General features: G+C 38.0%; 6 protein-coding genes, 2 non-coding genes and 2 pseudogenes across 24 annotated transcripts; 4 read left to right on the top strand and 6 right to left on the bottom strand.

The window, feature by feature from the left end:
• Window positions 1–194,175: 194,175 nt before the first annotated feature.
• On the bottom strand, window positions 194,176–194,717 carry LOC100988014 (mitochondrial import inner membrane translocase subunit TIM14-like; annotated as a pseudogene).
• Window positions 194,718–211,346: 16,629 nt separating this feature from the next.
• Window positions 211,347–211,444, top strand: LOC112437147 (U6 spliceosomal RNA; annotated as a pseudogene).
• Window positions 211,445–228,460: 17,016 nt separating this feature from the next.
• Window positions 228,461–282,688, top strand: MIS18BP1 (MIS18 binding protein 1). Its single transcript, XM_003831752.7, has 17 exons — window positions 228,461–232,759; window positions 238,431–239,065; window positions 242,946–243,059; window positions 243,307–243,791; window positions 248,096–248,169; window positions 249,870–250,000; window positions 253,011–253,098; window positions 254,521–254,678; window positions 258,008–258,159; window positions 259,022–259,115; window positions 261,118–261,946; window positions 267,380–267,552; window positions 268,653–268,813; window positions 275,362–275,510; window positions 279,708–279,795; window positions 281,423–281,477; window positions 281,664–282,688. The coding sequence occupies exons 2-17, from the start codon at window positions 238,522–238,524 to the stop codon at window positions 281,765–281,767; spliced, it is 3,399 nt and encodes a 1,132-aa protein (XP_003831800.2). The 5' UTR covers window positions 228,461–232,759; window positions 238,431–238,521; the 3' UTR covers window positions 281,768–282,688.
• Window positions 282,689–284,988: 2,300 nt separating this feature from the next.
• Window positions 284,989–351,059, bottom strand: FANCM (FA complementation group M). 4 transcript variants are annotated; one of them, XM_055097552.1, is made up of 24 exons: window positions 350,875–351,059; window positions 349,075–349,680; window positions 348,373–348,545; window positions 344,907–344,984; window positions 336,907–337,065; window positions 334,367–334,498; window positions 331,828–331,960; window positions 331,054–331,179; window positions 330,419–330,505; window positions 326,595–326,779; window positions 321,300–321,506; window positions 318,701–318,914; window positions 315,130–315,287; window positions 312,663–312,818; window positions 308,898–310,803; window positions 304,349–304,443; window positions 304,168–304,236; window positions 301,966–302,094; window positions 300,482–300,638; window positions 297,989–298,095; window positions 296,513–297,073; window positions 289,331–289,706; window positions 286,942–287,233; window positions 284,989–286,009 (listed from the first exon to the last, which is right to left on the bottom strand). In XM_055097552.1, the coding sequence occupies exons 2-24, from the start codon at window positions 349,580–349,582 to the stop codon at window positions 285,871–285,873; spliced, it is 6,147 nt and encodes a 2,048-aa protein (XP_054953527.1). In that variant the 5' UTR covers window positions 349,583–349,680; window positions 350,875–351,059; the 3' UTR covers window positions 284,989–285,870. The 4 variants fall into 4 exon arrangements, with proteins under 4 accessions (XP_054953527.1, XP_003831801.1, XP_063452136.1 ...); XM_003831753.5 differs by lacking the exon at window positions 350,875–351,059 and having other exon boundaries at window positions 349,075–349,780; XM_063596066.1 differs by lacking the exon at window positions 350,875–351,059 and having other exon boundaries at window positions 296,702–297,073; window positions 349,075–349,679.
• Window positions 349,681–369,668, top strand: FKBP3 (FKBP prolyl isomerase 3). Its single transcript, XM_003831758.7, has 7 exons — window positions 349,681–351,266; window positions 354,790–354,891; window positions 355,689–355,796; window positions 363,979–364,114; window positions 364,645–364,712; window positions 367,440–367,537; window positions 369,313–369,668. The coding sequence occupies exons 1-7, from the start codon at window positions 351,159–351,161 to the stop codon at window positions 369,365–369,367; spliced, it is 675 nt and encodes a 224-aa protein (XP_003831806.1). The 5' UTR covers window positions 349,681–351,158; the 3' UTR covers window positions 369,368–369,668.
• A 300-nt stretch (window positions 369,669–369,968) lies between these two features.
• On the bottom strand, window positions 369,969–401,403 carry PRPF39 (pre-mRNA processing factor 39). Of its 7 annotated transcripts, none has more exons than XM_003831756.3 (14): window positions 401,204–401,403; window positions 389,956–390,298; window positions 389,293–389,418; window positions 388,520–388,638; window positions 382,842–383,009; window positions 377,929–378,094; window positions 377,024–377,131; window positions 375,763–375,927; window positions 375,323–375,449; window positions 374,726–374,994; window positions 373,060–373,244; window positions 371,301–371,375; window positions 370,944–371,064; window positions 369,969–370,705 (listed from the first exon to the last, which is right to left on the bottom strand). In XM_003831756.3, the coding sequence occupies exons 2-14, from the start codon at window positions 390,277–390,279 to the stop codon at window positions 370,649–370,651; spliced, it is 2,010 nt and encodes a 669-aa protein (XP_003831804.1). In that variant the 5' UTR covers window positions 390,280–390,298; window positions 401,204–401,403; the 3' UTR covers window positions 369,969–370,648. The 7 variants fall into 7 exon arrangements, with proteins under 7 accessions (XP_003831804.1, XP_054953528.1, XP_008955377.2 ...); XM_055097553.1 differs by having other exon boundaries at window positions 390,100–390,298; window positions 401,204–401,363; XM_008957129.3 differs by lacking the exons at window positions 389,956–390,298; window positions 401,204–401,403 and adding exons at window positions 388,767–388,929; window positions 389,033–389,101 and having other exon boundaries at window positions 389,293–389,420.
• On the bottom strand, window positions 374,578–374,660 carry LOC112437118 (small nucleolar RNA SNORD127). Its single transcript, XR_003025778.2, has one exon. It is a non-coding gene; the product is annotated as a small nucleolar RNA SNORD127 (small nucleolar RNA).
• LOC112437042 (small nucleolar RNA SNORD58) lies at window positions 397,134–397,199 on the bottom strand. The gene has a single exon (XR_003025713.1). It is a non-coding gene; the product is annotated as a small nucleolar RNA SNORD58 (small nucleolar RNA).
• Window positions 401,404–410,722: 9,319 nt separating the features above from the next.
• Window positions 410,723–523,005, bottom strand: TOGARAM1 (TOG array regulator of axonemal microtubules 1). Of its 5 annotated transcripts, XM_008957131.4 has the most exons (20): window positions 520,699–523,005; window positions 489,360–489,516; window positions 485,775–485,909; window positions 480,887–481,192; window positions 478,994–479,253; window positions 476,107–476,339; window positions 473,149–473,249; window positions 459,330–459,422; window positions 457,722–457,897; window positions 456,869–457,022; window positions 452,821–452,974; window positions 441,397–441,502; window positions 440,318–440,553; window positions 438,482–438,640; window positions 432,641–432,767; window positions 430,657–430,775; window positions 418,375–418,564; window positions 416,499–416,718; window positions 413,359–413,445; window positions 410,723–411,858 (listed from the first exon to the last, which is right to left on the bottom strand). In XM_008957131.4, the coding sequence occupies exons 1-20, from the start codon at window positions 522,742–522,744 to the stop codon at window positions 411,593–411,595; spliced, it is 5,325 nt and encodes a 1,774-aa protein (XP_008955379.3). In that variant the 5' UTR covers window positions 522,745–523,005; the 3' UTR covers window positions 410,723–411,592. The 5 variants fall into 5 exon arrangements, with proteins under 5 accessions (XP_008955379.3, XP_008955380.3, XP_008955381.3 ...); XM_008957132.4 differs by lacking the exon at window positions 459,330–459,422 and having other exon boundaries at window positions 520,699–522,764; XM_008957133.4 differs by lacking the exon at window positions 480,887–481,192 and having other exon boundaries at window positions 520,699–522,764.
• KLHL28 (kelch like family member 28) lies at window positions 522,329–560,822 on the top strand. 4 transcript variants are annotated; one of them, XM_003831757.6, is made up of 5 exons: window positions 522,329–523,320; window positions 539,214–540,112; window positions 550,583–551,026; window positions 553,597–553,805; window positions 555,946–560,822. In XM_003831757.6, the coding sequence occupies exons 2-5, from the start codon at window positions 539,214–539,216 to the stop codon at window positions 556,107–556,109; spliced, it is 1,716 nt and encodes a 571-aa protein (XP_003831805.1). In that variant the 5' UTR covers window positions 522,329–523,320; the 3' UTR covers window positions 556,110–560,822. The 4 variants fall into 4 exon arrangements, with proteins under 4 accessions (XP_003831805.1, XP_008955383.1, XP_008955384.1 ...); XM_008957135.5 differs by having other exon boundaries at window positions 523,121–524,285; XM_008957136.5 differs by having other exon boundaries at window positions 523,151–523,569.
• Window positions 560,823–576,716: the final 15,894 nt, after the last annotated feature.

Here is a 576,716-nt window from a genome sequence, read left to right as displayed (position 1 = left end):
ACAGGCTGAGGTTCCTCAGTCTTTGGAAAGGGGAGGGAAGAGTGGGAAGGACTGCATCTGGTGGTTTGACTGCCAGCTCAGCCACAGTACAGCAGAACACCAGATAGACTTCTAAGGTTTTTTACGGTACTCCTTGTCTCCCAGAGAGTACCTCTGGACTCACCCAGGGCCTGGGTGAACGTGTGACCCTGAAGGAAAGGACACAAGCCTGGCTGGCTTTGTCACCTGCTGATTGTAAAATCTCATACCCTTGAGCAAACATAGGCAGCAGCCAGGGAGTTGGTTTGAGCAATCCTTGGGCAAGACCCAATGCTGTGCTGGCTTCAAGTCTAACCTAGCACAGTCACCATGGTGGTGGTCAAAAGGTTGCTTGTGACACTACACCCCCAGCTTCAGGTAGCTCAGAGTAAAGAAAGAAACTCCATTTGTTTGGGAGAAAGTAAGGGAAGAGAACAAGAGTCTCTGCCTGTTAATTCTGAGAATTCTCCCAGATCTTGTCCAAGATCATCAAGGTGGTACCTCTATGCATCTGCAAGAACCACAGGTTTACCAGGTTTGGGGTGACCCTTAAAGTAGATACAGCTTAGATTACAACACCCAAGTCCTTCTGAATATCTGGGAAAGTCTTCCCAAGAAGGACAGGCACAAACAAGCCCAGACAGTGATGACTACAATAAATACTTAACTCTTCAATTTCCAGACACAGACAAACATCTACAAGCATTAAGACAACCCAGGAAAACATGACCTCACCAAAGAAGGCAACAGGGACTAATTTTGGCAACACAGAGATATGTGACTTTTCAGACAGAGAATTCCAAATAGCTGTTTTGAGGAAACTCAAAGAAATTCAGAATAACATGGAGAAGGAATGCCTCCAGCTTTGTTCTCTTTGCTTAGGATTGTCTTGGCTATTTGGGCTCTTTTGGTTTCATATAAATTTTAAAATAGTTTTTTTTCTAGTGGTGTGAAGAATGTCATAGGTAGTTTGCTAAAAACAGAATTGAATCTATAAATTCCTTTGGGCAGTATGGCCATTTTAACAATATTGATTCTTCCTATCCATGAGCATGTAATGTTTTTCTATTTGTTTGTGTCATCTCTGATTTCTTTGAGTAGTGTTCTATAGTTCTCATGGTAAAGATCTTTCACCTCCCTGATTACCTGTATTCCTAGGTATTTTATTCTTTTTGTGGAAACTATAAATAGGATCATATTCTTGATTTGGCTTTCGGATTCACTGTTGTTGGTGTATAGAAATGCTAGTGATTTTTCTAGGTTGACTTTGTAAGGGATTTTCACTTTTACCACTGTTATTCAACATAGTAGTGGAAGTCCTAGCAAGAGCAATCAAAGAAATAATAAAGTGCATCCAAATTGGAAAGAAAGATATCAAATTATCCTTATTTGCAGATGATATGATCTTATATTTGGAAAAACCTGAAGACTCCACCAGAAAACTGACACGAGTATCAGTTTATGAGAATTAAAAAACAAATTCAGGAAAGTTTCAGGATACAAAATGAACATATAAAAATCAGTAGCATTTCTATATGGCAACAGCAAACAATCTGAAAAAGAAATCCTAAAAGTAATCTCATTTAAAATGCCACAAATAAAATTAAATACTTAGGAATTAACCAAAGAAGTGAATGATATCTATAGGGAAAACTAAAAAACACTGATAAAAGACATGGAAGAGGATATCAAAAAATGAAAATATATTCCATGTTCATGGATTGGGAGTATCGATATTGTTAAAATCTCCATACTACCCAATGCAATCTACAGATTTAATTCAATCCCTGTCAAAATACCAAGGACGTTCTTCACAGAAATAGGGAAAAAAAAAATCCTAAAATTTATATGGAATCACAAAAGACCCAGAATAGCCAAAGCTATCCAGAGCAAAAGAATAAAACTGGGGGAATCACATTACCTAACTTCAAATTATACTACAGAGCTATATTAAATAAAAGACCTTGGTTCTGGCATAAAAACAGACACACAGACCAATGGAACAGAATAGAGAGCTCAGAAACAGATCCATATACCTATAGTAAATTCATTTTCTTTTTCTTTTAAGTTCTGGGGTACAGATGCAGGATGTGCAGGTTTGTTACATAGGTAAACGTGTGCCATGGAGGTTTGCTGCACCTATCAACCAACCACCTAGGTAATAAGCCCAACATGCATTAGCTATTTTTCCTAATGCCTTCCCTCCTCCCACCCCAGCCCCAACAGGCCCTGGTGTGTGTAGTTTCCCTCCCTGTGCCCATGTGTTCCGCTCCCACTTATAAGTGAGAACATGTGGTGTTTGGGTTTTTTTTTTTCTTGCATCAGTTTGTTGAGGATAATGGCTTCCAGCTCCATCCATGTCCCTGCAAAAGACATGATCTTGTTAATTTTTATGGCGGCATAGTATTCCACAGTGTGGTGTATATATACCACATTTTCTTTATCCAGTCTATCGCTGATAGGCATTTGGGTTGATCCCATGTCTTTGCTATTGTAAATAGTGCTGCAATGAATATCCGAGTGCATGTATCTTTGTGATGGAATGATTTATATTCCTTTGGGTATATGCCTAGAAGTGGGATTGCTGGGTCAAATGGTATTTCTGGTTCTAGATCACTGAGGAATCACCACACCGCCTTCCACAATGGTTGAACTAATTTACGTTCCCACCAACAGTGTAAAAGCATTCCTATTTCTCCACAACCTCACCAACATCTGTTGTTTAGTAAATTCATTTTCAACAAACGTGCCAAGAACGTACATTGGAGAAAGATTGTCTCTCAATAAATGGTGCTGGGAAAACTGGATATCTATATGCAGAAGAATGGAACTAGACCCTCATCTCTCACCATATACAACAATTAAATACAAATGGACTACAGATTTAAATCTAAGACCTCAAACTATAAAACTACTACAAGAAAACGTTAGTGGAAGTCTCCAGGACATTGGTCTGGGCAAAAATATCTTGGGTAATACCCCATAAGCACAGGCAACCAAAGCAAAAATAAACAAATGGGATTACATGAAGTTAAAAAGCTTCTGCACAGCACGGAAAACAATCAACAAAGTGAAGAGATAACCCACAGAATGGGGGACAATATTTGCAAACTACCAATCTAACAAGGCATTCATATTCAATACCTATAAAGAACTCAAACAACTCTATAGGAAATAACCCAATTACAAGAACTCTGATTAACAAATGGCCAAAATACCTGATTAGATATTTCTTAAAAGAAGACATACAAATGGCAAACAGGCATATGATCAACATCAACATCAACATCATTGATCATCAGAGAACTGCAAATCAAAATCACAATGAGATATTGTCTCACCCCAGTTAAAATGGCTTATATCCAATGACAGGCAATAACAAAGGCTGGTGAGGATGTGGAGAACAAAGGCTGATGGGATGTGAGGATGTGTATGCTGTTGGTGGAATGTAAATTAGTACAACCACTATAGAGAACAATTTGGAGGTTTCTCAAAAAACTAAAAATAGTGTGACCATATGATCCAGTAATCCCACTGCTGGGTATATACCCAACATAAAGGAAATCAGTAAGTATATCAAAGAGATATCTCCATTCTCATGTTTGTTCCAGCACTGTTCACAACAGCCAAGATCTGGAAGCAACCTAAGTGCCCATCAACATGTTACTGGATAAAGAAAATACGGTACATATACAAAATTGAGTACTATTCAGCCATAAAAATGAATGAGATTCTGTCATTTGCAACAACATGGATGGAACTGGAGATTGTTATATTAACCGAAATAAGCCAGGCACACAAAGACAAAAATCACATGTTCTCACTTACATGTGTGATTTAAAAATCAAAATAATTGAACTCACAGAGATAGCTGAAGCAGAAGGATGGTTACCAGAGGCTGGGAAGGGTAGTGGGCAGTTGAATCAGGCAAAGGTGGGGATGGTTAATGGGTACAAAAAAAATAGTTAGAAAGGACGAATAAGATCTACTGTTTGATAATACAACAGGGTGACTATAGTCAATAATAATTTAACTGAACATTTTTAAATAACTAAAAGAGTATAATTGGATTTTTTTAACACAAAAGATAAATACTTGAGGGATGGATACTTCATGCTCCATGATGCGATTATTGCACATTATCATGCTCCATGATGTGATTAGTACACATTTCATGCCTGTACCAAAACATGTCATTTACTCTATAAATATACACACCTACTATGTACCCACAGAAATTAAAAATAAATAACTTTTGGCCTGGTGCAGTGGCTCACTCCTGTAATCCCAGCACTTTGGGAGGCCAAGACGGTTGTATCACAAGGTCAGGAGATCAAGACCATCCTGGCTAACATGATGAGACCCTGTCTCTACTAAAAATACAAAAAATTAGCCAGGCGTGGTGGTGGGCGCCTGTAGTCCCAGCTACTCAGGAGGCTGAGGCAGGAGAATGGTGTGAACCCGGGAGGCGGAGCTTGCAGTGAGCTGAGATTGCACCATTGCACTTCAGCCAGGGTGACAGTGCGAGACTCAGTCTCAATAAATAAATAAATAAATAAATAAATAAATAAATAAATAAAATAACTTTTAAAAAAAGACCAGGAGTGGGGTCAGAGCAGGGAGCAGGTTATGATTTTAAATATGGTGGTCAGGCTGGGCCTCATTAAGAAGATGACATTTGTGCAATGACTGTAAAGGAATGACAGAGATAACACTTCTGCCATCTGGCTGCTCTACGAAAATCAACCATAGTGAGTGTATTAATCTCCTAGGGCTTTCATAATAAAGTACCACAAACTGGGTGACTTAAACAATAGAAATTCATTCTCTCATAGTTCTGGAGACTAGAAGTACAAAATCAGTGTTGGTAGGGACACTCTCTCTGCAAACTCAAGAAGATTCATCCTTGACTCTTCCAGCTTATAGTGCTACTGGCAGTCCTTGGCAGTCCTTTGCTTATAATAGATAGAGGTTCTTTTCACCTCCATTCTCCCACAGCTTTCTCACTCTCTGTGTGTCTCTGCTTACTCATCTTATAAGGACACCAGCCATTGGATTATAACCCATTTTAATCCAGTAAGACCTCATCTTAATTAATTATCTCGGCAAAGACCCTATTTCCAAATAAGGTCACATTCTGAGGTTCCAGGTGGATATGAATTTTTTTGGGGGGGAACACAATTTAACCCAGTATAGTAAGTCAAGGATATAAGCAAGAAGACCTGTTAGGAAATGATTGCAATAATTCATTAGTAAAAATTAATTGTCCTTCAAAATGGTTTGTTAGCAGTAGAGGTAGTAAGGAATGTTAGATTTTTATTACATCTTAAAGGTAAACTAACAAGATTTGTGAGTAGACTAAAAGTAAAACACGGAAGAGAGAAGTCAAAGATCAGTTCAAGCTTTTGGCCTGAACAATCTAGAAGGAATGAGTTGCCATCAACTAAGCAAAACAAACAAACAAACAAAACTGCTGACAAATCATGTTTCAGAATCTTTGCTGTAAGAATTAGGAGGGGGACATTCCAACATAGCCAAATAGGAACAGCTCCAGTCTACAGCTCCCAGAGTGAGTGATGCAGAAGACGGGTGATTTCTGCATTTCCAACTAAGGTACTGGGCTCATCTCACTGGGGCTTGTTGGACAGTGGGTGCAGGACAATGGGTGCAGTCCATGGACCGTGAGCCAAAGCAGGGTGAGATAGTGCCTCACCTGGGAAGCGCAAGGGGTCGGGGAATTCCCTTTCCTAGCCAAGGGAAGCTGTGACAGACAGCACCTGGAAAATCGGGTCACTCCCACCCTAATACTGGGCTTTTCCAATGGTCTTAGCAAACGTCACACCAGGAGATTATATCCCATGCCTGGCTCAGAGGGTCCCACACCCATGGAGCCTCACTCATTGTTAGCACAGCGGTCTGAGATAGAACTGCAAGGTGGCAGCGAGGCTGGGGAAGGGGCACCCACCATTGCTCAGGCTTGAGTAGGTAAACAAAGCAGCCAGGAAGCTCGAACTGGGTGGAACCCACCACAGCTCAAGGAGGCCTGCCTGCCTCTGTAGACTCCACCTCTGTGGGCAGGGCACAGCTGAACAAAAGGCAGCAGAAACTTCTGCAGACTTAAACGTCCCTGTCTGACAGCTTTGAAGAGAGTAGTGGTTCTTCCAGCACGGAAAGACTGCCTCCTCAAGTGGGTCCCTGACCCCTGAGTAGCCTAACTGGGAGGCACCTCCCAGTAGGGGCCAACTGACACCTCATAGGGACAGGTGCCCCTCTGAGATGAAGCTTCCAGAGGAACGATCAGGCAGCAACATTTGCTGTTCTGCAATATTTGTGGTCCTACAGTGATGCCCAGGCAAACAGGGTCAGGAGTGGACCTTCAGCAAACTCCAACAGACCTGCAGCTGAGGGTCCTGACTGTTAGAAGGAAAACTAACAAACAGAAAGGACATCCACACCAAAACCCCATCATATGTTACCATCATCAAAGACCAACGGTAGATAAAACCACAAAGATGGGGAGGAACCAGAAGAGAAAAGCTGAAAATTCTAAAAATCAGAGTGCATCTTCTCCTCCAAAGGAACGCAGCCCCTCACCAGCAACAGAACAAAGCTGGATGGAGAATGACTTTGATGAGTTGAGAGAAGGTTTCAGAAGATCGGTAATAACAAACTTCTCCAAGCTAAAGCAAGATGTTTGAACCCATTGCAAAGAAGCTAAAAACCTTGATAAAACATTAGACAAATGGCTAACTAGAATAAACAGTGTAGAGAAGATCTTAAATGACCTGATGGAGCTGAAAACCATGGCATGAGAACTACGCGACACATGCACAACTTTCAGTAGCCAATTAGATCAAATGGAAGAAAGGGTATCACTGACTGAAGATCAAATGAATGAAATGAAGCAAGAAGTTTAGAGAAAAAAAGAGTAAAAAGAAATCAACAAAGCCTCCAACAAATATGGGACTATGTGAAAAGACCAAATCTACGTCTGATTGGTGTACCTGAAAGTGACGGGGAGAATGCAACCAAGTTGGAATACACTCTGCAGGATATTATCCAGGAGAACATCCCCAACCTAGCAAGGCAGGCTAACATTCAAATTCAGCAAATACAGAGAATGCGACAAAGATAATCCTTGAGAAGAGCAACCCCAAGACACATAATTGTCAGATTCACCAAAGTTGAAATGAAGGAAAAAATGTTAAGGGCAGCCAGAGAGAAAGGTCAGGTTACCCACAAAGGGAAGCCCATCAGACTATCAGCAGATCTCTCGGCAGAAACTCTACAAGCCAGAAGAGAGTGGGGGCCAATACGCAACATTCTTAAAGAAAAGAATTTTCAACCCAGAATTTCATATCCAGCCAAACTAGCTTCATAAGTAAAAGAGAAATAAAATCCTTTACAGACAACCAAATGCTGAGAGATTTTGTCACCACCAGGCCAGCCTTACCAGAGCTCCTGAAAGAAGCACTAAACATGGAAAGGAACAACTGGTACCAGCCACTGCAACAACATGCCAAATTGTAAAGACCATCAATGCTAGGAAGAAACTACATCAACTAACGAGCAAAATAACCAGCTAACATCATAATGACAGGATCAAATTCACACATAACAATATTAACCTTAAATGTAAATGGGATAAATGCTCCAAATAAAAGACACAGACTGGCAAATTGGATAAAGACTCAGGACCCATCAGTGTGCTGTATTCAGGAGACCCATCTCACATGCAGAGTCACACATAGGCTCAAAATAAAGGGATGGAGGAAGATCTACTAAGAAAATGGAAAACAAATAAAAGCAGGGGTTGCAATCCTCATCTCTGATAAACAGACTTTAAACCAACAAAGATCAAAAGGACAAAGAGAGCCATCACATAATGGTAAAGGGATCAATTCAACAAGAAGAGCTAACTATCCTAAATATATATGCACCCAATACAGGAGCACCGAGATTCATAAAGCAAGTCCTTGGAGACCTACAAAGAGACTTAGACTCCCACACAATAATAATGGGAGACTTTAACACCCCACTGGCAACGTTAGACAGATCCATGAGACGGAAAGTTAACAAGGATATCGAGGAATGAACTCACCTCTGCACCAAGCAGACCTAATAGACAGCTCCAGAACTCTCCACCCCAAATCAACAGAATATATATTCTTCTTGGCACCACATCGCACTTATTCCAAAATTGACCACATAGTTGGAAGTAAAGCATTCCTCAGCAAATGTAAAAGAACAGAAATTATAACAAACTGTCTCTCAGACCACAGTGCAATCAAACTAGAACTCAGGATTCAGAAATCAGTCAAAACTGCTCAAATACATGGAAAATGAACAACCTGCTCCTGAATGACTACTGGGTACATAACAAAATGAACATAGAAATAAAGATGTTCTTTGAAACCAGTGAGAACAAAGACACAACATACCAGAATCTCTGGGACACATTTAAAGCAGTGTGTGGAGGGAAATTTGTAGCACTAAATGCCCACAAGAGAAAGCAGGAAAGATCTAAAATTGACACCCTAACATCACAATTAAAAGAACTAGAGAAGCAAGAGAAAACACATTCAAAAGCTAGCAGAAGGCAAGAAATAACTAAGATCAGAGCAGAACGGAAGGAAATAGAGACACAAAAAAACCCCTCAAAAAAATCATTGAATCCAGGAGCTGGTTTTTTGAAAAGATCAACAAAATTGATAAACCACTAGCAAGACTAATAAAGAAGAAAAGAGAAAAGAATAAAATAGATGCAATAAAAAATGATAAAGGGGATATCACCACTAATCCCACAGAGATACAAACTAACATCAGAGAATACCATAAATAGCTCTATGCAAATAAACTAGAAAATCTACAAGAAATGGATGGATTCCTGGACACATACACCCTACCAAGACTAAACCAGGAAGAACGGGATAGACCAATAACAGACTCTGAAATTGAGGCAATAATTAAGAGCCTAACAACCAAAAAAAGTCCAGGACCAGATGGATTCACAGCCGAATTCTACCAGAGGTGCAAAGAGGAGCTGGTACCATTCCTTCTGAAACTATTCCAATCAATATAAAAAGAGAGAATCCTCCGTAACTCATTTTATGAGGCCAGCATTATCCTGATACCAAAGCCGGGCAGAGACACAACAAAAAAAGAGAATTTTAGACCAATATCCCTGATGAACATTGATGCAAAAATTCTCAATAAAATACTGGCAAACCGAATCCAGCAGCGCATCAAAAAACTTATCCACCATGATCAAGTGGGCTTCATCCTTGGGATGCAAGGCTGGTTCAAAATATGCAAATCAATAAACGTAATCCAGCATATAAACTGAACCAAAGACGAAAACTACATGATTATCTCAATAGATGCAGAAAAGGCCTTCGACAAAATTCAGCAGCAGAAAAGGCCTTCGACAAAATTCAGCAGCCCCTCATGCTAAAAACTCTCAATAAACTAGGTATTGATGGGACGTATCTCAAAATAATAAGAGCTATCTATGACAAACCCATAGCCAATACCATACCAAATGGGCCAAAACTGGAAGCATTCCCTTTGAAAATTGGCACAAGATAGGGATGCCCTCTCTCACCACTCCTATTCAACATAGTGTTGGAAGTTCTGGCCAGGACAATCAGGCAGGAGAAAGAAATAAAGGGTATTTAATTAGGAAAACAGGAAGTCAAATTGTCCCTGTTTGCAGATGACATGATTGTATATTTAGAAAACTGCATCATCTCAGCTCAAAATCTCCTTAAGCTGATAAGCAACTTCAGCAAAGTCTCAGGATACAAAATCAATGTGCAAAAATCACAAGCATTCTTATACACCAATAACAAACAAACAGAGAGCCAAATCATGAGTGAACTCCCATTCACAATTGCTTCAAAGAGAATAAAATATCTTGGAATCCAATTTACAAGGGATGTGAAGGACCTCTTCAAGGAGAATTACAAACCACTGCTCAATGAAATAAAAGAGGACACAAACAAATGGAAGAACATTCCATGCTCATGGGTAGGAAGAATCAATATCATGAAAATGGCCACACTGCCCAAGGTAATTTATAGATTCAATGCCATCCCCATCAAGCTACCAATGACTTTCTTCACAGAATTGGAAAAAACTACTTTAAAGTTCATATGGAACCAAAACAAGAGCACGCATTGTCGCGACAATCCTAAGCCAAAAGAACAAAGCTGGAGGCATCACGCTACCTGACTTCAAACTATACTACAAGGCTACAGTAACCAAAACAGCATGGTACTGGCACCAAAACAGAGATAGACCAATGGAACAGAACAGAGCCCTCAGAAATAATACCATACATCTACAACCATCTGATCTTTGACAAATCTGACAAAAACAAGAAATGGAGAAAGGATTCCCTATTTAATAAATGGTGCTGGGAAAACTGGCTAGCTATATTTAGAAAGCTGAAACTGGATCCCTTCCTTACACCTTATGCAAAAATTAATTCAAGATGGATTAAAGACTTAAATGTCAGACCTAAAACCATAAAAATTCTAGAAGAAAACCTAGGCAATTCCATGCAGAAGATAGGCATGGGCAAGGACTTCATGTCTAAAACACCAAAAGCAATGGCAACAAAAGCCAAAATTGACAAATGGGATCTAATTAAACTAAAAAGCTTCCACACAGCAAAAGAAACTACCATCAGAGTGAACAGGCAACCTACAGAATGGGAGAAAATTTTTGCAATCTACCCATCTGACAAAGGGCTAATATCCAGAATCTACAAAGAACTTAAACAAATTTACAAGAAAAAATCAAACAACCCCATCAAAAAGTGGTCAAAGGATATGAACAGACACTTCTCAAAAGAAGACATTTATACAGCCAAAAGACACATGAAAAAATGCTCATCATCACTGGCCATCAGAGAAATGCAAATCAAAACCACAATTAGATACCATCTCACACCAGTTAGAATGGCGATCATTAAAAAGTCGGAAACAACAGGGCTGGAGAGGATGTGGAGAAATAGGAACACTTTTATACTGTTGGTGGGACTGTAAACTAGTTCAACCATTGTGGAAGACAGTGTGGCGATTACTCAAGGATCTAGAACTAGAAATACCATTTGACCCAGCCATCCCATTACTGGGTATATACCCAAAGGATTAGAAATCATGCTGCTATAAAGACACGTGCACATGTATGTTTATTGCAGCAGTATTCATAATAGCAAAGACTTGGAACCAATCCAAATGTTCATCAATGATAGACTGGATTAAGGAAATGTGGCACATATACACCATGGAATACTATGCAGCCATAAAAAAGGATGAGTTCATGACCTTTGTAGGGACATGGATAAAGCTGCAAACCATCATTCTCAGCAAACTATCGCAAGGACAGAAAACCAAACACTGCATGTTCTCACTCATAGGTGGGAATTGAACAATGAGGACACTTGGACACAGGGTGGGGAACATACACTGGGGCCTGTCATGGGGTGAGGGGAGGGGGGAGGGATAGCATTAGGAGCTATATCTAATGTAAATGACAAGTTAATGGGTGGAGCACACCAACATGGCACATGTATACATATGTAACAAACCTGCACATTGTGCACATGTACCCTAGAACTTAAAATATAATAATAATAAAAAACAGAATTAAGAATAGGGAGGTTAGAAGTTCAGTTTTACATATATGAAGTTTAAGATGCTCATTCAACATCTCAGTGAAAACATCAGTTAAGCAGCTGGATATACAAATATGAAGTGGGGAGAGAGCTGGGCAAATCTGGAGTTGGGGGAGACCTGGAAAGGAGTTGAAAATTTGGGAGTTATTGGCTAGCATTTAAATAAATGCGATATTTAAAATAGTAGCTAGAGATAACCATTCAGAATGTGAGCAGGTGAGTTACTGGGCAGTAAGAAAATGAATAAGACACAGAGAGAGAGCAGGAAGAAGCAATTCCCAAGGAATGAGTAAAGCATGCTACCAAAAACATAATGGCAAAAGCAACACTTCTTATCTAATGTGTCAACAAACATCTATGACTTTAAGAAATTTTTTTGTATTTAGAAATAACAAAAACAAGAAATTCTTGCAAATAGTAAGAAGAACCTTCAATAATAAAAGGACCAAGTGCTGAGAGGGAGTTAGGAAAGAGGATGGAACATGCAAACGAGTATTTTGGTCTTTGGACAGGGAAATTTTAGAGAGAGCTCACACTGAAAGAGCAACCATTCTCTTAGCATAATAAACAAAGGATGTTTCCTGATTCCTTAGACAGTAACAACTGGAAATGGATATTACAACAATATTTATAGTATTCATGGTTTTTATATTTAATATGTGCTTAAATTAATTACAGAGTAAATGTACTATCATTCATTTGTACGTTGGTAAGGGCAGTCTTTCTTGTTTCATCATAAAGCTTCAAATAAAAATATCTCAGTCAGATAATCATAAATATACATTAAAGTACATTTATAGCTAATAGATGCTTCCTAACAAGCACAGTCACAATCTTGACATCACTACCAGTAATTGCTTCATATGTATACCATATGCTGCTACAGTGGAAAGCACTTTGGAAATACACATTAAGAACTTTAAAACGTTCATTTAAAAAATTTTTTTGAGATGGGGTCTTGGGGGTCTTGTTATGTTTCCCAGGCTGGTCTCAAACTAAGCTCAAGCAATTGTTCCACCTCAGCCTCCTGAATAAATGGGATTACAGGCATGTGCCACTTCACCCAGCTCTGACAAATTTTCATCTAGTAATTTTATTTCAGGAAATATATCCTAAGAACGAATGCCAACACACAACAACAACAACAACAACAAAATTCAAGGATGCTCATATTACATAATGCTAGAAAATTATAGTATCTTCATACACTGGAATATATTAGGTAATGTGTTAGATGGTATTGATCAGAGATATCAATACTGGAGGATAAATTGTTATTAAGTATTGTTACAAACAAAAGAAGTCATCAGTCAGTAAATTCAGGGTAGAATAGAGTAACAAGGGTAACCCTATACAAAATCAGATGAAACAAGAAAAACTCAACAGAAAATTTACAGTGTTAAAATTATAGAAGTGAGGTCAGCCAAGACCTCTGTGGGAGTTTAACCTAGTAGGGCTAAGATGTAGGCAAAAATGGAGTTGAAAATGTACCTTTTTCTGTTGTCCTAAGATTGGTGCCTTCTCTTTATGCCATCTATATTTTGATAAAATTCCATATATAAATGTGGTAATTGTTAACTAGGAATAAAGCAAAATGTCCTAGTTAGTTTCATCTTAAGGAAAGTTCTGAGAGGGGCCCATTGAATTAGTCAAGTAAAAGGTTCTAAATGACAAAGAGAATAAATTTGGGTTTTATATTTCAGGAATTTCACTGCAGCTGGATGCTTGGGAATGTCTTAGGTATGGTAGACCCGTTGTTCCTATTGCTGAATTTGGTGATAACCTGTATAAACAAAAGGAGTTTTGTGCATTCATAAAATGTATTATACTCTTCTGCATCATTACCAGAAAGAGACTTTTAGCTGGAAAAACACAAAGCTCATTTTCCTGATGGCCTGGGTAAATTGGCTTGGGATTGGATCAATTGCAGCAGCCTGCCATTTAGAATGCTTACTCCATTGCTTGCTAATACCCAGAAGGGTCAACTCTGCTCAAAGTAGGTTGTGGGCATTAAATCAGGAACCAACAGATTATGTAAGCATTAAACATGTTCATGAAGAATTTGCAATAAACCTGGAAAATGCTTATATTAAAAGCAGGAAAACTTTATATATTCAGTAGTATCTCAATAATGTAAAAATTATGAATGAGAAAAAACATTGAGTAGTTCTATCTAGAGTGGCAATGTAAGGATTTTTGTTTTCTTTATATTTAAAAAAATTACATAGAGTACATAGCACTTGTACAAATAAGGAGTGTGGAGAGTTTCTGGGGCTCGCAGTGAAAAATAGCCATTAAGCAGTTTTCTTTAACAAGGTTCATTTCTTTCTGACTATGCTTTATCACTGTTAAACACTAAACTAATTGAGGTCCACAACAAAGAAAATAATTAACAAATTAGTGAATTGTGCTTCTGCTTATACTTCATTCCCCAAATGCCTAATCAACCTTATTAAAAGTAGCTTTTTTTATTAAAAGTAAGCAAAAAGCTAACTTGTAAATTTTATTATTGTCCTTCCTTGATACAAATGTTTCCTGGCCCATGGGAAACTATGACAAGTTTTTCTTCTTCCTTTCTTAATCTTTGCTCACTGTGAACCTCTCATTTCAAGTAGAATGCATGACATAGAACTCTCTAAAATTTCATTCAGAACATAGAAAGATGCTGCCACCTGCCTTTCCCTATGTTCATAGATACCCAGCCAACAAAGAAGCAGAGGATGACCACCACTGACACTACCAACTAGAACATATATGTGTGCTCCAGAATCCACCCTTTTTCTAGTGACTTGGAGCTGCATACTTTTGAAATGTATGTGATTCTCAAAGACACATTGTTGTATCTCCGCTGTTTCTTTCATAAACCAAGGGATATTTAATTATAAAAAAGAATCAACAGACCCAATTCACTTTACCTTTGAGCAACCAAGTCCTCAGATGTAGAAGCCACAGGGCATGTTGTGCCAACCTCTCTCTGCTCATGTCCCTACACTTTAGAATTAAGCTATGTATCCATTATCGATTGCCCTGTAGGCATTCACTGACTGATATCTTTGAAAAGTTTTCTAAATCACCTGATTAAAATTGGTTTCTGAGCCCATCAGCATATATCATTAGGTTTCTGAACTTATTCCAAGAACAGTTGTGGCACAGACATCTTGAACAGTCTTCCTGTGTGGGGTCTAAAAAGAGAACACTTTCTGGGTCAACCATTACTTCTAGTGCTCAAAGGTAAGGTTAATTAGGAGCCACAGAACTGGTAAAGTCAAAGGTCCTTTAAAAAAGTGATTAATTACTAAAAACTCTTGAACCCTTTATCACAGCCTCAAAATAGTAGAATCTGAAAATTTTTTATAGGATCAAAAATATTATGTTGACCTGGAGACCTGGAAGAAGGCAACTTCTGCGAAGAATAAAATCTTGAGAAAGAAACTGAAGGATCATGATGTATAATCAAAAATCTAGAGCAAATTAAAACTTACATTTGAGGGTTTTACTCTTTCTTAAAACTACTAAGCAAGAGAGCACTCTCAGATGATTAGTTCTGTATAATGGTGTCTTCACTGTTTGTTTATTTGAATGTTCTCTGACAACATTTATCTACAGTTTCACATATTTTTCCATATTCAAATCTTCCTTGCTACTTTATGCTACTCCCAAAAGATGAAATGGAGAACTTAGAAACTTTTACCCCAATCTTCTACTGTAGATTTCAGGATTGAGTAAGGATGAGGAAGAGGAAATAAATGGTATTATTGTCAGCCCAGAAGATACTGCAGGAGTATCACATTTTATCAGGACTACCCTGTCTTCATGTAACCTGTACCCTATCTTCATGTAACCTGAAAATCCACCTAGGCAATTAACCTTAAAACATTCTTCTGCATCTCCTTAGCATATTTCTAATTCTTTGAGAATTTCTTTTTATCCATTGCTAAGGAATCTCCCTTAAAGCTTTCCTTATTTGAACATGGTCATGGATTTAGGAAAAATAAAAGCATCAACTAATTTATGGGAAAGATTTTAGACTTTACTTTTCCCTGAAGAAACTTTATTAGACATAAAACATGATCAAAAGCTTTAAAAGAATCTAAATCCACCTAATAATAAAGATTTTTTTATTGGCACATTCTGAGAGCCTTGTTTATCCCACAAATAAAGCTATTCATTTTGTGCTTTTGTTTCCCAGTATCTCATTAACTTACCTTGCACAAGCACATCTAAAATAATCTCTTCTGCTCTTTCTTTACAATTCAAAATTATCCTTGATAATGGCTTTTAAATGCCAATATCAGATATCTACCACACTTTGTGATCAAAGTGAAATATTGAAAATATAAATATGGTCTCAGGAAGTACCAGGAAAATAATCTCTCCCCTGTGTTTACCACTATATTATGCTACACAATATAAAACACACAGCATGCCTCCTATCCTCAAGGAACTTGTATTATCACCAACCTGAGGAGAAAAGAAACATATAAAACAACAGTGAGCAATACAAATAGCATAGACTAAAGCTCTATTGATACACTATTGATATTATAGTGGATAATATCATGATTCGGAGAAGAAAGTCAGCATGTATCAGAGTCCACAATAAATTTCAAGAAAATAAATGTGCCTCAAGAGAGCTAATATGTGGAGAGAGTGACTCAAGACATAGGGATCCACCTCAGAGAGGACCAACAGTGTGTTTGTAGAACAGTGAGATTTTTCTGCTCAGAGCCAAGGGTACTACGGAAAGTCCAGGAGTACCTTGAAACAGATAAATGCAAAAATAGAAAGCTCAGTATTCCCATTACTATTACTGTATAACAAATTTCCCTAAAACTTAATGGCTTAAAAAAAACCATTTTATTATGCTCATGGATTTGGTGGGTCAGAAAATTTAGAAAGGGTCATGCAGGGATGGCTCATCTCTGCTCCACAGTGACACTGGTCTCAACTGGGAAGACTTAAAGGCTACATGTTGGGGTCATCTAAAGGCTTGTTCACTCACATACATCTACTCTGAGATGACTTGAAGACTAGGACTGCTGACCAGAACACCAGCATGTGACCTGTAATATCTGTGGCTTTGCTTCTTCATGGCATGATGGTCCCAGGGTCATTAGATTTCCTATGTGGCAGCTCAGGGCTCCAAACAGGAGTGCCCCAGAAACAAGGCAAAAGCTACATCATCTATTGACTCAGCCTTGTAAATCACACAGCATCACCTCCATCATACTCTATTGTTCAAAGAAGCCATAGGCCCACTCAGATTCAAGGGGTGGTGTCATAGAGAAAATAATACCCCACCTCTCAGTGGGTTAAGTAACAAAGAATTTTGAGGCCATGTTTTAATATCAACAAACACAGGTTTGCTGATATTTTCTCCCACATTTAAAATACTTCACAATCTCACAAATACCCATAATACCCATGAAAGGAAAAAGAGTAGAAAATAAGTGTTCAGTGTTGAGATGACCACATGTCTCAGTTCTCTCAGGAATAATCCCAGTTTATACATTATACATTTTATCCCAATGTAATTATTAATAGCTTTCCCCTTGACTCTCAAAAGTGTCCTGTTGAATGATAAGTTATATGATCATCCTATTTGATCTAATTCAAAGACCTATCTCTACATAAAAAGGGAAAGTAACACCCTCACCTCTCTCCAAATAATTCATCTTAATCTAAAATATCCAAACTAATCAACTATATCACATATTCCAAATGCATTTGCTTTTTGAGCAACATGCCAGTTACCTTATCAGTATGTGAAGACACCAACCAGTAGTCGATAGTAAGAACAAGGCAGAACTGGAACCACACGACTTCAAGATTCCCCCTTAATTTAGGTCCTACCTCTGGTAACAGGGCAGTGTATAAATCCAGTTTTGTTTGTTCATGTAAGAAATCATTACCTTCACTGTTAGTTTTTGTAGAGTTCTAAATGTAGCAGAGTAGCAGCTATCCATGCTTTGATAAACCTTTTGAGTGTCAAAACACCAAAAAGGGCTATATAAATAAACTGCATATTAAAAAAAAACAGTTTCAAAGGCATATTTTCCTACTTCAGTTTGAGAATGAATAGACAAAACAAAAGTCAAATATTCTTTTAAATAGTCTTTGAAAAGACTGAAATTTTTTTGTTGCAACTTTTTTTTTTTTTTTTTTTTTTTGAGACGGAGTCTTGCTCTTTCGCCCAGGCTGGAGTGCAGTGGCCCGATCTCAGCTCACTGAAAGCTCCGCCTCCTGGGTTCACGCCATTCTCCTGCCTCAGCCTCCCGAGTAGCTGGGACTACAGGCGCCCGCCACCACGCCCGGCTAATTTTTTCTATTTTTAGTAGAGACGGGGTTTCACCGTGTTAGCTAGGATGGTCTCGATCTCCTGACCTCGTGATCCGCCCGCCTCGGCCTCCCAAAGTACTGGGATTACAGGCGTGAGCCACCGCGCCCGGCCTGTTACAACTTTTTTAAGCAAAGGGATTTATTTCCCCAAATGGAGGCTTTGTCCCACTTGGACACATTGTACAAGCCAGACTATGTCCTAACACTAAATTGTATGCATTTACAATTCAGTTAGCACTTTCTTTTAGATGTAAGGGCATTTTTCCTTGGATTTCTAACAGAGTTTGCTGTCAAACTCTAACATTTAAAAATGTTCAGCAAAGAAGAAAGGCGAAAGGAACTTGGTTTGCATTTAACTAAGAAAAATTTACCATATTAACTATGGATGCTTAACATCAGGCCATAAAATTCTTGTCATGCTGTCAGTGGGGCTCTCTCCCTTTATTTGTGCCTGCACTGCTAGAACGAGGAGTTTTCTACCAAAAGGTCCATTTAGGGATTTTCCATTAACAGATTATTAACTACTCTTCTAGTAGATTAAATTCACAAGATTCCATTTATATTGAGAGCAGGGGAAGATTATATGGGCTCCACTTCCCTTAATCTGATTTTATTGTTCTTATGTTAGAAGGACCTCAGTCCACATGTGTTAATTTCTGGATACAGTTGTCAAGAGTTAAAATGCTAGTAAAGAGTTATTTCAAACATCCCTAGTTTAAGTTCCAGAATGTACCATATCCCACATTACAACTTTTATTTCACCTGTAAGTCTATTCCAGTTATGGTTCTGTGCCTGGAGTCCCCAAGTCCATCCCCAGATTTGGTGATGTGCTAGGCAGACTCACAGAACTCACAGTTATGATATACTACAGCCAAAGGGTACAAGCAAAATCAGTAAAGGGAAAAAATACATGGGACAGAGTCTAAGGAAAACCAAGTACACATTTCTAAGAATCTTGTCCCTGTAGAGTCATATAGGGCAACTTAAATTGCTTCAGCATTGAACTATGACACTTGTAAAATGTTGCCTCCTAGGACATCTCATTAGAGACTTAGTGCCCAAGGTTTTACTGGGAGCTGGCCATATAAGAACCTCTGCCTAGGACATACCTAAATTCCAGATTCTCAGAATGAAGGCAGGTGCTTAACGTAAGCCACATTGTTTGCACAAATAGTTTAGGCACAATAAACTACGCTTATAAGTCAGAGAATGGTGGGAAACATGCCCAAAATCTAAGTACCCAGATGCCAGCCAAAGGCCAACCCTGCAGCCAGGCCTTTCTAAAAATAGTCTCAGCCCAGCTATGTTAGCTCTTTTCCCTGCCACCTGAGATCTAGATAAGTTTGACTTGAACCCCTTTGCCAATCTTATACACTCTGGAAGATTAAGCCCTCTTAAAGTTTTTTAAACTTCCTGGGGCCATGTCTTAAGGTCTTTAGCTGGATTTTTCAGTTTTTGTGTGTTTTTTTGGTTTTGTTTTGTTTTGTTTTGCCTTAGCTGCCTGACCTCACCTACTTGGTAAACAAAGAAGGGCAGTCTTGTGCTCCTTCTTTTATCAGTATTCAAAGTACAATGATGGCAGTGAGCAAGTACACAAGAGCCTCCCCACATTTGTGACAGTACTGTTCATTTCCCCTAGCTCTTTTCTAGGGCTGCTGTCCCTCTCATCACTTTCTACTCCCACTTCTAGCAGTGCTTTTCCCATTGAAATAGAGGTGCCAATCCAGACAGGATGATTTTAAGATTCAAACCATGCCCAAGTGATTCCCATCAGTGAACCAACAGCCATACTATATATACTGGTTTGCTTATGCAATTCCCTAAAAATACATATCTAAAACAAGGAAAGTTCACCTATTTAATGTTACTTATGAGCCCTTATGTATTGTCCTTCCCTTATGAGTTCTGGTCAGCCTCCCAGAAGGTGAAAAAAGATTGGAATATTTTAATACATTCTACATAAAATTATCCTTCAAGGAATTTCCTAGATGCTCCTAAATTTGAAAGCAAGAAATGAACCTTCCATAGGGCTCTGCGCCACTGGAAAGAAACCTTTAGCATTAAGTTTTCTGCCCTGTGAAGCACTATTTGACATTGTAATTTTGCACAAATATAACATTTAGGAATATCTACATCAGTGTGTCTCAAAATTCCATCCTTGCAATGTTAGATCTTTGCAACACATCTCTGATTCCTCTCATTTTCATGAAACTCTAGTTGTGCTTTAGAAACTGTTTCCCCCATAGATCATTTTTAATTCAATTTAAATTAAGCAAATGCTCACTTGAGCAGCTAAAGCGCCTTAAGGACACTTAAATTAATGATAATTATTTAAACATTCATATTCTCATATGCAGTTCTCCTGATTTACCCTCTAATCAACATAATTCAAAATTATATCCATGGAGAGAGAGTTAATTCACATATTTTATAGGAGAAAAAAAGTATTTATTTTGAGGGTTATTATTTTAAATGAAAATGAAACAATTTTAATTGACTTGTGAATTCATTACCTCTATATCATTCAGTTGCAAGATAGTCTATGCAACCTTAGGTAAAATTTTAAAACCTAAGATCCTTGCTAAAACAAAACATATTCATGTAAAGCCTCTTGGTAAAGTCTCATAAATGCCACATTCAAAGCCTTGGGTTTTTCTTTGAACTCTGTCTCCACATGTCCAAGCTTCACTGTCTTAATCTATAAAGAAGAATCATAAATATTAAATAAGAATATCTATGTAAGCTGTGAACGCATTCTGCAAACTATAGCAGGTGACACAGTCATTAGACTAATATTACAAGACAGAAACTTAAGGTCAAGAAATCTTCATGATCCTTTCAGGTTTCCATTAGCCTTATCAGTATCTTGCGTTAGATAAGATAACCCTGTCTTATGTTTGCTGTTAGAACATGTTCCTTGAAGGCCAACTCATCTCCATGGTCATCACAACATTTGGCATGGTGACTTACATAATATAAGTGCTCAATAAATACTTATTGAATTAATATAGAAATTGAAGTGCTATTCACCCTTCTCTTCATAAAAACTCAGGCTCATAATTTAAAAGAAAAGGTGCATATTCCTCAGTCAAATACATCACAGTACTACACAGATTTTAGTTTTAAACCCTCACAGGCCAGTGAATTTAAATGGGCTTTGATGCAGTGGACACACAATAACAAAAAGGAGAATTGAGTTAAAATGTGGGTAGGTCTCAAGGTCACTATAGGCAGTACAAGAGGAAACCAGTGAGGCAACTTACATACCTACAATCAAACATAGTAAGAGGATCAGTAATTGAAAACCTGTAAAGCAAATTGAGGCCAAGCAATACATAAAGGATATATCCTTTTTTTGTTTTAATAAAACCAACCACTTGCATCAAGAAAAAAAAACCTTATAAGCTTCCTGGTTCAACAGGAGGCAATTCACAAATTTGACCTACGTGAGGTTTACAGCAGATGATAAGTGGTGACACTTGGTTAGAGTCGAGAATAAGCAGCCAAGAGAAAAACTATTTGAGATTCATCCATAAGATATAAAAGATAAACATGACATTTCTCGTGACTGTCTGTCTTTGTTTCTTTTGTAAAACTGAACTACGCTTGCTTACATAGCAACACCTCTTAAAATTCAAGACAATGTACATGGGATGAAAGCATTTGTTCTCCTGCAAAGGACTGTATCTCATCCAGTTACAGGAAATACCATGGCAGCATTATCTGAAACACCGTCAGTGAGATCAAGCATAAAATGGAAGTGTAGGTTTCCTACTATCACATACTTACATGGTGTAACCAAAAAGAAACTTAAGATCATACCTTTCCCTAAAATCCTCTAGTCTTTATCAACTTATGTTCTCAACATTAAATTCTCTACTTTTGAATTAGGACATTGACTGCTGGTAGCCATTATTAAAATGCACATATTTCTTAAGAGGCGTAAAATATCAACCCATTCAATGGTTAATCAAACTGTAGTACACCCAAAACATGGAATGGTACTCAGCAAAAAAAAGGACTGGAGTATTGACAGATGCATCTTGAATGAATCTCTACAGAATTATGATGAATGGGGAGGGGGAAGGCAATCCCAAAGATATATACTGTATGATCCCATGTATATAATATTTTTGAAATGACAAAATTATAGAAATGGAGAACAGATTAGTGATTGCCAGGTGTTAAGAATGCAAGGCATTTGGAGGCAGGGAGAAATGAGTGTAGTTGTAAAAAAGCAACATGAAGGATTTTTGTGTGATGGGACTGTTCTGTATCTTGACTGTGCTGATAGATACACAAACCTGTACATGTGATAAAATTGCACAGAACTAAACACATATACACATGTGCATGCACACACACATACACACACACAAGTACAGGTAAAACAAAGGAAATTGGAATGAGATCAATGAATTGTGTCAATGTTAAATCCTTGTATTATGTTATAGTTGTGTGCAATGGTTAGGACTTGCCTCAATTCTTCTCTTCCTAATTGTACCATAGTTTTTCAAGATGTTATCATTATGAAAAGTAGGATAAAGGATACACAAGATCTCCTCTGTATTTTTCCTTGCAATCACATGTGAATCTACAATTATCTCAAAATAAAACATTTAAATTAAAAAAATATCCATTTTGGGTATTAGATACACATGCTCTTACCTGAAAGCAAGGTTGTAGGACATAGATAAGCCAAATTAATATTCAGAAACCATGTAAAATGGAAAAAAAAATGAGCTTCATAATTATAAAGCCTCCATTCAATGCCAAGATCTGCCATTGCTACCAAATTATGTGAACTCTTGGGCACTCATTTTTCTCATTTTCAAAATGGACCTAGCAAAGCCTATTTTGCATAGTTGTTGTGAGAATTAAATTAAATAACCCGCGTCTGGGGACTTGGTTGGAACTGAGTAAATGAGAGATACTATTCTTAACAGGTGAGCAACAAAGAGGAACATCACTGGAGTTTTTCCAAGAAGACAGAAAGGTGGGATATATTGGTAAGGTCAGAAGCTCAAGGCAGCTTGCTGGCAAACAGATACTGAGGTACTATGGGGACCAAGTTTGCAGCAGCTACCTCTTCATTTCCCTCTGGAATGCTCTCACCAGATATCTACTGTGGCACGTTCCTCACTTCATTCAGTTCTGTTCAAATATAAGCCTATTTCAAGGTTTAACCTGACTATCATAGGTAGCCATTTTTCCTAGTATGTAGCAAGGTAGAAAGGGAGGTAATCTAAAAAACAGACAAAATGATTATAGCCACTGCCCTCTAAAACAAAGTAATTTTCTGCATTCACCTTCTTCTCCTAGTCTCTTCTTTCTACATACCATTTCATTCATTCATTCAGTATAGTATCTACTGTGTGGAAGGCACTCAGGATATGAAGTGCCTTTCATAAACATCTCAATGTTTAAAGCTGCCTCTTCTGATTGGCTTTGGTCCTCAGTAGAATCTAGGATGTTACTCCTTATTTTCTGGTTCTTAGTGAAAGCAAATGGACAAGTCAAACACTTATGCAAAATTATAAAGCAGGTCCTATTTTATCTTTGATATTATTCTACCTCCATTCCCACCCCATCACTACAAAATGATCATCAAACCATTCCTTGGCTGCCTAAACCAGCATAACATCTTATCCATGCCTGATCATTCATAAAGGTTACCCCATGCCCATAACTTTCCTAAATTTTACAATTACATTAATTTTAGTATCCTTCAAATTACACCAATAAGGAGGTCACATATTTCCCCTTTTTATATAATGTTAAGCCTCTTACTAAATCTTTTCTACTTAAGCTTACCTAAGTACAGCACAAGTATTCTGACAAAAAGTAACTCAGAATACTGTTTAAAAAAAAAAGGATGTAGGAAATTAGGAAATTACCATTTCAATTTCAGATTAACTTCCATTCTGATTTGCAACAACTGTATTTCTCTAGTAGAACACAGTAATTTTTAATGTCTTTCACTGTTACATTTATACCACAGTCTGTCTTACAAAAATGCAAATATCAAATGAAACTTTCAAATCTAGTGAAACACTGTACCAACATTTTTGGGAAAGCATACCTGATTCAATTTCAAAAAGTAAAATATTAGAGAAGTAACATCAAGTTGAAATTATCTATAACAAACCCATGGATGCAATTTCTGTGCAATTAATCCTGCCAATACAATTTTAGATGCTAGCTAAAGTTCTTAATAAGATAAAGCAATATCCACTAAAACAACCTCTGGAGCTAATTGAAGTGGGAAACAAATCTGGACATGTTACACAGAAAGAATGCTTTACTCTAACATTTATCTTTAAACATTTCTAAGAAAACAAAAGCCCTTTTACAAATTTACTAAGAATAGGGGTATGAGGAATTGGTAAGGTTTTTGTTGTGCATTAAAGGTTGAAACTTGGTATGCTAAGGAAAGAGAAATATTAAGATCGTAGACAGAAAAACAGTCGGGCATGCTATGTTTTTAAATTCATTCTTAGTGAACTGAATTATTGAAAGCATTAAAAATGAGTAAGTCAGAGCCCAAAATGGAAAGCTAGAATTTTTCCGATCTGATTTGTTTTACACAAATGCTATATCTCAACAGATTAGGTAACAGATTAGAATATTCAACAAGGTACTTGTTGCATAAACTATCATAAAGCATCAAAAAAGTAAGGGAAAGTAGGAAAACCACCCAACTAGCTTGTCTGCTAAACAAAGGCACTTCATTTTCCTTGGAGAGTTTTGCCAATTAACTTTTGGGAGATTTAGAAGGTTGAGTCTGAATGGGCACAGTTTTTTTTTTTACATAGCCGTAAGTGAATTAAGTGCTTGATTTAATGCTTTCAATGCTGCCTTTCTTTCAGTTTACTTAAAAATGACATAATAATGCAGCATGTACTCATGAATATTCTACCTACAGGGGACCAAGAGCAGCCCACTACGTTACTGTTTTCATCTAAAAGAGTCCTAAAGAACTTTTTGCAATTCATTCATTCCACCTTCTCAAATAAATACTATTAGTGGGTGATAGAATGGGTTCCAATCTTAGCTCTGCTACTTACTAGCTGCATATCCACGACTCAAGTTACATAACTTCTCTGTGCTTCAAGTTTCATATTTGTACAGTAGGGATAGTAACGTTACCTACTTCATAAGATTGTTTTAAGAATTAAGTAAGTTAATATACCTGATATACTTACAACAATCAGTGGCACATAGTAGTAACTAGTAAGCTTTTCTTGTTGTTTGCCAGGCTAATACTAAGTGCTAAAAATATTATGGCAACCAAAAGCAGAAAAGATTCTTGCTCACGTTGTATTTTCAACCATTAATTTAATACATATATAATTTGCAACTGAAATAGTGGTTCCTGAAGGAACCATTATTTGGTACCAATACTGGTACCAAAACAGATATATAGACCAATGGAACAGAACAGAGCCCTCAGAAATAACACCACACATCTACAACCATCTGATCTTTGACAAACCTGACCAAAACAAGCAATGGAGAAAGGATTCTTGATTTAATAAATGGTGTTCGGAAAACTGGCTAGCCATATGCAGAAAACTGAAACTGGACCCCTTCCTAACACCCTATACAAAAATTAACTCAAGATGGGTTAAAGACTTAAACGTAAGACCTAAAACCATAAAAACCCTAGCAGAAAACCTAGGCAATGCCATTCAGAACACAGGCATGGGCAAAGACTTCATGACTAAAACACCAAAAGCAATGGCAACAAATGCCAAAATTGACAAATGGGATCTAATTAAACTAAAGAGCTTCTGCACACCAAAAGAAACTATCAGCAGAGTGAACAGGCAACCTACAGAATGGGAGAAAATTTTTGCAGTCTACCCATCTGACAAAGGTCTAATATCCAGAATCTACAAAGAACTTAAACAAATTTGTAAGAAAAAAAACAAACAACTCCATCAAAAAGTGGGTGAAGGAACAGACGCTTATCAAAAGAAGACAATTATGCAGCCAACAAACAAACGAAATAAAGCTCATCATCACTGGTCATTAGAGAAATGCAAATCAAAACCACAATGAGATACCATCTCACGCCAGTTAGAATGGCGATCATTAAAAAGTCAGGAAACAACAGATGCTGGAGAGGATGTGGAGAGATAGGAACGCTTTTACACTGTTGGTGGGAGTGTAAATTAGTTCAACCATTGTGGAAGACAGTGTGGTGATTCCTCAAGGATCTAGAACTAGAAATACCACTTGACCCAGCAATCCCATTACTGGGTATATACCCAAAGGATTATAAATCATTCTACTATAAAAACACATGCACACATATGTTTATTGCAGCACTATTCACAATAGCAAAGACTTGGAACCAACCCAAATGCCCATCAATGATAGACTGGATTAAGAAAATGTGGCAAATATACACCATGGAATACTATGAAGCCATCAAAAAGAATGAGTTCATGTCCTTTGCAGGGACATGGATGAAGCTGGAAACCATCATTCTCAGCAAACTACCACAGGAACAGAAAAACCAAACACTGCATGTTCTCACTCATAAGTGGGAGTTGAACAATGAGAACACAGGGACACAGAGAGGGGAACATCACACACTGGGGCCTGTCGGGGGGTGGGGAACTACGGGAGGGATAGTTTTAGGAGAAATACCTAATGTAGATGATGGTTTGATGGCTGCAGCAAACTACTATGGCACATGTATACTGATGTAACAAACCTGCACGTTCTGCACATGTATCCCAGGACTTAAAGTATAATAAAAAATAACATTTAATTTAATTTAATTTTTTAAAAAAGAGGCCATGTGCGGTGGCTCATGCCTGTAATCCCAGCACTTTGGGAGGCTGAGGCGGGTGGATCACGAGGTCAGGAGTTCCAGACCAGCCTGACCAACACAGTGAAACCCCGTCTCTACTAAAAATACAAAAATTAGGCTGATGTGGTGGTGTGCGCCTGTAATCCCAGCTACTCAGGAGGCTGAGGCAGAAGAATCACTTGAACTTGGGAGGCAGAGGTTGCAGTGAGCCAAGATCACACCACTGCACTCCTGCCTGGGCAACAGAGCAAGACTCCATCTCAAAAAAAAAAAAAAAGAAAAAAGAAGCCTGGAAGGCTTCTTGAAGACAATCATGTACAGAGACTTTGTAGTAAAAAGCTTCAGGATGAGTAAGTAATAAAACACATCACAAAAAAGGATAATCAACTTGGCTAGTTGCGGTGGCTCACCCCTGTAATCCCAGCACTTTTGGAAGCCAAGGCAGGCAGATCACTGGAAGTCAGGAGTTCAAGACCAGCCAGGCCAACATGACAAAACTCTGTCTCTATTAAAAAATTAGCCAGGTGTGGTGGTGCACGCCTGTAGTCCCAGCAACTAGGGAGCCTGAAGCATGAGAATTGCTTGAACCCAGGAGACAGAGCTTGCAGTGAGCCAAGATTGCACCACTGCACTCCAGCCTGGGTGACAAAGACAGACTCTGTCTCAAAAAAAAAAGATAATTAATTCCAGGGAGAATTAAGTTTTTTAAGAAAAAAATGTAACCATAGTACACTACTTGGCTCAGTTGTTAATAATTTTTACAAAGCTATAATAATATAAACACTGAATAAATGACCAAAGCTTATGTATGTATGGTAAGAAAATCAAGGAGGAAAACTTGTTATAGAAGAGAGGTGGTTGGGGAATATGTAAATGAGTTAAAAATTTATCTTCCATAATAGGATAACAGAGACTAAATGTACAGTGAACAAAATCTAGAAATAGCAGCATATGTCATTTAAAAATATGTAAATCCCAGAAGAATTAGCTAAAGGACTTAAAAGTGCTTGACTATGCGGAAAAGAATTAGATAAGGGTAGGAATAGGCATAGGACAGCTTTTTTCATTGTAAGATTGTAGTACCATTTTATTTTTAAACTGTGTGCATGCAATAGCATGGCAGTCATGGAGGTGAACGACTGAGACCTCTTTCAAGAGAACCTGCTATGAAAAGTGTAGTTGACTGACAGCACTAGCTGCTGCTCCCAGGAGCCTAGTGGGGTTCTAGTGCCAGCCAATCCTGCCTAAAACACAACTCCTCTAATGGGCAGTTTTGACTCAGGGATTCCCACCAGCCTAGCTGAAACGTCATAAGAACTGCGCTTAGCTCTGAGGCTCTTCCTACCCAATCTTTTCTTCCTTCTTTCCTTTTGCAGGTGTCCAATCTATATCACAGTCTGAATGCTTTCCCTGTCTACTCCTGTTCCTTCCCCTTTATGCTTCACAGGAATCTCCCTGAAGAAATCTCTTGCTTAGTGAATCCCATCTTGGTTCCTGCTTCTGAGAGAAGTAATACTGGCAAAATAATTTTGATAAAATTGTTTAAACTTAAAAGTGTAAAAAAGACCTATGAAAAAATCTTTAATATTCAAATAGAGCTTTGCCACTTAAAAAAGAAAAAAAAGAAAAAAACTTGACAATATGTGATACCTGAGTTCAAAATCATTTCAGTAGAGGAAACAGCATGAACTTTGGAGTCAGAGAGGCCAAGCTCAGGTCAACTGTGTAAAAGCCTGGTTTTTTAACTTATGTAGTCTATGATCTTGGGCACAATCAAGACTCTCATTATTTGTAAAAAGTACCTCCTTTTTAAGTTGTTGTTGCATATTAAGTAAAATAACTCAGGTCAAATGTTGCAAAATAACAATAATAATAGCATGAACCACTTAAGGAACTGAAAATAGGCCAATATAGGTGAGAGTTAAATTGGCAGTGTAGTTTTGTTATATATATATATATATATATGGCCTCATTATGTTTAGAACTTTTGTCCCTGCAATTCCATTTATAGGTATCTAAACCAAGAATGTAAACAGAAATACAGCAAAGTTTATAAACAAGTATGTTTATCATCAAATTATCACAATCTAAAAAAATGTTAGAAACAACTAAAATATACAAAAATAAGAGGTTATATTCAAATATATGAGTGAAATATATTTCTCAACTATTAGAAAACATTTATAATTTGGGAGTGACAGGAAAGTGGCCACAACATAATACTAAATGAAAAAAGTCAGGTTTATAACTATACATTACATAGTTATACAAATATTATGTTTATTTTACATATTATATGGCATGTTAAACAATATCAAATTATTTCTTGTCGTGATATAGGTATATGTGGGGGAAGGAGAGAGAGACAGAGAAAGAGAATTTTTTAAATGGCAAATGTTAACAGTACATAACGGAGCAGTAAGATTATGGGTCATCTTTCTTTTCTTAAATGAGGAAATCTGAAAACCATCAGAATAGTATGACAATGCAATAATGCCATCATCCAAAAGCTTAGCACTGAATAGACACTGAGCATACAAAGGGTAAATCTCACTAAGTGACAGTGATGAATACCTACTCTTGAATAAATCATTCAAAATTTAAAAAACAAAAAAACAAAAAACCTAGTTCTCCACCAGTGAATCTATCATATAGAAGAAGCTTACAAGCAGTTGTCAAGAGCATCAAATGTCATAATGGAAAATTGGAATTTACTATGATTGAGAAAAAGAAAAGAGAAATTAAAGTAGAAAATGAGAGTTTTATCATCTGTCATAGGGTTACAGAAAATTTAAAAAGAGTTTTAAGACAGTAGATTAAAGTGATGTACATGCATTCCCTCATAAATTCTACTTCTGCACTTAGGTAAGTAATTTACACTCCACTCAATATAGCATCAGAGTTAATTAAATTTCTGCCTCTCTGACAGTTAAATAGACATACCTAGTTTTCATCAACGCTAACAAGTTAGAGCATTGAGTATTATTTTATTGAAATAATTAGCAACTGTCATAGATAATGTTCCCCAACCTTCTTTTTCTACCAGACATGAATTGAAAGTGGCAAGAATAAGAAGAGGTTAAAAAAAATCCTGAATGGAGTCCTTTAAAACCCAGCTCATGGAGGCTATTATTCTTACCAAACTGACACAGGAACAGAAAACCAAATACCATATGACTCATTTATAAGCAGGAGCTAAATGATAAGAACTTATGAACACAAAGAAGGAAACAATAGACACTGGAGTCTACTTGAGGGGTTGGGTGGGAGCAGAGAGACAAGCAGAAAAGAAAACTATTGGGTATTGGGCTTAATACCTGGGCGATAAAATAGTATGTACAATAAACCCCCATGACACGGGTTTACATATGTAGAAACCTTTACATGTACCCCCAAACCTGAAATAAAAGTTTTTAAAAAGCTCAAAATAGCTAATTCCTTTCAGCTATATGTACAGAGATTCTCCCGATTTGTTCTCTATCTTCCATTTTCAAATTTACAATCTATAGCTGCATTAAAGCATTCAAGCAACAACCCAGGATTCCAGTCTACAAAGAGTGCTAAAATGACACAGGTGTCCTTCCTGTAAATTGAAGAGCAAATTTTCTTTCTTCAGTACTTTCTTGTGTAAAGTTTCTTTATGTGGAGGTCTGAAAGAAGCAGATGAAAGGAAAACAGGCATATACATTAAAAATATTGAGCTATACAATATTTACTTAGTATATAAAATATGATTTTTAATTATGCATAATTTATAAAGAAAATAGGGAATCCAGTTGCTTTGGTCTAAATCCTTCTCTCCCTTCTCCCACTTGCTAATCGACCTAGGCAAGTCATTTAACCACTCCATGCCCTCAATTTCTTCATCAATAAAATGAGAATGATAATGCTACCTGTCTCATTGACTTGATATGAGAATTAAATGAGTAAATACCATAAAGAGCCTGTAACAATAATGCCCGGAATTATTGTTACTTCTGTTAGTAATAAAAAATATTTCTACTCTGCTTCAAAAAATAAATGTTAAAACAAATATTTAAAGAACGTTGGTTTAAAAGGCATTGACTATTTTCTTCTGTTTAAAATGTGCAGTCTCTCAGTTGTCCCAAAACTTTTATCTCCTCCCCCATTGCTGCCCCACCCCACTTTTCAGTTTCAGCTAATTCAGCTTTGATTGTTGAAAAGCATACTCAGACTGGTTTTCTTCAATGATGCTTTCCCTTAACCTATCACCAGTCCTTGCACGTGCCCTCCCTGTTAGGAATTCTGGATCCCATTTTTGAAAAGGCTTTCCTTGATGTAATATCAGTATGTATTTGGAAAACTTTTACTTTCCATGATCCAAGACCTCCACAGCTGCGCTTGAACCAAAGCACACAGAGGCAGTCAAATATATGACTCGAACCTACCTTTCCTCCATGTTATAGAAATTGTAAAAACTACATCTAATGCCTCAAATTTTTGCCTGCTCTTTTCCCATTGTTGCAATTTTTATCTTTAGCCCTTTGGGTTTTAGTAGTCCATCCACAGGTTGCAACAACTACATTCATTGGCACCATGGTAAACACTAAGTCAAAATGCATTACACAACAAGGAGATAATATATGCCTTAATCTAAAATAATGAGCAAATAAAAACAATCTGAATTATTTACTGGCAATTGTGTCATACGTACTGTATACTTTGTTTTTTATTGATTTAAACCTATACTATTAAAAAGGTATTTATACTGACATTTTCTATTCAATGTCCTCTTTAAAATTAACAGTAAAACTTTTGTTCATCAGCAAATGAATGGATAAACAAAATGTGACATATACATGCAAAGGAATAGTATATTTAAAAAGAAAGGAAATTCTGATACATACTACAACACGGATAAAACTTGAAGAGATTATTCTAAGTAAAACAAGCCAGTCTCAAACAAAAAACAAAAACTGTATGATTCTACTTATATGAGGCACCCAGAGTAGTCAAATTCAGAGAGACAGAACATGGAATGGTGGTTGCCAGGGCCCAAAAGGAGTGGGGAATGGAGAGTTGTTTGATGAGGACAGAGTTTCAGTTTTGCCAGATGAAAAGAGTTCTGGAGACTGACTGCACAACAATGTGAATGTAATTTGGGGTACAACTGAACTTTACACTAAAAAAAAGTTTAAGATGGAAAATTGTACGTTACGTGTATGCTACAACAATTAAATATTTTTAAATAAAACAAAATAAATTTTTAAAAATGCCTATGCTCCCAAATGGACAATCCCAACCTTGAAGTTTATCCTAAAGAAATAGTAAGAAATTCCAACTAAGATTTATGGGGAAGAATGTTCACAACAGTATTATTTATAATATGAAAAATTGGAAGGAACTTCAGTACCCAAGAGTAAGAACATAATAACATAAGTGATAATATGGCAATATGATGTAATTTAATTGACATAGAAGCTTAGTCATTAAAGAAAATTTAATGCCAGAAAATACTAATAATATAATTCTAAATGAGAAAAAAAGCAATCTAACATTACTTACACTATATTTCCATTTTTAAAAAATAAAATATATCTTTTAAAGTAAGCGTGTAATCTTGTGGTGAGAAATACTTTCTAACCATACTAGTAAAAGCATAACCCAAAAGGAGAGACCGATCCATCTGAGAACATAAATATGTAATAGTTTAGTACCTCAAAATATATCATAAGCAAAATTTAAAGGAAAATTGCAAACTGGGAAAATGTTTACAACATATATGTGATAAAGGATTAATATAATTTACATATAAAGAGCTTTTACAATAAGTAAAAATAAACATGACTACTGTTACCTCCATAAAAATGCCACAGCACCTCAACAGGCAATTTGAAGAATCATAACGAAAAATAAGCTTTAAAATATATTCTGTTTACAGGGCTTTCAAGATGGCTGAATAGAAGCATTTCATGCTGGCCTCCTCCACTTAGAAGAACCAGGTAGTGTATAGACAGTCATACTTCAAGTACATTTCCGAGAGAGAACACTGGAATTGAACAGAGAAATGAACAGAGGACACCAAAAGCAGAAAAAAGGAAGCAGGAGAGGAAGCCTCCCTGGTCAGGATTGACAGAGAGCCAGTAGTGACTTCCCAGCACAGAGAAAGGGTGAGTGAGAGACTTTCAAGAGCCCACATCTCCACCTAGAATTATGCTGTCCTGGCCATGGGAGAATCCTTCATCCCTCCCCACCCTTGAAACTAACCTAGGGAGCTGCTGGGAGACTGTGAGATGTACCTGCTCCAGAGAGGGAGCTCATGCTGGGTCCCACACCCTTTCTGAGACCTAAGCAGCTACAGAAAGGTGCTATTTTCAAACCTAGCCTTCAGCAAACTGCACACTGTCCTGGGATCCAGCAGCACCAGGACTGGGTATCTCAGAAACTCAGGCTGTCACTGCTGGGACAGGGGAGTGAGCCAGAAGCAGTCTAACAGCCAGAGCTAGGAAGTGAGTAAGGCCTAGGCAGCAACAGCTGATCTCAAAAAGTGAGCACTACCTTGCCAAGACCTCAGATGGGGACATGAGCAGAGCATGAGCTGCCAATGAGACTTGGTCATGAGCTGGGCGTCTGTTCTTGTAGCTAGGGAAGGCGGTGAGCACCACCAAGACTGGGTCATGAAGGGTACATGCATTTCCCACCCACCAGCCCAGACTGTAACCACTGAGGAAGGACCCACCCTCTCTGGTGGCAGGTCCTTAGCACAACTGCTACTTCCCCTCCAAACACTCTGTCTATGACCTGAGGATTGCCCCACACCTGCCCTTCACAGTTGATGCCCACTCTTAGCATTGCGGGGCCTAAGCACAATCCCACCTAGCCCAGCTTTGCCCCGCAACTCTGAGACAGAGCACATAGCTCAGAGTCCTGGGGATTTCCCAACCCAATCCACCACCTTGGGCACCTAATTACTCCTCTCAAAGGCCTAAGTTTGTGCCTAAACTCTCACCTGTTAACCATCGTAGCTAGCACCTACCTGCAAGCACCACCTGTGGGCCTGGAGACTGGCCTGCCCAGCCATCACAGGCACTGCCAACACCAATGCACACTGCTTGGGACCCAAGAATCATCCGACATTCCTGCTCCCTTTAGCTATAACACACCATCTGCCCATGGGCCCAAGAACCTACCTACCCTCCAGTCGACAGCTGCCACTACTGGCATCTGAGCAAGCCACCTGGAGGTCCAAGAATCAACCTGCTAATAACCACCAACACAGGTGCCAGGGTATACCACCATGAGTCACAAATATAGGCATACTCAGTCCACTGCTGCCATTACTGTGGCCTAAAGAATGGTGCACCTGGGATCCCAGTCCTGAGCACAAACTCACCAGAGCCTCCACTAAAAACTGCACCCTAATCCACTAAGGAAAGCACAGATACCACTAATGCTATATATAGCCAACAAAATCATACAGAGGCTACAATGTTGCATGCACCCAGAATCAAAGCTAAGTACCCTATCCAGCCAAAACCAAAGATAGATCTTTAGGAAAATATCCTTCCCTATGAAAGTAAATTCCAAAAGAGGAAGAAGCAACTATTACACCAGATGCAAACATATCAACATAAGGACATAGGAAACATGAAAAAGCAAGGAAATGGGACACCTCCAAAGGAACGGAATAAATCTCCAGCAATAAATCTTAAAGAGAAATTTTCAAAATCCCAGATAAAGAATTCAAAATATTGATTTTAAAGAAATTCAGTGCAATACAATAAAATTCTAACAAACGATACAAAGATATCAGAAAATTCAGAATATGAATGATAAATATACCAAAAACACAGATTTTTTTTTTAAAGAACCAAATAGAAATTGTGGAACTGAACAATTCATTGAAGAAAATACAAAAGACATTTGAAAGCTGCAACAGACTAGATTAGGCAGAAGAATAATCTCAGAACTTGAAGACAGAAATTTTGAAATAATCCAGTCAGACAAAAACAAAGAAAAGAGAATTTTTTAAAAAACAAGCAAAGCCTTTTAGACATTTGGAAAAACATAAAGTGACTGAATTAACAAATTATTGGTATCCCTGAGGGCAAAGGAATAAATAAATAAATAATTGTAAAACCTATTTAACACAATAATAGATGAAAACTTTCCAAGTCCAGCAAGAGATTTAGACATTCACATACAGGAGGCTCAAGGATTCCCAGGCAGATGTAATGCATAAAGGTCTCCTCCACAACACATTGTAATCAGATTGTCTAAAGACAAAGTTAAAGAGGAAATCCTAAAAACAGCAAGTGAAAAGCATCCAGTCACCTACAAAGAACACCTCATTAAACTAACAGCAGATTTCTCACAGAAATTGTACAGGCCAGGAAAGAATGAAATAATATATTCAAAGTGCTAAAAGAAAAAACTGTCACCCAAGAATATTATATCTAGCAAAATTATCCTTCATTAAAAAAAAAAGGGAAGTAAAGTCATTCCTAGACAGAGAAGGGCTGAGGGAATTTGTTACCACTAGGCCAGTACTACAATAAATACTCAAAGGAGTCTAAATCTGGAAGTAAAAGGGTAGGATGACATTTACCATTATGAAATGTATGAAAGTATAAAACTCACTGGTAAAGCAATCATGCAAAGAAGAAAGAAAAAGGACTTAAATAGTACCACTACAGAAATTCACCATTCACAATGACAAACTATGAGAGAAAAAGAAAGGAACAAGAAATAGATAAAACAACCAGAAAATAATTACAATATACCAGAAACAAAGCCTCATATATCAATAATAACCTTGAATGTAAATGGATTAAATTCTCTTCTTAAAAGATACAGAATGGCTGCATGAATTTAAAAACATAATCCAGGTATATACTACTTAAAAGAAACTGACCTTACCAACAAAGTCACAAATAGACTGAAAGTAAAGGTATAGAAAAAGATATTCCATGCAAATGAAAACCAAAAGCAAGGAGGAGTAGCTATAATTATATCAGATAAAACAGACTGTAAGTCATAAATAGTAAAAACACACAAAAAAAGGTCACTATATAATGATAAAGGGATCATTCCAGCAAGAGAATATAACAATTCTAAATGCATGTACACCCAACACTGAAGCACCTAGATTCATAAAGCAAACATTACTAGATCTAAAGAAAGAGATGACAATAAAACAATAGTGGAGGATTTCAACACCCCACTCAGCATTAGACAGATTATCCAGACGGAAAATCAACAAAAAAACACTAGACTTAAATTATACATTAGACCAAACGGATCTAGCAGACATTACAGAACATTCTATCCAACAACCACAGAATATACATTCTTTTCATCAGCATATGCAACATTCTCCAGGATAGACCATATGTTAGGCCACAAAATAAGTTTCAAGAAATTTTGAAAAATCAAATTATATCAATTATCTTCTCATACCATAATGGAATAAAACTAGAAATCAACACCAAGACAAACTCTGGAAAGCATACAAATACATGAAAATTAAACAATATGTTCCTGAATTGCCATTGTGTCAATAAGGAAGTTAACATGAATATCAAAAAATTCCTTGAAATAAATGAAAATGGAAACACAGCATAACAAAACCTGTGGAACACAGTAAAAGCAGTGCTAAGAGGAAAGTTTATAGCAATAAATGCCTATGTCAAAAAAGTAAAAAGATTACAAACTACAACCTAACAATGAACCTCATGAAACTAGAAAAGTAAGATGAAACCAAACCCCAAATTAGTAGAAAAACAAGAAATAATAAAGATCACAGCAGAACTAGATGAAATAGAAACTAAAACACACAAAAGATCAGAAAAATGAAAAATTGGTTCTTCAAAGACATAAAGAAAATTGACAAACTTCTAGCTAAAATAACCAAGAAGAGAGAAGACCCAAATAAAAAAATTCAGAAATGAAAAAGTAGACATTATAACTTATATCGTAGAATACAAAAGACCATTAGAGACTATTACAAACAACTATATGCTGACAAACTGGAAAACCTTAAGGAAAGGTGAATATATAATGAATGAATGAATATGCAAACCTCTTAAGATTAACCAAAAAACTAATCACACAGAAATAGAAAACCTGCAGATCAACAATGGGTAGTGAGATTTAAGCAGTAATAAAAAGTCTCCCAACAAAGAAAAATTCAGGACTGGATAGACTCACAGCCAAATTCTACCAAACATACATACAAAGAAGAACTAATATCAATCTTCCTGAAACTATTCTAAAAAAAAAAAATGGAAGAGAAAGATTTTTTCCTATTTTATTCTTTGAGGTCAGCATTACTCTGATACCAAAACCAGACAAAGACACATACACACATACCCACACACAAGAAAACTAAAGACCAACATACCTGATGAACATATATGTAAATATCCTCAACAAAATAATGGTAACCCAAATCCAACAGCACATCAAAAAGATAGCATACCACAATCAGGTGAGATTTATCCCAAGGATGCAAGAATGTTTCAACAAATGCAAATCAATAAATGTGATACATCACATCATCAGAATGAAAAGCAGAAACCATATGATCATCTCAACTGAGGCAGAAAAAACATTTTATAAAATTCAACATCCCTTCATCATAACAACTCTCAACAAACCAGACACAGAAGGAATATATCTGGAAATAATAAAGGCCACATATGACAAACCCACAGCTAACATCATTCTAGCTGGCAAAAAGTTGAAAGCTTTTTCTCTAAGAACTGGAAGAAGGCAAGGATACTCACTTTCACCACACTCATTTAACATAGTACTGGAAGTCCCACCCAGAGCAATCAGGAAAGATAAAGAAATAAAAGGAATCCAAAATGGAAAAAAGGAAGTTAAATTGTCCCTCTTTGCTAATGATATGATCTTATACCTAGAAAAGTGTGAAGACTCTACCAAAAAACTCTTAGATTTGATCAATGAATTCAATGATATTTCAGAATACAAAATAAATGTACAAATCAGTAGCATTTCTATACGCCAATAATGATACAGCCAAGACAGAAATCAAGAAGGCAATTTGACTTTCAATTGCTACCAAAAAATACCTAGAAATAAATTTAACCAAGGAGGTGAAGTATCTCTACAAGAAAAACCTCAAAATACTAATGAGAGAAATGATCGATGATACAAACAAGTGGAAAAACATCCCATACTAATACATTGGAAGAATTAATATTGTTAAAATGATCATACTGGGCCAGGTGCGGTGGTTCACGCCTATAATCCCAACACTTCGGGAGGCCGAGGTGAGTGGATCACCTGAGATCAAGAGTTCGAGACCAGCCTGGCCAATATGGTGAAACCCTGTCTCTACTAATAATACAAAAGTTAGCTGGGTGTGGTGGCACATGCCTATAATCCCAGCTACTCGGGAGGCTGATGCAGGAGAATAGCTTGATCCCAGGAGGCAGAAGTTGCAGTGAGCCAAAACCACACCATTGCACTCCAGCCTGGGCAATAAGAGCAAAACTCCATCTAGAAAAACAACAACAACAACCACAAAATAAAAAACCATACTGCTGCCCAAAGCAGTCTACAGATTCAATGTAATTTCACCAAAATAGCAACATCATTCTTCACAGAATTAGAACAAACAATCCTAAAATTCATACAGAACCAAAAAGAGCCCAAATAGCCAAAGCAATTATGAGCAAAAAGAACAAAGCTTTAGGTATCACATTATCTGACTTAAAAATATATTAAAAGTCTGTAGTAAACAAAGCAGCATGGTATTGATATGAAAATAGGCATGTGAACCAATGGAACAGAATACAGAACCCAGAAATACAGCCACATATTTACAGCCAACTGATCTTCCACAAAGTTGACATGAAGTTACATTAGGGAAAAGATGCCTTCTTTAATAAATGATGCTGAGAAAATTGGACAGCTACATGCAGAAGAATGAAACTAGACCGCTGTCTCACACCACATACAAAAATCAATCCAAAATAAATTAAAGACTTAATTATAAGGCCCTAAACCATAAAAATACTGGAAGAAAATCTAGGAAAAACTGTTGCACATTAGTCTAGGCAAAGAATTTATCACTGAGATCTCAAAAGCATACACAACAACAGCAAAAATAAACAAATGAGACAATTAGACCTAAAAGCTTGTGCAGAGCAAACAAAATAATCAACAGAGTAAAGAGACAACCTGTTGAATGGGAGAAAATATTTGCAAACTATTCATCTGATAGGTGACTAATATCCAGAATATACAAGGAACACAACACAGCAGGAACAAAACAAGTAGTCCCATTTAAAAGTGGGCAAAGTACATGAGTAGGCATTTCTTAAAATAAGACATATAAATGACCAACAGGTATATGAAAAAATGCTCAACATTACTAATCATCAGAGATGTGCAAGACAAAACCACAATGAAATATCATCTTACCCCAGTTAAAATGGCTATTATTTAAAGACAAAAAATTAACAGATGTTGGTAAGGATGCAGAGAAATTCCTAACTGTTGTTAGGAATGTAAACTAGTACAGCCACTACTGAAAAAAGGATGGAGATTTCTCAAAAAACTAAAAATAGAATTACCATTTGATTCAGCAATCCCACTACTGGCTATCTACCTAAAGGAAAAAAATATTTCAAAGAGACACCTGAACTCACATGTTTATTGTATTAGGTTGGTGCAAATGTAATTGTAAATGTAAAAAAAACAAAACACCATTACTTTCACACCAACCTAATAGCACTATTCACAATAGCAAAAATATGGAATCAACGTTAAGTGTCCTTCAACAAAAGAATGAATAAAGAAAATGTGATGTATATATATGCAATGGAATACTATTCAACCATAAAAAAGAATGAAAACATGTCATTTGCAGCAATATGGATGGAACGGGAGGTCATTATCTTAAGTGAAATAAGCCAGGCACAAAAAGATAAGTATTGCAAGTTCTCACCTATATGTAAGAGCTAAAAAATTTGAATCCATGGAGGTAGAGAGCGGATAAATAGATAACAGAGACTGGGGAAGGTGCATGGGGGAAAGGAAGAAGGATGCAGAGAAATGGGTTAGAGGGTACAAACATACACTAAAATAGAAGGAATAAATTCAATGTTTGATAGTAGAGCAGGATGACTATACTTAAATGTGTCATACTCAGGTGATGGACACCCACTGCTATCAAAGATGGAAAACAAAAGGTAAATGCATATAGCTTAGGACAATGTAGCATTACAGATCAAGAGCCCCCAAAAATATGCATTCCTTTTACCCACTAATTATACCATTAGAAATTAAAGCTAAAGAAATATTAAGGGTATACAAAATAACATAAATAAAAAGGATGCTCATCCCAAAGTTCAACAAATGTATACGGTTTAAACGACTTGAAAATATGTTTTTGTTAAATTTTGAATGACATAGTAGAATCTTCTGTGCTCTTGGAGGAGGGTAGGCTTTCACCCAGGGAGTAAAGGAAAGCTTACTCTTCTACTCACTTTCCATCTTAATTATCTCTCCCCACTCATGCCCTTAGGACTTGCTAATTAGTTTAATCAGATTCCTGGATGCTTCTTGGGTATATGAAAGGCCATCATACTTGAATTTTTTTTATATCTCCTACTTTTATTCCAAGCTGCTAGATTTATAAATGGAGCCAGGCCCACTTGGTATCTGGCCAGTATACTCCCTCTACTTTGCCCACTAAAGCACCTGAGTTATTGTTTCAGGCTTGGCAGCTAACTGGGGTTAATATGGAACTTAAGGCTGGAAAGAGAAGCTCCATTTAAATCCGAAGGATAAATCCTATGCACAACTTACCAGGCATTTGCTTAGATAAAAATATAAATTTTTTCCCACTTAACCCTGTCTTCTTTGTGTATACTTTAAGATGCTGTCCAAGGAAAGGTGATTATGCCTGTCTGGAATTCATGCCTTTTTGTATTAACTTTCATGACATAGATGTTAAGCAAGAAAAAGTTTCTATAAAACAGTGAGAACTGTGACCACCTATATTAAGATGACCTTAGGACTAAGAAGTAAGACTACATGATCAACATGACTCAGTTATTTGCCCAGGAAAATTAAGCCTGTAAACCAACAAGTGATTTTCCTGCCATGGAAATCCCTGAAAATTGATTTCTGAGGCAACACTCTCCTCACCTGAGCAGACCACTCACTTATCAAATACAGTTTACTTATCAAATCTCCATTCAAGACTTATGCCATGCTCTGTTAATCAATCCAAAGCTATTATGTTATAAAACTTGCCTAATTAATGTTTCCACTTTGCAAGGCCCATCTTAAAATCATCTAGTCTACCTTTATAAAACTGACTTTAAAAAATTAAAACTCACTTATCCCAAGAACTGAGGTAGTGTGTCTACAAACTACGATTCAATTGACACTTATTTTTCCTTTGGTTTGCTTGACATCCTTAAATATACAATTCTGTTAGCCCATTTTCAGAGTGCTATAAAGAACTACCTGAGACTGGGTAATTTATAAAGAAAAGAAGTTTAATTGACTCAAAGTTCCACATGGCTGGGGAGGCCTCAAGAAACTAACAAGCATGGCAGAAGGCAAAGGAGAAGCAGGCAACTTCTTCAAAAGGTAACAGGTGAGAGAAAGAGAACATGCAAGGAAGTGCCACACTTCTAAACCATCAGATCTCATGAGAAGTCACTCACTGTCATAAGAACAGCATGGGGGAAACTGCCCCCATGATCCAATCACCTCCCACCAGGTCCCTCCCTCAACATGTGGGGATTACAATTCAAGATGAGATCTGGGTGGGAACACAGCACCAAACCATATCATAACCCCTTTGGCCCCTCCAAAACCTCATGTCCTTCTCACATTTCAAAACACAGTCATGCTTTCCCAACAGTCCCCCAAAGTCTTAACTCATTCCAGCATTAACCCAAAAGTCCAAGTCCAAAGTCTCATCTGAGACAAGGTAAGTTCCTCCCACCTGAGAGCCTGTAAAATCCAAAACAAGTTAGTTACTTCCAAGATACAATGAAAGTACAGGCATTGAGTAAATGTTCCCATTTCAAAAGAAGAAATTCACCAAAATCAAGGGGCTACAGGCCCCGTGCAAGTCTGAAACCCAGCGGGACAGTCGTTAAATCTTAAAGCTCCAAAATGATGTCCTTTGACACCATGTCTCACATCAGGGCATGTTGATGCAAGGGGTGGGCTCCCACGGTCTTGGGCAGCTCTGCTTCTGTGGTTCTGCAGGGTACACCCCCCATAGTTTTCACAGGCTGGCGTTGAGTACCTGTGGCTTTTCCAGGTGCATGGTGCAAGATGTCAGTGGATCTACCAATTTGGGGGTCTGAATGACAGTGGTCCTTTTCTCACAGATCCACTAGGCAGTGCCCCAGTGTGGGGACTCTTTGGGTGGGTTCCAACCTTCCAACCCCATATTTTCCTTTGCATTGCCCAAGTCAAGGGTCTCCATGAAGGCTCCATCCCTGCCGCAGACTTCTGCCTGGACATCTAGGCATGTCCATACATCCTCTGAAATCTAGGTGGAGGTTCCCAATCTTCAACTCTTCTCTTCTGCATACTCACAGACCCAACACCACATGGAAACCACCAATACTTGGGACTGGCACCCTCTGGAGCAACAGCCTGAGCTGTACCTTGGCTCCTTTTAGCCATGGCTAAAGCTGGAGTGGCTGAGATGCAAGGAGCAATGTCCCAAGGCTGCACAAAGTGGTAAGGCTCTGGGACCCACCAAAAAAACCATTCTTTCCTGCTAGGCCTCCAGGCCTGTGATCGGAGGAGCTGCCATGAAGATCCCTGAAATGCTCTGGAGGCATATTCTACATTTTCTTGGCTATTAACATTCAGCTCCTTGTTACTTATGCAAATTTCTGCAGCTGGCTTGAATTTCTCTCCAGAAAATGGGTTTTTCTTTTCAACCACATGGTCAGGCAACAAGTTTTTCAAACTTTTATGTTCTTCTTCCCTTTTAAACATAAGTTTCCATTTCAAATCATCTCTTTGTGAACACATATGACTATACACTTCCAGGAAAAAACAAGTCACCTCTTGAATGCTTTGCTGCTTAGAAATTTCTTCTGCAAAATACCCTAAATCATCTCTCTCAAGTTCAAAGATCCACAGATCTCTAGGGCAGAGGCAAAATGCCACCAGTCTCTTTACTAAAGCATAGCAAGAGTGACCTTTGCTCCAGTTCCCAATAAGTTCCTTATGTCCATCTGAGACCACCTCACCTTGGACTTCATTGTCCATATCACTATTAGCATTTTGGTCAAAACCATTCAACAAGTCTCTAGGAAGTTTCAAACTTTCCCATATCTTTCTGTCTTCTTCCAAGCCCTACAAACTGTTCCATCCTCTGCCTGTTACCCAGTTCCAAAGTCATATCCACATTTTTAGGTATCTTTATAGCAATACCCTACTCTTGGTAGCAATTTTCTGTATTAGTCCATTTTCAGACTGCTATAAAGAACTTCCTGACACTGAGTACTTTATAAAGAAAAGAGGTTTAATTGACTCACAGTTCTGCATGGCTGGGGAGGCCTCAGGAAACTTACAGTCATGGCAGAAGGCACAAAAGAAGTAAGCACCTTCTTCACAAGGCAGTAGGAGAGAGAAAGAGTGTGCGCAAGGGAGTGCCACACTTAAATCAACAGATCTCATGAGAACTCATTCATTATCATGAGAATAGCATGGGGGAAACCACCTCCATGATCCAGTCACCTCTCACCAGGTCCCTCCCTCAACACATGGGGATTACAATTCAAGATGAGATTCTGGTGGGGACAGAGAGCCAACCATATCAACAATCAGTTAGAATAAGAATGCTTCAATCAAAAGTATTGAGTAAACTAGTCAAAGTTATGAGAACTATTAAAATGTTCTGTCTTTTTAATTATAAAAACAGAGAGCCCAAGTATTGCAAGTGTGCCGACATTCTGTTGACAGTGAAATAAAATAAAACAAAGCTCTTTCCTACAGACAAACATTTATAACCCTGCAATGTATTTCTACATTATTTTGCATCTCACCAGAATTGTCATTTTGAAATGAACTTGTTTCTTAAAACCTGTAAATGTTGAACATTTTTTATTGCTACTGTTTATGAGGTGTAGTTTGCTTAGTTAGTACACAGTCTTTATATACACATGAACAAAAAACATAGTATTTTAACACAACTGCAAAATATATCTGATTTCCTAGTGCACTGTAGTCAGCCTACAGGGAGAATTGTTACCACGATGTAGCAAAGGAAAGAAAAAGTGCTTAGAGGTAGGGTTTATGAACGTCATTTCTGAGGTTGCCTTTTATTCATATAAGCATAATATAGCTGATACCAGGATTAAATTTCTTTGACCTTCCCTTTTGAGAGTTAAGTGTTCACAATTCATTTACTTGTTAATCAAGCTGCCATATTGAGATTGCCCCTAAGAATGTAGTAAGAATAGTGAAGTTTATTCACAATCCAGTGACAATCAGATTGAAAAAAAATTATTTAAACATCTGGCAGACTTATCATTAGGAAAAACTGGTTTAAATAGAGGTAAATATAAAATTTTCACTAAAAATTACTTTCTAATTTGTCTGTGTAAAGTACCAAAAATAGATAAGAGCAATAATAATATGTGTCCATAAACATAAAAAACTCAATACAAAAATATCTAATTCTAATAGTTATAAATGCTAAATGACGAAATATATATCTCATCTCAGGTCTAAAAACTCTTTAAATACCCTTCTCTAATTTCTCCATTTTGAGCCACTTCAAAGTCTCTGTCAAAGTGGTGACTTTCTTACCACAATGAGTTCCAGTTAAGCTTTACTATATTAACAGGTTTTCTGGTGATACATTGAGAGTTCAACAATAGTTACATATGTTATGACTCCACATATGAATAGTATTTGAGTATCTAGAAGTATAAATAAGGATTATATCAGGTAACTGTGAGATTATTTTCTTTTTTTTTTTTCTTTTGAGACGGAGTCTCACTCTTTCGCCCAGGCTGGAGTGTAGTGGCATGATCTTGGCTCACTGCAACCTCCGCCTCCCGGGTTCAAGCAATACTCTACCTCAGCCTCCCGAGGAGCTGGGATTACAGGCACCCACCACCATGCCCGGCTAATTTTTGTATTTTTAGTAGAGATGGAGTTTCACCATCCTGGCCAGGCTGGTCTTGAACTCCTGACCTTGTGATCCACCCACCTCGGCCTCCCAAAGTGCTGGGATTACAGGCGTGAGCCACCGTGCCCGCCCTTATTTTCTTTTTTCTATGATCTGTTATTTTCAAATGTTCCATAATAACTATTCTTACTTTTAATAGAAAATATTTCTTTTAAAATTTTAAGTCTACCTACCTAGTAACTTTTAAAATTAACCTTGATTTTAATCTTTAAGCTAGCCAATATCATTGACATTGAACTGAAATTACTGAAACAACACTTCTAGTTAACATTAGTTCCATAAAATTAGCTCTCAGTTTTGGGAGTGAGTTCTCTTGTTATAATCTGAAGTTTTCTCTAGCATTCTGGAAAGTAAATGGCATGAGGATCTTTTGGTCTCCCTTTCAAAATTTAAATAAAAATTACTAATATAAACTAATGGTGGCAATATATATATTTACCCAAATTGTGTGTAGAGACAAGCAAAAAAATTGAAAATAATTTCAAAACTGAGTTACTGCTATACCAACGATTCATAGTAACATACACTTAAATAATTACCCAAAGTAATGTATCAGACAAAGAAAGCATCTGTCACACACTGACAAGTTACCCCTTAAGTTCAGAGGGAGTCTCCTTGGATTTATTAAGTTTTTCTTTTGTTTTGTTTATTTTTCTCACAGGAGTTAAGTTGTTTTTTAAAAAGTATTTTGCACACACATCATTTGTATTGAAATTCACTATGTTTTTACTACTTTTAAGCACATTAATGAAATGAAATCTTTTTCAAAAGACTCGCTTAAGCCAATCCAGCAAGAATTATTAAGCTCACTAGGACATTTTCCCAAATTGACCTAACAAGGAAATAGGTTCTTCTGAGTTTCATATTGGAGGAAGAATAAAATAAATAAGATCAAATTCTAAGCCTGATATTTTAGCAGCAACTCAATTCTATGTAAAACACATCAGTGTTACTTTAAGGTACCCAAACCCCTTCAAAGAGTTTCAAGACTGACTCCAGAAGGAAGATTCTCAAAATGTCCAAGCATGTGAGACAGCCTGGCATCAAACCTTTCAAGGAAATTTGTCAACATGTCTTTTAGAGTCTCACAATATACCAACTGACAAAAGTAAGTAAGTTGCATATTTGAGCAAAAAGATATTGAGTTTCTGGAGGTAAATTTTTAATTATTTAAATGTAATCATGATGCTAAATATGATACAAATGTCATTAAAGATTTATCAAAGAACAAAACTGATCCTTATCCAATAAAACTAAAGTTCTAAGAACAACACAAATATTTATTACGAATCCTCACTATATCCATTATTTATGGTGCAGAAAATCATATTTCTAAGGGTCTTAAATGGTAAAAAAAAAAATGATTTTAAATACTTAAAGATATATTTACAAATTATGTTTTTAAAACTTTCAACTTTTAAACTGAAAAGAAACTTCAAACTCTTGACTGATATTGGTTATCTCTTAAAAGAGGCTGTTTCTTTCTTTTTAGTTTCCTATAGTTTCCAAGATCTCCTTATTAAGTATTTATCAACTTTATAATTGGAAGACATAAGTTGAGGGTGGAAGAATTGTAAGAAAGAAAATAAAACCATACATTCAGGATCTGCAGTTAAATTCTCCCAAATCTCTGCCTTGCCTATTAATCATTAGACCACATTGGCACTTTGATATTGTTGAATTTAAATTCAAAAGCATAAACAGAATTTCCAGACTTGTGAGTCAAAGAATTATAAATCATAGAATTCTGTCTCACAGGAAAAAGATGCAAAAAAAAAAACAAATTATATGCAGGATCATATCATGCCAAAATGCAGAACACTTTCTCATTATTCACATTAAGCCATGCTGAATATGTTCAGCCTTATGCATTTCAGACTTATGTACTTTGGTTACATAGCCATCTTTTATTTTTTAAGAAAAGTACAAAAATGCAATAAAGCCAGTTTTAACAAGGCAATGCTAAAATTCAATGAAAGCTTTATTATCCCCACTTAGTACATTACTCTTGAGATCAAAGTTAATTATCTTTCCTAAGATGACACCTATCTGCCCCATAGTTCTCTTGTTCAGTAACTTCCATTTAAAATTTTCTCTGCTTCCAAATCAAAGGAAATGTTAAGGTACATGATGTGTCTCTGAAGATCTAAGACTCCAAATGCTTTTGGTCTTTAGAAGTGCAACTACAGAGAAACCACAAAGGACTACAAAGCAGGATGAAATAATAGCCATGGCCCTTGTGTAGATTACAGCCAAAGGAGTATATTTGGCTTGAGGGATTCAAAGATTTATTACTGTTCAACTAACCTCCAATGGAAGTATTGCAATGTCTCTGGAACAGACTTTAGAAACATCTTTAGGTGTCAAGCACAAGAGAGAGGGAGAGACGGACTTAGCATATAGACTGAGTCTATCACTGTCAATACTATAAAAGCATACTATAAAATATTTCCAAGTCCCCTCTGGCTAGTGAGAAAGACCAAGCTCTGAGCTCATAAGCTCATAAGGTCTTGATTTACTGCCACTGTTTTCAACACATTTGCTCACTTGCTCATAATAAAGTTGAAATCATGATACTCCTTTTATATTTAGAAATAGTCATTCTACTTTCATGCTTCCTGGTTCAGGAATCAAAAAATAGCTAAGGAAACATGGTGTTGGGTGTATGGCTGTGTGATAGGAATACAAATGTAGAGAATGTAGCAATGATTAATTGCTCATACTACAAACCCTGCAATCGATAGAACGTAACTGCTTTCATACTAGTTAGTTTCTTACTCATGAAAATTCCTACTGCTGGTAAGAATTACATCATAACTACTTCTTTAGGAACATATGTTACCATAAGACTTAACACTTGATTTCAATTTCTTTATTGGTTTTTTATGTTGCTTAATTTTTGGACATTATACTAATAATTATTGTCTTCCAAACTCACTGGGGAAAGACTAATCAAAAGGACTTAAGGGATTGACTTTGATTTCTCTATGATAATTCTACTAAAGTGCATACTATTAAGACAACCATACTTCAATATCATTAAACAGACCTTTTAAAATTCATTCAGCCACATCCATTCCTCATATATTTATAAAACAACTATTATATGCCAGTTCTGTTGTAGGCCTCAGAGATGAAAGAAACAACAGAGAAGAAAGTTCTGAATTTAGATTAGTCAGTTGTAAGACAGTATCCTGGGCTATACCTTAAAATTTTAAGATTCTTATTATAATTTTAAACTACTCAGAATTTGTAGTAATTCCATTAGCCTGATTAAGATTTTAAAATATTCTGAAGATAGAAATATTCATCTTTGGTCATTGATAAAGAAAAGGCTTTATTTCATATTGCTGCATGTTAAATTCTAATAAAGGAGAATTTATTTAAAAGAAGAAAATATTGCTCTGAGTTTAAGGAATTAAGTTTTATTTTGGTAGGTAACATAAAATAGCATAAGTAATAGATGCCCCCAAAAAGTCATGATTTTTTTTCACTTCACAGAAAATGCCTACATCTTAATGCCTTAAACTACAGACCACAGAGGTAATTTATTCCCACGTCAACACCTCCACTTCTATCCCCCAGAATAGAAAACAATTGCTAAAACTATAAGAATAAAAACAAACGTTGGTTTGCAAAAAGCCGTTTATTACATTCACAGCTGGAAAGCTAGTAAACTTTGGAAAGGTATTTTCCACTCTACTCCAACTCAAATGATAGTGTCTACATCTTCATTCAACAGAAAATAAGTCTGAAAGAAAGAGATTAATCTCTAAATCCCAGCCATTCATCATCAAAGGCAAATTAGGTAACTGCTTGCTGCTGCTTCTACCATTTCAATAATTCATAAGATTCTCCTGCAAAGGTTGCATCAGTTAAATCTCTGGGAGTAAAGTGTCTTTACAGCTGAATTCATGTGGGGTGGTTTAAATAACTGACTTTGACATTTCATGAACTAAGTTGCAGCCAATCCGAATGGGGTTGAAACGTCATTCGACTACCAAGTTCAGTCCTGACCAAAACTGAGAAAAAAAGGAGCTTGCCTTTGGAATTGTCTTATGTCCTTGTCTCTGCCCTTCACTCACTTCTATACTCCCCTTCATTTCAGCTGCCTGGTGCCTGGGCCATCCTCTGAATGTCCAGTGACTGCACTCCAGGGTCCAGATTATTAGAAAAGGAGCTGATTGGACTGATTTCCACTAAAATGTGACTGTCATTTTGTTTACTCTCCCAGGAGTATCTGTCTTTTAAGAGCAAATGGAAAAAAGAGAAACTGTTGTTAATGTTTGGTAAACAGTCTTATGCTGTGGTAATTCAGGATGTGTTAACACATCAAAATGAAGAACTTCAAGCAGTTTGTGTAGGGCAGAAAACATTGGGCTGGAAGACTTCCTAGGCCACCCCTCATTCCAACAGCATTGGTCCTGTTTCAGGTTAATAAATAAGTAGAGTTAATCATTCCCTCTATTTCTTTGACACCCTATAAATATGTTTCTTACCCACCAGTTGTAAAGTACTTCATTTATTCATTCAACACTCAAATGTCTGTCAAATGCATAGCCTGTTCTCGATATTATTTTGGGCCCTAACAGTGCAGCGGTGAAAGAAGAACACTGAGCTTCCCCTTGCAGAACCCACAGTCTGGCGGTAAAAACCCTGTGGTATAAAGTGAAGAAATAAGTAAACAAGATAATTTCATATTATAAAAATATTTATAAGGAAATAAACAAGGTGTTAAGATAGGTTTTGCCTGGGAGAGCTCTTTGAGAATAAGTGGTCAATGAAGGTCTCTCTGAAAAGCTGACTTTGACCTGAGATCTAAAAGGTGAGAATGAGCCATCCAGGCAAACTGCTGGGGAAAGAGCATTTCAGGCAGAGGGAACAGCAATGTGCATAGTCCCTACCCCAGGAAGGGGCTTGCATGTTCCAGGAACAGAAGAGAGGCCATTGTGTTGAAACATTGCAAGAGGATGAGTGGTAGGAGGTGAGGTTGGAAAGACAAGCAGGAGCCAAACCTTGCAAGTCTGAATTTTCTTCTCTGTGCCAGTGGAAAGTCAGGGAGAAATTTAATGAGCTGGGGAAGGAAGGGAAGATCTGATTTATATTTTATCACTCATTAAAGATCATTTGAGGTCACCGTCCCACAACCAAAGTATCTTTTTTTATCTTAGTGTCTAAGAGAGCAGCCTCTAAAATTGGACTGCCTAGGGTCAAATCCTGCCTCCACCATTTATAGACCTATGACTTTTGGCAAGTTTTATAACCTCTTTCAACCACAGCATCCTAATTTTTTAAATGTAGAAAATAATAGTACTTATGAAATCTGTACTTCCTAGTACAAAACAGTTGATTCCCCCTTCTTGTCTCTTGCTAAAACTGTACCTCTCTCAGTCTTCAATGAATGACACCAACATCCATCCAGTTGTTCTGACCAAATTCTACCTTATAATTTTCCCTCACATGCTACATTTAATTATGTCATTTCTACCTTCAAAAAAGTGTATTCTAAATCTGATCTCCATTGTTAAAATGGTACAGGTTCCCATTACCTCTTTTCTAGCTACTGCAACCACTCTGTCACCCAAGCTGGAGTGAGGTGATATGATCTTTGCTTAGTCTCCCAAGTAGCTGGGACTACAGGTGTGGGCCACCATAGTCACTTTTAATCATGTTTTAGGCAGTCTCCTTGGACTGGCTAGTTTTTGTATTTTTTGTAGAGATGAGGTTTTGCCATGTTGCCCAGGCATGTCTTGAGCTAGTGGACTCAAGCAATACACTTGTTTCAGCCACTCAAAGTACTAGGATTACAAGTGTGAGCCACAGCACCCAGCCTGCAACTGCTTTTTAACACTGAAACATGTCTTCTACTCTCATCACCTACAGTCTAGTTTTTATACGGTAAAAAAAGAAAACGTGATCTTTTAAACACAAAAGTCAGATCTTATTGCAACCCTACCTATAACTCTCAAATAGAATCCCATTACATATTCAGTCTTATTGTGATTTATAAGACCCTGATGACCTGATCCTGGCCCAACACTCTCACCTGATGTCCTACTGGCTTCTTTATTCCTGGAAACACTCAAAACTCTTTCTCTCCTCAGAGTTTTTTCACTGCCTGCTCCCCACCTCCACTCATTGCCTGGAATGCTCTTCTCCTAAATCTTTACCTTGCTTCTTTCTCATAATTCAATTCTCAACTCAAATGTCACCTCCACAGACAAGCCTTTCCTGATAACCCAGTTAAGTTTCATCTCTCTCCATCTCAGTTGTCCCAAACTGTATGGTTTCAGGACCCTTTTGTACTCTTAATAACTATTGAGAACTTTAAAAATCTTTTATTTATGTAGATTATATGTATTAATATGTAATTTAGAAATGAACACAAGGATGTTTTGAAATTATATGTTTATTGAGTCATTTTAAATAATAATTTACTTACAGCAAAGTAATAACATATTTTTATGAGAAATAACTTTATTTTCCAAAACAAATATATTGAGTGAAAGCAGTGGCATTTGTTTCACATTTTCAAAAATGTCTTTAACATGTGGCTTCATAAAAAACAGCTGGATTCTCATACTTGCTTCTGCATTCAATCAGTTATAAACTGTTGTTTAATGTTAAAGCATATGAATAAAATCTAGCCTATAAATCTAGCCTATATGAATAAAATCCATATAGTTGGAAAGGACAGAGTATTCTAAAAGCCTTTCCAGATAATTGTACACCAAGACTCAACAAATAGAAGTTCCTTAAATATTAATTACAATATATAATCTGAAACCATAACAATAAACTTCTCTGTTATACTAAAATCTATTGGTCTATCTTGCATTTTGAATTTGTAACATTGTTAGAGAAGGCACACAGCCAGAAATAAACAGACAGGAGAACCCCTGAGGAAGAGTCTTGGAGACACCTCCCACTGACAGTCAGTGCTGCTCAACTGACAGTCAACGAAAAAGACAATGGCTACACTAACTACTTGTGACCTTGTGTTTGGGCTCCTCTGGATCTGAAGGGAAATTATCAGGCCCTAGCCAGAGATAACCATGGTAGAGACTTTTCCTGCTCATGAGTATACTCACTCCCCCAGTAACACACCCTAGAGTAAGTAGCCTTTTACTGATAATCATAGTAAAAAACAAACCCTGGGTGGAGATTTTAAATACAAATGAGACATACAACATGTGTACTACCATGTACAATCACAAAACATGCAGGTCCAAGGAAACCACCTAAAACATGATTACAAGTGATACCCCCTCATGCCCCTTCATAAATAATCATGTAAGATTCTCATAAAGAGTCCCCCAGCACTAACTGCTCCTGGCTCACTCTCTCAAGCAGCCCAATCTGCCTCATCTTTCAGAGTGTACTGCCTCTTTAAACCCTGCTGCTGCTGCTGCCGCTACTTTTCAGTCAGGCCAGCTCACTTCTCTCTTGAAATCCACATAAAACAACACTAACCTTAAATGTAAATGAGCTAACTGCCACAGTTAAAAGACACAGAATGGCATTCTGAAGAAAGAACCAAGACTCATTGGTATTCCATATTCAAGAGACCCATCTCACATGCAAAGACACCCATAGGCTCAAAATAAAGGGATGAGGGAAAACCTACCAAGCAAATGGAAAACAAAAAAGCAGAGGTTTCAGTCCTGGTTTCTGACAAAACAGACTTTAAACCAACAAAGATCAAAAAAGACAAAGAAGGGCATTACATAATGGTAAAGGGTTCCATTCAACAAGAAGAGCTAACTATCCAAAATACATATGCACCCAGTAGAGGAGCACCCAGACTCATAAAGCAAGTTCTTAGAGACTGTCTAAGAGACTTCAACTCCCACATAATAATAGTGGGAGACTTTAACATCCCACTGACAATATTAGGCAGATCATCAAGGCAGAAAATTAACAAAGATATTCAGGACCTGAACTCAGCTCTGGATCAAGTGGACCTAATCAATATCTACAGAACTCTCCGCCCAAAAACAACAGAATATACATTCCTCGCACTGCCACATGGCACTTACTCTAAAATTGATCGCATAATAAGAAGTAAAACACTCCTCAACAATTGCGAAAGAACTGAAATCATAACACTCTCAGACCACAGCACAATCAAATTAGAACTCAAGATTAAGAAATTCACTCAAAACCATACAACTACATGGAAACTGAACAACCTGCTCCTGAGTCACTTTGGGGTTAAATAATGAAATAGAAGCAGAAATCAAGAAGTTTTTTTGAAACTAATGAGAACAAAGACACAACATACCAGAATCTCTGGGATGCAGCTAAAGCAGTATTAAGAGGGAAACTTATAGGACTAAATGCCAACATCAAGAAGTTAGAAAGATCTCAAGTTAACAACCTAACATCAAAAGGAAAAGAACTAGAGAACCAAGAGCAAACAAAGCCCAAAGCTAGCAGAAGACAAGAAATAATCAACATCAGAGCTGAACTGAAAGAGATAGAGACACAAAAAAACCCTTTAAAAAATCAACAAATCCAGGAGCTGCTTTTTAAAAAAATAATAATAAAATAGATAGACTGCTAGCTAGACTAATAAAGAAGAGAGAAGATTCAAATAAATGCAATCAAAATGATAAGGATATCAGCACTGATCCCACAGAAATATGAACAACCATCAGAGAATATTACAAACACATCTATGTATATAAACTAGAAAATACTGCATACACCCTCCCAAGATTGAACTAGGAAGAAATTAAATCCCTGAATAGACCAATAATTAATTCTGAAATTGAGGCTGTAATCAATAGCCTACAAACCAAAAAAAGCCCAAGACCAGAGACAGGTACAGCTGAATTCTACCAGAGGTACAAAGAAGAGCTAATACTATTTCTACTGAAACTGTTCCAAAAAACTGAAAAACAGGAACTCTTCCATAACTAATTCTATGAGACCAGCATCAGCCTGCTACCAAAACCTAACAGAGATACAAAAAAGAAAGGAAACTTCAGGCCAATATCCCTGACAAACACCGATGCAAAAAATGTCAATAAAATACTGGCAAATTGAATCCAGCAGCACATCCGAAAGCTTATCCACATGACCAAGTTGGTTTCATCCCCAGGATGCAAGGTTGGTTCAACATACACAAACCAATAAATGTGATTCATTACATAAGCAGAACTAAAGACAAAAACCATATGATTATCTCAATAGATACAGAAAAGGCCTTTGATAAAATTCAACATCCCTTCATTTTAAAAACTCCCAATAAACTAGATATTGAAGAAATATTCCTAAAAATAGTAAGAGCCATGTATGCCAAACCCACAGCCAATATCATACTGAATGGGCAAAAGTTGGAAGCATTCCCCTTGAAAACAAGCACAAGACAAGAATGCCCTCTCTCACCACTCCTATTTAACATAGTATTGGAAGTTCTGGCTAGGAAAATCAGGCAAGAGAAAGAAATAAAGGGTATTCAAATAGGAAGAGAGGAAGTCAAATTATCTTTGTTTGCAGATAACATGATCCTATATCTAGAAAACCCCATAGTCTCAGCCCGAAAGCTTCTTAAGCTGATAAGCAACTTCAGCAAAGTCTCAGGGTACAAAAGTCAATAGGCAAAAATCACTAGCTTTCCTATACAACAACAGGCAAGCAGAGAGCCGAATCATGAATGAACTCTCATTCACAATTGCTACAAAAAGAATAAAATACTTAGGAATATAGATAACAAGGAAAGTGAAGGACCTCTTCAAGGATAACTACAAACCACTGCTCAAAGAAATCAGAAGGACACAAACAAATGGAAAAACATTCTGTGCTTATGGATAGAAAGAATCAATATCATTAAAATGGCCATACTGCCCAAAGTAATGTATAGATTCAATGCTATTCCCACTAAACTACCACAGATATTCTTCACAGAATTAGAAAAAACGATTTTAGGATTCATATGGAAACAAAAAAGAGCACAAATAGCCAAGACAATTCTAAACAATCATGCTACCCGACTTCAAACTATACTAAAACACTACAGTGGTTACAGTGGTTTTGGTTAAAACATCATGGTACTGGTACAACAACAGACACATAGACCAATGGAACAAAATAGAGAACTCAGAAATAAGACCACACACCTACAACTATTTGATCTTCAACAAACCAGACAAAAGCAATGGGAAAAGGATTCCCTATTTCATAAATGGTGCTGGGAAAACTGGCTAGCTATATGCAGAAAACTGAAGTTGGACCTCTTCCTTACACCTTATATAAAAATTAACTCAATATGGATTAAAGACTTAAATGTAAAACCTCAAACTACAAAAACCCTAGAAGAAAACCTAGGCAATACCATTCAGGATATAGGCATGGACAAAGATTTTATGACCAAGACACCAAAGCAATTGCAACAAAAGCAAAAATTGATGAACGGGATCTAATTACACTTCTAAAGAGCTTCTGCACAGCAAAAGAAACTATCAACAGAGTAAACAGCCTACAGAGTGGGAGAAAAATTTTGCAAAGAATGCATCTGGCAAAAGTCTAACATCCAGCATCTATAAAGAAAGTAAACTCAATTATAAGAAAAAATACAAACCCAATTAAAAGTAGGCAAAGGACACAAACAGGCATGTTTTAAAAGAAGACATACATGTGGCCAACAATCATATGAAAAAAAGCTCACCATCACTGATCATTAGATAAATGCAAATCAAAACCACAATGAGATACCATTTCACACCAGTCAGAGTGGCTATTATTAGAAAATCAAAAAACAGATGCTGGCGAGGTTGTGGAGAAAAAGGAATGGTTATACACTGTTGTTGTGAGTGTAAATTAGTTCAACCATTGTGGAAGACAGTGTGACAATTCCTCAAAGATCTAGAGGCAAAAATACCATTCAACCCAGCAATCTCATTACTGGACATATACATAAAACAATATAAACCATTCTGGCAGGGATCAGTGGCTCACGCCTGTAATCCCAGCACTTTGGGAGGCCAAGGCAGGCGGATCACCTGACGTCAGGAGTTCAAGACTAGCCTGGCCAACATGGTGAAACCCTGTCTCTATTAAAAATACAAAAATCAGCTGGGCGTAGTGGTTGGCATATGTAATCCCAGCTACTTGGGAGGCTGAGACAGGAGAATCGCTTGAACTCAGAAGACAGAGGTTGCAGTGAGCTGAGATCATGCCATTGCACCCCAGCCTGGGCAATAAGAGTTTAACTCCATCTCAAAAAAAAAAAAAAGAACATAAACCATTCTATTATAATGATACATGTACATGTATATTCATTGCAGCACTATTCACAATAGCAAACTCATGGAATCAACTTAAATGGCCATCAATGATAAACTGGATTTAAAAAATGTGGCACATAAATGAGACCATGTCATTTGCAGGGACATGGATGGAGCTGGAGACCATTATCCTCAACAAACTAATGCAAGAACAGAAAACCAAATACATGTGTTCTTACTTATAAGTGGGAGCTGAATGATGAGAACACATGGACATGTGGGAGAAAACAACACACACTGGGGCCTGTAAGAGGGTGGGGGGTGGGAGGAGGGAAAGCATCAAGAAAAATAGCTAATGGACGCTGAGCTTAATACCTAGGTGATGAGATGATCTGTGAAGCAAATCACCATGGTACACATTTACCTATGTAACAAACCTGCACATGTAACCCTGAACTTAAAATAAAAGTTGGAAATTTAAAATAAAAAGAAATGTACTTTACCTTCCTTCAATAAACTCTGCTACTTAATCAAATTAGGTTTGTAGCATTCATTAGACACTGAAAGGGGCTCTGATCTTCTCCCAAAAAAAGGCTGCAAATTATGTATCCTCTACCCAGAAAAATCTGTTTTCTTGTTATTATTATTATCATTAGTATTTTTAAAATGTAATATTTTTCTGCTGTGTTCAAAATGTGTGATGTATTTCAAATTTAAAATAGAAAACAATTTTAAAGTGATGCAAACAAAAAAACAGTAAAGTGAACGATAACATGCAGAGATCACAAAGAGCAAATAGGTCCTTTAAGTTGGGATAAACTTCAATGACTGCTACATATAGTAATTCAAAAAGTGCTGTAAATGAAACAACTTTGATCTTTTAAAAAAGATTATTTGTGCAGGAGATGTATGATCAATGACTCAAAACAGACCTCTCAAAACAACAGTGAAGTAGTTTTATAAAATTAGGAAAAGAATAATTTAAAATAATAGATTTCAAGTTTGTGTGTAACTAATTCAATATTTTTTAAATAAACTGAAATATTTCATTTGGATCCTTAAAAGTTTATATATGTATATTTATATTTGAGGTTAACTTGTATTTGTGCACATATTGGGATCTACCAAGGTAATCTAGTTAGTGTGTAGCCTATGAAAAGGACATGACTTAAATAAATCAGAGTACATATATATGATGAAAAACTATGCAGTCTTTAAAAGTGATTTAGAAATTCCTATTTATTGACATAGAAAGGCATATATTGATAAGTAGAAAAAAGCAGTTACCTCATAACATGTATGACACAGCCTTATTTATGTGAAATAATTATATATGTAAATATATAAATGGAGAGAGAGAGATGGAAGGGCCCCCATAAATGTTAACAGTAATTGCCTTCTTTTGAAATGATATCAGGTGATTTTTACATTTCTTGCTATACTTCTCTATATTACAATTTTTTTCAACAATCGTGCATCATTTTATAAAATTGATCAACATATTTTTTAAAGAAAAGAAAATTATATGTCTTTCAGATATTACATAGATTCCTATGCAACCATAATTTCTCAATGATAACAGAGCATGACGTCATGGTAAATATTCCTGACCTTAATTGCAGTGGCATTTATATTAGTAGTTAGAACACCAAAGAGAAGAAAGAAAAAGAAAATCTCCCAGAACCTAAGAATCCACTGAAGAATATTTAAATGCATGAGATTTTAGCCCGATGTAGCTCCATGTGAATCTGCTGCTTCACTTCAAACTACTATTAATATGACTATACTACTGTACTTACTCCCTGACATTAGCAAGTATCAATTCACTACATATTATATTAAATGTGATGGCAATTTAAACCATGCATATACTATGATCCTTGCTGTGATGCCATGTTCTTGAATAACCACAATTCGAATTAGGATGGAGAAGTATCCTGTAAGGCAATTTACATGTTTCAAAAGTTCCAAAGAAAAGATCACTTTCAACCCCACTGAGCAAAAGCATTCAAAGGAGGTGGTGGTGTCTCAGCCATGCTGGGAAAAATTAGAATTCCAGGATACTAAACTAAACAGAGAAAAGACCTCCCAGAAGAGGAAGAATAAAACCCAGTCCACATATTCAGATGTATAAGAAAAATACATTTCTTTTCTACAACAACTTTTATCCCAAGCCCCCAGGATATGGAGTAATAGAAAATACTTGATGCTAGTCTTACCCTTTCCCAAATTTATATGAAGTGCCAAGGCACTGGAGTTTGTGGGGGAAGTGATTAATAAGGAATGGCCCAGTCCACACGGGTGGGTTGTTACTGTGACATTCATTATCTCTGATGACCTAGCCTCTTCAGTTTTTATGGCTCTCTGCCATTTCCATAAACAACTTTGGGAGAGAAATGTTATATAATGCCAGAGGATTCCCACTCCCTCTGTAGGGTTTTGCAGCCACCCTAATGGCACTGGAAGCAAGCCCTAGGTCCTTCTTGCCCCAGGTCCCTCTTTTCCCTGGTCCCATGGGCCTCTATCCCTTTTTACTTCCCATCCTGAAGAAAGTTCTTTCTAGTCTGGGACATGGTATATAACCTTGATGTCTTCCCAGCTTCTGATCAGCACTTGTTCTATTCCCATAAATCCTCTTCATATTAAGATTTAGAATTTTGAAACACAATACTCAGAGAGATTCACAACATGTATCTATTTCCTGTCTGGCTACATCCCTCCTCTGAAGCAATGAGCCCAAAATTGACTGCTTGCTTGAGTAGGCGGTGATAAAAAATATAGAAATATTGTTTCAAAGATAATGCCAGCCATAATGCCTTAAAAGGTTTTCAGTCAAGTCCTTGTACCATAAGTATAATTAAAAATCAACTAAATACCAAGAAATCTGCCCCTGAGGGATTAACCTAAGAGATTCTCTTCTTCTCCTGTGGAGATACTGCAGGAAAAAAAAAAAATCCTTCTACAATACTCATCCATCTGAAAGCACATACAAAAAAAGCAAGTTGCTCACAGACCAATCTTGACTTAAAGTTATGTTATTATTTTACAAATATAGGGGAAGTGTGCTCAATAAATTTTTAAGTCACATTCTCTAGGAAGACTCAGAATAAAAGTCATTTCCTCTAAGAACACACGGGTTATATTAGTATTAAATCATTTACTCATGGTATAGCCAGGAGGTACTAGAACTAGGATCCCCTACTGTGACCCCAGAGCAAATTCAGCAACAGGAAAGAGATCCTTCAAGTTGATAGCAGCTTTATATAGAGAATGTACCATTAGTGCCACCTAGTGGTTGTATTGAAAAAATCCTGAGGTTTGAGTTTGTGAGTGAAATCTGAGCAGTAAGGAGGTTCCTGAGTATACTTCCATGTGTTTCAATCAGGGAAATGCACCCTGGTACATTCCCACATGTTTCAATCAGAGAAACATAGCTGCTTCTGGAAAATACTACAGCTTGGCAGCCAGGCACCAAGTCTGATTTTCATCCTGTTCAAGTCTTAGAATCTATCTCCCCATAAGTTTCCTCTGTCTTCTTTTAACATTGTATCATTTATATTCCTCAATTTTATTTTATTCCTAACATTCTTTCACCTTCAGTATCCAAATTATCAGTAAGAATCTTCTCCTCCTCCTATTATGAACAACTATAAGCTCACAACTAGAAAATCTAGATGAAATAGATAAATTCCTGGAAACACACAACCTACCAAGATTGAAACAGGAAGAAATAGAACTAACTCCTGAACAGACCAATATCAAATAGCGAGATTTAATCAGGAATATAAAAACCTCTCAACCAAAAAAAACAGCCAAGGACCAGATGAATTCACAGCCAAATTCTATCAAATATACAAAGAATTAATACCAATCCTCTTGAAACTATTCCAAAAAATCAAGGAGGAATGAATTTTCTTTAACTCATTCCACAATGTCAGTACCTCCCTCATGCCAAAATCAGATAAGGATACAATAAAAAAAAGAAAACTACAGACCAATATCCCTGATGAACACAGATGTAAAATTCCTCAACAGAATACTAGCAAACCAAATTCAACAGCACATCAAAAAGATAATATACCATGAATAGGTGGGATTCATCACAGGAATGCAAGGATGGTTCAACATATGCAGATCAATAAATATGATATATCATATTAACAGAATTAAAAACAAAAACCATATGATCATCTCAATACAGAAAAAGGATTTGATTAAATTCAGCACGCCCTTCATGATAAAAATTTTCAACAAGCTAGGCATAGAAGGAATGTACCTCAACACAATACAGGTCATGTATGACAAAACCACAACCAACATCATACTTAATGGGGAAAAATTGAAAGCATTCCCTTGTTAGAAGAAAAACTTCAGCTGAATTAAATTTAAAGGAGTTTAATTGAGCAAAGAACGATCTGTGAATCAGGTAGCCCCCAGAATCACAGCAGATTTGGAGAGACTACAGAGATGCCTCATGGTAAAAACAAATTTATAGACAAAAAAAAAAAAGGAAAGTGACATACAGAAATCAGAAGTGAGATACAGAAACAACTGGATTGGTTACAGCTCGGCATTTGCCTTATTTGAACACAATTTGAACACTCAGCAGTGTATGAGTGGTTGAAGTATGGCTGCTGGGATTGGCCAAGACTCAGCTATTGTTGCATACGCCAAAGTTAGGTTTTCAATCTTGTCTACCTATCAAGTTAGTTTGCAGTTCATCCACAAGGACTCAAATATAGAAGTATATTCTCAGGCCACATTTAGTTTGCTTTAACAATTCTCCCCTTTTGGTCATTTTCTCAATTTTGAGAGATTGACCAAAACTTCAATTATTGATGTCATGTTACCATCATAAATATACTTTTTGGTTTTGAAACCCACTTGGAAACAGTAGAACAGTGAATTTTTCAAAGGTAGGAACAAGGACTGAGTAGAGGGTACCTCTTTATGCTGCAGCATCCTGTTTACAGGAGAAAAACAAAACCTGGTTCATTCTAGGATCTATGAGTTTACTTAAAGTGTCAGTTTGATTATGTCACATTTAGCAAAAGCAACTCCATTTTTGTTTGGTTTGGTTTCTTGGGGCCTAGTGCATAAGCTCAATCCAAAACAATGGACATCCATAATTTTGTTTAAAAAAAAAAATCTGGCCGGGCATGGTGGCTCACCCCTGTAATCCCAGCACTTTGGGAGGCCAAAGCAGGAGGATCACCTGAGGTCAGGGATTCAAGACCAGCCTGGTCAACATGGTGAAAGCCCACCTCTGCTAAAAATACAAAAATTAGCTGAGTGTGGTAGTACATCCCTGGAGTCCCAACTACTCAGGAGGCTGAGGCAGGAGAATCACTTGAACCCAGGAGGCAGAGGTTACACTGAGCAGAGATCATGCCACTGCACTCCAGCCTGGGCGACAGAGTGAGATTCCATCTCAAAAAACAAACAAACAAACAAAAAAAAACTTTTTCATCAGGTTCTCACTTAGGTGAGAGTGTTACCAAAATTTAGTCACTCAGTGCCACTCTCAGTTACCATCATTTTGGGTTTCTGGTCTCAGATTGTCATTCATAAGCTACAGTGTCCTCATGGTCACACATTTCTTTCAGTTCTTGTCATTCCAGTTGAAGAGAGACCATTTGGCATTCTAGACATGGCTGCATGCAAACACTTAAAACATTTGAGAGAATACAGTGCACCAGAGAATATTATGACTATTGAGAGGATAATACCAAGAGTTTGGAGTATGCTCCTTACCATGGGTTCCCATAAACCAAACCACCTAAAATCAAATAGATCAAAGAATGAGCTAGTTAAAGAGTCTAGTTGCTTAACTAACTAGTCTTTTCATTAATCCCCTACAACTGAATCTCTATAATACCCAGTGTCTTCTCCATAGGCCATAAGTGCCAGCAGCTGCACAGATACTTCTCTATTTAGCCAATTCTATTATTTAGCATCATTTTCACAAGAGAATTTAAAGTCTGTTGTGTAACTATAGCCTTTACAGTAGAATCTACTGTAGTTCTTCTCATAAGGGAGACATTTCTAATCATTGCCTCTTTTACTCCAACTATGGGAAAAAAAAAAAAAAAAAACTATGCCCTTCTAGAAGAGTAAAGGCCTCCTGGCAATGTTCTCTTTAACCATAATATGGGTTAAGAGAAGTGAACCAATGTTCTGTTTCTCACTGATTATGAGGCAATGTATGTACCATTAAAGTTTCTCACCTACATTGGGTCTTCATCTTTATCAAAGTATAAGGTTATCCATGTATTAAGGCTGGCTGCAAAATCATTCATAAATAAAAGTAAATAAGTGCACATAACAGACCCCCTTTTCACTTCTATTGTTCATAAAGGCATAAGCAAGGAAAAAAATATCCAAAGATAAGAGTCTCGTAATAGTAAAAGTCTTGACCCATGATCTTGGAAAAAGCTGTTCACATCAAGGATGCCATCTTCTTCTGGGCAGAAATTTCTGTGGTTAGCTTTACCTTAAGGGTTCCAATGAGTGTACTGTTCCAAGAGTATGCAGGGACCCCCTTTTCAGTTGTGAGATTATGAACCCATGGTTCAAGGCCCAAAGTTTTGCTGTAGTATAGACATCAAGGGCAGTCTTTCTCTGATGTTATCGGAAGAGTCAATCTTTGAGTTCTAGATTGTGAAGGGGTTGATTGTCCTCAATCAGTGAATCATAAAAAGCTTTCTTTACCTGATGAAAATACACTGTAGTATAATAATTCACTTTATAATATCAGCCCTCTTGCATGGGAAAGCTTTTAAACAAGCAGAAAAAAATGCATTGAAACTGACAATTGAATGAAATCCCTTTATAAATATTTAAAGAGTCCATTAGGTAGCCAAATGTACCTGAAGCTTTGATTGTCTTCCCAGGAATATGAGTTTGACAAACCAAACATTGGTCATAAACTATTTTAGCAATTTAGAAGTCACCACACCAATATATATTTAATTTGGACCTTTAATTTTATCTTTTCCATGATGAGTCATGGAATGCAGAACCTTTAATAACAAAAGCTTTAAGGACTCGGGAAGAACACGGTGGCCATCCTGGTTCTCCATATGTCCATGCTTAATTAACATTAGACTTACATCCTCTTGAATACTGGTTGCTTCTCCAAATTAGGTGCATAGCACTGAAAACTGATGGGTTATCGTAAATAAATTGACTTAGACCATGAGTTCATTCAAATTGTATATCTAAATAATTTTAGTATCAGCTAATTTAGCATGAAAATCTGGCAAGGCATTTTCTTGGTATTTAATTAATTTTTGTTCTACTTGGTTTAGCAGTTTTATAACCCAGTCAGTCTTTTCATTACCCAGTTCAAATAATATGATTCTAAAATTATTAGAAACCTGTATTCAAGAGTGCTTTTCAGGAGCATTTCTAGCCTTTCATGAATCTCCTAAAAGACACCATATTCAAGGATTTTGTGTGCTTGTGAAGTTTTCAGAAACTGCATCAGCATTAAGCAATTAACTGTGGAAATGACTTTAAATAGTAATAGTCAAAAACACAATTGATAAGGAAATTTGGTTATTTCTATGGTTTATGGTAACAACCTAATAACCATAATTATGACTGATAACATATACTCAGACATATTAAAATTTTAGAAATCCCATACAGTTTTGGAACATATCGATGACATACACGAAAATACAACCTGAAGAAGGTTAATCATTATCTTTTATTTTGACAATGCTTCCCATGGAACTTAACATGTCAAACAGCCCTATTTATCTCTCTTTTGGATGCTTCAGGGGCCCTCTGTAAGATCTCAAAGTTAGAGGTCAGAAAATACAATTTTGAAGCTGAAATTTTATTTTGGAAAGCCTATCAAATATGTTAAAGGTTTAAAACACTTGATTCTATGAAACAGAATTCCAAGTTACCATAAGTCATTCATTTAGCCAAAATGATGACTTGAACATTGTTAAAAAGGCAAAAACCTTTACTCATTGATAGAGGGAGGACTTAGCTTTCCAAACAATCTGTGTCTTTTCTTTCCCTTCTTTTTTCAGTAGTTTATTCAAAAGGCAAACAATAATCTTTCATTATCCTAATATTACATGAAAATCTTGTTCAAGAGAAAGCTAAATTTCACCCTTGCATCAGTGTATCACTAATGTCAACCCCAATTCTTAATAAAACCTTATAAACAAATTGATTCAATCTTAATCAGTTTGACCACAACGTAAAGTTCTCATACATCTTTTATAACCCTTTATAAATTTTTGTTAAAGAGATTAGTGTTCTAGAAAAACCCATTGTGCTTTTATTTTAATGTTTAATTTACAGAAAAACCTTTAAATTTAGTCAATATGTTCACAGTTTCTTTACAAGAATGATCTTTACAAACCTTTCACAATTTGTTTAAACCTTTAGCTTTATCTCATCTAGTTTAAAACAATCCTTTAACCCTCTGAACTAGGCAAAAATGTATATTCCCATGCCTTCTTATAATTTTTACCAAAAAAACACATTTCACTCTCCTCACACACCTTGCATATAGAACAATTTTTTTGGTGGTCTCATTTGTTACAATGGTAACTCTTAGCAATTTTTAATTTTGGTGAAAAATCTTGGTAAGTAAAGGATTTTAATTGTGTACTAGGTGTGGAGCCTAGGACACCAGACAAGGTCTGACTTTTTCCAGCGTAGCTAGGACCATGGCTTTCCACACATCTCAAAGCCTTATCTAGAATCAAATGCTCCAAACTAGGTAAATTAGGGAACAATTTTTAAAAGTCAAAGAAGCAGTTTATGATCTTAAAGCACTTAGTAAACTTAATATCTGACCTGCCTAATTTAGACCAAATGTCTTTATTTTTGCCAATTATCTTTAAAATTTTTATTTCCCAAAGATTACTAAAGTCACATAAATTAAAAGTCATTACAGTTTTTATTTTTCTTTCTTTTTTTTTTTTTTTTGTGAGACAGAGTCTTGCTCTGTGGCCTAGGCTGGAGTGCAATGGCATAATCTTGGCTCACTGCAACCTCTGCCTCCCAGGTTCAAGTGACTCTCCTGGCTCAGCCGCCCAAGTAGCTGGGATTACAGGCACACACCACCACTCTTGGCTAATTTTTTGTATTTTAGTAGAGACAGGGTTTCACTGTGTTGCCGGGGCTGGTCTCCAACTCCTGAGCTCAGGCAATCCACCCACCTTGGCCTCCCAAAGCGCTAGGATTACAGGCGTGAGCCACCACGCCCAGCCTAGTTTTTATTTTTCTTATAAAATATTTGATCTAAGCACTTATTTTTCTTTAATCCAGTTAATTAGAGCTCTTTTATATAAACATTACACACATGACACATATATAACTACTCAGATAGACAGAAGAAGATCCAGTAACTGTAAGATTTTTTCATTTGCCAGTTTCTAAGTTTCTCTTTAAAGCATGCAGTTTTTATGGCCTAATAAGCAGGCACAGGTGGAAGACAAAAACAAATCTCAAAAATTAAAGGTCCCATTTTTACATCACATCCTGGATCCCAAAAAGGAAGGAAATGCTATGCGACAAGACAGTGCAATGCTTTTACTGTGCATTTTATCACATGGCATCCCAAAGCCAATTAGCACATTCTGCAATTAGCCTATCCTTAAAAGTATATCTCCTACTTAGTTGTTACACACCAAAGCTCTCTCATAATGCAAAGTAATTTGTGATACGCCCAAAAGTCAAAAACATCAGATAATGCAATGCAAAACAGAGCAGAGTCTTAGATTTTGAGGGAGATATATCCACTTTTAATTCCTAAGTTTTCATGACAAAAACAGAGGGTTTTTTTCAAAACAGGATCTATGGTGCCTCCTTTGCTTTTCCCAAGGAGTCCCAAATTGTTGGAGCTTGAATATCCACTATTAATTAAGGTGACTTTTAAAAATAACCCTCTTTATAAAAGTATTTTTAAATCTCTTATTACCCGACTTAAGCCACACCAAGTGGACAATATTTCTGGCTTTTAAACTTTACCAAAAGTAACCTCACAAGTGAAACCAAAAAGCTTCAATTAAGGTTATGACTTAACCATGAGTGCACGAGGTATTTTCAAAGAAGTGGTAAGTAGTTTTTACAATCTAGAATCTTTAAACTTAGCTCAGAGAAAGGAAGGTATAAGAAGGGAAACTAGAAGTTGTTCGTGGAGGGGAATCAGCAAATGGTAAAGGTCACACAGATATCAACCAGAGTACTCATTCCTTAAGCCAGAATTGAACCTGGGCCACCATTGTAAAATGGCAGAGACCAAAAGAAAGTACTGCCACATGGTAACAAAGTCAAGCTCCCAAGCACGTAAAACAAAATGGAGACCTATCCAGTTTTGGGGGGTGTGTGGGTGTGGGTGTGTTTTCAGAGACGTGTAGCAAAGTTTGTAACTGATCAGTTTGCCAGGCTGGCTTGAACAGCAGGGTTATGGGGTCCTAAGCCCATGTTCTAGCTTAAGGTATTCCTCCTTATGACAGAACCATACAGAAAGACATAAAAAGCACACCAGATTGGCTACAGCTTGAGACTAGCCTCACAAATGCTTTTTTTCAATTAATCAAAATTTTACAGAGGATATAAACAGGAATCTTTATTATTCATTCAACAGGTTTGCACAGAGACAGAGAGGCCAGAAGTCTAACTGGTAAGCAATTCTTACCCTTTTGCCAACATGTCAGGTTTTGGAGTTCCTCTTCCCTGAGTGGCCCTAGCAACCACTGAGAGGCAAGCTGCATCACAAAGGAAAATCACAGAACCACAAGCAAAATCCTCTTACTTTTGCAAGATGCTACCCAGGGGGTGGCATGGGGTAACCAAATTAACATTTTCCATTCTGGCCAGAGCAAAATATGTGTGCTTTAAATAAAAATATTGAAATCTTTTTAGAAGCTTCTGCATATCAATTGGCATCCCTAGATGAGACTAATTTGGGAGCCATCTTTCCTTTTTTACTTTTTTTTTTTTAATGCACTTCAATGCACTGTTGTTCATTTGGAATGTTCCACTGTAAGTTACCTTTAGTAATGTTTTCCCATTTCTGTAAGACTTTGCTCCCTCCCAGGCCTAACATATAAGTCAGAAGGAACTCAGTTTTCCAGAAATTAAGAATTCTATTTTTCAATAAAATATTGGCTTTGCTTTCAGGTTCCCTTAGTGAACTTAGCCAATGATTTTTTTTCTACCTAAGCATGCAAGAAAAATGAAACAAAGGGGTAGAACACAAAAATCCCTGTGAATTTTCAAAAGCCAAATTTTACAGCCCCTGCAATATTACCATTTACTACCAGTTTATCTCCAACCCAGTCAGATGTAAGTGGCCTGTTACTGGATCCAAATCAGTTAATTACTGGATCAAATCCCATCCTGAACCCAGTCTAATATCTGTCGCAACTTCCAAACCCAGTTTGGAACAGAAATTTGCTCAAAGAAACTTAGAGAGCTCAAAACACAAATCCATGGAGCTCTGAAATCTGAGAGAACTTACCATGATCTCCAGATGCTGAGAGATCAAAGGACACAAGTAGCTCCAGCAGATACCTTGCTTGTTCACTCAGCACTCCTGGGGTTCTTATAGAGGCTCTACTTCAGACCCCACTTCTAACACCATCTGTTAAAAAAAAAAACTTCAGCTGAATTAAATTTAAAGGAGTTTAATTGAGCAAAGAACAATTCGTAAATCAAGCAGCCCCCAGCATCACAGCAGATTCACAGAGATTGCAGGGATGCCTCGTGGTAAGAACAAATTTATAGACAAAAAAAGGGAAGGAACATACAGAAATCAGAAGAGAGGTACAGAAACAACTGAATTCGTTACAGCTCCGAATTTGCCTTATTTGAACACAGTTTGAACACTCAGCAGTGTATGAGTGGTTGAAGTATGGCGGCTGAGATTGGCCAAGACTCAGCTATTGTTACAGATGCATATTCCTAAACTAGGTTTTCTTTTTATTATTATTATTATACTTTAACTTCTAGGGTACATGTGCACAACGTGCAGGTTTGATATATAAGTATACATGTGCCATGCTGATTTGCTGCACCCATCAACTCGTCATTTACATTAGGTATTTCTCCTAATGCTATCCTGCCTCAGCACTCCAACTCCCAGATAGGCCCCTGTGTGTGATGTTCCCCGCCCTGTGTCCAAGCATTCTCATTGTTCAATTCCTACCTATGAGTGAGAACATGCTGTGTTTGGCCTCCTGTCTTTGTGATAGTTTGCTGAGAATGATGGTTTCCAGCTTCATCCATGTCCCTGCAAAGGACACGAACTCATCCTCTTTTTTTGGCTGCATAGTACTCCATGGTGTATATGTGCCACATTTTCTTAATCCAGTCTATAATTGATGGACATTTGGGTTGGTTCCAAGTCTTTGCTATTGTGAACAGTGCCACAATAAACATACGTGTGTATGTGTCTTTATAGTAGCATGCTTTATAATCCTTTGGGTATATACCAAGTAATGGGATTGCTGGGTCAAATGGCACTTCTAGTTCTAGATCCTTGAGGAATCGCCACACTGTCTTCCACAATGGTTGAACTAGTTTACAGTCCCACCAACAGTGTAAAAGCATTCCTATTTCTCCACATCCTCTCCAGCAGCTGTTATTCCCTAACTTTTTTTGTTTTTCTTTTGAGATGGAGTCTCGCTCTGTCACCCAGGCTGGGGTGCAGTGGTGTCATCTCAGCTCACTGCAAGCTCCGCTTCCCGGGTTCACACCATTCTCCTGCCTCAGCCTCCCAAGTAGCTGGGACTATAGGTGCCCTACCACACCCAGCTAATTTTTTGTATTTTTAGTAGAGATGGGGTTTTACCATGTTAGTCAGGATGGTCTTGATCTCCTGACCTCATGATACACATGCCTCAGCCTCCCAAAGTGTGGGGATTACAGGCATGAGCCACCCTGCCCAGCTGTTTCTGACTTTTTAATGATCACCATTCTAACTGGTGTGAGATGGTACCTCATTGTGGTTTTGATTTGCTCTTCTGTGATGACCAGAGATGATAAGCATTTTTTCATGTATCAATTGGCTGCATAAATGTCTCCTTTTGAGAAGTGTCTGTTCATATCCTTCGCCCACTTTTGATGGGGTTGTTTTTTGTTTTCTTTTTCTTGTAAATCTGTTTGAGTTCTTTGTACATTCTGGATATTAGCCCTTTGTCAGATGGGTAGATTGCAAAAATTTTCTCCCATTCTGTAGGCTGCCTGTTCACTCTGATGGTAGTTTCTTTTGCCATGCAGAAGATCTTTAGTTTAATTAGATCCCATTTGTCAATTTTGGCTTTTGTTGCCATTGCTTTTCGTGTTTTAGTTATGAAGTCCTTGCCCATGGCTATGTCCTGAATGGTATTGCCTAGGTTTTCTTCTAGGGTTTTTAAGTCTTTAATCCATCTTGAATTAATTTTTGTATAAGGTGTAAGGAAGGGATCCAGTTTCAGCTTTCTACATATGGCTAGCCAGTTTTCCCAGCACCATTTATTAAATAGGGAATCCTTTCCTCAATCTGCTTGTTTTTGCCATATTTGTCAAAGATCACATGGTTGTAGATGTGTGGTATTATTTCTGAGGCCTCTGTTCTCTTCCATTGGTCTATATCTCTGTTTTGGAACCAGTACCATGCTGTTTTGGTTACAGTAGCCTTGTAGTATAGTTGAAATTCAGGTAGTGTGATGCCTCCAGCTTTGTTCTTTTTGCTTAGGATTGTCTTGGCAATGTGGGCTCTTTTTTGGTTCCATATGAACTTTAAAGTAGTTTTTTCCAATTCTGTGAAGAAAGTCATTGGTAGCTCAATGGGGATGGCATTGAATCTATAAATTACCTTGGGCAGTATGGCTATTTTCACTATATTGATTCTTTCCGTCCATGAGCATGGAATGTTCTTCCATTTCTTTGTGTCCTGTTCTATTTCGTTGAGCAGTGCGTTGTGGTTCTCCTTGAAGAGGTCCTTTACATCCCTTGTTAGTTGGATTCCTAGGTATTTTATTCTACTTGAAGCAATTGTGAATGGGAGTTCACTCATGATTTGGCTCTCTATTTGTCTGTCATTGGTGTATATGAATACTTGTGATTTTTGCACATTGATTTTGTATCCTGAGACTTTGCTGAAGTTGCTTATCAGCTTAAGGAGACTTTGAGCTGAAATGATGTGGTTTTCTAAATATACAATCATGTCATCTGCAAACAGGGACAATTTGACTTCCTCTTGTCCTAACTGAATACCCTTTATTTCTTTCTCTTGCCTGATTGCCCCGGCCAGAACGTCCAACACTATGTTGAATAGGAGTGGTGAGAGAGGGCATCCCTGTCTTGTGCCAGTTTTCAAAGGGAATGCTTCCAGTTTTTGCCCATTCAGTATGTTGTTGGCTGTGGGTTTGTCATAAACAGCTCTTATTATTTTGAGATGTGTTCCATCAATACCTAGTTTATTGAGAGTTTTTAGCATGAAGGGCTGTTGAATTTTGTCGAAGGCCTTTTCTGCATCTATTGAGATAATCATGCAATTTTTGTCATTGGTTCTGTTTATGTGATGGATTATGTTTATTGATTTGTGTATGTTGAACCAGCTTTGCATCCCAGGGATGAAGCTGAGTTGATCATGCTGGATAAGCTTTTTGATGTGTTGCTGGATTCAGTTTGCCAGCATTTTACTGAAGATTTTCACATCGACGTTCATCAGGGATATTGGTCTAAAATTCTCTTTTTTTGTTGTGTCTCTGCCAGGCTTTGGTAGCAGGATGGTGCTGGCCTCATAAAATGAGTTAGGGAGGATTCCCTCTTTTTCTATAGATTGGAATAGTTTCAGAAGGAATGGTACCAGCTACTCTTTGTACCTCTGGTAGAATTCGGCTGTGAATCCGTCTGGTCCTGGACTTTTTTTGATTGGTAGGTTCTTAATTATTGCCTCAATATCAGAGCTTGTTATTGGTCTAGTCAGAGATTCCACTTCTTCCTGGTTTTGTCTTGGGAGGGTGTATGTGTCCAGGAATTTATCCATCTCTTCTAGATTTTCTAGTTTAATTGTGCATAATTGTTTATAGTATTCTCTGATGGTAGTTTGTATTTCTGTGGGATCAGTGGTGATATCCCCTTTATCATTTTTTATTGAGTCTATTTGATTCTTCTCTCTTTTCTTCTTTATTAGTCTTGCTAGTGGTCTATCAATTTTGTTGATCTTTTCAGAAAACCAGCTCCTGGATTCACTGATTTTTTGAAGGGTTTTTTGTGTCTCTATCTCTCAGTTCTGCTCTGATCTTAGTTATTTCTTGCCTTCTGCTAGCTTTTGAATGTGTTTGCTCTTGCTTCTCTAGTTCTTTTAATTGTGATGTTAGGGTGTCCATTTTAGATCTTTCCTGCTTTCTCTTGTGGGCATTAATTTCCCTCTACACACTGCTTTAAATGTGTCCCAGAGATTCTGGTATGTTGTGTCTTTGTTCTCATTGGTTTCAAAGAACATCTTTATTTCTGCTTTCATTTCATTATTTACCCAGTAGTCATTCAGGAGCAGGTTGTTCAGTTCCCATGTAGTTGTGCAGTTTTGAGTGAGTTTCTTAATCCTGAGTTCTAGTCTGATTGCACTGTGGTCTGAGAGACAGTTTGTTATAATTTCTGTTCTTTTACATTTGCTGAGGAGTGCTTTACTTCCAAATATGTGGTCAATTTTGGAATAAGTGTGATGTGGTGCTAAGAAGAATGTACATTCTATTGATTTGGGGTGGAGAGTTCTGTAGATGTCTATTAGGTCTGCTTGGTGCAGAGCTGAGTTCAAGTCCTGGATATCCTTGTTAACCTTCTGTCTCATTGATCTGTCTAATATTGACAGTGGGGTGTTAAAGTCTCTCACTATTATTGTGTGGGAGTCTAAGTCTCTTTGTAGGTCTCTAAGCACTTTCTTTATGAATATGGGTGCTCCTGTATTGGTGGCATATATATTTAGGATAGTTAGCTCTTCTTGTCGAATTGATCCCTTTACCATTATGTAATGGCCTTCTTTGTCTCTTTTGATCTTTGTTGGTTTAAAGTCAGTTTTATCAGAGACTAGGATTGCAACCCCTGTTTTGTTTTTTTTTTTTTTTTTTTTGCTTTCCATTTGCTTGGTAGATCTTCCTCCATCCCTTTATTTTGAGCCTGTGTGTCTCTGCACGTGAGATGGGTCTCCTGAATACAGCACACTGATGGGTCTTGACTCTTTATCCAATTTGCCAGTTCAATTGGGGCATTTAGCGTATTTACATATAAGGTTAATTTTGTTATGTGTGAATTTGATCCTGTCATTATGATGTTAGCTGGTTATTTTGCTTCATACTTGATGCAGTTTCTTCATAGCATTGATGGTTTTTACAATTTGGCATGTTTTTGCAATGGCTGGTACCGGTTGTTTCTTTCTATGTTTCCTTCAGGAGCTCTTGTAAGGCAGGCCTGGTGGTGACAAAATCTCTCCGCATTTGCTTGTCTGTAAAGGATTTTATGTCTCCTTCACTTATGAAGCTTAGTTTGACAGGGTATGAAATTCTGGGTTGAAAATTCTTTTCTTTAAGAATGTTAAATACTGGCCCCCACTCTCTTCCGGCTTGTAGGGTTTCTGTCAAGAGATCAGCTGATAGTCTGATGGGCCTCCCTTTGTGCGTAACCCGTCCTTTGTCTCTGACTGCCCTTAACAGTTTTTCCCTCATTTCAACCTTGGTGAATTTGACAATTATGTGTCCTGGGGTTGCTCTTCTCGAGGAGTATCTTTGTGGTGTTCTCTATATTTCCTGAATCTGAATGTTGGCCTGCCTTGCTAGGTTGGGGAAGTTCTGGATAATATCCTGAAGAGTGTTTTCCAATTTGGTTCCATTCTCCCCATCACTTTCAGGTACACCTATCAAACATAGATTTGGTCTTTTCACATAGTCCCATGTCTTGGAGACTTTGTTCATTCATTTTTACTCTTTTTTCTCTAACCTTGTCTTCTCGCTTTATTTCATTCATTTGATCTTCAATCACTGATAACCTTTCTTCCACTTGATTGAATCGGCTATTGAAACTTGTGCATGCATCATGAAGTTCTTGTGCCATGGTTTTCAGCTCCATCAGATCATTTAAGGTCTTCTCTACACTGTTTATTCTAGTTAGCGATTAATCTAATCTTTTTTCAAGGTTTTTAGCTTCCTTGCGATGGGTTTGAACATGTTCCTTTAGCTCGGAGAAGTTTGTTATTACCTACCTTCTGAAGCCTACTTCTGTCAACTCATCAAAGTCATTCTCCATCCAGCTTTGTTCTGTTGCTGGCGAGGAGCTGAGATCCTTTGGAGGAGAAGAGGTGCTCTGGTTTTTAGAATTTTCAGCTTTTTTGCTCTGGTTTCTCCCCATCTTTGTGGTTTTATCTACCTTTGGTCTTTGATGCTGGTGACCTACAGATGGGGTTTTGGTGTGAATGTCCTTTTTGTTGATGTTGATGCTATTCCTGTTTTTTAGTTTTCCTTCTAACAGTCAGGTCCCTCAGCTGCATGTCTGTTGGAGTTTGCTGGAGGTCCACTCCAGATGCTGTTTGCCTGGGTATCACCAGCAGAGGCTGCAGAACAGCAAACATTGCAGAACAGCAAATATTGCTGCCTGATCCTTCCTCTGGAAGCTTCGTCCCAGAAGGTCACCTGCCTATATGAGGTGTCTGTCAGTCCCTACTGGGAAGTGTCTCCCAGTTAGACTACACGGGGGTCAAGGACTCACTTGAGGAAGCAGTCTGTCCATTCTCAGAGCTCAAACGCCGTGCTGGGAGAACAACTGATCTTTTCAGAGCTATCAGACGGGGACGTTTAAGTCTGCAGAAGTTGTCTGCTGCCTTTTGTTCAGCTATGCCCTGCCCACAGAGGTGGAGTCTATAGAGGCAGTAGGCCTTGCTGAGCTGCAGTGGGCTCCGCCCAGATCAAGTGTCCTGGACACTTTGTTTACCTACTCAAGCCTGAGCAATGGTGGATGCCCCTCCTGCAGCCAGGCTGCTGCCTCACAGTTCCATCTCAGACTGCTGCGCTAGCAGTGAGCAAGGCTCCACGGGTGTAGGAGCCGCCAAGCCAGGCACAGGAGAGGATCTCCTTGTCTACTGGTTGCTAAGACCTTTGGAAATGTGCAGTATTTGGGCGAGAGTGTCCCATTTTTCCAGGTACAGTCTGTCATGGCTTCCCTTGGCTAGGAATGGGAAATCCCTGACCCCTTGTGCTTCCCAGGTGAGGCAATGCCCTGCCCTGCTTCGATTCACCCTCTGTGGGCTGCACCCAATGTCCAACCAGTCCCAGTGAGATGAACCAGGCACCTGAGTTGGAAATGCAGGAATCACCCATCTTCTGCGTTGATCATGCTGGGAGCTGCAGACTGGAGCTGTTTCTATTCGGCCATCTTGGAACAGCTAAGTTAGGTTTTCAATCTTGTCTACCTATTAAGTTAGGTTGCAGTTTGTCCACAAGGACTTAAATACAGTACGGAGTCCTTCTCAGGCCATATTTAGTTTGCTTTAACACCCTCTAAGAACTGCAAAAATATAAGGATGTTCACTTTCACCACTCTTATTCAACAAATACAAGAAGTTCTTGCCAGAACAGTTAGGGAAGAGAAAAAATAAGTCATTCAAATTGGAAAAGCAGAAGTTAAATTTTCTCTGTTCCTCAATAATATAATCTTATATCTAGAAAAACCTGAAGACTATAACAAAAAACTCAGAGTTGATAGATGAATTCAATAAAGTTTTAGGATACAAAATTATATGAAGAGAAATCAATAGCATTTCTATACACCAATAACAATCTAGCCAACAACCAAATCAAGAAAGCAAACCCATTTATAATAGGTACCAAAAAAATTAAATACTTAGGAATAAATTTAACCAAAGAGGTGAAAGATCTACACAGAAAGAACTACAAAACACTGATGAAACAAATTGAAGATGATACAAACAAATGGATAAACATTCCATACTCATGGATTGGAAGAATCAATATTTTTAAAATAAACATACTGCCCAAAGCAATCTACAGACTCAATGCAATTCCTATCAAATTACCAACAACAGTTTTCATAGAATCTAAAATTCATACAGAACCAAAAAAGAGCCCAAAAAGCTAAATTAATTCTAAGCAAAAAGAACAAAGCTGGAGACATCACATTACTTGACTTCAAATAATATTACAGGGTTATAATAACCAAAACAACATCATACTGGTAAAAAAATAGATACACAGATCAATGTAACAGAATAGAGTGTCCAAAGATAAAGTCACATACCTACAACCAATAAATCTTCCACAAAGTCAATAAAAATATACACTGGGGAAATGTCACTGCACTCAGTAAATGGTGCTAGGGAAATCGGATACATGTATTAGTCTGTTTTCACACTGTTGATAAAGACATACCCAAGACTCAGAAGAAAGAGAGGTTTAATGTACTTACAGTCCCATGTGGCTGCAGAGGCCTCACAATCATGGCAGAAGCCAAGGAGGAGCAAGTCACATCTTACATGGATGGCGGCAGGCAAAGAGAGAGAGAACTTGTGCAGGAGAACTCCTCTTTTCAGAACCATCAGATCTCGTGAGAATTATTCACTATTAGAAGAAAGAACCACCCCCATGGTTTAATTACTTCCCACTGTGTCCCTCCCACAACATGTGGGAATTGTAGGAGTTACAATTCAAAATGAGATTTGGGTAGGGACACAGCCAAACTCTATCAATACCCATATACAGAAGAATGAAACTGAACCCTTACCTTTCATCATATACAAAAATTAACTCAAGATGGATTAAAGACCTAAACATGAGACCTGCAAAAATAAAAAGCCTAGAAAGAAACCTAGGACAAACTCTTCTGGACATCAGCCTAAGCAAAGAATTTATGACCAAATTCTCAAAAGCAAACACGACAAAAACAAAAATAGACAAATGGGACTTAACTAAACTAAAAAGCTTCTGCACAGCAAAAGAAACAATCAACAGAGTAAACAATCTACAGAGTAGGAGTAAATATTTGCAAACTATGCATCCTAAAAAGGACTAATATTCAGAATCTACAAAGAACTCAAACAACTCAAAAGGGAAAAAAACAAGTAATCCCATTAAAAAGTGAGCAAAGAATATGGGCATTTTTTAAAAGAAGACATACAAGGAGCCAACAAACACAAGAAAAAATGCTCAAAATTACTAATTAGAAAAATGCAAATTAAAATCACAATGAGATACCATCTTACACTAGTCAGAATGGTCATTAGTATAAAGTCTAAAAACAATAGATGTTGCCAAGAATGCAGAGGAAAGGGAATGCTTATACACCATTGGTGGGAATTTGTATTAGTACAACCTTTATGGAAAACAGTGTGGAGATTTCCCAAAGAATTAAAAATTCACCCAGCAATTCCACCACTGGTATCCACCCAAAGGTAAAGAAATCATATCAAGAAGATTCCTGCTCTCATATGTTTATCATAGCACTATTCGCAATAGCAAAGATATGGAACCAACCTAAGTTTCCATCATCATATGTATACACACTTTGGAATACTACTGAGCCATAAAAAGGAATGAAATCATGTCTTCTGCAGCAACGTAGATGGAACTGGAGACCATTATCCTAAGTGAATTAATTCCAAAACAGAAAATCAAAAAACACATGTTCTCACTTATAAGTGAGAGCTAAACGATGGGTATACATGGACATAAAGAAGGGAATAATAGACATTGAAGACTACAAAGGGTGGGAAGATGAGACAACGTGAGGGGCATGAGGGTCGAAACGTTATCCATTGGGTAAAATGTTCACTATTCAGTGATGGGTACACTAAAAGCCCAGGCTTCACCAGTACACAGTATATGCATATAAGAATCCTGCACTTATACCCACCAAATATGTTAAAATAAAATAACCTCTTTCCCCTTCCTCACCAGTACCAATAATATCACAGATAAAGAGGGTAGCTCATAGGGTAGCTCTGAGCTATGAGAAGGTAGCTCATAGTACTGGACCCTGAGGCAAAGTTTTCATGTTAGCAGGGCTCAGATGCTTCTCCTCCCCTTGCACCAAGATTCGAGAGACTACAGGCAATCATCTCAGAATTTTATTGCTGGAAGGATACGGATCACTTTACCATTTAGTAAACTGAAACACAAAGGAATGTTTATATGTCCAGCTTTACATACCTAGTTAGTAACACATTGAAAACTGGAAGACAAGCTTTTTAAATTTTCAGCCCAGTATCCTTTCCATGTAATGCTGCTGTACCTACCTTCCCTCTGGAACATTTTCAACAGAAAAAGAAGATTGGCCTAGTGGAGTGAGACCAAGTTTCAAAGAAAATTACTGTGACTCTTGGCCAGGGTCCTAAACTTAAGTTTGCAGAATGGGATAACACTTAATTTGTAATCAACAAAGCTTGACTTCTAATGAAGTTTTCATCATTAGGCAATGTTTCACACTGTTTTTGAGCCCTGCAGTTACTGGACCATGTACTGCCAAATCACATTTGCTAATGTTTTATTCATTTTACGAAGTGCTGAGCACCCAGGCATGCTCCCACATGTATTCCCATTCCCATTCTGTTCTGAACACATCCTAACTTCGTATATGCTATTATTTTGTTCTTACAAGCTTATGACTACAATCCTAGGTGTACTTTTCGTAATAAGTCACACTTCCTGCTTCAGAGAAAAAAAATTGTTCAAACACAACTATTGATTTGCATCTTGCAAATGGCATAATTATAAACTCTTTCCTAGAGAAAGCATCAAAAGAATAAAATTTTGCTAATATCTATATATTGTACACACAAAGCTTAGGCAAAATCTCAGAAATAGCTCACTGATATTTTCTGATATTTGTTGGTCATCCTCTTCTGAAATGAGAGTCTGCACACAACAGGAAAATAATATTATTATATATTTCTAAATCAGCCTCCCATAAATATGGATGGCTTTCTAATATATGAGACTGGTTGCTTCTTAGTCTTTTGGCTAAGAGCAAATATAGTATCTAATGTATGAGAATAAAGTTGATTTCTTTATGCTTTAATTAAAAATAATTAATGTCTGAAATCCAGTTGTCCTTTTGCTCTTGATCTTAGCTTTTCAGCTTCTAATCACTTTTTCTAAGCTAACTACTGCTTTACTTTACCAATTTTGCGTCAGGTAAAGCTCATTCAGCCTTCTCCTCTTCTTTATTTTTGTATCTAGTTACACAGTCAGAAGAACAGACATAGTTCAAAAGAAAAATATTGAGTCCAATATTCCAATCGCTTAAACCTTCTGGAAAATAAATGATTTCCTGTGCTCTTTGTAACCATGAGTATGTGGCCTTTTACATGAAGGTGAAGGGTGAAAATTTACAAGTCACAGTCTTGACAGCCGTGAAGCTAATGAAGGCAAACATCCATGCTGATGTAAGCTGGTCAGCATGGTATTTTACTATAGAAAAGTGCCAAGTCATTATTAAATCTCAAATGTTATAGCTGGAGACTTAATAGCCTCACCCCAAGCCATTATTATTTATTTGCTTAAACACCGTTTGCTAGAATTCCCTCTGCTGTGAAAATAAATTGCTGATTAGCCAAATGGGACTTAAGCCTCCCTTCACTGGTCTAGTAAATAGGGTTCCCAAGCTATGTGCCACTCACTGCCTCAAGTACTTTTGAGCACAATTTCTTTCACAGGAAGCATCACCTCTCTACAGCCCTATACCAAGAAATCAAGATGATGAAAGGCTGAGCCATTAATTTGTAACTCTTTCATAATTGAGGTCACATTCAAGAATGAGAAAATACTTGGCAAAGAAAAATAAACCAGCTTTCAACATACCCTGTTCTTTGCAGCACATGCTGTCTATTCCCAGATTAAGATGAATAAATACTCTTTTCATGAAGACCATACACAGCCTAAAGCAGATTTAAAAGCATTTCTTGCCCTTCTTCACCTCACTATCCCCTGCCACCACCACAACTGTGTAAAATTCTGAAAGACTGCAATTTGGGCCCTTATGAAAAAACATTTCACATGATGAAATTTACTAAATTTCTAGCTCCTGTTCAGTTTCCATATGGACAAAAATAACTGCCTGGAAGGCCCACAAATTTGGAAGTCAACATTTAGAAATTTCTTAGAAAGAGAGGTGGATGATGGAAGAAAGTGAAAATATTGCTGGCATTTCATCTCTTGTCTTCGTGGCAAAAAGAGAATAGTTTCTGAATCAGCGGTAGAGGTGGAGGAAGCCGAGCACGAAATTTCTTGTGCATCTGATTCACCTGTGGAGTCAAAAACATTGAGTACAGCTGATAACAAGAAGCACAAGAAGTGAAGGGACACATGGTTCCAAACTAAGAATGTTACCTCCGGTTTCTGGTAAGAAGAGAATTGCAAGATATTTTTTGGCACAAAATCAGAACACAGTTTGAATGCAAAGTAAAAATGTTCAAAAGAAAGATGCTTTAGGCTTTACCTAGGAAACTCTTCACAGGTAAGCATATGTTTGTAGTTAACGTTATCTGTCCAAACAAGAGAGCCATGTGTCATCAAACAAGTGTCTGTTCTGATGACCCAGGTACTAAGCTAGCAGGGAACATCTTTGCTGAAAACAGGGGGAGAAAGCCTTACACCTGCTTAGAAAATATATTCTCCTATGGATGGAAAGGAAAAGAATATGACAAGAAGAAAAGTGTAATTACTGAGCCTCTGACTATCACTACAAATACTCTCTTCCCCTCTTTGCTTCTCTTGGTTTCTCACTGCCCCTCTGTGTTTTTACACTTTGTCATCTCTTTGAACTTTTGATGAATATTCATGTCTCCATAGTGATGTGGATGTACTATCATTAAGAACAGACTGAAGTACTTAATATAGCCGCTTCTGATAAAGGAAACAGTTGGGTAGCAAGTCACCCATGTTAATGAGGGACATTTTACTATGACTAGCTAATGAGTAAAACTGTAGGGTCTAGACCTACAGAGAAAATTCGATTGCCTTATCACAACATCAACATTCCCTAAATGTATTTGGGAGATACCACCAAGTAACAATTCTTCTAACCCATTTGTCAGCTAATCAGTCACATTTACAGATCAAATATTTATTGAGCTGTGTTTTATCCTAGGCACAAGGTAAAAGAGGAAAAAGCAGACATAAAAACCTTATACCTGGGCCGGGCGTGGTGGCTCATGCCTGTAATCCGAGCACGTTGGGAGGCCGAGGCAGGCGGATCATGAAGTCAGGAGATCGAGACCATCCTGGCTAACATAGTGAAACCCCCATCTCTACTAAAAATACAAAAAAAAAATTAGCCAGGCGTGGTGGCAGGCGCCTGTAGTCCCAGCTACTTGGGAGGCTGAGGCAGCAGAATGGCGTGAACCTGGGAGGCGGAGCTTGCAGTGAGCCAAGATTGCACCACTGCACTCCAGCCTGGGCAACAGAGTGAGACTCCATTAAAAAAAAAAAAAAACACCTTATACATAAAATTTAACTAGGGCAGATGCTTTCTGCAGATCATCTGCAGCTACTATGGAAGCTTCTCTTCACAGCCTCTTAAAACATCAGCCACTCAAGCAGCATTACCAACCAGGTAAGGTTGACGGGATGAGTAAGGGGTGAAATTCAACTTGTACTCTGCTCTCCAAAATCTGCCCTACTCAGAGGAGACATCTTTTAAAAAGTCACACAAAGGCAGCACCAGAAGCCACAGCCCTGTTTTAAAGCAGAGGGTCCCCTTCCACATGAATTATTGCACCTTTCCTTCCCTGGGTGTTTCCCAGTAATGCAGAGGCCATACCCACTTGTCAGACCTCAGCCATGGACCTACAAGCTAGAGCTGAAGTAAATAATGTAACTTGGAGCAGAAAACAAAAATCTATATACTAGTGGGACCATAACAGCACAGCCAATCTCAGATTCCTTAGAGGTTTTGACTTAAACCACATAGTTAGTTGTCATTTTATTTTAAAGTTCCAGTCCAGCTTTTCTGAGTTAGTAAGCACCCTGAAGTCCAGAGTCCTTTGTCCAGAGTACATCCACTTTTATCATACAAATTTCTCACATAATAAGGAAGGCAAGAGCCTTTCTCCAACTGACTTACTACGTTCCTATACTTGTTATTAGTAAATATGCAAAAAAACAAAACATGAAAAAGGGCTTTGAAGGAAGACAGGTTTGAGTGAATTATTTGCTGGTAGAGATATACAATTTCATTCATACAGTTGATTTGCTGCTAGCAAGTTTCTCAGATTATAGGAAATGGAAATGGCATGTTTTTGTTGTGTGTCTGCTGCCTCTGTTGCAAAGATAAACCCTTAATTGGCAAGCCTTTGACATCTAATGGCATTTCATGTTATGGTCTTATAGAAATAATCTGTCTGGGCTTCGTGACAAAGTTGTTTTGTCATAATGGAGGAAAAGCTGTGATAATGCATGCGTTCTTGTTTGGTACTAAAAATTTACACTAGCTTTAGTCAAAACAAATTTGGATTCTATTACTTGAAAATGTACTTTTTATTCCTTTGATTATAAAAAATTTGGGTTAAAAGCTTATAAAAGCTAATTTTATATGAAGTTCTCTAGCAGGTTATTTATAATGTGATCCTTCCATGAATTATTTGAAATCTGTTTAGCCCGCAAAGATAGCCCATCCAAAAAAAGTCAGAGTATTTTGTATTTTAACTCAAGTCCTAGATTGCCTCTCACTGCCCATGATTCAAGAGCAACTAGAAACTATAGCCAAATCCTGTTTTTATCTATGATTAAAGACTGGTTTCAAATAGACAAGCAAGCAGCAGTCAACATATGCATTAGGTGCCTAATAATCGTTAATCTTTCTGACTGCTTCAACAAATAAATTAGCTGTGTCATTCTTTCAACACAATTTTTCCTCACTGCCATGATAGGCTTCAAGTTATGTCATATGAAATAGTTCTTTTTGAAATAAATCAAAAACCATGCAAAAAAAAAAAACCCTTTGTCTTTAATACAAGGAAGAGAATCCTGAGAAGGATATAAACTAATGGCCTAGGTCAAAGCCAAATGTATTCATATTAGATAGCCTCCAGAGAAGCTCCCTCAAAGGTAAGACCTGCTATAGTTTGAACATTTTTCCCCTCTAAAATTCATGTGAAATTTAATCACCAATGTACCAGTATTGAGAGGTGAAGCCTTTAAGAGGTGATTGGATCATGAGGGTTCTGCCTTCATCAATGGATTAATCCAATAATGAATTAATGGGCTAATGATTTAATGGTTAATCATGGGAATGGGACTGGTGGCTTTAAAAGCAGAGCAAGAGGCCTGATCTAGCATGCTCAGCCCCCTCACCATGTGATGTCCCACACTACCTCAGGACTCTGCAGAGAATCCCCACCAGCAAGAATGGTCTTACCAGTTGCATCCACTTGACCTTGGACTTTCAAGCCTCCAGAACTGTAAGGAAACAAATTTCATGTCTTACAAATTACCCAGTTTTAGGTATTCCGTTATAAGTAACATAAAACAGACTAAGACAGACCCCTTCCTCATAAACCAATAGAAATACATCTCACAACTCTTCTTCAACCCCAACCTAAGTTCCAAGGAGCAACGAAGTGGAGAAAAGCCTAGACCCAAATTCCTGAAATGCCTGATTCCTCTTCCTCAGCAGACTATATGTCTCTGGTCCTTTAAGATGTGTCTGATATATTTTCTTCTCTCAAACCCTTTATCTGACTCCAAACATCTCCTTCAGCCTGACTTAGGTATGGCTCCATCTTAGCACTTATCATAGTAACATAAATATCTGTTAATATGTCTTTCATTCCACTATAATATTAGTTTCTTGAGATCAACAACTGTGTATCTCTGTATTCCTAGTACCAGCCATGATACTTGGAACATAATAAATGCTCAGTAAAAATTTGCTGAATGTAAGAACCAGGAACATAAAGATGAAGCAGTACATTTCCTCCAGCAAATGACTGCTTGGGAATACCTGTTTTACCCATTAACTCCCTGAACAACTAGATGGATCACTACAAAAGGTGGGTTCTTTTCAAAGTTTCAATCATTTTGAACAACTCCCATAGTTTAGTCATCTCCATTTCAAGGATGATCATATGTAAATGTGGTGAGCTTTTTTATTAATAGTTCATTCAACACCTCTCACGTGTCTGGTCAGTCCAGAAGAGCCAATATGGTATAGAATGCTACCTGTAGGTTTCCTTACGGAAGAAGCTAGCAGCAGGAATAGTTACCAATTAACTACTTAACTGTGAATTTCTCCAATTTTCCAAATCAATTTCTTTTTATCTCAGCCTCTAACCTCTTTATGTCCTAAGAAGCTTGCTTATTTGACACACAGGCAGAATTGTCATTTCTACTCCTCATTTACTCATGTTAGCTGAAAGAATAACATGTTTCAAAAATATTGTTCTCCACTATTTGCTTTCATTTAACCAAATGTAGCTTTACTTTGTTAAGCTCTTGAATAAGTTTGCAATTCCATTTCTGAGCACAAATCTACATTCATGAAAATGAATAGTCTTTATGCTCCTGAAAATTACATTCTGTTACTTTTTTAATGGAAAAGGATGCATATATTGCCTTTGACTAGGCTGCCTTTGTGTAGATTTATGAAAAATTAGCAATTCTATATGATTGGATCTTGATATATCTGTCTTATAAACCCATGAAGTTCTTTGATCTCCAGTTTGAATCACTAAGGTAAGCTTTTCATGAGCTGAAACAGCAGGCTTCATTTCTCCATCTGCTGCACAGCACTCCAGAGACGCCACAGGCCTAAGGAAAGTAAAAAACAAGAATAGAAAGAAAATTTCTCTGTTTTTTTTTTAAGTGCCTGGAGCAAATCAAACCCAAGAGTCTAGCTGCTAAGGGAATAGGCAAAATCTATCAGCATTTCCAAGGGAAAAGATGGGTCAGTTACCCAAACACAGGAAAATGCCCTCATGCAAAAGAGAAGATAAAATAAAGTACAAAGAAATTCTAAATTGCTGTAATGTTAAAAACTTAAAATAATAAGTTAATCACTAGGAAGACTTCTTTTTAAGGGGTCTCTCTCCCTTACTTTGCTATAAAAATCACACTTTATGAAAGTGGAACAAGAAAATATGCCCCCAAACACTGAGAAAACATTATTTTCAATTTCATGAATGTGAACACACTACTTGATATTTGGTTCCTCGACCAGGTCATTAGCCATGCAAAGAAATGAAATCCTGGATGTCATATGCCCAAATTAAACAGAAATCAGCCTACTGACTCCTTAACCAAGGTTGACAAGCTCTCCAGAAGGAAGGCTGTGTCCATTAAAACTGCCAACTGTCTATTATTATCCCTTCTCTGTGTTATTATTCTATTCTTAGCTGGCAGAGTTACTCTATCCACATGAAAGCATCAGTCAAACTTCTGATTGACCACAAGAGCATTGATTAATATGGACATGAGAGGAGTCCTGTTAAAACTGCAGGATCTTCCTCCAAACAGCTCAGCCACACAAAGCCAAACTTGCTACTGTTGTAACCAGAATACACAGCTTGTTATTTTTAATTATATCCCATCCATAGTTAGGTCTTTCCTTTAGAACAGTGGATTATTATTCAGCAACATTTGAATGACAGGGGTGTGCTTACTATCCAGCAGGGACTCAAGAGGATGCCTCCTATGTTAGATTTGCTCATCAATTCACGGTAGCTAAAATGAAAGTCAAAGCACACAGTGGGTATTAAGATCTTAATTTTAGTCAAACAGCATTACCCCTGCAACACAATACATCACAAATTTAAATATATGGATCCTAAGACCTACATTTCAAAGCCTACGGACTCGTAAGAAATTTTACAATTCAAAGTGAATTCTAAATGCTTTTGACATGTTGGTGGACATTTGGAGAGCTTTTGTGCCTCTGGTTTTTGTTTGTTTTTAATGTTAGTATTGTGTAGATTCAAAGCAGTGGTTCCCAAACCAGGGATCAATTTTATCCCCCAGGGGATTTGACAGTGTCTAGAGAGATTTTTAGTTGTTATTAATGTAAATGGATGGAGGAGAGAGGTGCCACTGAATCAACCCCTAGTGACCAGGAATGCTGCTAAACATCCTCCAACACACAGGACGGCCCTCACAACAAAGAAATATCTGGTTCAACATGTCAATAGTGCCATGCATGGGTGAGAAAAACAGGGTAAGAGGAAAATAGCAATAAGAAATTTTTATTTTTTTAAAGTTATTATTTTATACAATTAATGCATTACCTAACATTAAAAGTTAAATAGCACTAATAGAACCTCTCATGAAAAAAATAGCCATCCTCTGCCTGCTTTTTCCTGTCTTGAGTTTTCCTTCTCAAACATTACATTATTTCCTCTGGCTACCCTTTATTTCTGAAGTATATACTTATGCCAAAAATTCTTGATTTAAGCAAGTTTAGATATTATTGTTATTGACACTTTATTTTGCAACGAGATGATTTAGCACTCTTTTAACATCTCACTTTTTCACTTTCTTCTCTAACTTTACCTTCATTTTTCCCTGTTTTCCATTTCTCTCTGGAAGATTTTTCTAACTTTATTTCCAACTCTTTTACTGAAGTTTAATTTCAGCTGCTTTTCTTTAATTTTATTCCCAAATGTTCTTCTTGATCTCTTTTCACTTATTATTCCTTTTTTTTATTATTAGCAACTTGTTTTTGTTTCAGGAATAAAATATCTCCTCACATTTCTTTAATGTTATAAGCTAGATCCTTTTGGAAATTTTCCTTTGCTCACTGCTTTGTTTCTATTTCCTTTGAGATCTGTTTTTGTTTGCTTTTGATAGTCAATCTGTATAATATGAGGACATTTACTTACAGTGATATTTTGCTGTCCATTTATGTTTAAAAGTTAGAAATTGAAAGGCTGTGCATGCATGGGTAGGGTTTGCCTACTAGGGATGTCACAGAGCTCAATCTAGTGGTAACTGGCCATACTGATGGTTATCCCAACTGCCAGATGGACTGCCAGCTGCCAGTCCCATCCTGCCTATTCATCAGGATAGGCTATGCCCAAAACAAACAAACAAACAAAAAAAAATTAGTGGTTCAACACACTGGGGCAGTGTGTTCACTACAAATCAAAGTGGCTCTTAAGGGCAGGTATACTTCTCATGGTAGCTCAGCCATCTAGGCTGCTTCCAGGTTGTAGTTCCTTCACACCAGAACACAGCTTCTATGGTCACCACAGAACAGTGACCATATCACTTTCCTTCACATCCCATTGGCCACAAACAGCTACATGACTTCATCTAACTGCAAGAGGGTGGGGGGGGGACATTTGAATATTTAGCAGGGAGCCATTCCGCCACTCCATTGGCTTGCCTCACATCTTTACAAGGGATATATCTTTTTTTGTGTTTAGTTTTTTGTGTGTGTGTATGGGTACATAGTAAGTGTATATATGGGCTACATAAGATATTTTGATACAGGCATGCAATGGTAATAATCACGCCAGGGTAAATGGGGTATCTATCACTTCAAGCATTTATCCTTTGTGTGACAAACAATCAAATTATAATCGTTATTTTTAAATGTACAATTAAATTGTCTTTGACTATACTCACCCTGTTCTGCTAGCAAATACTAGGTGTTACTCATTCTTTCTATTTTTTTTGTACCCATTAACCATCCTCACTTACCCCAATGCTTCTACTACCCTTCCCAGCCTCTGGTAACCATCTTTCTACTCTCTATCTCCACGAGTACAATTATTTTAATTTTTAGCTCCCACAAATAAGTGAGCATATGCAGTTTGTCTTTCTGTGCCTGGCTTATTTTACTTAACATAATGACCTCCAGTTCCATTCATGTTGTAACAAATGACAGAATCTCATTCTTTTTATGGCAGAATAATGTTTCATTGTGTATATGTACCACATTTTCTTTATCCATTCATCTGTTGCTGGACACTTAGGTTGATTCCAAGTCTTGACTATTGTGCATAGTACTGCAATAAACATGGGAGTGCAGATATCTCTTTGATATACAGATTTTCTTTCTTTTTGGTATATCGCTAGCAGTGAGATTGCTAGATCCTATGGTAACTCTATTTTTAGTTTTCTGAGGAACATCCAAACTATTAGTGCACTAATTTACATTCCCACCAACAGTGTGCAAAGGTTGCCTTTTCTCCACGTCCTTGCCAGCATTTCTCATTACCTAACTTTTGGATATAAGCCATTTTGACTAGGGTGAGAGAACATCTTATTGCAGTTTTGATTTGCATTTCTCTGGTGATTAATGATGTTGGGCATTTTTTCATATACCTGTTTGTCATCAGTTTGTCTTCTTTTAAAAAGTGTCTATACAAATTTTTTGCCCATTTAAAAATCAGATTATCAGATTTTTTTCCCCATAGAGTTGAGCTCTTGATACATTTTGGCTATTAATCCCTTGTCAGATGGTTAGTTTGCAAATATTTCCTCCAACTCTGCGGGCTCTCTCTTCACTTTGTTGATTGTTTCCTTTGCTATGCAGAAACTTTTTGACTTGATGTGATCCCATTTCTCCATATTTGCTTTGGTCACCTGTGCTTTTGGGGTATTACTCAAGAAATCTTTGCCCAGTCTAGTGTTCTGGAGAGATTCTCCAATGTTTTATTGTTTGTTTGTTTGTTTGTTTGTTTGTTTGTTTCTTTTGAGATGGAGTCTCACTCTGTCACCCAGGCTGGAGTGCAGTGGCGCCATCTCAGCTCACTGCAACCTCTGCCCCTCGGGTTCAAGCAATTCTTCTGCCTCAGCCTCCCGAGTAGCTGGGATAACAGGCACACACCACCACACCCGGCTAATTTTTTGTATTTTTAGTAGAGAAGGGGTTTCGCCACATTGGACAGGCTGGTCTCGAACTCCTGACCTCAGGTGATCCACCTGCCTCGCCTCCCAAAGTGCTGGGGTTACAGGTGTGAGCCAACTGTGCCCAGCCAGTATTTTCTCTTAGTAGTTTCATAGTTTAAGGTCTTAGATTTAAGTCTTTAATTCATTTTAATTTGATTTTTGTATAGGTGAGAGATAGGAGTCTAGTTTCATTCTTTTGGATATGGATATCCAGTTTTCCCAGCACCATTTATTGAAAAGACTGTCCTTTTCCCCCCATATATGCTATTGGCACCTTTGTCAAAAATAAGTTCACTATAGATGTATGGATTTATCTCTGGGTTTTCTGTTCTGTTTCACTAATCTATATGTCTGCTTTTATGCCAGTACCATGCTGCTTTGGTTATTATAGCTCTGTAGTATTTCTTTTTTTTCTTCTTCTTCTTTTTTTTTTTTGAGACAAAGTCTCCCTCTGTCGCCCAGGCTGGAGTGCAATGGCACGATCTTGGTTCACTGCAACCTCCCCCTCCCAGGTTAAAGTGATTCTCCTGCCTCAGCCTCCTGAGTAGCTGGGACTACAGGCCCACACCACCACCCCTAGCTAATTTTTGTATTTTTAGCAGAAAAGGGGTTGCACCATGTTGACCAGGCTGGTCTTAAATTCCTGACCTCAAGTGATCCACCCACCTCAGCCTCCCAAAGTGCTAGGATTACAGGGGTGAGCCACTACACTCTGCCATCTCTGCAGTATAATTTAAAGTCAGGTAATGCAATTCCTCCAGTTTTGTTCTTTTTACTTAGGATAGCTTTGGCTGTTCTAGGTATTTTGTTTGTTCCTACAATTTTTTTTTGTAAGGATTTTTTTTTTCTATTTCTGTGAAGAATGTCATTGGTATTTTGATAGTGATTGCATTAAATCTGTAGATTGCTTAGGGTAGTATGGACATTTTGACAATATTGATTCTTCCAACCTACGAACATGAAATATTTTTCCATTTTTTTGTATCTTCTTCAATCTCTTGCATAAACGTTTTATAGTTTCATTGTGGAGATCTTTTACTTCTTTAAGTTAATTCCTAGGTATTTTATTTTGTTTGTAGCTATTGTAAATGGGATTACTTTCTTGATTTCTTTTTCAGATTGTTCACTGTTGGCATATAAAAATGTTACTGATTTCTGTATGTTGATTTTGCATCATGCAACTTTACTGAATTGGTTTACCAATTACAACAGTTTTTTTGTGGAATCTTTAGGTTTTTCCAAATATAAGATTATATAACCTCTAAGCCAGGATAATTTGACTTCTTCCTTTCCAGTTTTGTTGCTCTTTATGTCTTTCTCTTATCTGATTGCTCTAGCTAGGACTTCTGGTACTGTGTTGAATAACAGTGGTGAAAGTGGGCATATTTGTTGTGTTCCCAATCTTACAGGAAAGACTTTCAGTTTTCCCTCATTCAGTATACTAGTTGTCGGTGTGTCATATATCGCTTCGATTTGTTGAAATATGTTCCTCCTACATCCAGATTTTTTTCTTTATGGTTTTTGTCATGAAACGATGTTAAATTTTATCACCATATAAGGTAATATATATTATAGATAATATAATCTTACAGTTTTCACTGTATCACATATATTTTGGTATGTTGTGTGTTCATCATTATTTGTTTCAAGAAATGTTTCAATTTCCTTTTTAATTTCTTCATTGACCCACTGGTCATTTAGGAGCATATTGTTTAATTTCCATGTGTTGGTATAGTTTTCTAAATTTCTCGTTATTGATTTCTAGTTATATTCTACGTTGTCAGAGAAAATGCTTGATAATCTATTTTTGAATGTTTTAAGACTTGTTTGTGACCTACCTTATGGTCTTTCCCTTATTATCCATGTGCTAAGGATAAGAATGTGTATTTTGTAGCCATTGGGTAAAATGTTCTGTAAATATCTATAGGTCCATTTGGTCTATGACACAGATTAAGTTTGATGTTTCCTTGTTGATTTTCTGTCTGGAAGATTTGTCAAATCCTGAAAGTGGGGTCTTGAAGTCTCCAGCCATTATTTTACTGGGGTCTTTCTCTCTCTTTAGCTTTAACAATATTTGCTTTAAATATCTGGGTGCTAGTGTTAGGTGCATATATTTTTACAATTGTTATATCCTCTTGTTGAATTGACTCCTTTATCATAATATAGTGACTTTCTTTGTCTCTTCCTATAGTTTTTGTCTTGAAACCTATTCTGTCTCATATAAATGTAGCTACTCCCACTCTTTTTCAGTTTCTATTTATACAGGGTCTTTTCAATCCCTTTAGTTTCCATCTATGTGTATTTTTATAGGTGAAGTATGTTTCTTATAGGCAACAGATCATTGGATCTTGTTATTTAACTCATTCAGCCACTCTATGTCTTTTAATTGGAGAGTTTAGTTCATTTACATTCAATGTTATTATTACTCATTAAAGTTGATGAGTAAGGACTATTCATACCATTTTATTATTTGTTTTCTGGTTGTTTTGTGATTTTCTCTTTCATCTTGTCTTCCTTCTGGTCTTGCTTTTATTGAAGGTGATTTTCTCTAGTGGTGTGAATTAATTTCTTGCTTTTTATTTATTGTATATCTGGTGTATGGTTTTTTAATATGAGGTTACTATGAGGTTTGCAATTGCTATCTTATAACCCATGCTTTTAAGCTGATAACAACAACACTGTTTGCATAAACAAACAAACAAGCAAAGAGAAACCCAATAAAAACCTAACTTTACTTAATAAAAACCTTAACTTCCTTCCCCAGCTTTTTAACATTTTTTTCTAATTATGTCTTATTGTACGATGTCTTGAAAAGTTGTTGTAGTCTTATTTTTTATTGTTTCATTGTTTAGTCTTTCTACTTAAGAGTAGTTTACACACCATAGTTACAGTCTTATAATATTCTGTTTTTCTGTGCACTGTTAGCAGCTAGTTTTCTACCTTCAGATGGTATTTTACTGCTTTTTAATGTCCTCCTTTTCTTTCTGATGGAAGTACTTCCTTTAGCATTTCTAACAGGACAGGTCTGGTGTTGAAGAAATCCCTCAGCTCTTGTCTAAGAAAGTCTTTACTTCTCCTTCATGTTTAAAGGATATTTCAATGAGATAAACTACTCTAGGGTAAAAGGTTTTTTTTTTCCTTCAGCACTTTAAATATGTCATACCACTCTCTCCTGGCTAATAAGGTTTCTATTGAAAAATCTGCTTTTGCTACTTTTAGAATCCTTTCTTTATCCTTGGCCTTTGGGAGATTGGTTATTAAATGCCTTGAGGTAGTCTTTTGGTTAAAACTGCTTAGTGTTTCATCAACTTCTTGCAGTTACATATTGATAACTTTCTCTAGGTTTGGGAAGTTCTCTGCCCCTCCACACCTGTGGGCATTTCTCGTTAGGTGGAGATGAGAGACTGAGAAAAGAAATAAGACACAAAGACAAAGTATAGAGAAAGAACAGTGGGCCCAGGGGACTGGCACACTCAGCATGCGAGGACCTGCACCGGCACTGGTCTCTGAGTTCCCTCAGTATTTGTTGACTACTATTTTCACTATCTCAGCACGGGGAGTGCAGCAGGAGAACAGAGTGATGGTGGGAAGAAGGTCAGCAGGAAACATATGGGCAAAGGAATCTGCGTCATAAATAAGTTCAAGGGAAGGTACTGTGCCCGATTATGCATGTAGGCTAGATTTACGTTTCTCTTTACCCAAACATCTCAGTGTAGCAAAGAGTAAGAGAGCACTATCACCACTAGTATATCTCGCCTCCAGCCACAGGGTGGTTTTCTCCTATCTCAGAATAGAATGAATGGTCACCTTTACACCAGACATTCCATTCCCAGGGATATGCAGGAAACAGAGGCCTTCCTCTTATCTCAACTACAAAGAGGCCTTCCTCTTTTACTAATCCTCCTCAGCACAGACCCTTTACAGGTGTCAGGCTGGGGGACGGTAAGGTCTTTCCCTTCCCACGAGGCCATATCTCTGGCTATCTCAGTGGGGAGAAACCTTGGACAATACCCAGGCTTTCTCAGGCAGAGGTCCCTGCGGCTTTCCACCGTGCATCGTGTCCCTGGTTAATGGAGAATGGAGAATGGCAATGACTTCTACCAAGCACACTGCCTGCAAACATATTGTTAACAAGGCATATCCTGCATAGCCCTAAATCCCTTAAAACTTGATTCAATACAGCACATGTTGCTGTGAGCACAGGGTTGGGGCTAAAGTTACAGGTTAACAGCATCTCAAAGCAGAACAATTTTTCTTAGTACAGATCAAAATGTAGTTTCTTATGTCTTCCTTTTTCTACATAGACACAGTAACAGTCTGATCTCTCTTCCTTTCCCCCACAAAACTTTCCACCTCTATCTCTTTCTCTATGTCCTTTTTAAGGCCAATAATTCTTAGATTTTCCCTTTTGAGACTATTTTCTAGAACTTGTAGGCATACTTCATTGTTTGTTTGGGTTTTTTTGTCTCCACTGACTGTATTTTCGAATAGCTTGTCTTCAAGCTCCCTAATTCTTTCTTCTGCTTGATCAATTTTGCTATTCAAAGACTCTGATGCACTCTTTTATATGTGAGTTGCATTTTTCAACTCCAGAATTTCTGCTTGATTCTTATTTTAATATGTTTATTAAGTTTATCTAATAGAATTTTGAACTCCTTCTCTGTATTATCTTGAACTTGAGTTTCCTCAAAACAGCTATTTTGAATTCTCTTTCTGAAAGATGATATATATCTCTGTTTCTCCAGGATTGGTCCCTGGTGCCTTATTTAGTTCATTTGTTGAGGTCATATTTTCCTGGATGGTCTTGATGCTTGTGAATGTTTGTCTGTGTCTGGGTATTGAAGAATTAGGTATTTTTTTGTAGTCTTTGCAGTCTGGGATTGTTTGTACCTGTCATTCCTGGGAAGGCTTTCCAGGCATTTGTAAGGACTTGGGCATTGTTATCTAAGCCATATCTGCATTAGGGGACACCCCAAGCCCTGTAACACTGTGGTTCTTACAGACTTATAGAGGTGCCACTTTGATGGTCTTGGATAATATCTGGAAGAATTAATTCTGTGGACTACTAGGCAGAGACTCTTTTCTTCTTCCCTTACTTTCTCCCAAAAAAACAGAGTCTCTCTGTAGTGAGCTACTTGAAGCTGGGAGTGAGGTGACAAAAGCACTCCTGTGACCATCACCACTGAGATAGTGCTGGGTCACACTTGAATCCAGCACAGCACTGGGTCTCATCCAAATCTGCTGTAACCACTATGTGGCTATTGCCTATGTCTGCTCAAGGCTCTGGTCCTCTATAATCAGCAAGTGGCAAAGCCAACAAGGCTTGTGTTCTTCCCTTCAGGATGGTGAGTTCTCCCAGGCCCCGGGGAGGTCTAGAGGTGCTGTCCAGGAGCCAGGGACTGGAATCAAATACCTTAGAAGTCTACCTGGTGTTCTATTGTAATGTGGCTGAGCTGGCATTCAAACCATGAGACATAGTTTTTCCCACTTGTCCCTCCCCTTTCCACAGGCAGAGGCTCTTCATTTTTAGCCACCACTACCACAGGCCCACAGGGAATACTGCTGGGCTACCAATGATGTTCCCTTAAGGCCCAAGGGCTTTTCAAACAGTTTTGGTAAATGCTGCCAGGCCTGGGATTCACTCTTCAGGGCAGTGGATTTCCCTCTGGCCCAGGGCAGGTCCAAAAATGTCATCCAATAGCCAAGTCCTGGAATCAGAGGTCCTAAGAACCCACTCAGTGCTCTACCCACCATGGCTGAGCTGGTATCTAATGTGCAATTAAAAGTGCCCTTTACTTTTCCCTCCAGTTTTCTCAAGCAGAAGGAGTCTTTCCCCATAACCACGACACCTGGGAATGTGCTGATTCTCACCTGAAGCCTGCTAGTCTCAGAGTCTTACCCAAGGCCCATGGCATGCTACCTGGCTATCACTGCTGGTTATTCAGGGCCCAAGAGCTCTTTATTCGACAGGTGATGAATGCTGCCAGGACTGGGTCCTTCTCTTCAAGGCAGTGGGTTCCTTTCTCACACAGGGTGTATCTATAAATATCATCTGGGAGCTAGGGCCTGTAAAGGGGGTCTCATGGCTCTAACCTGTGCCTTATCCTCCTGTTGCTGAGCTGGTACTCAAGATGCAATACAAAGTCCTCTTTAGTCTTCCCTTTTCTATTCCTCAAGTGGAAGGAAGGGGTATCTTTTGAAGCCACAAGCCATACAGCCTGGGTTTGGGGAAGGCATGGTGCGAGTCTGTTAGCCACCCAGGCTGGTCTCTCAGTAGGTCCTATATCCCCCAAATCCACTGGCTCTCAGCCCAGTTCATCACAAGAACTTGCCTAGGAGTTGCAGTCTTTGTGGCCTAGACTACCTTTGAAGTTTATTTAGGGCCCCAGAGCCCTTTAGCCCATGGTGGTGAGGCTTGCCAGAACTCAAGTTCCAGCCACTGGGATGGGCAATTTTCCCTCTGGCTAGGGCTAGTTTAAATTCTTCCACACTGTATGAGCATAAGCTGAGTTCAGCCTGGTTTTGCTTTTTGTTGTAACAGGGCAGCACTAAGTTTAATGAAAATCTTATTATCATTGTGCTCTCCTTCTCCCAAGCACACAGATTCTCTATGCCACATGTCCACTGCCAAGGAATGAGGAAGGGGTGGTGCTGGTGATTCAAGACTGTCTTTCCTACTGTCTTCTAGTGCCTCTTTAAGCTATATGAAGTTAAAACCAGGTACTGTGAGTGCTTACCTGATTTTTAGTTCTCATGAAGTTGCTTTTTCTGTGTGTAGATAGTTGTTAAATTGGTGTTCTTGCAGAGGGAACAATTAGTGGAGACTTTTATTTGGCTCTTGCTCAATCCCCAAAAGGGATGTATCTTTAAAAAGGAGAAAACTGCAAAAATGGGGTTTTGAATATTTGGAGAGTTTAGAATATTCAACAGGAACATATCTACCTTTCCTCCCATTCAAATATGTCCCATCTTGACATATTCTTCCTTTTGGCTTCTTTAGTAACGGTTAGACTTGCTCAAAGAGAGAAGAAAGGGGGGGAAAATGCATTTTTGTTTCCTTTTGTCTTTATTTGAATCTCCATGCATGGAATTCTCCTTAGAAATTTAAATCAACACAGAAATGTGCTTAATGTAACTGTAGCCATCAGATGGATTGTTAAGGAAACGGAAATACTGTTTTTAAGTTTTCACACATACTTTTTAAAACTTCAATCACTACATTTACAAAATTCACTACCTTTAAGATGAAGGCATAGATGTGTAGTCCAGTTATGTGTTTCTTCTTCACAAACCAACCCACACCAAACTTAGTGTCCTAAACAATAATCTTTATACAGTGCTTAGAGACCTAAGCAGGGCCAGGAATTTAGAAAGAATAAACCTGGTCTCTGTTCCATGATGTCTGGGACTTTGTCTGGGAAGCCTTCAACCCTGAAAAAGTGACTAAACAGTTGGGGTCTAAGATCATATGAAAGTTCATTCACTCCCATATCTGGAAGTTAATGCTGGCTATTGCTTGCAACTGGACATCCTACATGTGGCATCTCCACATATCTGTATGCACTTCCTCGCAGCCTGATTCCAAGAGCAAACATTCCAAGAGAATACAACAGAAGAGTGTTATATTTTTACAACCTACTTTCAGAGTCATCAAGCCTCACTTCCATCATATTCTATTGGTTGAGGCAGTCACAAAGGCCAATCCACCTTCAAAGGCAGGGGACATAAAATCCATCTCTTGATAGGGAAATGCCAAGGTTCTAGAAAACTATATAAGATGAGAGATATTGCCTAAGATAGAGAAACAAGAGTTTACCATTATAGTCCACAGGACCTGTGGACTATACACAGGAACTTTACTGATAAACAGACTTCATTATCATTTTGCAGCCTCATCATGTCCCGCAAAATTGAATATCTGAAGTTTTAGCTGTCTAAGAATCAAAATTTAGCAATTCAGGAAAAATGCAAAGCCAAAAATCATAAAAAGTGACTACATTATGAATTATTCAAAAGGTAGTAATGTTATCCATCATCTTCTCACTCTAGGAGTGCCTTGTGGGGAGGGTTAAAGGAGAGACAAATCTGTATGTACCTAAAGTATAGATAATGTTCAAAGGATGATCTACTTTTCCATTTTCTCCCTTATCTAAAATTCAGTATAACATGATGAAGAACAGGATTTCACAAACAGATCCCTGAGCTGAAGTTTAGTTGCTAAATTCATTCATTAAATTAACTAAAAAAAATTTGAGTTTCTATAACATAGTCAGAAATACAACAGAAACAAGATACTTCCTCTATGTACAAGAAGCTTTTACTCTAACAAGTAAGCTAGCAACACATTGTAATAAATGCTAGGTGGGTATACATGGGGACTCTTCAGGGCGGGTATTTAGACAGATGTTCATAGCCAATATCCATTCTGAATGGACTGTTCTCTGTTTTGATTGCTTAGTGCCAATGCCACTGCAAGTGATTAATATTTTCAGTAGCATCTCTGATGCTATTATATGAGTGTAACTGAGTGTCCAGCCTGCATGGGGAACTGCAAGTAATACACCAGAGGTGTACCATAGAATGAAAAGTAGGGAGTGGCAATGGAGGAGGCTGGAGAAATAAACTCTGGGTCTTCTATGTTATTCTGGGGTAAATGAAGGAACTATTGAAGGGGTTTTAATCAAGAGACGAAGCCTATTGGATTGGTCTTTTGAAAATATTATTTTAGCTGGTCAGTGAAAGACTGAAGGGAGCAAGGTGTTAAGTAGATAGTAGGAGGCAATTTCCAGAATCCAGGGAAAAGAAAATAAAAGTTAAAGGCAGTAAGAATGGAGGAAAGTAGACAAATATTAAGAAGGTAGAATTTGAAGGATTTTGTGATTATTAGATGTCAGTGACGCAGAGGGATTGAGGTGGAGTTTTCAAGGATGACCTTTAGATTTCTGGTGTGGCAACTGGGAGGATGGCTACCACCAAAGACACAACCCTGTCTAATCTTTGACCATGGGCCACTGCAAGGCAGAAAAACAGCAATGGCAGCTCAGTTCCAGCTAAGAATGGTGCTCAAGTCTAGCTTGACAGGGAAGAGAAACCAAGAGGCTTAGGCAGATGGACAGGAGATTATTTTCTCTCTCCCTTCATCTCCTCCACTAAAGATACCTGTAAAGACCTGGAGATTATAATTATCATAAGAGCAGTTGGATGAAGGACATGGAGATTTCTTTAGGGGACTAGTATAAGTGGGAGAAAAATATGGCGAAATTGAGTCCAGGTGGAAATCTGAAACTCACCAGGAAGAACAGAAGTTGGTCCTGAGCATTATATCCTCCTCCAAGAAATACTTTACTACTAGCCCTTCTATACCAAGAAAAGGTACCCAATGGAGCAAGATTTCAAGGGAACCAATAAGCTAGCATGGCCAAGAAATGATTTTTTTTATACCCCTATTCCTTTCAGCAATTGAAATCCCCCCGAAATTAAAAATCTTCAGGTGGGGTTGTGAAAATTCAACCATAATAGAATCTTCAAAGAAGGGCAAGCATAAAAGTATTGTCTCAAGTCTTGGAGAAATATCAATACTGAGGTTTCTACATGGTGGTTTCTTGCCCAGGAATTGCTTCCTCTGGGTCAACTTCCATTTCTGGAGCTCTCCAAGGTGCACTTATTTATCATGAAATAGCAACTGATGTCCTCTCTAATTCTGCAAATTTCCCTTAAAATTATATAATGTGTAGGTCCTGCATCTTAAGTAGTTATTAGTTACATTTCACTTCCAAATCTCTTTATTTAATGTCTAAATAATCTTCCTAGAGATTTTGTCATGTTTAGAAGAGGTCATTCTGAGGCATTGTTTCAGTCTCTCCAAAAGTCATTCGTTGGGTCACTTTAAATAACCTATAGAGATTTTGTTTAACTTTTTCCTTTTAGTAGTTTTTAGGCTACCACTATTAGAATTGATTAAAATACCCAACTTCAGAGATAATAGGAGTTTTGCCTACCCCAGATTTACTAAATTGTGTCTCAGCTTTGAATAGAAAGTTAACATTCCAAAAGCAAGTCACTCTATCTATGGTATTAAAATATAAAGCTTATCTAAGAATGTGTCATTGTTTCACAGAATTTTGAAATTGGCAGTACCCAGACTCACTCCTTCTCAGCCTCTACTCTGATTTCGGCTATGGGTGAATGGCTTGGACTTCACACTGACAGTATCTCACCTTGAAGATGTGCTATGCCTCCTGGCTTTCTGCCCCTAGGTAGCTCAGATCAGCAGCTAATGTGTATAGCTCAGAAACTCAGGAGAAGAAGCATCCCCAAGGACAACTCTGGGCTTATGGGGGGTGGAGCTGATTGATAAATGTTCCCATCTCCCTTCTTTTGGAAAGGAATTCTTGGAGGTGCTCTGTATGCTTCTCGGGAGGTCCCAACAGGATGGAATCCCATTGCCCCCATCAGTAGCCTCAGTAATGTTCCCTTATAATAGTTCTTCCTCCTTCCTTGTCCCGCTTTCCCCAGGACCTTCCTCCTTCTTCCAGGGATAACTGCTCAAAATAAGTCACCTGCACACAAACTCTTTCTCTGGCTCTGCTTTTAGATAATACTCAAACTAAGAAAGTTATTCTCTAGTCAAATCACTTCATTTTAAAGATAAGAAACCTCTTGTACAAGAGCACAATATTAGTTACAACAGAAACTAGATCTCAAAGCTCCTAGCTTCCAGAATAGGGAATTTTATTTTACTGTCTAGGATGCCATCAAACATTGAACAGTATGAAAGAGTAAGTGCTGAACTGTAGTGGAACAGACCTTCAGAGCTACTGACATTCAGAAGGGATAGCCAGGAGCGAACACTGGTGTAGGCAGGGAAGCTTTTATAGAAAAAGGGAACTTCAATAGGGAATCCTTTCCCCATTGCTTGTTTTTCTCAGGTTTGTCAAAGATCAGATAGTTGTAGATATGTGGCGTTATTTCTGAGGGCTCTGTTCTGTTCCATTGATTTATGTCTCTGTTTTGGTACCAGTACCATGCTGTTTTGGTTACTGTAGCCTTGTAGTATAGTTTGAAGTCAGGTAGTGTGATGCCTCCAGCTTTGTTCTTTTGGCTTAGGATTGACTTGGCGATGCGGGCTCTTTTTTGGTTCCATATGAACTTTAAAGTAGCTTTTTCCAATTCTGTGAAGAAAGTCATTGGTAGCTTGATGGGGATGGCATCGAATCTGTAAATTACCTTGTGCAGTATGGCCATTTTCACGATATTGATTCTTCCTACCCATGAGCATGGAATGTTCTTCCATTTGTTTGTATCCTCTTTGATTTCCTTGAGCAGTGGTTTGTAGTTCTCCTTGAAGAGGTCCTTCACATCCCTTGTAAGTTGGATTCCTAGGTATTTTATTCTCTTTGAAGCAATTGTGAATGGGAGTTCACTCATGATTTGGCTCTCTGTTTGTCTATTGTTGGTGTATAGGAATGGTTGTGATTTTTGCACATTGATTTTGTATCCTGAGACTTTGCTGAAGTTGCTTATCAGCTTAAGGAGATTTTGGGCTGAGACAATGGGGTTTTCTAGATATACAATCATGTCATCTGCAAACAGGGACAATTTGACTTCCTCTTTTCCTAATTGAATACCCTTTATTTCCTTCTCCTGCCTAATTGTCCTGGCCAGAACTTCCAACACTATGTTGAATAGGAGTGGTGAGAGAGGGCATCCCTGTCTTGTGCCAGTTTTCAAAGGGAATGCTTCCAGTTTTTGCCCATTCACTACCCTAAAACTTAAAGTATAATAATAAAAAATAAAGAAAGAAAGAAAGAAAGAAAGAAAGAAAAAGGGAACTTATGCTGGGCTGTAAGTAAATGTATAGACATGTGGAGGATATTCCAAGAAAAGGAAACAATGAATGAAAGTGTTACAGGTAATTAAACAGGCATGACTGGGGAAGGAAAGGGCTCTTCCCCTACCCAACAGGAATATCAGGTGATAGTTGGGCAATTACCACATTGAAAGAGGAGAGTTCTCTGACCCCCTTGCACCACTTGTGACAGGGGTGTGACTCATTTGCTGCCGCTGCTGATCAAACCCTTTATGGGAGGGGGAGCATGCAGAAAAGCAGGTGCAGGAGCCAGGGCGAGCCCTTTTGGGCTCCAGACCTATGGTGGCATCTAGGGGTGTGTTACAATTAATGTTCTTCTAGCAGTTGCCATCCACGGATGGCTAAGTATTAAACCAGCTCAGTGGAGAGTCAGGTTGACAGCCTTTTACACCCTGTCCTCTTGGTACCCAGGTGCATGTCTGGTATCCAGAAAGAATCAGGTCACACACTGACTTGAAGGATGGTGTATGCAGGGATTTTTCTGAGTGGTGGAGGTGGCTCTCAGCAGGATGGATGGGGAGCTGGAAAGGGAATGAAGTGGAAAGATTATCTTCCTCTGGAGTTTGGCCATCTCCTGCAGCCAATCTCCCTGGCTGTCCCCAGCAGAACTCCTCTTGACATTCAGATGCTCCTTCTCTTCTCCTCCTTCTCTACCACACCGCTCTGCTGTTCTTCTGCTCCTCTGCTTGACCACTCATGGAACCTGGGGTTTGGGGTTTGGGGTTTATATGGGTATAGGATAGGGGGCATTGTGGGCCGAAAGGCAAGATTTGGTTGCAAAAACAGGAATTTCTGTTCCCATTTAGAGCCGCAGTTTCCAGGCTTGAAGGTAGGGCCTTTGCCAGTGAACCACCCTCTTCTACCCAGCATTTCCCTGCTTCCTGTCCATACCAACATTGCCTCTCTAAACATGATAATTTGGCAGCTGAGCCAGGTATAGACAATCTCCTGATGGTCTACAGATGTCACATTAAAGTGTTAATTGAGAGCAGGCACCAGGGAGAGGCAACTTCCCAGATAAAAACACTTGAAATTGATAATTAAAACTCAGGTATTGGGTGAGTGAGCCGGGCATGCTCAGTAAGAGACAAAATGGCATTCCACCAGAAAAGGGAAGAAAGTCCCAGATGGGCACGCGTTCAACTTCCTAAACACACTACACATGCTCACTTGCCAAGTGTAATGAGGGCACTGCACATGCAGGCAGCCCACCCCAAGGGAAGAACCACAGGAAAAGGGCACAAGACCCCGAGAGTGGGCCAATATATAAAGTCCTAGAATCAAGTATAAATGTCACACTTGTCCTTCAGCTTGGCCACTTGGGTCTCTTCCACTTGTACTTTCTTTTCTTTCCTCCTCTAATACCTTTTTTAAATGAACTTCCACTCCTGCTCTAAAATGTGCCTTGGTCTCTTTTACTGCCTTATGCCCATCAGTAAAATTTTTTCTTCTGAGGAGGCAAGAATTGAGGTTGTTGCACATCCGTTCAGATTCACTGCTGGTAACTCAAATATCTTCTACCCCTAACAAAAGTATTAAAATATAAATGAACTGTCTGTATTCTTAAGATATCTTGTATATTAACCTGGCATGTCACATTGACGTATACAGGGAATGCTGAATAGGTAGGATGGTGTCAGGTTACAAAACTTTGCAAGCCAAGCAAAAGAATTTAAAAACTAGTAATCAATGACTTCATTTCACACATAAAATGTTAAGAAATCTGACCACCAACATTCAACTAGAAACTGGCAATAGTAGAGGCAAATCCAGAGTCCCTGTCTCCACAGTTTTAAATCCTGTGTTTTTTTGTTTTTTTGTTTGTTCGTTTGTTTGACTATCCTACTCTTCCAAAGTTACCTTGACACACTTTAAAATCTAAGGATATTTTTGTATCTTTTGTATTGTAATATTCATGGAACAAAAAAACAAGATCCTTGGCTGGCTTTATTAGATTCATTGCCATCTAATCACTGCTTTAGCCCTCCTGCCTTACACAACTCATTCAACCCATACCCCATACTCCTGAAGTAGTCTTCATGGTCACTCACACCTTCATGAAAACTTTCTTTCTCTGTTAAGGTTGTGCCATTCTGTTTTTCCACATTATTTCCTCCCTTGCCCTAATTTACTGAACTTTAGCTTATTCACCCTCATTGGGTGAGAACTATGTCCTGGGCTCCCAAGTTCCTTTTATTTCCAGTCTTCCTAAGATTCTGTATAGCCTTAATACCTAGGCAGATGATCCATATAATACCATGGCCTCACATCTTCATGACCTCCCAGATTTCAACTATGCTGTGTCCACTTCAACCATAGTCTGGACCTTGTCATCAACCAGAACTGCATCAACTTTGAAATCCTAATTCAAAAATATTAATCTGAATATAAACTCATATTCCTCCTTCTCTTTCACTATCTCGTGTTTATTTGTTCCACCACCTACATGTGCCAGGTGGGACACTGGAGAAACAGGGATGAATGAGACAGACAAGGTCCCTGTTGTCACAGAGCTGGTAGCCTAGTGACAACAACAACCCAAGAAATTAATGGAAATAACTATGATAGGGGAAGTACGGGATGCTATGGGGGCTTATTGAGGGGCACACAACCCTGACTTGAGGGTCAGGGGCTTCTCAGGAAGTAATGTTTACGGTAGCCCTCATCAAGGCTCTTCAGATGCTTGATCCCTCCATTTTATTCTCATTCATCATCACTCCCACATGGCTTTGCTTCCCTCCCTCACTTCCCTAAACTCCATAATGCAACCTTCTAACTAATCTCTTCCTCATGTGCTCATTACTGATACTAGTCCCCTTATCTTTCTCCCACAGCCATTCTGAATACTTTCGATCTTGGATAAACTTAACAATTAGCCTTCTCTGATCTTATACCTTGGCTGCTGAGAGCTTCTTGAGAAAACCACATCAATGTGCCAACTGATAGCACTGAATTCTGGATCTCTGATCTCCACTGAGCCCCATATACATAATCCTTATTCTAGCCAGATCATTTCTAGTTCCGACAACAACTATTTCAGTGTTTTCTCCCCTGTTCACAACTTTACTATTTCACTAATGTTGCCATCACACACATGCCAAATTCTAAAAACTCTTCGCAAATTTCATCTTCCATGACCTCTTTGGAGCATCTAGAAACTTAGATCTCTCCCATTATCTTTAAACTCTCTTTTAATTTTACTTTAATGATATCACTGTCTCCTGGTTCTCTGACTGTATACCTAACCATTGCATCTTAATATCTCATTAAGCTCTTATTCTTCTAGCTATTACTAAAAGATTGGTATATTTCACAATTCTATGCTTGATCTTCTTCTGTGATATGCCACCACAGAGACTTCATCTACTTTTGCAACTTCAAATCATCCTTCTATATGCTCATAACTATAAATCTAGATCTGCTCATAACTATAAACCAAGATATTGTCCTGAAGTCTAGGTCAAGAGCCTGCAGCTATCTCTGCCTAACTTAACATATATAAAACTAAACTAACTATTCTTATTATCTCTCCCCAATCCAATTTCAACTCATTTTTTTATCATATTCACCAGCCACCCAACCAACAAAGACAAGTCTATGAGTTATTGTGTATTCCTCTCTTTTTCTCACTCCCACATCCAAAGATAATCAAATACTGTTTATTCTACTTCAAAAACATTTTTTCTTATCTATTCCCTCAAAATTTGGTCATGTCACTCTGTACACCCTAATCACACAGAATTATTGAATATTGCTTCCAAATCCAGGCTATTATATTTCTATGGCTTTTCTCAGTTTGTTTTGTTATCTGGAATGCCCTCCTTTTTCCTACCCATTTTTCAGGACTCAGATTACACAATTTTCTCAATTAATATTTTCTTGACCCTCTACTGACTCCCCATATCCAACAAAACCTTACCTTTCTATTGAATTTCATATATACCCTAACAAAGCACCTATAATATTAAGACACTATAATTATTAAGACACTATTTACTCAAGGGACTGTTTGCCTGTCCTATCTATAAGCCATATCTATCCTATTAAGCCAAAAATTCCTCCAGAAAGAAACCATTTCTGAATTTACTTTGTATCCCTACGATCTAGCATAGTGCCTGGATCAGCAAATATTTCTTGAATAAATGAACAAATGAATTCAGAACAACATACAGTTCCTGTAACACATCATTTTTGTGCAGGTGCTACTTGAGAACATTGAGAGCATGAGCTTTGGAGTCATATAAACATAGGTTTAAGTTCTCATCTTAACACAGCATAAGTTGTTTGCCCTTAACAGGTTAGCATCTTAAAATTTCAGTTCCTTCATCTGTAAAATGAAAATAACACTACTACCTCATTCAGTTCTTGTTAGGATTAAATAAATGAAGGAAACGTGTAAAAAAGAAACCAGGGGACAATTGGCATCAAGCAAAGATTTAAATACGTGTTAGTCATTAACACTATTATCCTATCCTTTTGCTCAAATCTTCCCTCTATCTGGTGAGTCCCCTCCCCAGGATGGCCTTCCTTAATTTTTTGAACTAACTAATACCTTGACTTCTTTTAAAACTTAAGCAGGCTGTTTTCTCTTCTGGGACTCTGCCCTGACTTCCTCCACCCCTTGTGGTTAAGTAGTACTCTTCTTTTTCACTGTTCTCAAAGTTCCTTATGCTATTTCTCCCATAGTAAATATTATACAGAGCATGTGTCTGTTTGCATGCCTAGCTCTTGCATTAGACTATAGGTTCAATAAGAATAGGAGCTATCCATTTTATCCCCATAACCTAGCAATCTGCATAGCAGGTATGTTGCTCAATAAATGATCACTGAGAAGAGAAATACTAATAGAGTACCATGAATGTGGTAAATGTAAATATTTTTTGATGATCAGTGGGATTAAATGGTTGATCTACTGTGCCCTATAAGGTTATTTGGGTAAGATTAATCAATCCCAGTTGGATTAAGTGCTGCTGTCAATTATGTTAACTTGGTCTATATGGAGATATTGTACATAGCACATAGTAACTATATTCCCTTATTAATAAGCTCTTGGATATATTTGCAGCTCTATCTTATAGCTAAGTTCAAAAAGTTGGCAAAGAAGGCTAGCTTAACAGGAAGTGGAATAAAGCCTGAGAGTAAACTCTTTTAATCCCAAAAGCTATTTCTTCCCAGGCTTTTTTTTTTAATTATTTTAAATGTTTATTGCTGTATTCTCCATTCTGCTTAACACAAGATAATTAAGACTATGAACTCTTGTCTTAATTGCCACATATCACTATACTGAAACCTGCAAAAGATAGCACATTTTTCCTCATGTAATTTGTTTGATTTGTATTTGATGAAGAAAAATTTTTCCCTGAAAACAGCATGGAATCCTGAGATAACGGCTTAAAATATTTATTTATAATTGGAAAGGCAGACGGACTCTTAATCATGGCATGGCTTAATTATAGCAGCATAAGTATAATTAGTACTGTTGTAATAAATTGCTAATTTATAAGATGAATGATCTTGCTTCATATTCAAAGTAGAAAGAGTTCTATATATTATTGTATGTATTCTTGGTTTAAATTATTATCCTTCTGGATCCTGTCTGTTAATAACTAAATACCAAATTTTTCATTTCTCTATATACATTAATTTTAATATCTAAAAGTTGAAAGTAGAAAAGCCAATAAAACCAACCTATTAACCATTTTAATTTATGTTATTAATTAAGCATCGATGTTCATTGTCTATTCACCAGTTTTTAAATCTATTTCAACTAGTTTTCAACATGTGTTATCCTTGTCATTGATAAATGAGTAAAAATCAGCATGGATTTATGCCTAAGAAATGGTGGGGTTTAGTGACAAAGACAGAAAAACAAGTTAATGGCTGCAAAAGCACACGATAAGTAGTTAAAATTCTTCAGAAGTAAAATTTTGTATTGCTATAACAATGTCTGGCTTTTATTTTTCAGCTTAATGTTTCAAGTTCATTTTTAAGTGATAAAATTTTCTTTTAACCATCATTCTTTAGCAACGAAGACAGTGAAAGCAAAATATTACTTTTTTTTTTTTTGAGATGGGAGTCTCACTTTGTTGCCCTGGCTGGAGTGCAGCAACTATTCACAGATGCAGTCATATCTCACTGCAGCCTCGATCACCTGGCCTCAAGCAATTCTCCAGCCTCCTGAGTAGCTGGGACTACAGAAAATATTACTATTTACAACGTCACCTACTTCCAATAGCTTTTTTTCTTTTATTACTTTGCCATTCACTATGAAGTGTATTCCAGTAATATGCTCTAGGCCAGACATATATTGCTAGAGAAAGATGGTTATTTGCTTAAATTCCTCTTTCAATATGATTTGTTACCACAAATCCTAGGCATTCTTTCTTCTTTTTAAAAGAAAAAAGCACAATTTAGGAAAGAATTTGCCACGAGTACATCAGAGGCCAGAAAGTCTCTACAAAAGTAAATAAAGGATTTAAACAAATTTCAAGGTTATCTAAATTCCAGTATATGCAAGGCAAAGTGGATTTAAGGAGCTTGAATTATCCTGAAAGTTGACTCAATTCTTTAATTACGTTCAAATTGTAGGGGGGCGATATATTGGAAGTATGTACACTTAAGCCTTGAGAAATTCAACATGTCAGTCTGGGGGTTATGAGGTCATTTTCTGAAAACAGAGATGTAATCACCTCATTCTGGTGGACTCTTCATTCGCAGCCTGACTCACTTCAGAACCACTCAGCAGCCCCTGATCAGCTCTGCAGATTGGCCTGATGTTCAGGCTCTTCACAGATGTCTCTCAGATCAGCATTAATGAGACATTTGCCTCTGCCAGGCTTCAAGAATCCAGCCTTCATGATTTAGTGCTGAAATAATTTGCCACCATAGAGAGCCTGGGGAATCAAAGGGGAAAGACTGATTAAGAAATTCTATTTAAAATTAATTACAGAAATTATATAATTTGTAAAAAAATTAACCCAGTTAAACATTTTATTTGATTTTTTTTCTCAGGGCAATATACCATGGCCTAGCTCAGTTCTTCTGCATATTCTCATAATAGAGAAATACTGACCATTTTTTGTTAAAAAAAAAAAAAGTTAATTGCATCTTAAGGTACAAATATTCAATAAAATATATTTATTTTAAGTCAAATTGAAATCTGCAATATTATTGGTTTTTCTCTACCTAACTTCTTGCCAGGCAATGTGATGATTTCTTGATAGTATCACTCTCAGCATCAGTCATAACTATTGAAGTTGGCTAACATGAGTGAGGGAAAACATCTCTTAAAGATGACAGGGTCATATCACTGACCTTGAGCTTCTCCTGAAGAAAATGAATTGGCTTACTAAAGCAGTCAAGTAGAAAGAAGAAACTATCATTTTCTAAATGTTTTCAAGGTAAAAATCCTCAGGGACAATCTTTTATCAGTGTCTTAGGCTTGATTAACTGTCTTGATTCACTATGATTAATGGCTTTTAAAACTCTGGGGCATCAAGCTTCTTTATATCTTGTATTATATGAACCTTGTAAGTGGGATGTTCTTCAAATGAACATCATAACCTACACACAAACCACAACAAAAACTGTAACAGATAATTATGCATTATGTCACTCAGTCAGTATGAAAGACATTTCCAGGTAAGGCCCTCCTTTCATTTAAATAGAGATATCAATTTCTCACCCAAAAATACATATCTCTTCACACAGGCAATTTATCCTTCATCAACACATGACACTCCATTCTTCCTGTTTCCATAAGTGATTATGTCACTTAGAAAACCCACTAATTTTTCATTTTTGTCAAATGAAGATTTCAGCCATAGTATTTAAAAATTACTTTGCTTTTTAATAGCTAGTGAATAGAAAATATTAAATAGAAAAGACAAATGTGAATGCATATAGAATATCAAAGCTCTGCATATGCTTAAAGATAATAAAGTTCAAGTTCCAACATCCATTGCAAATTATATAAAATTCAGTGGACTGCTATTATCTAAAGTGAACAGTACAAAGGTTTCCATCTTCAGTAAAAAGTAGGATCAATTACAAGCTTTGGCCACAAAAATTGTGAAACTGGCACAAAAGTTATATTGAAAATGCCAGCTGGGAACAGTGGCTCAGGCCTGTGATCTCAGCACTTTGGGAGGCCGAGGTGGGCGGATCCCCTGTGGTCTCGAACTCCTGTTCGAGACTGGCCTGGCCAACTTGGTGAAACCCTATCTCCAATAAAAATATAACAACAACAAAAATTATCCAGGTATGGTGGTGCGTGCCTGTGGTCCCAGCTGCTCGAGAGACTGAGGAAGAAGAATTGCTTGAACCCGGGAGGCAGAGGTTGCAGCAAGCTGAGATTGCACCGCTGCACTCCAGCCTGGGCAACAGAGCAAGGGTCCGTCTCAAACAAAAACAAAAACAAAAACAAAACAAAACAAACAAACAAAAAAAGCCAGTCTTTCTCTGTGGGATAGAGGGAATGAGATCCTAAAGTTTTCTTTAAACTCAAGTATGGTTTTCAGAACAGATGCCAAAGATAACTGCACTGTTATGGACTACTTGGGCTTCCACATTAGTCTTGTTTACCCTAGAAGCCAATTTATTTTAAGTCCACAGGCACTCAGAAAAGCAGATATACCTCATGCTTCCAGGTTCTCCTTAGGTGTGTCAGCAAATACACTACTCAAACTCTAGGACTTCCTTATTTCTCCCAGGCTTTAGGATAAAGTCATAACATCCTGAAAAGCAATCAGAAATAGTCAGATTCTCAAATATCACCCAATTGACACTACTGCCTTAAAAGATTTGTACCAAAAGCATACACCAACTTTAAAGAGAAAGGGGCATAGCTCACCTAGGCTGAAATTGATGTGATGTATGTATCAGATGATTATATGAAGCTTTTAGAATTTAGTTAAAAACACTGAAAAACAAAGACAGGGAAATTTTACAAGGAAATAAGACCCTCATCCCACCAACCTCCTTCCTTTCTCAAACTTGTATAACTCTAGCTAGTGAAACAATAATAAATTATAATATAATTCTTATGAATCAAATAATTTAAATAGAAATTACCTCTTCTCTAAAGTTTGTATATTTCATTTTAGATGTAGAATTCATCATTTGAGTTATTTTTTCTTCTTCCAGAGGGAAATAATGAGTTCAATTTTACATGGTTGGTATGTGTTTATGATAGCTTTAAAAAGAATACCACAGGAGGCCTTTATCATGGAAAATAAAATTGTTTCAGAGAATACACTGGATGGCTATTAAATTTTTTTCTACATTGTTTCTATATTAAGCTTATTTGATGTAGCTCACTATCTCTTAGTAGCATAAAACTTCTTTAATGTTAATTTTTAAAAGACACAAATTAATTTACAGGGGAAAGAAATGAATACATAGACACATGATTTTTAGGGTATTGATAGGTGTCATTAATCACTCTAAGGTTAAAACAGTACAGCCCCCAGTAAAACTCTGCAACATTTTCTCTAGTATAAGATCTGTGACAGATAAAAAAATCCATCCTATTTCTTTTCTTGTTAATAAAATGCACAACTTATACCTCCAAAAAGTTTTATAGCTAAATCTCTAGTGACTGAATTTCTATACTGTACATAAAAGGAAAGTGTACAGAGGCAGAGCTGGGAGCAGATGACCTTAACATGTTTATTTATTGGATTATCTCACTCTTAAAGAAGTATAATTTTGAAAAAAAAAGTGAAAACCCATGATAAATAAATTTATCACTCTCTTTGTGCAAAAAGCTGTATAACGCAATAGTTTATGTTAATACAAAAATATAATTCCCATAAAATACAAGATACAAGGGACAAACAGCATCAAGATGGCTGATCTGAGGTGCCCAACATTCATCTCCACAAAGAAGGACTAAAACAACAAATAGATAACTGCACTTTGGGTAGAGTGTCTAAGGGAGAACACTGCAATTCAGCAAGGAAATGACCAATATGCTCTGAGACAAGGAAACTCAGGATAGTAGCATAGAAAGGGAAGCAAAGCACCCAGCTGGGATTGTCCCAGAGACAAAGGGGAACTTCTCATTATGGGGAAAAGCTAAGTGGGAGATCCCCAGCAATACCTATAACTACCATGAATACCTGCAATCCTGGCTACAAAAGGTCCTATGTCCAGTTTAGGGAGCTGCCTAGAATCCATGCAGCTGCATGGACTCAAACTTCTGTAGCACAGGGCCATTTTGAGAAAGGAGCCACTGCGGAAATGCAACCTGCTCTGGGGCTCAATTTTACCACTTTTATTCGACACAACACTGGAAGTCCTGGCCAGAGCAATTAGGTGAGAGAAAGAAAGGGCATCCAAATAGGAAAGAAAGAAGTCAAATTAGCCTTGCTTACAAATGACATCATCTTTTTTTCAATTTTTTATTTTAATTTTTATGAAAACATAGTAGATGTCCGTATTTATTTCACAAGTATTTGCCAAATGCTACGTGCCAGGCACTGCTCAAGAAACTAGAGATACAGTAATCAACAAGACACATTATGCAGGCTTTCCAGTTCCTACATTTCATTTCTTTCGAAGTGTCTTGCCATGCCCAGAAACCCATTCCATTCTAATTCTAAAACCTCATATTTTTTCTAACTTGCTCCCATTTTCCCTTGTATCCAACCCACACCTTATCTATCGTCTAGTCCTTAACTTTAATAATTTTTATAGTTAATGCACACATATATAATCCATTCATACATATGTATAAATATTTAATTTATATATCATATAATATAAATAATATATATAAACTCATATGGGAATTTTCCCAACTACTTTGTAATTTCCTTAAGGGGTGACATATTTCTATCTTATGTCCCTAGCACACAGTAGGAACATACAAATATTTAAGGCATAAATCAATGAGAATATCACTGGACAGGGACTATCTATTTGTACATAAATGGAACAAAAGAAAGAGATCATCTTAATTCCTCATTGCAATAATAATAACTCCTATTGAACACCTGCATCATTGCAAGTGCTTTACACATATTTAATCCCCAAAAAATTCTATGAAGAAGGTACTATTATTATCCCCATTTTTTACATGATAAAATTGAGGCAGAGAGAAGTTAAATGCCTCTTGAAGGCCAGTGAATGGTGGTGTCAGATACAGGAAAATTTTATTTAAAATCAACCATTCTTATCTACTTTGTCATAGTGTTTTTCATGATTCTAAGTCTAGAGATTTAGACTTCTGACCCTATCAAATGCCTCTCTCCTGACAACTTTCCCCATAAGTGTCTCCATACTAATGTCATAGTGAAAGCTCTGTCAATAGAAAAGAAAAATTCCTAATACATTCATGATTTAGACTTCTGTTAACATAGGGTGACTTTATAGTTTTTCATCCAAATCAAGACACTTTTAGGAGTAAATGGGGTGCTATATTTTTATATATATTGCTTTATAACAAATTACTCCCAAATTTAGCAGCTTAAAACAACACACACACATCATCTCACATGCTTTCTCAGAGACATGAACTTGGGAGGGCTTAGCTCCTGGTTCTGTTTCAGGGTCTCTCATGAACCTGCAGTCAAGATACAGGCCCATACCCTAGCCATCTGAAGGCTTAACTGGGCTGGGGGATATGCTTCCAAGCTCGCTCAAATGTCTGCTAGTAAAAGGCATCAGTTCCTTACCATAAGGCTGCTCTTGATAAGGCATCAGGCTTCCCCTAGAGTGAATGATGAAAGAAAGAGAGAGAGGAAAGAGAAAGAGAGTGCAAGAGCAAGATGGAACCAGTGTTTTTATCACCAAATCTCGGAAGTGATGTGCTCTCACTTTTGCCTTATTCTATGGTTAAATAGACCAACTGTGATACAATGTGGTAAGGGATTACATATAGTGTGAATGCTGGAAGGTGGGATCATGAGGCACTGTCTTGCAGGCTGGCTACCCACAGGTGTTATTAATAATTATGCCAGGACAGCAGGCATAAATGAAGACAGTCCCTATGCCTTGATTTATATGTAGCACATCAAGAAGTAATTTTCTACCTCCAAAACTATTTAATTCTATAACAAAGTCCCTAGAAATCCATGATATGAATAAGTGCCATGACTCTGTCTTACACGCTCCCACCAAATCACTCCCATGACATTGCTGTGGAAGACAACACTAGTCAATAAGTAGTAGCTTCTCAGCCGGCTCTCTTTTCTTCCACAGCAGATACTAGTCTGTTGCTTCTCTCTGTCCCTAACAATTATACCCAGGCCCCCAAACATCCATAGCAATCTAGGATGTTCACAAATGATAAAAGCTTTAAAGGCCCTGAAAAACACTGATGATATTAAAACTTCAGTCCTTTATGATTTAAATAAAACTTGATAAGATGATTCCTGGAATTACAATTGTGACATTTTCTATGACAGATCAATGTACTGGCAGAGAAAAGTGCTAAAACTTAAAAAGGATTTGATCATAATTATTGGTACTCTCAACCCTGGGCATTTTGCCTTCAACAGCTAACTTGACCATGTGCTGTCTTAATCACTTCCAAGTGAACTTGGTCATGGTGCTAAAGCCAACTCCAACTCATCTTCTGAGTCTGTAAGAACAAGAACTAAAGCAAAAGTAACATATCTAGATTAAATGATTTGGTTATTAAGGGTAATTAATTCTCTTGTTTTGGAAATACTAGATATTAAGCAGATCTACCTATACCTTGATATAGGACAAGAAAGAATAATAACAGTGCATGGTAATATATTATTATTTATAAGAATCAAGTTAAGTAGACCAATTAAGTCAGAAAAACAATCCTTCACTTCTAATAACCATTAAAGTAAAGGCAATGAAAATAAAGAATCGTGGACATTGGGATTATAAGTAGAAATGCTAAAATTATTATTTTTTACCCTGTGCATATTATATAAGACCATCTGCTCAGAGGAAAGTTCATTAAAATTGGAGAATGTGGTGGCTGTCTCAAATACAGCAGTAGCCATCATCATATTAAACAGTCAGGGTGGTAATTTGACAGTCAAGCTTAAAACCTGAGAGTCCATGCATGATTCAGTGCTATTGATATGTTGATATATTGGAGAGAGAGGCTGGGGGAGAGGGAAAATAAGAAAGAGAGAGAACAGAGACTATATCTCCTTTTTCCTAGTTGTTTCTTCAACCCCTTGACCAGAGAAGTCAGGAACTGACTTCGAAAGAATGAAAACGACTGTAAACTTCCCATGAAAGTCAAACAAGAAACAATGAACCCAGAGAAATAGAAATAAAGCATTTCACCAATGTCTATCATGATTCATTACTTACATTTATTCAGTTTCCAGAACCATCTTGACAAGCACTGTTAGTAAGGATAAAGGAAAGTAACTGCATGACCAGGGTACATTAAATTGTTTTCCTTCTTCATCCTTTCAGTTGTGCTGGGGAAACAAGTTAGTTGCTATTTTCTGGGGGTTTTTTTTCCCTGTTGATAATATATCTTCCCATCATTTGTAAGCCCAGATCCTTTTTCTCATTTCAGTTTTAAAACAAACCTCCTGCCAGTTGAGGCTGACTTCGCCTTGCTAAAGGCTGGGTAATTCCTCTGGGCAGTACAATACCTCATCTGTTACTTGAATGTTGTTTTCCTTAGTGGAGTCCTGTCAAATAATTTTTTTCTTGCTCATCTGTTTCCCTCCAATTCAGGGACCACTATTGATTTACCATAAGTTAAGTCAATTTACTCCTAAATTTTTCTAGCTGTGATTTGGGAATATTCACTCAAGTGCACAGAACACCCACTATGAATCACATTTACATGTGTCTTTAATCTTAAACCTTTAAGCATCTGCTAGAGTTATTCTTGCTTCTCTCTTATTTTTGCAACACGCACACAAAACATTATTTAATGGAGAAGAAAATTTCAAATCTTTTCTTCATGTAGAAGAGGTCATAGAATAGATATTTCCATGCAAGGAAAATGTGTTACATGTTTATAAACTGCATCCAAGAGTCACCAATTCTACTTGAAAGAAACTGCAAACTGACCTTATTCCTTAGATTCGGTTTTCCAGACAAACTGAAAGAGTTACTCTTCCAGTCTGTTCTAAATTGCCCATTTTCTCTCTTTAGATTTCCTGAAATTTATAGTAATATGGCTTGTCCTTAGACTAAATTTCAGATTATGTACACAAATCCAATAAAATTAGTTGTTGTCTATTAAACATAGTCCATGTTGTTCTTTACTACTGGTTATCACAAGTTACATAGAAATGACACCCAGGAATAGCAACACAAATATGGTGCCTTCTGCTTTTGCATTTCCTTCCCAGTTGTTCATTACAACCATTGCATTCATATGATAAATATGTATCAAGTACCTGATATGTGCTAGGTACTAAAAAGACAAAGAGACACAATACTATCTTTCTAGACTAATATAATTTCTAAAATTTTTGGTTTATTTTATTTTGAATCTCAAGCCAGTATTCTCAAACTTTCTTAGCTGGATTATATTTTTTTTATTTAATATTACTTTGTGTATACAAGAAATACAAACTGAAAAGCTCTGTTAAAAGCAGGCTCAGTGGGAGCAGCCATCTGGACCCCTGACAGCCTCCAAAACAGCCAATGACACACTGCTAAGACATCTGGGACATCATAGAGCACCTTTCAAACCACAGACATAGCCAACCCACTTATTTTTCAGGTAAATAAACCATGAGTTAGAGGTACTGCATAAGTTGCCCAGAGTCATCAACCAGCCAGGGGCACATTCAGAACTATCCACATTTCCTGACACTTAAGTTCTGGGTTCTTTCCAGGGAGCCCAAACTACTACTTACTTTGAGTAATCTTGTTTCTTTGTCAGAAAGATTTCTGGTTGTAAATATTTACTTTTTAGGGCTTTATGAATTCTTAAGATATAGTTCATTGTATCTCAGAAACAGAAAAAGCATCTTGGCCAGGTGCGGTGGCTCATGCCTGTAATCACAACACTTCAGGAGACAGAGGCAGGCAGATTGCTTGAGCCCAGGAGTCCGAGACCAGCCGGGGCAACATGGCAAAACTCCATCTCTACTAAAAATACAAAACTTAGCCGGGCATAGTGGCACACGTTTGGAGTCCCAGCTACTTGGGATGTTGAGGTGGGAGGATCGCTTGAGCCTGGGAGGTCGCGGCTGCAATGAGCCGTGATCGCACCACTGCACTTCAGCCTGGGCAACAAAGTAAGAAGTTGTCTGAAAAAAAAAAAAAAAAAGAAAAGAAAAAGCATCATGAATTGCTCATCTCTGATGTTAGACCATAAGTTGATTTTTAAAAGCCTTATTTCTTCCAAAAGGTAGATGGATGAGAAGCCGGTAGTTGGTCAGTCACTCAAAATTCAGAGCAGTAACCACTGTAGCTCACAGAAAAGAAAAGATTTGTTCACCTCCAAATCACTCAAAGAAATTCCTATTACTAATACCTCTCCTAGCAAATAGAAATCCTGCATAACTCCAGGATAATAAATAATAAAATGGAAAACACTGTTGCATGCCCAAGGCTGCTGTGCTTCCCAGATTATTTCTCTTCTGTTGCTTCGCCCTTTTGTACTATTGCCCCCGGATGCTTCTCACATCCTCTTTCAATACCTAGAGTGAAGCTGTTACGTCACTGCCTTTGCCCCCACTTGCCCATGTCATATGCCCTGCTGGTAATAATATGTTCCCATTGTTGAGAATACAGTGGCATCTGGAACATAGTGGCCTGCCACTACATCATTGCTCATTATTGATCACTGCTATGCATGTATTTAAACTGCTCTAAAAACTAATTTAAACTGCCTTCATCTCTAGCTCTTAATCACAATAAAACATTCTTTTTCACCTCATCAGTTAGTATATATTCATAGCCAGGAGTCTAGCATTTTTTTAAAAAGTTAATTCCAATCTTTTATTTAAAATAAAAACATTAACTGTTACCCCATGCTATGCTGGTAAAACATTAAACTCAAGCTCTTGAGTGCACTGCTTTTATACTGCGGGTATTGAAATGTGACCTTTACCATTATAGACTGATTACGAGGGAAATTTTATGGCATCCCAGCATGTCATCTGCTTTTAAAGATTTTTTTTTAAATGGGGAGTGAAGAATAATGAATTACAAAGACAGTTCAAGTTATCAAAAGGTGCTTAATTTATAAAGCATTTCCTGCAGTTGTGGTTTAAGATGTTGATGCTCATAGCTAAATTAGTTTACAACTCACCTGCATTAAATTCCTTAATTACTCAATTATTACCATGTATACTGTTTAAAGAGGCCAAATTACTCCAGGATAATTGCTTCCTTATTTGTTTTTAATACACATTCAATTCCTTGGAACTGTACATTGTTATGCCCAGACCGTTAGTTCCCCAAAGAAGACCACCAGAGTCCAGAGTCAAAGCCAAGCGGCAAGGATCTTTACTACAAGTTTGAACCTGGTCCCTCCATTCCACAGCATACAAGAGGGCCCTGAACAATGCGAGTGTTTGCTTTTTATAGCCTGAAAGTTACAGGGGAACAAAGGAATTCTTTTGGTTCCCGCTCTTTCAGTAAAACTTTGAACGGCTGTCCCCTTATCGGAGACTTTCCTGGTGGTGTTTGTACTGGGCTCAGGAAGTTTGAGAGATATATGGCGATATGTGGTGGGATGGGAGGATGGGATGTGTTTGTACTGGGCTTGTTTGTTTTGAGCCCGGGGCTGAGGAATGTGCCTGGCTCCTTTCAACATCATGTACATCAACAGATTTCTTCAATAAAGAGCTAAGCTTTATGTTAGATAGTATAGGGGTAAAAAGATGTAATATCTTTTCCTCACTCATATCAGGGTCCAAGGCTGACACCCTTATAACAAAAGACACATTAACAAGAGAAGAGGGCTTGGTGTCGTGGCTCATCCCTGTAATCCCAGAGCGTTGGGAAATCGAGGATTGCTTAAGCTCAGGAGTTCAACACCAACTTGGGCAACATAGTGAGACGCTCTCTCCACAAAAATTTTTAAAAATTAGCCAGGCACAGTATATGCCTATAATCCCAGCTACTCAGGGGGCTCAGGCAGGAAAATTGCTTGAACCTGGGAGGCTAAGGCTGCCGTGAGCTGTGACTGTGCCATTGCACTCCAGTCTGGGTGACAGAGCAAGATCTTGTCTCAAAAATAATAATAATAATAATAATAAAATTTTTAAAGAGAAAATCATAAATTTATGTAATCAAAGTTTTACTTGACACAGGAACCTTCAGAAATGAAGACCCAAAGACCCAGGGAAAACTGTATTTTTGTGCTTGTATTCAATGAAGAATGGACAGCCATGTAGAAATGTTACTGGACAAAAAAACACTATGATCTAACAGTAATAAACTAGGGGAACTTAGCAAGGCGCATTTATTCAGATTCTTCTTGGCCTCTTTGTGTAACATTACTCCCCCTAGATTATGGGGTGGGACCCCTCTGGAATGAAGGTCTTCAAGGGAGAAGGGAGAAGGTCAGAGAGTGACCATTTTAGGTTTTATGGCTTGCTTTGGAGAATAGAAGTTCTAGTGTCTATAACACACCTTGGAAAAGAGGAATTCGGGTTCCCGTGCCTCACTTCGGAGGAATAAAAAGGGCAGGAGACAAGAGGGCAAGAGAAGGTCAGAGTCTCTGCTTCTGAGGCTCTTCCAATCTCCTTCAGTTCAAAATAGTTAGTATACCAAGATGCCATGCTTTGGGGTATTATATTCTGAGACCAGACAATAGACAATGTATTTTGGAAATTTACCCAAAAATATTCAGAAGTCATGTATTTTAATACCCTACGATTTATTATCCTCATTATACAACTGTCTGATGTAAGATACAGCCTGTTAGTTTGCATATTTGTATAAAATACATACCTTTTTATTATAAATATGCCCACTATATTAATGATTAACAACAGCACATTTAATTTTCATGGTTTTATAGAAAACAAAGCAGAAATTTGCTACCCCTACTGGTTTAACCTCATACATGTATAAATTAGGTCTCTTTAGATGTTTTGAATGTGAAAAAAGAAGATATGTAATGTTTTAAGTAAAATAATATTAAAATAGATCCAATCTGGCTGGGTGTGGTGGCTCACACCTGCAATCCCAGCACTTTGGGAGGTCAAGGCAAGAGGATTGCTCGAGCCCAGGAGTTCGAGACCAGCCCTGGCAACATAGGAAGGCCCCGTTTGTTCAAAAATAAAAGTAAAAAAATTAGCCAGGCATAGTAGTACATACCTGTAGTCCCAACTACTTGGGAGGCTGAGGTGGGAGGATTGCTCAAGCATTCCTGGAAGGTTGAGGGGGCAGTGGGCCGTAATCATGCCATTGCACTCCAGGCTAGGTGACAGAGCAAGACTTCGTCTAAAGAAAAATGAAAAAGAAAAAATAAAACAGACCCAATCTTACATTATATAGAGTAGCCTTACAATAAAGAAAAGGAATATAGGGTCATTCAAATGCTTTGAAAATACCATAGAACTCTGTTATGTGCAAAGATATGTTCTAAGACCTTGATGAATCCCAAAACTGTGAATATACAAAAGCATATATTCCCTTCATAAAATTCAATGAAGTACAATTGAAAAATTGAGGTGATTACTTGAGACCCTTACTGATTCCATAAATAGGAGACTAGAGTCATTTGTAAAACTATTAAAATGACTTTGCCTTTGAAATAAACTCACTACTACATTACATCATGTCATTACTATAAAAATGTAACACAAAATTAACTGAATCTCTACATTCTTGCAGCTTAAATGAGGCCTTGGCCAAGGATGCATGGCCAGTGGTTGTGTGGGGGCTGAAATCCATTTGCCAGGCTGAGCACTGGGCATGGAACTCATCAGGCCAGCATCAGCCTGGTGGAAAGGGAGGCTTTTTTAAATTCTTACAAATGCTCTGTAGGTCCAACCGATGACCCTACTTCTCCCAATAACTCTGGATAAGCCAAAATTAAGTGATAAATTATATAGTTAAAGCCCAAATTGTCTTTCCCGGTCTACTTGTTAGCATCACTGCTTAGAAGGAAACACCAAGTACCTGGAATCCCCCACTGGGGAGAAGGGGGCTATTAACCAGCTTACTCCTGTGTAAGGATTCCAAATAACCTGGGCAGATAGATGTTTGGTTTGCCCAGCCTGTCCTTCCAACCTCCAAGGGAGGATGGGGAGATGAATCACTCTGTGGGGCCAGGTAACAGAGCTCACTGGCCTGCACTGAGGAGGGTGCAGAACTGGAACTGGGCCTGGTACATTCTCTGGGATGGATTTTCCCAAGAAGATAGATGCTAATTACAAGCTAGTTTATATCTGATCCATTTGAAAAATTGGCGGGGGGAGGGATGGAGAAGGAAGGCTTCTCAGGTCGCTGAGGAAACTTGCAGAGAGATTTTCAAATGATGAAACTGCAAGAATTTTCCCCAGGGCAAGGAAGGAAGAAAGGCTCGACTTCCACATGTCCAAAACACAAAGTTCCTTTAGCAAGGGCTTTCTGCAAGGTCCATAGTGCTGGCCAAAAATATAAAAGCTTGGAAGACAGAGAGCAAGGAGTGCTTCTGCAAGGTTTCGTAACGGTTAGAGCCAGGATAGCTAAAGAATTAGAACATGTGTAGAAAACCTGAATGTAATGAAGCTGGGACATATAATCCCTGTGCACTCTCAGCCCAAACTATTTTTGACAGCAGGCGTGAAAAAGCAGCAGCTAACCGTGTTGGAAAAGGAATTGTGCCAGACCTCAAGGAGACCAAGGGAGGTCAATATGAGATGGGGCTTCCCTCCTCTTTCTGCCCAGAGGATAAGGTGACTGTGAGCAATAGGGATACTGGCATGACAGGGGCAGATCTCTAGGTGAGGTCCCCACGGGTTTCCAATTATACCTGGCCACTGGCACAAGGTTGTTAAATCACTCTGCCCTCTGCTGGGAATGGTAATGTCCGTTATATTTTTTCACTGGCCTTTTCTGAAAGGGAGGCTAGGCATAAACGAAGTTTCCAACTTAATGTTCTTATCTATGAGTAACTCTGTATTAAAATGCAGGTGTCAAATTTTCTCCCTCAGTCTCTGTGATTGTACTGAAAATGTTTTTTAACATGAGTCCAGGGGTTTCAAAATTTGCTTCATGGGAAATACACATTTCCTCTGATAAAATTAGTATAATTTTTTTTTGAAATTTCTTCTTGAAGCAGGACTGTGTGGTATATATGGAGCCTGACTAGATGGACTGATTAGATGTTTCACCTAGGTATGAGGGAATGTGAAAACCTCAACATTTAATCCTTTCCAGGATGGTTTACATTCCCATGTACACTGAATCACAATGGTCTTGAGAACTGTTGGCATAAATATTGTTTTAAATTATTAACATATCTATTTCAGGGATAAATTATTTTTACTTGGGACTGACTTACAACCCAGAGACAGAGATAAGGAAGGGTATAATTTAACATATGCCCACAACGAGGGTTATCAAAATGTTTTTCCCAGAGGCTAGGACTTGTGAAGTATATTTTCTTATTTTCTTTGTTATGTCATTTATGAGGTCCTGGCTTTTGAGCACATCAACACCACCACTCTCGTCACTTCCACAGCCCGTATTTAATAAAGAGTGATTTGTAAAAAATAATAAAAATAAAAAATAAAGAGTGATTTGTTCAAGAGAATTACAGTTGCACATTGGAAATGTTTTGTTCTTGGAACTCTGTAACATTAAAATATTTTACTATAAACTAAAGAATAAAGGATGTAATATAAGTAAGAAGGCAAAACTTTTTACTGAGGGGATTCTTTTACCCTATGCTCTAAATTTAAGTTGAATAAAAATGTTGTTATATTAAACTATTTTATGGACTTTCATCCTATGAATATTTTCTGCTTTTCTTCCACTGGGTAAGCATGAAATTGCCACAGAATACACAATTGGGAATATGACAGTTAAAATTATATACATACATAATTTACATATTATATATTTTGTTTAAGAAATAGATTTAAATAATTGAGTACAAATGTAAAACTGGGAAAATATTTTAAATAAACCTTGAAAGCCAGTGCTCATCTTATTTTGCCTTTTATTATTATTTTTTATTAAGTTTGCAAGGACTCTGTGAAACTGGGTGGTGAGAGACAATTCTTCATGGTCTCTTAAGTTTCTTGCAGGCCAGGGCACTGACCTATCTTTTCAAGGATGCTTATATAATAAACATGTTGTTCAGTGTAGTAAAGGGAGCTCCCCCCAGGGCAAAGTTTGAGAAGATTTGCTTACAGTCCCTTATAAAAAATTGGGGTTTCTAAACTCAGATTCCTCAAAATCCTGCAAAAGCACTGTGCAGCAACCACCTGGGCCTACCTCCATGTAACTGCCGTAGGACTTGGGAAATGAAGGGGAACATGAAGCTATGCTGACACTTGTGCTCTGAATAACAGCTGATCTGTGAGTAACAGATCTTTTTTATCTGACTAGAGAATCTTGGGTCTTCTGACAACCTTCATGAAACTGTACAAGCTAACCTGTGAATTTGCAAACAGGCAAAACCTTAGACCCTTCACGGTTCTTGATACTGAGTACACTGTACTTTGAAGGTTCTCTTGTGTTCCCCTGAAGAAAAGATGGAATTTGTTTATTATTGCTTCAGATAGTTGAGGCTTGAATGGTGCTGACAAGGTGCCTTTGGAACCATTTCCAGGATGCTGGAGCCAAGATTCAAAAATGAAGAAATAAAAGGAAATTAAGACTTTAAAGCTTAAAGAGTAATATTGGGTTGGAGAGCCAAGAAGTAATATAACATATACCAAAATTAGCTGACAAAGGAAAAAGCAGTAGCTCGTGAAAGGAGGGAAATAAATAATAAGCTCTTGAACTTAGAAATATCTAAAATAAATTAGACTCATTAATCTCCAGGCATACTTGTGACCTTTTTTCTTTTAAATTTCAATCTTTTCCTAACCTCTGTAGGCCCTGGTTTCTCTCTGTGACCTGACATTCCTTCTAGGCTCACTCTCACACCTGGATGCTTTGAAACCAACTGTCAACCGCCAGCAAGAACTTAAGATGTCACAAGGTCAATACACTCCTTTTGCCAGTTTATTTTACATGGATTGCACTTGTTTTGATAAGACCTTGATTTCTGGGCTACCTCAGAAAACCATAGAATGTAAAAGCTAAAAAGAGAGACAAAGAGAGAGAGGGCTCATCAAGGCTATACCCTTTATTATATAGATATAGAGAGTGAGACCCAGAGAAACTAAAGGACAGTCATGTACCACATAATGTTTGGGTTGACAATGGTCCTTGTGTATGATGGTGGTCCTGTAAGATTATAATACTGTATTTTTACTGTACCTTTTCGATGTTTACATATATTTACATATACAAATACCATTGCTTACAACTGCCTACAGTATTCAGTATAGTAACATGCTGTACAAGTTGTAGCCTAAAAACAATAGGCTATACCATACAGCCTAGGTGTATAGTAGGCTATATCATTTAGGTTTGTGTAAGTACCCTCTATGATGTTCACACAACGATGAAATCACCTAAGAATGCATTTCTCAGGACATATCCCTGTATTAAGCAACACATGACTGTATATTATCCAAGTTGACACTGCTATATTTGGAATTCACTATAGCAATCTAAGAATTCACATCACGGGGCCATCTGAAGCAGAGGAAAGCAAGTCATTGTTTCTGATATCTTTATTTCACAGTATCATTGAACTATTTTTGACAAATACTTCTTTTTCCCATATGGTTTTCAGAATGAAGTTGCTTACATGTGAGCTCTCGAAATTCTAAGTTTAAGATTTTTGAGACTTGAAATGTGTTTTTAAAAAGTTCATTTATTCTAATAATGAACATTGTAAAATGGTACATTTCAAATAGTTTTTTAAACTGTGCTTAAAATTGTGAGAAATAAAATATCCTGCCATTGGGACAAGAAGGATCAGCTTTTAAAACAATCCTAGAGAATTATTTGAATTGGTCCCACATTTGCTGCCCCAGTCCAATCTCCCTGAACCTTGACAACTTTAACTTCTTTTCAGCTCCCTTCGGGACTGTAGTTTTCAGTTACCCTCAGCATCTACTAACGCTGTTCAATATCAGCTTATTTTCCCATTCACTATCCTGCCTTCAAAATCACAAAATGCACCTGTCATTTGTGTAGTAATTTCCAGGGCTGATACTGCGCACTCATGATTTTCATCACTGCCAGATCAAATGTCTTACCTAGTCTTTAACCCTTTTATTCATTTTTGTCTTTTGCTTGGTGCTGATGACTAAATCTACTAACCTCCCAACCTTAGCTCAAAACACAGCCCACTTGATTGTTTATACTGCAGTGGTAATTCCACTTTAACTTGTTGAGTCAGTGTTCCTGGCTGCAGGGCAACCAGTGCTACTGAATTAAGACACCAAGACACTGATAGCAGTTCAGTTCTAAGTCCTTTCAGAGGTCATTATGAAGGCTGAATTCACTTGCAGACAGTAGGTATCCTCTTAACAATCTCTTCACTTTCTTAGGCCTTAGAGGCCCTCTAAGAAAGTGAAGAGCCCAGGCTGGGCATGGTGGCCTGTAATCCCAGCACTTTGGGAGGCCGAGGTGAGTGGATCACGAGGTCAGGAGATCAAGACCATTCTGGCTAATATGGTGAAACCCAGACTCTACTAAAAATATTTAAAAAATTAGCCGGGCTTGGTGGTGGGCACCTGTAGTCCCAGCTACTCAGGAGGCTGAGGCAGGAGAATGGCGTGAACCCAGGAGGTGGAGCTTGCAGTGAGCCGAGATCACACCACTGTACTCGAGCCTGGGCGACAGAGCGAGACTCTGTCTCAAAAAAAAAAAAAAAAAGTGAAGAACCCTAAGAAAGTGAAGAGATTGTAATAGGATGCCTACTGTCCCTTTTAAAATACTTGTTTTATCCTTACTAATTATAAGATTATTTTAAGATCATTTTCCTTACAGAGGACATAAAGGCAAAATTGGATTTGTGAATTCTCTCTTCTCTTTTTCACCCATCTGTTTTTCCATCAGTCCTGAGCAGGACATGTCACTTCTTTGACTGGCCTATACCCTAAATTTTTAAAAGGCCTTTTTAGCCTCATCATATTTCTATAAGACTCAAGTCATTTGAAGATATAGGCCTTCTGATGCTATTCTTAAAAGTCTCTGGCAGTCTCTCATTCATCCTTAGTCATGTGCTCTTCTTTCTCTCTTTTTGTTCATGGATTTTAAAATCTGATCTCATTTGAGAATCTTCAGTGTCTCCATGTTGATTTCTTTGGGCGCTTCTGCCTCTTCTTCCTCATTTTAATCATATGACAAAAGCTGACTCTTTGATAATATCTAAACTTCTAGCTCATATCTCTTTCAGGGACTCATGCTATGTAATTATGCCTATATTTTGCCTCTCAACTTTGTAAAATCTGCCTTCCTAAAATCTATGCTGTTCATCATGCCCAGTCTTCTCTCACTGGTTGTCATTAAGTCTGCAGTTATGCAGTCACAGACAATAGGCTGAGTCAGGAAGACATGGATTGTAATTCTGCATTTTACTCATAACTTGGCCATGAACAAGTTACATTACTTCCCTGAGCCCAGATTTCATCATTTGAAAAGTGAAGCTAATATTCTACTAGCTGCCTCATAAAATTACTGGGAGAATTAAGAAATACAATGTATATAAAGTGGCTGCCACATTAAGTACTTGATAAATATTTTCCCTTACTCATCACCCGAAAAAAACTCTCTCTGGTCAGAATTAAGTTCCAGCTAGTGGATCTCTTATTCAGTTAGCTGAAGTTATCACTAAAGCCAGTCAAGAACATGTCAAATGTTCTTGGTTTATAAGAGGTTTAGAATGTTTCCAACAGCTGAAAATATCCATCACTACCGTAGCTCACCATTATGGAGTTTTGTGATCTGATAATACAAACTTACCATCTATTCTGTCATTTGGCAATGTGACCAATAGTAAAATTACACAATACAATTGTTTCTTTTCTTTTATCTCTTTAACAATAGATTTTCTGATAGGCATATTTGTAATTGCCCACAGCAACATTCCCCTGCACCTTCCTAATGTTGGGGCTCAGAAAACAATACCCCAAAGCATGGTGTTTAGCATGCTTACTACTTTAAACTGGAGGACATTGGAAGGGCCTTAAAAGCCCCTCTCTAACCTTCTCCTGTCCTCATGTCTCCCGTTCTCCCCTCTTCCAAGGCAGGCCATAAAAACTGAACTCCTCTTCCCCATAGTGGGTCATAGAAACTAGAAATATTGCCCTAAACTTCCCCCACCTTTCTGTGTAAAGAGCCGGCAAAAAGAAATCTCTGTCCTACCTTGCCTGATAGTAGTCCTAAGACCCGTGTTCCAGAAGAGGTCCTGCCCTACACCTGGGAGGAAGAAATGCTATACAAAGAGGTCAAGACGAATCTGAACAAATAGGCTTTGCTGGGTTTCCTGCCTTAGTCTATTACCATTAGACCATACCCGTTTAACTTTTTTAATAGAGAAGATGTCTTACAATGTTGCCCAGGTTGGTCCTGAACTCCTGGGCTCAAATGATTCTCCCCTCTCGGCCTCCCAAAGTGCTGGGATTACAGGAATGAGCCACTATGCTTGGTCCGCCTATATCCTTTGTGTCTAATCACATTTCTACACAGTTGTCTATACTTAATTGAACCTAAGCATAAAAACTGACAATTTTCCCAGAGTCTTTGGCTCTTCATTTCTGAAGGCTCTCATGTCACATGCAACTTTGATTAAATAAATCTGTTAAGCTTTTCTCTTGTTAACCTGTCTTTTGTTATAAGAGTGCTGGCTGTGGCCCTTATAACATACGTAGCGGAGTAAAGGTATTACAGCCTTTCTGCCCCTTCATTAACATGTCTATTCTTTTGGATAACATATTCTGTTACCCAATTATATTTCAGTCCTCAGTTTGAAATCACCAATGTTTCCTAAGTTTCCTTTGTTGATTATTCACTTTTAATATAATGCTAAGGAGAAATCTGAGGACACAAGTAGCAGTCTTGATCTCTTTGTAATTGTTGTATCATCGATAGAAAGCATCTTCTTCACTCTTTTCTCCAAGTCATACATGATATCATCATTAACTACTATTTTCACTGGTTTATATGAGTGTTTTTCTCTTTCTTTCATTATATTAGATTTAGCATACTCTACTCAAATTAATTTGGCTCTATTGAAGCACATCTCCTATTTTTATGAAATGCAGTAACTAAGAGTTCAATCAACTAGTATTTTAATCCATAGGACATAAATACGACTCATATTCATGAGGAACATCTGCATATGCAGCTATTGACCTCCCAAGTCATCTTCCCTGTTCTATCAGTATTAGGTAGAAATAAACCAATAAATTAACATCTGAGCTCCTAATTCCTTCTGCTTCTATATTTGCTAGATATTTTACAATGAACATATTTTACTTCTATAATCACAAAAAAACTTTAAAGGAATTTAAAATATAATTCTAAGGACTTTGGAGAAGGACTTACATTATACAAGAAAAAAGAAAGAAAGGAAAGACAAAATTCTGCCTAATTGAAAGGTCATGGTTTATCTTTGTGCAGTTACTTGAAATTCAGTAAAATATCAACGTCTTCAGAAATAGTTGCTGATTATCTTTTTATGGTAATACAAAAAGAAGAATAATAATGACCTTTGGTAAAATATTTTCTATAGGTCTCCTTAGCTCCAATGCTTACCTAACTTCACCTGACGGATATCATTTCTTCCATTTTCAGCTGAGGAAACTGAGGATCGGGCACATTAAAGCACTTTCCCACTGTCACTCAGCCAGTTACAGGCAGAGCCAAGATTTGAACAAAGTGTGTCTAACTCATGTTCTCCCCAGAATGCCAACATGCCTATTTGTGTATTGAAAGTCAATGTAAGAATTTCTCTGACTACTGCAGGCCCATCTTTTATGAGGCTCCCAAGAGAAGTTTCATACAATGGATCAAGAATCAGAATAAAGTCAGACTTCTCAAGTGCCACACTGGAAGCTGAAGGTCAGGGCACAATGACTTGAAAACCATTTCCTAGATTTTATTATTTCCAAGAATTATTTGCTACAATTCCATAATAGCCAAACTACCAGTTATATGTAAAAATAGAATAAAGGCATTTTCAACACTTTTTGTGCAGCTTCTTAAGAAGATGAAATTGATGGAATATCTGATGTGTTTGAACATATCGAGAAAAGATAAATTAATAAGTACATAGAAAACAAAACAAACAATAAAGAGTATTATTAACCTCAAGGAAAACAGAAAGCTGTGCATACATGCTTACTGCATGGTTCAGATTTCAAGAGAAAATACAAAGTCATAGCAATGTAAACATTTAATTTTTATCTAACCAAAATTATAATATAACCTGATTGAGAGGATGAGGGAGAAGAAGTGTATGACGGCATATGTATACACTACTGAATATATATGCTTGGGGTAGAGGGTAAGGAAAAACATTAAATCTTTCATTTAAACAAAAAGAAGCTATCATCCCTCATAGAAAGGAGTCAATAGGTAATACCTATAACTGAAAAATAAACAATACAAGTTTGTTGTTCAAATATTTGGTAATACATGGTCAAAAGCAAATGGTTAAATTGTTGGAATTGGTTGTCTCTGAAAATGGGAAGCAAGAGGATAGAGGGGTCTGTTGTTTTTTGAAACAAGTTGTGGTTTATTAGATGACCCTTTAAACTGTGTGATTAAAAAAAAAAGGAAAAAGAAAAAGAAAACTAATCTCTTTAAAAAGAGAGAGAGAGAGAGAAGGAAAAAGTTGTTGCTCTCAAGGTGTCCATGAATTAATGGAAGATGTCAACTGGTAATTGGTTAAGTGGTATGAAAGGCATGTACAAGATGTTCAGGGACAACATAAGAAGGTACAATTCATTCTTCCTTGGGCAGAAGGAGGTGGTGAGAAGCTGCATAGATTAGGTCTTCTTTGGATAGGCCTTAAATTTTCAATTAGGAATTTTTCAGTCTGAAAAGGGGAAAGCTATTCTAATCTAGTCAGGGAAAATAGCATTAGCAAAGGCATGGAAGCATGAAATTGCCTTTCAATTCTCAGGAACTCTGCATCATTACTATGGCTAGGCTATTCTGTACATCCAGACGAATAGTAGACGATGGTGCTAGAGAGAGTATTTGGGTGTATATTGCAAAAACAACTTATATATCAACCCATAGAAAGATATTCTTCAAGTTACAAATTCAACCACATATATTGAGTAACATCGCCATCTATCTAGTGGCTTAGTCCATAACTCAGGAGTCATCTTCACATTCCTTATCTCTTAATTCACATTTCTCATCCATCATCAACTGACACTCCCTTTGAATAGATGTAGTCTTGTGAGTAAGTAGAGTTGGGAGCTTTTGTGCAGTGCTTTAGCTATACAACTGTATGGGGCAAACCTTGTCCACCTAAGTCCAAATTCCCACTATCTCTTACCTGTAATCTCACAAGAGCTTCCTAACTAGTCTCTAGGCATGACTCTTTTCCTTCCATTCTTCACTTGCAGCCAGAATGATCTCATCAAAATGCAAATCTTACTATGTCAACTGTCCTATTTAGAATACTTCAGTGACTTTCCATTTCTCTTGATAAAGATCAATATCCTTAACATGGTCTTCAAAACTCTGCAAGGTCAGGTCTGAGCATAACTCCATCATGTCCCAACATGACATGGAGCTATGTCTGCCCTCCAGTTACAATGGCTTTATTTCATAATTTGAACCTTATGTGCCCCTCCACCATTGGTCCTTTGCATATGATGCTCCCTCAGCTCAAATACTGTCTTCCAGTACCTCCCACCACTTTCACCACCACTTTCACAATTATTTGATTAATTTCTACTCATCCTTCAAATGACTGCCCTCAAGATACCATACATAAGTCCTTTATGGTATTGATCATAATTATAAGTTCAAATTCATTTGTAAGATCATTTGATTAAAGCCTATCTCCCTTCTAGACTGTAAGTTCAATGTGAGCAAGAACTAAATCTATATCAATATGTATTTGTTTAACTCATGAATGAATAAATAGCACACTTACTAAAACCTACCAAAATTTTTTTAAAAGACTTAGAGAACAATAGAAAATTCTTATATAGCGGAAATTCCAGAAAAAGTAGCTCTCTGATGCCATGAATACTATCTAAATGGACAAGTTGTCCTGAAATAAAATAAGAAATATATAAAATATATAAATAAGCATAATATAAATTTGGAAGTGAGCTCCTAAATGGCACGCTTAAGACTTTCTGTCATCTAAAAAATGCAACAGATTTTTACCATGTTTTAGAGGACTCGCCCTTAATCCTCTCTGATTCCTATCCAATCTTTTTAAAAGTCAGCAGTGTGCTGAGAACAGACTCTGAGGAGGTTGATAAAAATAAAAGACTTTTTCAATAGGTAGTCTCCCCTTCTATTTCCTTCTGAGTAAAAAGAGATGTTATCTTCACAAAGCTTCTAGCCATCAGCAGGCCAGATAATCCATCTGGTTTTTTTAATTAAATAGACTGAACACTGCTTCATTTGAATTGGACACTCTCCAAACTTTCTAAAGTTTTTCTACCCACAGAGCAGCTTATCTATTAGAAAAAAATTCAAGGATGATACATCATTTTTCAGTCTTTTACTAAAAGTAGAGATTCCAATTTGCTAACATATTTACTTCCTTAACCCATTATAAACCAGATGATATCTCCAGAAAAACAATGATTAATGTTTTAGTTTAATTAACTATGGATGTTTAAGTGCTATTATGTCTTCTCTTTTTAGATTAGTTGCAAGAACAAAGAATAAAATTACCAATAAAGAGTTAACAGGAAAATTTCTTTATTTTATTAACAATAATTCAATAAGTCACCAAATAGCAAACCATAATGTTCTCAAAGAAATTAGTTGCCCACCTTTGTCCATTCATTTATACAACAAAGGCTTGTATTAATTACTTGTCAGCCACTCTACTTGACTAGGGAAAAAAGAGATGAAAGTTACAGTTCCTGCCTTCAAGGAGCTTGCAGTCTAATCAGGGACAAAGAAAAAAAATACAGCTTGATAGATGCCAAGACATATTTTGGTCATTCCAGTTGAAAGAATTATCTTCAAAAAGAAAAGAGACAGCAGCAACTTAGGCTGAGGAAACTGCATAAACCTTTGAAAAATAAAGGGCTGTAGAAACCGTAAAGGGTGAAAGTGATGGCTAGAAAGGTGAATAGAATCTTTGTTAAGAAAGACCTTGAATATCATGCTGGAGAGTTTGGATTTTATTCTGAAATTGAAGAGAAAGGATCACAGAAGGCTTGTAACATCAAATATCTCATTTAGAAAAATTATCTTCGCAGTGATATGGAAATGAGTTTGAAGAAAGAAAAAATTTCCATTCAATCTAAATGCAACTCCTAAAATAAAAGACAGTTTCATATTACTACAAATGTAAAAAGAATAATGTTACACTTAAGCAGACTGTCTAGAGAGGTTTGAAATACTGTGTAATACCTTTGCAATTCAAATAATTAGTTACAAAAACTCAACAACCCCAGCTCCTTAAATATTTAAAACTTAGTCTCAAAATTATCAACAGTTATTTTCTAACTTTATTTTTAACATGACCAAACAGCCTTAGCATTCCCTTCTGCTTAACTCAACTTTAGACAAGTTTCTCCTCAATATAAGCCCCCAATCTCTCTTCTTACAGTATTCACTTTCAGAAAACTTTCAATTGTCAGTTCTTTTTTCTGCTCCTTTGAGATTGTAAACACAATCTAGGAAAGTCTTTCTCAAGAACTTAAGAGCCATCCCTTTGAAATGTAATCATCAAGAAAGACAGCTTCTATCTCTCAGTGTCTGTGGGAAGGTAGAAATCTAACTTCAGTAAGCACCAATGAGCAACATACATGGCCTAATCACACTGACCAATCTACTCCCTAATGCCCTCCAATACTCTTCCAATAGCTCACTCTAATGCTTATAAAACTCTCCTACCTTTTGCTTCAACAGAGTTGAGTACAATCTATCCCATATTGCTATGCTTAGAGCATTCATCCATATCTCCTTTGTCTTGCTAATCCCTATTCATCCTTCACATCTCAGCCTGAATGTCATTTCCTCTAGAAAGTCTTCTGTGGTACTAGCCATCTAAGTCTAGGTCAAGTACATTCCTCTACTTTAAGATAGCATTTATTACACTTCATTAGTTGCCCATTTACTTGTCCTTAGACTCTATTAAGTCTCCATCAGGATAAGGAGCATATTTGTTGTGTTCACCATAGTGCATATAGTTTTAATGAATAAATATTTGTTGAATAAATTAATGAATGATGATAAAAATCGTCCAGTTTTCCACTCAAGCCAGCACACTGATTAGGCTCCTGACATTTCAGAATAGAATCCTAACTTTGTTACCTTCTTATCTGTTTTTATCCCATGCGGACCTGCCTTCGGTCATTCATAGAAAGGATTCTATGCCCTTGTCAAAAAATACAACCTCAAATTGTCTGTTTTCCTCTTTCTTTACAGACCTAGGCAAGAAAATTTGAGACAAATTGCCCTAAAAGAAAACGATCTGCCTTTTTTTCTCTACATGCTCTAAACTATTTACAAAGTCTAAGAAAAAGACACTTTCACATTACTATAAAAATAAAGATAAGAATCAAGTTGGACCACCAAAAGTCTACATAGTTGGACCATATTAGTTTAGTCCCTCAAAGACTCACCTGGGCCACTACTACATTTGAAAACTCCATGGGCATTATGCAGAGAAATTTGTGTGAAAGGCACACACACATACTTTATAGTCTGTTTGAATAGCATCCCCTGGAGTTATATAAAGCACAATGGCCTTGAAATCACCTCTATCAGGTTGCTCTATGTGCTAAGTCTCCAGCTTTAATTTTAAGAAGCCAGAAACAGACACAAAAAATTCACCCCTGGGTTATCAGTAAACATATTGTTAATGAAATTTTCCTCTTCAATAATTAGCATCCAACAAAGAAATATATTTTTGAATTTGATGTTAGCACAATTCCAATGCCAGTTTCTTGAAGAAAGGTAGTAAAACAAACCACTATGAATTCTAGAGGAAAATTCTGAAGGCTCCTCATCCCTCCCTCTCCCCATTCTCTGTGTCCAAAAGAAGGAAGAGTCTTCTTGTAAACTAGACAAATTCCAAGGTAATCTTTGGGTTATAGTGCTAGGTATCTTTTGAGAATGTCTAACTTCCATGATGCTGGAGACATAAGATAGAACTCAAGTATTTCACTTTTGGGGGAAGAGGCACTCTCTCCACCTATACCTCATTGACTTCTTTCCCCTTAAACAGCTATGTGGGAACCAGAGAAAGCTTGAGGGAAAAGGAGTGCACTTTGATCGGACTCTTCTAGGGAAAAAAAGTCCTCCAGAACTAACCTAACTCACTAGCCTTCAGGACTTCCCTGGGGTTTTGAGTCAAATCTCAGGTTAAAAAAAATTATATCCCACAAACACCTCTACGCAAATAAACTAGAAAATCTAGAAGAAATGGATAAATTCCTCGACACATACACCCTCCCAACACTAAACCAGGAAGAAGTTGAATCTCTGAATAGATCAATAACAGGCTCTGAAATTGTGGCAATAATCAATAGCTTACCAACCAAAAAAAGTCCAGGACCAGATGGATTCATAGCCGAATTCTACCAGAGGTACAAGGAGGAGCTGGTACCATTACTTCTGAAACTATTCCAGTCAATAGAAAAAGAAGGAACCCTCCCTAACTCATTTTATGAGGCCAGCATCATCCTGATACCAAAGCCGGGCAGAGACACAACAAAAAAAGAGAATTTTAGACCAATATCCTTGATGAACATTGATGCAAAAATCCTCAATAAAATACTGGCAAACCAAATCCAGCAGCACATCAAAAAGCTTGTCCACCATGATCAAGTGGGCTTCATCCCTGGGATGCAAGGCTGGTTCAATATACGCAAATCAATAAACGTAATCCAGTATATAAACAGAACCAAAGACAAAAACCACATGATTATCTCAATAGATGCAGAAAAGGCCTTTGACAAAATTCAACAACTCTTCATGCTAAAAACTCTCAGTAAATTAGGTATTGATGGGACGTATCTCAAAATAATAAGAGCTATCTATGACAAACCCACGGTCAAAATCATACTGAATGGGCAAAAACTGGAAGAATTCCCTTTGAAAACTGGCACAAGACAGGGATGCCCTCTCTCACCACTCCTATTCAACATAGTGTTGGAAGTTCTGGCCAGGGCAATTAGGCAGGAGAAGGAAATAAAGGGTATTCTATTAGGAAAAGAGGAAGTCAAATTGTCCCTGTTTGCAGATGACATGATCGTATATCTAGAAAACCCCATCGTCTCAGCCCAAAATCTCCTTAAGCTGATAAGCAACTTCAGCAAAGTCTCAGGATACAAAATCAATGTGCAAAAATCACAAGCATTCTTATACACCAATAACAGACAAACAGAGAGCCAAATCATGAGTGAACTCCCATTCACAATTGCTTCAAAGAGAATAAAATACCTAGGAATCCAATTTACAAGGCTCATGGGTAGGAAGAATCAATATCATGAAAATCGCCATACTGCACAAGGTAATTTACAGATTCAATGCCATCCCCATCAAGCTACCAGTGACTTTCTTCACAGAATTGGAAAAAACTACTTTAAAGTTCATATGGAACCAAAAAAGAGCCCGCATCACCAAGTCAATCCTAAGCCAAAAGAACAAACCTGGAGGCATCACACTACCTGACTTCAAACTATACTACAAGGCTACAGTAACCAAAACAGCATGGTACTGGTACCAAAACAGAGATATAGATCAATGGAACAGAACAGAGCCCTCAGAAATAACGCTGCATGTCTACAACTATCTGATCTTTGACAAACCTGACAAAAACAAGAAATGGGGAAAGGATTCCCTATTTAATAAATGGTGCTGGGAAAACTGGCTAGCCATATGTAGAAAGCTGAAACTGGATCCCTTCCTTACACCTTATACAAAAATTAATTCAAGATGGATTAAAGACTTAAACGTTAGACCTAAAACCATAAAAACCCTAGAAGAAAACATAGGCATTACCATTCAGGACATAGGCATGGGCAAGGACTTCATGTCTAAAACACCAAAAGCAATGGCAACAAAAGCCAAAATTGACAAATGGGATCTAATTAAACTAAAGAGCTTCTGCACAGCAAAAGAAACTACCATCAGAGTGAACAGGCTACCTACAGAATGGGAGAAAATTTTCGCAACCTACTCATCTGACAAAGGGCTAATATCCAGAATCTACAATGAACTCAAACAAATTTACAAGAAAAAAACAAACAACCCCATCAAAAAGTGGGCAAAGGATATGAACAGACACTTCTCAAAAGAAGACATTTATGCAGCCAAAAGACACATGAAAAAATGCTCATCATCACTGGCCATCAGAGACATGCAAATCAAAACCACAATGAGATACCATCTCACACCAGTTACAATGGCAATCATTAAAAAGTCAGGAAACAACAGGTGCTGGAGAGGATGTGGAGAAATAGGAACACTTTTACACTGTTGGTGGGACTGTAAACTAGTTCAACCATTGTGGAAGTCAGTGTGGCAATTCCTCAGGGATCTAGAACTAGAAATACCATTTGACCCAGCCATCCCATTACTGGGTATACACCCAAAGGATTATAAATCATGCTGCTATAAAGACACATGCACACGTATGTTTATTGCGGCACTATTCACAATAGCAAAGACTTGGAACCAACCCAAATGTCCAACAACGATAGACTGGATTAAGAAAATGTGGCACATATACACCATGGAATACTATGCAGCCATAAAAAATGAAGAGTTCATGTCCTTTATAGGGACATGGATAAAACTGGAAACCATCATTCTCAGCAAACTATTGCAAAGACAAAAAACCAAACACCACATGTTCTCACTCACAGATGGGAACTGAACAATGAGAACACATGGACACAAGAAGGGGAACATCACACTCCGGGGTCTGTTGTGGGGTGGGGGGAGGGGGGAGGGATAGCATTAGGAGACATACCTAATGCTAAATGATGAGTTAATGGGTGCAGCACACCAACATGGCACATGTATACATATGTAACAAACCTGCACATTGGGCACATGTACCCTAAAACTTAAAGTATAATAATAATAAAATAAAAAAAGAAAAAAAAAGTATATCCCTTTTTCTGGTATTGTCCTCTACAAATATATTTCCCCTGAGGGGCAGTAATGAAAGTGTGGAATGAATCTTTGGTGCACTACTTTATTTCCACAGACGTATTCATTTTGAAAGATTTAGGAATAGCCAAAATTTTCAAAAGGGAAAATTAGTGAGGCTTTAAACATTAAAATATATTTAAAAACTGTAACAATTGTTAAATGTGGCATTGCCAGACAAGAGAAATTGAATAGAAGCATTTTAAGTAGGAGAATGACATATTCAGATTTGTATTTTGTAAGAGAATGTGGAGAATGGATTACAAGAGGGCAAGAGTAGACACTAAGACAACAGTTTAGAAGTTTTATGGTAATCCAGGGAGGAAGTCGAAAGGGCTTGAACAAATGGAAATGGAAAAGGGAATGGAGATAAATGGACTGATCCAAAAAATATTTTTAAAATTACAGTCATCACAACTTGCTGGTTGATATGATGGAGGTGAGAGAAAGAACAGGTGTGAATGGTGCTGAGTTTCTTGAATTTACTACATGGTGGATGTAAAAAGAGAACAAAATTTAAGGACCTTTCAAATTTATTGTGCCAAGGGGAAAAGTTAAGCCTTAATGCTTTCCAAACAGCTGCCCTCACACTTTGCACTTGAATAAACTCTTTTAACTGGATCCTGAGCCTTTTGATTATTTTAGGTTGACATGGATAAAGATGCCTTTCACAGAGACTGGAAACATAGTAGAGGGAGAAAGTTTGAAAGGAAGATATTAAATGGGGTTTGAGATATTATTAGTGTAAGATATATGCATGATAAACAAATAAAGATAAGAAAGTTGTTGGGTTTGATTTAAAAGATAATTGTGAGACCAGGCACGGCAGCTCATGCCTGTAATCCCAGCACTTTGGAAGGCCAAGGCAGGCAGATCGCTTGAGGTCAGGAGTTCAAGGCCAGCCTGACCAAGATGGTGAAACCCCGTCTCTACCAAAAATATAAAAATTATCCTCCCGGTTCAAGCATGGTGGCAGGCACCTGTAATTCTAGCTACTCAGGAAGCTGAGGCAGGAGAATCACTTGAACCTGGGAGGCGAAGTCTGCAGTGAGCTGAGATCGCGCCACTGCACTCCACCCTGGGTGACAGAGTGAGACCCTGTCCTCCCAACCCCCGCTCCAAAAAAAAAGATAATTGTGACCTAGAGATGTAGATTTGGGAGTCAGCACCATAGAGGTAATTCTTAAAGCCATGACGGTGCTGAATAGGACCCAAGAGAGTATATAGAGAAAAAAAGTATGGCAAAACCTTGAATATTACCTAAAGAATGGTAAATAATGGACAGCAAGAAAGGATTCTGCAAAGGGGACTGAAAAGGAGCAAGACAGAGAAACTGGATGAAATATGGGAGAGTAACATGCCAGAGCAACTACTGGAAGAGGGTATTTCAGGAAAAAGAGAGTGTGACTGGGTCAGCAGCATCAAATGCTACTGATAAGTCAAGTAATAGTAAAAGGAACTGGAAAATGCCCATTGGACTCAGCTACAAGGAAGTGAGGACCTTGACAGAAGTACTTCAGTGAAGTGAAAGGATGCTATCTGCAAACAGATTGAAAAATAAATGCAAGTAATGAAACAGCAACAGAGCACATGAACAACATTTCCAAGAGGCTCGAATGTAAAGTAGAAAAAGAAAAAGGAGAAAAATAAGGCAGGATTAGAAGGAGTTGTTGCTACAGGGAGATTTTATTGATTTGATTATTGTTTTTGAGTAGTAATTTTGTGCTGTTGTTTTGTTTTACAATAGGAGAAAACTGAATATGTTTAAATGCTTATGGGAAGGTATGGGAGTCGGCCTCCAAAATCACCTCCATGATTCCTGCCTCCTGGTATTCATGGCTTTGTGTAGTTCTCTTTCCACTTCACAATGCCCGAACTCTCACATTCAATAGGACAGACCTATATAAACAATAGGATAATATGGAAATGAAGGTGTGTGATTCCTTCATGAAGCTAAGTCATAAAAGGCATTGTAATTTCTTTCTTTCTTTTTTTTTTTTTTTTTTTTGAGACGGAGTTTCACTCTTGTCACCCAGGCTGGAGTGCAATGGCACGATCTCGGCTCACTGCAGCCTCCGCCTCCTGGGTTCAACCAATTCTCCTGCCTCGGCCTCCCGAGTAGCTGGGATTACAGGCTTGTACCACCATGCCCGGCTAATTTTTGTATTATTAGTAGAGACGGGTTTCACCATGTCGGCCAGGCTGGTCTCGAACTCCTGACCTCAGGTGATCCACCCACCTCAGGCTCCCAAAGTGCTGGGATTACAGATGTGAGCCACGGTGCCTGGCCAAGACATTGTAATTTCTTCCTTGTTCTCTTGGATTGCTAAGCTCTGGAGGCAGCCAGTGTCATGTTGTGAAGACACTGAAGTAGTCCTTTGAAGAGGTCCATGTGGCAGGAAACTGAGGCTTCCTGCCAATAGCCCTCTAAGTGAGACATCCTAGAAGTGGATTTTCTAACCCTAATCAAGCTTTCAGATAATTGTCAGCCTTAGCAGACATCTTGACTGCAACCTCATGAGAGACTCTGAGCCAAAATCACCCAGCTTAGTCACTATCGGATTTCTGATGCACAGAGACTGTGAGGTAATAAATATGTGTTGTTTTAAGCTGGTAAGTTGTTATGCCGCAAAAGATAACTAATACAGGTTATGGTATTAAAGGAAAGAAGACCAGGTGAGGTGGTTCATGCCTGTAATCCCAGAACTTTGGAAGACCGAGGCGGGCGGATTACCTGAGGTCGGGAGTTCAAGACCAGCCTGCCCAACATGGTGAAACCCCATCTCTACTAAATATACAAAAATTAGCCAGGTGCAGTGGTGCACACCTATAATTCCAGCTACTCTGGAGGCTGAGGCAGGTGAATCACTTGAACCCGGGAGGCAGAGGTTGTGGTGAGCCGAGATAGCGCCACTGCACTCCAGCCTGGGCGACAGAGCGAGACTTCGTCTTAAAAAAAAAAGGAAAGAAGTTAAAAATATTTTTAAAAAGGAGGAAATCATTGATATGCAACATATCTGGGGACATAGAAGAAGGAAGTGTTCTCTAAGTGAAATGAACAGCCTCAAATGGAAGAAAGAGTGCCTCTTTCATTTCACAGGAGGAAAATAAAAGGACGGCTGTATTAGGTCAAGTTGTTTATCAGTAGCAGGGAATGAGGAAGTATGCATCCAATGTTCTGTTTTCTCTGAAAAGGAGAAAGTGGGGTTATCTGTTAACAATAATGGAGGAAGTGGAGGGGTTTAACTTGAAGAGGATAAAGAAATTTTAAGTAGCTGCTGTGAAAAATAGGAAAGACATGACTAAGGAACCATAAAAGGATTTCTCAATAGCATTGAGATCCCAGTTGATGTTAGAGATCATGAATTTTTTATATAACCAATCTGTGAATTTTCTCCAAAATAGAGGTGAACTACAGGACTGTTGGCAAATCCTCACAAAGCAGCTTTGAATCACACTTCAAATTAAGACAAAGTTGCCTGCACTGTGATCTAATCACAGCTTGACAATTAAAAATGGCATGTGTGATTGAAGAGAGGCACGGTGCTTTACATCCAAAAGAGATGGAAAACTATATGGCTAAGGAAATTCAAACTAATCCCCCAACCATTGTTGTATAGAGCTATGGCTATGTACCTAGCTTCTTTTAAAATGGCAAGAAATCCAATAGTGTAGAAAATTATTAGAAATATTTTCTAGGTATTAGTGATTCATTATTTCTTGCTCTTTCATCTAAATATCTTTCCTTTCTCTTCTAGTCTCTCCTGTTACTTTAATAGGCAACCATTAATAGATCCTAATGAAACACTCCCAAAAAATAAGCAAAAAATACCTCCCTTCATGCTGAGATTTAATAAATTGCATTCTTCAGAAATGGCCCATCAAATATGTTTACCCATTGAATGCAACGTATACATAAATTTAATCTAACAAATAACTCAAGAAATAATTGCTATGACCTAACATATAAACTTTTCTCTCTAAAATAGATATCCATGATTCAAATTCAAATGTCAGAGCAGCAGTATATAAACCACCGTCAATCAAGCTTGTTCTAGTTTGTCTCTTTAAATACTACTTTTTAAATTCCAAGATAAACCAGGCTTAGAAAGACTTATACAGTCCCACCATGCATTAGCAGAACAAGAAACAATACCTTAAATGTGAATGCTGCCCCCTTGTTAATCATATTCATTAAAGAATAAAATATTTTATACAAATAAAAATTTTTAGGCCCCGAAGTATGGAATGTAGTATTTTTCAGCCATGACTTTTTAAAGAGGTATATTTCTAAAAATACCTTGGGCTTTATTTCAGTAAACAATAACACACAATAATACAAACAGATACACTGTCAAGTCATTATTACCATCCTTATTAAGGCAAATAGCACCACAGACTAACCTGAAGCACTATAAATAATGAGAGTGTTAAACTGAATTCAATGAATAATTCATGAAACCCAATTCTTCCAGTTTCCTTGGCAGTACTCTCACAGCCAGATGAAACAATGCAGAATGATTACAAAGATGTATCATCTGTATTATTGGGGTATATGCCTTATCTGTTAAACTACCTCATTTATTTAAAAAATAATAATCATCTCACAGCTACTTAGTATTCTAAATGTTTGCTTTTGTAAGATAATGTGATGCAAATATACCTTACTGGAGTTTGAAAATGAGATAATGTCCAAACGATGTCTGCTTCACATTCAGGACCTGATTTAGGAGTGAACTGAACCTCCAAGGGTAACATGGCACACCCTGTGACTCTCAGAGACACTGTGTTGCATTCCTGATCCCGCACTTCACCAAGATGAAGGAGTTCAGTGTTATCAAAAAGGATCTTGGGAGTTAGTGAGCAGAGAGATTGGTTCTATTTCTGGATCTGCCATTGACTTAATTTGACCTCAGCCAAGTAATGAAACTTGTCTAGATTTTCATCCCTAACTCTTTCACATGAGATTATGGACTGGAATAACTATGAGGCTCCTTCTGGTCTTCATTTTCAGCAGTCTACATCATTACCAAACCAATTTTCTAGCTTCCAGCCATATTCTACTAAATTGTAAGAATCATGAATGCAGAGAGATGTTTTGTTCACCAATGTATCCTCAGCACCTAGCACAGCATTGGAGTATTTCAACATATATTTATTGAGTAAATGAACTAACCTAGTATAATTGAAAAACACAATATCAATCCCAAATGTGTTTCTTCTTTAACACAATGTTTGATACAGCAAAAGTTTGGAATTGCTAAAGCCCTAAACTGCTGACAAAAACTAAAGATAAGAGAATCATTACATTCAATAAGAAATATCTTAGTGTTTGGCTTTCTGTCACTGTCAGAGCAATATATTTTTCAAAGTTTATGGTAGAGCAAGTATTGAACTTTTGTTTTTCTATTGCTCAGAGTAGCTAGGCTTAGGTCTCGCATTCTGAATAATCAGCTGGCTATTCGTTTTGATAGTAATCCTATTGCAAAGCTATAAATCCTCTCCCTCTTCCAATATACAGATATGAGCATATATGCACACTTAAGCCTATATCTCTTCTCAAAACACAGACTTAAAAACTATACACACTAAGAAAAGGTTTAAATCATGGAAAATTCTAGAAGAGACTATTCTATAGCTTCTGCCAACTTTATACCTGCCACCAGTCTATCTTGTGATTTATTCCCATTGTCTGATTGAACCTCTGCCCTATGGAATTTTAGCATTTTCTCTAATAATTGAAGATTAACACTCTGTTACTACCCTCAGAAATTCTTCCTGATCTAGGCCAGCAGTGGCAGTGAGGGAGAAGCATTTTAAGTTTTGGTTTCCCAGATATCTGAAATTTATTCAAGCAGATTCTTATAACCACTCAAAAATAAGAAAAAAAGATATTTTATATCTAATAAATGCCTCTGTGATAGATGATTTCTACCATATTGTGCTTTGTATAATAATGATACAATATGAAAGGTTATAATGTAAACTAAAAAGTATAGCAGATAAGTCCAGAACCATTGAATAAAGTAACAGTGGTGAACCTTATAAAAGACACCCAATATTTATTCTACCATTGTCCCATTGAATAATAAAACTATGGTTTCAGAATTGTATCTAAGCTTAAGTTTGCTAATAATTTGTTCAAGAATGAGTGGAAACATACCTCGTTTAATTGTGCTTCACTTTAGTGTGCTTCTCAGACGGTGCATTTTTTAATAAATTGAAGGTTTGTGGCAACCCTTACATGGAACAAGTCTATTGGCACCATTTTTCCAACAGCATATGCTTACTTCCTGTTTCTGTGTCACATTTGGTAATTCCCACAATATTTCAAACTTTGTCATTACTATTATATCTGTTACAGTGATCTGTGATCAGTGATCCTTGATGTTACTATTATAATGTTTTAGGGGCACCAAGAACCACTCCAATATAAGATGGCAATTTTAATATATAAATATAATGTGTGTTTTGAGGGCTCTGTCTCTCTCCCTCTCCTTGGGCCTCCCTATTCCCTGAGACACAACGCCATTGAAATTGGAACAGTTAACAACCCTATAATAGCCTGTAAGTGATCAAGTGAAAGACAGAGTTGCATGTCTCTCACTTTAAATCAAAAGCTAGGAAAGATTTGGCTTAGTGGGGAAGTTGAAAGCAAAATAAACAGAAGGCCAGGCCTCTAGTACCAGTTAGCCAAGTTTTGAATGCAAAGAAAAAATTCTTTAAGGAAATTAGAAGTGTTATTCCAGTGAACACATAAATAATAGGAAAGCAAAACAGCCTCATTATTGATAATAAAGTTTGAGTGGTCTGCAGAGAAGATCAAACCAGCCACAAGATTTCCTTAAGCCAAAGGCTAATCCAGAGCAAGGCCCTAATAATTCTTTTTAATTCTATCAAGGCTGAGAGATGTGAGGAAGTTGCAGAAGAAAAGTTAGAAACTAGCAAAGGTAAGTTCATGGGGTTTAAGGAAACAAGCCATCTCCATAACATAAAAGTGAAAGGTGAAGCAGCAAGTGCTAATGTAGAAGCTAAAAGAAGTTATCTCAAAAAATCTAGCTGAGATCATCAATGAAAGTGGCCATGTTAAACAACAGATTTTCAATGTAGACAAGACAGTCTTCTATTGGAAGAAGATGCCATCTAGACTGTAATAGCTAAAGAGGAAAAGTCAATGCCTAGCTTCAAAGCACAGGTTGACTCTTGTTAGGGAATAATGCAGCTGGTGACTTTCAGTTGAAGCTAATGCTCTTTTATCAATCCAACAATGCCAGAGACCTTAAGAGTTGTGCTAAATCTACTCTGCCTATGCTCTAGAGATGGAAGAACAAAGCCTGGATGATGCACATCTATGGATAACATGGTTTACTGAATATCTTAAGCCCACTGTCGAAACCCACTACTCAGAAAAAAATTTCTTTCAAAATATTACTGCTCATTGACTCTTCACCTGGTCATCCAAGAGCTCTGATGGAGATGTACAAAGGGATTAATGTTATTTTCATGCCTGCTATTACAACATCCATTCTGCAGCACATGAATCAAGAAGTCATTTCAACATTCAAGTATTATTATTTAAGAAATATGTTTTGTAAGGCTATCACTGCCATAGATAGTGACTGCTGTCATGGATCTGGGCAAAGTGCATTGAAAATATTCTGGGAAGAAAAATCACCATTCTAAATGACATTAAGAACACTTGTGATTCATGGGAGGAGACTGAAATATCAGCATTGAAATAGTTTAGATATTTGTCCACTTCTAATCTCATGTTGAAATGTGATCCCCAATGTTGGAGGAGGGACCTGGTGGGAGGTGTTTGGGCCAGGAAGGTGGAGCCTTAATGAATGGCTTAGTGACCTCCCCATGGTAATAAGTGAAGTCTTGCTCTATTAGTTCACACGAAAGCTGGTTGTTTAAAACCAGCCTGGCATCCCCCTCTTGCTCCCTCTCTCGCTATGTAACACACCAGTTCCCCCTTCACCTTTTGCCATGATTGTAAAATTTGAGGCCTCACAGAAGCCAATCCTGGTGCCACGCTTCTTTTACAGCCTACAGAGCTGTGAGCCAAATATACCTCTTTATAAATTACCCAGCATCCAGCATTTCTTTGTAGCAATGCAAAATGGACTAATATAAACATTAACAAGAATTTGGAAGAAGTTGATTCCAATCCTCTTGGATGACTTTGAAAGCTTCAAAACTTCAGTGGAGGAAGTAAGTGCAGATGTGATAAAAATAGCAAGAGAACTAGAATTAGAAATGGAGCCTGAAGATGAGACTGAATTGCTGCAATCTCATGATAAGATTTGAACAGGTGACGAGTTGCTTCTTATGGATGAGCAATGAAAGTGGTTTCTTGAGATGAAATCTACTCCTAGTGAAGATGCTGTGAACACTGTTGAAATGACAGAATAAGATTTAGAATATTATATATAGATAGCTGACAAAGCAGCCGCAGGGTTTGAGAGGGTTGACTCCATTTTTAAAAGAACTTCTACTATGGGTAAAATGCTAGCAAATAGCTTTGCACATTGCAGAGAAATCTTTCATGAAAGGAAAAGTCAAACAATGAGGCAAACTTATTATTGTCATATTGCTGCAGCCAGCCCAACCTTCAGCAACCACCACTCTGATCAGTCAGCAGTCATCAACATCAACACAAGAGCCTCTACCAGCAAAAGGATTATGACTCACTGAAGGTTCAGATGATCATTGGCATTTTTTAGCAGTAAAACATTTTTAAATTATGGTATGTAGGTTGTTTTTTAGACATAACGCTATTGTATACTTAACAGACTGCTGTGTAGGGTAAACATAACTTTTTATGCACTGGGAAGCCAAAAAATTCACATGACTCACTTTATTTCAATATTCACTTTATTGTGGTGGTTTGCAACTAAACCCACAAATCTCTGGGATATGCTTGTAGTGGCATAATTATTATCAATTAGACATGAAAAGAGAAATGCTAGAAGCCTCTAGAAATATTATTCTTTGTTTATAAACCAGAGTGAGAAAAAACTTGGTGTCTCCTACAGCTGGACAGCTGCACATGAACAAGAAAACATGTAGCTCAGTTGCAGCCACTTAAAAATCACAAAGGGAATCAGCCTTAGTTTGAAGCCTGACATTGCAGATGGCATAATAGAAAACAGAAAGAAGCTAGGTCCATAATGCCATTAATGAGCTACTAAAGCAGTTAAACTTGTAGCCTACCTTACTTCTAGATGCTCTGTTATTTGAGAAAACAAATGTCCTTGTTTAAATTAGTTAAGTTGGGGCTTCTCTTACCTGCAGGCCAAAGAATTCTATCTGATATATACAGTTATCTATTTGTGGAATTTTAAATATGCATATAATTAATGTGATTTAAGATTTTTTTAAAACAACCCAGGCGTGGTGGCTCACGCCTGTAATCCCAGCACTTTGGGAGGCCAAGGTAGGTGGATCACCTGAGGTCAGGAGTTTGAGACCAGCCTGGCCAACATGGTGAAACCCCGTCTCTACTAAAAATACAAAAACTCACTGGGCATGCTGGCAGGTGCCTGTAATCCCAGTCACTCGGAAGGCTGAGGTGGGAGAATCATTTGAACCCAGGAGGCAGAGGTTGCAGTAAGCAGAGATCGCGCCACTGCACTCCAGCCTAGGCAACGAGTGAAACTGTCTCAAAAAAAACAGAATTTAAAAAATAATAGCAAACCTGTGAAGAGTTCTGCCATACATAATATATAATTATACACAATAGCCTTCTCTGAGCACATAGTCTACTAAGCAAATATTTCCTATTTGATTTATCTGGAGTGCAGTGGCGCGATCTCGGCTCACTGCAAGCTCCGCCTCCCGGGTTCACGCCATTCTCCTGCCTCAGCCTCCCGAGTAGCTGGGACTACAGGCGCCCGCTACCACGCCCGGCTAATTTTTTGTATTTTTAGTAGAGACGGGGTTTCACTGTGTTAGCCAGGATGGTCTCGATCTCCTGACCTCGTGATCCGCCCGCCTGGGCCTCCCAAAGTGCTGGGATTACAGGCGTGAGCCACCGCGCCCGGCCTCAAGGTTTGTTATCTATTCACAAGCAATTTTTTAAAAAAGTTAAACGTAAAAGACATACTAGGAATAAAACTGTATGTGTCAGTCTGTCACTCTGGAAAGAGCTTTATGGAAATAAAAGATGGAAAAGGCCTGTTTGATTTGTACCTTTTCCAAGACATGACAGTTCATTACCACATACTTTCTGGTTAAAATTATACAATGGGTCTCAATCCTGAGGCATTAGTGGATAAGGTGACTTCTAGCTGGGATTGAAATGAGATTTCCCCCCACCCCAAGGAATAGTATTACAAATACAATCAAGTGAACTACTGAGGGATTTCACCCTACTCTATAAGACTCCTAGTCTGTTCCAGCGTGATAATTTCTAAATACACAAGAAAAATTAAATTCAATGTAAAAAGTTACTTCATGCCCTCAGCTTCCACACAACCAGGAACAGACATAGTTCCATGTGGAAGTAAACTTTCTAAAAGATCATTCTGCTAGTTATAAATTTTAACTGACCTGCCAATTTTCTAAGGGCCACAAAAACTACCTCAATAATCTAACTTGTCCTCACACCCTAACCACACATCAGTCACATTAATGTAGTTGGGCTTTACAGTTTCTTATATTTATTCTTCGATGTTTTTATTTATGAAGGCTCCTTTGTTTCGGATGAACTCCCCCTCCCCTCATTTATCCCACATTCCTCTCCTCTTCTTCCTCTTCTCTGCTCTTCTGCCACGTTTTCTCTCTCCTTCCTCTTTCCTTTCCAATTCCTACTCATCATTTCAGGTCTAATTCATATCTGACGACGTGCCGAAAACCCTTCCTGAGCACTTCTCTCCTCTGAATTCCTATGAAGGAAAGTCCGTACTACACAATCCCAACATGTCTTGATTTAATAAGGCAAAATGGTATAACAAAGAGCTTAGTCTTTAAGATGAAACAAGTGTTCAAAGCCCAGCTCTGACACTCTTTAACTCTGTGACTTGTATCAGACCTTCAACAAAGAGTACAGATTATTATTACCAATAACAATGGGAATAAATGATTATTAAATCCTGATTCTGCTACTTAGTACCTTTATGATCTTGAGCAAGACATTTAACCTACCAGAACCTCAGTTTCCCTATGTATAAAATGAATAACATCTGTCCTACTGACCTCATAAAATTGTGAGAATTGAAATAAGATTATGAGAGTAATAGCATTTGTAATGATTATACAAATATCTACGTGATAGATTCTGTGAAATAAAAATAAATCCTAAGCACCCCCAACCAACGGAATGAACCCTTCTTGGCCAAGGAGACTCCAGAAAAACTTGAAAAACTAAATTTTTGAGCCACGACAAGATGGGAGGTTGGTCACACCTCAGTACACTCTCTTCTTTGCTAACCATTCTCAGACTTTTATTTTCTTTTACTAAGAGTTAAACAGAAACCAGCCCCATAAAACAAAGAACAAAAGACACACTCCTCCACTAACTTCAGTCAACTGCCTGACGCTGCAACCAGACTCTCCTCCATTTCTGTGGTTTCAACATGGCAGCTGACCAGTTTCACAAAGCATCCTTCCTGATAAATGACCACTAATAGTGAATGGTTCTGACTAGTTTACTAAGGCTGCACACTGAGCATCGCTGTGTGCTGTTTTAGCTTTTGAGGTACAGAGCCTAATTTTACTGCATTTTTTCTTGTTCTTTGTCTTTTTTTTTTTTTCCAGAGACAAGTTCTCACTCTGTCACCCAGGCTGAAGTACAGTGGCACAATCGTGAACTCCTAGGCTCAAGCAATCCTCTTGCCTCAGCCTCCTAGAAGCACAAGTCACCATGCTTGGCTAATTTTTTCTTCATTTTTTTGTAGAGAAACTCGGTGAGATATGAGAGAATACAGACAGATAATGTAACAAAATCAGAAAAACAATTTATGATTTCAATGAGATAATCAGCAAAGAGATAGATATAAAAAAGAGCCAAACAGAAATCTGAGAGCTGAAGAATTCAAGAAATGGAATAAAAAATATAACTGAGAGCTCCAACAATGGACTAGACCAAGCAGAAGAATTTCTGAACTTGAAGACATATGTTTTAAAATAACATAGACAGACAAAAAAGAAGAAATAATTTTTAAAAATTAAGAAAGCCCACAAGATTTATAGGACACCATTAAGCAAACAAATATTCAATCATTCATGTTTCAGAAGAAGAGAGGAGAAAGGTATAGAAAACATATTCAATAAAATAATATCTAAAGCCTTCCCAAATCTTGGAAAAGAAATTGATATCCAGGTTCAGGAAGCTCAAAAAAACCTCAAGTCAATTCAAACCAAACAGGTCCTCTCCAAAACACATTATATCAAATTGTCAAAAGTCAAAGACAAAGAAACAATTCTAAAAACAGCAAGAGAAAAGCATCAAATCAAATATACAGCAATCTCCAATAGATTAACAGGGAATTTCTCAGCAGAAACTTTTCAGACCAGGACAGAGTGGGATGATATATTAAAAGTACTGAAAGAAAAAAACGGTCAGCCCAGAATATTATAGCCAGCAAAACTATCCTTCAGAAATGAAGGAGAAAAAAATCATTCACAGGCAAGCAAAAACTAAGGTAATTCGTCACCAATAAACCAGCCTCAAAATAAACAATAAGAGAGAAAGTAAGGAACAAATGATATACAAAACAACTAGAAAACAATCAATAAAGTGACAGGAGTAAGTCCTCACCTATCAATAATAAACTTGAATGTAACCAGATTAAATTCCTCATTTAAAAAATATAGACTGGCTGGATATATTTTTTAAAAAACAAGACCCAACTGTATGCTGCACAAAGAAACTCACCTTGCCTGTAAAGACATACAGACTGAAAGTGAAGGGATGAAAAAAGATACTCCATGCAAATAAAAACCAAAAGTGAGCCAGAGTAGCTCTGCTAATATAAAACAAAACCACAAAAGATACTGAATAGCGAAGGCAATCCTGAGCAAAAGAAACAAAGCTGGAGGAATCACACTATCAGCTTCAAAATATGCTCTAAAGCTGTAGTAACCAAAAAATCATGGTACTGGCATAAAAACAGACACAGATATGAATGGAACCGAATAGAGAATTAGAAATTAATCCACATATCTACAGCCAACTGTTTTTTGACAAAGGTGCCAAGAACCCTCATTGGGGAAATGACAGTCTCTTTAATAAATGGTGCTGGGGAAAGTGGATATCCACAAGCAGAAGAAAGAAATTACACCCCACCTCTCACCCTATACAAAAATCAACTCAAAATGAATCAAAGACCTAAATATAAGACCCAAAACTGTAAACTATTAGAGTAAAGCGTATGGGAAACATTTTAGGATATTGGTCTGAGAAAGATTTTATAAATAAGACCTCAAAGCACAGGTTTAGAAAAAAGCAAAAATAAACAAATGGGATTATATTAAACTAAAAAGCTACTGCATAGCAAAAGAATCAATCAACAGGGTGGAAAGACAACCCAGAAAATGGAAGAAAATGTTTACCAACTACTCATCTGATAGGTGATATTTTAATATCCAGATATTAATATCCATTTAATATCCAATACAAGGTACTTGACGTAATTTGAATATTTGTCCCTGCCCAAATCTCATGTTGAAATGTAATCCACAATGTTGGAGGTGGGGCCTGGTGGGAGATGATTGGATCACTGGGGCAAGTGTCTCGTGAATGGTTTAACACCATCTTCTTGATGCTGTCCTCACAATAGTGAATGAATTTACATGATATCTTATTGTTTAAAAGTGTCTGTTAGCCGGGCGTGGTGGCTCACGCCTGTAATCCTAGCACTTTGGGAGGCCGAGGTGGGAACATAACTTGAGGTCAGGAGTTCAAGACCAGCCTGGCCAACATGGCAAAACCCCATTTCTACTAAAAATACAAAAATTAGCTGGGCCCGGTGGCATGCTCCTGTAGTCCCAGCTACTCAGGAGGCTGAGGCAGGAGAACTGCTTGAACCCAGGAGTCAGAGGTTCAGTGAGCCAAGATCGTGCCACTGCACTCCAGCCTAGGTGACAGAGCAAGACTCCATCTCAACAAAAAATTTTAAAAAGTGTGTGTCATGTCCCCGCCAACTCTCTCTCTCTTGCTCCTGCTTTTACCATGTGATGTGCCTGCTCCCACTTCACCTTCTGCCATGAGTAAAAGCTTCCTGAGGCCTCCCCAGAAGCCAAGCAATGTCAGTACCATGCCTGTACAGCCTGCAGAATTTTGAGCCAATTAAATCTCTTTTCTTTATAAATTACCCAGTCTCAGCTATTTATAGTAATGCAACAGCCTAATACAGATCTCAAACATCTCAATAGCAAAAAACCAACAATCCAATTTTTTAAATAGGCAAATGATCTGAATGGACATATCTCAAACAAAGACATACAAATGGCCAATAAATATATGACAAAATACCCAACATCAAGAATCACCAGGGAAATGCAAATCAAATTCACAATGAGATATCACCTTACCTCAGTTAAAATGGCTATTATTTTATTTTATTTATTTATTTATTTTGAGACAGAGTCTCGCTCTTGTTGTCCAGGCTGGAGTGCTATGGCGCAATCTCAGCTCACTGCAACCTCCGTCTCCCGAGTTCAAGTGATTCTCCTGTCTCAGCCTCCCAAGTAGCTGGGATTACAGACATGCGCCACCATGCCCAGCTAATTTTATATTTTTAGTAGAAATGGGGCTTCACCATGTTGGTCAGGCAGGTCTCGAACTCCTAACCTCATGTGATCCACCTGCCTCAGCCTCCCAAAGTGCTGGGATTACAGGCATGAGCCACTGCACCCAGCCAAAATGGCTATTGTCAAAGAGACAAAAAATAAGAAATGCTGGTGAGGATGTGGAGAAAAGGGAACTCTTATACACTGTTCATAGGAACAGAAACTAGTAGAACCACGACAGAAAACAGTATGGGGGTTCCTCATATAACTACCACAAGAATTACCATATAATCCAGTAATCCCACTACTGGGCATTTATCCAAAGGAAAGGAAATCAGCACATGTTTATCGCAGCACTACTCACAATAGCCAATATATGGAGTCAATCTAGGTGTCCAATAAGAGATGAATGGATAAAGGAAATTTGGTCCACAATGGAATACTATTCAGCCATAAAAAAAGGAATAAAATCCTGTTATTTGTGGCAACATGGATGGAACTGGAGGACACTGTGTTAAGTGAAATAAGCCAGGAACATAAAGTTAAACACCACATGTTCTCATTCATATATGGAAGCTAAAAATAAGTTGAATTCATAGAAGTAAAAAATAGAACAGAGGATACTAGAGGCTGGGAACAATAGGGGTAAGGAAGGGATAAAGAAAGATATCTTAAAGAATACAAAATTGGCCAGGCGCAGTGGCTCACGCCTGTAATCCCAACACTATGGGAGGCCGAGGCGGGCAGATAACAAGGTCAGGAGATTGAGACCATCCTGGCTAACACGGTGAAACCCCATCTCTACTAAAAATACAAAAAAAGATTAGCCAGACCTGGTGGCGGGCGCCTGCAGTCCCAGCTACTCGGGAGGCTGAGGCAGGAGAATGGCATGAACCCGGGAGGCGGAGCTTGCAGTGAGCAAAAAAGAAAACAAAATTACAGCTAGAAAGGAGGAATAGGTTCTAGTGTTCTATATCACTGTAGGATGACTATAGTTAATATGTTATATAATTTCCAATAGCTAGAAGAAGAATATTAAACATTCCTAACTTAAAGAAATGATAAATGTTTGAGATGATGCTAATTACTTGATCTGATCACTATACATTACATGTAGTACAATATCAATGTGTACCCCATAAATATACAATTATTATGTATTAATTTAAAAAAACAAAATAGGCTGGGCACAGTGGCTCATGCCTGTAATCCCAACACTTTAGGAGAGCAAGGCAGGTGGATCACTTGAGCCCAGGAGTTTAAGACCAGCCTGGGCAACATAGAAAGACTTCATCTTAACAACAACAACAAAAAAATTAGCCAGTATGGTGGTGCATGCCTATGGTCCCAGATATTCACGAGGCTGAAGTGGGAGGGTAATTTAAGCCTGAGAGGTCAAGGCTGCACTGAACTATGATCAGGCCACTGCACTCCAACTTGGATGACAGAGTGAGACCCTTGTCTCATAATAAATTTAAATAAATAAAATCTTTTTAAATATACAGTTGTTCAAAAATATGAATAAAACCACATAAAAAGTGCATTTTACAAAAGACTATGAAACATACCAAATTCTTAATAGTAGTTTTTATGGCAGGGACTAGAGGGTTATGCAAATGAGGCACTTAGGACACAAAATTTAAGGGGCCAATTGCTCATCTCCTGCAAATGCAAGGTTAGCCTCCTTAAATTTTGTGCCCAAAATAATATCCTGGATACCCAGATAAAGTTGCATTGCTGGTACGACATTGATGGTAATAGCAAACAATCAGGAATGAGCTGTCGCTTCTCTCACCTCCTGCCTTCCAATCTCCCTCTACTGCTCCTGGCAGATCCTAACAGGAAACTAGCCAAGAACAAATAGTTGGCAGAATCCCAGACCCAGTATTACCAATTATAGAAGGTCAACTTCGAGGTGGAAAACAATGGCTCAATAATTGGCACACCAATCAACAAAAACTTCCCTAGGAATAATATAATCATTTTTCTTTTAATCAAACTGCATGTAAAAATAAATTCTGACAAAGAGCAGAGTCTCAACTCCCAGCTAGAAGAAGGCATGGAGCAAAGACAGGTGTACTATTGTGGGTTTCAATGCAGTGAAAGGACTTGCCTTGAGTTGGAAATAGAGCCTGCCTGAAATTGTTTTTACTCAATATATGATTTTCAATATATGATTTCATGGACCTGGAATGATCAACCTTCTAAAGAAATAACTCAGTGGTAATATAGGTAACATAAGGTTGTATTTGACAGCATGAATAGTGAAGCCAAAATTTATTTAGCCAAACTAAATAAAAGACATTCTCAAGAAACTCACTAGAAGAGACACAATTCACATTCAAATTACCTACTTTCAAATCCTTGCTCCACCATATAAGGGCCTGGTCACTTTAGACAAACTACTTAAATTCTTTGTGCTTTAGTTTTCTCATCTATAAGACTAACATAACAATAGTGGCTACATGATTGTGCTACTGTGAAAATTAGTTAATCCACATGCAGTGATTAAAGAAGTGCATGGAACGTGATAAATGCTTAATAAATCTTGGCCACTATTTCTGGCTATTGATTAAATTTCTTCCTTTAGTTTAAAGAAATCTCGTTAGTTCAAAAAAGCATAAATGTGTCTTGAGATAACACTTTATTATTTGTTATTTATACTATGGTGTAAAGAAAACAATGAGGGTAGATTTAGAAGAGAATATAAGGAATCAATAGTGAAGATTTAGGAAAACATGACAGTACTAAGTTTGTAAAAAAAATAAATGCTAGGATATACTGCAATGGCCAAGTGTGGTGGCTCACGCCTGTAATTCTAACACTTTGGGAGGCCGAGACATACAGATCACTTGAAGACAGGAGTTTGAGACCAGCCTGGTCAACATGGTGAAACCCTGTCTCTATTAAAAATGCAAAAATTAGCTGGGGGTCGTGGCACATGCCTGTAATCCTAGCTATTTGGGAGGCTGAAACAGGAGAATCACTTGAACTTGGGAGGTGGAGGCTACAGTGAGCCAAGATCACGCCACTGAACTCCAGCCTGGGTGACAGAGCAAGAAAGAGAAGAGAAGAGAAGAGAGAGAAGGAAGGAAGGGAAGGAGGGAGGGGAGGGAGGGAGGGAGGGAAGGAAGGGAGGGAGGGAGGGGAGGGAGGGAGGGAAGGAAGGGAGGGAGGGAGGGAGGGGAGTGAGGGATGGAGGGAGGGAAGGAAGGAAGGAGAGAGAAAGAGAAAAACAGAAAGAGGGAGAGAGAAAAAGAAAAGAGGAGGAAGGAAGGAAGGAAAGAAGGAAGGAAGGAAGGGGAAGGGAAGGGAAGGAAGCAGGAAAGAAAGAAGAAGAAGGAGGAGGAGGAGAAGGAGAAGAGGAGGAAGAAGGAAGGAAGGAAGGGAGGGAGGGAAAGAGAGAAAGAGAGAAAGAAAGAAAGAAAAGAGGGAGGGAAGGAAGGGAGGGAGGGAAGGAAGGAGAGACAGAAAGAGAGAAAAAGAGAAAGAAAGAGGGAGAGAGAAAAAGAAAAGAGGAGGAAGGAAGGAAGGGGAAGGGACGGGAAGGGAGGAAAGGGAAGGAAGGAGGGAAGGAAGGAAGGAGAAAAGAAACAAAGAAAGAGAAAGAGAGAAAGAGAGAGAGAAAGAAAAAGAAAGAAAGAAAGAAAAAGAGAACAGAAAGAAAGAAAAGAAAAATAAGAAGGAGGAGGAGGAGAAGGAGGAGGAAGAAGGAAGGAAGGGAGGGAAAGAGAGAGAGAAAGAGAGAGAGAAAGAGAGAAAGAAAGAAACAAAGAAAGAGAAAGAACATACTGTAAGATCTACAATATTTTGCTCATAATTATATTCCTTGCATAGTGTGTAACACATAGGAAGTCTCACTAATTATTTGTGGAATGAATTACTTGAATAAATTTAGTAATTAAGGAGTGTTGAAAGTAAACTTAATGTAATTGACATTTCTGCCTCAGTTCAATCTAGAAGGAGGCTGTACAATGCTTGAAGTGAGTTGATTGGCCTAAATATGGAACAGAAGGATGTAATATTCTTCTTTCTCTTCCACTAAACAAAATAATTGTTGTTTGGGAGGAGTTGAATAGTTACCTAGAGGTATGCAAAGGATACAAAGAGTAAATAAAAGACGTTCTCAAGAAATTCACTAGAAGAGACACAATTCACATGCAAGAAATAATTGACATTATCATCAGAAAGCAGCGTATAGCAAAGAACTATATTGTCTGGAATAAACAGTAAATGCCATAGCAGTTTAGAGATAGAACAGACAAATCATTGACCTTATAGAGGCTACAAGAATTCATCTCTCCTGCTCCACACAACACTCCCCAGTAGCAATGGCTCCTAAGGTCCTGGAGTAACATAAATTAAGTCAGAGATAATTTGACTGGCAGATTCTAAGATTTTATTGGTAACATATCATAATTCATTTACATTATGGAGATCAAAGAGGATCTCACCCTGACATAGAGAGAAGCTTTTATGAAGATCTTCTAAGTCTTCATATTACAATAACATTATAAGTTTTCATCCATTCCTCCCCTGTCTCAATATACATCTATATCCATTTAACAAGGAAAGAGGAGGAGAGGGAGGAGGAAAAGGCGTTTTGTCAGGAAAGCTTGCTATCTTTGTCCTAAAATGTTTCTAACTCTATCAATGTTTTATCTTATTCTTTGATCTATCAAATAGGCCACAATGACACTCCTTGATCCCAGAAGACAAGCCTCAAAAATCTTAAATATATATACAGTGAAAGAAATCAAGGCGGGTGCTGTGGCTCATACCTGTAATCCTAGCACTTTGGGAGGCCAAGTTGGGCACATCACTTCAGATCAGGAGTTCGAGACCAGCCTGGGCAACACGGTGAAACCCCATCTCTACTAAAATACAAAAAATTAGCCAGGTGTGGCAGCATGCACCTGTATTCCCAGCTACTCGGGAGGCTGAGGCAGGAGAATTGCTTGAACTAGGGAGGCGGATGTTGCAGTGAGCCAAGATCGCGCCACTGCATTCCAGCCTGGACAACAAAGTCAGACTCCGTCTCCAGAAAAAAAAAAAAGAAATTAGTCTTCACCATTCCCACATTAGCCTTGTTTTCTGAAGTAGTTGTAATTGATCCTCAGAAAAAGAGTCTCCAGAACTCAGCTAACTGGTTTTCAAATAGTAAAATGTTTTCAAGCTATGCTTTACAACTGTTTAGTGGATTGTGATATCAATTATTTTAATTATGTGATATATTTGTATATAGGTATACATATGTTGAGTCATGACACAAAATGCATTCTTACTATGGATCACAAGTCAAAATGTTTGAAAAACACTAGTCTAATCTGTTAACAGGGAAGAGATCAACAAAGGAAATTCACCATATTGACACTCAGCCATACAAAGCTCTATTAACATTATTTTCAGCAAAAGAGAGAAGATAAGTGATCTGATTTGTCTGACATCCTTATAATTAATGTGTTAATTATTAATAGGATAGCACGACTTGCTTCCTCTCATGGAAGGATCTGAAGAAAACTTCACACATACGTTTTGGGTTCACTCTCCTTGACCACTTACAATGTAATGGCTGTTATTTCCCCAGGTCTGTAAATAAAGGCATATGCCTAGGAGTGCTGAAAAATTCATGTGTCTATATATATAATATAAGGGTGTAAAAGTTATATGTCTATGTATAGAATACATAAGTGCAAAATGGCATTTTTTTGTTAATATGGGCATTACTGGACCTGTCCGTAATAATTTAGTTTGTTAAGGAGACTTTATCAGATAGAACACATGTAGCCTAGCCCATTACCTTGTAGGGTATGGGAAAGAATGCCCTAAAGAAACAAGCTACAAGTTATGATAAGCTGTCTGTAAGCACCGGATAAAAGCCTACAACTGGGTGGCCATTAGGACAGCTGACAAGGAAGACAGACCAGTGTATGTGTGAAATGGCTTCCTTGCTCATTCTTATCCTGCTGTTTCTTCCTTATGCAACATAGAAAGGTCAGCCCAACTGGTGCCAAACAGCCTTGAATATTAATCCAGCAAATTGCCTTTGTCACCATAAATGCTCATTATTTTATCATTTCTTTTTCTTCCCTCCTTTAGATGATGTGCATTACATGTTATATGTTATATATGCTAAACTAACAAATTTATAATATTGGTTGTTTGCTACACTTTGTGTATAAAGCTATTCAAATAACATCTTCCTAAGAAAATCATTTTATCTCATCTGCACAAACTCTCAATCTAAAAGAAATAGAAAGGATAAGGAAAGCATACACAAATTCCCACAGAGCAAAATAAATTTGTTTCACTTTAGTCTAGCTCTTTATCCCCAAATATGGTCATTATACTACTTAGAACTGACATAAACAGGAGAAATAAATGCATAAAGGAGGGGAGGCTGGGTAGAAGTACTTATTTAGTGCCATTTTTATAGCTCTTAGCAATTTTACAAAAGCACTTAAATATACATTATAACATTTAATCCAGATTACATTGTGATGCAGTAAACAATATTACTTATCCTCATTTTTCAAGTAAAGAATTGAGGCTCAAAAAGGTAAAAATAAAGCCAAGACTCAAACAGAGTACATCCGTTTCTTCCATATACCACACTGCCCCTCTACTGACCCAAGATGATTGGGGGTTCTTCAAATGGGATGAGTTGAAACTCTGAAAACAAACAAATAAAAAAAACCTGTAGGGTGGCATATAATCCCAACCCCTTTTGACCTTACCTATAATTGTAATTCTATACAATGCTGCATAGGTATCATAAATATCTGCTCTTGTCACAGCTCTCTGCTACCAATAATTATCATGGCTCACAGCCATCAAAAGCAGTAGCACTAACTGTCCAGAACTGAGCAAATACTCCAACTGTACCCATCCTCTCATGGCAAAACTAATTTCTCTATTTGAACCTAACAATTAATTAGACATAAATTTCTAAATGCAGGGTCAAAATCAGGAAGTACTGTCATATTTATTCTATGTGTAAAATATAACTACAAGGTAACCAATGAACCCAAGTAAGAGTAGTCCTAGGACATTTGCTCATTTACATGGGTGTGTTTAGTGGGAAAATCTGTGTCAATGCAAAAAAAAAAAAAATAGCTTCCCCAGCAACTCAATCTTTTATTATTATTATTATTATACTTTAAGTTTTAGGGTACATGTGCACAACGTGCAGGTTAGTTACATATGTATACATGTGCCATGTTGGTGTGCTGCACCTATTAACTCGTTATTTAACCCCCAGCAACTCAATCTTTCCTGATCTCCTATATCTAAGAAAATGATAGAAAAGGTTTTAAACTATTAAAAAGGGAAGATAACTTTGATGAAGTTAGCATTTTATTTAAATGTGTGTGTGTATTATATATATATATCTCACTGGCTGCCTTGCACATTTGCTATATATACATATACAGCAAATATATATAAGATAAATAAAAATATATATATATATAGCAAATGTGCAAGGCAGTGTCTGCCACAACCACCACAAAAAAAGTGATAGTGGTAGAGCTTCAGAGACCCTGTGGTCCAGTCCACTGGGAAATGGGCAATAACTGCTCTTTATATCTTGTCTTGATGCTCTACTTTTTATCACTGTCATGCTTTCTTCCCCATAACATCAGCCTATAAATCTGTCTCAGAACTAAAAGTTTCTAATTGAGATCTCTCATATCCACATAGTATCACAGAAAAAACAACTCTGAATCACCCCTTGCCCTGATTTAATAATAGATAACATCCCATAAATTGAACATTGTAATAAAAGTATGACAGAGTCTTCTTAGAGCATTGTTCTGCTCTTTAATAAAAAATTTTAAGGGGTTATAAAAAGTCTATGAGAATTTTACCTTATGGTTAAGCTAATTAAGATTATATAAATTTGGAGGCAGGCAGATCACAAGGTCAGGAGATCGAGACCATCCTGGTTAACATGGTGAAACCCCGTCTCTATTTAAAAATGCAAAAAATTAGCCAGGCATCATGGCAGGTGCCTGTAGTCCCAGCTACTTGGGAGGCTGAGGCAGGAGAATGGCGTGAACCCGGGAGGCAGAGCTTGCAGTGAGCCGAGATAGCGCCACTGCACTCCAGCCTGGGCGACAGAGTGAGACTCTGTCTCAAAAAAAAAAAAAAAAAAAAAAAAAGATTATATAAATTTGAGTTCCAAGATGGCTGAATAGGAACAGCTCCAGTCTACAGCTCCCAGTGTTAGCAACACAGAAGATGGGTGATTTCTGCATTTCCAACTGAGGTACCAGGTTCATCTCACTGGGGCTTGTCAGACAGTGGGGGCAGGACAGTGGGTGCAGCCCACCAAGTGTAAGCCGAAGCAGGACAAGGCATCACCTCACCGGGGAAGCACAAGGGGTCAGGGAATTCCCTTTCCTAGCCAAGGGAAGCTGTGACAGACAGCACGTGGAAAAATCAGGTCACTCCCACCCTAATACTGTGCTTTTCGAATGGTCTTAGCAAACGGCACACCAGGAGATTATATCCCATGCATGGCTCGGAGGGTCCTATGCCCACATAGCCTTGCTCATTGCTAGCACAGCAGTCTGAGATTGAACTGCAAGGTGGCAGTGAGGCTGGAGGATGGGCGCCTGCCATTGCTGAGACTTGAGTAGGTAAACAAAGCCACTGGGAAGCTCGAACTGGGTGGAGCCCACTGCAGCTCAAGGAGGCCTCCCTGCCTCTGTAGACTCCACCTCTAGGGGCAGGGTATAGCTGAACAAAAGGCAGCAGAAACCTCTGCAGACTTAAATGTCCCTGTCTGACAGCTTTGAAGAGAGTAGTGGTTCTCCCAGCACGGAGTTTGAGATCTGAGAAAGGACAGACAGCCTCCTCAAGTGGGTCCCTGACCCGCAAGTAGCATAACTGGGAGGCACCCCCAAGTAGGGGCAGACTGACACCCCACACAGCTGGGTAGCCCTCTGAGATGAAGCTTCCAGAGGAGCGATCAGGAAGCAACGTTTGCTGTTCATCAATATTTGCTGTTCTGCAGCCTCCGCTGCTGATACCCAGGCAAACAGGGTCTGGAGCGGACCTCCAACAAACTCCAACAGACCTGCAGCTGAGCGTCCTGACTGTTAAAAGGAAAATTAACAAACAGAAAGGACATCCACGCCAATACCTCATCTGTACGTCACCATCATCAAAGACCAAAGGTAGGTAAAACCACAAAGATAGGGAAAAAAGAGAGCAGAAAAGCTGAAAATTCTAAAAATCAGAGTGCCTCTCTCCTTCCAAAGGAAGGCAGCTCCTCGCCAGCAACAGAACGAAGCTGGATGGAGAATGACTTTGATGAGTTGAGAAAAGAGGGCTTCAGATGATCAAACTTCTCCGAGCTAAAGGAGGAAGTTTGAACCCATTGCAAACAAGCTAAAAACTTGAAAAAAGATTAGACAAATGGCTATCTAGAAAAACCAGTGTAGAGAAGATGTTAAATGACATGATGGAGCTGAAAACCATGGCACGAGAACTACGCAACAGATGCACAAGCTTCAGTAGCCGATCAATCAACTGGAAGAAAGGGTATCAGCGATGGAACATCAAATGAATGAAATGAAGCGAGAAGAGAAGTTTAGAGAAAAAAGAGTAAAAAGAAACGAACAAAGCCTCCAAGAAATATGGGACTATGTGAAAAGACCAAATCTACATCTGATTGGTGTACCTGAAAGTGACGGGGAGAATGGAACCAAGTTGGAAAACACACTTCAGGATGTTATCCAGGAGAACTTACCCAACCTAGTAAGGCAGGCCAACATTCAAATTCAGGAAATACAGAGAACACCACAAAGATACCCCTCTAGAAGACCAACTCCAAGACACGTAATTGTCAGATTCACCAAAGTTGACATGAAGGAAAAAATATTAAGGGCAGTCAGAGAGAAAGGTTGGGTTACCCACAAAGGGAAGCCCATCAGACTAGCAGCAGATATCTCGCCAGAAACTCTACAAGCCAGCAGAGAGTAGGGGCCAATATTCAACATTCTTAAAGAAAAGAATTTTCAACCCAGAATTTCATATCCAGCCAAACTAAGCTTCATAAGTGAAGGAGAAATAAAATCCTTTACAGACAAGCAAATGCTGAGAGATTTTGTCATCACCAGGCCTGCCCAACAAGAGCTCCTGAAGGAAGCACTGAATATGGAAAGGAACAACCGGTACCAGCCACTACAAAAACATGCCAAATTGTAAAGACCATTGATGCTAGAAAGAAACTGCATCAATTAATGAGCAAAATAACCAGCTAACATCATAATGACAGACTCAAATTCACAAATAATAATATTAACCTTAAATGTAAATGGCCTAAATGCTCCAATTAAAAGACACAGACTGGCAAATTGGATAAAGAGTCAAGACCCATCAGTGTGCTGTATTCAGGAGACCCATCTCACATGCAGAGATACACATAGGATCAAAATAAAGGGATGGAGGAAGATCTACCAAGAAAATGGAAAACGAAAAAAGGCAGGGGTTGCAAATCTAGCCTCTGATAAAACTGACTTAAAACCAACAAAGATCAAAAGAGACAAACAAGGCCATAACATAACAGTAAAGGGATCAATTCAACAAGAAGAGCTAATGATCCTAAATATATATGCACCCAATACAGGAGCACCCAGATTCATAAAGCAAGTCCTTAGAGACCTAAAAAGAGACTGAGACTCCCACACAATAATAATGGGAGACTTTAACATCCCACTGGCAACATTAGACAGATCAACAAGACAGAAAGTTAACAAGGATATCCAGGAATTGAACTCAGCTCTGCACCAAACAGACCTAATAGACATCTATAGAACTCTCCACCCCAAATCAACAGAATATACATTCTTCTCAGCATCACATCACACTTATTCTAAAATTGACCGCATAGTTGGAAGTAAAACACTCCTCAGCAAATGTAAAAGAACAGAAGTGTTAACAAACTGTCTCTTAGACCACAGTGCAATCAAACTAGAACTCAGGATTAAGAAACTCACTCAAAACTGCTCAACTACATGGAAACTGAACAACCTGCTCCTGAATGACTACTGGGTACATAAAGAAATGAAGGCAGAAATAAAGATGTTCTTTGAAACCAATGAGAACAGACACAACATACCAGAATCTCTAGGACACATTTAAAGCAGTGTGTAGAGGGAAATTTATAGCACTAAATGCCCACAGAGAAAGCAGGAAAGATCTAAAATTGACACCCTAACATCACAATTAAAAGAACTAGAGAAGCAAGAGCAAACACATTCAAAAGCTAGCAGAAGGCAAGAAATAACTAAGATCAGAGCAGAACTGAAGGAGATAGAGACACAAAAAACCCTTCGAAAAATCAATGAATCCAGGAGTTGGTTTTTGAAAAGATCAACAAAACTGATAGGCCACTAGCAAGACTAATAAAGAAGAAAGGAGAGAAGAATCAAATAGATGCAATAAAAAATGATAAAGGGGATATCACCACCAATCCCACAGAAATACAAACTACCATCAGAGAATACTATAAACACCTCTATGCAAATAAACTAGAAAATCTAGAAGAAATGGATAAATTCCTGGACACACACACCCGCCCAAGACTAAACCAAGAAGAAGTTGAATCCCTGAATAGATCAATAACAGGCTCTGAAATTGTGGCAATAATTAAGAGCCTAACAACCAAAAAAAGTCCAGGACCAGACGGATTCACAGCCGAATTCTACCAGAGGTACAAAGAGGAGCTGGTACCATTCCTTCTGAAACTATTCCAATCAATAGAAAAAGAGGGAATCCTCCCTAACTCATTTTATGAGGCCAGCATCATCCTGATACCAAAGCCGGGCAGAGACGCAACAAAAAAAGAGAATTTTAGACCAATATCCTTGATGAACATTGATGCAAAAATCCTCAGTAAAATACTGGCAAACAGAATCCAGCAGAACATCAAAAAGCTTATCCACCATGATCAAGTGGGCTTCATCCCTGGGATGCAAGGCTGGTTCAACATCTGCAAATCAATAACTGTAATCCAGCATATAAACAGAACCAAAGACAAAAACTACATGATTATCTCAATAGATGCAGAAAAGGCCTTTGACAAAATTCAACAGCCCTTCATGCTAAAAACTCTCAATAAATTAGGTATTGATGGGATGTATCTCAAAATAATAAGAGCTATCTATGACAAACCCACAGCCAATATCATACTGAATGGGCAAAAACCGGAAGCATTCCCTTTGAAAACTGGCACAAGATAGGGATGCCCTCTCTCACCACTCCTATTCAACATAGTGTTGGACGTTCTGGCCAGGGCAATTAGGCAGGAGAAAGAAATAAAGGGTATTCAATTAGGAAAAGAGGAAATCAAATTTTCCCTGTTTGCAGATGACATGATTGTATATTTAGAAAACTGCATCATCTCAGCTCAAAATCTCCTTAAGCTGATAAGCAACTTCAGCAAAGTCTCAGGATACAAAATCAATGTGCAAAAATCACAAGCATTCTTATACACCAATAACAGATGAACAGAGAGCCAAATCATGAGTGAACTCCCATTTACAATCGTTTCAAAAAGAATAAAATACCTAGGAATCCAACTTACAAGGGATGTGAAGGACCTCTTCAAGGAGAACTACAAACCACTGCTCAACGAAATAAAAGAGGACACAAACAAATGGAAGAACATTCCATGCTCATGGATAGGAAGAATCAATATCGTGAAAATGGCCATACTGCCCAAGGTAATTTATAGATTCAATGCCATCCCCATCAAGCTACCAATGACTTTCTTCACAGAGTTGGAAAAAACTACTTTAAAGTTCATATGGAACCAAAAAAGAGCCTGCATTGCCAAGACAATCCTAAGCATAAAGAACAAAGTTAGAGGCATCACACTACCTGACTTCAAGCTATACTACAAGGCTACAGTAACCAAAACAGCATGATACTGGTACCAAAACAGAGATATAGATCAATGGAACAGAACAGAGCCCTCAGAAATAATACCACACTTCTACAACCATCTGATCTTTGACAAACCTGACAAAAACAAGAAATGGGGAAAGGATTCCTTATTTAATAAATGGTGCTGGGAAAACTGGCTAGCCATATGTAGAAAGCTGAAACTGGATCCCTTCCTTACATCTTATTACAAAAATTAATTCAAGATAGATTAAAGACTTAAATGTTAGACCTAAAACCATAAAAACCCTAGAAGAAAACCTAGGCAATACCATTCAGGACATAGGCATGGGCAAGGACTTCATGTCTAAAACACCAAAAGCAATGGCAACAAAAGCCAAAATTGACAAATCGGATCTAATTAAACTAAAGAGCTTCTGCACAGCAAAAGAAACTACCATCAGGGTGAACAGGCAACCTACAGAATGGGAGAAAATTTTTGCAATCTACTCATCTGACAAAGGGCTAATACCCAGAATCTACAATGAACTCAAACAAATTTACGAGAAAAAAACAACCTCATGAAAAAGTGGTCGAAGGATATAAACAGGACACTTCTCAAAAGAAGACATTTATGCAGCCAACGGACACATGAAAAAATGCTCATCATCACTGGCCATCAGAGAAATGCAAATCAAAACCACAATGAGATACCATCTCACACCAGTTACAATGGCGATCATTGAAAAGTCAGGAAACAGCAGGTGCTGGAGAGGATGTGGAGAAATAGGAACACTTTTACACTGTTGGTGGGACTGTAAACTAGTTCAACCATTGTGGAAGACAGTGTGCCGATTCCTCAAGGATCTAGAACTAGAAATACCATTTGACCCAGCCATCCCATTACTGGGTATATACCCAAAGGATTACAAATCATGCTGCTATAAAGACACATGCACACGTATGTTTATTGTGGCACTATTCACAATAGCAAAGACTTGGAACCAACCCAAATGTCCATCAATGATAGACTGGATTAAGAAAATGTGGCACATATACACCATGGAATACTATGCAGCCATAAAAAATGATGAGTTCATGTCCTTTGTAGGGACATGGATGAAGCTGGAAACCATCATTCTCAGCAAACTATTGCAAGGACAAAAAATCAAACACCGCATGTTCTTGCTCATAGGTGGAAATTGAACAATGAGAACACTTGGACACAGGAAGGGGAACATCACACACTGGGGCATGTCGTGGGCTGGGGGGAGGGGGAAGGGATAGCATTAGGAGATATACCTAATGCTAAATGATGAGTTAATGGGTGCAGCACACCAACATGGCACATGTATACATAGGTAACATACCTGCACGTTGTGCACATTTACCCTAGAACTTAAAGTATAATAATAAAAAAAAGATTATATAAATTTGTTTACAAGGTTTTATTAAGAATTGGGTTTAACATTAATAGTGCACCAATGCAAAGGTGAAATTTGGCTTTCTCTTTTGAACAAGATTTTCGTGTAATAATTTAAAAGATAATGAAAGGGTTTTTTTGTCCCTTTGGGTTAGTGGCAGGAAGAAAGGAAGAAGGGAGAGAAAAGATACAGATTCAGGTGACCTCATGCTGTCTTTATTGGGTCTTGTTTAGAAAGCTGATTCTCTCCTCTATTAGTGAATATGGGGTTTTGCCATTTAAAAAAAAATTTTTGAGTCACCACTTTAGCTAAATGAGTAACCTGTGGTCTTATTTTGTGATAGCCAGTGTTTTACACTTTGATATTTGACAAACTTTCCAAAATCACATTATAAATTATGTCTCTTTCTGACCTAAATTGATCTTTTAGATATTAGGTCCCCTAAAGTCCAAAAATGGCATATTTGGTATAAAAATCATACAGGAAGCATTGTCAAATATGAAATGGTGTTTGGCTTTCTTTAGGCTGTATTTGTATAAATATATGTTATCAGTATATGTTCCAAAATTATGGGAAACTCCTATAATTCTGACATGACTTAGAATATATTATTAATAATTATAATTGTTATGTAAAATTGTTGTATGCCACAGAAGTAACCAAAATTTCTAGTCAGTTGTGGCTTTAATAGTAGTTATCCTAAGACTTTTGTCCTCCACAGACAATTGTTGTCTTGCTTTGATCCTTTTCAAAAGGCAATTTATAATCAGATATAGGACTCTGACAGTACTCATAAATGCAGGTCTCTGATAACTTTAGAAATTATGCTAATGGAATAGAAGAAAAAAACAAACTTCTAGGACTCTCATAAGGAGCTAATGTATTAAACATTGCTAATCCTTTTGTTGTTAAGAGTCAAGAAACTTTTTTCCTTTTGAGCTACTACAACTTTCAGCAATTGAGTAAAATGTAACTCCTGTGAGAAAAATTTGAAGCACATTGCTTTCTCGCTACCTGATTTCTCCAGAACTGTGTGTGAGTATTCTCAACTTATGGCAGTATAGTTATTTGGATAAGTGCATTGAGAATCTGTTTTCTTTTATAATAGAACACAATTAGAGAAAGTGGTTATTTTACCAGGACTTGGACTGGAATGGCATGCTTTCAGATTTCAACAGACTGCTTTAAGGAATCAAATTTGACTTATAAAGCCAATAAAAGACCTTCAGGAAAGCTGGCCTCATCTCTTGTCTACGCAGTCCCTGTACAGGATTCCTGATCTGTGGTAAGTAAAGCATGTCACTTTCTGACAAGCCAAGAGCCCCAAGTTATCTTGGGACCTTGAAAGGAGGAAAATTCAGGCAAAGTGAAAGAGATAAATCCATGGCTGGGCTTCAAGGGGCTTTAAAAAGTACAATCTGACATTCCTTATAGAACAAAGTTTCAGCAAAGCCAATATATAAAAGAGCCTACATGGCAAATAGTTATTCCCACTGCACTTTATGCAAATAATCAGCCAGACCACAATAAGACTAAAACTTATTTTGCAAGTAAATCTGACTTACTATGATTTATTTTTAATAAAAATGGGTACTGGAGAGAGAAAAATTATGCTTCAGAAAAAACTATAGTACAACTGTTAGTTATTCCTGAGTTTTTTTCTGCAATTTGGACTAAATCTTAAATTATTTGTGGGCTACAAGTCCCCAAACTAATGCTTTAAAATCTTTACTTTTAAAACTGGAAACTACACTCCTAATTTTAGAACTCATTATTTACCTTGTAGTACGCTGTTTGCTTAAATGCTGTACTTAAACTATAAATGAGAATACTAACACCATTGCCATGCAAACCTTGGAACCCCAGCCCAGCCTGCTGGAGTATATGCAAGACAACTACAAAGCAATTCCACTCCTCTTACCTTGGGGTTAACACCTACCGCACTATGCCCCTGGTAAGCAGGAAGAAGTTAGAGTGGCCTTCGTCCTTTATCCATCTTAATTAGCCCACACCATAAGATTAAAGCGTAACAAAACCCAAAAGGAGGGATTGAAACTGCTGCTGCAAAATTATAACCAAGACAGTGAAAGAGATCTGACCTAACCAAATCCATCTTGCTCCTGACCTCCAAGCTGTCCTTGTTCATTCCTAGGCATCGACTGAACTAACTTGGGGAGGAACTTAGTTTGTAGTTTATAGTTTAAAACAAAGAGGACAACAGCCCGTTCCCCCCAAAAAAAGCCCCCTTGTTGCCTGGGGACTAGGCTGCCTTTGTAAGATTAATTAATTATATAAATGATTAGAAATTATGGTTTAGGAGTCATGAAGCTGGAGGCTACAAGATTCTGGCCCTCCCCAAATTGCTCCTGGGGATAACATCACTATTATAAAACCTAAGATCAGTGCCTGAGATATTTTGCAGGCCTGCACTTGATGGATCAGCTGGCACCAGCCAGATCAATAAACTGGCTCATCAGATCTTATGGCCCCCACCCAGTAACTGATTCACCACCAGAGGAAAGCTGAGACTCCTTATGATTTCATCTCTGACCCAACCATTCAGCACACCCAACTCACTGGCCCCCCACTCACCCTAAAAATTCTGATCCTGGAATGCTCAGGGAGACTGATTTGAGTAATAATAAAATGCCCACAAAAAAAAAATAGGTAACATTTCCAAAGGATTTTAAAATTATGTTCAGTAACCCTACGGGTGTGTTCTTTTGGAAGAATGGGTGTTTTTCTTCTTTTGCTTTGATTTGTGTTCGGTTCGTTTTGATACTATTGTTTGGGATTTTTTGTAATTATAACTCATATGATAGGATTTAGTAACAAAAACAAGTTCGCAAGAATAACATAATGAGATTACATACAACATACATACATGCATGCATTTGCACATATTATATAATCAAAATCCAAATTCAAAAGAATCAGGATTGGCCGGGGACGGTGGCTCATGCCTGTAAATCACAGCATTTGGAAAGCTGAGGTGGGCAGATCACTTGACACCAGGAGTGAGACCAGCCTGACCAACATGGTGAAACCTCGTCTCTATTACACACAAAATTAGCCAGGCGTGGTGGCAAATGCCTATAATCCCAGCTACTTGGGAGGCTGAGGCAGGAGAATCGCTTGAACCTGGGAAGCGGAGGTTTCAGTAAGCCAAGATCGTGCCATTGCACTCCAGCCTAGGCAACAAGAGTGAAACTCCCTCTCGAAGGAAAAAGAAAAAAAAAAGAATCGGGATCTAAAAGAAAAGATATCAAAGAAACAGCAGAGTTGGGTATACTTGTCACTGCAATTAATATACGCTTTATCTTTTTTTACCATTTTTTTATCATATTAGTGATCATTTATCTTATAATACCATTTAACCTTCAAGAGATAGAAGTACTTGTATTTGAAAACAGTTTTAATTATGCATTCCAAACAAATCTTCTATTTTAATCATTCAAAATGTAAAGTGAATATTTATTCTAATGCATAAAGTTGAAATTGTATATATTGGGTTTCACATTGGCTTTGCTCAAAGCTAACATGGGTCATTTTTAAATTCTATAATTATGACCAAGTGATGTTTTGCAAATAAAGTTGACTGTGTATCCATCAATATTCAATGTTAAAAGGCTGGAAACACCACATAACTGTCTTAATCTACAATCTCATATTTCTCATCTCAGGTGGCCCAGTAATACATTTCAGATGCAAGAAGGACTTCAACAACTGTAGTGTCTGGTTCATATTGATAGTATTCCTCATAAGAAAAGTTAAAAATGACAACCTAAGTTGGTGTAAAAAGGCACAACCTAATGGTCTGAGATACTGTTCTTTCTTTCTGACCTCAATCTATCATCCAACAATATGTTACCATAAGTGAACCAAGACTGGGATTTACACATATTGAAAATTGCTTAGCAGTTCTAGAACAGCACATGCCATAATAACGTGCATTAAACAGCACATGCCATAATAACGTGCATTAAAACTTTTCTTATTTTGAAAGCTCAATTTACAGTTATTCTCACGAGGCTTAGGAAAAGTAAAATCTATCTATCCATACCTTATTAACTGAAAGTCTCAAAAACAACCTCTCATTTCCCTTCCTGGAAAAATCCAGAGATTGATAACTAATTCTTTTTTGCATTTGTTGTCTCTCATTTCCCTTCCTGGAAAAATCCAGGAAAAATCCAGGAAGGGAAATGAGAGACAACAAATGCAAAAAAGAATTAGTTATCAATCTCTCCTTTGGGGAAGGTCCTCAGTGGTCTAGAAGAGTCTGGTTTTTATGCTTTAAATTATGCTTACCCAGTGGCTTACAGGAAAGTGCAAAAGGAAGCAGTAAATCAGAATGAGAGGAAGACTCTCAAGAGAAGAATGGAAAATTCCTAATTCCTCAAAGGTTTCCTACTTCTGGTCAACGTCAGATCACACAAAGTTACTTTACATTGGAAAGGGAGGAGGGCTAGTGCTGGAGAAAAAAAAAGAAAAGGAGGAGAGTAACTCCAAAAGAGAATACCCATACTCCTCCAATTGCCCAATTGTCCAACTCCACTTAAGCTTGTGGCAAATGCAAAGTCCACTAGGCTAGCAATGGAGCAACAGTCCTACTGGGGCCCTGACTTGTGCCCACCCTTGACTCAGAGGCCACAACTATGTGCCTCCCATTCACCTGGACCTGGGCTGACACGTTTTAAGTAACAGCCTCAGTTATTCAAATGAGAAAAATCTGGCATTGATGCATGAATCACAGACACCAGATAAATGACAGACGTCTTTTCTCTCTGCCCTACGGGTGTGGCATACACCGAAATAATTTCATGAAAGCCTTTCAACCTTTTTTTTTTCAGTAAGACATAATCATAAATGTAACAAACAGTTCTAATCAAATAGATTGGCGCCTAAACTTTTAATTCAAATAAGAAATTCAACAGGTGTTTTTCTTCTCTGCATGTGAGAGGTAAGGGAACTACCAATAATTCCCTTCTCACTTAATGTCTGTTAAGCTTTTCAACTTCCAAGTATTTTTATCTTTCAGAAAAAAAGAATGTTGATTTAAATAGTATTTTCAGAACAACAAATTATTATGTAAGATGAGCAAAAGATTGCAATTTTTTTAGAGGTTACAGGTTACCTTCCCAGAACATGGCAACAATGCATAAAATTCAGGCATCTTACAAGACTCCTTTGTTAAAAATAAAATTTCCAAGAGTGGTTTTATGACAAAAATAAAATCGTGCCCATGTTTCTACAGATATAGAGGAAGAGGGAATACTTTATCTTTCTTATCATGCTGCGATTTTCATCAGCAGTTAGATGGCCCTACAGTTTTATTGCTAGTACCAGAATTTCATAAATTAGCATCAAGAGAAAAATAAAGGCTAGGCTGAAAAGCTCAAAACTCACAAAACAGAAAAGGGAAAGGGCCAAATAAGATTATGAATACATGAAAATTGGGAAAATCGGGCATGAAATGTTTTTCCAACCTCATCTGACAACTCAGTAACATTACAGTTAGAAAAGTAATTATAATTGCTCATATAAAGGGTGCAGGATTACATGGGGGAATCATGATAATCTGCATGGATATTTTATGTTCCAGAAGTCTAACTTAGTCAAAAAAAAGTAAAGTTAACACATTAATTCTAGATATTTCTCTCATTTAAAAAGTTGGCAAAACTAAATATGCACTCATGTGAAACACAAATGAATTTTTAATTCCTTAAAGGAATTCAGCATTATATAAAAGGAATTTGAGAACTAGTATGCAATTCTGAGGATCAAGGCCCTTTCTAGAAGCATAAAATATTCAATTAACTAGCTTGTAGAATTTTTAATTGTGACATTGAAATGCTAAGCACAGCATTAAAGTCTATTATTCTTTATGAATTAGTATTTTCCAGGACTGTACACACTGTCAGTTCTATAACTGCACTTTAGGGTGCAATTTAAGGTTTTGGTTTCATTCTCAACTCATGTTAAAAGGTAATGTTTAATTCCAATTAAGCTACTTTTCATATAATAACCAATAAAGCATCATTTCAAACAAAGAAAATATTATATTTCCTTAATTTAAAAGGAAGATTATTTTTAATATATCAGGACAACATCTTACATGATTTCAAAATCAATAAAATGTTCCAAATTACCAATGCTATGCTATAATACATTTTTTTTCAAGATGTGCTTTTTGGCTCATTTCTTTCCTTCACACACTCAAAAAAACAGGTCCTCCACCCCACTTCCAGGGAACAAGGCAGCTCTGCACAATTGTGCCATCGACATAGAATGGAGGAAGCCTGAAAAAGAATGTTGACCACCACCAAGGACCTCAATGAAAAGAAGTAACCCAGGCTTTGAAGTCAAAAGGAGGTAATCTATATCAAATCAAATCTAAGGTAAATCTAAATCAAAAAGAGGTAATATTAGCACCATTAATTTACAAACTCTATAATTTGGGGCAAGTTTACTTAACTCTTTTAAGCCTCAGTTTCCTTGTCTATAAAATAAAAATAATGATAATACCTATTTCATAGGGATGCTATGAGAATTATGAGTTAATGCAGGTATAACATTGAACTCAGGGCCTGGTACCTAGAGAGTGATCATTAGATGTTTAATTTTTCTTACATTAAAATTCTGATCAATCATTTGGGCATTTCTATGTTCAGTGTAACTCCAGGATAATAAACAGGTTTGAACATATCTATAGCTCCAATCAATTGGCAGCAGCTGCCTAGAGCAATCAATTCAGAATAACCAATGAAGTATCATTTGAAACCAAGAAAATATTATATTTGCTCAATAAAAGTGGAGACATATTTTTAATATATCAGAACAACTTCTTACAAAATTTCTAAAATCAGTAAGATTTTCCAAATCTGAATGTGGGCTCAGGGGAAAAGAGTTATTAATTAGTATTCCTTACTGTGGGCACGAAATAGTGTAATAACATGTTTTGCATCCCTGGTAAAGGTATGTATTTGTTGCCATGTTAAGTAATATTTTCTGTGTAAAGAAATTGTTTGTTTTACAGTTAGTTTAGCCTTTGTGTGAACAGGAAAATCCACTCACAGATATGAAAGGGCAACTGTGTGAGCAAATCTACAGGAAGTTAATAAATCAGTTTTGGTCCAGGATACCCTAATTTAAACTGCCAATGCAATACCGCCAAGAAGGTTCAAGTGACTGACAGATCATCACAATAAATGTTTACATTTTAAAATAAATAAATTGTATATAAACATTAGGTCTAATATTTTTGCATATCGAAAAACGTGTAGATTCCTTTTTGCAGTGTATGAGGAATGCTGAAGATCACATGCATTAAGACAGTTTTTGAAAAGTAGTGATTTTTTTTAAGAAATGAAATAAACATTCAAAAGAGATCAGTCACAAGCTCTACATCCTACCACATTGCTGTCAACTTCCCTAGTTTAAAAACAGGTATGATTTTAGCAAGCAATGCAGAAGAGAATATAATTTTTAAAATAATTTTAAAACAGCTCATCTGCTAAATTCGTATTACATAAATTTAGTAGATTTATAAAAGATGTTTTTCAACAATTCAAACTGAGTGTTATTCAATATTTATCCTCTGCTACAGAGAATGTATCAAAGTTTGGATTTGCTACCACTAAAGTAGCATAGTTAATTACGGCATCCACTAAGACATGAAAAATTTAGTCATGTTTCCCAAAATATTAACATAGCCAACATGTTTAATTTACAAACTTAAAGTTATTGCTAATTCTGTCGCCACATGTAGTGTAATTACAGGGCTTTTATTGCAGCACAATGCTACTGCCCACAGTTTGGCTAATATGCATTTTCTACTTAATTCTCTTTATGCTGTAACACATATTCCTTGATAGATAAGCAGAATATTACACTATTACCTATAAATATATATTTCCTTCAGGAATGGCCCTATGAAGAATTTAGTGTAAAACAAGTGGTCTAATGCAATTTGTATGCAATGCTTTTCACTAGATTAGTATTTTGAAGAAAAAAGAAACCTTTGTATTTTAATATTAGAATAGGGTGTCTCTAGGCTGGGCACGGTGGCTCACACCTGTAATCCCAGCACTTTGGGAAGCCAAGGCCGGCAGATCACCTGAGGTCAGGAGTTCGAGACCAGCCTGGACAAATGGTGAAACCCCCGTCTCTACTAAAAAATATGAAAATTAGCCAGGCATGGTGGTGGGTGCCTGTATTCCCAGTTACTCGGCAGGCTGAGGCATGAGAATCGATTGAACCCAGGAGGTGGAGGTTGCAGTGAGCCAAGGTCATGCCACTGCACTCCAGCCTGAGCAAGAGTGAGACTCTGTCTCAAAAAAAGAGAACAAGGTGTCTCTAAAAATCATAGAATGTTAAAGACTGAAGACTGCTTAAAGCAGTAGCTACCAAGGTTTAACCAGTAAGGACCTCTTTTTTAATTTTTATTTAAAATCACTTATGCTTTCCTATATCGAGTGGAGAAAAAAAAAAACTAATACACTGTTGGTGGGAATGGGAATGTAAATTAGTACAGCCATTGCGAAAAACATTATGGAGATTTCTCAAAAATCTAAAAATAGAACTGCCATACAACCCAGCAATTCCACTACTGAGTATTTATCCAAAGAAAAGGAAATCAGTTTATTGAAGAGATACCTGCACCCCTATGTTTATTGCAGCTCTAATCACAATAGCCAAGATATGGAATCAACCCAAATGTCCATCAACAGATGAATGGATAAAGAAAATGTGGTATGTATACACAATGGCATACTATTCAGTCATTAACAAAAAAGAGAGAACTCTTGTCATTTGCAACAACATGGATGAGCCTAGAGAACATTATGTTACATGAAATAAGTCAGGCACAGAAAGATAAATACCACAAGTTCTCACTCATATATGGGAGCTAAAAAGAAAAAAGAGGAGCTCACAGAAGTAGAGAGTAGAATAGAGGCTTTTAGGGTTTAAGTAGGGGAGTGGGAAGAGGAGGATAGGGTGAGGCTGGTTAATGATACAAAATTACAGCTAGATAGGCCAGGTGTGGTGGCTCAGGCCTGTAATTCCAGCACTTTGGGAGGCCAAGGCAGGCGAACCACTTGAGGTCAGGAGTTCAACACCAGCCTGGCCAACATGGTAAAACCCCGACTCTACTAAAAAAAAAAAAAAAAATACAAAAATTAGCCGGGCATGGTGGTGCGCGACTGTAGTCCCAGCTACTCAGCAGGCTGAAGCAGGAAGATTGCTTGAACCCAGGGAAGCAGAGGTTGTGGTGAGCCAAGATAGCGCCACTGCACTCCAGCCTGGGCAACAGAGTGAGACTCCGTCTCAAAAAAATAAAATAAAATTACAGTTAGGTAGAATAAGTTTCAGTGTTCTGTAGCACTGAAGAGAGAATATTGTTGACAAATTAGTGTATATTTTCAAAAAGCTAAAAGAGAGGATTTTGAATGTTCACAACACAAATAAATGATAAATGTTTGAGGTAATGGATATGTTGACTGCCCTGATTTGATCCTTGCATATTGCATACATGTATCAAAATATCACTCTGTAGCCTATAAATATATAGAATTTTTATGCGTAAACTATATATATATATTCCTATATTTTAGGAACATATATAAATATATATTATTTATATATATTATAAATAAATTATTAAAAAATCTTTCCCATATACAAAAATGCATTTAGAAAGATAACGATTAATTTTTCCATTCGATATATGCAGACATAAACGCCCATTTTCCAGTGGGCTTTAGGAATACTGAATAGTCCAGGCACAGTGGCTCATGCCTGTAATGCCAGCACTTTGGGAAGCCAAGGTAGGAGGATTGCTTGAGGCCAAGAGTTTGAGTCCAGCCTGATCAATATAGTAAGAACTTGTCTACAAAAAATAAAAAATTAGCTGGGTGTGGTGGTGCCCACTTGTAGTCCTAACTACTTGAGAGGCTTAGACAGAAGGATTGCTTGAGCCCAGGAGGTCGAGGCTGCAGTGAGCTGTGATCACACCACTACACTCCAGTTTGTCCAACAGAGTGAAATCCTGTCCCCTCTCTTCTGAAAAAAAAATAAGAAAAAAGAAAAGAAATACTGAACATAGCTCATGGGCCAGTGCGAGCATGGTGCACTGATAGAGTGTGATTTCTGGAGCCAAGTGCCTAGATTTAATCCTAGATCTACCACTTACTAGTTGTGTGATCTGTGCTTGTTTCCTTAACAATAAATATCATAAGAATAATAAGAATAACTACCTCCTTGGAGTAAATACTAATATTTATGTCTAAAGCTCTTAAAACAATGCCTGGCAGATAGTAACTGCTCATTAACTGGGAATTATTATATGAATATTACCACAGCAGGCCCTGAAGCAGCAACCATCTTTGGAACTCATCTAGTCTATGTCCACCTAATTCAAGTGTCCATTTCTAAAACAGTCTTAACTAATGGCTATCCATTTCTCTCTTGAACATAACCAAACAACAGGGAATGTATCAGTTATCTACCAGCACAGTAATATTGCATAAAAACACCTCAAAACACAGTGACTTCAAACCATAAGCATTTATTTAGCTTATAATAAGTAAACGGGTCAGCAGTTTAAACTGGGCTTGCCTTGGGCAGTTCTGGGCTTAGTTGTACTCAACTCAAATGTCCAGAGGTCAGCAGGCCCTCAGATGATTTAAGAAGGCTTCAACTGGGATGATGAGGGTGACATTCTGCCCTATGTACAGTACATCTCATCGTTCAATCATATTGCCCAAGAATATTCACGTGGTGGTGGCAAAGGTGCAAGAGAAAGCAAGCACCAATGTGCAAGCTTACTTCAATCCTCTCCTTGTGTCACATCTGCTAATATCCCATTGGCCAAGCAATTCACATAGTTCAGCCCAGAGATAAGGGGCAGGACAGACCACCCTGCCCTCAGCAGGAAGCACTACAAAGTTACATGGAAAAGGACATGGATGCAGGGAGTGGTAAAAGAGTTAGGTCATCAATGCCATCATACACAGAGAGTGGACTAAATCAAAAGGCAGTCCTTTACAATTATTAGACAGATATGCTTGGGGCTAAGGCAAACCATCCCTCTCTTAAACTTCTGTGGTTCCTTCTAGTTAATTCTCTGGAGTCATGGCTGTGTAAGTCTAATCATTCTTCTTTACGACATTAAGTGCCATTAAAATATTTAATTAGGTTCCTCATAAATCCTATCTTCTGCAAGCTAAAAGAAAAATCAATCCCTTCTATTGTACTTCATATAACTTGAGAAATGATGTTGCTTTTACTGTCAATGTTTCCCTTAAATCATGGTACTTTATACATGTCAGATGAGTTCTGATGTTACCTACATTATTCTGGGTACTGTACATCTATTATAGCATTAAAAAAATAGTATAGGCTTTTTTGCTGCCCTATCACATTGTAAACTCACACTGAGCTTGCAGATAAAAGGCCCAAGTGTTTTGCATGAAGTATTATTGAAGTAAACGCCTCTGACTATAACTTCTCATAGAATGACCCAATAATACACTTTCCTGAATATATGCTTTAGTTCATAATGAATCAGTATGACTTTGCCATGTTTTTTGTTGCTATTTTATAAATGAATTGATCAGTCTATCCCAAATGCTAGTCCCTAGTCAATTGCCTTAATGATACATTCTGGTCCTATAAAACCAGCTTTATTAGGACTTCCTGCATTAAAGAATGGATTTGCACTTACTGTGCTTCATCAGAGGTGGTTTATGTAATCTTATAAACTTAAGAGTTGGAAGGGCAATTTGAGATCATCCCAGTTCCAGCCTCCTACCCAATATGGATAATGTTGAGTAGTCCTAACAGGTGAATCAGGTCAATGTCTGAAGAACTCTAGTGTAATGCTCCATTTGTGGTAATCCATTTCCTGGTTACAGGGACACTAGAACAAGTTTGCAGGTGGGTATCCTTACCTAGTTCCTTATATTTCTAAAGGCTTTTTAATTTCAAAGTGCTTTTTATCGATTATCTAATTTTATCTCCTTTAATCCACATATTCACTGATTTCCAAAATTAATAGGGCAAAAATCTTTGATTTAGCAATTAGAAGCATTTGAAAATTCTAATACCTCTATGAGAATAAAAATATTGATTTATCTTTACATTAGGATTTAAATTATTCATAGCAGATTCTTCCTCCAATGGATTTTTATAGGGTGGTGTGGACCCACTGGGATACTTGAAAAGGAACAAATTTGTTTCAAATAAACCTTACACACTTCAAAACTTTGGCTAGGTGGGAAACTAGTGATAGATTAGAAGAGTAGTAGATTAACGTCGGAGAGACTTAACTGTCCATTGAATAAAACTGCACAATAGAAATGAGATAAAAATTACCACAAGCAACTATTTTTGTTGCTGTAGGATAACATGGTGAACAACCAATTAAATGACACTGAAATTGGAACTGTCAGCTCTTAGCACTTATTTCCTTTGGCCACGATAATGGAAGAAATGAGAGTACATGCTGGGGCAAAGAATCAAATCACTGATAATGAAAATAGTAACACTTTTGAAGAAAAATAGATGCAACCACTAAGTTAATGAAAATAGGAAGAAAGTATTCAAACTGTGCTTTATCCCAAATTAAATCACGCATTTCCAGGTTTTGAGTGTTCTCTCTACAGCAAGGAACTATGATGGAAGTTCTCTCTCTTTCAGTTTGGGTTTGCTCTTCTCATTCTGTTGTGTGAAGGATGAGAATAAGAACTTTCAGAAGTATGTAACACTCTCAGCATGTGAAAAATCCCAAAGAAGGAAAAATTGTAGTTTTGGATTAAATTATTAAGCTGTATTCTCTCCTTCACATTCCAAGTGTAACACACATATACACACACACACACACACACACACACACACACACACACTTTCCAGAAAGACGTAGGGGAAAGTTTTATTTCCCCTACTAGATTTGCAATGCAGTTGAACTACTTTTAATTTTCAAATGATAATCCAACAAAACGATTGCTTAAACAAACCTAAAGTGCACGTTTCCTGTCTCAAAGAATCTTCTTATGCTGCTTTTCCAGACAAACTGTCTTTTCAGGACTCTAGTTGACACTGGGATCCATCCAATGTAGTCCTACCACCTACTGACAACACACTTACCATGTTTCATTGTGAATTATTTGTCTACATGTCTATCTCTTCTACCAGACTGTGAACTCCAGAGGGCAAGAATTACTTTTTGTTCAATTTTTATCTCCAGTGCCTAGCATAGGTTCTTATACATGGCATTTTTTTTGAATAAGCAAATAAATGGAAGCACTTTGCAGCACCCTGCATCATCCTCCTCCTTTCACTTCACCTCCAGCAGCCACTCAGGTTGACTCCTAACAACAATTGGATAGGTAAAAGTATGACTTAGAGGCTGGGTGCAGTGGCTCACGCCTGTAATCCCAGGCCTTTGGGAGGCTGAGATGGGAGGATCACTTGAGCCTACGCATTCAAGACCAACCTCGTCAACACAGCGAGACCCCATCTCTTAAAAAAAGAAAAAGAAAAAAAGTATGACTTGGGAGAAAGGGACAAGATGGCTGACTAGACACAGCTGGAAGCACCTCTTCCATGGAGAGGAACCAAAATATCGAGTAAACCTCCACACCTCAATCAGATTTTTTGAGGGAAAATATTAAGTCAACAGAGAGGTGACACAGACACTTTGGTTGAAGAGGGAGGAAACAGGGCAGCCTGCTTGCAGTCACTGAGTGCCAGGACCAGCCCAAGGACCTGGACCAGACCTAAGGAAGGAGTGAGTGAAGGAACCCTGGACCACTGCATTCCCACCATGGTCCTCTGAGATCCTAGCTACAGGAGTTCCCATGACCCTCATAGACCTCTGGACTGGCAGGGGAAGCTGCATAGAGAACAAATAGAGGCACAGCTTGAACCCATGCAGAGCCCAGAAGGCTTCACTGTGCTGTACAGTTGCACCAAATATAGTCATAGGAGCCCATCTGCCAAGGTTCTCCTTCTTGCAGTGAGAGGTTGCAGCAACTGCTGTCTGCTCAACTGAGGGGAAGCAGGGCCGGGGTACATTCACATGCTCAAGACAGGCCCTATTGCCACTGCTGCAGGATTGAGGTGCATCTGATCCATGTGCCTTCTTGCCTGCTGGCCCCTATCAAGGCCACCTACCTGGCCATTTCTGCAGGAGGGTACCCACAACACAGCCTTCACTGCCCCACCTGAGAGTTGTATTGGCAGCCTGGGGGCAGCTCAGCACCCCATCACAGCTGGTGCTTGACCCTGAGGGACTAACAGAAAAATCTGTGGACCTGATCCCAACTCTTCAGGACTCGAGCACACTGCCCTGGGGTATCGAGCAGAGATTCGTGGTCTGATCTCAAGTGGGGGAGAAGCTCCCACTGTCAGAACACAGAGAAGAGTGTGGCATAGGTTCATGTGCCAGCACAGAAGTTGGGTGAACCTCCTTTAGTAAAACTGGACCAGGAGGGCATGCATGGCCTGATAGCCACGGCTTCTTCCCCAGGGAGCCTCACAGCCTGGAATGCCTGGAACAGCTCAGCAATCTTGGCACAAATGGCTTCACACTTCAGTCAGATTTTCTGAGGAAAAATACTAAAAGTCAACAGAGAGGTAACACAGACACCGTGGTTGAAGCGGTGTCTCTGGCATTCACCCTGGCAGGAGGCCTTAGCCATTTGGGCCTCCTGCCAGGGTGAATGCCAGCAACCAGCTGGGTCAGGGGTGCATGAGCTGGGCAAGACCCACAACCACCTGATGGTCTGAAAACCCCAGGCCACAGGCACCATACCAGTTGTATATCGGCAGTGCCACTGCCCTGCCTGGGAATCCTCCACCCTTGATCTACTGCACCACCAGGACATCTGAACCCCACAACCCACTCTGACTTTGGCAAGCACAGAGGACCAGCAGGTTCCCAGATAATTGCGGTCACCTGGTGATCTTACCCTTAGCATGAACCACCCCTGAGGGAGTGGGGATTGCAGCCCACCAAAGCCCCTTTTGAGACAAAGGAAATATGGACACAGCACACACAGCTGAAGAGGGTACCACCAAGGCCCAGGAACAGACTTGGAGAGGTAGTCCTCTCTTCCTCCTGACCCACATCCTCTCCCCAGTGCACTGTTGCAGACATACTGAAATACAATAGGGATGAGTGCAAGCAGGGGACACGCTTTTCAAATTTATCTGGCACCTCTGCTCCCACTGAAGACAAACGGAGCTGAATAAGAGCTTATATGCCAACTCCATCTTTTAAGCATCATCTACTAGACCGCAGCCTGAATTATACCACCAAACAAAAATATACTGCTACAACAAGCAATGCCTGTAAAATCTACCACAGGAGTCTATCTGAAACCAAGGAACCCATACAGACCCTTGGCTTTCTGAAGCACCCAGAAACAAAGCCAATCAATTATACCCAACATAGACCACAGTCATACCCTCAAGGGAAACATAATAAGAACTCAAGAAAGCCTCATCCAAATCACAGCAAATTCAAAAAGAAAAAGAAGCATCAGTCCCTCAAATGAGGAGGAATAAGTGCAAGAACTACAACAATACAAAAAGCAAGAGTGTTTATTTACCTCCAAAGGATCACACTAGCTCCCTAGCAATAGATCTTAATCAGACTGAAATGTTTGAAATGACAGATATAGAATTCAGAATCTGGATGGCAAGGAAACTCAATGAGATCCAAGAGAAAGTTGAAATCTAATCCAATGAAGCCAGAAAAACAATCCAAGATTTAACAGATGAGATGGCTATATTAAGAAAGAATCAAACAGAACTTTTGGAATTGAAAAATTCACTACAAGAATTACAAAATACAATTGGAAGCCTTAACAACAGACTAGACAAAAGCAGAAGAAAGAGCTTCAAAGCATGAAGACTGGTCCTTTGAATCAATCCAGTCAGAAAAAAAAAAATTAAGAATTTTTTTTTAAATGAACAAAGCCTCCAAAAAATATCGGATTATGTAAAGTGACCAAACCTATGACTCATTACCATTCCTGACAGAAAAGAGGAGAAGGTAAGCAATTTGGAAAACATATTTCAGGATATAATCCAGGAAAGTTTCCCCAGTCTCACCAGAGACATTAATATGCAGATACAAGAAATCCAGGGAACGCCTGCAACATACTACAGAAAATGACCATCACCAAGGCACACAGTCATCAGACTTTCCAAGCTCAACAAAAAGGAAAACATCTCAAAGGAAGCTACAGAAAAGAGCTATATTAGCTATAAAGGGAATTCAGTCAGACTAATGGTGGGCTTCTCAGCAGAAATCTTACAAGCCAGAAGACATTGAGGGCCTATTTTTAGCATTCTTAAAGAAAATAAATTCCGACAAAAAATTTCACATCCTTCCAAGCTAAGCTTTATTAACAAAGGAAAAATAAAGTCTTTCCCAAAAAAGTAATCACTAAGGGAATTTGTCACCACCAGAATGGCCTTACAAGAGATGCTTAAGGGAGTTCTAACCATGGAAATGAAAGAACAATACTTGCTACCACTAAAGCACATGTAACTACATAGCCTGCAGGGCCTATAAGCAACTACACAGTCAAGAATACAAAACAACTAGCTAGAAACACCACGACAGGAATAAAACCTCACATGTAAATATTAACCTTGAATGTTAATAGCCTAAGTACTCCACTTAAAATACATAGAGTGGCAAATTGGATTAAAAAACAAGACCCAGCTTTCTGCTGTCCTCAAGACCCATATCACATGTAATGACACCTATGGGATCAGATAAAGGGATAGAGAAAGATCTGTCATGAAAATGAAAAACAAAAAAGGGCAGAGATTGCTATTATTGTATCAGATAAAACAGACTTTAAACCAACAACAGTAAAAAAGGACAAAGAAGGGCATTATATAATGATAAATTATTCAATTCAACAAGAAGATTTAACTATTTTAAATATATATGCACCCAACAATAGAGCACCCAGATTTATAAAACAATTACTAATAGAGCTACAAAACAGACTTAGACAACTACACAATAATAATGGGGGAACTTCAACACCCCACTGAGAACATTAGGCACATCACTGAGGCAGAAACTAACAAATTTAATACTTAAATTTAACACTTGACTGATTGGACCTAATAGGTACCTACAGAACTCCACCCAACAGCCAGAAATATGCATTCTTCTCTTCTGCACACAGAACATACTCTAAGATTGACCACCTACTCAGTCATAAAGTAAGTCTAATAAATTCAAAAATACTAAAAGCATAATAAGCATTTTCTTGGACCACAGTGGAATACAAATATAAATCAATACCAAGAGGAACTCTCAAAACCACACAAATACATAGAAACTGAACAACTTGCTCCTGAATGACTTTTGGGTAAATAATAAAATTAAGGCAGAAATCAAAAAATTCTTTGAAACAAATGAAAATAGAGACACAATATAGCAGAACCTCTGGGATGTGGCAACAGCCACGTTAAGAGGAAAGTTTATAATGCTGAACACCTATATCAAGAAGATAGACAGATCTCAAGTTAACAGCCTAATGTCTCACCTAAAGGAACCAGAAAAACAAGAATGCACTAATGAAAAATGAAAACTATGGGCCAGTATCCTTGATACATATAGATGCAAAATCAACAAAACCCTAGCAAACCAAATCCAGCAGCACATCAAAAAGACAATCCACCATGATCAAATGGGCATTATTCCTGAGACGCAAGGATGGTTCAACATATACAAATCAACAAAAGTGTCATCACATAAACAGAATTAAAAACAAAAACCACAAGATTATCTCAATAGATGCAGAAAAAGCACTCAATAAAATCCAACATCCTTAATGATAAAAAAAAAATCTAGGCATCAACAATCTAGGCATCAAAGGAATACACCTCAAAATAAAAATTGCCATCTATGACAAACTTTTAACCAATATTATACTGAATGCTCAAAAGTTGAAAGCATTGGCCAGGCACAGTGGCTCACGCCTGTAATACCAGCACTTTGGGAGGCTGAGGTGGGTGGATCACCAGAGGTCACGAGTTCAAGACCAGCCTAGCCAACATGGTGAAACCCCATCTCTACTAAAAATACATAAAATTGGCTAGGCATGGTGGTGGTGCCTGCAGTCCCAGCTACTCAGGAGGCTGAGGCAGGAGAATCACTTGAACCCAGGAGGCGGAGGTTGCAGTGAGCCAAAGTCACATCATTGCCTTCTAGCCTGGGCAACAAGAGCAAAAGTCCAACTCAAAAAAAATAAATAAATAAACACATGGACCAACGGAACAGAATAAAGAACGCAGAAATAAAGCTACATACCTACAACCAATTGTTCTTTGAGAAAGCCAACAAAAATAGACAATGGTGAAAAGATCTCCTATCCAATAAATGGTGCTGGGAAAACTGGCTAACTATATGCAGAAGAATGAAACTTGACCCCCACCACTCACCATTTATAAAAACTAACTCAAGATGGATTAAATACTTAAATGTAAAACTTCAAACTACAAAAATAAAGAAAACCTAGGAAATACTCTTCTGGGCATTGGTTTACAGAAATAATTTATGACTAAGTCCTTAAAAGCTAATGCAACAAAACAAAAATTGACAATTAAGACCTAATTAAACTAAATAACTTCTGCACAGCAAAAGAAACAATCAATAGAGTAAATGGACAACCTACAGAATGGAAGAAAATATGTGGAAACTATGCATCGGACAAAGAACTAATATCCAGAATCTATAAGAAACTTAAATCAACAAGAAAAACAAACAACCCCAACCCCATTAAAAAGTGGGTAAAGAACATGAATAGACATTTCTCAAGAGAAAACATGCAAGTGGCCAAGAAATATGAAAAAAAAAAAGCTCAACATCACTAATAATCAGAGAAATGCAAATCAAAACCACAATGAGATACCATCTCACACCAGTCAGAATGGCTACTATGAAAAAGTAAAAAAACAATAGCAGATATTGGTGAGATTGCCGAGTAAGGAAACACTCATACACTGTTGGTGGGATTGTAAATTAGCTCAGCACATGTGGGAAGCAGTTTGGAGAGTTCTCAAATAACTAAAAACAGAATTGCCATTCGACCCAGCAATTCCATTACTGAGAAAAATAAATCATTCTACCAAAACATCACCTGTATTAACATGTTTATCACAGCACAATTTACAATTGCAAAGACATGGAATCAATACAGGTGCCCATCAATACCGGATTAGATAAAGAAAATGTGGTACATATATACCATGGAATACTACACAGCCATAAAAAAGAACAAAGTTATGCACTTTGCAGCAACATGGAGGCAGCTACAGGCCATTATCTTAAGCGAATTAACACAGAAACAGAAAACCAAATATCACATGTTCTCCCTTGTGAGACCTAAACATTACATAGGCATGGACATAAAAATGAGAACAATAGGCCCTGGGGACTCTTAAAAGGGGGAGAGGGACATGGGGAATGGTTGAAAACTACCTATTGGATACTATGCTCACTGTTTGGGTGATGCAATTGAAGCTCAAACCTCAGCATCATGCAATATATCCATGTAACAAACCTCCACGTGTACCCACTAAATGTTAAAAAAAAAAAAGTCTGACTTGGTAATCTCTCTTTTTAAGATTACTTCTCCTTCTTGTACTATTTCTCCCTAACTCCCAGCACCTAATTTGTATTCCACTATTGACTGCACCTTGATGTCCTTTAAGATGCTCACTAAGAATAGCAGAAAGTATTAAACATAACATATCTACCACAAGATCCCTGACAAATAGTTGACAAGTCTCCACTCAAATACTTGAACTTCTAGTTATGGCAGAATTCCTTTAAAGAAAAACATCCATTTACAGATAACTTTTTAACCAAAATATACCTTTCTGTCTCTCTAACATGCTCATGCTTCTAAATCGGCCTCTGGGGTGTCCTGGAATATAATTCTTCTACGTGAAATCTTTTAGCTATTTAAAGATAGAATCAAGTCCATCCAAGTTCCTCTGTTCCATTTTATGCATTTTCTATTCTCAACTACAACTCATGTGATACGGCTTCAATTCACTCTTCTCTGAATATACTCCAGTAGATCAGTCATTTTCAAAATGTGACACCCAGAATTAAACACAATCCACCACATATGTTTTACAGGGAAGAGAGGATATCACTTCCTTTGTGATATGATCAATGTTTGCATTATGAGTTTAAGGGATTTTTGTCAGGGGGTGTTTTGTTTGTTTTTGCAACCACATCACACTGTCACCTATTTTAAGTTTACAGTCAACAGTACCCCTAAGATGTTACCACATGTGCTACATTATACATTATGTACGGGTTTGTTGATGGTTGTTGTTTAGTCACCTAAAAAAACAGAAAAAGAAAGAAAAGAAAAAAGCAGCATTTTAACTCTAGTGGTCAAAAAATTTCATTCTCTTAAATTTAGCTTTCTATTCCTGTTCCAGCTAATCAGGATCACTTAGATTTTAATGCTATCATCTGACATATTAGCTATGTCTCCCAGCTTCATCATTTGCCAATTTAATGAGTATGTCATTTTAACAAAATAATTTTAAAATGTTGAACCCAACTTTTCAAAGACACATTACTAGAGATATACCTTAGGCACTATTTGAACACTGCCTTCAAACTAGGTACAAATCCAGTTCCTGCATTTTTAATGTACTATGCCTTGAAAGCATGTTTATATTTTAGTGTGAAAGCTTTAAAAGATCAAAAGCCTGCAAGGCCAATAGAAATTAATTTCTAAAGATGAAATTTTTGAGTTGTGAGAGAAAGTGTTCTGCCAGGAGAGTTCTTCTATTGTAGGTGTCTGTCTGTTCTGTCTATATAGCCAGTATAAGCCTATACTGGCTAATCACATCCTTACCTAGGTTTTTAATTCCTTCTTTCCACAATGGTGATTGAATTGTGCTGAAAATTTATTAAAAGTATTGCCTTGAGTGAAATTGATTTGGAGAGATATGACCTGCTGATTTCTTTTAAAAATAAATTCTAATATATATCATTTCTCATGCAAATATCCATGGTGAACAGCTCCATGTAAACAGTCCCAAAGGGTTCCAGGTAATCATGAGCACTATAACAATACAATATTAAAATGATTTCCTCATGTAAAATCTAGAAGAAGTCAGAGCTTCCAGATATTAGGCTTGATTTTTAGCATGCACAAGTTACTATGATCATCTTCATTTCAGATTCAGCAATTTTATTTCCATTTTTACAACTCTCCTATGTCATTGAATCTTCCCTGGAATCTACAGCCCTGACTCAGTGAAAACAAAGTGAATCACAAGCTATAGTTGTTTTATTTTTAGTACACAGCACAATCCTGAGAGAGTTGAAGAAGTTCAGAGACAAAAACAACCACCACCACCTCATGTAAAGCCAAAATAACACTCCCTTTTACCTTAAAGTGAGGATCTCCTGTTGCCTGAATCTTAATAGATGTCAATAGAGACGGGGCAGCCATAACACTTTCAGGAGAAACTGTGCACTCTCTCTGTACTTTTCTGGCGCCTTTTTCAGTTTCAGAGAAAAAGCACAAATGGCAAAGGAGGAATACCACATTCATGAGCCAGGTTAAGCGTCTACCACACAACTTTATTACTATTACACACAGGCTGTGTATGGAATGCATGAGTAAAATGGAAAACAGGGGTGGTACCTTTCCAGCCAAAAGAAGCCCTTTTTATCAGAGATGAAAAAGTCTGCTAAAATCATGCTGAATTACAAGCATGTGAAAAAATGGGTTCCAAACACCACTCTAAAGCTATTTTTAAGCAAAGTGGTAACTACTCATTTGAATAATAAAATGTTTGCCAATATAATTAATTCTACTTTTCCTGCTATTTTCTTTTAAAAGTTTTATATTTAACCCAGAATGCTATAAGAATTCAATATAAACTAAATCTGAACTTAGAATATTATACCATTCAAGTGTTTCTTTTCCTCCACATGAATTTTAATTTAATGAAATCACATAACACCAGGCCTTATTATTTATTTATTTATTTATTTATTTATTTATTTAAGAGACAGGGTCTCACTCTGTCATCCAGGCTGGAGTACGTTGGCATGATCATAGCTCACTGCAACTTTGAGCTCCTGGGTTCAAACACTCCTCCCATCTCAGCCTTCAGAGTAGATAGTCCTGTAGTAGGACAACAGGCACATGCTATGCCCAACTAATTTTTTTTTTTTTATTTTTGTAGAGATAGGGCCTCACTCTGTTGTCCAAGCTGATCTTGAACTCTTGACCTCAAGTGATCCTCCTGCCTTAGCCTCCCAAAGTGCTGGGATTACAGGTATGAGCCACTGCACCTGGCCAGGCCTTATTTTTATAATACACTGAGTGTTTTTGTGTAAGTATGCCAAGGTAACTACAGTTCAGTAAAAAAAACACTGTTTTTTTCTTTACCTTTGGAAAGTAAGTGACTACATAGCCTAATCTGTGATGGGGATTGACCACAGCAAGGGCAACTGCCACCAGAGAGTGATACCACCTCAGGACATCATGGGATAAAAAATATCACTCCGTAGAAGTAACTTCATCGCAACTCATATAAAACAAACAGAGACAGAGTTTAGGTGTCACCCAGGCTGGGATGCAGTGGCACAATCATAGCTCACAGCAACCTCAAACTCCCGGGCTCAAGGGATCCTCCCGCCTCAGTCTCCCAAGTAGCTAGGATTATAGGTATGTGCCACCATGTTCAGCTAATTTTTTTGTTTGTTTGTTTGTTTTTTGTAGAAACAGGGTCTTGTTATATGGCCCAGGCTGGTTTCAAATTCCTGGCCTCAAGCCGTCCTTCAGTCTCAACCTCCCAAAATGTTGGGATTACAGGCATGAGCCTCCATGCACAGCCCACTGAATGATCTATTTTTAATTTAAATGTCACACTATAGCAGTGGCATTTGCTGAGCTTCCTGATGGATTCATGGCCCAAGTGTAAGACACAGTCAAACAGAGAATTTTTAAGTTGTATTTATTATATAATTGTAGAAATATGATATTTTGGGGTATTTTTACTTGTGTCATTGTACCTTGCTATCAAAGTGTGGTTTGTAGATCAGTCTCATTGACCTCACTTAGAAGCTTGTTGAAAATGCAGAACCCAGGCCCCATGCCAACTCTGCATTTTAAACACAACCCTGGTTGATTCATACGCATATTAAAGTTTGAAAAACATTATTATAGTACACTTTTAAAGTATCTTCTAGCTCTGATCCTCCACAGCCAGAATCCTGTACTCCCATTTAAATAACTAAAACACATTAATAATAGATGTTTTATTGAATCCTGCATTCCTTTTAAATTAACTGGAATAAAAAATTGTATGAACTTGTCAAATAATGAACAAATAACTGACTATGGTGGCAAGAATGAGGGTTACATAAAAATTGTCTTTGGCCAGGGAAAACAAGTAACATCATTCATTCTTTCAGTATGCTAACTGCTCATAAAATTGCAAATGATGCTACTAAATAAGACAAAATGACACAGCTATACAGAAATCAAAGAAGCACATCTAAGACAAAGGCAAGAAGAAAACTGTAATGCCAAATGCAAAATTTCATTTGAAATAGGAAACACAATATAGACTTGTTGTGCAGAAGAGTGTATGGACATGACAGTGTAATAGAGAATCATGAGGCAGGTCCTTCTCTTTTTTCTGTCACCCTTCCTGTATGCTGTGGGGAGAAGCCCTATGTCCTATCCCTGGGCAAAACTGCTCCCAAACAACCTCAAGCAATTAACCACTTCAACATTTTGTTGCTTTTTTTTTTTCTTCTGGCTTTAATTTTTTTTAACTTTTATTTTAAGTTCAGGGGTACATCTGCAGGTTTGTTACATAGGTAAACCTGTGTTATGGGGGTTTGTTGTACAGATTATTTCATCACCCAGTTACTAAGCCTAGTACTCATTAGTTATTTTCCCTGATCCTCTCCCTCCTCCTAACCTCCACCCTCTGATAGGCCCCAGTGTGTGTTGTTCCCCTCTATGTGTCCATGTGGTCTCATCATTTAGCTCCCACTTATAAGTGAGAACAGGAAGTATTTGATTTTTCTGTTCCTACATTAGTTTGCCAAGGATAATGGCCTCCAGCTCCATCCATGTCCCTGCAAAGGACACAATCTTGTTCCTTTTTATGGCTGCATAGTATTCCATCATGTAAATGTACCACATTATTTTAATCCAGTCTAACATTGATGGGAATTTAGATTGATTCCGTGTCTTTGCTATTGTGAATAGTGCTGCAATGAACATACACGTGCATGTGTCTTTCTAACAGGATGATTTATGTTTTGGGGGGGTATATACCTAGTAATGGCATTGCTGGATCAAACAGTATTTCTGTCTTTATGTCTTTGAGGAATTGCCACACTGTCTTCCATAATGGTTGAACTAATTTATACTCACACCAACAGTATATAAGCATTCCTTTTTCTCCACAACCTCACCAGCTGCTGTTATTTTCTGACTTTTTTTTTTTATTATACTTTAAGTTTTAGGGTACATGTGCACAATGTGCAGGTTTGTTACATATGTATACATGTGCCGTGTTGGTGTGCTGCACCCATTAACTCGTCATTTAATATTAGGTATATCTCCTAATGCTATCCCTCCCCGCCCCCTGCTCCCCACAACAGGCCCCGGTGTGTGATGTTCCCCTTCCTGTGTCCATGTGTTCTCATAGCCATTCTGACTGGTGTGAGATGGTATCCCACTGTGGTTTTGATTTGCATTTCTCCAATGATCAGTGATGTTGAGCTTTTTTTCATATGTTTTTTTGGCCACATATATGTCTTCTTTTGAAACATGCCTGTTCAAGTTGTTGACAAAAAGTCAAACTCTAAAATATTTGGAGAGATTTATTCTGAGCCAAATATGAGTGACCCTGGCCCATGACACAGCCTTCAGGAGGGCCTGAGAACATGTGCCCAAAGTGGTCAGGGTACAGCTTGGTTTTACACATTTTAGGGAGGCATGAGACATCAGTCAAATACATTTACAACTCAAAGTGGGGAGGGCTTTCAAGCTATAGGTAAATTTAAACATTTTTCTGGTTGACAATTGGTTGAGTTTATCTAAAGATCTGGGATCATAGAAAGGAAATGTTCAGGTTAAGATAAAAGACTGTGGAGACCAAGGTTCTTTTGAAGTCTTATAGTGGCTGCCTTTAGAGACAATAGATGACAAATGTTTCCTATTCAGATCTTTAAAAGGTGCTAGAGTTTTAGTTAATCTCTTTAGGATTGGGAGGGCCTGGGAGAAAAAGATCTAGCTGTGTTAATAGAGATTCTTTACAGATGCAAATTTCCCCCAACAAAGGACAGCTTTGCAGGCCCATTTAAAGATACAGCAAAGAAACATGTTTTGGGGTAAAATATTTTATTTTCTTCTTCGTCTCATAAGGTTATGCCAAAGTCAGGTTGGAAAGTAAGTCACAATATATGAGGTTAAATAAAACCCATCTGATGAGAATTTAGGATTTGTAGGGCACGACTCCCCAGATTCCTTAGATAGAAATTTGGGCAAGATTAAAAAATCAGAGTTTAGTGCTCAAAGTCCATTGCCCACTTTTAACGGGGTTTGTATCTTTTCCTGTAAATTTGTTTAAGTTTTTTTATGAATGCTGGATATTAGACCTTTGTCGGATGCATAATTTGCAAACATTTTCTCCCCTTCCATAGGCTGTTTATTCTGTTCATAGTTTCGTTTGCTGTGCAGAAGAAACGCTTTCGTTTAATTAGATCCCATTTTTCAATTTTCACTTCTGTTGCACTGGCTTTTGGAGTCTTCATCATGAAATCTTTGCCTGTGCCTATGTCCTGAATGGTGTTGCCTAGGTTTTCTTCTAGAGTTTTTGTAGTTTTGGGTTTTATATTTAAGTATTTATTCCATCTTGAGTTAATTTTTGTATATCATGTAAGGATGGGGTCCAGTTTCAATCTTCTACATATGGCTAGCCAGTTATCCTAGCACCATTTATTGAATAGGGAATCTTTTCCACATTGCTTGTTTTTGTCAGGTTTGTCGAAGATCAGATAGTTGTAGGTGTATGGCCTTATTTCTAGGTTCTGTATTATATTCCGTTGGTCTATGTGTCTATTTTTGTACCAGTGGTGTTTTGGTTACTGTAGCCTTGCAGTATAGTTTGAAGTTGGGTAGTGTGATGCCTCTAGCTTTGTTCTTTTTGCTTAGGATTGCCTTGGCTATTCGAGCTCTTTTTTGTTCCATATGAATTTTAAAATAGTTTTCTCTAGTTCTGTGAAGAATGTCAATGGTAGTTTCACAGGAATAGCATTGACTCTGTAAATTGCTTTGGGCAGTATGGTGATTTTAATGATATTGATTCTTCCTACCCATAAGCATGGAATGTTTTTTAATTTCTTTGTGTCATATCTGATTTCTTTGAGCAGTGCTTTGTAGTTCTCCTTCTGGAGACCTTTTGCCTCCCTAGTTAGCTGTATTCCTAGGTATTTTATTCTTTTTTTGGCAATTGTGAATGGGAGTTCGTTCCTGATTTGGCTCTCAGCTTGACTGTTGTTGGTATATAGGAATGCTAGTTATTATTGCACATTGATTTTGTATCCTGAGACTTTACTGAAGTAATTTATGAGCTGAAGGAGCTTTGGGGCTGAGACTATGGGGTTTTCTAGATATAGAATCATGTCATTTGCAAACAAGGATAGTTTGACTTCCTCTCTTCCTATTTGGATGCCTTTTACTTCTTCCTCTTGCCTGATTGCCCTGGCCAGGATTTCTAATACTATATTGAATAGGAGTGGTGAGAGAGGGCATTGTTGTCTTGTGCCAGTTTTCAAGGGGAATGCTTCCAGCTCTTTCCCATTCAGTGTGATGTTGGCTATGTGTTTGTCGTAGATGGCTCTTATTATTTTGAGGTATGTTCCTTCAATACCTAGTAACTAGAGTTTTTAATGTGAATGGATGTTGAATTTTATCAAAAGCCTTTTCTGCATCTATTGAGATAAACTTGTGGTTTTCATCTTTAGTTCTGTTTATGTGATGACACATTTATTGATTTGTGTATGTTGAACCAACCTTGCATCCCAGAAATAAAGCCTACTTGACTGTGTTTATAAGCTTTTTGATGTGCTGCTGGATTTGATTTGCCAGTATTTTGCAGAGGATTTTGCATTGATTTTCATCAAGGATATTGGGCCAGGTCCAGTGGCTAATGGCTATAATCCCAGCACTTTGGGAGGCCGAGGGAGGTGGATCACTTAAGCTCAGGAGTTCAAGACCAGGCTGGGCAACATGGCAAGACCTTGTCTCTATCAAAAATACAAAAAATTAGCTGAGTAAGGTGACGCATGCCTGTGGTCCCAGCTACTTGGGAGGCTGAGGTGGGAGGATCACTTGAGCTCAGGAGTCAGAGGTTGCAGTAAGCCAAGATCACACTCCAGTGTGGGTGACAGAGTGAGACCCCATGTCAAAAAAGAAAAAAAAAAGAAAAAAGGATATTGGCCTGAAGTTCTTTGTTGTTGTTGCTGTATCTTTGCCAGGTTTTGGTATCAGGATGATGCTGGCCTCATATAATGAGTTAGGGAGGAGTCCCTCCTCCTCAATTTTTTGGAATAGTTTCAGTAGGAATGGTACCAGCTTTTCTTTGTACATCTGGTAGAATTTAGCTATAAATCTGTCTGGTCCTGGGTTTTCTTCAGTTGGTAGGCTATTGCCAGAGTGATTTTTAACAGCTTTATTGAGGTATCATTGATATAACGACAACAACAAAAAAATCACATATGTATACAATTTGATGAGTTTAGACATATGCATACACCCATGATACCATCACCACAATCAAAGTAGTAAACATATCCCTCACCTCCTAAAGTTTCCTTGTGTCTGTTTGCATGGTTTATTTTGTTTCATTTTATAGTAAGAACACTTGGCAAGAGATCACCCTCTTAACCCATTTTTAAATGAACAATGCTGCATTGTTAACTAAAGAAACCATGTTGGGCCAGCCAAAGTGGCTCACGCCTGTAATCCCAACACTTTGGGAGGCCAAGACGGGAGGATGGCTTGGGCCCAGGAGTTTGAGACTAGTCTAGGCAACATATCTAGACCCTGTCTCTACAACAACAAAAATGTTCTTAATTAACTGGGAATGATGGTGCACACTTTTATTTACAGCTACTTGAGAGGCTGTTGCAAGCCTCTCAAGCAGATCACTTGTGCCCAGCAGTTAGAGACTGCAGTGAGCTATGATCACTCCACTGTACTCCAGCTTGGGAGACAGAGTGAGATCTTGTCTCTAAAAAAGTAAAATAAAATAACAAAATAAAATTTAAATGAAGGAAGAAAAAAAGAAAGCATGCTGTACAGCAGATCTCTAGAATTTATTCATCTAGCATAACTGAAACTTTAAGCCAATGGAGCAACAACTCCCCATTTCCCCTCCACCACCCCAGCCCTTAGCAACCATCTTTTAAATGGAAAAATTAGTCATTTCCCACATTAAAACACTTCAGTGTCACAGGATTAAGACCAAACCCCTTAGCAAGTACAGATGCTTTTCAACTTACAATAGAGATAGGTCTCCATAAACCCATCATAAGCTGAAAATATCATTGTTGAAAATGAAAATGCATTTAATATACCTAACCTACTGAACATCATAGCTCAGCCTAGCCTGCTGTAAGCATGCTCAGAACACTTACATTAGTCTACATTTAGGCAAAGTCATCTAACACAATCCCTATTTTAAAATAAAGTGTTGAATATCTCATGTAATGTATTGAATATTGTACCGAAAGTGAAAAACGGAATTGTTGTATGGGTACTTTCAGTCTGATTTCTATTGAACGCCTATCGCTTTTGCACCATCATAAAGCCAAAAACAATTGTTAAGTCAAACTATTGTAAAACGGGAACCATTTGTACACAGATCCCTTCATAAGCTGCTTATGACTTTCCAGGCTTACATCTCTCCACGTCCACATGACCTACCATATAGCCATTCCACACTGCCAACTCATACTGCTAAACCTTTGGACTTCCTTCCCCCTTCCTAGAATGGTCCACTTTGTCCCTTTTAGCTTCTGGATGCTCATCCTCCAAGTCTCAGGTTTCAGTTACCCTACATAGACGAGACTGGGCATGTTCAGGTTCGTACGGCTGTAGACATCAGTTACTCTATATAGAATTACTCTTTTCTCTGTTCTATCACTGTAGTAGCGCTTAATACATTGTACTCTAATTGATTAACATCTCTGAATCTTCAGCTCGATTACAGCCTTAGTCATCTTTTTAACCCCATTACTTGGTACACTGCTGCCAAGCACTTATCATCACTCTGTTTTTCTCTTGGAGACAGAGTCTTATTCTGTCACCCAGGCTGAAGTGTAGTGTCACGATCATGGCTCACTGAAGCCTCAATCTCCCAAGCCCAAGTGATCCTCCTACTTCAGCCTCCCAAGTAGCTGAGACAACAGGCATGTGCCACCCTGCCCAGCTAGGTTTTGGTTTTGCTTTTGCCTTTGCTTTCACTTTTTAGTGACTGGGTCTCTCTATGTTCAGTGTTGGGTCTCTCTAGGCTGGTCTCAAACTCCTGAACTCAAGCAATCCTCATGCCTCAGCCTCCCAAAGTTCTGGGATTACAGGCATGAGCCACTGTGCCCAGTCAATTTACTGCTATTCTCACTAGATGTGTGTTTCTATTCCTGGGTTCTCTATTTTTGTATTAGTTTCTGGATTAGCTGGACTTCATTTGACTAGAGTTTAAAAAAAAAAAAATTCTTTTTTTTTTTTAAATTGTAGCTCTGAGGCATTTTATTATAAAAACTTAGTACTCATATACATAAACTAATATGAACTTAAAATTCATCATACATTTACTTCATTTTTTAGCTTGACCTTCTAGGAAATCTTTAGCTTCATTGATTTTGGCTGCTATATAAGGAGATCCTCCTTTGTCAGGATGATTTGAAAGCATAATTCGTCAATGAGCATCTCTTATTTTCCCTTTATTGGCAGTAGGGCTTACACCTAGTATTAATGCTGCTTCCCGTTTTGTCATTTTGGGTTCAAACCCACCTCTATAATAGCCACCACTGAAGGCAGATTTTGGTAGGCTTTGAAAAACTTGTTTTACTTGAGGCTCCATATGCTTCATGGCTTGCAAAACATAACGGCCTGCAAATCCTGCAGCAGCAATGGTCAGTCCAACTGCTACCACTGTACTGGCCATGGCTTCAGCTGGGCTCCCTTGCTTCCACCAGGAGCACAGCTCATCCCAGCTCAGAGGGTGTGGCCAACACCTGCACGCCTCTACCAGAGAGCAACGCAACCCCTAAAAAAAAAAATTCTTAAATGTTTATCCCCTGAATACTTTATATTTGAATTATAACATAGATGAATATAATATTTTGTCTAAGAATGTGGTGGACACCTCTATTTCTTCCAGTGCTAAATGTTTCTGTAAAAAGTCTGACACAAGCTTGAATTTCCCCTTGTTAAGTAACTTGCTTTTTCTACTTGATGTCTGAAGAATTCTTTTTTGTTGTTAAAATCTTGATGCTCGGTAACACACAGGGCACTTCTCAATGTTGGTAATTCAGTATCAATTTTTCCTATTAGACGTGTGTGCTTTATTATGAAAGAGATTTTCCATTATTATATCTCTGAATACTTTTTCTCACCATCTGTTGTCTACTTCAGAGATGCCTATTGTTTTGTCAGTCATCCATGTCTACAGCCTCTTCCTAATTGCCTTCATCTCCATCTTGCTTCTCATTCACTGTAACTTATGCCTTTTTTCCATCACATTAATTTAAATTTTAACTATGCCTCTTCTGCTTTTTATTCTTTTAATATATTTATTAGATTTAAAATTCTGCTTTACATCTGAGTTTCCTTGACCTTGCACTTCCCTTTTAATTTCATTCTGTTGTTTTATATTCTTGTCTTTTAAACTTTCATTTCACTGAATTTCTATTTGTGAAAAATTCTTCTACAGCAAGAGACATTCACAAGGAAACAGTTTCTGTTACAGAAATTATTATTTTTCTTTTCCTTTTTTTTTTTTTTTTGTTGCCAAGGCTGGAGTACAGTGGCGCGATCTCAGCTCACTGCAACCTCTGCCTCCTGGGTTCAAGGGATTCTCCTGCCTCAGCCTCCCAAGTAGCTGGGATTACAGGCACCCACCACAATGCCCGTCTAATTTTTTGTATTTTTAGTAGAGACAGGGTTTCATCATGTTGGCCAGGCTGGTCTCAAACTCCTGACCTCAGGTGATCCACCCACCTCAGCCTCCCAAAGTGCTGGGATTCTGGGATTACAGGCATGAGCCACCACACCCAGTGTTTCTTTTTTCTTTTTTTTCTTTTTTTTTTTTTTTTTTTTGTTTAGGCAGGGTCCCACTACGTCACCCAGGCTGAAGTCTAGTAGCATGATCGCAGCTCACTATAGCCTCCAACTCCTGGGCTCAAGTGATCCTCCTACCTCAGCCTCCCGAGTAGCTGGAACTACAGGCATGCACCACCACCTCCAGCTAATTTTTGTACTTTTTGGTACAGATGGGGTTTTGCAATGTCATCCAGACTGATCTCAAACCCCTGAGCTCAAGGTATCCTCCCACCTCGACCTCCCAATGTGCTGAGATCACAGGCATAAGCCACTGCGCCCGGCCAGAAATTATGATTTCTTATAGATGATTTCATCATTTCTCTTTCACATGTATGTTTCTCTCAGTCTCTCTCTGACTCTGTCTCTTTATATTTGTCTTTTTCTGTAGTATTTTTGCAGAGTTTTATGCCATTTCCTTTCATCTTGCATATGCTTATATAGGCAACACTGTACAGACATTATTTGCTCTAATATATTGTGTTTTGCAATCATTTTTACTGGTTTATACACAGTCTTTCATAAAGGTCATGCCAGAAGATTTAACTCTGCTAATGTCTGTAAGAAGAAAATAAAAAATAATCCTTTTAAACATGACACGGTGCTACACATATTACATTGATTTACTGTAATTTATTTATGGTGGGCACTAAGATGTAGTGGTTAGGAGAGCAGGCTCTGGGACAAACTGTGTAGGTTTAAACCTGTATATCTTGGACTACTAAATCATTTAATCTATCTAAGCCTCAGTTTCCCAGTCTCTAAATTGGGACTAATAAGAACACCCAATCTCATTGTTAGGGGGAGCAAATGAAACAAAGCATGAAAAACACGTAGGAGGCACTTCATATTTGTTAAATTAATAAACGAATACATATTCTCCAAATAAAACTTTTAAACATTACAATATATTTTCAGTTTCAGTTTGAATAGCTTGATTCTAAATTTGGCTAAATTTGTGAATCAGTGCCTTTATTAGTTTTTGATACAAGTGCAGCTGTCTCATGCAAAGATGTACGTTTTAAACAGCAGCAATATTTTTGCTTGATGCCATTGAGAAATTCAAAGAGGCGGCTTGCCATCTAGTGGAAACCTGTTAAATTCCAATGCTTCTTCTGAGTCTGGCAAATTCACAGATTAAGGTAAATTGTTCAGTTTAATATGTTCTAGAGAAACTTCCTTTATATACCTTGTTTGTGCACATTTATAGGAGGGAAATGCCCTGTGGTAGAACAAAATAATAATACTACTAACAGTAATAATAATCAACTTGAAATGTCCTCTGATCGAATGGGATTGGCTTTACAAGATAACATATATTTCATAGCATTCTCAAGTCAGACTTGAAAGAAAATTCCAGAAATTAATTAGCAAGAGAAAAGGCATACTTGTTTAAGAGATGTCAGAATTTCTTTCACAGTGCTCATGTAGAAAGGCCATGAATGGCCGGGCGTGGTGGCTCATACCTGTAATCCCAGCACTTTGGGAGGCCGAGGTGGGCAGATCACGAGGTCATGAGATCAAGACCACCCTGGCCAATATGGTGAAACCCCGTCTCCACTAAAAATACAAAAATTAGCTGGGCGTGGTGGCGCATGCCTGTAGACCCAGCTACTCGGGAGGCTGAGGCAGGATAATCACTTGAACCCAAGAGGTGGAGGTTGCAGTGAGCCAAGATCGCGCCACTGCACTCCAGCCTGGCAACAGAGTGAGACCCCGTCTCAAAAAAAATAAAAGAAAGAAAAAAAAGAAAGGCCACGAATATAAATGGCCTCATGCTCCCAGGTCTGTTTCTGATTTTAAGGCCCAATTTCTTTGTTTCCATGAGTAACTTCCTTTTCTTCTCCCTACATTTATCTTTTTTTTTAATATAAAAGCCTGATCAGAAACTTCCAACCTATTTCGTCCTCCTAAAGCATTTCCTTTTACTATCAAAAGATATCCTAAACAATGTTCTTTTTTCTTAACAGATTGGCAGGTTTAATAAGTATTTCTGGGTTAAATATTGTTCCTTTAATCACCACAGAGATAAAACCCTGAAGTAGCCAAGTCTTATGAAACTACCCCATATCTCAAGAAACAAATTACACTGGCAGGGTCGTGAGCTGTGGCAATGATGTACAATTCTTGGGTCAAAAACGTAACCAATCTACATGTTGAGTAAGGTCCTCTCTCTAAAAAGGTTCAAACTTGACAAAGTTATGGATGATAATTCTTAAAAGAGGTAAGTAAGTGGATTCCATAAAATTATTTGAGAGGTTAATGGTTTTAAAATATAATGAGCCAAGAGCTATGGTTAGGAGGGGAAAAAATGTATTGGTGAGACCAGGGAGAGAAACACATTTGGGCAAAGCATGTATTAGACGATGGTTCTAAGAACCTTCTGTCTTTTCAAAGCAACTTTTGAGTAGGGCTATTTTTGACTTTCATCTACATACTGAGCTGATCCATCCATAAACCAAGCTTGAGTTTTTTTCTTTGTGCTTTGGGTAGAATCCTCCATAGAACCACAGGCATGAGATGAATGAAAGGGCACTGTTAAAACAGTGATAGGTGCCATGGGGGTCTGTAATACCTACTCGTGAAGCTTGTTTGAGCCATCTGGTTATGATTATACTTGCTCCTAAATGTACCAACTCCATCTTGCAATGTACTGTTGCTTGGGCTATCTGACCTTTCTATTTGGTAAGTCTGATAGGACCCAGCTCATGATGGGAATTTATATAATATATACATGGTTACTTGATACTCCATGGTCAGGCATCCTGTCTCCACCAGGGTTCAGGAGCACATCAAAAGGTATATCATTCTCTATCAAAAATGGCATTGCCTTGCTCCAAAAACCAAGGGACTAACATTATAATTTGCCCACTGGGACTTGCAACAAACTCCACATAGAATCTTGTCTTATCACTTACACCTTTATAATCATAAATTCTGCTAAATTGTATGACCCAAGTGACAGGGCTGCTTGCACCCCAGCCTGGATCTGTTGCTATTTCCTACTCTGGATCTGATTTAAAGTTGGCAGCATTTTATGTCATCCAGTATGTTGGCTGGAGAAGTATCCCTAGGTGTAGAAATGTGCTGCCTCCAGAACTCAGAGGCCCATCAGGGATTGTGCTTCTTTTTTAATGTAGGAGATACAAGATGCAATAATTTGTCTTTTATGTTAGAGGATATATACAGGCACAGCCCTGATCAATAAACCCCTAAAGTATTTACAGATGTAGCAAGCACTTATATCTTCATAGGGTTTGTCTCTCACACACTACAGCATATCCTCCCATTGCCTCCACTGTCTAGCCCTCTCCTGCAAATCCAACTCAATCAAAATAATGTCATCAAAGTAATTGATCAGTGTAATGCCAAATGTCAAGAGGGTCCAGATCTCTTCAAACTGTATCATGACAGAGGACAAGAGGACTAAAAACAGCCCTGGGACAAACCTATAAACAAATATTATTGTCCATTCCATATGAATATAAACTGTTTCTTATTCTCTTATCTAATTGGAAAAGAACACATTTTCTGACCTTATCCTTAGCCCAGTGAGACTGATTTTGGATTTTTATCCTCCAGCACTGCAATAAAACAGATTTGTGTGGTTTTAAACTATGATGCTTGTGGTAATTTGTTACAGGAGCCATAGGAAATTGTTACAGCTAGAAATCTAGTTGATGTATGTCCCTGCCTACCACATGATGTTAAGCCATGAAGTCTCAGTCTTGGGTCTCATAGGAGATACATAAACTCCACTACAACACCTGTATAAAGAAGCCACTTTATTGGAAGAAAGAAAAGGAAGCTGGCAGGAACTAGGATTTCGTGAGATTAAACATTTAACATACTGTGTAAGTCATAAGCGAACAGTTTTTCATTCATCAGTAGGGGGCACTAGTGAACATCTGGAAATAGAGACAATATTGGTCTTGGGCAGTGGTAGCCAGACTTAAATGTAAAGAACTCCAAATGAAACCAGCTTAAACCTTAGATTCTAAGAGACTATTGGCTGACATCCAGAAATATCACCTACTGATAAGATCATCTAAAGATCCTTTACCTTATGCTTCATGGAACACCAAATCAGGAAAAACTGCTGTCAAAGACTTCTATAATCATGGGAATTGAGTATTCTACAAGACTACAATAGTACAAGTTCATCAATGGAATTCCTCAAGGTTCATATTCTACTATGCCCTATATATTTAGGGTATGTTGGTCCAAAAGGTAAAACTCAACCAAGAATCACAGATATTGGATGTTAGTAACCAAGTTTAATGAAACCTTGGTTGGTTGAGATGAACTAGCATCATAAAGTTGGCAAATGTAGAATGAGAAGAGAACCCAAAAAATCCTGCTTCCAAGATAACAAAAGCTCATGTTCCTGCCATGTGTTCCTTTTGAATGGATGTGACATATGGAAGACCTTAGCTTTTTCCACTGTTTCCCATCTTTCCCATCTTTAAGAGCCTCAGAAAAATAGTTCTGGCTCTGAGGAAGTCATCCTAACAAAATGGATGTAAGGCTAACTATAGGAACCCCAAACTCCTAGAAGAGTTTTGAGCTTTTTGTTGCTTATCGATAAACTCATTCCTGCAGAGGGAAAAAAAATTCAAAATTGTTTCATCACAGGCAGAGTTTCTCTCTCACTGCCTCTCTCCTAAAACAGAGGCAAAAATATGAGAAATTACTATTGGTTCAACTACCAGTTTAAAAAATTACACATTCATCTCTAGATTATGTTGATAAGAATAAAATTAATCTTTATATTTATGCTTTCAACCAAAACATAACCACTATTGAATCTTGGACATTAGTATGGCCTTGGCTTCTATTTTCCAAAGGAAGAAAAACATCTGCAGGAAAAAAAATTTCCAAAGTACAGCTGGAATAAATTTTACATTTTTCTAATTCTGTTATCAACTCTCAGGTTTAGATAATCATAAACAAAACCCAAGAAAGTACTTCTATAAAAACTCCTCTTTAAGATGACTCAGGTAAAAAAATAATAATAAATGGGGGAGGCAGAGGAATGTTTTAGTTTTTATTTAAAAAATAAAACACTATATTATGACAGAATATTTTTTATTTTTTTAATAATTATTATTATTATTTTTTTGAGACAGAGTCTCGCTCTGTCACCCAGGCTGGAGTACAGTGGCACAATCTCAGCTCACTACAAGCTCCGCCTCCCGGGTTCACCCCATTCTCCTGCCTCAGCCTCCTGAGTAGCTGGGACTACACGTGCCTGCCACCATGCCCGGCTAATTTTTTGTATTTTTAGCAGAGACAGGGTTTCACCACGTTAGCCAGGATGGTCTCGATCTCCTGACCTCATGATCCGCCCTCCTCAGCCTCCCAAAGTGCTGGGATTACAGGCATGAGCCATCGTGCCCGGCTGAATATTTTTTATTTAAAAAAGAGATTTTTTTATTAAAAAAATAAACAGCAAAAGATACATTGTATTTAAATTTTAAAGAAAAACCTGCACAAAAGCACTGAAATGGCTGAGTAGAACTGTGCTCGACAACTGATTGGTCACACATAGATATGACTGTCATTAATATTCTAACCGTATCTATTAAACAGACAGAAACCATTCCCAAAAAAAAGACATTACTCTTATTTTTAAAGACTTCCAAAGGAAAAAAAAATCTATATTTTTTTCCATCTGTTAAGAGCCCTCTTTTTTAATAAGAGTATCCACTTTTTATACCACTAGGAAAGAGTATACTAACCTGCCTTAGTTCATTCCCAGAGTATGGGTCTCAGCAGGAAACAGAAGACTGAGCTGAGGTTTGGAGATAACTTAACAAATAAACTATCTACAGATGTGTGAATACGGTTAAGAGATGCTACAGGGATGCTGAGCACTTTGGAACTGTTACCACCCCTCGGCCTGAAGTGATAAGCTGGAGCTGGAGTGCATTAGTCCGTTCTCACACTCTACAAAGAAATGCCTGAGACTGGGTAATATATAAAGAAAGGAGGTTTAGGGCACAGCAGCTCACATTTGTAATCCCAGAACTTTAGGAGGCCAAGGCAGGTGGATCACTTGTGGCCAGGAGTTCGAGACCAGCCTAGCCAACATGGTGAAACACCATCTCTACTAAAAATACAAAAAAAAAAAAAAATTAGTTGGGCGTGGTGGCACACGCCTGTAATCCAGCTACTTGGGAGGCTGAGGCAGGAGAACTATTTGAACCTAGGAAGCAGAGGTTGCTGTGAGCCAAGATCCTGCCACTGCACTCCAGCCTGGGTGACAGAGGGAGATTCTGTCTCAAAAAAAAAAAAAGAAGAAGAAGAAGGAGAGCAGGAAGGGAGGGAGGGAGGGAGGAAGGGGGGAGGGAAAGAGAGAGAGAAAGAAAGAAAGAAAGAAAGAGAGAGAAAGGAAGAAAGTATCGGAGGAACCAGCCCCCAATATTTCAACATAGGTTCTTTTCTATTTTCGCTAAGTGTTGGCCGGTCTGAGAAATAAAGAGAAAGAGTACAAGAGAGAAATTTTACAGCTGGGCCACCAGGAGAGACATCACATATTGGCAGCTTCCGTGATGCCCACCTGGGCTGCAAAACCAGCACGTTTTTATTAGCAATTTTCAAAGGGGAGGGAGTGTACGAATAGGGTGTGGGTCACAGAGATCACATGCTTCAAAGGCAATAAGATATCACAAGGGCAGAGTCAGAGTGAGATCACAAGGCCAGGGCAAAACTAGAATTACTGATGAAGGTCCATGTCCTGCTGGGCACACATTGTCACTGATAAACATCTTAACAGGAAACAGGGTTCAAGAGCAGACAACCGGTCTGACTAGAACTTCGCCAGGCTGGAATTTCCCAATCCTAGCAAGCCTGGGGGCGCTACAGGAGACCAGGGCATATTTCATCCCTTATCTACAACTGCATAAGACAGACACTCCCAGAGCGGCCTTTTAGAGACCTCCCCCTGGGAATGCATTCTTTTCCCAGGGCTGTTCCTTGCTGAGAAAAAGAATTCAGCAATATTTCTCCTATTCGCTTTTGCAAGAAGAGAAATATGACTCTGTTCTGCCCGGCCCTGCAGGCAGTCAGGCCTTATGGTTATCTTCTTGTTCCCTGAAAATCACTGTTATCCTCTTCTTTTAGGATGCCCAGATTTCATGTTGTTCAAACACACATATTTTACAAACAATTTGTACAGATAACACAATCATCACAGGATCCTGAGGCGACATACATCCTCAGCTTACGAAGATGACAGGATTAAGAGATTAAAGACAGGCATAGGAAATTATAAAAGTATCAATTTGGGGAACTAATAAATGTCCATGAAATCTTCACAATTTATGTTCTTCTGCCATAGCTTCAGCCTGTCCCTCTGTCCGGGGTCCCTGACTTCCCGCAACAAGGAAGGAAGGAAAGAAGGAAGGAAGGAAGGAAGGAACGGAAGGAGGGAAGGAGCGAGGGGTTTAATTGACTCAAAGTTCTGCATGGCTGAGGAGGCCTCAGGAAACTTATAATCATGGCAGAAGGGGAAGGAGGCACATCTTACAGGGCAGCAGGTGAGACAGAAGTGAGAGCACAGGAATAAACCACCATTTACAAAACCATCACATCTCGTGAGAATTCACTCACTATCACGAGAACAGCATGGGGGAAACCGCCCCCATAATCCAATCACTTCATTCCCTCAACATATGGGGATTACAGGTCCCTCCCTCCACACATGGGGATTACAATTGGAGATGAGATTTCAGTGGGGACACAGAGCCAAACCATATCATGGAGTGATGGGGAAGTTAGGGGAGTGGAAGCCAGTAGTTGCACAGCTGCAGCCCCAGCCAGAACACAGCTCCAAGGCAGGGATGGAAAAAAGAAAGAAATGCCCTGATCTCTCCTCTCTACCTCCCCACTTCCTCCATCCCCTCGCTGGTGTTTCTTACTGCCTGAACCAACAGGAACTCGACTAGAAGAGTATAAGAAAGTACAATGCAGTACAAGAAAGTCTACATAACACAGTTTATTGGGGTCCATCACCAGGAGAAAAAGGAGAGCAGGGAATGGTGGGAAATAAATCTGGAGTAGAGGAGGTGGGGAAGCAGAATTATCAGCCCAGCATTCAAGTACCTTACCCATTAATAACCAGTAAAACAACCCATGTCCCATTTCTCTAAGAACCTTCTAAGAGATGTCCCTGGAGAGTGTCATTCCCAAGTTCAATGGTGTTGGCCAGACATGATGCACACGTCTCCACATTGAATTGCTACCTCTCACCAGAGCAGAAACAAGTTAAATCTCTAACAGAACACTCTGATATCCTTATATTATTTTAGTCAATTATCAGAATTGTCCTACCTACTCTGCTTCATTCAAGCAACAAGTTACAACTTTTCTCTGAATGTCTACATTACTTTGAATATTAAGTTTTGTGGGGTTTTTTTTGTTTTCTGTTGTTTTTGTTTTGAGATGGAGTCTCACTCTGTCACCCAGGCTGGAGTGCAGTGGTGCAATCTCAACTCACTGCAGCCTCTGCCGCTCAAGTTCCAGCGATTCTCCTGCCTCAGCCTCCCAAGTAGCTGGGATTACAGGCATGCACCACCACACCCAGCTAATTTTTGTATTTTTAGTAGAGATGGGGTTTCACCATGTTGGCCAGGCTGATCTCAAACCCCTGACCTCAGGTGATCCACCCACCTCAGCCTCCCAAAGTGCTGGGATTACAGGCATGAGCCACTGTGCCCAGCTGAATATTAAGTTTTAACTAGATACTTTGTTGCAAGTCATAGTATTCTATGGCAAAGTAGTTATATCAGTTTTTGGAAAACCACTTAAATATTTTAGGATGATAACTAAATCGAACTCACATATATGACATCATGTTAACCAGAGATAAATGTATATGGGTGCTACAAAAACTATAGTATAAATTAAAAATATAAACAGTTTTGGCAGGGCGCAGTGGCTCACGCCTGTAATCCCAGCACTCTGGGAGGCCGAGGCAGGTGTTTCACCTGAAGTCAGGAGTTCGAGACCAGCCTGGCCATCATGGTGAAACCCCATCTCTACTAAAGATACAAAAATTAGCCAGGCATGGTGGCACACACCTGTAATCCCAGCTACTCGGGACTTGAACCCAGGAGCCGGAGATTGCAGTGAGCTGAGAGAGTGCCCCTGCATTCCAGCCTGGGTGACAGAGCAAGAATCCATCTCAATAAAATAAAAATAAAAAATAAAAATAAAGCAGTTTCTAAAAATCACTTTGGCCAAATATAAATATCTCATATCACTTAAAAGAGCAAAGGAAAATGAAAAGAGCTATTTGATAGGAAAATAATCCAAATATACTTTAAGGTATACACATTATGCAAAAATAAGTTTTTCTTTCTATATATAAAAGATGGCCAAAAAATTAAAGTCATTGCCATTTAAGCTACATGACACATTTGGATTATTTTACTCTGCATATAACAATCACTGAAATTGTACATCCTGTATCATACTTTTATTGACACATTAACAACTCAAGTTATCTTTAATTTTTCAGGTACAAAGTATCTCATGGACTTAGGGTCCTAGGAAAGGGACATGATGGAATTATTTACTTTTGGAATGCTCCATATGAGAGCTCTATTGTAGAAAGTGTAGCATAATGGTTAAGAGCATGAGCCCTAGAGCTACATGCCCAGCTGTATCAGCTGTGTGATTTTTTTCAAGCATACTTAACTTCCCCATGACTCAGTTTCTTCATCTGTAAAATGGATAAATAGTTGTTTCATAAAAAGTTGTCTGGATTAAATAAGTCAATTCAAATAAAATGCTTTCAGAAGTGTCTTGAATAAACACAGAACACATAGTACCCATTGTTATAGTTAACCTATCCCTCATGCCTAAGATTACTCCCTGGAAGCAAATTAAGTGATTTTGAGGGGACAGGATCTCTTGTGCCATACTTTCATTCTTTCACCCTATAAATTACCCTTACTCTCAATACAATCATTGATTTCAAAGGAGATCATAAATAACGGCACACAGAAAAACTTATTGTATCGGGAACTGCATAAATAGACATTTTTTAAAGAAAAAACTTTAAACTCACAAGGCTTTATTCTTTCCTGCAAGGATACAGAGACAGAATGGTGGCTCCACAAAAGCATCAGTGACCCTGGCTCATTCTATCTTCTCCGTCATCCATAGTAAGTGGCTTTCATTCTCAAAGCCATCTCATGAACCAGGAAGACTGCTGAGCTCTAGCTATCACATTCCAGATAGCAGAAAAGGCAAATAAGTCCTCTCTCAATCAAACCTGCTCCCATTAAGAACCTTCCTAGAAGTCCCACACAATACTTTCACTGAACTTAGTTGGTCACATCTCCCTGCAAATAAAATTGAAAAATGTAATTTTTTTAGCTGGGTGTGTTGCTGCTCTGAAAAGTACTGGAGTTCTATTTCCTTGCTGCAATAATTAAGAGTGTGAAATCTAGTCTCTATAATCAGAAAGACAAGTGGACAGCAAAAAATAGTTCTCAAAAATATATTAATGGGCCAGGCATGGTGGCTCAAGCTTGTAATCCCAGCACTTTGGGAGGCCGATGCGGGCAGATCACCTGAGGTCAGGAGTTTAACACCAGCCCGGCCAACATGGCAAACCCCATCTCTACTAAAAATACAAAAATTAGCTGGGTGTGGTAGCGCAAGCCCGTAAGTCTGGCTACTCTGGAGGCTGAGGTAGAAGAATCGCTTGAACCCTGGAGGCAGAGGTTGCGGTGAGCTGAGATCACACCACTGCACTCCAGCCTGGGTGACAAAATGAGACTCTGTCTCAAAAAAAAAAAGAAAATAAATATATATATGTATATATGATAACTCTATCTAGATAATTAAGAGTTGACTACAATAATGCTACCTAGCATTCAATTTGCTTATTTGGTGTTTGGACATATAACAAAGGTGAAAAGGTAGAGTAAAATACAGAGTTAAAAACAAGAACATTTTTATCTTAATTTCATGCATATTTTAGGCAAAGAAGATTTTCTGTCCTGAAAAAGTCAAAACTGTCTTTTTGACAGTCCATGAACAAAATGAACCTAAAAAAAACAGATTCACCCTTTAGAAAATCATAGAATTACAGTTGAAAAGGCACTCCAGGTTACTTGATTCACACAACCTTTTTGGTATTTTACACCCATGATACTACTTTCTCTAAATGATCACCTGGTCTGTATTTAAACCTATGTGAGAACGTAATATTTCTTATGGTAATGTACTCTAACCTTAGAAAATTCTGACCTCCTGATAACAGTGATTGGTCAAAAGTGTGGGCATATGATACAAGGCTAATCGAAATCCTGCCCTGAGATTTTTCACACTGGGAAACTAAAAGAGAAAAATCTTTTTTTTTTTTTGCTATGGACAGTCATAGAGTGTATGTGTAGAAGTGGCTAGCAGCCATGTTCCTCACAATATGGAGAAATCTTGTATGTGATAAGGGAGAATGAAACTGAAACAAGATATGGAGAAAGAGAGAAAGACATGGAAGACAGAGTAAAAGAAGAAGATGACAGTGTTCAGGTCTGATACAATAGTCTCTGAATTCCCTAAAATGTCTCTGGTTCTTTTTTTTTTTTTTTTTTGAGACAGAGTCTCGCTCTGTTGCCCAGGCTGGAGTGCAGTGGCATGATCTCGGCTTACTGCAAGCTCTGCCTCCCGGGGTTCATGCCATTCTCCTGCCTCAGCCTCCTGAGTAGCTGGGACTACAGGCGCCCGCCACCACGCCCGGCTAATTTTTTTGTATTTTTAGTAGAGACGAGGTTTCACCATGTTAGCCAGGATGGTCTCGATCTCCTGACCTCATGATCCGCCCACCTCGGCCTCCCAAAGTGCTAGGATTACAGGCATGAGCCACCACGCCTGGCGTGTCTCTGGTTCTTTAAGCAATTTATTTTATGCTGTGACCTACCTCAGTCCTTTCAACAAATCTCCTTTTCTACATAAACTAATCTGAGTTAGATTCACCACCAAGGGCAGTTCTTGGCTGTAAACTTTCAGACTTTTAAAATGTATCAGAAATAAATTTGGATAAGTGGAATTACAGTATAACTACTGTTCTTTAATGTATTTTGCTTCTTTAAAATAATCATAGGCCTCTTTCTGTGGCAACGCTTCTGCATCTCTCTGATCAGCTTTAATGCCTACCAAAGCACTCATTTGAATAAGGTACTATTTTTTATTTAACCAATGACTTACTAATAAACATTTAATGTTTCATTTCATTAGCATAAACAATACCACATTTATACTTGTACATACATTATTATGTATTTGTGCAATTATTTAGAATAAATCTGTAAAAGTAGAATTGTTTAATCAAATAAGATACACGTTTAAATTTTGATAGTTATTATCAAATTTCCCTCTAGAAAAGTTGCAAACATTTATATTCATAGAAACTGCATGGAACAGGGTCTGCCACTTTATACCCTCACCAGTACCAGGCATTCTCACAGTTTAATCTTTGCCAGTATGGTAGTCAAATATGCTGTCTCACTGGTGTTTTTATTTTCACTTCTTTAATCATTAGAAAGACTGAACATTCTTTTACTTTGATTGACCATTTATATTTACATTTATTTCTTTTCTCCTCTTCTTCCTCCTACATTTCTTCCTCCTCCTTTTTAGAGAATGACATCCTACAACAAACATAATGCTTTAGGGTTCATAGATCAGACCCAGAACACAGCAGAGATATCAATCACCTCATTTATTCTGAATACTTTGAGTAATGGTGCAAAATATTATATAAGTTTTTTGAATGGCATAACACTTGAGGCTGCATGCAGTGGCTCATGCCTGTAATCCTAGCACTTTGGGAGGCCGAGGTGGGCAGATCACTTGAGGTCAGGAGTTTGAGACCAGCCTGACCTCAAGACATGGCAAAACTCCATGTCTACTAAAAATACAAAAATTAGCCAGGCGTGGTGGTGTGAGCCTGTAGTTCCAGCTACTCCAGAGGCTGAGGCAGGAGAATCACTTGAACTGGGAGGCGAAGATGGCAGTGACCAGAGATCGCATCACTGCACTCCAGCCTGGGCAACACAGCGAGACTCCATCTCAAAAAAACAAACAAACAACAAAAAAAAAAACACTTGAGACTTTTTCAGTAAGTGACAAAACTCAACCCAAACTGGCTCAAGCATGAAGGGAACATTAGTTTACATAACTAAGAAGTCAAGGGCTATTACTAGGTTCAGATGCAGATTGACCCAGGACCTGGTTTTGATCTCTTCATATCTTTGGCTCTGCTTATTCTGTGCTGATTGTTTTCTCACTTTTCACATGTGGTGGTAAGATGACTATAGAAACTTCTCATATTCTCTCTAGTTCAAGTCCATGAGAAAAAAGTAATCCTGCTTTTCTGGTAACAAATAATATTCACTGTGAATGGAAAGGCCCAGATTATTTGCCCATCTTTAACCAAACACTGAGACTGGGCAGTATGAAACACTGATTGATTAAAACCTGGGCACCTATTCCAACCTTAGGGCCAGAGGTGAAGCACCATCTAGAACATTCTAGGACTGAGGGTAGTAAAAGACTAGATTCCAGAAACACAAAATTGAATAGTGTAGCTAAAAAGAGGGTGAAAGAATGCTAGGGAGGCAATCATCAAATTACTATTATATACTCACATTTATTATTGACCAAATGAACTACCAGTCAAAACCCTGATGTCTTTTTCACAAAGGAAATAAGGCCATGACCTCCAATTATATTTATCGAAAGAAGCCTAAATTGTCTACCTTGTTTTCAGGTTACCATTAGTGGAGGTGAAGAACACAGATACATTGATCTAGAGCCCTAATTAAGAATTTAAGAGGCTAGGTGTGGTGGCTCACACCTGTAATCCGAACACTTTAGGAGGCTGAGGCATGCGGATTGCTTAAGACCAGCCTGAATAATATGGAGAAACCCTGTCTCCACAAAAAATACAAAAATTAGCCAAGCATGGTGGCATGCACCTGTAGTCCCAGCTACTTGGGAGGCTGAGATGGGAGGATCACTTGAGCCCAGAAGGCCAAGGCTGTGGTGAGTCATGATAATGCCACTGCACTGCAGTCAGGGTGACAGAGTGGGAACCTGTCTTAAAAAAAAAAAAAAAAGTTAAGAATTGGGCCAGGCGCAGTGGCTCACACCTGTAATCCCAGCACTTTGGGAGGCTAAGTCGGGTGGATCATTTGAGGTCAGGAATTTGAGACCAGCCTGACCAACATGGTGAAACCCCATCTCTACTAAAAATACAAAAAAGTTAGCCAGGCACGCTGGTGCATGCCTGTAGTCCCAGCTATTTAAAAGGCTGAGGCAGGAGAATTGCTTGAACCCATGGGGCGGAGGTTGCAGTGAGCCAAGATTGTGCCACTGCACTCCAGCCTGGGCAACAGACCGAGACTCCATCCACCCCCCCACCACCCAAAAAAAATAGAATTAAAGAGACCTAAATAAATGTGGGCATATATGATGTCTACCGATTACACACAATACTGTTAACATGTCAGTTCTCCTCACATTGGTCTATAGATTGAATGAGATCAAGATAATGAATACATCCATCACCCCCAAAAGTTTTCTCATGCCCCTTTTTAATCTTTCTTTTTTTCTTCCTCCCCTTCTCTTTTCTTCTCTCCCCTTCTGTGTTAGTCAGCTTGGCTGCCATAACAAAACACCATAGACTGGGTGGCTTAAACAATAGAAATCTATTTTCTCACAATTCTAGAGGCTAAATGTCCCAGATAGAGGTGCTGGCCAATTCAGTTCCCAGTAAAGGCTCTCTGCCTGGCTTGCTGAGGTCCACATTCTTGCCATATCCCCGATGGCCTTTCCTCTGTGGTACGCAGACAGAGAGAATAGTAAGTGACAGAGCCTAAGTGTGGCAACTAGGACATCTGTGCAAGAAAGGGGGTGGGGGTGGGGGCGGCAACAGCAGGATGGTTAGGCAATAGCAGGGATGTGGATCATATAAACAAATATATTAAAGATGATGGAATCCATTTTTGTCACTGATGGGAAGAAGGGTTACAAATATGAAGAGGAAGAAAACTAGAATGAACCCTGTGGTACTAAATAAGAATGAAGGCTTTGAGGTAAACTTATGGATTTCAAGTAGATACAAAGATAAATATAGATATGAATGCATATATATTGTGTATAAGTGTGTGTATGTGCACGAAAGAGCCTGGGGGCAGTGACCCCAGTTTGATGAACAATGGGATATTACACAGTTTCAAACTATCTCCCCACAAAATACTTATTTATTACAAAGAGGAAAAGAATAACATTACATTGTTGAATCCTAGTGGCTACCACCTTAATCAAGTGACCAAAGTAAGCATCAGTAAGGGAATACAGAAATATCATGTGACAACTGATAGGATACAATGAGAAAACACAGAATTACTTCTGTGATATTCATGCCAAGGTTGCATAGCTTGAATCTAATCATGAGGAAACAAATCCAGACTGAGGGATAAGTACTTAATAACTGGCCTATAAATCTTCAAGGATGACAAGGGTGCTCACCTTGGCAGCACAAATGGCAGCATATATACTAAAACTGGAACAATACAGAGAAGATTAGCATGGCCCCTGAACAAGGATGACACACGAATTTGTGAAGTGTTTCATACTTTTTTTAAGAAGTGTCCAGGCCATGAAAGTCAAGAAAAATCTAAAAAAGAGATATGACAGCTACATACACCACATGATTTTGAACCAGATTTTTTGCTATAAATGGTATTATTGAGACAATTGGCAAAATTTGATTCGGATCTGGAGACTGGAGGCAGTTAATGCATCAATGTAAATTTCCTGATTTTCATGGTTATTTTGCAGTAAAAGGAGAATGTCCTGATTTGTAGGAAATATACAGTAAAGTATTTAAGGAATGACCCATTCAAATAGTTGTTTTTTTTTAAGGGTCTTGTACTGTACTTGCAACTTTTCTATAAGCTTGAAATTATTTTAAAATTTAAAAAGGGGTCTGGCACGGTGGCTCACACCTATAATCCCAGCACTCTGGGAAGCCAAGGCAGGTGGATCATCTGAGGTCAGGAGTTTGAGACCAGCCTGGCCAACATGGTGAAACCCTGTCTCTAGTGAAAATACAAAAATTAGCTGGGCGTGGTGGCATGCACCTCTAATCCCAGCTACTTGGGAGGCTGAGGCAGGAGAATCACTTAAACCCGGGAGACAGAGTTTGCAGTGAGCTGAGATCCTACCACTGCACTCCAGCCTGGGCAACAGAGCAAGACTCCATCTCAAAATAAATAAATAAATATTAATTAGTAACTTAATTTTAAAAATTAAAAAGGAGTGGGAGGTCCAGGTGAGCCCAGAAAAACAAATTTGAAACAAAACAAGCAAAACAAGCTAGATTGCTTTACTATAACAAAATAACAGGAACTTTCATTTTTCTACTTTCCACTTTTTGCATTTCTTTGTGGTAAATCACTCCATATTCTGCCAGGGATATCCATGTGCCTTGAGAACATTTAAGTGTATTATAGCAGTTATGCAAATGAAAGGAAAAGTTCATATCCACCTTCAGGGAGTCAAAATAGGATCTTAAAGCAAGTCTTGAAAGCTAGGCTTAGTATTTTCTAAATTGATTTACTTCCAAGAACATGTCAGGAAAAAGTCTAGAGGACTTAGACCATAGGGCAGAGAGAGCATGCAGGATGCACTCCTTTTGACTACAATGGCTAGGCCCTGAGGCTTGCTATATAAGGCACAAAATAGCAGTTCTCAAAGTTTGGCCTAGAGACCTCCTGAGGATCCTCAAGACCTTTTCAGGAGATCTGTGAGGTCAAAACTATTTTCGTAATGTACTAAAACATTTTGTGCTTTTTTCACGCTCACGCTGTCATGAGTAGACAGTGGAGTTTTCCAGGGGCTACATTATATATGAAATTCCAACTAACTGAATACAGAAGCAAATATGAGTTACTATTTAAGCTATCTTCTACTTAGCCAGACATTAAAGGGAATGGCAAAAATATAAAATAATGCCACTTTTTTCATCAATGGTGTTATATTTTGAAAAATATAGTTATATTTCATAAAATATGGTATGTATTATAATATTATTAAAATTTCTGCTTTAATTTCTTATATGGCAAATATTGATAACTATAACTCAAACAAATCAAATTTATTTAGGGTCCTCGAAAATTTTTATGAGTATAAAGGAGTCATGAAACCAAGTGGGTTAAGAATTGCTAACATAGAAGCAGAAAGTCAATCCCTTCCAGGTTAAAGTGTTATAAAAGAAAAAAAAAGAAGAAAAAGCTAAAGCCAAGAAGTCAGTTACTTGGATTCTCATCTCTCTCTCTCCCTATGCCCCCATACTTCTGTTCAAACCTTGAGTGAGTTTAGAAACATCCAGATAGGTATGGGAAACTCAAGAATACTGAGACTAACATATATTAGAAGAAGGCTGAAAACAAGAATTCTCACATTTTTTTTTTTTTGCGCCATGGACCACCTTTGGAAGTCTGATAAAAACATATAGATCCATTCTTAGAATGTTTTTATATTCATAAAAGAAAATACACGGAAGTCCAAAAAAAAATATGTTGAGATACATTTCTATTCATATGCCCCCAAAAAAGTCCTGCATATGACTACTTCCAAAATGGCACCAAAAAAATGATGCAATAGCAACTGCAGGCGGCTGTGGATAAATAATCTTGGAACAACACCCCTGGAACACACCTCTTCCCTATGGCCAGTCCTTTTCAAAATGCACAGGATCCACCTATGTCCCATGGAATGGATACAGAAGTGTAAGAGACTTGGGATTTAAAAAAAAAAAAAAAAGAAGCAGCCATGATGTGGGGATACTTCGACACCTCCAAATAGCTTGGACCATGTACTCCAACAGCCGACTTCAGCATGTCACCACCTGCAGACTTCAGCATATCAGACTTTAGCATATCAGCACCCCCGGTGGGGGATGCTGATAATGGGAGAGACTATGCATGTGTGGGGACAGGGGGCATATGGGTAATCTCTGTACTTTCCTCTCAATTTTGCTGTGAACCTAAAACTGCTTTAAAAAAAAATTTTTTTTTTAATGTTCAGCGTTGCTCCTGTTGCTCATCCCTGAGTCTATCTAGACATTTGGAATCACAAGACTAGAATAGGTGAATAGGTCTCACTATATAGGTTCTCAAAGCAATCCACAAGTCCAGAGGCTTGTCTTCATTGACCACTCCCATATAATAGCTCAAGTGGAAGAGAATGAGATCTTTATGGGCATGTGCAATCATCATCTTGGATAAGATGCTCCATATTCCAGATAAGAACCAACATTCATGGGCATAACTTCCTGGTCCCCACAAAAGACATTGAGTTATTTAGGAAAGCCCAAAGTTTTGGCTTCACACCAGGAATCTGTAGTTCTTCACAACTAGTCAAGGTAAATTTATCAATCAGGATTATTTTTACTATAAACAACATTGCTAGTTACACAGTTCACATTCTGCCATTTACAGGTTTCTAGGGAAATATAATTAGAAAGTTAATCCAAGGTAAATTTTGTCCACACAGAAAGAGAAAGGGTTTTGCTAACCTTTACACATTCTTTCTATGTACCTTTTCCCAACATTGCATTAAACACCCTTGAAGCCACTAAAAAAGGTGAAAACTCACATCAAGACCAAAAACTAAGACTAATAGATATTTCAATGCTGGATCTGGGATAAACAATACTTAGTATAAGACAGATGGAATTTTTCTGTGAAAAGCACTTACACTCTGCTTCATGAAACACAGATTGCCTGAAAAGGAGTTAGAAAATAATGCATACTTCACTATCTGTTTCTGAAGTCAGGGATATGGTAGCTCCATCAACTAGAAATTTAGAATGCTATTCTTCTTTTTAGAAAGGGCCAGTCCATGAGTTGACTGTGTCTCTCCTCCATAATGTTGGGAGACAATTCTCCAATGATCTTTTGTGTTTCTGTATGTCTCATGAAGAGGCACTGACAGCTTTTGTTCCAGACTATCTTTTCAAGGATGTTTGTATGGAAAACAATCTTAGAAGATAAAAAGTTGAGTCTCCCTCTAAAGCAGAGTGTATATTTGTTTCCTGACCATGATAGTAAATGTGTCTCTAATGAAATATTTTTGTGAAAACTGACCTAATAGAAAAGAGATATCATAGACCTCACTTTTAGGAGCAAGTAAGCTAATAAATAAGCTGATTTGTTTTGCAAATCCCAGAAAGTTTCAGGAATTGGAGGCTCCAGATACATCTGAAGGCAAAGTGTAGAGTTGAGCTTAAAACAGAAGAAATGGTTGAAAGTCTGTATTTAAAAAAAAAAAAAATCATTTCTCAGTCCTCTTTCCTTAGCCCAAAATTTGGGGACACCTTTTGCAGCTGATTAATTAAGAGGTGATTAATTGAAAGTCTTTATACTAAAAGGTGACACCCCTAACCCTCTTCCCCAGTTTGTCTCACAGAACACCAGTTAACAGATTTATACTCTGTTTGCCTCTCCTGGTCCTTTCTCTGCCATTCTCTCCCTGGCTCTGAGAAATTGACTTCTGTGGACTGTATCAGCTAGGCTCCCTTAGCCTCTGGCTTGCATTTGGACTCAGCCAGTGAGAGCCACCAGCATAAGATTGCGGGGTAAAAGGAGAGATGGCTTGAGCTTTTATTCTCTTTCTCCCCTTCCCCTGCAATTTTTGGCAGTGACTGCACTTCTCTACTTTCAGATACAGCAACTGTTGGACGCCCTCTCACACACAACTACAGATCATTCCAGGTTCCAGTATACTGTTAGGCCTAGGAGAGGTAATGACTTTCAGCTGTTTTTAGTCCTGGAGTGTTTACCACCTCTTGATTGTTCCTGTTTGTGAAGGTTTAGTAATGTTTCCCTCATTAAACTCTCTTCAAGGAATCCTTTCATTGCTCTTTGCAATTTCCCCTTTGAGTGATCCATCTGTTTCTTTTTTTCTTTTTTTTCTTTTTTTTTTTTTTGAGATGGAGATTTGCTCGTTGTCCAGGCTGGAGTGCAATGGCATGATCTCGGCTCACCACATCCTGTGCCTCCCAGGTTCAAGCAATTCTCCTGCCTCAGCCTCCCGAGTAGCTGGGATTACAGGCATATGTCACCACGCCCAGCTAATTTTGTATTTTTAGTAGAGATGGGGTTTCACCGTTTTGCCCAGGCTGATCTTGAACTCCTGACCTCAGGTGATCTGCCCGCCTCAGTCTCCCAAAGTGCTGGGATTACAGGCGTGAGCCACTGTGCCCGGCCAGATCCATCTGTTTCTTATAGGCCCACAAAGTCACATACCCTCTGGCAATTTTGCAGGATGCTTCTACTGGACCACCTGAACAAGCCCAAGAGAAAGGCCTACAGAGATTTATTTCTAATCAAAAGGGAAAAGCATGAACAAATGCCCATAGGCATGAAGCAGTTAATTGTGTTCCAGGAACTAAGTGCTACTAGGTGTTACATGTGGGGTGGGGAGTGAATGGAGAGTAGGCCCAGAAGAGACAAATGCCAACTCAAAGAGTATCTTGTAACTCTCATATCAAGGATCTTGGAGTTTACACCGTAGGCTCTGCAGAGGCACTGAAGGATTTCAAGTTTCAGTTTCAATCAATGCTGTAATAAAAATGAAGGAAAATGTAGGCAAGGCTAGAAGATGGAAGACATAAAGACATGACAGAGACAAACAACAGCAATGGTTTCAATGAGAAATATTGAAGGCCATGACTCAGACTGTGGTGAAGGAATGGAGGCAATGGACAAAAAATTAGCAGCTATTGGGAGGCAGAATAGGTGAATGAGGGAATAGGGGGGAAACAGTCCCGATTGGCTCTTGGGCCTCTTACTTAGCAATGGATAAACAGCCTTTCACTGAGATAAAGTGTAGAAGATGACAGAATTTAAGAATGAGATTCACTGGCGGAAGGAAGGGGGTGAGGCGGGAACAATGAGAAAGAGTTCTATTCTGAAAATGCTGAGCTGGAAATAGCTGTGGGAAATGTGGGTGAAATTGTCCCTGAGGTGCAAGGAAAGAGCTTCCCTTCAACCCACTGGTCAGTGTAGAGGGCATTGAACTCTGAGTTTTCCCCTCCCCCAATGAGGGAAACCAAATACAAATCCACAGCAAAAGAAAAACGTAAACAAACAAACAAACAAAAACAGAGCAAATCTGCCTTTGATCTTAGCATGGTAGTAGGCAACAGCCAAAACCAGAATAAAAGGCTCCCTGTGTAGATACCCATTTGACCACAAGATGGCATCAGAGCTAAGCTGCAGGAGAGCCCTAGTCAGAACCTACCTCAGTGCAGCAAAGCCATCGCTTGCTTAACTGTTTTTGTTAGCAAGGAAGGGCTGTTCACTGGCAAAAAAAAAAAAAAAATTACTGAAAAGAGACATTTAGAATATTCTAAAACAAATTATACAGACTATACAGTATGCTCTAGGAGCTGGTAATATGGCAGGTGATGAGCTGACTAGAGAGTCAAGCAGGTGCCTGTTTAAATTGGACATCAAGGGCTGTGGGATAGCAGGTGTCACATAAGCAGACAACTTCAACATAAACCACAAGGTTGGCCAGTGCGGTGGCTCACACCTGTAACCCCAGCACTTTGGGAGGCTGAGGCAGGCAGATCACTTGAGGTGAGGAGTTTGAGACCAGCCTGGGCAACATGGTGAAACCCCGTCTCTACTAAAAATACAAAAAAAAAAAAAAAAATTAGCCAGGTGTGGTGGAGGGCACCTGTAATCCCAGCTACTTGGGAGGCTCAGGCAGGAGAATCACTTGAACCCGGGAGGCAGAAGTTCCAATGAGCTGAGATCATGCCACTGCACTCCAGCCTGGGTAAGAGTGAGACTCTGTCTCAAAAATAAAAAAAATAAAACTACAAAGTATGAAAGGTGATCCAGAAGTTAGGTCAATTGGCATAACAATCAGAAACAAGAACAAAAACACTAGCAGGTTTATGTATCACCAGGCATGACCTCAGGCCTCACCCCAGGTGGTTGTTGAAGAGGCCCAGATATTATCCCCAGGTCAAATATTAGATTAGACATGGGCATTCTGCCCTCTTGGCCTATAATAAATACCCCCACAAACACTGCAGTTGAGTCACTCACTGTGAAGCTAGATGAGTTAGCAAGAAAAAAACCATGTCAGTATTAGCATCTCATTCCTTCTTCCCCAAAATTATATGTCCTAGGAGTCATCTCAGCATGGAGAGGAGATGGAAGCAGCAGGAGTAGAGAGAGACTTACGGTATTTTCCCCAAGATTGGGAAGGGGATATAATATTGAGATTTCTTTGAGAGGCAGGAATCTGCAGGGGCAGAGCAGGCCAATATATTTTCAAAGTAGCCACTACTTAGAGAGAGAGAGAGAGATTTGACATACCACACTCAAAAGCAGGAACTGGGAAAATCAAGCCATCTCCTATGTATCTCCTAATAATTTGAGACTCTTTAATAAAAGAATTCCATTTCTTTGAATTCAAGCTAGCTTCAGTATGCCTTTTGTACCTATTAGTATGAACTTAAATGGGAAAACACAATAAACTTTATAAAGTCACATGATATAAATCATAGATGCCCCCACCTCCCTAGCCCACTTCACTTTTAGTTGTAACCAAAATACTAGTTATAATAGGCATTACAGACATAGTTACTATTAATACCACCAGGCCTCCCATATCACCCCAACCTCAGCCTACATGTAATTGAACTATCAATAACTATTTCATCAACTTTCAAGCTGTCTAGGAATGGGCCATATCTCTGAATCATTTATACTCTAATATGTCACATGGCTATCTCTAAACCTTCCAGTTCTATTTGATTAATTATTACTGTCTTCAAGGCCCTCAAGACCTCTTGTCTCTTGATCCTTCTGTAATAATATTCCTAATAGCCTTCTCTTGCCTTTATTTTTATTACCATTCATCCAAAAAATTTTTTTAAAAGTCTATCATTTGAACCACTCACCTAACTATATTTTTATAACTCCTCTGTATTCTTTTCATTCTGCTATATCCATTCCAAAATAACTCTAGGCCTGGATTAATATTTTCCCTTACAAAATTTATTAGAAATAAAAACAATCAATCCTGTAAACTGGTGCAACTACAAATCCCAACTCCAACTTTAGCTCGATTCTCAATATACTATAGCAATCTTTCTGTTTCTCTCAAGACAGTTCTCTCCCATTTTCTAACAACAGCTGTTCCAAAATTTAAATACTCTTTTCACCAAGCAATCATTGTGAGGATTAAACACTTCAATATCTGCTAACTTAATTTTAGCCAATGATCTCTCTTCCTTACATCAGTGACAAAAATATAGGCCATGGAGAAGAGTTTAACATGAAGACGACCCCTACCTAAAAAACTCATGTGTAGGCCGGGCGCAGTGGCTCAAGCCTGTAATCCCAGCACTTTGGGAGGCCAAGGAGGGCGAATCACGAGGTCAGGAGTTTGAGACCAGCGTGGCCAAAATGATGAAACCCCGTTTCTACTAAAAATACAAAAAATTAGCCAGGCACAGTGGCAGGTGCCTATAATCCCAGCTAATCAGGAGACTGAGGCAGGAGAATCGCTGGAACCCGGGAGGTGGAGGTTGCAGTGAGCTGAGATCGTGCCACTGCACTCTAGCCCTGGTGACAGAGTGAGACTCCATCTCAAACAAATAAACAAACAAACAAAACTCATGTGCATCTCTACCAATAGTTCCTCCCAGCGAGTCATTCTAAAAGAAATCTCCCTCCATTTGTAAAGGCTGGCCGAGCACAGTGGCTCACGCCTGTAATCCCAGCACTTTGGGAGGCTGAGGCAGACGGATCACTAGGTCAGGCGTTCGAGACCAGCCTGACCAACATGGTGAAACCCCGTCTCTATTAAAAATACGAAAAATTAGCCTGGTGTGGTGGCAGGCACCTGTAATCCCAGCTACGCAGGAGGCTAAGGCAGAAGAATCACTTGAACCCAGGAGGTGGAGGTTGCAGTGAGCTGAGACCATGCCACTGCACTCTAGCCTAGGCAACAGAGCGAGACTCTGTCTCAAAAAAAAAAAAAAAAAAAAAGGCTAACAATTCATTAATCTTTGCTCAAAGAAAAAAAATAATCTCAGCACAAATATTTCCTTGGTCCCAGCTGGTCTAACCTCTTTCTCTCTCCTTCCTTTTACGTATTTCTTGGGGAACAAATATCTTTGTGTTTGTCTCCAGGAACTCACCTCTTGATTATACTCTGATACCATAACCAAGCTTCTGCCCTACAAACCTGTTGTCCCCAAGGCCCCATGATTGCTAAATCCAAAGAGTATACTTTAACCTTTATTACATTTGCCTTTTGGGTAGCATTTGACATTAGAGAAAAAATAATGTTTCTAAATTGCAAATCTGTAATAATAATAACAACAACTACCATATACTAAGTACCTAACATGTGCTAAGTGTTTTATACATGTTGCCTTATTTAAGCCTCACAATGATTCCATCTCATTTAATGAGAAAATGGAGGTAAAGTAACTAGCCAATAGATATACAGAGAGTAAGAGAAAGAACTCAGATTTGGAATCCCTTAATGACTCCGTCTCAAATGACTCTAAAATCCATTCCCTTAATGACTACGCTATTTTCAGACCTATGTAGCATGCTGCCTACTGGTCGGTCCCTCTTGGTTTACAAAGTAAATTCAAAATGATCAAGCCTAAAACTAAACATATCTTCTCAACCCCCGACAAATCCTTCTTCCAGTATTACCTACTTCTCTAAATGGTACCATTATCCACCAAAATGCCCAAATCAGAAACAAGAAGGCTTTCTTTAAAAATTTCTCTCTTCCAAGTCCTACATCAAATTGATCATTTAATTCCGTCAACTCATTCCCTTAACTTCTCTCCAATCTGCCCATCCCCACTTTCAGAGTTTGGGTTAGGCCCTCATCATGTCTCACCATAACAACTACAAAAATTTCTGAGACAGAATTCTCATCTAGAATGCCATCCACTTCTAATCAATTCTCCACACACTGTCAAAGTGATCATTCTAAAACTCAAATGTTGGTGAGAATGTGAACAACCTGGATCACTCACATACTGTTGCTGGTAGGAATGCAAAATGGTACAGCCACTCTGGAAAATAATTTAACAGTTTTTTTAAAACACTAAATACTTCTCACGTTACCCAGAAATTGCCATCCTGGGCATTTATCCCAGAGAAGTGAAACTTAAGTCCACATAAAATCTTACTTATGATTTTTCATAACAGTTATATTTGTAATAGAAAAAAAAACTGGAAATAATCAAAATGCCCATCAATAGATGAATGGTTAAACAAATTGTGGGTACATCTGTCAATAAAAGGAAACTATCAAAACTATTGATACACACAACTTGGATACAAGGGCATTATACTAAGTGGGGGGAAAAAGCGCCAATCTCAAAAGGTTACAGGTATAATGATTTTGCTTATACAACTTTCTTTAAATGGCAATATTAGAGATCAAAAACAAAATGATTAGGGCTGGGCACGGTGGTTCATGCCTGCAATTCCAGCACTTTGTAAGGCCAAGGTGGGGGATGACTTGAGGCCAGAAGTCTGAGACCAGCCTGGGCAACATGGCAAAACCCTGTCTCTACTAAAAACACAAAAATTAGCTGGGCATGGTGGTGCACACCTGTAGTACCAGCTACTTGAGTGGCTGAAGCACAAGAATCATTTGAACCCAGGAGGCGGAGGTTGTAGTGAGTCAAGATAGCTCTGGAGAATAGCCAAAGGTCTACAGCAACCAAGAAAATGCTGAACCAAGAAAGTGGGCAGACCACTTGAGGCTGGGAGTTCCAGACCAGCCTGGACAACATGGCAAAACTCTGTCTCTACCAAAATAAAATACAAAAACTAGCCAGGCACTGTGGCACATGTCTATCATCCCAGTTACTTAGGAAGCTGAGGTGGGGGCGGTTAACTTATACTGTGAGGTCAAGGCTGCAGTGATCCATGATTGTGCCAACGCACTCCAGCCTGGGTGACAGAGTGAGACTGTGTCTCAAAAAAAAAAAAAAAAAAAAGGAGCAACTTACTATCTAAAGCAATCTGCAGATTCCATCAAAATATCAATGACATTCTTCACAGAAATAGAAAAAAAATCCTAAAATTTGTATAGAACCACAAAAAACAAAGCAATCCTGAGCACAAAGTTGGAGGTTTCACACTACCAGACTGTAAAATATACTACAAAGCTGTAGTAACTAAAACAGCATGGTACTGGCATAAAAACAGACACATAGACCAATCGAACAGAATAGAGAACCCAGAAATTAATTCACATATCTACAATCTACAATCAACTAATCTTTGACACAGATGCCAAGAACACTCATTGTGAGAAAGGATGGTCTCTTCAATATATGGTCTTGGGAAAACTGCATCTCCATATGCAGAAGAATAAAACTAGACTTCATCTCTCACCCTATACAAAAATCTACTCAAAATGGATCAAATACATAAATGGAAGACCTGAAAATATAAAACTACTAGAAGAAAACATAGGTGAACTGCTTCAGAATATTGGTCTGGGAAAATTTTATAAGCCCTCAAAAGTACAGGCAATAAAAGCAAAAATAAATACATGAGATTATATATAACTAAAAAGCAATCAACAGAATGAAAAGACAAACCAGAAAATGAGAGAAAATATTTGCAAATAACTCATGTGACAAGTGATTAATATCCAGAATATACAAGGAACTCAAACACCTCAATAGCACAAAAATACAATCTGATTTTCAAATGAGTAAATGATCTGAACAGACATTTCTTAAAAGATACATAAAAATGGCAGGCTGGGCATGGTGGCTCACACCTGTAATCCAGCACTTTGGGAGGCCAAGGCAGGTGGATCACTTGAAGCCAGGAGTTCAAAACCAGCCTGGCCAACATGGTGAAACCCAGTCTCTTCTAGGAAAAAATACAAAAATTAGCCGAGCATAGTGACACTCACCTGTAGTCCCAGCCACTTGGGAGGCTGAGGCAGGATAATTGTTTGAACCTGGGAGGTGGAGGCTGCAGTGTGCTGAGATTGTGCAACTGCACTCCAGCCTGGGCAACAGAGCAAGAGCAAGAGTGAGAGAGAAAGAGAGAGAGAGAGAGAAAGAGAGAGCCAAGAAACACATGACAAAATGCCCAACATCACTAATCATCAGGGAAATGCAAATAAAAAGCACAACGAGGTTTTATTTCACCCCAGTTAGAACGGCTATCATCAAAAAGTCAAAAAAAAGCAGATTCTGGCATGGATGTGGAGGAAAGGGAACTCTTAAAACACTGTTTGTGGAAATGTAAACCAGTAGAGCCACTATTGAAAATACGATGGAGGTTCCTAAAACAACTACAAACAGAAGTACCATATAATCCAGCAGTCCCACTACTGGGCATTTATCCAAATGAAAGGAAATTAGTATATCTAAGAGACAACTGTACTTGCATGTTTGTTACAGCATTATTCACAATAGCCAAGATTTAGAATCCACCTGGGGTTCAACAACAAATGAATGGATAAAGAAAATGTGGTATATACAAATGGAATACTATTAAACTATAAAAAAAGAATGAAATCTTGTCATTTGCAACAACATAGATGGAGCTGGAGGACATTATGTTAAGAAAAATAAGCCAGGAACAAAACATTAAACATCACACGTTCTCACTTATATGTGGAAGCTAAAAAATTTGATCTCATAGAAGTAAAAAGTAGAATACAGGATACTAGAGGCTGGGAATGATAGGGAGAAGGGAGGGATAAGGAGAGATTTGGTAAAGGTTATAAAATTACAGCTAGATAAGAATAAGAAGTTCTAGTTTTCTATATCACTGTAGGATGACTATAGTTACTAAGAATATAATTTCAGGCCACACATGGTGGCTCACACTTGTAATCCCAGCACTTTGGGAGGCTGAGGAGGGTGGATCGCTGGAGCCTAGAAATTAGAGACCAGCCTGGGCAACATGATGAAATCCCATCTCTACCAAAAAATACAAAATTTACCTGGGCATGATGGTATGTGCCTGTTGTCCCAGCTAATCCTGAGGCTGAGATGGAAGGATCCTTTGAGCCTGGGAGGCAGAGACTGTAGTGAGCCGAGATTGTGCTACTGCACTCTAGCTTGGGCGACAGAGACCCTGTCTCAAAAAAAAAAAAGAAAAAAGAAAAAAATATATAATTTCAAACAGCAAAAAAAAAGACACTGAATGTTTCCAACACCAGAAGAAGATAAATGTTTGAGATCATGGATATGCTAATTAACCAGATCTGATCACCATGCATTATATGTATAAAAACATCACCATGTACCCCATGAACATGTACAATAACTATTTGTCAATTAAAAAATTTAAAAGAGGAAATGTTCTTGTACAAAAGCTTTGCAGCATTTTTGATTGCCCTTATTGACCTCCCCCCCCCATAGGAAAAGAGCCTGTTGCATGACAAGAGTGATGCCACCTTGAAGTGAAACTACCATGATGACCATGATGACTCCTGCAGCAAGGTCTTTAAGAATGCCTGTAACATGGAAAACTTCTCATAAATAAACAATCCCTGTAGCATAAATAAAGATGCTTATCTAATCTCCCCAGTAGTCACGTTTCACAAGAAAGTCTGAAGCATGACAAGCTACACAAATCTTTACCCTAAAAGCTTGCTTTACGAAGGATATTTTCTGGAGGGCAGGTAGAGGGATCCACCATCTCATGCCCACCCAAGACATTGCTTCTGTTCATAAGTCCTATTAAATGTTTCTTTCTGAAGAACGGGATTTTTCAGCTTGCTTTCTTCAGCATCTCAGCACCTTTGGCAGCAGTCTCGAAGACAGCACCCATTTCCAGTGTGGGACCTTGGTCCCTGGTTGTGAAGGGAGCACAACCCTTATGCCTAGAGAATTGTGTTTGTCTGTTCTAACTTATTTGGCAGTGTATTAGTCTGGATTCTCCAGAGAAACACAACCAACAGGAAGGAGGGAATGAGAGAGAGAGAAAGAGAGAGAGAATAAAAAAAAAGAGAAAGAGATTGATTTACTACAAGGAATTGGCTCATTGAAGTATGGAAGGTTGAGAAATCCAAGATCTGCATCAGTAAACTAGTGACCCAGGAGAGTCAATGGTATAGTTCCAGTCCAAGTGTATTAGTCTGTTCTCACAATGCTAATAAAGATATACCCAAAACTGGGTAATTTATAAAGGAAAGGGGTTTAATTGACTCACAGGTCAGCATGGCTGGAGAGGCCTCAGGAAACTTACAATCATGGTGGAATGGGAAGCAAACACATCCTTCTTCACATGGCAGTGGCAAGGAGAAGTGCTGAGCAAAAGTGAGAAGAGCCCTTATAAAACCATTGGCTCTCATGAGAACTCACTATCACAAGAACAAGCATGGGGGTAACCGCCCCCATGATTCAATTACCTCCCATCAGATCCCTCCCATGACATGTGGGGATTATGGGAACGACAATACAAGATGAGATTTTGATGGGGACACAGCCAAACCATATCACCAAGTACGAAGGCCTGAGAAACAGGAGAACCAATGCTGTAAGTTCAAGTCCAAGAATGAGTCCAAAAGCAGAAGACTAAAGTCCTAGCTCAAACATATTCTGGCCAAAAGAAAGAATTCTTTCTTACTCAGCCTTTTATTTTATTAAGGCCTTCAACAGACTGGATGAGGCTCATCCATGCTGAGAAGAGCAATCTGCTTTACTCAGTCCAATCCAAAAATGAATCTCATCCAAAAACACCCTCACAGACAAACTAAGAAAAAAATGTTTAGCCAAACATCTGGCAATCCATGATGCAGTCAAATCGACACATAAAATTTACCATCAGAGAGTACTACTTGAAAGAATGACAGAAGGCACCTGACTTTGTTTTACATAACTTGAAACCTATTCAGCGTGAAAAAAAAAACAGCTACACAAAAGACATTCCTCAAAAACATTGTAAGACAAATGGACAACATGCTGCCACCTAGGACAAAGAATTACAATTGAGGCAAATAATAGATGCAGTGAAAGCCTGCAAGGAAAAGCTGGGTAGAGTTTCTCTGGGAAATTATTCAAAAGTGTCTCCATATACTGAGGAATTTAGAAGCTATGCACGTGCCTAGGACAGGATGCATGTTCAAAAACAATCTAAAAAGACCCTAAGCTTTTACTTCTGGCTTATCTTTGGGCTCAGCACAAGCAGGTAGTGAAGGCTTAGGCAGTGTTATAAATGGCCTCGCTAAGTACTGAAAGCATGCTCTAACACACAGCCAATCTTCAAAGGTTGGAAGAGGGTTTTTTTGTTGTTGTTGTTTCTTTCTTTTCTTTTATTACTTTATTCTATTCTAGTATAGCTCCTGGTGATCAGGAAAATATCTATCAAAGCACCCCTGAACACAAGCTAAAGGAACAGAGACATCAGAGACTACACAGGACAAAGAATACAGACTTTACAAAGATCATATAGAAAAGTCACTAAACAAGCAAACAACTATATTTCACAGGAAGCAATAACAACAACAACAAATCCTAAGAAGAGAGAAGAATCTGATGTCCAGAGTTAGCATATTTTAATATTCAAATGTCCAGTCTCCAGCAAAAACATTATGAAGCATGCAAAGAAACTAGAAAGTATGGTTTATTTACAGAAGAAATTAATATAAGCTCTCCCTAAAGAAGCACAAACACTGAACATATTAGACAAAAATTTAAAATCAACTGTCTTAAATATGCTCAGAGAGGTAAAGGAAACCACAGACAAAGAGTTAAAGGAAACCAGAAGAATGATGTCTTAACAATAGAAAATATCAACAAAGATAGAAATTATGAAAAGAAACCAAGTAGAAACTGTGAAGCTGAAAAATACAATAACTGAAATGAAAATTTACTAGAGGGTTGCAATAGCAGATTTGAGCAGGCAGAATAAAGAATGAGTGAACTTACAACTGTTGACTACAATCAAAATTATCCAGACTGAGGAGTATAAAGAAAAAAGAAAGACCAGGCGCGGTGGCTCACACGTGTAATCTCAGCATTGTGGGAGGCTGAGACAGGAGAATCACTTGAGCCCAGGAGTTCAAGACCAGCCGGGGCAACATAGTAAGACTCTGTCTTTACAAAAATTAAAAAAAAAAAAAGTTAGCTGGGTATAGCGGTATGTGTCTGTAGTTTGAGCTACTCGGGAGGCTGAGGTGGAAAGACCTCTTGAGCCCAGGAGTTCATAAGGCAGTGAGTCATAATTCTGCCTGTCAGCCTGGGTGACAGAACCAGACTCTGTCTCAAAAAACAAAAAAGAAAAAAGAAAAAAAATGAAGAATAATTATTGGAGTCTTTAAAAATCTATGGGAATAATCAAGAGTACCACCATACACATTACAGGAGTCCCAGAGGAGAAGAAAAATAAAACAGTGGAAAAAGATGTTGAAGAAATAACCAAAAGCTGCCCAGATTTGGTAAAAGACAGGAACCTATGCACCCAAGAATCTCAACAAACTCCAAGAAGGATAAATATAAACAGTTCCACACTGAGACACATTATAATCAAATTGTCAAAAGACAAAGACAAAAAAATAATCTTAAAAGTAGGGAGAGGAAAGATTTGTCACATACAAGTGATTCTCAATAATAAGAACATCTGATTTCTCATCAGAAACTATGTAGGCAAGAAGGCAGTGGGATAACATAGTCAAAGTGCTGAAAGAAAAAGACTATCTACCAAGAATTCTATATTCAGCAAAGTGTCCTTCAAAAACAATGGAGAAATTAAGACATTAGCACGTAAATAAAAGCTGAAGGAGTTTGTCACAAGTAGACCTATACTATAAGAAATACTAAAGGGAGTTCTTCAGGCTTAAATGAAAGAAAACTAGATGGTAACTAAAAGCTCTAAGAAGAAATCAGGAAGTTAGATAAATATAACTACATCAGTAAATACAAAAGCCAGGATCGCTATGTTTTTGGTGTGTAGTTCCCTTTTTTTATATGATTTAAAAGACAAGTGCATAAAATAATTACAAATCTATGTTAATGAACACACAATGTATATAGATGCAATCGGTAATAATAGAAACATACAGGAGAGGACTCAGCTGTTTAGGGGCAGAGTTTTTGTATGCTGTTGAAACTAAGTCGGTATCAATCCAAACTAAGGTAGTACAGATTTAGGTGGAAACAACCCAAATGTCAATGGAGGAACAGATAAATAAAATGTGGTATACACACACACACACACACACACACACACACACACACAAAAAATATGGAATACTGTTTAGCCACAAAAAGGAATATAGTACTAATCTACAACGTACAATGTTTGATATATAAACCTCAGAAAAAAACTGTGAAGGAAGCTATACATAAAAGGTCCATATTGTAATATTGTATGATTCCATTTATATGAAATATCCAAATAGGTAAATTCATAGAGACAGGAAGAAGATTGGTGGTTGCCTAGGACTGTGGGGAGGGGAGAAGAGACAGTGACTGCTTAAGGGGTATGAGATTTCCTTTTAGGATGATAAAAAATGTTTTACAGGTGGTGGTTGCAGAACATTGTGAATGCATTAAATGTCATTGAATTGTACACTTTAAAATGGTTATTTTAAGTGAATTTTACCTTAATTCTTTAATTAAAAGCCCTGACCATGCTGAAACATGAAAATGTTCATATTGTATTATAATCATACACCATAGGAAGTTTTCTTAAAGAGGAAACAGAAAATAACAGCACACACTGCAGAGTAATGTTAAGTAATGCTTTTAAAGCTTTTTGTTTAATTGAGTTTTGTGTATTTATTAGGTTACAATGTACAATATTTCTGTGGGTTGAAAAAAAAAAATGGAAAGCCCCTGAAAATAAAATCCTGCTGCTACACTCTTTTAATTATTCTTCTGTGGCAGGTATGGAAACATGCAATTCTGATCTTTTCTTAAAAAAAAAAAAAAAGTCATTGAGCTGTGAGGAGTGCAGTTAGCTGACAGCTTCTGGCTGCAAAGCCTTTGAGATCTGTTAAAACCTTTGTGCCAAGGCCATGTTCTTCCCAGGCAGCCTCCAGTCTGGCAGATACCAGGGCCTGGCCATGCCTGCCCACTACAGGACTTCTCTGATGGGCAACCCCAAATCTTCCTATTGAGTCAGCCAGGACTTTGTCAAATCTCTACTGCATTCTTAGACTGCACCTACCCAATTCCACTTTCATCAGTCTTTCCTGTCAGATCTGTATCAAGATCTGAAGATTTACCAGGTCCAGTTCTTCTTCCTCCCCCTGTCTTTCACAGGACCTATTTCCCAATAATCCTAATTCCAATTTGGCATCAGCTTCCTGGGTGATCTGAACTGATATATCCTCATAACACTTATCACAATTTGTAATATGATTATGGGTTTGTATAGTCTCCATCACATAGCAATTTCCTTGGCAGCCTTTCTCACTGAAGGGTCCTCCTGTCACAAAACCTGGGTAACTTCCTCACTGACTCCCTCCTGTAGCCTATACAGGGGAGTAGTGCTTTTACTTTGTGCCTTACATAAGGGCACCCAGCTAAGAGACTGAGAGGGGGCTGAAATCCTGTTTCAGGGCTATATCTGCCAAGAGTAGAATTTCTCAACCATGGCACTGCTGATATTTTAAAATAGTTAATCCTTTGTAATGTTGGGGGGGCTGACCACCCCACCATTACACTATGACGTTTAGTAGCATATCTGTCCTCTACCCACAAGATGCCACTGGTACCCTCCCTAATTGTGACATTTATAAATGTCTCCAGACATTGCCAATTGTCCCAAGGGGGGCAAAACTTTTCCTGCTTGAGAACCCTTGGCCTTGAGGAAACATCGTTTTTCTACTTTCTCCAAAAGTACTGCTACAACTTTTCACGGTCCTGGGAATATTCCTCCAGGCTAAGCATGCCCAGATGCCTTGGTAGCAACTCGCACACAGTGTGAAGCTTTCTGTCTCTTCCTTTCATGTCCGTTTTTTTGGACCCTACATGGGTGCGCATGTGTTCCCATGAGGTATAGGCCTAGGATGGGACAGATTATCCCAGCTGGCTGTGAACTGCAAATCCATGTCCAACCATTTTCTCATTATGGTCTCCCCTCCGAGCGGACAAAAACTTAGAGGGCCAACCCTGGTCAGCACTGAAACTGCCTTTGCAAAATTATGACTGGGACAGTGAAAGAAATATAAATTAACTGACTCCATCTTGCTTCTAACCTCCAAGCTGTCCTTGTTCATTCCTGAGTGTAGGTTGAACTAACTTTCGGAGAAACTTAGTTTGTAGTTTATAGTTCGAACAATGACGGTAATAGCCCTTACCTAAAGCAGACCTCCTTCTTGCCTAGAGACTGGATTGCCTTTGTAGAACATTAGCCACAATATTAGAAATTATGGTTTAGGAGTCATGCAGCTGGAGGCTACAAGATTCTGCCCCTCCTTAAACTGCTCCCAAGATCAGTGCTTATTTTTCAGACCCAGCACTTAGGGGATCAGCTGGCACCACCCAGATCAATAAACTGGCTCATCTGATTTTGTGACTCCCCAAACCAGAAACACTCAGCGCAACAAGACAGCTTCTACTCCCTATGATTTCATCCCTGACCAATCAGCACTCTAGTTCACTGGGTTCCCCGCACCAAATTATTCTCAAAAACTCTGATCCCCAAAAGCTCAGGGAAGACTGATTTGAGTAATAATAAAACACTAGTCTCCTGCACAGCCGGCTCTGCGTCAATTACTCTTTCTCCATTGCAATTTACTTGTCTTGATCAATCAGCTCTGTCCAGGCAGCACGCAAGGTGAACCCCTTGGGCGGTTACAGCATGTTGCCATTTAAGGGACAGAGGTACTGTCCCTTGGCCTCTAGGCCTTCTCATCACACTTTCTTATCCACAAACTGTTTAATCCAATTTTGCTTGGAAAATTACTAGTCATCTTATGTAAATTCCTGTGGCCATTCACGTTGGGACATACTACATACTACTTCCTTCTTACATGAGAAGTGGCTAATTTAAAAAAAGTGTGCATTTCTGAGTACCTGCTGTTAATACTTCAGGGTTCCTATTTTGTCTAAATGTGTGAGCCACGGCCATCTTCATCAGGCCACAGAAACGTCCTATACCTCAATTTCAGGTGCTTTAAAATCTGAATGACCATCCCTTCAAACTTTCTCTATGAAAGTATATTTCATACATGCCATTTAACCTGTTTTAAGGCGGGTTTTTCCCAAAAAACTAGTGCAAATCCATGTCCAACCATTTTCTCATTATGGTGTACAAGAAAGAAACTTCATTTTATCCAGGTAAGTTTGCTTCCTTTCCCCCTACCTCCAACTGTTTTTCCTTATTTGCATTCACGTGGATGTTTTAAATTTATATTTTGGATTTTGATTATTCAGTGTGTACAAAATTTAGTACATGCAGGATTTAGAAGGGACTGCAAAAGTCACTTTAAAAAAAATTATCACCTTTTCAGTAAAGCCTCTTAATGGGGAAATGTGGTATGTGACTAGAAGTTGACTAATTTTCTTAGATGGAAGTATAAAATAAAAAGAAGCTCTGTTGTCACAAATGCGGATGGGGGGAAGAGGACAGACTTCATGCAGGACTGGAGTTGGACAGGGTTCAGGGCTGAGAACACACCTTACTACCCTGGCTTCCCCTTCTCTACTTTCAAGACTGAACCAATGTGCCCTATACAAGGCGAAGAATACACCCGGTCACTCCGCGGTGGTTAGAGTGGAGATTCACTGGGTGCAGTCTAAAGCGGGACGCAGTCTAAAGCGGGACGCAGTCTGGGGGCCACTGTCACAGGCTGCTTACAGCAACCTAGAGTTGTCGAGATTAATGTTTCTAGAATGTGAGGTGACTTAAAAAAAATTAATCACTTCCTGGCTCGGTGCGGTTGCCTGTAATCCTGGCACTTTGGGAGGCCGAGATGGAGGATCGCTTGAACCCAGGAGTTCCAGACTAGGCTGGGCAACATGGTGAGACCTCCTCTCAACAAAATAAAAATAAGCCAAGCATGGTCGCGCGCGCCTGTAGTTCCAGCTACTCGGAGGCTGAGGTGGGAAGATCCCTTGGAGTTCCAGACTGCAGTGAGCCGTTATTGCGCCACTGCACTCAGACCTAGGCGACAGAGCGAGACCCTGTCCCCCACGCCCAAAAAATCGTATTTCCTGAGGGAACAGTTCCAACTAAACATCCCACTTTGTGCGTAACTTTACATTCAATCCATCATCACCTCAAGAACAAAATGTTCTTTCTCCGCCTCAAACATGGAGGACAGAAAAACAGAAGTTCTCTCAAACCCACCGAGCACGCTGTTTTCCTGAGACGGAAAAGAAGGATAACAGCCGCTACGGCGCACAGCCTGTAGGGGAGGACGGCAGCCAGGAAAGGCCAAACTTAGCCGCAGTAGCGCCGGGGCGCGCTCGCGGCCCACGGCGTCCGACGTCGTCCCACGTCAGCCTTGTCCCGGCAGAGCTTCACGAGAGGAAAGGCGGGATTCAGGGTGGGCGCGTGCCCTACGAGGACGAAACGAACTTTGAAGACAACTAGAGGAGCTCGCCCCCTGCCTGTGACAGCTTAGGGTCGCCTACTTTTTGTGGACACACTGCCGTCCACGGAGTGCAGAGGCCGCCTGCAGTTTTCTTGCGTCCCTGTGAGACGCACGGTGGCGCAATTCCCGAGCGTGCCAATCCCGGGCTGGCTGGAGGGCGGGCTCTTCAAATTTGAATTGCGGAAGTGTTTTGTGTGTTAGAGAACGTCGCGGAGGAGGTAAGCGTCGGTTGGCGCCTGGCCGCCGCGGGCAGGATCCACCGTGGGCCTGAGGCGCGAGCCCGGCGGCGTGCGGCCCTCTCTCCGCGCGGAGCCGAGCCGGAACTGCGGCAGTCTCTCCCTGCCAGGCTCTTCATCCAAGGTACGTCCTCCCCGCGCCCTCCGCTAACCTCCTGCCGCGGGTCCCCGCAGATGGTGGGCGTCTGCCCTTTAAGCATCTCGGCTCACGCGGTTTTATTTATTTTTTTTTGTAGATTTCTGGCTTTGGTACGGATTTTATACTTCGCACTCGATGTTTACTTGTTGCGTGTCTACTGTACTTAAGAGAGTAGAACACGATTGCTCAAATTTATTTCGATGGTGAGCGTTCTAGGTCTTTGTTCTAAAATAACTTTTTTTTTTTTTTTTTTTAGAATACCAAGTGGGAAAATTGTATTCCTCAGTACCCAACTCTTCCCCTTGGGAGCCCAGGACCCACAGGGCTATAGAAGCAGTTGATCATTCAGCTTATGTTTTCTTCTGGTTAAATTGCATGCTTGTTGCAAACATCTTTAGATGTTAATAAAATTATTTAGAAAATGGTCGGGCGCGGTGGCACACGCCTGTGATCCCACACTTTGGAAGGCCGAGGCGGGTGGATCTTTTGAGCTCAGGAGTTCAAGAAAATGGTAGGCCACTTCATCCTGGCCTTCAAAGATAAACGCTGTTTACAATTTGGTTCACTGCTTCCAGAGTTTTTCTCTATGCCTATATGTGTTTTATTTATTTACTTAAAAATTTTTTTACACAAATGCAATTATATGTTGTTACTTTCTTTTTCAATTTAATGTTTCTTGGATACTTTTCCATATAAGTACATATATATCTTTTTATTGAATACATAGAGTAAATTGTATGGATGTGGCGGGATTTATTTTGTCCTTTATTGGTAGACATCTGGGTTGTTTAATTTCATTTTATGCTGCAGTGAACTTCCCTGTGTAGTGGGTGTGTAGACTGTTGCCTGTTGGTAAATAACTGAAGCTATGGAGTCGGGTGGAATCGGTTCCTCTTTCTCACTTATTGTCAAGTGACCTTGGGCAGCTTACTTAACCACCTTATACCTTAATTTCTCTTTTTTCAAATTGGGAGTAATAACAGTACTTAACTCTTTAGAGTTACTGTTAGATTATATAGTGGCTGGCATGTAAATATTCAGTAAATATCGGCAATTATGGTACATATATATTTGCATTCTTACGCAGATGTTTCTATAGGAAAAAACAAGTTAGAAGTGGAATTTCCGTGTCAATAGTATGCATACTTGCATTTTGAAATTAATATTTACCAATGTGATATGAAAAAGAAATCTCACTGTTTTAGTTTGCATCTCCATTTATTAGTAAAATCAGGTGTCACAACTCGTTTATTGGCCTTTTGTATTCTATTAATCACCTTTCATGTCCCATGACCATTTTCTGTTTTGTATATTTTTTAAAGTTGATTTATTAGGTCTCTTTGAATGTTATTTAAATTAGCCCTTTGTCATATGTGCTGAGTATTTTTTTCAAGTGTATCATTTGCCTGTTAACTTAAAATTCTATTTTCCCCCTAATTCTATGTCCCAGTTTTGGTTAGTGTGCTCTGGGATTTTTGACCCATTCCGTAGTAATAGTTATTACTACTACCACTACAGTAAATTCTTACAAGAACTTTCCATGTTTTTTGGGAGGAGGAGGAGTAGTTACATTCAGGATCATATACATAATTGTTTAGCTTCAGTTCTGTGTTTATATGTGTCACTTGTAACTGACTGGGATACGTTCTGAGAAATACATTATCAGGTAATTTTTGTCATTGTGCCAATATCATAGAGTGTACTTATAAAAACCCAGGCTATATATTATAACCTATTCTGGGCTTCAAACCTGTACAGCATGTTACTTTACTGAATACTGTTGGCAGTTGTAACATAATGATAAGTATTTGTGTATCTAAACATACCAAAATATAGAAAAGGTACAGTAAAAATAAGTTAAAAAAAGGTACACCAAAATAATCTTATGGGACCACTGTGTATGTGGTTTGATGTCATTATGCAGTGCATGACTGTACTATAAATGCTTATGGCCAGCCCTTTTTTTTTTTTTTTTTTTTTTTTTTTTTTTTTTTTTGAGGCAGAGTCTTGATGTCTCGCCCATGCTGGAGTGCAGTGGCGCGATGTCAGCTCACTGCAAGCTCCGCCTCCCGGGTTCACTCCATTCTCCTGCCTCAGCCTCCCAAGTAGCTGGGAATACAGGCGCGTGTCACCACGCCCGGCTAATTTTTTGTATTTTTAGTAGAGACCGGTTTTCACCGTGTTAGCCAGGATGGTCTCCATCTCCTGACCTCGTGATTCGCCGTCATTCGCCTCGTGATCACTTGGCCTCCCAAAGTGCTGGGATTACAGGCGTGAGCCACCGCACGCGGCCTGGCCAGCCCTTTCATCCAATGGTTTTCCCATTCCCATGTCTTTATGTTGAAAACAATTTTTTTTTCCCTAGTACATCAACATTTGTTAGTTTTTAGAATAAGTTTTAAGGATTAGATTTTTCCAAACAACTTTAAGCAGTTAATGAAAACGGAAACATACTTTCTCCAGTCTGAGAGGAACTAACAATTTCTTGTTAGTGACCTCCATCTGTTAGGTCAACAAATGTGCTTGGCTTCAGGACAGGCTGTTCTTTCCTCCACTTGAGGGTTGCTAGTTACTAAATCTCCACTAATGTCTGTGTTTCATCAGAGGCTGATTTCTTTGTTTTGCTGTTTTGACTAGGAAGGAAATGGAGCTTCAGATGTGTCCTGGATTATCTAGACCCAGTGGTTTTTCTTGTTTATCTATTCTGCAGAGCCTCTGTGGTCAGAGGAAATTGTAGACGATTTTTTTCTTGGCTTATATTGAGTTGCTGTTTATCACATGGTGGGAAAAAGGTCTCCTAGAGCAACTTTCTGTGTCTTTGGGAGGGGAAGTGGAATTTGAGGATTTTTTCAGAATCTTGGCTAATCACCTTTATCCTACTACTTGCCTGAATTGGGGGCAGGGACATTAGGAAACAGAAAGCTCTGATTTCGTTCTTGGAGCCTTTCAATGTGACCACAATTATCTGACTTTAAATGAAGACAGTTCTGCATGTCCATTACGGGTTGGTTCTGTTTTCAGTGCTGCTCGCTTATTTGCATTTTTTACTTTCTGTTTAGCATTTCATTAGGCTCTGAGGAATTGAGATTGTGTAAACCTGAACATTCTTTGCCATTTTGCTTTGCAGTCTTCCAGTTTATTTTTATTATTATTATTATTTTCAGTTGGAGTCTCACTCTGTCGCCTAGGCTGGAGTGCAGTGGTGGTGCGATCTCAGCTCACTGCAACCTCCGCCTCCCAGGTTCAAGTGATTCTCCTGCCTCAGCCTCCTGAGTAGCTGGGACTACAGGCATGTGCCACCACATCCGGCTAATTTTTACATTTTTGGTAAAGACGGGGTTTCACCGTGTTGGCCAGGCTGGTCTTGAACCCCTGACCTCAAGTGATTCTCCTGCCTTGGCCTCCCAAAGTGTGGGATTACAGGCGTGAGCCACTGTGCTCAGCTGAGTTTATTCATTTTTGATTTTGAGAGATTGTATAGCTTTATTGCCTTTCTTTGAAATGAACAGCTAAGCCAGACATGGTGGCTCACTCCTGTATTCCCAACACTTGTGGGAGGCCAAATCAGAAGGATCACTTGAGCCCAGGAGTTTGAGACTAACCTGGGCAACATAGGGAAACCCTGTCTCTACAAAAAAAATGTAAAAAAAACATAACTCAGGTGGCTCATGCCTGTAATCCCAGCACTTTGGGAGGCTGAGGCAAGTGGATCACCTGAGGTCAGGAGACCAGCCTGACCAATATGGTGAAACCCCGTCTCTACTAAAAATACAAAAATTAGCCGGGTGTGGTGGCATGTGCCTGTGATCCCAGCTACTTGGGAAGCTAAGACAGGAGAATTGCTTGAACCCATGAGGTGGAGATTGCAGTGAGTCAAGATCGCATCACTGCACTCCAGCCTGGGCAACAGAGCAAGACTCCCTCTCAGAAACAAACAAACAAATAAGTAAAAAAAAAAAAAACATAGCTGAGGTGCAGTGGCACACACTTGTGGTCCCAGCTACTCTGGAGGCTGAGGTAGGAGGATTGCTTGAGCCCAGGATTTCGAGGTTGCAGGGAGCCCTGATCACACCACTGCACTCCAGCCTGGGTGACAGAGACACTGTCTCAAAAATAAAACAGAAATGAAGTGAACGGCTAATATTATAACTTCTAATACAGAACCCCTGGAACTAGCACATCATAAACATATACATGCATGCGTTAATATGTATTTGCAGGATTCGTATGCTATGAAAGAATTATAGTGGTTTTTAGGAACTCCAGACTCCCAAGATAGCCTTCTTTGTTGGCTGTTGTAATTTAGGAATATTTTCCTTCTTTTTTTCTCTATTATCATAAATTATTGGATTAAATAATACTTTGTATATTAATTGCTTATTTCTCACAGAAGTTGCTGTAGATAAAGATACTTGATATTTTTTGGTCTGGCTATGTTAGAATTTTCTGTGATAGTTTTTTTTTATGTTTATATGATGTTAACTAATTGGAATAGTTATAAATTCAGCTATAAGAGATGCTGTAAATCTAGACTAGTAAGTTCCAGGCTCCTTGGATTGAAATATTTTATTTATTTACCAAATATTAGTTAATGCAACTATATGGTTCCTTACCTAGAACCTTAATTTCTAAGTGTGAATAATAAAATTTATACATAAGAAACAAGTTGTGGCCGGGCGCGGTGGCTCACACCTGTAACCCCAGCACTTTGGGAGGCCAAGACAGGCAGATCACCTGAGGTCAGGAGTTTGAGACCAGCCTGACCAACATGGAGAAACCCTGTCTCTAGCAAAAATACAAAATTAGCCGGGTGTGGTGGTGCATACATAATTCCAATTCCAGCTACTCAGGAGGCTGAGGCAGGAGAATTGCTTGAACCTGGGAGGCGGAGGTTGTGGTGAGCTGAGATCACCACTGCACTCCAGCCTGGGCAACAAGAGGGAAACTCTGTCTCCAAAAAAAAAAAAAAAAGAAAGAAACAAGACTAAAACTACATAAACTCAAGTACAGTATTTCTGCTAAAAATTCTAAATAGCACTACATTAAAAAAAATCAGAATGAAAACAATTTACCATTTATTTGAGGATTTTTCAACTAAGACCTTAAAATGTAAATGCTCTGGAGCATAAAAAATCAGGATTGGGTATTATTAACTAATTGAATAGTATTTTTTTAGCTTTTATTAGAATAGATCTTGTAGTTGCTGCCTTAAAATTTAACTGCCTAAAGGGAAAAATTATATTTGTGGAACTTTATCTTTTGTAACCTAATGTAGTGCCATATGCATGTATCTTTTATTTTGTTTTATTTTATTTTATTTTATTTTGAGACAAGGTCTTGCTCTGTCACCCAGGCTGGAATGCAGTGGCACAATCATGACTCACTGTGGCCTTGACCTCCCAGGCTCAAGTGATCCTCCCTGCTCAGCCTCCCAAGTAGCTAGGACTACAGGCGTGTACACCATCACACCCAGCTCTTTTGTTAAGGAGACTTTAACGAAAATAAAATCTTAGTCTGATTTGTGAGCTATAGATTATCTAGTATTGTTATGAACCAGTTAAACATTTTAATTAGTATAATGTTGTGGAAAGCAAATAAACTTTAAACATTTTCTGCACCAAAGCATGATAAAGGCTGATTTTACGTTGAACTACAGGTTTCTGTGGATCCCTTCTGAAGTTCTATCTGAAAATTGCGCTTAAGTGAATTTTCTGTTAGAAGAACTTGGTTGCTACTCTCTGGTCAAGATGATTGCAACACCTTTGAAACATTCAAGAATTTACTTACCTCCAGAGGCATCTTCTCAAAGGAGAAATCTACCCATGGATGCAATCTTTTTTGACAGCATTCCTTCAGGCACACTTACTCCTGTAAAAGATTTGGTGAAATATCAGAACTCCTCCTTAAAATTGAATGACTATAAAAAGAATCAGTTCCTAAAAATGACAACTTTTAACAATAAAAATATATTTCAATCAACTATGCTAACAGAGGCTACTACCTCTAACAGTTCTCTTGATATCAGTGCTATAAAGCCCAACAAGGATGGATTAAAAAATAAAGCAAACTATGAATCACCAGGAAAAATATTTCTAAGAATGAAAGAAAAAGTACTGCGTGACAAGCAAGAACAGCCATCAAGAAACAGTAGTTTGTTGGAACCACAGAAAAGTGGAAATAATGAAACCTTCACTCCTAACAGAGTTGAAAAAAAAAAATTGCAGCATACCTACCTATGTGAAGAAAAGGAAAACAACAAATCATTCCAGTCAGATGGCAGTTCACTAAGAGGTTAGTTTTATGTGTTAGCTAAAAAAGCTGTAATGTCTTAAGTGTTTAATGTTTCAGACACTGTTTTAGGTGCTCAGAATATAGCAGTGAACAAAATGGACAAAAATCCTTGCCCTTGTGTAGCTCATATTCACATGGCGGGAAGACATAATTAACATATTAAATAAGTAATTTTTATGGCTTAGTAGAAGAGGAAAAGTGGAAAGAGGAAAAAGAAGAAAAGGCAGAATTAGGATGATGGGAAGAGTTGGAGGGGGATATAATTTTCAGTGGGATGGTCAGAGTAATCTTCAGTAATTTGAATTTGGGAATTTGAGCCCACAAAATTGAATGAGATGACAGATACATGTATCTTGAGGAATGGGGAAGGATGATCTAGGCAGCTGTTATAAACGCCTCGAAATAGCATGCCTGACATGTTGAAGGACTAGCTATGAAGTTAGTGTGTCATGGAGTGAGTAGATAGAGCTCAGAAGGAAGGGATAAATAAGAGTGGGTCAGATAATATAAGGGCCTTGTAGGTAAATGTAAGAGTTTTGGCCTTTACTGTGAGCAGAATAAGCCATCGGAGGGTTTTGAGCATGTGAATGACAAGATCTGACTTATGAGGGTTTTTTTGTTGTTTTTTAGTTAACCATTGTGTACAATGACAATGTTTTTAAAATGTCACTCTGGCTGTTCTGAAATAGAGTTACTGCAGTAAGCCAGATGACAGCCAGTGTTGGCTTGGTTCAGGTGTTAGTAGTGCAGATAGTAAATGTGCAGATGGTAAATGGCTGGACTCTAGGACAGACGGAAGGAGGAATGGAGTGTGGGCTCATTAACTAAGATTTTGTTATGTTAATTTTGATAACCTCTATTAAAAATCTAAGTTTAGGTATTAGGGTGTTGGAAAAAACTAGTTGGAATTTAGAGAAGTGATCAAGGTGAGAAAAGTACATTGGGGAATCATTAGCACCTAAATGGTATTTTAAAAGCAATGAGATTAGATGAGGTCATCAAGGAGTAAGTGTAGAAAGAGAAAACATTCAAGACCTGGGTCCTGGGGTACTCCAGCATTTGGAAGGTAGAATAAAGAGTAGAAAGGCCGGCCGGGCACGGTGGCTCATGCCCATAATCCCGTCACTTTGAGAGGCCGAGGCAAGTGGATCACCTGAGGTCGGGGGTTCAAGACCAGCCTGAGCAATGTGGAGAAACCCCATCTGTACTAAAAATACAAAATTAGCTGGGCTTGATGGCGCATGCTTGTAATCCCAGCTACTCGGGAGGCTAAGGCAGGAGAATCGCTTGAACCCGGGAGGCAGAGGTTGTGGTGAGCTGAGATCACGCCATTGCACTCCAGCCTGGGCAACAAGAGCAAAACTCCATCTCAAAAAAAAAAGAAATAAAAAAGAAAAGAGTAGAAAGGCCACTGAGAAGATGGTGAGGAAGAAGAAAAACCAGGAGAGTGATACTGTGAAAGCCAAGAGAATGAAGTACTTTAAGGTGGGAGTTGACAGCTGTCTAATGCTCCTAATTGGTCAAGTAGGCTGAGATTCTGCTGCTCGTTTTAGCAATGTGAAGGTCATTGGTGACTTTGATCGAGGGCAGCTTTGGTGGAATGGTAGCAACGAAAACATTGCGTGAAAGGGTTCAAGAGATAATGTGACAAGAGGAATTGGCAATAGTGAACATAGACAGCTCTTTTTGAGGGTGGCAAAGAAATAATGGCAATTGTAGTTTAAAGTTTTATCATTTTTAATACTTGGTGAAATACAGCATTTTTATATGCTGTTGGGAATAATGGAGTAGGAAGAAAAAAAATTGAAGTTGCTAGTATGATGCCCTTCAGTAGTTGAGAGGAAATATAATCTAATGCATCATTAGCAGTTTGACCAGAACACAGACAGACCAATTGTTAACCGAAAAGAAAGCCGTTTACACAGATGTTGGTGGATTATTATTTTATGACTTCACAAATAATTTGAAATAAGTAAAGTCATCAGCTGAGCAAGTATGGAAAACAGGTATTGAAGTTTGAGGAGGTAGAGATTTGAATAGTTTGGGAGAGGCCTAAATTTGATTTCCTGGGTAACACAGAAGAGCTGTTTAAGATTTGTGAACATGAATTTAAAATGGAACCAGTAAATATGGCTGTGAGTTTTCCTTTAGCCCTGTTTTGCTGCTAAGGTGCTGGTGTAGAATAGGGGGGGAGTTGGATTTAACTGGGTTGTAATTTTGCCAAATAGAATGAAGTGACAGAAGGACAAAGGAGGGTGTGTGTGAAGGAGTCATGATGAAATTTAAGCTGATTAATGAGGGCAAAGGATCTGAAGGAGATGAGGGATTGTGAAGTGTGTGTTTTATTTGGATAGTCACTGGATTTGAGAGAATGATCTGGAAAGATGACACTACAACAATTAAAATTGAGATTTTAATGAGTTTCAGTCACTGATAATGAAAGATATTTTACATGTATTATCTCTTTTAATCCTTTCAACGAACACATGGGTAGATGCCCATTAGTGGTCTATAAATGGGGATTGTAAAGAGTGTAAGTCCGCTTGCTCTATGTCTCATAGGTAGCAAGTAATAAGCTGATAACTGAATATAGGTATCTGTTAGAAAGCCCATGTTCTTAACCACTACACAGTAGGTTGTGGGTATATTGTTGCATTTCCAAGACAGTGACATATTCTAACACAGAGTTTTCTAAGGGAGTTTGGGGGTAGAAGTGGGGAGACTCACAAAGTCATCTATTTCTCATATAGCCTGGGAGAAAAGGAAGAAGCAAATGAAATAATGCATATTAAAGTTTTTAAATATAATAAGGTAGAATTTGAGAGTAAGAAATACCTGACCATTTTGAGAATCTGGTGACCCTTTCCCCCAGAAAATAGAAACACAAATAGAAACACAAATTTTGTATATACTTTTAGAAACCTTTTAGAGAGTCTACATGAACCTGGGACTCCCACATAAGTGAATAAATATAACTTATTGCATTTGATTGAATTACTACTGAATTGCCTTGCCATTTCTTGTAGAATGAGTTAAAGATATAGAAACTTATTGTTTCTTTTTGTGACACATTGTTATAATGAAATCTTTATCTTAAGATTTCTGAGACCAAAGTGGCATACTTATTAAAGCATAGTCACTACCAGTTTTTTCAAGTATAAAATTTAAAATTAAACATATAAGATAATTCTTCTCAGGCTCAAATTTTAAGTCTATTATCATCCCCTTTTTGTGTGAAAGAAACTACATTCGAGAAACATTAAACTTTAAAAATCTAGGAGGTAAAGCAGAATAAAATGCAAGCAGTGCTATTAGTCCTTATTTATCTAGTTGAGAAACCTACAACTTCTGAGCATTTGAAGGCCTACTAAAAATTGTCTAAAGGACATAAATTATGGCTGAGTCTGCTGTTGCATCTCAACATTTTAATTTTTAAAGAAGAAGTTACAACTCTTCGACTATCTTTCATGCTTTAGAAATTCACAGCAACCAGAAACAGAATCGGAATTTTCAAGACTGGGTGAAACTTTATATTGTAATCTTAACATATACATATCCAATTTGTGGCAGCACCAGAATTTCAGTTCTCTAGGTTTCTAAGTCCAATACTTTTGTCTAGAGCTGGCGGGTTGTGTTCAGAGAAGGTTTTAAAAAATTCTTCCTCACCGTAATGTTGGTATAGAGAATGGGGTAAAGGTATGAGAAGATAATACAGCCAAAAATATAAAAATATATGTAACTGTCATATATTGCAAAAGTACTATACTGGTCTGATCATTACTAAATCTAAGTGTCTTTATTTCAAGAATTTTAAAAGCTGTTTTTTTCTTAGTGACTAATACAATTCAACTTCTTCTTTCTTTAAAAAATAAAACCTTAGCCTCAGTCCAAGGAGTTCCTCTAGAATCATCAAATAATGATATTTTCCTCCCGGTCAAACAAAAGATTCAGTGCCAGCAGGAAAAGAAAGCACCACTGCACAATTTAACTTACGGTAAACTATTTTTGGTTTGTTTTCAGTTTGTTACTTAAATGTATTGTTAAATGTTCTAGGTAATTACTTTCCTTGTGTGGGCATTAAACTTTAGCTGTGGACAAAAGCTTGAATCGTAAAAGAGACACTCAGAGAAAGACTGGGCAGGAGGGTGGAACGTTCCTAACCTAAATTTATCTCTTTTAATTTCCTGTGATCCTTCTATAATTGTTTTGTTTTGTTTTGTTTTGTTTTGTATTTTTTGCAGAACTTCCAACTCTGAACCAAGAACAGGAAAATTTTTTGGCTGCAGAAGCCCGAAACAAGACATTAACTAGAGCTCAGTTGGCTAAACAAATTTTTCACTCAAAGGAGAGTATAGTTGCAACCACTGAGTCCAAAAAGGACACGTTTGTTTTAGAAAGCGTTGATTCTGCTGATGAACAATTTCAAAATACTAATGCTGAGACTCTTAGTACTAATTGTGTTCCTATTAAAAATGGCAGCCTGTTAATGGTTTCTGATAGTGAGAGGACAACAGAAGGGACTTCGCAACAGAAAGTTAAGGAAGGAAATGAAAAAACAGTGCCTGGAGAGACAGGTCTTCCAGGTTCCATGAAAGATACATGTAAAATTGTACTTGCAACACCAAGACTTCATATAACAATACCTCGGAGGTCAAAAAGAAATATTTCAAAGCTTTCTCCTCCAAGAATATTTCAAACTGTTACAAATGGAGTTAAAAAAAATCAGGTGGGAAAACTTTTAAGACAGATATTTATTTCTATTTTTACCCCGTTCTTCAAGAGCTTGAGCTTTTAATGTTCTCTCATTATTTTTTTTCTAGCTAGGATTTGAACCTGTATGCTTCATTATTAACAGTGTCTTCATTATCATGTTTTATTATTTACTGCAGTGACAGTGTGACATAGTGAAAAGAACAGTGAGTTGAATGTAAGAAGACCCACGTGTTAAGTCTTATTTTGCTCTATTACTAGTTGTGTAGTCTTCAATAATTTACTTGTTCCTTTTGGTGATGAACATTGAATTCATTCCTACTCTTTTTTTTCTGATACTTACGGTACTATTAAAATAGTTAGATTAATTAAGATAGGAACTGTAGCATCTGAAGATTTGAGAATTTTTCCCAAATTAAATACAGAGTAATCAATAAAAGACTTTAGAGCATTAAACTGTTACATTAGGACAAATTCTCTGAAGGAAGTGGAATGGAAATACAAGCTTAGGGAGGAAGATGCAGTGTAAAATTTCCAATTGTTAGAGGTTTGCCCATTAATTAATTAATTATTTTTGAGCTGGAGTCTTCCTCTGTCACCCAGGCTGGAGCACAATGGCGCGGTCTTGGCTCACTGCAGCCTCCACTTCCTGGGTTCAAGCGATTCTCCTACTTCACCCTCCTGAGTAGCTGGGATTACAGGTGCCTGCCACCATGCCCAGCTAATTTTTGTGTTTTTAGTAGAGACGGGGTTTTACCGTGCTGGGCAAGCTGGTCTCTGACTCCTGACCTCAAGTGATTCTCCTGCCTCGGCCTCCCAAAGTGCCGGGATTAGAGGCGTGAGCCACTGCATCCAGCCATTAATTCTTAAATGTATGATGGTGGTTATCAAATTGAGATCATGTATAAATTCCATCTAAATTTTAATTAATAATTAATTTTTTAAATGAGGCCTTACTCTGTTGCCCAGGCTGGCCTTTTGGGCTCAAGCAATCCTCCCACTTAAGCCTCCCTTGTAGCCATCTAAATTTTAAAGAGTGACATACCAGTTATGGTTTTAGATCTCAATATATTCGCTAGAAATCCCATTATTGGAAAATATTTAAACTTTATTTATCTATCTATTTATTTATTTATTTTGGAGACAGAGTCTCACTCTGTCACCCAGGCTGGAGTGCAGTGGCACAATCTCAGCTCATTGCAACCTCCGCCTTCCAGGTTCATGCGTATCTCCTGCCTCAGCCTCCTGAGTGGCTGGGACTACAGGCACATGCTGCCATGCCCGGCTAAATTTTTTTTTTTTTTTTTGGATTATTCTCATTAACATATAAACATGTTGAAACATGGCCTGCATTTTTTAAAAACATGCAAACAAAGGCCCATCTTTCCTTTATCCCCTGTCCAAATCCAGCGGCTACACTACTTTTTGTTTCCGTTATATAGCAAGACATTTGAAAGAGGTCTGTGTATTCATGGTTGGAGTTGAGAAGAATATTCTGTGCTGGAAACATTGGAGAGCTATCAGCATAGAGATGGAATTTAAAACTATGACCCTGGAAATACAGCCTAGAGAGTGCGTGTAGGTAGGGAGAAAATTGAGGGGGCAATTGAAAGGGCAATGTCCTTACCACCTAAGGTAAAAGGAAATGATTACAGGTGTGAGCCACCACGCCTGGCCCCAAAATGTCTTTCTAAAGAAGTGTTACGCTTTATATTTTGTATTCCAGGATCTTTCCTGATTTTCTGCTACATTGCTGCCCATCCCTTCTCAGTCCTCTTTGCTATTTCCTCTTTCTTTCCCCAGAATCAGTCCTAAAAATGTTGGAATTACTGCAGATCAGCCCTAGAAATTGTTTTTCTACCTACACGCACTCTCTAGGCTGTATTTCCAGTGTCATAGTTTTAAATTCCATCTCTATGCTGATAGCTCTCCAATATGTTTCCAGCACAGAAAATTCTTCTCAACTCCACACTCATGTGCAGTTGTCTATATGACTTTTCTATTGATATCAGATAGGCATCTCAAATTGAAAATGTGAGAAAATGTGAGATTCTTATTCTTGATTTCTTTACCATACCTTCTCCATTGTCCTGTATTAGTACATTGTAATACCATTGGCCCCAGTATTTAGGCAGAATTTTAGATTCATCTTGGACTCTTGTTTCTCTCTCATGCTCCACATCCAAACCATGAAGAAATCCCATTGGCTCTACTCTCCTGAATGCGGCCTCTTCTCACTGTTCAACCACTACCTCCTAGTCCAGGGATGACTGTCATAGCCTAGTGGTCTCCCTGCTTCCAGTATTGCTTTTCTCCTTTTTCAGTCTGTTTTCCACACAGAAGCTAAAATCTTCATATAGTCTCATCTCTACCCAACAGTCCCTTAAAATATCAAATTTTGTCATTCTGTTCAGAATCCCCAGTAACTTGTCATCTCAATAGAAAACACTAAGCCTTTACCATGGTTTACCGAGGTGTACTTAGTTAATCCTGGAGATCTCCAACCTCACCACTTATTCCCTCTCACTTACTCCTTTCAAATTATGCCTTCCATGCTGCCTACCTGGGTCTTTGCGCTGACTCTCTGTGCTTAGAAGAATCTTTTTGCTGATATCCATGTGACTCATTCCTCACTTTATTCAGTTCTGTCTTCCAAGACGTTCCCTGACTGTTTTGTCTTAAAAAGCACCTCATTTATCTAATGCCTTTTATTTATTTTTCATAGTAATTACCACCACCTGATATTTTCATATTGGTTTAGATGCCATTATCCTGCTTGCCTCCACCCCCCACCCTAACACACACACAAGAATGTTGGCCCTAAGAGGGGCAGCTGTTTATTTTCTCACTCAATCTCCACTATCTAAAACAGTGTGTAGAACTCAACAAATATTTGTTGAATGAATAATGAATGAACATTTTGATATCTTATATAAGCAGTATAATAGTATGGTACAGGATTATTATCTCCATCTGACTGGTGCGTTGATATATCTCAGGTAGTTCCAAATGTGGGAGAAGGCAAAAAGAGAGTATTATTTACTGTTACTTCCCCAAGTCCTACCTATAATTTTTTACTTTTTTCAGAAAGAAACATTTAAAAGGGGCTTAAAAACAAGCCATATTTGTGTCTTGGGTGAAGGTAAGACAAGATGGTGGATCCCCTCGCCATTACTACTGAGACCCATGGCTTATAAACTATCCTACTTATAATTTTTTATTTGTATATATTTACTTTTTGAGACAGAGTCTTGTTCCATCACCTGTTGAGGCTCACTGAAGCCTCGACCTCCCAAGCTCAAGTGATCCTCCCACCTCTGCCTCTCCAGTAGCTGGGACTACAGGTGTGTACCACCACACCCAGCTAATTTTTTAACTTTTTTTTGGAATCTTACTATGTTGCCCAGGCTGGTCTTGAACTCCTAGGCTCAAACAGTTCTCCCGACTTGGCCTCCCAAAGTTCTGGGATTACAGGTTTAAGCAACTGTCCTCAGCCATCACCTATAATTTTTTAAATGAACATAGTCAACATGTGCCATAACAAAGACTGTCCCATTTTAATGTCGTTTCCTGACTCAGTATAAAACTACCACTGGAGAATTTGTTTTTATTTGTAAATGTGTAACTTTACATATAAAGTAAATTGCCACTCAAATTATTCCTTAAATTTTGACTTTTTTTCTCATCAGAAGTAGTTCAATCTTAAATTTTATGAAATTTATATTCAAGAATTTCTTTGCATAGATTGTCATAAAATGTTTTCCATTAGAATGATATTTTACTTGTAGTAAGATAATAAAGAGTTCTCTGAGCTATTCAGATGTTTACTTTGGAATAAAATACTGTTAAATCTAGATTACCAGCAGTTACCTTTTTAGTTTGTAGAAAATTGGAATACAGGTCTAAACTTTACAAAAAAAAAAACAAACTCTTAATTTTTTAAGGACAAAACCTAGCTAACTCCTTTTCACTCCAAGTTACTGGGCTTTTTGCAGGACTTGGTGTTTTAATCTGTACCTTGGGATTTTACATGATTTTTTTCCCCACCAGTTGAGATTTGGTGATAGAGTATTTGAAGTATAATTGCTTCTTGATTATAGAACAAATGCAATACAACCTGAATTCAGTCTTTTCTTTTCTGTTTCATTGTATACAAGAATTTTACCTATTGCTATTTAGAATAGAATGTGAATCTTACATCGATGGCACTAAGGAATATTTGGATTACTTAGACAAGTTTTCTTTTAATGTAAGTTAATTTTGTAATGCTTGTGCTGCAAGTAATACAGGAAATATGTTCTTTGTTTTATACTTGATTAGGTAGTTCAGCTACAGGAATGGATGATTAAAAGCATCAATAATAATACTGCTATATGTGTAGAAGGAAAATTGATGTAAGTATACTATTTCATTATTCTTTTAATAAAACTTTAGTTATGTGTAAGCACTTAAGAGTTAATGCATGAGAAATAGCATCCTCCACAAAGCAAAGACCTAACAAGGTTATGAACTGAAGGCAAAAAAGTAAAATTACTGTGCAGGTCCTAGCCATGTTGATTGCTACCAGCTTTCTTGTTTTTGCATGTTTACTCAAGTTTTTCTTAAAATAATGACAGTTCAAATTTGTATAGTGGTTTATTTTTTTCTGAGGTGCTAATAAGTGGACTGGTATTATCTGCTTAATTATATATGATCAGTTAATATTTACTACATGCATTTCAGTCCAGATTCTCACATCTAAATTGGGACAACCAGATATAAATTACTGATCCAGAAAAGGAATCAAAATTACTTAAAACTTTGCCATACGGCTACATATTAAGTAATCATTGGCACTTTCTGGTTCTCCCTAAAGTGAGAGCATCACCAGGTAAGTGCGCTTTACCTAATTCTGCTACTCTATTAGCACCATTTCCTATTCTTCAAGACCAGTTTCTTAGTGCTACAAATATTTGTAATAAAAGGTTATAACTGTTCTCCAGCCTGGGTGACAGAGCGAAACTCTGTCTCAAAAAAAAAAAAAAAAGTTATAACTGTTTAAGGTACTCATATTTAAGTTTATAAGTGAATGTGTAAAATCCGTATTGTCCATTCTTTATCTGTCTGCTTTGTGCCCATTTCCTTACTATTAAAGATGCAGTGTAGATTGCCTTTGTTGGAATTCCATTGCTGCTGCCTACTATCTGTATTACCTGGACAAGTTATTTATCCCCTGTCAGTCTCAGTTTCTTCATTTGTGCAATATGGATAATGGTATTACTTACCTAGTTAGTTGTGCTGAGGATTAAATGAAAGGCTAGAGAACAGTGCTTTTTGAGTGTTATTTAAAAGTTTCTTAAATAAGTAAATAAAGCAAAAGAGAATTGAAGAGAAGTAATACTGTATTAAGGTATAATGTGTGAGTTTAATCCCAGTTGACCAAAGAAAAGTAACTTGATTTCCTTATTCGTCATGCTTATCATCAGTATGTTTATTATTATTAGTTATCTGATGAATGGGACAGTGTTCATCATTTATCTAATACATCTTCATATTTTTTTCTATTTCATATTCTTTAAAGAAATATGAAGAATAGATTTATGGGTCAGTGATTTGATACAGTAATTTCTTTTTTCCCCACTTAAACCTCTTTTGGTACCTTCCAAAATGAAAGGTAAAAACATTTGGCTGTATAGCCAGGGTGAAAAAACACCAGATTAGCTGGATCCAATCTACTTTCTGCATAAAAGCTAACACAGTATAGACCCTGAAGGAGAAGAACAGGGAGATCATTCTTTGGAAGCTTAGCATCAGTTAAGCTGAAGCTGCAAGTATTTATTGCCAGCATCAGATACTGAGACAAGGCCTCTGCTCCCTTACTAATAATATTTTGTAGGAGGGACATGGTTTGGCCACAGTATAGTTTTTTTGGTACATAATCTGAGGATTACAATAGCCAAGCAGTTGAGTTCTGCTGTAATGTTTGGCCTTCAAATATTTTGTAATTAGACTAATAACATTCTTAGTGTTGCTGTAGCTAAAGTATAAAATTATTTTCTGTTAGAAATTTCTATATGAATATTTTGACCTTACCAAAACTATTTTTTTTTCCTAGAGACGTCACTAACATATATTGGCACAGTAATGTAATTATAGAGCGGATTGAGCACAACAAACTTAGGACTATATCAGGCAATGTTTATATATTAAAAGGCATGATAGACCAAATTTCCATGAAAGAAGCAGGTAAATGACTGTCATTATTGATAAGTTATTTTAAGAAGTAAAGCAGTTAACCATGTTTCTCACAGTAATACACATTTTTTTAACTTTTTAATTAGGTATTTTTAAATTATGAATAAATCAAAACAACTGATATTATATAAAACTTGTATAAAACTGGTAATTTTTTTTCTGATTTTTGTCACTCTTATTGACAATTTCTAATAAGTTATGTGTTTTTGTTTTTTTTTTTTTTGGAAATGGAGTCTTGCTCTGTCACCCAGGCTGGAGTGCAGTGGCACGATCTCGGCTCACTGCAACCTCCATCTCCGGGGTTCAAGTGATTGTCCTGCCTCAGCCTCCTGAGTAGCCGGGACTAAGGTGCCTGCCACCACGCCTAACTAATTTTTGTATTTTTAGTAGAGACGGGGTTTCACCAGGCTAGTCCTGTGCATGACCACTTCCAACATGGCACAAAAAAATGATGCAATAGCAACTGCAGGTAGCTGTGGATAAATAAGCCTGGAACAACATCCGTGGTTTCCTGTGGCCAGTCCTTTTCATGCACAGGATCCACATATGCCCCCAGGGAATGGATACAGAAGTGTTAAGAGGCTTGGGGTTTTTTTTTTTTTTTTTTTTTTTGGAGATGGAGTCTTGCTCTGTTGCCCAGGCTGGAGTGTAGTGGCGTGATCTCAGCTCACTGCAACCTCCACCTCCTAAGTTCAAGCGATTATTCATGCCTCAGCCTCCCGAGTAGCTGGGACTACAGGAGTGTGCCACAGTGCACAGCTGATTTTTGAGACAGGGTGTCACCATGTTGGCCAGGCTGGTCTTGAACTTGTGACCTCATGTGATCTGCCCACCTCAGTCTCCCAAAGTGTTGGGATTACTGGCATGAGCCACTGTGCCCAGCCTAATTTGTGTCAGTTTTAAAATATCAAATGAAATACTCCTTATTTACAAGGAATTATGTTATAAGAATATAATTTAACTCCCTGATTCCTCTCTTTGTTGAACCTACCTGGCACCACTCCAGTCCTGGTGTAACCTAATTTTCCACCTATGCCTTGCACACAGCTGAATATAACTGGAGAAAAACACATCCAAGTAGTCTAAATTTATGTTTACTAGCAACAAGTTACAGTCCCTTAGTGGTTTCTTGGTGCTGCTTGGTATCCTACCATATTTCCCTAATTCATTCACTCTCCCAACCTTCCTGATGACTCCTTCATATTTTGACAAATCTCCAATACCTCCTCCTTTTTACCCTCTCTCAGATGGGCAAAGTAGGGGAGAGGGCAGAGCACCTGAGCAAGAGGAACAATCAGGATATTTCTTTACCACATCTACTCACCTGCTTGGATTAGCACCTGCTTTTATTATGGATGAACTAGCACGTTACTGTCTATGTCAGCCTCTCCATTTGTACACTAGCTCTCATTTTCTCTTTTACTTAAGGACGTTATTCCAGTAACACTCCCTTCTCCTTTTTTTTTTGTTTCTCTTTTAAACACATTTCTCCTTTTAGCCAGTATTGCTCTCATTTATAGCAAAACAATTCATATAGTTTGTTTATATTTACTTCTGTAAATCTAATTTCTCTTGAATTTTCTTTTTTTTTTTCTTGAATTGTCTTTAACCTCCAGTTCTTCACCAAAACAACCTGTATCAAAGTCACCAGTGGCCTCCACATTGCTACATTCAGTATACACTTTGAACAGAGTTAATCATCCTTACCTTTTTGAAATACTTTACTTAGCTTCTCTAATACCATATTCCAATTTTTATGCTGCCTGACTGCCTCTTCCTTCTTAGTTTCTTTGTGTATTTCTCCATTTTTTCTAATAATGGGGTAGCTTGGGGCTCTTTCTTTTAATACACTGCGTGGTATGCTGATTCCTTTTAGTCATTAAATATAATTTATATGATGATGAATGCCAATTTCATATCTCAAACCAAGACCTCTCCCCTTAGTACCCAGTTCATTTTCCACCTGCTTATTTGACATCTCCACTAGGATGTCTGTAGGCATTTCAAACTTAATAAATCTAAAACCTGATCTTCTCCCTTAAATTTGCTTAACCTATATTCTTCCCCATCTTTCCATGTGTCCAGTAGCCAGAATTCTTGGAGGCATCCTTAAATTCTCAGTTTCTCTCATACCCACATCAGTGTGTGTGTATCAGTACATCCTATTAATATATCTCCAAAATATATCCCAAACTCAGACCTCTGCAGCATCACTGTAGTCCAGACTTTCCTCATAATTTGTTTGTATCATTACAGTGGCCTCCTAACTGGTCTCATTCTTTCTTCCCTTGCTCTTCCACAGGTTCTTCTCAAAATAGCAGTTTGCTTTAGCAGTCCCGTTAAAGTAAATTAGATCCTGTAGCTCCTTTGCTTGGAATCTTTCCATAGCTTCTCATCTTGTCCAAAGTAAATGGCCAGTTCTATAAAATGACTCTAAGGCCTTATATTATAATCTCTCATGCTTCCTACTGCGTCTGTTACCCATCTGAGTGGCCTCCCAAGTTCTAACCCCCTCCTCATGCCACTTCAAGTATACTGGACTCCTAATTGTTTCAAACAGGCCAGGTATACTCTTGCCTTTCCCTTTATGTTTTGTTTCCAGTATTCTAACCCAATATTGCCACATAGCTCAATCACTTTGTTCAAATGATGCTATTTCATTGAAGACTTCCCTGATTATCCTTTTTTAAATTGCTGTTCACCCCTCTACTCCCCCATGGACATATCGATACACCTGTCCACCGTCCCTGCATAACCATCTAACAAACAAGATATTGTACTTATTGGTTAGCTACTTTTTTCCACATTAGAAGCCAAGTTCCATGAGGATAGGAGTTTTTGTCTGCTTTGTTTACTGCTGAATTCTGAATATCTATAATAGTACCTGGCACATATTAAGCAATAGGTGCATATTTCTTGAATGATATAATGAATTAATGATATCTGTTTAAAATTCTAGGCTTTTAAATACTTTTTGTTGTTGTTGTTTATCCTTAAATAGGATATCCAAATTATCTCATAAGGAAATTTATGTTTGGATTTCCAGAAAATTGGAAAGAGCACATTGATAATTTTCTGGAACAATTAAGGTAAAATGTTGTTTTATGTTTTTAGAAGTCAACTTTATTGAGATATAATTTACATTTAATTATGTGTGTGCCACCATGTCCAGCTAATTTTTGTATTTTTAATAGAGATGGGGTTTCATCATGTTGGCCAGACTGGTCTCGAACTCCTGGCTACAAGTGATCCGCCTGTCTCAGCCTCCCAAAGTGTTGGGATTACAGGCATGAGCCACTGTGCCTGGCCTGAGGTACAATTTACATTTAATTAAGTGCACCTGTTTTAGGTATTTGTCTGAAATGCCAGTTTTTTGTTTGTTTGTTTGTTTTTTGAGATGGAATCTGGCTCTGTCGCCCAGGCTGGAGTGCAGTGGCGCGATCTCAGCTCATTGCAAGCTCCGCCTCTCGGGTTCACGCCATTCTCCTGCCTCAGCCTCCCGAGTAGCTGGGACTACAGGCGCCCGCCACCACACCTGGCTAATTTTTTTGTATTTTTAGTAGAGACAGGGTTTCACCATGTTAGCCAGGATGGTCTCGATCTCCTGACCTCGTGATCCACCCGCCTCGGCCTCCCAAAGTGCTGGGATTATAGGCGTGAGACACCGCACCTGCCTGAAATGCCAGTTTTGAAGTTTGCTTTGGTCTGTGAAGCATTTCAGAAGCAATAACATTTTACTAGAACTTCTGTTGTATTTAGTAAATCTCAAAGGAAAATAAAACTTTTGACATATGTCAAAGAGTAATTCTAATCATTTACCCTTCAGAAGGCATGCAGTTATTAAATACTAATGTGCAGTTCTTCCTCCTTTTTTTTCATGCATTTTCTCAGTAGTTATGGAGTGTCTGCTACTTTACAGACACTATAGTTGATGCTGGTGAAAGACAGAAGAATTTGATTTATTCTTGCCCTTGTGGAGCTCATAGGGGATACGGACTTTAAACTTAATCACAGCACAAATATAATAACTGGTAACGGGGGCTGGCAGTTTTTTTCTGTAAAGGGCATATTCTGTAAAGATAATATTCTTGCAGGCATATTGCCCCTATTGCAGCTATTCAACTCTGCCTTTGTAGCAGAAGAGCAGCCATAGATAATATATACATGAATTAGCATGGCAGTGTTTTAATAAACTTCATTTACAAAAACAGGCAACTGGCAGTTGTCCTGTAGTTTTCCTATAATATCAGTTTAAGTAGGAATTATAAGAGCATATAGTAGGAAGCAGTTTGGAGATCATATTTGAGTCCTCTGACTTAAGATGTTACACCTCAGTTCTTTGTGAAGGAAGGGAGTGAAAGCCATGAAGGATTAATAATGTAAGATTAAAGATACCCTGCCTGGGTGGAAAGAGCTTTATGTGAGGGGTTTTTATTTATTTATGAAGATTTTTTTTGTTTTGTTTTTTTGAGAATCAGTATTAAGGAAAAATAAAATAATTGTTTTTAAAGGGCTGGTGAAAAGAACAGGGAAAAGACCAAACAAAAACAGAAAACTGGAAGATCTGTCCGTGACATAAGGAAATCAATGAAAAATGATGCACGAGAAAACCAAACAGATACCGCTCAAAGAGCCACCACCACTTACGATTTTGATTGTGATAACTTGGGTATGTTTTGTCTTTACTTCTCTGTTGGTACAGTGGTTAAGTTCTTACATGGTCTACATTGTTTATGGTTTATAATGTGTATAGTAGTAATGTGTATAGTATAGTATTCTTTGACTTATACTGCCCCCACATTCCTGCTTCTTCACTACTATATGAGAAGTAACTATAATACAGATTAATCATGGTCAGGATTCAGCTTGCTTCATCAAATACCACCTTTGCCTGGGCCCAGTGACTTATGCCTGTAATCCCAGCACTTTGGGAGGCTGAAGCGCAAGGATCGCTTGAGCTCAGGAGTTTGAGACCAGCCTGGATAACATGACGAGACCCTGTCTCTACTAAAAGTCAAAAAAATTAGCCACACATGGTAGTGCATGCCTGTGTTCCCATCTTCTTGAGAGGCTAAAGTGGGAGGATCGCTTGAGCTCAGATGGTTGAGGCTGTAATGAACCATGTTTGTGCTACAACACTCCAGTTTGGGCATCAGAGTGAGGCACTGTCTCAAAAAATAATAATAATAATAATTACCTTTTTATTAATCAGAATACCAAAGAACACTGGTAAACAAATTAATGAAAGATGATTGTTCTTTTAATTTCCTTGACCCAAAGTATTTAAGCTGCCAACCTACCGCAAACCTGTTGTAAAGACATATATTATTTTTGTACTAAATTTCATTCCTACGGATAGGCAAAATCTGTTTCCTTTCATGGAAGAAATGGAATTCAAGAAAATGCTTTTCTTGAATGACCATTGCTGTAACGGTAGATTGCAGAACTGTTCTTTTTTTTTCTCTCTCTTTTTTAATAAGGAGACCAACTTGCCAGAGCAGAACTGTTCTGTATCAGCTCTTTGCCAACACTATAATCTGCTTCACTTGTATAAAAATGTATGAACATTAACTTACAGCTCTTTCTAAACAATATAGATGAGTAAAAGTTACTAAAATATGTTGTAAACATTTCTGCTGATTTTGCCTTAAACTTGGAACTAAGAGCTTTACAGAACTTCCAAAACTTGAAAGAGTTCAGGAATCCTTCTGCCAAAAACATAGCACCATACTGGATATAAATGTACCTGTATCCTATTCTAACCACTCCCCAACCTGCATTTGAACTTCCACCCTTGAAACTTTCTTATCCTTTCTAATGCAGAGAAAGGAATACGTTAAATATGTAGATGACTGCTTCCCCAGAGCTAGCAAAAAGTCACTTACCATTGCCCTAGTTCCTTCTCAACCCTTCCTCTTTTTATCAAAAGTCATCCTATTTTCCCTAAATTAGGCATATTGCCTATTTTTATTGCTGGAGCATCTTGAGTATGCTGGAACCTTGGGGCTTCGGCACCTGCTCTCTACTTTTTTACTCCTAAAACAAGAAAATCCTTGACAGTATATCTCACTTTTAATCATTTGTTAGTCTTTAGTCTTGGTTCTTACCTCTTCCTGTACCCCATTTCACTTAGAGCCAGCACTTATTAGGGATTTGATCTTAATTGCAAATATTATCAGTAAAGTGTTTAAGAAAGCTATTGACAAGAGAAATGAATACAAATTTAAAAGACTAAAGTTTGGTAAACTATTTTACATACCAGCTGTGTCCGTAGGAAAATCACTCAGCAGTTTTTTGTTTTTTTTTGTTTTTTTTTTTTTTGAGACAGGGTCTTGCTCTGTCTCCCAGGCTGGAATATAGTGGTGCAATCATGGCTCACTGCAGCCTCAACCTCCTTGGTTCAAGCGATCCTCCCACCTCAGCCTCCAAAGTAGCTGGGACTACAGGCATACAGTACTGCACTTGGCTTGTTTTTTATTTCTTGTAGAGATGGGATCCTACTGTGTTGCCAGGCTGGTCTCCTACTCCTGGCCTCAAGCAGTCCTCCCACCTTGGCCTCCCAAAGTGCTGGGATTATAGACATGAAACATGGCACCTGGTGTCAACATTTTTAAAGGGCTTTCCATGAACCCTGGTCTATTAAGTTTTAGGAACTTAGAGATGAATAAGGCATGATTCCCCCCACCCCCACCCCCAGGGATCTTGGTTTAGGGGCAAATATTAATATATTCTGTTATGATTGCATCATTTTTCTAGTGTGATTCATTAGATCTTTTCTTAAACTGTTAGACACTATCTTCATATCACGTAAGTTATTTTGAGTGGTGGTTGGGGCTGTTATTAATTTTATTATTATCATTGCACTTTGCATGAAAAAAACAAAACCACATCTAACATTATATAGCTAAGGTTATGTAAAGGTACCAACCCGTGTTAATTTAAGATAATGTAATTTTATGTATGTGTTTTAATGATTTGCCTAAAAAGTACTTGTGTATCATAGTATTGCTCTTAAAGCACTTTATCTCTGTTATTACACTTACCAGAGTATATGATAAATGACCTATCATAATAGAAGCCTCCTTCATTATATGGTAATATTTTCAAGAGCAAGGACTAGTCAGTACATCTTTAAAGAATAGCTTCTAGAAAAATAACAAAATGTTTTTATACTTTTTATGAATCTGTTTTAACTTACCTAGAATTCCAGCTTAGTAACTGTTTGTTGAGCATATATTATATACTGTATAATTTAGTTTTGCTCAAAATTTTAATTACAGAAATTTATACATTGGAGTACATAAACTAGTTGAAACATAATTCTACATACATGAAGAAATAGAAGAAGAACAGTTATTAGCTTTCTATTTAGTTGATGTGCAGTTAGGATGAACAGGAATTTTTATTTACAAAATGGATTAACCTTACTATTCTGTCTTTAGATGTGACAAAGGAGATCCAAAACAGATGGTCGTGAATAATATGGCTGTCTAGGCTTTTTAAATTTTTTTTTGAAGGAAAAAAAGTGATTCAAACAAAATATAGCCCTATACAGAGTGATTCTTTCCAAATAAAATTGCTTTATATCCTAGTCAAATTATAACAAATATTTATGACAGAGGGATTAGACAGATTATCATTATTATTTCTGAGACATGGTGTTGCTCTGTCACCCAGGCTGGAGTACAGTGGCACAATCACGGCTCACTGCAGCCTCGACCTCCCTGGCTCAAGTGATCCTCCCACCTCAGGCTCCCAAGTATCTGGGACCATAGGCTTGCACCAACCTTTTATTCTTTGTAGAATCAGTGTATCACTATTTTGCCTAGGCTAGTCTTGAACTCCTGGGCTCAAGCAATCCTCCTCCCTCGGCCTCCCAGAGTGCTGGGATTACAGGCGTGAGCCACTACACCTAGCGTCAAAGTTAATTCTTCATGTAGAAAAGCAGCTTCTCTTTTATATAACCATTTATTGAAATCTCCATCTTTGTATTCATAGAACTGAAGAGTAATAAGCACAGTGAGTCACCAGGAGCTACAGAATTAAACATGTGCCACAGTAATTGCCAAAATAAACCAACATTAAGGTTCCCAGATGACCAAATAAATAATACTATTCAAAATGGAGGAGGAGATGACTTATCTAATCAGGTAAGGCTTTATTGTACACTGTATAGTTCAAGTTGATATTTAGAAGGGTGATTTACTACTGAAAAGGTTTGGGACCATATCAGGGACGTGAGTTCTGTTTTTTTTTTTTTTCTTTTGAGATGGAGTCTCCCTCTGTTGCCCAGGCTGGAGTGCAGTGGCGTGATCTCGGCTTATTGCACCCTCTGCCTCCTGGGTTCAAGTGATTCTCCTGCCTCAACCTCCACCTCCTGGGTTCGAGTGATTCTCCTGCCTCAACCTCCACCTCCTGGGTTCGAGTGATTCTCCTGCCTCAGCTTCCCGAGTAGCTGGGACTACAGGCATGCACCACCACGCCTGGCTAATTTTTGTATTTTTAGTAGTAACGGGGTTTCACCATATTGGCCAGGCTGGTCTCGAACTCCTGACCTTGTGATTCACCCACCTCTGCCTCCCAAAGTGCTGGGATTACAGTCGTGAGCCACTGCGCCCAGCCAAGAGTTCTGTTTTTCAAGTATTAGCTTTTCATTTACTTGGGGACTGAATGTCTTGATATTTATTTTCCCTGTCTCTCAATGAAAAAATGCAGGCAACAATAAAAGTTTTAGCTTTTAGAGTAAAGCTTAAATAAAGCATATTTTTAAAAGCACTTGAAAAACCACAAAGTGTTAAATTAATGTAGAAAATATGTAGGATAATGGATTCCCAGATGTTGCTCGTAGTGCTCAAGGTCTGGCAAGTGAGTTTCGGAATGTGTCCACTAATGAAATTTGCGGAACTGTAAGTACCTAGAAATTTGTATGCTTGATGCATGCTATGAAAATGCTTCAGATCATGTTTTGGTAGTAGTTTTAAAATAAAACCTAGGTATCTTTTTGTTTTGAAGGAATTAATTGGAAAAAAAGAATATAAAATGTCTTCAAAGAAACTAAAAATTGGTGAAAGAACAAATGAAAGGATAATAAAAAGTCAGAAGCAAGGTAATATATCTTTAATGGTTTTTTAATCATAAGCAGAAAGCTACTATGTGAAATGTTTTTAATATGATAAAAGTGATCTTGTAAATTTCCTCATGTAAAATGGCAAATTATTTAATGTTTTTAAATGTTTGGTTTTGTTATTTTTACATAAGATGATTTTCATAATAAAATAGCCCTTTTAAAAACCACCTATACTTACAGGTTTGCCTTCTTTAATCTGGGTACTAAAATATTTGTTTAGATCACAAAACTATATATCATTTAAAATATGCTTACAGGAATGTGTAAAGAGTGAATCCTTTTATGAATTTAGTACAATAATTTAGTTTTAAGTGTGGATTTTCAGAGTGATTTAATTGGAATTCTGCATGCCGTAATTTAGAGGCTTTTGTCTACATGTTAGCAAGTTTACAATTTCATGTTGAGCTAAATCCATTAGCTTTATAGCATTTTTTTGTGTTTTATTTCCTCTTATAAGTGAAAAGAAGTGAAAGTGAAGAACATTTATTTGTTTGAAGAAGATAGGAAAGCAGTGCTACTTATACTTCCGAGTTCATATTCGGTTTAAGTATCCAAGATAGCTGGATCTTTATTAAATAATTTATTAAAATTAACAAATACTCTGAATGGAAATATTGTTCAAAATTATAATGTTGAAAATTTTCAAATTCCCAGTTAAACATCTGAATTGGATTTATATGAGGAGTTAGAAGAAAATACTTTTCTCATAATTTGAAGATATATGATGCCAGTGGAAAATCTTGCAGACACTTTCTAAATTATTTTGATTAGTACCTTTTTCCACGGATTGTAACTTAGAGGCTTCTTTTCTCCCCAGCATTCAATATTATCTATCAGTCTCATTCTGTCAGTCATCTTGTAAACAATGGCACATAATATGTGGAGTTTGTTGTAATATATTTCTATGACAGTGGGATGATTTGCAGTTTATATGTATTTCTAATTACAGTTGGATAGTTTCAGTTAGTTTGACTTCTCATTACTTAGGTTTTGAATTGGTGAATTGTTCTCATTTTAATTTGCTTTCTTTAGTGACAAGGTATAATATAAGATTCTCAGGTTGTTCTCTTTTGCTTGTTTTGTACTTCATGGTGTTTGGGGGGATTCATTTTGAGTGTGTTTCTATGACCACCATTGGCAATGAAAGTGGAACCATGCAGATGGAGTTCCATGTCCTCCTAACTAGCACAGCTCATATAATACTTAGTAAGGTTTCAGTGACTCTACTGGTTTTCTTATATCTTCTGAATATTTTACCTCCAGGGCTTTGATTTAACAAGTATTTACTTATTGCCTACTGTATATGTGAAAGGCTCTGTACTAACTCCAGCAAAAAAAAAATCAAACCATACAGATAAAGTTCTAACCATTAATTATTTTTTCCAGTCTGATTGAAAGACAAGTGTGCAATTATAATACATGTCTCACTGTCAAACATGGCATTATTTAAAGTATTCTGGAAACTTGAAGGAGAGCTTTTATTCAGTATAGGGAATGTGTACAAGTTTGCACACTAGGTGGGTTAGAGAATAAAATCGAAGCAGGTAGTGATTTTGTTTATAGATGAATGAAGAACATTTTCAAAGCAGAGTGGACAACATTATTAAAAGTGGAGAACCAAGAAAATCTGAGAAATAGCAAGTGGTGTGGTTCTGAACATAGAATATAGTTGAGATTTTGACAACAGTGAGAGATTGGAACTATGTGGAAGGCCAGGCAGAGGAGCTTATTTATATGTCTACTAAAAGACTGTGAGAAGTCACTGTCAGGTTTGTATAAACAATAGTATATGTTTACAGTTGAAGGGGCAGTGGTCTGAATAGACCTGGGCTTCAGAAAGATTAATATGACAGGTGGGTATACAGTGTAGCTCGTGGATAAAAATAGTATCTTTTATTTGTGAAAATATATTTTCTGTGCTTATATTTGTTTATAGCTAATTTGAGATTTTGGTCTTTGGTTTTGTCTTATGAAATTAAAGAGACAACTGAAGAATTGGATGTATCCATTGATATTCTAACCTCAAGGGAACAGTTTTTCTCAGATGAAGAAAGAAAATACATGGCCATCAATCAGAAGAAAGCTTATATTTTAGTAACACCACTTAAATCTAGAAAAGTGATAGAGCAAAGATGCATGAGGTATAATCTGTCCGCTGGCACCATCAAAGCAGTAACAGATTTTGTAATACCAGAGTGTCAAAAAAAAAGTCCCATCAGCAAGTCCATGGGGACTTTAGAAAATACATTTGAAGGTCATAAAAGTAAAAACAAGGAAGATTGCGATGAACGTGACTTACTTACTGTCAACCAGAAAATAAAAATATCTAACCTTGAAAAGGAACAAATGCTCACCTCTGACTTTAAGAAAAATACCAGACGATTACCAAAATTGAAGAAAATAGAAAATCAGGTAGCTATGTCATTTTATAAGCATCAGTCCTCACCAGATTTGTCAAGTGAAGAAAGTGAAACAGAAAAGGAAATTAAAAGGAAAGCTGAAGTTAAGAAAACCAAAGCAGGAAACACCAAAGAAGCAGTGGTTCACCTGAGAAAGAGCACAAGAAACACAAGTAATATTCCAGTGATTTTGGAACCTGAAACTGAAGAAAGTGAAAATGAATTTTATATCAAACAAAAGAAAGCTAGACCTTCCGTCAAAGAAACTCTTCAGAAGTCTGGTGTTAGGAAAGAGTTTCCAATTACTGAGGCAGTAGGATCTGATAAGACAAATAGGCATCCCTTAGAATGCTTACCTGGTTTAATTCAGGATAAGGAATGGAATGAGAAGGAGTTACAGAAACTTCATTGGTAAGTAGTTAGATTTCATTCTGAAATATCTACAGAGCAGCCACAAGACAGTTAAAGACATAAAAACAGCAATAAGGGGTTAACATGGAAGATGTCATTAAAAAAAGGGAGAAATTATAATTTGTACAGGGAATGGAGATAGACTACACATAACTCCTAGTGGTATTTTTGTGGTCATCTCTAATATGAGGAAAGTACGAGGAAAGCCTAAGTATGAGGAAAGTAAAAGTGACCTTTTCATTCCCATGTAATATTTCAAGATAGCCAAATAGTACTCTCTCACGTAGCTTCATATTTTAAGAAATGCATTTTTTTGTTTTTTGTTTTGTTTTGTTTTGATTGAGACGGAGTTTCGCTCTGCTGCCCCGTCTGGAGTGCAATGCCACAATCCCGGTTACTGCAACCTCTGCCTCCCAGGTTCAAGCGATTCTCCTGCCTCAGCCTCCTGAGTAGCTGGGACCACAGGCGCATGCTGCCACGCCTGGCTAATTTTTATATTTTTAGTAGAGATGAGGTTTCACCATGTTGGTCAGGCTGGTCTTGAACTCCTGACCTAATGATCCGCCCACCTTGGCTTCCCAAAGTGCTGGGATTAATAGGCATAAGCCACCGTGCCCGGCCTAACAAGTGTTATAAATAGTAAAGTTTGTTTGGTGCCCCACAAGTGAGACTCAAGGATACTAGAAACCTAGAAGTGGGCACTGAAGGGTAACAAAGAGAGTTTAAAGAGGAGCTCTCCAGTTCTGGGTTGAGGAGCAGAAGGGGGGACTTCTGACACTCAGAAACAGTAGAGGAAATCCCCAGTGTTTAGTTTGTTTGTTTTTGTTTTGTTTTGTTTTGTTTTTGTCTTTTCTCTTAACTCAGTCCCCATGCAATCACAGCATCAGCTGGGGCTGAGATATATCTAAAACTCTGAGAGATGAGAACCTTCTCTACAATTAGGAATGGTTGTCTCAAAATAGTGGGGCAAGTACCTGTTGCTTCTGTTCTCTTTCTGTTGTCTGTTGCTTGGTACTGGACAAAAATTCAGTTGTGTGAGGCATACAGCAGAGCAGAGTAATAAAAGCCCCAGCTTTCTGGCCAGAGCACTGACAAGGGAAACTCCAGGGAACCAGAAATCACGGAAAGAGAGGAAGTAGGAAAAGCAACCCCATAAAGTTGTTTATGAACTTCTATGCCACCCAGGAGTTGTACATATGTGGACATGGTCCTAAAGAGCATATAAAAGACTGAGAACTGAACTAAACAGTAGACCACACCCAGTTTCTAGGCTAGCTACTCAGTGTCCTACACACAGGAAGATCCTAACAGCACTGCAGAGCTTTGAAAAATGAAACTGACATTGAAACAACAATGATAGTAGACTGAACGTATAGCTTGGGATACCATCAGGTTGATGACCTGCTAAAATAAAAATATTAACATTTCACTTGAAGCAGTAAAATATTGATTCTAAGTAGACTGAAGTTAAGTATATTTAATGTCATCCCTAGAGCAACTTCTAAAAAAACTATACAAAGAAATAATTTCAAACATAAATTAAAATACTGGAAAATCAAATAGCCCAAAAGAAGGCAAAGAAGAAGAGAAGTGGAGGATTTTTTTACATGGAACAAGCAGAAAACAAATAATAAAATTATTGACCTAAATCCAACATAATTAAATTAAATGGTCTAAACATACCAATTAAAAGACACATTGTCAGAATGAATTTTAAAACATGATCTAACTATATGCTGTATACAAGAAACTCACTTTAAATATAATGATATAGGTAGGTTAAAAGGATAGAAAAATACCGTCTAAACACAAATCAAAAGAAAGCTTGAGTGGCTATATTAATATCTGTCAAAATAGACTTTAGTAGGAAGAAAATAACCAGGAATAAAGAAAGACATTACAAATGATAGAAGGGTCAGTCACCAGGAAGGCATAAAATTCCTAAGTGTGTATGCACCTGACAATAAAACCTCAAAATACGTGAGTTAAAAACTGACAAGTGAAAGCAGCGGACTAAACTACAAGGATAGTCAAATCCAGTTATAGGAAACCACACTGCTCCTCTCTTGGTATTTGATAGAACTGACTGAAAATTAGCAGGGATATAGAACTGAACAACACCATCAGTCATTCGTATGATTCACATTTACAGAACATTCCACCCAATAATAAGAAAAAGAATAGGTTATTTCCAAGGATAGGTTGATCATTCATCAAGATAGATCATAAAACCTCTTAACAGATTTAAAATAGCTGAAATCATACAAAGCATATTCTCTGATAATTGAATTAAACTACAAATCAATAAAATAAAGATAGGAAAATTTCCAAGTGGTTGAAAATTAAATAACTTATTAATACATATAACTAATCTGTGGGTCAAAGAAGAAGACTTAAAGGAAAGTAGAAAATATTCATTTATTTTATTTTATTTTATTTATTTATTTTTGAAACGGAGTCTTGCTCTGTCGCCCAGGCTGGAGTGCAGTGGCGCGATCTCCGCTCACTGCAAGCTCCACCTCCCAGGTTCACACCATTCTCCTGCCTCAGCCTCCCGAGTAGCTGGGACTACAGACGCCCGCGACCACGCCGGCTAATTTTTTGTATTTTCAGTAGAGACGGGGTTTCACCGTGTTAGCCAGGATGGTCTCGATCTCCTGACCTCGTGATCCTCCCGCCTTGGCCTCCCAAAGTGCTGGGATTACAGGCTTGAGCCACCGTGCCCGGCTTCTTTTATTTTATTTTTTTTCTTTTTGGAGACAGAGTCTCACTCTGTCACCCAGGCTGGAGTGCAGTGGTACGATCTCAGCTCACTGCAACCTCCGCCTCCTGGGTTTAAGCAATTCTCCTGCCTCAGCCTCCCAAGTAGCTGGGATTACAGGTGTGTGCCACCATATCCAGCTAGTTTTTGTATTTTTAGTGGAGTTAAGGTTTCACCATGTTGGCCAGGCTGGTCTCGAACTCCTGACCTCAAGTGATTCACGTGCCTCGGCCTCCCAAAATGCTAGGATTACAGGTGTGAGCCACCAGCCCGGCCAGATATTCTTAACTGAACAAAAATGAAAATATATCAAAATTTGCAGCATGGGCCTAGGAGTTCATAAACAACTTTAAAGGGTTGCTATGCCAAGCTCCTCCCTCTCCCTGATTTCTGTCGTACTTTCTACATAAGCAAATCAGGGTGCATTCTTTCAGTGGATTACTAAGCAGTAAAAAGGAAGAACTATTGATACATACAACAACCTGGGTTGAATTTCAAAGGCATATTGAGTGAAAAAAGCCAACTCAAAGGGTTATACACTATATGATTCCATTTATATGACATTCTGGAAAAGTGTGCTACACACTTTTAAATGACCAGATTTCATGATAACTCTATCAGAAGGATGGTACCAAGAGGGATGTTGCTAAATCATTCATGAGGAATCTACCTCCGTTAACCAATCACCTCCCCCTAGGCCCCACTTCCAATACCGGGAATTACATTTCGATATGAGTCTTGGGTAGGGACACATATTTAAACTATATCAATAAATAAGAATTATTTAAGCCAAGGATTCAAGACAAATGGACCTTAGAATAGCATACACAAAAGTATAAAGAAAGAGGGCATATTTGGAAATACTGAAAGAATGGGTGTGGGGTATGTGCCTGTAGTGCCAACCACTAAGGAGGCGGAGTCAGGGGGATCGCCTGAGCCCAGAAGTTGGAGGCCACATTGAGCTATGATAATGCCCGGCACTCCTGCGTGGGTGACAGATTGAGACCCTGTCTCTTTAAAAAAAAAGAAAGAAAAATAAAGAAAGCTAGAATGAATGGAATACTGAAAGTTGACCAAAGAGCAGTACAAGATGAGACTAGAGAGTTGGGCAAGGAACAATACAGCGTTACACTAAGGATTTGGGGTTTTATGCTAATAATGAAACAAGTTTTAAATATGGTGTGATATGTTTAAGTTTGTCTTTTTAAATTATCTGGAATAACCTAGAGGAGATGTGTTAAGTACTAATTTCTTATTAAATACATTATTATTTGTGTTATGTAATAGTTCTTTTAGACAGTCGTAGATTTAGAAATTAGCCACACACACAAATAGAGAAGCTTGAGTTCCCAAGTCCTTCTAGTTGTTCACTTTAGAACACTGTGGAATGATTAATTATGTAAAAGAATTCATTAACAAGTATTTAATGCTCGTAAGTATTATGCTTTTCTGCATGGAATAATATGCTGTGGTCAGCTGGTAGCTGTTCACAAGAGCTGACTGTTAAATTTTGGAGAATTTTACAAATTGAGTGTTAAAAGTCATTAAAAAATTATATAAACTTAAATTATTTAAAACAAAGATAATGCTTAAAACTCATTACTTCCTAATTATTTTCCATTTTATTATATATATATGCTCTTGAGACTCTTCACCTCTGTGGTATGGTGGAAATACTATGTAATTGTGTACTATCACACGTGTTTTATCAACTCCACAGTCAGTGACATGTTGGTAGCTTGACATCAACTACAATGGGAGTATTTACCCTATGAAAGTCATCAGACTTTATAAATCAGGACTGTTTAACCCTGAGAGAACTGATTAAAAATTTTCCCACATACTGCTACATGAAACCTATATTTATTAATTGGAATCCAAGTAGAAATAAAAATATTTTGCCAAAGAAACAGATTAAAAATAAAGACTTGGTGTAGTTGAAATGACATTGTTAATATCACTTTTAGGCTAATTGATGAGTTACATAGATGTTTTCTGGCTAAATTGTCAATCTAACCACAATGCATAAAATCTTTATGGGGAGAGTGGGGGTGGTAACATGTATACCAGGTTCTAAATCATTTACAAAGGAACTTGTAGAATGCAACTCAGATGTTAAATTAGGGACTTCCTTATAGTTTTCTCTATTTCAATTTTCATTTTCCTTAATTAAGAGAGCATATATCTAAAATACTGAGTTCTACAAAGTATAGTAGAATGAAAGCAAGCATAACACTTTTTAATAGCTTATAACCTAGACTGTATAAGAGAACTAAGCTTATTGTCCAATATACTTAGCACCAATAAGATTTAAGGTAACAGTGAAGAAAATTTGGTCATGCCAAAGTCTCCTAAAAAACCGTATCATCGATTAGTTGGACTTAGAAAAAAAAAATGTTGAAAGGCTGAGGGTCACTTTTCAGGCTTAATAAAACACATCAAAATAGTTAGAAGACATCTACTTAGGTAAAATTACATCTTCATATTTTAAGCACTAGAGTTAAGTTATTGAGGGGAGGGAATAATATCTTTCTTAATTGTTATCCAGAATGATTTTGATAAAACTGATTCCTTCATCTCAGTAAATCTCATCAATTCAGTGTTATGCTTTTAAGAGGTTATTGTCATTGGTTTGAATTTCTTATTCTTTAATTGGTTTTGATCTTCCATAGTGCTTTTGCATCTCTTCCAAAGCACAAACCTGGTTTCTGGTCAGATGTAGCTGCGGCTGTAGGTTCTCGATCTGCTGAAGAATGCCAGAGGAAATACATGGAAAATCCCAGAGGAAAAGGATCCCAGAAACATGTCACTAAGAAGCAGCCAGCCAATTCCAAACGCCAAAATGGTAACCTTCGTAGTAAATAGTTTTTTTCCTAGTACTCAGTGTTGATTTCTGATCACCGAAATCAGATATATTTTATATTTATCCATGAATATTAATAGGTATTTTCTTAAAATTTTAAAGCTAGAGAGAATTTCAGAAATCATCTGTTTAATTTTTAAGTCTTACCTGGGTCTCTGCTTTCATCAGTAGTAGTTTAGTAGCCTTGTGCTTCGAGTTTTAGGAATTATGCAGTTAGATCCAGAGATTTCAATATCTGAATTATTGTTCTAAGGGTTTAATTAAAGAGCACTTGGGTCAGATCCCCAAGTAATTTATGAGAAAGCTCAGAAAATATTCAGTTTTCATAGTCCCATGATTACATACTCCTGTTCATGAGTACTAGTAAAAGGTTGATTATGCCAGAGAATTTCTATAATAAGCATTAGCGAGAACCCAATACCCTGTCATAATTCAGTAAGGTTTATATATTTTGGCAAAATCAATAAATTAGGCATTCAGCAAGAGACAATGTAGAGGCAATCATTCTTGCAGTGTAAAGATCTTTTTGGCCAGGTACGGTGGCTCATGCCTGTAATCCCAGCACTTTGGGAGGCCGAGGTGGACCGATTACTTGAGCTCACAAGTTCGAGACCAGCCTGGACAACATGGTGAAACCCCATCTCTACAAAAAAAAAAAGAGAAGATCTTTTTAACCTCCCTGCCTAATCTTAGCCTCTTCATGAGTATCCTATGGGCTAATCATATTGCACAAATCCCAGATCCCAGTGTAGAAATAATCATTTGTTCTATAGGAGACTTGTAAAATAACAGGCTAAGTTTTCTTTCTTTTTTTGCTTTATCTATATCTGTATTTTTTTAGAGATGGGGTCTCACTATATTGCCCAGGCAGGTCTTGAACTCCTGGGCTCAAGCATTCCTCCTGCCTCGGCCTCCCAAAGTGCTGGGTTACAGGGATGAGCCACTGAGCCTGGCCAAGGCTGAGTTTTTTTTTTTTTTTTTAACATGAATGCACAATTTAGACTTTGCAAAGGTTGTTAACTTTATAGAGCAGTTACTATAAATAACTAAATCCTTATCAAAATGGTTTGCTGACTCTTAAGGCAAGAGAGGTGATGCTGATCAGAAACAAACTATTAAGATAACTGCCAAAGTGGGAACTCTTAAAAGGAAGCAACAGATGAGGGAATTTCTGGAACAGTTGCCAAAAGATGACCATGATGATTTTTTCAGTACAACACCTTTACAGCATCAAAGAATACTGGTAAGAGGCATGAAATCATTGTTTTCCTTATCTGTATTGACTTTCGTATCTTTCATTTTTATGTATGGTAGTGTTCATCACTAATATTTAGGCCAAGGATCAGTAGCCTCCGTAGACATGATCATAGTCTTATGGCAAACAATGTGCTGATATATGCCATTCTTACTAGTTTCTAGAGTCTGCACTTCAGTTGGTTCAAAGGTAATGTTTGTAGAACCAAACAGTAAAGTAAACCTAGAATTAGGTGAAACATATATATTTAAAGTTTAATATACTACCTAGCAAACTTTTTTTAAAGTTGATAAAAGATACTGTGTAGTAATTGAAAGGAGGGATTAAGTGATAGTAGCACAGTATTAAAAGATTTGAATGTATGAAAGAATTTTTGTCATATGAAGAGTAGAATAACTAAAAATTTCAGTGATTGGAGTAAAATATTCACAGCAAATACAACCAAGCTAGTAGTATCTGTGATATGAACAACTCATTCAAATGTTACTGGAATAACAAAAAGTACCAAGATCACAGGAAAAGTGTGAATAAGAAGAAATTCAAAAGGCTGAATAAACACTTGGGGAAGTGGTCATTTTAGTTAGTAATCCAAGAAAGTAAAGTAAATTATATTTATGTACTTTCTGAATTATAGAATCTTTTAAAAAAATAAGTTAAAATATCCACTGCTAACAGAAGCAATGGTGATACTGATACAGTCATACATCAGTGGGCATACAAATTGAATTGTACCTTTTAGTAAGAAAGCATTATGGCAATATATTATAAAAGCCATAAAGATTTATTCTATTCTTGAGAGTTTATCCTAAGAAATCCAAAAGTCCAAAATCTTTGCAAGATACTTATTGCAGTTTTATCTTTATAGCAAAAAACTGGAAACAATCTGTATATCCAATAAAGATGTTTTTCATAAACACAGTGAAATACAATACAAATATTAAATGCACATTTAAGACTTTCTAGAATCTAAATATAAATGTTAAGAATATTAAGATTAGCTGAAGGACAGGTGCGGTGGCTCACACCTATAATCCCAGCACTTTGGGAGGCCGAGGCGGGCAGATCACGAGGTCAGGAGATCAAGACCATCCTGGCCAACACGGTGAAACCTCGTCTCTACTAAAAAGACAAAAAATTAGCTGGGCATGGTGGCGGCCGCCTGTAGTCCCAGCTACTCGGGAGGCTGAGGCAGGAGAATGGCATGAACCCAGGAGGCAGAGCTTGCAGTGAGCTGAGATGGTGCCACAGCACTCCAGCCTGGGCCAGAGTGTGAGACTCCATCTCAAAAAAAAAATAAAAAAAAATTAGCCGGGTGCAGTGGCTCACACCTGTAATCCCAACACTTTGGGAGGCCGAGAAGAGTGGATCATGAGGTCAGGAGATCGAGACCATTCTGGCCAACATGGTGAAACCCTGTCTCTACTAAAAATACAAAAATTAGATGGGTGTGGTGGCATGCACCTATAATCCCAGCTACTTGGGAGGCTGAGGCAGGAGAATCACTTGAACCCCATAGGCAGAGGTTGCAGCCACTGCACTCCAGCCTGGCGACAGCAAGACTCCGTCTCAAAAAAAGAAAAAAAAAATTATTAAGATTAAAGTAATGCAGAAATGTGTGGATAACAGACAATTGGACTATTGAGTATAAAAATTCAAACAGTTGTGTTAGTGAGCTAGACATAAGGGTAATTTTTTCATCTACCAATTTCTTGTCATAAAATTATCTTCAATTCAAAAAGGCTACACAATGCTTTATAAAGTTTAGTAACATCATTAACTGGGCCCCCTTTTTGCTTACACTGATTATAGAGGGAAGTCTTTTAAGACAGCCACCAGAGGCCCTGACAATGTTTTCTTCAAAACGCTATGGTCCACTAGGGGTTGTACCCTTTATCCCACCATCATTTCAGGTTCTATATATGTATATTTTAGCCTAAATGCAATAGTAGCATCATAAAGAACAGAACTGCCGGGCATGGTGGCTCACGCCTGTAATCCCAGCACTTTGGGAGGCCAAGGTGGGCAGATCACCTGAGATCAGGAGTTTGAGACCAGTCTGGCCAACATGGTGAAACCCTGTCTCTACTAAAAATACAAAAATTAGCTGGCATGGTGGGGGGCACCTGTAATCCCAGCTAGTGGGGATGCTGAGGTGAGATAATCGCTTGAACCCAGGAGTGGGAGGTTGCAGTGAGCTGAGAAGGCACCATTGCACTCCAGCCTGGGCAACAAGAGCGAAACTCCATCTCAAAAAAATAAAAATGTAAAGAACAGAACTAAAGTAGAAATAGACAGCAACAAACTATATCATTTTCTGTGACATAGTTTGAAGGGGTGGCCTGCCCCTCCACACCTGTGGGCATTTCTGGACAGGTGGGACGAGAGACTGGGAAAAGAAAGAGACACAGAGACAAAGTATAGAGAAACAAAAGTGGGCCCAGGGGACCGGCACTCAGCATACAAGGCCCCCTGCTGAGGCCCCGGTCTCTGAGTTCCCTCAGTATTTATTGATCATTATCTCTACCATCTCTGGCCCTGGTCTCTTGAGTTCCCTCAGTATTTATTGATCATTATCTCTACCATCTCAGAGAGGGGGATGTGGCAGGACAATAGGGTAATAGTGGGGAGAGGGTCAGCAGGAAAACATGTAAACAAAGGTCTCTGTGTCATAAACAAGGTTAAGAAAAGGTGCTGTGCCTTGATGTGCACGTATAGTGCATTAAAGAGCAGTATTGCCACTAGCATGTCTCACCTCCAGCCTTAAGGCGGTTTTCTCCTATCTCAGTAAATAGAACATACAGTCGGGTTTTACACTGAGATATTCTATTGCCCAGGGACGAGCAGGAGACAGATGCCTTCCTCTTATCTCAACTGCAAAGAGGCCTTCCTATTTTACTAATTCTCCTCAGCACAGACCCTTTATGGGTGTGGGGCTGGGGGACAGTAAGGTCTTTCCCTTCCCACGAGGCCATATCTCAGGCTATCACATGGGGAGAAACCTTGGACAATACCTGGTTTTCCTAGGCAGAGGTCCCTGTGGCCTTCTGCAGTGTATTGTGTCCCTGGGTACTTGAGATTAGAGAATGGTGATGACTTTTAACAAGCATACTGCCTTCAAGCACTTTTTTAGCAAAGCACATTCTGCATAGCCCTAAATCCATTAAACCTTGAGTCAACACAGCACATGTCTCTGTGAGCACAGGATTGGGGCTAAGGTTACAGATTAACAGCATCTCAAGGCAGAAGAATTTTTTAGTACAGAACAAAATGAAATCTCTTATGTCTACTTCTCTCTGCATAGACACAGTAACAGTCTGATCTCTCTTTCTTTTCCCCACAATGGTTAACACTGCTTGGGTTCCTACTAACGGCTAAGCATAATAGTAAGTGAATTAGAGTTTTGTTTTGTTCTGTTGATACGAAGGGTCAGATTTGTTTGTATATTGTCTATGGCTACTTTCATGCTACGGTGCAGAGTTGAGTAGTTAGGACAGAGACTGGACCACAAAACCTAAAATATTCCCTATCTGATTATTTACAGAAAACATTTGCTGACCTCTGGTCTACATAACCTTCAGAAATAGGTGTTATTATCTCTGTTTTACACAAGATAAATTAAGTCTTTTAAAGGCTAAGGCTCTGTCCTTGTCCTTGTTCCTTGACCTTAAAATTTCTAACAGACATAGCCTAAACCTGTGCAACCAGCAGACCCCCATCATTCTTGTTTATCTTCTGTCAGGGAGAGCCTCAGCACCTTAGACCTATACAGTGTAGGATGAATCCCTCCTGTTACTGGCAGCAAATCCATACGGGTCTGCAGAAACCACAATTCTTACCTCCTCAGAAGAAACAATTCTGGCCAGGTATGGTGGCTTATGCCTGTAGTCCCAGCACTTTGGGAGGCCGAGGTAGGAGGATCCCTTGAGCCTAGGAGCTTAAGACCAGCCTGGGCAATATAGGGAGACTCCGTCTCCATTTTTTTAAAAATAATACTTATAAAAAATTTTTAAAAAGAGAATCTGACCAAGGAAACATAAGGCAGAAGGAGAAACTGAGGCAAGTTTTAGTGCAGGAATGAAAGTTTATTAAAACACTTTAAAGCAGGAAGCAAAGGAAAGAAAGTACTCTCAGAAGAGGGCCAAGCAGGTGACTTGAAGCATGGTTTAACTTTGTGACTTGGGGTTTTATATGTTGGCATGCTTCTGGGGGTCTTGTGTTCCTTCTCCACGGATTCTAACCTTGGGGTGGGCTGTCTGCATGCCCAGTGGCGTGCTAGCACTTGGGAGGGGAGCAAGTTACAGTGTGTTTACTGGATTTATACACAGGCTCACTTGAGGCTTTCTCCCTTACCAGTCGGATGTCCTTAGGAGGTCATATACCAGTTAAACTCCTCCATTTTTCCTCTTAATGCACATGCTTGAGCCCACTTGCTCAGTTTCTGAGATCTTATGAGGAAGCTGCTGATCACCAATTTTAGGTGTTTCTGTTTATTGAGAGATTGCTTTTCCCTGGTGCTGGCTGCGATTAAGTATTATTTTAGAGACACAGTTAACAACCACCTGACCATCACAGGATGGTCACCTAACAACATTCCTGGTGGGGGGTGGGGGGTGGGGAGGCCCTCTCATTCCTTGCTTATCCCTGACTAGTTAACCTGCTGTAACATTCCCACTTCTGCAAGTCACCAGTCAAGGTTAGCTATTTCCAGCTGGAGGAAGCTAACGGTGTTTATGGCCCAGGGGAGTTTAGGCTGTAGATGGCTTGTTTCCAATTTAGTCAGTGGGATGGAGCTGGGAGGAATAGAAAAGATGGAGGAAGAGAGAGAGAGATTAGGGCCCATACACACATTAAGGTTACACACCTACACTGCAAACATGGTGCACTGCCTCCAAACAAATCCCCAGTTAAGAGGGCTGGGTAGAGTTCCAAACTCCTTGCCTCAGTTTCAAATGGCCCTCCCCAGGGGACAGTCCAATGTGAGCAAAGCCCTGAGGGTGCCACAAATACAAATGCATAAAAATGGCCAAATGGTGACACCAACAGCTAAGTCTAAACAGAGCAGAGCCCCAGCAACACCCTAAAAGAGGCAGAGGGAGGCTGGGTGCACATCAGCAGCTTACCTGATTCCAACATTTGTTGACTTCTTCAAAATGTCACATTCTCTTTGTATCAGTGAAGCTTTGGAAGCAGCAGATGCTGTGACAGAAATAGAAAAGGAGGTTCTGCAAGACAAAGGCACCTTGGCTGCTGCTGGAAGCTCCCCTAATGTTCTTACTACAGGGTCAGCTAGCCATGAGCAGCTGGCACTCACAGGTGGCTCCATGGCCCTATCCAACAGAAGATCAGATAGGTGTGTCTGGAGCCTCCTGTGAATACACAGGGCTCCCTGTATGGGCCACCAAAAATTGTAACCAGCAATAGGGGTCCAACTACTTGCCGCTTGTAAAAAGAAGCCAATATAACAAGAGCAAGGTGTGATAGAGTTTTATTATCTGTGCCAGCAAAGGGAAGTGTGGGTGAAATTCCAAAAATTCCAGTCTTCAATTTGTGGAGTGAACATAGGAGTTTTTAAAGAGAGAATGGTTTGGAATGCAGGAGAGGAGGGGGTTAGGAGGTGTTAGGTGGCTCAATCTGCTCCAACAGCTTATCTTGAAATATTATTCCATTTGGTGAAGGGGCCAGCACCATCCTGGGCTCAACCAGGTTACAAATTAATTGTAGTAAATCTTGCAGTAAATTTCTAGATGGGAGTGAGTTTTGGCCTTGACTGGGGAGAGAATTCTGGAGGTATCCAGTTTATGCCAGGATCCGGCCCCTGAAGCTTCAAGGAAATACATGACCAGATAAATGAGCATGGTGTGCACTTAAAAAGCGTCTAGGTAAAAACATGTGCATAAGGCATGGGAGCATAGAATGGGTAAAGAAATGGAGGTTCACATTTTGAGGCTGTATTTCAAGATGAATGGAAACACATGTAGTTTATCTCAAAGTTATATCTTAAAATTGGGGAGAAAGGAAGAAAAAAGTTTTAAAACATGGTTTGAAGCCACGCTACTCGGTTACAGGCTGAATAAAGAGGGTGACAAATCCAGTTTCTCAGAAACATTTAATAGAGACTTTTGAGCAGAAGCCATCTCTTGGGTGGCCTCAAGATGGTGGATTTGGGCACTGTTATCCCCCCAGACCCAGGGTTTATATACCATAGGGAATTTGCCTAAGGGCTGGATTTATGGTAAGTATGTGTTTACGATAACACCAAGGTTGTTTTGACCTAAGGACAAGATTTCCAGTAAGTATATGGAGGTAGAAATCTTAGAGGCATTTCCAGATCCCGGTTTAATCAGAAGTCAGCATGGTGAATTAGCATCTAAAATGGAGTTCCTCTAGCCTCTACTCCTCTACGTACTACTGTTTTTAATTATCTAACTTGGAAAGTTACAAGAAGAACCAACTTATCAGTCCTCCAAAACTATTTTGTGGTAATGAGAAAATACCTTTTATGGGGTGCCTGCTGATAATAAATACTTGTTTTCTAGTTGCCAAGTTTCCAGGACAGTGAAGATGATGATGATATTCTGCCAAATATGGACAAAAATCCAACAACTCCATCATCAGTTATCTTTCCATTGGTAAAAACTCCTCAATGTCAGCATGTCAGTCCTGGCATGCTAGGTTCTATAAATAGGTAAATATTCATGCATATGATATGTTAATTCTCTGCATCAGAGTAGTGAGGAACATTTACACATTTCATGAGGACCATAGATGCCAGTAATGGGAAGAGGCATTATTTAAAAAATCAAGAATGTATAGTTTCTAGAAGTTAAGGATGGACAAGTTCATCAAATCGGGGTGCTATTCAATAAACAGCATTGTGATATAACCCACATTTACTTCTGGATCAATTCGAAATGGATCAAGGTTTTACTTGTAAAAAACTTTAAGAAAAAAAAACTAAAGAAACCTTGGAGAATTATTTTATAATACCAGATTAGTGATGGTCTTTCTAACTATAATATAAAACCTACAAGCCATTAATGAAAAGATGAATAAAGTCAACTGTGTAAAAATGTTTAACAAATTTTACCTGGTACCAACCACTACAAACAAAAGACAACCTGAGAAAAGAATATATGCAACTTGTCACAGGCAAAAGGCTAATTTCCGTAATATATACAGCATTCCTACAAATTAACAAGGAATGCATTGTTAATTTTTGTGCATTGCTAGTGAGAAGGTAAAGTAGTGCGATCTTTGCAGCAACAATTTGTAAGTATCAAAATTATAAATGCACATGCCCTTTGACTTAGGAATTTTACTTATAGAATTGTGAATGTACAGCTTATTCATTGTAGCATTGTTTAAATGGCAGTACCTCAAAAATCTATCAGTAGGGACTAATTAAATGAACTCTGGTCCATTATATAGTCATAGAAATTAATGAAGAGCCAGGCACAGTGGCTGAAGCCTGTAATCCCAGCACTTTGGGAGGATCACTTGAGCCCAGGAGTTCAAGACCAGCATGGGCAACATAGGAAGACCCCATTTCTACAAAAAAACCCCAAAAATGTTAGCAGGATGCAGTGGGGCAAGCCTGTGGCCCTAGCTACTAGGGAGGCTGATGTAGAAGGATTGCTTGAGTCCCAGAGGTGTAGGCTGCAGTGAGCTGTGATTGCAACAATTGCACTCCATCCTGGGCAACAGAGTGAGATCCTGTCTCAAAAAAAAAAGAAATTAATGAAGATATTTTTTATTGCTATTATGATAAAATGCCTAAGATATATTAAATGAAACAAAGGTAGATGCAGTGAATAATATACTACTGTTTGTGTAAATAGAAGCTATATGTATGTATGCATATATGTATATACGTGTGTGTGTGTGTATAATTGCTTTTATTAGATTAAGTCTTTCTAAAAGGATGCATAAGAAACCAAAACATTGGTGATCCTTAGGGAGAACTAAGGTAGCTGGAGGAAGGAGAGGGGGGCTTTTGAATTTTGAACCATGTGAATACAAGAACAATTTGAAACATATAAATAAGTAAAATTAAGAAAAAAGTAGGGGTGACTAACAATAAAATGTCACCAAAAAAAGATGGAAAATAGTAAGAATGAGGCCTGAAAATAGGCTATTCCATTTGGCAAGTAAGAGGCCATTGCTGATCTTAGAGCAATTTCCACAGAATGAGAGGCAGAAGCAAGATAATAATGACTGAGAAAAAAACTATTCAGTACTCTCAGGAAGCTTGCTAAATTGCTAAAATTTTAATTTGCACTTATTGGATAAAAATATTTTTCCTAGGCATCTAAAAATTATTTTTAGTATTTAGTGCAGGGGAAAGCATACTGAGAATACTATTTTGGACAAATTTTTTGATAAGCACTTTGACCAGTTCATCAAAAGCCTTAAAATATTCATCCGTGGCCGGGCGCGGTAGCTCACACCTGTAATCCCAGCACTTTGGGGGGCTGAGGCCGACGGATCACAAGGTCAGAAGTTCGAGACCAGTCTGGCCAACATAGTGTGAAACCCCATCTCTACTAAAAATACAAAAAATTAGCCGGATGTGGTGGTGTGTGTCTGTAATCCTAGCTACTCAGAAGGCTGAGGCAGGAGAATCACCTGAACCCGGGAGGCGGAGGTTGCAGTGAGCCGAGATCACGCCATTGCACTCCAGCCCGGGTGACAGTGCAAGACTCCGTCTCCAAAAAAAAAAAAACAACTTCATCCTTTTGGCCGTTGAATTTTATTAGACACTTTAAGGAAATATGAGATTTGGAACAAAAATGTTCATCATAAAACATAATACTGAAAGTTTGAGAATGACCAAAACATCCAAAAATAAGGAAAGTTATAAATTAAGATTTATCCATATAATGGAATATGAAACAAATCATGTCTTCAAGAATTTAATGACAGAAAAATGTCCAGTGGATAGTAGTTTTCAAAAGCTAGGAAAACTACATTCAGCATGATCCCAATTTTATGTAACAAATTCGTAAGGAAGGAAATTTCTTAACTTACACATCACCAGCCATTCTTTCTAGGTTGTAGAATGACACCAGTGTGGGTTGTGGGTTTTTGTTTTTTGTTTTGGGGGATATTTTCTGTCCATTTATGTCACTTTTACAATTAAAGAAACACGATAGATTCACTTATGTTATGAATCTATATTGTCTGAAACTTTTTTCTTAAAAAAATGATTTTCTTAGCCTTCTTCACTCTCTCTGACTTTACTAGCTCTAGTAATTGACGTACTTTTCATAACAGTTTTAAGTAATCAAACAGTTATATCACTTCAGAAGTGAAAAACTCTTTGTCTTCAAAGACATCTCTTTGATAATAGACTTACCAGTTGCTGATCCTGAACAACTGGCTAGGCCTGTTCATTTGTTTTTTGTTTGTTTGTGAGATGGAGTTGCTCAGGTTGGAGAGCAGTGGCGCAATCTCGGCTCACTACCGCCTGCATCTACCGGGTTCAAGCAATTCTCATGCCTCAGCCTCCCAAGTAGCAGGGATTACAGGCGCATGCCACCGTGCCCGGCTAATTTTTGTATTTTTAGCAGAGATGGGGTTTCACCATGTTGGCCAGGCTGGTCTTGAACTCCTGACTTCAGGTAATCCACCAGCCTCAGCCTCCCAAAGTGCTGGGATCACACCTGTTCATTTGTTAAGCAATTTGCTAAAAACTGACGACGTTTATTCATTGCTATACAGCAGTGTTTGATTCAGATAAATATCTTAATAGAGTCACATTTCTTCATGTCATGCCTTTAAGGTTGTTCCCAAATAGTCATAAAGAACAGAGGATACTCAGGTATGTAAGATCTTAGAGCGAAGAGAGAGTATGGAAATGGATGTTCAGCTGGTATTTACTGTCATAAGTGGGATTAGGAATTGTGGGTTTAGGGAATTAAAAACAACCAACAATTCTACTTGGATTTTAATCTCTTCAGTTATGAGTGAAGCATATTTGCTTGTAAGGGAAGAGATAAGGTAAAGGAAATGAAATAAAGAAAAAAAATTTGGTGGTTGGTATGGGGAATTCAAGAAAGATAGAATTTTGTAGAAATAAAAGGCTTGATGAGCTGGATTAGAAACCCAGCACAGTTGGAAAAATTGACAGTTTTCAATCACCAGGCATATCTTTAAAGTGAATAAACTGAGATTCAATTAGGACAGGGAAGGAAGTGAACAGGAGAGATAATGGTATAGCAAAAGGGAGTCCAAGGAGAAGAAGTCTCAGTGGGAGTTTTGGAAAACCAAGAGAGGCAGCAAGATACCAGAAAGAGCGTAGACGGTACAATGAACGGTAAGCAAAGCATAATTTCCCAAAATAGTCTTGATCAGTATTTCCTGTAAAATGTTTGATTTAAGCATTTTGTCCATCTCCATAGGCACATTTTATTGTCCTCTTTAAAATACAGAATGTACTTTTTAAAGATGGAAATACGTTTGAGGTCAGGCGTGGTGGCTCACGCCTGTCATCCCAACACTTTGGGAGGCCCAGGAGGGCAGATTGCTTGATGAGCTCAGTAGTTTGAAACCAGCCTGGGCAATGTGGTGAAACCCTGTCTCTTAAGAAAAATACAAAGATTAGCCAGGCATGATGGCACGTGCCTGTAGTCCAAGCTACTTGGGAGGCTGAGTTGGGAGGATCACTTGAGCCCAGGAGGTTGAGGCTGCAGTGAGCCATTATCATATTACTGCACTCCAGCCTGGGTGACAGAGTGAGACCCTGTTTCAAAAAAAGAAATACATTTGAAATTAATTTAGGCAATTGTTGTTCAACCTGTGGTTAAAAGTATGACAGTTAACTTAAAATTATTAAGTTGACTTAAAAATATTGTTGACTTAAAATTATTTCGTATTCAAACAGGAATGACTGTGATAAATATGTTTTTCGTATGCAAAAATATCATAAAAGTAATGGTGGTATTGTCTGGGGCAACATCAAGAAAAAATTAGTAAGTATTTTTCTTTATCCAATACATATCTATGAAACAACTTTAATATGTGATAAACTGTGGTAGTTGTAAGTCATGTAACAGTCCCTGTCCCTGAGGTGATTATAATGTAACAAGTTACAATAATGAAGCCATGAATGAGGTAAGCACATAAGTACTGTAGGATTACAGATGGCATCACATTGACTGAAACATTGGAGCAAGGGGAAAATGGGTAAAAACTTTGATTTCTGGGAAATGAAGGGTGGGAAAAATATACACAGGTCTGGGAAGGATATTTCAGGCAAAACACAAAAACACAAAACACAAAAACAATCCTGTTCAAGGATTGAAGAATAATTCAGACTGAGTCACAATTCTCATAAAGTAAGAAATTTCATCAAATTCTATGTAGCTTTAAAATGGCTTCAGGTGTTTTTCAGATTTAGCTACTTAATTTTATTTTTTTACTTTTTATTTTTTTACATTCTAACATTTAAAATCCAACTACAGAAAAATTTTTAACTGAAAGATGCCTTAATAGAATGATCTATATCCCTTAGAAAAAAGATTAGGACAGTCCTTTATCCCCTTGAATTACTTTTTAAATTTTTAATTTTCTGATTTTAATTGCAATAACTGATTATCATATATAAGTACTAGGATTCTGGAAAAAGTATTTCATCTCAAATTTCCTCTAAGTAGCTAATCTTCGAGAATGGTAACTTATGGGAACCCCCTTGATTCCCTTGCTTTATGACACTGAGCAAGTTACTTGAGCTTTCTAATACCATTTTATTCATGTGTGGTATGACAATGGGGATCATGATTATATTGATTTATGTTACCAAATGATTTTGAGGTCTAAATGATATAATGCAGTGTTTTACCTCATCTCAGAAAAAAATACATTTATATCACAGTCTGTGAGCATGAATTTGTATCTCAAAAATTTCTTAAAACAGTACTTACTCTAAGGGCTACTATATTTTCTGTTCTGTTACTTTTTATTTTTAAAAGATTTTTAAGGATTGCCAGCCATGGCCAATAGTTTGATAAGCATTGTAATGTGTGTGAGCATGTACTTCAAACTTGCCATTTACTTTACCATTTTAGCCAAGAATTTCAAGTACAGAGAATTAAAATTCTGCTGGTATAAAACATTGTACTGTTATAATAACAGACTGTAGGTAAAAGTAATACAGTAATTAGTATTCTGTATAGTAATTACTATACTGTAATAGTACAGTATAGTATTGTAATTATAATTACTATATATAATCATGATAAATTGTGTTTATATTTTAAGTTTACCAAACCAGTATATTCATTACTTAATTACTTAGCACATTTTGGCAACTTTTGGAGGCCCATAGACTATCCTTTAACTGCTATAGCATTAGTTTATAATAATTTCTTAGAGGAGTGTTTGCCAGCACTGGGAAACAACATTGAGTAAGTCATGGTTCTTGCCCTGGATAAACCCAAAAGAGAATTACGCATTTCACAGATAATTATAATGTGATTAAATGTTGTTATAGGCATATGTTCAAAGTAATCTGGGGATAAGCATGCTTAATTTTGTCTAGATTTGAGGTAGACTTCACCAGGAGGTACCATTTAGCTATTAATAGTAACTCTTTTATAGGTTGAAACTGATTTCTCAACTCCAACACCAAGAAGGAAAACCCCATTTAACACAGGTAATACACTTACAGCTTTCTTTTGTGGCTCAGTTCTATTATAAGGTAGGTTCTTTATTTAAATGGTATTAAAATTAATTGCTCTCAAGTGGACAGACTTAGCATTTTATTCCTTATAGATGTTTTCAGTTTTATTGAAAGCACTTTTAGAAATTTATTATCTTTTTATTAAACTTCTCTTTACAGACTTAGGAGAAAACTCTGGTATTGGAAAACTTTTCACTAATGCTGTGGAATCTTTAGATGAAGAAGAGAAAGATTATTATTTTTCGAACTCTGATTCTGCATAGTAAAATGAGAAAATATGATTCCTGGGATTTTTACCAAAAGCAGACAGTGTGTTTGTATTTTCAACTGGAGTACATGTATTTTCTTTGTAAAGTAGCTTCCTATGAAAATGTGGACTTTTTTGAAGGTTTCATATGTTTGTGTTCAAAGTAAAATATCCTCATTGCTGCAGCTTACTAAAAATGTAAAGAAAATTGTTTTTGCTCGTGTAGATATCTGTAAATTTGTTTTTGCATATTAAAATATATATAGATAATTTTTTAATAAGCATCCAAGTCTGTTTACTTTAAGAAAATCATTTCCCAAACAGATTTTTTTTTTATTTCAAGAAAATTTTGCTACCATTTAAGTAAGAGAAGGTGAGAAGGATGACAGAGGTTGTATTGGTAGCTATTGAATTCATGAAAACTTTTAAGTTAGCATTTGTTACCAGTTATTATCCAAGCCAGAGTAGGATTTGTTACCAGTTGTTATCCAAACCTAATGTTTAAATTACACATCGTTGAAATTAAATTACACATTGTTGACATGCTTCTCTCCTGATTGTTTTTATTTTAAACTTGTGATAGGCATATCTATGAAACCTATGTAAATTTAGTTTATTGCTTTACCATTATTTTACTAGGTAAAATTAGAGAACAGATTTTGTTCTCTAATTTTTAAGCCTTATTTACATATGCAGAAACAGCTTAAATATTTTGACTAGATTAGACAAACAGTTAATAGATCCACCATTAGGAATCAATATATTATGTCATAATAAACATCCTTTTTCTATCACTGAAATTTCTTTTAGAAATAAACTTATTTTTGCTTGTTATGTTTTGAAACTTGACATAGGATATTTTCCCTCTGGCTACACATTCACCTACCTTTGTTCTCTATTTAGATTATTAAAATAAAGTTAGTTTGCTTTTATAGTATTTGTTTCTTGTTTTTTGTTTGTTACTAATTACTGGATGATAGAAATAAAAACAAATCATGACTGGTCCTGTTTAAGTTTCCTCAAAAAAAAAATGATTAATAACATTTTCTTGTTTCTTAAGTGTTTTAGTCAGAGCAGGCATGGTGTCATGTATCTGTAGTCTCAACTACCTGGGAGGCTGAGGAAGGAGGATAGCTTGAGCCCAGGAGTTTAAGGCTGAACTGTGCTATGATCATGCCTGCAACTGGCCACTGCACCCTAGCCTGGGTAACAGAGACTCCTTTTAAAATAAATAAAATAAAATAGTAATAATCAGCAGTTATATAATTATAGGACTTACAGAAACACTGTAAAAAGAACAGTGCAATTGGACTAAGATAGTTCTTTGTTTAAACTACCATGATTATTTCTGCCATAAAGACCCTTGGTGGATATAGAATGGATCAAAAGAAAGGGTTATTTTGGAGTGGCCAAAAAAAATGCCATTGTAGAACTTGAGTTGCCAATATTTTGATCTAATGCTATACTGCTTGAAGTTAATGGATAGTGTTTTAGGAGTTAAGAAAGTGGTTAAATCCCTTAAAAAGTAAAAAGGCAATTGAAATGGCATAAACTTGACTCAAACCAAGAGTCTGACCCCTACTGCCCATATATCCCTATCAGAACTTCAGCGCCTTCCCTATTCTAAGGTATCTCACCAGCCAGGTACCTGGCTTGTCCTATTTCTATCAGGTCATAAGATGAACTAATGATAAGGTTTAAGGTAAGTAACCCCCAAAGGAAACTTAAAAGTGGAAAAGAAAAAAGACCTTAAGGACTTAAATAATAAATGGATAATGAATGGTTAATGGCTACCAATGAGGATATAGGAGGAGGCTATTGCAAGCCTAAATATGGATAGAGCTCTCCATACAGCAAGCATAAATAAATGAAATCCTCTAGGTTATGTCTGTAACACCATGTTAATTTATGTACTTTTTTTTGTCTGATGGGTGCACACACAGCTGAGTCTGAGCAGGTGGTGGTATCTCTGTGTGAGGTTGTTGAGGGACTGCATCATTCTGGCATGCAGCTGGGGCAAAGCACCACCAGATGTCCCTACCCACAGGCCCTGCTGACAATGTAGCAGGAGCAAGATACTTGAAGATGTAGCACAGTGGAACCACAAAGAGGCTCCTTTCCTCCTCCTGTCACAGCTTAGCATTGTGCTCACTATTAAAGGAGAAATACTCAAAAAGTCCAGTTATAACAAACTGATAACTGCACACTAGGCAATAACTTAGTGTTTCCTATCTGTGGTTTTGACAGAATTATTGAGCAGCATACATAAGTCAGCTGCTTTCATACAAATTGAGAGTTGATACTATCTCAAAGGAGCTAAACAATTAGAGTAACTTTTTTGTCCCCTTTTATCAACACCATAGAGTGAAAGAGAATGATACCTAGTTTGTGAGTTCTGCTTCTAGATTTGCCAGTCTAAACTTGAATAAGTCACTTGTTTCTGGGCATCACTTTTATCATTTGGTAAGAAAGGAAAGAGAAGTGATTTGAATTACATGAGCTCTGAAGTCCCCGCCAGATTTAAGGTGAGGAGAGCTCTGCAGTGAGGCTGGTTCAACTACCCAACAATGTAATAGGGGTAAAAATGAGGCCGAGAATAAAGGACTCATATAATTAAAGGCTGCTTTAGTACTAGACTGACTAGAAAAAAGATGTCATATATATTACAGATACAAGCAAAGCCTTTTTTTGTTCGTGTTTGTTTTTGTTTTTGTTTTTGAGATAGAGTCCGGCTCTATCGCCCAGGCTGGAGTGCAGTGGCACGATCTCAGCTCACTGGAAGCTCCGCCTCCCGGGTTCACGCCATGCTCCTGCCTCAGCCTCCCGAGTAGCTGGGACTACAGGTGTCTGCCACCATGCCCGGCTAATTTTTTTATATTTTTAGTAGAGACGGGATGGGGTTTCACCGTGTTAGCCAGGATGCTCTTGATCTCCTGACTTCGTGATCCGCCCCCCTCGGCCTCCCCAAGTGCTGGGATTACAGGCGTGAGCCACCGCGCCCGGCCCCAAGCAGAGCCTTCTTAATGCCATCACAGACAACAGAATGGATCAAAACGGTAAATATAATAGGGTCAACATAATGGGCCTGCATTCAGTAATTTATATTAAAAAGAAACTTTCTAAGTCCAAACCAATATACCATTTTGAATATATTTCAGCAACAAAAAAGAGTAATGTAGCTGGGAGTTTGTATTAGTCCATTCTCACGCTGCTATGAAGAAATAACCCAAGACTGGGTAATTTATAAGGAAAAGATGTTTAATTGACTCACAGTCCTGCATGGCTGGGGAGGCCTCGGGAACTTACAATCATGGTGGAGGGGAAGCAAACGTTTCCTTTTCCACATGGCAGTAGGCGAGAGAACTGCAGAGTGAACAGAGGAAAAGCTTATAAAACCATCAGATCCTCTGAGAACTATCACTAGAACAGCATGGGGGAACCGCCCCCATGAGCTAATCACGTTCCAGGAGGTCCCTCCCCAATATATTGGGATTATAATTCAGATTACAAGTCAAGATGAGATTTTGGTTGGGGACACAGCCAAATCATATCAGAGTTCATATTAATAGATTTGACAGTACTTAACTGGGACACACCTTTGGTCAGATAAACATTCAGTTAAGTTTTCTACTTTCCTAGTTACTGGGTCATTTATCTCACAACCCACCCATCACCCACACCTTACCAAGTACATGTATTTAGAATCAGTACACTTAAAAGTATACTATCTACACATAGGGAAAATCGACAAGTTGGCTGTAGTCATAGACATGTCAACTTTACTATTTATCACAACAGTACAACTTTAATGATGGGAAACATTCCAAAGTATATCTCTAGCTTAGCTTTTACTTTCTTAAACTATCCTTAGTAACACTTTTAATAAACCTTGTTTTATTTAATAAAAAAATTAGTTTTATAATCTAGTCAAAATGATCACTGAACAGATTTTTCTTTTAATAATTTCTATAATCTATAAATAAAAATGTATACAATATAAAATATTTAAATAAAATATTCTCTTATTTACAAATAAACATAATCATAAAACAGCAATGATTATTGAAGTGCATTTAATATTGTGAGAGGTCTTTGAAAACCCCATCTTGAGCAGCTTGATTATATATCAGATTTCAGTCTATCTTGGTTAAGATCATTTGGTAACATTTGTATGTCAAATACATAGTGAATATATCTATAGATCTCCTCAGCCTTCTGATGAGTTACTTGTGCATACATGGAGATTTCTTGAAGTGAGCTGAAAAATAAATGAGACAAAATCATTACACTAGGACTTTTGGCTTTTATAAAATTTAGTATTACCTAAAGAACACCAAACACAGTAGCCTTTAAGGAAATCATCTCAAGCATTATCCGTCCAGCTGATATGTCTTGAACATTAGTTTGGATAAAAGAGCTACTTGTTTCCTTTCCTTAAAATTATCTAGAATAACAATTTCAACATCTTCAATGAACTGAATGTTTTTGTGTTGCCCAAAATTCATATGTTGAAGCCGTAATTCCAATGTGATGGTATTTGGAAGTGGCAACTTTGAGAATTAGTTGATAAAGGTGGATATCCTTGTGCACGTTTAAGAAGAGGCCAAAGAGCTAGCTAGCTCTATTTCTGCCATGTGAGGATACAATGAGAAGGCAGTAGTCTGTGACTCAGTAGAAAGCTCTCCAGAACCCAGCCATGATCTCAGACTTCCAGTATCCAGAACTGGCAGAAATAAATTTGTGTTGTTTGTGTATTTTATCATTGCAGCATGAGCTAAGACAGTATCTGATGTAGGCCTTTAATTAAAATGAACTACATTCTAAAATCTCCCTCTTCAAGCAATATAATGATCACAACTAGTAAAATACTCGTTTTTCTTGTTATAGAACTGAACAGCCCAGAAATGTTAGATTGCAAGGTCAAATGAAACTGCTATTTATTGTCTCTCCACAGAGCTCTAAGCTTCTCAAAGGAAATCCCTACACCTATTTTTTCTTTTTTCTTTTTTTCGAATAATGTCCCTTAGCTTCATACAGTAACTAATATATGTTGGCAGGCAAAAAATGTTTACTGAATAAAATAATCTAACAGGCATGATGCCGCTTAAATTTTTTTAACATTAAACTTCTATGGAATGCTTTTAAGAATCTTTTAAAAGTAATCATTTAAAAATATTACAACAGACATACCTGTTAGCCATCCTTTTCACAGATGAAAACTGGTGACACATATTTAATGCAGTTATATAACTTATATTGGGAATACTTAAATAAAACTGGAGTGCCTCACTTTTATTACTATTCACCACTGTTGGAACATGAATACCAACATTCTTTCTTTGTTCCACTAAAGACAGTTCCTTTAGCAAATCTGCAGTTTCTTCTTGGCAGGAACTGAAAAGAATTCGGATTCCAGCGCCAATTAAGGTAGTCAGCAGGCTGTCATAGCTCTTTGTTCTCCTAAACATCCTTGATGTGTCTCCTAAATATTCATATTTAGGGAAAGGCAAACTTCAGTAACTAATATTAAGTAGAATCATTAATATACTTTATTTTATTAAAATCCCAAAATCTACACCATTGAGCAAACTGGTGCCACATTCTGCTAATGAGAAACCCTACAACTAATGTTTCTCAAATATCTGAGAAAGAAAATAGGGGTAACTATGAGCGCCTTGAGCTGGAATCAACATAGAAAGGTGAATAAGGAAGAGCTTATATTCCTAGATAATTCACTCCTGAAGGCCAAGACTGTATTACTCATCTCTAGTTTTTCATGCTAGCTCTGATGAAGGGTGCATTAAGTACTGGTTTAATATAAAATTATCTTAGGTATTTATTCCAAAGAATAACTCAACAAATACCCTGTACACCCATTTTAACATCATCTTGCCAATTACTTCCCTACCCTTTCTTGTTCATTTTCTATTCCATATTCTACTTAAATCCTTTTATTGGTATTCCCTATTATGGCCCCCGATCCTTTTCTATAACCTTTGCCATGTTACCTTCCTGTCTATTCCAAATCTATTTCCTTTATCCCTGACTTTTCAAATTAAAAAGAAGGCTGGTGGCTCAAACATGTAATCCCAGCACTTTTGGGAGGCTGAGGCAGGAAGATAACGAGGTCAAGAAATCGAGACCATCCTGGCCAACATGGTGAAACCTCGTCTCTACAAAAAATATTAAAAAAAATTAGCTGAGCATGGTGGCATACACCTGTAGTCCCAGCTACTCAGAAGGCTAAGGCAGGAGAATCACTTGAACACAGGAGGCGGAGGTTGCAGTGAGCCGAGATTGCACCACTGCACTCCAGCCTGGGCGACAGAGCAAGACTCCATCTCAAAAAAAAAAAAAAGAAGGCTGGGCATGGTGGCTCATGCCTGTAATCCCAGCACTTTGGAAGGCTGAGGCAGGCAGATCACCTGAGGTCAAGAGTTCAAGACCAGCCTGACCAACATGGTGAAACACCATCTCTACTAAAAATACAAAAATTAGCTGGGCGTGGTGGCACATGCCTGTAATCCCAGCTACTCAGGAAGCTGAGGCAGGAGAATTGCTTGAACCCGGGAGGTGGAGGTTGCAGTGAGCCGAGATCATGCCACTGCACTCCAGCCTGGGCAACAGAGCAAGACTCTGTCTCAAAAAAAAAAAAACAAAAAAAAAATTGGGTAACCAAAAGATAAAATGACTTATCTAAGGCAACATGGTTCACCAATGACAAAATGGGGATGAAAAGGCTGCCCAACTCCCACACCAATGTTTTACATAAACTACCCTATTACCAAAAGTATAATTCTGCAATTCTTCCGCAGTGGCTTTCACCTACATGATTTTACTTAGTTCTCATAATATCACAAGATGAGTAGAACAAGTGTATTATCAGTTCCTCAGAGGGAGTGATTTGTCAATGCAATGTCACACAGAGAAGCCAGTAATTGGTGTGTCTTCTGATTCCATATCTCATGATCTTTTTACTGTTCTTGAGGGCTCGCCATACAACTAAATAATTACTGCAGAAATCTTCTACCTGAAGCTCCAATCCTGCACTTCCAAATGCATCCTAGGTACCCACTTCAGTGACCCATTGAGAACTCGATCTTAACGTGGTCAAAACTGAACTTCCCTTGTCCCTTATATCTGTTGCTTCCCTTATATTCATAATTGCAATAAACAGTACCACTACTTAACTGCCCAATAACCAAGAAGTTGGTCAACTCAGTAATTCTCAACTCCTCCCACCAACTCTTGCTAATCCTGACTGCTTAAACATCTCCCGAATACTACTTCTCCTCCCCATTGCTGCCTTAGTTAAGGCCCTCATCCTTCCTGGGTTCCTGAAAAAGTCTTATGTTTGGCAGACTTGCCTTCAGTTTCCAACCCTTCATTTCTCATAAGCTGCATTTAAATACAATGACTAATGAAAGCCATTATGGCTGTATGAAAATATGAAATGACATTCACCAGTCAGGTGTTTATATTTTAAGAGTTTCCCACATCCTAATAATAGAAGAATAAACTAAGTTAGCCGTAAAGTTCCTTTACAGTCTTATAAACAAAGATATTTAAAAATACAAACCTGTTTTTTCTCTGTCCTTTTCCACAATCACACATATTCTTTCAAACATACTCTGCAGGTGCTGGATCTGCTCAATGAACTTGTTCTTATTGACACTATTTAACATCTCAGATTGAGACCTCCTTTCCACCACCATGCGGTTACTCACGATGTAATCACAGCCATTGAGAGGACAAACTTCTACTTGCAACCCATGAATTGCTCTTAGGGAAGAAATTACTTCTAATCCAGAAGTGATTTCATGACCACCTACAAGAATACAGGTTCCTTTTCCTTCCTGCGGAAGTCTAAGAGAAGTATGTGTCCCAGCTAAATGTGGTCTTGACTTGGAACAGGATGCCCCTGAAGTGCTAGAATCCTCCAAAGCACTACCATCCTGAAAAAGTGGAAAACACTGGTCACATTCAGGTTAAATGCATAAAAGTGCCATAAACGTCTCACACCTGAAGTTGATTATCCTTACTGAGAATGTCCAGTTTTCGTCCTTCAATTTGACCAAAGTGACAATAAATGAAGGAGCACATAAGTCACTACTCTCACACCTCAAAAAATTGTAAAGCTGTAATTAACAACAAAAGCTAAGAACAAAAGGATGTAAAGAAATAGCAGAAAGTCTAAAAATGAACAGGAAAGGAAATGTGTTAAAAAAGAAAATTATAATTTTTAGCCTAGAGAAAAAAAACAAACGAATGGAAGGTGAAATAACCTTTGAGCAGATTAGAGTTCATCGTGAAGAACAAGGAAACTAGACAAGATATTTTTGAAAAATAATAGGAAGATTAGATAACCAGAAAGTATCTCCAGTTGAAAACAACTAAACCTGTTCGGTTTTAAAAAACTAACGTTTGTAAAAAATATTTAGAAATACATAACTGGTCTGACCAGAAAGTAAGGAATGCACCAAGGTCAAAAACAACATGGAAGTGAGAATTTTGGAAGTTACTTAAGTCAGAACATACCCAGCTTTCCTTTCCAAAGTAATCTGCCAAATCCTGTGAACCATGAGCTCCTCTTTTCGCAGAGGCACAGGGCATGGGAAACATTAGTGCTAGATGTCCGAACCTCTGTCCCCAAAAACAGTTAAACGTTTATTATAAGCGCAAATAAAAAATAAATCTACTCCATAAAAACAGAAAGGAAAAAGTAGTTCTCAATCTTAATATCTGGTAGAGAGGTAAAATCTCGAATTGGTATCTACATACTGGCCCTCCAGCCCTCATGTAGGCTTGTAGCCAGAATACACAATACCTGTGTGATCCACAAAAACCTTAAGCAAGTAATAAAATGTGCTCTCCAAAAAGAAATGCAAATGGCTCTTACGAGCTATATCAATGTATGAAACTGAAAGAAAAAAGATGCTTTCAACTTTGCTATGGAAAGAAAAACACAAATTTGAAACTATGACAAGCCATCTCTCACTAGGTTTACAATATTCTCTGTTAATGAGGTTCTGGAGAAATCAGAAATTCTTTTACAGTGCTGGTAGTAATAAAAATATGATACAGCGGTGGCTCACACCTGTAATCCCAGCACTTTGGGTGGCTGAGGCGAGTGGATCACTTGAGGTCAGGAGTTCGAGACCAGCCTGGCCAACGTGGTGAAACCCTGTCTCTACTAAAAATACAAAAATTATCTGGGTGTGGGAGGCGGAGTTGCAGTGAGCCGAGATCACGCCACTGCACTCCAGCCTGGGCTACAGAGCGAGACTCTGCCTCAAAAAAAAAAAAAAAAGGCACAACCTATAGAGAAGTTAGCAATATCTGGCAACATTACATATGCATTTACTTTTTACAGCAACTCCAAGAAATTAATCCCAAAGTTACACCGGCAACATTTAAGAGGATACAAACATGGCTATTTATTATAAGAATGAAAGATTAGAAACAACCTACATATGCATCAATATGGAAATGTTGAATTATTACATAATCATACAATGGTGTATGCAGCTGCACAAAGTAATGAGGAATATATATCTGTATATTACTATTAAGTGAACCTGAGGATACAGTTTTAAGTAAAAAAATCAAGATGGGATAAAGTATGTATTGTATTTTACTACTTATCTAAGGAAGATTAAAAATATAAAAGTATCTAATTATATATTTCAAACCATGTATAAACAAACCGAAGTATGTAGATATTTTTAATTATTACCTGTGTACAAGGAAGGAAGCAGTGAAGGACACAAAAATAAAACTGGAATTTGTTTGGTTTGTTTTTTTTTTTTTTTGAGACGGAGTTTCACTCTTGTCACCCAGGCTGGAGTGCAATGGTGCAGTCTCAGCTCACTGCAACCTCTGCCTACCGGGTTCAAGCCATTCTCCTGCCTCAGCCTCCTGAGTAGCTGGGACTACAGGCACCTGCCACGACACCTGGCTAATTTTTATATTTTTAGTAGAGATGGGGTTTCACCATGTTGGCCAGGCTGGTCTTGAGCTCCTAGCCTCAGGTGATCCACCCACCTCGGCCTCCCAAAGTGCTGGGATTACAGGCATGAGCTACCATGCCTGGCCTGGAATTTGTTGAATATAAATTCTTTTGCAGATTTTACTTTTGGACCATGAACAAAATAAATAAAAAGACATCCCATTTTCATGCATTGAGAAATTTAACATTATTAAGATGACAATACTACCCAAAATAATCTATGGATTCAACACAATCTGTTTCAAAATTCCAAAAGCATATATTGCAGAAATGGGAAAACTCATACTAAATTTCATATATTTCAAGGGACTCTGAATATCTAAAACAATGTTAAAAAAAAAACAAAGTTAGAAAACTCAGACTTACCAACTTCAAAATTTCTATAAAGCTACAGGAATCAAGACAGTGTGGTACTGGCATAGAAAAAGACATATGCCAAAGAACTGAGAGCCTAGAAATAAACCCTCATTATATGGTCAACTGATTTTAAGCAAGATAGCCATGCACCACCAACAACAAAAGCTGGACTTTTATATCATTAACGAAAGTTAGCTCAAAATGAATCAAAGGTATACCCTGAAAAATTAAAACTATAAAACTCTTACAAGGAAACATAAAGAAAAATCTTCATGACTGGATTTGGCAAGATGTTCTCTTCCCACACTTGTGTCAGCAGATTGCTCTAGTTACTTGGTGTTTGCTAGCCTGGTGGGAGGGAGCACTAGGAGTGTGGAATTAGTGTTTTCTGTTGTCCTGGTTCAGCCATAGTCTTGGGCAGGACTTGTGTCCCCAGGTCTCGAAGGTAGGAATTTCTCAGTGATCTTACTCTCCCTCCCAGTTATTACAGACCTCTAATTGTCTAGGCTTAAGATGTTTTCCTGCCCTTCTCCCAGTTATAGAGGGTATTTTCTTGTTTCCTTCCTGATCTGTGGTCTTCACCTAAGCTCTGAGGGCAATAGAGTTTGCTGCTCTTCCCCCAGTAGCTTAAAGCTTTTTGTTCCATAGGGGAAACAGGGAAGGAACAAGGTGAGGCATGGTTCCTTTTCCACAGTAATTGCTTGTCTCTTCCCCAAGAACTGTACTAGGAAAAAGCATTTTTCTCATTCTCAGTCTTCTTTGTGAACGCCTGATGAGTGTGTGAAGAAAAGCCCATGAGTGGCTATAAATTCCCCACTGTGTCTACAACTCCCAGGGGTTCTAAACTTTCATGCTAGTCCACTGCCTTTTGCAATTCACTAACGTTTTAGCTGAAATTTTTTTTTAATTTTTTTTTTTAGACAGAGTCTCATTTTGTTGCCCAGGCTGGAGTGCAGTGGCATGATCATAGCTCACTGCAACCTCAACCTCCCAGGGTCAGGTGATCCTTCCACCTTAGCATGCTGAGTAGCTGGGACTACAGGTATGCACCAGCATGCCAGGCTAATTTTTTTGTTGCTTTTGTTTTGTTTTTCTTTTTTTTTGAGACGGAGTCTCGCTATGTTGCACAGGCTGGAGTGCAGTGGCGCAATCTTGGCTCACTGCAACCTCTCTCTCCCAGCTTCAAGCAATTCTCCTGGCGCAGCCTCCTGAATAGCTGGGGCTACAGGCATGTGCCACCACGTCTGGCTAATTTTTTGTATTTTTAGTAGTGACGGAGTTTAACTGTGTTGGCCAGGCTGGTATCAAACTCCTGACCTCAAGTGATCCGCCTGCCTCGGCCTCCCAAAGTGCTGGGATTATAGGCGTAAGCCACTGCCCCTGGTCAGCTGAATTATTTTTACCAGATTTCACAGTGTCCAGTGATTGCCAAGAATCAGCAAGCTTTTCATTGGAGGGGCCTGTTTTTCCTTAAATATCAGCCTAATTGTTTGCCCTACAACCTTAGCTCTGTAATGGTTTTAAGAAAACATGATTTTGCAGATGACTGGCTCTTTGTTATAGTAAGGATGGGAGCAATACTCCCTCCACCTTTCTACATCATAACTTAAGATGGACTTTCTATCTTTTAACATCCTAGACTAAGATCAACATCCCAATTATTCAGAAATTATCACTAAAATATATTTAATATTTAATTTTTAAAAATGAATAATAAATGTAATGAAGGAGGAAATGGCCACTAAAGAACTAGAAGAAAATAGTGGAAGTACTTAGTTTTCTTAGAGTATGGCTTTCTAAACATGACAACAAGGTCAGGAAATACAAAGAAAAAAAGTCTAGGCTGCATAAAGAAGTTATATTTCATATAGCAAGAAACACTAAACACAAAACAAAAAAGCAAACAAAAGACAAGGAATACTGTTTGTAATATACATGACAATGCAAATATTAGTATTTTTAATCTGTGAAGATTTTTGTCAGGGTAGTCTATTTTATGTCTTTTCAAATTTACCTCAAAAAATTCTTTCTCCTCCTAATTTCAAGGAATAAGAATCACACTATATGTAATTTTATTCAATAATAGTAGAAAACTTAAAACTTTTTCCACTAAGACCTACTGATCCCTTTTCATAGTCCTCTTCAAAGTATCACTATCCTGTATCTATTTTTTAGTTAGGACATATCAAAGTAGAAATATTGCTTAAAGTGTTAGTGCTTACCAGTGCTTATTTCTCTTTTCAAAGTAAAGAGCACTGGAGTGTGGTGTGGGGGTGAATAGGCAACTATGGTGATTAGAAGCCCAGAAGGGCAGTGTGGAGGCACCCAGGCTCTGTAGCCTCATCTCCACTGCTCAGATAGGCTTAGCCCAGGGTCAGGAGGGACTCTGCCTTGTCGAGAAAAGCCTAGGATACTGAGACACTCGCAAATGTCACTAGTGTGAATTACAGCTGAAGAAACTACACTACTGTATCCACCTAGAACCAAGGTCAACACACCCCACCTAATTGACACCCTAAGACCCATTCATACAAATAAGTCTTTCCCTGGGAAATTACTCCATAAAACTTGACGAGATGAATGTCCCACTGGATGTGTAGAAATCAACATAAGGACACGTCATATATGAAAAAGCAAGGACACCATACTTCCAAAGGAACACAATAATTCTCAAATAACAGACCCCATTTATAAGGAATTATACAAAAATAATAATCTTGCCAGGCATGGTGTTGCATGTCTATAGTCCCAGCTACTAAGAAGGCTGAGGTAGGAGGATCACATGAGCCCAGGAATTCAAGTCAGCAGTGAGCTATGATCGCACCTGTGGATAGCCACTGTAATCCAGCCTAAGCAACACAATAAGAACTCATCTTGGGATTTTAATCTCTACACTATAGATGAGGATATTGAAACTCAAAGAAATTAAGTACTTTCTTGTTCTCCAGTCTATTATAAAGACTTAATGTAGTCAATCTTTTCCTAACAATGCCTTCAAGAAATAACTATGACCAAAAAAAAAAAAAAAAAAAAATGGGGACAATTTGCAACAGGAAACACAAATATGAGGACCATTGTGTGGACACTGTCAAGCATGTGGCTAAGGCAGAGTGTGATGAAACATCTTGGGGATAAAGAGAAGTAGAAGCAGAGAGCAGAATAGTGGTTAGTAAGGGGGTTAAGGTTGGGGCGGAGGGTGTTGGTCAAATAATACAAAATTTCAGATAAGAAGACTATAGCTAATTACAAGGTATTTTATCTTGAAAATCACTGAAAGAGTAAATTTTAAGTGTTCTCATTCTCAACCAAAAAATAAGTATTTGAGGTAATACATATGTTAATTCGCTTGATCTAGCCATTCCACAATGTATACATATTTCAAAACATCATGTTATACTTGATAAATATATACAATTGTCAATTCTAAAAAGTATTTTTTAGTAAGTCTATTTTCAGTCTCACTCCTAGTTAACCAAATAATGAATCAATATATACAGTTCCTATTATTATTTCTTTAACCCCTATTTAGCAAAATTACTGTAACTATAAACCCTTAAAAACGGGAAACAGTTTTACAGTGATTCTTCTAGAAATAGCACAATAGGAGAAAGTAAAACTGGACTACTTAGCAGCCATTCTGGAAGGAAATGGAAGAAAACTTTAAGAAGGAAACCAGTTGGTACTCCCAAATTCCTTTACCCAATAAAAAGAGACTTACATACCCAAAGCCTTCTGAGAAGGAGAAAAGTTAACCTGGGAACTAGTTCTAGTTCTTTTTTTTTTTTTTTTGAGATGGAGTCTTGCTCTGTCACCCAGGCTGGGGTGCAATGGCACGATCTCGGCTGACTGCAACCTCTGCCTCCCGGATTTAAGCGATTCTCCTACCTCTACCTCCCAAGTAGGTGGGACTACAGGGATACGCAACCACATCTGGCTGATTTTTGTGTTTTTAGTAGAGACGGGATTTCATCATGTTGGCCAGGCTAGTCTTGAACTCCTGACCTCAAGTGATCCACCTGCCTCGGCCTCCCACAGTGCTGGGATTACAGGCATGAGCCACCGCACCTGGCCAGGGAACTAACTCTGAACACATAATTTCAGTTAATTTTGCCTTGCAGAAAGCCCTATTTTCCCACATCCTTTTAATAAAATTATCAAGTTTCCTTACATAGTGTTAACAAAACATTAACATATTTAAAAAATTAAAACCTGAGCACCCTGTGAATTGCCCATATAATTTTGTGTATTGTTTTCTTGTTTGAAGACATTTTCTGCAAAATTTTTTTGTTAATTTTTCTTTGACCTAGTTATTTAATACAAAACACACACACGAGAAAGAAAAAGAAAAACTTCTGGTAACCATCTAAAGACATTTTTCCTTTCTTTGATCCATACCTTCTGTGGAACTGGAAATTTTCTACAGTCTTTCTGTGAATCAACAGTAGTGAAGGGTGGTGTGGTAGACTGGACTTCATTATGATTTTGAGGTTTGAAGTCTGAGACTTCGGAAATTGTATCCTTTAAATTCAGTGATGTCTGTTTGCTCTGCTTTGCTAATGGATTAACTCTTGGAGTAGAACGCACCTTGGACTGCAGAGAAGATCCAGAAGGCACTGAATTTAAACAATGGTCCTGTTGTTTGTTCTTCTTAACAGTGCTTGGGTTAACCGCAATAGTAGATTCTCTTTTATCATTTACATTGTTCTCCTCCTCACTTGAATCATCTGGTAAAATAATTCTGGATAATTTCTTTTTTGAATGTGCACAATTTTGTTCCATCATTTGTTTTAGCATTACTGCACGTCGAGTTTTATACTTTTTACTATTTGCAAAGCAATCATCAGTTATTAAGTTAAAATCAACACAAACTTCTTCTTCACTTGATTGGCCTTTGCAAGACTCCTCTTCATCAACACAAAAACTATCCTCTAAATAGGTTTCATCTTGTTCAGGAATCTACAATAAAAACACAAGAATGTTTTACATTTATTTCAGACAATTAACAGGTATTTAAAATATACTTCTAGGCACATGAAATCTGCATTAATATTTGTTTAATTTACTTTATTAATTCAGCCACTTACTCAACTAACATAAACTAAGTACATTCTTTATGGAGGAAAATGAGTTTGAGGATAAAGGAAAAGAATGATTTACCGTCTAGAAATTTAAGGGCTAATAACAGGTAGGTAGAAAGTAAACAATAATAATAGATGATAAATGCTATATAATAAGCACAATGGAAGTACAGAGAGTACACATTACCAAGCTGAACATGGCAATTTATAAACAAACACAACTAATATGAAAATGTTATCCATAAGTGACTTAACCTATCATTTTCAGCATATAACATTTTTATGAAAAAAAAATGAATTTTGATCAACCAAGGACAAAAAAGGGATCTTTTTTACTTTTTGAGATGGAGTTTTGCTCTTGTCGCCCAGGCTGGAGTGCAATGGTGCAATCTTGGCTCATTGCAACCTCTGCCTCCCGGGTTCAAGCAATTCTCCTGCCTCAGCCTCCCAAGTAGCTGGGATTACAGGCATGTGCCACCATGCCTGGCTAATTTTTGTATTATTAGCAGAGATGGGGTTTCACCATGTTGGCCAGGCTGGTCTTGAACTCCTGACCTCCAGTGATCTACCAGCATCGGCCTCCCAAAGTGCTGGGATTACAGGCGTGAGCCACCACACACGGCCAAAAAGGGATCTTGAGAATCCATTTAGTCGAGCTTCCTGACTTTGGGCAGAAATGATCTCAAATAGCTCTGACAGCCCAGTTTTAGAAACAAAATGGAGGCTTCACTAACAGGAACATATTTCAACATCATCATCCAGAAATTCTCCATTATATTTCTATAGTTCATACCTGCGAGAAAATGTTTATGTTTTTATGTGTCTTATGAATCATTTTGTACTCATTGTTCATCATTGGACTACGCAAAGATTTCATGTAAATAGCTCTCATTTCAGAATCTGTGTAAAGATAAGAATTTAGATAAAGTAGCAAAATTATTTAAATGAAAACCAGTAAGTATTTAACTTCAATCTATTTCAAATTTACTTGATTCAAACCTTGTGCAAATATTTTACACAAAGACAATAAATATTAAAAGATATCTATAAACAATTATTCAAAAATATAAAGTTAGGAGTTTAGCCTTTGAAATCAGATCTTCTAGTTGAGTGATCATGGACAACTTAAGTTCCCTGCTTTATCTATCTCTCTGAAAATGAGGATTAAAATGGCGACTTTTCTTTCAAAACAAAGGTATACAAAGACCTTAAAACTGTACCAGATTTATAGAAGTTTCAAAAAAATAAGAAATCTAGCCAGAAAAGCAAATATGCACTGAAAACATTAAAACCCACAGCCAGTAAAAAGTATGTTTCATAATTTTCAGTTAAGCAAAACCTGGGAAACACATTGGTTTTTTTTTATGCCTAGCATTTTTAAAAGTTATAATATAATCAAAGGTACTTGAGACATGATACATAAAAACAAAAGATAATGTGAATTTCGAGGTACTTTAAAAAAAATAAAGCTTTGAAATTGTACATAGTTCAAACATACTGTGTCTAAAATGGAATTTCAAACCTCTATAATCACCATCTAAATTGCTTCATCTGCAGCCTTCCCAATAACATAACAGCAAATATGTCCTTGTTGCTCAAGCCTACTGACTCCTCCTTTTTTTCTAATCCATTGGAAAATCCTGTCAGCTTTATGTATCCAGAATCCAATCTTTCTCACTCTCCTCAGTGCTACTATCTTGGTAGAAGCCACTAGCGTTCCTTGATTGGAGGACCTCAACAGTCTCCTAACTGGTCTCAGTCTACCTCTGTTCCCCTATAGGCCATTCTCAACACAGAAGCTGGAGAGATTCTACTAAATTATGTCAGATTATGATCTGGCTGCTATTTCTCTGATCTCCCCACTACCTTCCTTTTTCCCTCATTCCAGTCACAACACTATTCCTTCAACAGGCCAGGCACACTACTGACTTGGGGCCTTTGCACTGGCTGTTGTCTTTGCATCAACATTCTTCCACTGGATTATATTGTAAACCTGCAAAACACTTCTGTTAATGAACATCAAGGACATAAAACCTTATCCTGCAAATTATATCAGCATTAAGGACAGTACTGAGAACATTGTCTTTAAACACTTTTTTCTTAAAAGTCACGAACTTTGAGAAACTTTGTCACTTTAAATAATATCAGAGACTGCAAAAGCAGAATAAATGATGAGATCTGTGAAAGATTAGAATACTGAAGAGATATAATCAGAATATTTCTCACTTCTGTTACAGCCAATCTGAACCATCTCCTCTCAATGTATTGTATGTAAGATCCGTTCAAGCACTGGATGAACACACTGTTTTCTGAAAGTAAACTGCCCTTACATGGCAAATTTAATAAATTTAGCTTTGTATTGCAGTTGGTCTTAACAATCTACATCACTAAATCTCTCTTCTTCTAGTCTCTGATGATGTCACCTTCTCAATGAGGCCTCTTCCTAACTGCCTTATTTAAAATAACAGCTAGGCAGAGTGCAGTGGCTCACAGCTATAGACCCAGTACTTTGAGAGGCCAAGGTGAGAGGATTGCTTGAGGCCTGGAGTTGGAGACCAACCTGGGCAACATAGTGAGATTACATCTCTACAAAAGGCCAAAAAATTAACTGGTCATGGTGGCACATGCCTGTAGTCCTATAGGAGGCTAAAGCAGGAGAATCTCCCGAGCTTAGGAGTTCAAGGCTGCAGTGAACTATGACTGCGCCACTGCACCCTACTCTGGGCAACAGAGTAAGACTCTGTCTCTAAAAAAATAAAATTAAAAAATAATACAATAAAATGGCAACTTGTCTGTTATTTATACCCTCAACCCCAGTTACTCCAAATTTTTCTCATCTTGGCCAACTTTTTTATTTTTCTGTAACTCTTTATCTTACAATAAACTAATTTAGTTAGTATATATATTGTCTGTCTCTTTCCATTTGAATGTAGGCTTCATAAGAAGAAACTTTTTGTCTATTTTGTTCATTCATATATGGTTCTTACATGCCTTACATAGTACTAGGCATGTAGTGGGCAATAAACACTTGTGAAATGAACATTTCACACTTGAGCAACCCAGGTCAATCTGAAGAGAAATATTCAAATTAGCAGAAGCCTATGAACAATCAGTCTAAAACAAAGCAAGTATTAAAGAATTTGAATGAAAATGACCAAATAAATATTTTGCACATACCACATTTAATTACCTTTAAGGTCTAGTTTCATTAAAAACTGATTAAAATATTTAAATATAAGCACCTAAAAACATTGAAAAAAATTTTAAGGATCATTATAACATTTACCATTTATAGCCTGTGAAAGTTGAGTTTCATCATTTAAAAAGTCAAGTAATGAGGAATCTTGTTCATTTTCTGACTCATCATTTTCATCTGATGAAACATATTCTGCATCTTCTTCAGAAAGTTCTGCTTCATCATCTAAAAACTTCCTAGCTACATGCTAAGACAAATTAGAAAACATGAAGATATCATTGAGAAAATAATTTTCTTTCATGATTGGAAATAATTCTGGAAAACTGATTTCTTATCAATGCTTTTAAGATTAATAAAATAATAAAAACAAAATTTCTAGGCCCAGTGCAGTGATGCATGTCTGTAATCCCAGCACTATGGGAGGCCGAAGCAGGTGGATCACCTGAGGTCAGGAGTTCAAGGCCAGCCTGACTAACATGGTGAAACCCCATCTTTACAAAATACAAAAAAAAAAAAAAAATTGGCAGGGTGTGGTGGCACATGCCTGTAATCCCAGCTACTTGGGAGGCTGAGGCAGGAGAATCACTTGAACCTGGGAGGTGAAGGTTGCAGTGAGCTGAGATGGTGCCACTGCACTCCAGTCTGTGGCAGTAAGAGCGAAACTCTGTCTAAAAAAAAAAAAGAAGAAAATCCCAAGAAGAAATGATAAAGTTACCTATCTATTTAAAAATTCTGATAATTCTGTCATAAAATAAAGTAAAAGTTGGTATATTTGCTTGATCTTTTTTTTTTTTTTTTTTTTTTTTTTTTTTTTTTGAGACAGAGTCTCACTTTGTTGCCCAGGCGGGAGTGCAGTGGCGCAATCTTGGCTCACTGCAACCTCCGCTTCCTGGTTCAAGAGATTCTCCTGCCTCAGCCTCCCGAGTAGCTGGGATTACAGGCATGTGCCATCATGCCCAGCTAATTTTTGTATTTTTAGTAGAGACAGGGTTTCACCATGTTGGCCAGGCTGGTCTCAAACTCCTGATCTCAGGTGATCCACCTGGCTCAGCCTCCCAAAGTGCTGGGATTACAGGCGTGAGCCACCGTGCCCAGCCTGCTTGATGTTTCTTAATAAGCATAAAATTTCCTGAGTCTTCCAGCTCTTTCAAGAAAATTACTGCACCACAAAAGAACTTAATCAGAAAGGAAAGGTAATGAGAACATTTTCCAAGTATTTGAAAATTGGATACAAATAAGAAAAACAATATAATGATCATAAAAGCAAATATCTTAAAACTCAAATTTCTAATTCTGTATTTTCTTCAATTTGAAACATAAATTCTCAATACACTTGAGTTTTTTGGTATTCATTCAAAGTAACACAACACTGCAAGATAAAGCATCAAAACACAAAGAGAAACAAAAAAAAACTACTTTGAATTTAATTCCAGTAAAAAAAATCTAAATGGGTGTCAAAATACTTAATTTTTTTTCTATAAAGAGAATGTATAGAGAAATCTACATTGATGTAAAACCAATTATCTTTACTGATAAAATGCATACATATTTAAAGAAACTAAAAAAAAGATTACCTTTAAGTGACTCTGTCTCTTTGGGACTTTGATGCCTCTTCTGGCATTCCTGTTACAAACCTTGAAGTCTTCTAATTGTGAACATGGTTTGGAAAAATTCTCACTCTCATCACTAGATGATAATTCTGACTATAATAATTCAACAAAATTCTTGCATAAGAAAAAAATATTTTCTTCCTAGACAAGTAAAATTGCTCTTACAACTCAGAGCCATGTTATAAATACATAATATTAATGTTATAAATACTTAAGAATGTAAAAGTAAATAACTTAGGTAATATTAAATGCTAAAATACTAAATTAGGTTATAAGTAATACTAGTATAGGTATTCATCCAATATAGTATTACATCGAATATGTTTGATGAAAACATACTTTTAGTTTTTATTTTTATTTTTTCTGCAAACACTATGGTGACTTAGAAAACTGATACTTTTAGTTTAACAGTATTTCCTTCAGAAGATCTTCAAGGGCTTCACAAAGAACAAGCCTATAAATTTGGCCATCAAAATCAGTCCAAATATAGGAATCATTTGAAACTAAGAAACAAATAAAACAATAATAAGTTTTGACTATGAGGCCTATCACCATATCTCTTATAGGATAACATAAAACCAGTCAAAAGAATCAAAAGTTTATCAAAATCATTTCAATTAACAGGAATAAATTTAGTTTAAAACAAATTGATCATCAGCATTATCAATATTTTAAATCATTTCTGATAAGTCAATCAGATGTTCTAGTTAAGGTAGCAAGTTGTTTTTCTAATGAAGTCTTATATAAGTACACAATGTTAATACGGACTGGCTGTATTTTTAATTACATATGGTCCCCAACTTACGATGGTTCAACTTAATGATTTTTCGACCTCTCCATAGTGCAAAAGTGATATGCATGCAGTAGAAACCAAATTTCAAGTGCCCATACAAACATTCTGTTCTTCACTTTCAGTACAGTATTATTAATAAATTACATGAGATATTCAACATTTTATTATAAAATAAGCTTTGTGTTAGATGATTTTGACCAAATATAAGTGTTTTGAACACGTTTAAGGTAGGCTAGGCTAAGCTGTGATATTCAGTAGATTAGGTGTATTAAATGCATTTTCAACATACAATGTTTTCAATTTATGATGTGTGTATCAGGATCCAACTCTATTGTAAGTTGAGAAGCACCTGTAATTTTACACAAATTATCCTAGACTGTATTCGAGAATTAAAACAGACAAGATTTGCTAGTCTCAAAATTTAGCTATCAGCTATAAACTGGTGAGTATCATTAACCTTAAGACCTGCCCATCTATCAAACTTGAGATTCACAGTCATCAATGCCTGCCAGACGCTGTGACTTTACTATCCCACAGAAACTTCAAACTCAAACCTGTTCAACACTTAACTTACCATCTCTTTCTTGTTTAGCCTAAATCTGTGACACACTTGCCAAACAGCTCAAGCCAAAAACCAGAGTCATCCTGGACTCCTTCCTTTCCTTCTTTCAAACTCATTCAGTAATCAAATGAAAAGAATAAGCAATTCTAACCCTTGACCTTGATTGTTCTCCAATTTTACTTCTTGAAACTCTTTTGTCTTTACAATCTAGTAACATAGAGATGCCATTTCTCACTTTTGGGTCTTCCTTTAAGCTGTTATTCTGTAAACAATGCCTTCTCTTCTCCCTTCTTTGGCCTCACTGCCAAATACAGTTTAAGGTTTAACTAAGGTATGACCTTCAAGAAGCTTGCCAGAACTCCCGAGATCGAGGTTAACGGCTTAACTTTTCTTATCACTCAACTTTAAAAATTATACTGAAATTATCTGTTTACTTCTCTATCTCTCCTATTGAGTAACTTATGACAGTATTAGGATATATTCTTGAGAGTATCTCCAGCATCTTACACAGTAGACACATAGGAGGTATTTAATGAATGCTTGCCGAATTGCTCAAGTGTACTGACAAAAATAGGATGGTTTTTAAAGAGTCTAAAATTACTTAATATTTTTATTTATTGTGCTTAGGAAAGTTTACAGTGAATACATCTTTGAAAACTAACAGAAGCTAGAAATTCCAATCACATACAATAGAATATCAACTTTTCTACTAAGGATTAAAAATACCTATATTTATCTACACATATATTTCTCTCAAAATTTTTATTCCAAAGGAATTTGGATTACTATACATTACCTGGTATTTACTTACTCTGTTTATAGGAAATCTGCGCTTTTTGACAGCATGAAGTGGAGAATCAACTTCACTATTTTTCTGATCCTAAAGTAAGTAAATAAAGTAAAAGGTAACAAAAGTCTCAGCAGAAGCCCAAAGTATAAAAGGAAAATAGCCTTTGATATGATTATACTATTGTGATTACTGAATGACTCACCTCAGGAGAGTTTAAAACATTTCCTTTTGCTCTTTTAACTTTTCTTCGGAAAATCTCATCATCTTCACTTTCGTTACTTGTTAATAATTGTCCATCTATAATTTATTTTTCAAAATAACGAATGGTTAATAGATTTAGGTTTACCCAATCATAACAATCTATTTTATTGATGGCTACATTAAGAATTATTTCACGCAATCTCAACATTTATTCACTTTCAAAAAAAGATAGTCTTGGAGAACTTTGAACAAAAAATCTAAACAAGAGACAAAAAATTTAAAATGCCAGTGAAGAAAATAAGACAATATCTTTTGCTAATAAACACATATTTGAATGAAGTTCAATTTTATAAATTAACTGAAATGAGGCCAGAAAAACACAAAAAGTAATTTCATTAGTCACTGGTTCCATTAATAGAATTTATCTCTAAAATCTACTGCAGTCTTTCTGCCCTTTGTGTCTTATTCTCTTTCTACTTGAAAGAGTTGAAGCATAAAAATGCAAGCTACAAAACAATATATTAAAAGATTCTTTGTTATATATGTGTTTTCCATATGTATTTGTGTGCATGAAATAAAAATTGGTAAGATACAATTCAATACAAAATGTTGTAACTAGAACTGTACAGGCCATACTTAGTGACTTGCTTCTAAAAAAAGGATATAATGAAAATGAAGGTGTATGACTTACGAGTCTAGGTCATAAAAGGTATTGTGGCCTCATTTTTGCTTTCTCTCTTGCATCACTTGTACTGGAAGAAGTCAGATGCTTATGTTTTATGACCATACCAGGCCAGGAGTGGTGGCTCACGCTTGTAATTCCAGCACTTTGGGAGGCCGAGGAGGCAGATCACTTGAGCCCAGGAGTTTGAGACCAGCCTGGGCAACATGACAGAACCCTCTCTACAAAAAATACAATAATTAGCTGGGTGTGGTGGCACGTGCCTGTGGTCCCAGTGGCTGAGGCAGGAGGATTGCTTGAGCCCAAGAGACAGAGGTGGCAGTGAGTCGTGATTGCACCACTACAATCTAGCCTGAGTGACAAAGCGAGACCCTGCCTGGCGGGGGAAAAAACAAAAAACAAAAAACAAAACACCACACACTTATCAAACTACCCTACGAAGAGGTCCACATGGCAAGAAACCAAGGTCTCCTACTAACAGCAGTATGACTGAGCCATCTTAAAAGCAGATCCTCCAAAGCTATTCAAGCTTTCAGATAACTGCAGCCCTGGCCAATGTCTTGACTATTACCTCATGAAATATCCTAGGCCAGAACCACTCAGCTAAGCCACATTTAAACTCCTGTTGTATAGAAACCTTGAGGCAACAAGGGTCTGTTATTTTACATCGTTAAGTTTTGCAGGTAGTTTGCTATGCAGCAATAGATAAATAATACAGATTTTGGTACCCGGAAATAGGGAGTTGCCATAACAAAAACCTAAACTGGGAAAGTCGCTTTGGAACTAGACAGTGGTGGATGCTGAAAGGACTTCAGTTTTAGTGAACGAAGGCTTGAAGAGCCTCAAAGAAATTGTAGGAAGGTTAGTTGGCCATTGAGGAAATGGTGGGTGAGGGCTTAAAGAAAAGTAGGAAAAATCTTAAATCCTTTAATGTAGTAACAGAAAATTTGGCATCATTGCAGTTAGCACGAAAAGGAAAAAATGGGCCAGGCATGGTGGCTCACACCTGTAATCCCAGCACTTTGGGAGGCAGAGGCAGGCGGATCACATGGTCAGGAGTCCGAGACCAGCCTGGCCAATATGGTGATACCCCATCTCTACTAAAAATACAAAAATTAGTCGGGCGTGGTGGCAGGCGCCTACAGTGCCAGCTACTTGAGAGGCTGAGGCAGGAGAATCGCTTGAACCTGGGAGGCAGAGGTTGCAGTGAGCCGAGATCGTGCCATTGCACTCCAGCCTGGGTGACAGAGTGAGACTGTCTCAAAAAAAAAAAAAAAAGAAAGAAAGAAAAAGATGTACCTAATCTATGAGAGGTGATCTAGCTAAGACTTCCAGAAAAAATGTTGCTTTTTGCTATAAGAGCAAAATGCAAAAAGAAAGACATTAAGGACAAACATAATTAGAATTTGCTGATTATGAAAACTCCCGGCCTCTCCTGATGGCAAACAATGATAAAATTAAGAAATTTTCTAGGCAAAGATCAAACCCAGAGGACAGCCAGGAAAATATTATGAAGCTGAGGGTGAGCTGAGGGTGTAGTTTAAATGCTTTGTTAAGACCTCCTTAAAAATCAAAGATTGTGCCTTACAGTACCATTCAGTCAGAGAGTAAGGATTTTATTTTTATTTATTTATTTATTTTTAGACAGAGCCTCACTTTGTTGCCCAGGCTGGAGTACAGTGGCGCGATCTCGGCTTACTGGAACCTCTGCCTCCCAGGTTCAAGTGATCCTCCTGCCTCAGCCTCCTGAGTAGCTGAGACTACAGGAACGCGCCACAACACCTGGCTAATTTTTGTATTTTCAGTAGAGACGGGGTTTCATCATGTTGGCCAGGCTGGTCTCAAACTCCTGACCTCAGGTGATCCACCCGCCTCAGCCTTCCAAAGTGCTGGGATTACAGGCATGAGCCACTGTGCCAGGCCCATTAAGGTTTTTAAAGAAGCTCCTCACAGATCCTCTCAAACAACAGGCCTTCTAAGAAGCTTATTTTATTTTACTGATTATTTCAGGCCACTGAGTTTTTTGGGGGTACTTTGTTAAACAGCAATAGATAACAAATACAAAACCACTCAGTAAATTTCTCCTCACATTCTGCTACTAAAACATCTACCCAGACAGACAAACTTGAGTGATTTCCTTTTTGCAGATGAACAATACATAAATCAACTAGTTTTTCTTTTTTCATTACCTTCTAAGGAAGCCAAAGTTAAATGCAGGACTCGGCTATAGTAACCAACTCATTCTAGGAGGCTTTCTTTTTCAGTGCTTTCATGATGTTTTAATGAACTATGTTTTTCATATATAATACAGAAAATGAGCTTAAATTCTATCTTGAATTAAGTAGAATAAAAAATAACTAAATGTTCTCTAATAAATAATTCCATGATACGTGTTTGTAATTATTTTGCCCATGATTTGTAGTTAAGTACAATCCTAGAAAAAATGTTTTTGTGCAAATCTGACGCAAAACCAGAAAAATTATCTCACTCATTAACGTGGACTTCATATAGAGGTATTAAAGCAAATATTGAAGGCTCACAGGCATCATACACTTTGAAAAAATATATATGTCATGGCACAACCCCAGACTATATAGAATAGTCAGGTTTTGAAAATTAAATGTATTTCCAGTACTTACTTCCAACATGCTTTCATCTTAAATAGAACATTCACGAACCATGTCCTCCATGCTAACGAGAATAATGTAAGGAAAAGATTTACAGAGGAAACTTTCCTTTTACCCTACAGCTACTTTTTATTCAGCTTTTAACATAAGGAGTAAAATTCATAAATGACTTGATATAATAATCTGTAGAGTTGTATTATACAGCACGACTTCATATCAAACATCTATCACTATATCATCTAGTTTTTCTGTAAGTGTAATGGTTAGATTACAGAAACCCAGAGATTTCTCTGATTTTTTGTGGTCTGGTCTCGATCTTCTGAATACAGTTTTTATTTCTCAAATATTTTGCTGCATAAAACTATTACTTCAAACTATCTCCCAAAATCATACTTTCCTTCTTTCCCTTCGCTTTCATCATTTTGTAACACCTAAATTATGTCTTTAGTATCTTCAACATACCAAAAGCATAAATATTCCCAAGGAACCCAAATGAAAATCCACACTATATATAAAATCTTGGCCAGGCGCAGTGGCTCACACGTGTAATCCCAGCACTTTGGGAGGGTGAGGCGGGTGGATCACCTGAGGTCAGGAGTTCAAGACCAGCTTGTCCAACATGGTGAAACCCCACCTCTATTAAAAATACAAAACTTAGCCAGGCATGATGGTGGGTGCCCATAATCCCAGCTACTTGGGAGGCTGAGGCAGGAAAATCACTTGAACCTGGGAGGCGGAGGTTGCAGTAAGCCGAGACCATGTCATTGCACTCCAGCCTGGGCAACAAGAGCAAAACTCCGTCTCAAAAAAAACAAAGAAACAAAAAAAGTCCAATCTAATCAAACTCAAAATTTCATCATCCTCTGAACCTCCTAAACAGCCACTCTCTTATTATTCATTTGGCAGTTATTTCCACATTTTACTGGCATCTTTTCAAATACGTATGTCACATAATTATGTTTTACAACCAAGACCTAGGGCCAGATCTTACTCATCTTCGTGTATTTCATAATGTCTAGCAAGAATAACCTTTTCCATACCATGCGTGCCATAAGTATATGTAAATAAAATAAATCTAATATTAGTAAGATCATCTTAAGAAAAATATAACACATCAATTATCTAATTCAATATTGATATTGTACCATGTACTAAAAAATTACATTTGGAAAAATTACCAAAGTATTTCTAGAGTAATTATTCTAGAAAGAGTTATAGACTTTATAAAGATGGAATCTTACCTTCAACAGAATGACAGGATTTATGCAGATACATTGGACCACTGCTTTTAGACTTTTCTAGAGAAAATTCTGAATAATCAAAAGTTGAATTCAATGCTTCTTTGAATCTTTGTAGGTTTACTTTTTCCTTACTAGAATCTGGTGTCTTAAGTATTTCCTTTCTTATCTTAGAAAATGAGTTCAATGTGTTTGATTTAGAGAGTGGTGTACTCATAACTTTTTTTTGCACTGGTAAAGAAAACTGAGAATAACCAGGAGATAACAATTCTTCATTTTTTGCTGCACTCAGTGGCAAATGTACATAATTTGGATTCTGCATATCTTCATTTGATGGGATAATAACGGTTCCACTAGTAAAATTTTTACTATGATCTCTTGGTATTAGTGCTTGATTCGAAACATAATTTCCATCACTTATCTCCTTAATTTCCAAATACCTTCCATATAGATCATCTAGAGGTCTATTGCTATCTGATGTATGTTCCAATATTTCATCATCAGAATCTGGACTACAGAAGCCTAAATCAAAGGTAACAGAAAATAAATCCCTAGAGCAATCAAAAATATCCTCATGATTCTTCACTTTTTCTTCCTGTACACCTCTCTGATCACGAGATTTAAAACTATTAGCATCACGGGTGATTTGATCTTGGAGTTCAGAATTATTGTCCAACAAAAGTTCATCAGAAATTAAGAACTGAGAGACCAGAGGCATTTCACTAATAGCAGTTTTGTCTGACACAGGTAAAGATTTGCTTTTACTGTTCAAGGGTGAAAGACTCACATCGTCGAACTCTGTATTAACGTCTTCAAATAACAGCAAACTTTCATCTTGATCAGTGGACAATACTGGGAGGTCACTGTTATCAACATCATGATTGTTCTCTCCAGCTAAATTCTGTGCAGGGCCTCTGTGTATTTGAACACGATTGTTAGGTACTAAATTTTCATTTTGATTATGTTTATGTACATCACAGTCACAGAGACTTGGCTCATCAGAAATATTATCATTAGGTATATCATAAAGGCAACTTTTTTCAGATGGATAATTTATACATTTAAGTGAATTCAATTCTAAATTCTGTTGAGAATTCACAGCTGAATGTGACAGCAAACAGGTGCATTTATCACTTCGTAAATGCTCTGCACAGGGTAAGAAAAGCAAATTCTCAAGTGCAGTACCCTTAGCAATTTCATATTCCAAGTCTGAGAGTCCACTGAGAGGTGGAGGAGAATAAGATAAAAATCTCTCTACATTAGCTAGTACCTCTTTTGTCAATGAGTGACAATTATAAAATTGGTCATCTGTTCTAACAATATAAAGCTCTTCTTCGAATGGAAGAAATAAGTTAGATGAAACAGATTTTTCATCATTGAAACTGTTATAACCAGAATCTAAAACATTTCCAGCAAGTGAACTAGTGGATTTATTTGTAAACTGACACTCTGTTAATAATACACACGGTTCTTTAATAACATTTTCATTAATAGTACATGTGGCAGCAATTTCATCTGTATCTGATGTCCTTTTATCATTTGGTAGGTGTTCTTGAAAAATATTTTCAACAGTGGAATTTCTGTCATTATCTAAAGAATCTATAATACCGTGATTATTTTCTTTTTTAAGCTGATCTTTTTTTATTTCTTTAGACACTTTTTTCTTTAAAGAAACAATTTTAGTAGGTTTGATATGTGTTTGTTTAACAATTTCAGCACATTCTTCATCAGATTCTATCACTGAGGATGAACTGCCTTGATTTATGTTCTGTATAAATGACGGTTTCTTGTGAGTGATAAGGGTGTCACTGGCAAGATTATTAGATTCATTCCTGGGAGCAATAAATGTTGAGGTAACGTCTTCCATTTGTAAATAAGATTCAACTTCCAATTCATAGCTGCATTCTCCCTATAAATAAGGAAAATTTAAAAAGCCACAGGAAAACAAAACAAAACAGAAAGCCAAATCTAAGAGAGGAGTTTCACTCTATATTAAAATATTTATATTATTACATTGTTCCAGTGGTATTCTTTTATACCTTAAAAGTTATTCCGATAAATCAAAATTATAAAGTACACTACTGTGAAACTATCAAGTTATCATTAATCAGTTAACTTTTTTGTATCCCCAGTACTTAATACCCAAAAGACCCTTGATAACTATTTGTAGGAAGAACAAATTGAATGAATACATAATATAGTGAGTTTTACATTTCTAACATTTAATTGAATTATTCTAATTTCTTAAAAATAGATATTTTAAAAACATATATTAATAAAAACCATATACATTTGTTAAATTTATTCTTTCAATGACAGTAAACTAAGAATAGCTTTTAGAATGTCCAACATAGTAGTACCTGTATGTCTGCTAGGTTGTATCCTGGAATATACTTCTATTTGTAACAAAGTTCCCAATCAAGGATTCGTATAGTGAATTTCTAAGTCTTACTTATCTCTAAGTTATTAGCTAAAACTTACAATCTCCACCATCCCTCCTTTCCCCTAAGAATGCTACTTTAATCAGGATTCCTCTACTACTTATAGACTTAAGCTGTTACCTCTCTGGTTTTTTTGTTTTTTTTGTTTTTTTAGACAAAGTCTCGCTCTGTCGCCCAGGCTGGAGTACGGTGACTTGATCTTGGCTCACTGTAACCTCCGCTTCCCGGGTTCAAGTGACTCTCCTGCCTCAGCCTTCTGAGTAGCTGGGATTACAGGCATGTGCCACCACACCCAGCTAATTTTTGTATTTTTAGTACAGACAGGGTTTCCTCATATTGGCCAGGCTGGTCTCGAACTCCTGACCTCAAGTGATCTGCCTGCTTCGGCCTCCCAAAGCCTGAGATTACAGGCATGAGCCACCGCACCCGACCCTCTGCTTTTTTGAATAATAAATATAATAAGCATTAATGTGAGCAAATGTCTGTCTCCCTGCTAGTATATATACTCCACATAAACAGAATATTTTCTCTGTTTGCTAATGGTTATAGCCATAAAGCAGGGAACAGAGTGTGGCACACAGAAGGCACTCAATAAATATATGTTAATTTGATTGCACACATTTTGCTGGGATCCACATCTAACTACTTTATTTACATGTATGCATGATCAAAGGCTAATAATAAAAATAGGAGCTACAATTTACTGTGTACTTATTATATGCCAGCTACTACGTGCTTTACATATATTAGGTCATTTAATCCTCACAACAACCTTATGAAATAAGTATTATCACTATGACTATTTTACAGATAAAACTGAAGCACTGAGAGGTTAAATAACTTATAAACACACAATCAGTAGGAGGCAGAGTTAGGATTCTAACCCAGGCACTATGGATTTCACACTCATAATTGGTTCACTATGCTGACTCTAGGAAGAATAATCAAGGAACTGCTCAAGGAATCTATAATTCTCTAAACTAGGACCAGGATACAAGAAAGATATCAAATAACCTAGATGACAGAGAGTATTTCAATAAATCCGAATCCAAAAGAATCCTAAATAAGCTTTACAAACAGTTTACATAAATCATTTAAGTATATTAAAATTCTACTCTGGTCTATCAATATTTACAGATGATATTCTTCTTCTAATTAATTAAATCTATTTCTTCTCTTAAGGCAGAAAACTCATTCTTTACTGAGATCACAGGGAACTATACAGAAAAACAAAATATTTCTTATTACTTCAAATTAAGAAAAATAAAAGCTAAGTACTCTAGTTTTACTATCATACCAGCAAGAGAAAGTTACAATAAAACCTTACCTCTTCGTGTCTCATTCCCTCTATCATTTGCATAAGGCCTATAAAATGGCGGCATCGATCTGAGTGATCAACTTGATGTGTAGGCAAAGGATGATCTTGCCACAGTCTCCATTCAGAGAGAGAGAGTTGATGAATTCCAGTGGTTGATTCTTGAGTCTTAATTATTTAAAAAGTAATAAAAATGATGAAAAAATACTGAGATTTCACAAACTAATTTTAAAAAACACTCAATATACATATAATCAGCTTAACATAATTTGGATCCATTTAGATACTCCCAACTAAAATCTCAGAAGAAAAAAAGAAAATAATTTCATAAAGCAGAAAGATGCCCTTTAAAATATATTTGTTAAGTAACTGTTACATGACTTACAAGTTGACAATATTCCTGTTTATATAGTTCCATGTTAAGAGCAAACAGTTAAATGTTTTAAAAGAAATCTTTTCTGAGGTTGTTTTCCCAGCTCTCCAGGCACATATACAACCTTTGATCAGTTCTCTTGACTTTCACAAAGTTAACAAAGAATTTGTTAATAATAAACAAAATAAACAATAACGTCAAATTTAAAGTTTTAACTATAATTTCAAAACAAAAATTTTATTTTTTGTTTTGGTTTACAAGGACGCTTATGAAAGCATAATTTATGTTTACAGCCAACTGATCTTCAACAAAGCAAACAAAAACATAAAGTGGGGAAATGACACCATATTCAACCAAATGATACTGGGATAACTGGCAAGCCACATGCAGAAGAATGAAACTGGATCCTCATCCCTCACCTTATACAAAAATCAACTCAAGATGGATCGAAGCCCTACCTCTAAGACCTGAAACCATAAAAATTCTGTCACATTGAAAAAACTCTTCTAGACATTGGCTTAGGCAAAGAGTTCATGACCAAGAACCCAAAAGCAAATGTAACAAAAACAAAGATAGATGGGGCTAAATTAAACTAAATGCTTTTGCACAGCGGAGTAAACAGACAACCCACAGGGTAGGAGAAAATCTTTGTAAAATATGCATCCAACAAAGGATTAATATCCAGAATCTATAAGGAACTCAAATGGCCAATAAACATATAAAAAATGTTCAACATCACTAATTATCAGAGAAATACAAATCAAAACCACAATACAATACCACCTTACTCCTGCAAGAATGGCCATAATTAAAAAAATCAAAAAATAATAGATGTTGGAGTGGATGTGGTGAAAAGGGAACACTTTTACACTGCTGGTGGGAGTGTAAATTAGTAAAGCTACTAGGCAATACAATACGGAGATTCCTTAAAGAACTAAAAGCAGAACTACCATTTGATCCAGCAGTCCCACTACTGGGTATCTAATCCAGAGGAAAAGAAGTCATTATATGAAAAAGATACTCGCACACCGATATTTATAGCAGCAAAATTCGCAACTGCAAAAATATGAAGCCAGCCTATATGCCCATCAATCAGTGAGTGGATAAAGAAAATGTGACACACATGCACACACACACACACACACACACACACACACACACATGGACTACTACTCAGCCATAAAAAAAAGAATGAAATTATTACATTCGCAGCAACCTGGATGGAGTTGGAGACTATTATTCTAAGTGAAGTAACTTAGGAATGGAAAACCAAACATCCTATGTTCCCATTTAGAAGTAAGAGCTAAGCTATGAGGACACAAAGGCCTAAGAATAATATAATGGACTCTGTCGTGGACTCAGGGGGAAGAGTAGGAGTGGGGCAAGGGATAAAAGACTATACATTGGGTGCAGTGTACACTGCTCAGATGATGTGCACCAAAATCTCAGAAATCACCACTAAGAACTTATCCATGTAACAAAACAGCACCTGTTCCCCAAAAACTATTGAAATTAAAAAAAAAAAATGGTTTACAAGGATGCTTATGAAAGCATAATTTATGTTAGTAAAATACTGAAAAAGCCAGATGCAGTGGTGTACACTTATAGTCCCAGCTACTTGGGAGGCTGAGGCAGGAGGATCACTTGAGTCCAGGAGCTGATGGCCAGCCTGGACAACAGAGCGAGACCTCATCTCTTAAAAAAAAAAAAAAAAAGTTGAAAAGAATCCCAAAACACAATACGTAAATAGTCAAGCAAACTATGGTATATCACAGAGTAAGCTGACAACCATGTAAGATTATGCCTATATAGAAATGTTTAAATGACAGTAATGAAAGAAAGGCATAATTTATGTAAAAATATCACAGTTGGTTAAATACATATATACAATAAATAAAAGAAGAAAATTAGTAGTTTTGTAAACTTAGACTTTAATGATTTCTTACACTGATTACATTCTTAATTTCTTAAAGTAAGTTGACATTCCAATCACAATTATCTCATTATTCCCAAAGCTATTGCTTGATCATTATAAAGAACATCTGAGGGGTTCTGGCATTAAAATGAGGGGGGAAAAAAGAACATCTGAAAATATATTCAACTTACTGGTTTGTTTTCCTCATTTTGTAAAGAAGAAAACTGAACTTGAGGCAATGTTATCTCTTTAATTTCATCACTGTCCCTTAATCTATAAAGTCTGTTCCATAATTTAAATTCTTCTTCTGATAAGAACCAATCTTTCTTTAGGCTACTTTGCCTCATTCCTATAAGTTGAAAAAATAATGGAAAAGAGACTTTTTAAAAATCTGCAAAGCAAAAAAACCCACAATATCCATTCAAACTCTGTCACCCAGGTTGGAGTGCAACAGCACATTCATAACTCACTGTAACCTCAAACTCCTGGGTTCAAGCAATCCTCCTGCCTCAGCCCCCACAGGAGCTGGAATACAGGCTCATGCCACCAGGCCCATCTACTTTTCTTATTTTTTGTAGAGATGAAGTCTTGATATGTTGCCCAGGTTGGTCTCAAACTCCTGGGCTCAACTGATCCTACCTCAGCCTTGATTCTATTCCTTAAAACTAGTATTCTTCATAAAAAACCACTCAGTTTATTACTTCATGCTTCTAAATGTCTCCTAAACTTCTCTTACCTCTGAAAGTACCCATCTGTCTAGGAGCTATCCTTTGGTAATGAATCCATTAACAGAACAGAGCCAGGTACCTAGGCTCTCAGTCCTGGCTTCTTTTGGACTCTTTTCATTTGGTTGCCTAAGACCTGGCATGAAACAGAGTAAGATAACTCACAAATGAAAACTGGTATTATGATTCTATCATAGCAGTATTGGAAAGTTCATCTGAAGCTTGGTGGGGGTGTTGAGAGTGGGCAGGAAAGGCCAAGACTTTTAAAAGGAGTATGTATCTTAAGTCTTAAATGGGGGTTAGGGGCAAAATGAGTAAAGTGTAGGGGGAACAGACTTGTTGCTTTAAAAAAGGACATAATAGACTTTTTAAAATATGTATAGTATATTCATTCTTTTCAGCTTCTATAATCTCTAAGAATCACCAAACTGAAAAGGCTAAATAGTACAAAGCAGTAACTCTGGCTAATACAGATGAGAGCAGAAAAATTGAGAAGCTACTGAATTAAAAATCAGGAAACTGGCTGGGTGCAGTGGCTGACACCTCCTCCTTGGGAGGCCGAGGAGGGAGGATCAATTAAGGCCAGGAGTTTGAGTCCAGCCTAGGCAACACAGCTTGACCCCAAGTCTAAAAAAATAAAATAAAATTAGCTGGGCATGGTGTTGCATCCCTGTAGTCCTAGCCACACAGGAGGCTGACAGGAGGATCTCTTAAGCCCAGGAGTTGAGGCTTCCGTGAGCTAGGATCATGTCTCAGGTATTCCAAACTTGTGTAAGAAGCTTTTTAAAAATGTAAAAAATAAAAAAATAAAAAAAAAAAAATAAATAAATAAAAGGCTTCTCTGCATCTGTTTCCTCATCTGTAAAATAAGGGGGTTTGAACTAAATGATCTCTCAGGCCCCTTTCAGACATGACATCCAGAGACTCTAAGATTTTGAAATAGGCAGGTACCCCCAGTCCCTTAAAATAAACTCAGAGTGGCTGGGTACAGTGGCTCATGCCTGTAATCCCAGCACTTTGGGAGGCCTAGGTAGGTGGATCACCTGAAGTCAGGAGTTCAAGACCAGCCTGGCCAACATGGAGAAACCCCGTCTCTACTAAAAACGTAAAAATGAGCCAGGTGTGGTGGCATGTGCCTGTAATCCCAGCTACTTGGGAGGCTGAGGCAGGAGAATTGCTTGAACCTGGGAGGTAGAGGTTGCAGTGAGCCGAGATCATGCCACTGCACTCCAGCCTGGGCGACAACACGAGACTCTGTCTCAAAAAAATAAAATAAAATAAAAAATAGTCAATTCAGAGCTCTAAGCTCAGATGAATTACATACTAGTGTATATAATATATACTACATATGCACTATATATAATACTACATATGCTATATATAGTATATAATATATACTATATATTTTAATATATAAAATATATACTATGTATAAACACTAGTATATAGTTAGCATACATTAGCAAAATACATAGTAAATACACTAGTATATATTTTATATATTAGTATAAATACACTAGTGTATTTATATACTAGTACAGAATTATAGAATTATTCCATACATAAATCACATAATCTAAGATAAATCTTTGACACTTGAAAAATCAGAGAAAAGGGGAAGAAACAAGTATAGAAAAATGAACATAAGTTAACATTATCTCAATTTTTTAAAAGGATAGGTTCCAGATATTCACTAAAGAATTTGCCATCGACCTCAGTAACATTTTAGAAATAATTATTAAATATAAGATTAATTAGCAACTATAAAAAATACAATGATCACTAACAATGATTTATCCAACCTAATCAAGTTTTGATGCTTTTATTAATTTATCAAATTCAAGAAAACTCAAAAGACATGCTGTGTTTTTATTTTAACCAAATAATTGGCAAAATCTTGAAAAATGACAGGTATGTTCCTATTAAGTGCATTTGTATTAAGTTTAATAGACATAGCCAAAAAAACATTGATTGACGGCTCAGAGTTAAGGGAAAGAACATTAACAAATCTGAATTGAAAGCAAGTAGTAGGAGGGTAAGAATCTTAAAAATGCATGGTATGACAACAGTGGAACAAACAGTTGAACAAACATAAAAGGTATGGCCTTCAAATATATAGAGAACTGTTATAAAGGTAAACCAAAGATGAAAACTGTATTTTTTATCTAAGAAACCAGATCAATGAGAAAAAGGTACAAAGACACAGATTTTTCAGCGTAAGAGTCTTCTACTATACAGGGCCATTCAACAATGGAATGAACCCTCTAAAGAAATATAATTTATATTACCAGAGGTATTCAAGTTGAGACTGGCTATGCATTTAAAACAAGAATGATGCAGAAGCATTCCTACCTTGATAAGTAATTGGACCACATGACTCCCAAGGTTCCTTCCAAATGTTAGTTATATGATTTTTATGATTGTTTAAAACCCACTTCAGAGATTAAGTAAAATCCAAAAAATAAACATGTTTTCTCACTTTCATAGTGCAAATATCTCAAGATATTTGAGAAAGGTAACCAGCTAACACAAATGGCTACCTCAATTACCAGGTAAATATGGGATAAACTATGAAGGAATGTATAGCAAATGGTGCCCTCTTACATGAGGACAAGTTACTATTAATATTGACAACATGTATGTACAGGATTCTAAGTGCTTGGGGATACATATAGGGAATTTCTTTCTGTCTTGGTATTATCTTAGTACATTATCTTCAGCGCACATTGTAATCTGGTTTAATGCTTATTAAAAAATAAAACTGTTTTCTTTCTTTTCTAAACTTTATGGAGAACATTCTCTGGGTTGGTAGGGTATGTTTAATTTTCCCCAACACTGAGTTTCTGTCACTCTATACTACCAGTGTCTCTCCATTTGCCACATGAATAATCTCGTATAGCCTTTCCAAAGAGAATGCCTATAATATATTAATTAGAACATATATTCAGTTTTTCAAACAAGAAATATTATATCAAGATACGACCTGCTAAGTAAGAACAGGGGAAAAATGCATGTGTCAAATGCAAAATTTATTTACCATCCCTATAGGAAAAGATAGATGACTTTCGCTGCAAGTTCCGAGAAGGCTTCTCTGGTTCATAGACACCATGTGTGATGAACATTTTGTGTAATTTTGGGTTGATTCCATCAGGAACCATTCGTGGACTTCTTTGGTAAAAATGAAGGACCTGCCTGTTACTTGAAATAGCTTTATATATACTTCTTTTGTTGGACTGACTCTGATTATAAATCTGTAAAAACAAATAGAAAATGTCAGATTATATTACTTTTATAAATAACAATTTGTCCATAACAAGCAATTATTAGTTTGGATTTATTGTAAACATAAAATTAAACCCCGATCCACTTAAATACTTAGAAAATGGAGCTTCTGTTGTCTTGAATTTTTTTTTTTTTTTTTTTTTTTTGAGACAGGGTCTTACTCTGTCATCCAGGCTCTGGAGTACAGTGCTGTGATCAGGGCTCACTGCAGCCTCAACCTCCTGGGCTCAAGCGATCCTCCCACTTTAGCCTCCTGAGTAGCTGGGACTACAGGTGTGAGCTACCACACCCAGCTAATCTTTATTTTGTAGAGATGGTGTCTCCCTGTGTTGCCCAGGCTAGTCTTGAACTCCAAGGCTCAAGTGATCCTCCAGCTTTGGCCTCCCAAGGTGCTGAAATTACAGGCGTGAGTCACTGAGCCCAGCTGTCTTGAATTTTAAAACCTATCAGTAAACTGTTAGATTAACCTTTAATGGAAATCATTTCAGGCTGGGTGCGGTGGCTCCCGCCTGTAATCCCAGCACTTTGGGAGGCCCAGGCGGGCAGATCACAAGGTCCGGAGTTCAAGACCAGCCTCGCCAATATGGTGAACCCTCGTCTCTACTGAAAATACAAAAAAAAAATTAGCCGGGCATGGTGGCACGCGCCTGTAGTCCCAGCTACTCAGGAGGCTGAGACAGGAGAATCGCTTGAACTCAGGAGATGGAGGTTGCAGTGAGCCGAGATCATGCCACTGCCCTCCAGCCTGGGTGACACAGCAAGACTCCGTTTTTTTTGTTGTTTTTTTTTAAAAAGAAAATCATTTCAAAGTCCATTATTACAAAAGCCCACCTTAGCAGTTATACTGCATAAAGTAAATCTATCTTTGTTAGCTTGCTGTTTTTAAAAAAGACTGATATTTACATAGAAGTGTAAGGTTGTCTTGTGTTTTTTTAAAACTATTCCCTTATTTCAGTTTGTTCGTCTTTCTACACTTCAGTTTCCTTCCCTGTATACAACAAAAGCGTTACTCCCTTTGCAGGGTGCTGACAGGATTAAATACAATAATGAATCTGAAACTTGGAACATTACACAGCACAATGTAAATACTGAGTAAACGGGGCCACTGTTACTATTTTACAGATAAGAAACCTAACAAGTGAATGGAGAGGTTAAGTAACTTGGCTAGGGAATACAATTAGAACCCAATTCCACTCACTGATATTACACGGCCTTTTACCAAACATTTCATTAGGATCATTTTATGGATAAACTAGATGTTACATATGAATATGCTATAATCACACGAAAAGTATTAGAGAAATAATTCATTTTTCAGGATGATTTTAAAGAGTATATAAAATATTTAAAATCAGTTTGTTTGTTTTTTTCTGGAGATGGAGTCTCGCTCTGTTACCCAGGCTGGAGTGCAGTGGTGGGATCTTGGTTCACTGCAACCTCTACCTCCCAGGTTCAAGCGATTCTCCTGCCTCAGACTCCCAAGTAGCTGGGATTACAGACGTGCGCCACCACACCTGTCTCGTTTTTGTATTCTTTTAGTAGAGACGGGGTTTCACCATGTTGGCCAGGCTGGTCTCGGACTCCTGACCTCAAGTGAGCCTCCTAAAGGTACTGGGATTACAGGTGTGAGCCACCATGTCCAGCCTAAAATCAATTTTTAAAAATTATCATGGCTGTTAAGACCTTTAATGTGAATCTATATATTTGGCTGCTGAACTAGTCTCGATAAGTTACAAAAGTTAGTTAATACTTTAGTGTAACAAACACAAAATAATATTTTATGTAACATCTTATTTAGAAAGGCCTGTCACTCAAGATTGTAGCACAGTATGAATATAATTCAAGTTCCTTATCACTTAAAATAGGCATCAGCAAACTTCCAAAAAGGGCCAGAAAGTAAATATTTTGGGTTTTTCAGGCTTCATACTGTCTCTGATACATGTTCTTTGTTTCTTATTTAGTCAGTTATTTTGACAGCCCTTGAAAAGGAAAAAATGATTCTCAGTTTACTATAGTTCAGAAAGAAAGTAAACTAAACACAAAGCACAGGCCTTCTTTAGAAGCACAGGAAAATAGTAAAACAAAGTAATACATATTGGTTTTTAGATCTAGGTATCTCTGAATTACTACTTAAGTATTAAAAATGTGTTTCTTTAGATGGATAAAACTTAGGAAACTGAATCCAGTCAAAAATTCTCCTAGTTACAAGAGAGAATCCAATACAAAGTGGGGGAAAATAAACCAAAACTATCTACAGAGTGTTTGGACTTGGAATGCTAGCATATTGATATTCACCTTTGGGCTGTATTTCTCAAATTTCAAGTGTCAAATTGTGTTTCTGCAGCTCTACTTACACGTTCCTCTCGTCCTTCAGAAAGGATAACAACTATCCTGCCTTGACGTTTACGGCCAGTTCTACCCATTCGTTGTACAAGACGAATTGGGCTCTTCTGGGAATCAAAACATATTATAAGATCAACTTCTCCTATATCCAAACCTTCTTCACCCACACAGGTAGAAACCAGCGTGTTGTAACCACCGTCACGAAACTGTTTCACTACCTAAAATAAAAACAATTGAAAAATAACTACATGCAAATGTAAGAGAACTGTAGATCAAAGCATATTTTTCCCCACTCACCTGAAAAATAGTAAAATCAGATTAAAAATCAGCCTCAAGGCTGGCCACAGCTCATGCCTGTAATCTCAACACTTTGGGAGGACAAGGCAGAAAGACTGCTTGAGTCCAGGAGCTCAAGCTCAGCCTGGGCACATAGAAAAACCCTGTCTCTACGAAAAATAAAAAAACTAGCCCAGCATGATGGTGTATGCATGTAGCACTAACTACTTGGGAGACCGAGGCAGGAGGATCTCTTGAGCCCAGGAGTTCAAGGCTGCAAGTGAGCTATGACTGTGACACTGCACTCTAGCCTAGGCAACAGAGTAAAGCCTCGTTTCAACAAAACAAAGCAAAAAAATCAGCATCAAGGATAGTATAGAATAGGAAAAGAAGCAACCAACTAGCAATATAAGCCAAAAGAGATTATGGTAAAATAAACAGTTCTAATAATTTTGCTTTAGTAATGGTTGTGATGTCAAAAGGATCTGTCAACAATTTAAGTTCGTCACTGAATGAGAAAACCCAGAGTTTACTTTTAGCACCACAGAAAGGGGAATAGGGCAGGGAAATGGCCTACAGCAATCACTCCTATTTATCATACCTTAGACCTAAATGTATAGTTTTATCTGAAATAGGTTTATAAATATTTCTTATAATATTTGTAAGAATGTTGTATTACTCTTAGAAGTCATATCTTACCTTTTATACTACCATTCCAGGATTTCTCTGATCAGTTTAATGAAACCACAATAGCGTGAGAAGGAGTTAATGAAAAAGTTAATGAAAGTCCCTTAAGCCTTATAAACTTAGTTCTCAACTGCTCTGAGCCTCAGTTTCTCCATACAGACCAATACCAACATTGTGAGTTTGTGTACAGTGGAGTGGTGGAGGTGGTAATTAAGTGAGATAATGCAACATCAAAAGCTGAATTAGCTGATAAATAATGATAGCTACTATGTGCAAGGGCACACTATGTGCCAGGTACCAAACTAAGTACTTTATATATTAGTTTCTACTGCCAACGACCCTATGAGGTAGATATTATCATTGCATTTTATTAAACAAACTGAAAATCTGAAAAGTTAAGCTATTTGCCTAATGTCTCACTAATAATCATCAGTATTTGAATGTTAGTGTCTCTGACTCCAAAAACCTAACTTAATCTGTAAGCTAGTTGTATTGTGAAAAACAACAACCTTAAAAGTAGGACAATAAATATAAATGTATTATGTTAAGTCTTCTCATGAACATTTCAGTTGCACTGGTCCAAGGATTTTCTTTCAATATGGAAATCCTCGGAGTACAGGGAGAAACAATGATCATGATTAAACATTAAGAGTAATTCATTTCCTTTGGAATTTGTACTGACATTAAGCCAACCTGCATATAACATAGTAAAGCAGATGTCCTTTTTGCCCAGATAAAGAAAAAAAAAAGGCCACAGTGCTAGATACATTTTTTCTTAATATAACTAACAGATTAATAAAGAATGTCAATTTTCTTTTTAGTTAACATGTATAAACTAAACTGTTACTTCCATGCTTAAGATTGATATTAATTTGCCATTGAATATACACTTCCATGAACCCTTTCCACAAACTCAAGACATATATTCAATTGTTTATCCAATATCTCTGCTTGATGTTTAAAAGACTGCTACTGAAAGTGTGCTCCATGAACTGTTTATTACTGGTGCCTGTCCAAAAACTGTTTATTACTAGCTGACAACAAGGTAAGTACAATAACTGAAAGTAAGGGTTTAGACACTTGACAGAGTAATTTTGTTGGCTGACTCTAGTAATATTTTAAAAATTGGACCAGAACTTTATTTTTCATTCATTTTACTTTCTAGTAATTCATTTTTATTGTTCAAAAGTATCAGTATGTCATGTAGTGGGGGAAATAAACTGGTCCTCTACCAGTTTCAATAGTTTGAAAAGCATTAATCTGAGAGGCATGTCAAAGTTAACTCATCTAAAACCAAGCTCCTGATATTCCCTAATTCTCCTGCCTCAGCCTCCCAAGTAGCTGAGATTATAGGCATCCGCCACCATGCCTGGCTAATTTTTGTATTTTCAGTAGAGACAGGGTTTCACCATGTTGGCCAGGCTGGTCTCAAACTCCTGACCTCAAATGATACACCTGCCTTGGCCTCCCAAAGTGTTAGGAATATAGGCGTGAGCCACCACACCTGGCCTTTCCTGCAGTCTTATCCATCTTAGTTAATACCAGCTCCTTCAGTTGCTCAGGCCAAAAACCTTGGAGTCATCCTACAGTCAGACTTCATATGCCTTTATCTCATATCCCACTCTAATTTGTCAATACACCCTGTCAGCTTGACCTGCAAAATACATCCAGAACTTAACCATTTCTCACCACCTTCCTTGTTACCACGCTAGTCCAAGTCACCATCATCTTCAGCTTAAATTGTTATAAGTCTCCCAACTGGTCTCTCCACTTCCACCCTTAGCCCCTACAGTTTATTCTTCAGACAATAACCAGCATGATTTTTTTTTATTTTTTTGAGACAGGGTCTCACTGTGTTGCCCAGGCTGAAGTGCAGTGGTGTGATCTTGGCTCACTGGAGCTTCGACCTCTGGGCTCAAGCATCCTCCCTCCTCAGCCTCCCAGGTAGCTGAAACTACAGGCACATGCCACCACACCCAGCTCATTTTTGTATTTTTGGTAGAGATAAGGTTTCACCATGTTGCCCTAGTTGGTCTCGAACTCCTGGCCTCAAGCAATCTGCCTAACTTAGCCTCCCAAAGTGCTGTGATTACAGTCATGAGCCACAGTGTCCGGCTGATTCTTTTAAAATATAAACCGAGCTAAGACCATCCTCTGCCCCAAACTCTCCAAGAACTTCTCATCTCGGTCAGAGTAAAAGAGAAAGTCATTAAAATGGAAATGACATATAGGGCCCTAAAGGATCTGGCCCCCCCAATTTCTTCTGACTTAATATCGTGTTTCTAAATAAATGGACAATGTACAATTATTTGCCTGCAAGCTCGTTTCAAAATAAAACAGCTGTTATGAAAGCAATTACATATAGGAGTAATAAAAAAAAGTTTTTACTTTGGCATACATTAAAATATTATTGACATAAATGAGTAAATGATAAAGTCAGTAAAATCAATAATGTTCTTACGGTGCCTGACAAGCTCAGGAAATAATGACTTTAGGTAATACTGAAATTGATCAGAGATCGGATTGGGTACTGCAGGTATTTCAAATAATGAAAATGCTTGACCTCCACAGCAAAAATCCAATTCATTTTTCATTCATACATATATGTTAAGAGTAGTAATCACCCACTAGATGCCTTAAAAATATGTATAACCTGACTTGATGATAGGCAAAAGTATTATTTTCAGATTCAGGAAGGCACTCCCCACCATATCCAGTCAGCTTAAACAGACTCTTCTCGGTGTAGTGAGGGCAGGTATAAAAGGTATTTAAAAAATACCTGACCATGGCTCACGCCTGTAATCCCAGCACTTTGGGAGGCCGAGGCGGGCGGATCACGAGGTCAGGAGATGGAGACCATCCTGGGTAAGACGGTGAAACCCCGTCTCTATTAAAAATACAAAAAATTAGCTGGGCGTGGTGGGCACCTGTAGTCCCAGCTACTCGGGAGGCTAAGGCAGGAGAATGGCGTGAACCCGGGAGGCGGAGCTTGCAGTGAGCTGAGATCGTGCCACTGCACTCCAGCCTCGGCAACAGAGCGAGACTCCGTCTCAAAAAAAAGAAAAAAAAAAAAGAATACCTGACCAACATGGTGAAACCCTGTCTCTACTAAAAATACAAAAAAACTTAGCTGGGCGTGGTGGTGGGCACCTGTAGTCCCAGCTACCCAGGAGGCTGAGGCAGGAGAGTCTCTTGAACCCGGGAGGCGGAGGTTTCAGTGACTTGAGATTGGGCCACTGTACTCCGGCCTGGGCGACAGAGAGAGACTCCATTTCAAAATTTAAAAAAGAAAAAAAAAAGAAGAAGAAGAAGACTACCTCCCGGCCAGGCGAGGTGGCTCATGCCTGTAATATCAGCATTTTGGGAGGCTGAGGCAGGCGGACCACCAGAGGTCAGAAGTTTGAGACCACCCTGGCCAAGATGATGAAACCCCATCTCTACTAAAAATACAAAAATTAGCCAGGCGTGGGTGCCTGTAATCCCAGCTCTCTGGAGGCTGAGGCAGGAGAATTGCTTGAACCTGGGAGGCGGAGGTTGCAGTGAGCCGAGATCACACCACTGCACTCCAGCCTGGGCAACAGAGTAAGATTCCATCTAAAAAAAAAACAAAAACAAAAAAAAAAACCTCATCTACTAACATCTGCAGAATCAAAAAAGGATCTGTCAAAATTAATTAGAAATTAAAGAGATATCTAATTGTCAGTCACTACTCAAGTATAGACTTACATAGTTAATTTATAAAAAGCTGCATAGATTTTATAAAAATCAATAATGTAAAATTTCCCTCAAAACATCACAGCCCTTAGAAAACCGAATGTCCTCTTACTCAGAGCATAAGGCTACCTTAAATACTATCATGGTTTCTTCTGACCCCACTTTTAAAATAAGATTTTTAAATAAATAAAAAGAGATAGGCTAATTATTTGTTTAGAATAAATTATTAAAGCAACTTAAACAATAAACATTTATTGGTGGCTCTACAATAAGATCTCTTTCAATGCTTACAACAACTCTATGATGTATGTTTACAGATAAGGAAAACTGAGGAAGAAGAAGTAAAGAAACTTTTAAGTGGTAGAGTCAGGATTCCAACCCAGTTAATATAATTCCAGAGCTTTTCTGCTTAACTTTTACACTTTACATTACTTAAAAAAAAAAAAAGTTCCAAAACCACATAAAACATTTGTTATCATCTTTCAAAATATGCTTATTTTTACCTACACGTTTACTGTAAAATTCTTTTTAAGTAGCTAATTGACCAGTGAGTTAAAACTAACAAAAAAAGAACAAGTGCAAAGCTAATCAATCTTATTTCTATTTTTATCAATTCCAAAAATAATTACCTCCAGTTGCTCCTTCTGGGTAAAACCCTTCGTGCTTTTCCCTGAGGCATGGCCGACAAAAGTCATTACTCTAATAATTGGCTGATGCTGTGAAAGCATTTCTGCAATTTCTTGAACACTATCTCGAAATGAAGAGAAGATCATAACTCGGGTCTCATCACGTTTCTTTTCAGTAGTGTTTTCAGCTATATATATATAAAAACTTTAATTACAACTTTTTACAAAGCATTTAGACAAGAACTAGTTCAAAAGACAAACCTGAAAGTGTTAATGCTAACGAATGATAATTCTTTCAAAAAAATAATTCAGCTGGATGTGGTGGCACACACCTATAGTCCCAGCTACTTGGGAGGCTGAGATGGGGAAATCGCTTGAGCCCAGGAGTTCAAGACCAGCCTGGGCAACATAACATAGCAAGACCCAGTCTCTAATAAACAAACATACAAATAAATAAATAATTTCAAACATCTTGAAATTTTTTAAACTATATTCTCTATTAATTTTAATAATCTTAGCTTATTATCATTGGCTGTCATAAAATAACATCCTAAACAAATCAAATATGAATTATCTGAATCACTTTTGACTAGTCCTTCAACTGAGGCATAATGGCTATCATTTCCCTTTACCTTCTAAGATAGCCAGAAGCACAGAACTATGCAGCTCCCCCTAATTTCATAAGTCTTCCCTTTCCTTTCTGTTCACTAAAGGCAATGTCTTAATCCAAGCCATGCATTCTGTCCTCAAAGCTACTATACTTTCAAATTCTCCAAAGACAACTGCAGAACATACCCTACAGTGAATTCCAAAGCTGCTCCCGATATGTCTCTGCTGGGGGGCGGGTGAGGTAGGGGGGTGGCGGGCAGTAGAATGCACTAATAAGAACATGATCTTTGTGGCTGGGCACTTAATTCTCTGGGTGATTGGTGATCATGGTAGTTATTTAAGCTCTTTAAGCTTTAGTTTCTTCATATCTAATATGGATTGATGTATAAATGAAACAGTATATAGTTTTGCACATATAGTAATTGGTTAATTATTGCATACTGTGTGGGGTTTTTGGTTGTTTATTTTTGAGACAGGGTCATGTTTGGTCACCTAGGCTGGAATGCAGTGGCACCATCATGGCTCACTACAGCTTCGACCTCTTGGGCTCAGGTGATCCTCCCACCTCATGCTCTGAGTAGCTGGGACTACAGGCTCATGCCACCATGCCCAGCTACATTTTAAAATTTTTTTGTAGAGACGGGGTTTTGCCATGTTGCCAAGGCTGGTCTCGAACTCCTGGGCTGAAGAGATCTGCCCACCTCAGCCTCCCAAAGTGCTGGGATTACAGGCATGAGCCACCACATCCAACCTCTACTGATTTTTATTATCTTAATCATCATATGTGTTCCAAGGACCGCACTAAGCATTTTATGTATGTTAACTCATTTAATCTTCACAACTCCTCTAAGGAATAAATGACTTATTAAATATAAAGTTAATTTACAATACAAAAACAAAACGTAGGACTTGAAGAAGCAGCTGTTCCAAGTAAAATTATTCTAAACAAACTTCTTTTGAATCATCATTGCATCAAGCATCAAGTCTCTGTATGTGACCAGCTCCTGAATGAATTGCTACTTTCATCACAAAACCTGTATCTCCTTCAATCTGTCACAGCCTGCCTTTTTACCCTCATTCCACTAAAGCTCCTTCCAGCAAAATCATCAATAACTTCCATACTGCCAAGTTCAATCGACACTTTTTAGTTTAACACACTTTCCTCTTTCCTTCTGAAATAGTCTCTTTCTTCAGCTTCTCTGACATTTTACTTGTCCAGTTTCCTCCCCAAGCTTCTTAGTGGCTTTTTTTCCTCCAAACTCTTAACTGTTGATATTCTTCAGGACTCCATTCTGGACCCTCCTCTGTATATCTCTAAACTGTTGTCCTGATAATCACATCTATTCCTGAAACTTTAAATATTACCTTTATGCTGGTAACTCCAAAATGTATTCACATATATGTAAATATGTAAAAACAGCAGCAATCATTCTTCTGAGATCCAGATTTGGTTATCTAATGCCTACTTGACACTTAGGTGTCTCAAAAACATCTTAACATGTTTGCTCTTTCTTTTGTTATTCTTTTTTTTAATTGACAAATAAAAGTTGTATATATTTATGTTGTACAATATGTTTTGAGATGTCTATATACATTGTGAAATGGCTAAATCAAGCTAATTAACATACATATTACCTCACATACTTATCTCTATTCTTCATTTTTCACTTTGCTCACGTAATCATTTGCAAACATGTACACATAAATGTATATACCCAGCCATATGATTCCTTTTTTTTTTTTTTTTTTTTTTTTTTTTTGAGACGGAGTCTCACTCTTTTGCCAGGCTGCAGTGCAGTGGCGCAATCTTGGCTTACCGCAACCTCCGTCTCCCAGGTTCAAGAGATTCTCCTGCCTCAGCCTCCCGAGTAGCTGAGACTACAGGCACATACCACCACACTCAGCTAATTTTTGTATTTTTAGTAGAGACGGGGTTTCACCATGTTGGCCAGGATGGTTTTGATTTCTTGACCTCGTGATCTGCCCACCTCGGCCTCTCACAGTGCTGGGATTACAGGTGTGAGCCACTGCACCTGGCCAATTCCCTTTTTCTTACATCATACATCCAATCCATCAACAAATACAATAAATAAGTTGGCTCCAATTTGAACATATATCTAGAATCTATCTCCCAGCACCTTGACCACTATTGCCTTGATGAACACCACTATTATGTGTCATCATCCAAGACTATCGTAATACTTTTCTAGGTTATCAATGTCTATGCTCCACAAAACTACCAGAGTGATCCTTAAAATGTCATGTCATTCCACTGCTACAAATACCTCTGTTTGGTTTTGCAAAGCACAAATATTCAGAAATTAAAAACTAAAGTCTGATATTATCTGCATACCTCTCATCTATACCACTTGTAGGCTCAGTCATACTTGTAGCCTCAATCTAACCACGCTGGTCTGTTTAATCACACCAAGCACCCTACTGCCACCTCAAGGCCTTTGAATCTGCTATTTTTACTGCTTGGAATTCTCTCTCCCCCAGCCTCCAAAACTCACAAGGCTTCCTCCCTTATCTCCATCATCACTTTAAATATCCCTCTACAGAGAAGTCGTCTATAACCATCCTATATAAAACAGCACTCCTCTATAACTCTCTCTCTCCTAATCTACTTTTTACTCTTTTACTGGTACTATATATTGTTTTACTCTCCACTTCCCTTATATTACCCCAAGCTAACTTATATAGTACCTTATTCTTAACATTCCCACCACCACCCTTGCCCTAACCCTTCCAAAATTTCTCACAGCTTTTTAGTATTCATTATCCAGAGTAATTAAAAGCCCACCTTCTCCATAAGAAATGTTAGAATAAACTAATAGGTTGAAGGTTTTTCTTTGTTTGTTTTATTTTCGAGATTATTTATTTCAAGTTTTGCTCTTATAGCCCAGGCTGGAGTGCAATGGCACAATCTCGGCTCACTGCAACCTTCACCTCCCAGGTTCAAGCGATTCTCCTACCTCAGCCTCCCAAGTAGCTGGGATTGCAAGCATGTGCCACCATGCCTGGCTAATTTTTGCATTTTTAGTAGAGACGGGGTTTCACCATGTTGGTCAGGCTGGTCTTGAACTCCTGACCTCCCGTGATCCTCGGCCTCCCAAAGTGCTGGGATTACAGGCGTGAACCACTGCACCCAGCCATAAGTAAAGTTTTACCTCTTGCAATAACTTTGTCTTGCCTTAAAGCTACTAAATATGACCTACCATTCCATGACTTGAAGTGTTCAATTACAACTTCTTCTAATTTCTTTAACTTTGGATGACTATAAACAAATTTTTTATTTTTATCTCCTGGAACAAAACAAAAATATCAAAAATTTTTTCTATTTTTTTCCATATTCAATTACACTAATGTATATTAAAGTTATCTTTTCCAATGCATATGTTGGATTTTTTTTAATTTTTAAAAAACTTAAACCAGAGGTAACATCTAGGTAGCACGTAAGTCTTACTGTAAAATGAACTTTGAACTTTCATAAAAATTTCATTCTGAGAGAACCTAAAGAGGAATCAGCAGCAAAGAAAGCAAAAATACATATCAAACTATAAATCAGGTTTTGATAGTTCTGAGAATTTTTACTACCACTAACAATTACCAACATCTGTTATATGTTTAAAGTTTGTAAACTTGTTTGAAGAAGTTTAAACATTGTTTAAAGCATATAAACTTTAAACTTGAATATATATTAATCTTAAAAATGAAATATTTACACATTTAACAGATCTGTTGCTACAAAATATAAATAATTGTAGACATTTGCATCAAAGGAGCAAAATTTCAAAATTAACTGTGATTAAGAAACACAACACAATACATAATTTTAAAAGAAAAACCAGACCTTGTTGGATAGCAGAAATACCATTTGCTGAAGTACTACGTGTACGTGCAAACATACACTCTAGATGATTATAGAGTTTCATGAAGTCTTCATTTCGGCCAAGTTCATTTTTTGACCGTGTCATCCCTTCAGAAATTAAGAAAAGGTTTTCAAATAAATAATAATAAAACTGATAAAATGTATTATTTATTAAAAAGAAATTAAACTTTAGCAATGAATGTAAGTTTTTCAAGTGTAAACATGAAAACCAGAAACTTTTTGCAGTTCTACATTCATATACGTATTAATGAATGGTTTCCTTTTCTCCAGGAATTTATTAAAAACAAAGAAACATGGCCATTTGTTAATTATTCCAATGCTTTTTAAAATAAATCATTTTTAAGTAATCCAAACTCTTTAATATGTCTTTTTTTTTTTTTTTTTTTTTTAAGACAGTCTCACTCTGTTGCCCAGGCTGAAGTGCAGCAGCATGATCTTGACTCAAGGCAACCTCCGCCTCTCGGGTTCAAGCGATTCTCCCGCCTCAGTCTCCTGAGTAGCTGGGATTACAGGCGTGCACCATCATACCCGGCTAATTTTTGTATTTTTATTAGAGACGGGGTTTCACCATGTTGGCCAGGCTGGTCTTGAACTCCTGACCTCAAGTGATCCACCCACCTTGGCTTCCCAAAGTGCTGGGATTACAGAAATGAGCCACTGTGCCCAGCCCTTCAATATGTCTTTAGCCAAAATAATACATGTCATTATTTCTTTAAATAATTTGATATAATTTACCTTTAGTTCCATCCATAATTCCACAAAGGAAGAAATATAATGATCTCATTCCCATTTGCTGCAATAATTCATAACCATGATATAAACTAATACAAATAGCAAACTCTCCCTCGATTATGCCTTGTTGTATTCCCTAGAAAAACAGCATATGTCAAATTTAACCAGAGAAATAAATGAACATACATGCTCCATGCCCAAGTTGTCAGGCCATAGTCAGTGTAACATTTATAATATAATCCAAATGATCATAATCATCATTCCCTTCTACACTGCTATAACTGATTGGTTATTAAATGTCATCTTATAGGATGTTGCTATGGAAAGGTACCAATGTATTTTGTATGTAAAATCTGCCCCTTTATTTCTTTTTCTTTAATTAAACAGGAAACTTACATTTTAAAAAGAATAAGTAAAGGAGAAAAAAATTATATTGTTTTTCTTTACAGGTAAATTAATTGGCAGTATATAGATATATTTGTTCTTTCAAAACTATATAGTAAGCATCTACTACCTGTCAAGCACTGAGCTAGATACAATGGAAATGGGAAATAAGTTAGATATGGCCTATCCTCATGAATGTTACTGGCAAAAGTACAAATATTTAATCAGACTGTTTTAATGCCCACCTTTAATACCAAGTATACGTCCTGTGAAAATATCTGACACTGAGCCCCAGAAACTATTCTAAGCACATTACCTGCACAATTCACTTAATCTTAGTATCTGGCAGGTAGCTACTATTGTTATGCTCATTTTATAGATGAGGAAGCTCATACAAATGTTAAGTAGCAGAACCACTATTTAGACCCAGGAATTTTGGCTAAGAGGCCTTGTGCTTTCAACCACTACTCTCATGGAAAAAGGAAGGACACATTCCTTTATGGAAGTACATGGTATGTGTATCTATCTGATAAGATAGTTTTTAAGGAGAGCATGGAGAACATATTCTAATTATTTTCCTTTGAGATGAAGACTACTGTTTTCTAACATTTTTAGTAGCACTTAACATCAATGTTAGTGATTTTAAATATTCCAGGATACTAACAAATGCCCTAAAATGGTACCCTAATTACCTCTCACCAGTTCCAGTTAAGATCTAGTTCAACAGGTTTAGATTTACTATTTCCTAGCAGAAATCAAAACATCTTTTTAAAGTTTTAAATAATAATATACTATAATTTTACAGAAAAGACTCCTTTAGTGCTTCCCCAGATACTATATGATAAAGACCACATTTCGTGGTATAATAGTTAAAGTTACTCTCATGTAGTCACAACCTATATTATCATATCCGGTTTCGTGGTATAATACTCAAAGCTACTCTCATGTAGTACAACCTATATTATCATATCCAGTTTCCAAATCCTCAGCCAAATTGGTCTGCTCACTGTCTCCCACATGCTTTAATTCAATTGCCTCTGTTCTTTTGCACAGGCATTCCCTATCAGTTCAAAGAACGACTCGGTGCCCTTTTTTGTGTCTGTGAGTGTCTTCTCTGACTTTGGACCTAGTTTGATAGATATTTTTTTATCCATTTATTTTTTTCCAATGCAGGTTAGAAATAAGAAGCTTGCTGTGATGCTTCCTTCAAACTCTGGTATTGAGAGTAAGAATAAATGTTCTGTGTCTAAAATTCAGTTACAATCTACCTTCTCATGGCTTTGAGACTTTACAAAATAAATAGACTAAAAGACAAATTCTTCTTAAAAGTTAAAAAGAAAGGTTGGGCACTGTGGCTCACGTCTGTAATCTTTGGGATTACACTCTGGGAGGCCGAGACAGGCAGATCACCTGAGGTCAGGAGGTCGAGACCAGACTGGCCAACATGATGAAACCCTCTCTCTACTAAAAAATACAAAAATTAGCCAGGCGTGGTGATGCGTGCCTGTAGTCCCAGCTACTAGGGAGGCTGAGGCACAAGACTTGCTTGAACCTGAGAGGCAGAGGTTACAGTGAGCCAAGGTCACACCACTGCACACCAGCTTGGGCAATAGAGCGAAATTCTGTCTCAAAAAAAAAAAAAAAAGAAAAAGTTAAAAGGTAAAATTTATCTTAATTCAAATCATTACATTGTATTCTTGCCAGATTTTTCTCATGCTTTTATAAACTATATAAACATTTCTGATTTTTTTTTTTTTTTTTTTTTTTTTTTTTTGAGACAGGTCTAACTCTGTCATCTAGGCTAGAATGCAATGCTGCAATCACAGCTCACTGCAGCCTCGACCACCCAGGCTCAAGCAATCCTACCCTGCCTCAGGCTCCTGAGTAGGTACATACCACCACACTTGGCTATTTCTTCTACATTTGCAGAGACAGGGCCTCACTATGTTGCCCAGGCTGGTCCTGAACTCCAGGGCTCAAGTGATCCTCCCACCTTGGCCTCCCAAACTGTTAGGATTACAGGCATCAGCCACTGTGTTCGGCCTCATTTTTCAATTATTGATGAGCTAATAGGTACCCAAAATATCATTACCTATGTTTTATCCTGGCTTTCAGTGAAAATTTAATCTGTCATCAAAATTTATTTAAAAATACCTACCACAATATTCGGAGATGGGTTTTTCCTAAACTGATCTCTTGCCAGAATTATCTGATATTTTGTTAGATTTGGGATATCCCTTCTCATCAAAACATTCCTCTGAATCAAAGAATGAGCAAATGATTCCAAAACCTGCAAATTTAAAAGCAATCTAGTTTAAGCTTGCTCTAAAGTCCTTTTTCAAGTACAATCATTTTCTCACATATTAAAATAGGAATTATATATTTAATAAAGTTTGTCTTACAATGAATGTTTAAGTAAACTCAGCAATGATAACATTTAAAACTACTTGACATCTATCCCCAAATAATAGCCATATGAAAATCAACATAAGCAATTATTATATACAACTGTAATTTAACAACACATTTGTTTATCTGTTTATTTCTTAACTCCTCTCTCTCTCAACCTACACACACTATAATCTAAGTGTAAGTACCATGAGCGAAGACCTTTGATTTCTGCACTGTTACATCCTCAGTATCTAGACCAGTTTGGCACTTAGGTCCTCAGCAGATATTTGTAGAGTAGTTTGTAAAGTACTGAATAAATTGAAATGTCCTGAATATATTTAATTTTACTCACTGATTCATTTTTTTCAACAAATATTTATTAACCATCTACTGTGTAACAGGCACTGTTCTAAATGCTGGGGATAGTGTGGCTAAGACTTTATTTGTCACTGCTCTCATATAGTTTACAGTCCAATGGAGGGAACCGAAGAATAAAGAAGCGAACAAAGAAAGTAGATCATTTTCATTATAACAAATGCATTTAAGAATCTAAAACACAATAATGCTGTAGAGTCTTTGAGAGGAAAGGGATCATTATTAAATAAGGTGAACAAAGACTCTCTTTGAGAAGAGAACATTTGAGTTCACATGTGAATGATGAGGTATGTCTACCATGTGAGGTTCTAAGGACAAAGGATTCCAGAGAGAGGAGACAGCAAACAAAAAGTCCTGAGGCGGAAATGAGCTTAATGGCACAAAAGGAGACCTATAGATGAAGACCCACTACAGCAGTATGTAATTGTTTAAATTTTTGCCTAATTTGTATTTTCTAAATTATGGCTAGTTTAATACATTTTTTTTCCTCCCTTCCAACTTTGCTGATCATACTGCCTAATAAGGCACTCTAAAAATACTAACAAAATTAAATTACATTTGTATATGATTATAAGAATTATCATATTTACATTGTTATAAATGGAATGATTTTCAATTAAAAATGTACTAGTATCAAAGAGACAATTACAAAAAGACTTTGCCATATCTTAACTCAATAATGCTTAGAATTTTGTTACAAATAATTTAAAAACAAAAAAGCTGTATTACTACAAAATGTCTCTTTAAGAAAGGCTTACTATAGATTAAGTGACAGATAACTTTTTGGTTATCTATTTCTGTAACCATCTTTAATCCATGGCAATGAAAATGTGAAACCATGTTGTTCAACCATGACACTAATTATGAACTACAGAAAAACAATGTGTTACCACAAATTTCTCCCGGTGAAAATGACAATTGTCTAAGCAGGTCCTTAACAGCTATAATATTGACATTTGAGCCAGATAATTCTTTGTTGTGGGGTTGCTGTCCTATCCATTGTAGGATGTTTAGCTGATTCCTGGCCTCCATATACTAGATGCCAATAATAACTCCACATTTCACCTGTTACCTCCCCCTTCTCTCCTGCCTTTTTGTTGTTGTTGTTGTTGTTGTAAGAACCAAAAATGTGTCAAGTCATTGCCAAATGTTGCCAGGTAGGTGAAGTAATTTCCAGATGAAAAGCACTGCTGCATAAAGGATCAGGGAGGACAACAGTGAAAATATATTTCAATACAAAGAAACTTCAGGGGGCCGGGCGCATGGTGGCTTACACCTGTAATCCCAGCACTTTGGGAGGTCGGGGCAGGAAAATCACTTGAGGTCAGGAGTTCAAGACCAGCTTGGCCAACAAGGCGAAACCTTGTCTCTATTCAAAAATATAAAAATTAGCCAGATGTGGTAGCATGCGCCTGTAATCCCAGCTACTTGGGAGGCTAAGGAGAACTGCTTGAACCGGGGAGGTGGAAGCTGCAGTGAGCTGAACAAAAAACAACAAAAAGAAAACAAAGAAACTTCTGGCTGAATCTCAGTACGTGTTCATGTTACGGGTGTGTGCAATTTGTGAAAATTCACTGAGCAATACACTTATGCTTTGTCTACTTTTGCTGTTTGTGTGTGTGTGTGTGTGTGTGTGTGTGTGCATGTTCTATATTCCAGTTATAAGGTTTACTTAAAAAAATACAAAACCATGTAAGGCTATTATTTGCTTTACAAATGGCCCATCTTTTGTATTTTCCCTTTCAATAACAGTTTGCTAGTACATACAAAACACAGTGCTCATTCCAAAAATTTTAACTTCAAAGAATTTTTTCAACATATCAATTATATAAAAATAAGATAACTATATTATCACATCCAAATCCTGTTAGCTGAAATAATTCAATTACCAGTTTATTTATGAAATCCCTAAATGTCATAAAAATGGTTTACCTGAATATAGGTCTTTTGGATGGCTGCAAGTTCTTCACCAAGCGGAACAATAAGCTTTTCAACTTTTCTTTCATGAGAATATGCCAAAATATCTGGAGAATCTTCAGAACGAAGCTCTATCTGCCCAATTAGCAGGTTAGTAATAACTTGTTGCACAGCCTATATGAAATCAATTAAGTATGATTATAAACTACATGTTAAAATTTTTTAGTTTAAGTCACTAACAGAAATAAAATAGCAGTAAAATTTTGACAGAAGCACCAGAAATTTATATCATTAAGTAACAAAAAAGAAAGAAGATAAGCCTATAAAAAAAGTACATCAGAGATAGCACAACAGGTGAAAAGTGCTTCCGAAACATCTTTTCCCCACACAGACCTTCAAGCCAAGCATCCGAGAAATAAGAATATTTGTAAATGTCCAAAAAGTTCCTCAAATGTAGTTTGGTACTTTACAAATAGAGTCTTTATAAAGACTCAGACAAAAATTTCAGATTAGCAATACTCAATCAATTATTGATAAATTGGTAGAATATTTTCCATTTAAATCAACATATATGACGTGAATATATTTCCAGGACTAAATTTCATGTACCCAAAGCTTATAAAGAGACTTCATTGTAAAATTAGGAAACTGGAGAAAAAACATATAATCTGTTGTATTCTGTAGCAGGAGACTATGGTACTGACAGTGCGATTAACAATTAGAAAGAAAAAAAAAAGAGAGGATCCTGAGAGTATGTAAAAATTAAAAGTTGTTTTGTGTGTGTGTGTTTTTTTTTTTTTTTTTTTTTTTTTGAGACGGTGTCTCGTTCTGTCACCCGGGCTGGAGCACAGTGGCACGATATCGGCTAACTGCAACCTCCGCCTCCCGGGTTCAAACGATTCTCCTGCCTCAGCCTCCCCAGTAGCTGGGATTACAGGCGCCTGCCACTACACCCAGCTAATTTTTTGTATTTTCAGTAGAGATGAGGTTTCACCATGTTGGCCAGGCTGGTCTCGAACTCCTGACCTCATGATTCGCCCACCTTGGCCTCCCAAAGTGCTGGGATTACAGGTGTGAGGCATCACGCCCAGCTTTTTTTTTGCGGGGGGGGGGGGCGGTTTGGAACCTCCCTCTGTCGCCCAGGCTGCAGTGCAATGGTACAATCTATCTCAAGTTATTGCAACCTCTGACTCCCGGGTTCAAGCGATTCTCCTGCCTCAGCCTCTTGAATAGCTGGGACTACAGGCATATGTCACCATGCCCAGCTAATTTTTGTATTTTGGGTACAGATGGGGTTTCACCATGTTGGCCTAACTGGTCTCCAACTCCTGACTTCTGTGATCCGCCCACCTTGGCCTCCTAAAGTGCTGGGATTAAAGGTGTGAGCCATGGTGCCCAAACAAAAATAGAAAGCCTTGTGGGTTTAGGCCGGGCAGCAGCTCACGCCTAAGGGTGTAATCCCAGGGCTGTGGGAGGCCAAGTTGGGAAGACTGCTTGAAGCCAGGAATTTGAAACCACCCTGGGCAACATAGTGAGACCCCATATCTACAAAAAAAATGACAATTGCTGGCGAAGTGGCAAGCACCTGCTGAAGTATCACTTGAACACAGGAGTTCTAGGCTGCAGTGAGTGAACTACAGTTGCGACTGTATTCCAGCCTGGGTGACAGGGCAAGACCCTGTCTCCAAAAAAAAAAAAAAAAAGAAGAAAGAAAGAAAAAGAAAAGAAAAAAAGAAAGCTCTGAGGGCTTGGTTTCGGCGGGGGGAAAAAAACAGCCTGGGGCAAGAATCATATCTTAGTATTCCCAATACCTGGCGCAGTACCCAATACGGAACACCATAATCACTGGCGGCCTATACGTATTCAAAATCTAGAGTACATTTGTGACCATTTTATAAAATTAAGCTTATTGCTTTTAATAGTTCATTCATGAAAGAAATACATGAGTAACTCCCACATGCCAGGTATTGAGTTAATGACAGAGGAACGACCAAAATCGGCATAATCCCTACATTCATGTAGCTGATATTTTACTGGCGCTGAAAGACCAAAATAATCAATACGCAAAAGAATGACCAATTATCACAAATGTTAAGAAGAAAATAACAAAATAAGGAACACTGACAAGATAGCTTAGTTAGAATAGACCTTTCTGAAGGGATGACTTTTTTTTTTTTTTTTGAGACAGAGTCTTGCTCTGTCGCCCAGGCTGGAGTGCAGTGGCGCGATCTCGGCTCACTGCAAGCTCCGCCTCCCAGGTTCACGCCATTCTTGTGCCTCAGCCTCCCGAGTAGCTGGGACTACAGGTGCCCACCACCATGCCCGGCTACTTTTTTGTATTTTTTTTAGTAGAGACGGGGTTTCACCATGTTGGCCAGGATGGTTTCGATATCCTGACTTCGTGATCCACCCGCCTCGGCCTCCCAAAGGGGGATGACATTTTTAAGCTGACTGAAAAACATGAATGTTTAAACGAGGTCAGGGAGAAAACCAGAGATAGGATAGAATTTCTAAGCTCATCAAAAAAAAGGATAGAAAAAAAAAGTCTTGCAGCTTGCAAGAGTTAAAAGCTATCATTGGAAGCATGGAGCAAGATGGAAATACAGATAATCGCCCACACAGAACATCAAATTTGACAATTATCTACACAAAAAAAGCACCTTCATAAGAACCAAAAATCAAGTGAGCAATCACAGTACCTGGTATTCACTTCATATTGCTAAAAGAGGCACTTTGAGGTAGGAAACACAATCCTTTTTTTTTTTTTTTTTTTTCAGACGGAGTCTCACTCTGTCACCCAGGCTGGAGTGCCATGCCATGATCTCGGCTCACTGCAAGCTCTGCCTCCCGGGTTCACGCCATTCTCCTGCCTTAGCCTCCCGAGTAGCTGGGACTACAGGTGCCCACCACCACGCCCGGCTAATTTTTTTGTATTTTTTAGTAGAGACGGGGTTTCACTGTGTTAGCCAGTGTGGTCTTGATCTCCTGACCTCCTGATCCGCCTGCCTTGGCCTCCCAAAGTGCTGGGATTACAGGTGTGAGCCACCACGCTCAGCCAGGAAACACAATCTTGAATCATGGACACCACCCCTCCCTCATCCCCCAGAGGCCCTGTGGTGTGGAGAAAGAATCTAAGAACCTGGGGGAAGGAGAGTGCAGTTTCTGGGAGACTGTGCATTGAACTAAGTGTTGCTCTGTCACAGTGAAAAGCAAAACCAGGTGGAACTCAGTCAATGCCACCACAGAAGGAGAATTTAGACCAGCCCTAGCTAGAAGGGAATTCCCCATCCTAGTGGTTGGAACTTAAGTTCCTGCAAATGCTCTGGAGACGATGAACATGGGGGGCACGTGACCTAGTGAGACACCAGCTGGGACAGTTAAAGGAGTGCTTGCACCACCCTTCATTCAACCCCAGTCTGGGCAGCTCACAGAAACGAAAGTGACTCCTTCCTTCTGCTTGAGGAAAAAAGAGGGAAGAGTAAAGAGGACTTTGTCTTGCATCCTGGATATCAGCTCAGCCACAACAGGACAGGGCAGAGTCATGAGGTCTCCGTTCCTGACCCTAGCTCCCTGACAACTTTTCTAGACGTACCCTGGGCCAGAAGGAAACCCGCTACCTTGAAGGGAAGAACACAGTCCTGGCAAGATTCATTACCTGCTGACTAAAGAGCCCTTGGGCCCTAAATAACCATTAGCAATACCCAGGTAATATGTCATGGGCCTTGGGTGAGACTCTTAGACATGCTGGCTTCCAGTGAAACCCAGCACATCTCTAGCAATGATGGCTATGATGAGAGACTTCTGCTTGAGAAAAGCAGAAGTAAAGGAGACTTTGTCTTACACCTCAGGTACCAGCTCAGCCACAGTGGGGAAGAGCAACAAATGGGCTCTTGGGGACCTGATTCCAGGCCTTGACTCTTGAACAGCATTTCTGAAACTGTCCCAGGCCAGAGGGGAACCCACTTCTCTGAAGGGTGAGTCCCAGGCCTGGCAGCATTCAGCACAAGCTGACTGAAGAGTCCTTGGGCCTTAAATGAAAATCAGCAGTAGACTGGCAGTACACCTCATGGGCCTATGGTAGTGGTGACCATGGGGAGAGGCTGCTCTGCCTGTGGAAAGAAAGAGTGAGAAGGACTTCATCTTGTGCTTTGAGTGCAAGCTTAGCTGCAGTAGTATAGAGCACAAGGTAGATTTCTAAGGTTTCTGACTCTAGTTTCTGGCTCCTAGATGGCATCTCTGGACTTGCCCGGGGCCTGGGGGAACTTGCTGACAAACTTCACACGTTCTAACTTTTTAGTGGGAGCTAAAAATTAAAGTAATTGAACTCATAGAGATAGAGAGTAGAAGGATGATTACAGAGGCTGGGAAGGGTAGTGGGCGAGGGGGGTGGGGGGGGACACTACATTAATGGGTACAAAAAAATAGAATAAATAAGATCTAATATTTGATAGCATAATAGGGTGACTATAGTCAGTAATAAGTTTACATTTTAAAATAACTAAAAGAGTATAACTGGATTGTAACAAAAAGAATAAATGCTTAAGGTGATGGATACCCCATTAGCCTGATGTGATTATTATGCACTGCATGCCTGTATCAAAATATCTCATATATACCATAAATATATATACCTACTATGTACCCATAAAAATAAAAAAAAATTTTTTTTAAGGCTGCCACAGAATGTATCCAATAAAATCCTTACTCAAGCCGGGCGTGGTGGCTCACGCCTGTAATCCCAGCACTTTGGGAGGCTGAGGTGGGTAGATCACGAGGTCAGGGGTTCGAGACCAGCCTGACCAACATGGTGAAACCCCGTCTCTACTAAAAATACAAAAATTAGCTGAGCATGGTGGTGGGCACCTGTAATCCCAGCTGCTTAGGAGGCTGAGGCAGGAGAATTGCTTGAACCCGGGAGGCAGAGGTTGCAGTGAGCCAAGATCGCGCCACTGCACTCCAGCCTGGGTGACAAAGCGAGACTCTGTCTCAAAAAAAAAAAAAAAAAAAAAAATCTTTACTCAATATGGAAGACCATTCAGAGCTACTAAAATCAGAATATTATAGGACAGGTCTCAAAATCTGCATTTTTACCATTCTTCAATAAAGGAAACCAGAATTTCCCAGACATACTGTTGATTCCATGGCTGGGCCGAAAAAAATACTAAAGGAGCATAATGTATCTTATGATGTCAGAAAGTTACAGAAGCATTAAAAGAAAGAGTGGCAAGGTATGGTGGCTCATGCCTATAATCCCAGCACTTTAAGAGGCTGAGACAGGTGGATCACTTGAGCCCAGGAGTTCGAGACCAGTAGTTCTAGACCAGCCTGGGCAACAATGGGAGGCCCTGTCTCTACAAAAGATACAAAAATTTGCTGGGTGTGGTGGCAGGCACCTGTAGTCCCAGCTCCTCAGGAGGCTGACGTGGGAGAACCACCTGAGCCTGGGAAATTTAGCTGCAGTGAGTATTATTGTGCACTGCCCTCCAGCCTGGAGGACTCAGTGAGACCCTGTTTAAAAAAAAAAAAAAAGTGCATGTCTAAAGGACACAGGAGCTTGAAGGAGCTCCTAACGGCCAAAGCTGGAACAATCTTAATAAAATTGATAAAATAGTATTGGACTGTGGCCCATAGAAGGAAAAAAACTCTTTATTGCAGAAGAATTCAAATTAATGCATGTAAAAGAGAGAAAGGATGATTAGGCAAATACCACAACAATAATTGTTGCAAGCCAAGAACCACCACTGGATGCTAAAACAGGATTATTTACATAGTCTCAAAGTATTTCCCCCACAAGACAGTTATTAATTACAAAGGGAATAACAGTAATTTTACAGGGAAGAAACCAAGAAGACATCATCTTAACTAAGTCAAGATTACAACACAAGTAAAAAAGGCAAAGCAACATCATCTATTCCCTGATAGGATATGCTGAGAAAGGTACAGCATCACTTCTGGATTATTGTTAGCAAATGCATAACGTCACCACATCATGAGAAAACATCAGACTTACCCAAACTGAGGGATATTCTACAAAATATCTGGCACCTACTCTTCAAAAGCATCAAGGTCATGGAAAACAAGAAAAAAGAGGAAGCGGCCGGGCGCAGTGGCTCACACCTGTAATCCCAGCACTTTGGGAGGCCGGGGCGGGCGGATCACGAGGTCAGGAGCTCGAGACCAGCCTGGCCAACATAGTGAAACCTTGTCTCTACTAAAAATACAAAAAATTAGCCGGGCATGGTGGCGGGTGCCTGTAATCCCAGCTACCCAGGAGGCTGAGGCAGGAGAATAGCTTGAACCTGGGAGGTGGAGGTTGCAGTGAGCCGAGATCATGCCATTGCACTCCAGCCCGGGCAACAGTGCGAGACTTCGTCTCAAAAAAAAAAAAAAAGAAAAAAGAGGAACCATCACAGATTAGAAGGGACTAAGAAGCCATGACAACACAATGTGAGATCACAGACTGAACCCTGGAGCAGAAAAGTACATCAGTGGGAAAACTGGCAAAATTCAGACAAGATCTGCAGATTAGTTACTGGTATAGCAATGCTAATTTTCTGGCTTTGATAATTTTATTATGGTTATATGATACGTTAACATTAGGGGAAGATGGGAGAGGACCAAACGAAGACTTCTATTTTTGCAATTTTTCTGGCAATCTAAAGTTATTTCCAAATAAAACTTTAAAAAACTGAAAACAGTAACAACTTTTAAAAATCATTTTACTATTTAAAAATATCCTGTATTTTTAACAGGTTTTAGGGATTCTTATGCACACTGCAGTCTGAAAACTACTAACTTAAAGAAACTCCTGGGCTGGGCGTAGTAGCTCACACCTGAAATCCCAGCACTTTGGGAGGCTGAGGCCGGCAGATCACCTGAGGTCAGGAGTTGGAGACCAGCTGGCCAACATGGTGAAACCCCGTGTCTACTAAAAATACAAAAATTAGCCAGGCGTGGTGATGGATGCCTGTAATCCCAGCTACTCGGGAGGGTGAGGCAAGAGAATCGCTTGAATCCAGGAGGCGGAGGTTGCAGTGAGCCAAGGTCATGCCATTCCACTCCAGCCTGGGTAACAAGAGCAAAACTCCGTCAAAAAAAAAAAAAAAAAAGAGAAAGAAAGAAAGGAAAGGAGAGGAAAGGAGGGGAACGGAAGGTAAGGGGAAGGGGAAGGGAACAGGGAGGAGGAAGGGGAGGGGAGGGGAGGGGGAGGGGAGGGGGAGGGGGAGGAGAACAGAGGAGAAAGGAGAGGGGAGGGGAGGGGAGGGGAGTCCTGCAACCACTGGAAAAAAGCTAGGCAGGTTGTAGGAAATGTTGTAGTTCTCATGTCAAACTAGATAAATACCAAAATGGAAAACTGATCTGGCCCCATATAAAAGTTCTTATTATTTGGATTATTCATTTATGTTTTTTGCTTTCTTTTTTTTTTTTTTTTTTTTTGAGACGGAGCCTTGCTCTGTCGCCCAGGCTGGAGTGCAGTGGCTAGATCTCGGCTTATTGCAAGCTCCGCCTCCAGAGTTCACGCCATTCTCCTGCCTCAGCCTCCTGAGTAGCTGGGACTACAGGTGCCCACCACCATGCCCGGTTAATTTTTTGTATTTTTGGTAGACACCGGGTTTCACCGTGTTAACCAGGATGGTCTGGATCTCCTGACCTTGTGATCCGCCCACCTTGGCCTCCCAGAGTGCTGGGATTACGGGTCTTGCTCTGTCACCAAGGCTGCAGCACAGTGGCAATCATAGCTAACTGCAGCCTCCATCTCCTAAGCTCAAGCAATCTTCCTGACTCAGCCTCTGGAGTAGCTGGGACTACAGATGTGTGCCACCATGCTCACTATTTTTTTAATTTTTTGTAGAGATAGGTCTCACCATGTTGCCCAGGCTGGTCTGGAATTCCTGGCCTCAAGTCATCCTCCCACCTCCACCTCCCAAAGCACTAGGATTACAGGTGTGACTCACTGCACCCGGCCAAAAGCTTTATTTTCTTAACTGTGATAAATGGAAAAACATTTTACTTACCTTTATATCACTACCTGGTGTGGCACTTAGAGCCAAGATTCTAAAGTGATTTGTATATTTGACTAGTTCTCTTACAACCTTAAGAAAAAAAAAGTTCTTTAGTTTCATCTGTTCAATGCAAAAATAACAGTGGTTCTGTTAAACAACCTATTATACATGGTCCCTTATCATTATTCCTTCATCAGTATATTGATGGTCTAGTGAGTGAACTACCACCAGTTATATTATCTGAAGAGCAAATGATTTAGGTTTATTCTCTATGCTGATCAAGAACACAGTAGGGCTTCTTCTACAGAAAAAACTGCAACATCAAAATACTCAAAGGGCAAATCAAAATACTCCAAGGTGTTCGGCACAGTGGCTCACGCTTGTAATCTCAACACTTTTGGGAGGCCAAGGTGGGTGGTTCACTTTAGCTCAAGAGTTCAAGACCAGCCTGGGCAACATGGTGAAACCTGGTCTCTACAAAAGAAAAAAAAAAACTCAAAAGGACTGCTTTAAGGTCAAATGGAAGAGGAAGAAAGTTCAGTTTCCATTGTCTGGGCCACAGTTCAGCCTTACGGCTATACCCATATGCACACTTGACAGATTAAGAGAAATCTTAACAGATAAAACTGCACAGAATTTTAAATAGCAATACGAAATTATATTTGAAATTTTGGGAAAGATTTTTTTTTAAGTTAGATTTTATGTGGAAAGCTCACAAAAAAAATTTTTTTTTAGAGACAGGGTCTTACTCTGTCACCCAGGCTGGAGCACAGTGATGCCATCCATCATAGCTCACTGTAGCCTCAACCTCTGGGGCTCAAGTGATCCTCCTGCCTTGGCCTCCCAAGCAGCTGGGGCTACAGGTATGTGCCAGCATACCTGTAATGTGGTGAAAGCTAATTTTTTCACTTTTTGTAGAGGCAGAGTCACCCTGCCCAGGCCGGTCTTGAACTCCTGGCCTCAAGTGATCCCTGGCATTGGCCTTCCAAAGTGCTGGAATTACAGGTTCAAGCCACTGCGCCCAGCTCACAATATATAAATTAAGTGTATTCATTACAAAATATAGTCATTTGAGGTAATCTTTAAAATCTAAATTTCCTTTTAAATCCTAAAACATTTCCTCGGTAGCACCAAACCACCATCTGCACTTTCTGGTTTGAACTCAACACCCATTTCTAGTATGATTAATACTGGGATAATTTGCCAGATTCCCATATACCACTTCATTTCCCAATACAGAGGAAAATGCACTTCCAAGTAGACTGATTTGCAGGAACAGCTCTCAGTATACCATAGTTCCCAAATTAAACACAGGATTAAACAATAAAACCAGATTATCCAAAAATCACTCCAATTTCAACCCAAGACAAAAACAAATCCAATAAGACTAACACTGAATCTTGATTAATACTGAAAAAATATTTATCGAGCTTTTAAAAATATGGTACAGATTGCATATGAAGACATAACATTATACTTATTATTCTTCAGAAACAAGTAAAACTATAATTAAAAACTGATGCAAGATAAAATATCCCTAGTGACCATTTGCAGTTTAGCTTAATGCTAGAAGTGATGGTCCTTACATATAATAGAAGGATTTTTGAAAAGTCATGAGTGCAGTAAGGAAGACAAAAAGATTGCTTACTGGATTGATGCTTTTAAAAATGTTTTGTATGATAGCCAAAATTCAAAGTGTTCTTTCAGATTGTGAGGCAGTTTTGAGTGAAATCATTTTGTTGTTATATGGCACATGTATCAATATGCCTTCCAGAACTATTACATATGAAAAGTAAGCCAAATACATTACTTCTTTTCAGGAAGAATTCTCAAGCATCTTGTAGAAGAGGAAATGGTGGTGTGTACCTCATGGAGCAGGTGTACCTATTGGAATGTATATCTGGAATATTCAATGCAGTGTAAGCTGTCAGGGCTGTCTGGTTATTAATGAAGTCAATGCATGTTTCATTATATTCATAAAGCCTTGCTGTTAAAAAAAAAAAAATCTAATGCCTAGAAATGTTTTGAAAATAAAATAATTACCAGCTAAATCTTCAAAACGTATTCCATACAGTTTGAATTTAAAAAAATTATTAAGTGTTTTATTATTTCATTTCATTTTTGTAGACACAGGGTCTCACTATGTTGCCCAAGCTGATCTCAAACTCCTGGCCTCAAGCTAAAATTTTTTAAATGCCCCTCTCAGATGGAAATTTTTAACATGCTATGTATTAATTTAATTTGGAATGATATAAATAAGTGGAAAAATATATTATATTCATTTCCTGAATATAATTAGGAAGATCAATTATTAAAAAAGATGACAATCATCCCTAACACAGAGATATAATACAATAACGTTTACAGTCCCCAAAGAAATGACTATACAAATTCAAAAACTGGCAGTGAAATTCATGTCTTTGCCCTAAATGAAATTAACTTTCCCTACCTTTTCCTCTTTTATTCTTGCTCTATAATCTCCTCCTATCATCACCAACTACTATAGTTTTAACTACCATCTATATGTTTATAATTTCCAAATCTGTATCTCTACCTCAGAACTCTCCAGCAAGATCCATACTTCTATCAAGTATCGCCTAATGAATATCTACAGCTGAATTCCTCATAGACACCTCAAACTCAACACATCTAAATCATCTTTCCACGTTCCCCCTAAACCTGCTCTCCACCCAGAACTCACAATCTTCACAGTTTTCCAAGTCAGAAATCTGGAAGTCATCCTACATCCCTTCTACCCCTCATTAGATACTCTGTCTTTAGCCTTCTTCTGTCTAATCTCTTTCAAATCTTGAGAGTTATCCCAGCCAAACATTTTTTAATGAGTCCCCACCACCTTTATCCCCTATGGCCTACAAAGGCTTTCAAACTATTAAGCATAAAATAGTAATGACCTGGACCTTGAGTAGAAGAGGCAAAATCCCCCTTAGGAGAAGAGGGAAACAGAAAGTCAACTTCATTCAGTGCAAAGATATGAATGATGTTTGCAACCACATCCCACTACTTCATCTTATTTTATATTCCTGGAGTACTCAACTGGAAGGCACTGTGTTAGGTATGTGGCATACATTATGTCATTATTTTACCTAGCCGCCAAGAAAAGACACCGCATATCCACTACCAATCTTTATTAATTTCAAAACTCCTTTCATACCCTATTTTAGATCACTGTCCCAACCATGACTAGGCTCTCATGATCTACATCTGACACTAATTATCTGGTTAGTCTTAAAATAGAAGAAAAGAAAAAACAACAATAACAGCAAAAGGCAGTGAAGACACTGATTTGAATGGATGACAGAAAGTACAGATATTCTTTATCACCATCTGTTCTGAGATAATAGACGTAAAGGCTTTTTATAATAATATTGTCAATAACTTCCATCACTAGTAACTATTCGCCAAAATTCTCTTTAACAGTACAGTTACAATACAAAATACCGTTTAACAAAATTATTACCTGGCAATAAGCATAGTTTCCGAGAGCTTTATGAGCTTCATCAATAACTAAACACTTTATTTCAGCAGCGGGACAAGCTCCTCTAGAAAGGTCATTTACCATGACCTGAGGTGTAAGAAAAAGCACTCTCTTACTGCACCATATTTCCTTCCTGGTGAAAGCTTGTGTAGACCCTGAAAATAAAAGTGACATTCTACATTCTAAACTTCAGACTGTTATCTATAAAATATAAATAGTCTGGCTTTTTCAAAATGCAAACATGCTTTGGTAACATTAAGAGAAAAACAATTTGACAATTCATCGGAATGCTACATTTTAAAGTTCTGGTGTGCTCCAAATATCAAAGCTGGCACTTATCTAGGACTACAACCAAATTGTCTTTAGAAAATTCCTACAAAATGGCATATTTGAAGAGAGGCAAATTCTTCAACTGAGAAATCTTTTTCAGGAAGAATGCCAGGAAACATCATGTTCAGTTACCCATGGGGTATACGCACATAATAGCTTCAAAATACTATGACAAGCTGCAGATATTCTCTGAAGATTGAATAAAGCAACCCTATTCATCAGTTTTGGGCTTGCTACAAGTAGAGAATGTTTTAAGAGGGAGGGCGTAAGATGCACATATTGTAGCTTGGGAACTATTCCACATGGGTCAGGAATTCCCAGCTCTTACTTCAAAATTAGTCCAGTCTAAGATACCTGTCATTTCGGCCATGTGGGATTGCGGGATACCCATCACCTGGTAGCAAGCCTCGATCTGCTGTGTCACCAAGGGTTTCGTTGGGGCCATGAAGACCACCTTTCCTGAAGGGAACCAGCGGTAGAAATTGTACATGACCACAGCGGCAATAAAGGTCTTTCCCAGTCCGGTAGGCAGACACACCAGCGTATTGCAAAACAGAGCAGCCCGGGAAATGTGCAGCTGGTAGTCCCGCACTGGGCAATTGGTAGGGTAAATCCACAGGGCGCCCGCGGAGGTGCAGAACCCGCCATTCTCTAGACACAACTGCCGCTCAGCCTCGTACGCCGCGACAAGCAACACATCATCGTCCGACTCCAGCTGAGCCTCCGCTGCTGCTGGCAAAGGCGCCTTGGAGCTGCCAGGGCTCTGAGGTCGCTCAGTTCCGGAGCTGCAACCCGGAGTCCCAGATGATCGGGAGATACTTGAGCCCCACGTCTGAAAAAGCGTTCTTTGCCGTCCGCTCATTAGGCCGACAACCACCGAAGGCTTCTGTCAGATATCCGTAGCAGCAGCAGCTCAACCGCTACGGTTCCGATCCCCATCGGTTTCCTTCGCACAAAACTCTGGAACGAGAAGGCGGGACTAAGGCCATTTTATCCAGTTGAAAATGCCGCCACTGAGTTTCCGTTGGGAATGATTGGCTGGCTTCCCGGAAACCTTCACAGCCCTCCCGGAGACTCATGCGCATTATTAAGGCGTTACTCTAAATATGGTCCCCGGTGCAGTTCCGGTGTTTTGTTTTAACAAACTCTAAATTTAAGTTCCGTTTCCAATGATTAGATGGCTGGGCGTCATTGCTAACGTGATAAATCACTTAAAATGTTATAATAGAGATTTATTGTAAAATATTACATACCCGGGGACAATGGAATAGCCATCAATTTGGGAACTTAATGTTATTGAGCGTCTAACGTGCCTCATTCCTTGTACTTTTAAATCAGAATATAAAGTGAAAAGCAAAAATGTGTAGAAGGAATAATTTGTCTTATATCTCTATCTGGGCTGAGAAAACAAAATGCCAAGTCTCTTTTTCACCGCGCTGGGAGTGACAACCCATTATTTTAATATTTTCATTGTTTAAAGGGAAGTGAACGTGGTCTGGTCCAGCTATTCGTCAGAATTTTTTTTTTTTAATGCTCCTTGCAAAGCAGAGCTAACTCATAAGCAACATGCCCAGAGTCAGCCTAGATTTTTTTAAGTAAGGAGTCCTGATGTTCAACTATTAAATCTTTATTATAGATAAGAGCATTATAATAAACGTCGGTGTGCAATTATTCCACTCTAACGAAGATTTCTATCTCAAATAATTCCTGACTTCTCTCTAAACCTGACTTTGAGTAACCTCTGTAAATTTGTTTCCTCGTGTACTGAGAAAAAAATATACATCACAGAGTTACAAGCATTAATAATGTCATTCTCATCAGCAAGTGGCATCCTGAGTGCGGCTTCTTTATAAATTGTTTTATTTGTTCAAGTTTCTGAACTTCGTTTTGGACAAACTTTCTCGTATTTGTATGGGGGGAAGGGGATGGGCAGTTTGTATTTAAGTTTCGGTTGTGTGATCTTTAAAAGGGAAATGGTGGGATATGGGTTTTCGGATCGACAAGGACTGAAGCACTTCAGGTGTGACTTTTTAGGCTAGAACTAGATAAAACGAGATAAGGAGCCTGAATGCTGTTTTCTTTTAACAGGTTATAGACTGGACTTTAAAGGCATAGCTGCCTTAAATGTGGGTAATGGTTGATAAATGTCGCTACCATCAGAGGTCGCTTCACAAGGGGTCTAATTCAGAATCGAAGATCTCTAGCGGTCTTCTACTCAGTCGACTGCAGAGACGACCGCGGTAGGTTTTTCAACCCGGACTCAACAAAGAAGCCCTCATAGCACAGCCTTGACGTCACTCAAAGACAGGCCCCAATCCCGACTGCTAGAGCAGAGGCCCGCCCCTCGACCTCCGTGAGTGGCCACGCCCCGCCCTAGGGGGCGGGGCGATGCCGAACTGCGGCGGGCTGGCTCAGTAAAGCGGAGGCAGCGGGGGAAGATGGCGGCGGCCGTTCCACAGCGGGCGTGGACCGTGGAGCAGCTGCGCAGTGAGCAGCTGCCCAAGAAGGACATTATCAAGTTTCTGCAGGAACACGGTTCAGATTCGGTACCGGAGGCGTAGGGGCGGCCGGGCTGGTGCTGCTGAGGGACGCCTCACCCCCCTGGAGATGCCCATACATTCCGTATTCCTCTGTGCCCCCGCCCTCGTCTTCCCGCGGCCGGTGGCCTGGAAGGCCGGAGCGGCCCAGCTTGTGCTTTGGTGCCTCGCTCCCGCCTCTCGGGCGTTCTCTACTGGGGCAGGGGAGCAGCTTTATTTCTTGGGGCACACAGGCTGCAATTGTAGAGTTAGAACCTCATTGGGATCCTTGAGTGGGGGTGGAGGCCAGAAAAATAGGAACCCGAGAATATTGGGGGCTAGGGCGGAGAGGCCGAGGAATAGTGGTGTGGATGAGACTCCTGGGAGCGGGGCGCCGGCTACTAGGGAAATGGGAAGGGATGTGAAGATTTCTGTGGGAACGGTGTATCCAACTTGCTTTTCTCAACAGTTTACTAAATACTGAACATTAATACGTGTGATTTTTTAAAAATCCGTAGGTTGTGGTTTAAGTTTTGATTTAACATATCGACCCTTTAAATGACCTTTTCACCTTTATACTTTAAGGGAGCTACATGCACATTTCTCTTGTGCAGTGGTCTGTCATTGTTATAAACAGACTAAGAAATTTATTTGAAATGCTTTATACTGTAGGCTCTCCATTTGTCAGCATAGTCTCCATCTTAACCATCCGTCTATAGTCAAGTTATTTTTGTCACACTTGTTTTTCCTTTGGAAAATAAGTTCATTCATGCATCTGTTAAATTGCTGAAATAGTTGTGCACGCAGCATTCTCTTACAAGCGGCAGCCTGCTTGTGTTTTCTATACATTTTTTAAAATTCTAAACTTTTCTTTTAGAAAAACTGTTTCTGGGTTTTTTTGTTTGTTTGTTTGAGATGGAGTCTCTCTCTGTTGCCCAGGCTGGAGTGCAGTGGCGCGATCTCGGCTCACTGCAACCTCCGCCTCCCGGGTTCAAAGGATTCTCCTGCCTCTGCCTCCCGAGTAGCTAGGACTACAGGCGCGTGCCACCACGCCAGGTTAATTTTCTGTATTTTTAATAGAGACGGGGTTTCACAGTGTTAGTCAGGATGGTCTCGATCTCCTGACCTCGTGGTCCGCCCGCCTCGGCCTCCCAAAGTGCTGGGATTACAGGCGTGAGCCACTATTTCTGGGTTATTTTGAGAAGCTTGTATTTTATTTTCATTTTGGGCGGGCGTCATGACAGGGAGATAGAAGAACTCTCCAACTTCCAGTGCCTTCTTCCTTAATTATTATCCTGGCATCCGCATCTTAGATTAATTTAGCAGATATTAATACAACATCTGTAACAAGAACTATTCTCAGTGTTTGGAGGTACAAGGGTGAAAAAGAAAGAACATGTGTCGGGGATCTTACCCCATTTTAATGGAACTATTTTCTCTTAAGCCAATTCGTATTTCATCTGAAACAATAGAATAGACATCATTAACATTTAATAATACCTCAGTCATGTACTTCATCCATCATATTCTTATGAAACAAATCATGCCATGTGGAATCGTATGTAAAACTGGGCCACGTGGAACAATTTCAACAGACTTGGATTATCAAAATGTTTTTATAACATATTAATCTTTTAAATGCATAGTCTCGGTCGGTCGTGGTGGCTCATTCCTGTAATCCTAGCACTTTCGGAGGCCAAAGCGGGCGAATCACTTGAGGCCAGGCATTCAGGACCAGCCTGGCCAATGTGGCGAAACCTCATTTCTACTAAAAATACAAAAAAAATTAGCTGGGCCTGGTGGTGGGCGCCTCTAATCCCAGCTGTTGGGGAGGCTGAGGCAGGAGAATCGTTTCAACCCAAGAGGGGGAGGTTGCAGTGGGCCGAGATTGGGCCGCTGCACTCCAGCCTGGGCGACAAAGCTAGACTCTGTCTCAAAAAAAAATAATAATAATCTCCGGTGATCATTAACACTTAGACCTATACTTGACAATAATTATTTTATTAATCATAAGATATCAAAGAGATGTTTATGCTTTTATGCTTTGGGTATTTTCTGGAATCTTTAACAAGAAACCACCAGCATGCTAAAGGTAACTGATTACTTCCGTTTAGTCAACTTTGTCTCCTTTCCCCATCAGCTGTTATTTAGAACATATCTTTGAAAGAAAAAGAAAAAGAAAAAAAATACAATAGTGATAGTGTTAACTGTTAACTGCTAATAATGTTAACTGCTTTATCAAAAGCTTAGAAGATGCCAAAGGACAACTTTGAGAAGGTAACAAAATTAGGAATTAAGCAAGGAGCACAAGGCAGAAAAAGAAGCAGAATAAAATAAGGAAACAAAGAAGTTATGGAAATCCTCACAATTACGTGATTTTCAGATAAAGTTATACTACGACTTGCTATTTCAGCAGTAGTATTTTAGTGTCCATCTGCCATCTTAGCAGTCTTATATTTGAAAGAAAAGGAATTCCGCTGTTACCTTGAGCTATTAAATACAGAATTAATCATAATCCCAATATTTATTAAGTTCTTACTGTGTGACAGGCTCTATGCTAAATGCATTAAATGGATTTTTGCATTTTATCCTTATATTAACTCTTTGACGTAGACGCTGTTATTAATCTTCCACTACAGATATGGAGGCTGAGTCTTTAGACAAGCTTAGTCCCCTGTCTAGTGTCAGACAGCTAGGATTTTTTTTTTTTTTTTTTTTTTTTTTTGAGACAGAGTCTTGCTCTGTCACCTAGGCTGGAGTGCAGTGGTGCGATCTCGGCTCACTGCAACCTCCGCCTCCCAGGTTCAAGCAATTCTGCTTCAGCCTCCCGAGCTGGGACTACAGGCATGCGCCACCATGGCCAGCTAAATTTTGTATTTTTAGTAGAGATGGGGTTTTGTCACGCTGGCCAGGCTGGTCTCAAACTCCTGACCTCAGGTGATCCGCCTGCCTCAGCCTCCCAAAATGCTGAGATTACAGGCATGAGCCACCGCGCCCGGCCCACACAGCTAGGATTTTAACCTAGATAATATGACTCCACAGCCCATATACTTAGCAATTATATATATAATGTTAAGCATAGCAATCTCAACATATGTATGTTACATGCTTGTGTAACAGTGACTCTTCCTAGTCTGCTAAGAATGGGTTACAAATGCCTCAGGATAGCTATGCCCAACCTGGCTGGAGGCTCTCAAGGGCTGCACCCAAGTATCCTCCTGCAGTGAGCAGCTGACTCAAGTCACCACAGTGTGCTTGCTGTGTAAATGTTATTTTTTGTGAGTGTTGACAGGAAAAAGTTTAGGATGAAACACTGTGTTCAGTACATAACACTACAGTTGCAGTCTTGTCACTAATTCTTGTAAATACCGAATTTTTTAAAAATCTCTTACTTTTTTTGTAACAAAGTAGAGTATAAACTATAGGGTTTATTTCTTCTTCAGTACTAGTACTACTGAAAACACAACTGCTAATATAAAAGGATCGTTTTCTAATTTTAGACACTTCTTACTCGGGAGAAGTTATCTTGATTACCCAGCTTTTTTCCTTATAGTTTCTTGCAGAACATAAATTATTAGGAAACATTAAAAATGTGGCCAAGACAGCTAACAAGGACCACTTGGTTACAGCCTATAACCATCTTTTTGAAACTAAGGTGAGTATTGTTAGATTCTGTTAGCAGAACATCACTTTTGAAATTTTATTTCCAAAAAAGATGTTTAAAATGCATTGATTTGTTGAATGTGTTGGAGCTTTTCCACCTGTAATTTTTCTGAACTATTATCATAAGTGGACTAGCTGTCAAATCTAGCAAGGCTAATCTGCAGTATGGCAGAATGTTTCAGTATTTTCAAAGGGTCTAGATTTTGTAGCTTAAATTGAGACAACAAATTCTTAAGTCCACTGAAGTTATAAATTCATTAGGTCAGTGGTATTACCGTATTACTTTAGCATATGGTGTATATTAAATGTATTTTGTTGTTGTTTTATTATATATGTTAAATGTTATATTGAAAATAAGTTTCCATTTCACTAATGAATTTAAAGTCTGGTTTAGATTTAGGCTGAGCTTTACAAAAATACATTTTAAGACATTCTCCCACATTTGTTTACTATGAAATGAATATCTTCCACAGGAAAGAAATCTTTATTTAGGAGTTATTTGAATAGTGTTTATATCTCTGGGTATGAGTTGGCCTTTCTAAGGTCATGGTTCTCATTTCAGAATTTATATTGTAAGCTGGTTTGAGGGTAATAATTTATTGTTTAAAAATAAATTATGAACAAAATTCTTTCTTTGCTCTTCGTTTCCTTAGACCATTTATTCACAATTGTGTTATACAACCTATATTTATTATGCAGATGTTCATTTAATTGAGAGGCTGAAAATCTTGATGTTGCTTCTTGGTTTTAGCCTGTCCTGGGTATGATGTTACAACATTTTCCTTACAGCGTTTTAAGGGTACTGAAAGTATAAGTAAAGTGTCTGAGCAAGTAAAAAATGTGAAGCTTAATGAAGATAAACCCAAAGAAACCAAGTCTGAAGAGACCCTGGATGAGGTCTGTATATAATTATTTTTTTATTTTATCATGTGGAGTCTAGAAATTGTATTTATTTCTTTATTATTTGCACTAACTTCTCATAGTGAAGGGTGGTTGAATACAACCACTTTCAATGAGCCAAACACTTAATGTAGTGTGCCATTTCCCTTAGGTGTACTGGGACAGAAATAATCCTAAGAACTAGTGCTTTACAGTTATTAGCCTATTCTGTGAAACACTTCTGATATTGTATTTAATATTGCCTCCACATCTGTCCAGACCTTCTGAGCTTTCAAAGCTATTTTAAGGCCTTGATTCTATAGCCAAGTTGGACTAAGTGAAATACATTTTCTTTTGATTATTTTTAGCTTTTTCTAATGTACATGGTGTCCCTGGCAATAGAAATAATCCAGGCTTGGCTGCAGGATGTGGGTTCATCTGTCTCAGTTTTCCCAACTCAGGTTTTATACTTTGGTACAAAGGTTTGAAGAACCAGATTAATTCATTCCTGCAAATTGACAGCCTTAGTAGAGCTAAGATCGGCTACTAAGAACTGACTTAGCAGAGCTGAATTGATTATAATCTTGTCATTTCTGATAATACCTTACTATCTAAGCTCACTCATTGCCAGCAGTCTTAGTATCAGTGACAATAATCTATTTTTAGTTCTTGTAAAGAGGTGAGGCTATTGATGACAGTGTAGCTTTTGGGTATTTGTGGAAAGTGTAAGTTCAGTTATACAATTATAGATGTTTATTTGATTAAAGCTAGTTAATTTTGCATGATCTTTTCCTATTGGCTAAAAAGCACAAATTAATGTTTATAGGTATATTTGCACACAAAGCAGTTTTAAAGTTTATCACAATTAATATTTAATAAATGTTACATCTATTGAGTAGCTACTAAGGTAAATGGAGCAATTATTATTGAAGGGTTTCAGAAGCAACTGGCAACATAGTTTACCCTCCAGGAAATTAGAATGAGGATGGTTTTAGGAGACAGATAATATTTCATTAAGGAGTTAAGAAAATAAAAGGTAAATTCATAAGAGCTAGAGACAATCTAGAGCGAGCTTATGAGGGTCCTAAACTCTATCATTTTATTTAAAACCTCTTCGTTTAACTGGCCAGCTTGAGCCCATTTATGTACTGTGACTGTTTTCCTAGCGTCCTACATTCAAAAGCCTCTTGTCCATTTCCTTGCTAACCCTCGTTGTCTACTCTCTGTCTTCATGCTTTGGGACTGGAGAGCAGGCATTATAAACACATAATCATAAAACCTTTTATTGAGCCTGGTATAAATTCATGCTTAATATTAGCCAAGCATGTTTTCTAGTTTCATTGCTACTCAACAACATTTATACTATCCTTTGCCCAATTCTCCATCACATTGCTCACTGCTCACATAAAGTATTTGACATTTTCTCACAAATTCTCAGTCCCTTCTTACTCCTTTCTCTTTTTTTGTTTTTGTTTTTGTCTTGGAGACAAAGTCTCACTCTGTCGCCCAGGCTGGAGTGCAGTGGTGCCATCTCGGTTCACAGCAACCTCCCCCTCCTGGGTTCAAGTGATTCTCCTGCCTCAGCCTCCCCAGTAGCTGGGACTCCAGGCAGGCGCCACCATGCCCAGCTGATTTTTGTACTTTTAATAGAGACGCAGTTTCTCCATGTTGGCTGGGCTGGTCTTGAACTCCTGACCTCAAGTTATCCGCCCACCTAGGCCTTCCAAAGTGTTGGGATTACAGGCGTGAGCCACTGCCCCTGGACTCCCTTCTCATTATATGCTCCTGTGTTCTGTAGTGCCAAAATGTGAATGTCTAGCCATTGCCATTCCCTTCTTCTGAGCTTAAAATTTCTCTGAATCTTTGCGTCCCTTTTTTTCTCATGTCTCCTTCAGGACTAATGCTCTCAAACATCTTCCTTTTATTTTAAACGTTCATTCCTTTTCCATTTTCAAGCATTCGAAGCAAGGCCTCATACCCAGAATGTTAAAAACGTTGTTCATTTCTTGCCTCCCTTCTCTTTCTTTATCCAGTCAGCAACAAAATGGGTATTCTAATAAGATTTCTAAAACAATACTTTGCAAACCACACCCTGCTGAAAAATCTTCAGTAATTGAGTGTTGTCTAGAATTGCCCCGTTCAGTATGGTAGTTACTAACAATATGTGGCTACAGAGTGCTTTAGCTACTTTGAACTGAAATGTGCTTTAAGAATAAAATATATACTCAGTTGCAAAGGTGTAATTTAGACGTTTCTTTTTTAAAAAAGAATGTAAAATATCTCAGTATTTTTTATATTGATTACTTATTGAAATGATGGTATTTGGGATGTTTTAGTTTAAATAAGAAAATTTTTCATTTAAAAATTTTTTATTTTATTTTTTTAAGACAGGGTCGGTTGGGAGGCCGGGCATGGTGGCTCATGCCTGTAATCCCAGCACTTTGGGAGGCCGAGGCAGGCGGATCACCTGAGGTTGGGAGTTCGAGACCAGCCTGGCCAACATGGTTAAACCCTGTCTCTACTAAAAATACAAAAAATTAGCCAGATGTGGTGGTGCACACCTGTAATCCCAGCTACTCGGAAGGTTGAGGTGGGAGAATCGCCTGAACCCCGGAGGCGGAGGTTGCGGTGAGCTGAGATCGCACCATTGTACTCCAGCCTGGGCAACAAGAGTGAAACTCTGTCTCAAAAAAAAAAAAAAAAAAAAAAAAGACAGGGTCAGTCAGGTACAGTGGCTGGTGCCTGTAATCCCAGCACTTTGGGAGGCCAAGAGGGGCAGATCACTTGAGGTCAGGAGTTTGAGACCAACATGGTGAAACCCCGTCTCTACTAAAAATACAAAAATTAGCTGGGCATGGTGGCATGCACCTGTAATTCCAGCCACATGGGAGACTGAGGCAGGAGAATCACTTGAACCCAGGAGGCAGAGGTTGCAGTGAGCCGAGATTGCGCCACTGCACTCCAGCCTGGGCAATAGAGGGAGACTCAGTCTCAAAAAAAAAAAAAAAAAAAAAAAGACAGGGTCATGCTGTGTTGCCCAGGCTGGACTCAAACTCGTGGGCTCCAGTGATCCTCCTGCCTCAGAATACTCAGAATAACTGGGACTACAGGCATACCACTGCCTGGCATAGACATACTTCATCTCTTTCTTTTTACATTTTTAAGTGCAGCTATTAGACAACTCAAAATTACATTTGTGACTCCCATTTTTATTGGTCACCACTGGTCTTCAATATATATCCAAATTTCTTATTCTTGGCATTCAAAACTTCCAAAATGTGGCTGCTGCTAAGCTCCATATTCCATGTTTCTATAGACGTATTCTTTTTTTTCTTTGTTTTTTGAGACGGGGTCTCGCTCTGTTGCCTAGGCTGGAATGCAGTGGTGTGATCTCGGCTCACTGCAACCTCCGCCTCCCGGGTTCAAGCAGTTCTCCTGCCTTAGCCTCCTGAGTAGCTGGGATTACAGGCGCACACCACAACGCCCGGTTAATTTTTGTATTTTTAGTAGAGACAGGGTTTCACCATGTTGGTCAGGCTATTGTCAAATTCCTGACCTCGTGATCCACCCACCTCGGTCTCCCAAAGTGCTGGGATTACAGGCGTGAGCCACTGTGCCCGGCCTGTATAGACATGTTATTGGCCAGGTGCAGTGGCTCACGCCTATTATCCCAGCACTTTGGGAGGCCAAGGAAGGTGGATCACTTGAGCCCAGGAGTTCAAGACCAGCCTGGGCAACATGGCGAAACCTGTCTCTACCAAAAAAGTAGCCAGGCATGGTGGTGTGTGCCTGTAGTCCCAACTACTCAGGAGGCTGAGCAGGGAGGATCCTTTGAGCCTGGGAGCCAGAGATTGTAGTGAGACAAGATTGTGTGCCACTGCACTGCCTAGGTGGCAGAGTAAGACCTTGTCTCAAAAAAAAAAAAATTTTTTTTTCTTTGACCACAAATGTCTGCTCATTGTCTACTACATCATGCCCTTTCCTACCTCCATATTTTATTTCTTCCTTAGAGTGTCCTTTTACTATCCCTATTTGTCACTTCTGTGCTCCCTTTAAGACCCAGCTCCTGGGCTCATTGCTTCCTCTGGAATTTTTACCATGTGAGACTTTGCTGTATACATACACAACTGCATACATTCCTAAGCACATTTGTATTATTTATTTCTACCTTTATTTTAATATAAAGACTTGTCTAATAGCTCTTATGGGATTTTAAATCAGTCACTGTCAATATATTTATTGTCTATTATATATTAAATAGCGTTGAGGAAAATTTTCATGGTATGAATGAGTATTGTACAGGAAAGAAAATATAAGTTACGACAGAAACTCACACTTAGCAATTAGAAGTCAGTATAAAAGTACTCAAACGAAAAATTTGATAACTTCATCTTTGATAACTGCTTCATATGTAGTTATTACCACCTTCTGGTGATTCTGCCTCCAAAATATATCCCAAAGCCATTCATGTTTTGTCATCCTCACTGTTAACACCCTGGTCTAAACCTAAACTACTATAGTAACTTTTTTCCTAACAAGTCTCTCCACTTCTACTTTTGCTTCCCAAGTCATTTTTTATATTTCAGTCACAGTGATCTATTTAAAACACAAATCTGGCTGGGCAGTGTGGCTCACGCCTGTAATCCCAACACTTTGGGAGGCTGAAGCAGGCAGATCACCTGAGGTCAGGAATTCGAGACCAGCCTGGCCAACATGTGAAACCCCACCTGCACTAAAAATACAAAAATTAGCCAAGTGTGGTGGTTCATGCCTGTAGTCCCAGCTGCTGGGGAGGCTGAGGCAGGAGAATTGCTTGAACTCGGGAAACAGAGGTTGCAGTGAGCCGAGATCACACCACTGCACTCCAGCCTGGGCAACAGAGTGAGACTCGGTCTCAGAAATAAATAAATAAAATAAACACAGATCCGATTCTGTAACTTCTCTTATTTAAAACTCTAAATTGGCTAATGTCCTAAAGATAAAAACCCAGATTCTAACATGTCCTACGTATTTTTCTAGCCGTATTTCATGCCATTCTCCCTTTCATTGCTCCCTTACAGACAGTAATATTTTTATACTTTTGAAATATTATTAAGCAGGCACAGTGGCTCCTGCCTGTAATCCAGCACTTTGGGAGACTGAGGCAGGTGGACTGCTAGAGCCTATAAGTGAGCTGTGATCACACCACTGTAAAATATCTCAGTATTTTACAGTGGTATGATCACTCCAGCCTCAGCAACACTGAAACCCTGTCTCTTAAAAAAGGAAAAATATATATATATATAATTTTTTTTTTTTTAAGACAGAGTTTTACTCTTGTCACCCAGGCTGGAATTCAGTGGCACAATTTTGGCTCACTGCAACCTCTGCCTCCTGGATTCAAGTGATTCTCCTGCTTCAGCCCCCTAAATAGCTGGGATTTCAGGCGCCTGCCACCATGCCCAGGTAATTTTTGTATTTTTAGTAGAGATGAGGGTTTCCCCATGTTGGCCAGGTTGGTCTCGAACTCCTGACCTCAGGTGATCAACCCTTCTGGGCCTCCCAAAGTGCTGGGTTTACAGGTGTGAGTAACTACGCCCAGCTGATTGAAAGATTTCTATGCTGTGTGCACCTGCTCTACTGAGAAGGTCATGGAAAAGACAAGAGTTCAAAGGCTGATAGAATTCTGGAACTTCAGGGAGGGATAGATTAAGATCCTGCATGGTTTAGGCCTTTGGACACAAAACTATAAGCAGTAATTGTTAATATCACTCTAGCAGTTGAGTAGAGGACTGACTCAAGGTGTCAGAGATAAACACAATCAGACATTAAAGTGGTGAAAACAGATTTTATTCAGCCTACTGACAGTAGGGGAAAGAGCTAAACTCCAGTCTGATTTGTGGAGGGGTAACTGGGCCTTTTAAAAGAATGAGGGGGCTGGGCCTGGTGGCTCACGCTTGTAATCCCAGCACTTTGGGAGGCCGAGGCGGGCAGATCACGAGGTCAGGAGATGGAGACCATCCTGGCTAACATGGTGAAACCCCGTCTCTACTAAAAATACAAACAAAAATTAGCTGGGTGTGGTGGCGGGCGCCTGTACTCCCAGCTACTTTGGGAGGCTGAGGCGGGAGAATGGCATGAACCCAGGAGGCAGAGCTTGCAATGAGCCGAGATCATGCCACTGCACTCCAGCCTAGGTGACACAGCAAGACTCCGTCTGAAAAAAAAAGAAAAAAGAAAAAAAAGAATGAGGGAGTAGAGAGGGATTTAAGCAGAGTTAGAGAAGTGAAAAATTACATAAAGTAGGAAGTGGGGTTGGTCCATATGAAACCCATCTGAGTTTGCCAACTGGCGCTTATCAAAATCAGGCTCCCACAGAGACAGAGACAGGGGTCCTATCTTCATCTTGAGGCGTTGGCTGGAACAAACAGTAAATTTTTTTTGGCAGCCTTAAGTTTTCTTAGGCGGACACTTTAAGGAGGGATCAGGTCCTCCTAGGAATAAGGCCTTGAGCTATTTGAAACTTGTGTTTGTTCAAATCTTTATAGTCCAAGGTTGAAGGCTTGTGAAGAAGAGGTCTCAGAGGACCCTAGCTAGGGTTTGGTCAGGGAGAGAATCTTTTGCCCAAGAGGTAGACTATTTGCAAGGAGATCAGACTTTTTTTTTTTTTTTTTTAGATGGAGCCTTGCTCTGTCGCCCAGTGGCTCACTGCAACCTCCGCCTCCTGGATTCAAGTGATTCTCCTGACTCTACCTCCCGAGTAGCTGGGATTACAGGCACACGCCACCACATCCACCTAATTTTTGTATTTTTAATAGAGATGGGGTTTTACCATGTTGGCCAGGCTGATCTCAAACTCTTGACCTCAAGTGATCCACCCACCTTGGCCTCCCAAAGTGCTGAGATTACAGGTGTGAGCCACCGCACCCAGCACAGATATTTTTACTTACAAGTCTTGGAAAAGGATAAAACCTTCAGCTAGGGAAATGAAAGTGAATAAAAATTTGCATAACTTGACCAATTAGAAATAGATCAGGAATAGGCCAGGCGCGGTGGCTCACACTTGTAATCCCAACACTTTGGGAGGCCGAGGCGGGCGGATCACGAGGTCTGGAGTTCAAGACCATCCTGGCCAACATGGTGAAACCGTGTCTCTACTAAAAACCCAAAAAATGAGCTGGGCGTGGTGGCAGGCGCCTGTAGTCCCAGCTACTCGGGAGACTGAGGCAGGAGAATCACTTGAACCCAGGAGGCAGAGGTTGTTGCAGTGAGCCGAGATGACACTGCCGCACTCCAGCCTGGCGACAGAGTGAGACTCCATCTCAGAAAAAAAAAAAGAAATAGGTCAGGAATAAAGAAAACACTTTCTCTTGCTTTTCAAACTCAGGAACTAATAGATTTGAATTATTGGATATCCAAGCACACCTTTGTTATTTATTTTATGAAATTTAGAAACCAAATATAGATTTGGATAATGCAGATCCCTCTGAATTTGGTCTGAATTCAGAAACCAAATAGATTTAGGTAAGGATACTTTTAAATTCGGTACACTTCTTTTTTTTAATTAACTCCCTAAGATTCTTGACAGTTCCTCTGTCTGCTTTCCTCTCATATATGAATTGCTATTGATTAGATTAATATGTAACCTTTTTTGTAGAAGACCCTGATAATCCTACTTTGTTCTAGGAAATATGCCTCTTATAGCAATTTCTTTAGGTAATTTCATCCATTGTGTGAATTTATTTTCCAAATCAGGGACAGAGGCAATATCACTGTATTCATTCTAATTGGTTATTATAAAAACACCTAGTAATATCAATTATTGCTGCTAAAACAGTTCAAATCTTTGTGGGGGGGAAGTCACCATCCCTTATTTTAATGCCTTATGATTCCATAGGAATTAAATAGTAATGATTTTTTCTAACTTTAGGAAATAACTGAAATCATGTTATGGTTTGGTGAATTATTAACAGAATCTTATTAGAAGAATTTAGGCTTCCAAAGAAGCTGGAAGTTATTTGAAATTAAATTATAGATGTGTAAGTTACTAATAGTCACATCACAGCCTTGAAATTAGATACTGAGGGTTTTGTTTGTTTATTTATTACCAAATCCATCAAACTCTTTAAACTGACTTTGGTCATTGTTGGCTATTGTTTGTCATTCTTTTAAAGGACACAAATTAATAACTCTGTGTGTGTGTGTTGTTTTTTGTTTTTAGGGTCCACCAAAATATACTAAATCTGTTCTGAAAAAGGGAGATAAAACCAACTTTCCCAAAAAGGGAGATGTTGTTCACTGCTGGTATACAGGAACACTACAAGATGGGACTGTTTTTGATACTAATATTCAAACAAGTAAGTCTAAATGGAATCTTATGCTTTTGGCTTAAAGAGATTCTAAATACTTGGGTGGCAGACAGATGAGTAGTTAGCAGCACCTTTTTCCTGACTGTCACCTACTTTCATCCAGACATACTCTCCCCCAAGATCTACTTGGAAGAGGTCTTCAGTTCACTGATTATTGGCTGGCTAAAGACCTCTTGTTCTTTGGAAAGCAAAAGATAAGGAATCTCAGTCTAAACCTGGTTAATGTCCCAAAGTAAGGCATTAGTATTTGAATAGAAAAGGCAGGATAGTATGCTGTTTTGTGATATAAGTATAGGTCCTACCCCTCTACCCTTTGTTAAGAATGTAATTATTTTTACAGCCAGAATTTTATTGATGGATGATCTTTGTAAATTTTTTCCTTCTTTTAAAATACATAGTATTGTAATTCTGAAATCAAACCACTATATTTTTCCACTGGAATTTAATAATTTCCAATGGAAATTTCTTAATAATAAATTAGAGTATATCATTAATGATAAGGAAAATCTGTTTTACAGGTGCAAAGAAGAAGAAAAATGCCAAGCCTTTAAGTTTTAAGGTCGGAGTAGGCAAAGTTATCAGAGGAGTAAGTAAAGAATGCCAGTGAATCAGTAGATATTCTGGCATATGCTGCTTCTGGTATGGTGCTGTAAAGAATTAGGTTTGGGGATATAATACAAAGGAAACAGACTTTGGAGTTTGACAGATTGGGTATAATCATTGTTAGCTGATCTTGCACAAGTTTTCTGGGTCTCAGTTTCGCTACATATAAAATGAGGACAGTACTGCCTACCTCAAGGTTTTTAGAAGATTAAATGAGCATAACTTGAAGTACCTAATACAGCAGGGGCTTAAATATTAGTCCCTTCCATGTGTACCCATTTTATTATTTTTCTTCATAAAGTAAGTCTTTGTCAGAATGTTTGGCCCTCTAAATTTAAGGTTCCTGTAAAATGTCTTATAACTGTTGTACCATTTACATATAATTTGCAAAGGTAAAATATCTGTCCCACTGAAGTATTCATAGAAGCAGAGTTTGTTTCTGCAGCCTTTTCACCTCATACAACATAGGCTGCAATACCAGAAAATCGTTCAAACATGAGCATGCTTTAACCTACACTTATATGTGAGAGATAACAGAAAGAAACTTTGAGAAAAGAGGAAGTTAGGCTTGACCCGTACTGACCATTATACTGTACAAAAGAAGATAAAAGAGTAGGGCAGACTGTCACCTTCTATGAATCAGGTTTTCATGCTCAGGCCTGCCCATTGTGCCCACTGTTTGTTTTAAATTGTTATTCTCAGAACATCAGACATCAATAACTGAAATGCCTATTTAAATGCAGTTATAGGAACCTTCAATATATTACTCTCTGTACAATCAGTAGGTCCTAAGATATGGTTAAGACAATCATATACAGAATATAAAACATCTTAAAACTAAAGGTTTAGTTGAGCATAACTTATAATTGTTACCTGCCCCAGCCGGGCGTGGTGGCTCATGCCTGTAATTGCAGCAATTTGGGAGGCCGAGGTGGGTGGATCACGAGGTCAGGAGATCGAGACCATGCTGGCTAACACTGTGAAACCCGTCTCTACTAAAAATACAAAAAATTATCTGGGCATGGTGGCACTTGCCTGTAGTCCCAGCTACTTGGGAGGCTGAGGCAGGACAATTGCTTGAACCCGGGGGTGGAGGTTGTGGTGAGCTGAGATCACGCCACTGCACTCCAGCCTGGGCAACAGAGCAAGACTCCATCTCAAAAAAAAAAAAAAATTGTTACCTGCCCGTACCAAGTTGATAGCAAGTATATTATCAAATTGGGCCATTTTTCTATTTCTGTAACTTATTTGCATACTGGTAAATTTCTTCCAGTCTACCGTATTCTTTTTTTTTGAGACGGAGTTTTGCTCTTGTTGTCCAGGCTGGAGTACAATGGTGCAATCTCGGCTTACTGCAACCTCTGTCTCCTGAGTTCAAGCGATTCTCCTGCCTCAGCCTCCCGAATAGCTGGGATTACAGGCATGCGCCACCACACCTAATTTTGTATTCCTAGTAGAGATGGGGTTTCATCATGTTGGTCAGGCTGGTCTTGAGTGCTGACCTCAAGTGATCGCCCTCTTCAGCCTCCCAAAGTGCTGGGATTACAGGCGCGAGCCACCTTGCCCGGCTAGTCTACCATATTCTTATTTTCCAAATGTGACCACCCTAACTTTGTCCCTTGTGCTTTATATGATTGTTGCATTTCAATACAGCATATAATATTAGGAATATTATCCCTTTGGTGATGTGGATTTAACTGTTTGTGGAAACTAGCTTTAAGATCCAAATTTGGAAAATATGGAGAGGCCAACCCAGAAGCCTTTTATTGTTTCTTTGAAAAGTTAGTTTTACCTTTTGCAAAAGATCTTAGTGCCGTAACATTTTAAAAATTGTATTTCCAAAATTAGCTGGGCATGCCTGTAATCCCAGCTACTAGGGAGGCTGAGGCAGGAGAATCGGTTAAACCCGGGAGGCAGAGGCTGCAGTGAGCCAAGATCACGCTATTGCACTCCAGCCTGGGCAACAAGAGCGAAACTCCATCTCAAAAGAAAAAAATGTATTTTATGTGCCAACGTGACTCCACTATTACAATTTGGTAATCTTAAAACAATTTTACAGTGAGTACTTGCCAGTGTATTCCAATAAAAATAAACTCGTTTGTCCTGTGATGTAAAAGTGTTGCAGGTTTATGATGGTGCTAATAACAAACTGGTTTTCATAATGTATGGCATGTTACAGTTTACAAAAAGTTTTTTTTTTTGTTTTTTGTTTGTTTGTTTGTTGTTGCCCAGACTGGAGTGCAGTGGCTCAATCCTGGCTCACTGCAACCTCCACCTTCTGGGTTCAAGTGATTCCCCTGCCTCAGCCTCCCGAGTAGCTGGGATTACAGGCACCCACCACCGCACCCAGCTAATTTTTTTATTTTTAGTAGAAGATGGGGTTTCACTATGTTAGCTAGGCTGGTCTCAAACTCCTGACCTTAAGTGATCTGCCCACCTCGGCCTCCCAAAGTGCTGGGATTATAGGTATGAGCCCCAAAAGGTTCTTTTCACATTAAAAAAGCCCTGCTTAAAATACCCTTTTTTTTCTATTGAAGAAATGGAAGACAAAGATTTAGGGACTCACTGAAGTACATTATCTTAGAATATAGTGAAATCTATAGTAATAGATTCTGTGTTTGTTTTAACATACAATCTTGTCTTGACTGTCCTGGTATTGCATGTGCTTTTTGCAAAATACCATTAGTTTTTATTTTGTTCTTGCCTTTAGTGGGATGAAGCTCTCTTGACTATGAGTAAAGGAGAAAAGGCTCGACTGGAGATTGAACCAGAATGGGCTTATGGAAAGAAAGGACAGCCTGATGCCAAGTATCCTTTTTTCCCCTTCATAATTAAAGTTAAAAAAAAAAAAAAAACCTCTAGATCACCTTTGAAGATGTGAAAGATGCTGTCTAGGCAAACTTCTGGATCAAGAATCCTGTCCAGACTAGTCTTCCTGATATTTAGATGCTTATGTGTCAGCACCTCCAACAGGCAATAGTATTTTCTATTGGTATAAAGTTCAAACCTCAGCTAGAATTTTTGTTTCTCTTATTCAAATTCTTAACTTTCAAGACCTTAACTGTGAAGTTTAAGCTTAAACAGCAATTCTTAATGTTTTTAAGAGTTTAAGAAAAGTTACCATGCCCAGTACAAACTGTAGCAAACTACGATGCAAATATGGCTCATGGTAATTTTATGGTACAGTATAATTTCAGGCAATTAAATTCAAAGCTTAGAAATGGAATAGATGTGGGAGATTACCAGTTGTGAACTGAAGGAGACCACAGAATCAACAGTGTTAGTGTAAGCATTTATTATTACTACTAATGACAATACTCACTGATAAGTCCAGTTTGTGAACATTTAAAAAAAAAATAAGGAATGACTCCAGACCATTAAGACCAGACCAATCCAATAGGTAAGAGGGAAGGTAAGTTTATGGCTTTTGTTGGTTCCATTCCTCTTGGACCCATCAGATTAAGTTTGAAAAAACAAGTCCTTTGGGAGGCAGCTTTCTGTAGTCTTAGCAGATAAACATATTTGGGAATATAATAGCTCTCTTAGCTTTTCAAAATCAAATGAACAGGCTGGGCACCATGGCTAATGCCTGTAATCCCAGCACTTTGGGAGGCCAAGGAGGGCAGATCACCTGAGGTCAGGAGTTCAAGACCAGCCTGGCCAACATGGTGAAACCCCACCTCTACTAAAAATACACAAATTAGCCAGGCGTGGTGGTGCAGGCCTGTAATCCCAGCTACCCTGGAGGCTGTGGCAGGAGAATCACTTGAACCTGGGAAGCGGACGTTGCAGTGAGCTGTGATCATGCCACTGCACTCCAGCCTGGAGGAAAGAGTGAGGCTCTGTCTCGGTAGTGGGGGGAAAAAAAATCAAATGGTCAGCTGCAGCTCCCTCTCCCATGTGAAGAAGCATCTCAAGACCAATCTGATGCACATATAAATTATATAACTCTTAAGTTAGCATATTTTGGTTTTTTTTTGAGACAGGGTCTCGCTCTGTCACCCAGGCTGGAGTGCAGCAGCGTGATCTCAGCTTGCTGCAACCTCTGCCTCCCGGGCTCAAGCAATTCTCCTGCCTCACCCTCCCTAGTAGCTGGAACTACAGGTGCGCACCACTACGCCTGGCTAATTTTTGTATTTTTAGTAGAGACAGGGTTTCACTGTATTGGCCAGGCTGGTCACAAACTCCTGACCTCAGGTGATCCACCTGCCTCAGCCTCCTAAAGTGCTGGGATTACAGGTGTGAGCTACTGTACCTGGCCTTGAACTTAGCATCTTAAAATGCACAGTAAATATGTACTACCTCATAAAAACTTTAATTCTCTCTCTATATATATATATATATTTTTTCCACCACCCCCCCCCCCCCCCAGCTAGAATGACATTACTTTTGTTTTGGAGTACTTAATAGTCTTCATTAAGTGGTGGCTAATTTAGGAGTACTTGTAAAGCATCCAGGTAAGGAGGATCCTAGTCTAAGCTCAATTTATCTAGTGAGCCTATCTAGTCAGCCTATCCTACACTAAGGTTATGGGGGTAGGGGAGAGGCACTTTTTATCAAATGTACCTTGACTTCTTCAACAGAATTCCACCAAATGCAAAACTCACTTTTGAAGTGGAATTAGTGGATATTGATTGAAATAGCAGTGCTTCAGCTCTAAGGATATTAGCAACAATGATAAAACTTGGCCTTGAAGAAACTTACTTACACAACTAGTTAGAACTTGTTACTATTGTAAAGGAAGAGTCAACTGGAAAATTCAAGGAGTTAATAAAATTTGTTTACTTGGTCCCAGCTTTTGAGAGATGTAATCCCTTATAAATCCCTGGTCTAAAATACTTTCCTACAGCTGTGTAAAATACTGGTCAAGGAGAACTTTTTCCTTTTACCTCATGTTGTAAACTTAAGTGGCTCAATAAAAATTGATCCACTGTCTTGATCTGACTGTGATTTGTTTGGTGTTAATATATTATTGTTCTGATTAGGGAACTGGAACTAAGGACCTCATCAAACCAGGGAGTAACTCCCAGTAAAATTATCTGGACAGATTGCCTGTATAATGAGAAGGCAAAAGCATAAGGCTTGAGGGGAAACAAAATGCTAAAAGGGGAAAAATCTTGGCAGGAAGATCAAGACCTGAATTTAGAAAAGGTGTACTTCAAAACCAATGAGCCGCTAATAAAGGTGAACATAAGGTTAATATTACTAATTGATCCCCCCAAAATAAATTCATAAACGATTACTGGATGAGTCTTCCGTTTTATTACAAAAATGAAGATCAGTTTGATCAAAATGAAAGCTTGTTCACAAGTTTTACATGAATATTCTAAATACAAAGTCTCCTGAAACAACATACTTTTGATATGATTTTCATTTTTAAAGGGATGCAAACATTCCATTTTCTCATTTATAATCTATTCCAAGGCAAAGTATTTTAATAGTGTATCCTTTCTGCAGTTAGATCACAATTCACAAGTATAACTGAAACAGACAAAACCTTGTCAGCAAAGGTTAAAAGTCCTTTTTTTTTAAAAAAAAAAAGGAGGTAAATAACCAGCCCTTATGTGTTTTCAGAATTTTGTACTACACTGACATGATTTGCAGTCAGGTTTTTCTTCCTACCCCTTAAGGCTACAAAATTCTGTTGCAAATGCATTGCAAAAGAATTCTAGACCACTTAATGCAAAAATCAAAAAATAGTTTTTCAATAAAAAGTAAATTTTATAAATGGTAGGAAACAGTATCTGTGGTAAGCTACTAATTGACATTTTCCCCCTATTACTAAACAAATCATGTTACACAGAAACAAGGAAGACAGGTTATCAAATACAACAAGCTTATACTGTTTACATCCCTCATTAAAAAAAATAATAATTTCATACTTTTCACACACTGCATTTGAAATTTACATTTTTCCCATCAGGTTGGAGGGGGAGGATAATATTGTCCATAATTCCAAGGATTCTGATAATTGTACTGAAAGGAAAAAGTAAGTATGTTAGCATATTAGAACTGTGGCAGAGTTCCATATGTAAAAGTATAATTAAAGCAGGTATGTTTAAGAAAACAAGCAAGTGTTCACTGCTAAAATTCTAGTACTTAACCACCAAAGAATGTATTACACAATTGGAACAAAAACTTTTAAAAAAAAGAAACTATCCTAATTTATGCTAATAACATCTATGAACAAAGAATTATAATTATGCAGACTCACTTGATACCATGCACTATAATTATATACAGCTTGGTTTGCCTGTAAATCACCATCAATCATCTGTGTAGATGATGAAGTTGTATCTTCTGTATGTGCTTTCTTTTCCTCTGGTTCTTCTGATCTATATAAAACGTCAGAATGGAAACTTTCAAAACTCCCACAGGTAAGAACTTTAACGAATAGATGAATGTTATCTGTATATTTGTTTTACTGAAGTTCTGAATCACTCAAGACTTTTTCAAATCATGAAAATAAAGTATGTAAATTACAACATAAAAGTAACACTTAAAAACATTTGTCTTTGAAGGCATTTCCATAATGAAGCACGCCTTCTTGACTTAGCAAAAAGTGACATACCCATTTTCTGCTTTCCTTTTTAAAGAATCCTGTTCTTTCAGGAGTGTTTGATGTTCATCATAAGCATTCAGAAGCCTGAAAGGAAAGAAAAAAATATCCTCTGGAATATACAAAAAACAAACTTTATTAAATATTTAAAGTTGTTTTTACTTAGGAAACCGCCTAAGAAAATTTCTAAGCGGCTCCTTTATTTTTAAAATTTCTACTACTAAAATCATAGTCCTGATACTCAGATACTCCATTCCCTATACTTATAATGGACTAAATGACACTTGTGTTGAATCTCCGATTTGTCTGCCTGTTTTTACCAAATTAAAATAATGTCATTTAACATCACTGGTCAAAATTCCAATAGCTTACTACTGTCAACTACCTACTGCATGTGCTATCAATTCAGTCTAGCTTTCAATGCACAACACAGTCAAGATCACGTTTCCACTACTTCACAAAAACCTCCAATCAAGCAGATGTTACTTTTAGATGAGATTCAACTTGCTTCCGCCACTGTGTCCTCTGCTCAGTTTATCAGAATCCAGTAATAACTAAATGAAGCCCAACCTCCTCTATGAAGCATGACAAATCCATTCTGATCCAGAGACATCACAGCCCTCCTAGCAGTTATTTGCTACCTCATACACTTACTTATTTCCTGTTAATCATATCATTCAACTAGACTAGAAGCTAGAATTACATATCTCATCTTTTGTGTACCTTCTTCAGTGTAAACATAAGACACTAAATACACAGCACACAAGCAGTTAAGAGCAGAAACTCTGAAGTAGGTTCAGTCTTCGCTCCACAATGTGATAACAGCTACATGACCTCAGAAAAAATGCCTAATCTCTGTTTAATCCTCTCATCTATTAAGAGAACAGAACCCTACACCCTCATTCTACTGCTATGAATTTTCTGCAAGATAGCTAATATAAAACATTTGGCATCATGCCAAGCACGCAAATATATACATTAATACATTAAAATACACTAATATAAACATTAGCTGTTATATTAGTTGCACTGAAATTTTACACGGCCATCAAAAATATATACACACATATACAAACACCCAGACACAACTAATTCTCAGTTTATCTACAGTGGTTTCAACAGAAATCTAAATGAGAATAATCATAAAAGGCACATGCCTAACAGGAACTAGTGTATTTCCTTACTAGAATCAGGTAAGACTGGAACTTCAGCAATGCTCTAGCCAATATTTGTACTCTTAGTAAATTTAATCTTAAACTTGTCCTTTTCCCAAATCCACTGGAGCATTCTCTTCAACCATCCTCAACTTTCGGCTTTTACAATGAAGGAAGATGAGGCCACTAGGCATGTTCTGTGGGACCATATCCATCCTCTTCTCCAATCTCAGAAAATAGCACTCCTACTGGAGATTAATCCCATCCATCTTTATTGACCTATATATTAAATATTTGGGTTTCAGGGTTCAATCCTTATCCCATTTCCCTTTTCACAGGATTGCTCCTTCCTGCCTTCTCTCATTCAGTCATGGTTTAAATTGTCATTCTAAAATTGGGAAAACAGTTTTGAAGGAAAGACAAACCTTATGCCTTCCTGTTAAGTACATATACATTTACAAAATTGAATTTACCCCCATATATATCTGAGGAAAAAGTAAACTAAGTGAACATTTTAAAATTTAACAATGTATTAATCTATACTAATCATCAAATCCCCATACAAAAATATCAATGCTCATTTATCATTCAAATAGGTAATATAACTAATATCTTACTTATTAACATCGGAACCAAAATCTTCAAGAAATTCCACTTTTCTCTGAGAAAATGTAATTCTCATTTTAATAGGTAATGAACCATGTACAGCTTTGTCAAAACAATTTAGGATATTTTCTTCATTTTGTTTGAGGTCACCACTATATTCCATTTCAAGTAAATTGAGGTATAACTTTGTGTTCTCCTGTGTAAAAAGCAGCATCAATGAATATTTCTAAAATATTTTTATTAGAGCACAGATATTTAAAATGCCTTAGTTTTTATGTCTCAATTTGAAAAAATATTGAAAATTGTATTAAAATACAACTCATGCTAAATGTTTTCAGCATATATCTAAAGGGGTGAAAAAATTCATTAACACACTGATGAATTTTTCAATCAGTTGATCATCCTAGTACCTCCTAAACAATGCAAATTGTTCAATGACAGTAAATTAAAACTCTATATCCTATCTTGTATTTAGTATGACATGACCTACCATGACAATTAGAAAACAAAACATAAAAAAAAAATCTCTATGCTTCAAATAATTTAAATCTTTACTACAACTATAGATAAACATCTTAACCGGGCGTGGTGGCTCATGCCTATAATCCCACCACTTTGGGAGGCCAAGGCAGGAGGATCACTTGAGGTCTGGAGTTTGAGACCAGCCTGGCCAACATGGTAAAACCCCATCTCTACTAAAAATACAAAAATTAACTGGCGTGGTGGTGCACACCTTTAATCCCAGCTACTTGGGAGCCTGAGGCAAGAGAATGGCTTGAACCCAGGAGGTGGAAGCTGCAGTGAGCTGAGATCACGCTACTGCACTCCAGCCTCAGTGACAATGAAACTCTGTCTCAAAAAAAAAAAAAAAAAGCCCAGGTGCGGTGGCTTACGCCTGTAATCCCAGCACTTTGGGAGGCCGAGGCAGGCAAATCATCTGAGGTCAGGAATTCAAGATCAGCCTGACCAACATGGTAAACTGTGTCTACTAAAAATACAAAAATCAGCCGGACGCGGTGATGCATGCCTGTAATCCCAGCTACTCGGGAGGCTGAGGCTGGAGAATCACTTGAACCCAGGAGGCAGAGGTTGAAGTGAGCCAAGATGGCACCACTGCACTCCAGCTTAGGCGACAGACTCAAAAAAAAAAAAAGATAAACATCTTAAACTGCAGCTAGAAGCAAACTGCTATAAATCTGTATCTTAAACAGACCTGGCAATAACTAAAATCCTAAAACTTGAGAAATTACCTATTACCTATACACTGCCTTTTTCAATTGATATATAAAAAGTACTCTATGGAGAAGCAAAATCATCTCACTTCTAAATGTGCTTACAACATAGGCAACGCCTATGCTTTTGTTTATGAAGTATTCTCCCAAGTCCTCTGTTCTACTTAGTAATCAGTAAATTTGTTGATAATTTCTAAAGGGAAAATATAAAGTATCACAATGTCTACAACAATTTTAACCCAATAATCTTAATGTCTCAAACTTTTAATTCAAAACAATTTGAAAAAAATTTTTAAATGGCAACATCAGTTTAGAGGGACTGTTGTCCTCATTTAGTAAAATATATTACATACAGACCAAATCTTTCATCACAGTTGCCACAGTGAAAATACACTGACCACTGGTTTTTTTAATAGAAGATACTCTTAAAAATACAAATGCATACTTTGTCTCTTTCGATTGCTTCCAAAAGCACCTTTCTTGATTTTGGAAGGTTTTTCTGTATTTTGAAAAGATGCCGGGCTAGTTTGACAGCATAAAATGAAGATTCATTATTTGATTTGGCATTCTTAATGGCATCCTGAAGCAAATGTTCAGCTTCTTCCAGATTTCCATGCCGTCGTTCTAAACTTACTCTTCGTAAACGAACCATTGCCAATCCTAGAACACATTCTTCAAATGTTCTCAAGATATTCCTGGCTTCATTAATATTACCTAGAAACAGTAATTAAATGTTTATGCTTTGGTTTAAACAACCAAAATAACGTTTATAACCAGATACTGGCAACAATCACCCATGGGCTAAATCCAGCAACTAATAATGGGAAACAGCCATGCATATTTACACACTGCCTATGGCTGTTTCGGGGCTACAGTGGCTTACAAAGCCTGAAAGTCAGAACACATGGCTTTTACTATCTGGCCCTTTAGAGAAAAAGTTTGCCAAATTCTGCTTTACACCATCCCTTACCACTCAATTTGTCACTGTTTCCTGAAATAACTTAAAATCTCAAAAATGTCAACTGAATATCTCCACTCTTACCCTGCTGTTCCTCAAAAGCTGCCCAAAGCATATGCACCATGGGTTTCTTTGGGAGATGTATAGTACAAGCTCTGCTGAAGACATGCCTCACTCCTTCAATGCTATGGTTTTCCATGTACTTGGCATACTACATACAGAAAAGAGGAAATACTGAATAATTTACAGTTGAACAAGCCATTAAATTTGTGACAGAACGATAAAATTCTATTTTTAAACCCATTCAGCACCTTTATTGAACCACTAGACTAGTTTCTGTAAGGAAGGACGAAGAGAGGCAACGAGGTTGGCATATGCAGCAGTCAAATCTGGTTGCAAGCAGACCATCTCCTAATGCAACAGATATAGTTATATGAACAACATTCAACAGAAGTACAAAAAAGGTTAGTCACTAGATCAATGTTTATAATATATTCAAGTTTAAGAGCACATGATTTTCTTACCTTAATCCAAAACTCCTCATAGAGGGCACATGATATGACACATCTTTCAAAGAGAACCACAACTCGTTCATGAGTCCCATTTTCAATTTCAAATTCTAAGTATTCTTTCCAGTTTTTTAGTTGTGCCTTTTCCAAAGGTTTCACATGAAAGTAAGGTCTTTTAATCTGTAATGAAATTGTAACATGCCAATGAAAGTAAACCAATATCACCAAAATATGCACATGTACAGTGTTAATACAAATAATTTTAAATATAATTGATGATAATTAAAATTTTTAATCATATTTCATAATTTAAAAAACTTTTAAAATTAACCCTTAAATTCCTTAAGCTTTACAAACAAATGAAATAATACATTTTCTCTCTATTCTGCCATTTTGCCAATTACATGCTTTTTAATGTATAGAACATTTTATACTTTGTTGAATATTTTAAAATTGAACAACCATAGTGACAGAAAGCAGATCAATGGCTGCCTAGTGCTAGGAGTGGAGAGGGGAACTCTGGCTGGAAAGGGGCCAAGGGGACCTTTGGAGTGCTAAAAGAGTTCTGTATCTTGATTGCTGTGATGACTACAATGTATATACATACATCTGTGAAATGATTCCATATTCTAAGATTCCATTCATATGAAAGGCCATTATAGGGAAATCTACAGAAACAAAAAGCAGTTGGTGGTATCTTAGCACTGGGGGTAGAGGGTCGCAGCTGAGGAGGTAGGGGTAGTGACAACTAAAAGTTAAGGTGTTATTTTTTGAGGTGGTGATTATGTTTTAAAATTGACTGTGGTGATGGTTGTACATATCTGTGCATATACTAAGAACTATTGAACTGTACACTTTAAATGGGTGAATTATATGGCATGTGAATTATATCTCAGTAAAGCAGTCAAAAAAAACCAAAGAATTAAAACTGTGGGAAATTACCTCATTTTACTATATACCTAAAATGGGTGAATTGTAATGTATGTAAAGTATAACCCCAAGAAGTTGACTTTTAAAAATTGAACAATTAGAATAAAATTGTTCAGATTAAGCAGATATCTTGCAATTCAAGTAAATCTGAATTCAAACATTCTAAAACTCATCAGGGAAAATGGAAAAACTGATAATGATTACAATAAATGAGACAAACATCTGAAGTTATGGCTTAAATATGCAAAAATAAAGTTACAACAGAGATAGTACTATCAAAATTGAAAGAAAAATAAATTATTCCTACTTTGTATTTTAAAGACTATTACAAAACAAAAACACTTACACCTTCTTCAAATGTCCACCTTTTACTAACTTCATGCTCATTATAATTAAACATTTCTTGATGAATCTCAATGATTCTATGTCTCATGTTTTCTATTTCTGTAATTAGCTTGGGAAGAAAAAGGGAAAAAAATAAATCTCACAAACTGTATACTGAAAATTTTCAATATCACTGCTTATATTTAAGTATTATTCACAGATATTTTAGTCTTAGAATAGTGGTAGATTTTTAACTGTTGGCAATTATGTGCAAAATCCAATTAACAACACTAAAACTTATCACACAACTTCCTAATTAACCACTTTCATATTTTTTCTTTTTTTCTTAAATTGGGCTAGTAGATACACAACCTAGGCAAAATATTCCTTCTAAGCTAAGTTTTTTTTGGGGTGTCTTGTAGTAAAATAGATTCTCTACCTTAAATCTATACATACAAGCTACTAAATCCCCACTTGCCTTAATCAGAAATTAACTTCAAACAAGCTACAAGTCACTGGGTAAATGGCCAGTTATATAAGTGATCACTGTGCCACTCATGGAGTCAAGGGATAACAGGTCCAGTTTCTTCTGCACTAAAGACCTTTTTTCCCCCCGAGATGGAGTCTTGCTCTTTGGCCCAGGCTGGAGTGCAGTGGTGCCATCTTAGCTCACTGCAACCTCCGCCTTCCAGGTTCAAGCAATCTTCCCACCTCAGCCTCCCAAGTAGATGGGACTACAGTCATGTGCCACCACACCTGGCTAAGTTTTGTATGTTTAGTATAGACAGGATTTCACCATGTTGCCTACGTGGGTCTCAAACTCCGGACCTCAGGTGACCCGCCTACCTTGGCCTCCCAAAGTGCTGGGATTACAGGCATAAGCCACCACACCTGGCCACTGACGAACTTTAGAATAAGACTGGTTACCTTTGCAGGATCGGTTATGTCTTCAATTCCCGATGGTAGATCATCACCAGGAGGACCATCATCACCACTATGACCATTTACAGAAGCTAATTCCCTTCGCAACTGAATAAACTGTTCACCAGTTAAAAGATCTCTAGGCAAATTATTCTGTACATGTTCTTTAAATCTAAAGGAAGACAATAAAAATATATGTATTTGAATCATAATTTTAGATCTCATATTGAGATTCCTACTATATACTACTCTTTCAAAGGATTTGATTTAAAAAAGAAACCAAAATATCATACCTTTTCTCCTTCTTTTCTATAGTAAAATCCTACCATATATGATAAAACACTACCATATAATACAGTCTATAGACATCTTCAATTTCTTCCTACCTTTACAGTGGAATGGAGAAGGCATGGACGGGCATAAATTCAAACCTCAGTTCTGTCTGTTACTGGTTATCTGACTTAAGGGAAGTTTTTCTTTTCTCTAAATCTTAGTTTCCTCAATTGTAAAATAAGATGATAATACCTATTCTTTGTGTGTCATAGAATCTATTTTACTACGAAGACATAAAAGTTACAGTAAGATTAAATATTGTAATCCATATTTAAATTCTAAATGATCACTTGTAAATAACCAACAAATATAGCATTTCCTTCCCACCTCCCAAATACTCCTCATCCACATGTGAGTACGCAAAAATCCAATGAAACTGCCCAATTAAGATTATCAATTACCTCATATATAAAATTAAATGGACACTTGTTTTGTAGTATGGTCCTCCAAGCCTCTGACTGCTGCTCTATGTCTTATTCCCCTTCTTACCTGCCCTAAATGCTACTATGCCCAAGTATTCCACTCTCCATTTGGTTCTCATCTATTTTTATTAATACATACTTCTGGCCAATCTCATTCATACAGCTTGAAATAAGTATACCATGATGACTCTCAAAACTACAACACAAGTCCAAACCTTTCTCCTAATCACATTAGCATATCCAACTGCCAATACTCTGCACAAAGAAATGTGGATTAGTTTTAAGCTAATCTATAAAAAGATTTTTGAAAAAAATATCATTTCACTATTTTATAAAAACATGCAATAATTTGTATACATACAAATTTTAATCAAAAATACCAGGTTGAGGAGCTAAAATATCTACACCATCACAATTTGAATATACCTTTGGAACCTCAAATATGAAATATTTTAAAATAAGTATGGCATCTTCATCTGAAAATGAACACCCTCAGTATTTCTTTCTTTATTTTCTTGTGTGAGATGGAGTCCTGCTTTGTTGCCCAGGCTAGAGTGCAATCGTTCTATCTTGGCTCACTGCAAGCTCCACCTCCCGGGTTCAAGCAATTCTCCTGCCTCAGCCTCCCAAGTAGCTGGGATTACAGGTGCGCACCACCATGCCCAGCTAATTTTTGTAATTTTAGCAGAGACGGGGTTTCACCTTGTTGGCAGCCTGGTCTCGAACTCCTGACCTCAGGTGATCCACCTGCCTCAGCCTCCCAAAGTGCTGGGATTACAGGTGTGAGCCACCGTGCCCCGCCACCCTCAGCATTTCTAATATTGATTAATGGTACTGTCAACCACTACATCTCTCAATCTCTTCCACCTAGCTTTTCATTTACATTAGATACCAGGTCCTACTGACTGTACCTTTTAAATACATGTTCATCACCTCGGGACTTTTAAGCTGGATAAACATAAAATGACCTTGCAGCCTCTAGTCTCACAACTCCCATTCCCACCTCTATACTACTATCAGAAATGTTACTAAAAAGTAAGCAAACAGGTCGGGCGCCTGCTGACGCCTGTAATCCCAGCACTTTGGGAGGCTGAGGTGGGCGGATCACCTGAGGTCAGGAGTTTGAGACCAGCCTGGCAAACACGCTGAAACCCATCTGTACCAAAAATACAAAAATTAGCTCTGTGTCGGGGCGGGCACCTGTAATCCCAGCTACTCGGGAGGCTGAGGCAGGAGAATCACTTGAACCTGGGAGGTGGAGGCTGCAGTGAGCCAAGATTGCACCACTGCAATCCAGCCTGGGCAACAGAGTGAGATTTCACCTCAAAAAAAAAAAAAAAAAAGTATATAAATAACATTGGAATCTAATTTAAATTTTGCAAAGTCAATGGATACAGAGGCTAATGGCCCATTTCAGCACCAGGTGGAAAAAAATTAACAAAGATTGCCTTATGTTAAAAAATTAAAAATAAGGAAGTAACTCTCAAATATGTAGTATGAAAAAACAGATTTAATTACAGATGAATATTAAAACTCAGAATTGTCAACAAATGAATTAAAAACTTAAGGTAAAATTTCAAAATAACTACATACAGTACATAAATCTAAAATGACTTGATTGCTACATCATGTAACAACTTCTTTAAAACAGTGACAAAATGTGCATAATATTAAGCAGTATTTTTTCAGCAGTTTTTTGTATTATAAAGCTAACATTTATTCAGTAAAGACTGGCTGAGTGCCTAATATATATTGAGCTCTATTCCTAAATATTAGAGATACAAAGAATTAAGCCTCAGAAACTGACAGGCATGTTGAGGATATAAGAGACATAAATTCAAAGCAGTGTTACTGGTGCTAATATAAATGTAAAATGTAGGTAAAGTCATGGCACAAATAACAGACTAGGTATCTCAATATAGGTGAACCAGAGAAAATTTCACAGAGAAGACACAAAACTGTGTGGTCTCAGGGAATATAAGTCCACTAGACAAGTGGAAAGACGAAAAGGTATTACAGTCATAAAGATATAAAACAACACTGCCCTTTGGGAAGTTATCAGACTTAGGTGTGTCTAGAGCTCAGGAACCACCAGGGATTGGACCTGGATGTTAGACCAGATCACAAAGTCCTCATGCTAAAGAAGGTTTTAAATTAGACATTATCTCAGAGATAATGTGCAGGGTACATCCAATGGTACAAGCCTAATGCACAAGCACAATAAAAATATTTCCATTATTACTGTATACCACTTAGAATATGTTTTTTAACACACGCCTCCTCCTCTATCCTTCTGACCAACTCACAGGCAACGCTATTTACACATGGCTTCTTTGGGCCTTCATTCCTACAACTTAAATAGCCTATCAACAGGTACACAGCAAATGCTAATTAAATGACTTTAAGAAAGAGGCATGTGTTATGGAAAAAAAAAAAAAAATTCAGTGGTTCTCAAAGCAGTTAGTCATGTGAATTAACTTATATAAACTATAAGAACTGCATAAAGACTACTTGTGAGTTCACTATAACTGATAAGGAAAGTGGTTCTAAATGCATTAAGTGAAAAATATCAGATTATAGATCAGTATGTGTAATATAATCCCACTAATATCTATTGTAAGTATATATGCATTTTTAAAAGCCTAGGGTAACTGACAACTTAAAGAAAAATAAATAAATAAAAGCCTAGTGGGATATTTATTTAGAAATAAAAAAGATTTGTAGGAGAACATATCAAAAACTTCAGGGCCATACTGTCTAGGTTCCAAGTAGCTTCCAATCACTTACAAACTCTGTGGCCTTAGATAAATATGCTAATCTCCCTGTGTCTCCCCTTTCATAAAATGGGAACAATAGTACTTGCCTCACTGGGTTACTGGGAGGATTAAGTGAGTTACAAAGCACTCAGCACAGTGTCTGGGATATAGAAAATGCTATGTGTGTTTCCTACACATATTTTTTTTCCATCATCAGTAAAGTTCTTGTAGTCATAGATTTTTCCTATACTTTAAATCACAGAAGAACTAGTCTATGAAAAGACACCCTCTTTGGCCCATCAGGTAATTTAAGTACTTTTGTACTTATGTGTTTGGTAACTATTTACCAAGCATTTCCATATGCCAATTCTTACTTGTGTTAACGTCTTTCAGCAAGTGTCTTCCTAGGTCGTTATACCTTAGAAACCTGCCTGCTTCCTCTATTTCATCAAGAGCAGAGAGAATATTCCTATCTATATGCTTCCTATTTCTAACCTGAGTCTGTATAACTTCTACCTTTAGCACATTGATCCTTAGTACTTTACAAATGCTTCATAAAAGTCTTCTACTTTTGGTACTAAAAAAAAAATTTAGAAAATCACTCACTTAAAAAGTACCTAAGTTTATACAATACTACTCATAAAAATTATGACAAAAAATAGAAAATACTAAGTTTATACAATACTACTCATAAAAATTATAACAAAAAATAGAAAACATGCCAATTTAAAAGCAAAGACACAGTCCTCATACTCGTTCAGAAAGACTTTCTGGATCCTTATTGATGGGATACTCTGAATAAAGCAGAAAACAGAACACAAAAATAATGACACACAGAATTAGTTGTTTTAACAGTAATCATTAAAATAAAAGGATACCAATTGTAACAGAAAAATCATGTTAGAAAATTAAAATGGAATGATACCTGAGTGTTTGAAAATAGATACTTATATAAAATGCATCCTTCACTGTTTTGGATATAAGGTGTTATAGCAATCACAATAATGTATATTTAGCAAATCATTAAGTTTCAAAAAAAATAAGCATCTATCATGTGCCAGGCACTGTGTCAATTTAATGCCATAAATAAATAACTCAACTTAGGTACTATTTTCTCATTCCTTCATTACTCTGAACTACCTTAGACAGGACAGAATTCCTGTTTCTCTTTATCCATTAAAATGAATAAGGAGAAACTTCTATCTAAAAACAGTAAAATTTCTAAACATTTCATAAGGCATATGAAAAAATGTCAAAAGCAAGCATGTAGGTTGTGATTAGCAACAAAATTTATTCCTCTTTCCACATAATAAAAGCTTACATAACATTTCAAGATAATTATAATACTTAATATTACCAACTATCTGAGTAATCAAAGATGTTTCAATGATCAGAATTTCCCACCTACCTCTGAAAATGATGACTATACAGCTGTGTTGGAATACCAAGAATACGATCATATATAGCTGTAACTTCTCTCAGGTTTCCCTGCTCATTTTCCCAGTTTATATACATTTCCCACAGTCTGTCAGAACGGAAATCTGTTCCTGCAGCTAGAACAGCATGCTCAAAAGTTCTGAAAAATTAAATTACTCTTAAGTTATCTTTCCAAGATAAAATCACTTTTAAAATATTATTTCTAAATTTAGAAGATAATGCTAACTTCAAAAATTATATTCAACTGCTTCCTATGCAAATAGGGATTAAAGGGTAGACAGAACAACAGAAAGCATACAACAGCTGCTTAAAAAGAGTGAGAAAACAAAGAGAATAGATAAATGTACTTTTTATGTAATTTTATCAAATAGAAAATTAAATACAAAATGTACACATTGCAAATAGGTAAGAGTAGACATGTAAGTATTTGTTAAATCTGAAATGTCTGTTGTATAGATTGATTTATGACAGAAGACAAAATTAAAACAAGTAGGAAGTTAAAGAGAGGCAAATTTTATCTCAATTTAAGAATATTTTCATGAGGCATGGTGAAATGGTTACAGGCATGATTACAGGCTCATGCCTGTAATCGCAGCACTTAGGGAGGCTGAGGCGGGAGGATCACTTTAGGTCAGGAGTTCAAGACCAACATGGTGAAACCCCATCTCTACAAAAATACAAAAAATTAGCCAGGCATGGTGGCACATGCCTGTAGTCCCAGCTACTTGGGAGGCTGAGGCAGGAGAATTGCTTGAACCCGGCAGGCGGAGGTTGCAGTGAGCCAAGATTGCACCACTGCACTCCAGACTGGGTGACAGAGCGCGACTCTGTCTCAAAAAAAAAAAAAAGTATACATATACTTTAAACCTCTCAAAAGCCCCTCTCAATTCTAAAATTCTATCATTAAAGTTTTATCACAGGCTGGGCACGATGGCTCACACCTGTAATTCCAGCACATGAGGCCAGGAGTTTGAGACCAGCCTTGCCAACACGGCGAAACCCCATCTCTACTAAAAATACAAAAATTAGCCAGGCGTTGTGGTGCACATCTGTAATCCGAGCTACTCGGGAGTCTGAGGCATGAGAATCACTTGAACCTGGGAGGCGAAAGTGGCAGTGAGCTGAAATTGCACCACTCAACACTGCACTCCAGCCTGGATGACAGAGCAAGACTCTGTCTCCAAAGAAAAAAAAAAAAAGTTTGTTACAAAGTATTTTAAAATACCTAGTCATGTCAAGAGATTTCTGTAAGCAATTTTAATCACTGGATTTAATACTCCAATGGGATAAAGCTTTTAGATACATACTTTCAAGATAAGTATCTAACAATCAAGAGAGATTTTTTAAAAGTATAAAACTACACTCCCCTAAGTTAACCCACAATTTTAACACAATTTCAATAAAGCGCTAAAAAATGTTGAGTGGAACAAGAAAAAATCAAATTCTACTATTCATCTAGAATACAAAAATGCAAAATGACTTTGTAAAAGGATAATGCAGCAGGCATTTTCCTGAAAGATAATATAAGAAACTAGGAAGCTATAGTAATTACACGTTTGGCACTGGCCAGGTAACAGAAAAATGGATGAACAGTACAGAGCCAATAAAACAAAAAAGAGATCAATGTGTGTGAGTATTTGGTGTATGATATAGGAGATATTTTAATTCAACAGTGGGAGTATATAAAAGGCTAATGTCTATCTCATGACAGATAGAAATTAAATTCAGATAAATGAATAAGCAAAAAACTATAGAAAAGTTAGAACAAAATACAGGATTTATATATTTTTGGTAAAACAGGCACAAAACTCAGGAACCAGTAAGAATTAAAACAGAAGCACATTAAGGAAAAATAAAACTCCATATGATAAAAGACACCATAAACAAAGTTAAAAACATACCAACATTGGAGGAAATATGTTTAATATAGAAATAAAAGATTGAAGAGCATGTGTGTCTATGCATGCATGCATGTGCATATTTGGTGTAAGGTTTTCAAAAGAATAAAATAGATGTTACTGTCCCTACAGAACCCCAAATGATTCAGAAAATTAACCAGACACTGAAAAAAGTATGGAGAAAAGGGGAAGAAGACAAGAAGGTAATGAAATGAAGACAGAACGTTTAGAAGAAGGTATACTTAATGAATCGTGAGAAATCTTCAACTTTCCCTCCCAGCTATGGGGATTTCAGAAGCTAGGTGTCCATTCCCCAAGTAAATAAAATTATCCTTTTCTAAACAAACTGCTTGGCTCAGGAATAAGATATAAAGTTACTATCACTGGGAATCCACCAGCAAAAAAGAGTGGCCACATGATTACACTACTGTGAAACACCATAGGCCAACTGACAATGCCCCATACAAAACACACAGTGCTTCCATATGCTTGTGTTTTGTTTTTTTGTTTGTTTGTTTTTGAGACAGGGTCTCGCTCTGTCACCCAGGCTGGAGTGCAATGTCACGATCTCAGCTAACTGCAACTTCTGCCTTCCAGGTTCAAGCAATTCTCCTACCTCAGCCTCCTGAGAAGCTGGGATTACAGACTCCTGCCACCATGCCCAGCTAATTTTTTTGTATTTTAAGTAGAGACAGGGTTTCACCATGTTGGCCAGACTGGTCTCGAACCCCTGACCTCAAGTGATCCACTGTGCCTGGCTCATATAGCTTGTTAATATCTAATCTGTAATAGGAACAAAAATCCAGAGATCACGTATCTCAGAGATGAAAATGGGTAAACAGAAAAATTTGACAGGAAACCGTCCCGGGAACAGAGGAAAATCTCAACTATCCTTAGTATCATCAAAGAAATAACAAAAAGATATGCAGCCATGAAACAAGAATTGGAGAGTATAAAAAAAGGAACACTCAGAGAACAAGAAAGATTCTTGGATATTAAGAATCTGGGCCGGGCGTGGTGGCTCACGCCTGTAATCCCAGCACTTTGGGAGGCCAAGACAGGCGGATCACGAGGTCAGGAGATGCAGATCACCCTGGCTAACATGGTGAAACCCTGTCTCTACTAAAAATACAAAAAATTAGTCAGGCGTGGTGGCAGGTGCCTGTAGTCCCAGCTACTCAGGAGGCTGGTGCAGAAGAATGGCGTGAACCCAGGAGGTGGAGCTTGCAGTGAGCCGAGATCGAGCCACTGCACTCCACCCTGGGGGAGAGAGGGAGACTCTGTCTCAAAAAAAAAAAAAAAATAATCTGATGGAAGATGTTAAAAATCCAATACAAGGGTCAAGGAAATACCTCAAGAAGCCAGACAAAGTCTAAGATATGAAAAATAGGAAGAAGAAAAGAAAAACTCAGTAATTAAAAGAAGAGGTCCAACATCCAACTATTAAAAACAACAGAGAAAATCAAGGCAAGGAAACTGTCAAAATAAGAATATCCATAATAATAACATTTCTAAGAATAGGACATTAGAATCTCAGAATGAAAAGACTCACCCAATCACCCAATAATCACAATAAGAAAAAGAAAATCCACATCAAAGCTCATTTTTATAAAACTTCATTTACATCAGACCCAAAGAGAACATCCTAACAGCTTCCACAGAGGAAAAACACGTTATAGAAAGAGAATCTATTCTACAAGAATGGTATTGGACTTCTCAAAAGCAATAGCAGAAGCTATAAAGGAATAAATAATGCCTTCAAAGCTCTATGGAGAAAATAATTTTCAACTTCAAATTCTACAGCTTACCAAACCTTAAAATTATTTTTTCATCCAAGCATCCTTTAACAAGAAGTTATAGGACACACTCTTCTAAAAGTTGGACATGAAATCAAGAAAAGAGTGAGATCTAATAATAAACTCACCCAGAAGTGAGGTAAAGACATCTCCTAGAACCATGATGATAAGAAAATCCCAAGACAACTCTTGTACAGCAGAACTAGAAGACCAGTCCAGATTATAGTAGGAAGGTTTCCAGGAGAGACAGCTCAAAGGAGAGGAAAAAATGGGACTTACACATTTTTTAACAGATCTGATTGTATAGAAAGCTATATTTAAAGCCTTCTACAAAGCTGCTGGAGAATATGAAAAAACCTTAAATGTTCAAAGAAAATTAGACAAACGGGAAAAATGAGGGGCAGGGGAGAAGCAATTAAAAACCAGAAAGGTTATAAAATGAAAAGACAGTACGATGAAAAATATTTATAGGTTTTTGATCTCTCTCTTTTTTTTTTTTTTTTTTTTTTTTTGAGACAGGGTCTTGCTCTGTCATCCAGGCTGGAGTGCAGTGGCACGATCGATCTTGGCTCACTGCAACCTCCACCTCCCGGGTTCAAGCGATTCTCTTGCCTCAGCCTTCCGAGTAGCTAGAACTACAGGCATGCGCCACCATGCCCAGCTAATGTTTTTTGTTTTTGAGACAAGGTCTCACTCTGTCACTCAGGCTAGAGTGCAGTGGTGCAATCACAGCTCACTGCAGCCTCAACCTCCCAGGCTCAAGCGCTCCTCCCACCTCAGCCTCCCAAAGTGCTGGGATTACAGGTATAAGCCACTGTGCCCATCCTTATTTATGGATTTACAATGATTAAAAAAAAATACTGAAGCTGATTATTGAAACCTATTCTGTAGCTATATTGGAAAGATAAGGAATGGGAAAACAAAGTGTAAGTGGGTTAAAATTCTCATTTACCGTAACAGATACATACATAGTCTACAGCTAACAGAGAAAGAAAGAAAGCAACATAGATCTACTGTTAAACACATGGTGGAAAATACCAGAAGAAAGAGCTAAAATATTTGAAGGGAGGTGGAGGTGGTACTTTTTGTTACAAGCAGTTTAACATTAGCTAACTTCTTAAGCAATATGCACATGCTTTTTTTTGAAAACCAAAAACAAGTACATTAGCAAACTACTGTAATCAAGAAAAAGATAATGTAATAGAAAAATGAGCAAATAATATCAACAGGTAATTTTAAAAATGGCTTATATAAGCATATGAGAACATGGTAAACCAGGATGAGCAATCAAGACATAAACAAATTAAAAGAGATGCCATTGGAGGTAAAACAAACAAAAAATGTGGCACAGCTGTGGGAAAATGATTATTTTCATACACTGTGGGAGTTTAGAATCGATACCATTTTTGAAGGAACATTTGATAAAACTGAGCTGTGTGTTCCCTTTGACAGAAGTTCCATTTCTAGCGCATTCTACAAAAAATATTGACTTGTACAGAGATGTTCACTGTAGCACTGATTATTTCCTATAAATAAGGATTTGGTGAAATAGAGTACTTTGGTTTATAAGATACTTTTTATAAAGTATTATAAAATACTTTTTGTAATTGTTAAAAAATATGGCAGGAAGAGATTCCCAAACATTACTAAAAAAAAAAAGTCAAAGAGCAGTATGAAAGCATACGCATAAACATGTACTTATACATATATCTGAAAGAACACACACCAAGCTATTAACCTTGAGGAGTGGAATTGGGGACATAAGGGGCATGGACTGTAGGAGGGCTTTATTATCTGCATTTTCAAATCATAAAGCTTAAGTTTATTACATGTATCATTTTTTTAACAATGGAATAGAAGTTAAACTTCCAGCTTAGCTTTCATGAGCTCTATTATCAACATCAGAATAATTATTTATATCATAAAAAACATTTCAGTATCAATGTTCCACATACCCTCTTATTGTATTGTTTGTCTCAGGATCACCAGGGTCCAATGTTTCTTTTAAGAAGTTTATATAATGTATCCAAAGGTCAACACTAAGAGGTATTGCCTGAAGCCCCCGCCGATAAACCTAAGAAGAAAACAGCAAACTGTACTTCAAATATTTAATTATTTCTTAACAGAGAGGCAACACTGTGTTATCCGGTGAACCTTAGAAATACTAATTACTGGAATTTTGTTTAAATAATCTACCATTACCATTTGGGTGGAGGTTGGATAGAACATGGCAATGTTCTGATCCCCACGTGCAGAGTCTTGATCTTCAAAGCGCAGCACTCCCTGCATTCTGACCGGGTTGTGTGGGCAGGCTTTGGGTTACAGACCATAGGGCACAGACCCATTAGAGCATCAATGACAGCGTCTGACCAAAAATGCAATAAGACGTAGCAAATGTGACTAGCAAACCAACTATATTGTTTGGAAAATGAGAAATAAATGTAAGTGAGAGAAAAGCCCTGCCCTACTTGTTAAGCTGCAGTGTAATACAGAGGCTTGCACTGCAAAGCTTGACAAACTGTAGAGGTTTAACGCACCTGCCAACAAAGAGAGAAAATATTAGCTACAAATGCCACAAGAGTGACAAATGCAAATAAATACCCTATAAAAATTGTTTGACCATAAATGGTAGGTACTGCCAGCCAAAAAAAAAAAAAAAAATCTTTGTTTTGTTATTAATTGGCTTACAGTACCTATTGGAGATAAGTTTATTCAGTGATGTACGCACCTCATCTGATGGTTTAATGTTGTCGTGCCGCTTTTCAAGGTCTGCATACTTTTTCCAGTAACCATAGCAATAAGGATAGTGTATGAAAAATCTGTCAAATGCCTTCCTGGCAGCCATCAAGTGATTCTGATAAAAATAAAACAGTATTTAAATATTGTGGAAATTTCTGTCAAAAAAATATTTATTATTCCTTTCAAACGTTATTATCTAAAAAAATAATAATAAATGGCAGGCTTAAAAACTCCACATGCAGGCTGCTCTGCCGATGGAGCAGCCCTTCTTTTATTCCTTTACTTTCTTAATAAACTTGCTTTCACTTAAAAAAAAAAAAAAAAAACTTACACAGGCAGCAGCCCCCTTTTTCTTCTAAACGCAATTGAAACAGAAGGAACTAATTTTGCCAACTTTTTATTTCAGCAATTTTACACACACACTTACACCTCAATTATTACAAAACATTAAGCTTTGACACTACTGACTCTCTACAACATACAAAAGCTGTAAGCTATTTTCAAAGCTAAAAATGTAGCTACCTAATGTTATTCAACTTCATTTGAAAATTATGAGTCAATTTTAATCATAAACAATAAGGTCTACTGTTTCATTATAAATTAATGACTTGATTAATTTGTCCCTTCTGATACCATTTTAATAGTTACTAACCTCCTGTTCTACATATTGAAGCAAATATACCCAGCCTGTAAAATCCTGAGGATTATTTTCTACAGTTTTCCAAAATTTTTCATATTCTGGAGGGAAATTTGCTTCTGTTTCTGTCAGCGTCACTGGAAGGTCCACAGCACTTGCCATTTCAGTTTCTTCTGTAGATGCATTCACATTGGGAGAGTCATCAGGTGACTGTTCCATTTCTGTAACGTTCATAATCTCAGTACTGAAATCAGTAGGATGTTCTACCACTACCTCTGAACTGTTGCCTGTGCTGCCATTACTAGAATTTCTGTATTCATCCATGTGAGAATTTTGCATATTGTCTTCAGTTAACGATCTGTGGAAACATGAAAAAAAGAGAAATATCTTCCAAATGCCAATAAAATTATTTGGCCTCAACAACACCTTTTAAAAAGCCCTAATTTAGCTATTAAAGAAATATTAATGTGAGTCTTAATCCCCTACAAGTCAGAATCAGAAGGTTCATTAGTTTTTATATTGTAAATAAAATTATAAATTCTTCACAAAACTGCCATTTTGTTGTTGGTATTTGAATGAAAACCAAGTAACTGTGGATTTGTTACCTCATTCAAACAACAAATAAGTACACTGCCTGCTACCCAATGAAGAAATACTATTTAAAATTCAATGTTTCTTATTTAGGTAAGAATCTGATTTGGTGCCTGAATGTTACCTTGCTATCAATCACTGGAAAACGGCATATCTTTAACAACTGTTCTGGAGGCTAAAAGTAAAACTGACAAAAATTCTGGTCATGGGTATAAACATTTCAAAAGGAAGCTCATCACTTGGCTCAGGATAAAGTTTTAGAAAAGATAAAATCATATTGCTTAAATATATCTATATACTTACGAATTATAAATCCTGACAGCTAGGTTTCAACTTTATTATAGAAGATATAAATTATGGCTTTAAAAAATTAAACAGTAATTTTTAAAGTGAATAAATGTTACTTAAAACACATTTAAGGGGCCAGGCATGGTGGCACACAGCTGCAGTCCCAGCTACTCAGGAGATGCTGGGGCAGGAGGATCACCTGAGCCCAGAAGTTCAAGGCTGCTGTAAGCATTGACCCTGCTACGATACTCCAGCCTGGGCAACAGAGCACGACCCTACCTCTAAAAAACATATTTGAGAAAGGCTTACAGTCTGGATAATAACTACATAATATATTTAAAATTATGTCATCTAATTTTTAAGGCTATAAGGTAATAAGCAATTACCCCTTTAAGGTAGTACCACATTATATTTTCATAATTACCTTCATCTCTTCCACTAACAGCTTAAATGGAAACCAAATCATTAAATTATAGGGCATGTCTCATTTTTTTTAAAATGAGGAATTATTCTCAAAATTAAGCAGACCATAAAACTGATTTACTCTTAAAATATACTTAGAATATACTACTACTTAATATATTAATAGTAGTTAATTAAAAAGATGACTAAAACTTTAAAGACAATAATGCAAAGGAAGAAATGCAAATGACCAATAAACATAAAAAAGACCTATATCTTTACTAATAAAGACATAAATCAAAATAATGAGTGTACCAAATAGCAACTGTACATATTTTATACTATGGAAATAATCAGAAAAAACATGTATTTGTTTAAGGGCATTCATTACCAGCACTGTTGTATAGCAAAACTGGAGGGTGTATTAAGAAAAAGACTACTTTGGCCGGGCGTGGTGGCTCATGCCTGTAATCCCAGCACTTTGGGAGGCTGAGGCAGGCGGATCACCTGAGGTTGGGAGTTCGAGACCAGCCTCACCAACAAGGAGAAACCGTGTCTCTACTAAAAATACCAAATTAGCCGGGCGTGGTGGCACATGCCTGTAATCCCAGCTACTCAGGAGGCTGAGGCAGGAGACTCTCTTGAACCTGGGAGGAGGAGGGTACAGTGAGCCGAGATCATGCCATTGCACTCCAGCCTGGGCAACAAGAGTGAAACTCTGTCTCAAAAAAAAAAAAAGAAAAGAAAAAGACTGCTTTAATAAATAGTATACTCGGCCAGGCACGGTGGCTCATGCCTGTAATCCCAGCACTTTGGGAGGCCGAGGAGGGTAGACCACCTGAGGTCAGGAGTTCAAGACCAGCCTGTCCAACATGGTGAAACCCCATCTCTACTAAAAATACAAAAAATTAGCAGGGTGTGGTGGCACGCGTCTGTAGTTCCAGCTACTCGGGAGGCTGAGGCAGGAGTATCACTTGAACCCGGGAGGTGAAGGTTGCAGTGAGCCAAGATCGTGCCACTGCACTCCAGCCTGGGCAATACAGTGAGATTCCGTCTCAAAAAAAAAATAAATAAATCATATACTCATATAATGGAATAATAAGAATTAAAAAGGAAATACGTACATCTGTATTGATACAGAAAAATATCCATTATAGATTTTTTAAATACATATATATGCATACACACATGCACTCACAGATTTGTAAGGATTTACACCAAATAAAATAAAATACAATAAAACTGACAGCTGGTGTTAACAATTGTTCTCCATACAAAAGAGAGATGTGTGCTTTATTCTTTTTGCTTATCTGCAATTACTTAACTGAATGGGGGGAGAAGTTTTTTGTTATTTTTTTAAAAAGCCAGCTATAGGTTGACTGGATACATTTTTTTTTTTAACAATTTTATGACTACCATACTATAAAAATCTGAGTTTCACTACCGTCTATGCAGAAATTTGCAAATCTGGCTCCAAACAAGTCAACTAGTAAGCTGTTTAAAACTAATATAGATTCCTTACCGACTACAATGATTCTGAGGTCTAGGGAAGGGCCAAGAAAGTTATACTTCTACCAAGTTCTCTAAATAATTCAGAAAAACAGAAACTTGTTTGTGGGTAAACTCTGGAGAGTATAACTTTTGGATTGAAGAATAATACTAAATTTGGAAAGATGCTGACGACTTTATTTTTTTTTTTTTTTTGAGACAGAGTCTCGATCTGTCACCCAGGCGGGAGTGCAGTGGCGCAATCTCGGCTCACTGCAGCCCTCGCCTTCCGGGTTCAAGCGATTCTCCTGCCTCAGCCTCCTGAGTAGCTGGGACTACAGGCACGCACCACCATGCCCAGCTAATTTTTGTATTTTTAGGAGAGACGAGGTTTCACCATGTTGGCCAGAATGGTCTTGATCTCCTGACCTCATGATCCGCCTGCCTCGGCCTCCCAAAGCGCTGGGATTATAGGCGTGAGCCACCGTGCACAGCCGATGCTGACAATTTCTCTCTGGAAAAGTTGCACTAGTCATCTGGCAGACACTGTTAGTTGCCTACCCAATATCCCTTCTCACTATTAGTAATTTCCTTACTAATAAAATACTGATTTCATTCAAAGCAGCAATATAGTTAATCTCATGTAAGTGACCACAAAACTGAAAAGAACATCAGCTGCAGAGCTCTGAGAAAGCTTCTGCTTTTTTGATAAAAAGGGACAATCACAACTAGTGTGGTTCTTCCTTCTACCAATTTATTCTTAACTTGGATTTGACCATATCTGAAACGATTCATGTCCATGAAATAGTCTATAAGGGATTGGCCAAGAAAATTAAGAAATACCAACCTTGACATCATCAAGCTCTAACAAAATGCCACCTTCCTATTGTGTGAGGAAATAAATTCCTATTTGTTTAAACTACTATCAATATACAAGTTTTCTATTACTTTGAGACAAAATGAATTCCTAACCAATTAAGTCATCAACAGTGCATGGGACTGTCCATTGCTTTATATCCCCGGCAACAATAGCTATCATTTGCTCATCTAATTTTTTTTTAACAAAGTAGCACCTCATTTTGATTTTCATTTCCTTAACTATGAGTAAGTAAAATTTTTATTTCTTTTTTTCATAAATGCCTTTTCACATCCTTTGCCCATATTTTCTGTTCATTACTAATTTTTTTCTTATTGGTTTGTATACGCTCTTCGTAAACTAAGAAAGCCAGATCTCTGCAAAATTGTAAAATATTATTATAAGTTTGTCATATTAGTTTTGCATTCGGGGTCATGTGTCTATGTGTGACCCTTTAAAATTGTCACACGGATACAAAACCCAGATTCTAAAACATTTCCATCATTTCAAAATGTAGCATGGCCAGGCAAGGTGGCTCACACCTATAATCCCAACACTTTGGGAAGCCAAGGTGGGTGGATCGCTTGAAGCCAGATGTTCCAGACCAGCCTGGGGAACAAAGTGAGATTCCATCACTACAAAAAAATCTAAAAATTAGCTGGGCGCAGTGGTGTGTGCCTATAGTCCTAGCTACTGAGGAGGCTGGGGTGGAAGAATCACTTGATCATCCAGTAGTTCAAGGCTGCAGTGAACTACGATCACACCACTGCACTCCAGCCTGGGAGACAGAGCAAGATTCTATTAAAAACAAGGAAAAAAGAAAAAGAAAGAACAAATAGTATGAAACTATTTTTTTCCTAAGAAAGAATAAATTTTAAATGTTAAAAGACCTTCTGAGTCTGAATGCCATTGAAAGAATTAGCTATAACCAGGTAAATCTAGGGAATACACAAAAATTTGAAAGGAAAAAATGGGACATGTGGGGATGGGGGAAGGGGACAAAAAATTTTCAATGCCTGATGGATGTCCAGCACTGTATTACATTCCTCGTAGTGACATATAAGTGTAAGATAAGGTCCTTACTCACTAACGTCTATTAACCAGGTAGAGAAAGAGCTAACACACAACACATACACACACACACAAACACACACACACACACATTTGGAGATAAGCTCTCAAATGAAACAAAGTGAAAGATTATTGAAAAAATCATTTGAAAACAATGGCAATCTATAGATGAAAACATGAAATATAATTAACTTTGAAAAATTATGGAATAATAGAAAAAGAATGGTAAACTATTCTAGAATGTGGAACAACCCATTAAACAACTCTCCTTGACAGCAGACAAGAAGGTAGAAATGATGACTGAAAAGATAAGAGAGACACAGAATGACCAGAATGAAGAGGTTGGTATTGAGAAGTAGAAGGGTAAAAGCAGAGTAAGTAGCATGGAGCCATATTATGGACACAAGAATTTGAGAAAAAATTACAGAAAAAGCAAATCTAGCCAATGCATAATAAAAGAGAATCCAAAGTAGTAGACTACCAGAAAAAATAAGTTCCCTTCTAGTTCAATGTATGATTAATGTCATCAACTTTTCCAAGTTTAATCACTTCAGGCCCTAGGAAAAGGCAAAGTAACTTGTAAATTTATTTTGTTCTTTTTCCCCCTTCCTTTAAAGAAAAAGATACGTTTGAAGATTAATTTTCCAAATGCAAATTAGTCACTAGTTTGTGGTTTTGTATTTCAGAGCTCAGTCTAAAAACAAAATACAAAAAAGACTGTAGGCTGATACATTCTGAGTCATTAACTAGCTACCCTATTCTAATTTCATACTTAGGTGAGACATAAGGGTTTCTTCTGGAATCAGCAAATTTACCACACCCCTGCATCTTCAGAGCCTGTCAATTACTCCACACCCTGCAATCACAGTGTTGTAAAAAGATTTAAGAACATCAACCTTATGCTTATAGAGATCATTTTGATGATTACTTCACAAATCAGAGTCAAAAGAATACACTAAGGTTATTTTTTAATGAGTTACTCCAACATATTATTTATATGTCAATTATTATCAGTTTATTCTTAACAACAACCAATAATTTTCAACTAGCAACATAAAATGGGAAAGGGTACAGAATAGCTATCAAAAGAAAGAAATAAAACGGGCCAGGCATAGTGGCTCCTGTCTGTAATCTCAGCATTTTGGGAGGCCAAGTAGGCCGATCACCCATGAGTTCCAGACCCAGGCAACATAGCAAAAACCATTCTCTACAAAAAAATACAAAAATTAGCCGGAGGCTGAAGTGGGAGTCAAGGCTGCAGTGAGTCGTGATCGTGCCACTGCACTCCAGCCTGGGTGACAGAGCCAGACCCTGCCTCAAAAAAAAGAAAGAAATCAAGTGTGATACTGACATAAAAACAGTCAAATAGGCCAATGAAATAAAGAACCCAGAAATAAACTCCCTTCTCAAATGGCCCTCAACAAAGTGCTAAGACTGCTCATTGAGGAAGGGATCGTCTCTTCAAATGGTGCTTGGAAAACTGGATATCCACGTGCAAAAGAATGAAGTTGGACCCTGGTCTTATACTACATGTAAAAATTAACTTAAAATGAAGTAAAGACCTAAATGTAAAACCTAAAACTATAAAATTCCTAGAAGAAAACGTAGGGGAAAGCTTAATGATACTGGACTTGGCAGTGAACTCTTGGATAATGCCAAAAGCACAGGCAAACAAAAGCAAAAACAGACAAATAGGACTACATCAAATTTAAAAGCTTTTGTGCATAAAAGGACACAATCAGTGGAGTGAAAAGGCAACCTACAGAATGGGAGAAAATATTTGCATATCATATCTCTAATAAGGGGCTAAGTAATCATCTCTTCACTGTATCAGTAATTTTCAAACTGTAGATTGCTTCAGACCAGTTTCTTGAACCTTTCTTCAAATGGAAAATAGAATAGAAAAAAATTTTAGCACAGTGCTTTGCATAGTAAAAGTATATGGTTTTATGATACTTTAATGTAATAATACATATACATGTGTAATTCAACTATTGTGTATCGAGTTGCCTGGCACACAAAGACACTCATTATTTCTGAAGAACGAATGAATGAAAGCATGTCATCTGCACTGCTATAACTTAAATTACTAGCTATTAATGATAATAAGAGATGCTATTTATTGAGCAAATATTTTGTTAAATGCTACTTTCCCTTTTAAAGATGACAAAACCAAAATTCATTAACATTAAATAACTTGTCTAAATGTACATGAATAGTAAGAAACAGAGCCAAGATTCAACCTCATCCTAACACCAAAACTCTTGCCTCTTCTCTACTAACTTGTACAGCCCAGACATTCTATTTCTGTTGAGTTTTGCTTTCTGTTTTTTCCAATTCCATTCCTTTCAGCTTAGGAACCCTTAGTACATGCAGTTTCTTCTACCTGAATGCTTCCTCATCCCTTTACCTGACACCACACTCTGACTCAGTGCCTTCAAACTAACTAAAGCCTAATCTTCTGGGCAAAGTTTGCTTTTTAATTTTTTTTTCAACAATTGCTCAGAGAGTAGTTGTTTTCATAATTAATCCAAAATTGTCCTAAGAAATGCCATCATCACAGTGGGCAAAGTTTAACATCATTTCCTGAAAAGTGTTATCATACCCCCCAAATAAATTAGGTTGCCCTCAATCATGCCCCGATAGCATTCTTTTTCTCCATAGCACATAACACATTTGTGATACTTGTTCAATAGGTATCTTCTCTACCAGATTACACATTTCTTGAGAGTAAGGACCATATCTACCAATACACAGGGATACAGTACACCTGGAGGCCTAGTATACACTCAATTCATTGAACAATAAACAAGTAACATTAGTCTTCAGTAACCCATACTAAAACCCAGTATATTGCTTTCATAACCAAATGGGAAGTGGTAAGTACTTGGGCTTTAGAGGCCAGAAGAACACTTATGAGGCCAGGCGCAGTGGCTCACGCCTGTAATCCCAGCACTTTGGGAGGCTGAGGCGGGCGGATCATGAGGTCAGGAGATAGAGACCATCCTGTCTAACATGGTGAAACCCCGTCTCTACTAAAAATACAAAAAAAAAAAAAAAAAAAATTAGCCGGGCATGGTGACGGGCGCCTGTAGTCCCAGCTTCTCAGGAGGCTGAGGTAGGAGAATGGCGTGAACCCAGGAGGCGGAGGTTGCAGTGAGCCGAGATAGCGCCACTGCACTCCAGCCTGGGTGACAGAGCAAGGCTCCATCTCAAAAAAAACAAAACAAAACAAAACAAAAAACAGTCTTCTGGCTACTCATTAGGGAACTCTGAGCCAATTACTTAACCTCTCTAAGCCTCATTCACAAAATATTCAAACATACCTCGGTATAAAAATGAATGATCCCCTATCCCACGATGTATACAATTAAGATCTGTCCATCAAAAATAATAATACACTCTGGGCCACCCATGCAGTGGCTCAAACCTGTAATCCCAGCACTTTGGGAAGTCGAGGTGAGAGGACTGCTTGAGTCCAGGAGTTCGAGACCAGTCTGGGCAACACAGGGAAATGCTGTCTCTACAAAAAAATTTAAAAATTAGCTGGGTGTGGTGGCACGCACCTGTAGTCCCAGCAACTTGGGAAGCTGAGGCAGGAGGATCACCCGAGCCCCAGGAGGTGGAGGTTGCTGTGGGCTGACCATGTCAGTGCACTTCAACCTGGGCGACAGAGCGAAATAATACACCTTAAAAAATTAACTATCCCCTTCTTTCCATTCACACTACTAGTGTTATAATTTAAGTATTTATTTTCTCCCCTCTGGATCAATGTTTTCAAATGCAGATTGCTTCAAACCAGTTTCTCATTTTTTAAATGTAGAAAAACAGATATACCAAAGTGCATGCACACATTAAGGGCATACTGTTGAAGCACACACAATTGAACTGTTTATTGAGTTAGTGATGTCCATGTACATCTTATTGTGGGCTGCAGTAAAAATAAATAAATAAATAAATAAATAAAAACTGAGAAACACTGCTGCACTACTGCAAACTAATATTACTCGAATATTAAATTTCCTGATCACAGCTCAACAAGAGTAAAAGGAAAAAAAAATTAAATTGGGTGAGAATGAGGCCTTATCAGTTTTGTTCACCGCTGTCCCCCTTGAACCTGAAATAATACTTGCCGTGTAACAGCACAACAAATATCTCTGAATGATATATCCAGTCTCAACTTAACTTTCCAAAAGTATTAATCTTACAATACTCCTCCTCATTGCCATTTCCAGAGTCCCTTAGATTTTTCCTTTCTGAGCCTTGACAAAAGCTGTTCCCTCAGACTAATAAAAGTCCTCCCTTTTTCAACTCACCAAACCAGTCGATTCCTTTTCACTACATTACACTTTATTATAAAATCATATGATAGGCACAAAGGACACAAGTATAAAATGAAACATAACATAAAGTGAATAGGCAATATATAAAAAATACATTTATCATACCTTTCACTTTTAGTATAATTATGACGTACATTAAGTATTTCAGTGACAATTATGCCATCTTAAAATTTAAAAGGTCTTTTGGAGGATGACTTCAATTACTAACACTTAATTTAAAATGGGACATTTGGGCCGGGCACGGTGGCTCATGCCTGTCATCTCAGCACTTTGGGAGGCCGAGGCAGGCAGATCACCTGAAGTCAGGAGTTCTAGACCAGCCTGGCTAACATGGTGAAACCCCGTTTCTACTAAAAATACAAAAAATTAGGCGTGGTGGCGCGCATCTGTAATCCCAGCTACTGGGGAGGCTGAGGCAGAAGAATGACTTGAACCCGGGAGGCGGAGGTTGCGGTGAGCCAATAGCGCCATTGCACTCCAGCTTGGGCAACAAGAGTGAAATGCCATCTTTTGACCTAATACCTTTTTTTTTTTCTCTGTATGCCTCTTATTCCTGTAGAGGTACTTAAAAATTATACCATTGACTATTCTTTTTCATAAACACAGAAATATATAAAAATCTGAAGTCATCACTAAAGACTGAAAGGAGTTTTGGGTAGAGCAAAACAAGTAGCTTTGCAATACACAAATCTCATCCACAAGGCAATCTGGAGATTTGGGATGTAAGAAGAAAAGAGACTATCATAACCACTGGTTTTGGCAGCTGTTTTTAGGGGCTAAGTAGTCACACGCCGACTTTTTAAAGTCTCTACATATTAAACACTATGTTCCAGAAACTAGATTTTGTATATGTATTTACATAAACGTCTACATCAATCTTCGGCTTTTTGGAAAACGTACCATTTGGCTGGAACTATACTACCTTCTTCCTCCTTTGGCTATTTTTAATTTTTTTTGAAGTCCTATCTTCCATGTAGATTTGTTAAAACATACCACAGAAAACAGCACATACAATTTTTATCATTTGACTTTTAAACATCTTCTTTTTCAATTATAAGATAAGCAAGGAAAAATATTCTGAGACTTTACACAAATAGTGTCTCATACCACCTATGAGCCATCTATGCTCAACCCCTACTTCAAAGTTCACAATCTAAGTACTAGTCCTCTTTAACACAACTCCTTTCCATCACTTTATCCCTACTAGAGAGTGAACAGTGGAAAGTTCCAACTTTTGCAACTCTAGAATGAGGTTATAAATCTAGAGGGAGGAGGAAAACCTGACAGTAGACGCTTGTTCTTTTCACTCCATTCAAGCTCCCATACAGCCTAAAACACTTAAGTTTCAACATGAGCTTCATACGTCCCTGTCCAAAACTTGCTTTCTCAAGCCTCACGCTTTCCAGCTGTAGCAAGGTTTATTTCTGAACAGATTAAATCAGTTGCTAAATAATCTGAAGTCCTCAAACAGAAGGCCATATGAGTATCAAACGAAAAAAACAACATTTGAATCAGCATAAATTTACATGGTATTATGGCATCATTACTAATACACTGAGCAGTATTATTTATTAACTTCAAGTATTAATTAACTTAAAGATGTGATTTTGGAGAAAAACACCAGTGGTGGTCTCTGATTACCAAAGTTAAACATTCTTAAGCACAATCCCTTAAAAAATCCTACCAGGATCAATGATGTGTTTTTTCTGTTTTAAAGTATCCTGCCAAAAGCTGTGGGTGCTGTGACTTAGGGTCGCAAAAGTGTTGCTTATGTAGTGAGAAGACAGAACGTGCCCTACAAGGCGCTCACATGCCTTAGTAATAGAACGTATATTATCTTCCCAATCCTCTGGCGGCTGCAAATGTGCTCCTTCCACTTCCAGCCACCCCAGCTGTGTTCCAGCTCCGGGAGAAGCAAGGGCTTTAGAATTACCCCCAAATATCTTCCTAAATCCAGGCGAAGGAGGCCCACACTTCTCCACCCTACCTAACGCACCCCTCAAGTGAAACGTTTGGTCTAAGAAAAAAATACCTTGCACCGCTCCACCCAACAGGTGGGAAGGAGAAAGGAATGGACAGCTGGGCGCTGAATCCGAGCCAGGCCTCAAACAGGGCGGGAGAGGGAGGCCGCGGCCAGAGCGCGGCCTGAAACCCGGCAGGCCCCTTTCAGTACCAAGTACCACCCTCTGCCCCAGCTAATTTCAAGGAGCCCGCCCCAGCAGACCTTATGATGGATGCCACTTGATGCCATGAGCCGAAGCCTGTGACGACCTAGCCGAAAATGGCACTTCACCGCCTCCGTCCCCACAGCCACCACAGCAGCCGCCACCCGCGCCACGGCCGCCTGGTCCAGGGCACGATGCGCATGCGTCAGTGTCCCAGGAGGCGAAAAAGTCACGTGGGTTCGCAGCGCGCAGGCCTGGCCCTCCCAGGGATCCTCGCTGCCCGTGCGGCCCCAGCCCCGCCCCCGCAGCCCCGCCCCGCCCCGCCGCGAGCGAGGGCGGGGACCGCTGCGCCTACCTGCTTTTCCCTCCATAGGGACTTCCCAAAGGAAAGGAGGGCGTTTAGGGGCTTTCACACGCCTGATCTTAAACACAGCGCCCTGACCCCTCCCCTCCAAAAACGGCAAAATGTCATTTTTGGGGGCAAATCTAAGGTTTTCCCTACAATTGTTCAAGCTTTCACACTAAAACATTTACCTAAAAACGGGCAGAAATTCAGCCTTAAACCCACAAATCTCACGATGGTATGGACCCTGGGCCCACTCAGGTTTCCTGAAAACTAAACAATTCTGGAGTTAGGGGTTTGGAGAACGGGCTATTGTTAAAGAAAAAAGTATTTAGTGACACTTGTTAAAGCACAAAAAGAGGGCTTTATTCAGGACCATCGCAACAGGTATAGGGACCACTGACTGCAATGGAGACTTGCAGTGGGGAAAGAGATATTGGGCTCAACTCCTCATACAGCATGGGCAAGTGGAGATTTATAGCCAAGGAGCGGTGGTAAGTGAATGTATAATTACTAAGAGGAAACATCAGGGTAAGGGGGATTTTGGCTAAACCCACCTAATAGGATTTTTGCTGAAGACAGGCCAAGATAATGAGGCATCACCTGGGGGATGGTGGAGACTGAAGAACCTGATCAGATATTGAGGATGATCAGCTATCAAGGATGGGGGTTTATTGCTAATCTGACTTAGCAAAGTTCTTTGTTTAAACTGGATTTTACAAAGAAAGTGTACAGAAGAGCCTAGCAGAAGATTCAGAAACCTGACTAAAGTTGGCCAAGCAAAAAAAAAAATCTTTGTATCTAAAGGGATATGTTATCCTCTGGACAAATTGAGGGGGGCTGTGCGTTAACAATCTTAGCAGTCCTCTTCAGTTGTACCACCATCTCCACTTTAATGAAAAAAAAATTTCTTTCAAATCTGGCCTCTCTCCCTTTAAGATTCTGTTACATTTGTGCCCCCGCATTCACCCGTCACTTACCATGTAATCTGTTGTTCCAGGTGCATTAGTATTACTATTGGGCTCCAAGTTCCTCATCTGAAATCTGTCTCCTCTGGAAATACTTATTTACAAGACGACGTTTCTTGTCACAACGCAGGTTAATCATAAATCCTCTCACCCGCACCTTTCCTTCGAAATACCAAATTCAGTCTTTTTTCCTACCTTTTACTTACATCACACTGCACCTAGTAGTAGCTTTCCCTTTCCATTTGCCTCTTCTACTTTCCAAGCTAACTTTTTTGGATTCTCTGACAGTGTGGCCATGTTTTTTGTTTGTTTGTTTCACAGGTTTAAACAGCAGCTTTTAAATGTTTACTATGGGAAGAATAGTCAAGGGAGTGGTGCGTTGGGAAGACAGACCAGAGTTTGCTGCTGGCACTGTTACGCAGGGACTGTTTGGCATGACCTTCACTCCTATTCTGGTTCTTTGGTCTTTCTAAGGTGGCCTCAATTTCTTTATCAGTAAATAAGATTATCTCTGAGATGTCATTCACTCAAATAGCCATTTTATAAAAATCTACTTGCATCTTCAACTTCATTCACTGTGGATTCATTGTTTTACTTTATCTAGTTTTTACATTTTACCTTTCAAGCCGGTGCTATTGCTCTCACTCCCCTGCTTAAAAACCTCCACTGGTTTCCTCCTCCACTTTTTTTTTTTTTTTAAGAAATCCTAAACTTTTAGAATGGAAAATACAGTGTTTTCATAATCATGCCAGCCTTCTCACTGTTTCTGCCTCCCCGTAACTCCACAGAACCTACTGTTCCCACAGCCCTTTTATGTGTGGAAACCTTTAAGTGGGCTCTTCTCTTTGCCTAAAATGTGATCCCCGCTGGCAGAAACATACATTATCTTAAAAACTGATTTAGCCGGCAGGGCGTGGTGGCTCATGCCTGTAATCCCAGCGCACTTTGGGAGGCCGAGGCGGGGAGATCATGAGGTCAGGAGTTCGAGACCAGCATGACCAACATGGTGAAACCCCATCTCTACTAAAAATACAAAAATTAGCTGGGTGTGGTGGCGCACGCCTGTAATCCCAGCTACTCAGGAGGCTGAGGGAGGAGAATCAATTGAACCCGGGAGGCAGAGGTTGCAGTGAGCCAAGATGGTGCCACTGCACTCCAGCCTGGGAGACAGAGTGAGACTCCATCTCAAAACAAAAAACAAAAAACAAAAAATTGATTTACCCTTAGTTGACTTTTTAAAAATTGTGTATCATAATTATAAACTTTGGGAAGAGAAAAGATATTATACCAAATAATGTAGTTTAGAGGGTAGTGGTGTGTCCGGAATTTGTGGGTTCTTGGTCTCACTGACTTCAAGAATGAAGCCGCGGACCCTCGCGGTGAGTGTTGCAGCTCTTAAGGTGGCGCGTCTGGACTTGTTCATTCCTCCCGGTGGGCCCGTGGTCTCGCGGGCTTCAGGAGTGAGGCTGCACACCTTTGCGGTGAGCATTACAGCTCATAAAAGCAGTGTGGACCCAAAGAGTGAGCAGTAGCGAGATTTGTTGCAAAGAGCAAAAGAACAAAGCTTCCACAGTGTGGAAGGGGACCCAATCAGGTTGCCACTACTGGCCCAGGCGACCTGCTTTTATTCTCTTATCTGGCCACACCCACATCCTGCTGATTGGTAGAGCCAAGTGGTCTGTTTTGACAGGGCGCTGATTGGTGTGTTTACAATCCCTGAGCTAGACACAAAGGTTCTCCACCTCCCCACTAGATTAGCGAGATACAGAGTGTGGACACAAAGGTTCTCCAAGTCCCCACCAGAGTAGCTAGATACAGAGTGTGGACTGGTGCATTCACAAACCCTGAGTTAGACACAGGGTGCTGATTGGTGTGTTTACAAACCTTGAGCTAGATACAGAGTGCCGATTGGTGTATTTACAATCCCTGAGCTAGACATAAAGGTTCTCCAAGGCCCCACCAGAGTAGCTAGATACAGAGTGTCGATTGGTGCATTCACAAACCCTGAGCTAGACACAGAGTGCTGATTGGTGTATTTACAATCCCTGAGCTAGACATAAAGGTTCTCCACGTTCCCACCAGACTCAGGAGCCCAGCTGGCTTCACCCAGTGGATCCCGCTCTGGGGCTGCAGGTGGAGCTGCCCGCCAGTCCCGCACCCTGCGCCCGCACTCCTCAGCCGTCGGGTGGTCGATGGGACTGGGCGCCGTGGAGCAGGGGGCGTCGCTCATCGGGGAGGCTCGGCCGCACAGGAGCCCAGGAAGGGGGTGGGAGGCTCAGGCATGGCGGGCTGCAGGTCCCGAGCCCTGCCCTGAGGGAAGGCAGCTAAGGCCCGGCGAGAAATCGAGCGCAGCGCCGGTGGGCTGGCACTGCTGGGGAACCCAGTACACCCTCCGCAGCCGCTGGCCCAGGTGCTAAGCCCCTCATTGCCCGGGGCCGGCAGGGCCGGGCGGCTGCTCCAAGTGCGGGGCCCGCCAAGCCCACGCCCACCCGGAACTCCAGCTGGCCCGCAAGCGCCGGGCGCAGCCCCGCTTCCCGCTGGCGCCTCTCCCTCTACACCTCCCTGCAAGCTGAGAGAGCCGGCTCCGGCCTTGGCCAGTCCAGAAAGGGGCTCCCACAGTGCAGCGGTGGGCTGAAGGGCTCCTCAAGTGCCGCCAAAGTGGGAGCCCAGGCAGAGGAGGCGCCGAGAGCGAGCGAGGGCTGTGAGGACTGCCAGCACGCTGTCACCTCTCAGTGGGTTCTAAAAAACAATATTTAAAGTCATGTGATCTCAGAAACAGAACAAAGAAGTCAGACAAATGGGAAATGATATTATTTATTAATGCAGTTCTTCCATTTGCCCCTCCAGATCAACAGATCATCCACCCTGCTCCATTATTTGGAGATTGCCCCTTATAGACCGTATCAATAGGTTCTCTTGCTTCTTGGTTTCTGGTTGAGTATGGCCAAGAGAAAGTCCTGGCAGAGTGGAATTGAGGAGTGAGGTCAGGGTATTTATTCCTCCAGCTCCCTCCATGTGGGTGATCTCAGCTCTGATGAAGGTAACCCTCTCAATATAACTTCATTCTAGGTTCCAGGTTTCCCTAAGCCATGCCTTTATAAATACTCCCTTATTAACCACTTCCCAAATTATGCCGATTTTGATTTGCTGTCTATTTCCTTCTGGGTCCTGATTGATATAAGAGCAAAATGTATCTTGTGATACCCAGTGTTAATCACAATTTCTGAGCTGTTCAGTATGATTCCTGTTTATTCTCTTCAAAACGTTAACATGCCATGAAAAAGTGCGTAAAATACTTTGTGGATCATTTAATTTACAGAATATATTGCTCTAGGGAATGAACTTTGTTTACATTATAAATAATCCATCACTAAATAAATTGTGGTGACTCTTCTGTTGGAAACATTGAGACTCCTGTATTTAGTGTTTCTCCTTACTGGTAAAGCAAATAAAGTTAAAACTGTAGCTCCAGGAGATTTAAATCCAAACACAACATGAAGCTTGTTTCCTCTTTACTACTTGATCTTTCAAATTTAGTTCAAATGGTATTAATATCTCCTCAATTCAGTCTTCCTGAGAGTTATCATTGTTACTCCTGTTTCCAGATAACCTTAAAGAAGAGCGCCATAGTAATACCACTCTGCATATTCCTCTTATTCCCTCAGAGACTTATGGCTACTTATTAGGGTAACTTCACACCAGGAAACAGAAAACATGCTGGCTTCTTGGAATTTATTAAACATTGGACCTGAATTCATACCAATTCCTGGGGCATAGAATGCCACTGTGTTTCATCACACAGAGTGGGGCTTATGGAATATGGCAGATATTGTAGGTCAGCTTAGAAATATCCATGCCCACTATCTTCTCTATTATCTTCCTGTACTATTGAGACTGGGAAATGAAATACTCAATTTCCTAGCCTCCTTTGAACCTAAGGGTGGCCAATGAGATGTAGGTAGAAGTACATAGGAAGGGCCTTCTTTCCTAAATAAAAAAGCGAAGCCTCACTAGAGAAATACCTGTGCTTGTTATCCATTTTACTTTTTTTTTCTGTCTGAAGCACAATTATGATATTTGGAGAGGAAGCTGCTGTCTTATAACCAGCTCTGATATCATCAAGCCATTGGCATAATGCTTAGCCAGTGCTTTTACACTTCTTGTAGTATGAGACAAATAACATACCAATCGATTTAAGCTACTGTTAGTTCGGTTTGCTATTCAGTCAAAAGCATTCCAACTGATACAACAGCCTTAGAAGCTATAATAAAACTTACGGAACCTTTCTTATCAAATATCTCTTATGAAAATATGAAACAAAGGGCAACACAATTCCTTGAGGGAATCATAGAGATGAGTGCCTCAAAGTCTTGATCAAGTGTTCATCAGTGGATGAACGAATAAAGAAAATGCCATATATAGACACTGAAATACTAGTCTTAAAAAAGGAAATCCCATCATTTGCAACAACATGAATAAACCTGGAGGACATTATGTTAAGTGAAATAAGCCAGGCACAGAAAGAAAAATAATACATGATCTCACTTACATGTGGAATCTAAGAAAGTTGAACTCCAAGAAGTAGAAAATAGGATGGTGGTTTGCAGGAGCTGGCAGGCTTGGGGTGGGGAAGTGGAAAAAAGGATGGGTAAAGGGTCCAAAGTTTCATTTAGAAAGGAAGAATTATGTCCGGGCAAGGTGGATCATGCCTGTAATCTCAGCAGTTTTGGTAGGCTGAGGTGGGAGGATCCCTTGAGCCCAAGGGTTCAAGTCCAACCTGAGCAACATAGCAAGATCCAATCTCTAAGACTATTTTTAAAAATAAAAAAAAGAAGCCCAGGCGTGGTAGCTCACGCCCCTAATCTCAGCAATTTGGGAGGCTGAGTTGGGCAGATCACCTGAGGTCAGGAGTTCGAGACCAGCCTGGCCAACGTGGTGAAACCCCATCTCTACTAAAAATACAAAAAGTTTGCCAGGTGTGGTGGCACTTGCCTGTAGTCCCAGCTACTTGGGAGGCTGAGGCAAGAGAATCGCTTGAACTCAGAGGCAGAGGTTGCAGTGAGCCGAGATTGCACCACTGCACTCCAGCCTGGGTGACAGAGTGAGACTCTGTCTCAAAAAATAATTTAAAAATAAAATAAAGAGGAAAAATAAAATAAAGGTTTTCAGAACCTACTGTATAACAAGATGACTATAGTTTATAATAATGTGTATTTGAAAATTGCTATGAGAGTGGATTTTAATGTGATCACCACAAAAAAAAAAGTTAGGTCTGTAAGGTGATGGATATGTTAATTAACTTTATGATCCACAATGTATAAAAACATTAAGTTGTACCTATAAATATACACAATAAAATAATTACTTTTTGCTCATGCCAGTTGGGTCTTCCTTCTGTTGGGAATGTTACCTTTATATAGCATTTGAGGTTTACAAATGCTTTTTTTTTTTTTTGAGACGGAGTCTCGCTTGTCACCCAGGCTGCAGTGCAATGGCGCGGTCTTGGCTCACTGCAACCTCCACCTCCTGGGTTCAAGCAATTCTCCTGCCTCAGTCTCCCAAGTAGCTGGGATTACAGGTGTCCGCCACCATACCTGGCTAATTTTTGTATTTTTAGTAGAGATGCAGTTTCACCATGTTGCCCAGGCTGGTTTCAAACTCCTGAACTCAGGTGATCTGCCTCCCTTGGCCTCCCAAAGCGTTGGGATTACAGGCATGAGCCACCGTGCCCGGCCCTACAAATGCTTTCTTATACATAATCCTTTTTAAATTTTGGACTTCACAATAATCCCAGGATGTATGTAAGGTTTAGCAGGTAATTATAAAACTGGGTTTCCAAATTCATGCTTTCTGAATCAAAGTCTTATGCTTTTTATCTGAATAATACTTGCCTCCCTCGGTCATCTCCCTTTGAGTCACATCACTGTGTACCTCCCTTAGCACTTTTGTGATGTTCACTGCTCTCTTCTTTGCTATATATTTTTTCCTCTCCAAATTACTTTTCAGATTCTCTTCAGATTCTCTTCACTTATTGTAATTTAAATTTTACTATAAGCAATATGTCTTGTTCATTTCTGAAAAAATAGAAATTACAGAAGAGTACATTGAAAAAAATTAAAATAACTTCACTGCCCACAGATTACCACCATTAAGATGTTGGTATATATATACTACTACTTCTGTTTTCTATGTGCACATATATTAATGGAGATACTGTACTTATTTTGTAGTCACATTTTTCCTTTAACATGTATTTGGCATCATTTTTAATGACTATATGATATGCATTCCATTGGGTAAATACATCATTTAACATTTTTTGTTGTTGCATTGGTGGGTGACGTTAGACTTTTATCATTACCATTGCTAGTAAACGACATTCCTTTATTCCAAGTAAATGCGTTTGTTTATTTGGGACTTCAGCTTTTCTTTAGTTATTTCAATCAGTGATCAGTCTGTTTCTTTCTTGACCTCTGGGTTGATAATGGTTCTCAATAAGAGTGCTAGACTTCTGAGTGCTCAATTATCAATAAGTTACTAAAATACAGAAACTCTTTAGGCTTGAGACTCTTTTGTTACATTAATGGCTATTTTCTTTATAATAAAAGGTAGCTCACATATTATGTAAAATAAAGTTGCCACATTATTAATGATTATATTTACTGTATTTTTTTCTCCCTAGACTGATCAGAATATTGGACTTTTTTTCAGTGCAAAATTCAAACTAAGGAATTAGGCTTATACATGAAGTAATGGTCTTCTTTATCCTTTAAAATGTAAAATCTACCTTCAATATATCTAACAATCTATTGATGCAAATTTAGCTAGCACAAGTGCAATGATACAAAGGCAGAAGTCATAATTAATAAAACTTAAAATCTGTAACTATTGTATCAATGATGCATATCAAGTAAGGTTGAAGCAAAATGTAATGATTTCAGAGTTTACAACTGAGATCAAATGAGTCTAACAGAGGCCTATTTTTCTATGACCTGAGCTAAGAATATTTTTTTACATTTTTTAAGTGTAAAAAATAGGCCAGGCACAGTGGCTCACGCCTGTAATCCCAGCACTTTGGGAGGCCGAGGTGGGCAGATCACCTGAGGTCAGGAGTTTGAGACCAGCCTGGACAACATGGCGAAACCCCGTCTCTACTAAAAGCACAAAAATTAGCTGGGCATGGTGACGGGCGCCTTTAATCCCAGCTACTCAGGAGGCTGAGGCAGGAGAATTGCCTGAACCTGGGAGGGGGAGGTTAAAGTGAGCCGAGATTGCGCCATTGCAGTCCAACCTGGGTGTCAAGAGCAAGACTCCATCTCAAAATAGATACATAAATAAAATAAGGGCTTACAAATCCAGAAATATTTACTCTATGGCCCTATACATAAAGTACACCAAACTAGAGGACTGTAATAAAATACACTTAGAAGAAAATATAAGGTATTTTAAAAGTATATAATTATATAAAAGTTTCTATAAATAGAAAAAGTAGCCAATTCTTTACTCTTCTTTTAGCTTAGCTTGAAATAGAAGCAACCCCCTTACCCTTTTTTTTTTTTCTCAGAAGCTAAGGATAAATTTTTCTTTTTTTTTTGGAGGTGGAGTTTTGCTCTTGTACCCCAGGCTGGAGTACAATGGTGCAGTCTCAGCTCACCACAACTGCCGCCTCCCGGTTTCAAGCGATTCTCCTGCCTCAGCCTCCGAGTAGCTGGGATTACAGGCATGCGCCACCATGCCCGGCTAATTTTTCTATTTTTAGTAGAGACGGGGTTTCACCATATTGGCCAGGCTGGTCTCAAACTCCTGACCTCGTGATCTGCCCACCTCAGCCTCCTAAAGTGCTGGGATTACAGGCTTGAGCCACCACGCCCGGCCAGGATAAATTTTTTTAAATCACAATTTTAAAAACAGCCAAATACATTAGAAAACTGGTCAGTGACTCAGAAGTACAAAAGAATGAACATAGAATTATAGAATTTTAGAACAGGATAGGACCTTTAAAATCTTCTAGTCTAGCTCTTACATTTTAGACATGAGGAAACTGAGGCCCAGACCTGGTAAGTGACTTGTCCGAGGTCAGACAGCTAATTTCCTACAAAGTTAGAATGATAACCCAGGTCTATTTGTAGGTCAATAGTGATAGGTCAGTATCATAATAAGTAGATCAAGTGAAAGTGATAGGTCGATACTACTGTGTATATATATATATATATTTTTCCATTTTAACATGTATGGAAGTTGGAAAAATAGGACACCTCTCACACATCTAAAGAAATAAATCCTTTTATTTTATAACATTCCTTTTCTTTTTAAAGATGCATACAGTACTTGTAAGCCCATGAATTCTGAAAAAAGCTATAGAAGACCTGGCACTATTTTTGAGAATTACAAAACTGGGCAGCAGAATAACACCTTTATAAAGGTCAAAACATAAAGAAATAAAATTTAGTGTTTGCACACAAAAATAGGGGGGTTACATTCAACACGTTTTTTAAACGTGCATTTAAAATGTTTAATGTTTTCTAAAACTTTGGTTGTCATGCTTTATTATAACTTGTTAAATTTCACAATTATGTAGATAATTGAACCCAAAAGGTAAGCAAATATATGACATTAACACAGCAGCAAAAGCAAGCTAATACTGCACAATCATATTAGTGGACTGATTCAGAAATACATGTTTTTCACAAATAATATACAAACTTAGTTTCTGATAACATAGTTCAATGACTTCCACGTTATAAAATAAGGCTGAGAAATGAGACATACCAGAACATGATTACATAATAAAATGTGTATTTTTAATTACAATTCTAATTGTACATATAGGGCAACAAATTGTAGTTTCTATAGAATAGTGCAAATGAGCAGGACTTTTCTCAAAAATATTAAAATTGAATTCATCCCATGTGACTCAGATTTCATGAATTATTCATGAATATTTTAGGTTTTTATGTGATGAATATAAGTGGTAAGGTTGATATAGGACAGATGTGTACTCATAGGCTGCAAATAAAAATAGCCATTGACTTAATTTGCTGGATGTGAAGTGCAGGCACTGATAACGTAACTTTTAGAAAGTTCCATTTGTCATCATGTAAACACTTTTGTTCATCATACAGTATTTTATGAAAGATTCATAATTCATTTAAAATTGTCATATCGAGTAATTCCTCCAAACTCTTTTTGATATGTGGTGGTTGAGATGCAGCCTGATTTAACAGATTCTGACCCATCTGTGCAAAGAGTGCTTTTGATAATTTAGCTGTGGCTGTTCGTATATTTCCTCCAGCTCCAGGCAGAGAGCCACTATTTGTCATATTTCCTAAGAGATGCCATAAAACAACCAACACTTTCTGCTCTGTGGCATGCGGCTTCCTTTGATAAAGTTCCATAACAATATCTGAAACATAAAAATATAAAAAACAGTGAGGGTTTTTTCTTAATAAATAAGCCCAAGCTCTGCTAAATAAAAAGCAACTAAAATATACTAAGCTTCTTCCTTATGTAATTTGTCCTAAAAAGTTAGGCTTCTTAAAAGAAGCAATGTAAGAAACCTTTCTCTCAAAGATTGGGATCTTCATATATGGTATTAGAACCCCATATAGAACAATTAGTTCATGCAAAAGTGGAAAGGAGAGAAAATGAACCCAAATTCATCTCGATGTTTTCCAAATGTAGTGAAACAAAAATGTACACAGTTTTAACCCATGGACCTTTTATCAAACATGACTTTGAAATACCAGTTTTCTGTAAGAACCAAAATTTGATTTTAATGTCTTTTTACTTTTCCCGTATTATTTCTACTAATGTAACCAAGTACCCTATTTTTAAGGGCTTTTTTTCTTCTCCTTTTATGGCCCTTTGTATTCACGTTTTAGTAATGAAATAATAAATTTTGCTTTCCTTCTTTCTACTAGATACTCCTTTGCATTGCTAGCCTATCTAATTATGTTTGCTTAGAAGTTCCAGAGACTGGGCTGGGTGCAGTGGCTCACGCCTGAAATTCTAGCACTTTGAGAGGCCGAGGTGGGTGGATCACTTGAGGTCAGAAGTTCAAGACCAGCCTGGCCAACATGGTGAAGCCCCATCTCTACTAAAAATTAAAAAACTAGCCAGGCGTGATAGCAGGCACCTGTAGTCCCAGCTACTCAGGAGGCTGAGGCAGGAATCACTTGAACCCAGGAGGCGGAGGTTGCAATTAGCCGATATTGCGCCACTGCACTCCAGCCTAGGCAACAGAGCGAGACTCTGTCTCAAACATTAAAAAAAAAAAAAGTTCCAGAGACTCCGTCTTGAGACAATTCAGATATCTATGGAATTCTCTCTAACCAGGAGATTACTTCAAGGCTGTGGTGCTAATTTACAACCCAGTCCGGCCTGAGACAGCACTGGACCATTCACCATATGGGGCAATAACTCAAGATAAGTCATAGGAACGAATCATGTAGAACTGTACTGCCTGGCCCACTGCATGTCCTCTATGCAAACCTGCTCCTTCTTAAACCCTAGCATTTTGCCTGAGAATTTTGAAGCAGTTTTGTTAAGGCAGGAGCCTGAACCACCTGCCAACTGCTAACTTTGGAAAATAAAGTCACTTTCCTTCCACTGCACCTCATCCTTGTTACTCAATTTTCCAAGTGGTGACTGGCTGAACCTGCACTGCATTTGGCTACACTAATAGGGGACTGAACATTTACTGGAAAAAAAAGGATAAAATTCTTTTGACAATAATGTATGGGGTAAAAGTCTTAAAAGGTTCTCTTGTGGATCATTACACAATTTATTTCTACTTTGTGGGTAGCTATATTAAGTTGGTAGCTATCCTAAAATTAAATTGAAACAGTTTATCAGTTTATCCTTAGTTAATAAAATATTTCTTTAGAAATTACAAAGTATTTACCAGCAAGCTTTTCCGTCATATCCTGTTTTGCTTTTCCATTTAAAAACTGAGCTTTTGTGCAAAATGGCTGTAGAAGTAAGTAATTGTCTAAACAAAAAGAACACAGAGACACATGTTTAAAGAGTAATGAGCTCTTAGTTACTTTCCATTACATAGCATTGAAAAGAAAAAAAAAATCACTTCTAGGATGCAAATGTATAACGCTTTAAAAATCTACATAATCACTATTTAAAATTTTCTATAAAACCTTGCATGGTGGCTAGCACCTGTAATTCCAGCTACTTGGGAGGCTGAGGTGAGAGGATCATTTGAGCCCAGGAGTCTGAGGCTGCAGTGAGCTATGATTGTGCCACTGCACCCCAACCTGGGTGAGAGTGACACTCTGTCTCTAAAAACCAACAAACCAAACAAAATCTTAACAGAGTAATATTCTTAAAGCATATGAGAACTAAAAATACCTCACACAGTTTTAAAGGAGCTATCATGTGGTATTTAAAAAAAAAAAAAAAAAAACTGCCTGAATCTCCTAGGCATCTTATTTCAAATGATAACATAGTTTTATCAAAAAACAGAAAAAGCAGCCGGGTGTGGTGGCTCATGCCTGTAATCCCAGAACTTTGGGAGGCCGAGGTGGGCAGATCACAAGGTCAGGAGTTTGAGACCATCCTGGCCAGCACAGTGAAATCCTGTCTCTACTAAAAATACAAAAATTAGCTGGGCGTGGTGGTGCGTGCCTGTAATCCCAGCTACTTGGGAGGCTGAGGCAGGAGAATCGCTTGAACCAGGGAGTCAGAAGTTGCAGTGAGCTGAGATCATGCCATTGCACTCCAGCCTGGTGACAGAGTGAGACTCCGTCTCAAAACAACAACAACAACAACAAAAACAGAAAAAGGGAAGCAGTTTTTACATTTACTGAATTTTTTTCTTAAGTTTTAATTTTGAAATAATAATAGAAACAGAGAAATTTACAAAGATTATATACAGGTCCTATGTACCTTCCACCCAAAGGTTTCATCTTAAATAACTACAATTGACCCTTGGACAACACAGGGGTTAGGGGAGCCAACCTCTGTACAATTGAAAATTCGTGTTTAACTTTTCACACTCCCCAAACTTAACTACTACTAACTTACTGTTGATCAGAAACCTTACCAATAACATAAACTGTCAATGAACACATATTTTGGATGTTATATGTATTATATACTGTATTCTTACAAAAAAGTAAGCTAGAGAAAAGAAAATATTAGGAGAAGAAAAATAAATTTACAGTATTGTATTTGTCAATAATGCAAATTTATGTCATCCGTTTACAAGATTAGTCATCTGTCTGAAATGGTGAGCAACCACAGCTGCAGACCTCAAGCTACTCAGATATCAAGCAATTCAAATTTATCATGTCATGACTTTCCCCTGCTTATTGGGAGCACTTCCAGCATCACTAGTGGCACTTCATATAGGTCTGATGGTGTCACTCAAGGTTTATGGTATTATAGTAAACCTGATGAAAAATACTTAAGAACCATCCATTTGCATATGTTGAACCATCCTTGCATCCCTGGGATAAATTCCACGTGGACATGACAAATAATCTTTTTTTTCTTTTTTTTGAGATGGAGTCTCGCTCTGTCATCCAGGCTGAAGTGCAGTGGCGTGATCTTGGTTCACTGCAAGCTCCACCTCCCGGGTTCATGCCATTCTCCTGCCTCAGCCTCCCAAGTAGCTGGGACTACAGGCACCTGCCACCACACCCGGCTAATTTTTTGTATTTTTAGTAGAGACGGGGTTTCACCATGTTAGCCAGGATGGTCTCGATCTCCTGACCTCGTGATCTGCCTGCCTCGGCCTCCCAAAGTGCTGCAATTACAGGTGTGAGCCACTGTGCCTGGCCGAATAATCTTTTTATACAAATTTGTTTCATGTTCCTAATATTTTGTTCTTTTTTATTAAGTAGTATTCCATGGTATATTTAGATTTTAAAGAAACTGCCAAACCTAGAGTGGCTGTACCATTTTATTTACATTCTCACCAGCTGTGTATGAGATGTAGTTTCTCTGTAATCTTGTCAGCATTTTGTATTGTCACTATTTTTTATTTTGGATGTTCTAATACTTGTGTGGTGATCATGGCCTTAACTTGCTATGCATTTCCCGGATGGCTAGTGATGTTGAACATCTTTTCACTTGCTTATTTGGCCAGTCACACATCCTCCCTTATTTGCCATCCGTATAGCCTCATGGTTTAAATATTTTTTCAGGTCTTTTGTCTATTTTTTTATTTGAGTTTTTTTTATGTTGAGCTTTGAGATTTCTTTACATATTCTAGATATGAGTTCTTTGTCAAATATGCGGTTTGAAAATATTTTTCCCAGTCTGTAGCTTGTCTCTTTATCTATTTTTTTTTAATTTTTTAAAATTTTTTGATACAGAGTCTCACTCTGCTGCCCAGGCTGCAGTGCAGTGGTACAATCCTGGCTCACTGCAACCTCCACCTCCTGGGTTCAAGCGATTCTCCTGCCTCAGCTTCCAGAGTAGCTGGGATTACAGGCACGCACCACCACACCCAGCTAATTTTTGTATTTTTAGTAGAGACGGGGTTTCACTATATTAGCCAGGATGGTCTTGAACTCCCAACCTCAGGTGATCTGCCCACCTTGGCAGATCAACCCCAAAGGGTTGAGATTATAGGATCATGCTTTTAGTGCCATATGTAAAACTTTTCACCAAGTCCTAAGATTTTCTCATGTTATCTTCTAAAAGTTTTACATTTAAGTTGTACATTTAACTCTACGATCCATTTTGAGTTAGTTTATTTATTATTATTTTCTTATTTTTATATTTTTTTCTTTATTTTATTTCTGGATCATCTCATGCCGAAGTATTGAGTTAGTTTTGTTAGCAGATGTGAGGCAGAAAAAGAAATAAAAGTCACAGATAAGGGAAAAGAAAGTCAATTTAATGGGACAGAATTTAATCACTAAAAATAATTTTAAAACCATTGAGAATAGAAAGTTTTATGATAATATTAAGTTTAAAAAACTGAATAACTAGGATTTCAGCATTACAAAAAAAGTATGGATGGAATCAGAAAACATGAAAAGAAAGTGAAAATAATTTGAGTGCCAAAGTAAGATTTCTTACCTACATGCTGACTCAGTGCCTGAACAACATTTGTAGCAGCCGCATAGATGCCTGGATTCTTGGAATTCAGATTGTTATCCACTATTGCTGGAATTAGCATGTTGATTATAGGAGATAAGTGGTCTCTAAGTAGAGGAATCATTTTGTGCATTGTTTCCAGAGCCACCAGATTTACTTTACTATTAGAATCATGAAGTCGAGATTTAAAAGCATCAAAAATCTGAAAATAAATTGGTAAATTATTTAAAGTAAAATGATTTTTATAGCTATTGTATTTATAAGTATCTTGGCATGTCATAATATTTCTCCTACTTTACTCAGTTTAAATATATACACAACATCCTATTTTGCCTGAACTTGGATAACAGGAACTTTATAAAAATTTGGGTACTAAATCTAAGTGTCAAATCTTCTTGTAACAAAAAGAGAAGGCCTCAAAAATCACCCCAAAAGACATCCTAATAAAGGCCGAAAAATGTGGCTCAGTAGGCAGATGACTGACTGACTGACTGTAAATATGATAAACATCTTGTTTTCTGGAAGATGGAGGTTAGCTTAGCTAACTCTAAGAACTTAGAAAAGTTTCTGTTTTTATCTCTTTTCACACTAGAAGTAGACTTGTAAGTTTTACTGTGGAGATTTAACCTAGTTTCAGTTTAGGTTTATTATGAAAATTTTAGATGCAATTTCAGAGTTAAATTTGTATTATTATCTCTTAACCTGAAAACTTTTAACAATAATTCCTTGCTCTTCAGAATCCTTAACTTTCATAAACTCAAGATATAATAAAGTGAATGCTAAACAATCCTTTAGTCATGTCAGGTGAGTGAAGAGCTACTCTATGAGCTGAGACTATTCACTAATAATTTCTAATACTTATTTATTATTTTTCATGTTAAGAATAATCTTCCCAAGAGATTTATTTTTACTCAATAGATATCAGAAAATATAACTTTCTGGCTCCCATGACATGGTAATATGGTTCTTTTCTTCAGAAAACTGAGACAATACCATGAGAAGTAAAGAGTACTTATGGTATGTTTGCCAAGTATAATGCACATTACACAAATTTAAAATGAAATTTAATTAATAAATTACTAATAGAATTAACTGAACTAAATTCTGATCAAGCAAAAATAATCTATGCACTGACATGATGAATATTTATTAATATTTCCCTTTCTTTTGCTTATTGTCTTCCTAAAGATAGGTACACAGGAGCCAGTATATAGAGATTTCTAACCCACATATGGAAAGTTTTATTATCTGTTCTAAAGCAATATCAAGTCTCTTATCTGTCTTTGCTTTTTAAAAATATGTATTGATTAATTCAACATATATTTACTAGATGCCAGGTTCTGAGAGCTCTGAGAATATAGCAGTTTCAAGGAGCTTACCATCTTGTGGCAGGATTCAGACTAATAAATAGCTATCCTCTTACTTTGTTTCAGTGACTTTGAGTTGTTCTAGTATGCTTTTAACCTAGCAAAACCTAGAAAATCCATTCTTTTCACTAAGCTTATTTTAACACTTGAGAATTATATATATATATATGATATGTATATAAGTAATTTATTAGTTACATTCCATTTTAAATTTGTGTAATTTGTATATAGATATAGAGAGAAGGTATATAAAACACTAAGATTTAGGGCAATGTTTTAAACTGATAAACTTCATTTGACATAGATTTCAAATGAAAATAAATTTTTATTTTCTTTTTGGTAGAGACAGGGTCTTGCTATGTTGCCCAGGCTGGGCTTGAACTTTGAACTCCTAGCCTCAAGAGATCCTTCTACCTTGGCTTCCCAAAGTGCTTGGATTACAGGCGTGAGCCACCATACCCACCTTAAAATTAATTTTGACAAGTCCTTACCTTCACAATGTTTCCAACAACAAGGTCTTGATTATTTTCTGTATCTGATAAAAGCTGCTTAATCCCATTAATACGATCACGAAAGTCTTTTGCATTTAATAAGCCAGTTATGAGTTTAAGGTACTCAGCACTTTCTAAGGAATTACGAGGGACTGATTTTCTGGTGACTTCACGAACTTCAGTTACAGCTCTAAAGTGAAAGAAAGGTGAAGGTAATTTCATTTGTACTTTCCTATAAAAACTATTATACAAACATAATTTAAAAATCTCATTATGCATTCATTTTCCAAAATGCATAAAATGCAAAAAACTGTGACTAACCCATAGCCACAGTATCTCTCTTGGGGGTCCCCAGGATCTCCCCTGGATTTGGATATTTGCTAGGAAGACTCGTAAGAGTTAGCCTATACTTTTACTCATGGCTAAAATTTATTACAGCAGAAGGATACCAAACAAAATCAGCTGAGGGAACAGGTGCACAAGTCAAAGACCAGAGGAAACCAGATCTAAGCTTTTAAGAGTCCTTTCCCAGTAGAGTCGCACAGAACACAATTCCTTCACAATGAGTTATGACAACATATGTGAAATGTTGTCTACCAAGTAAGCTTATTAGAGGCCTCATGTCTAGAGTTTTCACTGGGAGCTGGTAATGTAGGGACTGTCTGCCTAGGACATACCAAAATTCCAGACTCCCAGAAGGAAACCAGGCCTCCACCATAAACCATATTGTTTGCCCAAACAATTTAGGCGCAGTAAACTATCTTATCAGTTAGGGCATAGTGGGAGTCCTCTTGAAATCCTAGTTTCCCATGTCAGCGAAGAGCTAACCTTGCAAGCAGCCTTTTTTAGGGATAGCAGTCTCAGGACTGCAATGTTAACTTTTTTCTGAACAGCTTCCTTGCCCGTTGAGATCTAGATAAATTACCTTGAACCTCTTTCAAAAAACTCATCCTCCAGAGAAGATTAAGTGAACCACTCTTATGAGGAATAATTGAAATCTTTCCAAAACCTAAGTTCCCAGATGTCAACCAATGGGCAATCTCTCTAAGCAGGCCTTTCTAAGAATAGCAGTCTTGGGCCCTGTTATGTTAACTCTTTCCTGCAAAGTATCCGTGAGAACACTCATGGGACAACGAGAAACTAGAGACCAGCAGGAATTATTATGGCAATGACAGTATTCATAGCATAATATTTTTCATGGCTATAAAGGGGTAACTCAATGTGGTAGATCCAGCTTGTCCATCCCATGGTCTGCAGGTCGCATGTGGCCCAGGACAGCTTTAAATGCAGCCTAACACAAATTCATAAATTTTCTTAAAACATTATGAGATTTTTGTGTATATGTGAATGTTTTTTCTTTTGTTTTTTTTGTTTGTTTGTTTGTTTTTTTGTTTTTTTGTTTTTAGCTCATCAGCCATCATTAGTGTTGGTGTATTTTATGTGTGGCCAAGACAATTCTTCTTCCAATGTGGCAAGGGAAGCAAAAGATTGGACACCCCTGTTTAGATGATCATACTTTTGAAACTAAAGAGTCATGCAAAGTGACAGGTAGGTTGGTTGGTCAATCTGTCTGTCTATCTATTTTAGATGCAGAGTCTCACTCTATCTTTCTATCTATTTTATTTTTTTAATTTTTAATTTATTTTTGAGAAAGAGTCTCACTTTGTCACCCAGGCTGCAGTGCAGTGGCATGATCTTGGCTCACTGCAAGTAAGCTCAATGTAAGTATATTGTAAGGTTCTTACGTTATACTTAAAGTGGTCTAATACTATTTGAAAGTATACTGTGAGACAGTAAAGATGCACATTATAATATTATAAAGTCTAGATCAACCACTTTAAAAAAGGAACAAAAAGATACAGCTAATGAAGGAAATACATGAAATACCAAAATGCACACACACGCACTCACACCCCCTACCTCTCAATCAATCTTATACCAAGCACAAAAAGAAGAAAAAGAAACAGAAAATATAAGACAAATAGAAAAACACTATCAAAATGAGAGGCTTAAATTCAACCATGCGAATAACTACTTTAAACCTAAATGGTCAAATACCCTGATTAAAAAGCAGAGACTGTTACATTGGTAATAAGACAAGACTCCAACCTGGGCAACAAATTGAGACCTCATCTGTACAAAAAATACAAAAAACTAGCTGAGTGACAGGGTAGGGGTGGCATGGGCTTGTAGTCCCAGGTACTCGGGAGGCTAAGGTGGGAGGACACTTGAGCCCTGGGAGGTCGAGGCTGCAGTGAGCCATGATCACGTCATTGCACTCCAGCCTGGATGACAGAGCAAGACCCTGCCCTCAAAAAAGACAAGACTGAGTCACGTACTGCCTAGAAAAATGCTCTTTAAAAAGACAAAAGCTGGGCATGGTGGCTTACACCTATAATCCCAGCACTTTGGAAGACCGAGGCTGGAGGATTACTTGAGCCCAGGAGTCAACACCAGCCTGGGCAACATAGCAAGACCCCATCTCTTTTTATTAAAAATTAATAAAAAATATATTTTTTAATTAAGAAGACATACCAGGAAATACAAGCAAAAACCACAATGCATTAAAGAAAAATTATTTTCACCCTTGTTAAAATGGTAAGAAAGACTTTATTCAAGAGGGATCATGACTACTACAATAAGGGAGAACAACTGTTCTTAACTCTGACTATAGTAAAGACAGATAGGGATTTATGGCCCACAACCAGAGTGGGGGGTGGGGGTCAGTGGATAGAAAATTACTAAGAGGAGACATTAAAAAGTAGGAAGTTTCTTGCAAAACTGGCCTAATAAGATGTGTGCTAAAGGAAGGCCAAAGACTTATACATCAAAGGTGGTGGGGGTGAGGAACTTGATCAGATATCAAGGGTGATAACATATCAAAGGAAGGAGAGATGAGCTAGCAGGATACCTTGCTAAGACTGGGTTAGGCAGGTCAAGGACAGGGCCCAAGGTCAAGGCCGAATTGAAAATAGGGCTCAGAGAAGCAAGTCTACAGTTTGGTCCAGAAGAATCTTTGTCGGGCCAGAAGCCAGTGGCTCACGCCTGTAATCCCAGCACTTTGGGAGGCCGAGGTGGGTGGATCACAAGGTCAAGAGATGGAGACCATCCTGGCCAACATCGTGAAACCCTGTCTCTACTGAAAATACAAAAATTAGCTGGACATGGTGGCACGTGCCTATAGTCCCAGCTACTCGGGAGGCTGAGGCAGGAGAACTGCTTGAACCTGGGAGGCAGAGGTTGCAGTGAGATCACGCCACTGTACTCCACCTTGGGCAACAGTGCGAGACTCTGTCTCCAAAAAAAAAAAAAAAAAACTTTGTCAAATGAGATACTAGTTTATAGCCACTGAAATAATCACAAGTATTGGTAAGGATGTGAAAAAATTGAACCCTTTTACACTACTGGTGAGATGTAAAATGGTGGCACTTTGGAAAAACTTTCTGCTGGTTCTTCAAAAGATTAAACATAGAGTTATCATATGATCCAGCAATTCCACTCCTACACATCCAAGAGAACTGAAAACATATGTCCACAACAAAACCAAACTGATGAATGGATAAACAATGTGTGCTATATCCATATACGGATGAATGGAATAGTATTTGCCCATAAAAAGGAATGAAGTATTGATAAATGCTATAACATGGAAGAGCCCTTGACATTTTGATTAAAAAAAAATGGATAAGCCTTAATATAAACGTAAGTATAAGAAGCCAGTCACAAAAGACCACATATCATATGATTTCCTTTATATGAAATGTCCAGAATAAGCAAATCCATAGAAACAGAAGACAAACTGCCTAGGGCTGGGGAAGGGAAGATTGTTGAGAAATGGGGCATGACTGCTAATAAGTATGAGATTTCTTTTAAGGTGACAACAATATTCTAAAATTATGATGGCAGTTACACAACTCAATGAATATACTCATGCTCCTCGATTTGCAATGGAGTTACATCCCAATAAACCCACTGTATGTTGAAAATATTTTAAGTCAAAAATGCATTCAATACATCTAACCTACTGAACATCATAGCTTAGTCTAGCCTACCTTAAACGTGTTCAGAATACTTACATTATCCTATACTGGGGCAAATAATCTACCACAAAGCCGATTTTATAATGCATAATTTATTGAATATTATACTGAAAGTGAAAAACAGAATGATTGTATGAATACTCAAAGTACAGTTTCTACTGTACTAAATGCATACTGCTTTTGCACCATTGTAAGGTTGAAAAATCGTAAGTTGAACGATCCTAAGTTGGACACCATGTGTACTAAAAAACATTGAATTGCATGTCTTAAATAGATGAATTACATAGTAGGTGAATTACGTCTCCGTAACACTGTAATTTAAAGAAAGACATACCATGCAAATCTTCTATCAAAAGAAAACTAAAATAGTCTACTAACATAGACTTCAGGACAAAGAATATTACCAGCGATAAAGGTACTTAATAATGACAAAAGGACCAATTTATCAGAAATCACAACTATCCTCAATGTATTTAAACGTAATCACAGTGGATCAAAATACATGAAGCAAAAAGTGATACAACAGAAAGCATAAATAAATCCACAAATACAATGGGGATGTCAATACTCCTATCTCAGCAATTGACAGAACAAGTAGAAAAAAACCAGTAAGATTATAGAACACTTGAATAATAACCGACTTACCCTAACTGACATTTTATAGAATACTAAATTCAACAAGAGCAGAATGTACATTCTTTCAAGTAGACATAAAATAGTCAGTAATATAGAACACATGCTGGGCCATAAAACAAGTCTCAAGAAGTTTAAAAGAACTAGAATCCTATGGAGCATGTTCAATGACAGAGCAGAACTAAATTTAAAATCATTAACAAAACGATATTTAGAAAATCTCCAAATATTTGAAAATTAAACACACTTCTAAATAGCACCTGTATTAAAGAAGAAACCACAAGGGATTATTCAGCATTATCCCAATACCAAATCCAAAGACATTCTAAGACAAGGAAACTAAAGACCTCATGATTATAGACACAAAAATACTTAAATAATTTTAGTAAATAAAACCCAGTAATATATTAAAAATATGACACATCATCATCACCAAGTGGGGTTAATCCAAGGAATACAAGTTATCATTTTTAATAACATAATTCACAATAGTAACAAAATAAACAAAAAATATAATTATCTTAATAGATGCTGGAAGGGCATTTGAGAAAAATTCAATACTCATTCATGATTAAAAACTCACAAACTAGAAGGAAACTTCATTAATTTGATAAAGAGCTTTCTATGAAACCTACAGCTAATATCATACACAGTGGTGAAATGCTAAACATTTTGTCCCAAAGATCAGGAATAAGGTAAAGATGTCTGTTATTACTTCTATTTAACATTATATTTGATATTCTAACCAGTACAATATTAAGGTAGGAAAAATAAATTAGATGCATACAGATTTGAAAGGAGGAAATGAAATACAAGAAGATCCTGGAGAATCATTTGCTGACAGAAAGTAAATGGATGGGGCATGTTGTAAAAGCACAGCAGCCAACCCGAGGGAGCTCCTAAAGCTAGAACCATTTGAAGAGGGAAATAATGGCAGTATTCGATTGATTATACCCCACAGAATAAAATAGAAATCCATTAGTCTTCACGAATATAAATGAATATTTGCATAAATAAACATATGAAGGAAATGGAACAGTTTTTCTGTAAAGAAAAAAATCAACCAATGAATATAGAAGAAATCAAGAAAATAGATCATTATTAGGCAAAAAACCATGTACTAATTGCTGTAGGCAAAATCTCTCAGTGGTGGATAAAATTAGTGGGCATATGTATGATGAGAAATAGGATATTTACACAGTCTCAAAGTTTCCAAAGATATCTATTAACTATAAATGGAAAAATAGTACAGTGCCTAGCAGAAACCACCATAAGCTAATGATCAAAGTTATCAGTAGTAAGACATAACAACATCATGTACCTTGTGATGTAATACAGTGAGAAGGGTACAACATCACTTCTGTGGTGTTCTTGCATAACTTCTTTTAATTGTGAGAAAATATCAGATAAACCCAACTTGAGAAATATCTATGAAATAACTTAAGTGTTTAGAAAAGGCCTCCCACACAGTATGCTCTGAATAGATGTTAAGAAAGCATTTTTTAATGGGTTCCAAAAAACATTTTTTGACCAAGATATCTGATCCAGGATCTTATGAGATTATATAATATCAAGGTAGAAAAATTACCAATTCTTATTTAGTAGGTCTGGAAGGAGAATAACATTTTGCATTTCTGGCTGGGTGTGGTGGCTCATGTCTGTAATCCTAGCACTTCTGGAGGCCAAGGTGGGTGGATCACCTGAGGTCAGGGGTTCAAGACCAGTCTGGCCAACATGGTGAAATCCTGTCTCTACTAAAAATACAAAAATTAGCGGGGTGTGGTGGCACACGCCTGTAGTCCCGGCTACTTAGGAGGCCAAGGCAGGAGAATCACTGGAACCCAAAAGGCGGAGGTTGCAGTGAGCCAAGATCCTGCCACTGCACTCCAGTCTGGGTGACAGAGTAAGACTCCATCTCAAAAAAAAAAAAAAAAAGGCCAGGTGCAGTGTCTCATGCCTGTAATCCCAGCACTTTGGGAGGCTGAGATGGGCAGATCACAAGGTCAGGAGATCGAGACCATCCTGGCTTACACGGTGAAACCCCGTCTCTACTAAAAATACAAAAAAAAAAAATTAGCTGGTTGTGGTGGCGGGTGCCTGTAGTTCCAGCTACTCGGGAGGCTGGGAAAGGCGAATGGCATGAACCTGGGAGGCGGAGCTTGCAGTGAGCCGAGATCACGCCACTGCACTCCAGCCTGGGCGACAGAGCGAGACTCCATCTCAAAAAAAAAAAAAAAATTGCATTTCTAAAAAGCTCCTAGGTGATGTCAATGTGGCTGTTTTGTGGGCTGTACTTAAAATATCAAGGTCCCAAAGCATATATTTTCACATACATCTTTATTTTTTATGTCATTAGTTTATGAAATATTTCAAAGATAAACAAATACAGAAAATATGAGAGATACCTATGTATACTATGAATATGATGTATTCGTATAATTTTTCAATAGTGTTTGTTTTTTGTTTTGTTTTGTTTTGTTTTTTTGAGACAGTCTCGCTCTGTCGCCCAGGTTGGAGTGCAATGGAGCAATCTCAGCTCACTGCAACTTCCGCCTCTGCCTCCTGGGTTCAAAGGATTCTCCTTGCCTCAGCCTCCCGAGTAGCTGGGATTACAGGCGTGCGCCATCACGTCCAGCTAATATTTTGTATTTTTAGTAGAAACGGGGTTTCTCCATGTTGCCTAGGCTGGTCTTGAACTTCTGAGCTCAGGCAATCCATCCACCTCAGCCTCCCAAAGTGCTAGGATTACAGGTGCATACCACTGCACCCAGCCAATAGTGTTTAAAATATATTTAAAGCCAGATGTGGTGGCTCATGCTTGTAATCTCAGCAGTTTGGAAAGCTAACGTGGGAGGATCCCTGAAGCCCAGGAGTTTGAGTCCATCCTGGGCAACATATTAGCCAGGCATGGTGGTGTGCACCTGTGGTCCCAGGTACTCCAGTGGCTAAAACAGGATTGCTTGAACCCAGGAGGTCGAGGCTGTGGTGAGATGTGATCACACCACTGCACTCCAGACCTTGTCTCAAAATGAAGTAAAATAAAATAAAAATAAAATATATTTAAAAACAGAACAAAGAGGTCATAGTAATAATTTTGAAATAAGCAAATGTTAATAGACTTTGTCATCACTATACTGGCCCTATAAGAAATACCCAAATGGGCCCTAAACATGGAAACAAAGGTCGATATTTGCTATCATAAGAACATAAGAAAGTATAAAACTCATAGGTCATATAAAGCAATCATATAAAGGAGGAAGAGAAAGGAATCAAATGGCAACATGACAAAATTCCACCAAACCACAAAAACAAACAGAGAAAAAGAAAGAAACAAATAATTTATAAAACAGGGAGATAACACTTAACAATATGACAGGAACAAAATCTCACATATCAGTATTAACCTTGAATGCAAATGGATTAAATGCTCTACTTAAAAGTTACAGATTGGCAAACTGGATAAAAAACATGATCCAACTATATGCTGCTTATAAAAAACTCACTCTAGCTGAAAAGACACATAGACTAAAATTAAAGGGGTAGAAAAAGATATTCTAGGCTGGGCATGGTGGCTCACGCCTGTAATCCAAGCACTTTGGGAGGCCAACGCAGATGGATCATGAGGTCAGGAGTTTAAGACCAGCCTGGCCAACATAGTGAAACCCCGTCTCTACTAAAAGTACAAAAATTAGCCGGGCATGATGGTGTGTGCCTATAGTCCCAGCTACTAGGGATGCTGAGGCAGGAGAATCCCTTGAACCTGGGAGGGGGAGGTTGCAGTGAACTGAGATCGTGCCATTGCACTCCAGCTTGGGCAATTGTGTGAGACACTGTCTCAGAAAAAAAAAAAAAAAGATACTCTACATAAATGGAAGCCAAAAGTGATCAGGTGTAGCTATGTTTACATCAGATAACACAACCTTCAAATCAAAAACAGTAAAAAAAAGACAAAGAAGGGATGATAATGATAAGGGATGAATTCAGCAAGAAGCTATAACAATCCCAAATATATATGCACCCAACACTGGATCACCCAGATTCATAAAACAAATATTTACTAGACCTAAAGAAAGAGACAGCAAAACAATCCTGTTTTGAGTGTGGACTTCAACATTCCACTCACAGTACTAGGCAGATTATTGAGACAGAAAATTAACAAAGAAACACTGAACTTAAATTGGACTTTAGACCAAATGGACTTAACAAACATTTACAGAACATTTGACCCCAAAACTGCAGAATATACATCTTTCTCATCAGCACATGGAACATTCTTCAACACAGACCATATATTAGGTCACATAATAAGTCCCAACAAATTTTTAAAAACTAAAATCAAATCAAGTATCTTCTTAGAGCACAACAGAATAAAACTAGAAATCAATACCAAGATGAAATTTAGGAACTATACAAATACATGGAAATTAAACAACATACTCCTGAACGACCACAGAGTCAATGACAAAAATTTAAAACATTTTTTGAAGTAAATGAAAAGGGAAACATAAAATACCGAAACCTGTGGGATACAGCAAAAGCAGTGTTAAGAGGGAAATTTATAGCATTAAATGCCTACATGAAAAAGTAGAAAGTACTTCGTGAGGCTGAGGCAGGAGGATTGCTTGAACCCAAGAATTTGAGGCTGCAGTGGGCTATGATGATGCCACTACACTTCACCCTAGGCAACAGAGTGAGACCCTGTCTCTATAAAAAAAAATAAACAACAAAAAAGTAAAAAGATCACAACTTAACATCACACTTCAAGGAACTAGAAAAACCATAATAAAACAAACCCCCAAGGTTAGCCAAACAAAATAAGTAACAAAGATCAGATGAGAACTAAATGAAATAACCCCCATACCCCCCAAGATTCATCAGTGGTTCTTCAAAAAGATAAAATTAATAAATTGCTAGCTAGCTTAAGACAGAAGATCCAAATAAACAAAATCAGAAAGGAGACATTAGGACTGATTCGACAGAATAAACAAGGGATCATCAGAGACTATTATGAGCAACTACATTTCAATTCCTGGAAACATACAACCTCCCAAGATTGAACTAGGAAGAAACAGAAATCCTGAACAGACCAGTGAGTAGTGAGAATGAATCAGTAAGCAAAAATACCCCACAGGACAAGATGGGTTCACAGTCGAATTCTACCAAATGTACAATAAACAAACAAACAAATAAATAAATAAATAAATAAATAAATAAAACAAAAACTTATACCAATCATCCTGAAACTTTCCAAAAATTGCAGAGGGGGAATCTGCCCTAAATTATTCTATGAGGCCAATATCACCCTGATACCAAAACAAGGCAAAGACACAACAAAAGACGAAAGCTACAGACTAACATCCCCTAAAAATATAGATGTAAAAATCCTCAACAAAATACTAGCAACAACAGCACGTCAACAAGATAAAATATCAGGATCAATTGGGTTTTATACCAGGGATGCAAGGATGGTTTAACACATGGAATTAAAAAAATATGATACATCACACAAACATAGCTAAGGACAAAAACCATATGATTATCTCAAAGGAAGCAGAAAAAGCATTTGATAAAATTCATCATCACTTCATGATAAAAATCCTCAACAAAATAGGCACAGAAGGAACATACCTCAACATAATAAAGGCCATATACAATAAACCCACAGCCAACATCATACTAAACAGGAAAAAGCTGAAAGCATTCCAAGAACTGGAAAAAGTCAAAGATGCCCACTTTCACCACTTCTATTCAACACAGTACTATAAGTCCTAGATAAAGTAATCATGCAAGAGAAAAAAATAAAAGGCACCCAACTGCAAAAGTCAAATTATCCCTGTTTGCTGATGATATGATCTTATATCTAGAAAACCCCAAAGACTCCACCAAAAGACTTAGATTTGATAAGCGAATTCAGTAAAATGTCAAGATACAAAATCAACTTAAAAAAATCAATAGCATTTCTATATACCAATAAGGAGTAAGCTGAGAAACAAATCAAGAAGGCAATCCCACTTATAATAACTAAAAAAGAAATAAAATACCTAGGAGTATATTTTTAACCAAGGAGGTAAAAGATCTCTACAAGGAAAACTAAAAAACGCTGACAAAAGTTGTAGATGACACAAACAAATGGAAAAACATCCCAGGTTCATGGATCAGAATAATTAAAACGACCATACTGCCAAAAGCAGTCTACAGTCTGAATGCAATCCCTATCAAAATACCAATATCATTTATCACAGACTTAGAAAAAACAATCCTAAAATTCGTGGCTCACTGAACCTTTTTTTGGAAGAAAAAAAAAAAAAAAGAGCCCAAGTAGCCAAAGCAATCTTTTTTTTTTTTTTTTTTTTTTTTTTGAGATGGAGTCTCACTCTGCCCAGGCTGGAATCCAATGGCGTGATCTCAGCTCACTGCAACCTCCGCCTCCTGGATTCAAGCAATTCTCCTGCCTCAGCCTCCCAAGTAGCTGGGATTACAGGCACCCTCCACCATGCCCGGCTAATTTTTTGTAGTTTTACTAGAGACGGGGTTTCACTACGTTGGCCAGGCTGGTCTTGAACTCCTGACCTCGTGATCCACCCGCCTCAGCATCCCAAAGTGCTGGGATTACAGGTGTGAGCCATGGCGCCCAGCCAGCCAAAGCAACCTTAAGCAAAACCAACAATGCTAGAGGCATCACATTACCTGGCTTCAAATTGCACGATAAGGCTATAAAACCCAAACAACATGGTACTGGTCTAAAAACAGATACATACATTAATGGAACAGAATAGAGAACCCAGAAATAAAGCCACATATCTACAACCAACTGATCTTTGACAAAGCTGACAAGAACATACATGGAGGAAAGAGCACTCTTTTCAATAAATGATGCTGAAAAAATTAGATTGCCATATGCAGAATGAAACAGTATCTCTCACCTTATATAAAAATCAACTAAATGGATTAAAGACTTAAATTTGGGACCTACATTTATAAAAATACAAGAAGAAAATCTAGGCAGTACTCTTCTGGACATTGGTCTATGTAAATAATTCATGACTAAGACCTCAAAATCACAGGTAACAAAAACCACCAGGCCCGGCTAATTTTTGTATTTTTTTGGTAGAGATAGGGTTTTGCCATGTTGCCCAGGCTGATCTCGAACTCCTGAGCTCAAACAATTCTGCCTGCCTCAGCCTCCCAAAGTGCTTGGATTACAGGTGTAAGCCACCACTTCTGGCCTTCCAAATCCTTGTAATGCTTTCATTTTCTAAAGGTTTTTTTTCCCCTTTAACCATAATTATGTATTACTTTACAATCGGGGGAAAAATAAAGGCTATAAATTTTTTAAAAATTAATTAGAGTTGTCCAAAATAGGCCTAACATCGACAAGTTCAATAACACTAAAGCATTGCTAATGTCCAGTGCAAATAAAAGCAAGTTGCTGTAAATATATAATTGCCTTATTAAATCTAATTACCTCAGACTTTCTGGATCCTAAGCAAACTTTTAAAACTCCATTAAATTTTGGCAAATACCCCTGGGGTAGTTTATGAAAACATCCAAATGAGACTACTATCACAAGGGAGTAATTTCTCTGATGAGGACTATTACATCATCTTACCTTTCAGCTGAATTGAAAGCATCTCTAGAAACAGATGATGATCTTGTATTTCCAACACTGCCAGTATGAGATCGTCTTCCTTTTGCTGAAGGAGTATCTAATGGTATCTCCCCCAAACCCTGCAAGTAAATATAAAACTAGTATAATACGAATTTTAAAACTACTAGTGAAATAATTTACACAATGTAATTTTCAAAGTAGGCATCATTGATTTTTTAAGATGGAAAGTATTTTAATAACCTGATATGCTTTAAAGAGTATGAGATACATAAAACACCTTGTAGTTAGCAGTAAATTAACAAAATACGTGACTAATGGGAAAATATATATTGACTTGTAAAAACGAGTTAAAAACTAAAAATTAATATGCTGTATTTTGGGCTGGGTGTGGTGGCTCACACCTGTAATCCCAGCACTTTGGGAGGCTGAGGCAGGTGGATCATCTGAGGTCAGGAGTTTGATACCAGCCTGGCCAACATGGGGAAACCCTGTCTCAACTAAAAGCACAAAAACTAGCTGGGCATGGTGGTGTAATCCTAGCTATTTGGGAGGCTGAGGCAGGAGAATTCCTTGAACCCAGAGGCAGAGGTTGCAGTGAGCTAAGATCGTGCCACTGCACTCCAGCCTGAGCGACAGAGCATGACTCTGTTTCAAAAAAAAAAAAAAATAATAATATGCTGTATTTCGTAACTACTCTTCTTAAAGCTTAAAATCTATGTAGAATATATGAACACAGTCCATAAACACTGAACACTGTTGTTCCTATGCAACATTAGGAGTGTGAGAATAAACATTTTGATGAGAACTACTTAAAACTTTTCCTGTACTGGAAAGACTCACAGATGCAATCTGCTTCATTTTAGTCAGATTATTTTTTTTTGCATGGTTATATTAATAAGTTCTGATATGAACTAAGCTGAAACCTTCAGGCTCAACGGGCAGAAAAAAATGCTCTAAAATGTCTATTGCTACATTATTTTTGTAATATTATTCCTTCACAAGTGAGTCCTTATCCCAAGGTCATCAGAGAGAAATGACATAAATTACAATAGAAAAATTTTACTTTATTAAATTAAACATATTTTTAAAATAATATGTAAATAGATTACTTTTCATATTTTATTTCACTTGGTATTCTCTCAGTCACTCATTTATCAGACATTACTGAATTCCCATTATCTACCAGGACAAATAAGACATGGCATGGCTGGGCGCATTGGCTCTCGCCTGTAATCCCAGCACTTTGGGAGGCCGAGTCAGGCGGATCACCTGAGGTCAGGAGTTCAAGACAAGCCTGGCCAACATGGTGAAACCCCGTCTCTACTAAAAAATACAAAAAATTAGTTGGGCGTGGTGGTGGGCGCCTGTAATCCCAGCTACTCGAGAGGCTGAGGCAGGAGAATCGCTTGAACCCAAGAGGTGGAGGTTGTAGTGAGCCGAGATCACACCACTGCACTCTAGCCTGGTGGCACAGCAAGACTCTGTCTCAAAAGAAAGAAGAAAAAAAAAAAAAAGACATTGCACTTACCCTCAAGGAGCTCCCTAAAAATGTTCTGCAGTGTGGTAATAGCTCTAATAGTGGGACATGCAAGGTAAATAAAGCAGGGACTAAACATGGTAAACATTATTATCCTCATTTTATAAAGTGAGAATTCTAGTTAGAGAAATGAAGAGGCATGTGTAAGTTACACAGTTGCTAACTGTTAGAGCTGCAATTCAAACCCATGTCTTGTTAACTCCAATAAGCCAAACTATATTCTAGCAAACACCAAGCTTCTGTGCAATAAACATTTACTTCCAAGGCTTCACAATATGTATGTCTACTTAGTATTGTAATTGTTGAAATGCTATTGCAGATATAGTCCAATAGTCCAAATGATTAACAGAGAAATAATCAAATAAATAATTATTCCTATCCTTTACCTGGATGTAAAAACAAGCTTTGCTTATAAAGCTGTTTATAAAACAAACTTTTCCCACATACCTTTTGCTGTAAGTTTCTAACAGAGTCCTTAATATATGGCAAATCTTTAGATGGGACATACTTTTCAAGCATTTTTTCAAAGTTAGGATGACACATCATGAAGAACAGCATCTTTCGACCATAATACCTGTGAGTATTTGAAAAACAGGTATATTACTTTTTAGACATTAATAAGCTCAGTTTCTGACCTTAGATGCATTGTTTCAATAGAAAAAAAACACCTATCAAACATCAAGATTACCATCCCTATATTAAATAACCATGAAAATATAGATATCCTAACTGTATAGGATACCCTAGAGGGTACAGATGGTCTCCGACTTAGAACGGTTTGACTTATAATTTTTCAACTTTATAATAGTGTGAAAGAGATATGATTCTGTGGAAACCATACTTTGAATTTTGACTTTTTCCATGGCTAGTCATATGCAGTATGACACTCTTTTAAGATGCTGGGCAGCAGCAGCGAGCCACAGCTCGCACTCAGCCATATGATCACCATACTCTACAATGTACTGTGTTGCCAGATGATTCTGTCCAAGCGTAGGCTAATGTAAGTGTTCTCAGTATGTTTAAGGTAAGGCTTGGCTACGTTATGATGTTTGGTAGGTTAGGTGTTTAAATGCACTTTTGGCTTATGATAATTCCTATTCATGATGGGTTTATTGGGATATAACCTCATTGTAAGTTAAGAAGCATCTGTGGCCAGGTACAGTGGCTCACGCCTGTAATGCCAGCACTTTGGGAGGCCAAGGCAGGTGGATCACAAGGTCAGGAGTTCGAGATCAGCCTGGCCAACATGATGAAACCCCGTCTCTCCTAAAAAAATACAAAAATTAGCCGGATGTGTTGGCGTGCTCAGGTAATCCCAGCTATTCAGGAGACTGAGGCAGGAAAATCATTTGAATCCAGGAGGTGGAGGTTGCAGTGAGCCGAGATCACACCATTGCACTCCAGCCTGGACAACAGAGTGAGACTGCGTCTCAAAAAAAAAAAAAAAAAAAAAAAGCATCTGTTGGGATGCTCCCATAATCCCCGTTTAAAGTCACTGTCTTCAAATCCTTCTGCCATGTGCCAGATGGAGAGACAAAAGCTTTGATTCTATTTTTCAGGCACCCCAAGGTCCATATCAATGCTGGCATTTGGGAGAATTGTGAAGTTTTCCTCCATCCTGGGCTCCTTGCCCATTGACCATTTGCTGTCCACCTAAGGGCCAGATGTTCTGGCCTGAGTCAACCCTCCCTAGGTCCTGTATTTCTCATTCTCTGTTTTTCCCTAGCCAAAACTTACCAGGGTTCTGATTCTTCAGAATCCTATTCTTTACTACCTAAAATACACCCAAGGTTAGTTGATAAAATTGTGACTGATATGTTAATACAGGTAATAATCTCAAAAACTAGGTTTTCTTATTTATATGAATTATAAAATAATCATCTTAGCATAATACTTTAAGCCCAATGATTCTAATGGTGGAAATTCAGATATCATGGAAGTGCATACTGGAGATATTTTAGCACACAGATGTCTTATACTACTTCAAAATAGTACCACACTATTCATCTTCAATGAGGCCGGGCCCTAAAATAAATCACAGTTACACTTTTACTCACAACTTGGAATATATGGCACAAAAAGAACCAGAGAAGAGGCTGGGCGTGGTGGCTCACACCTGTAATCCCAGCACTTTGGGAGGCCAAGGCAGGTGGATCACCTGAGGCCAGGAGTTAGAGACTAGCCTGGCCAACATGGTGAAACCCCGTGTCTACTAAAAATACAAAAATCAGCCAAGCATGGTGGCACATGCCTGTAATCCCAGCAACTTAGGAGGCTGAGGCATGAGAATCGCTTGAACCTGGGAGGTGGAGGTTGCAGTGAACTGAGATTGCACCACTGCCCTCTAGCCTGGGTGACAGAGTCTTGGGGGAAAAAAAAGGAACGAGAAAAAGGCAGGCTTTTGTGGGTTTTGTGGATTGGGGGGATACAGGATGATCTTAAGACCACCCGTCTTGACCAGGCGCAGTGGCTCACACCTATAATCCCAGCACTTTGAGAGGACAAGGTAGGTGGACTGCTTGAGCCCAAGAGTTCAAGACCAGCTTCAGCAACATGGCAACACCCCATCTCTACAAAAAATACAAAACTTAGCCAGGCATGGTGACACATGCCTGTAGTCCCAGCTACTCGGGAGGCTGAGGTGGGAGGATCACTTGAGCTCAGGAGGTGGAGGTAGCAGTGAGCCGAGATTATACCACTGTACTCCAGCCTGGGCTAAAGAGCAAGACCCTGTCTCCAAAAAGAAAAAGATCACATATCTCAACGTGACCCCTTCAAATGTAATGAAATTGCAGGAAGAGAAGTGATGTCAGAGAATAAATATTACCTTTCTCCACAACCAGAATAAGGTCTATATCCAGATAAGTAGCTCCTAATCAGTTATATTTCCAAGGGCAATTCTAATGTTTAGCCTGGAATGTTAAGGACTCTAGGTCTATTACAGGGGGCCCAATGATATGAGAAAGGCTAAAACAAACAAGTCAGCAGAGACCAGGGACACAAAATGTGAGAAATACAAAACTCGAAAATTAATTGTAACCATTTTATAATTTTATAACTTTAAATAAGAATCTAAGAAATGACAAAATGGGCTAGAAAGAATTACTATGCCATCAAGGAAAGGTTAAGTAAAGAAGCACATGAGATGGCCATTAAGAAATCTTTTTTTTTTTTTAACAAGGTGATAGAGAGGGAGAAAAGAACATCTTTTATTCCTAACTAGCCTATCATGATCTAACCCTCTTGAATTTTTTTGAACATTAACGTGAGATGCAGAACTTTAAAATGGTTCCCCAAAGATGTCCTGCTCCAATCCCTAAAATTTGTGAATATAATAAGATATCACTCCCAAGATTATGTTATATCATATAGCACAGTTAACCTTAAAGTAATGACATGATCTGGTGGAATTAATCTAATCAAATGAGCCCTTAAAAGAAGAGAACTTTCTGGCCGGGTGCGGTGGCTCACACCTATAATCCCAGCACTTTGGGAGGCCGAGGCAGGTGGATCACAAGGTCAGGAGATCGAGGTGATCCTGGCTAACACGGTGAAACCCCATCTCTACCAAAAATACAAAAAATTAGCCGGGTGTGGTGGCAGGCGCTTGTAGTCCCAGCTACTCAGGAGGCTGAGGCAGAATCGCTTGAACCCGGAAGGCGGAGCTTGCAGTGAGCCGAGATGGCGCCACTGCACTTCAACCTGGGTGACAGAGCAAGACTCTGTCTCCAAAAAAAAAAAGCAGAGCGCTTTCTGTGACTGGTACAAAAAGAGGAAGTCTGAAAGATCCTATGAAGGGGAGCTCAACATGTTATTGCTGGCTTAAAAACAGAGGAGGGTTGCATGCAAAGAAATGTGAGTGGTGTTAAGGAGCTGAGCAAGGACCCTCACTGACAGCCAGCAAGGAAATGCAGACCTCAGTCTTTTTTTTTTTGAGAAGTTTGTCTCTGTCCTGGGCTACTTACCCATTGACCATTTGCTGTCAACCTACTGGGCGGATGTTCTGGCCTGAGTCAACCCTCTGTCTCACTCTGTCACCCAGGTTGGAATGCAATAGTGTGATCTCGACTCACTGCAACCTCCACTTCCTAGGTTCAAGCAATTCTCCTGCTTCAGCCTCCTGAGTAGCTGGGATTATAGGCACACGCCACCACGCCCAGCTAATTTTTGTATTTTTAATAGAGACGGGGTTTCATCATGTTGTTTAGGCTGGTCTTGAACTCCTGACCTCAGGTGATCCACCCGCCTCCAACTCCCAAAGTGCTGGGATTATAGGTGTGAGCCACCACGCCCAGCTGACCTCAGTCTTATAACCACAAGGAATTGAATTTGGCAAAGCCCAGCACTGCTATCACCCTGATTTTGGCCTTCTGAAACCATAGGCAGTGAACTGAGGTGAGCCATGCCAGACTTCTGACCTAAAGAACTCTAAGCCAAAAAATGTGGTTGCCTTAAGCTCCTACATTTGTGTTAAACTTTACACAGCAATGAAAAACTAATATATTTAGTTTCTGTATTATCTTTAGATATAATGAGTTCCATGATATTAACTCCAGATACCTAAAGTAATGAACATCTTTGTCTTAAAATAATAAACATTTTATATACTTCTTTACTTTAATCTTTATGACTCAGATTCTTTTAAAAAATTATCCTTTTTTTTTTTTTTTTTTGAGATGGAGTCTTGCTCTGTCTCTAGGCTGGAGTGCAGTGGCTGAAGAGATTCTCCTGCCTCAGCCTCCCGAGTAGCTGGAACTACAGGCGCATGCCGCCATGCCCGGCTAATTTTTGTATTTTTAGTAGAGATGGGGTTTCACCATGTTGGCCAGAATGGTCTCAATCTCTTGATCTTGTGAGCCGCCCGCCTCAGCCTCCCAAAGTGCTGGGATTACAGGTGTAAGCCACCACAACCAGCCGTTTTTTTTTTTTTTTTTTTTGAGATGGAGTCTCGCTCTGTTTCTCAGGCTGGAGTGCAGTGGCACAATCTCAGCTCACTGCAACCTCTGCCTCCCAGGTTGGTGTGATTCTCCTGCTTCAGCCTCCTAGGTAGCTGGGATTACAGGCATGTGCCACCATGCCTGGCTAATTTTTATATTTTGAGTAGAGGCGGGGTTTTAACCATGTTCGCAGGCTGGTCTCAAACTCCTGACCTCAGGTGATCTACCTGCCTCCACCTCCCAAAGTGCTGGGATTACAGGTGTGAGCCACCGCACCCGGCCATATATCATTACTATAAAAATTTTAGATTTTATATGGGACATTACTGGTCACCTAGTCCACCCTTCCTAATTTTATAGACAAGGAAACAGAAACTAACAGAAATTAAGTAACTTGCTTAAGGACAAACAATGACGGGGACTAGAAATTTAACATAAGCATCTGACTACATCCAAAATTTCTGTCACCACCACAGCCATTATATCATCCACATCTTAATTATTGTGTTGTTTTTCTCTGACTGTTCTTAAACTTCATAAAATTGTTTTTCCAGTAAAAGCATCAGAAATTTGTGTAGTTTTCACACTGCAGATATCTCATGTTTTGTAGGATAATATATTGTTATGCATTATTCCTGTATTTTTCTTTCTTTTTTTTTTTTTGAGACAGAGTCTCGCTCTGTCACCCAGGCTGGAGTGCAATGGCGCAATCTCGGCTCACTGCAACCTCTGCCTCCCGGGTTCAAGCGATTCTCCTGCCTCAGCCTCCAGAGTAGCTGAGATTACAGGCGCCTGCCACCATGCCCGGCTAATTTTATTGTATTTTTAGTAGAGACGGGGTTTCACCATGTTGGCCAGGCTTGTCTCGAACTCCTGATCTCGTGATCCACCTGCCTCAGCCTCCCAAAGTGCTGGGATTACAGGCGTGAGCCACCACGACCCGCCTTATTCCTGTATTTTTCATGTGTACCTATTTCCTTATTTTACCTGATTGCTTGGAAAATATATCATTTTCCCCTAAATGCATTACCTTACATTTGCCCATAATGAAGTTCTTCTGCCACTTTTCTGCCCACTCACACAGTCTTGTGCCGTTTTCATGAAGTTCATCCCTGTGACTTGGCATCTCACTACCCAGAAGTATGTAGTGTCATCTGTAAATTTGGAGAATTCACTGTGCACTCCCTCAAGAATATTTACAAACTGGTTAAATAAGACCATCCCCCAGCACCAATCCCTGGGACCCCACTTCTCCATTTAGAAAATGTTCATTCTTCTTTAAACTTTCTTTCTTTTCCTACTTTTAAGCCCTTATTAATAATAGATTTAGCAAACATTAGCAGATATTCACCTGGTTTCTTGTGAACTGTCTTGAGCAAACTTAGCAGCAGCTGGTAATATGCGTTCAGCCATATCCTTTGCTGCAGATAAAATACGTTCTGGTTCCATAAATTCCAATACATCTGATAAATGCTGGGCTGTACACCTTCTTACAGCAATGTGTAAATGGCTACAAGGAGACATGATCAATTAAAACAGAGTTGTTATATAAACTATTCTCCAAAGATCTATGGATCTATGGGTTGTTTTTGTTTGTTTGTATTTTGGTTTTGTTTTTTGGGACAGGGTCTTGCTCTGTCACTGAGGCTGGAATGCAGTGATGCAATCATGGCTTACTGCAGCTTTGACCTCCTGGGTTCAAGTGATCCTCCTGCCTTAGCCTCCCAAGTAGCTGAGGCCACAGGCATGTGCCACCACACCCAGGTAATTTGATTTTATTTTTAGTACAGACGAGGTCTTACTATGTTGCCCAGGCTGTTCTCGAACTCCTGGACTCAAGGGATCTTCTCACCTTGGCCTCCCAAAGTGCTGGGATTACAGGTATGAGCCACCACGTGAGGCTAAAGATCTATCTTAAAGTTAAATGATTTAACAGCTCCTCAAAAATCATCCTGTGAGTCTAAAATGTCAAATTATTTGCATTACTTATCCCTTCCCCAAAAGTTAAAAGCAAAACAAAACTGACATTTAGTTATAGATCTATGAATGTAAATAACATTATTGGAATAACAATAGGGTAACGTTATTACAATAACTTTTATTGAGCTAAAAGTAGATCTACCATTTGATCTAGCAATCCTACTACTTGGAATCTACCCAAATGAAAAGTCATTATGTGAAAAAGATACTTGCACATGTATGTTTATAGCAACAAAATTCAAAATTACAAAGATGTGGAACCAACCTAAGTGCCCATTGACTAATCAGTGGATAAAGAAAATGTTTTTTATATATATGTGTATATATATATACATATGTGTATATATATACATATGTGTATATATACACATATATATGTGTATATATGTGTATATATACACATATATATGTGTATATATGTGTATATATACACATATATATGTGTATATATGTGTATATATACACACATATATATGTGTATATATGTGTATATATACACATATATATACACACACATACACATATATATATATATACACACACACCATGGAATACTACTCTGCCATTAAAATGAATTAAATAGTGTCTTTTGCAGCAAACTTGGATAGAGCTGGAGGCCATTATTCTAATAGTGGAGTGAAACACCAAAAACCATATGTTCTCACCTATAAGTGGCAGCTAAGTTATGAGTATGCAAAGTCATACAGGGTGATATATACAATGAACTTTATATAATGAACTTTAGAGAAAGAAGGAGAGCAGGAGGGGGGTGAGGGATAAAAACTACACATTAGGTACAATGTTCACTACTCAAGTGATGGGTGCACAAAAAGCTCAGAATTCACTATTATACAATTCACCCATGTAACAAAAAACCACTTGTACCCCAAAAGCTATTGAAATAAAAATTAATAAAAAAATAATAATTGTAAGTCTCCTAAAGCCAAATTGCCTAGATGATTTTGTGTGGCAGACATTTTGCAAGGTGCCCGAGGGACAAAAGAAGTATACATATTCTATGAGAAAAATAATAAAAAATTATTCTTTTCATATTCGGCATGTAGTATAATGTTTATCTCATAGGAACTTTTTAATAAATGTTTTTTGACTGATATACTACTAAGATTTGCTTGTTTCTTTTCTACACTCCCGATTGCAACATTTCATTTTTTGTTTAAAGACATTTCAAGGTTATTTTGAACATTACCTTTGTCCACCATTGATAAGAGAAACAACTGCACGTGCAGGAGTTACATTATTAACCATAGCTCTCAATGCTTTGTCAACATCTTCTCTTATAAATGTATTTGATTCACCAGCCTTGTGCAACAAAACTTTTACTGTGGTATCTAGCTCTTGATCCATGCTCTTTTTCAAATAAGTGAAAAGATCACTTAAACAGACCACAGCAGCACGAGAAACTCCAGAACGTAAATTTTTCACCTAAAAAAAAATTCAAAATGTACATTTTGCTGATATTCTGCAAGAAAATCACTAATAATAACTTGCAAAGGAATTTTACAATTTTTTTTTTTTTGAGTTAGGGTCTCGCTCTGTCGACCAGGCTGGAGTGCAGTAGCATGATTTCGGCTCACTGTAACCTCTGCCTCCCAGGTCCAAGCAATTCTCATGCCTCAGCCACCTGAGTAGCTAGGATTACAGATGCACACCACCATGCCTGGCTAATTTTTGTATTTTTAGTCAAAATGGGGTTTTGCCATGTTGGGCCGACTGGTCTCAAACTCCTGGCTTCAACTAACGTATCTTAAACCGGGCGTGGTGGCTTACACCTATAATCCCAGCACTTTGGGAGGCCGAGGTGGGTGGATCACCTGAGGTCAGGAGTTCAAGACCAGCCTGGCCAATATGGTCAAACCCTGTCTCTACTCAAAATACAAAAATTAGCCAGGTGTGGTGGTGTGTGCCTGTAATCCCAGCTACTCGGGAGACTGAGGCAGGAGAGTCTCTTGAACCTAGGAGGAGAAGGTTGCAGTGACCCGAGATCCCACCACTGCACTCCAGCCTGGGCAACAGAGCAAGACTCCGTTTCAAAAACAAACAAACAAAACCCCATATCTTAATATATATTATCTTTTGTCCTAAGAATCAACATCTATTAAGTTTCTCTTAATGTTGCAAATTAAGACATGGACTACTTTAATTAAATACAAGCCTTTTATATCATATGGTACAGAGTTGTTTAAAAATTTTAAAGGTCAAATAAACATAGCATATTTATCCTTTGTTATTCTAACAATCCTTAACTCATCTGAAAAATAAGTTTACCTCTTGAACAACTGCAAAATTTGTTTCATGCAACTTTGTGTTCAGTATCTCAGAATGAAAAGCAGCTAAGCATCTAATAAAATTCAGTCCCTCAATTTTCTTCTCCCTATGAGAAAAAGAAATGACAAGATCATTCGTTAAACGGGACTCAACTGGAACAGGATCACAAATGTCTTATTTTCTGTGTATGGAATATTGCCAAGGAAGAGGTTCAGAAACGTGAGAAAGGCTCAGAAGAAAAGTTTTGAGTTTAGCAGAGGTTGGTTCATGAGGTTGAGGGAAAGAAGCCATCTCCATAACATAAAAGTGCAATGTGGGCTGGGTGCAGTGAATCATGTCTGTAATACCAGCACTTTGGGAGGCCGAGGCAGGTGGATCAAGAGGTCAGGAGTTTGAGACCAGCCAGGCCAACATGGTGAAACGCTGTCTCTACTGAAAATACAAAAATCAGCTGGGCATGGTGGTGGACACTTGTAATCCCAGCTACTCGGGAGGCTGAGGCAGGAGAATCACTTAAACCTGGGAGGTGGAGGTTGCAGTGAGCCAAGATCGCACCACTGCACTCCAGCCTGGATGACAAAGCAAGACTCCGTCTCAAAGAGAAAAAATAAAATAAAAGTGCAATGTGAAGCAGTAGGTGCTAATGTAGAAGCTGCAGCAAGTTATCCATAAGATCTAGGTAAGGTAATAGATACAAGTAGCTACACGAAACAGCAGATATTCAATGTAAATGAAACAGCCTCCTATTAGAAGATGCCATCTAGGACTTTCAAAACCAGTATGATTCTTAGGTGCTAAATTTTCAGAATTGAAATTATGTTAGCATGCATGAAAACAACATTAATCTCCTTGTACATCTCCATCAGAGCTCCTGAGTGACCAGGTACACTGTCAATGGGCAGTAATATTTACTGTGATTGCTAAAATTACCACAGCCAGCCACTACCACCCTGATCAGTCAGCAGCCATCAACATCAGGGTAAGATCCTCCACTAGCAAAAAGATTACAACTCACTGAGGGTTCAGGTGATCAGTAGTATTTTTTAGCAATTAAGTATTTTTTAATTAAGGCATATTGATTTTTTTAGGCACAATACTACTGTGCACTTATTAGACTACATTATAGTGTAAAGATAACTTTTATATCTTTTAGATTTAAAAGATTATAATTATATTAAATTACACAATCTATAATTGTATACCTTATACAATTATAATAGATATAATTGTAGATTTGTGTATTTCTCCTTAAATTTCTATTAGTTGTTTTCTTCATGTATTCTGAAGCATTCATGCATGCTCTCTCTATATGTATTTATGTGTATGTGTATGTGTGTGTGTGTGTGTGTTAGGACTGATACATCTTCTTGATGCATAGACCCTTTTATGATTTAACAATAGGCCTGGTTAGCTGATCCTTCATTATCTGTCCCTTGGTAATAAAGAGTTACAATTTTTGGTAAGGATTTAAAATTTTTTCCCTAGTGTTCCAGAGAGCTACCAAAGTGCTTTCTGTGAGGAAGTCCCATGGTCTGGTTTATATCTTAACAGCATCAATGGCTGTTATATGAGATGGAGTAATAATGCAAGCATGGAAACCGGTGATGAAACTACGATAGCCATGTGGGAGATAATTACGGCATGAACTAGAGGGATGGCAGCAGAGATTGCAGTAGGTAATTGGTTTCAGGATATGTTCTGAAAATATAAGAATTGATGGAATGTAAAGAAATGAGAGGCCAGGTGCAGTGGCTCCCGCCTATAATCCTAACACTTTGGGAGGCTGAGGTGGGCAGATTGCTTGAGCCCAGTATTTCAAGACTAGCTTGGGTGAAACTCTGTCTCTACAAAAAATACAAAAATTAGCCAGGCGTAGTAGTGTGCACCTGTAGTCACAGCTACTTGTGTGGCTGAAGTGGGAGGATCACCTGAGCCCACAGAGGTCGAGGTTGCAGTAAGCTGTGATCGTGCCACTGCACTTCAGCCTGGGTGACACAGTGAGACTCTGTCTCAAACAAACAAAGACAAAAAAAAGTCAACCCTGACTTGGAATGAACAACCAAATGTGTAAGGCAGGGCTATTAACTAAGACAGTGAACACTGAGCGAGAAGTATATTTCAGATTAGGAAGAGGGGAAATAAGAAGTTCTGTGTTAAGAATTTTTATCTCTATGTTCTTGTGCTATATTAAGAATCAGTCTGTAGTCTTCCTGTCTTTGTATGGTTTTAGTATCAGAGTAATGGTGGCCTCAATCAATGAGATGAGAAGAACTCCATCTTATTCAACGTTCTAGAAGCATATGTAGAATTGGTATCTTTGTAAAAATTTTGGGATAAACTATCAGAAACTGAAGTTTTCTTTGTGGAAACTTTTTTTGTTTTGTTTTGTTTTGAGGGGGAGTCTTGCTCTGTTGCCCAGGCTGGAGTGCAGTGGCGTGATCTCAGCTCACTGCAACCACCACCTCCTGGGTTCATGTGATTCTCCTGCCTCAGCCTCTGGAGTAGCTGGGATTACAGGCATGTGCCACCATGGCCGGCTAATTATTGTATTTTTAGGCGAGATGAGGTTTCACATGTTGGCCAGGTGATCTCGAACTCCTGACCTCAAGTGATCTGCCCGCCTTGGCCTCCCAAAGTGCTAAGATTACAGGCATGAGCCACCACTCCTGGCCTCTTTGTGGGAAAATTTAAACAAAAATTCAATTTCATGAATAGATACTGGGTTATACAAGTTATTATTATTATTACTTTTTTGAGACAGAGTCTCGCTTTGTTGCCCAGGCTGGAGTGCAGTGGTGCGATCTCATCTCACTGCAACCTTCTGCTCCTGGGTTCAAGCGATTCTTGTGCCTTAGCCTCCTGAATAGCTGGGATTACAGGCATGGGCCGCCACACCTGGCCAATTTTTGTATTTTTAGTAGAGATGGGGTTTCACCATGTTAGCCATGCTGGTCTTGAACTCCTGGCCTCAAGTGATCTGCCTGCCTTGGCCTCCCAAAGTGCTGGAATTACAGGCATGAGCCACCGTGCCCGGTCACAAGTTATCTATTTCTTTATGAATGAGTTTTGGTAGTTTGTGTCTTTTAAATAATTTGTCCATTTCACCTAAGTTGTTGAATTTTGGGGCATCATGCTGTTTATCATATTTCTATATTATCTGTTTAACAGCTGTATGATCAGTAGTGATGTTTCTTCTCTCATTCTTCATGTTTGTAATTTTTCTCTTCTTTGTCTTGGTCAATCTGACTAGAGGCTTATCCGTTTTATTGATCTTCTTCCAAGAACCTGCTTTTGCTTTCATTGATTTTCTCTATTGTTTTCCACTGCAATGATTTCCACATGGATCTTTATTATTTCCTTTCTTTGCTTACTTTGGGCTTCATGTGCTCTTCTGTTTCTAGTTTAAGGTGAAAGCTGATTTCCTTGATATAGAACTTTTCTTCTTTTCTAATATAGGTGTTATACTGTGACATATTCCTCTTTAATTTGGCTACATTCCATAAATTTTGATGTTTCATTCTTTATTTCATCAAATTCAAAATAGTTTGTAATTTTCCTTTTGATTTCTTATTTCTTCTTAGATCCATAGGTTACACATATAAGTGTGTTACTTAGTTTCTAAATATTTGAGCATTTTCCAAATACCTGTCATTAATTTCCAATTTAATTCCAGAGAACAAAATTTATAAAATCTGAATCCTTTTAAATTACTTGTTTTATAGCCTAGAATAAGGTCTTTCTTGGTAAATATATCTTGTGGACTTGAACAGAATGTGAATTCTGCTGCTGTAGGTGGAATGTGTTATAAATGTTAATTGGGTCACATTGATGGCAGTGGCAGCCCCTCTGGAGTGGCTGCTGTGAAGACACCAGCTGTGGCAGGGGAAGTGCGCTGGGACTGTGTGCTCCCTGGAGCCAGCGGGAGCCAGGAACAGGTGGGAGCCATGCCCCCGTCTGAGTAGAAGGGGTAGGAGCCCTGACCTCCTGGGTGCAGCTGCAGCCACTCAGCCACAGCTGCAGACCTGGGCATTCCTGTGTTCTCAGGGGCCCTGGAAACCCCCCTGCCCCCCACAGGCTCAGAAGCGCCTTCTCCCACTGCCTGGTTCTCCCCACTCCCAGCACAACCTCCAATTTTGGAGCAAAGTTGTGGCTGATCCTGGATGCTGTCAGGACCTAGCCAGGTGTGCACACACTTGGGGCAGTGCTGACATGGTCCCCTCTGGACTTTGGGCACCAACAAGCATGGGAAGGAAGCCAGGAGGGTGCTAAGAGCGGCTTGGTGTGGGCCTGCAGGCACCCCTCAGCACAAACAGCCTGGGCACTATGGACAGCAGGTTGATGGTGGCAGGAGGCAGACAGGCTCCTGGGCAGAAAGGGGCAGGTGAAGCCGTACCTTCAAGCCAGGGACAGACTGAAGCTTGTGGGAGTGGGCTGCTAGTTCCACAGACTGGAGTGAGAACTTATGGTGCTTTTTCCAGGCCTGCCCACGGACCAATCAATATGCACGTCTTCCCCTCTGAAGCCCATAAAAATCCTGGACTCAGCCAGAGTCTGGAAGATGGGATGACCTGCCTGTGGAGAAAAGCTACCCTCTAAGGGTCTCCTCTCTGCTGAGAGCTGTACACTCATCAGCACAACCTGCCTACAGATAGAAGCTACCCACTCTGGGTCTCCTCTCCACTGAGGGCTGCAGAGACACCAAAACGACCTGCCTGCGGATAGGAGCTACCCACTCCGGGTCTCCTCTCCACTTAGGGCTGCACAGACATCAGGACGACCTGCCTGTGGATAGGAGCTACCCACTCTGGGTCTCCCCTCCACTGAGGGTTGCACAGATGTCAGGACAACTTGCCTGCAGAAAGGAGCTACCCACTTCAGGTCTTCTGAGAGGTATACTGTTGCTCAATAAAGCACCTCTTCACCTTGCTCCACAACTGGAGGTATGCTCCAGTTGTCCACATACCTAATTCTTCTTGGACTCAGGACAAGAATTCGGGACTGAAACATCTGTAACACAAACATGGATGAAATCTCCCCCAACCCCAATCACTTTGCCACCGCTCATGACATTGTGGGCAACGAGAAGGTGAGAAGAAAGAAGGAGAAAAGAGCTGTGGCCCTATGGGGAACCCAGACTTAGGAGCTTCCCAAGCAAGGGCTGTGATACTCTCTTTGGGGTTCTGCAGTTGCTGGCATCTCCAAGCTTCTGGGTGCCACCACATTCCCTGGTGCCCACAGTGGAAGCTGCTTGTGGTACGTCTGGTCCAGCTGTAGCAGGAAGCCAGCAGCTGTTCCAGTGCATGGAGTTGCTTATCCTGCCACAACCAGCATATGCCTGGCTGTGTGCAGCGGCCGGACCCCATGCTCATGCACCCCTCGCTACTCTGTGCCTGGCTCACCCTTTCTAGGCATGGGATCTGGGCTGGTAGCAAAAGCCAAGCACAGCCTGGGAGGCCAAGTGGGCGGAAAGAGCCCAAGTGGGCCTGAGCAAAACTTGGGCAAAGGCAGCACTGGCCACAGAGGTTTCTGGCTGGCAAAGTAACACCTTAAGGATCCCATGACAAAATTGGTCAATACTGTTGTTCAGGCCAGGTGCAGTGACCTAAGCCTGTAATCCTAACACTTTGGAAGGCTGAGGTGGATGGATTGCTTGAGCCCAGGTATTTGAGACCAGCCCGAGTAACATAGAAAAACCCCATCTCTACTAAAAATACGTACAAAAAAGTGTTGTCCAAGTCTTCTACATCTTTACTTTTTTCTTTTTTTTGAGATGGAGTCTCGCTCTGTCGCCCAGGCTGGCATGCAGTGGCCCGATCTAGGCTCACTATAACCTCTGACTCCTGGGTTCAAGTGATTCTCCTGTCTCAGCCTCCCCAGTAGCTGGGACTACAGGCATGCCTGGCTCTTTTTTTTTTTTAGTAGAGAAGGGGTTTCACCGTGTTAACCAGGATGGTCTCAATCTCCTGACCTCGTGATCCGCCCGCCTCGGCCTCCCAAAGTGTTGAGATTACAGGCATGAGCCACCACACCTGGCCATCTTTACTGATTTTCTTTCAACTTGTTCTATTAATTAATGAGAGAGGATTATTGAAGTTCCTATTATAATTAGAGATTTATTTCTCCTTGCAGTTCTATTAGTTTTTGCTTAATGTATTTTCAAGCAATATTATATGGTAAATAAACATCAGGACTGCCATGTCCTCTTGATGAATTAATTCCTTTATAACTATAAAACGACCCTCTTTATTCTGGATGTGGTATACAGAATCCTAAGATGGCATCCATAATTCCTACTCCTGATTTACACAGACTGTATTACACCATCTCCATGAATGTGTTGCGATATCACTCCCTGTGATTGATACGTGAATGTGTTGGGATATCACTCCCTGTGATCATATTGAGTGCGACAGCAAAAGAGATTTGCAGATTTAATTATGGTCCCTAATCAGTTGACTTCAAGTTAATCAAAAGGGAGATTATCCTGGGGAGGCTTTACCTCCCTTAAAAGAGATAACCAGCAGCAGCAGAGATTCTCCTCCTGACTTTGAAGAAGTAAGCTACATGTTGAGAGAATCTATATCTGTGTGTGTGGCACATAATAAGGACACAAGGTTGACCTCTAGAAGATGAGAGGGTCCCTGGCTGACAGCTAGTAAGATAATTGATAGGGTTTGGCTATGTCCCAGGATTCAGGAGGGAACCACAGGGAGGTAACTGAATCATGGGGGCCAGTCTTTCCCATGCTATTCTCATGATAGTGAATAAGTCTCACAAGAACTGATGAGTTTATCAGGGGTTTCTGCTTTTACTTCATTTTCTCTTGCTGCCACCATGTAAGAAGTGCCTTTTGTCTCCCGCCATGATTCTGAGGCCTCCCCAGTCATGTGGAACTGTTAAATCCAATTAAACCTATTTTTCTTCTCCTCTTGGATATGTCTTTATCAGCAGCATGAAAACGGACTAATACAAAAATGAAAACCACAGTTGCACATCTACAAGGAAGACAATTCTTCCAAACAATGAGCTTCTAAGAAAATTGAAAGAAGAGATCACATCCCTGGCTGATACTTTGATTTCAGCCTAGTGGTATTTTGAGCAAAGAGCTGAGTTAACTTATATCTGATCTCTTGACCCAGAAAACTGAGAGTTAATCAATTTGTGTGGTTTGAATCCACTAAGTTTGTGGCAATTTGTTACATAACAATATAAAATAAATACTCTCATTAATATTCTTTGCTTTGAAATATACTTTGATATTAATATGGCCATGTAATCTATCTTTTGATTAGTGTTAGCATGGTAAACATCTTTTTGAATCTCTACTTTTAACTTATTTGTATCTATATATTTAAACAGAATTTCTTATAGGTAGCATATAGTTGGGTCTTGCTTTTTAATCTAATCTCACTAGGGTGTTTAGTTCATCTACATTTAATGTGATTAGATGATTGGGTTTAAGTCTATCATCTTGCTGTTTGTTTTCTATTTGTCCCATCTTTTCTTTATAATTATTTTTATAGTTATATAGTTATATTTTATCTCCTTTGTTGCCTTGGTAAAGCAATACTGCCATGTCTTCCCTTTGGGCCTTTGTATCAAACTGTCAGACATTTTGCTTCTTTTAAAACTTTTTTTTTTTTTTTTTTTTTTTTTTTAGAGACAAGGTCTTGCTCTGTTGCTCAGGCTGCAGTGTAGTGGCACAATCACAGCTCACTGCAGCCTCGAACCCCTGGATTCAGGCGATCCTTCTGCCTCAGCCTCCTGATTAGCTGGGACTACAGAAACACATCACTGCATCCAGATTTTAAATTTTTTTTCTTTCTTTTTTTTTTCTTCTAGAGATGAGGTCTTGCTATATTGCAAAGGCTGGTCTTTAACTTCTGGGCTCAAGCAACCCTCCTGGCTTAGCCTCATAAAGTGCTGGGATTACAAGAGTGAGCCACCATGCCTGGCCCACTACTTTTATTTTTGAAAGATATTTTCATTGGATATAGAATTCTAGATTGACAGTTTGTTTTTCCTTTCAGTACTTTAAAGATCTCACTGAACTGTTTTTTGGTTTGCAGTGTATTTGATGAGTAGTCTGATGTTTGTTCTATATGTAATGTCTTGCCCCTAGCTATTTTTAAGATTTTCTCCATCCCTAATTTTAGGCCTTTTGATTATATCTCCTTTGAAATATTTCTTTTCATGTTTCTTGTGTTTGGTGTTCATTGAACTTCTTAGATCTTTGGGTTTATAGTTTTCATCCAATTTGAACAATTTTTGTCCATTTTTTTCTACAAACATTCTTTTCTGTCTCCTTCTCTGTCTGGTAACTCCAATTACACATAACTTGAAGTTGTCCCACAATTGACAGATTTTTTGGACTTTTTTTTCAGTCTTGTTTCTCTCATTGTTTCATTTTGATTTTTTTTTTTTACTTGAGACAGAGTCTCACCCTGTTGCCCAGGCTGGGTGCAGTGGTACGATCTCAGCTCACTGCAACCTCCGCCTCCCAGGTTTAAGCGATTCTCCTGCCCCAGTCGCCCCAGTAGCTGGGACTACAGGTGTGCATCACCACACCCAGCTAATTTTTGTACTTTTGGTAGACACAGGATTTTGCCTTATTGGTCAGGCTTCATTGTTTCATTTTGAATAGTTTCAATGGTTACGTCTTCAACTTCACTAATCTTTTCTTCTGGAATGTCTAACCTATTAATCTCATCCAGTGTATTTCCTATCTCAGACATTATAGCTTTCATCTGTAGATATTAGTTTTGGGTTTCTTATATATATTATATTTCTTTACTTGCTCAACCTTTCCTCCGGCCTCTTTAATGCATGCAGTAGTTACAGTTACAATGTCTTTGTCTACTAATTCTATCACCTGTGTCATTTTTGCATTGGTTTCACTTGGCTTTTTTTCTTCTCACTATTGGTTATATTTTCCTGCTTCTCTGCATGCCTGGTAATTTCACTTTAGCTATTTTTGTATTCCTATAAATATTCTTCAGCTTTGTTCTGGGATATAGTTATTTGAAAATGTATTTCAAATAAGGATCAAATGTTTGATCATCTTAGGCCTTGCTTTTAAACTTCATTGGGTAGGAACCAAACTAACATTCAGTCTATGGTTTATTTTACTACACTATGGAGCAAAACTCTGAGTATTCTACCCAGTGCCCTGTGAATTATGAACTTTTCCACTCTGCTGGTGGGAACAGGAAGTATTATTAACATTGTATATGCTCCTGACGTTGTTCCTTGTAACTTTTTTGAGTGGTTCTTGTTCTGGCCTCAGGAAATGTATTTACATGCATGCCCCGACCAGTTGTCTGCTAAACATTTGAGTAAAATCCTCTTATGATCTCTGGAGCTCTCTGTGGAGCTCTATCTGGCATTCTGTCCTGCAAAGTCTAGTCACCATGGCCTCCTCAAACTCTCAGCACCATGTCCATCTCTGATGCTATCTGCCTGTTTTCCCTTCCTTTAGCTGCAATCTGGAAACTCCAGAAAGCAAGCTGGGTAATTGTATGGCTCACCTGGTTTGTTTCCTGTCTCTCAGAGATCAACATCTTTCCATAGCCTGGTGAAGAGTGTCAACAGTGTCTTGAAAACTATTGTTTTTTTGTTGTTGTTTCTTTGTTTTTGAGATGGAGTCTCGCTCTGTCACCCAGGCTGGAGTGCAGTGACATGATCTCGGTTCACTGCAACCTCTGCCTCCCAGGTTCAAGCGATTCTTGTGCCTCAGCCTCCCAAGTGGCTGGTACTACAGATGTGTGCCACCATGCACCAGCTGATTTTTTGCGTTTTTTAGTACAGACAAGGTTTTACCATGTTGGCCAGGCCGGTCTCGAACTCCTGACCTCAAGTCATCTGGCCTCCCAAAGTGCTGAGATTACAGGCGTGAGCCACTGTGCCCACCCCTTGAAAACTATTGTTTCATATATTTTGTATAATTTTGTTAGATCTTTCACGTTATGAGGGCAAATACAGTCCTGTTAATCCATGTTGGCAGGAAGAAGTTCAGGATTTCTTTTCTGGATATGTTAAATTTAAGATGTCTACTGGCATCTAAGAAAAAGGGCCAAGTTAGGCTGTTGGATTACTTCTTTTTGAGTCTAGAGCTCAAAATGATACCAGGGATACAGATATACATTTATGAAAAATCAGAGTTTAGATGGAATTTAAAGCTGTGAGACTGAATGAAATAATTTAAGAAGGGATTGGCAAACTATGGCTCATGGGCCAAATGTGGCTCTATCAGATTTTTTTAATGAGTAAAGTTTTCATATAATGTTTTATAAGTAAAGTTTTATAGAAACACAGCTATGCCCATTTGTTTAGATACCGTTTTAAGGCTGCTTTTGCACAACAACAGAGTTCAGTATTTGCAACAGAGGCATCTGCCCTGCAAAGTCTAAAACGCCTATTACCTGGATCTTTACAGAAAAAGATTGCCAGAAAGACTGCCCTTGAGCTACAAAATGAATGTAGAAAGAGAATGCCAGTGGATTAAATTCTGCAGAACTTCTATTTTTTTTTTTTTTTTTTTTTTTTTTTGAGACAGAGTTTCACTCTGTTGCCCAGGCTGGAGTGCAGTTGCCCAATCTCGGCTCACTGCAACCTCCACCTCCCGGGTTCAAGCAATTCTCCTGCCTCAGTCTCCCAAGTAGCTGGGACTGCAGGTGCCCGCCACCATGCCTGGCTAATTTTTTTTGTATTTTTAGTAGAGATGGGGTTTCACTATGTTGGCCAGGCTAGTCTTGAACTCCTGACCTTGTGATCCGCCCACCTCACCCTCCCAAAGTGCTGGGATTACAGGCGTAAGCCACTGCACCCGGCCTGGAGGTTTTTAAAAAATAAGAGATATTATGGCATATTTTAAAGTTGATGAATATGCTCTAGAACACAGGCAAAACTGATGAAGAGGTATAAGATGGGTATAATGAGAGATAGTGAAGGAACAAGGGAGGAAATGGGACAAAGGCAGTAAGTGGATGCTCCCGCTGAAACACGTGGGATGCACATTGCCACTGTCTTTTGTCTCCCTTGAGTTATTGGCTGGGCTGGTTGGTTGGCCGCTATCACTACAATAAGAGCAGGTAAGTATTTCCAGGACTATTAATAATTATATTTCACAGAGAAATACTTTGAGAAATGGTGAAATTTGTATCTCATTATCAAAGGGTTTACATAATCCATTATAAAGCTAAATTATATGTTTATGGCATGTAAGCTATAATACAACTGGTAATAAAGTACTATTAGGGCCAGAGTTCAGCTACATTAATGAGCTGAAAAGACTCTGATGCCTAAGAACTAAATAATCATTTCTAAGATTATTTTAATAGAAAATGTGTTTCAAGATTTTTAATTAAATATTTACAGAAAGCTTTTGAACTCTGCTTAGTTTTAAGTTAAGGATGGTGAACTTACCAATCCTCATCAGCCAAAAGCCTCAGGGCTTCTGTCAGTGCTATTTCTGGTTTAGAGAATGGCCGTAGTTCTGACAGATCCATTATTTCTGGACTATGAGTGACAGAAGGCATCTTTTCTTTATACTGTGAAATAGCTCCAGTAGGTGTTTCACCTAAAACAAAATACATTAAATAAACTATGAGAGAACCTTTTTAAAAAAATTTTTATCTTTTTGAGATGGAGTCTCACTGTGTTGCCCAGGCTAGGGTGCAGTAGTACGATCTTAGCTCACTGCAACCTCCACTTCCCTGCTTCAAGCAATTCTCCTGCCTCAACCTCGCAAGTAGCTGGGACTACAGGTGCGCACCACAACGCCCAGCTAATTTTTGTATTTTTAGTAGAGACAGGGTTTCACCATGTTGGTCAAGCTGGTCTTCAACTTCTGACCTCAAGCAATCCATCCGCCTCAGCCTCCCAAAGTGATGGGATTACAGGCATGAGCCACCATGCCCGGCCAAGAGTCCTTCATACAAAGGGTACAAACATTATTCTGACTACAGTTGTGATGAATATTTATTATGGAAACTTAGTACTATTAGTTTAGTCTTGAGGAAAATTACAGTACCCAGAAACCAAAACTATTGAAAACTTTACTTTTTATATGCAAAACTATTGAAAACTTGACTTTTTATATGCAAAATTATTAACAAATTATATTTAATAAAACTACAAGTAATTTTTCAGTCGTGAGTCATAACAAAGTCTAGCTTTATTTTAACAGCTAAAAGCAAAAGAAGCAGTACGATCCCATTTTGTAAAAATGTGGATATATACCTGTTTTATAACTGAGAAGTGAAGATGAAGGTTCATGGCATCTCTATGTAGAATTCTAGTTGATTTTCTCTATCGATATAGAATTAGTGGCCTATTACAAATTCTAAGACCATGTGTAGTAATAAGAATGATGTTTCTTCTATAATAAGACATTGACCAAGCATTTTCCAGATGTAAGGCACTGTACTATAAGCTGAGAAAACAAATCATCCTCTTTGAGTGCTCAGGATAATATCCTTGAGAGCACCGTATAATGCAAGACACGTGCAGTGGAGATATTAAAAAGAAAAGGGTCAAATAGAATGGGCTTTTATAAGTAGGTAAAGATTTACTGGCTATTTTTCCATATTAAGAGATATTTTTAGAAAGGAAATATTAGTCACTAGAAACTATCATCAAAAATTGTTTATTAACCATGTTATCTGTGAGAAAATGTTACCTGAAATCACAAATATAAGAGATTTCACTTGATGTTGCATACTAATTACATATTCAGAGTTGGTCATTTAAAATCCAAAGGCAACAAGGTGTTAATGATATTAGCTAGCATTTATTAAATACTATACACCAGACCTTGGGATAAACGCTTTGCAAACTTTACTGCATTTAATTATCTCAACAAAGCTGAGGTAGGTATTCTAACTATCTTTATTTTGCAGCTGAGAAAATAATTGCATTTTACAGAGACTAAGAAATTTACTTAAGGTTCCAATGCTAATGAGTGGGAGAGGCAGGACTTAGATCTACGGCCACCATTACCTGTGATCTTATATAAAGAGGTATAAGACAGAATCTCTGCTTTCAAAAAATTCATCATATATCTAACAAAAAATGTAAAAAGGTAAAATATGATGCCTTAAATTACTATAGTGATAAATCAGTACCAGTTTTTGTTATGTGAGGAAGATGATATACCAATTAAAGAATATAATAGACCCCTTTCACTTTTTTTTGATGGTTCAGATGGACCCTCATTAGGCTTCACATCTAAGACTAACATGTATAAATAAAATCCTCCAGCTTTGGAATATCCCAATCCTGAAAGAATAGCAAATAAAAAAAAGCACTATTATCATTTATTATCTTCCCTGGTATTGTGCTAAGTCCATCATTTATACTATCTAATTTAATTCATTCAACAACCCTACATAGTAATTATTAGTAGTATATTACAGATGAAGAAACCAATGTGGAAGTTTTAAGAATTCCCTTAATATATCTAATCCATTCCCACGCTCATGAAACAATAACTCATTAGAAAGAGATACAGATAAACACCAAATTTTCAACCTTGAGATTATAACAATACAAAGTACTATCACCTATCTTTATTTTGTTTTCACCTGAAGAATGTTATTTTGAAAAAGGAGGTGTATAGAATATCAATTGAAAGTAGTGATGCTCAAATGAAGATTTTTTTTTAAAAAAACTTCCACTGTTGGCTGGGCATGGTGGCTCACACCTGTAATCCCAGCATTCTGGGAGGCTGAGGTGAGCGGATCACGAGGTCAGGAGTTCGAGACCAGCCTGTCCAACATGGTGAAACCCCGTCTCGACTAAAAATACAAAAATTAGCCTGACATGGTGGTGCACACCTGTAGTCCCAGCTACTCGGGAAGCTGAGGCAGAAGAATCGCTTGAACCCAAGAGGTGGAGGTTGCAGTGAGCCGAGATCGTGCAGCTGCACTCCAGCCTGGGCGACAGAGCAAAACTCCATCTCAAAAAAAAAAACCAACAAAAAACAACAAAACTTCCACTATGTTGCAGACTGATACTTTTATAAAGTACAATCAAAGTGTTGTGGCATTGTCAAATTGTTAAAATAGTTTCTAGAAGCTAAATATTGTCTGTATGTATGTTATCATAGATGAGTAATAAACAGTTCACACAGTCTATGAAACACACTTTGAGTAGCAGTGATCTAACTGATAGAAAGTTTCATAACTGGAGGCATATCCAATTAGAATTTAGCTATTAAAAATTATTTCTGCTAATATGTTCATAACCATAAACAGAGCTAAACAACTACACTTTGAGCTGATCAAGATAATAATTGTGTAAGCATATTCTTATTTTCAAATAATATAAGGGTAACTTCAAAGCAGTACTCTCCTTATACTTCTCAGAAACCTAATCTTTAAAGCCTACATTGTAGGCAAAAATCACAAAATTAGTTGATCCATCAAGAATTAATACCCCAAATTTATGATTTATTACTATTTGTAATCTTGTACTTCTATTTCTACTCTTCACACTGGCTAAGTTAGGTAGGAAGTTTCGTGGGTTTTTCTCTCCCTGAATTTTATGACAATAACAAATAGTGAATTATCTGAGAATGCTAAGAGGCTTAAATTTCACAAACACCTACATTTAATGGGTTTTAGGGACATCTTCAGCCACAATTGTACAGGCTAACACCTCTCATCAGGCATACTCTCAACAGTGATTAGCTTTGAAAATACAGTTTTCTCCACTTGTTGCATTATAATGGAAATAAAAGCTAGGAAAAACCTCAGACATTAATTTAGGTTAAATCTTTTTTATTTTTACCTTCAAAAGAAGTATATTGTCTATTAAATTTAGAGTATTTTTGTAACCTTCTTGAGTATTTTGTTGCTATCTAGACTTCAGATACAACATAAATTTAATAGTGTTTATATTTCAGTTTATTTCTTAATAATATTTAACAAAACAGTAATTAAGCAATAATACTTAATGTTTATTATAGTTCACATGATTTTTCATTTCAACCTCTGATTTTTCCTAGTTGCTACTATACCTAACATGTATTCAATATTTTAAAAAACAACACCAGGAAACATAGAGCCTACTCTTGACCAAGCACAAAACATAGTAGGTACTCAAGGATAGACTGAATAAATGACAAATGCAATGGCCTTTTTGGATCATGATGTAATATAAACCAGTATCACCATCTCAGTTATCTACTATAAAATGGGATACCACTCCTCAGTAAAACAGGAATATTTCCAGGAGTATAGAAGAGATCCTTGAGATAATCTGGACCTTTGAGATAATCAAGATATTCACAGGGGCAGAAAACTGAGGGCTGCTTCCAGGTCACAAAGCTAATTAAAGGCAGAACTTGCAAATTTCGGTGTTATATAAGATATTTCATTCTTAGTCATATATTACCCTCAGTGAAACCTCATTTCACCAGCTTTAGACAATTACTAGAAAAAAAAAATACCAAAACTTAAATTACACTTACTTTCAGATGCCATTTTCTCAGTTCCTGTATGTCTCATTCGTTCCCAGGAATTTTTTTCCTTCTTTTCACAATCTTTATTGTGAAACAGTTCTTTCTCTTCTTTTCTCTTTTGTCTCATCTTGTTATAAGTAGATTTAGAAATAGAAACTTTAGCCTGCATGAAAAAGTTGAAAATCTGAAAATATTCAGGGACTTTGATATTTAAAATATCTTCGTCTCAGATAACTAATTTGTGTCTGAGGATATTAGTCTGTCACTACTTAAGTGTGTCCTAGAAAACAGAATATACCCATACATATATATGTATATATAGTACATGTAAAATATAAAGTACATGGAGAATACAAAGTATATTACATACTTTATCCCCAGGATAAGAATGCCTTTATTAAGTGGGAAGGACGAATAATCTATATTTAAATGATTAAGAATCAAAATTCCTTTTTTTTTTTTTTTGAGACAGTTTCACTGTATTGCCCAGGCTGGAGTACAGTGGCGTAATCACGGTTTACTGCAGCTCAAGTCCGACCGTCCGAGCTCAAGTGATCCTCCTACCTCAGCCTCCCAAGTAGCTGGGCCCATAGGCACGCATGGCTGTAGCTATATTTTTGTGTTTTTCCTAGAGAAAATAGGCTCTCTACTTTCTCGGGCTAATTTTTGTATTTTTCCTGGCTAATTTTTGTATTTTTCCTAGAGACAGGGCTTTGCCACATTGCCAAGGCTCAAAATTTCAACTGCACTAAGATTTTTTAAATTTTAATTGAAATACTTTCACCACCCCACATCTGATATACACAAAACAATGACATACTGTAAGCTTAAATTTATTCTAATAATTAGCAAATAACCTTACATCTTTTTCATTCTCAACATCAAGATATGATGAAATATTTTGCTGGACTGATCTTCCATAAATCCCTGATGGTGGTTCAATACTTTGTTTAATTGAAAATGTATCCCCATTTTCCACAGAAGATATCACTGATTGGCTGCAGGTTGCTGGTGCTGAACTTAAACTTCCAAATACGCCTGAAATCAACCAACCACCAAATAGTCATTAACTAATTATGTGATGGTACTCTAGATAACAAAGTTTAAGGCAAGGCTCTTGCCTTCAAGAATCAAACAACACAGTTAGTAAGAAAAACATGCTAAATAATTATAAAATATAAAAACAAATACCCTAATAGGGCATTAATATAAGAGGTGGCAGAACGCAGTTCATGATAATAAGTGAGAGCTGCATATTATAAGTGGTAAGCACACATAAATAAAAGGTTGCTGTGAGCTGTTTTTTGTTTGTTTGTTTGTTTGTTTTGAGATAGTCTCTCTCTGTCACCCAGGCTGGAGTGCAATGGCACAATCTCGGCTCATTGCAACCTCCACCTCCCAAGCTGAAGCAATTTTCCCACCTCAGCCTCCTGCGTAGCTAGGACTACAGACGCACAGCACCAGGCCTGCCTAATTTTTTTTGTTTGTTTGTTTGTTTGTTTTTTTTGGTAGAGATGGGGTTTTGCCATGTTGTCCAGGCTGGTCTTGAACTCTTGAGTTCAAGTGATCTGCCCGCCTGGGCCTCCCAAAGAATGGGATTACAGGAGTGAGCCACTGCGCCTGGCAGAGCTGGGTGTTTAAGATGGTTTCAAGGAGCAAGGATTTGAGCTGGGATTTGAAGACAGGAAGGATCTGTATAAGGTAAAGAAGGAGAGGGGGAAATCTATGAGATGGGGATGTTTACATGCAGAGTTGAAAGTTTCTAAAGCATTTATGTGGAGCGAATAAATGAGCTTGGCTGGGCAAATAAAGGAATAACAGAAAATAAGTTTACAAGAGTAAGCTGTAGCCAATCTGAGGAGGGTTTTAAAATAACCTAATGAGACTATCAAGCAAAGAAGTTAGGACAAATTTTTCAAAACGTTTATTCTATTTCATTATATTGAACAAAAATAAGATGCATACCCTCAATGTATATTACCACATTCTAGTTTTCAATTAAAATAGAAAATAGCTTTAAAGGATACTTGCAATAATTTTGTTCAAGGTCCCTTAGCCCCCTTAAAATATATAACAGGAGTTTAATTTTCACTTGTCTAGATCTTCTATGGGAGATAATTATATTAATTTACATTGATTATTACGCTGATAAATAAGGGCTACTTGAATTTAAACTATGCTAAAACTAAGTAAGCTATCCTAAAATAGTCTTAGAAGTACCTAAACTGCAGCTGTCACATAATACATCTCTCTGAAAATTAATGACATGAATTTACTATAGTTTCATTAGAAGATACAAATGTGAAGGTAAGTATTCACTTCTAATTATTTTAATGAAGATAATGTAATACATTTTTAAAAAGAAGTTCCACTCAACACTTGAATCACATTCTTTTCTATTCCTTATTGATAGGCTTTGCTTCTGTATGATGAATACATATAATTAAGAAGCGAAATAACTTTGAAATACCTTTTCCAACAACTACTACTGAGTCTTCTGATAAAGCCTTTTTTGTGGTTGTGAAGTCAAAACTGGAAATTTGCTGTGGATTTGATGATGACCCTGTAAATCCCCCAAAAAACAAAACAAATACTTAAAAATATTTGCTTATTATGTAGTATCTTAGGATATTGTAACATAGTCTTTTAAAACTGAAAATTTATTTCATACAAAGAATTTACAATTTATTCACACATTCATTAAGTCATTATAAATGTTTGTAACTGCAATACTAGAATGGACTAGGCACTTAAACCTTCCTTTCCTTTTTTTTTTTTTTTTTTTTTTGAGATGGAGTCTCGCTCTGTCGCCCAGGCTGGAATGCAGTGGTGTGATCTTGGCTCACTGCTACCTCACCTCCTGGGTTCAAGCGATTCTCCTGCCTCAGCCTCCTGAGTAGCTGGGATTACAGGTACGCACCACCATGCTCAGTTCATTTTTGTATTTTTAGTAGAGATGGGGTTTCACCATTTTGGTCAGGCTGATCTCGACCTCCTGACCTCACGATCCGCCTGCCTCGGCCTCCCAAAGTGCTGGTATTACAGGCGTGAGCCACCATGCCTGGCCCCTTCCTTTCCTTAAGGAGTTTACATGTCAGGGTGAGGTGTGAGAGGCATACAAGCGACTTATCACAGCATGATAATCAGGCAACAAAAGGGTCATCAAAAAGAAAATCCTCTGACATCAGAAAACAGATCAGGTCAATGTCACAGCAATCTGTGCTTTTCTAGGTTAACTTTTATCTTAGTTTCTGATTCTTTATTTACAATCCTACTAGACTGTAAGTTCCATGGGGATAGGATCTATGTCTAGTTTTGATGATTATTCTTTCCTGGAGCCTAATATAGTGTTTGGCACATACCAGGTATTCCATAAATATATGTTAGATGAATGTATCAAGGCAAAAAAAGAAAAGAGAAATACGTATTGCTTTAGGTTTTATGAAAGAAAAGCAGTTAAACAGTGATAAAGTCAATCAAATAATTGATTTTTAAAAATTAAGCAGCAGATAGATTGTTTTGTCAACTGCTAATGCTAATAGTAACCTGGCTTTATGTGAAAATGGCAAAGATTAAAGAAAGAAATCCATGTAAGTGACCATTTTTCATGTATTTCTTCTTTAGTATGCAATCAAAATTAGTACACACATCAACTAACAGAAACACGGGTTAGCCCAAAAATGTGTTCTGTGACAAAGAGAAAAAAATCACAGTAAATGGAATAATTTGCTCAACAGTCCACATAAACATAAAATCTATACATAAACTATCAAGAGATGAATGATTAGACAAATCTCATCAAAAAATATAAAAGACATGTTATCTCCAATGAGTTTAACTTCATTTATAAGAGAAGCTGTCATTAATCATTTTTAATATATTTTTATGTTTTACACTATATTTTTTTCTTAAAGAAATGTTGAAAGAAATATTGTTCATTAAGTCTCAATTCTAAAATATATAGAAAATATGTTTAAAGGCTTCTTCACACACAAATATCATTATATATTTTTTCTTTGTTATAATACTTCCATCTAATTCAAATATCGAAAGAGTAAATAGTAAATCATGGAATCTAGTTTGCTAATACTTCAAGCACCCTCCACTTTCTCAAGTTATTAACTGAGACAGCAGACATGATATGGACCATTACAACTAGGAAAGGGCACCTAGGTCCTTCACATACAAACTAAAGAAACTAGTATTAAAAGTGCGAGAGCATAGTGCATGAAGAGAAAAATAGTAAGAGGTAATATAAAAATAAATTAAGCTGATGCAAGATTATTAAGGGTCTTAAAAGTTATGCTATAGGGCCAGGCATGGTGGCTCACGCCTGTAATCCCAGCACTTTGTGGGGCCGAGGTGGGCAGATCACCTGAGGTCAGGAGTTCAAGACCAGCCTGGCCAACATGGTGAAACCCCTTCTCTACCAAAAATACAAAAATTAGCCATGCATGGTGGCGCATGCCTGTATTCCCAGCTACTCATGAGGCTGAGGCAGGAGAATCGCTTGAACCTGAAAGGCAGAGGTTGCAGTCAGCTGAGATTGCACCACTGCACTACAGCCTGGGCGACAAGAGTGAGACTCTGTCTTAAAAAAAAAAAATTTATGCCACGGAGTAGGAACTTTGTTCTGTAGAAAACAGAGAACCACTCATGTTAAGCTTGCCAACGGGGCAAGACTTTTCTTTATATGTCACAGAAAAAATGGGAATAGCTCTAGGGGTCCTTACACAGGTCTGAGGGACGAGCTTGCAACCCCTGGCATACCTGAGTAAGGAAATTGATGTAGTGGCAAAGGGTTGGCCTCATTGTTTACGGGTAGTGGTGGCAGTAGCAGTCTTAGTATCTGAAGCATTAAAATAATACAGGGAAGAGATCTTACTGTGTGGACATCTCATGATGTGAACAGCATTCTCACTGCTAAAGGAGACTTGTGGCTGTCAGACAACAATATCAGTTATCAATATCAATATCAGATATCAATATAAATATCAGGCTCTATTACTTGAAGGGCCAGTGCTGCGACTGCACACTTGTGCAACTCAACCCAGCCACATTTCTTCCAGACAATGAAGAAAATATAGAACATAACTGTCAACAAGTAATTGCTCAAACCTATGCCGCTCGAGGGGACCTTCTAGAGGTTCCCTTGACTGATCCCAGCCTCAACTTGTATACTGATGGAAGTTCCTTTGTAGAAAAAGGACTTCGAAAAGTGGGGTATGCAGTGGTCAGTGATAATGGAATACTTGAAAGTAATCCCTTCACTCCAGGAACTAGTGCTCAGCTGGCAGAACTAATAGCCCTCAGTCAGGCACTAGAATTAGGAGAAGGAAAAGGGTAAATATATATATACAGACTCTAAGTATGCTTACCTAGTCCTCCATGCCCACGCAGCAATATGGAGAGAAAGGGAATTCCTAACTTCCGAGGGAACACCTATCAAACATCAGGAAGCCATTAGGAGATTATTATTGGTGGTACAGAAACCTAAAGAAGTGGCAGTCTTACACTGCCGGGGTCATCAGAAAGGAAAGGAAAGGGAAATAGAAGGGAATCACCAAGCAGATATTGAAGCAAAAAGAGCTGCAAGACAGGACCCTCCATTAGAAATGCTTACAGAAGGACCCTGAGTATGGGGTAATCCCCTCCAGGAAACCAAGCCACAGTACTCAGAAGAAGAAATGAATGGGGAACCTCATGAGGACATAGTTTCCTCCCCTCAGGATGGCTAGCCACCGAAGAAGGAAAAATACTTTTGCCTGCAGCTAACCAATGGAAATTACTTAAAACCCTTCACCAAACCTTTCACTTAGGCATTGATAGCACCCATCAGATGGCCAAATCATTATTTACTGGACCAGGCCTTTTCAAAACTATCAAGCAGATAGTCAGGGCCTGTGAAGTGTGCCAAAGAAATAATCCCCTGCCTTATCGCCAAGCTTCTTCAGGAGAACAAAGAACAGGCCATTACCCAGGAGAAGACTGGCAACTAGATTTTACCCACATACCCAAATCTCAGGGATTTCAGTATCTACTCGTTTCGGTAGATACTTTCACTGGTTGGGCAGAGGCCTTCCTCTGCAGGACAGAAAAGTCCCAAGAGGTAATAAAGGCACTAGTTCATGAAATAATTCCCAGATGCGGACTTCCCCGAGGCTTACAGAGTGTGACAATGGCCCTGCTTTCAAGGCAACAGTAACCCAGGGACATCCCAGATGTCAGGTATACAATATCACTTACACTGCACCTGGAGGCCACAATCCTTGGGGAAGGTCGAGAAAATGAACGAAACACTCAAACAACATCTAAAAAAGCTAACCCAGGAAACCCACCTCACATGGCCTGCTCTGTTGCCTATAGCCTTACTAAGAATCCGAAACTCTCCCCAAAAAGCAGGACTTAGCCCATACGAAATGCTGTATGGACGGCCCTTCCTAACCAATGACCTTGTGCTTGACCGAGAGACGGCCAACTTAGTTGCAGATATCACCTCCTTAGCCAAATATCAGCAAGTTCTTAAAACATGACAAGAAGCCTGTCCCTGAGAAGAGGGAAAGGAATTATTCCACCCTGGTGACATGGTATTAGTCAAGTCCCTTCCCTCTGATTCCCCATCCCTAGATACATCCTGGGAAGGACCCTACCCGGTCATTTTATCTACCCCAACCGCGGTTAAAGTGGCTGGAGTGGAGTCTAGGATACATCACACTGGAGTCAAACCCTGGCTACTGCCAAAAGAACCCGGAAATCCAGGAGACAATGCTAGCTATTCCTGTGAACCTCTAGAGGATCTGGGCCTGCTCTTCAAGCAACCGTGAGGAAAGTAACTAAAATTGTAAATCCCCATGGCCCTCCCTTATCATATTTTTCTCTTTACTGTTCTCTTACCCCCTTTCATTCTCACTGCACCCCCTCCATGCCACTGTATGACCAGTAGCTCCCGTTACCAAGAGTTTCTATGGAGAATGCGGCTTCCCAGAAATATTGATGCCCCATCGTATAGGAGTTTATCTAAGGGAAACCCCACCTTCACTGCCCCATACCCATATGCCCCGCAACTGCTGTAACTCTGCCACTCTTTGCATGCATGCAAATACTCATTATTGGACAGGGAAAATTTTTAATCCTAGTTGTCCGGGAGGACTTGGAGCCACTGTCTGTTGGACTTACTTCACCCATACCAGTATGTCTGATGGGCGTGGAGTTCAAGATCAGGCAAGAGAAAAACACATAAAGGAAGTAATCTCCCAACTGACCCGGGTACAGAGCACCCCTAACCCCTACAAAGGACTAGATCTCTCAAAACTACATGAAACCCTCCATACCCATACTCACCAGGTAAGCCTATTTAATACCACCCTCACTGGGCTCCATGAGGCCTTGGCCCAAAACCCTACTAACTGTTGAATGTGCCTCCCCCTGCACTACAGGCCACATATTTCAATCCCTGTACCTGAACAATGGAACAACTTCAGCACAGAAATAAACACCACTTCCATTTTAGTAGGACCTCTTGTTTCCAATCTGGAAATAACCCATACCTCAAACCTCACCCGTGTAAAATTTAGCAATACTATAGACACAACCAACTCCCAGTGCATCAGGTGGGTAACTCCTCCCACACAAATAGTCTGCCTACCCTCAGGAATATTTTTTGTCTGTGGTACCTCAGCCTATCACTGTTTGAATGGCTTTTCGGAATCTATGTGCTTCCTCTCATTCTTAGTGCACCCTATGACCATCTACACTGAACAAGATTTATACAATTATGTCGTACCTAAGCCCCGCAACAAAAGAGTACCCATTCTTCCTTTTGTTATCCGAGCAGGAGTGCTAGGCAGATTAGGTACTGGCATGGGCAGTATCACAACCTCTACTCAGTTCTACTACAGACTATCTCAAGAACTAAATGGTGACATGGAACAGGTTGCCGACTCCCTGGTCACCTTGCAAGATCAACTTAACTCCCCAGCAGCAGCAGTCCTTCAAAATCGAAGAGCTTTAGACTTGCTAACTGCAGAAAGAGGGGGAACCTGTTTATTTTTAGGGGAAGAATGCTGTTATTATGTTAATCAATCTGGAATCATCACTGAGAAAGTTAAAGAAATTCGAGATGGAATACAACGTAGAGCATAGGAGCTTCCAAGCACCAGACCCTGGGGCCTTCTCAGCCAGTGGATGCCCTGGATTCTCCCCTTCTTAGGACCTCTAGCAGCTATAATGTTGTCACTCTTCTTTGGACCCTGTATCTTTAACCTCCTTGTTAAATTGGTCTCTTCCAGAATCGAAGCGGTAAAGCTACAAATGGCTCTTCAAATGGAGCCCCAGATGCAGTCCATGACTAAGATCTACCGCAGACCCCTGGACCAGCCTGCTAGCCCATGCTCTGATGTTGATGACACTGAAGTCACCCCCCCCGAGGAAATCTCAACTGCATGACCCCTACTATGCCCCAATTCAGCAGGAAGCAGTTAGAGCAGTCATCAGCCAACCACCCCAACAGCACTTGAGTTTTCCTGTTGAGAGGGCAGACTGAGAGAAAGGACTAGCTGGATTTCCTAGGCCGACAGCGAGTCCCTAAGCCTAGCTGGGAAGGTGACTGCATCCACCTTTAAACACGGGGCTTGCAACTTAGCTCACACCCGACCAATCAGGTAGTAAAGAGAGCTCACTAAAATGCTAATTAGGCAAAAACAGGAGGTAAAGAAATAGCCAATCATCTATCACCTGAGAGCACAGCAGGAGGGGACATTGATTGGGATATAAACCCAGGCATTCGAGCTGGCAATGGCTACCCTCCTTGGGTCCCCTCCCTTTGTATGGGAGCTCTATTTTCACTCTATTAAATCTTGCAACTGCAAAAAAAAGAAAAAAAGAAAAAAGAAAACAGAGAACCACTCAAGGTTTTTGTTTTTTTTTTCCAGGTGTTAGTTTTATGTGTCAGTCAAGGTTCTGAGTATGGAAGAGATAATGACTGTATTTTAGAAAGACAATTCTGGAAGACTATGCAGCCTGGATTTAAGAGGAATGAAAATAAGAGGGAAGCCTTACCAGAAAGATTTGTAATTACCCAGGGAAGTGGTAAAGAGGGCCCAAATTACAACTATGGCAGCAGATACATTAAGTTAGACTGAGAGTAAATGATAGGATAAGCCACCTCCTAAACTTGGAAGGTAAAGAGACAAAAATGACTGTAAAGCTTTAAGCCTCCATAACTGGGAAAATGGTAACGCTACCAATAAAAATGGACATCAAAGGAAGAGAAATGGGTATAGGAAGAAAGCTAAATTTGGTTTTCAACGTGTTTGTTCTTGTTGCCAAGACAGATTTAGTAAATACCTGGTTCAGAGTTGGATGTGCGAATGTGATGTAATTTTATGGAGTAGAATTAACTTCTGGCTAAAAGATGTAAATATGTTTATGATTCTGCCATCTAAAAAAGGAAGCCACTAGCAGTGAATGAACATATTCAACAGTTATTTCAAAGCAATTAAAAGAAATAAAAAATTATATGAGGGTATGAGTTACTTTTAAGAAGAAAAGCATTTTTTGTCCTTGATTTTCTTTACATGGGAAATAAAACATGTAAATAAATGTGGAAAAATCATATTCTCTTTTGTAAAACAATAACAACTTATTGCTGCCAAACAGAACAGTACTAAACTATATTATAGACTAAATTTTAAGAAATTTACCAAAAAAAGTTTCTAATCAAGTTCCATCTTACTCAATTTGAGTTATGTCCACAAAAAATATTCATGTCCTAAAATGCCTGATTGTGTGCTCATACATAATTTAAGATAATCAGAAATGGCAGGCTAGGTGTGGTGGCTCACACCTGTAGTCCCAGCACTTTGGGAGGCCAAGGCAGGTAGATCACTTGAGGCCAGGAGTTCGAGACTAGTCTAGCCAACATGGTGAAACCCTGTCTCTACTGAAAAATACAAAATAAATTAGCCAGGCGTGGTGGCATGCACCTGTAATCCCAGTTGCTAGGGTGGCTGAGGCACGAGAATCACTTGAACCCATGAGGTGGAGGTTGCAGTGAGCCAAGACTGAGCCACTGCTCTCTAGCCTGAGCAACAGATGAGACTGTTTCAAAAAAGAAAAAAAAAAATCAGAAATAACATAGTACAGAAGTTGACCTTATAATGACCACAGCTGCTAAGCACATAAAAATAACAGCTTTTTATTTACTTACATATTTTAGATTATAGGTGCATCTTCTAATTATTAGGTTGGTGCAAAAGGAGTATGCAGTTAAAAATGGCAAAAGCCACAATTACTTTTGCACCAACCTAACATTTATTTAAATATTTATACCCTTCAAAACCACTTTTTTTTATTGTAAGGGAAATTTTTAAAATGCAGCTGTAATAGGATCTCTTAAGCAATGGACAGAGTAGTCACAGAGGTACTACTTGCTACTAAGTTTAAAAAAACCATTCTTAACAATGGTTCTTTTTTTCCTTTTTTGTTTGAGACAGAGTTTCACTCTTGTCACCCAGGAGTGCAGTGGCGCCATCTCGGCTCACTGCAACCTCCGCCTTCCGGGTTCAAGCAGTTCTCCTGCCTCAGCCTCCTGAGCAGCTGGGATTACAGGTGCCTGCCACCACGCCCAGCTAAGTTTTTGTATTTTTAGTAGAGATGGGGGTTTCGCCATGTTGGGCAGGCTGGTCTCGAACTCCTGACCTCAGGTGATCCACCCACCTCAGCCTCCCAAAGTGCTGGAATTACAGGCGTGAGCCACCACGCCTGGCCAAGAATGGTTAATGATAACAGCAAAGCTTTCTCAGGTTCTACCACAGGAAAATTATATTCCTGTTGCCCCAACTTTACTCCAGGGCTACAACCTAACTGGGCATCCGGGAGTTATTAATCCACATGATCTTCCATTCCATTTTAGTGGCAAAATGTCTTCTAAAAACGTGTGTGTGTGTGTGTGTGTGTGTGTGTGTGTGTGTGTGTTTTGTGTGCATGTATCTGGTGCATTTCCTGGGGGCAGAAGTCAGTAGAAATTCCCTAGTGTTTAACCTCATGAGCAGTTGCTTCCTTGCAGTGGCTCCTCAGGGAAGCCCAAAAATCATATACAAAGCCTTGAGTTCTCCTATTTGGCAAAATTATTTGAGCAACAACAGATCAGCAGCAGAGTAAGACGAAAAACCTCAAAACTGAGAATTCTCACTAATTTTTCTTTATCGGTATGCTTAGGGAGGATTCTGATTAAGATATTCAACCTTAAAAATTAACTTGTCATGAAATTTACTAACCTTTTGTATGCTTACAATGTCTTGGGTATTGTTTATTTTGTATTTCTAACGTGCTAGATGAAATATCAAGTGACCTATCGTCTTCAAAATCACCACATCCAAACCTATGGTTCATATGTTGACCAATTATGCTTACACTGGATGTTGTAAACCCTATAAAATATATGAATGATTCCAGCAATAATATACATAAGGTATATATCTCCCCTCTAAACCTATCTCAACTTCTAACCTTTTAAAAAGATAAGTAACATAATATTAGGAACTATAACATTATAGTACTTTTTGAAGTTTTATCCTATTTTAAATTATGTAATACTTTTCCCTTTCCTTGTTCTTAGCAGGTAAGAACATTTATTATATGCTATACTACAACATTTCATAAAATAGGCTTTAAAATTACAATGAGGCCAGGTATGGTGAATCGCATCTGTAATCCCAGCATTTCAGGAGGCCGAGGCAGGAGAATTCTTTGGGCCCAGGAGTTCAAGGCCAGCCTGGGCAACAAAGCAAGCCCCCACCTCCATCAAAAATTAAAATTAAAAAATTCACTGGGTGTGGGCCGGGTGTGGTGGCTCACTCCTGTAATTGAGCATGGTGTTTCACCATGTTGGTCAGCTTGGTCTGGAACTCCTGACCTCGTGATTCGCCCGCCTTGGCCTCCCAAAGTGCCAGGATTACAGGCGTGAGCCACTGCATCCGGCTTCTTTTTTCGTTTAAGACAGAGTCTCCCCAGGCTGGAGTGCAGTGGCATGATCCCAGATCACTGCAACCTCTGCCTCTCAGGCTCAAGCAATCTTCCCACTTCTGCCTCCCTAGTAGCTGGGACCAAAGGTGCACACCACCACCTCCAGCTTATTTTTGTACTTTTTGTAGACATACAGTCTTGCCATGTTGCTCAGGCTGGTCTCAAACCCCTGAGCTCAAGTGATCTGCCTACCTCAGCCTACTAAAGTCCTGGGATTACAGGTGTCAGCCACTGTGCCTGGCCTGACAAGTATTTTTTTAAATTGACACCTTTAACTTTACACTAAAAAAAAAAAATTTTTTTTAATCCAGAATTTACAAACTGTGACCTAAGAGATAGCTATTTCCCCATTTCTCTCTTTTCTCCTATTCCCATGAAAAATGAAAAAACTGAAAACTGAGAATGCTCAGTAATTTTTCTTTATTGGTATGCTTAGGGAAGATTCTGATTTAGAGATATTAAATCTTAAAAGTTAACTCACCATGAAATTTAACCTTCTGTACTGGCTTCACTGATGAGGCAGTAAACTACATAGGGATAAAGAGCTCAGTATCTGGAATCATGCTTCCTGGCTTTAAATTACAGCACTGCCACTCAAACTGCTGAGAAGACCTGGACAAGTCACTTAACCTTATTTGTAAAATAGAGATAATAGTACCTCTTCTACATCTGTTGTTAGGATTAAATGAAGAAAATACATATAAAGGGCTCCGCACAGTGCCTAACACATTTTAAGTACCCAAATGTTATTATATCCGTAATTTAAAAAAAAAAAAAAAGCAAAACCCTAATGTAGGTCTCCTTCTAATGAATAACAAAAATTTTAATTTACATTTGAATGTTTAAACTCATCACTCTTTATGAATACTCTGCAACTATTACAACCATAAAACATATACTAAATGCAAAATCTAGGCATTATATATTTGAGTCATTGTCCATTTTTATATATACTTCCAATGTAAACTATTAAGCAATAATGATGTGTGTATATATGTATAAATATATTTATTTATTTATTTATTTATTTATTTATTTATTTTTTGAGATAGGCTCTTGCTCTGTCATCCAGGCTGGAATACATTGGCGCTATCTTGGCTCTCTGCAGCCTCAACCTCCTGGGCTCTCCTGATTCTCCTGCCTCAGCCTCCTGAATAGCTGGGACTACAGGCGCACGCCACCATTCTCCGCTATTTTTTAATTTTTTTGATAGAGATTAGGTTTTGCTGTGTTGCTCAGGCTGGTCCCAAACTCTCGGGCTCAAGTGATTCACCTGCCTCAGCCTCCCAAAGTGCTGGGATTAGAGGTGTGAGCCACTGTGCCCAGTGAAATAGACTTTTAAAAAATAATGTTGTATTTGAATAAAAACAGGAAGGTAGGAAGAGGAGGTAGCTGGGGCAACAAGCTAGAAAGGACTGTAGAATAAAGGGCACTAAGTAAGTTCATAGAGAAAAGTCTCAAGAATATCCAATATTAAATCATAGAGAATTTGTAGAAAACACAGATTATCTTTATAAATTCTGTCTTGATAGTTAATTCATAAAATAAGACTCATAAACATACTGGCTTTGGGTGGAAATGTTTTCTATTAATAGGCAACACTAATCTAATACACTAGAAGAAGTTTACTGTAATATCATTCAGAAAATTTAGCACAATTTGCTTTAATAGGTAGTGGCAGAACATAGGTGGAATTTTAAAATAATTGTTATTTTTGTGTTTATCATCCAATAGTCTTTATTCTGAGCATTATCATTTTTATGTTTTACCAATTAAGCCACAATGAATTTGTAGGAATCACTTGTTTACTGAAAACAAAGCAAACCCAAATATATAAAATCCAAAACATTAGCAACTTATTTTGAGAAAAGGTTAAATTTAATATAATGAATTCAATAATAGTAGTATTTCTAAAACTTGATCCTAGAAATACCTAATTTACTTGTTAAAAATACAGATTTCTAACCAGAAAGATGAATTCATGAGGCATGAGATGAGGCCCCAGAATTAACAGATGTTACATGCACTCAAGGGTGATTCCTAAAATTAGGCAACTTTGTTGGGAGGCCGAGGTGGGTGGATCACGACCATCCTGGCTAACATGGTGAAACCCTGTCTCTACTAAAAATACAAAAAATTAGCCAGGCGTGGTGGCAGGCACCTGTAGTCCCAGCTACCTGGGAGGCTGAGGAAGGAAAATGGCATGAACCTGGGAGGCGGAGCTTGCAGTGAGCTGAGATTACGCCACTGCACTCTAGCCTCAGCGACAGAGCAAGACTCTTGTCTCAAAAAAAAAGATTACGCAACTTTGGAAAACATTAAATATTGCATATATAAGTATGTATTATACTATTATGAGATCACTCTGCTAAAACTTAAATGACTCCCAAGGTCACATGACTAGGGTCACAAGGGAACTCAAATCCAGGTTTTTAAAATCTATTATTTTCCATTTCCAAAGATACTCTTCCAAAAGTGGGTTCCATTTTTACAAAGTAGATACAATCTAGTAATCAGATGTCTCTTGAATTTTACAGAAATACTTGAAAAATTATAGATTAGGATGATCAGCCTGAAAAAGGATTAAGGATAAGTTGATGTATTTCTTTGGGTCACTCTCACCCCTTAGAGGACAAATACATATTGAGTGCCTACTATGCACTAGTTGCTTTATATACATCATGAACTTAGATTTTCACTACCCTTCTCAAGGTTTACGTTGTCAGATGAGGGAACTAAGTTCCAAAGCAGTTAAGTAAGTTGTGTAATGTATGAATACTATTATTAAACATCAAACTGGGGTGTCAGCTCATCTTTTGGACTCCAAAGCACTTATATACTGTCTTTGTATGCCTAGAAGTGCAGCTATCTCTTTGTTAACACTAGTTTTATGCAAGGCAGTATACTAAACACACCTGGTTAAGTCACACATTCCCGATTATGATAAGCCTTGATAGGTAATCAGTGGGAAATAATCTTTGGGGATCAAGAATCTGAGAGTTAAAGAAAAGTAAAGCAATTGTAGTATCATTATAAAAGGTGTCAGTGCAAGATGTAATGGTATAACAAAAGAGGTAATAATCTTGTTTGTGAATTAAGGAAGGCTTCCCAGAGAAAGCAACTGAGCTGTTTTCACAGCTAAATAGGGTGTGGTATGGATTCTAGATTTCATCCAGAAAAAACAGTATGTGCATTTGCAAAGAGATAGGAAATGGTACTGATGGTGGTCTGATTTAACTGGATACAAACAGGGAAAGTACAAGATACAAAGAGGGCAGTGAAAAATGAGGCTGGAGAGGTAGGCTGGGACCAGATCATGAAAGCATGTCCAGAATGAATTCAGGCTGGCCAGTATAGTCAGATTTGCACTGTGGGGAACAGTTTCAAAGTAAGTGAGATTGAAGCAGGGAGAAAATTTAGGCGGCTAAGTAGGTAATAAATGAGGAAAAGTGTGAACTAAAGCCATGGTAGTGGGGATTACAAAGAGGGGTTGAGATTAAGACACATTTAAGAGCAAGAAATTTAAAATCTTAGCAAATAATCAAATACATATATAGTTTTTTAGGAAGGTAATTATAATATAAAGCAGCTTAAAGTTGTTAGGACTTTTACATTAGATCATGTGAAACTAAACATCATATACCAATTTGTTACAGTTTATTCACAATTCAACGTAGTTTTACTAATCATAATGAAGAATCACATGCAGTTCTCACCCTAAATAGATCATAGTGCAAATCTTTTTCTAATTGACTACTAATTACTAAATCTATTTTCTGAGAAGTGATGTTATAAAACTAAAGACTTACAGGTTAGTTCACAAAAATTCTTAACACAAGATACACATGAATTTAACTACTATTAACAGTTAAATATTGTTTTTAAAGAAAATTGTCTTTCGGGATGTCCAGTGGTTCCCAAACTATGCTGCACATTAGAATCATCTGAGGAGTTTTCAAAATTCTGACAGCCAACACCAGCTAAATAACACTCCACACCAACTACATAAAAAATCTAGGTGTAGGAGCCAGCCATAGGTATGCCAATTGAGCTTTAAAAGAGATTGATGATTCAGGTAAATAAATATTTTTTTCTTCCAAAACAGTATCATATTCCTGTCAAAAGGACCTTTTAAGGAGTAAAAAAATGATTAGTCTTAACCAGTATGCACAACAACATGAAATCTGAAATGCACTTGCTATCATTTTTTACATCATTTGAAAATCATATTTTATAAATTATTTTTATAAACAGACATAGAATACCTGCACTGGGGCTTTGTTCAGCAATATGAGAAATTTTTTTCTTTGCAGAAGAAAGTCTTGTTGGACAAGGTTTTGACCCAAATGTTGGAAATATGTCTGACCTACAATGAAACAAAGTAATTTCAATAAACATTAAGATTTAGTGCTGTTCAATACTCACATCACATATTGTCTATTCTCCTTATTAACTCACAGACCTTTTAGATAATAAGGGAGCAATAAGTATGACACTTGAAAAACTATGGCTAACAGTATATATATATATATATATATATATATATATATACACACACACACACACACACACACACACACATATATATATTTTGCTATTCTTAGTTCACCTTTTGGACTGCCAACCTTTTTAACATATGGCCGATTCTTAATTACTCATGACAGGATTGCCACAGAAAATGACTCTGACTTATACTGTATAATCCCTAAGGAAAAAAAAAAATGATCCAAGAATCCATTCTAAAACCAAATCAAGGCCAAGTGTGGTGACTCATGCCTGTAATCCTAGCATTTTGGGAGGCCAAGACAGGAGGATCACTTGAGCCCAGGAAGTTCAAGGCCAGCCTGGGCACCATCGCAAAACTCCATCTCTACAAAAAAACTAAAAAATTAACCAGGCATGGCGGTGCACACCTGTAGTCCCAGCTACTACAGAGGCCGAGGTGGGAGGATCACCTGAGCCCAGGAGGCAGGGGTTGCAGGGAGCTGAGATTGAACTACTACACTCCAGCCTGAGTGACACAGTGAGACCTTGTCTCAAAAAAATAAAAATAAATATAACAAGTCAAATCATTCTTAATTATCTAACTACTACCTATCCTTATATATGATAACACAAAAATAGAGACTTGGCTATATTATAAGTAAGAGATCAGCAATGAGTAAGTTTGGTAAATGCCACTTTCTGCTTAGACTATTCTTTCCTGTACTTTCCTGACATTATAAAGACCTATAGGCCTTTTTTCATTAAGAAAGCCAACTGAAGAATGTTAAATCTGAGCTTAAGGGAACTGTTTTAAATCAGTAAGTGTTACAATGTCAATAAGTTAGTAATGAATATTAAAAAGAATAGATTTTACAAAGAAGTACAATTCTCAGTAAATGGAGAGAAATATATTTGTCAGTGGACATAGTGAGAAATCAGTGTTAAATATTTTGAAAGAGCAATTTCTCTATAACAGATTATTATGAATCTACATTTATATTAAGTGTAGTTGACTTGGATGAAAGAAGAAATTTCAGTCTCTAGGAGGGTGGTTTTCAACAATTTTTCCTCCCCAACCCACCTAAGGACAAAATCTTTAAATCAGGTAGTAGTAGTGGCTTTCTTTGGCCATGAATCTTAAGGCAGTATGCAAGCTGGATAAGAATAATTGTTCTAGAGCCACTAATCTTAAATGTGGAAATCTTAAATTCATTAAAGGCATTTCAGTCCATAAATGAGGGTGTGCTGAACTACCTTCTAACAGAATTCAGTATCTGAAGAGAATAACTCAGTGAGAAAATACAGGACATCATGTATCCAAATCATATAAAATGAAATTTTCTTCTTAAGTAGGTTTCAAATTATTTACACAACCTTGCAACTGTAGGATTATAGAACATAAATTTTCATCTTCATGGAAGATCATAAAAGGACTTTAGCTCTAAAAGCTAAAAATATATTTTGTGTCTTACAACATTATGTAAACACCAGACCATGCTGTCATTCAAAATTCATTTTGCTAATATACCTATTATTCTACCTAGGTAATTACAACAAAGGAACTGTTGGAAGATAAAAGTTCCAAGTACAAAACAAGCTGCTAAAAATGTATAGGAAAAAATAAGGGGCTGAAACAAACTTCTAAGAATGGAACACAAAAATTCAGTTTAATTCTATGAACTGCTGGAATAAAACATTATGATCTATTTAGAACACTACCTCTCCTTTGATTATGCAATCTCTATTTACGTATATTTCTTAGAAGTTCCAATTCACTAAAGTGAAATTAATTTTAATTTTAAATATTTACTTCTGGTTCAGGATTAAATCAAAGGAAAAAAAAATTAAGAATGACACCACCAAATGTTAGCAAGAATGTGAAACAAGGATAACTCTCACACATAGCTGGTAGGAGTGTAAAAGTTACACAATCATTTTGGAAAACTGTTTTAGCAGTTACTTAAAAAGTTAAATATACATCTATTCTATGCCCTATCAATTCTATTACTAGGTTTTTGTCCAAAATAAAAGAGGAAGGGATTCTCCAAAATCCTACAGTAGGGTCACAGAGCTGTCCAGAAAGCAGTTTGAGATCACTCACCAGTTAAGTGAGGTTAAGGTTTAAGACTTAGAGGTTACAGAAGTAATCTGAAAAAGTTAGTCCAACTGCTATGCTGAAAAATAATTTTCTATTGATGTGGGGTGGCCAGGACTTTAAGTCCAGCACTACTGCTGTAGGGAGACTCCTAACAAGGCTATGAGAGCTATGGCATGAAGTCCTGAGCTTCTACAAGATAATGGAAATAAGATATAAGAAAATAATGGCTGGGTGAAACTTATTCATAAATTAGAGGAAACTGGTGCTGAGCTTAAAATGAAAGCAGTAATATTAGCTATAGATCAACTGGCAAAGGAGTCAATAATCCAGAAAAGAGCTAAAGGTCAAAAAGCATTAGGATAAATCCTAGACAAAAAGAACAACTAGGGCTTTAGGAACAGGGTTTATACTAATTTAGGTGCTCTGGTTTACAGTTGGGGTTGCGTTCTCTTTCCACTCACACCAGAAACCAAAGCCAAGCAAGGTAATATCTGTAAACATTTCCAATGTCTTTTAAATATATTTTAACATTTTAAAAACTAAAACATAAATGGTTTTAAGTTTTTACAAATATGATATTAGGGCTCTAAATCACTAATTACAGAGGAACATTCATTTATCACGTCAAAAAATAAAATACATTATTCTCTTCCCCTGGGGAGTTGTAGACAGAGAAGAAGTCAATGATTCTTGGCTGTAAACTCCACTTTCACTGTAAGAACTGATGTTTGGTGAGGAAGACAGAGACGGGGAGTCCATTGTCAAGTCGAGCTTCATTGCAGAATCAGGGCTTTCAAGATCTGAAGTACTGCCACTCAGTTTTGCTCTTTTCTTAGCTGCACTATTACGAAGGGACCTAAGAGAGCTATGCATCTAAGAAAAAATGAAAACAATAAACTTTATAACATAAATTCCTTATATTGGTAAAAGTTATCCTTAAATTTTAAACTCCATTAGCTATACCTAGCTAACCACTTCCCAATCCCGTACTAAAACAAGATGAATACTAATATATATGTATATAGTATCAATACACAGATTTTTATCACTTGGGTATTTATAAACAACCTACTGGGTTGAAAGCTCCTTGAGAGGAAGAATCTCAGCTATTGTTCATCATGGTATCTTCAGCACTGGGCACAATGACTAAATATATGGCATTAATTCAATTATTTAATAAATGAATCATTGAATCAGATGGTAGATATCAGAGCTGATGTCACAGAGGTACACCTGGTGTGCTAATGTGGCTTAGAAGCTAGCTCTGGGAGGTGATTCATGAAAATCAGTTTTCAAAAATTTGATGTTTACATCAAGCTTGCAAGTATTAAAATTACAGATCACTGTACGTAACTTCTGAAGCCAAATATTTTTAGAAATGCAGCTGGGCATGGTGGTGGACACTTGCAGTCTTAGCTATTTGTGAGGCTGAGGCACAAGAATCGCTTGAACCTGGGAGGCAGAGGTTGCAATGAGCCGAGATTGCACCATTGCACTCCAGTCTAGGCAACACAGCGAGACTCTGTTTCAAAAAAAAAAAAAAAAAAAAGGAAATCCAGAGTACAAATTGTTATGGCAAAATATATTAAGACTAGCAACAAAACTTTGAACAAATTGAGGAACATAGAAACATACATAAACTGTTTTGTTTACATTTGATTCATAAGATTAATCGTTTAATGAAAGTATCTGTTTTCAGTTAAAGCAAACATCCATAAATTTCTTAAGTCTTCATAGTTGGAAGGCAAACACAACAACAACAAAAAACCCTTTAATGGATTTAGGGCAGTGTAGTACAGTGAAAAACTTAATGAACATAAAGTTAGGTGAACAGTGCTTGAATCCTAGTCCTACCACATACTTTCTGACCCTGAGCAAGACACATAACATCACTGAGCCTCTTCTGTAAAAACAAACACACACACAAACAAAAAACATAATAGATGTTGACTTGCTTCTTAACTCAGGGAGTTACTGTAAAGATTAAATGAACTAATGAAAATGAAAGTGTTTGATACATTATTAAGCACATTAAGCACATGAAAACTTATGCTTTTGTCAAAAGTCAACTCACACCAAAGAATATAAACAGTGACCCATTCAAAATAATAAATAAGAAGTGTCATATTAGCAACTATAAGGGAGGATAAGTAATTTTCAACAACTACACTAGTTGATTTAATACTAGGGCCACTTCTCTATTAAAAGCGTGAAAAGTTGAATATCTAAAAGCAATGGTATCCTCCTGTATTTACTAATAATTATATAACAGAAACTCACCTTTCAATTACCCACTAAAAAAAGAACTATATTTAAGTTATTATAAAAACAAAGCAAAATTATGTAGGATCAGGTGAAATTTATAAGTTATGTAGGAAAATGTTTTTTCTATATGTTTCTTCCCTTCAAATGAATTCCCTTCCTAGCACTACTAAAATACAAATGAGTTGGGAAAAAAAAAAAAAGGAAAGATTTCACAAGCAGAAGTTGGGGTGATTATTTTAAATCATTAACAACCAACTTTGGTACTTTATAGGTTAGTTTTACATGTGTTTAACATAAAGACATATGTTAAAAATGAATATACAGTAATATTAACTCTATTTTATTGAGCAAATTATCATTACATGATTGATGCTTATACCTTAAAAACAGACTAAGACAAGACCATAAAATATCATAATTAAATATTTGCATTCATATATGTAATATAAAACTTTTTTTTTAACCTGACTTGAAGCAAACTGAAATGATAAAAAGGAGGCATCTATGGAAATAGTACTCTGAAACCAAAGTAATACAGCAACCACATTCCTTGTCTGACATAATTATTATGTACAGTTATCATATTGGTAACATTTTTATAGCACAAAGTGATCTAGGATTTAAAGATGAGTGTACAATATGATCTCAATTTCATAAAGATAAGTAAGCTTGCACAGAAGCACAAAGGACAGGTTCAAATATGTTCATTGCAGTTCACTGTTTGCAATTGCAAAAGACTGATCATAAGCCAAAATCAATGGTATAAACACACCGTAAGTAAATACACAAAAATAATATTAATATAAAAAGTACAAAAATACATAAGACATATATAAATGGTAATAGTGATTGCCTCTGGTGAAGAAGGAAGAGATGTTGAACTGGGGAGAGAACTATGCTATGTTTCATTTATTTAAATATAGGAAACAAATATGACAAACTGTTCACTGGAAGGGTCAGTACATGAGTGTATTGCTATATTATTATTCATACTTTTAATTTAAAAAGGAATAATGTATGCATAGAAAAAATACTTGAAGAAAATACAGTAGAGTGTTAACAGTAAATTATTCTGGTAGTGGGAACTGGCGTGATAAATTCCCTTCCTACTAATTCATGGTATTTTCCACATTTTCTATAATGAACATATTTTTAGAAATAAGATATTATAGGATAAAAAGAACTTGATTTTTCCTTAAATAGCAACTATATTATAGAAAATTGCAAATATTTTTAAGTCATTAAAAATATTTGGTTCTAACCTCTTCTTGATCCAAATCTTTATCCTTGAAATTTAATTCTGAAAGATCAATTGGAAGACTATCTTTTTCACACTTCCAAATATCATCAGGCTCTTTCTTTTTGTGTCCCACTGTGCTTAAATCAGCTTTATCAGGCAAAAGGCTTATTCCCCTTGGTATGGGAGGAACAGGCTTTGTCCCATTTAGACCTCGTCGGGAAGATGGCGATCTCACCAAGGCAGGTGTAAGCTGAACTGGAGGTTTTTCTTGAGAATTTTCTCCTGCATGAAAAATAGATATTTTACTTTTTCTTTTTCTAATTTTAGAGAAGAGGGAGTTATAGTCACAAGTGTTTAAAATACAATGTTTTAAAATAAAAAAAGCACATTATAGCTGGTCACTGGGGAGAACAAGCTGAATAAAGCCTCGGCTTTCGATACAATATTTGATCTTGTACAATAAACAAATACAGAAAGGAATTAATAGAAGAGAATCAAAGTATAGTGCTAAGAGAAAGTGATAAAATTGACTGAATATGCCATAAATTGAACACTGGACTTGTAGGGTAGTTTAAAGGTGAAACATCTTACATCAATGGCTGGGGAAAGAAAATCATGTGGGACGCAGAGGATTCCTTCAACATCTTTTTATTTTTATTTATTTATTTATTTTTTGAGACGGAGTCTCACTCTTGTAGCCCAGGCTGGAGTGCAGTGGTGCCATCTCAGCTCACTGCAACCTCCGCTTCCTGGGTTCAAGCGATTCTCCCACCTCAGCCTCCCAAGTAGCTGGGATTACAGGCACGTGCCATCAGCCCGGCTAATTTTTGTATTTTTGGTAGAGATGGTGTTTCACCATACTGGCCAGGCTGGTCTCAAACTCCTGACCTCAAGGGATCCAACCACCTCGGCCTCCCAAAGTGCTACAGGCGTGACCCACTACGCTCAGTCGACTTTTTAAGACTGAATTTGTCCTGAATGAACTTATATATGCTAATTTCATGATTTTTGGAGTGGGTTATTGTTAAGAAAAGAATATTTTAGTTTATAACAAATAATAAAAAATGTTTCAGCCAGGTGCAGCAGCTCACGCCTGTAATCCCAGCACTTTGGAGGCTGAGGCGGGTTGATCACCTGAGGTCGGGAGTTTGAGACCAGCCTCACCAACATGGAGAAACACCATCTCTACTAAAAATACAAAATTAGCCGGGCATGGTGGCGCATGCCTATAACCCCAGCTACTCAAGAGGCTGAGGCAAGAGAATCACTTGGAGGTGGAGGATGCCGTGAGCCAAGATTGCACCATTGCACTCCAGTCTGGGCAACGAGCGAAACTCCGTCTCAAAAAAAAAAAGTTTCAAATTAATTTTAACATACAATAAAAATTCAATAAATATTAAATAAATGAATATTAGGCATTAATTGCAATAAGCATATGAATGACATTTTATATTTGTAAAGCTAAAATTTGTTAGTAGGCTCTCAAACAACATATGTTGTTCATGTTCATTATAAAACATTATTATTTTCTGGCCCAGCACAGTGGCTCAAGCCTGTAATCCCAGCACTTTGGGAAGACAGGATGGGAGAATCACTTGAGACCAGGAGTTTGAGAACAGCCTGGTCAACATAGTAGGACCCTATCTCTATTTACAAACAAACAAACAAAGAAAAGCATCATTATTTTCCTGGTTCTGAAAAGGATTTTTAAGTGACAATGTAAGAAATAAGAATTTCAATTGAATTTTATACATTTGATTTATTTAACACACTATTAAATATTTTCCTAAATATTTACTAAATTCAGACAGATAAAATGTAGTTTACTAGCTTTTAAAGATCTAACAGCCCTATGCATTAACTTCAAAGTACTAATTCAAACACAAATAAATTTGAACAAAGTATTGACTTTTACCATGATTTCTACCCGTAGGATCAGACGATTTTTGGCTGACAAGCTTCTTCTGTGGACTTGGCTTTGATAGTCCTTCGAAGCTTTTAAGAGGCCAGGAATTTGAGAAATTAACAGAATTATCTTGAGACTTCTTTGGAGATATAATAAGAGGAGATGTATGCTTTGGACTAGTTCGAGGTGATGAGACAGGATAGGATGGAAGGATGTAAGCTCCTGGACTTAGATTTTGACCATTTGAGGAAGTACACTCTGTTTGACTACCAAATGTTTGCTGTGTCTTACTGCCAAAATTGAGGCTAGCATACACTGTAATAAAACAAAAGATAATATATTATTTATGTATACACAGCTTTAACAGTTAAAAGCTTTTTTGCTTTTTGCTTTTCCCATTCAGGTTTTCATCCCAATTGGCATGTATATTTTTGTATGGTATGAGGTAAAGGACTAATTTAATTTGTGTTATTCAAATATTCTGTATCTTCTAATTCAAAACTTCTTTATCCCATTAAAATATTGTACTAACATTTATAAATTAACTTTCTCCTTGTAATTTTATCAATTACATACATACATGCATGTATATGTATACATATACATACATGTCAGAGAAGTCTTGTTTCTTCAGTGAATTATTCTTTTTCTCATTACAATGATCCTCTCTAGAACTAAAAATGTTTTTAGTTTTGGTGTGCATATTTTCCCTATCATCAACATGTTTCTATTTGCTTTTCTCTGAACATTTGCCTAGTGTATCTTTTCCATGCTTTACTTTCTCTCAACCTATCTTGATGTATTTTAGGTAATGCTCTTAAAAAGATCACTTCAATGAAAAACTAAAAAAACAAGATCTGATCACCTCTGTCATTTAAGTTGTAAGTTCTGCCAATTTATACTTACGGAAACTATTCATACATTTGATTTTAATTCTACCATCTTATTTTGTACTATTTATTATTTTTTTCTTTATTACTTCTTCCTTGCCTTTTATTGATCTTTTTATTCTTCAATGAATATAAAAAGTCTATTTGTAATCTTTTAGGGGTTCCCTTAAGTTTTCCTTTAATATTTTAAAAAAAGTTTTCCGTGACAAAATACCTAGCGTACGTATATTAATAAAGCAAACATTCTTCTGAGGACTTAAACAACTGTATATATTATATATCCTTTATTTTTTTAATTCATATCTGACATGGTTAAAATCTCTACTTATACCAAAATCTTAACTAGGTAGAGAGATATAGGAGATTTAGTCACAGATTTACATACAGAATTAAAACTTTCAGTTTCCTCATTTCAATTACAGTGCTCTATTAACAGGTTCTGATGCTTTCATGACAATGTCTCATATATTCCTAGAGATTTAAAAATATTTCCTTTCTATTTTTTTTTGAGACGGAGTCTCGCTCTGTCGCCCAGGCTGGAGTGCAGTGGCACGATCTCAGCTCACTGCAAGCTCTGCCTCCCGGGTTCACACCATTCTCCTGCTTCAGCCTCCCGAGTAGCTGGGATGATAGGTGCCCGCCACCATGTCCGGCTAGTTTTTTTGTAATTTTTAGTAGAGACGGGGTTTCACCGTGTTAGCCAGGATGGTCTCAATCTCTTGATCTCATGATCCACCCGCCTTGGCCTCCCAAAGCACTAGGATTACAGGCGTGAGCCACCGCACACAGCCGAGATTTAAAAATATTTCTTATGAAGAAATCAAACATCCTATCATACTATGCATATACATAAAAACAATGCAATGCAACATACACCAAAATTTCCAACACCTGGTGTGGATCACTACAACATGTAAATTGGGATGCAAATATCTATATTGTTTGGCATCCATACCATAGGTCCTTCAAAGATCACAAGGGGAATATTAATTGAGATGGTAGTGGTTTTAATGTATAACCAAGTATTAAGTTAAATTCTATCAGGTTTAGAAAAACATGGTATCCCTTTATACCAGCTTCTCTAATAACTATTCCAACAGAAAACCAGAAAGCCACTGTGCAATACGACTAAACACTAAGAGTGGATAGTCCTCAAAGGCAATGTAATTATTCAGGGATAGCCTAAACAGGAACAGGTTAAGTGGCACAGCAAGCTCTCTCTGATTATACCAATTATGAGTCCCAAAGATATTCAGGAGTCAAAATTTAGGAAATACCCACATTATTAAGAAAGATGGATTATTTTGTGATGCAGATAATACCACAAAGGATATCTTTAAGGAGTTATGTGGGTCTTTGGGGTGAGTGCAGAAAAGGGTAGTTAAAATGTTAGTGCTAAATACACGAAATCTTCTCTACTAATTTCAAATCATTATTTTTTCATAAATAAATAAGTATATCCCTATCACTCAAAAAAATTTTAGTAAAGGACATACAATAAAATTTAAAATACCTAAAGAAATACTTAATTTGATCCTACCTCTATCTAATAATTGTTAAAGCTATTAATTAGCATGGACATTTAAGAACACCTTCAATCCCCAAATTCCTGACTGATAACCGGCCTCCAATCTTTCCTCTTCTGTATCTTATGTCTTATCTGAAAGGGTAGCTTTTAGGAAGTTACGGTTCCTAATAAGAGACATAATACATTCTAAATTGTCTTAAAATTTAAAACTGTTACGGAAAATAATTGTCATCTGCTAACACAACACTCTTTAATGGATAATGTTATTTTCAATGACTTGGTATTAAAATGCTCATCTTTCTGATGATTAGTGATGTTGAGCTTTTCATATACCTATTAGACATGTATATGTCTTCTTTGAGAAATGCCTACTCAGATCTTTTGCCCATTTTCACATTGTATTTTTGTTTTTTTGCTATTGAATTGTTTGAGTTCCTTATATATTCTGGTTATTGATCCCTCAACAGTGGAATCGTTTGCAAATATTTTCTCCCATTCTGTAAGCTGTATCTTCACTTTGTTGACTGTTTCCTTTGCCATGCAGAAGCTTTTTAGCTAAATGTGATCCCATTTGTTCATTTTTGCTTTGGTCACCTGTGCTTTTGAGGTCTTACTCAAGAAATCTTTGCCCAGACCAATGTCCTGAAGTATTTCACTAATGTTTTCTTCTAGCAGTTTTATAACGTCAGCTTACATTTAAGTCTTCAATACATTTTGATTCGATTTTTGCATACGGTGAAAGGTAGAGGTCTAGTGCAAATCAAAACCACAATAAGATATCATGTCACTCCAGTTAAATAGCTTTTATCAAAAAGACAAAAAATAACAAATGGTGGCAAGGATGGCAACAAAAAGGAATGCTTGTACACTGCTGCTGGGAAGCTAAATTAGTACAGCCACTATAGAAAATAGCAAGGAAGTTCCTCAAAACACTAAAAATGTGCTGGGCATGGTGGCTTGCACCTGTAATCCTAGCACTCTGGGAGGCTGAGGCAGGATTGCTTGTACCCAGGAGATCGAGACTAGTCTGGGCAACATAGTGGAACCCCATCTCTGCAAAAAATTTAAAAATTAACCAGACATAGTAGTGTATACCTGTAGTCCCAGCTACTTGGGAGGCTGAGGTAGGAGGATCACTTGAGCCCGGGAGGTCGAGGCTGCAGTGAGCCATTGCACTCCAGCCTGGGCCACAGAGTGAGACCCTGCCTCAAAAAACTAAAAATACAACTACCATATGATCCAGCAATCCCACTGCTGGGCATATATCGAAAGAAGGAAATCAGTATATCAAAGAGGTATTGCACTTCCATGTTTATTGCAGCACTATTCACAATAGCCAAGTTATGGAATCAACCTAAGTGTCCATCGGCAGAAGAACAGATAAAAGAAAATGTGGTACATATACACAATGGAGAACTATTGAGCCATATAAAGAATGAAATCCTGTCATTTGCAATAACCTAGATAGAAATGGAGGACATTATCTTAAGTGAAATAAGTCAGGCACAGAAAGACAAATATTGCATGTTCTCACTGCTATGTGGGAGCTAAAAAAGAAAAAAAATTAATCCCATGGAGGTAGAGAGCAGAATGATGGTATCCAGAGGCTGGCAAGGGCAGTGAGAAGTAGGTAATAAAGAGAAGGTAGTTAATGCATACAAAAATAAAATAAGAGGCCTGGCACAGTGGCTCATGCCTATAATCCCAGTGCTTTGGGAGGCCGAGGCAGGTGGATCACCTGAGGTCAGGAGTTTGAGACCACCCTGATCAATATGGTGAAACTCTGTCTCTACTAAAAATACAAAAATTACCTGGGCATGGTGGCGTGCACCTGTAGTTCCAGCTAGTCAGGAGGCTGAGACAGGAGAATTGCTCAAAACCCGGGGGTGGGGGCGGAGGTCGCAGTGAGCCGAGATCCTGCCATTACACTCCAGCCTGGGCGACAGAGCAAGACTCCATCTCAAAATAAATAAATAAATAAATAAATAAAATAAAATAAGAAGGAGTAAGATCTAGTGCTCAGTATAGCACAATAAGGTGACTATAGTTAACAATACTTTATTATGTACTTCAAAATAACCACAGGAGTAGATTTGTAATGTTCCCAACACAAAGAAATGACAAATGTTTCAGGTGATGCATATCCTAAATAGCCTAATTTGATCATTACACATTGTATATCAAAATGTCACATGTCCCCCACAAATATGTACCACTATTATGTATATATCAAAGCAAATGCAATACTCATCTCCACCATGAGTATCTAAACTCTAATTTTAATCAGTTGTATTTATATAAAGATTATGAAAACTAATACTTTAGGGTAACAATTATGAAAAAAGTTATTAAAAATATAACAAAATCCTTTTATTTTTTGTGATGAGTATGAGTACACAAAATATCATATAAGTTAGTGTTGGAATCCCCACATAATATTTATAAGTCATTTGTTTCCAAGTAAATTTGGAACTTATACCTTTATCTTGATGACTGCTAGTTGTCCCTAGGAATTGTAAGTCAGAACCCACACTGCCAGTTTTACCACATATTTGTGAAAATCCAAGTTGTGCACATTTCCCAGAAAGATTTGTTTGATGAGTCTCAGTAGTACCTTTTGAAGAAAGGAGGGGAGAAAACATAAAAGCAAAAGTTAACTTTATTTCATGAATACATTTTATTTCATAAATGTTGGTGTAATTTAGGTGGAAATAAATATAAGTGTTTAAGTACAGTGAGGTAGGCAGACAAGAAAGGGATAAAGCTTTTGATACTAGAAAATCAGATTAGTGGCAGGAGTTAAAGGACAGAAGACAGACTAGTAAAGAACAGGGAAAAGACAGGTATGTTGAAGAATATCTGCAAAAGCAGTTTCTTCCTACACTCTTTCTCTCAGCATGGAACGTTTCTCCAGACCTGGCTTGCTTTCTTCCCAGTATTTGTAGTATACGCATTACCCAAAAAGCTCTATTACCAAACTCTTTTCCTTTCTACTTTACTTTTTTTGTGCAGTGGTGTGATCTTGGCTCACTGCAACCGCTGCAACCTCTTTTATTTTCTTTTCTAATATACTTCACAGTATTCACGCAGATTCTAAGCATATCCAGATATGTTTCCTGTTTCCCCTCCTGTGTCTGGTTAAGGTTATTCCTGTGAAGATGAATAAGTCTAAAGAAAAAAAGGTGGTAATGACTCCTCTGGCGTTTAGTTTATCCATCTATTAAATGAGCCCATCCTTTGTAGTTCTGAAACTGTATGATTAAAAAAAATTCTCTCCCTATCATATCAAGCCTCTTTATCTTTCATATCCTGGATGTCTTTTTATTTTATTTTCTTTTTTTTAAGACAGGGTCTCACTCTTATTGCCCAGGCTGGAATGCGGTGGCGCAAACTTGGCTCACTGCAGCCTCGACCTCCCTGAGCTCAGGTGATCTTCCTGCCTCAGTTATTTAAGGCTGGTCTCGAACTCCTGATCTCAGGTGATCCGCCTGCCTTGGCCTCCCAAAGTGCTGGGATTACAGGCGTGAGCCACAGCGCCCAGCCTCTCCCTCCTTTAAAGTCAAGCTCAATCTCTTTCCTGCAGTTTTCTGAAACCACTTCAATACCTATGTTTTCCTTTCTTGAATCCTTAGAGTATTTGTAATTCATATCATCCAATCAAGCATTAGCTTACATATTGTCTTATTTTCCAGTTGTTTAGAATCTGTACAATTAGGAAATGAGCTCCTCAATGGTACAGAGAAATCAAAATCAAAATCAAAACTGCTACAAACATAACTGGACACATTCTTGCATTTCTCCTTCTCTATTAAACAATAAAATAAACTATGCAGTCATTATGCCACTTCATTTTTGTATGAAAATACTATAGAATTTCACTGCATAAAGGTCTACAAATTCTCCTAGGGAACAATGTTTACTGAATAATATATCTAAAATCAAACCCAACAAATTTTGAAAACTGTTATCATTTAGATGTTAAATACATTTTTAAATCTATAACATAGTCAAATCTTTACCTTCTAAACCATTTTCCCTTCTATCTAATAGGTATCACTTTGTCAACACACTACAATTTTTCTTATTACCTGGGTGCTATATCTTGAAATCCTAAACTATCATTTAGAACTCAAGCTCAACCTCCTCAACCTTTCTTCTTCTTCTTTTTTTTTTTTGAGACGGAGTCTCACTCTTGTAGCCCAGACTGGAGTGTAGCGGTGTGATCTCGGCATGAGACACAGCGCCCGGCCTCAACCTCTTTCTAAATGATATGGTCATTTATAAAGATGGGTATGTTGAAGAATATCCACAAAGGCAGTTTCTTCCTATGCTCTCCTTTTTCTTCTAAATGTTATGGTCAATGACAATGACCATTTCCTCTAAAGTACCGTAATATTTACTTTTGTAACACTTAGTCCATGTTCTCAGTTGCTCTGGCCAAAAATCCTTACAGCATTATTGACACTTCTTTCTCACATTCTATACCCAATCTACCAGCAAACTATATCAACTTTACCTCTGACATATAATCAGAATCCAATCACCTTTTTTTTTTTTTTTGAGATGGAGTCTCACTTTGTTGCCAGGCTGGAGTGCAGTGGTGCGATCTTGACTCACTGCAACCTCTGCCTCCCGGGTTGAAGAGATTCTCCTGCCTCAGCCTCTCGAGTAGTTGGGATTATAGGCATGCACCAACACGTCCAGCTAATTTTTGTATTTTTAGTAGAGACGGGGTTTCACCATGTTGGCAAGGATGGTCTCAGTCTCTTGACTGTGTGATCTGCCTGCATTGGCCCCCCAAAGTGCTGGGATTACAGGCGTGAGCCACCGCGCCAGGCCAGAATCCAATCACTTCTTACCACATTCTTGCTATCCTGGTTAAAGCCTCCATCAACTCTAGCCACGATTACTACAACAGATTCTTAATCAGTCTTCCTGTTTTTGACCTTGCTCTCTGATACAGTTTGGCTTTGTGTCCCCACCCAAATCTCATGTCGAATTGGTAATCCCCAATGTTGGAGGTAGGTGAGGCCTGGTGGGAGGTGACTGGATCATGTGGCAGATTTCTCCTTTTGGAGCTGTTCTCATGATAGAGTTCTCACAAGATCTGATCGTTAAAAGCATGTTGTACTTCCTCTTCACTCTCTTCCCCTTGCTCCCACCATGTAAGACGTGCTTGTTTCACCTTCGCCTTACGCCATGATTGTAAATTTCTTGAGGTTTCCCCAGAAGCAGAAGCCTGTGCAGCCCATAGAACCATGAGCCAATTAAACCTCTTTTCTTCATAAATTACCCAGTCTCAGGTATGTCTTTATGGCAGTGTGAAAACAGACTAATACACTTTCATCTATTTTAAAAATAAAATCCAAAACGAGCCTGGAAACAAGTGATGTCAATTCTTTCTTCAAAATGTTCCTCATTCAGAGTAAAAAGTAAAGTTCACTTATAAGTCCACTAGGCCTTAAATAAGCACCCCTATTATGTCTTTAATTTTCTACTTATTTTCCCCTCTCTTACTTCATTCCAGACATACTGGTCTCTTTGGTATTTCTCAAACATGTTCCCCACACACTTCTCTCTTAGTTACTTGTGCTGACTGTTCCCTCTTCCTGAAACTATTTATTCTCTTCTCCTGATATACAGTGGTTTGCTTCAAATATTCTTTCCTGAATATGGCCTTCTTTCTGCTTTGTTTTCCTTCATAGCATTTATCACCAGATAATTTACTATGTCTTGTATTTATTTAATGTCTGTTCTCGTTCCTAAGTAGAATGCAAGCTCTATTAGGCAGACCTCCAGGACTTAGAAAAGCACCTTAATAAATATGGGTGATGTATTAAGCAAATATTGCCCTATATTAATACTTAAACAATTTCAGTGAGAAACCCTCCAGGGTTTTATGAGATAATAATGTCTAAGTGTCCATTCTTATCAGATCTTCAATAAATAACTTATTGAATCTGAACTGCCTACTAGATTAAAGTTCTATGAGTCATTGAATGCACTATGAAGTTAAGAGAAGTCTGTTAGTTCAACATGACCATCATCAGCAACTTGTACTTACCAGCAGCACATAAAGGAAGACAATCTGGGTTAAAATCCCAACTATTCTGAAATAAGTTTCTTGATACTCTTTTTCTGCTAAAACATAAATCATCATTGACTGGCATTCCTTGAGAAGGCTTTAATTTTGCAGATGGGATGAAATCATATGTTGAAAACTATAAGAACAGAATCATAAATTAGCAAATTTGTGTTAATTCTTCCTGGTAATAAATATGACAAAATAACTTAGATCCAATTATGAAATTCAGGTTAGAATAAATTTTAATTTATCAAATATATAATGATACAGATAAACATCCATATTTAGTAGGGTACACCAACAGTACTTTTCATTCCAGAAGAGAAATGCTAATTGTTTTTTCTTACTACTTCACCCCAACCCTTTACTGTTCCTTACCATCCTACAGCAGACTCTGGCAACAAGGAAGGAGAGAATACAAATGACAAAAACGATGATCTGACGGAGCAGCGTAACCCCTCAAACTATGCTATCTTTGTTTGAGTACTAGACAATATGTGCCAGTTGAAGGTCACTGAACAAGCAAGCATTCTACTACACTGTTCTCACTGAGGCAAATCTATTATCCATATTCTGCAGCCTAAATGTCAATGTAAATAACATGGCAACCTATGTCATAGTTCCCTTAGGGTATTTTCTTACACTAGGTCTCTTAGTTAAAACCAGTAAATAATACTTTATATATGTATAGTACTTCATAGTTTCCAAGTCCTTTCTCATAAACCCCATATGATAGTTAAGGAACAAAGGTGCCAGGATACAATTTTGAAGTTGCACATAATCAGTTAAAGAACTAAATGAGAGCATGAATCAAATGTTCAAAATTCTTCACCAATGATGACCTCAATTGTCCCGGATCACTTCACATTCAACATGACTACAAAACTTTAAAAAAACTGAATGTATTGACAGGAAATTATGCTTCCTATATATTTATTTGGAGCTCATAGACACAATCAAATCTAGATGTGGTGAACTATAAACCTTGTCAGTATGTTTCTTTGTAAACTTTGCCAATTATCAAATGGCAAAATAAAATTAAAGATAAGTCTATTATGCCTCAGGTACACGTTATTTATTATCAAATTTTGTGAAAAACCTATTACCTCCTTCAAAAACTAACCCAGAAATGATAAGTAACAAAATTAAGAATGCCCAGATGAGGCCACGTGCAGTAGCTCACACCTGTAATCACAGCACTTTGGAAGGCAGAGGCAGGTGGATCACTTGGGCCCAGGAATTCAAGATCAGCCTTGGCAACATAGTGAAATCCCATCTCTACAAAAAATACAAAAATTAGCCAGGCATGGTGGCATGTGCCTGTCGTCCCAACTAATCGGGAGGCTGAGGTAGGAGGATTACTTGAACCTGAAAGGTAGAGGCTGCAGTGAGCTGATATGGTGCCACTGCACTCCAGCCTGAGTGACTGACTGAGACCCTGTCTCAAAAAAAAGAATGCCCTCAGCTGGGCATGATGGCTCACGCCTATAATCCCAGCAATTTGAGAGGCCAAGGTGGGTGGGTCACTTGAGGTCAAGAGTTCAAGACCAGCCTGGCTAACATGGTGAAACCCCATCCATAGTAAAAATACAAAAATTAGCCAGGCATGGTAGCCTACACCTGTAGTCCTAGCTACTCGGGAGGCTGAGACAGAGGCTGAGGCAGGAGAACTGCTTGAACCCGGGAGACAGAGGTTGCGGTGAGCCAAGATCATGCCACTGCACTCCAGGTTGGGCAACAGAGTGAGACTCTGCCTCAAAAAAAACAGAAGAATGCTGTAATAAAAAAGGATTGACTTTACTGTCTCAAAACCCAGTTAACGTCCATGATTGATTATACAGTAGTCAGTATCAAAAGGATATAATGGAATAAAAACAAAACCAATTATAGTCAACTTCTGATTAGATATATTAAAAGATGATGTATTAATACAGCTAACATAGTGAGAAATCCAGAAATAATTCTACAGTATGGAATACATTTTATGTTAGATTTACTTTGTGATTAATTTCTGTTTAGCAAACAGATATTAGTATATAGGCCAGATACATACAACAACTGGTGGAGGTGGTAATGTTGATGAGGGTGGTGGTGTGTGCATATGTGAATGCGGCATTTTCAGAAATCTTCAGCAGTCAGGCAGAGATTAAGTTTTGCTATAGAAGATTGTGCATCTGAAAGCAGACTACAGGACATACCAATTAACATGAAAGTCCTCTTTAGGTCTCTCTTAAAAGTAAAAGATTTTCATTAGGGTAAGTTTTGATGGGACGAAACAATGAACGAAGAAAAAGTGGTTTAGAGTAAAAGAAAATAGAATTCATAAATTTTGAAAGAGTTGTGAGTTAACGTTACAAAATGTGAAGCAGTCTATTTAAAGCACCTGATTGATGACTCTCAGGAACATGGAACTGAATTTTCAACCTTTGCAGTTAATACCTAAAAATTTATTTAATTCCTTAGAGTTATAGTAAATTAAAACATTATAAAAAAGCAAGTTTCACATTTAATATTAATAATGGTTGGAAATTTACATAGTGTTATTTACTGTTTCAATCTTTTTTTGTTTTTGTTTTTGTTTTTGTTTTGAGACAGGGTCTCACTCTGTTGCTCAGGCTGGAATGCAGTGGCATGATCATGGCTCACTGCAGCCGACCTTCCCCATCTCAGGTGATTTTCCCACCTCAGCCTCCCAAGTAGCTGGGAGTATAGGCATGTGCCACCACACCCAGCTAATTTAATTTTTATTTTATTTATCTTTATTTTATTTTACTTTATTTTTTTATTTTTTGCCATGTTACCCAGGCTAAGCTCGAACTGTCAGGCTCAAATGATCTGCCTACCTTGGCCTCTCAAAGTGCTGAGATTACAGGCGTGAGCCACTACACACAGCCTATTATCTCTTAGTCTTTCTATTTGAATCCCTGCATATTTTTCATAAAAAGATTGCAAAAATTAGGCCGGGCATGGTGGCTCACGCCTGTAATCCCAGCACTTTGGGAGGCCCAGGCAGGCAGATCACGAGGTCAGGAGATCGAGACCATCCTGGCTAACACGGTGAAAACCCGTCTCTACTAAAAATACAAAAATTAGCTGGGCGTGGTGGCAGGCACCTGTAGTCCCAGCTACTCGGGAGGCTGAGACAGGAGAATGGCGTGAAGCCAGGAGGCGGAGCTTGCAGTGAGCCAGGATCACGCCACTGCACTCCAGCCTGGGAGACAGAGGGAGACTCATCTAAAAAAAAAAAAAAAAAAAAAAAAAAAGATTACAAAAATTTACTCGTTTAATCCTCTGACCTAATGCATCTTATTGCAGCTTTTGGCAGGGTGTATTAAAGCATCTCAAAAATAGTTTTAATTCTATTTTGGTAGCAAAAAATTACCAGAAAAAGACCTTTTAATATCTAATTCTCTCAGAAATCACCTATACTCCTGGCTTTACTGAACTTGTACTAAACTTTATCTTGACCTCCAGTTTTTGAACCTTTCACCTTTTACCAGTTCTTTCTGGTTTCACCCAGACTCCACCCTTGCCCCTTAATGGTGGGCATTAAACAAGTTTATTCCCATTAACCACCGTTACCTTCTATAAACATCACTGTATTTGTCTTTCAAATTATTTTCCTATGTACACTTTAGAAAAAATAGCTGTGATACTATATGTAAACTTTATATCCTGATTTTTGCACTTTACATTATAATAAAAGTACTTCCCATGCTGTTAAAACCCCTTATAAGTGCTATACATTTTGGTGTTTTTTTTTTGGTTTGGTTTTTTTTTTTTTTTTTTAAGAGACAGGGTCTCACTATGTTCTCTTGGCTGGCCTAGAACTCATGGGCTCAAGGGTTTCGCCACTTGAGCTACCGAAGTATCTGGGACTATAGGATCACACCACCATGCCTGGCTATAAACTTTAATTACAAAAATAATAATTGCTTATTGTAAAAAATATAAAAAATACCAAAGTTATCAAAAGAAAAATTAAATTTAAAAAATGCAAACTATAGAAATAAGATATAAACTTAAATTATTCTTTGGGACCCCTCTCACTGGAATCCTACTGATAAATCCTGTTAACAGGTCTTTTTCTATATGTAAACATTCTTCAATAAGCTATTTAAAAAAAAAAAACAAAAATAAATCACATGATACTCTGGCACAGAGTAAATATGTAGACATCCTTCTATGTAAGACAATACATATCTGTTTATTTTAGACTCATAGTTCCTTACTGATGGACATTTTCTTTGCCACAACTTTTCACTATTACAATCTTGCAGTGAATATTGTTACACACATATCTTTGTGTATTATATTCCTATAGTATAAAAGTCCTAAAAATGGAACTATTGAGTCCAAGGACATAAATTATCTTTAATGGCTGCCTAATATTCCATTGACTAGATGTGCCACTCTCCTTTGATGGAACATTCAGATTGCTCCCCAGGCTTTTCTCAGATTGATAAGGAAAAAATTCCAATGAGGGAAATGGTATCTACATGGCTTAAGGTAGCAGTGCTGACAGAAGGAGACTGGCAGACTTTAGAAAGACTGTCACATATGCTACATAGCTAAAATTAAAAACAAAAACAAAAACAAAAAACTAAGGCTGAGTGCAGTGGCTCATGCTTTTAATCTCAGCACTTTGAGAGGTGGAGGTGGGAGGATTATTTGAGCTCAGGAGTTTGAGACCAGCCTGGGCAACATGGCAAGACCCCATCTCTACAAAAAATAAAAAATTAACCAGGCCTGGTGTTGCATTCCAGTAGTCCCAGTAACTTAGGAAGCTGAGGTGGGAGGATTGCTTGAGCCTGGGGGTCGAGGCTGCAGTGAGCCATAACTGTGCCACAGCACTCTAGCTTGGAAGACAGAGTGAGACCTTGTCTCAAAAAAAAAAAAAAAAAAAAAAAAAGCCTCAGCTGGGTGTAGTGGCTCACACCTGTAATCCCAGCATTTTGGGAGGCTGAGGTGGGAAGGTCACTTGAGCCCAAGTCCAAGACTGACCTGGGCAACACAGTAAGACCCCATCTCAAAAACAAAAGAAAAAAACCCAAAGTTTTTTTTTTTTAAATATCTGTAAACTGCCTACACAAAGGTAGAATACCCACACTGAACTCTCTGTAGCCATCAGCTAACCACACCCATAAAATGTGCAAACAAAATATAGACTATTTAGTTATTTTGTGTGCAGTTTGTTTTCATACATGTTAAAAGTAAGGTAATCAGCTGAATCAAGGAAGAACCAGGACTGATCAAAGAGAGGAAAAAATATTGCAAACTGCATGCAAAATAACTAGTGTGTGAAATAACCAACTAAATGTCTCTGATTCTTTGTTTGACATTTATTTCTGTAGGTTTCACTAATATATTGTCCCTCTGAGTCCAAACAGGAGAGTTAAACATGTGGCCTGAAAGTGCATCCTTTCTGAGACCTAGAGTCTTGAGTTCTCAGTTAAACTTTCCTCATATAAGTGACTGAGCAATGTGGCTCATGTGCCACAATATAATACACAAAGATATGTGTGCAACTATATTCTTGGCAAAGGCTGATTCTGACTGAGCACATGGACAATTGTGTTCACACAGACGGCAGCAGTGGGTGAAACTGGGTTTTGATTTTACGGTCTATTTGGTGATTTCTGCTGGATGATAGTATAGTCAGGTGGCACCTGGCAGGGAATCTAGAATCTGCTTTCCTTATTGTCTTTTCATTTATGTTTATGATATGGTTAAACTTTGTGTCCCTACCCAAATGTCGTCTTGAATTGTAATCCTCATAATCCCCACATATCAAGGGAGAGACTTGGTGGGAGGTGACTGGATCATGGGGACCGTGTCCCCCATGCTGTTCTCATGATAGTGAATTCTCATGAGGCCTGATGGTCTTACAAGTGTCTGACAGTTCCTCCTTCACATATTCGCTCTCTCTCACCTGCTGCCATGTAAGATGTGCCTCTTCTCCTTCCACTATGATTGTAAGTTTCCTGAGGCCTCCCCAGCTATGCAAAACTGTGAGTCAATTAAACCTCTTTTCTTTATAAATTACCCAGTCTTGGGCAGCTCTTTATAGCAGTGTAAGAACGGACTATTATAGCTTATTGGTACTGAGGTAGTGAGGTACTGCTATGAAGACACTTGAAAATGTGGAAGTGACTTTGGAACTGGGTAACAGGCAGAGGCTAGAACAGTCTGGAGGGCTCAGAAGAAAACAGGAAGATGTGGAAAAGCCTGGAACTTCCTAGAGACTTGTTGGTTTTGAACAAAATGCTGATTCTTTATAGCAGTATGAGAATGGACTAATACAGTTTTTTTTTTTTTTAATGTACTGATATAGGCTGCTCCTTTACTCTTCTCCATCCAAAACTCAAGGCTTTTTCATGTTTGCTTATTATGGACCCTACCTGTCACTGTCTACAAAAATGGAATTCTATACCACAGAAGAAAGGAAACAAAATTTATAACATTCAATGATCAGTTTTCTTTGATTTCTACAAATAATTGAATAACTGCAAATTAACATTACTTCGGAACTCTAAAGCTAAAGAACGGATGGTGAAAACATTTATTTAGTTATAAATTAGATGAAGTGAGTCAGAAAAATGTCTTCCAAAAGCCAAATAAAATAATATTTGACAGTTTTCCAAATCTTAGGCAAGTTTAGCATTTTAAAAACACAGAAAATTCAATGTCATTGTATAAGATATGGACATCGGAAAAAAGTGTCTTATCAAATTTTTGGGAATTACAATTATCATTATGTATTGCTGTTTAATGTGTTATCCCTAAACGGTAGATTAAAACAACAAACACTTGTTATCTCTTTTTCAGTGGAACAGGAATTTGGAAGCAGCTTAGCTGGATGATTCTGGCTAAGTGGCTTAGCTGGATGGTTCAGGTTACTCTAAGGCTGCAATCAAAATGTTAGCTAGGCTGTTGTCAACTGAAGGCTTGACTGATACTTGAAAATCACTGAAGTTCACTCACATGGTTACTGTCAGGAAGCCTCTGTTCCTTGCCATTTGGGCCTCCCAAGTGGCTACTCAAGACATGGCAGCTGGCTTCCTTCAGAGCAAGTCAAGTGAGCGAGAGCAACTGACATGGAAGCTGCAGTGCCTTTTTATGACCTAGTTTCTGAAATCACACACTATTACTTCTACTTCAGTTGTTAGAAATGAGCTATAATAAATCCAAACACACTCAGAGGGGAATTAGACTCCAACTCTTCAAAGGAAGAATCTCAAAGAATTTATGAAAGCATATTTGAAACTACCACTCAACAATAATACTTCTGCTACAAGGAATATATGTTTTTGTCTCTTTAACTGATCAACATTTCTAATAGTTTGGTACCTGCTTCCATTTTAAATTCTGCTGGTTAATCAAAATTAGATTATCTATGTTGTAAAAAAGAGAAAAATTTGTCATTTCATGAGAATGAAATATTTTTTGAGCACACAAATTGATATATACTGTCTACCCTATGGGCAGTATTAATAAATCAGGATAAAATTAGCTGGAACAAGCCGTTTCAATTGGCTCATAAACATCATATTAATACGTTAAGTGCTTATATCATATTGGATTAAATAAAACTCAAAAGCTTTTAAGGTTTTTTTTTATACTTTAAGTTCTAGGGTACATGTGCACAATGTGCAGGTTTGTTACATATGTATACATGTGCCATGTTGGTGTGCTGCACCCATTAACTCATCATTTACATTAGGTATATCTCCTAATGCTATCCCTCCCCCCTCCCCCCACCCCACAGCAGGCCCCAGTGTGTGATGTCCCCCTTCCTGTGTCCAAGTGTTCTCATTGTTCAATTGCTGCCTATGAGTGAGAACATGTGATGTTTGGTTTTTTGTCCTTGCAATAGTTTGCTGAGAATGATGGTTTCCAGCTTCATCCATGTCCCTACAAAGGACATGAACTCATCATTTTTTATGGCTGCATAGTATTCCATGGTGTATATGTGCCACATTTTCTTAATCCAGTCTAACATTGCTGGACATTTGGGTTGGTTCCAGGTCTTTGCTATTGTGAATAGTGCTGCAATAAACAAACGTGTGCATGTGTCTTTATAGCAGCATGATTTATAATCCTTTGGGCAGTAATGAGATGGCTGGGTCAAATGGTATTTCTTGTTCTAGATCCCTGAGGAATCGCCACACTGTCTTCCACAATGGTTAAACCAGTTTACAGTCCCACCAACAGTGTAAAAGTGTTCCTATTTCTCCACATCCTCCCCAGCACCTGTTGTTTCCTGACTTTTTAATGATTGCCATTCTAACTGGTGTGAGATGGTATCTCATTGTGGTTTTGATTTGCATTTCTCTGATGGCCAGTGATGAGAACATTTTTTCATGTGTCTGTGGGCTGCACAAATGTCTTCTTTTGAGAAGTGTCTGTTCATATCCTTTGCCCACTTGTTGATGGGGTTGTTTTATTCTTGTAAATTTGTTTGAGTTCTTTGTAGATTCTGGATATTAGCCCTTTGTCAGATGAGTAGATTGCAAAAATTTTCTCCCATTCTGTAGGTTGCCTGTTCACTCTGATAGTAGTTTCTTTTACTTTTTATGTATTTTAAATATATTGTCTCTTTAAGAAAAAAAAATGTTATGGCTGGGCACGGTGGCTTACACTTGTAATCCCAGCACTTTGGGAGGCCGAGGCGGGCAGATCACGAGGTCAGGAGATCGAGACCATCCTGGCCAACATGGTGAAACCCCGTCTCTACTAAAAATACAAAAAATTAGCCGGGTGTGGTGGCAGGCTAAAACTAAACTGTGTTTTCACCTCAATTTACATTTTGGCAACAACATTTTTTTTTCTTTTTTCTTTCTTTTTTTTTTTTTTTTGAGACAGAGTCTCGCTCTGTCGCCCAGGCTGGAGTGCAGTGGCGCAATCTCGGTTCACTGCAAGCTCACCTCCTGGGTTCACACCATTCTTCTGCCTCAGCCTCCCGAGGAGCTAGGACTACCCGCCACCACGCCTGGCTAATTTTTTCTATTTTTAGTAGAGATGGGGTTTCACCGTGTTAGCCAGGATGTTCTCAATCTCCTGACCTCGTGATCTGCCCGCCTGGGCCTCCCAAAGTGCTGGGATTACAGGCTCGAGCCACCGCGCCCAGCCAACACAGGTTAGTTTTGAGTTTAAATACCTCAGTCACTTGGTAAAAGAACAAGAAAAAAAAATTCTTAATAAACTTCAAAGTTTTAGTATCTGTAGTATCTGGTATATAATTGTTTAGAAAAAGTTGGGCCAGGAGTGGTGGCTCATGCCTGTAATCCCAGCACTTTGGAAGGCCAAGGAAGAAGGATCACTTGGGGCCAGCAGTTCAACACCAGCCTAGGCAACAGGCAACAGAGCAAGATCTTGTCTCTATGAAAAATTAAAAAATTAGCTGGGTATGTTGGCCCCAGCCTGTAGTCCTAGCTACTCAGGAGGCTGAGGTAGGAGGATCGCTCAAACCCAGGAGTTTGAGGTTGTAGTGAGCTATGATTATGCCACTACACTCCAGCATGAGCAACAGAGCAAGGCTCTGTCTCTAACAACAACAAAAAAGTTCACATAAGTCATCTAATTAAGATAGCTCTTTGGACAAATTATACTTGCTTAAAAACAGTTATTTGTCTAGATTTTACCACCATGTAAGAATAATATTAGTATGATATAGTTGTGCAAGCTGTACCATAGGTTTTTCTCAGAAAAACCTAATTAACTTAAATTTCTTAAATTTCCTCTAATGGTTTCACAGATTGTATACATTAACATCACTACTTTCAAAATACAAAATTGTAAAATCATGTGTTCAACTAAGTTTTGTAAGACAATACCTTTATAAAAATAGGTCAATTCTTATAATGCCATAAATCTTATAATGCTTAATATATCAGCTTCTATTGTAATTTTCAGACCCTTAGCTAACTTTAAGATTTTGGACTAAAATTGAATTAATGAAAACTCTTTAGATCCTGAACAATTTCTAATTAAGATAAAAATGCAAATCACTGATCATCAAACTTGTTTTTATAATTTACCCTTGTGTCTTATATTTATACATCATAGAATAACCAATGAATAGGTTAAAGCAGGGTTTCCCAACTCCTGGGCCATGGACTGCTACTGGTCCTGGCCTGTTAGGAACCCAGCCACACAGCAGGAGGTGAGCGGCGGGCAAGGGAGCAAAGCTTCAAATGTATTTACAGCAGCTCCCCATCATTGGGATTATTGCCTGAGCTCTGCCTCCTGTCAGATCAGTGGTGGTATTAGATTCTCATAGGAGCACAAACCCTATTGTGAACTGCATATGCAAGGAAACTAGGTTGCACACTCCTTCTAAGAATCTAACGTCTGATGATTTGAGGTGGAACAGGTTCATCCTGAAACCATCCCCCACCCCCTAGTCTATGGAAAAATTATCTTCCATGAAACTGGTCCCTGGTTCCAAAAGGATTGGGGACTGCTGAGTTAAAGGATACATATATGCTTTGGGATGATGTTAACACACATGCTTATTTTTGCCACTTAAAAAGGATCTGAAAGCCAGGCACAGTGGCTCACGCCTGTTAATCCCAGCACTTTGGGAGGCCGAGATGGGCGGTTCACAAAGTCAGGAGTTCGAGACTAACTTGACCCACATTGTGAAACCTCGTCTCTACTTAAAATACAAAAATTAGCCAGGCGTGGTGGTGCACCCCTGTAATCCCAGCTACTCAGGAGGCTGAGGCAGGAGAATCACTTGAACCTGGGAGGCAGAGGTTGCAGTGAGCCAAGATTGCGCCACTGCACTCCAGCCTGGGTGACAGAGCGAGACTCCATCTCAAAAAAAAAAAAGATAGTTTTGGTTACATGACTTTTGGTTTTCTCTGTGTCTGACAGGAAACAAAAGTTGGTTTATTTGGGTAAAGTTGTATTTAATACATAAAGCTGACATTTTCCTAGGTACAAAAGTTACAGGGAAATAGAAATATGTATACAAGGTAATCGATATGCTTTGCCCATTATTAAGGGAACTGGTATAGCTTTTTTTTCCATTTTCTTTTTTAATTATTATTTTTAATTATTTTTATTTTTTTTAGAGATGAGGTCTCACTTCGTCACCCAGGCTGGAGTGCAGTGGCACGATCATAGCTCACTGCACACCTGAACTCCTGGGCTCTATCGATCCTTCTACCTCAGCTTCCCAAGCAGCTGGGACTACAGGCACTCACTACCACGCCCAGCTAATTTATTTGCATTTTTTTTTTTTAGAGACAGGGTCTCGTATATTGCCCAGGCCTCAAGTGATCCTCCAGCCTCAGCCTCACAAATTGCTGGGATTCCAGGCACAAGCCACTGCCTCCAGCTGTTACAGCTTTTTTAAGATGATAACAATAAATATAATATATACATTGTCTTATTTAATATACTTTTAAGGTTAATTATGTTTAACTTTATTTAAAATTTTTGAAATTTTAGATGTTATCTAATTCCATGTTTGTATGTGTCTAAAGATATATTAACAATCACAGAAATGGTGAGTTCACAAAAATGGATATATTTTTAATATTATTATTATTATTATGTACCATTAAAATATTTTCCATGTCTTTAGTCTGTTTTAAATCATTTTAACCGCTTTATTTCTTCTAAAAGATATGGATATTCTCCCTTTCTTACTTTGCTTTAAATACTGTTACTCTTAATAAACATTGTAACATTTATCTGTAGACACATATCTCATAATCATATGTTAAGGTAATAAGTTTTGTCCTATAAACTCTTTCTTAAATTCAATTTCCACATGAAAAATAAAATAGCAATTAATATTCTTATTGTTCTCCAAATTTTAATTAGTTTACCCACTATTCATGCAAGGTGACTAAAACAAATGCCTCAAAAAACTTACATACCGGTAGTAGCTTCTACATTTTCTGCTGTAAAATATCCTGTTGCCAACAGTTCATTCTACGTAGCTCTGACATAAGCAACATTTACACTAAGAGTAGATATGCTTTTGTGTCGTTTATGATTTTCACAAGCATAAAAAATAAAAGTTTTTAAAACTCTTCATGCATCACAATATAATTTTAAAAAGAAAATTAAATCTTTTCAGAAACAATCCAACATCCAAAGAAAATCTCAAGTTTTAGGATTAACCCATACCAAACACATTAGTACAATTTAATAATTTTAGTTTTTCTAATTTCTTATCAAATTTGTTATATTATCTGTTCTAAATCCCACATTCTTAAAATCTCTAATGTTCTATTTTTCATTTTTAATTGCCCCTTAGTTTAACAGAATCTGGAAGCCTTGTTCTCACAAAGTGGTTCACAGACCACCAGCATCAGCAATACCTAGGAGCTTATTCGACATATAGGCTCAGGCCCCAGTTTAGACAAACTAAATCAGAATCTGTATTTTAACAAGATCCTAAGGCAATTCATTTGCATATTAAAATTTGATAAACACTGCACTAAACTCCTATCTTCCTTTCTTTTGACTTAAAACACACACCCTTTCCTGCTACCTCAAAAATTTTTAATATTTTAAGTCATCTTCTCTTTGTTTTTCCTTTAACTTCAAAGAAAAAGACTTCCTCCTCTATCCCAAAGCTAACCTCTCTCTATACTTGTGTTCTTGACCCATTTAACCTTTAGTTAGGAACATATCTCCTTTCCTTTCCCTCTCCAGTATGACTGCAGGGACTGAATCTCCTGCATTTTGCATGTTTAACACCTACCATAATAAAGACACAGAGTCGGCATGTTTAATTCACAGATGGCTCCTTTCTCTGACTCTTCCAAATCAGGTGTTCCTTACTTAAAAATAAAGCACAGTAATAACTTATCCTGTTATATCTCTGTGCTGTTATCTTGCTTGGTCTTTTCTTTCACTGTCAAACCCTTAAATGTTTTCTTATTTAACAGGTATTTGTTGATATTTGTGGGAAAAGCACTGTAGTTAGTGCTGTTACAAAAACAAAAACTAATTAAACAAAAAAATAAAACAGTCCCTACCATCATACTGTTTACCATCATTGAGAAGAAGGAATAAATGACTCACATGTGCTAAATACTAAATGAGGCAAAAATCCTACGGCAGTGCTATAAAGAGTAGTTTATAAACTCCCACTCAGTTTTGCACAAATTAGATGATTAAAAAGACAGATGCTGAATAACTTCTTACTGCCTGTTTCCTCATCAATTCACCTCATAAACTTTTAAATTTGGTCTCCGCCTGTAACAGTCTACTAAAACTGCCCTTTTATATGTCCCAGTGACCTTCCAATAATCAATTCCTCTACCTTGAAAAAACTACAGACCTCGTGCCCACATACACATGAAGCAAGTATACTCCTTACTTTTTAGTCTAGGTTACTGACTACTATGATTCCTACCACATTGTAGTGAAATCTGTTAGGAAAAATAAAGCTAAATGGTAGCCAGCTAATGATGTCTGATTTACTTGATGCCACTAACCCATTAAAACACTCCTAAATACATAGAAAGAGATGCAAACTTGAAATATCACAGTAATCTGGTTATCAATCTGTAATATGTCAGAGCACAAAAAGAATCCACTAAATAGCAGAAACAAAAACAGAATTAAAAGTCTAAATATTCCAAAGTAAGAAATAAGTTAAACACACCACAATATTATATAATATTAAATAGCTATCAAAAATCCCATTACAGATTATTTGATGTTAAAGAAAAAAATGTTCAGGCTAGGTGCAGTGGCTTATGCCTGTAATCCCAGTACTTTGGGAGGCAGAGGCGGGAGGATCACACTGAGGCCAGGAGTTCAAGACCAGCCTGGCCAACATGGCAAAACCCCACCTCTACTGAAAATACAAAAATTAGCTAGGCGTGGTGGCGTGCCCCTGTAATCCCAGCTATTCAGGAGGCTAGGTAGGAGAATCACTTGAACCTGAGAGGTGGAGTTTGCAGTGTGCCAAGATGGCGCCACTGCACTCCAGCCTGGACAACAGAGGGAGACTCCATCTCAAAAAAAAAAAAAAAAAAAAAAAAAGTAAGTGAAAAAGGGGAAGCTTTCATTGATGGATAGAAGAATCTATACCTGTATTCATAAACTGAAATTATACTGAAAGCATAGGCAACAAATTATTAATTGTAGACCTCTAGGAGTGAGATTAATTTTTTGAAATACAAAAAAGCACAAACTTTTCCTCTGTGCTTTCCCATATTTTTCAAATTTTCTATAATGAGCATGTATAACTTTTTTACAATTAGAAAACTTAAGAGGACATTAAGAAAGATAAAATTAAGAGAAAAGTACCTTCAAAAATCACTTTACAAGTAGTAGGCTGTAATGTATAAGAACAAATTGTGCTTTCCAATTTTCATTCTCCCCAAGCTCTGTGCCACATTTAACACTGATGACTCCTTGAAACTCCCTCACCACTTTGATTCTAAAACCTATTTCTTTCTTGGCTCTCTTCCAACTCGTGGGCACACTTCTCTTTGCTTTATTTGGTTATATCTCCTACTGCTATTCTCTAAATGGGTTTATATAACAAGATTTGATCTTACCCTCTCTCTCTCGTTCTGTATGTCATTCACTGGACAGCCCATCCATTCTCACAGTTTTAGCAATTACTTCAGCACATGACTTCCAGAATCTATATCTCCAGCTATATTCATGTCTCTTAAATAACAGTCTTCTAATTCAAGTAGAATATTCTATCTTCCTTCACCAAAAATTCGTATTTCCCCCCAAACTAATTTCCTACTTCTAGACTTTCTTATCTCTTCATGGACCTATGATGAGTTTAGTTACTTTGTTCAAATTTTAGTTATTCCTCCCTCTCCTCTCCTCCAACACTTAGTCACTAAATCCTTTGAAATATCTCTTGCATCCATCCCTTTTTTCCTAATCCTGATACCCTTCTAATCCTCATAAAACTGAACAACTCACATCTAAATCAGTCTAATAAGTATCTAATTGGTTTAAACTACACATTGCTGCTTTTGTGATTAATTTTTCTAAACATTGTTTTAAAAAGAAAAGACCCCCTCCCCCAAAAGAGAAACAAACAAAAACCCTCCAGCAATCTGAAATTACTGTCAAAATAACAGGTTAAATTCCTTAGCATGGTATTCAGGAGTCTCCAATCTAGCCCCTGCCTCACTCTTGTAATCATATTTCCCACCACTACTTTTGGCAGGGTGGGGACCGAGTCTCACTCTGTTGCCATGGCTGGAGTGCAGTGGCACCATCTGGGTTCACTCCAACCTCTGCCTCCTGGGTTCAAGTGATTTTCTTGCCTCAGCCTCCTGGGTAGCTGGGATTACAGGTGCGTGCCACCATGCCCAACTAATTTTTGTATTTTTACTAGAGACAAGGTTTCACTATGTTGGCCAGGCTGGTCTCAAACTCCTGACCTCAAGTGATCTGCTCCGCTTCCCTCACCCATACTGACCTCTCAAAGTGGTGCAATTACAAGTGTAAGCCACCCGCCCGGCCTGCCACCACTACATTTAAAAAATCATCCTTCCAAACAAACTGGTCTATTTATCTCCAAAATGAGCTACAGGAGTATGTAATTGAAATATTCATGATTTTTTTTCTGGAAATTTTGTATTTAATGTCACTAACCAATCCTACTTGTGGACAAGATAGAAATAACAGATTAACAGTGGACTGTAAATGTTAAAGCAGAGAGCCTGGCCAAGAGCCAGTACAAATCAGGCCAGGAGCCAGACCTGTAACTGAGTATGGAGGACACATGAATATGTGACATATATAAAAGGAAGTACTGAGACCTGCTATGTGGAGTCTTAAGACTACAGAGGAGGCCAGCTTCAGCTACTAAATAAGGTTATCCATAGTCTAGATTTTTTTTTCAATATTATAACACTAATATACTTTGCTCTGAGGCTCAGTGGTTCATTAGGAGCTGAGGATTCCAAAGGAATCACATACTAAGCACACTCTTGTATCATGCCTTATGCCATCTCTTCAAGCCATCTCCCTTGCCAGGAATGCATTTTACCTTCCTGACCATTTGAAGCCTTAGCTCCTGTCAAGAAGCAGGTCACATTCACCTTTTTCAGGAACTCTCTGCTAATTTCCCAAGGTGCTCAAATGAAAAAATCTGTACAGAGAAAAGAGGTTAGTTATAGATCATTTGATAGTGAAATGGTTAAGGCACCAACTCTGGAGTCATTTTGCCTACATTCAAATCAGCTCTGCCACTCACTAGCTAAGAGACCTTAAGGAAGTTATTTAACCTTTGTGTATAGAATAATGCCTGGCATAGAGTAAGTGCTATTTAAGAGTTAGCTGCTGCAATAGTCTGAATAAGTGTCCCCTTAAAAATCATGTTGAAATCTAATCCCCAACGTGATGGTAGTAAGAGGTAGGGCCTTTGGGAGGTGATTAGGTCATGAGGGCTCCACCCTCAAGTATGGGATTAGTGCCCTTATAAAACAGGCCTGTGGGAGCTTGTTTGTCCCTTCCACCCCATAAGGACACAGCAAGAAGGTGCCATCTATGAAGCAGAGAGCCTTAACTGGACGCTGAATTTGCCAATGCCTTGATCTTGGATTTCCCAGTCCCCAGAACTGGGAGCAATAAATTTCTATTGTTTATAAATTACCCAGTCTAAGACATTTTGTTACAGCAGCAGGAAGAAGAATAGCTGCCTTTGAAAATAGTATTATTATTATTATTATTATTAATGGTGACTTATAGGTAAGCAAATTAGGGATACAAAATTTATGTCAAGTCCACAATCACAAAGCTAAACTGGTACTAGAATCCAGTATTTTGACTCCTAATTGTTATATCAAAATTCATCTTACTCTAACCTTTTTTTTTTATCTGTTATTTCTATTTTGTCCACATGTAGGATTGGTTAGTGACATTAAAAAAAAAAGAGAGAGAGAGATGGGATCTTGCAATGTTGACTAGTCTGGCCTTGAACTCCTGAGCTCAAATGATCCTCCTGTCTCAGCCTCCTGAGGAGCTGAGACTACAGGCCTATAGGTATATGCCACCATGCCTGGCTCTTGATCTTCTTCTTCTTTTTTTTCTCTTTTTTTTAATTTTTGAGACAAGGTCTCACTTTGTCTCCCAGGCTAGTGTGCAGTGACACTATGATCTCAGCTTATTACAGCCTCGACCTCCCAGGCTCAAGTGATCCTCCACCTGAGTCTCCCAAGTAGCTGGGACTATAGACATGTGCCACCATGCCTGGCTAATTTTTGTATTTTTTTAGAGTCCTACCATATTGTCCAGGCTGCTCTGAAACTCCTGGGCTCAAGCAATCCTCCTGCCTTGGCCTCCCAAAGTGCTGGGATTACAGGCATGAGCCACTGCTCCTGGTTTTGATCTTCTTTTAGTAACTACTGCTTCTATCAATAATTTGATGTTTAAATCTCCAATTTGCTATATTATCTTTTAATCTTCACATTTTTGTCTAAGTAAATTAGAAACATTTAGGCACAAAAATCTCATTTTTATATCTATGTCATACATGTATGGTTAGTATTCACTGAAAAAGGCTAAATGATAATATCAGCTAAACATTTTTTTTTCTTTTTCCAAACAGCCAACTGTCCTTTGTAATCTGCTCCACCTTTTTTGGAGGGCACAGTGGAATTTGGGAGGAGAGGAGAAAACTAACTATACCTCGTATTTTGCTCCAATGAGGTAACTTAACTCTTCATGATTCTCAAACTACTTTTATCAGTGCCCTCTTTTCCAGAAAGCATATGCCCATACACATATCTTTAAAAACTTATAACGATTTTGTGAATGTTGCCATTACAGTTTTCAAGCACACAAATCACCAATTATCCTTAAATTCTCATGTTAGCAATTATAAAAACGGAAACCATTTTTATTTCCCTTAAATCAGCTCACGTGGTGCTGCCCAGTTCTTTTCAAAAAGAAGGCTAGGCCAGGCACAGTGGCTCATGCCTGTAATCCCAGCACTTTCAGAGGCAGTGGAGGGAGGATTGCTTGAGCTCAGGAGTTCGAGACCAGCCTGGCCAACATGGTGAAACCCTGTCTCTACTAAAAAATACAAAAAAAATTAGCTGGGCATGGTGGCGCACGCCTGTAGTCCCAGCTACTTGGGAGGCTGAGGCAGGAGAATCGCTTGACCCTGGGAGGTGGAAGTTGCAGTGAGCTGCAAGTGCAGCTCATACGACAGCACTCCAGCCTGGGTGACAGAGTGAGACTCTGTTTCAAAAAAAGAAGGCTAAAGCATGTCATACATTTAACACCTTTAAGGCCAACATATTTAAAATTTCTCTGTGTGGGGTCTCATAGGAAGAACTATGAATTTTTCTATTTAAAAAGTCAGTCTTGGCCGGGTGCTGTGGCTCACGCCTGTAATCCCAGCACTTTGGGTGGCCAAGGCGGGCAGATCATGAGGTCAGGAGATCAAGACCATCCCAGCTAACACGGTGAAACCCCGTCTTTACTAAAAATACAAAAAAAAATTAGCTGGGCATGGTGGCGGGTGCCTGTAGTCCCAGGTACTAGGGAGGCTGAGGCAGGAGAATGGCGTGAACCCGGAAGGTGGAGCTTGCAGTGAGCTGAGATCACGCTACTACACTCCAGCCTGGGCAACAGAGCAAGACTCCATCTCAAAAAAAAAAAAAAAAAAAAAGTCAGTCTAATTTTCTTCAATTTATGCTAAGGCTTCAGAAGGCCCAAATTATTTTATTTCTAGTCAATCAATCATATATATAAAGCAGAATATGAAGAGTTAGATGCATTTGATGGCTACATTGATTAATTTTACTTTGTTTTAGAAAAATATGTTTAGAAATGAAATCACATAATTTCACTCAATTACTAAAAATAAAACAATTTAACATAATTGTATACTTAATGTTCTGGTTTTAATCGTTAGCAATTTTGAGCAAAATTATTGCTTTCCGGTATTTTTAAAATACTAATTTTTAGGTTTAGAAGTAGAGAGCTAGTAAACCAATCTAGTTAGCAAGGAGAGATACTTCTGGGAGTAACTGACATCGAAACTATTTCTGAAGGAAACTGTAAGAATATAGGACCAAAGAAGCACTTTCATATTCTTAAATTTACTGTTAAAAACAAAATGTTCACCACTGATTTTCACATAAGACATAAGAACCCCAGTATCATGTGCTGGTCTTATTGACTATACACATGATGACTGGTAGCTAAAAGTTTAAAACATTTAATAACATCACATTTCAGGTATTATTTTAAGAGTTTTTTTTTTAAAGGTAAAGGTTGATTAAATAAATGATCTACACTTGAGATAACTTTAATTCACTGAACAAACATCTTCAAGTGCCTCCTGTGTGCCAAGCACTGTGCTAAAGATACTGGATACTAAGATTAAAATAATCTCTGTTCTCAATGTGCTCAGAGTATAGTGGGAAATAAGACTTGTGAAGAATAAATTTCAATTCATTGTAATAGTAAGCACTGTGATAGGGAAAGCTTAGGATGAGATGGGTCAGGTGATGAAAGAAGACTTCAGATAAGGCAACAAAGGATTAGATGTTATCTGGAAAAGGGGGACAGAGGATGGATATGGAAGGGCAATCTAGGCAATGACCAGCATATGTAAGGCCAGAAAACTCAATAGGTTAAATGTAGATAGGCAACGAATAAGGATAGGGCAATTTTTGTGGAAGCAGTAAGGGGAAAGGGGGCTATTACTGAATTCTGTATTTTATCTTGAAGATTGTTGAAGCCAATGAAAGATGTTAATCAAAGTGAGTGTTATCGGGGTGAGATTTGAGAACTCTGAAAGGTGGGTTACAAGATCAGATTCGTTCTTAGAAAGACCAATTCTGAAATCAGTATAGTTGATCTAGGAATCATTTTATCTTTGCCATATCTCATAATTTTAAAAAAATCTATAAACAGGGCTAGAAAACTACTACATGTAGTCACCAGTTGACTTCACTAAGAAGATTTTATAAATCATGGCACTCTCAATACTACCAAAATATTATATCCAATATTCTTATATTGTTAACAAGGGAGTTATCCTAATACCAAAGCTGTGTTGTTTTGAGTCACTTGAAAAAAAAAATGGTTCAAACCCACTTCATTAAAAAAAAAAAAAAAAAGGCAGGGGAAGCCGGGCATGATGGCTCACATCTGTAATCCCAGCACTCTGGGAGGCTGAGGCAGGTGGATCACCTGAGGTCAGGAGTTCAAGACCAGACTGGCCAACATGGTGAAACCCTGTCTCCACTAAAAATACAAAAATTAGCCAGAAGTGGTGACATGCACCTGTAATCCCAGTTATCCGGGAGGCTGAGGTGGGAGAATGGCTTGAACCTGGGAGGCAGAGGTTGCAGTGAGCCAAGATCTCACCACTGCACTCCAGCCTGGGCAACAGAGTGAAACTCCATCCAAAAAAAAAAAAGGGGGAACGGCAGTTTAGGAAATAAAGAATATGGAATATGGAGAAAATATGGAACCTAAGTCCTTTAACAAGATGCACACTGCCCTTCAAAGACACTAAAACTAATACAATCTATTAACTTATATTAGACATAGCTATTCCCTCTAACAGAAAATAAAACTTGCTTCAACTCAGTATTTATTTTTATATTATGTTTAGGCTTTCACCTGGTGGGGCATCCATTGAGTTCATTCATTCCAGTATAATGTAGTTATTGGATGTTTTCAGTTGATCTGTGTGAAAGTGGCTAATGAAAACATACATAGAAAGGGGAAAATTCTGTTTTTAATCATTTAGCAATTTGGAGCAAAATTATTGCTTTCTGGTATATAAAAAATATACACAGAAAGGGGTAAAGGAAGCAAGAATCTCTTTGTTAAAATGCTAAAGAAATTGGGAGAGCCAACCATAAAATTACACTCATCAAAAGTGTAATTAAAGCACTACAGAACACTTCCCCCCTCCCTCACCTTAATTGTACATTACTAAAGACCTATTTACCACAGTTCTTTTATTTAGTATATCACATCTACCTGTCAACAAAAATTATAAGGCACAGTGAAAGGTAAAAACAAAGTCTGAAGAGACAGAACAAGCATCAGAACCAGCATCAGATATGGCAGGAATGTTGTATTAACTTTTTTTTCCAGACACACACACCGAAAGGGGTAAAGGCATCAAGAATTCTCTTTTTTAAAATGCTAAGATATTTTATGCCAACCATAAAATTACACTCATCAAAAGTGTAATTAAAGCACTACAGATCACTTCCCCACCTCCCACACCTTAACAGTACATTACTAAAAAACTATTTACCACAGTTCCTTTTACTTACATTATGTCTACCTATCAACAAAAAATAATAAGGCACAGTAAAAGGGAAAAACAAAGTCTGAAAAGACAGAACAAGCATCATAACTAGAATTGGATATGGCAGGAATGTTGAAGTTAACATACCAGAATTTTCTAAAACTATAATTAATATACTAAGGGCTATCATGAAAAAAGACAACATGTAAGAACAAAAGGATAATATAAGTCATGAAGCGTTACTTCTAAGAAGGAACAAAAAAGAAACCTAGAAATCAAAAACACTGTAACAGAAAGAAAGAATGCCTTTAATGGGCTCATTAGTAAACTGGACATAGCTGGGGAAAGTATCTCTGAGCTTGAGGATGTAACAATAAAAACTTCCAAAATTGAAAGAAAAAAGCCTGAAAAAAAGAGAAGAGAATATACAAGAACTGTGGGAAAACTACAAAAGGTGTAACATATGTATAATGGGATTACTAGTAAGAGAATATAGAAAAGAACAGAGGAAATATTTGAGGCAATAATTACTGAGAATTTCCCCCAATTAATGTCAGAAACCTAACCACAGATCTAGGAAACTCAGAGAAAAACCAGGAGAAAGGTCAGAAAAACTACACCTAGGCATATCATCTTCAAACTACAAAAAATCAAAAATAAAGAAAAATCCTGAAAGAAGATAAAGGAAAAACAAAACAAAACAAAACATTACCTATAGGGTAGCAAAAATAAGAATTACATCTAACTTCTCAGAAACCATACAAAGAAGAAAGTGGATTGGAATATTTAAAGTATTGAGAGAAAAAAAAAAAAAGCATCAATTTAGAAGTCTATACCCTGGGAAGTAATCTTTCACAAGTGAAGAAAAATAAAGACATTCTCAGACAAACAGAAATTGAAAGAAGTTGTTGTTAGTAAGACCTGCCTTGTAAGAAACATTGAAGTTTTTCAGAGAAAAGGAAAATTATATAGGTCAAAAACCTGGATATATATATATGTATATATACATAGAGAGAGAGAGAAAGTACACTGGAGGAGAATAAGTAAAGGTTAAAAAAAAACTTATTTTTCATATTTTTAACAGATCTAACAGAAAATCATTCAAAATAATAATAGCAACAATGTATTTGATTATGTATGATTATGTGTGTGTCTGTGTGTTTATGTATAATGAAATGAATGACAGCACTAAACAGGTGACAGGGAGGAAGAAATTACAAATATTCTGTTATTATAAGGTACTTGGGTTACCTGTGAAGCAGTATATTGTTACTGAAAGTGAACGTGGATTAGTTAGTTGTAAATGTGTATTACACACTCTAGGGAAACTACTAAAAAAAAGTAATTAAAAAAAAAAGGAGCAGCAGCACAACTGATATGCTAAGAAAGAAGAGAAAACTGAATCATGTTAAATTCTCAATTAAAACCACAAGAAGCCAAAAAACAGAAGACAAAAACAGGAACAAAGATAATGAGCAACAAATAGAAAACAACAATTATGGTAGATATTAATCCAACTATATCAATAAACTCTTTAAATGTCTAACAATTAAAAGACAGAGATTGTCAGAGTGATCAAAAAACAAAACCCAAGTTCAGTAAGTTCTCACTTAATGTTACTGATAAGTTATTCAAGACTGCCACTTTAAGCACAACGATGTATAACAAAACCAATTTTTTTCCTCATCAACATTATAGCAAAATGATGTTGAACAAAATAACGTTATTTGAGGACTTACTGTATGTCATTTCACTGAAAGTCACGGTTTCCAAGAGCCTATCAAGGAACTTAAATGAGTAATTACTATATAGGCTGTCTACAAGAAACCCATTTTAAATATAAAGATAGATATAAATTAAAAGTAAAGAGATGGAGAAAGGTACACCATGCTAACATTAATCAAAAGAAATCAAGAGTAGCTATATTAATTTCAGACAGAGCAGACTTCAGAGCAAGAAAAGTTATCAGGGATAAAGAGGGGCCTCACATAATAGCAACAGGATTAATATTCCAAGAAAACAAAACAATTCTTAATGTGTGCCCAACAACAGTGTCAAATTAAATGAGGCAAAGACTGATAGAATTACAAGAAAAAATACACAAGCCCACTATTATAGTTGGAGACTTAATTACCCCTCAATCAGAAATGGACAGATCCAGCAGGCAGAAAAATCAGTAAAGACACAGTTGAACTCAACAACATCATAATCAACTAGATGTAATTGACATCTATAGATTACTTTATCCAACAACAGACTGCACATTCTTCTTAAATTCACATGGAACACTAACAAAGAAATACCACGTTCTATCGCAAAAAAAAACCACACACACACACTTTAACAAATTTAAAAGAATAGAAATCATACAATATTTGCTCTCAGGCCAAATTAAGATGGTGATATGGTTTGGGTTTGTGTCCTGTCCCAAATCTCATTTCAAATTGTAATCCTCAATGTTGAAAGAGGGGTTGCTGGGGGAATGACTGGATCATGGGGTTGGATATCCCCTTTCCTGTTCTCATAATAGTGAGTTCTCAAGAGATATGGTTGTTTAAAAGTGTGTAGCATCTCCTCCTGCCCTCTCTTCCTCCTTCTCCGGCCATGTAAGACGTGACTCCTTCCTCTTCACTTTCTGCCATAATTGTAAGTTTCCGAGGTCTACCCAGCAATGAGGAACTATGAGTCAATGAAGTCTCTTTTCTTTATAAATTACCTTGTCTCAGTTCTTTACAGCAATGTGAGAACAGAATACAGATGGAAAACCCCAACATACTTGTAGACTAAATACACTTCTAAGTTACATACAAGTCAAAGAAATCTCAAGTGAAATTTTTAAATATTTTGAAATAAATGAAAATACAATGTATCAAGATTTGTGGTATGCAGTGAAAGCGGTGCCTAGAGGAAATTTATGGCACTGAAGGCATATATTAGAAAAGAAGAAAGATCTAAAATCGATCATCTAAGTGCACATCCTAGGAAACTAGCAAAGGAAGAGCAAATTAAATCCAAAGTAAGCAGGAGAAAAATAAAAAATAAAAAATTTGCATAGAAATCAGTGAAACTGAAAAAAGGAAATCAACAGAAAATCAACAAAAACAAACTCGGGTTCTTGGAAAAGATCAATAAAATTGATAAGCTTCTGGTCAGGCTAAGAAAAACAGAGAAACAAATTACTAATATCAGAAATGAAAGACAGACTATCACTACAAATCACATAAACATTAAAAGGATAATAAAGGAATACTATTAACAACTCTATGCTTATAAATTGGGTAACCTAGATAAAATGGATCAATTCCTTGAAAGACACAATGTGTAAAAACACACACAAGAAGATATGGATAATCTGACTAGGCCTGTATCTGTAAAGAAACTGAATAATTAATAACCTTCCAAAACAGAAAGCACCAGAGTCAGATGGGTTTACTGGTGGATTCCACTGAACATTTAAAGAAAAATTTATACCAATTCTCTGCAATTACCTTCAGAATATAGAAGCAGGGAGAATACTTTCTGACTCATTCTAAAAGGCCAGCACTACCCTAATACCAAAACCAGCAAAGACCTTATAAGAAAAAAAACAAAAACAAAACAAAACAAAAACCCCAGACCAATATCACCTATGAACAAACATGTGAAAATCCTCAACAAAATATTAGTAAATTGAATCCAACAATATACAAAATGAATAACACACCACAACCAAGTGGAATTTATCCCAGGTATGCAAGGCTGGCTCAACATTTGAAAATCAATTAATATAACCCATCACATCATCAGGTTTAAGAAGAAAAATCACATAATTATATCAATAGATGCAAAAAAGCATTAGACAAAATCTAATATCCATATATGATGAAAACTCTCAGCAAACTAGGAATACAGGGGGAATTTTCTCAACTTTATAGCAAACACTACAAGAAAGCATACAGATAACATCATATTTATGAGAAACTCAAAACTTTCCCACTAAGATTAGAAACAAGGTAAGGATGTCCTCTCTCATCACTGCTTTTCAATATCATATTGGAAGTTCAAACTAATGCAATAAGACAAGAAAAGGAATAAAAAGTATACAGATTGGGAAGAAATAAAATTGTCTTTGTTCACAGATGACATGATTGTCTGCATAGAAAGTCTCAAAGAATTAACAAAAAAAATCCTCCTGCGAATAATAAATGATTATATTATAGCAAGCTTGCAGGACACAAAGTTAATGTGCAAAAGTCAAGCATTTTCCTCTATACCAGCAATGAACAAGTGGAATTTGAAATTTAAAAAAAATTACCATTTACATTAACATACAAAAGTAGGATATTTCAATCTAAATTTAGCAAAATATGTACAGTATGTATATGAGGAAAGTATAGAACTCCAATGCAAGATATCAAAGAAGAGCTAAATAAATGAAGAGATAATCCATGTTTGTGGATAGGAAGACTCAATATTGTCAAGCTGTTAGTTTTTCTCAACTTGATCTATAGATTCAATGCAATCCCAATCAAACTCTCAGCAAGTTATTTTTTGGACATCAACAAACTGATCCTAAAGTTTATACAGAGAGGCAAAAAACCCAGAAGAGTGAACTCAACATGGAAGGAAAACAACAAAGTCAGAAGACTGACACTACGGAACTTCAAGATTTACTATAAAGCTACAGTAATCAAGACAATGTGTTATGGGCAAAAATAGGCACACTAATGGAGCAGAGTAAAGAGCCCAGAAAAAGACCCACATGAATACAGTCAGCTGATCTTTGACAAAGAAGTAAAGGCAATGGAGTAAAGACAGTGTTGTCAACAAATGGTGCTGCAACAACTGAACATGCACATGTAAAAAACAATGAATCTAGAAACAGACCTGACACCCTTCATAAAAATTAACTCCAAATGGATCATAGACTTAAATGTAAATTGTAAAACTATAAAATGCCTAGAAGATAACATAGGAGAAAACCTAGATGACCTTGGGTATGGTGATGACTTTTTAGATATGATACCAAAGGCATGATCCATGCAAGAAAAAACTGATTAACTGGACTTTATTAAAACTTTAAAACTTCTGCTCTGAGAACGTTAATGTCAAGAGAATGAGAAGACAAGACACAAACTGGGAGAAAATATTTTCAAAAGATACATCTGATAGGCCAGGCGTGGTAGCTTGCACCTGTAATCCCAGCACTTTAGGAGGCCAAGGTGGGCAATCGCTTGAGTCCAGGAGTTCAAGACCAGCCTGGCCAACATGGTGAAATCCCGTCTCTACTAAAAATACAAAAAATTAGCCGGGCATGATGGTGTGGGCCTGTAGTCTCAGCTACTTGGGAGCCTGAGGCAGGAGAATTACTTGATCCTGGGAGGCAGAGGTTGCAGTGAGCCGAGATCGCACTGCACTCCAGCCTGGGCTGTCTCACAAAAAAAAAAAAAAAAAAAAAAAAGAAAGAAAGAAAGAAAGAAAGGAAGGAGGTATCAAACCATGAAAAGACATAAAGGAAACTTAAATGCATATTACTAAGTGAAAGAAACCAATCTGAAAATGCAAGCTACTGTATAATTCCAAGTATGTGACATTCTGGAAATGACAAAACTATGGAGACAGAAAAAAAGACCACTGGTTGCTAAGGCTTGGGAATGGGGTGAGAGAGGGAAGAATGTACATGTAGAGAACAGAGAATTTAGGGCACTGAAACTATTGTTATGATACTATAATGGTGGATACAAGACATGGATACATTTGTCAAAACCCCACAGAATGTACTGAACATAAGACATGGATACATTTGCCAAAATCCCATAGAATGTACAACACAAGAGTGAATCTTAATGTAAACTATGGGCCTTGGGTGATAATTATATGTTAATATGGGTTCACTGATTATAACAAATGTACCCCTAAAGTACAGGATGAGGTGGGTCAGGTTGTTCTTGTGTGGACAGGGGTATATGGGAACTATCTGTACTCTCTGTTGAAAGTTGCTGAGAACCTAAAACTGCTTTAAAAATTAAAGTCCAGGCCGGGCGCGGTGGCTCACGCCTGTAATCCCAGCACTTTGGGAGGCCGAGGCGGGCAGATCACGAGGTCAGGAGATCGAGACCATCCTGGCTAACACGGTGAAACTCCGTCTCTACTAAAAATACTGGGCATGGTGGCGGGTGCCTGTAGTCCCAGCTACTCGGAAGGCTGAGGCAGGAGAACGGCGTGAACCCGGGAGGCGGAGCTTGCAGTGAGCCGAGATAGCGCCACTGCACTCCAGCCTGGGCGACAGAGTGAAACTCCGTCTCAAAATAAATAAATAAAAAATAAAGTCTAATAATTTAAAATATGTATGTATATATACTTTTTTTTAAAACTGCACACATAAAACTGTTTAGATATTTATTCCCTGTCCTCTATTAAAATAGTTCTTCTAAGACCTTTTTTGAACAAGTAATTACAACTTGATTTCTGGGTTAAATTTTAATTACACCACAGCATCTTTCAAAAGCAAAATATGTCTATGCTGGCATTTCAGAAATGCACTTATCTTCAGATTCTTTTTGCTTTGGCCGGCACCAGAATCTTTTTAATAATATATACACTGACATCTCAGACTTGACACATGACAAGCAGTCTTAAGAGTAATGCTTAAAAAAAATCATCACTACCAGATAATGCTTATAATACAAGGAAATAACATATAACCAGATTATATAAATCTGAAAATTATTTCCAAAAAAATCTACAAGTTTTGGAATTGAAAGGAACCATAGAGAACACTCAATTCACCTCCTCCCATCTGAGGTCTACTGCAGAAGGTTCAAACTCATTATTTGCAAGATATTATCTCCATACTTTACCCCATCTACATCTCCAGTATCATCTGCTACTTCCCACTAGGCCCCTTGTGTTTGCTGTGCAAAAATTCCCCATTCTCTTATTAATTTGCTAAGTTCTTTCACATAATCAGTGTCTCTAAACACGCTATTCCTTTAGTCTGAAATTCACTGGGACCTATCCACACTTAGCAAGCTCCTATTCATCTTTCATCATGCTGTTTGAATAATAATTACATAGATAAAAGACTTAATTTAAGAAAAGTTTGACCACAAAATTCTGACTGTGGAATAATTCTAAATACAAAAAGAACTGTAACGAAATCTTAAACTTTACTTAGTAGGTAGTTGGTTGCTGTTGCTGGTCTAGCAATTTTGTGGGGGGAGGGGGGTTACTGTAGGATACAGCATATGAATAAATATTACTGGTGTTGGGTAGCAGGGATTTTATTGTGAACGAAGGGAGATTCAAATATGGAATAAAGGAAGATGAGAAAGAACCCTGCAGTACTAGTTTTGAATTGGAGGTATTAATATAAATGCATTAAAAAACAAACAAACAAAAAACAAGTACTCCTTGGTTCTGTCCACTGAAAGGGTCAAACCACAATGGCAAGAAATAGCAATGAGCAAATCTATACTCAGACTTTTGTTTTCAAATACCACTGCCCAATAAAAAGGCAGTACTAGGACTTCTGAAAAAATGGCTGATTCCAGGTCTGAAGCAAGAAAAAAAAAACCAAAGTAAGGCTAGGCATCATGTTACTCTTGTTTTGTTTCATTTTGTTTTTGAGTCTGGGTCTCACTCTGTTGAGCAGGCTGGAGTGCAGTGGCACAATCATGGCTCACTGCTGCAGTCTGGAACTCCTGGGCTCAAGCAATCCCCCCACTTCAGCCTCCGAAGTAGCTGGGACTATAGGCATGCACCACCATGCCTGGCTAAGTTTTTTTATTTTTGTAGAGATGGGGATCTCACTATGTTGCCCAGGTTGGTCTCGAACTCCTGGCCTCAAGCAATCGTCCAAATGTTATGTTAAGGAAATAATCAAAGACTAAAGAACAGTCATGTTAAAAGGACACAGGAGCCAGCCACTAGTTAAATTTGGGACAATTTTATCATGAAAATGTTAAAAAAAATTTAGTAACAAAAAATAATATGTAATTATTACACATACAAGAAAAAAAGAATTGCAGGTAGTAAACGGAGAAGAAATGTCACAATTTTTTAAAATTACTCTTTTTGTAATTAATTTATTTTAGTATTATTATTATTTTTGAGATGGAGTCTTGCTCTGTTGCCTAGGCTGGGGTACAGTGGTGCGATCTCAGCTCACTGCAACCTCTGCTTCCTGGGTTCAAGTGATTCTTTTGCCTCAGCCTCCCGAGTAGCTGAGATTACAGGTGTGCGCCACCACACCCAGCTAATTTTTGTATTTTTAGTAGAGACGGGGGTTTCACCATGTTGGCCAGGCTGGTCTCCAACTCCTGACCTCAGGTTATCTGCCTGCCTCAGCCTCCCAAAGTGCTGGCATTACAGGTGTGAGCCACCCTACCTGGCCTTTGTAATTTAAAAATTACAATTTGGGCTGGGTATGGTGGCTCACGCCTGTAATCCCAGCACTTTGGGATGCCGAGGCGGGTGGGTCAGGAGTTTGAGACAGGCCTGGCCAACATGGTGAAACCCTGTCTCTACTAAAAATACAAAAATTAGCTGGGCGTGGTGGTAGGAGCCTGTAATCTCAGCTACTCAGGACACTGAGGTGGGAGAATCGTTTGACCCTGGGAGACAGAGGTTGCAGTGAGCTGAGATTGCGCCATTGCGCTCCAGCCTGGGCAACAGGGCGAGACTCCATCTCAAAAAAAAAAAAAAAAATTACTACTTGTAAGCCCCCAGTGTAATAAATGATACAGGTAAAGACCATTGGTGGATGCTAAACACAGTGGGTGAAAAGTTGTTGGGGTATTCTTAGGGTCTCAAAGTATCATTTTACTGATTATATGCTAATTCTAAAGAGGAAAATATACCTTTACAATGGAGAGATCTGGCTATTACTACCTTATCCAAACAGTAAAATTAAGCATCACCAGTGATGGGACAGCCTGATATCATTTGCCTCATAATGTAATGTACTGTGAAGTTCACACTACTTATCTTCTACTTAATATATATGTATCTCCTATGTAATATTTTCCTAAAAATATTTATTTTGAATCTAATCAAGTAAACATATAAATGTAAAACTTGGGACATTCTACAAAACTACCCCAAACTCTTTTTATAAAAGGCCAATGCCATGAAAAAACAAAGAAACAAACAAGTAGGATATTATTCTAGATAAAATTACAAGGGACATTAACCACATGAACCCTGACTAGATCCTGGATGATAAAAGTAAAACAAGAACTCCAAAAAACACTTTTGGAGACAATTTGGGAAATTTAAATACAGGCTGTCTGTTACGTATTATTGAATTACTACTGATAGTCTTAGGTGCAATAATGATTTATGGTTATAAAAGAAGAATGTCATTCTTAGGAGATATATGCCGAGATATTTAGGAGTGAAATCTCAAGATATCCACAATTTACTTTCAAATGGTTCAGCAAATATGGAGGAATATGTCAAGATGTTACAACTGGTAAATATAGATGAAGTATATGGGTATTCATTGTACTCTTACCTATAGATTTGGAATTTTTTAAATAAAAGCTTTGGGGGGAAAATCTCAGTTCAAATGTCTTCTGTGGAGGCTTTTTCTTTTTCTTTTTTTTTTTTTTACTTTTCTAGTGGAATTATTTTTTCTGTCTTCAGTATTCCTGCAGGACTCTTTATATTTCTACTTTAGCACTTAACGAATTTGTTAACTGCTAATTCCCAGGTCTGACCTTTTTCCTATACTGTGTGAAACTGGCCTCATCTTCATTCCCAGAATTTAGCTCTTTATCTGGCACCTACTAGGTATTCAATGTTTGTTGTATGAATGAGATAAACTGACATGCTACAGTAACTAAAACTGAATCTAGGTATTGTCTATATCACATATGTCTCAAATTTAATTAAATCTATCAAGCAGGAAGCCTATTAAATGGTCCTTTGTGATCTGTACCATTATAATGAGTACCAACATTCAAATGGATTTAAAATCGATTTAAAACAAAGCATAACATGTTTCCCTCAAGCAGGCTGACCCTTAAGTCATCACGGGCATATTTTCATTTAAATTCTTCACACTTTCGACTCAAGAAAATTAGAGAAGCATACCTGCTCTATATCCTTGGAAGTGGAGGTCTGGTTTTCTCCCATGATTCCAGGTTGCTCATTTTCCCATGGTAATTTATTTTTTCCTTTTCCTGCACTTAATACCCTTCGGGTACAGATAGTTGGGCTGTAAGATCCATAAATGTGCATGCTATCCCTCACGTGGTCACCACAGTGACAGTGTGCACTCTGAGTTCTGTTACCAGCCAAAAGCCAATCCGTATCTGCTCCATGTGCCAAATGGTTTGACCTACCCCCGGCAGAAGATGGCATCAGTACTGCATATTCCACAAATCCCTGCTCTGTGAGCCTTGGTAAGGTTTTCCTAGCCAATCTGGCCTGCACAGCATTCATCACTCCATCTCCATTATCTTGCAGTTCAACTGTATCCACAGCTTTAAAAAGGATGCTGGTTTTACCTGAGCCCATTGATGATGCCAATACGGCAAAAGCTTCTAAAGCTGCTTGGCGTACCCTGCGTTTGCTATCTACAAGAGCTGGGGCAAGATCAAAGGACAGTTTGGGCAAGTCAAAATCCTCACTAGGATAGGTCAGCAGGGAGCAGATGCAAATGTTCACCACCTCCTCTCTCACTCTGGAATGCTTATGTTTGAGATGTTCCAGGAGTAAACAAAGCACCTGCTGAGGTCCTACTTCCTTCATTAGCTTGAGGAAGATTTTCATGTATTCTTGTTTGATCACCAACTTGTTGTCCGCCAGCACTTTGACAGAAGCTGCTATAACTGGTCCCAAGAACTGCTGTACCTGCTCTCCAAGGCGAATAACCAGTAAATGCAGGACTTGAAGTGTGCCATGCACCACTTTGAAGTTAGAATCGTCTAACAAATTATACAGCAAACTAATGAAGCCAACAAGACTAGAATGAGAAGTAGAACTAGGGTTAAATTTTCCCAGCACCTGCTTTAGTTCTTCGACGGCCTGGGTCCGGTTCTTATAGTCTTCCTGATCCAATAATCGTGAATGCAGCTCCTGAGGAATAATCCCAAATTTAAGATTGCTGTTGGAAAGAGTCACTGCACAGGGAAGGGGATCTTCAGGAAATCCAGAGGCTTCAAGTTCCAAATAATAAGGAACCTGACTTCCAAACTGGGACTCCAGGCGGTGATTGTAGTGTCTCCTCAGGGCAGAGGGCAGACGAGAAATATAAGATTGAAACCTGTCTTGGCCAAGTCGCTCCCCAATTTGTTGAAGTGCGGAGAAAGCTGTCTCAGATTCTTCTTCTGTCTCCTGATCACCAAGCTTTCGGGCTAGGGATATTATCACCTCGGTGAGATCCAGACCAAGCAACAAGTCCTCAGTAGTAAGCAAGATGGGAAGCAGTAGTGCTGTGGAAGCTCTAAGTCGGGCATCGGTACTTTCCAGTCCTTGTTGTATAAGCGTTCTCAGCACCTCTCCAGAACTACGTTTCAGACATATATGAAGGATCTGCAGCGCATCTTTCCGCAGGGCTGGATTCTCTTCCCGTAACGAGACAACTAGTTGAGGCAAAAGTGCTAAGCTAAAGGCCTCTTCAAGCTGGCCTGCCTCCCCCTGACCCCGGAGAACGTCCGAGAGAAGTTGCAAGCAAAGCCGCTTCTCATCACTACCTCCTTCCACAAGCACTCGGCCCAGTGCCCGATACAAAGCTTCCTTGCGTCGGGGGAAGCCAAGTCGACCGCCCCGCCGCGGCAAAGCAGCTTGCAAAGCCTGAAAGGCCTCAGAAGGATCCGGGGCAGTGCGGAGGAGTTGAAGGAGCCGAGTGTCCTCTTCATCTCCCCCTGACAAACCGCCTCCAGACTCAGACCAGCTGCTTGAGACTGCCTCCGAGGGCATCAAGAGGGCCGAGGCCAGAGGCGAAGTTGTAGTGGGGCAGGAACCGTGGTCCCCCGCAGCTCCACGGAAGTAGTAGTTTTTCTCTCCTCTCATAATGCCCCCAACTCGACTGTCATCAGTCTCTGGGGCGGAAGGACGACTGCGGCTCTGGAGCCGATAGGTAGAGAGGACTGGAAAGGGCGGCAGCAGAAGCAGCGCGGAGGGGGCAGCCGCCATGCAGGGTTGTCAGGTGGTGGTGGTTGGAAGAAACCATTGCCGTCTCCAAAGGGCTCGATGGAGCCCAGACTTCCAGATCCTCTCCAAGCCCCAAGCTGCAGAAGAGGCAAAAGAACAGCTTCAGCCTGCCGCCAGGCCGCCCCCAACTCCGGGAGGCAGCCTCTGGCAAAATGGCCCCCGTCTGAGCCCTAGACCCCACAGCTGCCACCGGGCGTAACCAAGGGCACCACGTGACCAAACCGATTGCTTCCATGGTGATGTACCCAGCGCGGACCTCTTGACCCGGAAATCCACTTGCCGTGATGAATGCTGGGTTATGTAGTCCACGTCAGGTGTTGAGACTAGGCCAAAGTCTCCTGGAAGAGGAAGTCAGAACGTTGTAAACGTAGCTACAGCGGAGAAGGGAGGAGGGGTGAAGACATTTGACGGATGTGACGCTTTCTTTGCTCTGGGCGGAAGTTGCCCGCCCCACCCGTAAGAGTTAGGGTTTGACCGGAGCTAGTGAGGATCCAGCCCAGGCTCCAGTTGTCCGCGGCTCCTCCTCCTGTCGCTGCCCGTGTGATTACTGGGACTCAGGTATTTTCCTTTTGCTGTCCTCCAGCGGTGCAGGCTTTGGCAGTGTTTTGCCCGAATGCCACTGGTGCTAGAGTAAGAGGCAAAGGACTGAGCGGAGCAGGTGGAAAGAGAGGCGACATCTTCTTGTGCAGGGCTCGTCACCCTTGTAAACGCGTTACTCTCTACCACCCTGAGTAACTGCGATCCTTTCCTCTTGCCATCTGCTTATCAGGACAGAAGATCTGGACCACGGCCAAGCTCACAAATCGGGTATTTTTTTTTCAATTCCTGGTCTTTGGGGCCTTTATTCGCCTCCCCCTTCTCCTTTTGTCGACTTCTCTTAACCCTCCGGCCGCAGAGGGTTAAATTTTTTTTGTTTTTGTTTGTTTGCTTTTGGCAACGTTTCCTTACCCTCATCACTTTGCGTTTTCTTTACAACGTACATAATATGGAAATAGGTCTGTTTTTTTTCCCCTGTAGCTAACCGCCTCTCCCTTAGACGTTATCAAAATCTTTCCTTCTAATGCAGTTCCTCTGTGGGACTCTCCCCTAACCTCCGCCCCCTCGGTCTGCCGCCCTAGCCTCCCTGCAGGATCCTCAAGCGTCTCTGCAGCCTTTCAGTCTCCTAGAGACAGAGATTGCGAAGACAATTTCACTTGCGGTGGAAGTTCTTTTTGGCATCATGGTTCTAAGAGAATTCTGCCTTGTGGATTTAGGAATGATAGTAGACATTTATTTATTTTAGGCGAACTGAGAATTTTGTGTGCATTTTCTCCTTCTCATAAGTGATACTTAAACGGACACAGTGGAAGAGCTGGAGTGTCTAGTGTGAGCCTGAATGCTTTGGAGTGTGGAAGAGAGATTTTTTTTTTTGAAGGAATAATACAATTACTTTTGAATGACTCGTGCGAAAAGTCTAAGTTATCATTTGAAGACCCAAATTTATGCACTTCAAATGCAAGTATTCCTACCCTGCTCTGTACCAGGTGGGATTTCTCTTAAATACTTTTTAAAGTCTTGGAATAAATGAGTCACATATGCCAAACAGCTTTATAAATAATGCTCCCAGCTGATGCAAGTGCAAAAATAATTTCTGGATTTTTGCCTTAAAGTACGATTTGAATATCAGTTTTGTTTTGTTTTGTTTTTGGGGGGTGGGGGTGGGGAATAGACTATTAATGTAAATGAGGCTGTGTAAATATACATCCTATGTTTTGGTTTAAATTCTAGGCTGTTACTTTGGTTTTAATGAGCCATTTTCGTGTTTAAATGAATCTGCCTAAATTAGGTTTAGCTAGCATGTTTCATTTTAGGGACAGGTTAAAGACAGGGAGGTGAAAAACAAGAAATGATTGTAGCAGTTGTCAATGAGAAAGTGTCTGGTTCTCACAGTTCCAACCTAAGAAGCTCAAATGTGTAGACTTCTAGTCATGTATTGCCCAGACTTGAGGAACCCAGTTCAAACTAACCTAGACAATGATGTACACATTACAGTGCCAGTTTATGTTGGATCAGAATTTTCAAGTTGAAAATCCAGTGCACTCTTTCTTGTATCCAAGAACTTGGGAAGCCAAGTTAATAACTAGAGGTTGTGTGGTAATCATGGAATCACAGAAAAGGAACTTCGAAAGTCTTAAATGAGAGACGTGGATACTTAAGCAGTTATCATGCCCTTTTCCTGGGAACAAAGCAAGATGAGTCTTCCTTTTGTTTCTTGTTTTTTTAGATCCCTGTGGATCACTATACATTACAGATTGCAATTTATTTTTTATCTGTTACATTTTGTCTCTTTGATTGAAGACTTAGAAGAGGCATTAGTCTCCATAGTGGATATTTAGGAAATGGGACTTCATCAGCATCACATCTTACTGATTATCTTTTAGAGTTATTTTGTGGAACATAAATCTCATTCATTGAGTGTGTATTCTTTTTATTACGAAGCAGTTTTTTTTAATCTTTGGAAATCTAGGAATTTCTCGTATATTGACTTAAAAAGCCTTTTGGATTTAATCATATAGAGAGAGAGTACAAATTTATAATCAATTTTTAAATAGTAGAATACACTATTAGGTGTTTTATTAATAGTACACCTCAGAAAGTTAAAAGGAAGTGGTTAAGGATACATTGAAAATTGCAAATTCAGCTAAAACAAGTTTAAAATTTCAATAATTTCAAGAATGTAGTTAAATTAGTGAATTATAGGAATGTGTGTGCTACATATGTTAATTTTTTTAGCTGAACTTAAGGGTAAACACAATTGCCCTAAAAACTTACTTTATTTCCAGAATCAGAGATAACACATTAGTTCCCTGGGCGAATCACTATGATTTTTCTGTGTTCTTACTCAAATTTTACAGACATCCAGGAATATTGAACGTCAGTGTGAATCCTGTAAACTATTAAGAATTTTGTGTAGTTTGAGAAGTTATTGTGAAGAAATGCTATGCAAATGAAAGTTGCTATTAATATTAACAAGCAATCATAATAATACCATGTTTTGAGTATTTGCTATGTGCCATGCACCATGCTAGGTACTTAGTAAATATTAACTCATTTAATCCTCACAAGAATTTTTTGAGGTTACATCTTCTACATTTGGACTATGGGACATTTTATGGGTGTTTCCACAAAAGAGTAATTGGACAGAGGAAGAAAGTAAAACTCACATTTGCTTAGAGCTTGGAGAAGGTTTTGGTGGAGGTCACTGTTGAAACTTTAGGATAAAATTAGATTTTTTCCATTATTATTCATATATTTTATTATATATCATTTGATTATATATTTTTTAATTTATTATTTTTTCTTTCAATCCTTGGTTGAAGATTATATATATTTTAATCTATCCTTTTTGGATTTCTATTCAAAATATTTTTAGTTTCTTGTTTGAGGTAACACTTTAATAAGTTAAGAAATTATGAGCTTATTTTATACAGGATTGAATCAGTTTTCTTGATGTATATGAGTGATATATTTTCATCTACTTAGGTTTATCTTCCAAAGCCATTACGTATTTCTGTCTTCAGTCAAAACTATAATTTTAAACAAAAATCCAACTTGTATTACATATTAATTACTATGTATAAGTTAACAGAATTTCACATCTGTTGCAGTTTTTCAGTGGACAGGGATTAATTATGTAACTTAGACGCCTGTCATAACATGGATTCAGAAATAACACAGAAGAAAGCAAGTTCAAAGTCATTACCACATCCAGTAAGAGCTCTTGACAGGCTTCTAATTTTACTTTTCTTTTGTTTGTCAATAAAAGTCAAATCTCAGATAAAAGGAAAATATCCTAACTTATTCCATAGGCTCACTGATAGAATTATATACCATTATTAGTTGAATTATCCTATGAGGAAAGTTGAACTGTAGGAAAGAAATTTAAGAAAAGAACAGATGTGATAGAATATTCTCCTAATTTGATAAATCATTTCTTATTTTCTCTTTTTAAAGAAAACTGTCTGTTTGAATTTTTTTTTTTAAGAGTAATCTTGATTTCTGTTCACCATTTATTTACTCTGGGTGTGATCTATATTTATATAGTGGCAGATAAGTGCCTCCCAACTGATTTCAGCACCGCTGTTTTGTGGCTTAGGTGTCAATTAAGTAGATAGGTACAAAACTCGCAACTTGACCTTTATTAACTTCGTTTCAGAGCCTAAAGTTAAGTTACTGTAGACTATGGAAAGTTTTATTTTAATTTTAATTTCAAATGGATACTTTTTATTCGATATTGACTAATGCAGTTACCAAGATTCAGAATACTATTGTTTGTTTTATCATTAAAAAAAAAAAAAAAGAACAAAAACTATGGCAGAGATATGGAGGAACCTGATATACCAAATCTGCTTTTAGACAAATACTGGAAGGCAATGATTGTTCCATGGATCCTTCTTTATTTCATTTTAAAGCCCTGTGTATTTTTGTATCTAATGTGTATTTATTTTATAAAGATTTTATATGAATGATCTATCCTCTTTGGATTTCCATTCTGCACATTTTTAATTTCTTGTTTGAGTTAAAATTTTAATAAGATTAAGAAATTCTGAGCTTATTTAATAAATGAGGCAGTGTAATAGAATATTTAAGAATTACATAGACAGAGTGCCAAGGTTTAAATCTTGCCTTGGACTTAATTTCTCTGTGCCTCACATTTCTTTATCTGTAAAATGGTAGTAATAATAACAGTGCCTATTATATTGTTGCTCTGAGGATGAAAGGAATTAATACATGTTAAAAGCTTAGACTGTTAACTGGTACATTATGACAGTCAAAGGTATTCTAGATGCTCTTTCATAGAATTATTTCATTTTATGAGAAGTGATAACAATTATAAATTGATTCAGTAAATATTTTAAGCAGCTCAACATTGTTTGGCAGTTAATTTTTTGTATGTAATGTGTAGAGAGCATTGTTCTAAGATTAAGAAAACATTCTAGTCCCAGTAATGTTTTTTACTAATTATGTGATTTTGCTAATTCATTTAAACTCCCTGAACTTAGGATTCTAAAACTGTCTTATTCAAAATTTTGTGCCTTATATTTTCTTCTGTTTTTTAAGAAAAAAGTCTCTTACTGTGCAAAATTTCAAAAACATGTAAAAGCAGAACAATATGATGAACATCTATTTACCTATCACGCATCTTCAATAGTTATCAACTCATGACACCATCTATATCCCCTTCCACTACCTCATCCCCTATTATTTTGCAGCAAATCCTAACAACATATTATTTCATCTACAAATATTTCAATACAGCTGGTCATGGGGGCTCACACCTGTAATCGCAGCTCTTTGGGAGGCCAAGGCAGGAGGATTGCTTGAGGCCAAAAGTTCAAGACCAGCCTGGACAAATAGTGAGATCCCATCTCTACAAAAAATAAAAATAAAAAATATTAGCCAGGCATGGTAGCATGCGCCTGTAGTTCTAGCTACTCGGGAGGCTGAGGAGGGAGAATCCCTTGAGCCCAGGAATTCAAGGTTACAGTGAGCTATAATTGCACCATTGCACACCAATTTCAGTATATATTTGTAAAAGAAAAAAGCTCTTAAAAACACAACCACAATACCACTATTTAGCAACAAAAAATAGCAGTGATTAATTAATATATTAATAATCCAGTCAGTGTGTAAATTTCCAACTGTTTTCTAAATATGTGGGTGCACACACAAGTCTATGGTTCACAGGTTGTATTTGATTGATACGTCTTTTAAATTTATAGATTCATTCTCTTTATTTCTTGCAGTTTATTTGTTGAAGAATTTAGTTTATTTTACAAGATTTTTCACAGTCGGTATGTTTTTGCTAATTGCATCTTTCTGGTATTGTTTAACATGATTTTTCTATTTTCTATATTTTATGTAAATTAATAGTTGGAACTAGAGAATTGGCTGTAGTTTAATTTGCTTGACTTTGGTGTGTGTTGGGGTTGGGACGTGAGAATACTCATGGGTGATGTTTTTCCATCAGAAGGCCCAATTATCTAGCTATCTCTCTTTTTGTGATATAAACAGCCCTTCACAATCAATGCCCATTATTTATTAAGGATGCAAAATGGTAATATTCCATTATTCCTTCTTTATTTATTAACAGGGATACTTTTAAAAAGAGAAATTTGGCCAGGTGTAGTGGCTCATGTCTGTAACCCCAGTACTTTGGGAGGCCAAGGTGGGAGGATCGCTTAAGACCAGGAGATCGAGACTAGTTCCGGCAAGGTAGTAAGACCCTATCTCTTAAAAAACAAAAACAAAAAAACTCATCTATTTGGAAACCCAGTAGTACAGTTAGTGTAGGAAAGGCATAATAAATGTTTGATTATTTCTCTTTGTTTACTAGGTTTCAAAAAATGAGTTGCTACATTAGCATCGTCCGGTGTTGACCATTAGGACTTTTTTTAAGTATCATTATTAACTCATGCATTTAAAATATCTGATATCGTTTAATCAATTGCAGTTATTATTATTGATGATCGGTTTGTCCTGTCTTTGACTAGTGAAAGCCTATCAGTTTGGCCCCTGAATATTTTTTATATGACTCTTGTAGTATTTGATAGCTTTCTTGCTACCTAGGATGTATTTATTTATTTATTTTGAGGCAGGGCCTCACTGTGTCTCCCAGGCTGGAGTGCAGTTGTGCAATCACTGCACACTGCAGCCTCGACCTCCTGGGCACAAGCAATTCTCCTAGCTCAGCCCCCCAAGTAGCTGAGACTACAGGCATGTGCCACCACATCCAGCTAATTTTTTTATTTGTTTTTTTTCTTTGTAGAGACGGAGTTTCACCGTGTTGCCCAGGCTGGTCTCAAACTCCTGGGCTCAAGCTATCCTCCCACCTTAGCCTCCCAAAGTGCTGGGATTATACTACCTAGGATTTAGATTCCAAATGTGTCTTGACATCTTCTGCCCCAGACATGGTATCAGCTATCTGCCCAAGGAGTTCTGTTCTCTTTGAAGGAAATGGTATTTAGAGAGTACATCTGAATGCTAGAAGTGTTCTTTGCTACTGGGATGGTCAGTTTCTAGACCTTTTCAGTAGACAGAGCTAGGAAATATAATTTATTTTTTTCCTTAAAATAATATTACGTATATTTAATATGTATGTATAGCTCACATGTATTTTATGTATTATATATAAATTATGTATTAGTATATATGAATATTTACTGTTATTAATATACATATATTTATTCTCATACTTTTTATTCAAATACAGACTGTGAGGTTCATAATTAACATCTTAGTGTTATGTCATTATCTTCTTTTTCCCATACCAAGAATCCTAGATCACAGTGACCCTAGGGTTGATAGAATATCATATCATTACTCATTTGCTTTATAGCACAATACACACATTAACAGTGTCACAATACAAATAAACAGTGTCCTTATCAACAATGCGATTACTGAAAACAGCATAAGATATATATTTTAGGGCATGTCGCAATAGAGACTTCAGATTACTGTTTTAAAGTTATTTGGAATGGTATGGTAAGGCCACTAAGTAGATATTTTATTCCTTTGTATTTTCAATTTTCAAATTTCTTATGGATCATGTTTTTAAGATTTAATTGTGCTTTATAATTACATAAAATACTTTTCTGATTCCACAGTCAAATCTATAAAACAGAGTATATTCAAAAATATCTACCTTCTATCTCTATCCTCTAGTTTTTAGTTCCATACCTCCTCTTGTAGGTAACCTTTAGAAGTATATATTGTGTAAAATTTCCTTTTTTAAATAGAAATGATTATGTATGTTTGTAATCTTCCCTATCGTAGATAAATGGTGACACGCTAAACACACTTTGCTTAGATCAGGGAGATCACTGCAGAGTATTCTATACAGAGATTCCTCATTCCTTTTCATCGCTGTATAGTACTGCATTGTGTGGATGCTCTATAGTTTTCACAACCATTCTTTTGTTGCTGGACATGAGAGTTGTTTTAAAAATCTTGGTCAGTTGCCTTTTGGTCTCTCAAATATGAGGAATAAGAAACATGAGTATATTATTTTGTTTTTATAAATAGATCTGCAATTATTATTAGCCTTATGGATTTGTCTTTATACATTTTTGCCAGTGTAATTTTTGGATAGATTCTTAGAAGTAGGGTTTTTGGGTCAAAGGAAAAATCCAAATGTAATTTTGCTGGATTTTGACAGATTTACCTCCAGAGGTTTTATATCATTTTCTATTCCCACAGCAATGAGTGAGATTTCCTGTTTCTCACATCCTCACCAACAGACTATACTGTCAAGAGAGAATTGTTAACTCCATGTATTAATTTATTTGATTTTAAGTGAAGTTGAGCAATTTTTGTATGGTTAAAATCATTTATGTTTTTAACAAACATCTGTTCATTTCTTTAACCAATTTTTCCTATAGGGCTAGAAAATTTTAGAAATATTTTATGTATTACTGATATATATTTTATATATGCTACAAATATTTTTCTCAGTCTCATTTATATTTTTACTTATGATTTCTTTATTCCAAGTTTTTAAAATGTAATCAGTTTTACCTATTTTTTCACTGATGTCTTCTGGATTTTGTTTCAAAGTTAGGAAACTGTTCCCTAATCTCAGGTTGTCTTAGTTTGTTTTCCATTACTTATAACACAATATCTGAAACTGGATAATTTATAAGTCAAAGGAATTTATTTCTTACAGTTATGGAGGCTGAGAAGTCCAAGGTCAAGGGGGCCACACCTGGTGTGAGCTTTCTTGGGGCTGCATCTGGTGGAAGCCTTCTTGCTGGTAAGAACTCTGCAGAGTCCCAAGGCAGCACAAGGCCTCACATGGTGAGGGGGCTGTGAGTGTGCTAGCTCAGCTCTCTCTTCCTCTTCTTATAAAGCCACTGGTCCCACTCCTGTGATAACCCTTTAATTTGCTAACATGTTAATTCATTAATCCATAAGTGGATCAATCCGTTTATAAGGACTCTGCCAGTTACCTCTTAAAAGCCCTACCTCTCAATACTACCGCATTGGGGACTAAATTTCAACATAAGTTTTTACCCCTATTTTATTCTAATATTTATATAATTACATTTTTCATATATATACCTCTGATTCATTTGTAATTTATCCTGTTGGTGTAGGTATGTAGCAGAAATCTAGTTTTACCTGTTTCCATATGGCTATTCCGTTATCTCAACACATTTATTTAAACGTTTCTCTTTTCCCTCGCAGAGATTCCACCTTTATCATATACTAAACCTGCATATCTAAATGATCTACTTTTATATTTTCTGTTCTCCATTGATCTATTTTTCCTTACATACGTCTCATTTAATCCTGTTAATCCACAACAAATTTTACAAATGAGAATGTTTAAGCTTAGAATAAGTAATTTGCCCAAGTATCAAATAGCCCAGCTATTAAGTAGCAAAATGTAGACTTAAATCCAAATCTCTCCAACTCTAAAATTAATGCTTTTACTCCCTGTTCTTTCCTGTTTTTTTTTTTTTTTTTTTTTTTTTTTATGGTACTTACCCTTCCTTTTACGCAAAGTGGTTACCGAGGTAAATGAAACTGCCAGTGTAAAACTGTTTGACAAATGTGGGGCTTTGAGGATTGGAAAGTATTACTTCTTTGAATTACTTTTTTTAGCCATTTATGGGTAGATAGCTGAGAACCAAATATAGTCACAGTTGCCATGTATAATTTTGAAGGCATTATAGTTTTTGAGCCAGACGCAGTGGTGGACACCTGTAGTCCCAGCTACTGATGAGGCTGAGGCAAGTAGGTCACTTGAGCCTAGGAGTTTGAGGTTGCACTGTGCCATGATCATGCCTTTGAGTGGCCATTGCACTCCAGCCTGGGCAACATAGTGAGATCCTGTCTCTAAAAAACTTTCATTTTAAATATTTCTTAAAAATAATTTTCAGTAATTTTTAAGCTGCTAAACTTGAGCTATAAATATTTTAACTGGTTCTGGAACTTTTGCCTAAGAATAACCTGGAGGACTTAAAACACAGTTTGCCCATTTCCTGCAACCCCACTGCCCTATGTGATGGGGCTCAAGAATTTACATTTCTAGCAGGTTCCCAAATGTTGCTAATGCTGTTGGTACAAGGATCATATTTGAAAACCACTGTTTTAAAAACTCTATATTTGAAAATGTTAGAATTCTGTGCATTTTTCTAAAGTCATATTTTTTGAGAGAGGAAAGGGGCCAAATTAAAAATTTTAAGATTTAATTTGGTCATGCTCAGTGGCTCACACCTGTAATCCCAACACTTTAGGAGTCCAGGATGGGTGATCGTTTGAGTCCAGGAGTTCGAGACTAGCCTAGGCAACATGGTGAAACTCCTTCTCTACAAAAAAAATACAAAAACTAGTCGGGCGTGGTGGTGTGTGCCTGTAGCCCCAGCTACTTGGGAGGCTGAAGTGGGAGAATCACCTGAGCCCAGGAGGTCAAGGCTGCAGTGAGTAAGCTAAGATCTCGCCACCACACCCCAGCCAGGGCAACAGGAATGAGACCCTGTCTGAAAAACAAAAACAAAAACAAAACAAAAAAATTATGTTATGGAAAACTGCTAGTGTAATTCATTTTAAGTTCCCTATTTTTACCTTGCCTTGTTGAAGTTGCTAGTTGACATTGTTTTGATTAGCATTCAAACTATAATTTTTAAAATTAAACTTTATTCTCAGTAGTTCTTACAAGGAATGAAAGTATATCGTTTGCATCTAATACAATTATAAAAATATGCATAGGCTTTCTTTTATGAAGTTACTTTTACCAGTGCCTTTTCTTTGGCCCATTTTTAACACTTTGATAATTTCTATTATTATGGAGTAAAATGAACCATGCTGGTTCAAATGAATAGAATGTTTTACTCACTAGTTGGAATGGTCAGAAAATATTTAAAAGGTTTTAACAACATAGATCTAGGAAAGTGAGATAAAGCAGTATTATAGGGGCATAAGTATAGGGGAACAACTTTGTCATGGTACTCTGGTCACCTTGCATGTATCCATGTAGGCAAAGACTTGGACCTCAGGACTGCAGCTTATCCGTGGCTTGACACACCTTGTGATTCTCCTGGAATATGAGAGAGTGAGAGGCCTCTAAGGAGCTGCTATGAGGTCATCTCCCAATTTTCCACTCACATCTCTATTTCCCCTACAAGTGTGTCATGAGACAGTTTCTCTTCCCTTCCCTGGTTGTGATTAGGTGTTAGACTTTTGACCCCATCCCACACCCTTAGAATAGAGCTACAGAATAGAAAACTGCTTAGCCATAGTTTTCATGGGGCCAGCCCCTTTTTTGTGTTACCATTTTTGATGTGCGGGACAAGGATCCAGGCAGTTTACTCTTTGGCTAATCTTCTTTTCACTCTGTAAGTAATAAACTATCTAAATCTAATAAGCCATCTATATTTTAAAATGGCTCATATGTCTCTTTACTGATAGAATTAGTGAGGCTTTGGCCTGGCTTTGGTAGGTATTTGTTCCCTGGACAGTAAGCAAACTTCCTTCCTTTTTTGGTATGCATGGAAAGGCATTTCATGGATATAGTTGGCAATAACCAAGCTTTTTAAAGGTTGATGAACAGTAAAAATAAATAACGTCTACCAATTACTGAGTGCTTACGTACCAGCACATAGAAAGGCATATTTACAACTGCTTTTTATACAATTTTGTCTGTTTTTTTACAAATGAGAAAACTGAAACTTTTGACTGAATTTCCCAAGGTCACATAATACAGACCATTGTATTGTAACCCGGGAAGCCTGGTACCAAAGCCCAGTCTCTTAAAACTATACTGCATATCATACAAATATATGCATGTGTGTATATTTATGTGTTGTGTGTACATACATGTATGTGTGTATTTACAGACCTATGTTGTGTCATTTATGCATGTCATATGTTGATGGTGTACCAGTTTTGAATTGGGTACACAAAAATTAGGTTAACAATATAGGATCTATCACTATGTGATTCCTAATTATATGAAAAATGAATCTAGTCGATACTTCATAACCTTGATTTGAGAATCAACAATTCTGTGATACTTGTGTTGCCCAGGGTATCAGAGAAGACAGAGTGGATTTCTTATCTAATAGTGAGAGGTAGTGCAACATAGAAAGTTGACTACCTCTCAAGGGACAACTCGAAGAATTTACTAGTAATAACTCATATTTATTAAGAGCCTACTAAGTGATAGGCCCTATTCTGAGCCCTTTTAATGTATAAACTCGTTTAATCCTCAAAACAACCCTATATTATAATTGTTATTCCTGTTGTTGTTGAGTAACCTTCATTCCTTGGTTTTTCATGTGATAACTCAGACCTCCTTTTTTCCCAGACTCAGTACCTCAGTTCCATTACCTGTAAGACATGATTTGAATTTCTGCTGTTCATCAGGTGTTACAGTCTGTTTAGATCCCTGTCAAAGGATGATACCCAAAATCTGTAGTACAGATATGGACTGACATTTGCAGAGCAAAGCAAAAATTTCTCCTCTGTAGTTCTGTATATTATAGTTCTGTTAATGCAGCTTAAACCCACATAAGTTTATGGTGTTAAAATAGTACTGCAATTAAAATCCCTAAACCTGTTAAACACGTTCTACAGATGCGTCTTTTCTCTCTTATTCTATACTTGGGTAGTTGGTTTGGAATCTTCTATAGAATTTTTACATTTATCCCTTTTAAATTTCTTCTTGTTAGATATAAGTCTTTTGAGATCCTTATTGTGTTAGTCAATGCTTTTGCTGTCCTTTGCAGCTTCATGTCATCTTCAAAGTTCAGGACATAAAATATCTTCATCTTGGCCTTACAGAATACCACTAGAAGCATCCCTCTAGGCCTCATTCCATTAAGTGGTATACTCTGGGGGGTATTTGTTCCACTAGTTGCTGATATAGCTAACTGAACTAGCTTATATATTTTTTTAGTTTTGTTCTTTGAAAAATCATGAAGGGCATTATAAAATTATTTACTAATATCTAGTTAAATATCAAGTCTACTTTTCTGATCTACAAGTCTTCTAAATACATTTTTAAAAAGAAACAAACCTAGTCTGTAACATGTCTTATTATTTTTAGCTCATATATCCTAATCCTAAAGATCTCTACATCTTCTTATCGGTATTCACAAGTCAAATCTTTAATAATTTGTTTTAGAATGTTATCTGAAATTAACAGAAATCTTACCATATTGTAGAATTTACTGTCTTATTTTTGAAAATAGTCTTCAGTCCTGTGGCACTGGTAATGATTCAAGAATCTCATTTGCAGGCTCTTTTAAATATCTTGAAACATAATTGTTTAGTCTGAGAGAGAGATGAATTTACAAAGTGACTAGGTCTCCTTTTTCAATCCCTTCTCTTATTTTTTGCATACATTTTCCTTTTCTGTTGTTCATCCTTCACTTTTTAGTCTACCATTCTCCTTGTTAAATCAGAAAATGAGAGTTGAAAGGGGTATGTTTTACAGAGCAACACATATAATTGAATTAATTGCATGTAAAGGAATATAGTAAATAAATGCTTATAGACATCCAGGTAAAGTTAATTTTTGATCTTGAGTTTTGAGAATTTGAATCGGAGGAAAGGAAGATCAGAGGAGAAAGGTTATAGACAAAATCTAACGTGTGGTAAGAAAATATTTGGGAGATAGCAAGTTTTATATAGAGCTATAGTCATTACATGAGCATCATAAGAGTAAAAGGTCATTGTGGGAAAGAATGGGAATTAGTGAAAGTGGGGATATTGGGAAGTGGCAATTTAGTACAGTGAGACATAAGTACTATATTCTTAACACCTCAAGCTGTATATTTTGTAGAACTTTAGAGAATCACTTTCAGGTAAACTTCTGAGATAAGTGGGGTATTCTTATTTTATGAATGAAACAATTAATACTTAGATTAAGAAAGGCTGGTACCTATTATTCCACCTAATAATATAAGATTCAGATGGGACTAAAACTCATTACCTTATTTCCAAAGTCTGTGTTCTTCACTGATATGTTTTATCTCTATCCCCTCACTGCTACCATAGTATTACTGTAGTACAATATCACTTACAGTTTATCATGTTTTTATGTACATTGTCTGATTTGATCCTCAAAAACCTCAGCTACATTAATACCTGAATAATAAAGTACAGGTATTATTATGATCTCATTCTGCAAATAAGGAAAACAAAGATTGAGAAGGTAAAGTTAACAAGGACTGCTTTCTTAACCCCATTACCTATTTTTTCTATCTACTTGCCTTTCCTGTTATTCATTCTTTACTTTTAAGTCTAGATTTTAACTTTTTCATAAACCTGAGGCTAAAAGAAGTTACATAGGTTAAAAAGATCAACACTGGAATAACTAACAGAACGTGTACAGATCTAAACTTATGCCTTCTGATTGCCATCTACTTACTAGTATGTATTATGTTCTGGAAAAAAAGTACCTACTGGAAGACCCAGAAGCTTCTTGGGACTTGTTTATACCATGACTGCAATAACATTTGAGAATTTTTCTAGTAGATAGGTGTGAGATTATTTGCAGAGATCAGCAGTGGAGGCTGTTACCAGCTGGAAGGTGGCCATATTAACATAATTTATTAACTGACTTAAAATTCATTGTGAAATAAGTATGAAACAATTACGTACTTGACAAAGATAAAAATTTCAAGAGTTGGATTTTTTCCACTTAAAAATGTATAAGAATGAAGTGCTATACTCTCTCAATAGTGTTCAAAATGTTTGAATTTATGGAATTGATGGTTTTAAGATGGAAACCAAATGTACTTTTTTGTTATTGCCATAACTTGTGATTGAAATGTGAGTGAGACAGGAAGGAAATAGCTTATATTGTATACATGACCTGTATTCCTTTTGTCTACTCTAAGCAGCTGCTACAATCCATTCTGAAATATCCATGTATTAATTCTTAAGGTTACTGTAACAAATTACACAAACTCAGTTGCTTAAAACAAAACAAATGTATTCTCTCACAGTTTTGGAGGCCAGAAGTCTGAAATTTGTGTCAGTGGGCTAAAATTAAGGTGGCAGGACCATGTTCCTTCCAGAAGCTCTATGGGAGAATCTGTTCTTGGCTCTTCTAGCTTCTGGTGACTGCCAGCATTCCTTGGTTTGTGGCTGCAGCACTCTAGTCCCTGCCTCTTTAGTCACATGACCTCCTCTTCTGTCTGTGTCATGTCTCCTTCTGCCTTCTTATAAGGTACATGTTGATTGCATTTTGGGCCCACTTGGATAATCCAGGATCATGTCCCCATCTCAAAATTGTTAATCCTTTCCAAAATCCCTTTTTGCCATATAAAGTAATATTCACAGATTCCAGGGATAGGGATGTGAATGTCATTTGGGGAGCCATTATTCTGCCTACCATAGTCTTTATTGTCTCTCCACTTTCTTTTCTTTCTCATCCCTTTTCTTCCCTGCTATTTTTATTCTTTTTCATCTTCCAGAAGCACAAAGTGGCAAGTAGATTGAGTGGGCATGATCTGAATTAATGATCAAGAGTTGAGGCTGGGTGCGGTGGCTCATGCCTGTAATCCCAGCACTTTGAGAAGCCGAAGCAGGTGGATCACTTGAGGTTGGGAGTTTGAGACCAGCCTGGCCAACATGGTGAAACCTTGTCTCTACTAAAAATATAAAAATTAGCCAGGCATGTTAGCAGGTGCCTGTAATCCCAGCTACTTGCGAGGCTAAGCAGGAGAATCACTTGTAGCTGGGAGGCAGAGGTTGCAGTGAGCCAAGATCATGCCCCTGGACTCCAGCCTGGGTGACAGAGTGAGATTCCATCTAAAAAAAAAAAAAAAAAAAAAGTTGAGTGGGTATGGTATATATAGATCAGTAAGTGAGCCTTATTGCCCTCATGGGACTTTGGATTCTGTTCATAATTAATTAAATTAATTGGTGGTAATAGTACCTTCATTAAATTCAGCACCCTCTGTCAAAGCAATTATTGAAATTTTGGGTAAAGTATGTTAATATGAAATTTCTGCCCAATTAAAGCATCTGTTGGTTGGCAAATAGTATTGTTTGTTCTACATATAATTTTACTTTAACCAAGTTTTTCCCCTCATATTTTCATTTTATTTTAGTGATAGCTCAGACTTGAATTTAATGCAAGGGAAACAAAATGAAAAAGTTGGTAAAGTTTTGATCCAAAAGTCCATTGTCAGAGATTGTTTTGGTTTGGGGCATCTCATGTAACCTTTTGGGCTTCCATTTCCTAATATCTATAATAAATAAGTTGAATGATGTGATTGTTAAATCTCTTCTAACTCTGAAAGCCTCTAGTTCTAGTATTTACTATGAAGTATTTAAAAACCAATGAATAGACAAATAAATTACAAATCTGATTATTCTGTACTATTTGAAAAGCAGTGTTTTTGACAAGTTTACTTTGAAATAACTGTCTATGCTTTTTTATTTTTCTGTAGATGGACCACACATCCCCGACCTACATGCTTGCTAACTTAACCCACTTGCATTCTGAACAACTTCTGCAGGGCTTGAATCTTCTTCGCCAACATCACGAACTCTGTGACATCATTCTTCGAGTAGGTGATGTTAAAATTCATGCTCACAAAGTGGTACTTGCCAGCGTCAGCCCGTATTTCAAAGCTATGTTCACTGGAAACCTTTCTGAAAAAGAGAACAGTGAGGTTGAGTTTCAATGCATTGATGAAACTGCTCTCCAGGCCATTGTGGAGTATGCCTATACAGGGACTGTTTTTATTTCTCAGGACACAGTTGAATCTCTCCTGCCAGCAGCAAACCTACTCCAGATAAAACTTGTCCTGAAAGAATGTTGTGCATTTCTTGAAAGCCAACTTGATCCTGGTAATTGTATTGGAATTTCTCGTTTTGCAGAAACATATGGTTGCCGTGACCTTTATTTGGCAGCCACTAAATACATATGCCAGAATTTTGAAGCTGTTTGCCAGACTGAAGAGTTTTTTGAGCTTACACATGCTGACTTGGATGAAATTGTTTCCAATGACTGTTTGAATGTAGCTACCGAAGAGACTGTTTTTTATGCATTAGAGTCTTGGATCAAGTATGATGTACAAGAACGCCAGAAATACTTAGCACGGTTACTAAACAGTGTACGATTACCATTGTTGAGTGTTAAGTTTCTCACTAGACTATATGAAGCAAATCATCTTATTCGTGATGATCGCACTTGTAAACATCTTTTGAATGAAGCCCTAAAGTACCACTTTATGCCTGAACATAGACTCTCTCATCAGACAGTCTTGATGACACGACCTCGCTGTGCTCCCAAAGTACTTTGTGCAGTAGGAGGGAAATCTGGACTCTTTGCCTGTTTGGATAGGTAAATAGAAGGCTTTCCTAAATGAATGATGCTAATTGATTTTATGCTTTTTAAATGTGCAGATTTTCTATATTTTAAAAATAGTTTGATTTTCCTTTTTACTTTTCTTTGCTTCTTTTTAGTTTTTTTCTTCTTCCTAAAATACTTACGTGATTGTTTTTATTATATTGTCATTCATTCTCTACAATACTCTCAATTATTAACCATCTCCCCAAGTGCACACTTTATCCACCTGGTTACTCACAAACTTTTATTCCATTTTCTGTCTTTCTTTCTTTCTGGAACCATTTACATGTTTATTTGAGTCAGACCACATCAGAAGAGATTTATTATTGTCAATGATATCAGAAGATAGCAAAGAAGAGAACTAGGAACCTGTGGTGAGGGAACTGGGGACAGGAATGGGTTTGAATGAAAACAGTTCACTAGAAGTGCTACCAAAGAAATGAGAAAAAATAGGATACTGATATAAATTATGTACTTTGAATGTAATTTGTTTTCTTCAGTGTATTTTTAAAAGACAGCATTAAGAAGTATGTTTTTTTCCCCCCAATAACTTAGATTAGGAATTGTCAGACTTTTTCTATAAAAGACCAAACAGTAAATATTTTAGACTTTGTGAGCCGTGTAATCTTTGTGGCATCTACTTAACTCTGCCATTGTAGTGTGAGAGCAGCCAAAGATAATACATAAGTGAATGAACATGGATGTGTTCCAATAAAACTTTATTTATAAAAATAGCTAGTGGGCTAAATTTGGCCCATGGTGATAGCTTGCCAACCCTTAATTTGGTGCATTATACTAGTAACTTTTATACATTGAAAATATAGCTTGAAGTTATTTTTGCTTTTTCTTAGATAGGATTGCTTCATGAAAACTTTTGTGTTTAATACATATTTTTTAATACTGTGGATTTCTGACCATTTCCAAAAATTTGGTAGATTGCTTTTCCCTTTCCAATGTTAGGAAACTTGACGTTTCATCAATGGCAACTGATAAATTCTGCATCTTTAAAAAAGTCTCAAAATACCTGTAATCCCAGCACTTTGGGAGGCCAACACAGGAGGATCACTTGAGACTGGAGTTTGAGACAAGCCTGGGCATTATAACGAGATCCTGTCCTTACAAAAAATTTAAAATATTATCTGGGAGTAGTGTTGCACTCCTGTAGTCCCAGCTAATCAGGAGGCTGAGGCAGGAGGATTGCTTAGGCCCAGGAGTTTGAAGTTGCAGTGAGCTATGAATGCACCATTGCGCACTAACCTGGGTGACAGAATGAGACCCTGTTTTGAAAAAAAAAAAAAAGTCCGATAATACATTTTATTTATTTATTTATTTTATTTATTTTTTATTTTTTTGATACAGAGTTTGGCTTTTGTTGCCCAGGCTGGAGTGCAGTGGTGCAATCTCAGCTCACTGCAACCTCCGCCTCCCAGGTTCAAGTGATTTTCCTGCCTCAGCCTCCCAAGTAGCTGAGATTACAGGCATGTGCCATCATGCCCAGCTAATTTTGTATTTTTAGTAGAAATGGGATTTCACCATGTTGGTCAGGCCGATCTCAAACTCCTGACCTCAGGTGATCCACCTGCCTTGGCCTCCCAAAGTGCTGGGATTACAGGCAAAAGCCACTGCACCCAGCCTCATAATACATTTTAACTGTAACCTGAAACTAGTATTGTTGAGACTGGGCTACACATAGAACATTAGTTATGTTAGCTACACGAATTGATTGTTTAACTCTTATTCTGAAATGCACTGGTTACTGGCATAAAGTAAATTATATTAGTAAATATTATGACAAAAATTTTCGAATATGTATTTATAGTGTAAAAATTTTTAAGCAGTTGCCTCTTATTTTCTCAACTATTAAAAATAACAAATTATTGAAGAATAATAAGACCTGTTCATATCTTTTGACATAGTAATCTTTTATCATAGAATCTATCATAATAAAATTTTAAAAATTAAAAGTATTATTTGCATAGAGCTGTTTATTGCAGCATTATTATAACTCTGGAAAAATTAAAACCAACCTGAATGATCATTCAGTTTAACTCTACAAAAGATATTAAACACCTGTGCATCAGATACACTGCTAGATAATTGACCTTCAACAAGTTCATAATTTAGTAGAGGAGACATGTAGAAAATAATACATAATGTTTATGCAACGATCAAGATAATTTTATAGAAACATTAAAGAGAATCATTTATCCCATCTGGGGGATTTAGGGAAGAGGAATTGTAGAGAACTTCATGTCCAAGTTGAGTGTTGAATGCTAAGCAAGAATCAAGCAGAGAAAGAAGAAAGGTCACGAGGAATGTACAAAGACACAATGGCATGATACATTATGGGATATTCAGGAAACTAAAAGCTGATTGGTATTCAGAAGTAAAGGGTTCTAACCAAGAAGTGTCAAGCAGTGGTCTTTGAACCAAGTCAAAGAAGTTATTGTATGCCATGATTTAAAAAAAAAAAAAAGACTTTTATGTGGGTTGCAAAACCATTCTAAGGAGGTTAGTGAAATTATTAGATTTGCATCATTCTGGCTGTATTATGGGAAAAATTGAGAGGCCAGGATTAATATCAGATTGATTAAATAAGATGTTATTGTAGAACCTCTTATCTAATATAGGCAAGAGATGATGAGATCCTAAATTAGGGTAGAAGTAGTAAAGATAGAGAACGGGGCATTCATTTTAAAAAATGTTTTAACAGAGTAAATTGACAGGATTTGGTGTTTGAATGGATATGAGGGAGGGATGATGAGGAAGAGGGAGAAATCCAAGATGAATGAGTTCTTTTGATTAGATGATTACATGGGTGGTTCATATATGCAGAGAGAGAGAGAGAATATGGGAGGAGAAGCCACTTTCAGGGGAAGAGTTTTGGACACATTGAGTTTGAAGTGCCTATGAAATATCCAGGTAAAGGATATTCTATGGTAGCTGGATATGAGTGCACAGCTCAAAGAAGAGCTCAGGGCTGGAAATTTGAAGGTCATCAGCATATAGTGTAGTTTAGAGGTATGAATTAAAACTATGAAGTCTTTGATGGAGTTATTGACAGTTTAAATGTTCCTCCTTTTGCCTGGTGAGAAAATATAGAGAGGAAAAAGGATTGATTGTGAATGAAAATCTGGGAAACATTAATATTTAAGATGAGGGCAGCAGGAACAATTTTAGCGGTAGGAGAACCAAGTGAATAGAGTCATAAAAGCCAAGGAATTTGTGTGTCAAGAAGGAAGGAATGTGATCAGCTATGTAAAATGCACTGGAAAGACCCAGAAAGATAAAAATGGAAAAGTGGCTCTTAAACTTGGCATTATGGAGAACATAATGACTTTTGGTGGGTAATTTCTTTTTCTTTTTTCTTTTTTTTTTTGAGACAGAGTTTCGCTGTTGTTGCCCAGGCTGGAGTGCAGTGGCGCAATCTCGGCTCACCGCAATCTCCGCCTCCCAGGTTCAAGCAATTCTCTTGCCTCAGCCTCCCGAGTAGCTGGGATTACAGGCTTGCACCACCACGCCCAGCTAATTTTGTATTTTTAGTAGAGACAGGGTTTCTCCATGCTGAGGCTGGTCTCGAACTCCTGACCTCAGGTGATCTGCCCGCCTCAGCCTTCCACAGTGCTGGGATTACAGTCGTGAGCCACCGTGCCTGGCCTTGGTGGGTAATTTCAAGCAGAGTTGTAGAAATGCTGTAGATACATTACAGTGGGCCTAGAAGTGAATACAAAGTAAGGAAATAAACTGAATGAAGACTTTTCTTTTAAGAATCTTGCTAGAGACAGGAAGGAGAGAGTTAAGGCAGTAACTGATAGCATCAGGGGAAGTTTTGTTTGGTTTTATTTTGTTCTTGAAGAGAGAGACATGAGTTTTTTTTGTTTATTTGGAGACGGCGTCTCGCTCTGTCGCCCAGGTGTCTCACTTTGTTGCCCAGGCTGGAATGTATTGGCATGATCTCAACTCACAGCAACCTCTGCCTCCTGAGTTCGAGCGATTCTCCTGCCTCAGCCTCCTGAGTACCTGGGATTACAGGCATATGCCACCACACCCGGCTAATTTTTGTATTTTTGGTAGAAACAGGGTTTCACCATGTTGGTCAGGCTGGTCTTGAACTCCAGACCTTGTGATCCACCCGCCTCAGCCTCCCAAGTATTTTTATAATTAGATGAATAAAGAGATAAGTAAAGAGGGATAGGGTAAAGATATAAGATAGATGAATGCTTATTGATGAAGCAAGATCTTAGAGGAAATAGAAGAGATTGATATCAAAAGCAATGATAGAAAGTTGTGAATAGGAGAAAGAGAGACTCTTTATGCCTCAAGACAATTGAGGTTTACTGGGGGGGGGGGGGGTGTTGAAAGCAAGGGTTTAAAACAGCACTTGTCCAATGGCTTTAGTTTTTTTCTTTAATTAAGAGAGGAGGCCTGCTAGAGAAGAAAGTGGGGATTGGGTAGGTAACTTAAGAAAATTGGGGAAGCTCTGAGAACTGTACTGTTTCTACTTATACATAAGGAGTCATAAGGATGGCAATACATTGAAAGCATTTTTGAATAGTTGTGCAAATATGTTAAATGTTGAATGGACATTCAGCCACGTCACTCATCTCAACACTGTAAACCACAGGTCTAATTCAAGAATGAAACTCTTATTAGAACTGATTATTATTGCCCTCTGCTATAGTTTAAATGTGTCCCTCCAAAATTCTTGTGTTGGAAACTTAATTGCTGTTGGAACAATGTTAAGAGATGGGGCCTTTAAGAGGTGATTAGGCCATAAGGGCTCTGCTCTCATGAAGGGATTAATGCTATTATTGTGGGAGTAGGTTAGTTATCTCAGGAGTGGGCTCCTGATAATAAGATAAGTCCTGCTTCCATTTTCTCTTTGTCTCACATACATACTCGCTTGCACTTCATGTGATGTCTTCCATCATGGGATGACCCTTCCCAGATGCAGGCATCATGCTCTTGGACTTTACAGCCCCCAAAACTGAAAGCCAAATAAACTTTTATTCTTTATAAATTACCCAGTATTTTGTTAAAGCAGCAGAAAATGGGCCAAGGCAGAATACTGGTACCAAAAAGTGGGGCCATTGTTACAACAAATATCTGAAAATATGGAAGTGGCTTTGGAACTGGTTAATGGGTAGAGGTTGGAAGAATTTTAAGTAGGAGTCTGGAAGAAGCCTAGATTGCCGTGAATAGAATGTTAAGGGTGATTCTGGTGAGGGCTCAGAAGAAGAGAGCCATAGGGAAATTCTGGAACTTTTTAGAGATAACTTAAGTGGGCATGATCAGAATGTTGATAGAAATGTGCACAGTAAAGCTATTCTGATGAGGTCTCAAGCAGAAACTGAGAGTAAAGGCCATCCTTGCTATATATTAGCAAAGACCCTTGCTGAATTGCATCAGTTTCCTAGGACTTTATGGAATGCAGAACTTCAGAGCGATGAACATTCAGGCTGCTTTGTGGCTGCTTTTAACTGCATATAGTAAGGTGCGAGAGGGAAGAAATGATTTAAAAATGGAATTTATAATTAAATGGTAAGCGGAACAGAAAGACTTGGAAAATTAGCAGCTTGACCATGTAAAAAGTGAAAAGGTATCTTTTAGGAAAGTAAACCAAGGATGTGTGCTAAAGAGATGAGTGTGGTTACAAGGGAGCCAAGTGCTAGTCAAGACAATGGGAGAAAGGCCCTGAAGGCATTTTAAGATCTTCGAGGCTGTGCCTCCCGTTGTAGTCTCAGAACACTAGGAGGGCAGAATGGTTTGGGGGAATCAGCCTGGGACACCCTCCACATGCTCACTGCCCATGGCCACCTTGGGAGTCTGCTCTCCACATTCTAGTGTAGCTTCCCCAGCTGTGGCTCAAATAGGCCCAGACGTGGCTCAGGCTGCTACTCTAGAAGGCACAAGTAGTAAGCTTTGGTGTTGGCCATGTGATGTTAACTCTACAGGCTTGCAGACTACAAGAGTTATGGGGGCATGGCTACCTTCTCCTACTGTAAGAGTGTTGCAGATAGCACAGGGGGCAAGCAGAAACCTGTCTTGAGGCAGAAGCACTACAGAGCACCCTCACTAGGGCAATGGCTAGGGGAGTCATGGGAATGGGGCCACCCCCAAAAACCACAGAACTGTAGTGCAAGTAGTGTGCAACGTCAGCCTGTCAGAACTGTAGGCACAAGGTTCCAACCAGTGAGAGCTGCATGGGCTAAGCCCAGCAAAGTCATGGGGGCAGGGCTGCCAGAGGTCTTGGGGGCCCAACTCCTGCCCCAGTGTATCCAGGAAGTAGGACATGGAGTCGAAGGAGATTATTCACCAGCTTTAAGACTTAATGTTTTCGGCCGGGCGCGGTGGCTCACGCTTGTAATCTCAGCACTTTGGGAGGCCAAGGCGGGCAGATCACAAGGTCAGGAGATCGAGACCATCCTGGCTAACACAGTGAAACCCCATCTCTACTAAAAATACAAAAATTAGCTGGGCGTGGTGGTGGGCGCCTGTAGTCCCAGCTACTCGGGAGGCTGAGGCAGGAGAATGGTGTGAACCCGGGAGGCGGAGCTTGCAGTGAGCCGAGATCGCACCACTGCACTCCAGCCTGGGCGATAGAGCGAGACTCAGTCTCAAAAAAAAAAAAGAAGACTTAATGTTTTCCTTGTTGGGTTTTGGACTTACTTGGGCCCTCTTACTCTTTGTATTTCCTTTTTCTCCCTTTTGGAAGGAGAATATCTATTCTCTGCCTTTCTCACCATTGTGTTTTGGAAGTAAATAAGTTGTTTTGATTTCACAGGCTCACAGCAGGAAGGGAATTTGCCTCAGGATGTATCATGCCTTGACTCTTGCTTATATATGATTTAGATAGACTCTGGACTTTGGACTTTTGAGTTGATGCTGGAATGAGTTAAGACTTTTGGGGCTATTGGGATGGAATTAATATATTTTGCATGTGAGAAGGACACGAATTTTGAGGGCCAGGGGCAAAATTCTATGGTTTGAAAGTGTTCCCCAAAAGTTCATATGTTGGAAATGTAATTGCCATTGAACAGTATTAGGAGGTGGGGCCTTTAATAGGTGACTAGACCCTGAAGGATCCTCCCTCTTGAAGGGGTTAATACCATTATCGTGGGAGTGAGTGAGTTATTGCGAGAGTGGGCTCTTAATAAAAGGATAAGTCCGGCTGCCATTTTCTCTGTCTTGTGCACAGGCTTGCTAGCTATCCATGTGATGTCTTCTACCATGAGATGACCCTTCCCAGATGCTAGCACCATATTCTTGGACTTCCCAGCCTCCAGTACCTTGAGCCAAATAAACTCCTGTTCTTTATAAATTACCCAGTCTGTAGTATTCTGTTATATCGGCAGAAAATGAACTAAGACACCATCAAAAGACCATAAGGACTAATGACATTATATGTTGTATGTATTTAGCTAAATCATCTCCAGAAATCCATAACTTACAGATAATCCATCATCATAACCTTTAGTCTTACTATCACTGAGAAGTCTTACTCTCATACCAACCAATTTTCCAATTCTCTGACATCAACTAGGTATTTAACAATTCAATTCTGGGCCGGGCACAGTGGATCACGCCTGTAATCCCAGCACTTTGGGAGGCCTAGGCAGGCAGATCACAAGTTCAGGAGTTCGAGACCAGCCTGGCCAATATAGTGAAACCCTGTCTCTACTAAAAATACAAAAAAAGTTAGCTGAGGGTGGTGGTGCATGCCTGTAATCCCAGCTACTCAGGAGGCTGAGGCAGGAGAATTACTTGAACCTGGGAGGTGGAGGTTGCGGTGAGCCGAGATCGCGCCACTGCACTCCAGCCTGGGCGACAGAGTGAGACTCCGTCTCAAAAAAAAAAAAAAAAAAAGAAAAAAACAAACAAAAAAAACAATTCAATTCTGACACTAAGTCTTAAGAGTTAACCATATCCTACAGGTTAAGGGCTCAGTCCTAGACTGTTCCTACTTCAGATGCCAGCCTTTGTTATTACCAGTGACTTCAACACATTCAAAAATCTTGGTTCACACATTCCACTCTTTGACAGTGGTTTTTTCTTGCCAGCTTATTTCTTTCAGTACACACCCTCCAATTAGTCTTTGTCCCTTTCAGGATTCTTCATCCATTGGCCCCATAATCAGTTAGTAGAATTGATCGCTCTTGAACCACCACACGTTCTTATCTTCCATCTTGCCTAGCTTAGATTCGAGAAACATCACAGTCATCATTCCTTTAAATACGCCATGGCCCCTTTGCCTTTCTGTTCCTCCGTCATACTCATCTAGTTAAATTCAATTCTCCACTTATGCCATGGCTACATCTGAGCAGCAGAATATAACTGGAGAAACCTACATACTCATTTTAACTTGTCTCACATGGAGCCTTCAGCACTCCCCAGTAACTACTCTACATTTCCTTAATCAGTTTATTCTTTCACTCCCTCATGTCTGACACCTTCTGCTCTCTTAAAAACATCCACAAACCCTTCCCCTTACCTCTTATTCTACTGAAAAGATGGAAGCAACCAGAAGAGAACTACCTCATCTTCCCAACACCAAATCTGCCAAGTTATTTCTAAGACCAACCCTTCCACCTCTCTACTTATTCACTAGATTTCATTCACTCTGCATTACACAAAGACTTTGCTTTTCCATTTATCCTATCTCTCTCCTATATCATCATCTTCTCCTTCTGTACTATATGTATCATTACCATCAGCATGCAAACACATTTTGGTTTAAGCTTCCAGGTTAAATTAATCCCCTCTGGTCCCATGGTCTTTCTCTGCCCCACTTCATAGCTATCTGCTCATATTTATGTTACTCATTATAGTAAAAATCATTGGAAAGTTATACCCCTTGTTTTCACTTCCTTATCTCCCATTCTCTTTTAAACCTTGTTAGGGTCAGACTACTCCATCATATATCATTGCATCAAATTCATATTTTTAAAACAAGTATTATAATAAAAACTGACTTTAAATAGGAATTCTGTAACTATTGAGTGAATGAATATAGCTTGATTATACTGGATGGAGGACTTTTTTTATGCTGTTACATTATTGAGTTTGGGGACATTAGCTACTTTTTCCCAACTTTGCGGGGGGAGGGTAAAGATATATATATATATATATATATATATACACACATATATATACACATACACATACATACATGCAAAAGATTATATAGTATATGGGTGCAGGGTATCAAGAATAAATACTGAAGTACCTATCAACCAGCTTCACAGACTATTAACAATACTTCTGAAGTCCCCCTGTGCCCCTCCTTGCTGCCATCTCCCTTCCTCCAGAAGTATCCACTGTCCTGAATTTTTACGAACTATTCCCTTGCTTTTCATTATAATTTTGCCACATATTAAATGTGCCCCAATATATTGTTAGGTTTTACACGTTTTAATATAAGTGCAGTAATATATATTATTCAGATGTTTTTTCACTGAACAATGTTTGTGAAATTCATCTGTGAGATTGCATGAGGAAATGGTTCACTTAATTGATATGTTATATAGTGTATGAGCATAATATACTTTATCTTTCTACAATAAAAATTTTAATTTTAAGTATTAAAGTGTTACACACATACAGAAAAATGTACAAATCCCAAATGTACAGCTCAGTGAATTACCACAAAGTAAACATTACAAACCAGTTCAAGAAACAGAGTATGACCAACACTCAAAAGCCACCCTTGAGCTCCCTTCTTGTCCTCCCCAAAAGTGACCACTATCTTCATTCCTAATCCAGAGACTCGTTTTACCTGTTTTTGAACTTAATTGATATCCTTTTGAATTTGACTTTTTTATCTCAACATTATGTGTGTAAGATTCCCCCAGCGACATGTAGCTATAGTTTGTTCCTTTCATTGCCATGTAGTATTCTCTTATATGATATGGCACAATTTATCCATTTTATAGTGGATAAACATTTGGATTGTTTCCACTTTGGAGCTGTTACAAATAATACTGTAGTAAACACTCTTGGACATATATGTATGCATGCCTTTTTCATCAGTAGAGTTGCTCAGACAGGACACATAAAGTACATTTTAACCATTCTTTTGGTGGATGATTGTGTTGTGCTTCTGTGAACATTTGTGTATATTTATCTAGATGCAAAATTATAATAGACATTCAGAAGAGTAGATACATAGGAATGTAATTACTGAGTCAGGACACATGTATCTTCAACTTTTTTAGATAATGTAAAATTGTTTTCCAGAGTAATTTATACAAGTTTACACTCTCACCAACGGAGTATGCATTTCTTGCTACACATTCTTGCCAACAATTGTTATCTGACTCTATATTTTTTGCCACTTTGGAAGGTGTGTCATGGTTTATTGTGCTTTTAATTTTTGTGTCCCTGATTACTAATAAGATTAAACATATCTGTCTTTATGGGCCACTTTGGTTTTTAAATTTTGTATTTTTTCTGCTTGTTCTTTAGTGTGGAGATGTACTTTCCTCAGAATGACTCTTGGATTGGTTTGGCACCCCTAAACATTCCTCGCTATGAATTTGGAATATGCGTTTTAGACCAAAAAGTATATGTTATAGGTGGTATTGCAACTAATGTGCGTCCTGGCGTCACTATCAGAAAACATGAAAATTCAGTAGAATGCTGGAATCCTGATACAAATACTTGGACTTCTCTAGAGAGAATGAATGAAAGCCGAAGTACTCTTGGAGTAGTAGTACTTGCAGGAGAACTTTATGCCTTAGGTGGTTATGATGGACAATCTTATTTACAATCTGTAGAGAAGTACATTCCCAAAATAAGAAAATGGCAACCTGTGGCACCAATGACGACAACAAGAAGTTGTTTTGCTGCAGCGGTATTGGATGGAATGATATATGCCATTGGTGGGTATGGTCCTGCCCACATGAACAGGTATTTAACTTAATAATTAAATTGCATATGTTTGTGGATTTTTAAAAGTCTCATTAGCAATGATTTCTGAGTTTTAAACAATTTGTGTGTATGAATGAACTTCCGGCATTTGGGAAACTTAATCTGCTCCATGGATATAATTGTAATTGTTTTACATGGGAATTTAATACAAACCTAACAATCAAATCCCTCTCATTAAATTTTACATTCATTCACTATAAATGGACTAGATTTTAAAACTCAGAAACCTAAAAATAAGATGAAGTTAGACAACTTTAGATTTTGTGTGGTGTGTACATCTATGTGCACAGTATGTAAATTATCTTTTATTGTATTGCTTAATAGAATAAAGAAGTAGAAATTTAATTCCTGTATGTCTATACAATATTATAGCACATCATAAACTTAAAACCTTATTTAAATATTCCTTTCTGAATTCTTTCCTGTAATCATACATGTATCATCAGGTATTTGACTTGTGCTGGAGTTTGAATTTGTGATATCTGTATTCTGTAGTATTATCTGAATAAAGGAGAAATATATATGAGGAAATAAAAGTATGAAGTAACTAGTTATATGAGAAATTAATCATAATTCTGAACCTTTATTGAAAATTGATGTTCCAAAGATTTTATCTTTGGCCAGGTGTGGTGGTTCACGCCTGTAATCCTAATACTTTGGGAGGCTGACGTGGGAGGATTGCTTGAGCCCAGGAGGTTGAGGCTGCAGTGAGCCTTGAATGCACTACTACACTCCAGCCTGAGCAACAGAGTGAGACCCTGTCTCAAAAAAAAAAAAAAAAAGAAAGAAAGAAAAGAAAAGATTGTATCTTTAATAGTAATTAGAGTGGTTTGTGTTATTTTGATTGTGAGTATTTTAATGACAGGGCATACAGTCAGCCCTGCATATCCACGGGTTCTACATCCACAGATCCAACCAACTGTGGATCAAAAATATTTGAAAAAATTTACAATAATAAAAAACAAAATAATACAGTATAACAGCTATTTGCATAGTATTATAAGTAATCTAGAGATGATTTAAAGTATACAAGAGGATACGTGTAGCTTATATGCAAATATTATACTGTTTTATATAAGGAACTTGAGCATCTGCAAATTTTGGTATCCTTGGGATGGGGTGGATCCTGGAACCAATCCTCTACAAATACTGAGGTTTGTTGACTGAGAAAGTGATGGCACAACAGCATTTCATCTGTAAATTTTTATTTCTATTGAAGCCAAAGTATTCCTCCTTTTATTTATTTATATTTTTTGCCCTTAGTTGAAGGAAAAATATGGGACATAGACATGCATTTCTATTCTTTGAAAAGCTTCTGCCCAAAATTTGTAAGATAAAAGGTTAAGTATTTTAAATTTGATTATCTTGAAAGTCTTGCTGCAGTGCATCAACTCTTCTTCAATGATTTTGGTCTAATGGATTCTATCCTGGAGTTCTTTCAGAAACATTACCCAGTCTCTATTATGAACTCCAGAAGGGTGTCACAGCCTGTTAAATGCTTATGGTTTTTTCAGGAAATAGGTTAGGGCCAGAACAAGCCCAACAATCTTACCTCTGTGCCTTTGTGCCCCTTCAGAGGAAACCATAGTCTTAAACAGCTGCTAGAATTTTCTAGGGAAGCCTTTTTGAAAATTCTGATTTAATTTGGATTCCATAATGCAGCTTAGAAATGCCACACGTTCTCTGAAACACAGTCTTGACTCAAATTCCTGAGTACTCCTAAATCACCCTGAGATAATTATGATTAGCCAGTTTGTACTATGCAATCTACAGTGATTGCTTTGCAGTAAGCCACATGAATTCTCCTGTGACGAAAAAAAATAAAGGTTTTTCTCCCCCCTCACCCCTCTCTTCCTCTTCTTTTCCCCTTAACTGTATAGAAGATCCTAAAAACCTCTGTATTCAAGCCAGGCATGGGGGCATGTACCTTTAGTCCTAGCTACTCAGGAGGCTGAGGCAGAAAGATCACTTTAGCCCCGGAATTTGAGGCTGCAGTGAGCTCTGATCTTGTCACTGCACTCCAGCCTAGGTGACAGAGCGAGACCTGCCTCAAAAATAAATAAATAAAATTTAGGAACAAAAAAAAAAGTCTGTATTCAGTTAGTGGTTTTCAAAGTCACGTGCATACTCATTTGACTTTATTCTTATATGAATCCCTTCAGGTTGCACTATCCTCATTTTTGCAGGTGAGAGGAAATGACTTATTCAGGATTACACAAATCCACAGCAGTAGGGTTAAGGTTCGTTCAGCCCTAGGTATACAGAATTAATACTTGAACCCAGGTCTTCTGACTCCAAGTTCTATGCTCTTAATATACTTTGCCGCTTGCACAATATAATGGAATAGCATATGGAATTGCACCTTGTTTACAAGGTAAGCTTTTATCTTTGCAATCTTATCAGCAAAACCTAAGCATTTGTGGCAGACTACTCTTGTTTAATATCTCTCTATTATGTGAACTTTTAAAGCTGTAGTGGGTTTTAGTTTTGCTCTGACAGGAAGAATGACACAAAAGATCTGTAAATTAAATTTTTTTAAATATTTGCAGTGTGGAGCGTTATGATCCAAGTAAGGACTCCTGGGAGATGGTTGCATCCATGGCAGATAAAAGGATTCACTTTGGCGTGGGTGTCATGCTAGGCTTTATTTTTGTGGTGGGTGGACATAATGGAGTCTCACATTTGTCCAGCATTGAAAGATACGATCCTCATCAAAATCAGTGGACTGTGTGTAGACCAATGAAAGAACCTAGAACAGGTAATAAGAATTTATTAATTTCTAAACATGTAAGGCAATGTTTTCTATAATGATGTGATTGCAATAATAGTTCCTTGGAATATAGTAGTAGGAATATTACTTGTCCAGAAAAAAAAAAAAAAAGACTTGTATGTGGTAAACTTGAAAGACAATTAGCTAGACAAAAGTATATAGATTTCTTTATTGTGATTTTATATGCCAATGTGCATATTATTATTTCTCAAACTTGCTGAATACATTTTGGGAAATGCTTATACTAGAGTGTGTATTTATAGAAGCTCCTTTTTGTCCATGTAACAAATGTCATCTTTTCATATGTTACGTACATACAATCCTCGGATTGTTCTGTTTTGTTTTCTATTGTATATCAGTAATCTGTATGTTCACTTTCAAATGTTCTTTCTTCCCCAGGGGTATAGTTGATCAAAAAGGGTTGTATTTCAGAGTTCGTAGAAACAAAACAAATCCACTTTTGTGGTTTAGGAAAAATTGTTATCTTTGAACTCAAACTCATCACATCATTTTAAGGGAAAGCTTTTAAGATACTGACGGAAATGCTTTAGGGAGCACTCCTCATACAGATTGAATATTTCCTATCCAAAATGCTTAGGACCAGAAGTGTTTCAGGTTTTGGATTGGGGATTTTGGAATATTTGAATTATGCTTACCAGGTTGAGCATGCCAAGTTCAAAAATCTAAAGTGTGAAATGCCTAAGTGAACACTTTCTTTGAGCATCATATGGTGCTCAAAAAGTTTCAGATGTTGGGCCAGGTACAGTGTGGCTCACACCTGTAATCCTAGCACTTTGGGAGGCCGAAGTGGGAGGATCACTTGAGGTCAGGAGTTCAAGACTAGCTTGGGCAACATGTTGAAACCCCATCTCTACTAAAAATGAAAAATTAGCCTGGTGCGGTGGCACATGCCTGTAGTGTCAGCTACTCGGGAGGCTGAGGCATGAGAATCGCTAGAACCGAGATCGCGCCACTGCACTCTAGCCTGGGAGACAGAGCAAGACTCCATCTCAAAAAAAAAAGTTTCAAATGTTGGAGCACTTTGGATTTCATATTTTTTGGGTATTGGATGTTCAACCTATATTTAGGATTAAAGAACCTTTTGAAACAAACATGCAAGAGAAACTGAAAAGACAAGCTGAAATGAACTGTTTTAGTGTTTACTATAATTTGTTTCTTTTGTATCCTTGAGAGGGAAAGCCACAGAAACAATGAGAACTTTAAAAATTGGAGTAAACTGTTTCTTTTTAGAACTATATAAGATAATATCTAAAGTAGAATTTTTAGAAGCATAAATTATGTCATTTAATATATTTTAAATATTTCAATGTATTTGAAAACCTCATAAAATGATTTTTCTAGAATGAAATGAAATTTAAAAAAAATAGCCTATGGAAAGATATATACTCCATTTTCCTGTAGTGAAGGGAAAGGAAGAGTAGGATTAGAGAGGAGAGGTAAAGGAAGACTTCAACTCTTGCTTTTATTTATTTTATTTCAGTGTCTAGACAGGGTCCTAGGCTGTCGAGCCAGGCAGGAGTACAGTGGAACAGTCATAGCTCACCGCTGCCTCAAACTTTTGGCCTCCAGCCATCCTCTCACCTCAGTAACTCTTACTTTTATTTTAAGGATTTTGTTTTTCCATCAAGCTCATATTGCTCCAGTAGGCCCCCCATACCCACAGGAGATATATATTCCAAGACCCCCAGTGGACTGAAACTGCAGATAGTACCAAACCCTATATATGTAATATTTTTTCCTATACATATATATCTATGATAAGGTTTAGTTTGTAAATTAGGCGCAGTAAGAGATTAGCAACAACAATAATAGAATAGAACAATTGTAACAATATATTGTAATAAAAGTTATGTGGATGTGGTCTCCCTCAAAATATCTTACTGTATAGTACTCCCTATTTTCTAGTCATGGTTGACTTCAGGTAACTGAAAGCATGGAAAGCAAAAACTCAGATAAAGGGAGGACTACTGTATATTGCCTGTATAATTAATAATAGATTGTTAAAATGTATTTTAATAAAACATTAAAATACAAATTTATTTTTAGTGAGAAAAAGTATACTTCATGGTTAACATGTTTCTATCTTCTTTTTGCCAACCTTTCCTAGGAGTTGGTGCTGCTGTAATCGATAACTACCTTTATGTCGTCGGTGGTCACTCAGGGTCTTCCTATCTGAATACAGTGCAGAAATATGATCCTATCTCAGATACGTGGCTGGATTCAGCTGGCATGATATACTGTCGCTGCAACTTTGGGTTAACTGCACTTTGACAAATGTGAACTCTCGGAAATAGTATGGTGGTGAAACTTGTACTGCATGAACATCCGGATGGCCCAGTTTTCTGAAACCCACAAGCTGCATTGCTTTCTTTTTAACTTGAAGTAGCATGAAGGCTCAAAAGTTTTGTTGGGTACTTTTAATTGAGAAGTAGTTTTGGTTGCTCTTGATTACACAGTAAATCAATAATCAAAAAGAAAAAAGAGAAAAAAAAAAAGTAAAGACTTTGCCAATTGAATTCTGCACTTTTTCCCCCAAGACTGAGATGTACTAGTTTTATGTTCATAAGTGTACATGTAGACAAAACGTGGCTGCTTTTTTTTTTTTTTTTAATTTTAGCTCTCCTTCCCTGATAACCATGATTTTCTAGGATGAGCGATGCTTTAGGTGCTTGAGTGTATTGAATGAATGGACAGAGTGCCGATACTGCTTCTTGGATGTAAATGCTTCACATTTTTCATTTGTTTTAAAACAAACAAAGGGCTGCTTTTTATTTTGGTACTTTTAAAGGTTGTAAATAACATGCCAATAGGTAGTCATCTGAATACTTTCCTGCTAAATGGTTTTAGGGCTACGGATGTAATAAATTTTTAAGACAATTGCTTTTATTATCATGCTATTTGGGGCCCTATTTTAGGAAATCAGATATTTACTGTTTATGCCTTTTGTATATGGGCAGGTTAACGTTGGATGAATTTAATTACCTATCTATGCTATGGTTAGCATGGATAGGAGTTTAAGCATATCAGGTGTTTCAGTTTTTCTTCAGTAGTACAGCAGGCCTCCCAGTGCTGATGTAAATATTTGAGCAGTGTTTAGTACCATTCTTAGTGCATATTAATTTTTTTCATATATCCTTATAATTTTAGTTTTTTAAGATCTTTGCTTTTTCAAAGTGTTCAGATATAAAATGGTGCTAACTGTAGGATTTATAACAAGGCTATAACTGATGTCCTTTTGGATGTTCAGTATGAGATATGCATGACATGTTTTGATAGTCTTTTGCATTTTTAATGGCTTGATTCATTTGTGCTTATTAAAAATGTTAGTGATTACGCCAATGTTAACATCCAAAAATCATCAGAATGGCCTGTGTTATGCTTGTCATGGTTCCTGAATAGTGATTTAAAGAAAGTTACACTTTTGATCTTCTTTCTTCTTGTGCTAGATATTACATGTCTTTCTTAAAAACAGAAATACATGCATTAAATATAAAGCACTAGGCAGTTATGCATTACTTTGTACATTTCTTAGGTAACTGAATATTTTAAGGTTATTGAGGAAAACTGGAACTCGATGTTTACTTGAGTAATAGTTCTAAGTTGAGTTCTACTTTGATTAAAGAAATGATCTTTTAAAGCAAAATTGTTTGCTGTAGCCAGTGACAGCTTATTTAAAGAAAGTGGTTAACTTATTTGATTTTAGCATGTTTTAGTAAATGTCTGTTAGTCTTAAACACATTCACTTGCATTTTATTATTATGTCGGTACTTGTATTTTGGAACCGTAGTCATTTGATTTTCTTTTCCTTGATTTTTTTTTAAACCTGTCTGCGATCTCCTTATAAAGTCTCCGCAAGATAATTTTTCCTGAGAAAAAAATTCATATTATATTCTTAAGTGCCATAATGTTCTAGACTATTGTTAAGAAGCCATTTGTAATTATAAAACATAGGTTCATTTGTTAGTATATATGTTTATTTCTTGAATACTATAGCCGGGCAATTTACAGTTCTTTGTTCTTCCATAAACTGCCAGTTGTAGATTTGAATATATACTACAAAACTATGTAAAATCATTTTTAATCATAAATGTAGTATCATGCTTTATGAATATTTGCACAGATTATAAAACCTTGCAAGTGATTTTTAGTCTCTTCTAATTTAGAACTCAACAGGAGCAACTAATAACAAGTGATAGTCTGAGTATTTTCTATGTTGCTTGTCTGAATAACATAATAATATATAGCAATAACTTTTTCATTGGTTTGAATAAATCTATTGCATAGAAATAGGTGCACTATTGTAGTTGGCCCAGACTTTATTTAAAGAAAAGCAGTTTAAAATAGATTCATCACATATTTAGTTTTAAATCCCCAATTCAGTTTTCTTTGTTTATAGCAATCAAATTATTAAATATATCCTATTATACTATTTTTAATCCCCTATTCCCAAAAGATAAGGGAATTTGAAAGACTGTGGAAAATGATTTTAGGACGGGCGCAGTGGCTCACGCCTGTAATCCCAGCACTTGGAGAGGCCAAGGCGGGTATATCACCTGAGGTCAGGAGTTCGAGACCAGCCTGGCCAACATGGTGAAACCCCGTCTCTACTAAAAATACAAAAAATTAGCTGGGCGTTGTGGCAGGTACCTGTAATCCCAGCTACTTGGGAGGCTGAGGCAGGAGAATCACTTGAACCCAGGAGGCAGAGGTTGCAGTGAGCCGAGCTTGCACCATTGCACTCCAGCCTGGGCAACAAGAGTGAAACTCCACCTCAAAAAAAAAAAAATTATTTTAATTATAAACACATCTATTCTATACATTGTATTTTAACAATATTTTACTCATGTATCATCTCCACTATCAAATTAGTGTATAATCATTTGGTAAATTAGATCAAAAACATACACTGGTCATTGTTTTTGAAAAATCTAAATTTCATCTTGATGAAGACTAAATGTGAAATATCTTGGGCAGTAGTAGTAGGAGCCATACACCAGTGAACAAATTATGAAAATCTGTGAAAGGAAAAGGAAAAATGTTCAAAATTTAGAAGTATATTTATTTTAGGATTGCTTAACCTACTGTATTATTCGTAACAACCAGAGCTACTAATCTGACCTGACAACTAATATGTTTACATTAGCGCCTTCTTTTACAAATTTGTGAGAAGTTTCATTATGAACACTCTGCTGACAAATTGTGAATTTAAAGCCACATGTTTCTATGTTAAAAAGGATCAAAATGTTTGGTTATAAATCCTCAGGATTAAAAGTATTAGAAATAATTTTACATATTCAGGCAAGAAGAGAAAAGCTATTTAAGATTTCCCAGAAATATTTTGGAAAAGAGCAGCACCGGGAAATAGAAATTAATGTAATCAGTTGCAAGATACTTGCCTTCTATAATTATAACAACTTAATCTGTTAGGCACCTTTGGCTATTCAATAATCATTGGATGTTGTAATAGAATGTAAGTGGCTTTTAATGTAGCTCCAAGGATATTTATAAATTGTGTTATTGCTGTTATTGTTTTAAATGTGAGTGAATATTAAATTATAGGAAGTGGTATCAAGTGATAGGAAAATGGCATTAGGTTTTGAAATTTTATTTTGATAATTTAACACATATGGAGGGTTTGCTATATGTATGAGATATTCTGTTAGATGCTGTGGGAGCTAGAGAGATATACTGTTTTTCACTCAAAGAGAGTAAAATATAGTGGGAGAGACCCTAATAACTATTTTGGTGAAGGATGAATCTAATTCCTTATCTCTGACATCATAAGAAGTGATTAGAGACCTAGTTTATGCATAGGCAATTCCTTAGTATCCAATTAGGTTTTATTGGCATGAAAAAGAAATATTAAAAAACCTAATATTTATAGAACTCCAAATCTCCTAGAATTGGATAATGTATTTTCTAGTAAGAAAACTATAGAAATTTTAAATATATATATTTCCTGTAGTATCAAGACTCTGGCTGACATTGAGAGAAATATATGTACATGTTGTGTTTATTTTCATTTTTGGTGTTGGATTCCTGATATTGTCACCTAAGTGCTCATTTTCAGGAAAATCAGATTCTACAATAAACACTTACTGCTTAAAGTTCAGTAAACTTGTGATAACCTCATAACCTCTGTAGTCTAAAAGTTAAGGGATTATAAGATGTCACATGTCAAGTTAACATCCAGTTCTACTTCTTAACCTTTTTTCTCTTTGTAAACAGCACTTTAATTAGACATGATTTAATTAGATAACAATTATTCCATGGCTGGATATGTACTGGATTTTCACTTACAGTACATTGATTTGGTGTTGATACACATTTGAAAAGAGTGAGGAATACAATACATTTTTAATACAATAGGTTTACAAATTTTCCTACTGGTGTGAATATGCAGTCAAATAAAAATCCAGTTTACATCTCTGCAGAGAGAAAAATTGTTATCCATATGTCTTTTATATTATACATCTTTACTAGAGATAACTTATTGTTAATTTTGTCAAGTTATCATGTGTAAGTCCCATTTATTTTTAAATACTAAGCAAAAAGTTCCAAGTTTGCCTTAAAATACAAGTGAAGTTAAAGAACTGGATGATAATGCCTATATTTTTGCCTTATGAATTGTGCTGTGTATTATAAACCAGCAACGGTTTTGATTTTAACAGGATTCTGAAATTTTGTAGCTGTAGAGTACTAATATTTGTACTCTCTTGCAAAGAATGTGATCTAGTTGTGGATTATGTTAGTTTAAATGTTTTTGTATATGTATTTTACCTCTGAACATGTACCTTTTTAGCATCAGGGTTTTATTTTATTTATGTTTACACACTAAAGTGTCATTTAACTAGTTAAGAATTGTATTCTTTTTTATTTTAAAGGTTATTTGTGTGTATTATTGTGGTAATGTTCTGTAATTATTATGGTTAAATTTCATTTAATGTAAAATGTTTAAAATAAAAATGAAAAATCTACTTTGTATATGTCATATGATAATTGTGAACTGAACCAAGCTAACTTTGTCATGCTCAGCTCTTAGGGTTTTATGCATGGATAGGTAGTAGCCATAGAGTAGTCACTCCTTTACATCTTCATTAGCAGGTTACAGTGAAAACATGTCTTAGGCCCGGCCTGGCTCAGTGGCTCACACCTGTAACCCCAGCACTTTGGGAGGCTGAGGCGGGCGGATCACCTGAGGTCAGTAGTTTGAGACCAGCCTGGCCAACATGCTGAAACCCCGTCTCTACTAAAAATACAAAAATTAGCTGGGCATGTTGGCGTATGCCTGTAATCCCAGCTACTTAGGAGGCTGAGGCAGGGGAATCGCTTGAACCTGGGAGGCAGAGGTTGCAGTGAGACGAGATGGCGCCATTGCATTCCAGCCTGGACAACAGAGCAAGACTCCATCTCAAAAAAAAAGAAAATATGTCATAGGCCAAATTCTGCCACACATTCAGACGTTTACTAAAGAAACATTCATAAGTATAACAGGAGTAAAAGTGTTCAGTAAGCCCATTGCAGTCCCAGCTTTCTGTTCTTTTAGATTCTCTAACCAGCCCTTTAAGAAAGGTTTACTCGAGGCAGACATAGTAATATCCAAGAGGATTTCATTACTTTTATGGTCAGCATCGGGTAACCAGCAATCAAAGAAACAAGCAGTTGAGACTTGGGTGCCTTTTCTTAGGAAGTGGTAAATTACAGGCCTGAATGGATTCAGTCTTTGTGAGTAAAAGTAACTTTCCTTTTTTCTTTTTTTTTTTTTTGAGATAGTCTCACTTTGTTGCACAGGCTAGAGTGCAGTGGCAGTGGCACAGTCTTGGCCACTGTGCCAAGACTGGCCACTCACTGCAGCCTCCATTTCTTGGACTCAAATGATCCTACTGCCTCAGCCTCCTGAGTAGCTGGAAGTACAGGTGTGGGCCACCACCTGGCTAATTTTTTTAATTTTTATTTTGTAGAGATGAGATCTCGCTATGTTGGCCAGGGTGTTCTGGAACTCCTTGCCTCAAGTCATCCTCCCACCTCGGCCTCTGAAAGTGCTGGATTTCTGGATTTCTAGGCAAGAGCCACCATGCCAGGTCAAGAGCAACTTTTTGATATTGTAGTCGATGAGCCACTTCCCCAAGAAATGCTCCCGACATTTAATATGCTAATTAACAAAGCATTGGATACTGATTAGATTATGGATAGATAACAGGAGTACTTGAAGTTGCTTTCAGCATGAATTTCCTAGATAGAATGCTAGCTAGCCACCTGTTAACTCCAGTCTTTTAAAAAATTATAAAAATAATTTGCTATGATACATAATAGTTGTACATACTTATGGGGTACAGATGGTATTTTGATACAAAATATGCAGTGATCAAATGGGTAACTGGGGTATCCATCACCCCAAACGTTTATCACTTGTGTTAGGAACATTCCAATTCTACTCTTTTCATTATTTTGAAATATGCAATAAATTAATGTTAACTATAGTTTCCCTATTGTGCTACCGAACACTAGATTTTTTTTTTTTAATTATTTTATTATAAGTTCCAGGATACATGTGGAAGACCTCAGGTTTGTTACATTTGTAAACGTATACCATGGTGGTTTACTGCACCTATTAACACATCACCTAGGTATTAAGCTCCACATGCGTTAGTTACTTATCCTGATGCTCTCCCTTCCTTTGTCCCCGCCCACAGGCCCCGTGTGTGTTGCCAAACACTAGGTCTTATTCCATTTAACTGTATTTTTGTACCCATTAACCATCCCCTCTTTTCCCTTTTCCCCACTACCCTTCCCAGTCTCTGGTAATCATCATTCTATTCTCTTCCTCCATGAGTTCAAGTTTTTATTGCTCCTATATGAGTGAGGGCGTGCAATATTTGTCTGGCTTATTTCACTTAACATAATGTCCTTCATTTCTATCCTATTGTTTCAGATGACAGGATTTTATTCTTTTTATGGCTGAATAGTCCATTGTACATATGTACCACATTTTATCCATTCAACCACTGATGCACACTTAGATTGATTCTGTATCTTGGCTATTGTGACTAGTGCTGCAATCAACATGGGAGTGCAGACATCTTTTTGATACACTGATTGCCTTTCTTTTGATATTAAGGACGTCAACTGCATTCTTGATGAGAGCAACTCCTAGAGTTGAAGTTGGAACTTAACAGACATATCCTGAAGTGTTTAAAATGTATTATAGATGACACAGAAAATGTAAATAATGCATTTTGAATGGAGTACACATTAAAATATTGAAATTGAGATTTCTTGGCCACATAGATGCTTTTTTAGTTCTGCCTTTTTATTCTAATGCATGCAGAAATAGCTTTCACATTACCCAGAAGTCATTGTAAAATTGGTCAGCTGACAGTATTGAGAGTTTAGTATGTGTAAGACATGGTGGAAGGTGTAAAGGAGTTATTTAAAGGAGTTTAAAGACATATCCCACAATCCACTAGAGGAATGTAAAAGTCACCTCAGATTTTTTTTCCCCCTGGAAGGGAGAATAGAGAAAAGTGCTAGTCTGGCAGAGGTCTAGTTATGTCTCTTGGGTTCTTTCATAAAATTACTAGATGGTCCTCTCCTTTGCGGCAGTAATAGGGGTGGAAGTTTCTTTTTCTTTTTTTTTTTTTTCAGGCAAATAAGAAAAATGTTTATATGTTGATTTTTTTTTTCCTGCTGCAGTAGGTTTTTTTTTTTACACTTTAAGTTTTAGGGTACATGTGCACAATGTGCAGGTTTGTTACATATGTATACATGTGCCATGTTGGTGTGCTGCACCCATTAACTCCTCATTTAGCATTAGGTATATCTCCTAATGCTATCCCTCCCCCCTCCCCCCTCCCCCCACCACACAACAGTCCCCGATAGGGGTGGAAGTTTCAACTCTAATGTGGAAAACTGTAATGAGTAGATTTTAGGAGTCAGCAATAGACTGGTAATGGAATACAAAAAAAACAAAACCCTCCAGTGCAGAGCCAGAACTCAAGTCTAGGAGTAAAATTGAGTGGTGTGATGAAAAGACAATATGTATTAGAACAGCTCAAGTGAGTTTTGATATGTCTTCCAGGCTTTTTATTTTTTTCCTTTTTAATAGAAATCAAACCTTCACACACCCATCTCCCAGCGTCAACTATTAACGACATTTTGCTAATCCTATTTCATCTATTCACTCCACTTTTGTTTTTGCTGGAATATTTTAAAGAAAATCCCAGACATCATGTGATATAACCAGTAAATAAATGAGGCTGCTTCTCTAACTGATAAGGGCACTTTAAAATTTTATTCTAAAAATAACAAAAAACTTTTCTATAAGCCACACTGATATATTCACACTGAAAAGTTACTCCTTTTGTTAATATTTAGTACCTAGTCTATATTCAAACTTCCATGATTATCTCAAAAATTTTTTTGATTACCATTGGTTGCTTTAATTCTGGGTCTAAATGAGGTTTATTCATTGTATTTGACTGTTATGTCTCTTAAATCCCTTTTAATCTCTACCAGTCACTACCTCTCACCCCCTTTTCTTCATGCCATGTATTTGTTGAGGAAATTAGGCCATTTGCCTAGTAGATTGCCGCACATGCTGGATTTTGTTTTTTTTTTTTTAATTGGTATAGGTGGATGTAGACTTTTGTTTAGATTCATGTTCTTTTTTTTTTGTCAAGCATAATTGATGCAGTATATATTTCCTATTGCATTGCATCATAAGGTATATTATGTCTGGTTATCTCACTTTTAGTTATGTTAGGATTAATTTTTAGGCGTGAGTTTCAGGTGTTAACCTGATCCCTCCATTATCAAGTTCCCCATCAAACTCTCTCCTGATGGTTTTAGCGGCTCTTGATGGCCACAACTGGATCTGTTATTAGGTTGGTGCCAATGTAATTGTGCTCTTTGCCTTTTAAAGTAACGGCAAAGACCGCAGTTACTTTTGCACCAAACCTAATACTACATTAGGAGTTACAAATGTTGATTTTTCCAATTCTGTCATTTCTTCTGCATTTATTAGCTGGAATCCTATAAAGGAAAGCACTTCCTCATCCATCACTTATCTGGTTACTCTGAGATACATTATATACAAGAATGGCAGGGGAAAATGTTTAACTCATTCCTTTCTCAATCTTCAGAGTAATGAACTGGTGACCTAGCAACCTCCAACGATGATTAAGTATCATGAAACCAAAAATTTTTACATATCTGTTTCAATACATGCGTTTCAATTAATTGTCCATCTTAGTCCTGTGGATACCTACTAAGTTCCATTGAAAGTTTCCTTTCTTTTTTTAAAAAAAAGTACCAACAAATTATTAAATTATTTGAAATAATTTAAAATATTGTCAAATATACAGAAAAGTTGTTAAAACTCTTGTATCTTTTTCCAAGATTAACCAATTTTGAGCATTTGGCTTCATTTGTTTTTATAATGTTTTCTCATTTTTTTCAAGCCATTTGAAAGTCAGTTGAATACATTATGTCCTTTTATGCTTTAATACTTCAGTGTATGTGTCTTAAGAAAAAAGATATTCTCTCCTGTAACCACAATTCAGGTATCAAATTCAGGCATCCTTGCGTTTTAGTTCTTTTGCATTTTCTTCCCCAAATCCAGAATCACCTATTCCTTTAAGGGCCCATGATACCTTCTGCTAGGGAAAGGTATTTAGAGATCCCAGTATGGGTGCTAGGGGTGCTTTCTCATTTGTCCTTGCTTGTAGGCTATTCAGTAGGCAGAGTCAGGAAATACTTTATTTTTTATTTTTTTAATTTTTAAGAGAGAGGTAAAGGGCTTTTACTTAAATGCTTTGATTTTAATATATCTTTTTTTTTTTTTTTTTTTTTTTTTTGAGACGGAGTCTCGCTGTCTCCCAGGCTGGAAGGCTTGAGTGCAGCGGCGCAAACTAGGCTCACTCCAATCCCTCCAAGCTCTGCCTCCTGGATTCATGCCATTCTCCTGCCTCAGCCTCCCGAGTAGCTGGGACTACAGGTGCCCACCACCACACCCGGCTAATTTTTTGTATTTTTAGTAGAGACGGGGTTTCACCCTGTTAGCCAGGATGGTCTCCATCTCCTGACCTCGTGATCCACCTGCCTTGGCCTCCCAAAGTGCTGGGATTACAGGCGTGAGCCACTGCGCCCGGCCATATATCTTTTTTTAGTCTGAAAATATTGGTCTAGCAACATTGACATAATTACCTATTTGATTTATCTTACAACATATGTATAATAGTTTCAAATTAGCAATACTGATATAGCTATAAATAATACCAATAAATAATAAGACCAAAAGTTAAGACTGTTATTATTCCATCCTTAAATTATATTTTACAAGGATGTATGATATGAACACTGGCTTTAGAGTCAAATGAAGTAATCCTTTTCTTTGGTTAATAACCTAATGAATGTATAGTTAGGTTATTTTGATTCAGCTTTTAATTTTTAGGGATATACTTTTTGATTTAATTTTTAATTACATATAATATTCACTTGACTCTAGAGTAGAAACTATATGACAAGATGCATTCACAGAAATTTTTTCTGCATTTTCATCTTTTCCACCATGTTCAGTTTATTTCTCTATAGGTAATAACTTTTATTAGATGTTGGTTTCATTGTTTCATTTTTAAAATAAAATACCATTTTCTCCATTTTCTTACAAAAAGGATAGCATACTACAAAAACACTTTTTTTCACTTAATATGTTCTGGAGATTTTTCCATCATTCTTACTGTTTTTTACAGTTGCACAGCACTTTGCTGTGTGGATATACCATAGGTTTTTTAACTAGTCTACTGATGGACATTTGAGTTGTTTTCAGACCGTTGCCTTTACAAATAATGAATGTGATGAACTGCCTTGTGCATTTGTCAGTTTGTATTTAGGAAATGGCTTTTTAGAAGTGGAATTGCTGGGCCAGGGTGGATGACATCAACATTGCTAGATCTTGTCCAGTTCTTCTAAAAGGTTGTTCCATTTTGCATACCTGTCGGCAATAGACAAAAGTGCCTTACAAGCTGTTTTGTTGTTGTTGTTTTGAGACAGAGTCTCATTCTATTGCCCAGGCTGGAGTGCAGTGGTGCGATCTCGGCTCACTGCAACCTCCGCCTCCTGGGTTCCAGCGATTCTCGTGCCTCAGCCTACCAAGTAGCTGGGACCACAGGTGAGCACTACCACACCTGGCTAATTTTTGAATTTTTAGTAGAGACAGGGTTTCACCATGTTGCCTGGGCTGGTCTCAAACTCCTGACCTCAGGTGATCTGCCCACCTTGGCTTCCCAAAGTGCTGGGATTACAGATGTGAGCCACTGCACCTGGCCTTACAGGCTGTTTTTATTAGTCTCCCTACTTGGGCTTGTTAAAAGGTGTCAGCTGGCCTCAGGTTCATTTTGGCTTAAACTATGTCTAACATTAAAATATAGTTAAAGAATTGAAAAGCTTCTTATGCTTTAATGCACATCAAAAGCTGATTTAAATATCTTACTGAGTAAGGCAGGATGTAAATAAGGATGGACCAATCACTTTTGTCTCTGATCAGGAAAGAAGTCTTATAAAGTATATTCTTGTGTGTGCCCTGAGAAGAGTTAAGAATTTAAATAGGCAAGGGTCCTAGAATTTAATAGAGTAGGTGGTTCCCACTGAATAGAGGAGTATGTCTGGGAAAAGTTTTATAGCCAGATTTTAAAAGACCAATATCATATATGTCTATATATACATATATGTGTATGTCTATATATACATATATGTATATCTATATGTCTAAGACATATAGAAATATATATCAAAGTCATATATACACACACTATATGTGTATATATACATACGTACACACACAGTGTGCATATACGTGTGTGTACACACACAGTGCGTATACGTGTGTGTACACACATATAGTGCGTATACGTGTGTGTACACACACGTGCATATACGTGTGTGTACACACACAGTGCATATACGTGTGTGTACACACAGTGCATATACGTGTGAGTACACACACACATAGTGCATATACGTGTGTGTATACACACACATAGTGCATATACGTGTGTGTATACACACACGTAGTGCATATACGTGTGTGTATACACACACGTAGTGTATATACGTGTGTGTATACACACACGTAGTGTATATACGTGTGTGTATACACATATGTAGTGTATATGTGTGCGTATACACATATATAGTGCGTATATGTGTGCGTATACACATATATAGTGCGTATATGTGTGCGTATACACATATAGTGCGTATATGTGTGCGTATATGTGTGCGTATACACATATAGTGCGTATATGTGTGCGTATACACATATATAGTGTGTATACATGTGTGCGTATACACATATATAGTGTGTATACATGTGTGCGTATACAGTGTGTATACATGTGTGCGTATACACATATATAGTGTGTATACATGTGTGCGTATACACATATATAGTGTGTATACATGTGTGCATATACACATATATAGTGTGTATACATGTGTGCGTATACACATATATAGTGTGTATACATGTGTGCGTATACACATATATAGTGTGTATACATGTGTGCGTATACACATATATAGTGTGTATACATGTGTGCGTATACACATATATAGTGTGTATACATGTGTGCGTATACACATATATAGTGTGTATATATGTATGTATACATGGTGGTATCTTAGTTCATTTGGACTGCTGTAACAAAATACCATAAACTGAGTAGCTTATAAGCAACAGAAATTATTTCCCACAGTTCTGGAGGTTGGGAAGTCCAAGATAAAGGCAGATTTGGTTTCTGGTAAGAACACTTTTTTTCTGGTTCATAGGCATAATCTTGCTATGCCTTCACATGGTAGTAGGAGTGTGGCATCTCTCTTGGGTCTCTTTTCTAAGGGCACTAATCCCATCCAGGAGGGCTCCACTGTCATGACCTAATTGCCTTGCCCCACCTCCTAATGCCATCATTTTGGGGATGAGAGTTTCAACATATGAATTGTGGGCAGACATAAACACTCAAGACTATGGTAGGGGGATAAATAATTTTGGATAGTATCTGGTGGTTAAATGGTTAAAGATTTTGAACAGGAACAATATGGGATATTTTACCATTTGATGTCTAGGAAACTTTATTCACTTTCTCTTCAAATTTTTGCTTTGCTTTGTTCTTGCATTTTAAACTAATTCATGTATTTAACTTTTTAAAACTATTTTTACATTGTAATTTGTTCTGTGATCTTCATTTCCACAGAAATACCAGCAATGGTTTTCAGCCAACAAACTTGAAATATTTGCATAGAATTTAGTTTATTTTCTGCAACAACACTACACACTAATTTGCTGTAATTTCTTAATAAAATATTGAAAGAGGAATCCATAATGGTAATGTTACTGGGTGGGAAGTTCTTAACTGTGAATTGTCCAGGTTCTTGGCGTGTTGAACAAAGAATTGAACAAAATACACAAAGTAACAAAAGAAAGAAACAACAAAAGACAAAGCAACAAAAGAATAGAGTAATGAAAACACAGATTCATCGTAGTGAAAGTACATTCCACAGAGTGGGAATGGGCTTCGAGAGGCAGCTCAAGAGTCCCGCTACTGAAATGCTCCCCAGGGTTTTTATAAAGCCCAAAGAACATGGGCAACACCCCTACATAACATTTGAGGCCTCCAGTTGGTTACACCCTATGAAGGATTGGCCTACGACCAATCAGAGGCTGAAGTGGAGGCTTGCCCCGCAGTCAATCACAGATTGAAGCGGAAACTTCTGTCTTGTTATCACAGGAGCCAAGATGTAGCCTGTATGCTGCCTAATCTTGCCTAGAACTATCTGCGCCTGCTGTTGTTTTGCTTATGCATTAACCCTTGGTTACCCTAATTCCCTATTCTCCTGCCTCAGCAGCTAGCACTTTCATAGTGCTTACTATGTGTCAGGCAGTAAGTGCTATATATAGTAATTCATTTAATCCTCACTACAACCTTATGAGATATATTCTAGTATTATCTCCACTTTACAGTGAGGAAACAGAAATAGGTTAAGTCACAGGCCCAAAGCCACACAGCCCATGACTGAGCCTGGATTTGAATCCAGGCAATCTAACTTCAAAATCCGGATTTAACTGCCATATTCTTGCCTTTCCTCGACAGCCTGAAAACACAATCAATCAAGAACTAATGATAAAAGAGATAATTCATTGATCATATAGCATGATTCACTTAGTCTGCAAATCCAGTCTTTTTCCTGGGTGAAAAAGGACAATCCTAAATTAGGTCTTCTGGCATTTTATAAGCTTGCTGAGGATAAAATTCCTAAGCCTTCTCAAAAAGAGAGGTGAAGGAAGAGGGGGAAATTTCAGAAGCCATGAGGGTTGGGAGGAAATAGGTGAAGAAACCCCAGGGGTCAGTTTACAAATAATATTTTAGCGGGAGTGTTGGCAGAGAGCACAGCCAACTTTATCAAACGCATCTTGGTTGTATATTTCCCCCGACTTATGAGTAGGTAGTATCACAGAACAGAAGGAAAATTTGCTCGCATCACCCAAATTATAAAGTAAGTTAACAGCTGGTCGTGGTGGCTCACGCCTGTAATCCCAGCACTTTGGAAGGCAAAGGCGGGTAGTTCACTTGAGGTCAGGAGTTTGAAACCAGCCTGGCCAACAGTACAATTTTTGTACTAAAAATACTAAAACACAAAATACAAAATACTAAAAATACAAAAATTAGCCAGGCATGGTGGCACATGCCTGTAGTCCCAGCTACTCCAGAAGCTGAGGCAGGAGAATGGCTTGAACCCAGGAGGCAGAGGTTGCAGTGAGCTGCGCCATTGCACTCCAGCCTGGGCAACAGAGCGAGACTCTGTCACACATACACACACAAAAAGTAGGTGAATACTTTTAAGGCCAAAAAAGTTCAGTTATTGTTTTCTCTCCAGGTCCTTTACATTCTATGCCGTGGAGCTTCTACCACCTAGTGTTTTTGAAGAATACTGCAGGAGTTGGGAATCAGTCCTTTTCCTTCAGAATTCCAGCGGACATTTACCAAGTGTTTAAAGAAGGCCCAGAGAGGCGCAAGGGCTCACGCCTGTATAATCCCAGCACTTTTTAACGCCGAGGCGGGTGGATCAACTGGAGTCTAGGGTTTCGAGACCAACCTGGCCAACATGGTGAAACCCCATCTCTATTAAAACACAAAAAAATTAGCCAGGCATGGTGGCGAGCCCCTGCATTCCCAGCTACTCGGAAGGCTTGAGCCCGAAAATTGCTTGAGCGCGGGAGGCGGAGGTTGCAGTGAACCGAGATTGCACCACTGCACTCCAGCCTGGGCCACAGAGCCAGACTCTGTCTCAAAATACTACTACTACTACTACTACTACTACTACTACTACTACTACTACTACTACTAGTAAAGAAGGCTTATCCCAAGTGACCCTCTCACATATTCCCTCTTATCAGAAAGAGAAAAAAATTGAGATTAATTTGTGTGGATTACTTTAGCTATGACATATTTTTCTTAAAATTTGAAGGTGTTTGAAAATTTTTTATCTTTAAATGTAAGGCTTATAGCATTCTAGTAGAAATAATGGCAGTTAGGCTTTGGGGGTAGAAGAAATAGTACTGTGTCTGGAGTTGGTGGGTTCGTGGTGTTGCTGGTTTCAGGACTGAAGCTGCAAACCTTCATGGTAAGTGTTAGAGCCCATAAAGGCAGCACAGACCCAAAGAGCTAGCAGCAGGAAGATTACTGCAAACAGCAAAAAAAAAAAAAAAAAAAAAAATTTCCACAGCCTGGAAGAGGACAAAAGCCAGCTGCCTGCTTTTATTCCCTTATCTGACCCCACCCACATCCTGCTGATTGGTCTATTTTACAGAGAGCTGATTGGCCCATTTTACAGAGAGCTGATTGGCCCATTTTGACAGGGTGCTGATTAGTGCGTTTACAAACCTTGAGCGAGACACAGAGTACTGATTGGTGCATTTATAATCCTTTAGCTAGACACAGAAGTTCTCCAAGTCCCCACTAGATTAGCTAGACACAGAGCACTGATTGGTGCGTTTACAAACTTTGAGCTAGACACAGGGTGCTGATTGGTGCGTTTACAAACCTTGAGATAGACACAAAGTGCTGATTGGTGCATTTACAAACCTTTAGCTAGACATAAAAGTTCTCCAAGTGCCCACCCCACTCAGGACCCCAGCTGGCTTCCCTAGTGGGTCTGGTGTGGGTCCGCTGGCGGAGCTGCCAGCCAGACACACGCCCCACGCCCGCACTCCTCAGCCCTTCCGCGGTCCATGGGACCGGCCGTCGTGGAGCAGGGGGCGGCGCCCGTCGGGGAGGCTCCAGCCGCGCGGGAGCCAACGGTGAGGGGGCTCAGGCATGGTGGGCTGCAGGTCCCGAGCTTTGCCCTGCGGGGAGGCGGGTGAGGCCCGGCGAGAATTCGATTGCGGCGCGGGCAGGCCGGCAGTGCTGGGGGAGCCGGGGCACCCTCCGCAGCTGCTGGCCCCGGTGCTAAGCCCCTTACTGCTGGTGGCCGGCGGCGCGGCCGGCCGCTGGGAGTGCGGGCCCGCCTAGCCCAGCGCCCACCCGGAACCGGCGCCGGCCCGTGAGCACCGCGCGCAGCACCGGCTCCCGCCCGCGCCTTTTTCTCCACACCTCCCTGCGAGGAGAGGGAGCCGGCTGCGGCCTCGGCCAGTCCCAGAGTGGGACCCCTCCAGCGCAGCGGACGGCTGAAGGGCTCCTTGAGCGCGGCCACTGCTTGAGCGCGGCCAGAGTGGACGCCGAGGCCGAGGAGGCGCGGAGAGAGAGCGAGGACTGCTAGCACGTTGTCACCTCTCAGTACTATATAATTGTCTTTGAAATAGTACTGTGTAATTGTAGAGGTAGAGGAAATAGTACTATATAATTGTCTTTGAAATCACAAGCTGAAGAATCTGTAATCTTTTTCCTTTACAGATCTTCTCCGGGAGTGGTGGGCAGCAACTGTGAAAGGCCTGGTTCAAAAACCTCACAGCGGTTGTTTGCAGAGTTGTCCCTCCTGTGTACTCTCAAAGCCCCAGGTACCTACCCTGCCATAGTATTTCGTTTTATACTGTCATCATTGCTTTACTCATTTTTCTCCCGCTGTAGACATGTATACTCTTCCAGGGCTGAAAGCATATCTAATTCAAGTAGCAAATGGTAGATACTCAATAAGTATACATTAAATGAATGCTGCAGAGAAAATATGTCTGATATTACCTTGTTCTAGTTTGCGCCCCCAAATCAAACCTAGCCTGCTTGGGAAAGGATTTTCCCAGCTGGTGGGCCATTTTCTCCAAGCCTTAACCTGGTCTCTTCTTAACTTGAGCTCAGGTCAGCTCTCCTGTGTTTTTATTCCTTCCCAATCCCTTTCCACTGCCCTAAAATTCTCATATGTTGGGTATGCGGAGATACTTACTGTATCTGCTTCTCTCCTCTTCAAAAACTCTCTCAGATTTTGTCCACCCTGCCCTTAAAGCTAATTACGTTGAGTGTATTTTAATCTTTCTTTGTTACAACTCTGTGTTAGGTTAACAGGAAAACAGAAAGTCTATTTGGTTGTATCTATTTGGGGACAATTTATTCCATCCTGGTCTTGCTTCCAAACTTCAGCACCCGGGATACTATGATTAAGATGTAGGTAGAGGATTGTAAAGGAATGATATCCTTTGTAAAATAAAAGAATGAGTTATTGAAGGTTTAAGAAGACAAATGTTTTTGAAAGCAAGTGTCCGGGTGAAAAGAAATGCCTGAACAGGTGGCCATAGCTGTTTTCCTGAGTCTTACTTTCCTCTTGGAGTTTTGTCATGTTAATTATCTCTATCACCACTATGCTGGCCTCCAGGAGTATACACTTCTTCCTTCCAAGCCCTAACTCCTTGGTTCTTGGTTCTCTTCAGTACTGTAGAGCCATGCTAGACTTTCCAAAAAGTCTTTACCAGTGTGAGCCAATCATTGGATTATCTAATCATAATTGTGTAAATTATGGATGGAAGAAATGATGGTGGAGAAGTTATGGATGACCTTTATTTTCTTCTTCAAACTTCTTTTGTATTACTGATTTACATATTATTTTATATTCATATTGCGAAATGAGTGTTTATAAAATTCAAAGATAGGCCGGGCACGCTGGCTTACATGTGTAATCCCAGCACTTTGGGAGGCCGAGGCAGGTGGATCACCTGAGGTCAGGAGTTTGAGACCAGCCTGGCCAACATGGTGAAACCCCGACTCTACTAAAAATACAAAAATTAGCCGGGCATGGTGGCACTTACCTGTAATCTCAGCTACTTAGGAGGCTGAGGCAGGAGAATTGCTTGAATCCGGGAGGCGGAGGTTGCAGTGAGCCAAGATCATGCCACTGCACTTCAGCCTGGGCGACAGAGCAAAGCTCCGTCTCAAAAATAAATAGATAATAAATAAAATAAAACTCAAAGATAAAACAAGTAATGAAAATCCATCCAACTTTATAAATAGCAAGTTTCTGATTCTACTATGGCTAACTTGCCTACGCAGCTAATTTGCTCCCAAAGCTCCTGTTCCATTCCACACCCTTTTTGAGCTTCCTGCCGAAGCAGCTCACCTTTTCATTTTTAAGCAATATTCCTCCTGATACCTTGCAGAAGATCTTATTGAGAAAACAGTGGATAAACAATGGAACTGATTGCTCATTTGAGGATAAATAATCTAATTACATCCTCAGCATATAAAGAAATTATCTAGTTACAGATGGCTTCTTACTAACTTCCTCCCCGTCAGCTATAAGAGATAGAGTAAAAGGCTGTTTTCTCCCCAGGATCAAATTAAATTTGAGGTTAAAGGAGTGTCTTAGTTCATTTGTGCTGCTATAACAAAACACCTGAGATTTGGTAATTTATAAAGAAGAGAAATATATTTCTTACAGTTCTGGAAGTTGGGAAAATTAAGATGGAGATGCCAGCATCTGATACGGGTTTTCTTGCTGCATTATCACATAGCAGGAGGAAAAAGGGCAAAAGGGTCAAACTCACTCTGTCAAGCCCATTACTGGCTGGGCACAGTGGCTCATGCCTATAATCCCAGCACTTTGGGAGGCTGAGGCAGGAGGATTACTTGAGCCCAGGAGTTTGAGACCAGCCTGGGAAACATACAGAGACCCTGTCTCCACAAAAAATTTTTTAAAATTAAGGGGATTTGGTGGTGCATGTCTGTAGTCCCAGCAACTTGGGAGGTTGAGGTGGGAGGATCACTTGAGCCCAGCAGGTTGAGGCTACAATAAGCCATGATTGTGCCATGGCACTCCAGCCTGGGTGACACAGTGAAACCCTGTCTCAAAAAAAAAAAAGAAAAGTCCATTTATAAGGGCAATTCGTCTCACTCATGAGGGCAAAGCCTCCCCAAACCTCCCCAAACGTCCCAGCTCTCAGTACCACCACCATAGGGATTAAGCTCATTGTAAATTTTGAAAGGGAGACCATCTTTCAGACCATAGCGAGGAGGCTGTCCAGGTGACCAGAGAGTGGAGCTTGGGCCAGTACGGTGGGATGTAGGAACCCCTGATAGTAAGACATTCAATTTAAGATCTTCGTATAAATGTCTCAATAAGATGAACTTTTAAAGCTATGAAGTTTTAGGGCAGAATAATTTGATGCTGATTTTAAATGCTAGGTCATCAACAAAGGAAAAGGAGAAAATTAAAAAATTTTAAATGTTTGGTTTGGCTGTAGTTTAGTAATATTAATTACAATCATTTTATATGAATTCTTACCCTTTCTGCCTTATAGTACATTACAGTTATTTTCTAATAATTAAACATCACTGAATCATTATAAAACTAAATTTCGGGCCGGGCACAGTGGCTCACGCCTGTAATCCCAGCACTTTGGGAGGCCGACGCGGGCAGATCACCTGAAATCGGGAGTTTGAGACCAGCCACCAACATGGAGAAACTCCATCTCTACTAAAAATACAAAAATAGCCGGGTGTGGTGGCGCCTGCCTGTAATCCCAGCTACTCCGGAGACTGAGGCAGGAGCATCATTTAAACCTGGGAGTCAGAGGTTGCAGTGAGCCAAGATGGTGCCATTGCACACCAACCTGGGCAACAAGAGCGAAACTCCATCTCAAAACAAACATAACTAAATTTTTCATATGCTCAACATGTACAGCTTTTCTTTTGCTTTTTTTTTTTTTTTTTTTTGAGACAGGTCTTGCTGTGTTACGCAGGCTGCTCCAGTGATCTCTGCTCCCTGCAACCTCCAACTCGTAGGCTCAAGCCATCCTCCCACCTCAGCCTCCTGAGTAACTGGCACTACAGGCGACAAGTGAACACCATCACACCTGACTGATTTTTGTATTTTTAGTAGAGATGGGGTCTCCCTGTGTTGCCCAGGGAACTCCTGAGTTCAAGTGATCCTCTCACCTTAGCCTCCCAAAGTGCTGGGATTACAGGCATGAGCCACGTGTCCTGCCATGTGTAGCTTTTTATGTGTGATAGTAGTCATCTGATTATATAGTTGTTTGCCCATACTTTAGGAACACGGGACTCAGTCTAGTAGGCATGCCTGTGGTGGTCAGTTATCCTTTCTCTTCCTCTTTCATTGGATGGATTAGATCTAGTGACAGTTTAAACAAACTAATAATTTATAAATTATTATAAACTACTTTGAAGGAATAAGTAAGATTATTTACAGAAGTTAAAGAAGAAACGGTTTCTTTTGCTGAAGCTAGTTGAAGACTCCTTCTTAAATTTGCTTATTTGTTCTTTATGCCAGATTGTAGAAAAGGTTTTACAATTATTTTTGCTGTCCCTGTAGGTATAGGAGTTGTTTGTGGTATTTTGATTAAAAATGTATTCTGGGGCTGGGCGCGGTGGCTCGCACCTGTAATCC

The sequence above is a fragment of the Pan paniscus genome, chromosome 15 (genome assembly GCF_029289425.2).
Source record: "Pan paniscus chromosome 15, NHGRI_mPanPan1-v2.0_pri, whole genome shotgun sequence".
Lineage (NCBI taxonomy): Eukaryota > Metazoa > Chordata > Mammalia > Primates > Hominidae > Pan > Pan paniscus.
This window is presented reverse-complemented; position numbering and strand designations above follow the sequence as displayed.

Coding starts and splice junctions, on each gene's coding strand:
- KLHL28 (XM_008957135.5), top strand. CDS start 524,244: ATGCACTTCAAATGCAAGTATTCCTACCCTGCTCTGTACCAG. Junction 524,286..539,213: donor CCTACCCTGCTCTGTACCAG/GTGGGATTTCTC, acceptor ATTTTTCTGTAG/ATGGACCACACATCCCCGAC. Junction 540,113..550,582: donor CTCTTTGCCTGTTTGGATAG/GTAAATAGAAGG, acceptor CTTGTTCTTTAG/TGTGGAGATGTACTTTCCTC.
- MIS18BP1 (XM_003831752.7), top strand. CDS start 238,522: ATGATTGCAACACCTTTGAAACATTCAAGAATTTACTTACCTCCAGAG. Junction 254,679..258,007: donor TTTTGATTGTGATAACTTGG/GTATGTTTTGTC, acceptor TTGTATTCATAG/AACTGAAGAGTAATAAGCAC. Junction 261,947..267,379: donor GAGTTACAGAAACTTCATTG/GTAAGTAGTTAG, acceptor GATCTTCCATAG/TGCTTTTGCATCTCTTCCAA.
- TOGARAM1 (XM_008957131.4), bottom strand. CDS start 522,744: ATGGCGGCTGCCCCCTCCGCGCTGCTTCTGCTGCCGCCCTTTCCAGTC. Junction 479,254..480,886: donor TCCTACGGGTAGAAATCATG/GTAAAAGTCAAT, acceptor TTTTTCATGCAG/GAGAAAATTCTCAAGAAAAA. Junction 459,423..473,148: donor TGAACAAAGCCCCAGTGCAG/GTATTCTATGTC, acceptor GGGGATTTACAG/GGTCATCATCAAATCCACAG.
- PRPF39 (XM_003831756.3), bottom strand. CDS start 390,279: ATGCAAAATTCTCACATGGATGAATACAGAAATTCTAGTAATGGCAGC. Junction 378,095..382,841: donor TATAGTCATCATTTTCAGAG/GTAGGTGGGAAA, acceptor GTCTTCCTTTAG/ATTTAAAGAACATGTACAGA. Junction 371,376..373,059: donor TTTGGTTCCGATGTTAATAA/GTAAGATATTAG, acceptor CTTTCCTTTCAG/GCTTCTGAATGCTTATGATG.
- FKBP3 (XM_003831758.7), top strand. CDS start 351,159: ATGGCGGCGGCCGTTCCACAGCGGGCGTGGACCGTGGAGCAGCTGCGC. Junction 355,797..363,978: donor CTGAAGAGACCCTGGATGAG/GTCTGTATATAA, acceptor TTTTGTTTTTAG/GGTCCACCAAAATATACTAA. Junction 364,713..367,439: donor TAGGCAAAGTTATCAGAGGA/GTAAGTAAAGAA, acceptor TCTTGCCTTTAG/TGGGATGAAGCTCTCTTGAC.
- FANCM (XM_055097552.1), bottom strand. CDS start 349,582: ATGAGCGGACGGCAAAGAACGCTTTTTCAGACGTGGGGCTCAAGTATC. Junction 334,499..336,906: donor TCCAAAAGACCTATATTCAG/GTAAACCATTTT, acceptor TTAAATTTGCAG/GTTTTGGAATCATTTGCTCA. Junction 318,915..321,299: donor CTGAAGGACGAGAGGAACGT/GTAAGTAGAGCT, acceptor TTGTTTTTACAG/ATTTATAATCAGAGTCAGTC.